This window comes from Bos grunniens, chromosome 20 (assembly GCF_055505025.1).
Source record: "Bos grunniens cultivar Pamir isolate PY7600 chromosome 20, Bosgru_T2T1.0, whole genome shotgun sequence".
Taxonomy (NCBI): Eukaryota; Metazoa; Chordata; class Mammalia; order Artiodactyla; family Bovidae; genus Bos; species Bos grunniens.
In genome coordinates this window covers 32,342,849-32,747,637 of record NC_141184.1, presented here as the reverse complement: position 1 = coordinate 32,747,637, position 404,789 = coordinate 32,342,849, and the positions used below count along the sequence as shown (strand labels likewise).

At 42.2% G+C, this 404,789-nt stretch overlaps 6 protein-coding genes, 2 long non-coding RNA genes and 1 pseudogene across 44 annotated transcripts; 4 read left to right on the top strand and 5 right to left on the bottom strand.

The window, feature by feature from the left end:
• The first annotated feature begins 16,940 nt into the window (after positions 1 to 16,940).
• AGXT2 (alanine--glyoxylate aminotransferase 2) lies at positions 16,941 to 59,886 on the top strand. Of its 3 annotated transcripts, none has more exons than XM_086361374.1 (14): positions 16,941 to 17,110; positions 25,016 to 25,104; positions 26,137 to 26,321; positions 29,564 to 29,687; positions 31,279 to 31,373; positions 34,656 to 34,749; positions 35,421 to 35,514; positions 39,748 to 39,848; positions 40,412 to 40,504; positions 43,437 to 43,569; positions 45,018 to 45,109; positions 46,889 to 47,038; positions 53,207 to 53,305; positions 59,201 to 59,886. In XM_086361374.1, exons 1-14 carry the CDS (start codon positions 17,023 to 17,025, stop codon positions 59,306 to 59,308), a joined length of 1,545 nt encoding a protein of 514 aa, XP_086217500.1. In that variant the 5' UTR covers positions 16,941 to 17,022; the 3' UTR covers positions 59,309 to 59,886. The 3 variants fall into 3 exon arrangements, with proteins under 3 accessions (XP_086217500.1, XP_086217501.1, XP_086217503.1); XM_086361375.1 differs by having other exon boundaries at positions 29,564 to 29,794; XM_086361377.1 differs by lacking the exons at positions 16,941 to 17,110; positions 25,016 to 25,104; positions 26,137 to 26,321; ... (2 more) ...; positions 34,656 to 34,749; positions 35,421 to 35,514 and adding an exon at positions 36,164 to 36,292.
• A 25,193-nt stretch (positions 59,887 to 85,079) lies between these two features.
• On the bottom strand, positions 85,080 to 112,143 carry DNAJC21 (DnaJ heat shock protein family (Hsp40) member C21). Its single transcript, XM_086361354.1, has 12 exons — positions 111,715 to 112,143; positions 104,314 to 104,407; positions 102,347 to 102,470; positions 101,912 to 102,034; positions 101,216 to 101,520; positions 100,208 to 100,359; positions 97,966 to 98,053; positions 95,263 to 95,421; positions 94,817 to 94,859; positions 88,953 to 89,125; positions 86,063 to 86,138; positions 85,080 to 85,572 (listed from the first exon to the last, which is right to left on the bottom strand). The coding sequence occupies exons 1-12, from the start codon at positions 112,064 to 112,066 to the stop codon at positions 85,405 to 85,407; spliced, it is 1,857 nt and encodes a 618-aa protein (XP_086217480.1). The 5' UTR covers positions 112,067 to 112,143; the 3' UTR covers positions 85,080 to 85,404.
• Positions 111,393 to 116,146, top strand: LOC147350214 (uncharacterized). Its single transcript, XR_015148647.1, has 3 exons — positions 111,393 to 111,652; positions 112,338 to 112,412; positions 115,939 to 116,146. It is a non-coding gene; the product is annotated as an uncharacterized LOC147350214 (long non-coding RNA).
• A 77-nt stretch (positions 116,147 to 116,223) lies between these two features.
• Positions 116,224 to 125,080, bottom strand: BRIX1 (biogenesis of ribosomes BRX1). 2 transcript variants are annotated; one of them, XM_086361364.1, is made up of 11 exons: positions 124,901 to 125,080; positions 122,788 to 123,107; positions 122,366 to 122,477; positions 120,891 to 120,934; positions 119,449 to 119,519; positions 118,683 to 118,732; positions 118,482 to 118,555; positions 118,276 to 118,326; positions 118,048 to 118,149; positions 116,928 to 117,056; positions 116,224 to 116,679 (listed from the first exon to the last, which is right to left on the bottom strand). In XM_086361364.1, exons 3-11 carry the CDS (start codon positions 122,403 to 122,405, stop codon positions 116,410 to 116,412), a joined length of 831 nt encoding a protein of 276 aa, XP_086217490.1. In that variant the 5' UTR covers positions 122,406 to 122,477; positions 122,788 to 123,107; positions 124,901 to 125,080; the 3' UTR covers positions 116,224 to 116,409. The 2 variants fall into 2 exon arrangements, with proteins under 2 accessions (XP_086217490.1, XP_086217489.1); XM_086361363.1 differs by lacking the exon at positions 122,788 to 123,107.
• Positions 125,081 to 125,111: 31 nt separating this feature from the next.
• On the top strand, positions 125,112 to 133,946 carry RAD1 (RAD1 checkpoint DNA exonuclease). Of its 9 annotated transcripts, none has more exons than XM_086361371.1 (7): positions 125,191 to 125,329; positions 125,800 to 126,027; positions 127,278 to 127,386; positions 128,486 to 128,579; positions 128,673 to 128,931; positions 131,278 to 131,376; positions 131,690 to 133,946. In XM_086361371.1, the coding sequence occupies exons 5-7, from the start codon at positions 128,693 to 128,695 to the stop codon at positions 131,865 to 131,867; spliced, it is 516 nt and encodes a 171-aa protein (XP_086217497.1). In that variant the 5' UTR covers positions 125,191 to 125,329; positions 125,800 to 126,027; positions 127,278 to 127,386; positions 128,486 to 128,579; positions 128,673 to 128,692; the 3' UTR covers positions 131,868 to 133,946. The 9 variants fall into 9 exon arrangements, with proteins under 9 accessions (XP_086217494.1, XP_086217492.1, XP_086217495.1 ...); XM_086361373.1 differs by having other exon boundaries at positions 125,218 to 125,329; positions 125,742 to 126,027; XM_086361372.1 differs by having other exon boundaries at positions 125,238 to 125,329; positions 125,737 to 126,027.
• A 3,084-nt stretch (positions 133,947 to 137,030) lies between these two features.
• On the bottom strand, positions 137,031 to 204,809 carry TTC23L (tetratricopeptide repeat domain 23 like). Of its 8 annotated transcripts, XM_086361362.1 has the most exons (13): positions 204,697 to 204,809; positions 202,533 to 202,607; positions 197,831 to 198,011; positions 194,088 to 194,211; positions 184,766 to 184,922; positions 183,288 to 183,413; positions 180,775 to 180,952; positions 178,502 to 178,610; positions 158,273 to 158,400; positions 151,027 to 151,176; positions 148,095 to 148,177; positions 139,024 to 139,130; positions 137,031 to 137,105 (listed from the first exon to the last, which is right to left on the bottom strand). In XM_086361362.1, the coding sequence occupies exons 1-12, from the start codon at positions 204,735 to 204,737 to the stop codon at positions 139,049 to 139,051; spliced, it is 1,434 nt and encodes a 477-aa protein (XP_086217488.1). In that variant the 5' UTR covers positions 204,738 to 204,809; the 3' UTR covers positions 137,031 to 137,105; positions 139,024 to 139,048. The 8 variants fall into 8 exon arrangements, with proteins under 8 accessions (XP_086217488.1, XP_086217481.1, XP_086217486.1 ...); XM_086361355.1 differs by lacking the exons at positions 137,031 to 137,105; positions 139,024 to 139,130; positions 148,095 to 148,177; positions 151,027 to 151,176; positions 204,697 to 204,809 and adding an exon at positions 204,272 to 204,442 and having other exon boundaries at positions 157,770 to 158,400; XM_086361360.1 differs by lacking the exons at positions 137,031 to 137,105; positions 139,024 to 139,130; positions 148,095 to 148,177; ... (1 more) ...; positions 158,273 to 158,400; positions 204,697 to 204,809 and adding exons at positions 167,310 to 167,914; positions 204,272 to 204,442.
• Positions 191,208 to 191,359, bottom strand: LOC147350211 (U1 spliceosomal RNA; annotated as a pseudogene).
• On the top strand, positions 204,479 to 218,604 carry LOC147350209 (uncharacterized). The gene is made up of 2 exons (XR_015148646.1): positions 204,479 to 204,949; positions 217,522 to 218,604. It is a non-coding gene; the product is annotated as an uncharacterized LOC147350209 (long non-coding RNA).
• On the bottom strand, positions 211,347 to 374,226 carry RAI14 (retinoic acid induced 14). 19 transcript variants are annotated; one of them, XM_086361335.1, is made up of 19 exons: positions 374,100 to 374,226; positions 345,759 to 345,841; positions 273,614 to 273,744; positions 247,444 to 247,532; positions 237,290 to 237,354; positions 233,444 to 233,501; positions 231,621 to 231,691; positions 229,993 to 230,099; positions 229,205 to 229,383; positions 228,911 to 228,939; positions 228,052 to 228,144; positions 227,617 to 227,703; positions 226,611 to 226,697; positions 224,025 to 224,082; positions 221,437 to 221,555; positions 219,280 to 220,815; positions 217,964 to 218,113; positions 214,022 to 214,087; positions 211,347 to 213,201 (listed from the first exon to the last, which is right to left on the bottom strand). In XM_086361335.1, the coding sequence occupies exons 2-19, from the start codon at positions 345,792 to 345,794 to the stop codon at positions 213,124 to 213,126; spliced, it is 3,039 nt and encodes a 1,012-aa protein (XP_086217461.1). In that variant the 5' UTR covers positions 345,795 to 345,841; positions 374,100 to 374,226; the 3' UTR covers positions 211,347 to 213,123. The 19 variants fall into 19 exon arrangements, with proteins under 19 accessions (XP_086217461.1, XP_086217465.1, XP_086217464.1 ...); XM_086361339.1 differs by having other exon boundaries at positions 224,025 to 224,079; XM_086361338.1 differs by lacking the exon at positions 374,100 to 374,226 and adding an exon at positions 373,794 to 373,816.
• Between the last annotated feature and the right edge of the window lie 30,563 nt (positions 374,227 to 404,789).

Below are 404,789 nucleotides of genomic sequence, written 5' to 3'. Positions count from 1 at the left end.
TATGTGTATAGAGGGAAGCAGAGATTTTTTTTAAAAGACATTGAAAGAGGCTCTGATTTTTAGGGACAAAATGCTTTTCTTATACTAGGCTGCTGATTCTGGTTTGCACTTTTGTCGTTGTTGTTGTTGTCTTCTTACGGATTATGAACCACTACTGCACAGTTGGTGTTAAAAGCCTCAAGCTCTGATTTATAAAAAGTCATATTTTTATAAATAAACACTTCAAGCTACAAAGCACATGGAAATAGGATAGCCAGTGGGTGATTTATGGAAGCTTATAACTCAAAGTGCAAAATCTTCTCTAGTCAGTTTTAGCAAATGGGTACAAGGCACCTCAGATGAGCACAAGTCAAAATCAGTCACGTCACTGACATGCAACTGACTCTCCATTCTCCTAAGTGCCTAAGGCCAATCCCAACTGGTTTGGTCCAAAGTTGGTCAATCCCTTACCATCTGTACAAGATGAAGGAGTTTGACTCTGTCCTATAGTGACCCAACTGAAAGGGGGAATCTGATGAGCAAGCAGAGGCACCTGAGCTCCAGCGTGCAGCTTAGCTGGGGAAGGTCTGTCCCCCAACTTTCTCCAGGCTGCCTGCCGCTGCCCATCACTTTCAGAAAGACGTGATCCAGCCAGGTGTAATTTTGTTATCTCTTTAGAGTAGACATGAAAGAATCAGAGTTGTACACATTTTACAAAGTGCCTTTTTTTTTTTTTTGAAGTTTTCTTTTCACAAGAAAAGTGTATTGTTTAGACGGTAAATTTTACATTTTAAGTAAATGAATGAAAAAGCCAGAAAGGGAATCATTAAATGGTCTAAGGTCCAATCAGCAACCGCTGAGTGGATTTTTATTGTTTAGTTGAATTAGCACACAGCTGATGTGAATACTGTAACTTATTTTGATAAGAAATTGACTCTGGCTAAGATTTTGGAATAAGTCTGCCACCCTGTTACTTGAGACCCTCAGTTTAAAAACACATTAATGCACTTTCAAATGGCTTTGAATTGCATGCCAGGGCCTGAAAAGGGCAACGCGTGTACCATGGAACTTGGCACACATGCAGAAAGACATAAAAGCCTCTGGATTATGGTCCGCAGGATTGCTGATGTAGATTTGTCATTGTTGAAAGCCTCTAGTGAACCAATTTCTTTTTCTGCCTTTTCAGCCCATGCATCATTAACATAGTTGCTAGGGTAGTGGGCTGAGCACTCAATTTCCGGCTGCCAGTAAACAGGCTGTGTGATCTTAGCAAGTCCTTTAAAAGCTAATCTCTGGTTCCCTCATCTGTTAAATGAGTGGCTTGGCCTAAGACGTTTCTAAGACCCCTTCCGGCTCTAACAGTCTTTGATGCGCAAGATCTGAGTAAAATCCAGGGTTTCGGTAAATGGCCCAGGGACACTGCAGGAAAACCCTGCTGATGATCCCTTAGCCTGAAGCAGTGGACACTGTGGCTGTAACAATGCTGAAGAGAAAAACAGGTCTACTCCTGCAAGTCCCATCGATTTCATTTAACATCCTTGGCTCCTCCTCTTCTTCTTAGCTGTCCACCTTGTAGGCTTTTAATGCTCTCACTTAGGGCCTCCATTTCTCCTGAGAGTTCATTATGTACAGTAGCAACCATAGGATTTGCAAGAAACTAAATTATTCATAAACTATGACTTTGGCCTGAGTCAAACAATAAATTGGCCACATAGATATCAAGGCCCAAGTTAAAGGTCACAACTTATCTTATTTACGGAGCCACAGGCTTAGAGATTCTAGCTCAACTCATCCATTCATTCATGTGTTCAAAGGCCATTAATAAATCCAAGCTACAATGAAGACTCTTGTGGAGGTCTTAAGCAGAAACTTAAAAATGCAAAATGATTGCTCAAGAGTTTTAATCTAATCAGAAATTCTATTTATAGTTATGGCCTGGATGTATTTCATGACCAGTGTACATATCATCTGCAAATCAAATAGTTCTCTCGCTAGATTTATGTATTTCAAGACGATTTTGGCTCTGAGACCTTCACATAGTTACCTATTTCCATAAAAGGAAACAGATAGAAAAATAGAGTGTGGGGGACTTTCCTGGTGGTCCAGTGGCTGGGACATCACACTTCCAATGCAGGGGGCCCAGGTTCCACCCCTGGTCACGGAACTAAGATCCCACTTGGAAATCCCGCATGGCACAGCTAAGACCTGGCACAGCCAAAGTAAATAAATAAATAAATATAAAATATTTTTTAAAAAGAAAGAAAAATAGGATGTTTCTAAATGTCTGGGCTTCTCAGGATTACACAGAATGCCGAAAGTAACCTGCTAAACTCTGATTTTTTTGGATGTAGTGACTCTGTTCAGTGTTCTGAGTTTATGGCTAAGAGATGTGCATATGCCCACGACTGTTTTGTCCACCTTGATTCCTTTGATTTACGCTCCAATTTCATGTCAGGAAGCACTGAGATATGTAAAGTGGGAAAACATACACTGTTTATGTGGTTGTGGTCAATGAAAAGAGAGACCTTTAACCATAGTCTGGTAGTTAACTTTTTACCTGCTGCTGATAAAAAGAAAAAAACAACTCTAAAAACTTTAGCTACTTAAGTAGTAATATAAAAACCAGTAGTTTCATATTATGGTCAACGCACACTTCACCTGCATACATTTCATAATCCAATCTGAGTTTTCCATGCAAATTTCACATATCCTAAGTAGGTGGGGAAATCTTGTTATACTACTTGAAATTGAAAAATTGTATGGCAAAGAGTCTCCTAAACAACAGTTTGTTTTATGAAATTCCTGATAAAATGATTTTGAAGTTTTAAAAGTAATCATTTCCCTTCTTATCCTAATGTCCTTCTTTCGAAGCTGCTTATTGCTTAGAAATGATGTCACATTTTCCACTTTGACTATTTTCAGTGGCATAGTTATGTATTTGCCAGGTGATAATCCTGACTTTAACTGTTATATGATTTTATATTATATTGCTTTATGTGGTTCAAAAACTGTATGACACATTGAGATATATAATCCTCCTATTGTGAAACTAACTGTATACTACAAAGGAAAATAATTATTTCATGAGTTAGAATCTATCCATATATATTTCGATGTGATTGTTTCTATATCTGGAAAACAAGACTGAAAAAAATATGTAATCATATCTTTCTGTTGAAACCGTGAATGTGCTAAATTTTTTTCTTAATCTTTGTCTACAAGTAGTATGAGTTGCCATTGTACAGCTGATCTGGGGTTAAGTGTTTAAAGTACAATCCAACAATTGTTTAAAAGTCAAGTCAACCCCTCGACTTTGCTTCACGTGACCTCTGATACTTCTGGGGTGTTTTTTGCATAATTAGGCTTGCTTTTCTGCTTGATCAGTCATTTCAAACAATTTTCATGTCTCATGCAGAAACCAAAGCAACCTAGAACTGGCTGTTAGGGATCTGTGTCTTCTGTAAAGCCATATTGAAGTGAAGGCTAAGGGACAGCCAAAGGTTCCATACATTCAAACCTACCACTACCTCTGCTTTTTCTCTTTTCCTAAAAAATGCCAAACAAAATTCTTCAATATTGCATAGGAAATTAGAAGTGATTGTTACAAGTTTCTGGGGTCTTATTTTGTTTTTTTACGTGAAGATACACCTCCTAAATTAATCAGTTTGTAAGTTTATGCTAGGTTTTCTCAATAACCATTTTTACATTCTATAAAAACTGGCTGATGAATAAGGGCCAGAAAGAATACATAGTAGGTCACCAGGTGAAAAACCAACAAAATTATAGATGCAGATTTTTCCCTAACCAGGAGTCACCACAACGTGGTTACCCAAAGCCATGAGGGGCATATTTCTCACAATTTGATTTCCCTAAAGCCCCCAGAAATAAATTTTTTCCTTATCTGATTTTAACCATCAAAGATATTATGGTATGGGAAAAATCAGGCATATATCAGAAATAACCTTGTTTTGATTTTAAAAATTCATTTCTACATGAACTAGTTACAATGCCTATTTTTTTAGTCTTAAAAAATTATAGAAGACTGTATTCATCTAATTTATCTTGCATCTTTAGTTCTGTAAATCTTTAGTTATTGCACATTGTGCTTTCTGTTGCCCTTGGATTTATTAATTTGTCTCCTTCCATTTTGAGAGGACGCTGTGGATAGCTAAATCCATATCAAGAGCATGGGAGATGCTGCTAACTGCTATTACCAGACTTCTTCATTTTTTACTTCACACCAAAAACAATGCTTGCCAAACAAAATCATCCCAGTATAATATTATCATTATATTTCTACTCATATTATTGAAAATTCCCAGCTCAGTGCCTGGCTCAATAAATGTTTATTCTCCTTGCCTCCCCTTCCTCTATTTATTTTTATTTGATATGTAAATGAAAAAAATAACACATGCCTGGCTGAAACAATTTTCTTGATGGATTTTTGCTGCAAAAGGATTTGTAATCCAGAAACTATTTATATAAATTAGACCAAAACAATTTTCCTCCTTTCTCTTCACCCTTCTGTATGATTGCAAAGTATAATTTCCTTCCTTCACCCCCATCCCTCACACAAGAAGCTGCTAAAAATAAAAATAAAATGAGATGGAACCAAGAACCCAGGGATAGATCAGAAAAGCTCATTTAAGTATTATAAAATAAAGGAAAAATCAAGCCATTTGAAAAATGGAATGCTTTTGAACAGTATGATTCATCCATATTACTAACAACATCTCTTCTGACCAAATTCATTGGATTAAGTGTAAAATGCTAATCTTTTAATGGATCTAGATTTAGAAATCTTTACCTACTGCTTATACTTGTGTTGCAGAATTATGGGATGGTGTGAGGTTTGCTTTACAAATTCTTCTCTGACTCCTAAATTCTCTAATGCCATGTCTTACCAGGGAATAAGAAATTTCTTACATGAATATCATCCCCTAAAACTTGGCTTCTGTCAAAGACTGACTCCCCCATACTTACACTGGTGCCATCTGCTTTTAATTATTGGACACACATTTACTTTGAAGCTGGAAAAATTGGAGTGTCAGTCACCAGACACAGCATTCATATAATAATGATGAGTTGGAGAAGTACTGTGTAGCTAATTTTCCAAAATGACATGCTTTCCTAAAAGGAAACAGAAATTATATGTTGCCACATCTTTCCAGAACCATATCTGAAACCTTAACCCCACCAAACTCTACAACTGACTAATCAACTTCTACATATTCTAAATCTCCCCTATTTTGAGGGCCTGTGAGATATAATACCTATTTAGCAGAAATCTTGATGTCTTGGGGTTAGAAGATAGGGCAGGATTATAGGAAATGGGGGCTTTCCTGGTAGCTCAGCTGGTTAAGAATCTGCCTGCAATGCAGGAGACCCCGGTTCAATTCCTGGTTCGGGAAGATCCCCTGGAGAAGGGATAGGCTACCCACTCTAGTATTCTTGGGCTTCCCCGTGACTCAGACAATAAACAATCCACCTGCAATATGGGAGACCTGGGTTCAACCCCTCGGTTGGAAAGATCCCCTGAAGGAGGGCATGGCAACCCACTCCAGTATTCTTGCCTGGAGAATCCCCATGGACAGAGTTGCTTGGCAGGCTACAGTCCCTGGGTCACAAAGGGTTGGACATGACCGAGCAACTAAGCACAGCACAGCACATAGGAAATGGGGTTATTGAAAAACCTCCAATAGGACCTTACCCGTTAGGGAAGCAGATTCTCACAGTTTTATCCTTCTGAAGAGTACAGATGAGATTAAACTCATCTTGATATTGTAAAGCATAGTCTACATTGGAGGTCTTGACACTTAAATTGGAATTCTTTTGCCCATAACCTCACCTACTCCTGCTGCCTATACAAGTGTTAAGCAATTTTGTCTTATGATCAGGTTCACACTAAAACTTATACTTACCAATGAACTTGAAACACAGGTACTTTTATGAATGTGATAAAATATTTTTTAAGTAAATCTAGAGGATGTTAGTCAAATACCACTTAGGTTGTCAGTTGGGGGAACACTGGTATAAGCTAAGGGAGCTCAGGAATTTTTATTACTGTATTTATAAATGTGTTTGAAAGAATTTGTAAATGTCACAGGTACATTTTTAAGGTGATACACATTTGCTCCATAAATTATTAAAAATTAGTGAAATGAATTTCAATGACATTTGGCAGTAGTTTTGCTTCAAGTGATCAATATTGATATTGTTACTGAACTATGTAATCTCATGATACATTTTTCAATACTTTTTCAGAGCAACTGCTTTTGCAATGGTAGCAATGCTTAATTTAAATTGAATCAATAAATTTCTTCCTAAGCCATGATTTTTGGTGGGTCTTTTACTATGTATGTGAAACATTTAATGAATAATATAAGTTTTGGAGGTTTTTTATTTGTTTCAAAAAAACTTTATCAGGACATATTTTTTAAAGAAGGAAAAATAACAGCAATCTAAGCCTCTCTGGAAATCAAAAATGCAGACACATACTGAAATATTTGGCTTAGAACACTCATCCAATGCTTTTTTTCCAGGCATGCATTCTTGAGCTCCTCTTTCAACATATTCCCTGATTTTATTTTCCTATTAATTTTAAATCAAAACTGACATCTTGCTTCCAACCCAGCTAAATTCTACATCTTCTCTTTCCACTGCCCTCAAGTTCCTGAGTCTTTAGCCATTTGCCAGACTTGAGCTTTAAAAATGCAAACATGTTTGGAAGCACTCAGAAATTCCTTGGGCCTTCTGGGAACAACCAAGACCAATGAAGATGAGGGGTTCCAAATCTAATAAACCTGCTCTCCCAAGTGAGGCTTAAGCCACAAATCTCAATGCCAATGATACACATTTTCTTTTGTTTACTTCTTTCTATCCCATGTCTTCACTTAAAACTCCAGCTGCGATTGACCCTTCCATTTATAATCTTTTGTCTTTTGCACCAAATATGCCATACACATGAAAATTATAGAGGATGATATAACAAAGATCTCCACTTACCAACACCCAAATTTCACAAATATTACCTCTTTACCAGACATTTTCTTTTTAATAAATGAAATACAATGGATGCAGAAAATGACATCCCTCAATAACCAAATTCTCTATCTTACTTCTCCAGTGGTAACCATAATCCTGCAGTTGTATATCCTTTCTGGCCATTTAAAAAATGGCTTTACTTCATACATATGTATCTATAAACAACATGTACAGTTACTCTGGTGTTTATGAATTTTACAGACATAATAACACATATCATCATGCACTTTGATTTTTTTCATTCAGCATTGGGTTATGGAGATCCAAATAGATTCAATTGATTGGTTCTTTTTTCCTACTTTTTATTTTATATTAGAGTATGGCTGATTAACAATATTATGACAGTTTCAGGCAGACAGCAAAGGGACTCAGCCATACAAAAAAATGAATGCATTCTCCCCCAAACTCCCCTCCAATTCAGGCTGCCACATAACATTAAGCAAAGTTTCCTGTGCTATACAGTAAGACCTTGTTAGTTATCCATTTTAAGTATAGCAATATGTACACGTGATCCCAAACTCCCTAATTATCCCTTCCCCTCATTCTTCCCCTCTGACAATCGTAGGTTTGTTCTCTACAAGTCTCTGTTTTGTAAGTAAGCTCATTTATATCACTTCTTTTAGATTCTCCTCTGTCCGACTTACTTCACTCAATTCTCTCTGCTGCATGCAGTTGTGTACATATGTAAAATTTATTTGTTAATCCCTGTGTTGATCAACTTTCCATTTCCACTACTATACGTGACTTGTAATGAACATTCTTACCCGTCTCATATTTTAAGTATTTTCAAGACCTTTTCCAGGATGTACATCTAGAGGTAAATTACTAGATGATAGTGTTCTTGCCTGGAGAATCCCAGGGATGGGGGAGCCTGATGGGCTGCCGTCTATGGGGTCACACAGAGTTGGACACGACTGAAGCGACTTAGCAGCAGCAGCAGCAGCATGAGACACATATCTTAATATTTTCTCAGTATCTATAAATTTCTTTCCAAAGCAGTTGTACCAATGTCTACCCCAGTCAACAGTGTAGGAGTTCCCTCCTTAATGATCACCTAGTATTTTCAGATATTTAATTTTTGACAATTTGATGATCATAAAGTAATTTGTTATTGTTGCTTTCATTTTCATTGTCCTAATGAATCCATTCCGGATCTGAATAACTCACCCCTGATTTGCTTTTATGCCATCTTTGACATCTTCTGAGTCTCTACACAAGGTTTAAATCCTACATCTGGGCATCTCTTCCAGTCCAGTGGTCTGCTTATCTATTCCTGCTCCAGTGTCCCCCTCTTATAGCCTAGTTTTAGGCAGCTTTTTTACCCAGTAAATTAATTCCTACACCTCCCTATCTTCTTCAAAATTATTCTGGCAATTCTGGGCCATTTGTTTATCATATGAATTTTAAGCCTATCAACTTTCCAAAACACTTCTGTTAGGAATTAAATTATTGTTAGTAAAATTTATGTGTTAATTCTTGGAGAAGTCACATCTTTATAATACTGCATCTTCTTAATCATGATCATGAAATATCACTTCATTTACTTTTGTATTTAATAAAGCTTTACACTATTCTTCATTAATGTCTACATGTGTTTTACTGTATTCATTCCTAGGCACCATAATACTTTTGCTGCTTTCGTAAATGGTATCTTTTTAAAAATTATCTTATTCTAAGTGTTTATTGCTTATATATAGAAACCACTGAATTTTTATACTGATCCTATATCCTGAAACCTTATAGAACTCCAATTATTCTTTCAATTTGTAGGTTTTCTTGCATTTTCCATTTTTACAATTATATCATCAGAATGTAACAACAGTGTTTTCTTCTTTCCTGACCCTTAAAAATTGTATTTCTTTTTCCTAACCTATTTCTTGGGGCTGGATTACAGTACAGAAATGAATAGAAAGAGAATAGTGGATGTTCCTTCTTGATCCTGACATTAAAGAAAGTGCTACTGAAAGTTCACCATTAAGTGCACTTCCTGCCCATTTTTGCAGATACTTTTGGCTATGTTAAGGAAACTCCTTTCTATTCCTTGTTTGCTAATAATATTTTTTTTATCTTAAATTGCTGCTGAAGGCTCTCAAATTTTTTTCTACATAAGGCTTACCTAGTGGCTCAGCTGGTAAAGAATCCTCCTGCAATGCAGGAGACCTGGGTTTGACCCCTAGGTGGGGAAGAACCCTTGGAGGAGGGAATGGCTACCCGCTCCAAGTATTCTGGCCTGGAGAATTCCATTAATTGTATAGTCCATGGGGTCGCAAAGAGTCGGACACAACTGAGCGACTTTCACTTCACTTCACTTCATTGATATAATTGTCTTTTCTCTGTTAGTTAATATGCAAATTGTTATACAGAATTTATTTAGAGAAAACATTTCAATGTTAAATTAGCCTCACATTCTTGGAATGAATTCTACTTGATCATGATGCATTTTCTGCAAACTTTGCTGCCTCAGTTTGCTAACATTTTATTTAAGAATTTTGCATTTATGAGAGTCATCTTTTGTGCTGCTTAAGATATAATTTTATGAGGTATTTAGTAAATAAGTTAAAATCTTGTAGGATTATGGAAATTCTTCTTTCTCCTTATAATTCTATCATTTTTTGCTTTATGTATTTGGAGGCCATATTACTAGGTATCAGATCAGATCAGATCAGTCGCTCAGTTGTGTCCGACTCTTTGTGACCCCATGAATCGCAGCACTCCAGGCCTCCCTGTCCATCACCAACTCCCAGAGTTCATTCAGACTCATGTCCATTGAGTCAGTGATGCCATCCAGCCATCTCATCCTCTGTCGTCCCCTTCTCCTCCTGCCCCCAATCCCTCCCAGCATCAGAGTTTTTTCCAATGAGTCAACTCTTCGCATGAGGTGGCCAAAGTACTGGAGTTTCAGCTTTAGCATCATTCCTTCCAAAGAAATCCCAGGGCTGATCTCCTTCAGAATGCACTGGTTGGATCTCCTTGCAGTCCAAGGGACTCTCAAGAGTCTTCTCCAACACCACAGTTCAAAAGCATCAATTCTTCGGCACTCAGCCTTCTTCACAGTCCAACTCTCACATCCATACATGACCACAGGAAAAACCATAGCCTTGACTAGATGAACCTTTGTTGGCAAAGGAATGTCTCTGCTTTTGAATATGCTATCTAGGTTGGTCATAACCTTCCTTCCAAGGAGTAAGCGTCTTTTAATTTCACGGCTGCAGTCACCATCTGCAGTGATTTTGGAGTCCAAAAAAATAAAGTCTGACACTGTTTCCCCGTCTAGTTCCCATGAAGTGGTGGGACCAGATGCCATGATCTTCATTTTCTGAATGTTGAGCTTTAAGCCAACTTTTTCACTCTCCACTTTCACTTTCATCAAGGGGCTTTTTAGTTCCTCTTCACTTCAAACTCCAGTACTTTGGCCACCGCATGCGAAGAATTGACTCATTGGAAAAGACTCTGATGCTGGGAGGGATTGGGGGCAGGAGGAGAAGGGGACGACAGAGGATGAGATGGCTGGATGGCATCACTGACTCAATGGACGTGAGTCTGAGTGAACTCCGGGAGTAGGTGATGGACAGGGAGGCCTGGCGTGCTGTGATTCATGGGGTCGCAAAGAGTCAGACGCAACTGAGCGACTGAACTGAGCTGAACTGAACTGATACATTCAAATATTCAGTCTTCCTAACAAATTATACCTTTCATCCTCTTAACATTCCCTCAATTAAGTGGCCTGTCAGTCATTTGACCATATGCATTGTTGAACACAATGAGCCTTGTGTGCCAAGCACGGTGCTAGGATTTAGGAAGCATTAGAAACACGCTCTCTGCCCTCCTGGGGATCATAATCTAGTGGGAAGGCTGAGGCAATATTGTGTCCCCAGGTCTTACCAGACTGACTTTAAAAAATATTAACTCTAGTAATTCCAGATGAGCCTTGTTCAAAGAGTTCATCCTAATAATTAAATTGAAGGTCTTTGCACCTTTTATCAAGAAAATCAGTGCTGCCTGAAAGTCTAAAGGTTACCATGTCTAAGCCTCATTTCCATGCAGTTCTTCTCCCCAACACACCTGCCAACTCTGCCCCTCCGTCTCAACACCTGCACACACCCTCATTCAGAGTCCATTCACTATGAATGGAATATCTGTCATTGGAGGTTTCATGTAAATTGGGTTTTTTCCAAAATTCTTCCAAAACATTTCCCTTTCCTTCAATCTGGCACTCCTAAATGAGGACAGGGAAAGGATCTCTTTGGAAAGGCTGTTATCTTACAGACCCTGCTGTTACTGGCAGAAGAATTGGGGTCAAAGAGCAAAGTTCACTCAAGATTTAACTGATAAATCATTAGTAAACCTGTGTGCAAATTAAAAAACCCTATAATTATTAACATGACAACAGAATTTCCAGGTTTCCTCATTTCTCAATTATCTTTTTCAAGAAGAAATTCCAATATTTTCCTAACTGATGAAATATATTCTGTATCTTAAAAGTAATTCACTATGTGGGAACTATAGATGGCAAGTCCCTTGACTGATGTCCTGACACTCCTATTTACCAGTCATGGGAAGTTCCTCATCTTCTCTGATCTTATATAAAATGAAGAAAATTATACCTGATCTGCTTAAAGAGAGAATGAAAAGAACCAGAGCAAATGTTTCTTAACATCCTTTATAATTCAACGATAATTTCTATATAATATTCATTTTACCTCTGAACCTAGAAGATCTTAGAGTGTTATTTCAAATGCCTTCTACATCTGAAAATGTAGTCATGTCCAACTCTTTGTGACCATAAGGACTGTAGCCCACCAGGCTCCTCTGCCCATGGGCTTCCCCAGACAAGAATACTGGAGTGGGATCGAATACCCAGGGATCCAACCCAGGTCTCTTGCTTTATAGGCAGAGTCTTTACTGTCTGAGCCACTCCCCGATCTGAAGGGAACCTAATGTTTCCTCCTCATTCTAGTTTTCAGATTCAGTGGATATCACTGTCGCTATAAAAGTCAAAAGACCCAACATTTTGGAAAACAGTTTTGTGTCATGTTAATTCAGTTAAATGACAAGTTGATGTCATCTCACTGGAGTGCATTTAAAACATATATACATTTTGACCTAGAAATTTCTCTTCAGGAATTTGTCCAAAGTTAAAAAAAAAAAACAGTTATTCTAGTGCACAAAGTTCTATGTCCTAGGATGCTGGAGAAAATACAGCTGTCCATCTATAGGGACTCACTAAGTAAAATAAATGGAGACTTCCAGCTTCTCCAACATGTAAAGGGCTTGGAAGATGTCACTCTCATTTTTACAAGAAGAAACTGAAAACCAATGGCTTTTCTTGAAGCCATCATAGAAGTGAGATTGCAGAGAGAAATGTCACTCTGGATCTAGAAATACAGGCAAGTCTTCAAAGTCACAGTCAAGACCTTCTTAATCTGGAGCCACAACTGGTAGAAATACATAACAGCAATGTTGAAAAATTGCTAGAGGCTGAGCGTGGACTAGCACGAGAATGCGAAACTCCCTGTTTGCCAGAGTTTTAGGAGGATCCTTAATTTTCTGGGCATCATCTACAGTACAGGAACACCACTAGATTTTCATGGTGAAGGTCCCTTTGGCTGGGGAAAAAGTGAAAATGTTAGTTGCTCAGTCGTATCTGACTCTTTGCAACCTCGTGTACTGTATCTCACCAGGCTCCTCTGTCCATGGGATTCTCCAGGCAGGAATACTAGAGTGGATTGCCATGACCTTCTCTAGGGGATCTTCCTGACCCAGGGATTGAACCCAGGTCCCCCACATTGCTGGCAGATTCTTTACTGTCTGAGCCACCAGGGAAGCCCTTGGCTGGGGAAGGAGAAGAGTAACCATCACAAGATATACACAGAGACCTCACCTTAACACAGATTTGTTCTCCAGGGCAGACTTTGCAGGAGCCCCGTATCAGTTGGCAAAGTGCTCCAACCACCTCTATGCTTCCTACCTCACCTAAGGGAGAAAATAAAGAACATAGTCAAAAGGAATAAGGGCTTCAAGGAAACAGACTGGGGAAACTGAAGCCAAGGAAGGGAGCAGAGGGCAGATTTTTTCTTTTTTTTTAGTTTATACTTACTGAAAATTCATAGATAAATACTTGTGATGATCACCCAGTTCAGAGACATAGGTCCACTAAAAGACAGATCCAATCATAAGATTTTAGGGCTTCAGTTTCCTAGTGGCTCACATGGTAAAGAATCTGCTTGCAATGCAGGAGACCAGGGTTTGATCCCTGGGTCGGGAAGATCCTCTGGAGAAGGGAATGGCTACCCATTCCAATATGCTTTCCTGGACAGTTCCATGGCTAGGGGAGCCTGGAGGGCTACAGCACATGGGGTGGCAAAAAGTCAGACACGACTGAGCGACAAATGTAGTAACAGTGGATTATAGCTGAAAGAGCTGCCCTGGCTCTATTTAAAGAGAAGGAAGCCCTAAAATCACAGGGGACAAAACAAGGACACTAGAGGAATTTGAATCCTCTGGCACTTACAGCTACAGAAAACAAACACATCCCAGCTCTACCAGATTAACATAAAACCTCACAGTAAAAACTTATTTGCCTCAGGTCCTGTGACCTAATACATCACATCCATCTTTCATTTAAAAGTTTCCAGGGATGCTAAAATGATAGAGGAAAAAAATAATCTGAAGAGACAAATTGAGCATCAGAATCAGACTCAACTATGATGCAAATATTGGAGTTATCAGACAATTTTAAAATAATTATGATTAATATGTTCAATGTCCTAATGAGAAAGGCAGACATTGTGTAATACCAGATGAGTAAAGGAAGCAGAGAGATAGAAACTGCAAGAAAGAATTGAAAGGAAATGCTAGAAATCAAAAATGCGTAACAATAACAACAAACAAAAATTTTAAATGTCTTTGATTGGCTCATCAGTAGACTGAACATAACTGAGGAAATGATCAGTGAATTTCCCAGATTAAAATAGAGTGGGGGAAAAAATAACAGAACCTCCAAGAACTTTGGGACAATTTCAAAAGCTGTAATATGTGTATAATTAAAACACCAGAAGAAGAGAGAACAGGGAAGAAATACTGAAGTAACAATGGCCAAGAATTTTCCAAAATTAAATTAAACATATCACAGAATACCTCGAAAGAATTAGGAATGATGACTCAGATCTTTATTTTAAACGAAAAGCTATATTGTTGACTATAAGCAGTTTATGAAAAAAAATTGTGTATACATAGGTACACACATGAGAACGAATTTCTTCTGTTTTCACAGACAGCATATATTGTATTATGGTAATCAAAATAAATGTTTTTCCTTTTAAATAATGAGGGTACAAGTGCTCACTGTGAAATTATTCCGAGTGCCATGCTCTGCTTCCCCACTCTAGGCAGCCCCAGATGGGTACCTCTCACCTTAATCATCTTTAAACTTAAAGCCCAAAAAAAATCACAGATCAAAGGAGCTTACAGTCTGCAGTGTTCACAGAAGCAAAATAGATTACAGCCCAGGGGAGTTGAGGTCACGTGCCAGACTTCAGGAACTCGGTGTTTTCTCACCTCAGTCTAACAGTGTGACAGCTTAGGCAGCCCTGGGAGAGGCTGTGTTGCAACTGGTCTCACTGACGTGGGTCAGTCCCATGGCAGTTGACAAGCCAGACTGCATAATCATCTTCTACAAGCCCCCAAAGCAGAATGGGCTGGGAGCTGGGAACCCACACAAAAGTGGGCAATTTACATTGAATTTAAAACACTTTCTGTGCTTACCTGGTACCCTCACCTCTCCTGGGCATTTGGGATAAAAAGATTGTTTCCCAGATGTTTGTGAAGGATGTGGTCAAGCCAGTTGGTCCTCTGTGAAAGGCGACTCGAGACGTCCACCCTATATGGTATTTCCCCAACCCCACCCTTCTTGAAGGAGGAGATGGAGAGGATGTGACCACTGGTTGAGCCAAGAGCTGGATCCAGGCACTCAGAGGCCCCTCACCCCCTCTTCTGTCCTTGGCATGTGCGTTCTGCCCATCATTCACACAATGGGAACTGGTCCAAGCATGCAGGCTTGAAAGAGTAACGTGTACATTACTGGACAGTGTACCTGACTGACCTCATTTAAGGCCTCTATATAAGATTTTAAGGGGCTTCCCTGGTGACTTAGTGGTAAAGAATCCACCTGTCAATGCAGGAGACACGGGTTCAATCCCTGTTCTGGGAAGATGCCACATTCACGGAGCAACTAAACCTGTGCACCATGCCTATTGAGCCTGTGCTCTAGAGCCTGGGAACCGCAACTACTGAGCTCACTCGCTACAGCTACTGAATCTGAGCACCCTAGAGCCTGTGCTCCGCAACAAGAGAAGCCACTGCAATGAGAAGCCTGTGCATAACCACTAGAGAGTAGCCCCTGCTTGCCGCAACTAGAGAAAAGTCCAGGCAGCAACAAAGACTCAGCACAGCCAAACAGAAATTAAATAAAATTATTTTAAAAAATCATTTTGAGATTCCAGTGGGTAGGGTGCAAAGATCTACACTCCAAAGACAAGCCTCATAAGTAAGTTCCCTTGCTTATTAAATCTGCCACCTACCACTGTGGAGAGACCTGCCTCTTTCTTCTGTCTCTCCTTGCCTTCCATTAACAGGAGCCACTTTCCAAACCAACACCCCCTTACCCTCCCAGCTCCAGCTGCCTTTGTCACTCTCCCCACTTAGGCACTGCCCTACTCCAGAGGCACCCACTCCAGAGCTGCTGGAAGATGTCTATTCACAGAAACCTGGATGGATTTGAAAAGCATGGCTCTGAGTGGAAAAAAAAAAAGTACACATACTTACACAAAGTAAAAATGCGTTCACCCCGAACAATACGCATTTTACAAGAATGTGTTGTTGTTTGATCACTTAGTCGTGTCCGACTCTGTGACCACATGGACTATAGCTCACCAGGCTCATCTGTCCATAGGATTCTCCAGACAAGAATTCTGGAATGGGTTGCCATTTCCTTCTCCAGGGGGTCTTCCCGACCCAGGGATCAAGCTGGGGTCTTCTACATTGCAGGTGGATTATTTACTGCTGAGTCAGTGGGAAGCCCTTTACGAGAGTACTTATCAAGAAAAAGGTATACATTAAACACACAGAATAGTTACTTATGGAGGTTAAGGGTGCAGGAGAGGCAGGAGTGACAAATGGGAATTTAAGAAATTAAAGCATAGTAAAAATAAAGCCCCCTAAATCCTCAGCTCTCAACTTCTTGCACTATTCTGATACCTAAGGCAGCAGTCCAGGGCCTTCCCTAGCTATTCGATGCCCCTCTGCTTTTCCATGGGCCACCCTCTTCCCCATTAGTGCCTCCTGTCTTCCTCAAGACCCCCAACACCAACAGCAATGTCTTTACCTGTTCACTTCATGCATATCTTCCTTCTTTCTCTTTTTCGCTGTTTCCTTTCTAAGTCACTGACCCTTGGAACTGTATCCTGGCCCTTCTCCCATACCCATCATCACCGTTCCGAGACGTTCATCCAATGAGACCTTCATGGGACACAAAACTAACAAAATAGTCCAGGAGAACCAGAGGGTAGGACGCTGTGGGGGGCGGGGGGCGGGGAGGTTCCAGACGGAGAGAACATAATGTATACCTATGCTGATTCATGTTGATGTATGGCAGAAACCAACACAATAGTGTAAAGCGATTATCCTTCAATTAAAGAAAGTCCAGAAGACTTTTGCTTTGCCTACCTGCCTTCTCTTTTCTCTCCTCCTCCCTCTCTCCTTCCCTCTCCCTCTTTCCTTTGCCCTTTCTCTCCCCTTAAGGCACTGTTGCCAACCACGGAAGCTCTGCGGCCCGCCGGAAGTGAAGGTAGTAATCCCTCCACGACTCCCCTCTGGAGCTCCTCCCCTTCCTCCCTAATCTCAAAGTCCAGCTGGTCAGTGAGCAGTTGAGTCCTTGCTCCGTGGGAAGCACAGGTTTAATTGCTCCTGCTTCTGTGGGGACTTGCTTCCTGACTGGGAGAAATGACAGGAGCCTGGGGACATTTGCTGAGATCTTTGCACCTGAAAACCTTATCTCTCTGGATCCCCAAGACGTGCTTTTCCCTTAAGGGTGAGTGGAAACCAGGGGGATGTGGGTCAGTGGAAGGGTCAGTGAGAGCGGAAGGGCTGAGTTCTGGAGCTTGTTGCCTGGAATTCTCGAATTCCAGACAGATCATCTAAGACCTGTGGGCTAGACCCCACCTTGTCAAACCCAGTGCCCCCTTTTCATGTCCAATATTTTGTAATGCATCCTTTCATCCCGAAACGAAATTCATGGGTAATAAAATCAGACTAGACACAATTTTAAACTAAAAATATTTGCAGAAACATAAAGAGGAATTGGAGAAGGAAATGGCAACCCACTCCAGTGTTCTTGCCTGGAGAATCCCAGGGACGGGGGAGCCTGGTGGGCTGCCATCTATGGGGTCGCACAGAGTCGGACACGACTGAAGCGACTTAGCAGCAGCAGCAGCAGCAAAGAGGAAATAAAAGAAAGCAATTCAAATAATGAAGTATTAACTGTAGTATACAGATGCTTGAACTACTTTAAAAGACATAAAGCATCCTCACAAATTTCTGCCACGCCCCTAAAATGTGGTACCCCCCCCAATTACTAACAAGGAAACTGAGCCTCAGAGAAGTCATTTACCCAAAGCCACCTGAGCCAGGACTAGACTGTGAACCTCTTCTTCCACACAGACCCTCCTTTTCCTCCAGCAGGAACAGACCTGGGGTGGCCAGGTCTGGTGGTAGCTTCATGTATTCCTGATTTTCACACATATCTTGTTTCACTAGGAGCCCACCACCTCCTCACTAATCTCTCTGATGAAATGTGAGCATAAGCAATCATCATCATCTCATTGATGAGACATAGCAAGACCCCATGCCCCACAGGCCCTGAACAAAGGGGACCCTTTTCCATTGCCCTTTGATGATCAATTTTATCTTCATTTTCTCCACATCTTTCCTTTTCCTCTCTCCTGCCTTCCTCTTCCATTTGCTTTCTTCCCCCTTAACAGCTGTGATTCTTTGAAACTTAATATGTATCTGGTGCTCTCATCTTCAAACAAACTTCTTAGGGAATACTATTATCCCATTTCACAGATGAGACAGAAGGATAAAGGATCATTTAAACATTTGATCAAAGGCAGCAATGTAGACATGACAACTTGAGATTCAAAGCCAGGTCTGTCTGACTCCAAAGTCAGAGTGATTCCACCAGGCCTTTTCTAAACCACTCTTCTTCCAGTCTGGTTTGGATTTCTCTTTTCCCCCAGTCATGGGTCCTTTGCCAGAACATTATTTAACTCCAACATTTTCTGTAGAAGGAGAAGGAGCTAGAATTATACCCAGAGTCTCATGCTCGGTAAAGAGGACGCTATCCTAAAAGTACCGGTTGTTGACAAGGCAAGAGAAAATACTGTCTCTGTTGGCCCTTCCCCTTTCCTACCCCAGCCCTGAGGGTTGTGGAGCTGGGCTGGGGGTGGGACCAGGTGAGGCTCGGTGCCTACAGATCTTGATCAACTCAGCAGGGACTCTTCCACCAAGGGCACTGCGGGGGAGAAGTCATCTTGCAAAAACCCACAACACATAGACATGGATGTCCTACTCTACCTGGCTTTTCAAAAACTTTGGTGCTTGACTTCCACTTTCTTACCTACTAGTCTTAAATACCTACCTGCTTGTTTGTTCATCCAAGCACACACTCATTGAACACACACTTCTTATGGACCTGCTGGGTTCTACAAATAGACATTTAGTCAATAAGTAATTGAGCACTTACCCCTGTGCTTAAACTAAGCCACAGTGAGCAAAACAAAACCTTGGCCCTTATGTGTCTCAATGGGGGAGACTGAGGATAAATAGAAAATTGCATAAATATATTTTTAAAATATCCAGTAGAGATATGGGCTATAAATTATGGTGAGGGGATAGAAAAATAAAATGAGGGGAGGGGGAGACAGGGTCCATGTTAGATAGGAAGATCACCTGGTGTAAGTATTGCCAGATATGCAAAAAAAAAAAAAAAAGTGTCACAATCCTTATGTAACACCTACACATATATTGTGTGATATATGTGTGCACGGAATATTTAGCCTTGCCTCTGTTTGACAGGCACAATCACGTTAGGCTAACTATATCCACAAAGTTACAGAAGCAATTTGTTTTTTGGATGAAAGAGTATAGAAAATATCTTCAGTTCAGTTCAGTCTCTCAGTTGTGTCCGACTCTTTGCGACCCCTGAATCGCAGCACACCAGGCCTCCCTGTCCATCACCAACTCCCGGAGTTCACTCAGACTCACGTCCATCGAGTCAGTGATGCCATCCAGCCATCTCATCCTCTGTCGTCCCCTTCTCCTCCTGCCCCCAGCATCAGGGTCTTTTCCAATGAGTCAACTCTTCACATGAGGTGGCCAAAGTACTGGAGTTTCAGCTTTAGCATCATTCCTTCCAAAGAAATCCCAGGGCTGATCTCCTTCAGAATGGACTGGTTGGATCTCCTTGCAGTCCAAGGGACTCTCAAGAGTCTTCTCCAACACCACAGTTCAAAAGCATCAATTCTTCGGCACTCAGCCTTCTTCACAGTCCAACTCTCACATCCATACATGACCACAGGAAAAACCATAGCCTTGACTAGACGGACCTTTGTTGGCAAAGTAATGTCTCTGCTTTTCAATATGCTATCTAGGTTGGTCATAACTTTCCTTCCAAGGAGTAAGTGTCTTTTAATTTCATGGCTGCAGTCACCATCTGCAGTGATTTTGGAGCCCCAAAAATAGTCTGACACTGTTTCCACTGTTTCCCCATCTATTTCCCATGAAGTGATGGGACCAGATGCCATGATCTTCGTTTTCGGAATGTTGAGCTTTAAGCCAACTTTTTCACTCTCCACTTTCACTTTCATCAAGAGGCTCTTTAGTTCCTTTTCACTTTCTGCCATCAGGATGGTGTCATCTGCATACCTGAGGTTATTGATATTTCTCCCAGCAATCTTAATTCCAGCTTGTGCTTCTTCCAGCCCAGCCTTTCTCATGATGTACTCTGCATATAAGTTAAATAAGCAGGGTGACAATATACAGCCTTGACGTACTCCTTTTCCTATTTGGAACCAGTCTGTTGTTCCATGTCCAGTTCTAACTGTTGCTTCCTTACCTGCATACAAATTTCTCAAGAGGCAGGTTAGGTGGTCTGGTATTCCCATCTCTTTCCGAACTTTCCACAGTTTATTGTGGTCCACACAGTCAAAGGCTTCTTAGCCGTGCGTTTTTTACTAATTAGCTAAATTGGAGCTCGTGGTAAAGAATTCACCTGCCAGTGCAGGAGATACAAGAGACTCAGGTTCGATCCCTGGGTCAGGAATATCCCCTGGAGGAGGAAATGGCAAGCCACTCCAACATTCTTGCCTGGAGAATCCCATGAACAGAGAAGCCTGGTGAGCTACAATCCATGGGGTCTCAAAGAGTCCAACACAACTGAGCGCACACACACACACACACACACACACACAGGATTATTGAATGTATAACATGTTCAGGCAGGTGGGTATACACTCAAACATACTGTTTTGCTACCATCTGCCTTCTGTCCCACAAGGAGGGGTGCATAGGAGAGTGAATTAATTGCACATAACACCCATTTCCAGCTGAGAAACTTCCCAAAACTCCTGCAAAGTCTTTCCTAAGAAAAACATTCAAATTAGCCTAAAAGTAGGTGTTCCACCTACACCACCAGACCATCCTTTCTGCCATCTGAGGACTGATCTAAGCCCATCAGAAGGCTAGGAGGGACTCAGACTAGGCTTGCCCCCAAAAGTGCCAAAAGGAAGGACAAGAGTCACCAGCCTCAGAATCAGGCAGAGCTCTTGCTAGTGAACAACGTCAACTGGCCCCGGTTCACTTTAAGCAAAAGAACACTTATTGGAAGGATATGGAGGGAAGGTGGGAGGTGTTTGTAAGAATCAACAGGGTGGTGAGGGGTGGCTCAAAAGTGCAAACACCTCACTTTTAATCACGTCCTCAGCTCTAAGGTGAGTGATAATATCTTCCTTTCTAAACCCATTGGCTATGCCAAGTATCAAATGAGACACCCAAAGTGACAAGTTTGTTTTGTTTTGGTTTGGTTTTGAATTTTTAATTAAATATATTTATTTCGGGTTTTGTTTTTTTAATTGGAATATATTTGCTTTACAATATCGTGTTAGTTTCTGCTGTACAGCAATGTGGATCAATGATACATGTACATATATCCCCTCTTTTTTGGATTTCTTTCCCATTTAGGTCACCACAGAGCACTGAGTAGAGTTCCCTGCGCTATACAGTAGGTTCTCATCAGTTATCTATTTTATACATGAGTGTACATATGTCAATCCCAATCTCCCAGGCCATTCCCCCCTCGACAGCTTTTTTAAAGTGACTTAATATGCTATGCAGAAATAAGGTGTCATTAGCACTTTAATAAATTTCTTTAATGTTCTACCAAGTATGAGCATTGTATATTTTCAAATGTTATAGAACCTTTTTTTTCATTTGAAAGAGTCACAAGCTCTTGATAAATTTCCACTCTGTGTTGAAAGCTGGTTATGAATATTAAAAAAGTTTTTATCATTACAAAGAGAAGTTCCCCTAGAATTTTCACCTGGAAATCCCCATGTGCACACACACAATTTCCAGGAGTCTCAGAGAATCTTTATTAACCTTCAAATCTATGGCATCCTCAAAACAGAGGTAAAAAAAAAATTATTTTGAAAAAAAACAGAGGTTATTTTGACTAGAGAATGCAGGCAATTAACCATGTATTTAGGTTTTTTCTAGTAAATAATGAAAACTGAAGCATTTTGCTTCTTTTTGTCCATTGATTATTGTATTTTCTATTTTTGTTGAGTTTGGGTTGTTTAGCGAGAGAGATTTTCAGCTGTTTTAAGATGTTATCTACATTTTTTTCTTTTTCATTAAAGTACAGATTAGTTTCATGTAGACGAATAGTGATTCAATATTTTTATAAACTATATTCTATTTAAATAATTATAAAATATCGGCTATATGCCCTGTGCTATACAATATATTCTTGTGCTTTACTTATTTTATACATAGTGAAAGTGAAGTCGCTCAGTCGTTTGCAACTCTTTGCGACCCCATGGACTGTAGCTCCTCCACTCATGGGATTTTCCAGGCAAGAGCACTGGAGTGGGTTGCCATTTCCTTCTCCAGGGGATCTTCCCAACCCAGGGATCAAAGCTGGGTCTCCTGCATTATAGGCAGACGCTTTACCATCTGAGCCACCAGGGAAGTTATACATAGTAGTTATACCTTTTAATCTCCTACCCATGTCTTGCCCCTCCCCCCATCCTTCTCACCGCTGGTAACCCCTAGTTTGTTCTCTATATCTGTGAGTTGGTGTTTCTTTTTTGTTATTAATATGGTTATTCACTTGTTTTATTTTTTGGATTCAACATATGTTATCTAGACTTATTTTACTTGTTGACATTATTTTTCCTACTTAATAACTAATCTTTCTTCCTTCCCTCTTCCTTCCTGAGAGCAGAATTTTATGAATTTCATTTTGAGCCCTCATTTCACCATCATATTCCCATGAATTTGGTGAATAAACAAATGAATGATTGAATATACCTACCTTGACCACTTAAAATTCAAGTTTTTCTTTATCAAATTTTTCCAACTCTCCTTATTGTCCTCTCCAGACCACTTTCATAATTTCCTGTAACTTTGGAGTCAAGAGACCTTTCAGTCTCCTCAGTGGGTAACTTCAGTTTTACAGATAGGAAAATGAGACTGCAGGATTGAAGAGAATTTGAATTCTTAGAAACACTCAGAATTTTTTTCCCCATCTCAGAAGAGCAACTAATGTAGAGAGAGACAATGAAAAGCTTTTCAAAAGGTGAAATTCTCAGAAAACGTAGGTTTATTTTGGGGTCATTTTTATATATGGGTAGCCAAAGCCATTTGCTTTTAAAGTAAGAGCAAATTAATGACATTCGTGACTATTTTAGAGCAGAAAAGTGAATGAACTCTTTCATGAAAGAAATAAAACATATTCAGAGTCATTACTTTCCAGCTCATTTAAAAACACAATTGTTCATTGTGTTTCTCAGGATGGTGACTCCATAGCCACACAAAACTCCAACATTACATCCATGGATTCAAACTTTCATGCTGAACAAGAGAAATCATTTGCCAAGCTCTCTCCACCTGTAAAATTATCTCTGTACTGACCTTGAACCTCAAAATTAGCAGCATCCTTTTCCAAGAGTACTTATAAAGTTTCTAGACTTCTCTTTCAGCTCCAGTGTTCTCTGATTCTATTATTCCATCCCCTGCTATATAGAGGGGTCAAAATCTGTGATGGAAGAGGAGGGTGGAGGTGGCCAGTGAATGAGCAAAACGGTACCAGGCTTGGAGTCCGAAACTCAAAGTTTTGTTCTTCTTCTGTAGCTAACTGGCTTGGTGTTCTTAAATTAATTCACCACTTTAGGGTGGCTTCTACATCTATAAAATGAGCATCTTGATCAAAAGCAAAAAAAAAAAAAAATCTAAGCTTCCTTCTAGCTCCAAATATTTAATGATTCCTCTGGCTCCAGTTTATCTTGTGTTTGTTCTGGTCTTGTGTTTTCATGGACTTTGAGTTGTGTTTTATAAGAAGGTTTTGTCTTCTAGGTCTCCTTGCATGTACATATTATTATAGTCCATGGCCTAGCACCCCTTTTTCATCCTCCCCAACAATAAATAGTCAACAGCCATTCATTCCTTGTTTATTGAGAGCCAACCCAGTACCAGAAACTGGGATTGGCACTGGGATTCAGGGACCAGGCAGCCCAAAGCTTAGAAAGCACCTCCATTAACAGAAAGGATGTACTCCAGCAACCCCCCAGCCCTGAGGGAAGTTTGAGCTGAACAGAGAATTGCAGTCCTTACAGTTCGGCAGAAGAGGGAGGAGCCTCCCAAGTTTGTGAGGAACCAAAGCGGGAGAAACCATGACTTTCCCCGGTAACTTCCGTGCCTTCCCTCAGATTCAAGAGGAACTCTTTTTTCCTCCAGAAAATTCATTATTTTTAATTTTTAATTTTATTGAAGTATAGTTGATTTACAATCTTGTGTTCATTTCTGCTATACAGCAAGTGATTCAGCTATACATACATATATATGCATTCTTTTTCATATTCTTTTTCATTATGGTTTATCACAAGATATTAAATACAGTTCCCTGTGCTATACAGGAGGACCTTGTTGTTTAAGAAAATTCATTATTGGAATTCCCTGGCTAGGCAGTGGTTAGAACTCTGCCTTTTCACTGCTAAGGGCCTGGGGTCAATTCCTGGTCAGGGAACTAAGATCCTGCAAACCTCAATGAATGGCCGAAAAAACAAAAAGTTAATTATTAAGGGACCTCAGTCCGTGGCCTGTGCAGGTGTCTGGACACTGGCCTGGTGACATAGGAGGCCAGAAAATTCCATTCTCTGATCATGCTCAGCGCCTCCACTTTGGGTTTTTGTTTTGTTTTGCTATTTATTTATTTTATTGGAATATAATTGTTTTACAATGTTGTATTAGTTTCTGCCAGACAATGAAGTAAATCAATTACATGTAGGCGTTTGTGACTGAGATGCTCCCAAGCAGGACACCCATCACCTCGCCTCTTTCCCTACCTCCAGTTACCTTCCCCCACATCTCAGACCGCCCCTCTGGCACCATAAGCACCCCAACCCCTTCACCTTTGGGGAGGCACTTCTGAGACTCGTCCTCAAATCTCCTTGCCTGGCTGCCTTGTAATAAACTCTTTCTGAGCTTTTTAAAAAAAAAAAGGTACCTCAGTTTTAAATCCAAACTAAAATTTAAATGATTTTCTCAAAACTAAGAAATAAAATTGCCCTCAGGACTTTGATTTGGGTGATGACAGGTCATTTTTACGAATAGGCCTGTGTGATGCTTAGTTAAGGACATTAACCCACTCCGCTTTCAGCCCGTGCTTTCTGGACATCTGTGACCAGGTGCGGTCTTCATACAAAGCCCAGCATGCCGCCATGTGACTTCACACCTGAAAGATACCAGGTAAGCGTCAAGGTTTTAGGAGAACTCCAGTGAGGCAGTTCTTCTCGGGAGAGCTCCTCAAGAAAGACCCACAGACCGCCCTGCCTGCCACTAAGCCATCTCAGATATCACAGCCTTCAAGTCAGTGGGAGCCTCCGAACTCTCTTACCCCACTCAGTGATATTGTATGAAGTGAGTGTGTGTGTGAGAGAGAGAGACCATACATGTATCACAGGGATACAAGTATACATGTACACACCGGAAGAAATACACAGACCACAGGTGTGATGGTGCACATTTCATTCCAGCCCATCTGTCAGTGCCTGATCTGACCTTCCTGAGTCCGCCATCAGAAAGTGTCGAGTTCTCATTTTGCAGTCACGCAATAAATATTGGACTCGTTCTCTCTCCTTTCCTCTCTTTCTCTCTCACTCTTTCTCTCTCCAACCTCCCCCACTTCATTCTACATTCCGTTCATAAGTTAGAAACTGTAGAATTGATAAAGACAGGAGGGACCCACAAAGACAAGAACAATAGGACAGAAGCTTTATAATTAAAGTCATGAACACTACAAGCACTCCATTTTTTTTAATCCTCCAAAAAAAAAAAAGAAAAAAAAGAAATTAGAGGGAAAAAACAGCTTCAGACATTTATTTCAGTCTCTTTTTTCACAGCTAAAATCAACTCAAAGCCAAGGCTTTCTATGGAGAGGTAGAAAATTCCAGCCTCCTTCTTCATGTTTTGGAGACGGTAATGGCAACCCACTCCAGTACTCTTGCCTGGAAAATCCCATGGACGGAGAAGCCTGGTAGGCTGCAGTCCATGGGGTCTTCATGTTTGATGTAGAAAAGGATCAAAGGGCCACATGAATAATTTCCTCCACTTGAGAGGAAGGCTCTGGGTGTATCTTGCAAGGAGGTCCCTGGGCAAAGAGCCACCCTGGTGAGCGAGGGCGGTGGGGAGCCCAGATGCTCCTGTGTGGACCTGCTGTTGATCTGTAAGCAATGTGGGAATAAGGAAGATGCTAAGCACTTAACTCTTGTCTACTTACAGTCCCTGGCCTACAGCCGAGTCCTGGAGATCCATAAGCAGCATCTCTCTCCTGTGCACACAGCCTATTTCCCGGAGCCCCTGTTGCTCCACCAGGGACACGTGGAGTGGCTCTTTGATCATGAGGGAAACAGATACCTGGATTTCTTTTCTGGGATTGTCACTGTCAGTGTTGGTCACTGCCACCCGTGAGTATCCTTAAAATTTCTAGATTTTTCACCCCAAGAGAATATATGGAAAACAGGCTAACGATCATATTAGTGACTCAGAACCTCCATGAAAAACTCTCTCTCTTTAGGCACATGGCAGTTTGTGGCTAACGTGCTCCTTCCTATTTTCTGGGTAACAGTGAAAACAACAACAACAAAAATCTTTGCACCATGCCTTGCCTTTTCTAAACAATTCAAGATTTTGTCATCCTCATGGTACATGTGATGGGATGTGTACCATGCGATTAGAGTATGGCTGTGTGTGTGTTTCTCCTCAGTAGTAGCTATAGCTTTTCAAAGAGAAGGTATGCTCTGAGGAAAGGGCAGTGAAAGTCAAAGTGTTAATCACTCAGTTGTGTCCGACTCTGTACAACCACATGGACTGTAGCCTGCCAGGCTTCTCTGTCCATGGAATTCTCCAGGCAAGAATACTGGAGTGGGTAGCCATTCCCTTCTCCAGGAGATCTTCTCGACCGAGGGATCAAACCTGGGTCTCCTGCATTGCAGGCAAATTCTTTACCACTGAGCCACCAGGGAAGCCCAGAGAAGGAAAGCAGAAGAGGAAAGGGCAGAGAAGAAGGGAAAGTCCAGTATTCTCAGAGTACACAGGGCAGGTGTGGGGGGGATAAGAGATAATGAGAAATGAGAAATCACTTCTAATCCAACTCTTCTTTATCAACTCTGCAATGGAGGAGGAGAGAAAGGATAAGAAGACGATGTAACTAACCAGAGCTGAAAATTTGTACCAGAAGTGAATGACTGCGTTAATTTTGAGATTTTCTGTGATTCTGATCATCAGCCCACATGCGGATACCCTGGGCAGGTCCCTCTGTGGTCCGTTTTGTTTGAGTGCAGCCATCTCATTTTAAGATCTGTTCTGGCTTGCGTTTAATAATCTGACCAATAAAACTCATAGTACATGGGGCAAAAATAAAGCACCAAGTCTTAATAAGGTATGGGCCCTTCTGTGCAAGAGAGGGTGAAAGGTCTTTTCCATGAGCACCTGTAAGGCCATGAGGAGGGAGTTATACTCCCAGGTCCAGCCCTCACCTGTTCCTGCCTCAGCTGTCTGCATCTTCAGGAGGAACTAGTCCCAAACGAAGGCTTCCCAGGTGGCGCTAGTGGTAAAGAACTCGTCTGCTAATGCAGGAGATGAAACAGACGCAGGTTCCATCCCTGGGTCAGAAAGATCCCCTGAAGTAGGAAATGACAACCCACTCAAGTATTCTTGCCTGCAGAATCCCATGGATGGAGGAGCCTGGCGGGCTATGGTCCATAGAGTCACAAAGAGTCAGACATGACTGAAGCAACACAGTACATACACACAGTCCTATACCACGTTCTGAGGAGTGTGAAGAATAAATTTCACATACAGTTTAAAACATAAGATAAACATGCATGAAAGAAGTAAAGAAAAAATGAAGTAGAGAGCATTTTTAAACAGTCACATTGAATCCTCCCAATTACATGCAACATGGTGTCTGTGAATGAACCCCTCCTACTGGCTCCCCTGACCTTGGTGCATCTCCTGGCCACCCACTGACCATTCACCTCGTCCCTCTGACCCCCTAACTCTGGGTGTTTCAGGCTCTTTCCTGAGCCCACCCCTCTTCTCTCTATACTCCCTTCTTCTCTTGTTATTTCCCCCATAGAATTGGTCTCACCCCATCTCTCCACCTCTTCTCACTTGGTTGCTACATTTCAGCAGCCTCACCCAGCTGTTCAGCCTCGGCTCCTCACCAAGCTATGATAACATGTCTAAGACACCCAACGTGGGCAGTAAGATGCCCCACGTCTCCCTCAGCCTCCAGGATACCCCCTGCCCATGATATTCCACCATTAGCTGCAAATCGACATTACAAAAACCAAATCCACTGTGCTTCCCACAAAACTGTTTCTAGTCTATTCATTTATTCAAGTAGCACATATAAGCCACCTCCTCTGGGTAAGTCCTTGCTAGGAGCTGGGTAGTTAAACAAGACTCGTTGTGCTTCTCAACCAACCCTGGGGTTTCCCCCGGTATCACAGGCAAGAATACTAAAATCATCTTGGACCCTTTTCTGCCTTTCACTCCATATAACCAACCTGATACCAAGATCTAGTTTCCCTCCACTGAAATGCCTTTCCCTACTAGCCCCTCTCAGGAAGTTCCAGTGTCCTAGTTCTGCTCTCCCATACGTGGAAGGCTACCATGCCTTCCAGGTAACTGGCCTCACCAATTCCAGTCTTCCCTCTTACCTTCTTGTGGCTCTCAGATTTATTTTGCTAAATAATGCTTTTGTCAAGTGTCTTTTCCACTTAAGAGTTTATTAATAATCCACAATTTTCTGAAGTGAGTTCTGTGGGACACTGATCACAGGAAAGTTTCATTGTTAAAGGGTTCCATTAAAAAATAAGGTTGGGAAACACTTTAAACTCCGTCTCTCCCTCCTGGGGAGACACAGGGAACATTAGCCTATTAAAGGTACTGATAAGTCCTGCAGTAAAGAATTTGATCTGGTATTCCTCAAAATTGTTTAACCACTGAACTGATTTTTTTTTTTTTTTTTGGTGTATCAATTATTGATAACAGACTTCAGCCGTTTCTCTTCTTTGGATCAAGTTCAAACACCTTGGCCTGTCTTTTCAAGGCATTCCAAGTCAGGTCTCACATATTTATATACCTTTAGTTCCTTCTTTCCCTCAACGTGAGACTTTGGATCCTTCACAGAATGTGATAGCAGAATGTTCATCAACACCGACCACTACTAAGACCCAAATCTTGGAATCTTCTTTAAAGGAAAAGTTGTTGATCTTACAAACATATGTTTGATTGAGCTATAATTCTTTAGACTAAAATGGAAAGACACCCAGGTTTACATGTAGTCTTCTCTATTTTCCAAACTCTTTAAAGCATAGTTAATAAGAAAATCTAGTTAGAAGAGATTATAACTTCAAAATTCCTTCTTCACTGGGAATTTATCTTTTAAAATCGCCAGCAATCAATCATTTAGTCTCCTGTTGAACACATCTCTTGGTCGGGAATTCATTACCTTTTGAGGCAATACGTTCCATTACCAGATACCTCTCGTGGCTAGAGAAGCTCTTTCTTGTGTTTGGATGAAATCTGCCTCTGGAAACTCTTTGATAAATACCCATAGGGTTTAATTCAATGGTCAGTGTTGTGTGGGGAGGGACATGCCCGCTGCAGTGTGGGTAACTCTGCCCTTCTCTTTATCCAGAAAAGTAAACGCAGCGGCGCAAAGGCAGCTGGGCCGCCTGTGGCATACAAGTTCTGTCTTCTTCCACCCTCTGATCCACGAATATGCAGAGAAGCTTTCAGCACTTCTTCCTGAGCCTTTGAAGGTCTGATGCTTATAACTCAAAGGGGCAGGATCTGCTGATCCCAGGGAAGCCAGACGGGGAAATGAGAATATGGGCGCAGAATCTGGTCTGTGCACTGAACATCTAAAGTGAGTGTACTAGTAGCCATGTCTGAAAGCACTCAAGGAGAAGAGAGAAGTCAATGAATTGCTGCTAAAACCAGTTGACATTCACTTCGTCAGCTCCAAGTGGCTGCCTCTCCTTGGTCATTCTCCTTACCATATCTTTGCAGACATCACTTAAGGGGTGCCCCAGCCTTCCTGACACTCTCCTCTGTGTTACTCAGGAAGTTTTCATCTTTTGGCTCCACAGTGCCTCTGCCAAGTCATTGGCATTTCTTCTTTAACAAAGAGTGAAGCCATTTTTTTTAGAAAATTAATATACCGTTAAATTCATTTGGTCTGAGATGCAGTTTGATATTTTTGCTAAATGGGATGTTTTTCTGCATCTGAAATGATTGACTTTTTAAACTGGATTGAGAAGTTAAAATGTTGGCCAAAATTTGCATTTCGGGATTCAATGAGTTAATAACTGTGTGAAACAGTACACCGTACCTAGTGTCAGCTATGATTGTTATTTTACCATATTATCTAAGTACCCTACTTCCTATACAATCTAAAAGAGATGAAGAGAAATAGCTGTAACCTAAGTTTAGGGCAGGACTCCAAACTCTTGGTTACCTCAGTCAGGAACCCCAACACTGGATCCAGCGAATTTGGATGGTGTTGAGTGCTTGTGCATGCTCAGTCGTGTCCGACTCTTTGCAACCTCGTGGACTGTAGCCCACCAGGCTCCTATGTCCAAGGGATTTTCCAGGCAAGAATATTGGAATGGGTTGCCATTTCCTACTCCAGGGGATCTTCCCGACCCAGGGATCAAACTGTGTCTCCTCCATCTCCTGCGCTGGCAGGCAGATTCTTTACCAACTGCATCACCTGAGAAGCCCCTTAGATGGTGCTACCTAGCCTTAAAGTTCATTTGATGGATCCTACTCTAAAACCTAAAATCAGGAAGGATCCAGTGCCCTTGAGTGCCCCGGAGTGCCCCCTTTCCTTCAACCAGGATGAACTGCACTTTTCATCCTGGTTTGTTGGCTCACTTTTTTTTAACATTCACAAACACTGAACAGACAGGCTGGGATATCCTCTGGGGGCCTCTGGGCCAAGCCTTCAGAGTTGAGCAGGATGATTCAGTTTCAAGAGCCAAGAGACCAACTTCTCAGATTCCCTTGACCACTAACCACTGTACATCTCAGCAAGCCTCTCCATCTTAGCACTTCGAAGAACATCAAGTAATTCTAATGGAAGCCTGGAATGTTTCACAATTTGGACAATCCCTTAGCCACTGTTGTATCTCTAATGCTCAGCAGCTGCTCAATGAAGAGCTATAGAATCAATAATTAAATGATGAAACTCCATGGGGTCGCAAAGAGTCAGACACGACTGAGTGACTGAACTGACTGGTATGAAGGGAACTCTTCTTAATAATCAGAGGCTGGGATACACTCTTTCACAATTTCAAATGAATTGAATAATATCTGTGTTTCATGACCATGTGTATTTTTTTCCTCCAGGTCGTTTTCTTGGTGAACAGTGGTTCAGAAGCCAATGACCTAGCCATGCTGATGGCCAGAGCACACTCAAACAGCACAGACATCATTTCTTTCAGGTAACCACATCTTGGAATATTCATTTTAACACTGACTCACCCCAATATTAAATGTTAATCTCTAAAATATAGCCTAGAGCAGGAGAGAGACTTTCACAGGGGTGTTTTTCTAATTTCAGGTTTTAGGGTAGGGCCCATCAGATGAATTTTATGGCTGGATAGCACCATAAAAATTGGCCTGATCCAAGTAGGGGTCCCTGACTGAGGTCACTAATAAAGAGTTTGGAAGCCTAGTTATGTCATAAATTCTCTATGAAATTAAAAAGAAGGCTACAAGACAGCTTTTTAACTTTAAAGATATGGTATAGAAACTAACACATTGTCTGGAGGAGGAAATGGCAACCCACTCCAGTATTCTTGCCTGTAGAATCCCATGGACAGAGGAGCCTGACCAGCTACAGTCCATGGGGTCACAAAGAGTCAGAGACGACTCAGTTACTAAACAACAATGACAACAACAAAGATGAAATAGACTGGTCATAAATTGATCATTATTGAATCTGAGTGATGGCTGTCTAGGGGGGAGTCATTGTAATATTCTCTCTTCTTTTGTATATTTCTAAGTTGTCCATAGTAAAGGTTTTTTTTAATAAATGCTGCGAGTATAAAAAAAAAAGAAAGAAAGAAACTAACACATTGTTAATCAACTATGTGCTGTGCGCTAAGTCACTTCTGTTGTGTCTGACTTTTTGCAATCCAATGGACTGTAGCCCACCAGGCTCCTCTGTCCATGGGATTTCCCAGCAAGAATACTGGAGTGGGCTGCCATGCCTTCCTCCGGGGGATCTTCCTGACCCAGGGATCGGACCCACGTCTCTTATGTCTCTTCCATTGGCAGGTGTGTTCTTTACTACTATCACCACCCAGTATGCTCCAAAACAAAATACAAATTTAAAAAGAATAAATTAAAAGTAAAAAGATATAATGGTATTGACTGCACCCTATGCCAGATAGTGAAAGACTGGTCTGCACCCCCAGAAGCTTTGCCATGTGACACTGAACTCACTTTTATCTCTGCTTATGATAAGAAGCCATATACTTATTTCACAGTGCCAGTTGTACCATTTTTCACTTTTTCTAAATGCAGAGTTCAGTTCAGTTCAGTTCAGTTGCTCAGTCGTGTCCGACTCTTTGCAACCCCATGGACTGCAGCATGCCAGGCTTCCCTGTCTAACACCAACTCCTAGAGCTTGCTCAAACTCATATTCATTGAGTTGGTGATGCCATCCAACCATCTCATCCTTTGTCGTCCCCTTCTCCTCCTGCCTTCAATCTTTCCCAGAATCACGGTCTTTTCCAATGAGTCAGTTCTTCTCATCAGGTGGCCAAAGTATTGGAGTTTCAGCTTCAGTATCAGTCCTTCCAATGAATATTCAGGACTGATTTCCTTTAGGATTGACTGGTTGGATCTCCTTGCAGTCCAAGGGACTCTCAAGAGTCTTCTCCAGCACCACAGTTCAAAACATCAATTCTTCGGTGCTCAGCTTTCTTTATAGTCCAACTCTCACATACATACATGACTACTGGAAAAACCATATCCCTGACTAGACGGACCTTTGTTGGCAAAGTAATATCTCGGCTTTTTAATATGCTATCTAGGTTGGTCATCGGAGAAGTCGATGGCACCCCACTCCAGTACTCTTGCCTGGAAAATCTCATGGACGGAGGAGCCCGGTAGGCTGCAGTCCATGGGGTCGCTCAGAGTCGGACAGGACTGAGCGACTTCACTTTCACTTTTCACCTTCATGCACTGGAGAAGGAAATGGCAACCCACTCCAGTATTCTTGCCTGGAGAATCCCAGGGACAGGGGAGCCTGGTGGGCTGCTGTCTATGGGGTCGCACAGTCGGACACGACTGAAGCGACTTAGCAGCAGCAGCAAGTTGGTCATAACTTTCCTTCCAAGGAGTAAGCGTCTTTTAATTTCATGGATACAGTCACCATCTGCAGTGATTTTGGAGCCCAGAAAAATAAAGTCTGACACTGTTTCCACTGTGTCCCCATCTATTTCCCATGAAGTGATGGGACCAGATGCCATGATCTTAGTTTTCTGAATGTTGAGCTTTAAGCCAACTTTTTCACTCTCCTCTTTCACTTTCATCAAGAGGCTGTTTAGTTGTTCTTCACTTTCTGCCATAAGGATGGTGTCATCTGCATATCTGAGGTTATTGATATTTCTCCCGGCAATCTTGATTCCAGTTTGTGCTTCCTCCAGCCCAGCATTTCTCATGATGTACTCTGCATAGAAGTTAAATAAGCAGGGTAACAGTATACAGCCTTGACGTACTCCTTTTCCTATTTGGAACCAGTCTGTTGTTCAATGTCCAGTTCTAACTGTTGCTTCCTGACCTGCATATAGTTTTCTCAAGAGGCAGGTCATGTGGTCTGGTTGTCCCATCTCTTTCAGAATTTTCCACAGTTTCTTGTGATCCACACAGTCAAAGCAATATTGACTTTATAGTCAATAAAGCAGAAATAGATGTTTTTCTGGAACTCTCTTGCTTTTTTGATGATCCAGCGGATATTGGCAATTTGATCTCTGGTTCCTCTGCCTCTTCTAAAATCAGCTTGAACATCTAGAATATGTATATCCAGATAAATCATGATCTATTCAGAGCAGACTTGGTACTACTAGGGTTCAATAGTAGTTTGTGTTTCCGCTTTCAGGATATATAACCATTCCTTCGAGTAGTCTCAATAGTCCCAAATCCTTTTTGAAGGGTGATTTTGATTTGGGAAGTTGTCCAAACTTATTTGAAACCAAGAGATTAGGATAATTTGTAATAAATATGACTGTTTCAGTTTCCAGAAATAAAGCCCGAGTTTCTTCTAGGCTGACTAGAATGGCTTATGAGGCACTTGAAGAAAAGTCCCCAAAAATGTTGTGACAGCCGCGTCACAGGAGCAAATACTCATCTTCTCAAAGAGATCACTTTGCAGACTCGTTGAATATATAATTTCTGGCATGATGCTAAAAGATGAGTCTCATTGCTTAGAGGAACAGAGTAGGGCAGGTCTAAGGTCAGAGCTCTCAGCCAGATGGCCTCCAAAATTCCTGTCACGATTCAAATCTGTGATGCTAGTAGAAAACATAAATAGGTGAATTCATTTGACACAGGCTTAGAAGATTTCTTTGAGATCATTGAGGTTGTAGGTCAATAGTGTTCTTTTTCATCTCCATAGCTTTCATGGATTTTCTTTTTTGTCCAACCCAGTGTTCCACAGGCCAGTGATCAAATGAAAGCACACTTAACCCAGTCCTCCCACTCTTTTCTGTCTGCAGAGGAGCCTACCATGGATGCAGTCCTTACACACTTGGCTTGACAAATGTAGGCATCTATAAGATGGACCTCCCTCATGGGATGGGCTGCCAACCAGTAAGTTCTGAGATTTTTGCCTTGTTTCTCTAAAGACTCCTAGGTGTATGGAATCATTGATCAGATTTTTCCAGTCATTAGGACTAGAAACTAATATGAAGCCTGTGATTAATCAAGGCCTCAATTTGACTTAATCAAATGAAAGACCATTTAAAGGAGACATTTGTTAGAAAGACCTTCAGAGTCTGAGTAATACTTACTATTAGAGATGCTTTACATTTTGTTTTGTTTTTAAGTAAAATTGAGTCAGTTACAAATAAATGCATTGAAATAAGTTCCCAGAGCCTTGAATGCATATAATTTCCATATACTCATCCTTGTACTCACCTTCTGTTCTCATCCACTGTACCCACATTTTCAGCATCAGAATCAGGTACCTAATTATTCTCATTCTTTCAGATGCTATTACCCACCAAACTCTTGAGCCAATTGTTTCCAGGCAGACACAGAAACCAGTTTCCTTTGTAGAGTGCCCTCATAACTGATTTCCAAGAAAAAAATTCTCTCTTCAAAGCTGAATATCAAGTTTTTGTCCTAAGTGGGAGAAGAGTAAGGAAGGAATCTTGGTATCAAGTTAAGAAGCCCTCTTGCCTTGATTGGTACCGTATGTTGCCCCAAATTGACTGTCTTGTGTTCATGTCTTGCCAAATCCCCTCTTTTGTCATTTGCAGACAATGTGCCCAGACATTTTCCATGGCCCTTGGGGAGGAAGCCACTGCCGAGATTCTCCAGTGCAAACAATTAGGAAGTGCAGCTGTGCACCAGGTCCAACTGAGCGGGGAGGGAGGCACGTGGGGGAAGGTCAGGAGGGGGAAGGAATGAGGAGAAAGGCAAATTGGAAAAAGTGGGAAGGGAAAAGTCACGGCAAATACAACTAGGAAGTCACTCCTCATTGAGCCAACACTCCTTATAGCCAATGACCACAATACCATCAGAGCATCCATCCCCTGTCAGGAAACACGTCTCAGCATCTCACCCTTATCAGACCTAAGCCAGAAACACTGTCACCCAGTGCTTCATTGGAGGCGCTCTCTCAGCTCTCCTAGCAATGGTTCTGTTCCCAATTTGATAGGAAAACAAGGTTGGGGGGATTATTCACCAGTTCCCAATGGAGGAAGCGGAAAGAACACTTCTAGAAATTTCGAAACTCCAGTCAAGAAGTTCCCCAGGGACTCAGAATACCAGCCAAAGAGAGTATTTGTCAAAACAGAAGGTGGTTCCTGAAGGCTGTTAACATGTTCTCAAAAACTGTGAAGACCTTCTCACCAGGAAAGCTGTTATTCATCAAATGTGTTGTTATTTACATTCTTTACCACTTCCTCACATGAGGGAGCGGAGGCCTGGAAGCAGCCTGAGTTCTTGATTTGTCAGCAAGCCCCACCCATGCTTGTCATCACACGGCAGGACCCTTTGGGTGACTGCCCCCAAATAGCACCCAAGGAAAGCACGAAGTTCTCCTGCCAAGAGATCTTTAATGAAACAGTGTGAGTCACCGGGCTGAGAAGAAGAAGGTGAATGGAAGCCTTAAAAATCAGCTTTGAAAGTAAGAAAATTCACAGTCACCTTAAAATTCAGATGGGATAATGGTGGAGGTGGGAGGCTGAAAGCATGAGCTTTAGAACAAGATGTTATAGTCACAGAACATAAAACCGTGAGGAAGTTTTAAACTTCACTCAAACTCTCCTTCTGGAAGATGAAGCTCCTATTTCTCATCTGTGAAATGTAGACAGGAATATCTGCCCTGGTGGCCCCGTATTCCAGGCCTTCCTGAGACCAAGGAAGAGAATTTTTAGAACTTTTTTTTAATGTGGATGTCTTTTTAAAAAATCTTTGGTCTGTACCACACATGTGGGATCTTAGTTCCCTGACCAAGGATCGAACCCACAGCCCCTGCATTGGCAGCATGGACTCTTAACCACTGGAACACCAAGAAGGTCCCCAAAAGAGAGCTTTTGTAGAGACAGGCAGACTGTAGCAATGCCAAGGGCTACTATGCCTGCACCTCACCACCATGTGGCACCAAAAACTAAAGTCAGTTGACTGAACCTCACAGATGTCCATTCAACTTCAAGCACATCAGTGCAGAGCCTTGGAGGCAGGAGACATGGTCCTTCCCTTCCCTCCTGGCTCGGTGTCCCTCTCTCTTCAATCCTCTGCCTCCTCCCTCTTTTCAGCCTTCTCCTCTGTCAGGAGGAGACAGAGGTCCTTGTATTGATAATACGAGGACCCCAGGGTCATCTCTCTAGTGGTCTCTGGAGGCTAAGTAACAGTGACAGACAGACATTTCTGCCTCTCGGAACTGTGGTCCTCGGCACATCTGAAGTCAGCTGTTCTCTTCACTCATATCTTCAAGAGGCAAGGCTAATACCCTCTCTTTATACAAGAAGTGACATCAGCCTCCTCTAGTGCTATTAGGCTTGAGAAGCGTTGGGTCTTTGCTGTAAAAAGGCATATTTATATATCTTTGTAAATACATCCCAACATATAAATTACTTGGAATAGAGAAGTTTCCAGTTCTTAGGTCCTCTTAGAGTTCACTCACTGAACACATAAAGGTACCAGGTTTGAGAGGGGGCATTTTTTTCACCTCAGCAGGATGTCACCACTCCCCTCATCGGCCTGGGCAAGAATCCAATATATGTGTGGTAGAGTTCATTTTCTCCTCCACCCCCTCCTCAGGATGTTTTCTTTCCAGCTGTTCATTCCAGTCCCTGAATGTCAGAATACCTTGGGATGAAAAGCACCTCTCAACCCACTGCCCACACAATGTTCCTAACCTCATGCTGATCACATCATTTCTCTTTCTCCTTTTGCAACACAAGCTCCCTTTTCCTTAAAAATTGTTCTTTCTTGGCTCCTCACTCTTGCTTAACTCTTTGTGTGCGTGCATGCTAAGTCACTTCAGTCATGTCCAACTCTTTTCGACCCCATGGTCTGCAGCCCACCAGGCTCCTCTGTCCATGGGATTCTCCAGGCAAGAATACTGGAGTGGGTTGCCATGCCCTCCTCCAGGGGATCTTCCTGACCCAGGAATGGGACCCACATCTCTTATGTCTCCTGCACTGGGAGGCGAGTTCTTTACTGCAAGTGCCACCTGGGAAGCCGAACTCTATCTTTCCACCAGATAAAATGAAAACACTTCCCTCTTTATGCCATTTCCTGGATAACATCCAGAAGAGCAGTCCCTCTCCACCTGCTTGATGTTGTCATGATGACACCACTACCCCAGGTCTTTGTCCAGAGGTGGCCTGACCTGGACTTACAGCAATGAGCCAATGAAGGAAAAAACCAGTGACAGCTGATGACTCACATTGCTGAACTTGTGCACAGTGGAGGAAAAATTTATAAAAGGTCTAGCACAGGTTCAAGCAAAATCTTCTTCATGGTTTGTTTTGTCCAAATTTAAGCCATTAGGGTTGATTTTGCTCCACACTTGGATTTCTCAAGTGACAAATGGTCTTGCTAAATTCCCAAATTATATCCTTTGAACATATGTATAATTCATCCTCTAAGGTCATCCTTGGTTGTTTTCTTTTCCTTTCTGAATAAAAATAGAAAATTTCAATCTCCAGGGGCACAGATTCATTTGTCTACTATATCCTGCCCATCAAACAACATAAATGATGCTAATAAGTGTACTTTCTGGTTTTGATACACCTTTCATTGATTCCCTTCTTCAAAGGGAAGAAGAGCCCTGAGCCCTCGATTCCAGTTCACCAAAGATCAGTGAACGCTGTCGAGCAAGCTTTTCCAAACATCGTATGTAGCCTAAAAGTATGTTTGGGGCCAGGTCATGTTTTTCTCACTTTTTAAGAGCTGAACTATAAACTATATTTATGCTTCACTGTTGATGGTGAAAACTGCAGGTTTCTATTCCTTATCTCTAGCTTTCAGGAGACAGGACCACATCCATGCCTCTAAGTGAGCATCGTGATGGTAGATGGTGTCTTGCCTCCCTGACGGCTTTCACCAGAGACCCCCATCACACTCATATCTCCCTCTGCCTTTCTTCTGCTATTCATGGATATGGGTTTAGATTCAGAGATTGTGTGGTGCTACCCACCAAATTACAGGTGTGGATAAAAATTCTGAAGGTTCTCATATGTGGACACACTAGTTCTGGGACATTTGCTATTCCAGAGGGGACTGCTTCCGCTCCCCTCAGACAATGGATGAAAGTTACATGACTGTAGTACTTTCCTCTTTAGAATTCTCATTGTTCTATAAACATATTTGGTGGTGGTGGTGTTCAGTCACCAAGTCGTGTCCAGCTCTTTACGACCCCATGGACTGCAGCATGCCAGACTTCCCTGTCCTTTACCATCTCCCAGAGTTCGCTCAAACTCATGTCCATCGAGTCGGTGATGCCATCCAGTCATCTCATCCTCCGTCATCCCCTTCTCCTCCTGCCTTCAATCTTTCCCAGCATCAGGGTCTTTTCCAATGAGTTGGCTATTTGCATCAGGCAGCCAAAGTATTGGAGTTAGTTAACTAATATGGTTAGTAAGTATGTTTATACTTACTTACATACTTACTAACCATAAAGACTGAGATACTTTGTAGCTTTAAAATGGTATATCAGATTAAGTGGCAATACAAGGTAAACAGTTATTTCCAAATAAATCAAATCCACATAGCAATTACATCTGAATTAAATCTATCGTGTCGATAGAATTGGCTTCCTTAGGTGAAACAGCCATCTCTCCCAGACTCAGTGACGCTCTGGGGTGTTTCTTCCCCAGATGGAAATGACTGAAGTGGCTTGTTTACACCTTTGTGGCTAGGCTAGTCTTGCTGCTCAGAACAAAGCACAAGTTGTTCTGACTGTTTCCGTTTCAGAAACCTATATCCCCATATCCTGCTTTGCTGTATCTTGAGGGACTCTAGTCAATTTACTATCCTGGTTTCTTTTTTTCTCTTGTTTTCCCCCCATTCTTCTGGATGACTTTCTCACATCGTCAAATACTGTGTTTTGTTTTGTTTGTTTGTTTATTGCAGACTGCTGTCAAGCTAAAGACCAGTATATTGAACAATTCAAAGATACTCTGAGCACTTCTGTGGCCAAATCAATTGCTGGATTTTTTGCAGAGCCAATTCAAGTAAGTGTGTTAACCTTAAACATTAACTGAACTCAGTTGTAAATTATCAATTTTAACTCATACATTCTAGTGACTTCCAAATTATTTAAGTGATCACTGTTATGTCCCTTTATGTCATTCTCCTCGTCCCCTTGAAAAAAAGAAGGCCCCTGGTTTTCAACTGACCTTTAAAAGTCCATCTGCTGTACTCCCAGACTGAACAGACAGATAGATGAAACTACTGAATTTGTAAATCTGTAAAAATAGAAAACCCCAGCAGTTTTCAGTTGCTTATTACCCACACTGTCAGGGTGAGCCATTCTGTAATCTTACTAAATCCCCTTAATCTATTTTTCTCTGCTCTCAGGAAAGACCACATTTGCAACCATTTCCCAGAAGGCATGGCATTAAGAGGAATGGCTCTTCTTTTCACCCACAGTTGAAACATTTCTAGAAACGGCTTCAAAAATTGCTAGTATCACTAATGCTAATATTGATCATGGTCTGTCTTCAGTTGTTTCTTTTTTTAATACTTTCAAGGCCCTGTGCTGTTTTCTAGATCTTCTTGGTTTGGTCTTTTGCAGGGGGTGAATGGCGTTGTTCAGTACCCGAAGGGGTTTCTAAAGGAAGCCTTCGAGCTGGTGCACGAGCGGGGAGGCGTGTGCATTGCAGATGAAGTGAGTGGCCACAGAGTAGGTGTGATGGAGCCAGGACAGGAAAAGCGCGGGGAGAAATCTCTAAACCCTGCTCTGCAGTCCAGGCAGAAAGCATCTACTTGCAGATTCCAAGATGAGGGTATAAGTTAATGAATCTTTGTCTCATTGACTGACTAGTTCGTTACTAGATTAGAACGTCAACGTCCCAAGTGAAGTCTATCAAATAAGATAACAGGCCTAGGATGTTGCCATTCTTCAACATACTTTTAAAACTCCTATTTGAATTCAGCTTAAACTTAGTTTAACCTCACAACCAAGTTTTCATCTTAACTTTTGCCAAAATAGTATTAGACAGTCCAGCAGCATTCATAAAAAAATCTGTTTGGAAATCACACTTAGAAAAAAAAAGTCCAGCCTCTAAGAAGAGGGCCATAATCACAGATATTTGGAAAGTAGTTCCAGGGACTCCCCTGGCAGTCGAGAGGTTGGGGATCCCACCTCCATTACAGGGGCGGTGGCTTTGATCCCTGGTCAAGGAACTAAGATTCCACGTGTCGTGTGATACAGCCAAAAAAAAAAAAACTGAATTGAATTGGGGGGAAAAAAGTGAACTGAAGTTCAAGATAGTTAATTTGCCTGTCAAGTTCATGCTGTTAGTAGGGTCAGAGCCAGAACTCACACCCAGACTCAAAGACCACACTAACCACTGGGCAACCCGCCTTTCAAGAATGATTGAACTGTGGTGTAGAAAGACAAAGGGTGGCAGGAAAGGTGGGAACAGAAGAAACTCCTGAGGGCAGAGCCAGTGCTGCACCCCGGGATCTCACATGCCTTCTTAATCAGCTAACCTTGGCTTTCCCTTCTATAAAATGAGGAATTTGGAATCTACAATAAGGGTTTCCCAAGGTGCTGCTAGTGGTAAAGAAGCTGCCTGCCAAAGCAGGAGACATTAAGAGATTCAGGTTCAATCCCTGGGTTGGGAAGATCCCCTGGAGGAGAGCATGGCAACCCACTCCAGTATTCTTACCTGGAGAATTCCATGGACAGAGGAACCTGGGGCCATGGGGTTGCAAAGAGTCAGACACAACTGAAGTGCCTTAGCATGGGGCCATATTGGGCCATCAGTCTTTCCTGGTCTGGCATAAGCTGGATTTAAATTTGAAATTGACTGCTTTTAGGCAAGGCATTCGCACACATAGTTCCCATTCCAATTCATAGAGGTGGACCTAGCCTGCTTCTGTCATGGCTATATGCTTCTTACCTCCTAAGACATTTGAGTTTATGAACCTTAGAATGAGTCATCTCTGTTCAACTGAAAGATTCTATGGAACTGACACCTCCTAGATGACTCACATGGTTTATGGCCCTACATAATTTCATGTATTGTCCAAGCAATCTGATTTTTTTTTTTTTACCATTTATTTATGGTACTTAGATGAAATAAAAAATGAAAATAGACAGGCAAGTTGGATGGATTTGCCATGAGCTTTCTTACATTCTCTTTTGGGCAAATTCATCAGCTTGTGTTCAGGGACTCAAAACTAGGAGACTCAGGATTCGAGCCCAGGTCTGTCTGATTCTCATACCTAAGCTCTTCTCCTGTGTTGCTCACTCTTATCTAATTGTAACCCCCAAATCCGGCTTTGCAACAGCACCTTGGAGAGAGCAGAAAATTTAAAAAAAAAAGTCTGAGAAGGACCCTTATTCTTTCAAGAGCATTTCAGAATCAGCTTCAAGTGCCTACACTTCTATCCCAGAAGAGCAGTATGTGTAGAGAGAGAGAGAGACAGTCCAAGAGACAGAACCAGAAGGGAATCAAGGACCCACCACCAAAAAAGGCTCTGGCAGAAATTTGCATGGGAATATTTGTGCGCCTTTATTTAGTTAGGCACTTCTGCCACATTTTTATTCATTCTACAAACACTTAGTGTCTACTTTTATCAGGCACTCTGCTAGATATTATGGATAAAGAGAAAAATGAGATACAGTCTCTGTTATTAGACAAGTGAGTGTGTGCATGCTAAACACTTCAGTCATGTCTGACTTTTTGCAACCCTATGGACTGCCTGCCAGGCTCCTCTGTTCATGGGATTCTCTAGGCAAGAATACTGGAGAGGGTTGCCATTTCCTTTTCCAGGGGATCTTCCCAACCCAGAGATCTAAACCGCATCTGTGTCTTCTGCATTGGCAGGCGGGTTCTTGACCACAAGCGCCACCTGGGAAACCCTATTAGACATGTACTCTGGTGATAACAGTCCAAGGTGAGAGGTTCTGATGGCAGCCTAGGTGCCTTGTAGGAAAATTTTCCTAGCCCAGATAGTGAGGAAACCATGTTTTGAAGAACAAGAGGCGTTAGCGAGAGACAGAGCAGGGAAAGGATCTTCTGGGAAAAGGAAACAGCACGAACAGAACAACTGCGGTCAGCTTAGTTCCATCCTGAGTTAACCGGCTTCACTGAGTCCTCCTCATGACTGATTCTCAGGAAGAAAAGGACACCACAGGGAAGAGGCCAATCAGCCTGTCTGGGCTGAATGGCAGACGCCCCAGCGCCAGCCTGCATGCTGTAGTTACTGCCTCATCCAGCATGGGGCAGACGCAGCCTTCCCACAGAGGGGCCTTATTCAGGATTGCTAATCACAACAAAGTTTTTCACATGCATTATTTATATAACCCTCACCACAACCCTGTGATGTATTGCTATTAAGTGTTTCCACTCAACAGAACTAACATAGGTCCAGAGGAGTTAAGAAACATGTCTAGAGTCACACAACGCTAGCAAATGGCTTTTGGTGCCTAAAAACTCAAGCATGGTGCTTTTTCCATCATAGTATAAGGATGGTGGTGATGATGATGTCAGGGAGGAGAAGATAGAAGAGAAGGAAAGAGACCAGAGAGTCAGGAAAACCAGCATTTCTCAGAAAGTTCCTGGTAATTTTGGATTTGTTTCCATCAGGTGCAGACAGGATTTGGAAGGCTGGGCTCTCACTTCTGGGGCTTCCAAACACACGATGTCCTGCCAGATATTGTTACCATGGCTAAAGGGATTGGGAATGGCTTTCCCATGGCAGCAGTCGTAACAACTCCAGGTAGGAACCACGGGCAGTTCGTGTCTGCTTCTGGGCCCCCTGCATCCCCAGTCGTAGAAAACATGTGTATTGTACCTAGTGTGGGCTGGGGACCGTCATGGAAACTACACACGCGTTTCCCAAGTAATGTTAAAGGGAAACAGTCTGTCTGCCAGACTGTGGAAAAGATGGAAGAAAACCAGCCCTTTTTGCTCTTTGCTGTAGGGAAGACCAATTCTCCCAGCCTCACATTGAGATGTAGGGTTCTACTACATTGACAAGATCTAGGCAACAAAAACAAAACCAAAACCAAAGCCAACACAAGAGATCCGTGTTAACCAACCTGAAGCCAGATAAAGTTTAAAGCTAAAGTATCCAAGGAGTCATATTCTTGAAGAACACTCCAACTTAGTCTTGCCACCCCAAAGAGCTATAGACTCAGCCTCCAGAGTGATAGTTTTCTCTGCTGATCATCAACAACTAAATACAATACAATCTCACTTAGCTAGAACAGTCTATAAAATGAACATTAGAATTAATTTTATTACCCGTTTTAGTGAAGTTTTACCGAGAATACTTTTACGAACCACTTATTATTGAAAATCTTAAGATTATTTCATTTATTTTTCCCACCAATAGCAAGCACACTTGAGAAACTCCAAAGGATAATTAAGTGCCTTGTAATATTTCAGTGCTTTTATGAAATGAGGGAAGATGGTGTTGAAGGTGAACTATAATGAACCGAATATATATTTTCACCCTCAGACCATCTGGAGATTGTTATGAAATCCTTGCTATGAGAGTTTTAAAAAATATTTCTGTCTTAGTCCCAAGAGTGGAATACAGAAAAAAGGCTAACTAATGAGGATTCATGTACATTCCCGTAAATCAAGTTTTAAAGTACTTTTCAATTCACACAACACATTGAAGATTTTATTAGTAAACTTCTCATGGAGTAAATAAGCAATTTTTCCCTATCTATTGTATTCATCAGCTTGGTCTATCATAACAAAATATTGCAGGCTGGGTGGCTTAAACAACAGACATTTATTTTCCCACCGTTCAAGAGGCTAAAGTCCAAGGTCAGGGTAAGAGTCCAGTTGAGTTCTGGTGAGATCTCTCTTGCAGATGACCCTCTGGCTGTGTCCTCATGAGTCCTTTTCTGCAGTGAGAAAGGGCTCTGGTGTCTCCTCTTCTTATGAGGGCACCAATCCTATTGGACTAGGACTCCACCCTTATGACCTTAGTTGCCTCTAGGGAGTTGCATTGGGGGTTAGGGCTTCAGCATATGAGTTGGGGATCCCTGAGGGGGGAGACACTTCCATCCATAACATCACTATCATGAATTGGAGGCCATGAAATCTATTGTAAACACCTTTCTACAACATGAAAGTAAATATAACCCAAGTGGCATGATGAGAAATTACAGATGTGTTACTCGTTATCCACCTTTTGTTCTCTCCCTCTAGATATTGCCAAGTCCTTAACCAAGCGCATGCTTCACTTCAATACCTTTGGAGGGAACCCCATGGCCTGCGCCGTTGGTTCAGCTGTGCTTGAGGTACATTCCAGCAACTATGTCAACACCACTCATTTCACCAAACAACTACTTCAAAACTACACACGTATTATCAGGACTCTACCACATGACATAATTAAAGTGGAGAGTTAATTCCTAGTCCCTGAATCTAAGTTTAGATTTCCAGGTATTATTCTGCTCCCTCTCCCTTTTTTTGAAATCTACTATCAGTGCTTCAAGTATTGGATATGAAATAACATATAATAAACCTCACACATATGAGAAACATAAGAATTCCCCTAGCTAGCTGGTAGCACTGAAATCTCTTTTGTGGTTTGATTGGTGTTTTATGGATGGTGGCATATGTTTTATGTTTTATGGTGACCAATGGCAATTTTTGATGTCAGTTGAATTTTGGTCCTGTCTTGTATATGCTTCCTTACATTTGTTGTACTGTCATAAATGAAAAGACAAAAGAGCAAATGACTTCTATGCAATTCCAACTAGGTGATTCAGCTGTGGTTCAGCACGAGCCCATTGAGTTTTGCCTGTGGTCTCATCTGTTGGAAAAGGTTTGCATAATTCTATGAATAATAGCACTTGGTGCTAGTGGTAAAGAACTCCCCTGCTAATGCAGGAGACATAAAAGATGTGGGTTCAATCCTTGGGTCAGGAAGATCCCCTGGAGGAAGCATGGCAACCCACTCCAGTACTCTTGCCTGGAAAATGCCTTGGACAGAGGAGCCTGACAAGCTGCAGTCCATAGCATCACAAAGAGTCGGACATGACTGAAGGGGCTTAGCATGCATGTATTACATGCATAATAGCGCTTTAAATAAGTGTAACATAGTTTCTGAAAGACTGCACAAGAAATTATTAACAGTGGTTGTTTGTGGGGAGGGAAACAGTGGCTGGAGAACAGGGATCAGTGAGGCTCATTCTGCTCTTTGATTCTGTACTTTGTGGTGTTTGAACAAAGCACATGTTTCACTTATTCAAAAAAAATTTTTTTTAAGTATTTTTCAATAAAAATAAGTAAAAGCTGCCCTTTCTAATTAAAAAGTATATTCAAATATGACTAAATCTCAAAAAGAGAAAGTGTGGGTAGGATGTGACATTTATTTCATTCTGTAGAAATGCCAACTAGTGTTCTAAAGAACTAGTGTTAAAAGTGCTGTGTCACCTCAAACAATTTGGCAAGTAGGATGTAGGTGAACAAGGAGGTCTTAAAAACATCAAGTTCTGCCTGCAGTCATGCAGTTACTATCGGCTGCTTATAAATATACTGTACTGCTCATATGTGGTCCAGAATTGCAGGTCTCTTACTATATAGCACAGGGAACTCTGCTCAATGTTATGTGGCAGCCTGGATGGGAGGGGAGTTTAGGGGAGAATGGATACATGTATATGTATGTCTGAGTCCCTATGCTGTTCTCCTGAAATGATTGCAACATTGTTAGTCAGCTCTAGTACAAGATAAAAAGTTTACAAAAGAAAAGAATCACAGATCTCTGCTGTGAGCAGAAGTAGGTGAAAATCCTTTTATATCTCAGGTGCCCTGACTCTGGGCCCACACAGAGTCTCTTATTTTTCCCTAAATGTTTACCCACTCCTGAAGATGAGAAAGGTATAAGGGAAGTGTTCCCTGTACCAAGCCTTTTTTTCTCCCTACAGCAGATCTTTCTATGAGACAAGGTATGGTCACATGACTTTGGGTTCCATTTGTCTGGTCAAGTTCTGTAAACAGGTCACATACATTTATTTCTCAGTCCCTTTTAAAACTGTTTAAATAGAAAGTCATTTGGGGCTTTCTCTCAACAGGTGATTAAAGAAGAAAATCTACAAGAAAATAGCCAAGAAGTTGGCACCTATATGTTGCTGAAGTTGGCTAAGCTGCGGGATGAATTTGAAATTGTAGGAGATGTCCGAGGCAAAGGTCTCATGATAGGAATAGAAATGGTGAAGGATAAGGTAGGTGGTGATCTACTGGTCTCTCTGTGGCTTCTTGGGGCAGCAAGAGTTAAGGCAGGAAGCCTCGGCTACAAGCTCATTCATTCAGAGATAGAGCCGGCAAGGACTACAAGACTCAGTGAAGCTCATTAGAAATGAGTAGAGAGAGTTGGGGCTTCCCCAGCAGCTCAGTGGTAAAGAATCCACCTGCCAATGCAGGAGACATGGGTTTGATCCCTGAGTTGGAAAGATCCCCTGGAGGAGAGCATGGCAACCCGCTCCAGTATTCTTGCTTGGAGAATCCCATGAACAGAGGATCCTGGCTGACTACAGCCTATGGGGTTGCAAAGAGTCAGACACACTGAAGCAACTGATGGTGACAGAGAGCATTAACATGGAGAGTTCTAGAGGAGTGAGGAGGAGAATGTGGAAGAGGGAGCTGATGGTATTCTTGCCAGAGTAGGCAAAGAGCATCGGCAATGACTGAATATTTTACATTGGAAATACAAAGAAGGGGAGAATTATTTGGGGAGGGACAGGCAGCCCAGAGAGCTAGTAGCAGGGAAAAGGGCCAGGAGAAGGCTGTGGTGATGGTTTGGGTGAGGATGTTAAAGATTTATAGGGTTTTGTATTTATTTGTGAATGGACTTTAATCTCTCAGGTAACCAGGTGGAATGCGACTTTCTGATGACATGCCCCACTGTGACCTCAAACTCAATATGACAACTGAATCTAGTATTTTCTCTTAAGCCAGTGATTCTTCCCAAGGTCACTGTTTCTGTTCTGTATCTCCATTCTTCTCCCAATTCCCCAGCTTCAAAACCACCAAATAATCTGTGGCTCCTTCTCTCTCCTTATTTCTAATGTGAAGTCTTATTGATTCTTTCTTCACCATGTTTTTCAAATCTTTCCCACAGTTCCTCCTGCTGCCCCTAGGGTCCATGTCAGTAGGAAATCATCCCAATCCTCCATAAAAGTGAAATCTACATCCTCAGAGGAGAGCGACAGCAGGAGAATTCTGGCACGGGAAGGAATAGTCAGATCAATGCCTTCCCCCTAATTCTTATCCATGGGAGATGTCTTGCTATCTGCTGTCACCATGCCATCCTAATTTAGAAGGTCTGATGCTCAATTCTTTCAATATTCAGCCCAGACCATGGATATAAGACTTTTCCCTTAACACCACACAGCAGAGACAGTACAAGGCTGGAATGTTTAATTAAGATTTTAAAGCTACGGGAAGACAACAGGAAGAGTACTGCAATATCGAATCAGGCCCTCTGGCTCACAAGCTGTGACATCCACATCTTCAGCTTGGGGCCCTGTCCAAAAGGCTGTTCTAAAGTTCAGATGAGTCCTCTCCCAACCCGGGAGCTCCCTCAAGGATGTCTAGGCTCCTCAAAGCCCAGAATCCCCCGAGGAAAGCCCCATGAGAGAGGAGGCACTCCTCCCTTCCCCGCTAGTCCAAACCCAATGACTGTGTGCTTCAAGACATGTGGACAGAGACACTCATCAGGTCTTGGGTTGTCCTGGTAAAACATCAGAATTCTCCCAAACGGCCACTGATACCAAACAAGCTAAGTGATGGTACATCCATCCTATGTGGCACAGAAATATGTGTGACATGGGAAGATGTGCAGACTGTATTATGGAAAAAATAAGATAGGCTATAAAATAGTATATATAGAATGAGCTCTTTTCCTCTTCTCTCTGCCCTTCAGTAGTTGTAAGCATGGGGTCTGAAGGAACTTCTCTATCGCTAATTCTATCCATTGTCCCCTCAATGACAGTACATTCAAATACTGCTCAAACTTTTCCCCAGTCATGGAATATGATACTCTCTTCTCTGTCTCTAGCTTTGAAAATCCTAGCCTTGTTCAAGATCTGACTCTTCCCCACACCTCCTCTTTAAGCTTGCCTTTGCTTCTCCTGTCTAAAGGGACTCCAGCCTTCAGAGAATCCCTCTCCTACTCCCTGTCTAAAGAGCTCCTTTGAAATGATCTTTCAAATCATGTACTTGTTGACTCGATTTTCAAGTATCAACATCTTTTTTTCCTATGTAAATTATATGCCTTTGGGGCCAGGAAATACACAGATGGTGAGCACTGTACCAGTGTTAATTGATTGATTTCAGGCCCCTGCAATACTTCAGACCACTTTCATGTAATTGAAACAGTACAGAACTTGGCTTTGATGCTGTATTGATGTATATGATGTATTGATGCTGAACAATATAACCCAGATTTAAAACTCCCATGTGCTATTGGTAAGGATGTGAACTGGATACAGCCCTTTGGACAGAAATTCATCTGTGTCTATTAAAAGATTAAATGTATACATTTTGACCTAGCTATTCCACTTATAGAGATGTGTCCTAGAGAAATATTCACAGATGTGTGTAGATATAAATAAGTGAGGATGTTTGCAATATTTTTTATAATCATAAACAAAAATAGAAAATCACATATATGTCCAAAAATAGGAGATGAAACAAATTGCTGTACCAACAAGTGACAAAATACTAGGCAGTCTTTAAAAAGACTAGGTCCATGAGGGTGGGATGATTTGAGATAATAACACTGAAACATGTATATTACCATATGTGAAACAGATCACCAGTCCAGGTTTGATGCATGAGACAGGGTGCTCAGGGCTGGTGCACTGGGATGACCCTGAGGGATGGCATGGGGAGGGAGGTGGGAGGGGTCTCAGGGTGGGGAACATGTGTACACCCATGGCTGATTCATGTCAATGTATGGCAAAAACCACTACAATATTGTAAAGCAATTTGTCTGCAATTAAAATAAATTAATTATTTTAAAAAAATAGAATAAGACTAGGTCCAGATACACTGACATGGAAAGATGTTCAGGATACATTGTAAACTGTTCAAAGCAAATGCAAAACATTATAAAGGATGAATTATTTTTAAAATGTGCATTTAAATGCATCTGTATGCATAAAAAATTTGTCTCGTTCACACCAAATTACTAACAGGCAGTGTCCCTAGGAGTAGGATTTTAGGAAGAGAAACTTCCAATTTTTACTAAATGCATGTCCATACTGCTTTAAGGAGTTTTTCCCAATAACCGTGAATACTTTTATATTGTTTAAATGAAAACCTACCCTCTCAAAACAAGTTGAAAAACAAAAACAAAATAAACAGGAAGCTACATTATACCGTCAAGAAGAGGCTAGCTACTAACATGCCTATTTGATTACGGGGCTGGTGGAACTTAGGTTCAAGCATGGAGCCGGGTCAGGCTGTCCTGTGGCTTTGCCTTATTAGATTTTTTCAACCATGCTTTTCTCTGCATATGCCTACAAGATGGTCAGTTAGTCTTGGCAGTTGAGGCTAGGGAGTGATAAAAAAGGACAGAGGAGCAGAGAGGGAGCTGGCTCAGACCAGGGTGAGACTAAATTCCCTCCCCAGGCCCCTGATGGCCACCCAGACCCCAGCAACCCAGCTGCCCCTCAGGAACCCTTCCTGACCTCTGAACTCTCATCCCCTAAACCATACTCAACTTCTTTCTAGTTTCTACAGTTTGTGCTGTTCTGTGCTTAGGTGCTCAGTCGTGTGTGACTCTTGGTGATCCCATGGACTGTAGCCCACCAGGCTCCTCTGGATTCTCTAGGCAAGAATACTGGAGTGGGTTGCCACACCCTCCTCAGGGGATCTTCCCAAGCCAGGGATTGAACCCAGGTCTCTCACATTGCAAGTGGATTCTTTACCAGCTGAGCTACCCAGGAAGCCCTTTCACCGTTTAGCCCTAAATTATATTGCCGTGTTTTAGTCTTCCCTCATGAGAGCCTCAGGGACAAGCAGGACAACATTTTGGATCAGTGAGGTGATCCTAGTCTTTTATCCCATCATGGGTCCTCTTCTTGTCTGAACATTTGAATAATATTTTCCTAGTCTTAAAGCTTCACAACAGACTGAGAATATAGACCTCTCTGGAAGGTACAGTCTGAGTCTGTGCTCAGCCACTGACACCTAACCAGGAAAGGATTCAGGGTGGATGGGGCAAGGGGATGGATACCCAAGCCTATGGGAAGGCAGATGGAAAGCGCAGAGCAGAAAAATGAAGCTGGGAGCATGGGAGGGAGCCCTCCTCCACCTCACAGGGATCGCAGAGGCTGGCCCATGAGCCAGGATCATGCCTTTGAAGCTAGAGAGCCAGACCCAGTGCTGATGCTCTCAGGGCTGTGCCACAGAAGAGAGGCCAGTGGCAGTGACAGGGCTCAGCGCTCACAACTGAGGAATCACAGCCCAGCATCTGAAGAGCATTTACAAACACAGATGCCGAAGGCCTGCTCTACAGGCTTCCCAGGTGGCTCAGTGGCAAACAATCCACCCGCCAGTGCGGGTTCAATCCCTGAGTCAGGAAGACCCCCTGGAGAAGGAAATACCAACCCACTCCAGTATTCTTGCCTGGAGAATCCCCACGGACAGAGGAGCCTGGTGGGCTAAGGAGCCTGGTGGGCTACAGTCCCTGGGGTCACAAGAGTTGGACGTGACTGAGCGACTTAGCACACAGCACATAATGTTAAGGTGGGATTGTGGTAAGGTGCTAGTGGTAAAGAACCCGCCTCCCAGTGCAGAAGACATTAAGAGGTGTAGATTTGATCCCTGGGTTGGGAAGATCCCCTGGAGAAGGGTATGGCCACCCATTCCATTATTCTTGCCTGGGAAATCTCATGGACAGGACGGCCAGGCGGGCTACTGTCCCTGGGGTGGCAAAAGAGCGGGACATGACTTAACGACTAAATAAAGCCCTACCCCAAGTAATCAATAGGCCTGACCTGAGGTCTAAATGTCTGTAGTTCAAAATGGCTTCCAGATGATGCAGATTCAGGGTCAGACTTGACTACAGAGGGAGCACTGGTATCCCCAGTCCAATGTCATCAGACGGGTGCTGGCAAGCCTGGGCCCACAAGTAGTCACCACCTTCAGATGCCATGTGACCTGAAACAACCGCTGGGTTTCCAGAGAGCTTACCTCTCCTGACCCTGGAGTAGTAAGTCTTGGGTGAAAAAGTGCAAATTCCACAAGGAGGGACGACGAGGACATAGGGCCCCACTGTAGCTGCCCTGGCTGTGCTGTGGCTCAGGGAGAGCTTGGGCTGTTTGTGCCCTTGTGCAACTTCTGAGCCATTTCCTGGACTCTGAAATGAACTTTTTACAGGGACAAAACCAAGTGAAGAGTTGAGGACAATTTCCACACAAATAAAGCAGGCTCCAAATATGGCTATTACAGAATCAACCTCCTGGGGTAACCACCTGCAGCGCCAAGATTCACTGGCGATCTGCATTCAACTTCATCTTGTCTTTGGGAATCTGGAATGAATTGGGATAAAAAAACAGATATTTTTAATAATGCCACCCCCCAAAATAAATCCTATCCAGAAATTAACAGCTTTATTCAATTACAGGGGGAGAGAGATTGAGAGGGAGGGTAGAGCATTGATTGCTTCAGTTGCTTTTATTTATTTTTTTTTAACTTTACAATATTGTATTGGCTTTGCCATATATCAACATGAATCCACCACAGGTATACACATGTTCCCCATCCTGAACTCTCTTCCCTCTCCATACCATCCCTCTGGGTCGTCCCAGTGCACCAGCCCCAAGCATCCAGTATCGTGCATCGAACCTGGACTGGCGACTCGTTTCATATATGATATTATACACGTTACAATGCCATTCTCCCAAATCATCCCACCCTCTCCCTCTCCCACAGAGTCCAAAAGACTGTTCTATACATCAGTGTCTGTTTTGCTGTCTCGTATACAGGGTTATTGTTACCATCTTTCTAAATTCCATATATATGTGTTAGTATACTGTATTGGTGTTTTTCTTTCTGGCTTACTTCACTCTGTATAATAGGCTCCAGTTTCATCCACTTCATTAGAACTGATTCAAATGTATTCTTTTTAATGGCTGAGTAATACTCCATTGTGTATATGTACCACAGCTTTCTTATCCATTCATCTGCTGATGGACATCTAGGTTGCTTCCATGTCCTGGCTATTATAAACAGTGCTGCGATGAACATTGGGGTACATGTGTCTCTTTTAATTCTGGTTTCCTCAGTGTGTATGCCCAGCAGTGGGATTTAATTTCTCTTAGAAATAATGTCTTTAATTGTTCAAACGTCGAACATAGAATATTTTTTTAATGTATTTACAGGAGAGCCGCCAGCCTCTTCCCCGTGAAGAAGTAAATCAAATCCACCACGACTGCAAATGCATGGGGCTTCTGATTGGCAGAGGCGGCCTTTTCTCTCAGGTAAGAAAAAGGCTGGTCTTTACCTATCAGCTTAGGTAGGCATCTCCTAATGTCCCTACGCTGGTCCCTTACCTTCACGCCTGTGAGAGGGGAACCCAGTTCCACTTCGTCTAGGCCTCACTGCTGGGTGGTGTGTTTAGTCACTCAGTCGAGTCTGACTCTTTGTGACCCCATGGACTGTAGACCACCAGACTCCTCTGTCCATGGAATTCTCCAGGCAAAAACTCTGGAGTGGATTGCCATGCTCTCCTCCAGGGAATCTTCCCAAGCCAGGGATTGAACCCAGGTCTCCTACATTGCAGGCAGATTCTTTACCATCTGAGCCACCAGGGAAGCCCAGCCTTTACAGCTCAGATGTTTACAAAAGAAAGGGACAGTTATACCTTTAGGCCACTAGAGGGCGCCATGCCAAATGGTTTGGTTCCCACTGTTCTTCGGGGAATGGACACAGGGGACAGTCTAAGGTGGCAGAAACGGACTGTACTGACAAACCAGAGGACTTACAGGACGGGTTATAACAGTGTCATAACGGTCATGCATAAATAGCTTGTCTCATGTATGAATTAGTTCTGACCCCTGTAAAAGCAATCCTAGCTATTTTGAACTCAGTGCTAGACTCTAACCCTGTGAATCCCAGTCTACCAAGCTTTAGTGGCCGCTGTGGCCAGGAGCAATGTCACAGTGCTGGCAGGCCCAGGTGACCCTGTGGAGGAGGCGGGGGACCACCCTGGCTGGGTCCCTGATGAAGAACTCAAAAGCAGCCACTCCCAGGGCCCTTTTCCTTCAGGCTGGGAAAGGCAGAGACCAAGCTCTCCCTGCCCCAAACTCCTGGAAAAGCCAAGCACAACCCTGCAGTCCGGACCCTGGTGTGGCCCTGCCGTGGGCAGGGGCTGCTACTGCTGTACAGTGAGCTGCCCACTCCATCTCTCACATCCCAGGACCCTCTCCAGGAATATGTTCCAGGACAGAGATTAAAGATTTAGGGTCACGCCTGTTCCTCCCCTAAGTTGTCCTTGGCCTTTGGCCTCTTTCTTTCCCATTTCAAACATGGGTCATCCTTATTTCAGCAAGCACTCTTGACCGATGCTTCTTAGAGAAAATGGAAGCTATTAGGCAAGGTCCCTGCAGACGCTTCTCTGTCAGAGCCATTTCCCACCTCTCCTAAAGGTTAGGGAGAACGAGTCATCCCTCCTGTTCAGATCTGGATCTGCCACCTGTGCTCTGGACCCTCCGCACCCCCTCCACTTAAGGAAACAGGTCTGGGTCCTCTTGTTTCTGCAGCTTTTCCTTAGCTTCCCATCAGCTTGTAAACAAAGAGACTGAAAGCTCTCCCAGCCCAAACCAAACCATAGCAAACAAAACCAGAGGAGCACTTTTGCCTGGAAATGCTGTTTTGTCTAGTCCTGGTCCTAGATATTTTTCCATATGAATCAGAGAAAATTAATGATTCAAAATCCCAAGATGGGCTACTTATGAAATAAGATAGGAAACAATTCATTGTTTACTTGCTTCGTTATTCCTTAGTTACCTGGCACACACGTAAGTGCTAAGGAGCCACTGGTAGGCTGGATACAAAAGCTACAATGATAAATAAGATTTATCCTTCCCTCCATGGAGTTGGCAGAGGAGAAAGGCATAAACAGGAAATTATAATACAATATAGGAAGCTGGCGGATAACCATAAAAAGGGATAGTATAGGAGGAAAGAGAAGGGACTCCTGGGTCAGCTTTTCTGGCTAGGCTGAGCCTTAAACAGTGATAAACTCTCAAAGCACACATAGAAACATGGCAGTGTTTGAAGAGCTACACACACAAGCACACTCACACAAACACACACATACCATGGGACTGGAGCAGGAGATGGGAGGCTGTGAGTAGTAAAGATGAGAAGTCTTACTACTTTTCAGACACTGTTCGAAAACTCTTTGCATACATTGATTCATTTAATCCTCTCAACACACCTATGAAATAAGCATTATTATCCTTATTTTACAGATGAAGAAAAGCAGGCACAGAGAGGTTAAGTAAGTTGCCCAAGTCGCACAGCTAGGAAGGTGCCCAAGTCACACAGGATCCAGACTCAGGCAGCCTGATTTCTGAATCTGTCCTCTGAGGAAGGCAAAGCTGAGGGGATGTGACTGGAGACAGGGAGTGCAGGTGGAGGCTGATGATTTTGTTTGATCTTGAACAGCAGCAGTAGCGATAGAGGAGAAACAGAGAGCAATCGGGCAGGGAAATGCACAGGGCTTGGGTATGAAGGAAGGGGAACGTCAGGGATGACTCCCTCGGGTCTAACTTGCTTTAGGGAGTGTGAGGATAAGTGCAGCTTCAGACTTGTTCCCTTTCCTTCTTAGACAAGTCTGTAGATCAGAGGAAAAAAATAAGGTGAGGATCACAATTTGGAGGTCATCAACGTAGAAGTGGGGAGTGGAGGAGATCTCCTGGGAAGGGAGTCTGGATGTGAAATGCAGAGAGGTGAGGAGAGACACATGGGTCATATCAGCATTTAAAGGGCAGGTGGAATAAGAGGTACCCAGATGGAGACAAAACACTGGCAGAGAGGGACCTCCCTGATGGGCCAGTGCTAAGACTCCTCGCTCTCAGTGCAGGGGGCCCGCGTTCGATCCTTGGTCAGGGAACTACATGCCACAACTAAGACCTGGCACAACCAAAGAAATAAATATGTAAAAAACAACAACAACAGGCAGAGCTGTGAGGAGAGTGGGAGGCCATGGAAGCAAGAGTGGAGAGGTTCGGGAAGCGGGAGGGATTGGAATGCTAAATGCGGACGAGAAGACCAGAAAGGATAAGGGCTGGGATGTGCTCATTGGATTCTGCACTCAGCAAGTGACTAGTAGCTTTAGTCAGAGTGGAGTCAGAAGGCTGGTGGGACAGAAACCAGACTGCACTGGGTTGAGATGTGAATAGAGGGAAGGCAGAGTAAAAGATAATGGCCAATAGCATCAACCAGACTTTTTATTTATTAAGTATAATAAAAGGAAGGATAATGTTTGTATGGTAGCTAGAAGGGACCAGGAAGGTCAACACATTTTTATTTGTATCCAGTACTCTTGCCTGGCCCCTTCATGGGTCACTGCCTTATCATGGCAAAGGGCTTGTGAACTCAATGCACGCCATTCAGGGCCACTCAAGACAGACAGGTCGTAGCAGAGAGTTCTGACAAAATGTGATCCACTGGAGGAGAGAATGGCAAATCACCCCAGTGTACTTGCTGTGAGGACCTTATGAACTTATATAAAAGGCCACAAAGATGTGACACCAAAAGATAAGTCCCCCAGGTCTGACGTTGTCCAATATGCTACTGGGGAAGAGCGAAGGTTCAGTGTTAAGTGAACCAAGAACTTCCAGATGTCCAAGCTGGGTTTAGAAAATGAAGAGGAACTAGAGATCAAATTGTCAACATTCACTGTATTATAGAGAAAGCAAGGGAATTTCAGAAAAATATCTATGTTTCATTGACTACGCTAAAGCCTTTGACGGTGCGGATTGTGACAAACTGTGGAAAGCTCTTAGAGGATGGGAATATGTACCCATCTCCTGTATGCGGGTCAAGAAGCAACAGTTAGAATCCTGTATGGAATGACTGCATGTTTCAAGATTGAGAAAGGAGTACAACACAGCTGTCTGCTGTCACCCTGTTTATTTCATCTATACGCTGAGTATACCATGAGAAATGCTGGGCTGGATGAGTTACAAGCTGGAAATCAGAATAGGTGGGAGAAATATCAACAACCTCAGATATGCAGACAATACCACTCTAATGTTAGAAAGCAAAGAGGAACTAAAGAACATCTTGATGAGGGTGACGGAGGAGCGTGAAAGAGCCAGCTTTAGACTAAATATTTTTTAAAAACGTAGATAGTGGCATTTGGCCTCATTACTGCATGGCAAATATAAGGGGAAAAGGTGGAAGTAGTGACACATTTCCTCTTTTTTGACTCGAAAATCACAGAGAACAGTGACTGCAGCCATGAAATCAGAAGACGATTGGTCCTTGGCAGGAAAGTGATGACAAACCCTAGTGTGTTGAGAGACATCACTCTGTCAACAAAGGTCCATATAGTCAAGGCTATGGTCTTTCCAGTGGTCACATACCGTTGTGAAAGCTGGACCATAGGCAGAATGCCAAAGAATTGATGCCTTCAAACTGTGGTGCTGGAGAAGACTCCTGAAAGTCCCTTGACAACAAAGAGATCAAACTAGTCACTCTTAAGGGAGATCAACCCTAAATATTCACTGGAAGGACTGATGCTGAAGCTGAAGCTCCAGTATTTTGGTCATCTGATTTGAACAGATGACTCATTGGAAAAATCCCTATTGTTGGGAAGGAGAAGGGCATCAGAGGATGAGATGGCTGGACGGCATCACTGATGCAATGAACATGAACTTGGGCAGACTCTGGGAGATGGTAAGGGACATGGAGGCCTGGCGAGCTACAGTCCATGGGGTTGCAAACAGTCGGACACAACTTGGCGACTGAACAACAACAACAGCTCTTACCTGGAGAATCCCATGGATAGGGGAACCTGGCAGGCTACAGTCCATAGGGTCACAAAGAGCCAGACATGACTGAAGAGACCTGGCGTGCATGCATGCATGTGTGGCTTGGATTCGATTTACAAGAGCTTTAAGTGTGCTTATTTATAGGCTGAGGGGAAGTTGAGGAGGAGGTGAAGATGCAAGTGAATGCAGAGATGTTTCCTGGAGGGGAGGTGAATGTCGTTTCGTGGGCCAAAGGCACAGGTGGAAAATTTGGAGTCGAATACTAGAGACAGCTCATTCTCTGAACCTTCAGGCAAGAATATAAGAATGCACGTGGGAGCGAGCAAATTTACAGAGCGCTCTTGCGTGACAGTCTCTGAGAAGCATGAGGCAAGAGTGTTGTGAAATAGAGTGAGGGGTGCGAGAGTTGAGCCAGGGATGACAGAGGACCTGAACGTTTAGGGCTCCAGCAGAAGCAGGACTCTGCTTTACTTGGTGTGTCTGTGCACCAGCGGCTTGAGTTTCTTTACCGCTTCTCAGCTGTCTGTTGGAGCACAGTTCTGTGCTAGCTCTGACCAGGGCTGGGACTTCACTGTGTGGGTACAGCAGCAGGAGGGCAGAAAGGGGCAGGTGAGAGAGTGGTTCATATCCCCAACCCTGTGCTCCGAGCTGGGTCGGAAGGGGAGGCGGAGATCTAGGCGGAGTGACAGATCCACAGAGCATGGAGGCATGAGGAGACTGCTGAAGTTTCCATGAGAAAGGCAGAGGCAGTGGGGATCAGAAATTGAAGAATTCCTAGTGAAGATGAGGCTTGTGGGGCTGGCCTGGGATGTGCAGGAATGCGGAGGAGGATCATAGATGAAGTTTCTGGAAGATGTGGCGATCAAGAAACTGAAAAATGGGACTTCCCTGGTGGTCCAGTGGTTAAGACTCCATGCTTCTAATGCAGGGGGCTCAGGTTCAATTCCTGGTCAAGGAACTAGATCCTACATGCTGCAACTAAGACCCAGCACAGCCAAATAAGTAAAATTAAAAAAAAAGAAATGGAGATGCTAGTTTGCTGGGTTTTACACAGGGACACAGAAGTCAACCTCAGCAGTGGCAGAATTGGAGGGTGAATAGAGGCCTAAGACCTCAGTGGAGGTGGTGCAAGGACCAGGAGGCCAGCAGATGACAAAAATGAAAAGAGGCAGAGAAGATGGTACGAGAATTGTTGAGACTAGAGGATGAATGGCCTGGATACAGCACTGGGTCAGGAGGAGACCAACCCTCGAGGGAAATTTAAGGAATGTTATGAAAGCAAGATGTTGGATTCCCAGTCTAGCGCATTTCCCTGAAATCATAGTTCATTCTGTGGTGACCCTTTCCTCTATTTTTCCTTTGTCTCCTCAGACTTTCCGCATTGCGCCCTCAATGTGCATCACTAAACCAGAAGTTGATTTTGCAGTGGAAGTGTTTCGCTCTGCCTTAATTCAACACATGGAGAGAAGAGCTAAATAAAATTTTCAAGAATAAAAACACCACAAGCCTCAAGAACTCCCCACTTATGTTCAAGAGCTAATCTGAGAAATTCCAAAACCACTGGTCTTGGTTGTATGGTTGACTGCTTACCAGCCATGTTTGTTAGCAGAGTCCCTATTATCCCCTATTACCTTGAGAAAGCCATCCTTCAGGAAAGGATCTGACTCCCTAGCTCAGAGAATAAACCCTAATTAATCTGGGTTAATTATGGTAACTTGACTCCCCTCTGTGGTGAATGTTTCTACTGATATGTGATATGATTCCTCCAGGAAAATCTTCCAGTGGAGGTGCCTTCAGGGAAATGTTTCTTCATCCTCTGCTCTTCATCTTCAGAAGAGATGTCTTCTTCTTGCACCAAAGCATCAGATGTCAGGGTAGGATGGCTCCAACCACAACAACCACTTTGCAGTCTTGACGACAAAGCTTATTTGCTGAGGTTGGAAGGTAGAGAGAAGCTGAGCTCTTAGTGATGTCAACAGGCCACTGACTTACCCTGTCCTGGAGCCACCTTACCTTCAGGCTTCTTATTTTACAAGAAAATAAATCCAATAGACTACACAAGTCTTTTTAATTTTTCTCTTATTACAATCATAAGCATCCTGAGAAATGAGGCAGAAAATACCCCATGTAGATAACTGTCCTGTCCTTTGACTCCCTTAAAATGTTTATCAGAGTCTTCTTTGTCTCCGCTGCCATCATCTTACCCTGGACTAAATTCTCATTACTCCTATTTTTTTAATACTATGTCTGAAATTATTTATAACAAGACTTGTAGCAGTCTACACATATTTTTATACTTTCTGTTTTTAATATTCATTTCCAATGTGGTTGATCACAGGATATTGAATATAGACAGTTTCCTGTGCTATACAATAGGACATTGTTGTTTATCCATTCTAAATTAATAGTTTACCCATTCTAAATATCCATTCTAAATGTAATCTAGATGTAATAGTTTACAGCTACCAACCCCCAAACTCCTAGTCCATCCCTCTCCCTCCCTGGCTCCCCTTTGGCAACCACAAGTCTCTTCTCTATATGTCTAGGAGTCTGCTTTCATTTTGTAGATTCCTATTAAAATAGCCTCCAAGAAGTTCCCAAACTTTATCATCATTAGAATGCACATTCATAGCACTTCTTTTCCATACATGTGCACCACTTGTCTTAAAATTGACTTAATAGGGCTTCCCTGGTGGCTCAGTGGTAAAGAATCCGCCTGCCAATGCTGGAGACACTGTTTGAAGATCCCACATGCTGCGGAGCAACTGAGCCCATGTGCCCCAACTATTCCTCCTGTGCTCTGGAGCCTGGGAGCCACAACTACTGAAGCCCAAGCACCCTAGAGCCTGTGCTCCATGACAAGAGCAGCCACCACAATGAGAAGCCCGCGCACTGCAGCCAGAGAGTAGCGCCTGCTTGTCGCAACTGGAGAAGAGCCTGTGCAGTGATGAAGATCCAGTACAGCCAAAAATAAATAAGTTTTGTCACTTATTTTTTATAAAAGATACTGGCCAGCTGAGACCCTCTCCTTAACACAATCAGAAGATCCATAAAACTGAATGGGAAGTCATTTTCTCAGCCTGTCATTCAGTTACTTTGAGCTGTGTCCCAGTTTGAAGCGCCGTCCCAATGGTCTACCCCTGAAGTGTTTGTTCCACCCAGACATGCTGCACCTCACTGCCAGGTTTGTCTCCCTCAGGCATTGACTTAAAAATGGGCTTCCCTTGCACAAAACTTTCCAGTGGCTCTGCACATTCCTTTAGATAAGATTAAAATCCCTGTAACAAGGAGCTCAATGCCTTCTCATAAGCCAGTACCCAAACAGAGCAAACACTTTAGAAATGCTCTGTTTGGGCACAATGGAAAGTTGATCGGATTATGGGCCAAATAACCTGAATTCTAAACTCAGTTCTCCCATGAATTGGCTATAGATGACCTTGGCAAGGACTTTTCACCTCTGTTTGACCTCCTTTTCCCAGGCATATCAGTGCTTGCCCTTCCTACTTTCTAAGTTGTCCTGGGAATCAAGTAAGCTATCAGATATATAAGTGCTTGCAAACTAATGAACCAAGCAAATAGCAATTTCCACTTCCAAGCTATATTCCCTTTCTCTCCTTCACAATAAAATCTCCTAAGAGCAGTTTTTTTGTTTTTTTGTTTTTTTTGCTCCAGTGTACTTCCTTGCCTCCTGTCATGCCTCAATAACTAGGACCTCATTCTGGCCTCTTGTTTTTGGGCAGCTGCTTTCTCTAAAGGCCACTAGTGACTTTCATATGGCCCAAATCTTATGGCCAAAATGTTTCCTTTGAATGTTCTTTCTAAACAACTGCTGCTTCTTGAGCTGATTTCCTTAGATTCTGCGTTGTGGTCCTTCTATCTCAGGTGCCACCTTCTCAGTCTCCCTGGCAACTTCTCCACTACAGGGTTCTGTCCTGGGCCATTTGTTCCTTGCTAGACTGTCTCCCTATCAGCAGCCTCATCTACTTGGGAAATTTCCCCTAACTTGACTACACTGATGACTCGCAAATATTCATCCTATAGACTCAACCTGTTTGAAAGTGAAAATGAAAGCCATGGACTGTGACCTGCCAGGTCCTCTCTCCATGGAATTCTCCATGGAAGAATACTGGAATGGGCAGCCCTTCCCTGCTCCGGAGGATCTCCCCAGCCCAGGGGTCCACCTGGTGCCTCCTGCACTGCAGGTAGATTGTTTACCAGCTGAGCCCCAATTCCAAGATTTTAGCTGTTTAGACACCTTCATTTGGATGTCACCAGGACACTTCAAATTCAACATTTCTAACACAAAACACACTCAATTTCTCTCCTACAGTGAATTTCTTCTTGATTAATGAAACTTTTGTCTCAGGTGCATCATTTAGGGCATCATTTTTATCCAAGTTATCTTTTTGCCTTTCACGCTGAGACAAGCTGTGACCTGGGGACCCTTTGCAGCAGTGCTGCAATGCTTGCACCTGGACACACCTTTCCTCGAGCAACAAAATGCAAAGAAATTATATGGGACTAAAAATAACTGCATGCTTACACAGTTGGGGCAAATTCTGGACAAAAGATAGAAAAAGACCAAAAAGCCCAACTGCCACTATTGAAGAGCCTGGAGCAAAAGCAGTCTACTGTGCATGCGCCTTGTACACAATACCACCTAATGGGTGGGCAGACCACCTAAGCCACTCCTAGACACACTACTACCCTTATCCCATATAAGGAATAATCTCACCTCAGGGAGCGAGCTAGCAAGGGTTGTTTGCTCTCTCACTCCCCTCTGCTGCAGCAGGGGCCCCATTAAAAACTTGCCTGAATTTCTTGTCTGGCCTCTGATCACTTTCTATTGATTAAGGAGGCCAAGAATCCTCCTTGGTAACAATATAATAACTCTCATAAATACTTCCTTCAATGTAAGTTTTCCGATACGGCCCATTTATACCAAAACTGTCTTAATTTGAGTCGTCATCCTCTCTCCTGAATGGTTTCAACTACCTCCTAACTGATATTCTGGACTCCTTCCCAACCTATTGTCTACATTGATTCAAAGTCAGTTAATTAAAGGACAAATATGATTGCATCTCTCATCTTATGAAGGCTTTGAGGGCTCCTATTGCCCATGGAACGAAGTCCAAATTCCAACTATTGTGGCATTCAAGAGCTTTCACAGTTTGTCCCCTAAGTTTTCAAGTTCCCTTTTTTCTTCCCACGTCATGCATATTGTTTCTTTGCATCTATAGTTCACTCTACTTGGAACATTTTTCTGGTCTTCTTTGTCAGTGAAAATTAAAAGACTGGGGAGACTGCACAAGAAAGACAGCATTTCCTTCTGTGTTCCTTCTGTGTTCAAAGCCTTCCCATTTCTGATATTTCTTTTCTTTCCAGATAAAGAAAAAGGGGAAAACATTGAAAATAATGTTTACATCAACCATTTAGAAATTTAATAAAATATGAAGAGAAAAAAAAAACACATTTAAAACAAAATACAAATTAAAAAAAATTTTTTTCATGCCTAGGCCAAGATGCCCGCCATGCAGGACACCCTGTCTTGGAAGAAGGGGCCTGAGGGATTTAACTCATAGAACGTATTCCTTGTGGCTTCCTGGACGCCACAGGATCTTGTGTACATCTAGGACTACACCTTGATAGTCTCCCACCTCTTGGAGTCCTTGCAGAGGAAAAGCAGAAATGGAATTCTGAACCATAGCCTGGTCCTACGCCTCATTTATCCAAGTGCTTTGGTCAGGATAAACGGCTCCTCTTTCTTGAAGAGCATCTGGTGATTAAGATGCGTGAGCCATCAGAGGCACCGAGCAGGAGGGGCAAGCACTGTGTCCTTAGAGCAAGTCTTCATTTCTTTCACTGGTTTATGCTCATGATGGATTCCTAGTTCTTTCCATCTGGAGCCATGGGTAGGAGTTTAGCACCATCATTTCTTGCCCTTCCATTTTCTGCTCTACCGACAGGAGGTGGGATGTAAGCCAGCTTACATAAGACAAGAAATCCACATGCTTGCCAACTCTTTTCTATTTCCTTTCTTATTGAAACTGCCTAAAGTGAAGGTAATGAATGCTCAGCTGAAGTAAACTTTTTTCCTCCACAAGGAACATATTGACAGTTAATCATGTGATGAGAATATAATATTAAAATGTTGGCAGCTGTTTAAAACCCTTGAAATGACAATCCCCTCAGGAGGGAGTAATTAAAAAAAAAAAAAACCATGAAGTTTTGATTATACCATCAATAATAATAATTTTAAAGAGATGTAAAATAACACTGATAAACTAGTAACACAGCAATAAACTATGCCCTTCTTTGTGTTTCAATGCTCCATCTTTTACATCAATGTAGTTTTAACTTTCCAGTAATTCAAAATAACCTCCTAAGGTGTCTGTAATCTCTGGGAGGATTTGATTCTTCTTCCACATTTAGATCCCACTTAAATCATCAGCATTGGCCACTTCATCACCACTTCATGCCAGAGCATCATGGTCATGTTTCGAAAGTAGGTTTGAAGTTTCCAGGCCCTGTGGCAGCACATTGCTCTGGTTACTTAAAAGCTGAAGCCACATTTCCAACTAAGGGACGAACAGTAAATGTGGCACAGCTTTGCCCATTAAAACCAGGCACAGTCATAGAACACAACACCACAAATTATCTCAGCAAAAAGAAAGGGCCACCTAAGTCACTCAGTAAGAGTGAAGACGCAGAACCAAAGGCTCAGTTATGCCCACCCCTTTGGGTTTAGTTCAGATAAAGGTAGGCCAACCTGATCTGACTGGTGACAGACGTAAGGAGTGTTGGCAGAACTGGCAACGTTGTGCTAGTAATCCAGGATGGAGAACATAGAGATGTCAAGAACGTGATTTCATCAAGAACTGGTTGGGGAGGGTCCTTGCAGACAGCAAGCAATGAAAACACAAACTTTTAATTAGACGAGACAAAATGATGTGATGGAGGGAGACTGCACAAGTTCTCCATGTGTTTTGTCTTGGGCAAATTAACCTCTCTGAGCTGAAGTTTCCTTGGGTCCAAAAAAGAAGATAGTATAATATAGGCACATGGGACCTTTGGGAGGATTTAAATAAGCAAATACACTGGCAGCTGCTCAGTGAATATTAACTCTTTCTTTAGCGTCCCTTTCCTTTTGACACAGAACTTGCTTAGTTGCACTTGGCTCTCACCATCTGAGAAAGATGTCAATGCCTGTGGAGACATCTTACCTCTTAACCAGACTCTAAACTCCTGGTGACCTTGTCTTCTCCATCCTCATATACATCAGGCCTAACGCAGTGCCCCTCACAGAAAGGCAGAAACTAACAGCTGAGAGTGCTGTGTGCATTTATCAACAGATGCTACACTTAACCAACAGCTTAAGGCAGCAATTAGCTTATCTGAAATAAACATTCAGCCATCTGATAGGGGCTTGTATGTGTTTATTCAGAAATATAAATTATATATATTGATAAATATACAATATTTAGAATGTATATATGAATAGGAACAAATAATATATAAAGAAATCTCTATTTAGAAAAAAAATATATATATATATACACACACACACACACACACACACACACACACACACTTAGATCTTGGTAATAAAGCACCAGAGGTAACTTTAGAAAGAAAAGGAAGCCTTGCTTGGATGAATTGTGAGGCTGTACTATCCACAGGCTTTCCTGGAGGCTCAGATGGTGAAGAATCTGCCTGCAGTGTTGGAGACTCATGTTTGATCCCTGGATCAGGAATATCCCCTGGAGAAGGAACTGGCTGCCCACTCCAGTATTCTTACTTGGAGAATCCCATCGACAGAGGAGCCTGGCGGGCTATAGTTCATAGGGTCACAAAGAGTCAGACATGACTGAAGTGACTGAACACAATATCTGCAGGAGGAATCTAGAGGGTTCCTGGGCATCTCATATTCATTTTCCCCAGGGATCAAATCCAGGTCTCTTGCATTGTAGACAGACAGTTTACCATCTGAGCCACCAGGGAAGTCCATTCATTTTCCAAGGGGACTGCAATTCTCTGTACTCTGCTATAGGCCCCTAGTTCACACCCCTGCCCTTCTCATTCTCAGTAAGTGATGGTCCTTTATCAGAAAAACACTGGAGTTATCCAGCAAGAATTCTGATCACATCACTCTCCTGCTTAATACCTACGGTCTAATGTCCTCCCACTAGTCTGTCTCTGGCTGGCGTCCAGGCCCGGTGGCCCTGCACCTTTCCCTGACTTCTGCATGCCTATTTTTCCCCCAAAATGCCCCCAATCCCAGGGCTGCTTCACCATGCTCTCTCTGCCCGGAGCCCTCAGGCTTTTTCACCAGCTACCTCTTCCTCAGCCTTCACAGAGCCAATCATCACATTCACAGTCAGGCTATTTTACATAAAACCTACACCTCAGCACACAGCTATTCTTCAGGATCTTAGCTTGAATTGTTCTTTCTCTTCTGAATTTTCAACTTCTACATTCTTTTTCTTCTTTCTCTCAGCCTAAAAACATACCTGTCTCTCCATTTAAAAAAAAAAAAAAGTCTTTCAAATGTAGATCTTTTTCCTGAAAAGCTGCTAAGAAAAAATCCTGAGCACTGCTATATCACTCCCTCACTGCTCCTCTCTCAGTACCCCACAAGCTGGCTTCTGAGAAACTATTCTTGCAAAAGTGACCTACAACCCCTGTGACGGTGAATTTTATGTGGCAACTTGACTGGGCCACTTGGTGCCTAGATAACTCATGAAATGTTATTTCTGGACATGTCTGTGATGGAAGAGATTGGCATTTGGATTGCTGGGTTGAGTAAAGCAGATGGCCTGCCCAAGGTGGATGGGCATCACACAATGTGTTGAAGACTTGAACAAAAAGGTGGGAAAAGATTGGATTTTCCCTCTGCCTGACCACTTGTGCTAGGCCATCCATCTCCTCTGTCCTCAGCACACCTGGTTCTCAGGCCTTCAGACCCCAGCGGAAATCTATGCCATCAGCCCCTGAGGCTCTCGGGCCTTCAAACTGTACCAGCCTGCAGACAATAGACCAGGGAACTTCCCAGTCTCCATAATCACATGAGCCAATATCTTATAATAAATCTAAATTTGGATAACATATGGATATGTAGATCTATAGCTATATCTCTTTTTAACTACATAGCTGTGTACATTATTATACACTTTATGTACACTATACACTTTATGTACACTATACACTTTATACACATATGCATATCATTATATACATAGCTATGTATGTATATGTATAAATATAACTCCTATTGATTCTGTTTCTCTGAAAAGCCCTAATATAACCTTCTAACTGCCAAATTCAGCCCTCACCTCACTTAGAATGTCTGTGGCAGCTGAGATTATTGGCATTTTCTCCTATTTTTTTAATGGCTCCATGGCCTTCCAATCTCCTATTATCTCTTTGGGCATCCCAGATGGCACTACTTGTAAAGAACTCAGATGCCAATGCACAAGATATAAGAGATGTGGGTTCGATCCCTGGGTTGGGAAGATCCCCTAGAGGAGGGCATGGCAACCCACTCGAGTATTCTTGCCTGGAGAATCCCATGGACAGGAGCCTGGCAGGCTACAGTCCATAAGATTTCGAAGAGTCAGAAATGATTGAAATGACTTGGCATGCAGGCACTCTCTCTTTAGTCCTTTTCATTCTCATGCATTTGTTTTCGTTCAGTTTGCTCTTTAACGCTGGTGTACCTGCTGGACTTTTATCTTGATCTCTTTTTTCCCCTCTCCATATACTTTATCTGTGTGATTTCATTCAATATCCATGATGGCTTTACTTTCTAGATGCTGATGATTCCCAAGCACATGTCCAGGGCAACCTCCTTCTGGCCTACAGATTCACATCGTCAGCAGCTCCTTGAACATGTTTGCTAGGTATCTATTGTGTTTTCTTCCTCCCCCTGGAGCACATATGCTCTCCTGGCCTCAGGAGATATTGATTGTGCCCACTACCTTCTTGCCATGAGAGCCTGGCACCAGTAATCACTGTCCCCTAAATCAGTCTTAACAAAACTTCTGATTCTTGCATGCCCCCTGCCATCCTTTTGTACTGCCCCACTCCCCCTAATCACAGCTTTCTTGCCTCCTCTAACTATCAGCCTATCCGTGGCTGCCATGAGTGACTGGGAGTCTCATGGCTGGCCTTTGGCACACTTAGGGCCTTTCTTGTCCTACTCATTGCTCTGCTCCCTTCCTTGTCTCATTGCCCAGCTTGAAAATGATTACCTCATCCTCACTTATGAAGAGTTAAGCAGCTGGCCTTTCTGTTATCTAACTCCTTCTCTGCTCCAGCTAAAAAGTCCCAACTTACAGGCATTGTTGATTGCCACTTGAGGCAAATTTTTTAAAAGCGAGGAGGTAGGAGGAGAGAGTGAAAATTATGCCAGAAATAAAATATTTAAAAAAAAATTTTTTTTTCTTCCTTCGATGGTACTGGGGATGGGGAACGTCAGTGTAGTGAGTGAACTCTAGCAGAGCTGTCATTAAAAACCACTCTTCTGCTGGAGCTGGTGTCTAGCTAGCTCCATTCAGCACTACTATGTAGCACCAGGACTTGGCACAGGGGCCTGACCCATGCTCTTGGTGGTCCTGTGCCAATTTCATCAACCTGGGCAGGAGGGTCCTCTTTATTCTTGGTAACATCCCTGAAGTCAACTACTAGACCCTGGGAGCCATCTCCAGTAAGCTCCCTGCTTCTTTCTTTTTAGCAACATCCTACCCTCCATCCTCTGTTTAGCAGGAGCATTGCTGACCTTCCCAGGAGCACTGCTTGCCTTCCCAGGAGCATTGCTCTCCTTTACCTGCTCACCTCTTCTCCTATGTCTTCAAGCAGAATCTTTAAACCCAGAGTCAACTCCTCCCTTACTCCTCTAGCTCTTCCAGAGAGACTGTGGGGAGAGGAGGTGGGTTTTGGTACAATAAAGCAAGATATATTATCATTCAGCCTTTTTAGTACAGCAAAGAAAGAATGGCATTGAAATACGTAAAATATCATGTATGAAATGAGATGCCAGTCCAGGTTCGATGCACGATACTGGATGCTTGGGGCTAGTGCACTGGGACGACCCAGAGGGATGGTATGGGGAGGCAGGAGGGAGGAGGGTTCAGGATGGGGAACACATGTATACCTGTGGCAGATTCATTTTGATACTTGGCAAAACTAATACAATTATGTAAAGTTTAAAAATAAAATAAAATTTAAAAAAAAAAGGAAATAGTTTAATTTCTATATTAGAGTTTTAAAGATTCTGACTTTGCCACTCTTGAAAATATCTTTCAGAAATGCATGCTATCTAGATATGCAATTTAAAAAAGAATATATTTGTAAGAAACTAAAAATAGAGCTACCATATGACACTGCAATGTCACTTCTGGGCATAAATCCAGAGAAAAACATGATACAAAAGGATACATGCACCCTAATATTCACTGAAGCACTGTTTACAGTAGCCAAGACATGGAAGCAATCTAAATGTCCATCGACAGAGGAATGGATAAAGAAGATGTGGTACATATATACAATGGAATATTACTCAGCCATTAAAAAGAATGAAATAATGCCATGTACAACATGGATGGACCTAGAGATTGTCGTGTTGAGTGAAGTAAGTCAGACAGAGAAGGAGAAATATCTTATGACATCCCTTATATGTGGAATCTAAAAAGAAATGATGTAAATGAACTTGCAAAACAGAAAGAGACTCACAGACTTAGAGAATGAACTTATGGTTCCCAGAGGGAAGGATGGAAGGAAGGGATAGTTAGGGAGTTGGGAATGGACATGTACACTGTTATATTTAAAATGAATAACCCACAAGGACCTACTCTATAGCACATATAGCTTTGCTCAATGTTATGTGGCAGCTTGGATGGCAAGCGAGTTTGGGGGAGAATGGATGCGTGTGTGTGTATGGCTGAGTCCCTTCACTGTTCACCTGAAACTATCACAGCATTGTTAATCAGCTATCCCCCAATAAAAAATAAAGTTTTAAAAAAATGAAAGGAAAAAAATTTTAAACAAATAAAAGGAATATATTTAAAAAAGAAGAACAAAGTTGGAGAATTAACATTTCCAGATTTCAAAACTTACTACAAAAGCTACGGTAATCAAAACAGAATGGTACTAGCATGAAGATGACGCAGAGACCAATAGAACAGAGAGCCAAAAGTAAGCCCTTGTATATACGATCAACTGATTTTTGACAAGGATGCCAAGACCACTCAATGAAAAGAGGATAGTCTTTTCAACAAATGGTGGGGGTTGTGGGGACTGTTATCCACAGGCAAAGGGATGAATTTGAATCCTTCCCTTGCAACACATACAAAAATTAACCAAAGATGAATTAAAGTTAATCAAACCTAAGGGATAAAACTATAAAACCCTTAGAAGAAAATATAGGTACAAATCTTCATGACATCAGATATGACAATGATTTCTTCGATAAGACAAGAAAAGAAAACTTCAAAACTTTTGTGCATCAAAGTGCACTGTCAAAACAAAAAAAAAAAGTGCGCCGTCAACAGAGTGAAAAGGCAGGCACAAAATGAGATAATATGTTTGTAAAATCTTATATCTGATGAAGGCTAAATATCCAGAATATATATTTTTTAAAAACCTACAGTTCAACAACAAAATGATTCAGCTCAAAAATGGACAAAAGACTTGAATAGACATTTCTCCAAAGATGAAATACAAATGACCGATAAGCACATGAAAAAAACGCTCAACATCATTAGCCATTATGGAAATACAAATCAAAACCACAGTAAGGTACCACTTATACCCATTAGGATGGCTATTATTTAAAAGAATAAAACAAGTGTTGGCAAGGATATGTCAAGATTGGAACTCTTGTGCATTGCCGTTGGGAATGTTTTCCATTATGGAAAACCGTATAGCAGTTCCCCAAAAAGTTAAACAGGATTACCGCATGAGTCAGCAATTCCACTTCAGGGTGTAGATCCAAAAGAATTGAAAGCAGGAATTTCTAGCATATATTTGCACAACCATGTTCATAGCAGTATAATTTACATAGCCAACAGATGGAAACAACTCAGATGTTATCACTGGATGAATGAACAACATGTGGTACAATGCAACAATATTCTGTTTTGAAAAGGGAAAAAATTCTGATACATGCTATAACATGGATGAACCTTGAAAACATTATGCTGACAAGTCAGTCACAAAATAAATACTGTACAAATATTTATATGAGGTACCTAGAGTAGGCAAAGGGCGATAACTTTGGGGGGAGACCTGACTACATTCTCTCCTGAAGTATGGCTGTGATAATACTGATAGAATTATACTTGTGGTCAATTAAATTTTAAAGAAAATAAGCCACTGGGTCTAAGAAGCTGAAGTTTCCATTTGAAAATGCTTCACAGGGTCAAAGCAGAGAGCAGCCTCCACTAGGTGTTTCTGTTCACCTCTAGCCCTCCAGTGCAGAGTGATTTCAGAGCTGGCCCCAGAAGTCCACAGTGAGTTATTCAGTTCAGTTCAGTTCAGTCGCTCAGTCATGTCAGAATCTTTTCGACCCCATGAATCGCAGCACGCCAGGCCTCCCTGTCCATCACCAACTCCCGGAGTTCACTCAAACTCAGATCCATTGAGTCGGTGCTGCCATCCAGCCATCTCATCCTCTGCATTCCCCTTCTCCTCCTGCCCCTAATCCCTCCCAGAATCAGGGTCTTTTCCAATGATTCAACTTTTCGCATGAGGTGGCCAAAATACTGGAGTTTCAGCTTTAGCATCATTCCTTCCAAAGAAATCCCAGGGCTGATCTCCTTCAGAATGGACTGGTTGGATCTTCTTGCAGTCCATAGGACTCTCAGGAATCTTCTCCAACACCACAGTTCAAAGCATCAATTCTTCAGTGCTTTCTTTATAGTCCAACTCTCACATCCATACATGACCACTGGAAAAACCATAGTCTTGACTAGACAAACCTTTGTTGGCAAAGTAATGTCTCTGCTTTTTAATATGCTGTCTAGGTTGGTCATAACTTTCCTTCCAAGGAGCAAGCGTATTTTTAATTTCATGGCTGCAATCACCATCCGCAGCCAAGTTCCATTGTTTTGCTCTTGAGGGGGCAGATAATATGTGTCAAATGGTGGAGGAGGTCAGGGGAAGAAACACTTGCTTTGACTGAGGGAAATCTTCATGGAAAAGGAATCACTTAAATAATAGTGCTTGAAAGCAATGGTAATAGGCACTCCTCCTCTGGGCCCCTGGTTTTAGAGGGGTCCCAATCTGGTTTTCCTTTGGCAAGGCCACTCTCCAGGAGTAAGGAATCCACAAGACCCCAGAATTCCAGAAGGTCCCTGGAGAAGGGGGCAACAGAAGATGAGATGGTTGGATGTCATCACTGACTCAATGGACATTAAAGTGAAAGTCGCTCTCAGTCCTGTCTGACTCTGCAACCCCATGGACTATATACAGTCCATGGAATTCTCCAGGCCAGAATACTAGAGTGAATAGCCTATCCCTTCTCCAGCGGATCTTCCCGACCCAGGAATTAAACTGGGGTCTCCTGCATTATAGGCAGATTCTTTACCAGCTGAGCTGCCAGGGAAGCTCTAATGGACATGAGTTTGAGCCAACTCGAGGAAATAGTGAAGGACAGGGAAGCCTGGCACGTTGAGTTCCATGGGGTCACAAGAATCAGACATGACTGATCAACTGAACTGCCCAAATGGCTCCAAGCTCAAATGCTGGATGTCTTCCTGGTACAGCAGACTATGTGAGCTAGATACTTGGACATGAGAGCTGGGATATCTGCAGGGATACACGTGAAGCAGGATGGAGCTGAGGGTGAAAAGAAAGTGGGGAAAGAAGTCCGAGGTCAGGTCTTTCCATGTCACCACATACTGGTAGCAAAGGCAAGGAATCTGAGAACTCAAAGTCTGAACCTGGACTTTTGGGTCCGTATAAGTCATAAGGCTTTGGCATAGTCAATAAAGCAGAAATAGATGTTTTTCTGGAACTCTCTTGCTTTTTCCATGATCCAGTGAATGTTGGCAATTTGATCTCTGGTTCCTCTGTCTTTTCTAAAACCAGCTTGAACATCTAGAAGTTCACGGTTCACATATTGCTGAAGCCTGGCTTGGAGAATTTTGAGCATTACTTTACTAGTGTGTGAGATGAGTGCAATTGTGCAGTAGTTAGAGCATTCTTTGGCATTGCCTTTCTTTGGGATTGGAATGAAAACTGACCTTTCGAGTCCTGTGGCCACTGCTGAGTTTTCCAAATTTTCTGGCATATTGAGTGCAGTACTTTCACAGCATCATCTTTCAGGATTTGAAATAGCTCAACTGGAATTCCATCACCTCCACTAGCTTTGTTCATAGTGATGCTTTCAAGGCCCACTTGACTTCATATTCCAGGATGTCTGGCTCTAGGTGAGTGATCACACCATCGTGATTATCTGGGTCGTGAAGATCTTTTTTGTACAGTTCTTCTGTGTATTCTTGCCATCTCTTCTTAATATCTTCTGCTTCTGTTAGGCCCACACCATTTCTGTCCTTTATCGAGCCCATCTTTGCATGAAATATTCCCTTGGTATCTCTGATTTTCTTGAAGAGATCTCTAGTCTTTCCCATTCTGTTGTTTTCCTCTATTTCTTTGCATTGATCACTGAGGAAGGCTTTCTTATCTCTTCCTGCTATTCTTTGGAACTCTGAATTCAGATGCTTATAACTTTCCTTTTCTCCTTTGCTTTTTGATTCTCTTCTTTTCACAGCTATTTGTAAGGCCTCCCCAGAGAGCCATTTTGCTTTTTTGCATTTCTTTTCCATGGGGATGGTCTTGATCCCTGTCTCCTGTACAACGTCACGAACCTCTGTCCATAGTTCATCAGGCACTCTATCTATCAGATCTAGGCCCTTAAATATATTTCTCACTTCCACTGTATAATCATAAGGGATTTGGTTTAGGTCATACCTGAATGGTCTAGTGATTTTCCCTACTTTCTTCAATTTAAGTTTGAATTTGGCAATAAGGAATTCATGATCTGAGCCACAGTCAGCTCCTGGTCTTGTTTTTGTTGACTGTATAGAGCTTCTCCATCTTTGGCTGCAAAGAATATAATCAATCTGATTTCGGTGTTGACCATCTGGTGATGTCCATGTGTAGAGTCTTCTCTTATGTTGTTGGAAGAGGGTGTTTGCTATGACCAGTGCATTTTCTTGGCAAAACTCTTATTAGTCTTTGCCCTGCTTCATTCCATATTCCAAGGCCAAATTTGCCTGTTACTCCAGGTGTTTCTTGACCTCCTACTTTTGCATTCCAGTCCCCTATAATGAAAAGGACATCTTTTTCGGGTGTTAGTTCTAAAAGGTCTTGTGGGTTTTCATAGAACTGTTCAACTTCAGCTTCTTCAGCGTTACTGGTTGGGGCATAGACTTGGATTACTGTGATATTGAATGGTTTGCCTTGGAAACGAACAGAGATCATTCTGTCATTTTTGAGATTGCATCCAAGTACTGCATTTAGGACTCTTTTGTTGACCATGATGGCTACTCCATTTCTTCTAAGGGATTCCTGCCTGCAGTAGTAGATATAACGGTCATCTGAGTTAAATTCACTCATTCCAGTCCATTTTAGTTCGCTGATTCCTAGAATGTCGACGTTCACTCTTGCCATCTCCTGTTTGACCACTTCCAATTTGCCTTGATTCATGGACCTGACATTCCAGGTTCCTATGCAATATTGCTCTTTACAGTATTGGACCTTGCTTCTATCACCAGTCACATCCACAACTGGGTATTGCTTTTTCCAGTGGTCATGTATGGATGTGAGAGTTGGACTGTGAAGAAAGCTGAGCGCCAAAGAATTGATGCTTTTGAACAGTAGTGTTAGAGAAGACTCTTGAGAGTCCCTTGGACTACAAGGAGATCCAACCAGTCCATTCTGAAGATCAGCCCTGGGATTTCTTTGGAGGGAATGTTACTAAAACTGAAACTCCAGTACTTTGGCCACCTCATGCGAAGAGTTGACTCATTGGTAAAGACTCTGATGCTCAGAGGGATTGGGGGCAGGAGGAGAAGGGGACGACAGAGGATGAGATGGCTGGATGGCATCACTGACTCGATGGACGTGAGTCTGGGTGAACTCCGGGGGTTGGTGATCGATAGTGAGGCCTGGAGTGCTGCAATTCATGGGGTCACAAAGAGTCAGACACAACTGAGCAACTGAACTGAACTGAAGTCATAAGGACCAAGGTAGGATGATAAAGCATATTTAACTCAATAGTTTGTTAACTTGGTATAATTCTGAAACATTTCAACATACGGTGTGTGGGTGTCCATTTGCTCTCCTCCCCCAGGTCCCAGGAACCTGAGGGGTGTGCCTGAGCTTCAAGTATGACTTGCAGGAAGGGTAGGATTAGGAAATGCAGAGAGGAGGAGAGGTTTCAGATGAGTGTGATGAGGAGAACAAACAGAGTCCTAGTTTAGCTCCCTCAGGATGTCATTTCTCCAGCTAAATATTGCTAAGTACCTTTGATTGATTTCCAATATAGTCTCGAATCACTGCTTCCAAACTTTTCAACTCTTCCGGACACTGCCAGCCTCAGTGCTCCTGCCCATGGTGCCTTCCTGTAGGGGCAGCACCCGGAACTGAGCGTGGGGTGGGCAGAGCAGACCCTCACGTTCAGGTCTCTGTCCAGCTATGAACCCATCCTAAGATCAGCAGACATTTCTCTTCACCCAGACTCCATGATGTCACTGTCCACTCAACCTCCACTTCATTTCCACATCGTATGGTTAAGTCATGTTTTCCCACTCTATTTTGTTCCAGTTATATTCTTTTTTTTTTTTTAAACTTTACATAATTGTATTAGTTTTGCTTAATACAAGTCATAGATCTCTCATTTACTGTTTATCTTTTTTTTTTCTAAAATTTATCTGTGAATCTGCCTGCAATGCAGGAGACTGCCTGCAACGTAGGAGATGTGGCTTTGATCCCTGGGTTAGGAAGATCCCTGGAGAAGGAAATAGCAACTCACTCCAGTATTCTTGCCTGGGAAATTCCATGGACAGAGGAGTCTGGTGGGCTACCTCCCACGGGGTTGCAAGAATTGGACACAACTTAGTGACTAAACCACCATCTGTAAACATTTCTCGTGGATCCTGAGTCTGTCTCCTATAAAGTAGGCGAGGGTCTGAGGAAAATATTAAGAAGCTGGTAAATTTCAAATTTCCTTGAAAAAGAAAACCAAATCGGATGCTTCTGTAATCTCAAAGCTGCATGATTTCGCTTTAGAGGGGTCATGTGGACACAGCCCGACGGAGAACGCTAGGCTTGCACAAAGCTCGTAGTTTTTATTTACAGGAAGTTTGATGGTTCAACTTCTCACCACGTGTGTATAGAGCCAGTGCGGGTCTGTCTTCTATTTGATGGAAAGCAGGGCACTCTCATTGGATGACTGTTGCATCAGCACAGCTGGGACCTGGCCCCATGGAGGGACAGTGCCTGTTGGAACTGGCCCAGCTGCACGCAGAGCCACACAGGGATTGTGGACTTAAAATATCCAATGAGAGGTTTGCTGATGCTGTGCGGCGGTTCCAGCACTATCCTGGGTGTGGTGTAGGACAGAGGAGGACGAGTCCCTCATTGTCCTCAGGAAGTTCACGGTCTACTCGAGACCTAAGACCCGCTGGCAGGACAGCTGTGCAGCAGGCTGAGTGCTTCCTGCTCCACAGGCACAGACATCTTAGTCCTTGCAATGACCCTTGAGTGAGGAGCCTATGGTCAGCAGCAGAACGTACTTCCAGTCAGCAAACGTCTACATTCTCATCCCTGAAAACTGAGTATTTCCTCACAAGGCAAAAAGGCCTTTGCAGAGTGATTAAGTTAAGGGTCTTGAGACAATTATCCTGGATGATCCGGGTGGGCCCAGTGTGGTTGTTCAGTCGCTCAGTCACGTGTGACTCTTTGCAACCCCATGGACTGCAGCACACCAGGCTCCCTTGTCCATCACCATCTCCTGGTGTTTGCTCAAACTTATGTCCATTGAGTCAGTAATGCCATCCAACCATCTTTCTCTGTTACCTCCTCCTTTGCCCCCTCTCTGTTGCCTTCAATCTTTCCCAGCATCACAGTCTTTTCTAATAAGTCAGTTCTTCGCATTAGGTGGCCAAAGTATTGGAGCTTCAGTTTCAACATCAGTCCTTCCAATGAATATTCAGGGTTGATTTCCTTTAGGATTGACTGGTTTGATCTCCTTGTAGCCCAAGGGACTCTCATGAGTCTTCTCTAATATCACAGTTTGAAAGTATCAATTCTTTGGCGCTCAGCCTTCTTTATGGTCCAACTCTCACATCCATACATGACTATTAGAAAAACCATAGCTTTGACTATATGGACCTTTGTCTCTGCTTTTTAATACACTGTCTAGGTTTGTCATAGTTTTTCTTCCAAGGAGCAAGCATTTTTTAATTTCATGGCTGCAGTCACCATCTGCAATGATTTTGGAGCCGAACAAAATAAAGTCTCTCACTGTTTCCATTGTTTACCCATCTATTTCCCATGAAATGATGGGACCAAATGCCATGATCTTAGTTTTCTGAATGTTGAGTTTTAAGCCAACTTTTTCACTCTCCTCTTTCACTTTCATCAAGAGGCTCTTTAGTTCCTCTTCACTTTCTGCCATTAGGGTGGTGTAATCTGTGTATCTGAGGTTATTGATATTTCTCCCAGCAATCTTAATTTCAGCTTGTGCTTCATCCAGCCTGGCATTTCGCACAATGTACTCTGCATATAAGTTAAATAAGGAGGGAGACATTATACAGCCTTAACATGAGCTCCCTGTTTCTTGGACTATCCAACAGAGTTCTCTGCCAGAATCTTTGTGACCCCATAGACTATAGACAACCAGGCTCCTCTGTTCATGGAATTCTCCAGACAAGAATACTGGAATGGGTTGCCATGCTGTCTCCAGGGCATCTTCCCAACCCAGGGATCGAACCTGGGTCTCATGCATTATAGGCAAACTCTTTACCCTGAGCCACAACCACTAACTTATGAAATGAGTATTATTAACCTCTCTACTTTACTTTAAAGGAAACAGGCTCAAAATTTTGGTGGGGGTATGTCCTAGTTAACAAGACTTATACATTTGGAGCCAGGGTCCAAACCTATATAAGTCTAACTTCAAGACTTACAGTCTCTCCACACTGATCTTCTGTGTAAGTGGAAGAAATACCATCTCTGCCTCTTGGTTTTGAGGAACCTCAAAAGGCTCCCTCACGTGCCTACTCCAAGGATTCCATTACCCAGGACCTGAGATGTGTAGGGTCCTTGGGCAGCAGGACTGGGAAGGCCCCAGGAAGGAGCAGCTGGGATGAGGGAGGAGAGACTGGATCCCCTTGGGCTCACCTCCAGCCATGTGAGGGCAGTGAACGCTGGAAGCCAAGGGAGGACCTGGTTTAAAGGTATCCCAAGAGGCTCAGTAGTAAAGAATCTGCCTGCCAATGCAGGACACAAGAGACATGGGTTTGATCCCTGGGTCAGGAAGATCCCCTGGAGGAGGGCATGGCAACCCACACAGTATTCTTGTCTGGAAAATTCTATGGACAGAGGAGCCTGGCGGGCTACAGCCCATGGGGTTGCACAGTCAGACATGACTGAGCATGCGTGCACCAGTCGGGGGTGTGGAAAGCACTGAGGACCTCTCTCTGCAGCCGCACAGCTTTCTCTCAGGCTGACCCAGAACACGGAACACACGTATCTCAGCTAAAGTGTGCCAGTCGATGGGCCTGCCCACTTTGGATAAGTTTTCTCCTCAGTCTCCTCGCAGTCATCTGCCATCTGCATTGGCCCTACACTTTCAAAACCTGATTCAAGCTTGGAGAGAAAATACATGCATGAAGTACTGGCTTTTTAAAAGGATGCCCAGTGGCAAGTGGTGTGGCTCACTTGCCAGAGGCCTTGTCAAACTGTGGGGCTCCCCTGAACTGCAGGCAGGGAACCCCAGCCCAGGACCCTGCTGTCCCTCAGGGAATTCCCCCACCCAGGGGCAGGCATCCTTCTATAGCATTTCTGGCAGAGAGCCCTGATGGACAGTCCCAGAAACAGGGAGCTACATCATAAGAGATGGATGCCACTATTGGATAGAACTGTTGCAAATTCTGGTGAGAAATATGCTGAGACTACTGTTACCTCCTACACAGAAGTGTGAGTTACTATTTAAATTTGAAAATAAGTACCTGAAGAAATAGATTGCAATGGAACCCCACTCCAGTACTCTTGCCTGGAAAATCCCATGGATGGAGGAGCCTGGTAGGCTGCAGTCCACGGGGTCGCTGAGAGTTGGACACGACTGAGCGACTTCACTTTCACTTTTCACTTTCATGCACTGGAAAAGGAAATGGCAACCCACTCCAGTGCTCTTGCCTGGAGAATCCCAGGGACGGGGGAGCCTGGTGGGCTGCCAGACGTCTATGGGGTCGCACAGAGTCGGACACAACTGAAGCGACTTAGCAGCAGCAGCATATACCATTTTATCTAAATGCTTGAAAATACTATCTTTTCATTTTTGAAATTGCTAGAAACTTTCTCTAAGTGACATTCAAAATATTTATACTGCAAAGGATAATCTGAACCTTTTCTATTTTCAGAAGCCATTTGTATCTGAAAGGAAGGACATCAATGATGTTGGGGCCCTGACTTATTTTAATGGCAAAGTAATTATCTGTACAAATGTACTGAGTCTTCTAATACCATTAGGATCACTGACCGACAAGACAACCTCCATTAGTGTCAAGCGACTGCATTGAAATAGCATATTTTTAGCTTTAGCCTGTACAAATTTCGTTCTATTTGAGCCAGAAAGAATTCTAATATATAAACTAGCACTTGAAAAACAAATACACCATAGGATCAATATAATTATGGATTTCTCCCCAAATTACCACTCCATTAGGTGATTTCAGAAACCAAAATGAAGTTAAATAAAGCAATAACTTATAAAGCAGCAGAGATTCCTCAAAGTAAAAGCTAATAGTTACTGAATGCCTACTATGTGCCAGGCACAGTGCTCACAGTTGTTTTCACCTTTGCAAATCTGCCAAAGGCTGATTTCACCCTATATTACAGATTGAAAAAAAAAAAAAAATGAAAGACTTGAGTTTAAACACCTTGCCCAAGATGACAGTTAGTGCTCCCACTGTAATTCGATCCCAGATCCCTCAGAGCCAAGAGCCCACATCCTCACTGCTGCTGAAGCCATGCCTCTCATACGCGGAGGGGATTGGACACACGCTGAAGATAGAATCAACTGATATATTCAATATCCTAAGAAAAACTATAATGGAAAACAATATAAAAAAGAAAAAAATACATATATAACTGAATCACTTTGCTCTACAGCAGAAATTAACACAGCTTTGTAAATCAACTGTTAGTCACTCAGAAGTGTCCGACTCTTTGCGACCCCATGGACTGTAGCCCACCATGCTCCTCTGTCCATGGGATCTCCCAGGCAAGAATCCTGGAGTGGATAGCCATTCCCTTCTCCAGGGGATCTTCCTGACCCAAGGACTGAACTATCTTCAATAAAAAAAAAAAAAAAGATCAGAACATGAATCACCTGCGGCAGGAAATGCAAAACAGAGGCTTCAGCAAAGCAGTTTATTTCTCTGGAACGCAGAGGCAAGTAGTCTGGGGGCTCACAGGGTTCTTCAGAGTGTCAAGGACGGCACTTTTCTGTGAGGACTCATGGTCCCAGATGGGAAGCTGGAAGCTCGTCATTACCCGTTCATTTAACCTGGTGGAGGAAGGAATACGGACCTCCCAAGTCTTTGAGGACATGTTCCCAAAGTTGCTCAGATCACTGGCCAGAACTTACTGACACCTGGCAGCACGAGAGGCTGGGAAGGTAACCTTTAGATCCTAGGTGGCCTGCACCCAATTAAAAATCAGAATTGTAAGAGGGAGGGAATTGAGAAAGACAAGTAACAGCCTCTGCCAGTGAGCCCATGGAATACGCCAGCAATAAAATGTAGACCTGAAATCCTTCATCTCCCCTTCCGTGCATTTTCTGTTAACAAGAAATGGACCACTAATTTGTATTTCTCTGGATATTTGAAGTATTTAATGAAAACATGGTACTAGAGTAATAAATCCTCATTGCCACTGCTCAGAATTCAATCAGTGCTAACATCTTCCTTCAGATCTTAGTAAGAAGTCTTGGCTCAGATGGGGAGCCTTTCCCTCCCTTTCCGAGGCAACTGCTTTTCTGAATGATGTGTTTTCCACTGATGGTTCTGTATTTTCTCCTTATAAATAACAATAGTACTTTAAAAAAACTACATATAAGTGGCATACATATCACCTTCTGATATCTTGTTTTCATTCAATATCTTTTTAAGGGCCAGCCACTGATGCTACATATCAAGTCCACTCATTTTAACTGTTCATTTGCCGTCTAATTATCCATTATGCAATTGATTTCTTTTCTTGTTCATGGAAATGTAGGGTCCATCTCCAAATTTTCCCAGACACAAGCAATTCAGCTGTAACCAGCCACTAAGTCTTCTTGTCCACCTGCACATGGGTTCCTTAGAGTGCTGCTTCTCAAGCTGCAAGGAGTCAACCGAGAAGTCTTGTTAACCTCAAACTCACTCAGCAGTTCTGGGGTGGGTCCTGGGTGACAGTCCCCGTGCTGTAACTCTGCAGACACTGTGAGCCTCTGAGACTACCCTGGAGTTGTCAAGTCAGGGGGTTCATCTTCCACTGTCATAGACACCATCACTTTGAAGTGACTGTTCTCATTTCTCCATTCTTGGCAACACTGGATCCTGTGAGACTTTTTTGCCTTTTGCCCATCTGAACACCTGAAACGACTAAGTCGTATTTCCCTGATTATCATTGATAATGATCCCCTTTTCACAGTTTGACTACTCAAGCTTTTTCTGGTCATATATTTTACCCATCTTTCTAATGCAGCAGTTCTAAGTGTGATCTGAGGACCTTGGGAGATCTAGGGACGCTCATAAGGTCCTTCTTCATCCAATTTCCTATCCACAGGAGGCTCAATTTTCTTCATATACTTTCACCAAAACAGAGAGCAACAGACTGACTGCAGAAGCAGAATGAGAACCCAGCTGTTTTCTATTAAGCCAAACGTTAAAGAAATCTTCAGAAATGTAAAACAAATGCCTCTCTTCTCATTAAACTTTCATTTTGAAAAAGTTGCTTTCCATAAGTGTTATTTAACATGTATTGTTTTAAATAAGTTAATACTTTCAAAATTCCTCTATTTTAATTTCTAATAGAGTAACTATCAATAGATATAATCTACCAACAAAAAACCAGTTTGAGCTTCTCAACTGTTAAAAGGGGTCTTGAACTTTCAGAACTACTTCATATTAATGCATAGCTGTTAACTGCTCACTGACTTATAGGAGGTTCTTTTGTCTTTAATGTATTTGGGATACTAATCTTTTGTCAGTTACATGTATCATAAACATTTTCTCCCAGATTGAGTGAGGCTTGTCTTTTTACTTATGGTGCTTATTGTTCTGCAGATAGGCAGAACATTTTGATGAACATTTCATTTTGATGCAATCTTACTTTCCTATAGTATTGGGCTTTTGATAAGGATACTGCTCCTATTTTGAAACAGGGAAACTCACTGGACTTTATGGAGAACCCAAGCTTTGGTATCATTGAATGGATTATGGAGAGGAAAAAAATGGGATTTCCCCAACACTCTCCTTCCAGAACCAACAGGCAATGTATCTTCCACACCTGAACTAACGTCAATCAAGATAATAGTTACCACTGGATTTAAATAAGATCAATGTAAAATATGAGCTCGGATATTTTTAAATATTCTGCTCTGCCTCAGACAAAACTGAATGTCTGTGAGTCACCAAAAATAATATTTTACCCTTGACATATGTTTCTATTTTCCTCTTCAGAAGTAGATTGGAAATTCCCTTAAAACTTAAAGCACATTTAATTCAGCACATATACTGCTATCTGCAAATATTTTAACTGGAAAAGGTTTAATTTATCCAAATTCAACAACACTGTGTGTAAAGTTTTTTCATTTAAAAAAACATTTTCACATATACTGTTGTATTTGATCTTAATAATAATCCTGTGTGATAAATGGAGACAATATTATTAAGTAACAACTGAGACATAAGCAACGTGAAGTTTAGAGAAGTTAAATAACTTAGCAGCACACACAGGATGAGATGTAAAACCTAATTTCCCAAGATTTCTTAAAAAGCATGATTTTTGACAATCAGAATAAAACTGACAAGTAACCCCAAACGATCTTCACATGTAGTAGGAATAAATTTAAATACACCTGCAAGGTTGGTTGGAGAAGGCAATGGCACCCCACTCCAGTACTCTTGCCTGGAAAATCCCATGGACGGAGGAGCCTGGTAGGCTGCAGTCCATGGGGTCATTAGGAGTTGGACACGACTGAGCGACTTCACTTTCAATTTCATGCACTGGAGAAGGAAATGGCAACCCACTTCAGTGGTCTTGCCTGGAGAATCCCAGGGATAGAGGAGCCTGGTGGGCTGCCGTCTATGGGGTCGCACAGAGTGGGACATGACTGAAGCGATTTAGCAGCAGCAGCAGCAGCAGGGTTGGTGACTGCATGGAAAGCAAAGGAGGTCTGAAGGGTATCTGCAGGACACTATCTGCCTTCCCAGATGACATCCAATTCTTTACTGACGATAAATAACCTGTGACTAATACGCCCTCCCGTTCATTAATATCCCTATTCATGATTATGACCAATTCATCTTGCTCAAATTACAGGAAGATGGTGAGTGTTCAGATGAAACTTGAGAGGAAAAGACCAAAGACAGAAAACTGGCTGGTATTTCCCCTAAAGGGACCAAGAAATGAAGGAAAACAATTAGAAAGAATTAGCAATAAGTTAGATAGAGGAGAAGGTAAAGAAAATAAACACCTATCTAAAATGAAAAAGATAAAAGAATTCAGCCAAAAATGCATATTTTTAAGTCCATCGCACAAAATGGATCCATATCATCAATATCATCCATGAACAGTTCATAAAAACTTGCCATCAGGGACCCTGTTTTAGAGTTTATGCATAACTAAAGACTGGTTCATTTGATGATTCAAGGATATATAGAGAGAATTAACCTCACTGAGATCAGCCCTGGGATTTCTTTGGAAGGAATGATGCTAAAGCTGAAACTCCAGTACTTTGGCCACCTCATGAGAAGAGCTGACTCACTGGAAAAGACTCTGATGCTGGGAGGGATTGAGGGCAAGAGGAGAAGGGGACGACAGAGGATGAGATGGCTGGATGGCATCACTGACTCGATGGACGTGAGTCTGAGTGAACTCCGGGAGTTGGTGATGGACAGGGAGGCCTGGTGTACTGCGATTCATGGGGTCGCAGAGTCGGACACGACTGAGTGACTGATCTGATCTGATCTGAACCTCACTGAACAGCAAGTATATATTTCAAAGTGAGTGAGTTCAAAACTACTTTCAAGTTCAGCTAAAAACACCGCCTATTTAATCCATCCTAAAACCTGACTCGTCACTGATCCATGTACTCGACCACACTCATAAAGATTCTCCCTATTTCTTTTGATTTAATATTCATCCTTCCTAAAGAACAGATGGCATGAATAGCAGCCCTGGAGAACAATCTTTCATTTAAAAAGTTTCTCTCCATTGAATGATGAAAAAACAAAAAACTTCTGAAAACAGTGAAAAAAAAAATCTAAGGAAGAATATTCTCTATTAAAGAGTCAGAATTCATTGTGAACCATGGGCCACCTGAATTCATCATGCTTTATACCTGCCACTGTGCACATTTATGAGGAGGAAGCACCCTATGAATTAATTTGTTTCAACTCTATGAGTCAAATCAGGGTGCAAAACCAAAAGATATATCCTATTGATAATTACTAGTAAAATCTCAAGTTAAACAGATATACCTTGAAGAAATACTATTGTTGAAAAACAACCGTATATGTTCAATTAGTTTCCATTTATCATTATCGTCCGGGGGGGAAATGCATTAATCAACAACAGGTTATTTAGCAATGGTTTTAAAATCAGAACTGGAGTCATGGTATCAGGTGGAAAAAAATCCATGACGATTTTAAAATGATCTGAGTCATCAACAGATCATGAAGCAGAACAACACAGAAGCATTGAATCATATAAAAATACTTCATGTGAAATTCACAAAATAAAGCAGAAAGGAGAATTTGTATGTGTTAAAATAATTTAATTCTCCCTGTACATTTCTGTCCACATGAGCCAACAAAAGTCAAGAAAGCATACTTTACAATATTTACCTGTTTTCGGACATTCAAGTCAATTTCAGATGGCAAAAGTAGAATTCGGTCACTAATGACATGTTTAAAAAATATATATTAAACAAAAAAAAAAGTTTTTACAGGATAAAAAATAATTTTCCACAATGCAATAAATTGCAGATCACTGAAATTTTAACTCTTTAGATGACTTCAGTTCAGTTTTTGGTTTCAAAAGCTAGAGACAACTGAAAGAAAAAAGCATTGGCAGAATTTCTATCTGTTTTTACGTTTCTCTTTCTTGTTTCGACTGTTTGTTACACTGTTCAAAGATGTTGAGGATGAAGGTGCTCTTGCATGACCAGTGGCCTTTAGATGATCAAAAAGTTTATTCCGGGATGGAAATTCACTATGGCAGGTTGTACAGCTGATAAGCACATCACTCTGAGAAGGGGGGAAAAAAAATCATAAATAAAAGCAAGTGTTATTATCTGAGAGCAATGTTTTCATGTTGAGATTAAATATCAAGCAATTGCAAAATAACAAGACAGACTCAGCAGAGGCAACTGTTCTTGGAAGCTGAGTTCCATTAAGCAATACCATCAACTCTAAGGGTCCTGAGAATTCAAGAGCACACGCCATAAGGATAAGGCCCCGGATTTCAAAGTAATGAAAACACAATAGTAACTGTTCTGGTATAATCTGATATGTTCAGTGTGCCTCTGTTTACTATAAAGAAAAAAACGTCAGTGGCACATATATTCGGAATAAATTTTCCATTCATCAAGGAAAACCGCTGATGGAGCCATCGCATGCAGCAGGTGAAGGGTTCACCAGGTACACACTTAAATCCTTAGATTAGAATCAAGAATGTAGATTACACTGTTTAAACAACAAGGTCCACTGAAAAGCTGCCAATATTCTTTGGACCTACCATTGTCTGTGGTTCAGCAGGCACTCTGACAGACTTTTTAGTATCTTTGGCTTTCTTTCCTTTGGGTTTAGAAACACTGGAAAATAAATGAAAGAATTCAGACTAATTCAATAATAACGCACCGCCCTTTCAACTGTCATCTAGAACCCAAGAAGATTCAAAAGAGTAACATGCATTTTAAAGAAAAATTCATTCATTTTAATGGCCAAGTGAATTAATTTTCACATCTCAAATGAACAACTTTAAAAAACAACTTTAGAGGTAACATTAAATACCAAATTTGATACAAAAAATAAGGAATTTACTTAAAAGTTGAAACACAAGATAAAGCAAGCCCTCTAAAATATCTTTGAACTTTTATTCAGCATACTTTTGTAAAAAAAAAAAAAAAAAGTAAGTACTTAATACTCCATTTACTGAAGCAAACCATCTTCATGGCCAACCAGCAGTGCTCACAAATAATCTATGACATTAAGAGACAACTTGTTAAACCTGATTCAGCTGATGATAAACATTTCACCAGTTCCAAAGTGAAATGAGAAAAACAGACACTGCAATGCACTTTCATATAATTAAATTTGTTACATGTAAAGCATTTTATTAAAAGATGATGTCTTTCTGTGGATGTGATGAGTTTCTCTCCCCTGTATTCTATAATCCAGAGACTGCCAGTCGGTATATTCAGTTTCCTCCTGTTCTGCTTTAACTCCAGAACATCCCTCCACTTACTCTGCTACGTGAATGTTCATTTTCCTCAGTGCTCTCATACCCCTCATTGGTGCTAGCCAAACTGAGTGCAACTGTGTTTACAGAACAGATGGGATGGCTTATAACCAATGACTTAAAATGCTGTCAAGCACTTCATAAGGATACAGTTCTTCAGTCAGAACCTAGGAGTCTGTATTAAGTTACGTGGTCTATACATTCAAAGATGCTGACAAATGGGGCTCCCCTGGTGGCTCAGTGGTAAAGAATCCACCTGCCAATGCAGGAGACATGGGTTCGATCTCTGATTCAGGAGGATTCCACATGCCACAAAGCAACTAAGCCTGTGAGCTGGAACTACTGACTGAGGCTGTGTTCCACAGCCCAGGAGCCACAATTACTGAGTCTACGTGCCGCAACTACTCAAGCACTCTGGAGTCCAGGCTCCACAGTGAGAGAAGCCGCTGCAATGCGGAGCCCGCACACCGCAAGTAGAGAGCAGCCTCCGCTCCCTGCAGCTAGAGGAAGAAGGCCGCACGGCAATGAAGATGCAGCATAGCCAAAAATAAATACAATAAAACCTTTTTTTAGATGCAGATAAGGAGTGTAACACAATCCTATGTAGTATTCAGCCAGCTTTGAGAATATCAAGAAAAAGACACAATGACATAAAAGGCAAAAGATTCAACATTTACAAAATAATTTACAAAATAACATCAGAGAGGCCACAAATATATCCAACAATATTTAGCATTTAGGCTAATTTGGGAAAATTTAGGATACTATTCCCAAAGAACTTACCATATTATGAAAGACAGCTACAACTCCGAAGTTAGTATCTAAGACTTTATTTCTAAAATGTACTTTAGAGGAGATATAATGTATTCATATGAATATACTCCAGAAAACTGCACTAATTTTGTATGGAGACAGTTAGTAGACTTATTGTGGTATCAATTTGTAATGTATATAAATGTCAAAATCACTGTTATATACCTGCAACTAAAATAATGTTGTATGTCAATGTTAATAAAACATACATAAGAAGAAAAAAAATGCACTCCAGACACACACACACACGTAGTAGGTGGCTAGTGTCTACGCACTGCCGAGAAGCAGCAGAGGGGACCTGCAGAAAAGCACTGGGCATCAGGATACTGGGCAGGGGGACGCGGGCTGGTGGGGCGTCTACCCCAGCTCCGCCACTCCTCAGCAGGGAAGAGGTCACCTGAATTCTGATTCTTTTTCTCACATCATTAAGTGAGGAAATGGAATTTTATTAGTGGTTGCCAAAGTCTGACTGTGAGCACTGAGTAACCCTTTTCCTCCCCCAGTGAAACCCACACAGAAGTCATATGGAAAATAAATAAAAATACTTCAGCTCTAGATGAAGGAGGTGCTCAGGGGCCTGGAACCCCACCTTTCGGTCCACCCCTCATGCGCCCAAGCAGCCCCCGAGGGATCTTTACAGGACAGCAGGGCACCACGGAACTAGCAGAGCTGGGTCCTCCACGTAGTCAGCCAGCCTTTCCACTTACCAGTTTTTGTTCTGGGGCAAGTCATTTACCCCAGACTCAGTTTCCTCGTGTATAAGATGGGGACACACACTAAGCATCAGAGTGGCTACAACCCCCTCTTCCAGCTTTCCACTCTCCAGTCTTCAAGGCACCCACACCACTCATCTCCTGAGTGAGACCTCTCCCTGGCCAACCCCGGAGGCGTGGGCAGCACCATGACTCCCGGGCATCCAGACAGCAAAGGCCCCAAGCTGGCACATCCACCCTGATGCCCTGTGCTGGGGCCGAACGCAGGCTGGCTGCCTGAGTGTGGAGGTTCGGGCAGTGATGCTTGGGTGAGTGGGGCATGGCCTTGTCTGTAGCCTTGTAGCCTCACCAAGGACTATTGACCCAGCACAAAATAAGGACTTCACCAGGATGAGAAAAACAGAAACTTGGTCCATGAAACCCCTTTCTGCTTTGGGCCATGCTGCTGAAACGTCTGAGCACACTGTCTAGCAATCTCCCTCCAACATCATCCTTGGTAGACATACACGTGTAAGAACAAGTCACAGATACATCCAACTCCCAGCGTCCATCATGGGAAAGGGTGTTTTACTTGATATATGAAAAGCCATCCTGACTACCAATATTAAGTAACTAGAAAACAACACATGACTCTGTCTTACCTTTTAGCCTCAGTTTTGGGGTCATCGCACAGTTCCACAGTCTCTGTGACCCCAACGTTTTCTTGGAGACTATCTTCTGATTCTTTGGCACTGTTTTGATTTAGGTTGGTATGTTCCGGGTCAATCTTTACTCCTTCTCCAATTCCATTTTCATTGAAATTATCATCATAGTTCTAGGTAAGAAAACATGTATGCCATTATAAAATAAATACTATAATACCACTAGTTTTTTATATCATGTTACCAAACAGCTATAATAAACAATGGTCATGTCCTATATACTCTAGTAGGAGGATTATCTTCAAGGTATAAAAAGGAGAGGCAGAAAAGAAGAATATGAATGTCCATTAGAGAAATATTAAATTAGGGGAAATTGGAAACAATCCAAATATGCAGTAAGTGAATGGTTGAACAAATGAAGGAAAACTATGGAGCTCTTCAAAGTCACATTTCCAAAGACACTGATTCAATTATGTGGGAAAAGAACACATTAGCAAAAACAGAAGAGAGAAAACTATATATAACCTTTGATTACAACTTAATTCAACATTAAGGAATATCCATAGGCAGAATTAGGGATGATATTGATAGTCTTCCATAATTTCCAAATGATCAGGCAATGAACAACTATTTTACAATTGGAAAAAAGAAAACTGCAACACACAGGCATTATACAAGAAAAAACACCTGACAAATGTATCTTCTGGCTTGCTTTTGCCTCGGGTAATGTTTTGCCACATTTGTTTTCTCCTTCTTCTCTCCCCTTGTTCCCTTTCTCTGCAAAATGTCCCCCCTTGATTCCCGCCCCCAGAACTATAAAAGCAAGCTGCAGGAAGATATCATGTCTGTCCTAAGAACATTCTCCTTCCTTTCCAGTTCCCTCTTCACACCCAAGAACTTAACACTGTCATTATCTGTTACACAATCCATATATGTATTGCAGTAATGTCCTTTTTTGCAGGGCTTCCCTGGTGCCTCAGTGGCAAAGAATCTGCCTGCCAACACAGGAGATGCGGGTTTGATCCCTGGGTCGGGAAGATCCCCTGAAGGAGGGCATGGCAACCCACTCCAGTATTCTTGCCTGAAGAATCCCATGGACAGAGGAGTCTGGTGGGCTACAGTCAATGGGGTCGCAGAAGAGTCAGACAAAACTTAGTGACTCAACAACAGTTACTTCCTCATAATTAAATTTAGGTTAAACATTTCTAGCAGGAATGTTACAGACATAATGCTGTGCCCTCAGTACATTTTATCAGGAAGCAAAGTGTCACTTTCCAGTGATTAAAGTCTCATCATTTGGTTAAGATGGTTATTGCTGGATTTTTCTACTATAAAGCACCTTTTTCCTTTTTTAATAAGTAATAAGCAGAGTATATCAGTATCTTCTTTCCTAATAACTATTTACCCCCAGGATCTAGCATCTATTGATGATTCTTATGTGAACCATTTATTATACTGGTGGGTCCAGAATAGTCCTGCCATTTGCATTTGTATTAATTCATATTCTTGGAGTGATGCCTTCCCATCTGCCTCCTTTCTCCAACTCTCTTCTTTAAGGCTCAATATAGACTCGTGATTTTTTTTTAAATAAAATCAATATGTAAAATCTGTCACCATTCTTTTTGACGACTCAAAATTTCTCATATTTGGCAAGCCCGTAAGCTGACTTCTGGATACTTCTGACTTATTCCCATAATTTTTGAATACTCCCTTTATTTCCAGCATCGATAATCCAGGCTCACTTTGTACTTTCTGTCTCGGCCCTAGAATCAGTCATTTTCCCAAGGACCAAATCCTGACTCCTTTTACTGGGGAAGGGGGCTTAGAAACGAAGATGTGTGTACTATACATGCTCACTGCCGCTGGGTATCACTGCTTCAGGGCCCTCAGCGTATACTGAGCATTTGTGTCTTGTTTATTTTTTTAACATCATACCTCCAATTCCAGTAGTACACTGATGTTCTTCTCTCCTTCCCTCAATCTATACCTGTATTTCCCTTCTCCTACAAGAGAATCTGTTTCCCGACAACATTAGTACATTTACTTATTTGCTTTATCGTATAATACACATAAAATAGTTTCAGAAATATCACACCAATATCACTAAAATATCTAAGTAAAGTTTAAGATTTTTTTCTTTTGCAGTTAATTTTGTCTTCAGAGTATGTCCCATGGATGGTGTTCAGAGTGCTGCATTCAAAGTTTCTTGCATTAATTCTTCCTTGTTGTCAGCAAGAGGGTTTTATTTGTTTACACTCAATTTCAATTTTCTGAGGTTTTCTTTCACAATCCTTGTTGGCTTATGCAAATTTTTTTGACAATACAGAAAACGCCCAACCTGAAGTTTCATGATTCTTAGTTTCTGCTGCTTTCTGCTCCTTTATCTACCTGTATGTGTCTCCACACTACCTTTCCCTTCAAAAAGAACTTAGAAAAAATCCAGGGAAAAGTGCTACAGAAAACTAGATCTGAACTGGGGCTTTCTCCCCGATACAATCAGAAAACATAGGTATCATCAAGGAATACATACACCTTTGGAGGAGAAAAATGGGGTGGTAAACTTAAGTATGGAGAAGGCAATGGCACCCCGCTCCGGTACTCTTGCCTGGAAAATCCCATGGACAAAGGAGCCTGGTAGGCTGCAGTCCATGGGGTCGCTAAGAGTCGGACACGACTGAGCAACTTCACTTTCACTTTTCACTTTCATGCATTGGAGAAGGCAATGGCAACCCACTCCAGTGTTCTTGCCTGGAGAATCCCAGCGACGGGGGAGCCTGCCATCTATGGCGTCGCACAGAGTCGGACACGACTGAAGCGACTTAGCAGCAGCAGCAGCAGCAACAGCAAACAAGTATCTTCCTTGGTAAGAGAATACAAATATATGTGCTTACTGCTGCACTCTTAGGACCTACTGGGTATAAATTCCTCTCTATTCTGTCTTTTCCAGTGGTTCCGGCACACAAGACAAAAAGTGTTCTAAACTAATGACTAGCAAGTCTTGGGTAGAAAATGACATGAATCATTTAATAAAAGTAACATACAATTTGCTGTGTGGTTTTATAACTGAGGCAAAAAGTTCCAAGTCACAGTTTTAATAGTGATTAATTCATGTGTCATGATAATTTCTGAAATATAAAACAGCTGTGCTGTGCTTAGTGGCTCAGTTGTGTCTGACTCTTTGCTACCCCTAATGGACTGTAGTCTGCCAGGCTCCTCTGTCCATGGGAATTCTCTAGGCAAGAATAATGGAGTGGGTTGCCATGTACTCCTCCAGGGAGGGGATCCTCCCAACCCAGGGATCAAATCCGGGTCTCCAACACTGCAGATGGATTTTTTACCGACTGAGCCACCAGGGAAGCCTAATACTGGAGTGGGTAGCGTAACCCTTCTCCAGGGGATCTTCCTGACCAAGGAATCGAACCAGGGTTTCCTGCATTGCAGGTGGATTCTTTACCAGCTGAGCTACCAGGGAAGCCCATAAAATAGCTAAAAATTATCAAACATAAACCATTTGGATAGACAAGCCAAATCTAAATTTTTATGAAAAATTATTAGTGCATACCTAAGTTTTCATAAAAACACATCCAATTTTTTAAAAAAACTACAGATAACATTTACTACTTAATATAAGCTAACATAATTAGATCACATTAAAACAGAACAGAAATCAATTTCATTCCCTGTAGAATCAACAAATATCCTTAGTAAAATGGACAAGCTCATTTTGTTTTTATAGGTTCAAAAAATCCAAAAAATTGTGTTACATATATTAACAACATGTATGTGTAACACAGTATGTTGTGTTACAACATATTTTTAGTTAATAATGATTCTTAAGATAGAAATTCAATATGAACCCCCAAGGTGAAATATTTAAATGACTTATTGACTTATTGAGTAACATTTTTTTCAAGAATCACAATCACTACAAGTTTCTAAGCAAATACTCCATTTTTAATCACTTTTAAAAAATTATAGTTAATTCCCAATGTTGTATTGGTTTCAGGTTTTCAGTAAAGTGATTCGGTTACATATATATTTTTCCAATTCTTTTCCAGTATGTGTTATTATAAGATATTGAATATAGTTTCCTGTGCTATATAATAGGTCCTTGTTATTTAACTATTTTATAAACAGTAGAGTATATATGTTACTCCCAAACAACTAATTTGCCTCCCCCTACCACTAATCCCATTGGCAAACACAAGCTGGAATCAAGATTGCCAGGAGAATTATCAATAACCTCAGATATGCAGATGACACCATCCTTATGGCAGAAAGTGAAGAGGAACTCAAAAGCCTCTTGATGAAAGTGAAAGTGGAGAGTGAAAAAGTTGGCTTAAAGCTCAACATTCAGAAAACGAAGATCATGGCATCCAGTCCCACCACTTCATGGGAAATAGATGGGCAAACAGTGGAAACCGTGTCAGACTTTATTTTTTTGGGCTCCAAAATCACTGCAGATGGTGACTGCAGCCATGAAATTAAAAGACGCTTACTCCTTGGAAGGAAAGTTATGACCAACCTAGATAGCATATTCAAAAGCAGAGACGTTACTTTGCCAACAAAGGTCTGTCTAGTCAAGGCTATGGTTTTTCCTGTGGTCATGTATGGATGTGAGAGTTGGACTGTGAAGAAGGCTGAGCGCTGAAGAATTGATGGTTTTGAAGTGTGGTGTTAGAGAAGACTCTTGAGAGTCCCTTGGACTGCAAGGAGATCCAACCAGTCCATTCTGAAGGAGATCAGCCCTGGGATTTCTTTGGAGGGAATGATGCTAAAGCTGAAACTTCAGTACTTTGGCCACCTCATGCAAAGAGTTGACTCATTGGAAAAGACTCTGATGCTGGGAGGGATTGGGGGCAGGAGGAGAAGGGGACGACAGAGGATGAGATGGCTGGATGGCATCACTGACTCGATGGACGTGAGTCTGAGTAAACTCCGGGAGTTGGTGATGGACAGGGAGGCCTGGCGTGCTGTGATTCATGGGGTCGCAAAGAGTCGGACATGACTGAGCGACTGAACTGAACTGAACTGAACTGAACTATAAGTTTGGTTTCTATGTCTATGAGTCTGTTTTTGTTTAGTTCATTTGTATAATTTTTTCGATTCCACATATAGGTGATACTTTATGATATTTATCTTTCTCTGACTTACTTCACTTAATCTCTAGGTCCATTCACATTGTTGCAAATGGCATTATTTCATTCTTTCTAAATAGCTGAATACTCCTCCATTGTGTATATGCACCACACCCTATTTATCCATTCATCTATTGAAGGACACTTGCTTCCATGTCTTGGCTACTATAAACAGTGCTTCTATAAACACTGGGGTGCATAGATCTCTTCAAATTAGAGTTTTCTCCAGATACATGCCCAGAAGTAGGAAAGCAAATTTTCCCTTTCCATAATCTCATTTACATTGTTGGCACAATAAACTTGGATATACAAATGATCAATCCTTTCATTTTAATATATTTATGAGGTGAATGGCTACCTTGATTTAAAAATCTTACCATCACGTGTGTCTAGATGTTTGTAATGTGATCCCTCAGTTAACCCGTATTATGAGAATGCCACATGCAAATTTTTTAAACACAGACAACAGTAACTAGGTGAACTGACCACACATATAAGGCCCTGCGTTGCAGGTGGATTCTCTATCAGCTGAGCTCCCAGGGAAGCCCGTATAACGGGGCAAAGCACTGAAAAACCAAAATATTTTCAGCTCCTTTTAATCTGTTTTACAATCAATATGAAATTAGGGTGTGAAAGTTCCTCTCCTTAATACAGCTTACACTGAATAAACAAGAGCACTCCAATTTACATTTGATATTGAATGTTAATAAAACTTTTTCAACATACCTGTGCTGGTTTCTGTTTCTTTTTCTTCTGTTTTCTAGAAAGCCTAAGAACAAACATAGATCAAAATGTCAAATATGTGACTAAGTAAAAAGAAAAAAATACCAAAATACTAGTGATACAAAGACTAACATATTAAAAAATGATGAGTATCAGAAAGCATTAAAAGAAAAATACCCAAATTATCATTTTAGAAAAATATAATAGTAGTTCAATTGATAGTAATTAGCATATCAGCCAGTTATAAAACTGCTATTAATAGTCATAATACAGTCTGTAAAAATTATATCTGACATCATGTCTTTATCCATTTCAATACTTGCAAGTTCTCTTAACTAGAAGAAACACAGACAGTATTAGCATAACAGAATAATTTCTCTGCAATAAAACAGCATTTAAATGCAATCTCTAAATGGGCTAAGTAGGTCTAGTGACATTTTTAGAAGTACTTTTGTTTTGGCGCATCCTCCATCTCTTCCTCTGAATTGGCATTCAGACTGTTTTCGTCAGTTTGAGGTCCTGAAAAATTTGCTTCCTCCTCCTCCAACTGTTGTTTTAACAAGGCAACCATTTCCCGATGCTTCTTTGATTTTTCATGATTCCTCATACTGAAAGGACAAGTTGAAATGAGTGACTGCAAGGAGATTAATTCACAGATGCCCAACTGTGTCGCTGGATGAATACAACCAAGCTGAAATCTACTTTTTTCCCATTAACTAATAAGCAAATCATCAGTGATACTATGAGACAGAACCCTTTGGGGATTTCTTAGGCATTTAAGTACACTGGAAGCCCATGACTGTTCTTTTTCCCTGTATTCCAGCATTCTCCCTCCCTTCCCTTTGTACTCTTATCTACATAGTTTCTTCCTATCTTTTTTTTTTTAGGTCAAATTCTCTATATTTTTCTTTTCCCATTCTAAGAATTCAAACCTTCATCACTGTTTTCTCTTAATCACTTAAGCATGGCTAAGTGGAAAATCACAAAGCAAGATTCTAACATTTAAAGGGAGCCCCCTTGGATCTCAGAAATGGTGATGTGAGGCCTTGAAGTATAAGAGTAGTTTATGTCCTTTTGCTTTTTTCAAGAAGGGTCTCTCTTCTCTCTCCCACTACCCTAAATATAAGTTCAGATGCATCTCCATCATTCTGTGTGAAACTATGTAAGCGATGTCTATCTCAGTGCTCCCACGGGCAGCTAAATAACACTTAACACAATAAAACTGACAACCCTAAAGGACTGGATCGCATCCTGTTCAGAGCTGGATTTTGTAGTGGGGATTGCCTACTTTTCATTCCCACTAAAATTCTCTTTAAGAACGAGGTTTTCAGGAGAAACTGGAACATTCTGTGCCGGAAATTAAGTGTTCAATAATATGACTCAGACACGTCAAAGGACAAGGAGTCATGTTGACGGAACTGTCACTGAACACACCTGGGAAATTCTGAGCATGAAAAGGGCAATGATGAATTTAACATACTGAAACAAACTTTCTAAATTCATTCTGACAACAGACATGCAGATCAGTGCTCTCATGTACAGCAGGTCAAACGATGACTTATGATGCAGGAGCACTGGCACCGGAAAAGCCTCATTTTGAGACAATTCTAGTGACGACAGGCACAAGCTGAAACCATCAATAGATGCCAAATCTAGGAAGAAAATTTTGATCAAGAGAAAGATTATTTGCAGGGATTTAAAGTGTCTCCCCACATATTAAACATGCTACAAGGGAAAACACTGCAAGGGAAAAAACACTAACTATACAGTGGAAAAATAAGACAACACCCTGACTGGATAATCAAAATGGTCACCAGCCATGAGGCGGGCAGCCGTCTGTGCTTCTAGACAGAAACCCTGAGAGCAACACAGGTGTGCACAGCACTCTAGCTAGGACTGAGCAACCTGAATCTAATCATGAGGAAGTGGACAAACCCCAAGTGAGAAATGCTCTGCTTAAAAAGACATTTGGAAGGTCAGTACTCTTCCAAACCATCAATGGCACAGACAAGGGAACTGGTCCAGATTAAATGAGACCAAATAAATAAATGCAATAATACGTGATCCTACACTAGATCCTATATTGAAGCTGGGAAAATGCTACAAAGGACGTTAACAAAGAAATCAGCTGACAGAAGTGAAATATGGGTAGTAAATGAAAAGTACTGCATCAGCGTTCTAAATTTCCTGAAGCTGACAGCTGTGATTATGTGAAAGAATGTCCTTATTCTTAAGGAATATATACTGAAGTATTTAGAGGTAAAGGAGCCTTACGCACATAACTTGCTCTCGGATTATTCCAGTAAAAATCTTGTCTGTGTGTGGAAAGAGAATAAGCAGATGCAAACGGGGTGAAATGTGAGCAAAAGGTGAACTGGGCACTCTATATATGCAACTTGCCAGTTTGACATTCAGTTTCCAAATAAAAATAATTTTTCAAACCTCCTTCCTTGTGGCTTTTGTTTCCTTGTTTGGTTCTAACTTGTCTGCCTCCCACCGCTCCTCTTGACACTACCGCTTTTCCCTGGCGTTACATGGTGGTACCACTTGGGACTCCCACAGCCCCATTTCCACTGTTGACCTCCACCTTCTGTAGTGCACACGTTCTGCTCCTTTTTCCCTTGCTAGTTCTCCTCTCGTCTTCTCCCACGTTTGCCCCTGTACCTCCTGCGTTAGGACAGTATCCTTTTTAATACTTCTCCCTTCATCATTGTTCCCCAATGACAAAGTCCTGCCACTTCAGCAAATACACTACAGGCAGGACAGATCTAAAGGTCTTGGGTTGGGGGCCACAGCCTGCAAGGCAGTGTAGTGTGACGGCCGGACGTGAGTGTGCACATCAGTGGAGAGAGGGGACCAGCCTCAGCTCAGCGCCCCCTTGCCTCTGTGACTCTGCCTTCTTCACCAAAATAAGCAACATTTCTTTCTAGAGACAGCATATGCGTTTAAAGAGGAACACGGCATGAACGAGAATCAGTACACCAGGCTTAACTGCTGGTGCAGATGGTTCCCTTTTCTCCACTGGGAAGATATTCCTCCAAGATGAAAGGTGAGGGAGAGCGAACAACTGCTCTGAGCATTTTCTTTAAGGACTTTCAAAGTGTTACACCTCACCTCAAAAGAAGAGGTGAGTGCAGAGATAGTAAACTTACGCCTTTTCGGTCTTGAAAGACTTATCACATGCGGGGCAGTAAAGGCCATCATAAAGTTCTGCGTCCTCGGCCTCGTCACTGTCTTTACCTATCAGAGGGAAGCCTACAGTGAGAATCCTGTTTGATTAGAACCTAAATCTAAAACACGTTAGCAAGGTACATCTCTTTGGTAAGGATCTAAAATTGCACACAAATTCGAAACTAAAATTTGTTACTTCTTCACCAAGAAAAAAACATGTTACCAGGATTTGAGTTGGCCTTTTAAAAGCAGCACTGAATTACAGGGGAAGGCGTTGAAATAAATCACTTTATCTTTCAAGTTCTTTTTATAAGTCTACTCAGAAGATGATTCAAAAAATTGTCAGAGTCCGAGATGTGTGTTAAGCTCAGAAAATCAAATGTCACTTTCATATTTCTACCACAAAGCAGTTTTTTCAACAAGTTCAGTTCAGTCACTCAGTCGTGTCTGATACAAATGTAAAAGTGAAAAAGTTATTCGCTCAGTCATGTCCTACTCTTTATGAGCCCATGGACTGTACCCACCAGGTTCCTCTGTCCATGAAATTCTCCAGGCAAGAATACTAGAGTGGGTAGCTTTTCCCTTCTCCAGGGGATCTTACTGACCCAGGGATCGAACCTGCATCTCCTGCATTGCAGGCAGATTCTTTACCATCTGAGCCACCAAGGAAGCCCATACAAATGGAAATACAGTATAGTACCTATAACTGTAATCTACTTTTAAACGCTTAAGTCAGCTTAAATAGCTCATGATATTCCTTATGAGAAAGACGGTTCATAAAACAGTATATTATATGTAAACTCCAACACTGTCTTCACAGATTTTATAAGCTTGAAGCTTTATTATAATGGAATAATTACTATCAGTACCGATGCTTTACAAAATCTAAGCTCTGCTGAAAGTCTTTGCACAATCTCACATTCTATCTTTAGAAGAAATAAACAAGTAAACTGATTGCTGTTTCAGATTTATTATGGGATCAAGATCCCAAGATACCTCTCCTATATTCTACCTTTTGTTTTTTTCATAAGTAATGGTAGTATGATTCTGAAGGACATTCTGAAATAATCAAAATACCACCAATTTTAGCATAAGATACTTTCTAATTACGTGTACGCTTTCAAATAGCTTATTCAAATAGTGAATAAAGAATACTGAATTTGAAGACATAATCTGCACCTAAGAATGTTTTCATATGTTCTCAGACACATACCAGAGCTTCTCAGAGTCCTAGTTTCTTCATCAGTAAAACAGAGATAATTACATGAGCAAAACCTACATTTAAGGGGTACCGTGGGAGGACAAAGCAAGATTGTGTGTGTGAAAGCACCTTATAGATTGTAAAGCTCCATGTAATCACGTCACCTTACATTTATATGGTGCTTTATAGCTCTCAAAGCACTTTTACACACACTACTTCTAATTTATTAAGAAAACGTTCCATTTCCTAATCATTTGGAGTAAACAAAAGTATCATTTTACCATGAGCTATTACTCAATGAAAAGCCACACTTGTAAATAAGGTAAAATTAATTAAACTATGTTTAGATCATTTAATTTTTTATCATGGAATAGCCAGAGACAGTGGGGAAAGTCAGGTATATTGATCACTATTCTCAACAATGCCCACTCCTCTCCTTTTACGGTAGTCACATGCCTGTGCTCTAATGACAGAGGCAGAGAAAAGACACATTGCAGCACAAAACAGGAGCCCCTCAACAGGTCAGAAATGAGACAATTTATATATACTGGACAGACTTCTGCACAACACCAGCTTTTCCGGAAAGACTTACTATTAAAATTTGACCTACTGCTTAATTGCCTTTTTAGAAAATAACCAGTTACACCTGATAATATGCCCACTTCTCATTATATTTATGCAGACAAGTAGTTTAAAACATGGTCAGAAAATTGTGAATGAAATTATCGCAATTATACTGTGTACTTCCATAGACTACCATCATTTGGCCATGCCAAATTGTTTTTCAATTATCTGCCATATTTAAAAACTGGGAGATGGCACATAAAAATCCAATTTCCAGCCTCATTCTTAACACAAGTATGAAGCTGGCAACCATCGGCTGGAGCCCAGGTGCTCTCTGGGTTTCCACCCTCCCCCCGTCCCTTGCTGTGTCACACCGGAACCCTGTGCAGGTGCTTGTGAGCGTGCTGAGCGCATAATAAAAACATTTCCTATAGTCTTTAACGAATGGAGGAAGTTACCATCCTGTCCATCTCTGAGCTCCTGGTCTTCCGCTTCGTCTTCACCTGATCCATCTCCAAACTGCTTTTCATACTGCGCCTCCATCTCCCTGAGCTCCTTCTCCAAGTCAGCTACCGCCATCCAGCTCTGCTCTCTGTACTGCTCTGCCAGCCTGGATACACATGGCATGGTCTCTGCATTGGTTTCATTTACTTCTGGGGCTTAAAACCCATCCTCCCCAATTGTCCATGCCTACACACTTAAAACCTGTGCTTGGCTGAAACGGGCCAAGTCACTTCAATCTGTTAGCGGTTCTGTGGTTGACTCTCATTGCTCCAGTAGATAACAGGTTTTGAAACATCTAACTCTTAGCAACTTACTAAAAGTCTTCAGGTGGTTTTAAATCCTAAGTGTCAGTGTAAGTGGCACTTTCCCAAACATGAGGTGGGTAGAACTTTCAAGAAGTGAATAGTTTTTTTAAAGAATGTTATAAAGCTCTGAACACAATGCTTTTATAGTAACTCAAAAACTTAAAATAGAAGTTTAAAGGCACTAAGTCTCTATGACAAAGTAGAATACTGCATGGGGCTTAAAAGCAGAGCCCTGGACTGACTTCAGGCTCCAATTCCCACCTCTGCAATTTATTAGCTACATGATCTTGGGCCTGTCTCATTTCGTCAAAAGAAAGAGGACAGAAACTAGAACTTATATCACAGCACTGCTGCAAGAAAAGCACTTAGGATGTGGCCTTGTACAGAAAGAGAATTCAATTAATATCAGTTATTATTAAATGTTATAAGAGCCTGTAAAGGATCTCAAGTGTAAATGGGCCTCTGAAGGAAAACACCCAACCTAAAGGAAAAACTTTCTCATAGCTGATGAAAAGACATCATCCCAGTGCCAGGACATAAAAGAAAGGCTGAAGCCAGGGTGAGGATTAAACCCCATGAAAGCGCCAGATCAGGTATCCATGACGTTTCCGGGGACCGGCACCTACGTCTAGACAGGCTCCAGCCCAGCCCACATACTTGGCCTGTTTGAGCTTCTGCTGCCGCCTCATCGCCTCAGCTTTCCTCGCCTTCTCTGCATTTTGTTCTTCCACGAGTTTTCGATGAGCCTGCACTCTTCTATCCCTTTTACGGATGAAAGCGACCAGCTGACGGACAAGCTCATTCTTCTCTTTCCTCGCTTTGTCTCGAATCTTTTTGTTTTCTTTTTCCATGGCTCGTTTCTCCCAGCGGTTTGAAGCCTGCCGTGTATCATATTCTTCTTTCCAAGCAAAGTTCTTCTGAGTGCAGAAACTCTGCCAGTAAGCGTAGAAAGGGTGGACCACCTAGTGACAAAGAAATAGGCGGAACGCTCATTTCTTATTTGGGTTTTTTTTCCAGTAAGGCAGTAAACATTGATGCTGCAAAACATCTAACCTCTTTTCTTTATATACATATATATATATATATATAAAACATTACTATTAATCAATAGAGAAGACAGTCCTTTGATGGCTTTACACAGTAACTCTTCAGAATTAATTTGATGAGGAAATTAATGGAATGGGACCATGATCAATAGGAAAAAGTAAAGAGGGGAGGGGATCAGGAAAAACAAAAGACAAGAGAGTCACAGTACAAGACGGAGAACTAAAACCTTTTTAAAAAAAATTAAGAAATGGGGAAAAGACACACTGATAAATGCTAATTACAAATGGTAGTAAGTTTTCCTTTTACCGTATCATAGTCACTCTGGGAGTCTCCAAAAGTTGGGAAATCTTCCATGTCCTCTTCTAAAGCAGATTCTAGTTCTTCCTTTGCAATCATTTCAAAAACATTACGGTACACCGTATAAAAGCCCTAAAAAACAGTAACAGAAACACAAATTCTTAACACTTTCGTAGTCTACTCATAGGATAAGATTTTTAAATGCAACATGAAAATTTTTAATTAAAAAAAATTTTAAACTGTTAAAAAAATTTACAGGCCCAAGCTCTGTCACTGCAAATACATTTAGGTTTCAACTTTACATGCTGACAGGTTAAATATGAAGGCCATGTTTCTCAGTTTTCAAATGAGTAGTCTGTCACTTTCTATTTTTGAATAATTTTAGGAATTTTGCATTCAAGAGTCTTAAGTGCTTGATAAATTATCAGTGAGTTCACTTCTTACCTTTTCATCATCACCATAACCAGAGTAGCAGGTGACAGTGAAATAGTGAAGCAAATCTAAGCTGTCATCTTGATATTCTCCATCAAGCCCACCTTTAAGCAGAGCCTCTCTATGATTATCATACCTAAGCAAAAAAAAAAATTAGCAGCAACAGTGAAGGCTGAATAAATAAGAATTCAGAAGATTCCTTACTCTGAAAGTCAAAATATAACTTCTTTACACTTTAATGTGGCCAACCCACAACCAAAACCATGAAGAAAAATAGCAACAGGTAAAGGCTTAATAGCTTCCCAGGTGGTTCAGTGGTAAAATATCTGCATGTCAATACAGGAGACACAGGTTCGATCCCTAGGCTGGGAAGATCCCCTGGAGAAGGAAATGGCAACCCACTCCAGTATTCTTGTTGGAATAATCCCACAGACAGAGGAGCCTGGTGGGCTATAATCCATGGTTCTGCAAGAATCTTTCACAGAACTGCTGATTAAAACTTCGACTGCAATTCCAAGTCCATTATAGTCATTATATGATCCTAGCCATATATGAAACTAGCCAACATGAAGAGAGGAGTTTAATAAGCCAGGGAATTTCTACTCTCCCAGAAAGGTAGCAGCACTTTCACCAGAAAGAAACCTACGTAATACAGTAGTGGACATCATCTGGTCCACAGACTAAAAACACTTTTGGGATCTGGGAATTTGCCAACATGGACGTGAATAACACTCTCCCAGTGTTTATGTAAATCATCTAAGAGCTTCACACACATAGAACTGACCCTCACTCCATAAAGTTAGTTATTATCCTTGTTTGATACAACAAGAAATTGAAGCTCAGCAATATTAAATAATGTTGTCCACAATCATAAAGCCAATAAGCAGAAGAGCTAGAATTCAAAACCATGAGTCCAGCACCAGAAGGACCACACTCCTTGCCACTGTGCCGAACTGATTTCAATTCACAGGAGAATTGACAGGTAGGAGCTTTAAACCAAAGGACAAGGGACTCCTCGGGACAGGAATATCACCTAAGATCTAGGCAAGAGCTAGAGCAAATGGAAGGCAGGAAAGAATCTCAAAGTTTCCAAAGGAAAGCAAAAGCATGTCTAAGGCCACATTTTCAAATTCCTCAGGAGGAGAAAAATTTAGTATTCTCTAGTTTTTATAGAAAAGGTAATTTAATAAGAATTTTCTTTATAGCCTTTCTCCCTTAAACTTGCACAGGTGAACTAAACACCCATCTGCTCTCTGTACCAGCAGCATCTTGCATGGTTATGTCAGAGTATAAAACCTACTGTTTCACAGCAAAAAGTTCACTGAGAATCTGGAAACCTTTAAAAGGATTTCAAAAGTAGAAATTTATGTCTAGAAATGGCATTAAGTGATCAGGTTATCATTAAAGAGTCTGTCACAGATGTAGATGCTTAACTCCTGCATATAAAGAAGTTCTTGGAAAAAATATTACAATTTTTGACAAAAACACTGTATCTGTTTTTTTATTCATTTTTTAATTGAAGGATAATTGCTTTATAGAATTTTGCTATTTTTTAAGGATAAGTCAACATTCTTCCTTTTCTGCTGCTGCTGCTGCTAAGTCGCTTCAGTCGTGTCCGACTCTGTGCGACCCCATAGACGGCAGCCCACCAGGCTCCCCCGTCCCTGGGATTCTCCAGGCAAGAATACTGACATCAGTTAATTTGTCAGACATCAAAGAGACCTTATTAAATGAGAAGGAGCTTCATAAGTATGAAAATTAAAACTATTTCTACTACTGTCAAATTTCGCCTATGAGATCAGAGTTGAAGTAATCATCTCTCAGGTTCCTTCCTACCCAAACACTGCATTTTACATAATGAATAGATGACTGGGCTTCAGAACACACCCCGAACCGTTTGATGTATTACATTTCTAAAAAGCCCTCTATTGACCATTCCTCCCAACCAGATACTCCAGGAGGGACAGCACGATACTCACCATGCTCTCTCCTGAGGGTCACTCAACACATCATATGCCGCTTGGATCAGTTTAAATTGTTCAGCTGCTTCTGCGGCATTATCCAGATTTTTATCTGTTAAAATAAAGGACAGAAATTCACTCATCAGAAAAGTAGAGGACAGACTCTAAAAAGGACTGCTTCCATCAGGAATGCCATAAATGGATGTGTACAAAACGAAGAAGAACAACTAGGAAAAAGCAGAGAAGTGGCTGACAGCTGATAATCAAGATCAGTTGTAAGTGTCAACTCGAGTAGAAATTTCATGCTTTTCTCTAAATCTCAGCATGTCACTTAGCACTCAATCTGGATATCCACAAACAGAAAACCCTAAGTAGTACACATTTTATTTTTAGAAGGAGCAAAATACATCAGATATAGAAAGACTGTTACTGTTTCGTGCTAGATTACATTTAGTGTGTCTTTACCATCATCTTTAAGGTTTTCCTTCTTATCAACATACACCAAAATAAATCTCATAAAGCTTAAAAAATTTATACTAATTACCTTTCTCTTAGTTTGCCTCTTTAACCATGGAATTCAGAAAGCATCTTTGCCTCAGGGTGGTAGCCAGATTCCAAGATGGCCCCCATGGACCCCCACCTTCCTGGCATTCACACCCTGTGTAATCCTCTCTCCCGTCAACAGGGTCGGTCTGTGTGACTGAAACCCAGGGACAGAAGTGATGACAGGACAGGACATTACTTGCAATACTGGATTATGAAAGACTGCAGTCTCCATCTTGGGTGCTTGCCCTCTTTTGGATCTCTGGGAGTGGCCAGCTGCCATAGTGTGAGGACACTCTGGTGGCCTCTGAGAAGACCATGAGGTAAAGAGTGGAGGCCTCTGGCCCACCGCCAACAGGAACTGAGGCCTGCCATTACTCTGGGGGTGAGCTTGAACATGAGTTTTCCCAGTGATGATTCAACCTTCTGAGAAACCTTGAGTCAAACCACCCAGGTACACCATTCTGATTCTGATCCCCAGAAAACGGTGTGAGTCCACATCCTGAATATATTTGCTGTTTAAGTTTTTGGTAATGTGTTACACAGCGATAATTAGCTATAGTGATTAAATATAAGCACTCAAAAAGCAAAATATCAGTATCTTGAGTCTACTATGGAGTACATCAACATTCTTTAGGCTACAACGCAACATATACTTCTTTAAAAAAAATAACAGAAATAGTCTTAAAACAAGGCTCTCAAGTGTATCTGACCTCCTCTTTTTAGATACCACCACACAGTCCCACGTCCTTCAAGCAGCCTTCTGCTCAACAACTGATACTGACAACACTTTCTCAAGCGCAGTACTTTGCCTCAGTTCTTTTTGTTTAGGTGCTTGAATACAAAAAGCTTTTAGAACCATGCTCCTTTGAAATTAACAAAAGTAAAAAACAGAAATAAAAAAACTCCATCACAGGTCTAACTCCCCTTCCTTAGAGCAGTTCATGGGTCATCTTCTAGCCTACCTCTTCTCTGGACTAATCTCCTACTTCTTATGTGCACCATAATATACTCTACTCTATGTGTGCATGCTCAGTCATTCAGCATTATCTCTGTAACATTCCTGCTAGAAATGTTTAACCTGAATTTAATCATGAGGAAGGAACTGTTGTTGTTTAGTCACTAAGTCGTGTCTGACTTTTTGCAACCCCATGGACTGTAGCCCACCAGGTTCTGCAGTCCATGGAATTTTCTAGTCAAGAACACTGGAGTGGGTTGCCATCTACTTCTCCAGGGGACCTTCCCAACCCAGGGATCAAACCTGTGTCTCTTGCACTGGCAGGCAGGCTCCCTACCACTGCACTTCCTGGGAGGCCCAGGTGCGTGTGTGTTGCTTAGCTGTGTCCTACACTTCAAATGCAGTCAAAGACAGTAATGATCAAGGAGCTACCATTAATTCCTTAACATTCGACTTTTAATCACTATAGCTAATTATATTAGTTTTTAGCAACAATATCACATTATGTCATGCTGAATTTATACCTGACAAACTTTTAAGTATTTTTCATATTAATTACTGACAAGCCAACTGTTAACTGTAATAGTTTTTTAACCTCAAATAGAGTACTCAATCCACTCTGTGGCAGATACTAAAGGTCAGCTGATCCAAAACTTCTCCCTCTTTTTTCTCTTACAGCCTTTACTGTGCAGGCTGGATGAGCTAAAAATTAAGCAAGCATTTTGGCTTATCCAGCCTCCCTTGCTGCTTAGAGAGGGTCATGTGACACAGTTCTGACCAGTGAGGTGAAAACACTATATTTTCTTTCCTTTCTCCTTGTCTTATACACGGACATGAGTGCTGGAGCTTCAGCAGCCGTCTTGAAACCATGAAGGAAAAGTCAAGAGATTCACAATGACATTACTCAGCCACTCAAACAATGCCAGCAAGCATGTACCTCCAAGCCTTCTTGTGGTGAGAAAAATAAGTTCTTAACTTACTTAAACCACTATGGCTAGGTTTTCTATTACTTCCAATGAGTACTATCAACTTTCATCTTGTTGTGGTCTTGTTGCCATCTGGTTCTAAACACAGGACACCCAGTATCCTGTTTTAATTATTTTAGATTTTTATTACTACTCTGTGACAACTACTACTAGTTGCCTACTCAATACCATTTTCCCCTTATTCCTAACAAAACTATGACGTTGATCACAGCAGTAATATACACACTTAAAAACCTTACCTCCTCAGACTTTTTTGAAGTTGGGATTATCAGGTTACCCACTTTCAGCCCATCAGATACAAACACAAATCGATCAGTAACTAAGTGAAGCTTCCCAGGAGACGCACTGTTCTTCTTAATGAAAGGGGTGGGCCTGGGTGGCACTCAACTTACGCTCTAACTCACCCTTTGCATCCTGCCCAAAGCCTGGGTATACTGCCTACTGGCAGATTATGACAACTGAGGCAGAGATTGCAGGTTCATCCCCTCTTCCAGGAACAAATGAATGCTGATTTTATGGGGGAAACTGATCCCCCAAATAAAGATGCCATTTCTAGTCTCCCTTGAAGCCTGGACTGACCATGTGACTAAGCTCTAGTCAATAAAATCTATGAAAGTGTTCTATGGCAGCTTTTTAGACTCTTCCTGGAAAGACAACCAGCACACACCCTATTCCTGCTTTATCCTTTCCTCCTCCATGCTGCCATCTGGGACCCCTTCTGCCATCTGGGATGGTGAGTGAGGCCCCATCTGACAGCTGCTGAGCAGAGTCCAAGGACCTCTCGGGAGACCTGCTGCCCTGGGGCTCACCTGCCTCTCTCTGCACCTCCAAATGAAAGCAGTGAACGTCTTAATTGCTTACACTTGACACAAAGACTCAAGTCTTATGTTCAGGATGATGGAACAGGTCTTCGATGGCGTCATCAAGCAGCCAGAATCACCAAAATGGGCCACCTCTGGATTTCTTGCTACATGCGAAAAATAAAACGACTTTTTGAACACGACTGCTGGCTTCCTATCATTTGCAGCTGAACACAATCCTGATATCCATACAAGGGTACAGTCCAGCTCATGATTTCTATGTCTTCATCAAATCATTAGTAATGATGGTCTGATAAACAAAGAAGCATAGTTCACATTAAAGCAGAATGGCAGAAAAAGCCGCCAACTAAGTCTCCTGACATGAGACAGAAAAGGTGACTGTTTAGGGGTGGGAGGTGGGTGGTCCTTCTTCACCTTTTAATCTGTACTGTACTTTGTTGTCCTTTTTCTTCCCACTCCCTTCTTGCCTCCCTCAAAGAAGTCTGGTGACAGCTAAAGCTTTTAAAACGAGAAAACCCATCAATGTACCATCTGAAAGCAAGATCTTTCGCTTTCTGAATCTCCTTTTTTAAATAACGTTTTCAATCTGTCACATGGCTTTTTATTTCACTTAAATATACCTGTGACTGGTTGACTAGGAGGTTGAACTGAGATCTAAAAGATGACTATAAAGTTAAATAGCGATCATTAAAAAATGGGAAGTCTACCTTAATTACTAATATTAGGCAAATGCCATAGGTATTTCAAATCCAGCCACAGAAGTTTAAAAGGCACTCTTATACAATTCTTTGTGTTTTTCTCTAGATAAATTCATGCCCTCCTCTACTTTCTCCCAAATGATTTTACAGTACCTTATAGAACATTTCATGGACTGCGCCTTTTAAGCCCTGCCTTAACTGAAGCCAAGCTCCCTGAGAACACACTTCCATACAGGCCTCTGGGGCTCTGATACAGAAGGTCTGGTGATGGAGCTGACCTCCTCTCCTGGTCACTAATCCTTATTCACCACTCAGTACAAATCAGCATTCTGTCCATTCAAATGGAGATTCAGACAACCTGGCTACCTCTCCTCCTTCCCCTCCTCCTCACCCTCCACTAGCCTCCCATCTACTCCCCCTGTTCACTGAGATTTTTAGCATGTGAATCATCTCTGCTCCCTGGTCCTTTCATCATCCTGGTGATGTCAGTGTCCCTGATGAGATCTGCTGCTCTCCCTACCTCCTGCCTAGCCTCTCCAACCCAGTCTTCCACCATATAGCCAAAGGAATACTTGAAAAACACAAACCTATCATTTCTCCTGTTTGCAACCCTTCAATGGCTTCTCAAAGCCCAATCTTCCTAATCCGGTTTACCACAACCTTCAAGACCCAGCCCTTGCTCACCTGGGCAGGCTCACTTCTTTCCCTTCCTAGGCTCTGCTGCACTCCCTCTTACCTCCCACCTCCTATATTCCCTGCAATCCCACTTGAGGTTTCAACCTAGATGTCGCTCGGGGATGCACATCTATCCCACCCTCACAAAAGCCCAGTCCAGATTGGTACAGGGGCTCAGAAGCACCTTGCATTTACCCTCATACTGCCCTTATCTCAGGGGATGGAAAGTGACTGTTTTCCTCCGTGTCTCTCCAAAGACAGCTGGGCCAGCAGGGCAGGGACCACTCTTGTCTTGTCCACAGTAAGCTGCTCAGGGAACGGTCATCAGATGAATTACTGAAAGACTGACTTTCACAAGGAGTGATCTTACTAGGCAGTGCTATTGACCCCACTGGAAATTATTCTCAATTCTTCAATAAAATAAATAAAGGTAATTCCTTTTTTAAACAATGAAAATGGGTGGCCTCTATATGAGACACACATTAGTCTGCCCAAATGTTAACCTTGGAAATATCTAATGCATCACCTTGCACATAGGATGAAATTAAACATTTGCTGAGTGACAGACTTAACAAATTAATGAGCAAAGTAAAGCACATCAAAATCACATGTCTTATGGGACAGTATTTATCCTATTCTTCCTTGCACTGATTTCCAACTAATCAAATCTGGTCATTTTTCCTTTGCAACTTCCCTTCAATGCAGTCCTTACCCCTCCCAATGATCCCAAGACTGGTTTGGGTCCTTAAGTGCCCACAGTTGACTCTACCTGACTTTGGTCTCTGGTCCCCCTCAACCTACTAAGCTGCCTTCATAGTACCTTTCCAGGACATCTTAATAAAACTGACCACAACTATCCATTATTGGAAAAACACATTTCACCGTTCTTTGCCATTCAAAAACTTTTACAACCTAATCTCAGATTACTACTCAAAAACATTTTAATATTGCCATAAAAATTACATGTGCATTTGGTCACAAGTATTAATTCTTTCTCACCCTTCCCCACCCAGACAGTTAACAAATTTCCAACTCCATTTCTAACAGTAATCCCTATTACTCTGAGAACATTCTTCTATACTGTTTTTGGACCTATTAATTTTGGATATAGCTCGTGACTTCCTGATGAACATTTGGCTCATTTACCTCTTCCCTTCCAGTATACATCAGATTTTTTTAGTTCCTCTGACGGTCATCATTTACAGCTTTAAGCAACAAACCCATACCTTTATTTCCTATTCCATCAACTAGAACCATTACCTTCTGATTTGGGGTTCTAAGCCCTTCCTTCAGCCCTTCTCTCAACACCTATTTTCAGACTTCCAATAAACGCTGCCTTCGGTCAAACTGTCCCTTGGACCATCTTTTGGCCACCACGGTACTCGTTCCCATACAATTAAATTTTCTTCTCCCTCTTTCCTCTAGAGCCAGCTAATGGCCAGGCTCCTCTGCCCAGGGGAAGCCTCACTGCCTTTCAGTACATGGTGAAAACTCCTTGTCTTGAATTCCTGGGGCAGTTATTGTTTCAGTAAGTGAAAGTTAAGGTGAACCTGCTCAGTCCTGTCCAACTCTTTGCGAACCCATGGACTGTAGTCTACCAGGCTTCTCCATCCATGGGATTCTCCAGGTAAGAATACTGGAGTGGGTTGCCATTTCCTTCTCCAGGAGATCTTCCCGACCCAGGGATTGAACCCGGGTCTCCCACACTGTAGGCAGATGCTTTATCGTCTGAGCCACCAGGGAAGTCATTGTTCTAGTAACACGTTCTAGTAACCGACTACCCATGTTGTAGTAACCAAGTCACTGTGCTAGTAACCCACTACCAATTATATGCGTTATACTATTTTGCTTACATTTGTATTTACCTTTCCAGTAAGGCATGTTTTTCAAACAAGGCTAAGGTCTCCGTCTCAGCATCCTAACCACTCTATAAGCATTTTTATGGACTAGTGCTAATATGAAAGCCTCTTATAAACCTCAAAAAGTTGAGATTCAAATACTGTCTTCGTTACCCAGTCGAGAAGATCAGATTACTTCACCAGTCACACAGGCCTGGACTACAACTAAACAAAACATCCGAAAGAAGCATACTTCTATAGATGTAATCACATAACTTCACCAGGGAAGGCACGCAATTTAAATTTTCTATCTGCAGAACACCCGAAGTGAAATACAGAATCACTCAACCTACCAAAAGAGAAAAAAAGCATAGCTCTTTAGAAGACATTTGACTAGCCCCTTTGTCTTAATTACACTTAAGTAGCTGGGATTTCCCGCTGAAGTTAAGGGCAGCTTTCCCGGTGAAAGCCCAGGAAAGCTGCAGGAACTCCAGCAAGGGAAAAGCCCGAGACAGGACTGGGTTAAAAGCTCGACTCCTCCCCGCTCGGGGTCATCTACGGAGGGGTGGGAGGAGCACGAGAAGTCTCTAGGATGTTATCTTTCCCCATCAAGTGTCCACGCGGGAACCCGGGGACGTCTGGGACAGAACGAGGTGCTCGGGTCTCCAGTGAAGCCTGGGGGTGGAGGGCTGCGACCGCCGATGGGCTGAAAACCCTCATCGCCAGGGCTGGGCAGGGGCCACCCGGCCGGACGCCGGCACGGTTTCCAGGGCGAGGGGAGTTACCCGGCGGACAAGCCCGGGCACAGCCGGGTCCCTGGATTACCCTGCGGAGAGCGGTGAGAAAGGTCGCGAGAGCCGCGGCTTTTGAGAGGGGCCGCGGCGGTTGCGGAGTAATTACCCGGGTGCCATTTCAGGGCCAGCTTCCGATAGGCTTTCTTGAGCTCCTCCTCGCTGGCGTCTCGCCGCACCCCCAGCGCTTCGTAGTGACACTTCATCGCCCGACAGGGCAGGGGGCTCGGGCCGGGGCCGGGGCCCGGGGCGGGGCCGGAGCCCGGACCCGGGCCGAAGTGGTGGCGACGGCCCTGGTGGTCCTCTCCTGCGGCGGGAGCCCGGCGCCCGCACCGGGCCAGCCACCGAGCGCGGCGGCAGCGACGGCGGCTCGGGGCGACGGCGGCGCGCGGGGGCGAAAGGCGGCGCTGGTTGCGGCACGCGGGAGCGCGGAGGGGGCGGCGCCGGCGGCGGCTCCGCATGGACAGGGGGAAGGCCCTGTTCCGGAACTAGCCGCGCGGGAGGGAGGCGGAGCCGCGGCGGGCGGGAGGCGGGGCCGAGGTGAGAAGGAGGTAGGGTCACAGGAGGCGGGGCCCCGGCGGGTGTCATTGTGAGGGGCACAGACGCCAGTCAGAGTGACACTTAACTTGACATCCGACCTGAGAGATGAGAAAGGAGTTTGATGGGATGAGATTCTGGAAAACATCTTGTAGTTCTGAAGATAATTTCTCAATTTGAGCCACGCTTTTACAGATGAGAAAACTCAAGCTTGAGGAACTCAAGCCTTCCCCACTTATGAATGGCAGGATTCCGTTGGATCAAAACCAGGTCTTTTAACTCTTTTCTTCGGTTACCACTTAATGAGATCTCTAATACTCCTTGTCCTAACCACTGTGCATGAGAAATAATAATAAATAAAATGACTTACACTGAAACAATTTAAGAGGGAAGCATCAACACGTTTTTATGTTTTACTACCGTGAATAAAATTACGCTGATCCACCCATCCATCACTCTTGATGGATCCATCACATCCATCACTAACTTCTTGGCCTCTAAACTTACATTTCCAAGATCGATTTAGGTTAACAATGCAGTTAGGACTCAGCACTTTCACTGCTGAGAGTCGGGTTAGATCCTTGGTCAGGGGAGCTAAGATCCCACATGAAAAGTTCAGTTCAGTTCAGTCGCTCAGTCGTGTCCGACTCTTTGCGACCCCAGGAACCGATCCATTACCAACTGCCGGAGTCTACCCAAACCCATGTCCATTGAGTCGGTGATGCCATCCAACCATCTCATCCTCCATCGTCCCCTTCTCCTCCTGCCCTCAATCTTTCCCAGCATCAGGGTCTTTTCAAATGAGTCAGCTCTTCACATCAGGTGGCCAAAGGATTGGAGTTTCAGCTTCAGCATTAGTCCTTCCAATGAACACCCAGGAGTGATCTCCTTTAGGATGGACTGTTTGGATCTCCTTGCAGTCCAAGGGACTCTCAGGAGTCTTCTCCAATACCACAATTCAAAAGCATCAATTCTTCGGTGCTCAACTTTCTTTACAGTCCACCTCTCACATCCATACATGACCACTGGAAAAACCATAGCCTTGACTAAATGGACCTTTGTTGGCAAAGTAATGTCTCTGCTTTTGAATATGCTATCTAGGTTGGTCATAACTTTCCTTCCAAGGAGTAAGCGTCTTTTAATTTCATGGCTGCAATCACCATCTGCAGTGATTTTGGAGCCCAAAAAATGAAGTCTGACACTGTTTCCCCATCTATTTCCCATGAAGTGGTGGGACTGGATACCATGATCTTCGTTTTCTGAATGTTGAGCTTTAAGCCAACTTTTTCACTCTCCTCTTTCACTTTCATTAAGAGGCTCTTTAGTTCTTCACTTTCTGCCATAAGGGTGGTGTCATCTGTATATCTGAGGTTATTGATATTTCTCCCAGCAATCTTGATTCCAGCTTGTGCTTCCTCCAGCCCAGCCTTTCTCATGATGAACTCTGCATATAAGTTAAATAGTCAGGGTAACAAAATACAGCCTTGACATATTCCTTTTCCTATTTGGAACCAGTCTGTTGTTCCATGTCCAGTTGTAACTGTTGCTTCCTGACCTGCATACAGGTTTCTCAAGAGGCAGGTCAGGTGGTCTGGCATTCCCATTTCTTTCAGAATCTTCCACAGTTAATCCTGATCCACACAAAGGCTTTGGCATAGTCAATAAAGCAGAAATAGATGTTTTTCTGGAACTCTCTTGCTTTTTTGATGATTCAGCAGACGTTGGCAATTTGATCTCTGGTTCCTCTGCCTTTTCTAAAACCAGCTTTAACATCTGAAAGTTCACGGTTCATGTACTGCTGAAGCCACAAAAAAAGAGGTGCCACAAAAAAAAAAAAAAAAAAAAATGCAGCGAAGGGATAGTATTTAACCAGCAGGAGGTTTTGGTTGATGTAACTGATACACTGTATTATGGGATGAAAGATCCCTGCAACTGTTCAAATATATTTCACTAGAACCTGGAATGTTTACCTATCAGTTGTTAAATTTATATTGTCAGCCACATACGGTTAGAAGGGTTGGCTCTGTTGCTAACAAATCTCTCTTGTACAGGATCAGGATACCCAGTCTATGAAGTTGTCCCTTTCTTCCCTAACATCCTGCCCTCTGCACAATCAAAACAAACCAACTCTTAAATCTCAAGTTTCTAGGCACAACACTGTCCAACCAACTCACTACTAAAAATTCAAACACTAGCCTCTTTTCCAAAGAAGGAAGATACTATATGGTTTTGGATTATAAATGATAATAGGGAAGATTGAGAAGTTTGAGTGCAAGGAAAAACAGGACATTTCCCTATCTGAGAATGGAATTAGGAAAGGGGAGTAAAGTGAACAAAAAAATAACTTTTTTCTTTCTCCAATTCCATCTGGTTTTGCTACTTCTCAGTCACTTGCCTCTTTTTCCTCCTGAAGGAAAGAGGATCCATTTTTGCTTTTAATACTGTATCAAAATTTAAAGACAATTACACTATATGTAAATTTCAGCCTAAAGGAAGATTTTATTAAACAGGTTGACTTCTAAATGAACATGGACTTGAGAAATTCTCATTCAAATGAGGTATCCACATCAGATCAGATCAGATCAGTCGCTCAGTCGTGTCCAACTCTGTGACCCCATGAATCGCAGCACGCCAGGCCTCCCTGTCCAACACCAACTCCTGGAGTTCACTGAGACTCACGTCCATCGAGTCAGTGATGCTACCCAGCCATCTCATCCTCTGTAGTCCCCTTCTCCTCTTGCCCCCAATCCCTCCCAGCATCAGAGTCTTTTCCAATGAGTCAGCTCTTCGCATGAGGTGGCCAAAGTACTGGAGTTTCAGCTTTGGCATCATTCCTTCAAGAAACCCCAGGGCTGATCTCCTTCAGAATGGACTGGCTGGATCTCCTTACAGTCCAAGGGACTCTCAAGAGGGTATCCACATAAATGATTATAATAACGTCTTATTTTCATCCTATATTCAATTGCTTAAATAAGGGCTTTTCCCCCCGAAGTAAACGTTCGTCGCTCAGTCATGCCCAACTCTTTGGGACCCCATGGACTGCAGCCCACCAGGCTCCTGTGTCCGCGAGATTTTCCAGGCAAGGATACTGGAGTGGGTTGCCATTTCCTTCTCCAATAAATTCATGTAACTACCACACAAATACAGTATTAGTCACAAAAGAAAAACCAATACCCAGCCAAAACAGTATTCATTTTTTTTACCTATCAAATTGACAGATTATCTCATTAGCAAGGGTACAAGGAAATGAACACTAACCTCTGGTAAGGTACAATATTTAGAGGAACAAGTTTCTAACTTTTGACCAGGGTTAACTACATATAGTGTACAAAATATGTGTAGAATGTTTGTTGCAAGCATCTGTATCAGAAAAGATAAAACTGAAATACTCAAATATCCAACAGTAAGGGACTGCTGAGGTGTTGCAGAGTAGAATACTGTGCAATTACTAATGTTGCAGATCAAGGACGGGAAAACGATTAGCAGGAAAAAAGTGACAGACCACCACACACATGGCCCTACCCTGTCTCTGGCCGCTTGCACCCAGAATCCTGTCTACTACTTATCGTTCTTCAGGGTGATAAGCCCAGTGCTCTGCTTCAAATAAAGTTCTTTCATAACAGGAAAAACTCACATGTTCTGGTGCCATAACTGTTCCGTTTTTCTTCCTTTTACTGTTAAAGTAATTTACACCCACTGCTTCTAAATTAAATTTGTAATCTACCAAACACTTTCAATACATATATCAACTTATTTGATTAGCAAAACCTAAATATTTTTCTCATATTTTTTCAAGGTAAGAAAACAAGAGAAGTTGGCTCTTCCCGTGCCTTGTGACTCAGGGACTCAAACTTCAGTAAGATGCTTCCCCTTCTAGCACTCTACCCTCACTGTGCACCATCTGAAACGATGCCCTCAAAGTGCTTAATACTGTTTTACATATGACAACAACCCAGTAAATCTGCCTGAATTTCAGCTTTAATAAACTGAAAATTTTAATCCAAGACAGTGGGCCTAAACTTTAAGTGTGCTAAATTTTTAGTAATATGTAAAGCTTTAAAAAGAAAAACAAATTAGGTGATGAGTTCTGGTGATATTTTATTTAGAAAAACATAGACCCACCTGGACCAAAGTCACAAAATCTTAAGTTTTTTCTTTTAAATGTCACACTAATTAGATGTAAGGTCATCGCAAATAACAAAAGTATTTACACATTGAACACAAAATAAATATAAAACAACTGAAGTCAAATTAGTTCTCCATTGATTCATTTTGCATTCCCACTGCTCATCTTCTGTTTCATTTTTCTTTGTCTTTTGTAAATCCTTTTCTTTCTGGCTTTCAAATCGACTTTTGGCTCTGGTTTCACCCACTGTATTTCTACCGGCTTTTCCTCAGCTGGCGTAACAAAAACATCTGCAGTGGGATCATGGGGAAGAATAGTCTTTGGTTCTTTCTTTCTCAGCTTCTGCACATCTTTCACTTGCTGTTTCTCTCTGTATTTTGCAGCTGTGATGGATCTTATGACACGCCGATGCTAGAAACAAAAAAAATATGAAAGGTGCTCTTGAATAAAAATAAACATTTTATACATGGCAAGGACATTCACTTATGATACCTATTTCCCTTCACCCTGCATCATCAAAAAAAAAAAAAAGTAATCTGTAAGACTGGATGCAGCAAAAGCCAAATTCAGTTTCACAGTTAACAGAACACTTATTTGACAGAATTACTTTGGCCCAAGAGTTTTAGGACATCAAGGACCACAGAATAGAAACAGCTTACCATGTTTGGTGACTGGTAGTGAGGATTTTCATACAAAGTTGGTCCTCCAAAACTTCCCTGGAAAATCTTTATAAGATTTAAGACAAAACGGGGTCCTATTTCTACAAGAGCAGCATCTTCTTCAATGATCTTTAATTAAAAAAAGGAAAACATTTCATTTTGATTTGAATAAAATACTTCTAAATGGTACACGGGCTATATCCTCATTACAAATGTGCCTAAAAGGACTGATACCCAATAAAGCTAAGGTGGAAGGGAAACTTGGCAAATGCCGAATCATCAATATTTTCTGAAATGTATTACTGGTTACAGGCAGTTGTCATAGGAAAATATAAAAGTCTTTTCAGTGTGTCTTTAAAATTGAGTCATTTCAATCTGGTCTGTATCTAGCTTCTCACAACACATGTCTTCTTGCAAAACTGGTCAAATAATTATTTAAAACTGCAACCATGATAACAAAATGTGAATATTCAAGCACCCTATGGGGCACTCTTTCAAAATTTAAATCAATCCTTGAGTTGTTTTTATAAATCTAATTCAAATTAGATTAAAAGGCATATAAAAGGATACACGGCAAAATTTATTTTTGAATGGCTACTGACTGTGGAATTAAGGAGCAACTTCTGAACCACAAATACTACTATTGTTGTTTAAGGCAGGCCTGCATTCAGAGGTTAAGAAGGGGCTATGTTTAACTCACATATCTTTTCTGCTTAACACAAGCAGAAAAAAGCCCAGTTTATTTCACACGCTGTCTGAAATTCTGTCTTGCTGTTTTCATCCACCACTCCTCCTGAATGAATCACTGTATGACTCATCTAATAGTTCTCATCAAATATTTTCTATGGGGGCTATGTTTTTCTAAGTCTAAAACCCCGCCCCAGCCCCAGCAGACTCTAAAACCTCTTAGGAGAGAAACTTATATTTTATTCAATGTATAATGACTTGTGAGAAAATCCATACTCAGCTGATAGCCATGAACTTAGATTATGAAATAGGGGTTATTTACTACAAGTCTGTAGGGAAAAGAAAGCTATTTAAGAGAAAAAGAGTATCATTTCCTATTCTACATCATAAACACTATATATACTAACTTATATAATTAAAAACAAAAGCTAACCTGAAAGTTCCGAAACCATATCCTATTATCCAAAATGGTGAATGTAAACACATGGTCCACAAACGGCTGGCTTTTGGGATGGTACCGTGGTGTACTGAAGATCTGGTGGCAAAAGGGACGCGTGAGTTCTGTATTCTATGACATACCATGTGTGTTTTAGATAAAGTTAAAAGGAAGACACTTATTTATAATATTTTACTAAAAACAGTTTCTAGTAAAGATATTTACCTGAATTAAGAGTTCTTTTAACAAAGCATAATGTGGTAATTCATCAAAAGCCTATAAGAATAAAGTGAACATATTATTTGACAACATTAATTTTGCTTAAAGTTGTGTTTTATTAACTAAATTGAATTATACAACTATATCCACTCAAAAAAAACAACAATGCACAGTAAGAAAATTAAACCTCATACACTGAATGAGAAACTTACAGGGTCAAAAGACAAGAGGGGCCGAGAACCTTTTAAACAGTTTCCAGTCATCTTTAGCTCAGCTAGGGTATGAACTAGAAAAATTATAACAACAAAAATAGTTATAACTTTGGCACAATTATCCCTAAAGATTATTTTCAATTATCCCAAAAGATTATTTTCAATTTTCTCACAAAAAAAATTTAAATTGAGTCAACTTACTATTTTGAACAAGGAATTTAGCAGATGGTCCATGAGGTGAATTTGAAAGCCTAAAAAATATAAAAGAAGCTTTTTCAACTAATTAGAATTTAGAATGTAGTAAAAACTTACTGCCAGCTCGATTTAAAAGATATCACAAAGACTTCCCTGGTGGTCTAGTGGTAGTCTGCACTTCCAAAGCAAGGCGGCACAGGTTTGATCCCTGGTCTGGGAACTAAGATCCCACATGCCACATGGTGCAGTCAAAAACATAAAATGCAAGTTTAAAAAAAAGAAAAGATACCATAAAGTGCTAACAATACTCACATATTCCCAAATTTAATTAATACATTCTCTTTTGATATTGATTTCTAACATAATTTCACAGTTTTAAAAGAAAAGACTCTGTATGATTTCAATACCTTTAAACCATGGAATTTTTGCATTTGTTGTACATCCCTAGATATGTTCCAGTGTCTCCTGGTTTACAGTCTCTGGGAACTTGAATAGAATTTGTATCCTGCTGTTGTGTGAAACTGGATAAATCTTAATTATATTGAATTGTTTCACAGTGCTTTTCAAGTCCACTATATTCTTCTACTTTTCCGTCTATTCATTCTATTAATTTTTGAGAGTTTGATATTGAAACTCCAACTAAAAATCATAATTAATCTACTAAAAAATAATTGCAATATATTGTGGAACTATAACTTTTATTTTCTAAGTCTTCTGTAAATGTGTTATACTTTCATAATTTAAAAAATTAAAAAAAAATACATTCTCTTACCACATATAGAGATCTTGTTTTTTCTTAGCTTCAAAATAGATACATTTATTGCAGTTTTTCATTTCACAAACCTAAATGGAGCAAAGTATAGAAAAATGAAATACATAATAAAACTAAGATCTAAAGCAATTCAAAGAATGAATATTCAGATTCCTCTAAGAATACTTCAGCAGGTTAAGAGGTTACAAAGGTCTAAATCAAAGTAGATTTATTTGCAGAAATGTTTAGATTTTCTGCATAAGGTAAACTATGCTCTGCCCACCTCTTTGACGGAAACAGCTACTCTTTTTGGTCTAGCATTTTAACTGGCCTCCCTTGGGGAACCTCTTCTTCTGACCATATTGCTGTGTACAAACTACTAAGATTAAAAACAGACAACCCCAGGAATAAAGCACATTACAACCTCACCAATTGTAGAAAAACAGTCCTTAAAGAACCAAAAACATCCTTTATAACCATTACTTTGATGTTTAACTCTTTTGCTGTTCTATTTTAAGCTCAAGAAATTTGTTTTTTCTTCCTCATCTGTACTACCATTTCTGTGATTTGGTTCTGTAAAATCACTAAGGAGTATACAAAACCTATTTCAAGTTGAAGTAAACTTCAACGTCTTAAAGATTTATAAAGTCGCAAGTGAGAAATGCACAAAAGCAATAAGGGAATGATGTCCTTTATTACTGTAGTATTTATAAATTAATATATATATACTACCTGAGGCTTAAAGAATTCATCAACCCAATGCTTTTGTTGCTTACTTTCTCGGAATAAATACAACTACATGCTAAGTTGTGAGCTTTAGTTGCTGCAATCCAAATCCTGTTTATGTCTACTATCTTCACTTGAAATTATACTACCTATAAGGGGCCTGACTCCCTCATTAGAATGTAAGTTCCATGACGACAGGGGCATTTCTTTTAACACTGTTTCTATAGAATAATCCCATGATAGAACAGGGCTTCAAAATTTTGTGCTAAATGAATAACAGAAGCCTTTCTAATAACTAAAAAGAAGTATCTAAGTATCTAATTGTTTTTTAAAACAATTCTTCTAAGTTTTAAAAAAATTTGCTTTAAAAATGGAAGTTTAGTCTTCAACACTACTTTGAAATTTTAACCTATTACTAGTTCATAATACCTTAAGAGCAAATATCATATGCACTGCTTTTAATACTAGCAAAATACTTTCCTCAATATGTTTATTGAGAGAAGACAAATTTAAGAATGACCAAGAAATAATACATACTGAAGCACTAAACTGTGTGAAATAGACAATGAGTACTATAAAAAATTTTAGAAGGTACATAATTAAAGTTTGCGTATCTTATATAAAACAACTTAAGTCACTGGATAACTGATTTATTTTTTAAATGATCAACTTCTCATGTTCTAAAATAGTTTCTAAATAGTGCTGCTAGAATATTTTACTTTATTTTCTTAAATTACCTCATTAATCACAAATAATTTATCTTTACGATCCATTTTAGTATCTGTAAAAAGAAAAAAAAACAATTAAAAAGATTTCAAAGCTACTTCAATCAAATCACTCCTACTTTCTAGAAAATTAAATATTAAGTATCTTTATAATTTTCAGTTTAAATGAGATTGATCTTCAAAATGATTAGAGCTGAAGACAAATGACCTCTTTAAAAATCTTGTTCTTTTGAAATGCAAAAATGAGTGATTGAAAATAGTCCTCAGGAATTATAAAGATCTAGGCAGTGTTTCTTTGTGTGCAGGCATACCTCAGAGATTCTGCCTGTTCAGTTCCAGATGACCGTAATAAAGAGAATATTGAAAGATAGCAAGTCACATAAATTTTTTTTCATTTCCTAGTGCTTATAAATGTCATGCTTATACTATACCGTAGTATCAGATGTACAAACACACTACGTCTAAATAAACAACCTACATGCCTTAATTTAAAAATATTTTAATGCTAAAAAATGCTAACCATCATCTGAGCCTCCAGTGAGCCACAGTAGTAACTTCAAAGATCACTGATCACAGATCACAAAATAATAATGAAAAGGTTTGAAACACTGCAAGAATTACCAAAATGTGACAGAGATACAAAGTGAGCAAATAAATGCCATTGGAAAAACGGCGCCAAGAGACTTGCTTGACACAAGGTTACCACAAGTCTGCATATGGAGAAAAAAACAAATTGCAAAAAAGTGAAGCACAATAAAATGAGCTCTACCTCATTTTATGAATCTCTTTCCAAAGCAGGAAAATTCTCACAAACCAATTTTAGGACACAGGTTTTAGAAACACTCGCTTAGGAAACAATACAAATTAAAATTCTCTTTATGTAACTACAGACCTCAGTTTCAGAAACACTGTTATTTTATTCAGAAACACTGTTATGTTATTACCAAGAATTAAAACCTAAGCACCTCCCAACCCAGGCACAAAATACAGCTGCATGAGAACACTGTCATGGTTCCAAATCCCATTACTAAATGTTTTTCATTTGCCTGTAAGACATCCCATTATAAAAGAAAAAGCTTGGCATTTAATAGACTGAGCCCCAACTTAAAGGTTCTTCAAATCATACTCCGGGTACATTAAGTTTTTAATAAGAACAGTTTTTTGTTTTGTTTTGAATGCAGAAAATAATACATAGCAGTCTTGATTAATTTAGAAGGACAAACCAGCTCATGGCCTCTGAGAACATTATAATAAAGTCATTGCTGGATTTTCAAAAAATGTTTTAGAGAAGACAATGGTTAATGCATTTTGCAGAGAATTTCTAAAAAATATTAATTGGAAAAATCTTGGCACTGAACAGATAAAACTTCTGAGAAGTCGTTGTTCTTTACCTGACATGCTGAATGAACAAGTGTGACTAGAAGTGAAAATATATAAACAGGCAAGTTTACAAATATGAAATTTTAACACATATGATATAAAAGCACCTGCTTTAGAATGAGGCATCAACATTCTCAAGTCTTGCATTAAATGTCTTGTTCTGAAATTTATTCCTCTAGAAGAAAAGATGAGAATCCGTTCCTTATTTTTCCACTTTCCCTAAAGGAAAAAAGTGTGAGAATTTTAACATTTCATGGTGAATCTATCTTGTTTGCTTAAAAATAAATGCTTCCAAGTAGCAACCCAAACAATCCTGACCTCAGCCTTTAATTCAATCTCAGTAGCATTTACTGATCCCAGCTGCTTTCCAGAAACCTCCTTGGCTTCCCTTTGTTTTTCTTCAATTTCTCCAGTTCCTCCTCCTGATTATGACAGTTCTCATAATCACTCTCACAGCTTTCACTGTCAACTAACTCTACAGAAAGATAAGGAACTCTTTCTAGCTCAAATAATCCAGTATCTGACTTACCTCAAATTCAACTTTAGGATGCCAAATCTTAAAAGCTGGTAAACTCCCTTACTATTTTTCTGATGATGTCACCATCATTTCAGTCCCCCGTGCTTTGAATCTTCCATTATCTCATATCATAAGCACCAGTAAACGCTTCTTTCTCTTTCCAACAACTCTTAGTCCTCTCTTAGTGATACTGCCTTCAAGGTTCAGATTCTTATAATCTCATAACAATTGCAGATCTTCAAATGCTAGTCCTCCCTGCCAGGAGCTCCTCCAATAGACAAGGTGGACTACCACCTGCTCGCTCCAATCACATCTTTATCTTCCAGGGTTTTCTAAACAAAGTTCAAAACGACACAGCTTTAACACTAGATTCTAAAGCACATTTATATTTCTACCTATACTTTAGCCAATTTGGCTGTTGTTTTTTTTTTTCAAGTCAGCATTTCATCCACTTTAACACCTCTGATTAGTTTTTTTCTCTCCCTCTGGACTTATATTGTTCCCTCTCATTTTTGAATACAGAAATTTTGCCCTTACCTTGGGATACAATTCAAAGGCTAAATCCTTCATGATCCCTTACCTGGTTATTCTAAAGGAATCTTTATCTCCTGCACTTACATAAAAAATTTCATATTATGACTCAGATGACAGATACTATCACATTTCTTTTTAGCTCCTAAAGGGAAGAATGAGAACACTAACATTTACAGATAATCTACAGGTCTAGTTTACTCTTCACAAAGAGTAAATTACATTTTTTTCCTTAGTTTGCAAATGAGAAGAGTTCAAAATGTCCCCGTTAATTAATATCAGGGTTAGAATTCAAGCTTATCTTTCATTCCTCAAAGCTAACTCCTTTCCCAGCGCTTGCCAAATTTACCTGTCATTCACTACGTGGTATATACAGATCTATGCTAAGCTGTCAGAGAAGGCAATGGCACCCCACTCCAGTACTCTTGCCTGGAAAATCCCCTGGACGGAGGAGCCTGGTAGGCTGCAGTCCATGGGGTCGCTAGGAGTCAGACACGACTGAGCGACTTCACTTTCACTTTCATGCACTGGAGAAGGCAATGGCAACCCACTCCAGTGTTCTTGCCTGGAGAATCCCAGGGACGGGGGAGCCTGGTGGGCTGCCGTCTATGGGGTCGCACAGAGTCGGACACGACTTAGCAGCAGCAGCAGCATGCTAAGCTGTTGTGGGGGTGGCGGGGGACGACGGAAGGAAATTACTAAATCAGACGAATTGTCTCCACAGTATTTTATCTAGCTTAAGATGAATGAAAGATTCAACAACTTGTGTTCACCTTCTTCTGGGAAAAAAAAAAAAAAAACCCCATCAACTTACATATCAGTTCTTAGTTTCCTTCTAAACTCCAATATTTTAGGAGAAAGTGGTCACGTTTTAGTTTTGCAATCCCAAAGCACGGGAAACCTAACTTCTTACAGTGCTTGGCACATTAAAACTTTGTCGAATACACCTAAAAACTCACAGTATCTACCCTAGTTTTTCGTATCCCTTCAGAGTTACAAATCAAGTCGGGGATTGAATGGGAATGAGATTTAAGAGGGAATGGATATATGTATACTTACGGCTGATTAACGTTGTTGTACATTAGAAAACTGTACAACACAACATTGTAAAGCAATTATCCTCCAATTAAAGTAAAATTTAAAAAAAAAAATCACGTCTAAAGCACAGTCCCAAAGGACAGTAGCTTTTTAAAGAACCGCATAACCAGCTTCAACATTCAGAATACGGAAATATTCTGGCTATCCCATCACTGGAAGGGATATATACTCGAGAGAGACAAACAAGTTTAAGTTAGAATTCCTTTCTCCGACAACAAAAAACGAAGGAAATGAAGACAAAACACTGTAACAGTCGCCGAAAGTCGCTTCTCTGCGAGCAGTAACAGCTTTGAAATCGGTCAAGTTGCTCAGTCAGCAGCCTGCCAAGAGTGCAGCCACGTGCACTAGGGTTAGATGTAAAGGCGGCAGCTGGTCCCGCCGAGAGCTGAGACGGAGCTCCCGTAACACCCCCAGCATCTCTGAAACCCGCAGAGCGGTAATCAGGTAGGTACCACAACGAAAGCGCGTGGAGCCGCGGCCGCAAAGCCCCCTTTACCTTGCAAACTGGGCCTGGGATACGATCTTTCTCTTCTTCTGCCGCCTCCTCTGATACGTCGTTCGCCTTAGCCGGCAGCTTGCCACCTTTCGCGTCTCTTTTCAACTTTTTCGCCTGAACCGCCAGGCCTCCACGCCGTTTCCTCTTGGTCGCTGCCATCTTGCTCCGCGCCTTCGCTCTGGGCCTTCCTTCCGGCTCTGCCGCTCGCTCCGCCTTCCCGTCTCTATGGTCCCGGCCCCCAGCTCCACAGTCCTGCAGCTCTATGGTGCCTCTTTCCCGTCTTTATGGTACGGCCCGGTCGGCTCTCTAGGCCTCTTCTATCTCTGTGGTGACGGTGGCCGAGGTGACCGGCAAATCTGAATAGAGTGGCGGGAGCCGTTCCACTTCTTCCGCAGTTTTCTAGGAGCTGCATCCGGGCGCTGCGCACAGGTAGGGTTTGGGCGCTGGGGATCCCAAGACAAGTCTGTAAGCGGGTCGTGGGCTGGTGAGTGGTGGTGGGTGGTTGTCTGGGTCTCTTGAAGGACCTTCCAAGGACTCAAGCCCGCCCCCGTAGCGCATATCCTGTTAGAAGCAAGATTGGAGGCGCGGGACACCTCTTCTCTGACTGAGGAAGCGGAGCCTCTGTTTGGCTTGGCGAAACTGACGCCGGTTGACCGTGCTAGTTGCGTATTTCTGTCCTTCTTAACTTTTCGTGTTACTGTCTCCTTACTAAAGACGACGAAACCCTAGTTTACAGGGTAATTTCCCCCAAAGTTAGAGATAGTTAAGTGGCAGAGGTGGGGTTTCAGTCCCTACTTCGGCGAGTTCAGCGTCCAGGCCTCTTCCACTCGGCTCAGCGCAGGTTGAAATCGCGGGCCTCGTCAGCCTGGACGGGGAGTTTTACTGTCGCATCTCATCAGGAGCATCCCTCGGGGCCGCATGCGCCGTGGACCATGCCCCTCCTAACCCAGCGGATCCCAGACGAGAATGATTACTGCTTAGTGGCCAGCCTTGACAACGTCAGGAACCTCTCCACTATCTTGAAGGCTATTCATTTCCGAGAACATGCCACGTGTTTCGCTACTAAAAATGGAATCAAGGTTACAGTGGAAAACGCAAAATGTGTACAAGCAAATGCTTTTATTCAGGTATGGAAGTTGGCACCTTTAATCCGGTGACATATGACATTCTTCACCCAGCTCAATGAATTCCAAGGGTCCTTACTTAAGTTGGAGCACAAAATATCATTATTTGAATTCTTTTTCTCTCCTGGTAACAAATCCTTTTCCTATCGTGTTTTACAGAAATAATGGTTAATAATGTCTAAAATATTTTAAACTATAGGTGGGCACTTTTTCTGAGTGTTTTGTATGTTTATATATTTAAATCATTTAATGCTCACAATAGTGGTTTAGATGTAGTTTCTTTAGTTCTAGGTAATATACGGTTACTATGTGCAAGGGTACTGAAGTTCCCATGACTACAGATCATCAGTACTGTTGTCTCACATAACTCTAAAACTGAAACGATATGTGTTTGAACTGTCAATTGGTGTTTGTACTAAAATGAGTGTTTTGTGTAGAAAATGACAATGTCATTATGAGTGCCAAAACTGTACTGATGGCGGCTAAACTTTGAAGTGGTCTTTGAATACTTTTAATAAATTTATTTTGATAAATTAAAAAAAGTCAACAGTCCTACAGTCCTATGAGGTGGTTCTATTATTATTCCCATTTTACATTTGTGGAAACTGAGACACTAAGTGATTTGTCAGCAGTCCTATGGCTGGCAAGTGGCTTAGGTGGGATGAGAACCCACAACATTTGTTTCTGTAGTATATGCTCTTGTGCACTACTTCCCTGTTAGTATTTTTTCCTCTTATTGGTTATAATCTGTTTGTTCTTACAAAGTAATAGTTGTATGGTTCAGATAGGATTTCACATTTAATTTAGCATGTTTTTGGAACACCTAAGGGCACAGTATGACCTCAGGTATAGAGGGATTAATCAGACATGGTTCCTGTCCTCAAAAAGAAATTGAGAGTCAGTTATTACTCATGCATTGTCTAATTTGTTTGGCTGTTTTCCACATGACCTTAGCCCAACTGATGGGCACAAAAAGAAGACAAGGGAGAGTCATGTAGGAGATAGTTTAGCTCCAAGGAGATAGATGAAGGACCTTTTCATAAAGTTTTGCATCAGACTGAAATCAGTTTCACCTTCAACTACTGAGTAGTAGTATTCTAATGGATCTCAGTTGAAAAAGTTTAAGATGTGTTGACTGATAATCAAATTATTTTCATGGGTTTAGCACAATATTGTTATTTTAAAAACATAAAGTCAGCTCTAGAATTGTATGTGTGCATTATCATTTTTTCACATTTACTTTTTTTTTATAGGCTGGAATATTTCAAGAATTTAGAGTTCAAGAAGAGTCTGTTACTTTTCGAATTAATTTAACTGTCCTTTTAGACTGTTTATCTATTTTTGGATCAAGTCCTGTGCCAGGTGAACTATTTTATTGTCATAATAACATAAAAGCATTTCTGGATGGTCAGAAAAATACAGGGAAAATTATTAGAATATAAGTAGTATAAACATTTGTTTAAAAAATTAATTGCCAATTTATTTTTCATTTGCCACAATCATATATTCTGATTTTTCATAATATTAGTAGATGCTAATGGTTCTTAATTTACATTCACCTTTTAATTTACAAAGCTTTTAGGATTTTAAATTTGAACTAATCAAAAGAATACTTTGAACATGTCTTAAATATGTTTAACATTGAGAAATATATTTTAATTGCTTCTTTTCCCTAATTTGTCAAGAATTATAGTTAGTGGCAGAGAAAAGCAGATACCAGTTGTCCTGAGTCCCAGTTCACTGTGTTTGACATTTGCTCTTTTTTCTTTAAGCCCTATTTATAAATTCAGTTTATTTTCCTAAATGCTTTTCTTTAAAATAGTCATATACTTTTAACAATAGTTAAAACTACAAGGAAACCCCAGAAGAATGATTTTTACTTCATAGGAAAGGATCAGTTATGGTCCTCTAGAAAATATGTTTTAATTGTGTACTGACAGTTCCGGAATTGTCAGGAATTGGTTAAAATTATACATTTTCTAATGCAGTGATCCCCAACTGGTTTTCCATAAAAGTACCTGCCTTCTTCCATTCCTCAGTGTGGTTCTCCACCCACTAAGAGGAGTAGAGTGTCCTGTCATAGTCCTTCTCCTCTTTAGTACTAGTTTTGCAGAGCTAAAACCCTAACCTCCATTAACCACCCTTTTTCTCCCAATTAGACCTTAAGATGTGGTGAAATATAAAGAGTATCTCCCAGTAGAAAACGTTGGAAGGGTCCTTATCACAGTGAATACATTGATGTTATAATAAGACAATATGAAAGCAATCCAGATTGAACCTTCAAGAATAGCATAATCTATCCTACAACAGTTATTATTAATACATGCAATATGGACTGTATAGATTCTCCATCCTGAAGTTGTATATTTATATATAATCACCTAGCTATCTCTAAAGTGTTTTTTTTTTCAACCTGGAAAATGATTTCAAAGAGTTACATTTTATTCCCAATTTTTTGCAGTTATTTTTGGAATTGTCTACACACAACTATCATCAGGAAAGATGTGATCCCTTCTCATAAGGATATACATACATATATGCTAGAAATGGACACGGTAAAATGTTCTTGAGTTTTAGGCATGATTTGAGGAGAAACTGAGCCCAGAGCTCTAAAGCTAAGCCCAGAGTAGTATTTGTTTCCATTGCAGGGACTTTTACTGCACTTCGGATGTGTTACCAAGGTTATGGTTACCCTCTGATGCTGTTTCTGGAAGAAGGAGGCGTGGTGACAGTGTGTAAAATCAACACTCAGGAGCCTGAGGAGACTCTGGATTTTGATTTCTGCAGCACCAATGTCATTAATAAAATTATTCTGCAGTCAGAGGGGCTCCGTGAAGCATTTTCCGAGTTGGATATGACGAGTGAGGTCCTGCAGATCACCATGTCTCCAGATAAACCTTATTTCAGGTACTTGAAAGCCCTGCAGTCCTGGTTAATGTAGTTTACTCCATCTACCTGCTTACACATTTTCTTAGAATGCAGTTTTTGTTACCCAGGTTATGAAAATTTTCAGAACTTCAGAGAGCTTCTACTCTTAGTTCATACTTTTATGTGTCAGGACACTAGAAGACCCAGGAAGACTAACTCACTATAAAGCTTCATAGGTAGTGTTGGTTTCTAGAAGAGTAGCCCCATCTCTGAGTTCATAAACTAGTGATCATTTCATTGCTGTTCTACTTACCATCATAGATCAGTTGCATTGTGAGGAAAATTGAGCTTAAACTTTTGCAAAAGGTGTTTACAGCATGTGGTATCTCTTTTTCCCAAGTTAGTACAGATGCTGGAGGGAATAGGTGTTTTCTATACATGGTTCATTCACTTAAGTATCAATCACCTATAGTGTGCATATTTACATTAAGTGCTGCTGCTGCTGCTAAGTCGTGTCAGTCGTGTCCGACTCTGTGCGACCCCATAGACGGCAGCCCACCAGGCTCCCCTGTCCCTGGGATTCTCCAGGCAAGAACATTGGAGTGGGTTGCCATTTCCTTCTCCAATGCATGAAAGTGAAAAGTGAAAGTGAAGTCGCTCAGTCGTGTCCTACTCTTAGCAACTCCATGGACTGCAGCCTACCAGGCTCCTCCGTCCATGGGATTTTCCAGGCAAGAGTACTGGAGTGGGTTGCCATTGCCTTCTCCAACATTAAGCACTACAGGAAGGAAAAGCTTAAAATCAAGATGATGAGGCTATACGTGAAACACCTTAGAGAGAACAAAATTACATGCCGTTAAGATTAGGGAACCAGCACAGGAGTACTTTGGGAGGCATGGTCAAGGTGAGATTCCTAAGAGGGCAATTTTCAGCAGGAATATAGTATCAAAAACTGTCAAGCTGCTTCTCATATTTTGACCCAACGAATGAAATGGCAAAACTCTTCAGGATTAGAATCAGAGAGAGAATTTATTTATTTCTACTCTTTTGAAATCGTTCAGAATATTAGAGTAAAGGAGTTAAATACATACGGTATGAGAGGTGTAATTATTATTTTTGTATCTCCTTTAGAAGAACTGCAGGCTTTTCTTATTGGTTAGGTAGTTAAAGAATTTGCTCAAGATTGGTTAAAATGCTAATCAAAATGGAAATGAGTGCAACCCTACTTAAGCAGTGATGTGAATTAAAGATTTCAGACACTTTAAACAGAGTATTCCAGAGGCTCCTCATCTACATGATCTCTCTCAGCATGGGTGACTAGATGGATCATGGTATTTTTCATCTCCCATACAGGAAATTATTTGGTGGTGGGGAACTGGAAGTTGAAATATTTTTTTCTGGATATGTTAAACTTGAGCCTGTGGCACTAGGGAGTAGTTGGATAGATAGGTGTAGAGTTCAGGAGATCAGTCTAGACTAAAAATATAGATTTGGGAACCATCAGCATGGCTGGGCATGAACAACATGGCTCAGAGAAAGAGGTGATGTTAGAAGAGGGAAAAGATGGATTCTGGGGAAAGCCAGCAAGCACCTAGGTCTTTATCACTGCTCATATAGCGCTCACATACAGTGCTCATATATGTTAATTCCAGGTGGCTCAGATGGTAAAGAATCTGCCTGCAATGCAGGATACCCACGTTAGATCCCTTGGTCAGGAAGGTCCCCTGGAGAAGGGCATGGCAACCCACTCCAGTATTCTTGCTGGAGAATCCCATGGACAGAGGAACTTGGTGAGCTTCAGTCCATGGAGTCACAAAGAGTCGAACAGGACTTGAGCCACTAACACTTTTCACTTTCCAAAACAAATGATCAGTAAGTTAAGTAAACATAAACATTCACAAATTGTCTGCAAACTACTGATATTCCCAAGCAAAGAAAACCATAAAACAACCTGAAAAGCGTCTGAGACACACAAAAGCCCTAATTGCTTGGTGTGGCAGTAGACATAGCTGGCAGGGCCCTGGGCTTGCCATTGACATAGATCAGGGCCCGTCACTCTGCCACTCTCCTGTTACATGGTTCTGATTTGAGGAAGAGGGAAGGACAATATCAAAGTAATATTAAGGTAATGAGATTGAGGCAGAGCCCCCTAGATTCCTTCTGTGACTGGCTTTTTTCAAAGTCATTTATTAGTTGCTAGCTCTGTACTGCAGCATCCTACAGGAATCTTTATTATGTTGTTGTTACAGCGCCGTGTCTACAGCTGTCTACATATGTGTTTCACTCACCAGAATGAGCTTCTTAAGGAAGTGTTTGCTTATTTGGATACTAATGTGGCTTATTGTTGAACCAATGAATAAATGAATTGCTCATTTTCTACTATAGGTTATCTACTTTTGGGAATGCAGGAAGCTCCCACCTTGACTATCCCAAAGATTCTGATTTGATGGAATTATTTCACTGCAGTGAGACCCAGGTCAACAGGTCAGTAGGTTGCCATTTGGTGATGAAGGTGAGGTTAAATACTATATTTCTATTAAATAAATTTTTTAAGACTTTCAATGTGTAGATAAAAGTATAGCAAAAAATAAATAGTAGGTTGCTGGGTTTACATGGGAATTTGGCATTGTGATAGTGAATTAAATTTTCAAAATGAAGAAAATATTAGCAAATTGGACAGCTCTTTGATTCTGTTCTTATATTTGCTGTTTGGTAGTTCTTGGCTAACTTCTGTCCTTTACTTGGAATTATGCTTTAAATGTGTCCAAATAACAGCTTTTTGTTTACTTTTCTGCAGATACAAGATTTCTTTACTGAAACCCTCTACAAAGGCATTAGTCCTGTCTTGTAAGGTATCTATTCGAACAGATAACCGAGGATTTCTCTCATTACAGTATATGATTAGAAATGAAGATGGACAAATATGCTTTGTGGAATATTACTGCTGTCCTGATGAAGAAGTTCCTGACTCTTAGTCTTCAGTATGGCGGTTCACGCACTGTTTATGTACACATGCATAGTAGGTCATGTTCTCATGCTGAGCGCAGTGCCCTTCATGACTTCCTGTTAAGATTTTGTAAGGGGAAGAAGCAGGGAGGAGGAGCAGCACAGTCCCTGTCCCGATAGTTGCTGTAGGTTTTGTCAGTAATGTCACGTAGTCATAGATTATCCAGTATGGACTAGTTTGTGGTTCTGTCTTTTGAACTCACGGAAATTGTTACAAGTCAAGGTGCATAAGTTTTATGTGTTATTCTACTTAAGTAGGACATTCCAAGAGTATAAAAATTTGAAGTTTGGTGAAGCCATATCAGAAATGTTCTTTTATTTATTTACTATTAGAAAAAGCAATAGCATATGGGCATCACTTCCTAGTTGGAATTCTGGAGACTCTGTCATAAAGCAGTGGTTCTCAGAGTGTCATGCCTAGACCACCTGGAAACTTGTCAGGAACTCTGAGGGTGGGGCCAGCAATCTATACTTTAAACAGCTTCCCCCCTTCACCGCCCCACCCCCCGAGATTCTGATCCTTGCTAAAGTTTGAGAACCACTGTTTTAAAGGATATTTTTTAAAAATAGCATTTTAATTGCATTGAAGTGACTGCTTTTACAGGTGATGTCTTTGCAAGTGTTCTGAAGTTTAGGTGTCATCAAACAAGTCTGAATAATTATATGATTTATTTACATTTTGAAGGCATTTATGAACATGATATAAAACAGTCTTCAGAATTACAGGTTTTCATCTTGTTCTGAAAACCAGTCATTGTAGTAAGTACTTATTAGATACCTTCTATTTGCCTATAAGAGTTCCTCAACCAGGGCTTCCCAAGTGGCTCAGTGGTAAAAGAATCCACCTGCCAATGCAGGAGACACAGGTTCCATCCCTGATCCTGGAAGATCCCACATTCTGTGGAGCAGCCATGCCCCTGTACCACAACTGCTGAGCCTGTACTCTAGAGCTTGGCAGCTGCAGCTACTGAGCTCATGTGCCCTAGAGCCCGTGTTCTGCAACTAGAGAAAAGCTTGCACTTGACAAAGACCTAGTACAACCAAAAATAATTTTTTTTTTTTTTTTTAAGTTTCTCAACCAAACCAAGGCATATCTCAGTGGGCAGGCACGTAGGCGCTGCTCCCGGGTACCTGTACGACTCATGCAATGCTGGGTATTTAGCCCAGGGTGAATGCCGGATAACTAGTTAAGTCTCCCAGGCAATCTCGGGATGCCCAGCTGGTACAAAAGTCGTTGGAGTTTTGTAAAGTTACAGTATGTGTTAAAGAAGGAAATGATTGAATCTGCCAAATGTCCAGATTTTTTTTTGTCTCAATAAGCATTAAGAACAAAACACGTCTAAAACATAATTATGAAAATACTTAATCAGTAAACATTTCAAGGACTACAATTTTCCTTTAAATTTAAAACTGGACAGTTACTTGGTTTTTTTCCATTGGCATGTCTAGTATCTAAAATAGTGCCAGGATAAGGTAAATATTCATCAGATAAAAGGACCTCCACTTTCAGATTATTAGTCACTATGAAAGTTGAACCTATGATTAAATAAGACTGACATTTTTGCACATTTAAGACTACTATTTCAGCTGAACATATCTTGAGTTACTTAGAATTCAGAAGCTAATAAATTTAATTCTTTCTCAGTCACCGTAACATCAAGATATGTTTTAATAAAGAATTTTCTAGTTATGTGTGTTCTGTTTGACTCCCTAATTTGCTAGCCTAACTTTGTTCAAGTTCCTATGAGAGACCACTGGGGGGAGCACTTACTTGTGCAACGCAGATGCTTTGGTGACTGTAAGTTGAGTTCACGTGTCACAAAAGACTAAGATTTAGCTTTACCTTTCTGAAGTTTACCTCATATTCTTTCTAATAAAATTGTAATAAATTTTAAAATTGTAATTCTAATAAAATTAACAGTAGCTATTTTTTTCTATTTTTAATTAGTTTATTCCCAACTTATGATTATGCTTCCACCTAGAACTGATGAAATGATTCAAAACATGTTAAATTTTACTGTTGTAATAAAAATAAGTCTTGTAATACATGTTTTGTTTTGTTTTTTTTTTTTTATAAGAAGCCACACAGTTGCTGTGATACTCTCAAGTCCTGCTAAGCATTAGTTACCATTGCTGAAAGGGCAGCATGTGGCAGCCCCTACAGCTTAGGGTGAGTGGGGGGGTTCAGAACTACATAGACTCCCTTTTCCCCTTTCCGTCTTCATACTGCTGGCTCTTGTCCCCACCTGAAACAAAATCTGCTGGGTTCTGAGGAATTGGGAAATAGCATTTTCTCTTTTCCCGAGTTTGTATTCGTAGCATTTTTATATGAGTGTCAGGTTGCATGCTCTTCTGCAGCAGTTAGCAGCTCTACTGTGGGTTTTCCTGCTCCAGCAGTGGACAGCTCAACCTCTAATCAGAAATGCCCCAGGCAGCTGGCATGGGTGTTCCTGGCATCCATATCTCAGTCACTTCAGAAGCCTCAATAAAAGAGTAAATGTTTGAAGTAGGTTATCTTTTCGAAATGTATAGCTCATTGACTGGATGTAACTCCTAGTTAATAGTAGTGGCTCTCATTGGTAAAACTAGAGGTATTCAGGATATGTGAACTAAATTTCAGAGTAGTTCCCCATCCCTTTACGGAAAGAATATGAGAATCTAGTGAGGCCTGTAGTCTGTACCCTTAGGACTGGTGCCTGAGGCTTGACTTACTTCCTGCCATTTGTCCAGGGATTTCTGTTGCTTGTTGCTGACTGGATCAGGACAGTCCCGTCTCGAATATTGTCAGGTTTGCCTTAAGTGGACCTTTAATGCAAAGTGATGGGTGAACTGCCAACACATGGAGGTAAGGCATCACCGAACTTCCAGAGCCAGTTGCAGAAACTGCTTGGTAATGAACATTTATTAAAATTTATATGTGGGAGAGTTTGAGCTGGGCTTGGTTTTGTTTGTTTTCCAATTCAGTTACAGGGACTGAAAGAAAGTAGCTAACCCTCATCTATCTCAGAAATTTCAGTGCCCGATAACCAAAGGAATGTCTAAGCCGTGTATGACCTTATGGACTAGGGTGGCTGGAAACCTCAGGTGTTTTGATTGGTTGTCCAGATCGCTGCTTCCCACTGAATGAGTTTAGAAAGGAGCTTAGTTCTCAACTCCAGTTTTCCAAGAGTGAAACTTTATATTAAGTTGTATTGTGCTGAACATTTCCAATGTGGTTTCTTAAAACTTGGGGATTTCAAAAAATAGTAACATTTTTAAACTTTTAGAACCAAGATAGATGGCAGCTTTCTATTTTGTCAGATAGGAGGATATTAAAACCATTTCATAAAACATTTTGAAATCAAAATCTTGGGGGACAGGTGGGAATTTTGTACTGTCAACAAAGAAAAACTGGAGATACTAAAAATAAGATGAGACAACAGGGTTACACATTTTATGCTATTGTTTTATTGATAGAGGTTTGTCAGTTTGGAAATGTTAAGACTTTGGGACCTCACAAAATAGTAAAATTTTTAAATTTTAGTGCCACCCAAAATGGAGTCCAAAATGGCCACTTCTAATACTTTGTTTTTATCACAGTCATTGTTGAAAAACTATTTTCAACTGCGTGTGTGAAAACAAGCCACTCTTCTGAGGCTGCTTTAGTCAACTCAGCATATTCTGGGCAAGAACATCAGTCCCATCTCCAAACAGGGCTAAAATCTGCAGTGAGTCACTGAGTGACTAGTTTGTAAGTACTTGCCGAGAAGGTCAGTGGAATATAGGTGCCTTCGGCCAGAGCTGTAAGCAGAAACCCTGCTCCTGGGTGCCAAGCTTAAAGCACTCTTGGAATCAGCTGAGGGACAGCGGCAGCTACTAGGAGGAAGCCTAGCAGTCTGTGGCCAGACCACTGGATAAACCAGTATATATGTCCTCCTGCCACAGCAGAACACTGCTCACTACTAATACTGTGGATACTGGCTGATTACTAGGTTTTACAGACGAAACAGAATGAAATGAGAAAATACCTTGAATGAAGAACCAAGATGTGGTTGTATAAGCACTGATGAGTGATAGAAATGTTCTTAGAAACACGTGGATCCCAAAGACACAGGTGTTTGAGCTCCACTAAATCAGCTCAGGTAACTGAGGAGCGATAACAAGGGAAAAATAAAAGCTATAGTACAAACTGAATCTGATTTCTCCTCTGTCCCTCAACACACAAAGGAATATGATTTGAGACTGCCAATTTCCTAAACACACACTGGTTCAAGGCCTTTTTTTTTTTTTTTGAAAGTCGCTCAGTCGTGTCTGACTCTGCAGCCCCATGGACTGTAGCCCGCCAGGCTCCTCTGTCCATGGAATTCTCCAGGCCACAATACTGAAGTGGGTAGCCATTCCTTCTCCAGGGGATCTTCCCAACCCAGGGATTGAACCCAGGTCCCCTGCATTGCAGGCAGATTCTTTACCGTCTGAGCCACCAAGGAAGCCCATTCAGGGCCTTAGGATTTCTATTTTAACAACCCTGGTGAGCATTCCATTCCCAAAACAAGTCTTTTTAATCCAGTCTGGTAGGGGCAGCATAGTGGGATGGAAAGAGTAGTCTCCTGTGATTCAGGTGACCATCTGCTTTATAGTCACGAGACTGACCACAAACGAATCAACCCTTCTTGTCCTGTTTTCTTCATTTACAAAAATCAAAAAGGCCTTATGGCTCTAATGTGGTATGACTTCAGTAAACCAGGTTAGGTCAGTGTTCCAGAAGGTCAAACATTTCCTCACACAAAGCAATTTTAGGGACCCTAAACAGGTTATGGCTAAAGATATTTATAAGTACTGTATTAAAATGCTCACACATAAACTACTTAGGCACTGCAGAACTTTTTTTAAAAGTCAGAATGGGAAAGAATGAAATTAGAAATGGGGAAATGGAAGGTAATGGGAGTCCCAGTGACATGAGAAACTAACTTAAAGCATGTGTCTAAAAAAGATTCCTTCCTCTCAGGTAACAGGATCCCGGTTTCTAATGGCCATACGTATTTTACCTGTAATGCCACTGTCAAGTGGACCTTTTTTTTCCCCCCAGAATCCTTGGTTCTGTTTTTGATCTGCCACTGCTGTCGGTGTTGGTAAATATATTTTGTGGTCAAGAATGCTTGTTATCAACAGGTTGGCTTTATTGTTGACTATCCTGGATAGAGGTTTTCCCTTTACTGATAACAGAAGACCTAGAGGAAAGGAGAAAACCATTTGTGCATGTTTTCTTGGCTTTTGACATCTCTCCCTCCTTCTAGCACCAACCACTGCCTTATTGAGCTAGAAGGCTGAACTCAGTCTTAGGCAACTATTTCACCAAGTGACCATCCCCCTAAAATGCTAACTCTGCTAAAGGGCCTCCAAAAGAGTCTTAGGTTTTCTCCCTAAAGAGCAGGGGACTTCCTTTGATTCAGACAGCAGGTGAGGGGTGTATCTAAGATATGTGGATTGCATTTAATCACAGCTGAAAAAAAATTATCTAATTTAGGGCCATGTATATATTGTTCATGCTTTTCAGGTGATTTCTCCTCATGAGCACAGAGATTTAGAGCCCAGAGGCACTGTAATTGTTAAAAAGAGGATCTTTCATCATCATTCCCAGCCATAAGATTTCCATATGCTGGTTTCCTGATACTGGAGAAGTTGGCCTGGAATTAGAAGTAATCTAGTCCAAGAGATTTTCTGATCCAGAAACCCGGTTTCTATTAAGTGTTCCTCAGTCACCTCCTATTTAGACCTCAAGCCTGCAACAAGTGTGGTTTTCACAGGCCCGTTTGCCTGAAAAAAATCTGTTCCACAGAAATATGAGATACAAAATTTTATGAGCAACTTGAGGCTTTTTTATATGCAAGCCCCAGTAAAGGCTTATTCATTCTACTACTGGACCATATAAAATACAGAAAGCTATCTGGCACTTTAATTTCCTGATCAGTAAACCAAGAGATAATATGATTCCAAATCTGAAAAAAAAAGTAGGCACAAATTAAGTCAGTTGCCCAGGGGTCTCATAAAATCAGGGGTGGGCAGAGACCTGAGAGGGATCTCTGCTAGGGACTGCAACTAGATACCGGCCTTGGGCCTCGCTCTCTCACCACAAGGTGGCAGGAGTCCCCTTTCCTGAAATCAGGTACTGAAACGCCTCTGGCTGATCCAGTGTATACATCATCTGTGCATTTAAGAAACTGTGTTAGACTGTCTTCTCTATGACACAACGTTTCCAGGGGTTAGCTCTACCTCACTTCTGAGCTGTTAACCGGCAAAATGTTCTCCACACCAGCCTCACAGTGGCTTTTCAGATACTAGCCCCTGTCTCATTTTCCTTCACTGGCAATGGTATGGCTAGAAGGTGATAAAGTCAAAGCCCAGGTTTCAGTAAGTACGAAAATAATTGCCATTTATTACCTAATAACCACTTTACCTACATTATCTCATTTTTGCAGCAACACTAAGAAATAGGTACTGTTCTCATCCCCATCTTATGATGAGAAAACCAGAATTAGCTAGAAAGTGGTGGTGCTGGGGTCTGAACAGTCCTGTCTCCACACCTAGAGCTCTTAACCACCATGAATCATAAAGAAAAATTAGTTCATCAAGATGTGTTGAAGTCATGTTTCTATGATCAGATAAAATAGTTCATTGGTGAGATAATCATCTTTCATAAGTAACTTATTATGCCCTAAAGTAGGGCCCAAATTTGTTACCAAACTGCCAAAGTATTCGTGTACCCTCAGTTCAAACATGTGCTATATTTACCTTTTGCTTTAAATAAAACTAGACCTAAGATACTATCTTTGTGGTTCTAAATGAGTTTTTATTTGCCAAAATTTAAATCACTGACCAGTTTACAAAGAATTCAGGTAAATATAAATACAGTGGCGTTTTAAAAATTCATTTCTTCCCAACATGCCAGTGGGGGAAGTTTAGTGTGTAACAAGTTCTGGGAAGTACTTCAGGAAATAAACCTGTGTCACTTTGTGTAATCCAATTTGGTTTCTTCCTACACACATTTCTGCCACAGAGCCTTTCTTCCTCCTCCGTCCCTTGGAATCAACATTGCTTACAATACCCTTTAGGAAATCCTGTCCCCTAGAGCAGCCATTAAGAACTTACCATTCCTTCCAAACGCTGCCCTCTGTCAGGCCGCTGTGATTTTGCATAGAGAGTGCCTTCTTCCCGGCATGTCTTCTCTTCTCCATCTGGATGAACTGTTACTCGCCCTTCAAGAAACAACTCGAATGTAACCCTCTCTATGATTCTTCTCCAGACTTCTTAGATGGTCTCTCCTTGCTGCTCTTAGTGCAGAGACTTCTCCTACAGAACCTGTATTTCACGTTGTCGTTATTTTCATGCTCGTCTCTTGCACTAGACAGTTGTCTCCTTCACAGTAATGGCCACGTTTTATTTATCTTTATTTATTTACCACCTGCAGCGCTAACTGCACCTAGGATGTAGTAGATGCTCACCAGATACATTTGTTGAAGGAATGTTGAAGATGAGGAAAAGTGAGGCTTAGAATGTTTAGGCTACTTAAAGCCACATAGCTATCTCATAGCAGAGTTGGGACTCACACACATGTCTGGACTCAAGGTACACTGCTCTTTACTCTGTGCGTAAATCGCAAATCCGTCGCAGAAGTTTAGCTCTTCCCCCACCCATGCCCCACTGCAGATGATGATAATAAATCAGGCTCCACCGGACCTAGCCTTTTGCTCTGGAACTTCAAGCATCACTCTAGGAAATCACTACCAGAGTGGGCCCAGGTGGTGAAATATACTTGCTTTCCTTGCACTATTCACACTCTGCCTCCTGTCATTCCATTTTTGTGGGCATGGCAGAGTGGCCATTGATTAAGTTCCCCTGATGCACTACCAAAGACCAGGTACCCTGAGTTGGCTCTTTGTGACTTAGCAGCCTCTGTTCCCCTCCATGGAGACCCTAGTATGGGAGCTACATGCTCCTAAGTGTTCACTGCTCTGCCTGTCCCAGTGTTGCTAGCTATTCCCAGAATCCTAATTTGGAAAGGCCACTGCCCCTGGGCACCTGGATGTTAGAGCAGATTTTGCTCCCCACCCACTCATACACCAAGGTCTGGCAGAATATTTTCTCCTTTAATTTTGTAGAGGAGGCATTAGAATATATACTAATGATAGGGAAAGAATATAAATGCAGTAGCCTGGAAACAATCTAGCTTCTGGAGCATAACTTTCATCACGAAGGTCTTGCCCAAGACTAGTCTGGCTGACAGAAAATTTACTGAGCGTATCCACTGTTCTACTTACTGCAATTTTCTCTGGAAATAAACACCCCCAAATCCTCCTTTTTTATCCTACTTTTCTTTGGCTTTCTCTCCCTAGTCCCTCAGCCCAGAAAAGGCAATTGTTGTTCACAAAGATTTTTGACCAAGAAGACAGTAGATCACTAATAGGTTAATGGGCATTGAGGTACTCTCCTCCTTTCCCCTCCTATCAAGAGAAAAGGATCCTTCTGTTGTCTTCTACAGCTTAAGAGCCATTGAAAGTTATTCAAAAGCAATTTTTCAGCATGCAGCTCTCCTAAAGATGGCTAACAAGGACAAAGTTGAAGTTAATGATCCACGCCTTCATACTTCCAGTAAGTATGGGTGACCAGCTAGAGTTGCAAAAATAGCTAATATTTATTGGGCACTTACTATATATGAGATGCTGTGCTACATTTTTTATGTGAATAATCTAATTTACTCTTTATTATCTTTCCTTATTATAGATGCTATTCTAATCCTCATTAGAGAAAACTGAGGCTTAGGATAACTTGCCTTATGGCACACAGAAAGTAGAGGAGCCTGGATTCAAACAGAGGTCTGTCTGACTCTCAAGCTCATGACCTTGCATTCGAACAATTAGAACTGTCTATAATTGGAAAAGGCCACCTGGAGAGATAATGAGTGAGTTTCTGATGTGTGTGTGTGTGTGTGTGTGTGTATTAGTTGCTCAGTTGTGTTCAACTCTTTGCGAGCCCATGAACTGTAGCCTGCCAGGCTCCTCTGTCTGTGAAATTTTCCAGGCAAGAATACTGGAGGTAGCCATTTCCTCCTCCAGGAGACCTTCCCGACACAGGGATCAAACCCCCATCTCCTGCATTGGCAGGTGGATTCCTTACCACTGAGCCACCAGCAAAGCCCTATCTAGCTAGATATATAGTTATATATATCAACCCACAGTTCCATCATAGGGTACTAGAGAGCTGATCTCCCCATATCTTTGACAGGACTGAGTTTATATGACCTGTACTTTTCACAAATATTCTTGCGTGTGTGCTCAGTTGTGTCCCACTCTTTGTGACTCCATTGACTATAGCCCACCAGGTTCCTCTGTCCATGGACTTTTCCAGGCAAGGATACTGGAGTGGGCAGCCATTCCATTCTCCAGGGGATCTTCCCAACCCAGGGATCAAATCTGTGTCTCCTGCATCCCCTGTGTTGGCAGGTGGATTCTCTATCATGGTGCCACCTGGGAAGCCCCTACCACACAATATAATAGGTGGTAAATATATTTCATTTGAATTTATAAATTCCGTATGAGATTGGAAATCCTGCTTTCTGTTTATTGGACAATTGCATCCCTCTTCTTTAAACTGCCCCTTCGTGTCTTTTGTGACATTGCCAAAGACCACACCCTTTTCTGAAACTTTCTCCTCCTGTGAGTTCCTTTCTGTTTTTTCCTGACTCTTCTAATTCTCTAAAGACTCTTTCTGAGTCTCCTTCCCAGTTCCTCCTTCTGAATGACCCCTGGATAATATAATAATTACAATAATTAACATTTCACAGAAGCTTACTATGTGCCATACAGTAAATAAAACCTGTAAAACAGACTTCTCTTATTTGCATTTCTTTAGATGAAGAAAGGGAGATGCAGGATGTCTCTAAGTGGGGAGCTCACTCTTGAGCCCTCTATATTTTGATTAAAAATTACCACATATGTTCTCTCCAAAGCAAATGTAAATATTCTCCAAAGTTCCTAAGTTTTCTTGTTTGACATACACATAATCCATGGATTTCTTATCCGTTCCTTTAACTTCTAATATATCTCGAGTTTCTGGTCCACACAGCCTATTAGACACTGTCAAGTAGATGTACTATGGGCACCTCAAACTTAACACATTCAAAATGGAAATTATCTTCTTCAGACCCCCTAAACATCCTCCAAGATAACCTTGTCCTGCCAATATGCTTTCCTTAATAGCATGGCCATTCACCAAGTTGCTCAAGCTAGAAACTTTAAAGCCACCTTTGAATGGGCCCCTGACTCCATTATACTTCACATCTGATTGGCTCAAATTCCCAAGGTCTTGCGAATTTGAGACTCCAAACTACTCTCAATCCATCTTCTCCATGTTCCTTCTACTATGGTTTTAGATAATTAAGGCTCTCAACATCTCTCCCTTGCACTGTTGCATCTGCCTCCTAACTGGTCTCCCTACTTCTGTGGTCTCCCCAGGTCCCATCCATCCTTCCCAGGGCTGACAGTTAATGTTCTAAAGCCAGTAACTGATCATGGCACATCCTGCTCAAAACTTTTTGATAGTTATCTTCTGCCTACAGAATAAATTCTAAACTCATCAGCATGGCACAGAAAACATTCCATAATCAGACCCCAATTTATCTTCCCAAACATCTCCAGCATGTTCCTATTGTTGTTCAAAGTCATGTCTGACTCTTTGCGACCTCATGGACGGCAGCATGTCAGGCTTCACTGTCCTTCACCATCTCCCAAAGCTTGCTCAAACTCACGTTCATTGAGTTGATGACGCCATCCAACCATCTCATCATCTGTCGCCCTCTTCTCCTCTTGCCTCAATCTTTCCCAGCATCAGGGTCTTTTCCAATGAGTCTTACTCATATACCTCCAACTACAACAACTCAAGGCCACTTGCTTTTCCTCAGAAATGTCAAGCCTCTCCATGGCACTATGCTGTTGGTCGTGCTACGTCAAATGCCCACTGCTGGCTTCCTACCCGTTGATATTTTACTTTTCTTTGAAGACCCAGCCCCCTACCCACAGCATACACACAGTCTCCACCTACATTTCCAGGCTCACAATTTATTACTTGTCCTCTGTTTACATTTTTCTTAAAGCTTTACTGCAGACTAACTTGTAATCTGGTCCAGTGTGTCTGTTTTCTTGGAAAAGGACTATATCTTAAAAATCTGAGTATTTTCTAGAGCCTAGAGGGAGCTTGATAAATAAATGATTAAAACTGAAGTCCACTTGTGATTTAGGTAAAAGTCAGACTAAACAATCTCAATGTTTACTTCTAAATCAGATTTTCTGCACCTTTTCTATACACTAAGATCTTACTTGAGGCCCGTGCAACTAACAAACATTTAACCTTGGAATTAACTCCTAATTCATGCAGCCAATTCTGCTTTCACTTCTTTGCAGAGGCTGCAGAAGCCAGGAATTTGGGCTCCTGGCAATGAAAGCCCAGTGAATGTTGTCACTGGGTTTCCGGAGGAGGTGGGGTAGAAAGCACAAGAACACATCGGAAAACTAGCAGAGTTCCAGGACATCTGGGGCTGATTATTCCAGCAAGATGCTCAAGCAAAGAGAACAATTCCTGGACTAGGTTTTTTTTTTTTTTTCCCCTCTTTTTTTTGACATCTGGGCTTTGGCAACAACTCCTATGGCTTTGCTCAGTGGTTCTTGAGGGATGAGATATGGACTTGTTTCAGGGAAACAAACCTTTACTGACTCGACTTCTGCTACAGCAGAGTCCTTAAGATCCTTCCCCTTCCATGTGCCTTCCTGGTATGTCTAGGTTTCATTGAATTTACAAAGAGAGGAATTAGTCTCCAAGAACCAAAAGAAGTTCATACTACCTGGGATCTGAATTGGGTTATTCCAATGCCTCTTAATTTCTCCCGCTCCTATGATTCTTTTCAAATCATGGAGGACAAGGAACACTGAGACGCGGAGGTGGAAAGCGAACTCAGGCTACTGAGGCAATGGATTCACTCCAGCTATTCTGGAGTTTCTCTTTTCAAATACAAGCTGAGTAGAACTTTTGCTTTCGGTTTTGAGGAACAAGCATTTCTTGTCTGAAACTACATGTTTTGCTCTTTTAGTTTCATTATTACCTCTAAAGTACAAAGTGTACCTAGTATGTTCAGATTCAAATTCTCAAACACAAACATATTGTAATACTGTCTAACAATTAATCACAATTACAATTTCAAATATTGTGACCCACTTCCCTAGAAGCAAAAGGCTGTATAGTACAGAATAATGCAGAGGAAAGGATGCTTGGCTAACATTTACTGAGAACATACTCTGTCAGGCACTAGCCTATGCATGTTATATACATTATTTTATTTAAAGCTCACAGTAACTCTATGTGATATACTATTATCTGCATTTTAGTGATGGAGAAAGCAAGGCTCAGAAGTTAAGTGATTTTCCCAAGGTTATGTATAGTAAGCGGCAGAGGCAGGTTAAGATGACAGGGCTGACTCTAGCAATACTCTTTACCCATCACTCTTGCATGCTAAGTCACTTCAGTCATGTCCAACTCTGCAATCCTATGGACTGTAGCCTGCCAGGCTCCTCTGTCCATGGGATTCTCCAGGCAAGAATACTGGAGTGGGTTGCCACACCCTCCTCCAGGGGATCTTCCCAACCCAGTGATAGAACCTGAGTCTCTTATGTCTCCTTCACTGGCAGGTGGGTTCTTTACTACTAGTGCCACCTGGGAAGTAATAGGTGATATCTGATCTATTATCTCCAGCACCTCAGAAAGATAATTCTTATTATAATTTTATTCTTATGCCAACATTCACTCAGTACTCAAGACCTGTCAGGCCCTGATCTAAGTGCTGTATTATATGTGATCTTATTAAGTCTCAGAAAAACCCACTTTTCAAGGAAGGCACTGCTATTTTACTGATGAATAAATAGAGGTTGAGAGAGGTTAAGTAACCTCACCCAGGTCAGAGAGCTGAGTGATGGAGCCTGATTTAAAATCCAGAGAGCCTGCCTTCAGAGAGTAGGCTACCTTCCATATGAAGGGCACATTCTGGAGTGAGAGACCTACGTTCACATCCCAGCTCTTCCTCCTCCTGGGAAATTTAACTTGAATGTGATCTGTACTCAGTTCCACCATATGTAAAATGAGACTCTGGGGACATGCCTGCTGGCCAGGTGCCCCCATATGTATTCTCAAATTCCTCAAAGTCAGAATCCCTGTTACAGAGTGAAAGGCAGTACATTTTTGAAATACAACAGATCTGGGTTCAAATCTTACCACAGTACTGGCTAGATGATTTTAAACAAGATACTCAAACTTTCTGACTACCAGTTTCACCACCTGAACATGAAAGATAAAAACACCTACCAAATAGGGTTATTTATGAGTCAGAAATAGTATATGTATTTTATAACATGAGGTGATTGGTATAAGTTCTACATTACAGTTATTATTAATGTTCTTATGGTTTCTGAACATTTGAAGAACTATTCAAAAAAGATCTTCACGACCCAGATAATCACGATGGTGTGATCACTCACCTAGAGCCAGACATCCTTGAGTGAAAAGTCAAGTGGGCCTTAGGAAGCATCACTGCGAACAAAGCTAGTGGAGGTGATGGAATTCCAGTTGAGCTATTTCAAATCCTGAAACATGATGCTGTGAAAGTGCTGCACTCAATATGCCAGAAAATTTGGAAAACTCAACAGTGGCCACAGGACTGGAAAAGGTCAGTTTTCATTCCAATCCCATAGAAAGGCAATGCCAAAGAATGCTCAAACTACTGCACAACTGCACTCATTTCACACTCTAGCAAAGTAATGCTCAAAATTCTCCAAGCGATGCTTCAACAGTATGTGAACTGAAAACTTCCAAATGTTCAAGCTGGTTTTAGGAAAGGCAGAGGAACCAGAGATCAAATTGCCAATATCCACTGGATCGTCAAAAAGCAAGAGAATTCCAGAAAAACATCTACTTCTGCTTTATTGACTATGCCAAAGCCTTTGACTGTGTGGATCACAGCAAACTGTGGAAAATTCTTAAAGAGTTTGGAGTACTTAGACCACCTGAGAAATGCCTTGAGAAATCTGTATGCAGGTCAGGAAGCAACAGTTAGAACTGGACATAGAACAACAGACTGGCTCCAAATCGGGAAAGAAGTACGTCAAGGCTGTATATTGTCACCTTGCTTATTTGACTTATATGCAGAGTACATCACGAGAAACACTGGGCTGGATGAAGCACAAGCTGGAATCAAGATTGCTGGGAGAAATATCAATAACTTCAGATATGCAGATAACACCACACTTATGGCAGAAAGTGAAGAAGAACTAAAGAGCTTCTTGATGAAAGTGAAAGAGGAGAGTGAAAAAGCTGGCTTAAAACTCAACATTCAGAAAACGAAGATCATGCCATCTGGTCCTATCACTCCATGGCAAGTAGATGGGGAAACAATGAGAGACTTTATTTTGGGGGGCTCCAAAATCACTGATGGTGACTGTATCCATGAAATTAAAAGACACTTGCTCCTTGGAAGAAAAGTTATGACCAACCTAGACAGAATATTAAAAAGCAGAGACATTACTTTGCCAACAAAGGTCCATCTAGTCAAAGCTATGGTTTTTCCAGTAGTCATGTATGGATGTGAGAGTTGGACTATAAAGAAAGCTGAGCACCAAAGAATTGATGCTTTTGAACTGTGGTGTTGAAGAAGACTCTTGAGAGTCTCTTGGACTGCAAAGAGATCCAACCAGTCCATCCTAAAGAAAATCAGTCCTGAATATTCATTGGAAAGACTGATGCTGAAACTGAAACTTCAGTACTTTGGCCATGTAATGCAAAGAACTGACTCATTTGAAAAGACCCGGATTCTGGGAAAGATTGAAGGTGGGAGAAGGGGAAGACAGAGAATGAGATGGTTGAGTGGCTTCACTGACTCAATGGACAAGAGTTTGAGTAAACTCCAGGAGCTGGTGGTGATGGACAGGGAGGCCTGGTGTGCTGCAGTCCATGGATTCACAAAGAGTCAGACATGACTGAGCAACTGAACTGAACTGAACTGAACTGATGGTTACTAAGAGGACATACTTTCACATACACCAGTGGGCAGGGGGCAGAGTTCCCCATATCCCCTCCTACCATGGGCATCTCTGAGAGAGGCTAGAGAACGTGCTGTCCTGGGTAAGAGGAAACATGAGACAGTCTTCTGCTGGGCTTCTTTTAGGTGTGATTCTGACTGAGGCAGGTGGGGACAAGATGGGCTGCATGAATTCTCTGTGCCCAGCTTGTTCCCCACCTGGCCAACCTGATGAGAAAGTACTAACTATGAATCACCTCCAATGAAAAGCAATCAGAATCCTAACTCTCACCCCATAATGGCACCCTTCTTTGTTAAAGGGCTCTAAGGGGAAAGCACATGGCCTTTAGAGTCACACTTGCTTGGATCTAAACCTCCAGGACTTACATGAATTTAAGCATGTTCCTTTACAGAATATCAGACTCCTTCTGGCAAATGAGAGCTATTGTGTAGGGTGTTTGTCAGGCTTAGGTTCTTTATGGATAGGACCTAGCTCAGTTTTAGGGATTTAACACACACTCAACAAAAGACAACAGTTCAGGATCAACATCATTCTGAAATAAACAGCAATGATATGCCAAGGATAAATAAAGGGGCAAGTCAGCACAAAACACTGTCTTTGGCTGAAATTTTAAACATTTTTTAAAATGAATCTGAAGAGGTTCTTAAATTATTACTTTTGGAGACAACTATTAATATTTCCTGCCCCTCCGTGAAACTTGCCTTATGTTTAGGGACTTAGATTTTATATATTCAGCAAGAAAAGTAAGTTTAATGTATTCACTTACTTTGTTATAAACCTAATTTGTATCTATCACTCTGTTAGCTGAGACAGTCTAGTGGGATTTGGTTATAACATTCAGCATTGAAGGAGATATAAATACTAAATATTATTTCAGCAGATCCCTATAGCTTTGGGTTCGAAAGACTACTAGAAATTGGCTAGGTACCTCCAGGTTAGAATTTGACCTCATCCAAAGTACAGGTTGGCATTTTGCCTAACAAGAATAATAGAGGTGAATCACCCCAAATAAATGAATCTGGGAGAGGCCATGCTATGCGTATATCCACACTGAAGACTTGGTTGATGATCAGGACCAGAACTCACCTCTGCATTAGGGTCAGGAGGTTTTTTGTGTCTCTGCTTTTACTGTGCTCATCTCCATATATGAGTATTTGAATCATCAGACACTGCAGGCAAGTTGAGAAACATAGTAAGTTAAAGAGAAGCAGATAGCAAGCACCTTAACTATAAATCAAACTCAGGATAGCACAAGTGGAACTGAGATGTCACAGGTTTACATTTCAAAAGGCTGAACTTCTGTTTCCTCCTGCTTCCCTACTAAGCAGGAAGGAGTCTGAACTGAAGGCTCTGACCCCTCTGAGCTTCTCCCTTCTGCTTTGCTGAAGCTTCCACTACCATCCGTGGCTATGGATAATCTAAGTAACGGGCCTGAAAACTGACAGCACACCTATCTAAAACCTAGAGTGGTCTCCACCAGAATTACAGCCGTGGTTTCTATCAGGATTTTCCAAATAGTTGTAACCAAATGGATGGATATAAACGAAATCAGTGTATGAGTCCCAAATTTGCATTGCATTCTTATGCTACATAACTTTACCCTTAAGCAGTTTTCCATTGTAAACTTAACTGCTGATCTCTCTCTCGATCCAATCAAGATGGAATTGCAGGCACCAGATTTACCCTCCCAAATGAAACAATCAAAAAAGAAAAAGTAGACAAAATATATTTGAAACGATCTTCAAGACAGTGAACATTGGGCAACAAAAGGCGGTGTTCCTGAGAGAGGGAAAACAAGTGAAGTAAACCCTACGACTTCCCCAGATTACTACTGTGAGAGCCTCTCCAAGCTTTGATGCAGGGAAGTGGAGCTCAGCAAGCGTCCTGAATTGAGGATATGGAGCTCAGACTCTCAGAAGATTCTTAGGGCAGAGTAACAGAGGAGAGACAGCTGCACAGAAAAAGAATATCTGTATCTGCCGATTATCCCCTTCAAATATAGCTGACCAGTGCAGGTACAGTGGGGCTGACTGTACTACACCATTTTATACTAGAGACTGAGCATCTGCAGACTTTGGTGTTGGCGAAGAGGGTGGGTGGGGAGTCCTAGAACCAATCCCCCACAGACACAGAGGGATAACTGTATTCAGGAGAGTACTGATTAACACAGACATGTAAAAATTGCCCAAGGCTTGAGAAAAGAATCATCTGCAGGTCCCAGAGGGAACAGGGCAGTGTTTACATACAGCCAGGTACAATGCCTGTTCCCACCAGCCAGACTGGAAAGCCACGTTGTCGTGGAGCATTGGGTGGGCTACTCAGAGGTACTGACACTTTTGTTTCAGAAATGGGGGATAAACAGCCCTTGACTAAATGAGCCCTTGTCCCATCTAACAAATCTTAAAAGCAAGATCTAAAAGGACCAAACTCTAGTGTAACAAAATTTCACAACAAAGTAATTTGACTGAATTCCAGAACAAAGTTCAAGAATACTTACAGGAACACAAAAATATCCAATACTCAGCAATGTAAAATACACAATGTCTGGCATCCAAACAAAGATTCAGGTTGAATCCCTATTCCAAATGGAGGGCAGAGCCTTCATTGCTAGGTAAGATCTAGCTGGGGCTCTCCTTTCATTGATTTTGTGTGGAATATGGTAAGCAAACCCTTACAATGTGGTCTTTTATGATTCATAAAAATTATCTTCAATGATTTCTTTAATTACTGTTTCTATTTCAAGTACTGATATTACAGTCTCTCTTCAGAAATAGATTAGAATTCTTTGGCTAAAAAGGATTAAAAATACAGATTCTGGACACCAGTCTTAGAATATCTGATTTAATAGGGTGGGACTCAGGAATCTGTTTTCTGTTTCATTTTTATTTTGTTTTACAAATTTGTTTTGTTCTGTTGCAATCCTAGATTTGGGGAATATTGCTCAACAACACTCAGCATGTTAAGATTCTCTTCAATATTTTCAATCCGGATTGAATTGTTTCAAATTTGTTTTCCTGAAATTCCTTAATTCACCCTTAAAAATTTAATTTCATCTCATCTTTTTGCCTCAAACTGTGATCCATTCATTTTAAAGTTTTCTCTTCTTACAGGTTTATGATTCCATGACAGAGCTGCCAGCCATGTGTTTATCCTTCCCTGAAGAAGTTGTTGTGACCTTATATTTTCACAGGGTTTTTGTTTTCCCTTAACCTTCAAAATGAAGCCTCCTTTCTTCTGTTACTTACTATTTTAATACGTATTTTCTGATTACATTTAGTTAACCTGAAAGGAGATAAAATGTATCCAGTCCTGACATTTGGCAATATACATGTGTGGACTGCTTTTGACTCTGCCCTGGAGAAAGGAAAGGCTACCCACTCCAGTATTCTGGCCTGGAGAATTTCATGGACTGTATACTCCATGGGGTCACGAAGAGTTGGACATGACTGAGTAACTTTCACTTTCACTTTCATGAATATTAGCTGATTTATACTAACTTTTCCTCTGACATTGAACAAAGCTGGGTTTTAAGTAGAGACATCACTACTAATGTTACTAAGTCTTAAGCTTGGTCTGTTAGTAAGCTGACTGGTTGAACAACTGTTAGTCACACCTCTTGCCACATCCTACTACTAGGGAATAAACTTCTAGGATCCTAGGAATCAGTACTTGAGTAAGGATGGCTGTACAAAGTGTTCCTTGTTCTAACACAACCTCGAGTCCTTCCTCAAGATTCTGCTGCTGACATACCAAGATTTCAGGATTAGAGTGTTACTCTTTTAAGACTCTGGTCCAGGCATGGACACAATAAAAGTTTCTATAGTCATATTCTTCCTCAGCACATCTAACAATGTGGAGAATATTCAAAAGAGAACACTTTACTTTGAAAAAGAGAGAAGGAAGGAAGGAGGGCGAGAGAAAAGGAAGCAAAGGGAAAATACACACACACACACATCCCTCCCCTCACATTGTGCTTACAGGCTTGGGAGCAAATGTAACAAAACCAGCCAGTATTTACCTTCCTTAGCAGTTGAACTGCCTTTCTGAGCTCTCCTTTGGCAAAGCAGATCTTGCCCATGTTATAAAGTGTTTCAGCCACTTTTTCACTACAGTCACCATAGCTGATGACCTGAGATCTCAATGAAGCCTTTAGCAGTCTATAAGCCTCCTAGGGGATTAAAAAAAAATACATACATTTAATTCGCCTGGCAATTCTGAAGGAGCATGCTGGTTGTATTGTTCTCTACAGGAGGCATCCTACCCCACAATGGCACAACCCACCAGGATCAGTCAGTCGGGTGTGATATGTCATCTAGGTAATGTTTCCATTACCTAGAAGAGTTGAGGTTCCAAGCTTATAATTAATTATAGTAGTTAATTCACATGGACAATGTTATTTCATCTCTATGACTACCCTACAACAGAGAAATGTTATTATACTCTTTTCTAGATGAAGGAATGGAAACTAATAAAGGCAAAGGATCTTGCTTGAGCTCACACAGCCTACAGTCAGCAGTGTCAAGATTCAAACCAGCCAGTCTGAATTCCATAGCCCTTGCTCTTTTTTTTTTTTTTTTTAATGGGGACAATTTTAAAGTCTTTATTGAATTTGTTACAATATTGTTTCTGTTTTATGTTTTGGTTTTTTGGCCACAAGGCATGTGGGATCTTTGCTCCCTGATGAGGGATCGATCTGGCACCCCCTGAAATAGAATGAGAAGTCTTAACCACTGGACCACCAGGAAGTCCCAAGCCCTTGCTCTTTTTTTTTTTTTAATGACTTTTAAAGAAAGTTTTCAAACCTTCGGAAAACCTGAAAGAATAGTAGAATAAATACACAAAATATTTTCACCCAGATTCACCAACTGGCAATTATTTTGCAACATTTGCTTTATTGCACTCTCTTTAAAAAATTATGTGTGTGTGTATATGTGTGTAATAGACATTTTATATAGTCAATACATATATAAATATACACACACATATATTTTTGTTGAAAATAAATTGTACTCAATATACTAAGATAAAATAGTGTCAACAATTCCATTTTAAAAGGAGCTTTTTCTCCTGTTCTCAAGCCTGAGATACTCTCAGCCTGGAAGATGGCAGTTCTGGCTAGTGGATCTTGTTTATTTTTTATCAGTGGCAGATTAAACTTCTATTTGAAAAAAAAAATTTATTTTTCAAGGGAACATAATTCCTAAATCTTCTGAGTTTCTGTGATGGTCCTCTAGAACAGGCTGAGGGTCTCATCTCAGGCTTGAAGGGTGGAAGAAAAAGCTCCTTTTAAAATGGAATTATCCCTGATGGTCTAGTAGCTAGGATTCCTGGTTTTCTTCCAGGCTACCCACATTCAATTCCTGGGCAGGGAACTAAGGTCTCTCTTCAGGACTGCTCACTGCTGTCTCCCTGAGATCAGTTTCTTTGGGGCCTCGGTTTCAGGTGGCAGTAGTGGTAAAGAACCCACCTGCCAATGCAGGAGAGGTAGGAGACCCTGGGTCAGGAAGATCCCCTGGAGGAAGGCATGGCAACCCACTCCAGTATTCTTGCCTGGAGAATCCCATGGACAGAGAAGCCTGGTGGGCTACAGTCCATAGGGTTGCAAAGAGTCAGACACTGAAGTCAAACTGAAGTGACTTAGCACATACGCACATCCCACGGGAAGTGTGTTATGAAATTCAGCAAAGTAATTCAAGTTATTGAGCACCTACTATGTACCAGTTACCGTTTCAGGCACTGAGGACACAGCAGTAAACAAAACAAAAACCCTTGCCCTCGTCGAGCTAATTTCCTAGTAGTAAAGGTGATCTGTCCACAGTCCTGCCTGTAGTTTAGATTCAGAGCCACCTGGCTGGCATGCAAATGCTTCTGTATCTCTCTCTAGGAGATTTGTACATGTGGTTAGAAGCAGAGAGCTGTTAGGCATTGATATTGGTGTCTTATCACAAAGTCATGATGTTCACTGTATCAGAACCTAACAAGAATAAGCTATGAGATTCTGACCAAGTGCCTTCACACCATGGAAACTAAATTAAAATATTAGATACACCTGTGGCTTTGCTAGCTCACGTTAATCTTCCAAACCAACAGAAAATCCCAAGGCCATTGTAAAAATAATAGAAAACATTGCAAATCGTCACCATGTTTTTTGCCTCTATGAGTGGCAATTAATAGAACTAAAGAAAATGTCATCATTTATAAAAATGTTCAAGTGTGAAATAAAAGAAGCTTTTTCTTCATTCCTTGAAAAAAACAAAAACAAAAAAAAACCTTTCCTATTATGTGCCTAGCACCCTATTCATAAACTGGTTGTCACATGGCCAACAAGATCATGTCAGATCTATACTGTTTCTTCACATGCTTGACAAAGAATAAAGAGTTGACTTGGTCAGATCAAAGTCATGTGGTATCTCATGACAAATAGAGGTCTTCATCGCCTTCATGCTAAACTCAGTATATTAAGTTCAGGTCCAAAGTTTTTGAGTAAGAGTTTAGACTCATCGGACTTCTAAGTAAAAAGGTCAGCGATCAAAAGCTTCTTTTGACGGCTATAACTCTTTTTTAATGTGAAAAAAAAAGTTTGGTCAATAAGGAGCTGAAGACCAGAAACTGAGAAGGAAATAATATATCAAGAGTTAAAAAAAAAAAACAAAAAAAAACACTTAGCTATATCTAAAGATGAAAGCCCATTTTGACTTAAAATATTAAATTTACAGGACTAGAGATTATATGTGTCCTGGATTTGAAGGGGCTCATATTTCAAGATACAGGAAAAATACTTAAAAAAAAAAACTAATATTGCAACATGCACCAGCCTTATTTTTTTCCTGGCTAATATTGCAAGCTGCACCAGCCCTATTTTTACTCCTGGGATTACCTGAGCCCCTCTGAGCTTCCGTTTCTGAATGTTGTTGCTCAGTCACTCTGTCATGTCTGACTGTTTGAAACCCCATGAACTGCAGCATGCCAGGCTTCCCTATCCTTCACCATCTCCTGGAGTTTGCTCAAACTCACTTCCATTAAGTCGATGATGCCATGCAACCATCTTGTCCTCTGTTATCTTCTCCGCCTACTGCCTTCAAGCTTTCCAGCATCAAGGTCTTTTCTAATGTCAGTTCTTCACATCAGGTAGCCAAAGTAAAGGAGCTTCAGCTTCAGCATCAGTCCTTTCAGTGAATATTCAGGACTGATTTCCTTTAGGACTGACTGGTTTGATCTCCTTGTAGTCCAAGGGACTCTCAAGAGTGTTCGTCAACATCACAGTTCAAAAGCATCAACTCTTCAGCACTCAGCTTTCCTTATGGTCCAACTCTCACATCCATACATGACTACTGGAAAAACCATAGCTTTGACCTGACGGACCTTTGTTGACAAAGTAATGTCTCTGCTTTTTAATAAGCTGTCTAGGTTGGTCATAGCTTTTCTTCCAAGGAGCAAGTGTCTTTTAAATTCATGGCTGCAGTCACCATCTGCAGTGATTTTGGAGCCCAAGAAAATAAATCTGTCACTGTTTCCATTGTTTGCCCATCTATTTGCCATGAAATGATGGGATGGGGTGCCATAATCTTAGTTTTGTGAATGTTGAGTTTTAAGCCAGCTTTTTCACTCTCCTTTTTCACTTTCATCAAGAGGCTCTTTAGTTCCTCTTCGCTTTCTTCCGTAAGAGTGGTGTCAACTGCATATCTGAGGTTATTGATGTTTCTCCTGGCAATCTTGATTCCAGCTTATGTTTCATCCAGCCTAGCATTTCACATGATGTACTCTGTATAGAAGTTAAATAAGAAGGGTGACAATATACAGCTTTGACGTACACCTTTCCCAATTGGGAATTAGTCTGTTGTTCCATGTCCAGTTCTAATGGCTGCTTCTTGGCTAGCATACAATTTTATCAGGAGGCAGGTAAGGTAGTCTGATATTCTCATCTCTTGAAGAATTTCTACCGTTTGTTGTGTATCAAAGGCTTTAGCGTAGTCAGTGAAGCAGAAGTAGATGTTTTTCTGGAATTCTCTTCCTTTTTCTATGATCCAACAGATGTTGGCAATTTGATCTCTGGTTCCTCTGCCTTTTCTAAATCCAGCTTGAACATCTGGAAGTTCTCAGTTCATGTAATGTTGAAGCATCGCTTTGAGAATTTTGAGCATTACTTTGTTAGAGTGTGGGCTTCCCTAGTGGCTCAGACGGTAAAGCATCTGCCTGCAAAGGGGGAGACCTGGTCAATCCCTGGGTTGGGAAGATCCCCTGGAGAAGGAAATGGCAACCCACTCCAGTACTCTTGCCTGGAGAATTCCATGGACTGAGGAGCCTGGTAAGCTACAGTCCATGGGGTCGCAAAGAGTTGGACATGACTGACTGACTTCACTTCACTTTCACTTTGTTAGCGTGTGCTGCTGCTGCTGATGCTAAGTCGCTTCAGTCGTGTCCAACCCTGTGCAACCCCATAGATGGTAGCCCACCAGGCTCCCCCATCCCTGGGATTCTCCAGGCAAGAACACTGGAGTGGGTTGCCATTGTTAGCATGTGAAATGAGTGCAATTGTGCAGTAGTTTGAACATTCTTTGGCATTGCCTTTCTTTGAGATTGGAATGAAAACTGACCTTTTCCAGTCCTGTGGCCACTGCTAAGTTTTCAAAATTTGCTGGCATATTGGGTGCCAACAGCATCATCTTTTAGGATTTCAAATAGTTCAGCTGGAATTCCATTACCTCCACTAGCTTTGTTTGTAGTGATGCTTCCTACGGCCCACTTGATTTTGCACTCCAGGAAGTCTGGCTCTAGGTGAGTGATCACACCATCATGCTTATCTGTGTCATTAAGATCTTTTTTGTATAGTTCTTCTGTGTATTCTTGCCACCTCTTCTTAATATCTTCTGCTGTGTTAGGTCCATACCATTTCTGTTCTTTATTGTGCCCATCTTTGCAACAAGGGTCCATCTAGTCAAGGCTATGGTTTTTCTTGTGGTCATGTATGGATGTGAGAGTTGGACTGTGAAGAAGGCTGAGCGCCGAAGAATTGATGCTTTTGAACTGTGGTGTTGGAGAAGACTCTTGAGAGTCCCTTGGACTGCAAGGAGATCCAACCACTCCATTCTGAAGGAGATCGGCCCTGGGATTTCTTTGGAGGGAATGATGCTGAAGCTGAAACTCCAGTACTTTGGCCACCTCATGCGAAGAGTTGACTCATTGGAAAAGACTGTGATGCTGGGAGGGATTGGGGGCAGGAGGAGAAGGGGACGACAGAGGATGAGATGGCTGGATGGCATCACTGACTCGATGGACGTGAGTCTGAGTGAACTCCGGGAGTTGGTGAGGGACAGGGAGGCCTGGCGTGCTGTGATTCATGGGGTCGCAAAGAGTCGGACACGACTGAGCGACTGATCTGATCTGATCTGATTGCATGAAATATTCCCTTGGTATCTCTAATTTTCTTGAAGAGATCTCTAGTCTTTCCCATTCTATTGTTTTCCTCTATTTCTTTGCACTGTTCACTTAGGAAGGCTTTCTTATCTCTCCTTTCTATTCTTTGGAACTCTGCATTCAGATGGGTATATCTTTCCTTTTCTCCTTTGCCTTTCACTTCTCTTCTTTTCTCAGCAAACTTTAAGGCCTCCTCAGACAGCCATTTTGCCTTTTTGCATTTCTTTTTCTTGGGGATGGTTTTGATCACCACCAAACATCTGTACAATGTTATGAACTTCCATCCATAGTTCTTCAGACACTGTGTCTATCAGATCTAATCCCCTGATCTATTTGTCACTTCCACTGTATAATCATAAGGGATTTGATTTAGGTCATACCTGAATGGCCTAGTAGTTTTCCCTAGAAGAAGTGAAAGTCACTCAGTCGTGTCTGACTCTTTGCAACCCCATGGGCTAAACAGTCCATGGAATTCTCCAGGCCATAATACTAGAGTAGGTTTCCATGCCCTTCTCCAGGGGATTTTCCCAACCCAGGGATTGAATGCAGGTCTCCAGATTGCAGGTGGATTCTTTACCAGCTAAGCCACCAGAGAAGCCCAGTGGTTTTCCATACTTTCTTCAATTTAAGTCTGAATTTTGCAATAAGGAGTCATGATCTGAGCCACAGTCAGCTCCCAGTCTTGTTTTTGCTGACTGTATAGAGCTTCTCCATCTTTGGCTGCAAAGAATATTATCAATCTGATTTTGATATTGACCATCTGGTGATGTCCATGTAGAGAGTCATCTCTTGTGTTGTTGGAAGAGGGTGTTTGCTATGACCAGTGTGTTCTCTTGGCAAAACTCTGTTAGCCTTTGCCCTGCTTTGTTTGTACTCCAAGGCCAAATTTGCCTATTACTCCAGGTGTTTCTTGACTTCCTACTTTTGCATTCTAGTCCCCTATGATGAAAAGGACATCTTTTTTTGGTGTTAGTTCTAGAAGGTCTCGTAGGTCTCCATCAGTTCAGTTCAGTCATGTCCGACTCTTTGCAACCCCACGGACCACAGCATGCCAAGCCTCCCTGTCCATCACCAACTCCCAGAGTTTACCCAGACTCATGTCTATCAAGTCGGTGATGCCATCCAACCATCTCATCCTCTGTCACTCCCTTCCCCTCCCTCCCTCAATCTTTCCCAGCATCAGGGTCTTTTCAAATGAGTCAACTCTTTGCATCAGGTGGCCAAAGTATTGGAGTTTCAGTTTCAACATCAGTCCTTCCAATGAACACTCAGGACTGATCTCCTTTAGGATGGACTGGTTGGACCTCCTTGCAGTCCAAGGGAGTCTCAAGAGTCTTTTCCAACACGACCATTCAAAAGCATCAATTCTTCGGTGCTCAGCTCAGTAGGTCTTCATATAGAACCATTCAACTTCAGCTTCTTCAGCATTAGTGGTTGGGGCATAGACTTGGATTACTGTGATATTGAATGGTTTGCCTTGGAAACAGAGATCGTTCTGTCATTTTTGAGATTGCACCCAAGTACTGCCTTTCAGACTCTTGTTGCCTATGAAGGCTACTCCATTTCTTCCAAATGGATTCTTGCCCACAGTAGTAGATATAATGGTCATCTGAATTAAATTCATCTGTTCTGGTCCATTTTAGTTCACGGAGTCCTAAAATGTCAGTGTTCACTCTTGCCATCTCCTGTTTGACCACTTCCAATTTACCTTGATTCATGGATCTAACATTCCAGGTTCCTATGCAATATTGTTCTTTACAGCATCGGACTTTCTGAATTATGAAATGAAAAAGGTTGCCTCCATCTAACAAACAATCTAGCAATTACATTTGTGAGCTGATAATATTTACCCGCTTTTCCCCATTTTGAACAAGCCATTTGCAAAATTCTTCAACAGTTGTCAGTGTTTCATAATCCTCTGGGCCTAATGTTGTTTGATATGCAGTGATGCTTTTCATAAAATACAGCCCAACAGCATCTGCATAAAAGGGAAACAATTATTTAAGGCAATATGCTAACCTTTACAAGTGTCTAATTTCAACTTTGGCTCAGTCAATTAGACAGCCCATAGCTGTCCTCTTTCCAGGACTCATAAAAGCTTCAAACAGTCTGAGATATAGTTTGATGGCATCAGATGAAGTTCTAATTTTATTTTTTGATGAAATGCATGGATTTTCTGTAGGAAAAGAAAGCTTATGTCTGAACAGTCTTATTCTAAGACCTAAAATAACCACAAATTAAACTCTCCTGTGCAATGGAAGACTATATTTTTATTTAAAGTCTTACAGAGATTGCCATTTGTTGGGGTTCCTGTTGAGAGTATGTGTGTGGAGAGAGTGAGTTTTGATTTTAAAAGAATTTTAAATTTACAGTTGTTATTGTTTAAAATTTTACTTCCAATGATGTCTTTTATTCCAAACATAATAGATATTTTTGTAATCAATCTACAAAATGCAGAGAAGCAAAAAGAAAATGAAAATTATCTCCATATACATCACTTGGGAACAGGCACTAACATTTTTTAGCCACTGTATTTAGGTATAAACTGTATAACACACATTCACCCATTGTAATTATACAGTCTGTAATAGTTACGTAACCATGATACATGATGTGATCACACAATAGGTAGTCTTTTCAAGCTGATTCTTTCATGTAGCATGCTGTTTTGAGGTTCATCCATGTTGTTGTATGAGTTAGTACTTCACTCCTTTTTCTAAATGAGTATTTTTCTATCATATGGATATATGACATTTGTTTACACATTCACAAGCTGACGAATATTTGTGTATGTGAATATAATCTACTGTATTTCCCCCCATACTTATCAGTTCCAATTCCATTCCTTTCTGTGGATGACTTACCATCTGCTGTCATTTTCTTTCAGCCTGAGGGTTTCCTTTAGTGTTTCTTTTATGACAAGGCTGCTACCAATAAATCCTGATTTTTTTACCCAGAAATGTCTTTATCTCACCTTTATTTCTGAAGGATAGTTTTGTGGGATGTACAATTCTTGGCTGAATTTTCCTGCAGTATTTCCCACTGCCTTCTAGCGTTAATTTATCTGATGAAAAATCAACCATTAATCATATTACTGTTCTCCTGTAAATAGTTGTTTTTCCATTGCTGCTTTTAAGATTTTCTTTTTGTCATTCAACAATTTGACTACATGTGCAACTGTGGTTTTATTTGTGCTTACCTTACTTGGCATTGAGACTTTCAGATCTGTGGATAACATTTTTATCAAATTTGGGAACTTCGGGGCCATGATTTCTCTAGATGATTTTCTGCCTTCTTTCTCCTCTCCTTATGGAGCTCCCACTACGTGAGTGTGTACCCCTGCTGTTGTCACACAGATATCTGATGCTGTCATTTCTCTTCAGTGTTGACTATTCTATCTTGCTATTCTTTTGATTGGATCATCTCTAGTGACCTGCTTTTGAGCTACCTCTATCTTTTCTGGGCTTCCCTGGTAGCTCAGAGGTTAAAGCGTCTGCCTGCAGTGTGGGAGACCTGGGTTCAACCCCTGGGTTGGGAAGATTCCCCTGGAGAAGGAAATGGCAACCCACTCCAGTATTCTTGCCTGGAGAATCCCATGGATGGAGGAGCCTGGCGGGCTACAGTCCATGGGGTCGCAAAGAGTAGGACACGACTGAGCGACTGAACTGAACTGAACTATCTTTTCTGCTATCTCAAAGCTGATGTTGAGACCATTAACACATTTTTTATAAGTTACTATATCTTAAAACTCCAGAATTTCCATTTTAGCTAGTTTTTTTTAAAGCAGTTTATATTTCTCTATAAAAATATAAAGATTTCATATTTACTAAATAATTTTCAAAATTATTTCTTTTAATTCTTTGAACTATTTCCTTTAATTCTTTCAACATATTTATGATAGCTGCTTTGAAGTCCTTGCTAAATCCAACATCTAGCCCACTTAAGAGTCAATTTCTATTGACTGCTCTTTTTCTGAGTCATGGGCTTCTGCCTCTCTGTATTCTTCTCTTTTTGTTGTTGTTGATAACGCTACACTTTAGACAATCATAGGAGTAATCACAGATTCTGATACATCTTTGTGGGGTTCTGTTTATTGGGTAAACTATACAACCTGTCTCCCCATCGTGTTGGGAGGCTAATGTCTTTGCTATGGTGTTATCTGTGTGTGCTTGGTTTTTATTTTTGATTAATAAACCTTTTAGAGCAGTTTTACATTCACAGAAAAATTAGGTGGAAGATAGAGATTTCCAGTATAATTTTCTCCCCAAATAAGCACTTATTATGGTTAATTTTACTGTGATATTGAATGGTTTGCCTTGGAAATGAACAGAGATCATTCTGTCGTTTTTGAGATTGCATCCAAGTACTGCATTTCGGACTCTTTTGTTAACCATGACGGCCACTCCATTTCTTCTGAGGGATTCCTGCCCACAGTAGTAGATATAATGGTTATCTGAGTTAAATTCACCCATTCCAGTCCATTTCAGTTGGCTGATTCCTAGAATGTCGACATTCACTCTTGCCATCTCTTGTTTGACCACTTCCAATTTGCCTTGATTCATGGACCTGACATTCCAGGTTCCTATGCAATATTGCTCTTTACAGCATCAGACCTTGCTTCTATCACCAGTGACATCCACAGCTGGGTATTGTTTTTGCTTTGGCTCCATCCCTTCATTCTTTCTGGAGTTATTTCTCCACTGATCTCCAGTAGCATATTGGGCACCTACTGACCTGGGGAATTTCTCTTTCAGTATCCTATCATTTTACCTTTTCATACTGTTCATGGGGTTCTCAGGCAAGAATACTGAAGTGGTTTGCCATTCCCTTCTCCAGTGGACCAATGGAATTCCAGTTGAGCTCTTCCAAACCCTGAAAGATGATCCTGTGAAAGTGCTGCACTCAATATGCCAGCAAATTTGGAAAACTCAGCAGTGGCTACAGGACTGGAAAAGGTCAGTTTTCATTCTAATCCCAAAGAAAGGCAATGTCAAAGAATGCTCAAACTACCACACAATTGCACTCATCTCACATGCTAGTAAAGTAATGCTCAAAATTCTCCAAGTCAGGCTTCAGCAATATGTGAACCGTGAACTTCCTGATGTTCAAGCTGGTTTCAGAAAAGGGAGAGGAACCAGAGATCAAATTGCCAACATCCGCTGGATCATGGAAAAAGCAAGAGAATTCCAGAAAAACATCTATTTCTGCTTTATGACTATGCCAAAGCCTTTGACTGTGTGGATCACAATAAACTGTGGAAAATTCTGAAAGAGATGGGAATACCAGACCACCTGATCTGCCTCTTGAGAAATTTGTACGCAGGTCAGGAAGCAACAGTTAGAACTGGACATGGAACAACAGACGGGTTCCAAATTGGAAAAGGAGTATGTCAAGGCTGTATATTGTCACCCTGCTTATTTAACCTATATGCAGAGTACATCATGAGAAACGCTGGACTGGAAGAAGCACAAGCTGGAATCAAGAATGCCGGGAGAAATATCAATAACCTCAGATATGCAGATGACACCATCCTTAAGGCAGAAAGTGAAGAGGAACTAAAAAGCCTCTTGATGAAGGTGAAAGTGGAGAGTGAAAAAGTTGGCTTAAAGCTCAACATTAAGAAAACGAAGATCATGGCATCTGGTCCCACCACTTCATGGGAAACAGATGGGGAAACAGTGGAAACAGTGTCAGACTTTAATTTTTGGGGCTCCAAAATCACTGCGGATGGTGACTGCAGCCATGAAATTAAAAGACGCTTACTCCTTGGAAGGAAAGTTATGACCAACCTAGACAGCATATTCAAAAGCAGAGACATTACTTTGCCAACAAAGTTCTGTCTAGTCAAGGCTATGGTTTTTCCAGTGGTCATGTATGGATGTGAGAGTTGGACTGTGAAGAAGGCTGAGCGCTGAAGAATTGATGCTTTTGAACTGTGGTGTTGGAGAAGACTCTTGAGAGTCCCTTGGACTGCAAGGAGATCCAACCAGTCCATTCTGAAGGAGATCAGCCCTGGGATTTCTTTGGAAGGAAAGATGCTAAAGCTGAAACTCCAGTACTTTGGCCACCTCATGCGAAGAGTTGACTCATTGGAAAAGACTGTGATGCTGGGAGGGATTGGGGGCAGGAGGAGAAGGGGAAGACAGAGGATGAGATGGCTGGATGGCATCACTGACTCGATGGACGTGAGTCTTAGTGAACTCCGGGAGTTGGTGAGGAACAGGGAGGCCTGGCGTGCTGCGATTCATGGGGTCGCAAAAAGTCGGACACGACTGAGCGACTGATCTGATCTGATCTGATCTGATGGTTAATTTTATGTGTCAACTTGACTGGGCTAAGGGATCCCAGATAAGCTGGTAAATAATAATTTCTGGTGTGTCTGTGAAGGTATTTCTGGAAGACACTAGCATCTAAATCAGTACAGTAAATAAAGAGCTACCCTTATTAACATGGGCTTCCCTTGTAACTCAGCTGGTAAAGTATCCACCAGCAATGCAGGAGACTCCAGTTTGACTCCTGGGTTGGGAAGATCTGCTGGAAAAGGGATAGGCTACCCACTCCAGTATTCTTGGGCTTACCTGGTGGCTCAGCTAGTAAAGAATCCACCTGCAATGAGGGAGACCTGGGTTTGATCCATCGGTTGGGAAGATCCCCTGGAGAAGGGAATGACTACCCATTTCAGTATTCTGGCCTGGAGAATTCCATCAACTATACAGTCCATGGGGTCGCAAAGTGTTGGACATGACTGAGCAACTTTCACTTTTACTTATCAACACAGACAAGAATTATCAAATCTATTGTTCAGCTTAGTTCAGACACTCAGTCGTGTTCGACTCCTTGTGACCCCATGAACCCCAGTACGCCAGGCCTCCCATTCCATCACCAACTCCCAGAGTCCACCCAAACTTATGTCCATTGTGTCGGTGATGCCATCCAACCATCTCATCCTCTGTCATCCCCTTCTCCTCCTGACCTCAATCTTTCCCAGCATCAGAGTCTTTTCAAATGAGTCAGCTCTTCACATCAGGTGGCCAAAGGATTGGAGTTTCAGCTTCAACATCAGTCCCGCCAATGAACACCCAGGACTGATCTCCTTTAGGATGGACTGGTTGGATCTTCTTGCAGTCCAAGGGACTCTCAAGAGTCTTCTCCAACACCACACTTCAAAAGCATCAATTCTTTGGCACTCAGCTTTCTTTATAGTCCAACTCTCACATCCATACATGACCACTGGAAAAACCATAGCTTTGACTAGATGGACTTTTGTTGGCAAAGTAATGTCTCTGCTTTTGAATATGCTGTCTAGGTTGGTCATAACTTTCCTTCCAAGGAGCAAGCGTCTTTTAATTTCATGGCTGCAGTCACCATCTGCAGTGATTTTGGAGCCCCCCAAAATAAAGTCAGCCACTGTTTCCCCACCTATTTGCCATGAAGTGATGGGGCCAGATGCCATGATCTTAATTTTCTGAATGTTGAGCTTTAAGCCAACTTTTTCACTCTCCTCTTTCACTTTCATCAAGAGGCTCTTTAGTTCTTCTTCACTTTCTGCCATAAGGGTGGTGTCATCTGCATATCTGAAGTTATTGATATTTCTCCCCACAATCTTGATTCCAACTTGTGCTTCCTCCAGCCCAGCGTTTCTCATGATGTACTCTGCATATAAGTTAAACTAGCAGGGTGACAGTATACAGCCTTGACGTACTCCTTTTCCTATTTGGAACCAGTCTGTTCCATGTCCAGTTCTAACCGATGCTTCTTGTCTCAGGAGGCAGGTCAGGTGGTCTGGTATTCCCATCTCTTTAAGAATTTTCCACAGTTTGCTGTGATTCACACAGTCAAAGGCTTTAGCATAGTCAATAAAGCAGAAGTAGATGTTTTTCTGAAACTCTCTTGCTTTTTTGATGATCCAGCCAGGCTTCAGCAATATGTGAATCGTGAACTTCCTGATGTTCAAGCTGGTTTCAGAAAAGGGAGAGGAACCAGAGATCAAATTGCCAACATCCATTGGATCATGGAAAAAGCAAGAGAGTTCCAGAAAAACATCTATTTCTGCTTTATTGACTATGCCAAAGCCTTTGACTGTGTGGATCACAATAAACTGTGGAAAATTCTGAAAGAGATGGGAATACCACACCACCTGACCTGCCTCTTGAGAAATCTGTATGCAGGTCGGAAGCAACAGTTAGAACTGGACGTGGAACAACAGACGGGTTGCAAATAGGAAAAGGAGTATGTCAAGGCTGTATACTGTCACCCTGCTTATTTAACCTATATGCAGAGTACATCATGAGAAATGCTGGACTGGAAGAAGCACAAGCTGGAATCAAGATTGCCGGGAGAAATATCAATAACCTCAGATATGCAGATGACACCATCCTTAAGGCAGAAATTGAAGAGGAACTAAAAAGGCTCTTGATGAAAGTGAAAGTGGAGAGTGAAAAAGTTGGCTTAAAGCTCAACATTAAGAAAACGAAGATCATGGCATCTGGTCCCACCACTTCATGGGAAACAGATGGGGAAACAGTGGAAACAGTGTCAGACTTTAATTTTGGGGCTCCAAAATCACTGCGGATGGTGACTGCAGCCATGAAATTAAAAGACGCTTACTCCTTGGAAGGAAAGTTATGACCAACCTAGACAGCATATTCAAAAGCAGAGACATTACTTTGCCAACAAAGTTCTGTCTAGTCAAGGCTATGGTTTTTCCAGTGGTCATGTATGGATGTGAGAGTTGGACTGTGAAGAAGGCTGAGCGCTGAAGAATTGATGCTTTTGAACTGTGGTGTTGGAGAAGACTCTTGAGAGTCCCTTGGACTGCAAGGAGATCCAACCAGTCCATTCTGAAGGAGATCAGCCCTGGGATTTCTTTGGAAGGAAAGATGCTAAAGCTGAAACTCCAGTACTTTGGCCACCTCATGCGAAGAGTTGACTCATTGGAAAAGACTGTGATGCTGGGAGGGATTGGGGGCAGGAGGAGAAGGGGATGACAGAGGATGAAATGGCTGGATGGCATCACTGACTCGATGGACGTGAGTCTTAGTGAACTCCGGGAGTTGGTGAGGGACAGGGAGGCCTGGCGTGCTGTGATTCATGGGGTCTCAAAGAGTCGGACAAGACTGAGTGACTGACCTGAACTGAACTGAGCAGATGTTGGCAATTTGATCTCTGGTTCCTCTGTTTTTTCTAAAACCAGCTTGATACCTCACATCCAAGGTAATAGAAACCCAAGTAAGACGGTAGGTGCTGAGAGAGGGCATCAGATGGCAGACAGACTGAAACCACAATCACAGACAACTAGCCAATCTGATCACGCGGACCACAGCCTTGTATAGCTCAGTGAAACTAAGGCATGCCATGGGGGGCCACCCAAGATGGACGGGTCACGGTGGAGAGGTCTGACAGAATGTGGTCCACTAGAGAAGGGAATGGCAAACCACTTCAGTATTCTTGCCTTGAGAACCCCATGAAGAGTATGAAAAGGCAAAAAGATAGGACATTGAGAGATGAACTCCCCAGGTCAGTAGGTGCCCAATATGCTACTGGAGATCAGTGGAGAAATAACTCCAGAAAGAATGAAGGGATGGAGCCAAAGCAAAAACAACACCAGTTGTGGATGGGACTGGTGATAGAAGCAAGGTCTGATGCTGTAAAGAGCAATATTGCATAGGAACCTGGAATGTTAGGTCCATGAATCAAGGCAAATTGGAAGTGGTCAAACAGGAGATGGCAAGAGTGAACATCGACATTCTAGGAATCAGCGAACTAAGATGGACTGGAATGGGTGAATTTAACTCAAATGACCATTATATCTACTACTGTGGGCAGGAATTCCTTAGAAGAAATGGAGAAGCCATCATAGTCAAGAAAAGAGTCTGCAATGCAGTACTTGGATGCAATCTCAAAACGGACAGAATGATCTCTGTTCATTTCCAAGGCAAACCATTCAATATCACGGTAATCAAATCTATTGAGGGTCTGAATACAATCAAAAAGAGCAAAGGGTGAGTCTCACTTTCTTTTCTTGAACTGTGAAATCCATCTACTCCAGCCCTTTGAGCCTTTCATTTCCAAGACTTACATCAGAGGTCCCCACATCCCCCAGTTCTCAGGTCTTTGTCCTCATATTGGGATTTACACCATTAGCTCCCCTGGTTGTCAGGCCTTCAAACTCAGACTAAATTATGCCATCAGCTTTCCTGGCTCTTCAGCTTATACATGGCAGATTGTGGTACTTCTCATCCTCTGTAACTACATATGAGCCAGTTTCTATAATAAAGCTCCTCTTATATACCTCTGTCTATATGTACTGCTGGTTATGCTTCTTTGGAGAACCTAACATAGATTTTGGTACCAGGAGTGGGCTCAATACCATGGACTCCACTCACCAAGGACAACTAGATCATGGCCACTGCTGAGTGCCCAGGATGCCAGGACAGAGTGATACGATGTGCGTACATGGTCAGTCATGTCTGACTCTTTGCAACGCCATGGTCTGTAGCAAGCCAGGCTCCTCTGTCCATGAAACTTTCCAGGCAAGAATACTGGAGTGGGTTGTCATTTCCTTCTCCAGGAGATCTTCTTGACCCAGGGATCAAAGCCACATCTCTGCACTGGCGGGTGGATTCTTTACTGCTGCACCACCTGGAACCAATGCTGAATGCCCCATATGGCACCATTTCCCAGGTGACCAGTCATTTACCTGGTAGCAGGCTGGTTACTTTGAACTACTCCCATCAGGGAAGGGCCAGTGTTTTGTCCTTACTGAAACAGACCCTTACTCTGGATGCAGATTTGCATTGCCTGCATTCAGTGCTTCTGCCAAAACTACCATCTGGGGACTTAGAGAATGCCTTATTCACCATCATGATATTCCACACAATATTGCTTCATATCAAGGAAATCATTTCACAGCAAAGGAATCACTTCACAGCAAAGGAAGTCCATGGCAATGGACCCAGGCTCATGGAATTCACCACTTTAGCATAGTTAGTGAAAGTCACTCAGTTGTATCTGATTCTTTGTGACCCCATGGATTATACAGCCCATGGAATTATCCAGGCCAGAATACTGGAGTGGGTAGCCATTCCCTTCTCCAGGGGATCTTCCCAATCCAGGGATCGAACCCAGGTCTCCCACATTGCTGGTGGATTCTTTACCAGCTGAGCTACAAGGGAAGCCCAAGAACACTGGAGTGGGTAGCCTATCCCTTCTCCAGCAGATCTTCCCAACCCAGGCATCTAACCAGTGTCTCTTGCATTGCAGCTGGATTCTTTACCAACTGAGCCTTCAGGGAAGCCCTTAGGATGGTTGTCCACCATCCTAAAGCAGCTAGCTTGATAAAATAGTGGGATGTCTTTTGAAGACTCTGTTACAGTGTCAGCTAGGTGGCAATACTTTGCAAGGTTGGGTCAAGCTTCTCCAGAAGGCTGTATATTCTTTGAATCAGCATCCAGTATATGGTGCTGCTTCTCCAATAGTCAGGATTCACAGATCTAGGAATCAAGGGATTGAAATGTGAGTACCATCACTCATCTTTATCCCTATGACCCACTAACAAAATTTTTGCTTCCTTTTACCATAACTGTATGTTCTGCTGGTCTAAAGGTCTTAGTTCTAGAGGGATGAATGCATTAGGAGATACAATGATTCCACTGAACTGGAAGTTGAGACCACCTCCTGGTTATTTGGGTTCCTCATGCCTTTGAATCAAAAGACAGGGAAAGGAATTATTGTGCTGACTGGGGTCATTGCTCCTGATCCCTCAGGGGAAACGAGTACTACTCCACAGTGGAGGTCAGGAGAGTCTGTCTGGAATACACCAGGTCCCTTAGGGCTTCTCTTAGTAGTACTGTGCCCTGTGATTAAGATCAATGAAAAACTACAACATCCTAATCCAGGCCAGAAGGTTTGGGCCATTTTACTAAATAAAGAATCATTACCAGCTGAGGTGCTTCTTGAAGACAAAAGGGATATAGATTGGGTAGTAGAAAAAGATAGTTATAAATACCAGCCATGACCACACAAACAGTTACAGAAATGAGGACTGTAATTGTAATGAGAATTTCCTCCTTATTTTATAAATACATCTGTGTATGTGTGTGTATACACATATTCATATTAAGCAAATGTCTTTGTTTTCTTTACTATTTTATTTTCTTATCATGTAACATAAGATGTATTAGCTTTATATCAGCCTTTAAGGATCATCAAATGTACATCATAGTTTTCAGTTATGGGATACCACAAGGCTAGTCAACATTCTGGAGGACTTCACCTCCTCTTCTGGGGAAGGGATTAGTGTCTTTTCAGTTGTAACCAGGAGAGCTGTATCATGTCAGGTAGAATGATGACCTTGTTATTGTCTTCATTTGAAGATTAAGGAGATGTGTATAGATATCAAGTTGATGAGGAGTGGATTTATGATGGTGACTTTTGTGTCAGCTTGACTGGGCTTAAGGATGCCCAAATAGCTGGCAGAAAATTATTTCTGAGTGTGTCTGTGAGGGTGTTTCCAGGAGAGATGAGCATCTGAATCAGTCGACTGAGTAAAGAAGTTCCACCCTCTCCAGGATGGGTAGACATCGCCCAGGCCTTGAGGGTCCAGATAGACCAATAACAGACACCCTCCCCACACGCCAAAAAAGGCAGCAGAAGGGTGTATTCTCTATTTTGAGCTGAGAAATCCATCTCCTGCCCTTGGACATCACATAGTTGTTTTAGATTCTCAGTCTGATAATTCCAGTGGCTCAGAGGGTAAAGAGTCTCCCTGCAGTGCGGGAGATCCAGGTTCGATCCTTTGGTCAGGAAGATCCCCTGGAGAAGGAAATGGCAACCTACTCCAGTATTGTTGCCTGGAAAATCCCATGGGCAGAGGAGCCTGGCAGTACAGCCCATGGGTTGCAAAGAGTTGGACACAACTGAGCCACTTCATTTTCCATTTCTAAGTAAGTAAGTAAGATACTGATGCTTGTTCTGTCTCTTTAAATTATGGTCTTTGACTTTTAATATGCCTTGTATTTCTTCTTGATAGTTGGGCATGATGTATTGTATAAAAGGAACTGCTCCAAAGAGGCCTTTAGTAATGTGGTAGTAAGGTGTTGGGGGAAGGGAAGCATTGTATAATCCTGTGATTTGGTGAGCCCATGCCTCTGGACTGTGAACTCTTCAAGTAAGCCTCAGTTCCCCTCTCCCTCAGATGGGACAGCATGGAAAAGGCTAAAGTTGGATATCTCCATCTTCTCAGGTTGGTTAGGCTCCAGGAAAAAAAAAAAAACAATATTTATGGTCTACTTAAAAAAAAAGTTTCTCTTGAAGGCAGGCCTTGTTAAGCAGAATGCTCTGGTATATTTTTTAAATGGCCATTTTCTCCCCCTCCCTGCTGCAAGCAAGGGGTATTTTTCTCTAATATTCACTTTGAAAACCTGATAAAGTTCCTGGAGATAAAAATATAAAGTGTGGGGGATCCCCTATGATTGAGTAACCTTGGAATTTTTAACTCTCCTAATTTTTAATTAAAAATTTTAAATTTTTGCCCACACTGAGCTCCCAGAAATTCATCAACTACAGTTCAGGTTTTCTTAACCCCAGTACTGCTTCCTGTCAAGATGGTGATCTGTTCTGGTAAACTGTGATTCTCTGTATTCACCTGTTTCTCCAGTTTCAGAGGCATCAGTTGACTTGTGACCCATGACCTTACTTCTCTGACAGATCAAAGAAGAGTTAGTGATTTTTCAGTGTGATCAGCTTCTATATTGTTAGAATGGATTGATGATTTCCAAGTTCCTACACAGTGGACCGAATACTGAAAGTCTTTGCTCAGGTTTCAATGCTTACTTTAATTTTTAGTCTGGGCTCCTGGGGGTGACCCCTGTGTCTGCCCAGCTAGTGTTGACCCACTGACTTGGGAAGAGGTTGTGCTCAAATGCCTCCAGATGCTATGTCTTTCATCCTCTGTTGAGCGATCTGTATGCAGATTGGGGAGTGCGTTCAAAAGCTCTACCACATTTCAAGTCTCCTTTGGTTGCTTTTTGCTGGACCCTCCAGTGTCCCCTGCATGTGTATGTGGTTTCCCAGATGGCCAGAGATGTTGGAAGAGCTTATTTAGCCTTTTTATGGCTCTCTCATTTCAAGGTTCTTTCAGTTAAAATTGATGACTGGCCTGCTACTGACACCAACCAGTACAGCATATTCAGGCTAACAATTACCAGGCATTCCCCAATTCATTTCCTACTACGCTGGCCACTTTTATCTGATAAATCTGTAGGCTTTTATCCCATGCTTTAAACGAGTCACTAGCCTCCTCTGCCAGCAAAGGTGCTGGTTTTCTCGGCTAGCCTCATGTTGATAAAATTGTGTTCTTCAAGGACTGAGCTGGGGCTGTGGATGGGTGGGAGCAGCCCCAGGCAAGATGCCAGAAAGACTCACTCTTTACCTAAAGCTCTAACAGATTTGAGAATGATCTGCAATTTGTTATCTGCTTATCTATTTACAGTGTCCTGAAATGGGTACTTTTTTAATCATTTTATTCAGTTTGTGTGTGTGTGTGTATGCTATGTATGTTAAGAGATTATACGAACTCTTCACAAAGCCACAGCCAGAAGTCTCTACCTCTGTTTATATTTTGATGCAGTTTTTCTTACTCTGCAGTTCATTTTTCATGTTTATATAAATATAACTATAGGGCTTACCTCCTAGCTCAGTTGGTAAATAATCTGCCTGCAATGCAGGAGACCTGGGTTCAGTTCCTGGGTCCAGAAGATCCCCTGGAGAAGGAAATGGCAACCCACTCCCGTATTCTTGCCTGGAAAATCCCATGGACAGAGGAGCCTGGCAGGCTAAAGTCCATGGGGTTGCAAAGAGTCAGACACTACTTAGCAACTAAACCATCACATTTGCTTTCTGTGTCCTAAAAGTGCAAGTTATTTTTTCCTTAATGCTTTTTAAATATTTATTTAGTTTATTTTTGACTGTACTGGGCCTTTCTTGCTGTGTGTGGGCTTTTCTCTAGTTGCAGCAAGCAGGGAATAGTCTTGAGTTGAGATGTGTGGTCTTCCCATTTCAGTGGCTTCTCTCGTTGTGGCAGAGCACATCATCTAGGTTTGCAGGCTTAGTAGTTGTGGCTCACGGACTCTGGAGCAATGGCTCAGTAGTTGTGGCTCATCGGTTTAGTTGCCTTGTGGCATGTGGGATCTTCTCAGAGCAGGGATCAAACCTGTGTTCCCTGCATTGGGAGATGGATTCTTAACCACTGGACCACTAGGGAAGCCCCTTAATGCTGCTTCCTAAAAATTAACCTTTTCTTTATTTGTAAAATCTAGCCCTTTTATTTTATTTTGGTCATACTTTGATAATTGCAAGATCTCAGTCCCCTGACCAGGGACTGATTCCAGGCCATGGCAGTGAAAACCTAGGATCCTAACCACTGGTCAACTGTAGCCCTTTTAAATACTACAAAATTCTATATAACTAACATACCAAATTTTCCTTATAATATTTCACAGTTACAAATAGTGCCAGAGTGAAATCCTTATACATGTTTCCTTTTCAATTTTATTATATATATCAAATTGGTCCCTTAATTTCAAATCAGATTGATTATATTCTTTGCAGCCCAAGATGGAGAAGCTCTATACAGTCAGCAAAAACAAGACCGGGAGCTGACTATGGCTCAGATCATGAACTCCTTATTGCCAAATTCAGACTTAAATTGAAGAAAGTAGGGAAAACCACTAGACCATTCAGGTATGACCTTAATCAAATTCCTTACAATTATATAGTAGAAGTGACAAACAGATTCAAGGGATGAGATCTGATAGACACAGTGTCTGAAGAACTACAGACGGAGGTTCATAACATTGTACAGGAAGCAGTAATCAAAACCATCGCCAAGAAAAAGAAATGCAAAAAGGAAAAACAGTTGTCTGAGGAGACCTTACAAATAGCTGTGAAAAGAAGAGAAGCTAAAGGCAAAGGAGAAAAGGAATGATATACCCATTTGAATGCAGAGTTTCAAAGAAGAGGAAGGAGAGATAAGAAAGCCTTCTTCAGTGATCAATGCTAAGAAATAGAGGGGAAAAAAAGAATGGGAAAGACTATAGATCTCTTCCAGAAAATTAAGAGATACCAAGGGAACACTTCACGCAAAGATAGGCACAATAAAGGACAGAAATGGTATGGACCTAACAGAAGCAAAAGATATTAAGAGGAGGTGGCAAGAATACACAGAAGAACTATACAAAAAAGATCTTCATGACCCAGATAATCAGGATGGTGTAATGAATCACCTAGAGCCAGACATTCTGGAATGCGAAGTCTAGTGGGCCTTAGGAAGCATTACTATGAACAAAGCTAGTGGAGGTGATAGAATATTTCAAATCCTAAAAGATGATGCTGTGAAAGTGCTGCACTCAATATGCCAACTAATTTGGAAAACTCAGCAGTGGCCACAGGACTGGAAAACATCAGTTTTCATTCCAATCCCAAAGCCAGGCAATGACAAAGAATGTTCAAACTACTGCACAATTGCACTCATCTCACACACTAGTAAAGTAACGCTCAAAGTTCTCCAAGCCAGGCTTCAACTGTACATGAACCGTGAACTTCCAAATATTCAAGCTGGATTTAGGAAAGGCAGAGGAACCAGAGATCAAATTGCCAACATCCGCTGGATCATCGAAAAAGCAAGAGAGTTCCAGAAAAATATCTACTTCTGCTTCATTGACTATGCCAAAGCCTTTGACTGTGTGGATCACAGCAAACTGTGGAAAATTCTTAAAGAGATGGGAATACCAGACCACCTGACCTGCCTCCTGAGACAAGAAGCAACAGTTAGAACTGGACATGGAACAACAGACTGGTTTCAAATAGGGAAAGGAGTACATCAAGGCTGTATATTGTTACCCTGATTATTTAACTTACCTGCAGATTACATCATGAGAAAAGCTGGACTGGATGAAGCACAAGCTGGAATCAAGATTGCTGGGAGAAATATCAACAACCTCAGATATGCAGTTGACACCACCCTTATGGAAGAAAGCGAAGAGGAACTAAAGAGCCTCTTGATGAAAGTGAAAGAGGAGAGTGAAAAATGTGGCTTAAAGCTCAACATTCAGAAAACTAAGATCATGGCATCTGGCCCCATCACTTCATGGCAAATAGGTGGGGAAATGGTGGAAACAGTGACAGACTTTATTTTGGGGGGCCCAAAATCATTGCAGATGGTGACTGTAGCCACGAAATTAAAAGACACTTTCTCCTTGGAAGAAAAGTTATGACCAACCTAGATAGCATATTAAAAAGAAGAGACATTATTTTGCCAGCAAAGGTCTGTCCAGTCAAAGATATGGTTTTTCCAGTAGTTATGTATGGATGTGAGAGTTGGACTATAAAGAAAGCTAAGTGCCAAAGAATTGATGCTTTTGAACTGTGGTATTGGAGAAGACCCTTGAGAGTCCCTTGGACTGCAAGAAGATCCAACCAGTCCATCCTAGTTAAATCAGTCCTGAGTATTCTTTGGAAGGACTGATGCTGAAGCTGAAACGCCAATACTTTGGCCACATCATGCGAAGAACTGACTCATTTGAAAAGACCCTGATGCTGGGAAAGATTGAAGGCAGAAGGAGAGGGGGATGACAGAGGATGAGATGGCTAGATGGCATCACCAACTCAATGGACATGAGTTTGAGTAAACTCTGGGAGTTTGGTGATGGACAGGGAGGCCTGGCGTGTTGCAGTCCATGGAGTAGCAAAGAGTCAGACAGGACTGAGCTACTGAACTGAATTTAATAACAATGTTTCCCTGGTGGCTCAGCAGTAAAGAATCTGCCTGCAGTGCAGGAGACACAAGAGACACAAGACGATCCCTGAGTCGGGAAGATCCCCTGGAGAAGGAAATGGCAACTCATTCCAGTATTCTTGCCTGGGAAATCACATGGACAGAGGAGCCTGGTGGGCCACAGTCCATGGGGTCACAAGAATCAGACTTGACTTAGCGACTAAACCACCAACACAATTTCATATCAATTACACTATCACTCCCACCAGCTATGACTGAGCAGACCTGTTTACCTATCTGGAAAATGACAGATAATTTTAAATTTTTGAAACTTTCACACAGTACGGTTGAAAAGTTGATTGCCTTATAGTTCAATATATATATATATAGCTCTAAGATGTATAATATCCTGCCTAACTGTCCTTCAAGGAGTTTGTAATCAAATTGCTCTCTTCAATGCTAAAAGGTTATCTTTTTAAAGATGCTGACAATTTGATAGAAGAAAATTGGTATCTTTGCTGTTTTATACTATTTATTGATTATTGTAAAGTAAATACAAATTTTAGTTCTTATATTTAGGACAGTGATTCATTTTGAGTTAATGCTTATGTACAATATGAAAGTGTTTGACGTTTTGGGGGACACTTGGATACCAATTGTTCCAATACCATCTGTTGAAGAGACTATCACTTGCACCCTGAATTACTTTTGTACCTTTGTCAAAAATTAATTGGCCATTAATTAATTAAGTCTATTTCTGGGCTTTCCTTATGTTCCAATGATTCTGATTTCTGTCTGTCCCTTTACCAATACCACTCTATTGATGGAGTAAATCTTAAAATCAAGCAGTACGATTCTAACTGTACTATTTTTAAAAATTGTTTTAGCTTCTTAGTTTCTTTGCTTTTCTATATAAATTTTGCAGTCAGCTTATCTATATTTACAAAAGTTCCTGGGAATTCCCTGGTTGCCCAGTGGTTAGAACTCAGTGCTTTCACTGCTGAGGGCCCAGGTTCAATCCCTGGTAGGGGAATTAGATCTCACAAGCTGTTGAGCCCAGCCAAAAGAAAAAAAATCCACTGGAATTTTGATTGTAATTGAGTTAAATTCATAAACTGATTTGGGAAAACTTGACAGGCTTCCCTGATAGCTCAGTTAGTAAAGAATTTGCCTGCAATGCAGGAGACCCCGGTTCAATTCCTGGTTCGGGAAGATCTGCTAGAGAAGGGATAGGCTACCCACTCCAGTGTTCTTGGGCTTCCCTTGTAGCTTAGCCGGTAAAGAATCCGCCTGCAATGAGGGAGACCTGGGTTTGATCCCTGGGTTGGGAAGATCCCCTGTAGAAGGAAAAGGCACCCACTCCAGTATTCTGGCCTGGAGAATTCCATGGACTGTATAGTCCATGGGGTTGCAAAGAGTCGGACGTGACTGAGTGACTTTCACTTTGATGTCTTTACTACTATGAGTCTTCCAATCCAAGAACACAATGTGTCTCCATTTATTTAGGTCATCTGTCTTTGATCAGGATTTTGTAGTTTGCAGCACACAGATCCTGTGTATATTTTGCTAGATTTATACCTAAGTGTTTCATTTAGGAAGTGGGGTTCTTGTAAATGATATTTTTAAAAATTTTGGTTTCCAGTTGTACACTGCTAATATAGAAATGTGTGTTGATCTTATATCCTATGACCATGCTAAGCTTAAACTCACCTGCTGGTTCTAAGAGATTTGTAAATTCCTTGGAATTGTAAATGCGTTGGTCAGTCATGCTGTCGATGAATACAGACCATTTTATTTCTTCTAAGTTGTATGTCTTTTTCTTGCCTATTACACTGGCTAACACTTCCAGTACTACGTTGAATAAGAGTAGTGAGTGAACATCTTGTCCTTGTTTGTGATCTTAGACAAAAGCATACAATCTTACCAATGAACGTGATGTTGGCTGTAGGCCTTTTGTACAGGCCTTTGATCAGACTGAGGAAGTTCCCTTTCTATCATGAAAGGACAGTGAATTTTGTCACATGCTTTTTCTGTATCAATTGATAAGATTATGTGCTTTTTGTCTTCGGATTGTTGATATGGTCAGTCAGTTCAGTTCAGTTGTGTCCTACTCTTTGCGATCCCATGGACTGCAGCACTCCAGGCTTCCCTGTCCGTCACCAACTCCCGGAGTTTGCTCAAAACTGAGTTACTGATGCCATCCAACCATCTTATCCTCTGTTGTCCCCTTCTCCTCCTGCCTTCAATCTTTCCCAGCATCAGGGTCTTTCCCAATGAATCAATTCTCCACATCAGGTGGCCAAAGTACTGGAGCTTCAGCTTCAGCGTCAGTCCTTCCAGTGAATATTCAGGACTGATTTCTTTTAGGATTTAGTTGATATGGTAGAATACATTGATTCAGGTTTGAATACTGAACCAGCCTAACATTCTCAAAGGAAAAAAACCTCACTTGGTCATTGTGTATTATTCTTTTTTCTATATTGCTATACATGTTGTTGTTGTTGTTGTTGTTTACATCTATGTGCATGAAAGGTATCAGTCTATTATTATTTTTGTTATTTTGGTTTTGTTTTTTCTTCTAATGTCTTTGTCTGATTTTGGTATCAGGGAGATGTTGGCCTCACAAAATGAGTTGGGCAGTATTCCTTCTTCCTTAACTTTCTGGAGAAGATTATATAGGATGGGTGCTATTTCTTCTTCAGATGTTAAGTAGAATTACCCAGTGAAATCATCTGCCCTTGGAGCTTTCTTTCTTAGAAAGTTAACTACAAACTCTTAAAAAAAAAAAAAAAAAACAACTAGGGCCTATCTTTGGATTATCTATTCATCTTGGTTGAGTTTTTTACTTTACTTATGGTTTTTCATGACAGGCACAAGTCTTAGATCTTTTTATAATTAAACTTAATGGTCTCTTCTTTTCAGGTGTATCTTTGCATGCTCAGAGAATTCTTCTTTTCTCCAATTTTTAATTTTAGTACATTTTATTCTAGTACTGAACTTTCTTCTGGCTAATTTATATTTTTAAGTTCTGATGTAAAAAATATTAATCCATCTGGAATTTAGAGGATGCTAGGAGTGGAAGATTTTCTTGAGTTAAAAATTAGTATGTAAGAAAAGAATAAGACAGTCTTGGAATCTCCCAACTCTATAATCATAGACTTTTTCTCATTAAAAACAAATTTTACATGTTCACAAACAGATTAAATTTCTTAATAACCATGAAGACTGTTTAAAAAAATCAAATATATACATAGAGCACAAATACTGTGAGTATACACAAGGATATTTTTAAAAGGAGAAAGATAATTAGTTAGAAAACACAGAATAAGAATCTTCAATGAACATTCAGGCTAAAGAAACCAATGTTCAAAATATCCAAATAACTTCTGAAAACTTAAAAAAAAAAGTTTATGTAATAACATAGGGAAATACAAGAATAGAAAATAATATCATCCCCCCTCATCAGACACACATACATACACACACACACACACACTTTTCCTTTCTCTCTCATATATATAACTGGCAAATAATGTTCGACAAAATGGATTATTTTTATAAGTACATAAAAGATTATTTTTAAAAAATATATTATTTTTAAAAGCACAGCATTTAAAAATATTTTAATTATATTTTTTATAAATCTCAAATTCCTCCTGATAAACCACTGAATCCATTAGTGTCCACTAATTGGATCAAGCCAGGTGAGCATGGGACTGTCCTTCCTTACCAGTTCCTCCAAGTCTCTCTCAAAGCTACCCACAATGAAAAGGACGGCAATCCCTGAGAAGGACTACTGCTGAAGGATGGGTTCATAACTCAGCTTTCCTCTAGAACCCCCAGTACCTCACTTCTGAATAGAAGTCAAGAAAATTGTAGCTGCTACAAACATTCTAAGAGTCAAGGAGGTTGAGAGTGGAGGAGGATGAGGAGAGGAGCCAATGTTTCTCTTTTATCACTGGATTTCCTAATTAACTGATAGATCTCAGGCCATGTTCATTGCATGTAGGATTCTCTACTCTTTATGCAGGTAAATTCTGGTGAGATTCTAAGGGAATAAAGGAAATAGAAATCAGATGATCTTACTGGTTTTGATGTTCCAGCTAATTTGGGGAGATATTATTGTGTCTAAATCCATGTGTAAATGACTCTACAAAATGGTATCTAGTCTTATCTTTCTATTACAGACATGAAAAGCTACTTATCATCTGTCCATATTGATAGATACACCTATTCCATTTGGCAGTGTGCATCCCTCCTATGAGAGGGAAATGGTAATATCTGCAAAATCACCTCTTATACCTACCCTTGTGTTGTACCTCTCCAGACATGGCATAAGCCTTGGCTAGTAATGCGCTCGCCTCTGCAGCTTGGGGGCTGACTTCTGTGTACAAAGAGACACAGATAGAATGGGCCTAGAATACAGAAAATCGTGAGAAGGATAAGTATCTAAATGGCAGTGTTTCACTGTGGATTTTATAGTAGCTCCCACAGAGGTGCTGGTTGATTGACAGCTGATATTTATTTAATCATGGAGTTACCTACCTGAGAGAGGAGTTTGAGTCCCAGATCTGCTACTTCCTCTCTGTGATTCTTGAGCAAGTAATTTTACCTTCATATGTAGAAAGAATGTATACTTTCCATTGATTAGGGTTTGAAAGTGAAAGTTGCTCAGCTGTATCTGACTCTTTTCAACCCCATGGACTAACAGTCCATGGAATTCTCCAGTCCAGAATACTGGAGTGGGTAGCCTTTCCCTTCTCCAGGGGATCTTCCTAAGCCAGGGATTGAACCCAGGTCTCCGGAATTGCAGGCGGATTCTTTACCAGCTGAGTCACAAGAGAAGCCCTGATTAGGGTTTGGGAAAAGTTAAATGAGATGATGCATGCAAAGCTCTGGGCACAGCACCCTTCACATGGCAGGTTCTCAAAAAATTATTACTTTTTATTATGTTTCATCACAAAAGCAAAATTATAGCTTTAGCTCAACCTCTCAAAGGTTCAGTATCAAAAAAAAAAAGGCTAGTAAAGCATGAATCCTAGAGCCCAGCTGCCTGGGTTCCCATCTTAGTTCAGCCATTTACTATAACATAAGGCAAGTCACTATAATTTCTTTGAATATAAAACAGGGGTGACAAAAATTGTATTTGTCACAAACAGTTGTAAAGATTAAATGAATATGTATATAGTGTTTAGGTATCACTAAACATTATAAGCATTAGAGAAATACAGCTTTTATTATCTGAACTAAAATGGAAGGAGTAACACTTTGGAAAAAGAAAGAAAACAGGAAGTATCCAGTTCACTACCCACCAGCAAGAAAAGAGCCACCTGTACTTCATACTTCATAGGCCAAACACCATGAGGTATTTCAAGGAGCTCCAGACAGCACTCAAGACAACACTTTAGAGCTAAGACCCATTGCAGAGTTGTTATGAGTAGGGGCTGTGGGGTCAAATCTTCTGAGTTCAAATCCTTGCTCACCCACCTCCCCCCCCCAACCTGTTAGCTATACAATTTCCAGTGAATTAGCTATAGTTCTTTGTGCTCCAGTTTCCTAATGCTTAAAATAAGATTAAAAAAATAAATAATGGTGCTTACTTCATATGCTTATTTCATGAAATAAATTAACTAATATAGCCTCATATGCACATGGCAAAAGCATTCCATACATTTGAACTATTATTTTTGTTGTGGGTGGGAAACCCTGATTATGTACTGTTTTACTCATTCTAAACTGGACTGCTGCTTTAAGGGAGTCTCAGACACACCGGCCAGGTTTTCTCCATAAGTAGTGGACTCCCTGTCTTTCGGGCAGCACTCCTAAACATCTCTCCATCGTGATGTCAATAACCTGGGCTTTCTGGATTGCAGGCAAACGCCTTTTCTTCAGCAGCAGACTGCTGTCATATGCACTGTTCGAGGGCAGTACACTTTTTTTGCAAAATAGGAAATCCAGTACTACGATCTGATCTCAGTCATGGGATATACCTGAAGCCATAGGCACGGTTCTCCGTTGAGGAGAGAAAAGGTGAATTTAACCAGCAGTTTCGAGGAAAGTTTTAAGTAGCTGATACATAAAGTGCCCTACACTATTTAAATTATGATAGACTCAACATTCCTTTGTACGTCTCGTTTCGTTTTCCCCTCAGCATCTGTCAAATTAGTCACCTCCAAGCAAAACACCATCTTGGTGGTTTAACCTTAGATTGGAAATTCAAACAGCTAGACTAGTTTACAGGACAAATTAGAGCATTACACCAAAATATTATAAAATTTCATTTTAGAAGCCCTTTGCATTTGTTAAAGACGTGAACTCAGTTGCCCCTCTGGCTTTTTCCCTCAGCTCCCTCTTCCTGGCACAGACAGAGGTGAGGGAAGCCAGGAGGGGAAATGCTGTGTTAAATCAGGTCACACAGCAGACAGGCCCGCCATAAGCCTGTGTTCCTTGTCCAGAGTTTGAGGAAGGTCTCTTGTGTGGATCTGGAGGAAAATCAATCCCATCCCGTTCTTCCCTTCTGGGAACCAGGCCTGCGGCCAAACAAAGCCTCCTGGCCTGGACTTCAGCCAACCCACCTACCTGGTGCAAGTACTGGATGGCTTGCTCATGGTTCCTCCTCAGCTGCTCGATCTGAGCAATTTCCTGGTAAAGACTGACCAGATCTGACGTACTGTCACCCTTACTGGCAATAACATTGTCAACTGCCTTTTCAAAGTATACCAGCGCAAGGTTTAACCTGCAGTTGGCCAAGGAGGCTCTGGAAGAAAAGGGACAAGGGTGGAAAGTCAGAGCGCGGTGACTTGCTCTGCAGACACAGAAGGAACTTTCTAAGAACCAAACAATTTGCCTTCACAGGCTGATCATCTGTGTGGGTGGCTCAGAGTCCAGCCTTGCCGTAAACACACTCCTATTAGCCAGTATTTTACCCACCAGATTTCACTGACTACCATTTTATCAAACCCATTAATATATCACGATAGGCTAATTTTATAAAAAAGCATATGGAAAAAATGGTGTCCGGCCGTTCATAAGATGGGATAATTTACCCCATAACAAAGACTTGTTAAAATCAAAATAAAATTTGATTACCTCTGATTCCTTCTCTTTTAGGCTAAAGCAGGGGTTTTCCTTTGTTTTGTTTGATCTAGTTTATTCTTCCTCAGTTAAAAATAAGGCAGGATAGAGAAAACAATGTAAGTATCTCCCCACCAAAAGGGGGATGATTAAATAAATCATGGCACATCACACAATAAAATACTTCAGACATGAAAAATTTTTAATGTGCTAAGTTCAAAAAACAGTTAGAAAACTGTACTTAAAATATGATCCTGATGTGTATACATGTAAAGCACTTAGAACAGTGTTGAGAAAGTAGTTATACTTTTGTAAACATTCCAACACTTAGAACAGTGTGTGTACAAAACAGGTCAACTGTGTGGAATGGATGAATGAAATATACACTCAAAGTTATTCTGAAAGAGGAACAAGGCTATCTTTCACATAAGCACAAAAATCTACGTCACTGCCCTGTGTGTCAGCAGGAGACAGTCACTGGACTCTAACTTTAGCCTGCAGACTTAAGAATTGTTTCTGATTCAACTCTGGACATTCCAACATCTCCCTGCCATTTCCCATTTGACTACTAGGTTCATACCTGTTTAGAGGAGGCAAGTATGACTCATGTATTTCATTTACTTACCATTCCATCGTCTACCCTACCATGCCAAGTGCTTACAGTTCTGGAAACAGACTGTTTTCAAGGATGTGAAGATATTTGAAAAATCTAGGGAACAGTAAACCTTTTATTATTCTTTTTCTCCTCTGATACTCTGATGGGCCCATTCTCATATCTAAATATTCTGATTCTCAGAGGATCCCTAACTGTAAAACAGCTAAGTCTCATTCTGGCTTGAACAAATTCCATGAACTTTGTTTCCATATGGAATACAACTTTCCTTAAAAATGCATGTGCTATGAATAACTCAAGGACCTCCAATATATTGTTCTCATTAAGTGTTTCTTCTTTATCATTTAAGTTGTTATATTTAATGACAAAGTGAAAGTGAAAGTTGCTCAGTCGTTTCTGACTGTTTGTGACCCCATGAACTATACAGTCCATGGAATTCTCCAGGCCAGAATACTGGAGTGAGTAGCCTTTCCCGTCTCCAGGGGATCTTCCCAACCCAGGGATTGAACCCAGGTCTCCTGCATTACAGGCAGATTCTTTACCAGCTGAGTCACAAGGGAAGCCCCAAAATACTGGAGTGGGTAGCCTATCCCTTCTCCAGGGGATCTTCCCAACCCAGGAATCGAACCAGGGTCTTCTGCATTGCAGATGGATTCTTTACCAACTGAACTATGAGGGAAGACCACTTAATGACAAAAGTAGGTGGCAATTCAGAAAAAATTAAAAAATGAAGTAATTTTAGAGTAAGTAGGAGAGGCGGCACAAGGAAGGGCTAAGAGTCTGTAAGTTCAGACCAAGTTCCAACCCAATACTTAAAGCTTATCTCCTTGGATGGTTTCTTTATCCTCAGCTCAGTCTCTTTGCCCTCTTTCTAATGAGATAAGTAATTGCACCAGCTATCTCAGGGGTGGCTATGAGGATTAAATGGGAAGGAGCACAGACAACTTAGAACATGGTGTATGCATTTGGTAAATATGAGCCTCTTTTACTATTATTTGAGTCTCTGGTTCTTTTGCTGTAAATATTTTTCTCCCCTTATATACCGAGTACAGGACAATCATGTAATTCCGGGCTTTAGTCATAAAAATGAATATCCATTGGAAGGACTGATGCTGAAGCTAAAGCTCCATTACTTTGGCTGCCTGATGTGAAGATTTGACTTCATTGGAAAAGACCCTGATGCTGGGAAAGACCGAAGGCAGGAGGAGAAGGGGGTGACAGAGGACGAGACGGTTGGATGGCATCCCCGATTTGATGGACATGAATTTGAGCAAACTCCAGGAGATAGTGAAGGACAGAGGAGCCTGGTGCTTTGCAGTCCATGGGCTGCAGAGTCGGACAAGGCTTAGTGACTGCACAAAAACAAAGTTATAAAAATCCAAGCTTCTCTAAGTCCAGATCTCACCTGCCCAAAGCGACTGTTAGATCTTTCTCTGAGACCTGTAATCCACAAGTGCCTCCCTTATAGGATTCTCTCAGCTCCTTCATGTTTCTCTCTGACTTCTGCAGGTTGAAATACGCCTCTCTGCCAGTGAAACAGTCAAGGAGAGTGCCAGGTACACAAACGCCCCCACTGACCAGGGCAGAGTTGGTAAGCAAACAAAAGGGGCCCTTGGGAAAACGTAACAGTATCTGGGAACACACACTTCCCTCTATTTTCATCTGAACGTGTTGTCGAGAAGGGAGGATTCTTCGGAAAAGGAACGGGGCCCTGGGTGTCTTGTGGTGTTGCAGGGGTCCAGGGCTAGGATGGGTGGCAAGCACTGGGAGTGAACGGAAACCGTGAATTACACGGGACTTCCTTGGAGGCATCTGCTGCGTGACAACAATTATTCATTTTTCCCAAGTTGGTTTCTGTGAATGGCAAAAGAGAGGAACCAATTTTGCTGAAAGGGACTTTCTGGGTCATTTAGAAAGTCCAAGCAGAGCAGCTTTTTGGCGAGAGGCAAACAGCAGGAAAGAAAATCCCCTTAATTCCCAATATCCTTCCATTTCCCGCATTCTCAATAGCCCTCTGGCGAATGGCATAAAAGAGGAAGGAAATGTATCAGATTTTGCAAGCTGAGTATATCAGGACCAAAAATGTAGAGGGGGGATGTGTAGAGAGGAGCTCAAAGAGGGTTTATGATTATTCACGAACATGAAAGACCCCTTAGTTTTCAAAAGCAGAGATAGTACCCACAGGCTGTCAAAATCACAAGCTTTTGGAGGAGAGGCATTTTTAACCGTTCTCCCTTGAAATATGGAAAACTATTTCTTTGGTCTATTTTGCTTGGCTTTCGGCTTCATGGGCAGTGTTCTCAACAGCATTTTAGAAAAACTAAAACCATCAAGTGTACATTAAATCAGAGGTTTTTGGCTGTGTGTTACAAGTAACCTGGGGCTTTTAAAAAATCTCAGGGAACAGATGCACCCAGGGCCTACTAAATCAAACTCTCGGGGGTGGGACCCAAATAGCAATCATTCTTAAAGCTCCCCAGGGGACGAGGATGTGTAGCCTACTCTGACAGTGCTTCAAATTACCATCCATCCTCTGTCTTCCTACATGGCCACTGCCATCATCATCCACCTCCTTACTGCTAACATTGCCTGTCTTGAGGGCTCAACGAAGCGCAAGACAGGCTCCCAAAACTTTCAGGTGCCCAGGAGGTGTGTCCCCAGGGAGAACCCTCCTGGCTCAACTCAGAGCTCATGTGAATAGACACAGGAGGAACACTTATACTTTCTAAGACGGACTTTCCTAGTGGAGGCTCATGGAGGGCTCGGACGTCAGAATAGAGCTACGAGGCCTCGGTTCCACCTCCCACCCTGTGTGAGATGACTCATCTGGCGTGGATGGACCCCGGCCCTGATCCCCAGATCCCACTGGGAAGGAAAGGATATTGGTTCTGCAGGAGGCAGACCACTCCCAGAGTGTAGTAGAGCATGACCAGAGTCTCCAGAATTTGCTTTTCCTCCTTGTCTGAGGTTGTGGTTCCCTTCCAGGTCAGCAGGACGTTCTTGGCGGACTCGGCATGTTTCTTGGCCTGAGCTGGAAGGCCTGGGGGAGTTGGAGGGTGAAGGGCAAGAAGGATAACATTAAGAAGGCACATTTCAGTCAAAGGCATTCCTGGGAGGGGCTAAGGTGGACAGTATGCTTGTCAGTATGGTCTTTAGTACTGGTTCCCCAAACTGCAGTGCATTAGAATCATCTGGAATGCTTGTAAAGAATAAGGTTCCTGGCCACCCCCTCCCTAGACCTGTTGAGTTGGGATCTCTAGAGGAAGGGGATCCAGGACTCTATATTTGAAATTACCTGCACAAGTGTTTCTTATGCAGCCATCCTGGCATTCATCAACAGACTCTATCTGGACATCACTGATGGAGTGATGGAGACAGTAAAGGAAGCTGAGGATCCCAGTCTCAATCTCTTGCTAATGCCATGTGACCTTTTCAACCCACAGAGCTTCTCCGATCCCCCACATGTGAAATGACAACAAAAATACAGCAGCTGCCCTTTTACCAACACATGGAGACAGTCCAGAAATGAACTGGGTTAATGCCACAGAATGCATGCTTTGAGCTTGCTGGAAAAGGGATTCTATAAAGACAGGGGCTTATGAATACAATTACTTCCATCTGGGGATTTTTTTTTCAGTCCAAGATGAAGTTGTTGATACTAATTGGTCACACACACACACACACACACACACACACACACAGAGGATCTAATTTCTAATACAGTGAGGCCCCTCTCTAGATAAAGAAGACAAAGGGATGCCAACGCCCCACAAGACAGAACATGCGGCATGTTTCCCCTTGTTTTCTAACTAAAGACTGGTGTTCCTGAGCCACTTATTTGAACTGGAATTAGTCCAGTTAACAGAGGGAGACTTGGGAGTGTTCAGGTTACAGAACTATTTCCTCATCTTCCACACCAGCTCATGTCCAGTGATCTCTGATGGATAAGGGGAACCCTGGAGAAAAGAGAAAGGCCAGCAGAGAACACAGAAAGCTTTTTCTCTGCCCTCCTGAGGACCACCCATGGCTGGCACAGCTCTCCTCCCTGCAGACCTGAGATCTGGGAAACATTCACCCTGCCACAGAAGGAGGCCCGCTGTGCTTTTGACTTGCCCCTCCCACCCCAGCCCCCAGTTTGCTCTCTCTCTGGCCCATAGGGGGCTTCCCTGATAGCTCAGCTGGTAAAGAATCTGCCCGCAACGCAGGAGACCCCAGTTTGATTCCTGGGTAGGGAAGATCCCCTGGAGAAGGGATATGCTATCCACTCCAGTATTCTTAGGATTCCCTGGTGACTCAGATGGTAAAGGATCCGCCTGTAATGCAGGAGACCTGAGTTCTATCCCTGGGTCGGGAAGATTCCCCTGGAGGAGGACATGGCAACGCACTCCAGTACTTGGAGAATCTTCCTTGGAGAATCTCCTTGGACAGAGGATCCTGGCAGGCTACAGTCCATGGTGTTGCAAAGAGTCAGACATGACTGAGTGACTAAGCACAGCACACAGCACTGGCCTTTGCAGCTGCTTTCACGGCACAGTGTAGTCGGTGGCATTAGAGATGATTAAAAGGACTTGCTTTTAAAGCCTAAAGCTCTCATATGTTCAAATGTGCAGGTCCTTCTTAATGAATTGTAACAATGAGAACACAGTTTCTCTGAAAGACCTACAAGTGACCCAGAAGCCAAGAAGTCTTTGTTAGAATACTCCGAAATGCCCTTTCTGTAGGTCTCAACAGAAGAGAAAAACAGACTCTGTAGCCAAAGAAAGGGCTACATCTCAAGTTACCAGATGACAGGGGTCCTCAAATTGCATGGAAAGCGCCTGTTACAGTGCAGAGTCCTGGGCCTCCAGTAGTTATGGTTCACAAGTTCTAAGGGGAGAACCAAGGGTTCAGATTTATAACAGCTATCTTAGGTGATACTGATATAGGCTGTCTGAGGACCACACTTGGAGCAACAGTGAGTTAGTAAAGTCTTTATGCAGGAAGTGGGACTCTTCTCCTGCCTAAAGAGTAGGTAGGTTCTAACTGATGGAGAAGAATGAGAAAGGGTTTCCACTAGGAGGAAACAGCCTGAGGCCATGAAGACAGAATGTGTGTGTGTGTGTGTGTGTGTGTGTGTGTGTGTGTGCGTGCGTGCACACGCGCACACATGTGCTGGAATATTAGGGAAGGCTGTGAGAAGACCAGTTTGACAAACTGCTAAGTCACTTCAGTCAAGTCCAACTCTGTGCGACCCCATAAACTGGGTTCCTTCTCCAATGCATGAAAGTGAAAGGTGTAAGTGAAGTCACTCAGTCATGTCCCATGGACTGCAGCCAACCAGGCTCCTCCATCCATGGGATTTTCCAGGCAAGAGTACTGGAGTGGGGTGTCATTGCCTTCTCTGAGTCTGACTAAAGGGAGGTTTAAATTCAAAGACAATAAAAAAAGTAAATAAATTGAAAGACAAGGAAGATATGAATCGGATGGGGAAAATGGAGTCTTAGATGCCAAGACGAGGAGGCTGGACTTGATCTGCAGGGTGACAGGGAGTCTTTACAGGTCCTGAGAAGGTAGCAGCAACAGAAAACTCTGCCAGGGAATCAGACCAAGACAACAGACTAGGAAACTGAGAGTCTTTTTATCAAATAGGTTACTTTCCATGACCAGCTGGGCCCTTGGGATTGTGTCAATAAGGAGAGCAGGAACCACATATAGATGCTTCCCTGGGTGTAGAGGAAGGAGAAAAGTGAAACTGGATGAGCCACTGAAAACCACTCCTGGATCAGCACAACACTGCTCCTGGGCTCCCAAATGAGAAACAGATCCTAAAGTCCTTCTGAGGCTTTGCAAGTCTCCCTCTCAGCCCCACACCCCAGGCCTGGGGGCCCAGCGCTACTTGTGAAATCCCCAAGAGGAACACTTCCTCTATACGCATCAGCTAGTTAATTATATAGTTTCTTGTCTCCCCCTTCATTGCATTGTGTTCCTTCTGATGAAAAAGCAGAGCTCCTGACCAGTGGGCCTTAAGTAAATGAACTAAACAGCTCATTAAACTTTAAAGTTCAGCCCTAAAGAAAAAATGACTCCTTTACCCTTCCCAGAATGCACTTTGGTCTCCAAAGTGGGATGTGTATACCTTTCTGGGTATGAAAGATGCCATTAGGGTGTGTGGGAGGGGATAAAAACTTCTCTTTTTTTTTAAAAAGTATTTGTTGTTTTCCATTTTAATGAATATTTATAATAGTACATAATATTTGATGCCATTGTACATAGTTTATAATAAATACATATTTATGGAAAGCGCACAAAACTTTTTTAGTGCTAAGGAAGCTAACTCTCAAGAGTTTAGAGACCACAGCTTCAGACAAATGTTTTCTAAAGTTTCCAAGTATGAGAAAAGTCCTTTTTTTGTTTAAAAATAAAAATCTCACTCTGGGACTTCCCTGGTGGTCTAGCAGTTAAGAATCCACCTTGCAATGCAGGGGATATAGGTTCAATCCCTAGTCAGGAAACTAAGATCACACATGCTGTGGATCAACTAAGACCACACAATGCAACTACTGGAGCCCAGCGCCATGACTAGAGAATGCTTGAACAACAGTGAAAGACCCTGCATGATGCAACAAAGATCCCATGTGCCAGGGCTAAGACACAATGCAGCCAAATAAATAAAATAAATTTTTAAACTGCCACTCTGTGATAATATTTTTATAACATTCCCTACATGAGAAAATTCAAGATGACAAAAAAATATGATGAATCAGACTCTAATGCTTTATAGTAATTACAAGAAAACTCTCTTTTGTGGAAAAATAGTGTCTGCATATATGTGTACATGTAAGATTCATTTCTTCTCTCTCCAGAGGACACTCACAGATCAGTGACCTTGTTCCCTAACTCCAAGTCCCAACTCCCCAGTTCCAACGTCTGTTCTGAGACCAAGTCAGTTTCCTTTACTTGCTTTCCCAAGCCAAGGACACCAGCCTTCTCCCTGCACCAGGAATGCAGCAACTACAGAAGTGAAAATCAGGGCAGCAGCAAGACCTGCTTCTGAAGCCTGAGACTCAGAAATCACAAGCACATACTGATAAACTGGGAAAGGGGTCTGGAGATTGTTCACCTAATGTATCAATCATTTCTTTTTAATTTAGGATAAGATTCCACCACTGATGTCTGTTACTCTGACTCAGGCCACAGACAATCTGCTCAGAGCTCTTCAGCCTTTGTCACCTTAGAACATCACCTATATTTAGGAAGTTCTCACAGTAGTGATTAAGAGAGCAGGGTCTAAGGCCAGACTTCCAAGTACAGAAGTTGGCTTAGCCACTACCTGAATGAGTTACTTAATCTACCTATACTTTAGTCTATTCATCTATAAGACAGCAATGAAAATAACTCCTAACTTGTATGGTTGTTGCAAGGATTAATTTAATTCATGAAAAAGGACCAAAACAGTGCCTGGCACACTGGTGGGAAATGAGTTTAAATAAATATTAGCCATCATTATCCTTACTACCAGGGTCCGTACCTCTTAAGCAATTTATTATACTTGTCCTTACATACTCTGGACATTCTTCATAAAGCTGCTTACAGCATCTCCATAAAAGACTGCCTTCTCAAATGCACACTCACTTCAGATAGGTACCAAGCTTCCTGAAGGTCTGACCACCTGGGTTTTTTATCATTCTTTTTTGTTCCTGTACCAGTTTTTTTTTTTGTTTGTTTGTTTGTTTTTAACCAACTAGACAGAGAAGGTAGGGTTCATGACTTATACTTCTTTTTTGGTGTTTTGCAGAACTTATAATAGAGCCCCAGACACTTGGAAAGGCCCCAGTAAGAACAGGCTAACAGATTAATTCATTGCTTCATTAAAAATAGGAAAAGCCTCAGGAAACTGAGGAAACTGTCCATATTATTATTTCCTTCTAAACACTTGGAAACAGCGGTAGCAAGGTGACTGACCACCCCGTTGTTCTCTACCTGCCCTTCTCTCATCCACGGAAGCCCTAGCCTCAGGACGGTTCTCATCAGATCAGCTGCTAACAGAGTTCCACTTCTAGTGTCCCCTTACTCTATTTCAGCAACCCACCGCCTTTTATACTCTGCTTTGCAAAGGCCTTGTGTTCTCTCGTTATTGACTCATGGACCCATCGCATCCATTGCTCTATTTTTAAAACCTTCAAACTCTCTATCTGGCTCCTTCCTCACTGCGAGAAATCTTCCCAGGTCTCCTCCTCTTACACATTTCATGTGACTTTTCTGGCTTCCCTAACTACCCTCTATTTCCCCACATCCCTTTCACTATGCAGGACGTGACATACATAGTCTAGACTGCTGGCCCCTGTGCCTTCCCCTCATTCCTGGGATCTAGCTTCTGCTCCAACCCTTGTGCAGGTTCTCGTGAGGTCCCCAAAGGCGTCCTACTGAATCTGTGGTCACAGTTTCTTGCATCCCCATCTCATGGCAGCATTAGACACCCTGGCTGCTGGCGTCTCCTCTTGGCTTCCAAGGTACTGCACTAACTTGATTCTCCTTGATAAACTTCTGACTCATTGCTCAGTCTGCCAGGGTCCCCTGTTCCCTCCCATAAATGTGTCCATTCTCCATGGGTCTGTCTTTTCACTTCTTCCTTTTCTTCTCTTTCCTCCAAGAAGTTTTATCAAGTCCTATAACTTCAACCTTGGCCTTCACGCTTAAAATTTTCCATTGCCCCTCCCTACTTCTGGTCTCTAATATTCCTCCATGGTTATGATTCCCTTCCTTTCTTCCCAAGTTCTGGTCCCAGTTTTCCAGCACCTAGTTAAAATATACTCGTGGCTTTTGCTACTGCAACTCAAAATCAGTATATCAAAAACCAGATCCACTTTCCTCTTCCACTCCACTTTCTCTCCTGATCTGCTTGTCTCTGACAGTGGCACCTTGAGAGGCCTGAAACTTCATGGTCATTTTGGGGCCTCACTTTTCCTCAACCCCAAGTCCAGTGCCATGTCCTGCCAATTCTTCCTTCACAGTCTTTTTGGAATAGGCAGTACATACCCATGGTTCAAAAGTCAAAATTTTATGTAAAGGTAAATGTTGAGAGATCTCACTTCCAATTTTATCATCTTTTACCACAAGCAACCTCTAGGTAACTTTTCTTTCTTGTGTTTCCTTCAGTGTTTCTTTATATGAATATAAGCACATATTCTCATTTCTCTCCCATCCTTCTCACGCAGAAAGAGGCAGGTTACAAACACCATCCTGCGTGGTGCATTCTCTGTCGCCCCAAGATGGATCCGGGAGATCTTTCCCTGGTTGTAGACAGAACTTCCTTGTGCGCTTTCTTTTTTTTTTTTTCCTCTAAATTTATAGATCTTCCCCCACTACCACAAATTACGCAGTCGAGTTTCCCACATTTGGGGAAATCGCAGAGGTCAGCACATCCGGAGTGCAGTGGATAAGCCTCGCCCGGGGAAAACCACCTTCGTGATCATGGTATCTCCCCTGCCAAGTAAGTATCCCTTGTGCGCTTTCTAAGGCTGCATACCCCTACTGTGCATATTATTGCTTCATGAGCACACTTGGTTTTTTTTCCAATCTTTTACTATCATAAACAGTGCTGCAAAGAATAATCTCAGCCATACTATCTCATCCAGGTTATAACTGTAGACTCAGGAAAGAGTCCCAGAAGTGGGATTTCTGGCTCAAAAGGTAAAGGTATCTGTGCATCACAGACTCTCAAATCCTTACCTTCTCACTTGTGGCCCTGTCATCAGCCTGAGTTTACACCTAGATGTAAACAGCTAGATGAGATGGCTTCCATTCCAGTTATCATTGCTAAACTGACCTTTCCACAAGCCCACTTTGATTTATTCACCACTTGCTAGAAAATCTCTACTAGTCCTCCTTGTTTATCAAAAAAGGACTAGTTCCTCAGCCTGCCCCCAGGTGCCCTTTCCAGGCTCACCTGAGCAGTCCTCAGTGTAGCTAGCCAGGCTGCTGATTGCTTTCTAAACACACATTGCATCTTCCCACCTCCAGGCCTCTTCCCAGGCTTTGTTATTCATCCGAAATGTCCACCCCTTCCTCTGCCCACCCAACCCTAGACATTTTTCAAAGGACCTTCTTGAACGGTACCTCTTCCTGAATCTATCACTTACTACCTTCAGCAAGAAATGATCTCACCCAATGACCCCAAGGTCCAACTAGTCAAAGCTATGGTTTTCTCAGTAGTCATATTCAGATGTGAGAGTTGGATCATAAAGAAGACTGAGTGCTAAAGAATTGACACTTTCAAACTATGGTGCTAAAGAAGACTCTTGAAGGTCCCTTGGACAGCAAGGAAATCAAACTGGTCAATCTTAAAGAAAATCAGTCCTGAATATTCACTGGAAGGACTGATGCTGAAGCTGAAGCTCCAATCCTTTGGCCACCTGATGTGAAAAGCTGACTCACTGGAAAAGACCCTGATGCTGGGAAAGACTGAAGGCAGGAGAAGGGGATGACAGAGGATGAGATGGTTGGATGGCATCACTGACTCAATGGACATGAGTTTGAGCAAACTCTGGAAGATAGTGAAGGACAGGGAAGCCTGGCATGCTGCAGTCCATAGGGTCAGAAAGAGTCAGACACAACTCAGCAACTGAACAACAGCAGCATCCCCAAAGCCCTGTATTTAAACCAGTCCCATAGCATCTGCCTTCTGGTGCCTTCTTATCATAGCTGTCTATGTGTAGCTCACCTTCTACACGAGGTTGTAAATTCTCTAAAGGCCAAGACTGTGCCTTCTGTACCCTATAGTTCCCAGAGTCCTCTTCACAGCATCTCCCATATACAAATGTCTCATTAAATACTGCAAGATTGTTTATTGAGAGAAATCAGTCTTCTGGCTTGAAGCCCTTTCCCCAGTACTGGAAAAGGCTCCCAGGGAAATGAGGCAGGCAGGTCTGCTGGCCATAAAACATGGACACGTGTAGCGAGGCATGAGCACACACAGATGCATATGTCCTGCCTACATGGAAGCGTGGCTCATAAATTCTATCCATTTTAAAGCAGTTGCAGAATTAATGACAACAAAACTAAGTGGAATTCAGCAAGCACTTCATCCCTCTTGAAGGTTTGTGATTTTTCAAAGCTTTTGTTATTTTATTTGAAGGACCACAGACTTTTTTAAAAGTGAAGAAATTGGGTAAAGCCTATACCTGAAATAAAAGACCCTGGGCTATTCTCAAGGAAAGGTCATGATCATAACCTAGAAAAATTCTAGGCTAGTTTTCAGAAAGTCTGGGTGCAAGGTTGAGCACTATTATATGATGTGGACACTTAACCAGGAAGTTGCTTTTCCCATCAAGAAAAAACAAACACACAAAAAGACCTTCCTTTACAGGAAAACTTTTTTCCCCTCTAACCTCTGACTCAAATGTGGTTGCCCATTCATGTGGCAGGAAGAACTGTGAGTCAGGGAAAAGAGGGCAGTGCCCCCAGCATCTTTTGTGACATGACCTGTTTACCTGTCTTGAGTCAGCTTGGAATCTAACTGGAAAAGCAAAACTCAAGGTCTACTGGGGCTGCTCATAGAAAGTGCTGACTTCAGAAGATGAAGCCTAACCTCCTTCCACAGACCCACTCAGTAATCTTTCCAAAGAAAGAGGGGCTGCGTCTGCCTTCCCTCGGTTCAGACAAACATCCCCCTCAAATGCTTCTGGTTCCTTTCTCTTGGTTTCAAGTTGCCCTCACCTCCAGTAGAATTTCAGAAACAGCTTCCTAAATTGTCTTCCTGAATCTCGGCTCTCCCAGGGCCCAAGGAGTTTACTTGTTGGTGTCAAGCCAGCTGTCAATGACTTGTTGATTGACAAATCCATGGGTCTCTCTTCAGCCTTCCCCCCATTTGACTTCTCTCTGCCATCAGAACCTGCTGAAGCCACCCTGTGCTTCTTCTGAAATGCCTTCTCCTCCCTTGGCTTCCCTGAGAAGGCCCTTCCTGATTCTTCTATTTCCTCACTGGCTCCGCTTCCTCTACCCCATTTTGTCCTTCAGCCTTCTGTCTTCTGCCTTCTTTCCTTCATTATTATCTTTATCTCTAAGACCCCCATCCTACTGCCTGCCTCAGCCATGGGCTTTCCCTTCTCTTGATGAGCTGTGCGTTGGGGAGGGGATGGATCCTCCCCTGGTCATCCCCACCCCCAGTGTGGTTGTGTGTGTGCTCAGCATGGCTCACCCACCCACACCCAACCGGGAAACAGAGTACCTCTCAGTGTCAGGTAGCCATAAGCCAGGGTGGCCAAAGCCTGTGCACATTTCCAGTGTTCTTCCCCAAAAATAATCCGAGAAAGGATGACACAGCGAATCAGCTCCTTATTTGCTTCAATGTTCTGCAGAGAGCAAGCAAGTCATCATGCTTTCTGGAAAGGAGGAAAATCTCCAGCCCGCATCTCATCACTGGAAGACAAGACTTCATCCACTGTCATCTTTTTCCCTCGTCCCCACTTCCCATCCCACAGCCAATCCAGCAAGTCCTGTTGGCTCCACCTTACTAGTAAGTCCTAAAGCTAAGCTCTTCTCTTCATTCCTGCCATGCGTACCCAGGCCAAGCCACCCTAACCTATAACCTGGGTGACCTCAGCCCCTCCTACTGCCTCCACCCCTGCCCCACCCCCCATAGTTAACTTTCTACATCACAGCCAGAGGGACTTATTTTCACCTCTCACAGTGAAAAATTTTAACAGTATGCAAAAACAGAATGGCCAATGACTCACTTAGCTGCCTCAAGTAACTATTCATGGTCAATCTTGTTTCATGTCTATGCTCCACATGTACCTACCCTCTCCCTCTATGGCTCTGAAGTAAATCCAAGATACTAAGTCATCTCATATTTCATAAGTACCTCCAAAGGATATGGACTTAGAAATACTGGGTTGGCCGGATAGTTCGTTTGGGTTTTTCTTTAACATCTCAGAGAAAACCCGAATGAACTTTTTGGGCCAAACCAACAGAACCACAAAATCAGTATTGCACCAAAATATTAACAATGATTCCTTGCTATCAAATACCTAGTCCCATAAATCTAATAATTACCTCATAGTTTGCAGTTTGATTGTTCAAACACTGAGATCTATCTCCTGAGTCTCCTTTAATCCATGGGTTCCACCTTTATTTCTAATTCTTTTCATTGAAAATTATTTATGGAAGAAACTGAGTTATTTGGCTTAGAGTGTTTCCCAAAGATGGAAATTGGATTGACTACATCCTTATGGTGTCACTCAACATGTCCTTCCATCCTCCATTCTGCCTTTATATTGGTCATTGGATTTAGAAGTTTGATTACCTTTAGCTTTTTTTTTTCTCCCCAAGCAAAACTACTTCATATGTTCTACCATCAGAAGATACCTAATCTCTGCTTGTCTCTTGCTGAGGAAGGCAAAACTACATGAATAAATCTATAAAAGATAGTAGAATGATGATATCCTAATTCTATCATTTCTTCTTCATATGTTAGCTGGAATAACTTTATAAAAATGAAATCTCCCCTAATCTATTTCTTGGTTACCCAACAGTACAGTTCACATCAGAAGGACAGGATATATACTTTAATCTTTCCCTTAATTTACCAGCTTTCCAAATAATGAGTTCATTCACTAGCACCTGCCAATTGGTGACCAAGTAACGAGGTGTTTATCATTCTTTTTCTTCTCCATCTTTTTCTCCTTTGTCTAAATTTTTATTATTATTTATGATCATAAGCATATCTGGATTTTTAAATATATCTGATGCTCCTGAATACAGTGAACTACTTTCTCGCTCAGGGCTTGTACACCTGCTGTTCCCCAGCCTGGGACACTCTCACAGATCATTACCCTCTTGTGCCATTTTCATTTTGTTCACCTCAGAGAGCCCTTCCTTGGCCACTTTAATAAAACAGCCTCTCACCCCATCACTTACTATACCCCATTACCAACTTTAATTTTTTTCTTCATGGCATCTACCTCTCTCTGATATTCCATTAACTAAAATTTTTTGTCTATGATCTGTCTCCCCAAATAGAACATAATAGAAAATACATTCCTCAAGAACAGTTTCTTCCTCAAGTTCACTACTGTATGCTCCATGCACAGAGGAGGCCGCTCATTCAGTACTTGCTGAATAAATCATCTCTCTACTGGCAAAGATAAGGATGGGGTGGGGAAAGAGTCCCTGGCCCTGCAGAACTGATGGGCAGAGCTCTCTTAAGAAATCACAGAATTACATCTTTAATACATAGATGTCAGTAACTTTACATACACAGTCACCAGGTAGCTGCACTGATTGACAAAGCCAGGCATTTATTTCCTGGTGAGATGGAAGAGCACTTTAGGAAGCCTGGAATTCTGATCCTGGTTCTGACATTTACTGACTGTGAGATCTGGGGCAAGAACACCCTGAGTCCCAGCTTCCTTTTCTACTTAGAGATCTAGACCACTCACCTCACAGGATTACTCTGGAGGAAAGTGAGTCAATATCAAAGGGATCTGAATCTGTTCTGTATTATCTGACTGTAACCCCCTTACAGAGTAACACACAGAGAAGTCTAAGGACTGCTCTCTTCTGACCCCCGTGACCCCCACGTCCTTCCTCACCTTAGGCTTCATCCCTCTCCGCTCAAACACACAGAAGCAAACAATGTGAGAGGGGCATTTCCCCTCATGCTTTAAAAACAGCCATTCGGTCAGAACATGTGATTGTTCTTCATGGGCTGACCGCACAGTAAATACTAAGTTCTATTCCGAGGAAGCATAATACCACGAAAAATGCCTAGAATGAGAGTCCAAAGCTTTGAGTCCTTTCCTGGCTCTGGACCTCATGTGTTCATCCATCCCCACACTTCCTGTCCTAGGCACAGAGACAACCAGTATGGGCTCCAGAGCTCAGCCCAGCGTTGCCTCTGCCACCGCCAATCCTCCTGTCCTTCAGGGCGGTGAGAACTGGGGTGGGCTAGGTTTAACTCCTAAATCTCAATCTCTGTCATTATCCAAAGTGGTCAAGGAGCTGTCAAGTCTTAGAAGCTCACACTTGCATTCCGAGGCAGTTGGTACTTATCTTTCTAGAACTGATCATTCTAGCCTAGGCTCATGAAATACTAATAGGTCAGGATGATGGTCCTTTCCAAGTTCCTGGGTAGTTTACACAGATAAATTTACAGATATAGCCATCCAGGGAAGTATCAACTTCTGCTGTCCTCTGAGGTGCCTCTCTCAGCCTTTCCTAAGCCATCTGCAGACTTTCACACAAGTACTTTAAGATCACTTTTTCCCTTGTCTGGGAATGACTAGGAAGTCAGTAAGCCAGCATAAGAATTCTTTGTTGATAAATAACGCTCTGGGAGCAGGCCAGTGCCTGTGTGTTAATCACGAGGGTCACTGACAGGCTGTCTCATGTTCCTGGACTTTGAACACTCCTGCTAAACACTTGCTCTGAGGTCCTAGTTCCGAAGTCCTGGCTTTGCTTTTGGAAATGGATACCTGGACTCCCTGACCTCTGCTGCTACCACCCACTTCCTGTCCTTTGGTTTACTTAGGATTCCACTGTAACCACAGGCGTCTTACCATATCCTTGCTAGGCCTGAGCCTAGACTGCGCCTGGCTACCCGTGTTCTCAGTCTCTTGCCTCACTATCCTGGACTTCCTGTTACCCAAAAGATATTATCCTGAAATCTTTCAGGAGAAATCAAAAACCATTTGTTAATTAAAAGAACCAAACAGCAACAGGAAGACCCAACATCAATTTTCAGTTTAAAGCCAGGAGCACAAATACTCCAAGGAAGTATTTAGTGACCCATGTGTGGAACTGGAAGGTGGGCCGGCTACCAGCTACGCTCCGCTCTGTTTTCTCCCACTTACAAAGAAATATTAACACCTTCCTTCACTTCATGGCCTTCAGCCTGAAGTTAAATAAGAGTTTCTCTAATCATGGACATATATATTTGAAAATGGAAAACCTTGTGAATTTTTATTTTACCTTTTTCCCCTTAATCAGCTGAGCTATTTTCTTCTGGGATTGGGCCAGTTTCTCTCTGGGATGAGACATATGGTCTATGACCTTCTCCTTGGCTTTGGTGTCTTCCTCACTCTCTTCAGATCCACTAGTGGGAGATGACTCATCTGTTCGCTGATGTTCTGGGATCTTGGATTGCTGGGACCTGTGGGTACCAGAGAGGGACATGGAGTGAGGTTTGACCTTTGCATATCTCAAACAAGGTGACACTGAAGGACAGAGCCCTCCCAACTGGGGGCTGGGGATATGATCTTTAAAACAGACCTGAAGAATAAAGCCAGGTAGCACACTCATGCCACCTGCAAAACCCAGAGTTAGAACCGCAATGTAGTGGTTCAAATGAAATAGATTTGTTGAACTACCCACTCAGCTGCAACTCTGCAGCTTACCAACCATAAGACCTTAAGTAAGTTATTAATCTGTTTCTCTGTAAAAATGAAGTCAATATGAACACTCACCTGGTGAGGTTATGGGATTAAGTGAGGTAATACTCATAAATCACTTAGCATAGTGCCTGCTATTTAGAAAGTGCTCTTTAACATTAGCTATTATTATTTTATGAGCTCCATGACTTCAGGATGTTGAATTGGAAGATCTCCAAGATTCCTAGCATTCTAAATTCTGATCCAAACCAGGGGCAAAAATGGACACAGTGAAATAAAGTAAAGGGAACTAACATTTTGAGGTTGAACTTCACATGTCCTCTTTCAAATTTCTTAAAAGCTTCAACATAAACCCTGACTAAAGAGGATGTGGTCCCACCAAGGAGAAGGGAGGGGAACGCACACTGGGTCAAGTGCAGATTCAGGAGAGAAATGACCTTTTCAATTATTAGGGGGAAAAAAAACTAAACCGAAAATGTGTTGGAAAAAGAGCTGAGTGGGTTGAAAAATCTTCTCCCTCTTCCCCAGCACCCCTACCCCACCCGCTTACACACACACACACACATATATACACATGCATACATACAATGTAAATCTCAGATTTCAGTGCTAAACATAATTATGAATGGGTAATTGATGTGATAAAGTCCAAAGAGTGAATCCTACGTTAACAAAAGAGATAACCATATCCTAACTCTACCATAAAAATCATAAAGTGATCCAGAAGAAATAGAATTCTAAGATCTTAAGAGGAACAGCAGAAATTTTAATTATAAGTAAGTTCCCCCCAAAGAATCACCTTTGTATTCATGATAGTTTTTAAAAGCTCAACAATTGCATAGTTTTCAAAATAAATTTTATCTTCCTTTTCCACTAATAAGTAATGAATGCTCGCTGTAAGAATACAAAAAGGAGAAAATTTAGAAGGAAAATAAATGTCAAATGTAACCTTTTACACCAGGTTCAAATAAATGACATGTTAATATCCATCCAGAGTTCTGTTCTACATAACCTATATTTATTTAGGCATGTGGGTAAACCATGTGGACAGGGCAGCAACATTTCTTTAGGCCCAGGCCCAGGCCCCGGCAGGACTGCGCTCAGCCCACAAACAGAAGTGTGCTTTCAGACGACGTGCAAAAACTCAATGGAAAAGGGAGAGAAGCCTGGCGGAGCCATGAAATTGGGAAATAGGACTTAAACTTGCCGATCTCTGTCTGGTGAATTCCATACTCCTCCAAGACCCAAATGGAGTGCCACCTTTGCTGGGAATATTGCACTGGAGTAGCAGTACAAACACCCTCTACAGGCTTGCGAAAGTTTCCTCCAACTTCGACTATAGTGAGAATCACACCACAGTCTCTTTCAAAATTTGTTTTGTTTCTGAGTCTTCTTTGCTTCCTAGTAAGTAAAATCACCTGGGCTGGGACTGAGTCTCATTTGTTTCTAAGAAACCCTGATATCTGCGTCACAGTAGGAAAAAATAACTGCTTGTTTAATGATGAACAAATGAATGGAAAAGGGAAGTGTAAGGTATTCAAGATGCCTGAAAAAAGACTGATGACAGAGGAAATCTGTGGCAAGAGAGCCTAACTCAAGAAACTCACAGAAAGAACACTTAGTCCTCAACAGAAGACCTTGCTTAGGCTGCATATTTCATACACCTGGAGCAGAAGTTCAACCTATTGGGGTCACCAAAAATATTATTAACTTTTGATATTAAAAACAAGCCCAAAATAAGCCCAAGCTTTAATAGCAGGGCCTCAAAGGAAGAAGAAACATTCGAGTCTTGATAAATAACTTGAGACTGCAAAGCCCTGAACTAGCTTTGAACTTGTTGCTGCGAAAGGTAAGAAAGATACCTGGAGAATACTGACCAGATATCTCAAAGGATAGTCAGAATAAAAAGATTAGGCCAGGGATTTCCCTGGTGGTCCAGTGGGTAAGGCTCTGCACTTCCAATGCAAAGGATGCAGGTTTGATTCCTGGTCCGGGAACTAAGATCCCATGTGCTGCATGACCAAAAATATTAAAAAAAAAAAAAAAAAAAAGATTAGGCCAGTTAAATGAATGATCTGCCTTGCTCGGTCTCTAACTTATTCTATATATTGCCATCATAAATGTGAATCCTTACTAGTAAAATTAGATATGAATTATCTATTTCCAAGATACTCTACTATGCACTCAACATTTTTTCTTTTTTAAAAAAATACTAATTTTATTATTTATTTGGCTACATTGGGTCTTAGTTACAGCATGCAGGTTCTTCACTGCATCATGCAGGATCTTTCGTTTTGGTTCATCAACTCCCCAGCTGTGATGAGTGGGCTCAGTTGCTCCTTGGGGCATGTGGGATCTTAGTTTCCAGACCAGGGTTTGAACCCATTTCCCCTGCACTGAAAAACAGATTCTTAACCACTGGACCACCAGAAAAATTCCTGAACTCTACATTTTTAACTTCAATTTTTATAGTTATATGATCCTTAAAATATTTTATAAGATGGTACAGAATGAATTACACTAACATGTTAACCACTAGACACACTTGGCCATTAAGCATATGAAGTGTAGCTGGCCTGAACTGAGATCTGTTGCAGTGTAAAATACACACCGAATTTCAAAGACTTAATATGGAAAAAAATTTCATTAATTATTTTATATAATATTATATATATTGATTTATAGTATTTACATTTACCTGTTTCTTTTTATTTTTAAATATGGCTACTTAAAATTTAATATTAGATTTTTGGCTAGCATTATATTTCTACTTGATAGCATTGGTATAGAGCAATGGTTCTCAACCAAGGGTGATATTGCACCCAGGGGATATTTGGCAATGTCAGGAGATAACTGCTTGTCACAACTGGGGCAGAGCTACTGACACCTCATAGGTAGAAGCCAAGGATGTAACAATGCACAGGACACCCCACAACAAATAATTATCTAATCCAAAATGTCAATAGTGTCAAGGTTGAAAAGCCCTGGTATAGAGAAGTGGTTAAAGAACAGACTCTGAAGTCAGACTGCCCAGTTTGAACAGCACCTACTAGCTATGTGGCTTTGGGCAAACTACCCAACCTTTCTTTAATTTATACTCTTCATCTAAAAAATGGGGTAATTACAATACCTCCCTCACAGAGCTGTTGGAGAAATTAACTGAGTTAATATATATAAGTACTTAGAACAGTGCCTGGCACACAGTATTTGCTCAATAAGTATTAGTTGCTATGATGTAAAATTTTTAATTTCCTTATTGTCTATTTCATGAAGGGCTTCCCTGATGGCTCAGACAGTAAAGAATCTGCCTGAAATGTGGGACACCTGGGTTCTATCCCTGAGTTGGGAAGATCCCCTAGAGAAGAGAATAGCTACTCACTCCAGAATTCTTTTCTGGAGAATCCCAGGGACAGAGAAGCCTGGTGGGCTATAATCCATGCAGTCACAAAGGGTTGGACACGACTGAGAGACTAACACTATTTCATGAAACAATTTCAATTTGCTCATTAACTTTTTAATTCTCCATGACTTTACCAATCTTGTTAAAATTATCTTTGTAAAAAAAAAAAAAGTTGAAACCTCCCTTAAATTAGGAAAAAACATTTCTTTTCCATCTTGCATAGGTTGCATGTGTGTGTGCTCCAACTAAGTCTTCTCCAACTCTTTGTGACCCCATGGACTGTAGCCTGCTAGGCTCCTCTGTCCCTGGGATAGCCCAGGCAAGAATACTGGGGTGCGTTGCCATTTCCTTCTCCAGGGTATCTTCCCAAACCAGGGATTGAACTCACGTCTCCTGCATTGGCAGGCAGGTTCTTTACCACTGAGCCATCAGGTAAGCCCTTGTATAGGTTGCATAAGTACAAATGGACATTATAGCAGAACTGTTATTAGAAAACAACACAGAATCTCAATCTTCCCTATAACATGCATGCAAAGCTTCTCACCAAGATTGGCCTTAAGTGGAGGTCCCACAGGGAACTCTGCTCAGTGTTATGTGGCAGCCTGAATGCTAGAAGAGTTGAGTTTAGGGGAGAATGGATACACGTATGTGTATGGATGAGTCCCTTCACTGTCCACCTGAAACTATCATAACATTGTTAATTAGCTATACTTCAATACAAAGTAAAAAAAAATGTAATAAAAAGTCTACTAAATTTGAACATATTTTTAAAAAATATAAAATGTAAACACTGAAAAACAAAATCTTTTCATATTTAAAAAAAAGTGAATGTCCCAGTGTTTCAGGCCAGTGGAAAGTGATGCTAAGACTCTGTGGCACTTACAGATGGAAACAGAAGTCCCAGTCGGTGTCACTGGTGACAGTTGGGATGCGGATGGGGCTGGCTCGCATCTTCTTCCTACCAAGAATCACATGGGAGGTTAGCTTTGGAAGAAGACGCTTAGAAGTCTGTTCTATTCTCCCTCTGTCGGATGCTATTAGCATTAAACTGAAACTGCCCAAATATATATAACCCATCCTAAATCCACAAATAGACTACACACACACTCATGAATGGTGGACCTGGAAAGCAGAAATTAAAGACATTTGCCAAATTAAATCCCTGAGTTAAATTTCTATTGTTTAATTTTTACTCCACATTACCTCCCAATTCTCTGACCTTTCTTACCCCTTAAGCCAACACATGGAGAAGGCAATGGCACCCCACTCCAGTACTGTTGCCCGGAAAAATCCCATGGATGGAGGAGCCTGGTAGGCTGCAGTCCATGGGGTCCCTAAGAGTCACACACGACTGAGAGACTTCACTTTCACTTTTCACTTTCATGCATTGGAGAAGGAAATGGCAACCCACTCCAGTGTTCTTTCCTGGAGAATCCCATGGATGGATAAGCCTGGTGGGCTGCCGTCTATGGGGTAGCACAGAGTCGGACAGGACTGAAGCGACTTGGCAGCAAGCCAACACATTTACATCTCCTGAATCATGGAAACTGTGATCTCCTACTCAAGTCAGATATTGTTTTTGCAGATGACAAGCTCTCATGACTAACACACTAACAGTGTGTTTATTAATTCTTCATGTCCCTAGAGATGTCTCATTAGTAGGTGATCCTAGTTAAGGAGCTAAAACACATGCATCTATTTTGATTGCTGTCATTAACTGATGGAAGAAATAGTGAAAACTGATGGCAAAAAAAGAAAAAAAATGATTTATATTATTTTCTAAATTGAACGCTTGTGGGTATCCCCGTTGCTTAAATCCAATCCAAACGGAATGCAATTATTTATTAACATTAGCACCCACCAAGTCTCTCCTAATTTCACCCTGCAGAAAGTCACTCATTCCCACCTGAGCCCTGAGTAGGTCTCTAAGTCTCCACCCAAAGACTAGAAGGGAAGATTCACTAATTTGTCTATCTAATGTCTACTTTCAAAACCGTAGCCGGTAACTTCCCTGGTGGTCCAGTGGCTAAGGCTCCGCACTGCCAATGCAGAGGGCCCAGGTTCAATCCCTAGTCAGGGAACTAGATATCGCAGGCTGCAATGAAGATCCTGAGTGCTGCAACTAAGACCAGGTGCAGCCAAACACACACACACACAAACACAAACTGTGGCCGGGGGCGAGGTTCAAGCACACATACACAAACTGTGGCCAGGGGCAGAGGTCCAAACACACATACACAAACTGTGGCCAGGGGCAGAGGTCCAAACACACACATACACACATATATAAACTGTACACACACACACACACACACACACACCCCCATATATATATACACATAAACTGTGGCCAGGGGGAGAGGTTCTGACTTCTCAATCTCCTAAATTCTGTTCCTGTGAGGTTTCCCCTGGCCCTGAACTGTAACACCAAATTCTGGCCCCTCTCTCCAGTGCAAATCGCTTTCTTCTTTTCTGCAGTTGTCTCGCCTTCGTAAACCTAAACACCACATTTCAAGCACCGTCGGAGGTTCCCCCTGGCTTCTTGTCAGCGGTGCACCGGCCGCAGAGGCCCTGGCCGGAAAAGAAGGCGAGGGCGGCCGAGAGGCAAGTGTCGCGGGGTACCTGGCGGAGGGCAGAAGGCACGGAACTAGCCTTCTTGGCACCCTCTGCTCGGCTTCCGCCGGGCGCTTCAGTGTACTGGCCTCTGCGGACCTCGTTCAAGGGGCCACAGGTTGCCTTGCGGAAGCGAGACGCTCAGCTAGCTCTGCCTTCCGCGTTTGCCGCCGGGGTTTTGGCTCCGGAGACAATGGTGTTACCATAGGAACGGAATGCTGCGGACAGCATCTAGCGTCCGCGCCTGTAGCCATGGCAACGCGGGCACTTCCGGTCCTGCGGAATTCCGGGCTGCCCCAGCTTACTACAGCTGTTGCCGCCGCCGAGGCTTTCCGGTCCTCTCAGCCGAGATGAGGGCGTCCCGAGTCTCGTCCTGACATTTCCCTCTCCTGCAGCTCTACCGCCCAGTATTGTTTTTCTCAATTTGACTTTACCTGTCGGAGGTGAAGGCCCGGAAAGAGGCGATAAATCCCATCGAAGGATGGAATGGGGCCTCGGGCTCCACGACCTTATTTAAAGCTGCGATGTACCCGGGCTATATTCGGCGACACCCTGCGCCTCCCGCGCTCCCTGCACCCCGCGGTTCCCCGGTGTTCTGTCTCTGGGGCACGGAGAGAAAAGCTTCAGAAGTATTGACGGTGCTGGCACCGTCTGTGTTGCCTCTCCTGGTAAAAATTCGCGCTACACGTGAGTAGGGGAGCGCAGTGTAGGGAGTCTGTTGCTTAAGAAATGGTCCACTAGTTTTGCTAATGATTGGCAGTTCAGAGAATATTTTCCAGGGTACAGGGCACCCTTGGCAAACACTACATAGCGCAAAGTTATACACCATGCTTTATCCTACCCACCTTCAGCGGCCTGAAAGACACACAGTGAAAACAGTCATTTAGATCTGCCAGGTGAAGGGGCAGTTGTGGTCAATACCCAAATAAATGGCACTGGCTCAAGTAGCCTTGTGTTTAAGGAGTTGTCATGAAACCCACAATAAGTTAGGGGCCTATGACAAGTCAAATTGGAACTGGTATGTCCTCTCCTTTTCAAAAACGAGCAAGCTCAGTAGAGGGAAAAGGAAAATATTTACCAAGAACTTGACAGGTGGTGTTTACATTTAGTGTTTGTTCTTTCCAGTTCCTTGGTTGAAGTTTAATTGCTGTTGCTCCAGGACTTGCTCCAGTCCTTGCTCTAGGACTGCCAAGATAGCCTTTCTGGAGATAGGTTGGAGGAGCTGTTTAAGTGAGTTTGCTTTAATATCCCATAAGTTTAAACCTGGATGACCTATTAAAGCTTAAATCTCTACCCTCAAGCTCCTGAGCCAAAATTTCAGAAAGATCCCACCTGCTTTATTCTCTGTTTCCTAAAAGAATCCTCAGCATGAAACCACGATGAGAGCACTGATCTGGGCTTTGAAATGGCAGAGTTCTGCTTCGGACTCTGTGCCCTGGGGTAGGTCATAGTCTAGGGAACTCAATTTTCTTGCCTCTACTGTGAGAGTATTTGCACCACTTGCTTTCTAAAACCCCCTTCCAGTTCCAGGATTCTGTGAGGGTAAACCAGAGATTTTTGTGATTCTATGAATAATATTTAACATGTATGAGGATAAAAAGGAAGAACTTGTTTCCTGTTCTCTGACACATCTCCCTTACCCTTGTTACAAGTTGGTCTTCGTTGAAGAGTTTTAATGTTCTGCCCTTGTTGGAAGTGCTTATGAGGTTGTTTCCAAGAGTAATAAATATAACTTCTCTTTCCTGAACACTTGCTTTGCTGGTCCTCCTGAGGGGAAGTGAGGTGCTGGAACAGCCACTGAATTCTCGTTCCTAAAGCCAACACTCTGGTGCCATCTCCATTTAATTAGTTCTAACCAGAAGCATGTTGCCCTCATCTGTAAAATTAAAAGTCAGATGAGAAGAACTTGAAAGACTCTTAGAGTTCTAAACCTCTGTGACTTTTTTTCTTTCCTTGCATTTTAACCTTGGCTACAAATGTAAGCTTAGTTATGGAGCTGCAGGAGAGGGAAATATCACCACGTCTTGGAGTCTGCAGGAATCCTTAGGATAGACTGCCAAGTGAGGGTTCTTGGCTTAGTGCAAGAGAGAATTCAAGAGCAAGCCACAGTAAAGGGAAAGCAAATTTATTTAGAGAGATACACATTCCATAGCTAGCATGCAGTCGGCTCAGTGAGAGCGACCTCAGGGCATGGGGCCATAGGGTTTTATGGTCTAAGTAATTTCATAGGGAGGAATCTTGCTATTTCAGGAAGTGTTAGTCGCTCAGTCATGCCTGACTCTTTGTGATCGCATGGACTGTAGCCCACCAGGCTCCTCAGTCCATGGGATTTCCCAGGCAAGAATACTGAAGTATGTTGCCATTCCCTTCTCCAGGGGAGAAGCTGGGTCTCCTGAATTGCAGGCAGATTCTTTACCGTCTGAGCCACCAGTGTAGGGATTTCCCAGGAACTGGGCCACTGCCCACTTTTTGGCCTTTTATGTCCCACGTCAGAACTGGCATGGCATAAGGGGAGTGATTTCTAATATTACAATGAAGGTATAATGAGCTAAAGATCAATGACCCGGCCACTGTTACAGCCCCCTTGGTTTCAGCTGGTTCCAGCTGGTCTTTATTGCACCCCAACAGCCTCACTCCATCATCTAGCATTTGTGTCCTGCCCTTTCCCTTCTGTCTCAATAGTAGGTGTGCTTCAGTTCTGTTTACTGACTCTGAATTGAAATGCTAGTCATCTGGGACAGTGCTTTTATTAATACAATCTGTTCACACAAAGTTCCTCCCTTTATCCTGATTAAGTATTACACTATTGCAGAAATCACATAGAGGAACCAACCATGTGTAGATGGTTCCTTCTACAGTTTTCCAATCACCAATCAAATGTGATTATCTCCAGATTATTCCAAACCCAGGAACTGTGAAACTTGAGGACAAGGAAATCCAAATAAAGTTTCTCACGGACTGTGTAATTTTTTAAAACACATTTTCCGGCCTCTCAAGGCAGGGTTGGATGTCTTTCTTCTGAGCGCCCTTGGTGTCCCATCTGTGGTCTCATAGTCCCACACATGAGGCTGTTCACGCTCCATTTACTTGAGAGTTTCTCCATGTATCTGTCCATCCCTTTAAGGAAAAATACCTACTGAATGCCTACCATGTGCCTGACACTGCTCTTTTTAAGCCTTAGGCAAGCAACAGCAGGCAAAGCAATGAAGATTTTGCTCTCTTGGAGCTTGTTCTATCAGGTGAAGAAAAACATAGGGCTGCTAATAAACACCGATGTCTCTGCAAGTTAGAAAAAGGCAGATGGCTTAGGGAATAGGCAGCAACTTTGTGTGAATTATGGAGAAGGAAATGGCAACCCACTCCAGTATTCTTGCCTGGAGAATCCCATGGACAGAGGAGCCTGGCTGGCTACAGTCCATGGTGTCGCAGAGTCGGACACGACTGAAGTGACTGAGCATGCATTGTGTGAATTAGGAGAAAACCTTCTTCTAGTTGGTCTCAGGCCCCTGCTAAGGGGTCCAGCTTTGGGAAAGGGATGAACCACCTTACTTGAAAGTAACAAATTATACAAAGAAAAACAAAGCCCTGCAAGGGATCTAGAAAGTGATGTGGGCAGCTGGGGAGGGCTGTGCTGGTTTATACAGGGTCGTTAAGGAGGACTTCTCTGACAAGGTGGCATTGAGGAGGCACCACAGGAAATAAAGGAACAAATCAGGCAAATGTCAAGAAGAGCATTATAGGATGTTAATAGCAAGCACAAAGGCCTGGGGACAGAGCAAATTTAATCGATTCAAGGAACAACAAGAGGTTCAACTAAGAATGAGAGAAAGAGGACACTGAGCCCATACACCCTAGGGCCCATGCTCTGCAACGAGTGAAGCCACCACAAAGAGAAGCCCCCATTTGCCAAAACTAGAGAAAGCCCGCACACAGCAACGAAGACCCAGCACAGCCAAAAATAAATACGTGAAGAAAGAGAGGGAGAGAGACAGAATGAGTCAGCCTAAGAGGAGATCATGATGCAGGGCCTTATAAGCAATTCATCCATCTAAATCTCCACCCACCCAGCCATCCAGCGAACATGGAATGTCTGCTCGGTGGCAGGTCCACCGATGTGAGGTCCTGTGAGCAGGAGCTTTAGACTCACCACTGAACCTTTAGCATCCAGCAGAGTGCCTGGCTTTTTATTCACATTCAATAACAGTAAACTGTCATCCTCAGGAGCTCCCCGTTCTTAGAGGTTCTGGCCTCTGTTATGTCTTGCTGCTATAACAAGTCATCACAAACTTAGCAGCTTAAAACGACAGGAATTTATTATCTCCTCTTTTTGGAGGTCAAAAGTCTGCAATGACCATGGCTGGGCTAGAGGATCTCAGCGAGAATTGTTTTCTTGCCTTTTCCAGCTTCTAGAACCACCCACCTTCCTTGGTTCTCGGCTCTTCTTCCATCTTGTCAGTCAGCAATATAGCATCTTTAAATCTCTGACTCCCTCCTCTGCTTTACAAGAGCCTTTTTATTACAGCAGGCTCACCCAGATAACCCAGGATAATCTCTGTATCAGGCTAATCAGGCCAGCTGATTAACAACTTTAATTCTGAGAACTTAATTTTCCTTTGCCATATAACATAACTATTTAAATTCCCAGGAATTGGGACATGAGCCTCTTTGGGAGGGTGTTATCCTGCCTATGAAGAGTGTGTTTAACCTGATGTAAATGTATAGGTTTAAAAACATCTGATGGTGACACACAGGTAACTCTTACTACCCTTCTCCTTTGTTAAATCCTACATTATTTGACCATGTCTTGCTCCTCTCTTCCCCCTCCACATTCTCCACTAACAATCTGGTATATCCAGTCACCATTCTTGAAATAGTTTCTTCCCATTTTTAGGGCTTGGCTTATAGTGAATGTGCAGAAATGACTCTTCCCTTCTACTCACCTCCATCTCCTCAAAGGAGCCTTTAAATCTACTGGAACCCACCCACATCGACTGCTCCCTCTACCAGCTCCTGTTGGCCCAATTATGGACTGTCATCAATGCGCTTTTGTCCTTTGCTTCACAAATGTGCCACACACTCCGTGAATGCTTGACAGTTCTCTGCCCTGAGAAGGTGAACAGAAACTGCTCCCGTGACTGCCTCTATTGCTTTTTTCAGCTCAGTCTCTGCCTTGCAGTCTGCCTTTTAAACCTTACATCACCCCCTTCTTGGCTGGGTGGTGTTTCAACTGCTGTCAGCACCCAGCATTCCAGTTATGCCACATGGCAAAAGGTCATGTGTCAACGTATTTTGGGAGCATTTTCCCCACACAGCGTATCATGTGTTGATCTTAAGATCAGTGAGTTGAATTATTAAAGGCTTTGGAGTCAGTCTGAAAGTTTACGGAATAAAAATAAGTTGATGGCTCTTATGTAATCCATGTGAAGAAAAAGGCCATTCTTTCTCACTGACTGTGATGATCCACAGGCTATTCTACTTTTTCCTTCTCTGCATTCCTGTATCACCTGATGGAAAGCCAGTGTGCAAACGGATAATTTGAAAATTACCCAAACGATGCTCACACATATACATACAGACATTTATTCACAGCATAGTCATCACATCAGTTTTAGGGCTGTAAAATACTGGAAGCAGACTAAATGCCCATCAATGAGGAGCTAGTTTAATAAAATACAGCACAATTATACTATGAACCATTATGCAGCAGTTAAAAAGGATGAGATTTGTGTGCTGACAAACAACAATCTTGGATATTTTAGGTGGAAAAAGTATGGTCCTGAAGAATGAATGAAGTTTCCATATTTAAAGAGGAAAGTAAAAGGGTGGCCAAAATGTTCTTTAAGATCCAATACATATAGACACAGACTGTCTTTAAGTCATTCAAGAAACCAAATAGTTGTTGCTTCTGGGGAGGTCAACTAAGGATCAGAAGGAGAGACTTACTTTCAGTTTATCTCATTTATCCTACAATTATACTGTGATATAGAATCATCGAGGGATGACCGTTTCTTTTCTTACCGTGCCGTTGGCATATGACAGTTCTTTCCATTTAAGAAGCCTGGTTTGGATTTATCTAGGTTAAGTCCTCATTTGAGTGTCCCCAAGAAATTATTTTCTGAGTTGAACGGTTGGCCTCTGTCGAGGTAAGCTCTTTTTAGGGAGCATGCACTTGATAATTTAAAATAACAATAGCCTCAGACATTATATTTTTGCATTATTTTCCTTGGTATCTTTTGTTCTTTTTCTTTTCAGAGGGAGGAGGTGAGCAAGGGTTCAGTCGAGTATTACGGTATGCCTTGGCAGCAGGAGCTGAGAGGCAGCAGAACTGTGTTGTGAGCAAAGGGAGATGGCCTTGTTACACTGTGCTATAAAGAATGTGAGCTACTTAAATAATTGCACCCATTTCATTGTCATCTGGTGTTTTAATTATGATTTCAACCTGCAAGAATTCACCCTACAGGAGTTTTTTTCAGGAATGAATTAACTTTTTAATGTGACAGGATAATGTATCCGACTTTTTAAAAATAAACCATGTGTATGTTTTCAGGCTTTCCAGGTGGTACTAGTGGTCAAGAACCCACCTGCCAATGCAGGAGATATGAGAGACACGAGTTCAATCCCTGGGTCAGGAAGATCCCCTGGAGGAGGGCGTGGCAACCCACTTCAGTATTCTTGCCTGGAGAATCCCATGGACCCAGGAGCCTGGCAGGCTACGGTCCATAGGGTCACAAAGAGTCAGATAGGGCTGAAGTGACTTAGCATACATTTTTTACTTTTTCAAAATAGAAGAGAAAAAAAAAATCTAATGGAGGCTTTTAACTAGTTAAAAAAAAAAAGACTGCAGATCAACTGAGAGGCACTTTTCAATGAAATAACTGTGATGCAAGTGTTCAAAAGCGGCTGATGATTGGGGCAGAGTTCAAGGTGGTCCCAGGAGCTAGAAGACGGGAATGGTATGACATGTTGCGTGAGAGACGGCAGACAACGGCCACCTGCTGAACACGACACAGGGTATAAAACCGTCGCTGATCTTCAGAAGCCTTACAGGGCATGCTAAGGAAGGCGCCCAAATCAACAAGGGAGATGCAAAACGAAACAAAAGTTTATTTTCCGCAATACTTTTCTGTAAATTACAAGGCAAAATGCTAAACTACAGCATGTAACTTCAGTATTTAACCAGAGTACTTGAAATAAATATCCTGAAACAAGATAAAAGGCTACACTTTGTCAGGCGTCCTACAAAATGTCTCAAGTTTTACACTCTGCAGCATTTCTGTGTGGGGGTGGGGAGGGTGGTTTTGTGTTTTCTTAAGTGCTGTGACAGAAAGTCCTTTCACATTTTTCTTTGGAGCATGTTCGAAATTGCTGAACTATAAACAACTTAAGAAAAGTAACACCAAGTTCGAAAGCCGTTTCTGCTTCGCTGTCATTGGCCCTCATTCAGCACAGGGCTGCCAAGTGGCCTCTGAGCGCAGGCAGCTCCGTCAGAGCCGGCCTACACTTAACAGTTCTATACGTTAGAGACTTCTGTCTTCAGTTTACATCCCTCAATAAGATCAAGGCCATAAAGGAAGCTGCAAGCAAGTCAGAAACATTTTTAACCTGAAAGTAAAGGGAACAGAGATGTTTTCTCCCAAGACCTCGGCTAGGCACTGGAACGTTTACCAGGATTTTTTGTTTCAAAGTTGAAAAACCCACTGGTACTCACAGTCCTTTCCGAGGTAATTTACAGGTGCTGGTAGAGTTGGGGCACTCAGAAATATTCAATGGGCTAAAGAGGATTTACTATATTTAAAGACGTGCTACAGTCCTAAGAACAAATGGCAGAAAGTCTAGGGGTGTTGGTGGCAGCTCATTTTGAGTGGAATATATAACCACCTTCTGCTATAGCTGAAAACGTGGAGGAAAAAGTTATATATATAAAGTCTTAAGCATGATTACCTAAAAAATACTTTGTTAATATAGTCTAATGTAAATTTCACTTACTTAGGGATTTAGATATGAAAACATCTTTAAGAGCCAATAAAAATATTGTACAGAAAAAAAAAACACTTTTAAAAAATTGAGGTTAAAAACTATGAGGCATTTCTTTTGGCTGTAAACACACAGTTTACTGTCCCTTGTTGAAACACAAATGTTTGGATTTCCTGAGCTTCGTGGATAACAAACAGCAGGAGCCAAGTTTGCATAGAAAATTTGCAACATGTCAGCGATGTACTTAAGAAAGAACTTTTAAGGACAATTTGCTTTCGTTTTTAAACTTCATATTTAAGTTAATAGTGCTCATCTGACTGTAAGATTGACAAGCAGGGTGGTGAGAAATATAAGGCAGATGGGGAAAAAAGATGGAATTAAAGTTTTTTAAATCCACAGGATATCACAATAAAGGATCTTAAGCACATAGTGCATAACTAGTGTCATACTAATTTGGTTAGAAATTAAGTTGTGTTTGGGGGGGGTAGGAAACCGAAGGTAAAGAAAACCCTGCTGTAGGAACAGAAGCACGGCTGCATGGGGCGTCGTGTCATGCAGCCATGGAGCCCCTTAGCTAGGCAGGTACCAGGGAAGATACTCCGCTGCCAGTGCAGGGACCAGACTCCTGAGCGTGACTGATCCCAGCTCTGGTCAGAAGTGGAGGGTGACAGCATCTTTCCCCTCTGCTGCTCTGAAGTCTCTCAGCGGTTCTAAGGAGGACAGGCTTCTCCAGGGACCTGCCTCAGAAGTCTCTGGAAAGGGAAGAAGTTCTATGATAAGGGTCACAGTGATACCACGAATGAGAACAATGGCAGTGGCTGCCGACAACTCTGGATGTAACACAAAGGTGGACAACAAGGGGCCAGTGTCCTGCCAAGGAATCCACTTTACTTCTTCTGGGACTGGTTCTTACACATGGTAAGGATCTGCTTCAGTACTTTTTGGACATCTTCATCCATCTGGCCCTAGGAAATTCCAACACAAGACACTCATTAGAATAACCTATGATATCATGCCTTGGACACAACGCACGTGGGACGTTGTGGGGGTGGTGAGGAAGGAGATGAATAAAAGGCAGAGGCTGCTGTCCCACAGGAGTGTCAAAATGCAGAAAACAATAAGGGCAGAGGGGGGCTGAATGCTTGTTAGAAAAGTGAATGTCAAAAAGGTTTAAAATAAAACAAAATGACACTCACTAGAACCTAAATCCTGGCACTGCCTCACCTAGGGAGTGAGATGACTGGCAGGCAGAAATTGGGCCCCCTCGACCTTCCCAGGAAATGTGAGCCCTACCCATTCCCACATTTCCAGGAGGAACTGAGGCAAAGCAAGGGCCCTGATCTTTTTCCTCCAGAAGAAAAGGAGGACAAGGAGGCTGGGTCTCCCAGCAGAGCCCTCAACAAAGGATTTCTAGAGCCTTAACAGCAAATGAGAGCCCAGCCAGTCTCAGAACACTGATCATCCCAGGAGTGCGACGGCACCAATGGCTCAGTGAATATGCTCAGGCCCAGAAAGTAACCCCCAGACTCCTTCTCCTGATTGGATGGGGGGTGGAGTGGGGCGTGCAATGGCCACCTCCTCATTCAGCAGTCAACAAAGGAGGCAGCTCCCCATTAACAGGGGAAGGGGCTCCCAACACAAAATGCAAAGCAAAGCAGAAGGTATTTGAAACAGCTTTCCATTGAAAATCCATCTCCTCAAATTCGCATCCGTTCTGCTAGTTTCAGGACGAGGATCTGGACAAGCCCTGCTGCGGTGTCTCTTTAGGATCCCCAGACATCATACCTGCACGGCGTACAGAAGATGCATCCTGTAAACAGATATCACTTCCTGGTGTTGTTTCTTGCATTCCTAGAAAGAGACAATTTGACACTGTTCAAGAGCTTGTTGTGTGTGAGTCACTCAGTCGTGTCTGACTCTTGAGATCCCATGGACTGGAGTCCGCCAGGCTCCTTTATCCATGGAATTCTCCAGGCAAGAATACTGGAGTAGGTTGTCATTCCCTTCACCAGGGGATCTTTCCGACCCAGGGATTGAACCCAAGTCTCCAGCATTGCAGGCACATTCTTTACCATCTGAACCACCATCAGGGGCTTAGGAGACCTTCAAAAAAATCCTAGGAGAAGACTGTGGCCAAATGCTACCCTAGTGATTCCTTCCAGCAACTAGCACAGGAAGTTTTTGAAATTGCTGTGGACTTGATGGGGTGTGTGGTTTGGAACACTTGTCAATATTCTTAGGGGAAAAAAAATCTTACATATCTTGAACTCCGGAAGAAAATTCCTGTAAAAAGTAGTTGATAATCCCATGTTTGTTTAAACAAATATATGTACACATACTTAGGCAAATGTATTCACACAAAGTAAACAACAGTGCAAGGAACTACATCAAATGCAGTTACTGTCTCTGAGTGGTTAAATTATAGACAATGTGTTTCTAGAGTAGCTTCTTCAGAGTTGTTGTTTTTAATCTTTCAACTTTTCTCAATGAGCAAATATTTATTAATTTAATTTTTAAAATGTAATCTTATAAAAAGAGTTGTTGATCACCTACTGTATGGTCAGTGGTATATAACCCCTGGGGAATTCAATGATTTAGTTGTCAGTGTACTGAGGAGGTGAACAGGGTGATGACCCCAATCTCACATGGCCCCTCAGTACAACTGTTAATGCTCTTATTTCTTCTTGCTGAGATATTATTCCAGTTCCTCTCAGTGACTATTTCAAGGATCTCACCTCGGCTCTTAACTCTTCTAAGAAGAGGCCTTTCTTCTTATTTCCTGATGGAAATCAAAACTATCACGTATGGATCACTTAAAAAATCAACTGAAGTCCATCAGTATCTATTCTTACCTCCTTCCCATCAATGTCAGATATAAGGTATCCTTCCCATTCAAGGACAACCTTGGAAACCTCGATCTTTGAAGTTCATGCCACTAGGAAGTGTACTTGGTAGCTCTCTCTGTGCTGATTCCTCCCACCTCTTGGTTCCCTCCACTCCATCATTTATAGCTTTGTCTTCTGATCACTGTCTTCCTTTCCTGTCCTGCTTCTCTGTCATCACTTGGCTGACTGCAGTATCTACGTGGATGAACCACCCACCACCCTGGCCTCTCAGTCCCTCAATCTCAGCTTCATGACCTGTCTCTCTTCCTTCCAGCCACTCACTCTTATGGTTACCTCCCTGCCTCAGTCATTATCGCCAAGATCTCAGTTGAAAGCATCCCACTCCCCCCCCACCATCTCCTGTCTTTCTAGTAAATCTGCATTAGACTTCTCCTGCCTCCCACTGTTTCTCTTCAGCTCCTGCAGATACCTAGCTCCTTAGTCACTTCTCCAGCCTCCAGCCATCCACACTCCACACCTCCACTCCATTGGAACTGTGCTTGCTACAGCCACCATGGGCCATCTAAATGCCATATCCCTGCTGCCTCCTACTCATCTAAGATTCAGTACAAGCATCACTTCCTGCAGGAAGCCTTCCAAGACTTACCCAGATTGGCTATGCACATTGCCTTTCTACACCTTTCTACACCCATGTTGAGAGATGTTGGTCATCTCTCAACGAACGCTTACCACACTGAGTACACAGTAAGCCATTATATTCCATGAAAGCAGGACTGTGTCTTATTCATTTTTATTGAATCATGGACACCTGGTACATTACTGATACATAGAAGCTCATTAAATGCACATTGGATAATTGTAAGAATGACTATATAAACCATTATTACTTTATCTATGAGTCTGTGATAACCACTTGATCAGAAAAATGACTGCAAAAGTCAAGAGCATCTTCTCCTTCCCTGACTACTACTCCACTGCTAGAGCTGGTAACATAAAAAAAGCTGGTTTTGAACTTTGTGGCCAGATGGAGTAAGGACTGTAGAAATCTGAATTCACTATTATTGATCTGTACTGAAGAAATCACAAAATCCAAGTTCATGTAAGTGGAAGCCAGCAACAGTCCAGGGTAACCTAATCTTCATGTAGAAAACATCACATACCCTTATCAACTAAAGGGTTTCCCAGATGGCTCAGTGGTAAAGAATGCGCCTGCCAATGCAGAAGATGTTGGAGACTTGGGTTCAATCCCTTGGTTGGGGAGGTGGAGGAGGAAATGGATCCCACTCCAGTATTCTTGCCTGGAAAATCCCATGGACAGAGGAGTCTGGTGGGCTACAGTCCACAGGGTCACAAAGATTCGAATACAACTGAGTGAGCACACAACAGTTAAAACTTTACATATTCTATAGCTTTGTCTTCTGATCATTGTCTTCCTTTCTGGTCCTGCTTCTGTCATCGCTTGATTGACTTCAGTATCCACGTGAAGGAACCACCCACCACCCTGGCCTCTCAGTCTCTCAACCTGAGAGGCCCTTCAAAAATGCCCATATCCTAATCCCTGGAATCTGTAAATGTTACCTATCAGTCAAAAGGGATCTTTTAGATTAAGGATCCTGAGATGGAAAGAAAGATTATACTGATTATCTGGGTGGACCTTAAATGTGATTACTAGGGTCCTATGCTGCTGCTAAGTCACTTCAGTCGTGTCCGACCCTGTGCGACCCATAGACAGCAGCCCACCAGGCTCCCCTGTCCCTGGGATTCTCCAGGCAAGAACACTGGAGTGGGTTGCCATTTCCTTCTCCAGTGCATGAAAGTGAAAAGTAAAAGTGAAGTTGCTCAGTCGTGTCCGACTCTTAGCAACCCCATGCACTGCAGCCTACCAGGCCCCTCCGTCCATGGGATTTTCCAGGCAAGAGTACTGGAGTGGGGTGCCATTGCCTTCTCCACTAGGGTCCTATGCTGCTAAGTTGCTTCAGTCGTGTCTGACTCTGTGTGACCCCATAGATGGCAGCCCACCAGGCTCCCCTGTCCCTGGGATCCTCCAGGCAAGAACACTGGAGTGGGTTGCCATTTCCCTCTCCAGTGCATAAAAGTGAAAAGTGAAAGTGAAGTCGCTCAGTCGTGTCCAACTCTTAGCGACCCCATGGACTGCGGAAAAGGTCAAAGGTGGAAGGAGGAAATGGAAGGACAGAACCAGAGGCTGGAGTGATGTGCTCTGGGGATGAGAGAGGGGCCACGAGCCAAGGAAAGTAGGCAGCCTCCAGAAGTTAGAAAAGACAACCAGATTCTCCCCTTAGAGCCTTGAGAAGGAACCAGCCTGCTGAGACCTTGACTTTACTATTGTGAAACTGATTTCTTTGAACTTCTGATCTCCAGGACTGTCAGTAATAAATCTGTGTTGTTTTAAACCAAGTTTCTGTTGCTCTGTTCCAACAGCCACCAGAAACGAGTACAGACGTGAAAGAGCTTTCCTGGGTGAAATCAGGAGAGGGGCCAAGAAGCAGCTTCAGACATGTGGATATACAACCACCAGACAACATGGCCCCCTAATAAGAAACATCTCGAGCCGCTGCCAGAGACAGTAACTACTGAAGCAGAAAAACGGAGAAAGGGGAGCAAGTAAGTGGAAGAGGGAACAAGACAAGAAGGCTCCTGCCACTATCTCGCAGACTCCTCCCTTCCCAGTGACACATGGAACCCATTCTCATTGCTGATAATGACTGGGAAACCCACCAGCTCCCTCTCTGGCCCTCACCTAAAGGTCTTTAGTTAACTGCTCACTGAAGCATGACACTCTTTAGGCTGGGCAGCTTTCTGCTCGTTCCCACCTGTCCCCCACCCCTACCCCCCAGCCAGCCATGGAAACAGGCCCACTCACCGCCAGCTGGTTCTGCAGCTGTTTGACCTGCTGCTGCAGTGCCTCCAGCTGCTGGCTCTGCCTCTTGGAGGAGCTGGCAGAGTAGGAGAGCTGTGAGAGGCTGTTCAGGGCCTCCTTCAACTTGGTGACCTCCTTGGACATCTCACTTATCTAGCGAGAAAGGAAAGCTCTTATCAGGAGAGCAGGTACCCACAGAGGCAAAACACCAGCTGTTTCTCCACTGGAACACAGCCTCGACTGGCCTCTGGGCCTGGAGCAATCCCTTTTCTTAATTTTTCAAAGAAAAGCCATACAATGAAACAAAAACAGGTAAGAATCAGGGAAACCAACAAGCCTATGCAGACAAGAGCCCAGGAATGAGACTATGCTTGGGGCCATGAAGGTAACAATAGCTGTTATGTGGATTCCCTTCATCCTTAAGATGGGGGACTGTTAAAAAAAAAAAAAAAACTGAATTTCAGGTATTCTATATTTGGAACCAGCTAGGCTTTGTTCCCTACTGCTGCCATAGGCAATCAGAAATAAGTTCTGGGAACCCTGGTATCTCTGATATCCTACCTTGTAGTGAAGACAATCCTCACCCCCACAGCTTTGGAAGCTCTTTTGGAAACATTCATTATAATAAAGGAATAAAAGATAAATAATTCTCTAGTGAATGTCATTCAGAACATCTAACCCAGGAGACTGGGCATCTGGGGATGCAGAGCAGATCCCAGCACAGAAGCATGCTTCACTTCTCCCTTTACTCTCCGCCTTCCTCCATGCTCAGCCCATCTCGAGTTGCCTGACCCCCCACATTCCTCCCTTTCTCTCCTGTTGCACACCTTTGAAAATGAGGACCAGGGAGGGCTTTTACACTGACTCCAGGGAAAGCTCATGGGGTTTAGGGAAGCAGTATCAAGTCTGGCAGTAATTGATTTTCCATATGACAGAGGAAATCTGTCTGGATTCCAACAGAGTAGAAGTTTAAGATGGACCACAAATACTTCTCAGCTGGTGGGTTCACTTCTGGCCCCCGACACTTGGCAGAGCTTCTGTAAAATAATTTTTAAGGGGAAAATATGTACCACACATTTGAAAATACTCTGGTGTGAGGGAAGTAGTAGATGAGGGCTTTCTCACTCTCTCTTTTTAAATAAATGTCCACCCTACTATTTTTAATGTGGCACTGGGGACAAATGGAGTCCTGTGTGGAGCCTTAGCGCTTTCACAATAGCTTAGTGCTAACAAATGCTAAAAATGCTAACTTCAGTAAATGAAGGTTCAAAGTGCTAGCGTTTGCTAGCTAGAAATTCAATAGCAACAGTCTCACCAACCTTCTTGTCTTTATCCTCTTCCAGTTTTGAGGAGCTCTCAGAATGTCTCTTCATTTCTGCGAGTTCTTCCTGAGCATGCTGGCATTTTTGCAGAAGTTCATTTACTTCCTGCTCTTTGGATTTCAAGAGAGTCTGAATGTTTTCCTTTTCCCTTTTCATCTGCAAGACCTCACTTCTAATCTGGGCAACCTCTGAATGGGCCTTCTCTTTCTCTTTCACGGAATCCCTTAATTTTGAGGCCAACACACTCACTTCGCTTTCCAAAGACGACTGGAGCTTCTCGTAGGCAGACCGGGGCACCATCGCGTCGGTCATGGCCGCCTTCTCCTCTAGGAGCTGTTTCTCCAGCTTTGCCACCTCCCCTTCCTTGCTCGCCAGGTGCTCTTTCAGACTGCTTATTTTTCCCTCCATCTCTTTGGCAGTGGTCCGCAGAGTGGTTATCACCTGCAAATGCTCCGTGATGGAGACAGAGTTCTCTTTCTGTGCATCTACCAACTGTTTGAGCTGGGTCAGCTCATTTAGCACTTTTGAATACTGAGACTTCATTTCGGACAGTGCCTCTTCAGCCTTGGCTCTGGATACATTGGTCACTTGCATCAGCTTCTCATGCTCCGCTTTATGGATATATTCAGCTGTGACATCTTCTAGAGACTTCCTCTTCCGGTAATCCTCCAGCTCTGCCTGGGCCTCTTTGTACAGCTGGGACAGCTCACTCACCTGCTTGTTGAGTTCATCGATCATCCTGTTCATGGCCTCTTTCATGTCCTCAGCTTCATCACCCGCCTCCTGGGTCATCTGATTTTTCAATGTATCTTTCAGTTTTGTGATTTCTTCTTGTGCCTCTTGGTATTTCTCAAACAAAAATGCTTTCTCCTTATTCATATTTTCAATCACCGTGCAATAGGAACTTTTCATTTCCTCGTACTCCTCCCTTGGTGGCTGAATAACTGCCTCTTTCTCCCTTTCTGCCAGCTTCTCTTCTAACTCTCTCACTTTCTCTTTATTTCGTTCACTTTCTTCCAGGGCGCCCTGGAGGTCCCGCTTGAGCACGTCCATTTCTTCCTCGGTGATCCTCAGCTCATGCAGGTGCGAGTAAGTGTCCACGCTTTCTGGTGAGACCAGGCCCAGCTTCATCTGCTTCTGCACACTCAGGACTTCTTTCATAGCTTCCTCGTATTTGCTCTGAGTCTCTTTAAGTTTCTGGCTGAGGTCGGAGCCGTTCTCCGAGATCTCGGCGTTGTTTAAGCACACTGATTCTGTCCTCCTGGTCTGGAGCTCGGCCTGCAGCTGTTTCCTCTCCGCTTCAGAGCTCTCCAGTCTCTTCTGCAAGTCGTGTAAAACCTCTTGGAGTTGCTGGATTCTGACATCACTGTCGAGAGTGGATTTACTTGAGGAATGTGTTATGACAGATGGAGATGGTTTGGAGTCTAGAGGAGGGTTTTCACTAGGTTTGCCCAGGGATGGGGCCAAGTCAGTTTGAGTAGAATGGTAAGAGTCAAAGCTCAGGTCTGCTTCCCCTTCCCTGGGTGTTTTGGCCTGGAAAGAAGGCAAGAATGAAATGACACCAAAGGTGTGGTTAGATGAGCAAGCAACTGCAATTGGGGAGCAAATCCAAACCTTGAGTATGGGGGAGCAGCAGTATCCTTCTGCATGCATCCTCTTGCCCCATGAAAAAATTTGGTCTGGGACACAAGAGTCAGGCTTAACAACACTAAGCTTATTCTGTGCTCTCAAAGGACAGATTATGTTTGCCACTTTAAAAACGCAAGACCTGTTTTGGCTGCAGAGCTTCTGACTCAAATTTTTCTTTGTTTCTCATATTATTGTAGTTGCCCTACTTCTTACCACATTCTTAAATCTGCGAAATGATCAACTTTACTAAATGAATGACTAGTCATATATATGGTGTGCATATAGCTATCTATTGTCATATATATCATACTAAGTATATAATTATATAATTTACCAGTTTATACAAATAATAAGTTAAGACTAAGTCTCAAGAAACAAATTTGAAGGTATAAAATGCTAAAGGGTAATTATATTTTAAAAAGAAGAAACCAATGTTGGTGTCTAAAACAAAATACCCAACTAACCCTGAGAAATCAAATAGCTTGACCCGACTGAACAGACTATGGTAGTGATCTATTTACCTACCTGTAATTTATCTTGTAATTCCTTATTGTGTAAGGTAAGAGAAGCAACTTTTGCTTGCAATAGGACAAGAAGATCTTGCTGGTCAGCTTCAGAACTCACATCCAATAAGCTATCAGCACCTTAGGAAAGAGAAAGGCAATTTAAAATAATATTTTAAAAATTTAACTGTTATGTCTCTGACCTTTAACAAACTCAGTTTCTACCCAATCCAGTTCTTCTTTCTCGTCCAGACTAGGGATGAAAGCCCCCTCCAGCTGGATAGATGAACAGAAATTCTCAAGTACTGGGGTCTCCTCACTCCCTAGCACAATACTAGATGCCTAGATACAAATAAACTCATTTGAAAACTGATGGATTGGGTCATACAGTTTCTGTTCACTTGATTAAGTGCCACACCTCGGTTGTTTTTTATTCCTCCCATGCTCTGTACATCCCACTCCATGAATCCTTTTAGAAAGATCTCTGGAATCTGGTTCACTTCTTATCCCCATGCCCTGTACCCTAGTTCAAACTTCATCACCATACCTGGTAACTGTACAAATGGCTTCCTAACAAATCTTTCTCTCTCTCCTCTAGTGAAAATGTAGCCTGTACCAACAACACTGTCAGACTAATCTTCCTAAAACATACTTTGATGGGGTCATGCCTTTGGTTCAAGTGCTTTAATTGCTCTCCCTCCAAAAATAATCTCCAACTTCCTTTATCTGGATTAAGGCCTCTCGGATCTGGCTCCAGTCTACTGTTTTTCAGGTTTATGACTCATCATGTCTTTCCCCAGTATCCCATTTTCATCAGATTCACACCCTCTCTATTCTCAACACAAGACTGCTTCTTTAATTCTTCATCCATACGATTGCCCTTGTAGCATCTCTTTGGCTGTATAACTCTTAGGCATCCTTCAAGACCCACATCAGGCCCTGCCTCTTCCTTAAGGCATTTGCTGACCACCCCTGCATGAAACAGGAGTCTCCGAATCCCACAATAAACACTGCTGGTAAACCACAACTGTTTGACATTCTCCTGATTATCATGCTGAAATAACATGTAAAGCTATGCTACTCAAAGTTCTCACTGAGACAAGACAAGAAATGTGCTGCAGAATGTCATTCAATGTACTGCTTCATACACCCAGAAAGTCTTCCTATGGAGAGAAAAACCAAAAACAAAAACTGTCAGGTGGATAAAACAGTGTGCTTGGCTGGATGACTTTCTGGAGTAATCCCCTTTTTTAATTTTAGACTGGCAACAGTTTAGAGACCACACTTTGAACAGTGTGATGTGAACAGCACTGATCCAAATTTCACCACTATTTAAAAAATTTCTCAAAACCTAATGCAAGGATGAAAACTTGAGTCTTAATTTGGAAGGATGCAAAATGACATCTCTTCACAGGAATGCTTACTAATGATATCTGGGGCCTAAACCACAGCTTTATGAGTGTTCTTGACATACAAGTCTGGTCAGCTTGGAATGAATCAGGGGATTTGGGAGCAGGAGGGTAATTCTAAGCATCAAAAATTACTTCTAAGATAGGCTGGATGGCTTTTAAAATATCCGATGTAACAGCTGTGCAGTTATATTAACATTGTTCTCTACCAGGAATATTTCTTAATACATTATTAACTGGAGCTGTATTAACGTCTCAAGCATTAATTTCTGCAAAAGTTCCCCAGTCAACAATGTGTTTATATGTCTAAATTCTTTAAGTTAAGTGCTCCAAACACATATGATATGCGTAACAGATTGAGAAACTGAATGCTGGAGCAAAAAAGGGGCCTTTGAAATAATCTACTCCACATTTCAGATTAATTCTGAAGGTACTGTACTACATTCTTAAAGGGTAAAGCAACAGGATGAACTCAATACAATGAATCAAACCTCCTTGAAGACAATATGATCATATATGACTTCATTGACACTCTTTTCACGTCTGTTTAAAATCCAAAGTAGAAAAGTTCAACTATGGCAGCCATGGAAGTGCTCAGTTGGCTCTCTCTTCAAGAAATAACCTGCTGCTCAGTTGCAATGAGGGCCACTAGCTGACAGCTCACAGCCCATGGACCTCATCTCAAAACAGTGTCTTAAAATGCATAAAATAGAATGTACAAGCTATAGCAATCAGCAGGCTTCTTTTGTAACCCACCAAATAACAAGATCTAGAAGCAGGTCTCATAACTGGCATAATTTCTAGTAGAGATACTATAAATGATCTTTCAAGATATCTGTAATAACAGTAAGGGGATATGATACCATCTGTGGGTTCTCTTGGTGTCAAAATCACTGATCTGCTAACACTACGGGAGCTTACTGTCTACAGTCATCATTGAAAGAAGTGCCAATGCTAAATTAGGACCAGATGAAAACAGAGATTTCTTTGTTCATACCCAAGCTCAGGGACTCCTTAAAATCCAGGTGAAAGCCCGCTGAAGTAGACAGCATCAGACAGTGACATACTGGCAGTGTTTGGGTGGTACCCAAGGTTCTCTGACCGCCCCAGACAGGGCACCTCTCCTTGGCCTTTGCTCTCTTAGAGGGACATGAAATAGAGACCAGTCATGGGAACAAAAACACACTCCCCTTCATCTTACCTGTAGTGCTGTCACTTAGTCTGTCTCTGTTCTCTCGTATGGAACTAATCTCAGCCTGCTGGAACACAAAAATGACTTAAAATATATTCCTGAATGTAACACTCTACAAAAGAGTCCAGCAAAGTTTCCTCCTTGAGTTTACACAGGTTGGTGTGATCCTACTACGAAAACAGACTATCTCCAGGAAAGAAGATATTTTAAAATATAAGTACATAAAAGTAACAATTAACCCCTGAGGTAAAATTTTGATCTAGAGGTTCCTAAGGATATATTCTCAAAATATTACAAAATGAAGCTTCTCACGAATATTATAAAAGTCTTTGAAGATTATAATAAAATTACATAATAGCTAATTAATGTGCTTTGTGCTCAAACTTGAGATTGTGAATACTACTTTCATAATAGAGACAAATAGAAGTTTTACTTATCTGGCTAATATACTAAAATACATTAGAAGTGTTTTTAGCTTTATCACTTTATGGATAAACTGTTAATATATGAATTGCTTTTAAGAGAAATGGTAATCAATGAGACCTGTCAGGGAAAATGCAGGTAATTTTATAAGGGAATAAGAATTCTTATGGCTGTGGACTGACAATCCCCTAAAGATTTCCTCTAAACCTGTATCCCCGAATATCTGCCTTTTAATAAACTGGAAAAATTCTTGTAACTTCAAAGCCAAACTCTCATTCCAAAACAAAATACAGTTACTTGCCAGAAATTACTAAGTTTTATCTAGATAAGCCACAGATCATGATAAGAGAGATAATTTTTCAGCAAAAGAACTTTTGTAAAGGCTCAAATGCTAGAAATAGAGTGGCTCATTTTTGGCAAGTGCTTATCATAACAAAAGCTTTATTTTCACTTAAAAAATAAGTGCTTATTTTTATTTTTCAACTCTATTACAGTACAATAAAGTATATACATTGAAAGCTTTTAATTTAAGGAGTTTTAACAGATATACACCCAAGATACCACTATAATCATGATTCAGAATATTCCCATTACCTCTTAAGTTTCCTCATGCCTCATTAGCCAATCCCTGCCATTCCCAGGCAATCACACTACTCTCCTGTTTTCATTTTCTAGAGTTGCTATAAATGGAGTGTTACAAGGGATGAACTTCTTTGAGCCTAGCTTCTTTCATTCAGCATGATGGTTTCCAGATTCATCTATGATGCTGCTTGGCCAGCACTTCATTCTCTTTTTATGGCTGAGTAATACTCTTATATATGGATATATCTCATTATCTTTATCCATTCACTTGTTGTAAGACATGTGGACTGTTTCTAGTTTGGGGATATTTGAAAAAAGATGCTATAAACATTTGTGTACTTTTTGAGACATATTTTAATTTCTCTTGGGTAAACATCTATGAGTGAATGGCTAGATGATATATTAGGTATATATTAAACTTTTACAGAAACTGTCAAATGGTTTTCCAAAGTAGCTGTGAGCTTTCCTGGTGGTTCAGATGGTAAAGAATCGCCTGCAATGTGGGAGACCTGGGTTCAATCTGTGGGTTGGGAAGATCCCCTGGTGGAGGACATGGCAATCCACTCCAGTATTCTTGCCTGGAGAATCCTTATGGACAGAGGAGCCTGGCGGGCTGCAGTAGCTGCACCATTTCACATCCAACAAACAGAGTATGAGAGTTCTAGTTCTTCCACATCATCACCACCCACTGGCACTTTTTTAACCTTTTTAAATTTTAGCTATTACAAATGGTGTCCTTTTTATCTTTCTGTGATTTTTTTTAAAGAAATAAGTCTTTTTACACTCTATTTCTGAAAAACATAATTTGTCATATTGTTCTTTGTAATGCATTTACCCCGTTTGAGCCATAATCATATTAGAAGATATTAGGATGGTAATTATAAAGGTATAACTTCCTTTCCTTGCCTTATATTTTAATAAAATCTAGTTAACATAAGGTAGATGATAGGTTGATAGAATCTTTTTCAGATCAATGTGCATCTAAGTTAAACACAAATTTATTTTTAGTAATTCTTAGATGGGGGAAGTAAATATGCAATTATGCCATTGAAATTACACTTTAACAATTATAAATTTTACTTTTTTTCCAAGTATAATTTCCTAGTGATACTTAGGTAAACAAATATTAAATTGAAATATCCTCTCATTCCTTAAAATACGTTCCAACCACAAATCTACAGAATCAGGTTGAATGGATTTACTAACATTTCTAAAATACATATTACTTTTATAATTATATAAAAATATATAATTACTTCTTAGTAAGACATCAGAGACTATCCATTTCTTTCTTTTTGATCAATATTATGTCAACTCAATTTGGAAAGATGACTGGTTATCAGGTAAGTTCTTATCTTTGTCCTTTTTTTAAATGAAGAAAATTAAATATTAGTTAATAAATATATTCAGTCTACTCTTTTTTTATGGAGTACTCACCAGAAAAAATAATCAGAGGATGCTTTCTGATGAAAAGGCTATAAACCAAATGACTGAGAAGTATATTCTGTTTTACTCAGTGCCATATAACTTAAGTCAAATCTATTGTATATCTTAAAATTAAGTAATAAGTTGGACACAGAAAAGAAATACCTTGAAGGGTGGTTCAGCAAAAAATACTGATTCCTTTCCTGAAAGTGGTGTTGAAGTTATTGATCTTGGGGAAGACACATCACTCAACTAAAAAACCAAAATGAAAACCATCAATAAGGAATCCTTCTTCAAAAGTTTTTCTTTCTCCAGTGCCAAAGAATTAGCCTATTTAACCAATGCAAATAAATCTAACAGTAATTATGCCTAGTTTCAATTAATTCAAGGGTAATATATTTTCAATACAATTCACCTATCTCAAATACTTTCTGAAAGTTTACAGAGTAGAATTAACTAAGGAACTTTGCTCCTATATTCACTAGAATTAACTTTTCAAATTTATAAAACTTCTATTGCATATTGAGAATATTATTAATGAATATGCTAACATATTTAATATTGCCTATTGAAGGAAATATTCCTCTCAAATACTTGATAAGGATTATTCATTTTATGGCCTATGCTTCTTTTAATAACAAACCCTGGCTTGTTTTTGTTTACCATTTCATAGTTATTCAAGCTTCCTCTTCTACTCAGTAATCACTATAAGCTCAAAAATGAAAGCTGCTTTAATGTTAGTCAACCTTAAATGTAATATGAAAGGCAAATATATTTCAATAATGTTTGATAAACCAACTAAATTCATTTTCAATTAATGTTTCACCAGTCACACATTCTCCCTACTTTACTCGAGCTGTTAATGTGAGCTCTGACTGAGCTTATTATCTTAAGGAAAAAGGTCCTGTCATACATTTTGAGAATTTTGAAACTTCTAAAAATGATACAGTCTAATTCTTCAGCTTTGAAATAAGTAAGAATCAACATTATTTCCCTACTATAATCAAAATTCTTCATATCACCGTTTGTAGTTTAAAACTGCTAAAGAAAAATTTTAATGTGCATTTAATGGTCAATTTTAAAACAGTTCTTTTTGACCTAAACACAAAATGACAAAACTATGGCTTTGTTGTTCTATGTTTTTTCATTGTTGGTTTTCTTTCATTTTTACCTGGGTAGGACTGATAGGAGGTGGTGGAGCTTTGCGTTTTTTTGGAGTTCCACTTCTCTCTGAGCTTATTTTAGAGACTTGATCATGCTGAAAGTTATCACAGTCCAAAGAATGGAGGTGGGTTAGTTAGGTTAGTAAAGTCTGAGTAAATAGCTTCATCAAACAAATGAGAAAAACCTCAACAGTTCATGCACTTCTTACTTTATCAAGTTCTGAAACCTGCTACCAACATAAAGTAATATGCATGCTCCAAGTGTTCTTCTAGCAGCCCATGCTTTAAAGTAAGAAAATAAAAAACACAAGACAAAACCAGATTAAGTTGGTGTGCAGAACTTGGAAAGGAGAGGATAAGGAATTGTTTACCACAATTTAGAACCCAGAGTATGTTCATAATCGAGCTCCCATTTTAATGCAAAAAAGTGGTATTTCCCCAACCTTTTCATTACTTCCATTTCTTTTCTTAAAAATGTACAGTTGACCCTCCATATCCACAAGTTCCACACCCAGAGATTCAACCATCTGCATATCCTAGAATTACAGATACAGACAGCCAACTGTACCACACTATTTTATATAAGAGACTTGAGTGTCTGCAGATTTTGCTATTCCCTGCAGATACCAAGGAATGACTATGAATATGGGGAAAAGGGAGAACTTCATCTCTGATGGTTATGGATAAATAACACAACTGGTACAAAATAAATTATCAAGTATTTGCTCAGTATGATAATTTTTCCAAGAACCTTGACTTATAAATAAAATAGTCAAATATATAGCTCATTAATAAACAATAGTGACTATGTTTTTAAGAAAAACTCCAAAGTAACAGGGTAAACTTCTCAATTTCTGTTTGTGTAAAATGAATGACATTTTAGAAAAGATCTAATTAAAATGAAAGTGGCAAATCTCATATTTTCACCAAATATCTAACACAGATATGGATAGAGTTCTGTAATTCATGTGATATTACAAGTAGTTAAAATACTGTTGTTCTCAGAGTTAAAAATCACATCAAACCTTTTCACACCAGTAGGAAATATTAGTACATTTCAGAAAAAAGATGAATATATGAGTAGCAAGTTTAAAGTTACATGCTTTGGGAACAGGTTAAATCATTAAGAAAATATTTACCACCTTACAATGAATCATTTATTCCAAAGATATTTTACTTCTTAAGTAGTTTCAGCCTAGTCTTAATCACTTTCCTAATGGCCCACAGAGTAGTTTAATCAGAACATGCTCAAATTCCCACAAGCAATGATAAAAAAGAATCTCCTCGTCCAAAGATAAATACCTGCTTTGGTTTTGTTGGTGTCTTTAAATCTATAGAAGAAAAATGAGAGAGAGAGAGAAAAAAAAAACCATAAGAACCATAATGACTCATATCCACTTTGGGTGGGTGGGGGGGTATATAAACACACACTCGCACACAAACACACCCATATACACAACATATACAATATTCAACACTTCATTTTTCCCCAGGAATATATTTAAAAGAATAATATATTATACAAATTCCTTTATTCTTTGGGGAAAATGGAGTGGGATAAATTTGAAACAACATTGGCTATTTTCTTTCACATACCAGCATCCTGAGAGATTTTTGATAATAGAAGGCTTTGAATTCCTGCGTTTTCCGAGAGTTTGGAATAATGTAAGGCATTGTGTCCAAGAGAATCTACAAGGTTTAAGTCTGCACCCTTTTTAATTAAGGCTTCTACGATGTTTGAGCTGCCAATCTCACAAGCCAGCATGAGAGCAGTTCTAAAGAGTGAGGAGACAAAAAATCAGTACTAACAAAATCTGGAAACTTTTGCTAGGAAATCATTTCATTTGTCTTAAAAACAGAGAAAAGGAGATTAAGTGCAATTAAACCTGTACTACTTTTAATGCTCCAGGAAATTCAAAGTGGAATGCTACCAAAATCAGGTAGCTATTTTATAAAACCTCAGATTAAATCATAAAAAATATTAGGTCAAATAACAGACATAATCTTCTAACTATGATGCAATTTAAATATGATTGGCACAAATCTTGTCTTTTTCTCAAATCAAGTTTTATAAAGAACCTATAACATTATTAAGACTTTTTTTTTAAACAATATGTTTACTTTTATTTTGCCTGAAAAGTCAAAGGAAATGGCCTATCCATTTTAACATTTAATAATGTCATCATAGACACAGTCAGCTATGATGCTCCCAGAAGTCTGGAGAAAATATTTTTTTAAGTCAAAACAGATTCTTAATTATCCAAAAAGGCAGAAAACAGTAAAGAAGTTAAAACTGCTTTAAAACAAATGATCCAAAGTACAGCTGTGAAAACTTCTCAGAATGTGGATATCAGGGAAATCACATGCTTTCTAATTTGTGGTACCTTCCATTTTTGTCTCTGGAATTTACATCTGCTCCATGATCCAGAAGAAAGCGACAGACCTCACTGTGGCCATTTTGTACTGCAAGAAGCAGTGGTATATTCCCATCCTAGGAGACAAATTCAGATTAAGATTTTAATTTAGAAGTCAAATACCAGAATTGCAAAGGTCCCGATTCCTTCTGTACTTATTCCTGACTAGTCCTGCTGGCCTTATATTTGACCCACCAATATAGTCTGCCCCCTGAGAAGGCCAAAATCACACACTAACACAATTCTTCTTATGGAATTTCACTGACTTTGGGGTTTTCCTAAGGAGCCAGGCTGTTGGGCTCCTTGATCCCTTGATTGTCAGTCTGGTGATGATGAGAGAGAGAGTGGAACATGAAGTATGTCCAGGTTTGAGGCAAGTATACCATTTTTATCGAGAAACAGCTCTCCATGTTCTAGAGAAATGAAGGGTTGTCTCCTCATGGCATTACCGGGCCCCATGCTCTCTAAGCACTTTCTTCTAAGTATCCTAGCATCCTGCCATGCCATCAACTGTCTTCTCGGAAAGCATATGCTTTCATAATTTTACTAGGTATCAAAACATAAGAGTTTATTTGTCCATTACTGACACATGACAAGATAAAGAGATTGATGGAAAGAAAGGTTTACTATAACAATTGACAATTCCTTTAGGAAAAAATTAGATTACCAGCTCATACAAACTGCAAAATGAATTAAGAATCTCAACATCACAGTATAAAACAAATGAAAAAAATACCAGAATTTATAGGTGACAATTTCCACAATCTTAGGGTGAAGAAGGGACCTGACTCAAATTATGCAAGCCATAAAGAGAAACTCTTATTTGGTTCTTGCATTGAGCATACCCCACCTATGGGGTTGACAACAATTTTAAGGCAGAATGTATTCAAATAGGCAAAGGAAAAAATAGTTACAGTATATCCAACTATTTTAATGTGGGGATATTTAAAAATACAACTGATACTTAAAGATTAAGTATTTACTCAGAGCAGAACTTCAGAATTCCTAGAAAATTATCTCTGTGAAGTTATAATACTTTCTGGTTATAAACTATTGAGATTCAGCAAGTGTGAATTTATTTACAGATTCTAAGTGCTCACTTCACAATATCCCCATCAGGTGTAACTTATACATGCCAAGTCCCATGTTAGAGCAGGAAATTCAGTGCTGTAAACAGGAGCAAGAGGCATGTCAATTTATTCTTCAAATAGTCCAGCAAGGTTAAAATAGGCTATAAGTGGTTTTTACAGTTGGAAAACACTATCCGGGAGCACCAAAGGTGATATATGGGTGCCGAAAGAAAATAATAGAACTGTTTAGACTTTTTTTTATTTATTGTAAGTCAAGAAAATAAGTCTTATTAATATCTAGGTTGATAGTAAGGCATGTGTCCATCCTTTGAAATAAATACTGAACGTGCATGCTGCAAAACGTTTTATTAACAGTTTAAGGACCAATGGGGCTAATACTGAAATCTGTTTTGCACAAGAGAATCTAGGTCAGAAAGCAGCAGACTTTTGCCAAATGCTCCAGAAGGAGCCCGTGGTACTCTAGAGACCAGGGTCCATCTCCACTTCTAATGGTCATCTGGTACTTACCAAATCCTTGAGGTTTATGGGGCTTTTGTGCTCGCAAAGGACTTGCACAGCTTGAAGGCAGCCCTGTGCGGCTAAGGGAAGGAAGACACAGAAACCACAGCAAATCACAAAGCTAGACTCACAACCAAGGGCATCAAACACTTCTGGGAAAGAAAAGTTCACGTCTACCCGGTATGCAGATGATACTTAGCTGCACTGAAGAGAAACGGTGTCAGGATGGATAAATAAGTGGTGTTTTAAAATACTGTTTAATTTCAGCGTCGTCCAGACCTACAGGCAGCGCTTACCAGCTCTTGGCTGCCTTTAGGGAAACATTTGGCTTAGCTCTTCATGTATGCTAAGTCACTTCAGTCATCTCTGACTCCTTGTGACCCCATGGACGGTAGCCCACCAGACTCTTCTGTCCATGGGATTCTCCAGGCAAGAATACTTGAGTGGGTTGCCGTGCCCTCCTCCAGGGGATCTTCCCGACCCAGGGATTGAACCCACGTCCCTTGTCTCCATTGGCAGGCAGGTTTCTTACCACTAGCACCACCTGGGAAGCCCCAAGGTTTTCTACAACTGAAACTGAAACTGAAGTCGCTCAGTTGTGTCCGACTCTGCGATACCATGGACTGTAGCCTACCAGGCTCCTCAATCCATGGAATTTTCCAGGCAAGAGTACTGGAGTGGGTTGCCATTTCCTTCTCCAGGGGATCTTCCCAAACCAAGGTTTTCTACAACTAGCACTAAAAGAAATTTGTAAATCTAATCATCCCAGAGCTCTGTATCAACATTTTGTCCCTTGAAACTGTGTGACCAATAGTAAAACCAAACCTTGATATATAAAATTCATTGAAGTTCCTTTTGATCCCCAAGCAAAGAAAAAATAATCTGTACCACACAGTACCTGATATCTACAAATGCTCATAAATCTCTTAAACAAGATCAGATCAGATCAGTCGCTCAGTCGTGTCCGACTCTTTGCGACCCCATGAATCGCAGCACACCAGGCCTCCCTGTCCATCACCAATTCCCGGAGTTCACTCAGACTCACGTCCATCAAGTCAGTGATGCCATCCAGCCATCTCATCCTCTGTCGTCCCCTTCTCCTCCTGTCCCCAGTCCCTCCCAGCATCAGAGTCTTTTCCAATGAGTCAACTCTTTGCATGAGATGGCCAAAGTACTGGAGTTTTAGCTTTAGCATCATTCCTTCCAAAGAAATCCCAGGGCTGATCTCCTTCAGAATGGACTGGTTGCATCTCCTTGCAGTCCAAGGGACTCTCAAGAGTCTTCTCCAACACCACACTTCAAAAGCATCAATTCTTCGGTGCTCAGCCTTCTTCACAGTCCAACTCTCACATCCATACATGACCACAGGAAAAACCATAGCCTTGACTAGACGAACCTTTGTTGGCAAAGTAATGTCTCTGCTTTTGAATATGCTATCTACGTTGGTCATAACTTTCCTTCCAAGGAGTAAGTGTCTTCTAATTTCATGGTTGCAGTCACCATCTGTAGTGATTTTGGAGCCCAGAAAAATAAAGTCTGACACTGTTTCTACTGTTTCCCCATCTATTTCCCATGAAGTGGTGGGAAAATTAAAGTATAACAATCATGACAGTGTTTACTAGTTGTTTGGCAGGCAATTGACAAATTCTAGCTGTATTCCTCAGTAAAACCCTACACAATCTGCAAACTGAGGAAAAGGGGAATATTGTCTAGGAGTGATGACAGAAAATGGCACCAGGAATAACAATGGTAAGGTTAATAGCTTAAATAAGGAAAATGAAAATGTACTGTTTCTCATGGTAGAAGACAGCAAATAAGAGAAGGAAAATTACCTGCATAATGTAAAGCTGTTTTCCCAGAGCTGTCAATACTTTCAGCTGGGCATTTAGACTATAAGACAAAAATCAACAAATACGTATAGTAAATTTCAGTTCTATTCAGTTCATCCTCTTTCTGCAAGGTAAGATGCAACTTACTAAGCAAAGTATAAACCTGAATAAGCCCCAGCTGCTGTGCTCCAGGAGCTTACGGTCTCATGGGGAGAGAGACTCACCTCGAAGCAGTCAAGACACAAGTGAACTGTCACCTCTCCCTTCTATCAGCTCTGTCACCAACAGGTCATCCCCACCAGCAAAACAACATGCTCTAGGATTTCTCATCATGATCCCACCTGTCCCCCCATTTCCTGCCCTAATTCTCTATCCCCCTTCACAAAACCAACCTGCTGTTAAGAACTGCCTGCACACACACCATCTCCCTGCCTCTTGTTCATTCCTGGCCCCACTGCGGTTGGGCGTCTGTCCTCAATATTCCTTGGATCAGGGAATCCAAGTCACCAACCACCTTCATGTTTCTAATGACAACAAACATTTCTGTCCTCCTCTCATCAACCTCTTACCTGCAATCCACTCCCTCTTCTCCAAACACTCTCCCCTCAGCTCCTGGAGTCCTGCCTGGCCCATCCAATTGTGGTCTTCCTCCCACTGCTCTGGCCACCCTCCCCCAGAGGGGAACACAGGGCTCTCCGGTGTGTCTTCTTCTCTACGCCATCACCCTGGGTCATCTTATCCACACCCACAGCTTGAAACCCCATCTAGAAGCTAATGCCTCCCAAATGTATATCTTAACAATGACAACAAAACTACTTCACAAGTATTGGCTATTATGTGCCAGGAACTGTTCAAAGAATAGTTTTATGGCTGCTAACAACCCTGATTAAATACCATTAAACCCATTTACAGATGAGAAAACTGAGGTACAAAGAAATCAGTAACTTGCTCGGGTCACAGTGTGGCAGAGCTAGAACTCAGACCCAGACAGGCTGCATGGAGCCTGTGTTCATGTCAGTACACAGCAGATGGCATCTCTGAGCCCTGGGTTTCATAAACCACTGCCCATTTCTCATAGGCACCTCGAACGCAACACAACCAAAACTTCTGGGTTCCTCCTGGCGCAGCTCGATCCTCCCGACCCACCCTGCCACTGTCAACAGCACATTCATCTCTCTGGTCCCTGAGCAACCACCGAGTCATCCTTGATTTCTGCTTCCTCCTCCTCCCCCACAGCTAGTCTACCACCATGCCTGTCAGTTCTGTACCCCAAACACACCCTAATCAACTCTCCTCTTTTCCCCCATCATCACCACCTGGTCTGAGCCAATACCTGCTCACCTTGACAGCCCTGACGGCCACCCGGCTGTCTTCATGGTTTGCTTTTTCCTTCCTTAGTCAATTCTCTATACAAATAGAGAGACCTAAACTGTCAATGTAGCTCTTTACTTACAAGTCCTCCTCGGTTCCAAGGAGGCTGCACAAGGCTGCATCCTGGGCCCTTCTTTTTTTGTGGCCTTACTGTGTAGCATGAGGGATCCTTCATCAGGGATCAAACCCACTACAGTGGACGCCCAGAGTCTTAACCACAGACTGTCAGGAAAGTCCCGTGGGCCCTTTTTCTTTCTCCCTCACTTCCCCCCAGGTCCCCTCACTGGCTTTCTTTCCTCCCTGACTACTTAGTGCCCTTCTGACCTTTTGTACTTGTCAAAGGTCTTTTGCAAAAGGTCTGACCTTAGGTCTTTTGCACTTGCTCTTCTGTCAGCTTGGAATACTCTCTCCCATGGCTCTCTGCACCGCTTAATTTTCAGCTTGAATCTCAGCTCCTCTACAGGGGCCTCCTGAACACCTCTCACAATACTCTTGTCAGTTTGCTTCTTAGTGATGTGCAATTTGTCGTGGGCATTTGTGTCTTTGCTCACTAAGTGGCAAGCTCCAGCAGGATGTGGGCTGCTCTGTTCATGAGTAAATACTCACCATTTGACACAGTGCCCAGGGCCCAGGGACCACTTGCTAGAAGACAGAGCAAGGGGATGGGGGGCGGGGGGTAGGAGGAGAGGTCATCTGAATTTGAAGACTCTCACAATGCTCTCTGTGCTCATTGCCTTGAGGAGGGAGAACTCTGAAATGGTAGCCCCTGGAGAAGGGAAGTCTCTCCAGTAGACAGACAGAAAGAGCAAAAGGCCAGAGAGAAAGGAGTAGCTGCAGAAGGTGCAGGGTGAGGGGCTGGCAGGAGACAGCAGTGGTCCCATTGCAGAGGGTGTGGTCTGCCCAGACAAGAAGTGAAGCAGAGATCAGAGGGGTGCAGGACTTAAGGTAAACAACTCAGTAGGAGGCCATCAAAGCCTCTGGTTTTCACAACTATCCAGAAAGAAGAACACCATTCAGATGATCTGCGGAGAGCAGGCAATGTTGGAAATGTCTGTCTGCCCTTCAGTGGTAATAAGAATAGAGATCATGTTACGACTTACCATGCTTTGGCCTAATTTTAGAACAGCACAAGGAACTGTTTAAAGGCTTCAAAGATTCCAGAGAAAAACCAATCCATTTGCATAACCAGATATAAAATTACATTAGAGGCTAGAATATCTGGTCCTTGCCCATGAGGATTTCTAGCTTGTCAAGTTCATTCTTCCCTCAAATCAGAGCCAGATGCAAAGTCTGGATAGCCAAGCCAGGATGGGAACAGAGACGTGGAATACAAATAAGATTTTTTTTTAAAAATTGAAGGTAAGACCATGGGTGTGGAGGCAGGGCACTTGGGCAAGTCAATGATTTTCACTCATCCACTGTATCCAGCCCCAGAGCAGGCAGAGAAGAAAAGTTCTATTGCAACTTTCTTTAGAGAGAAGCCACATAATAAAAACCATCTTCATCATCACAGATGTTGATCTATCTTTCTTGAATTTCACTTCAAAGACCTGTTAAGGTTAAGCATTCCTGGCACTGGAGGTAGCTTGCATCATGTAACGCAAGACAAGAAGCTGTGTGATCAACAGAGCAGACAACTTGAAGAATGTGCCCACATTTCTGCATCAGAATCGCGAAGCCAAATTAAAGCAAGATGCTGGGTCCCAAACAGCGCTCAGGAAGGCCGAGACGACAGCTCAACAGAACAGACAGTACTCCAAACACGCAGTTTATTGCTCTGTGCTGTTCCTGAAAACAGCCAAGACTGCATTTTGACTGGCAACAGCTGGAAGTTACTGTATGAACTATCGGGATTTCATTAAATATTCATCTTTAAAGATAGACAGAAGCTGTCGCCCTAAGTGATCGTTATAAAAACTTCCTGGCAAGGAAGTTTCCAACCAGGGAGTTGACCTAAAATTATAAAGAAGAATAAAACCAAGAATTTGAACAAAAACTAAGAACTAAAAGCTCATCAAGTTACATACAAGGAAACAGTGGCGGAAGTTTTGCTTCTCAGGAAAAGCTGCATTCTACTAATGATTGAGGGAGAATAAATACTAGGGTATTAGAGATCCTGTATTGTAGGGATCTCCAACAGCACAGGTATTTTTTTTTTAAGGTGACTGTTTAAAGGGAACATGTCCTTCCAAAAAGGCAAAAAAAAAAAAAAAAAAAAAGAGCTGAATAAAGGGGACAAAAGAGCTGGATCCCAGGAAGGCACCTCAAATTTATTAGGATCCTCTTCTCCACCAGTGGGACTGCTATGGAAATCTTCTTAGCTATCTGAAATTTTAATAATGAAGCTTCTTAGGGAACCCAGGTTCTGGGATAATATTTAAAGGAGTATGCGTGTATTTATTTGCTCTTTCACACACACAAGGTTGCTTTCAATTTTTTAAAACGACACATTTATAATTTTAAGTTGTTCCACTTTACCTGAAGGAGCTTCTTGACGCATTCATGGTGGCTGTTCTTGGCTGCGAGGTGCAAAGCACTGTGTCCTAAATGGATTTAAAAAAAAATTGGAAGGAAAAGACCACATTTTAAATCTCTTGTCTCTGTAATGAAGACAACTATGAGGAAATGAACTGTTCTCCAACAAAGACAGAATTGTTATTCTTGAGAGTAACGCCTCCACTTCTTATCTGCAAAGTTCATTGTGACAAAAGTGGGGAGAACACAGCATCCTGACCCCTGGATAACATGCAGGGTCCACGCCAGCTGCCGTTCTCCTGGGGTACAATTAAGCTGTGGGCTAGAAGCCTGCGGTAGACTCTAGGTATGCAGCTTGGAAATTCCGCTTTCAGCTGTCAGCATGGGTGCCAGATGCCCTGCGTCCACAGCAGTGACAGCAGACCACGGCGGCCATGGGCCCCGGAACCCAGCCCAGGCAGCGGCAGAGAACACACCCAGCACCCACATGAAACCCCACTTCCACCTGTCCTTTCGCTTTCCTCCAAATGCACTCCAGCTCTGCAGGGGAATTACCTGTAGTTCAGATGTTCAAACTTGGAATGGGTGGAAGAAGGAAAAGAGTTATAAAAACAACACTATCAAAGGAGCATCTCTTCACGTTCCCTTCAAAAAATGTGAGGCCAACGTGAGACTCTCTGACGTTTCTGTGGTCAGATAACTTTAGGAAATTCTACCCCACGGTCAGAGGAGGCTGGCAGGCTACATTCCACGAGGTTGCAAGAGAGCTGGACACGACTTAGCGACTGAACAACATTACATCCAGTGCCCTCCCCTGTACTACCTAGCGGGCCTACAGAACATCTGTGGGTGAGGGGCTTAGGGACAGCCTTAGTGGGGCTGCCAGGCTGGCAGGCTTCCACTCTCGGGCCCTAGAGAGTTGCTCTTTGCTTAGCCTGGATCCTCTTCTTCTAGGATAACCATGCAGCTTGCCCACTAACCTGCCTGATGCCACTGAAACCAGCTTCTTGATGAGATCTTTCCTGATCTCACCACTTAAAATTCCTCTCCCACTCCTTTCATCCCTTTGCTTCATTTCTTTGTCCTTCATAGCACTCAGCACCTTCAACCTTCCCTTCTCACTTGACTCCCATCTCCTCCTACACACACACACACATTTATGTCAACCATTCTTCCTTTCCCTCTATAATATAAAGTTTGTATCCCTATAAAGTTTGAAGTCACTACTTCAGTCGTGTCTGGCTTTTTGCAATGCTATGGACTGTAGCCTGACAGGCTCCTCTGTCCATGGGATTCTCCAGGCAAGAATATGGGGTGGGTTGCCAGTTCCTTCTCCAGGGGATTTTCCAAACCTGGTGATTGAAGCAGCATCTCTTACATCTCCTGCATTGGCAGATGGGTTCTTTACCACTAGCACTCCCTGGGAAGCCTAAACAAAGACCAAAGAAACAGCATGTGTGTGCTAACACAGACCAGGCTCTCCATACACACTTGTTAATTTCAATTAGAGAGTCTGTCCATTATGAGTGTCTGGGGAGGGGGACTTGGGGGCAGGGAACCAAACTCCTAAATCCTGCATTTGTAAACTGATCAAGATACCTCCAATGTAATGCCTGTAAGCAACCCACACTTAAAGCTTGTTTCTCAGCCTCAGCGTCAGTGAAATTCGAAGCTATGAAAGGTGGCCCTATGTACCATAAGATAATGAGTAGCATCTCTGACCACTATCAACTGAATGTCCAGATGGGACAAGCAGAAATGTCCCCAGACATTGCCAAACATCCCTTGGATAGGAATCACATAACCCAGTTGAGAACCCCTGGCTTAGAGGAACAACTTCTTTTATATGGTGATCTGGTCTCCAAATACCATTTCTCTGTTCTGAATTAGTCTTGACCAGAAATCCACTAATTATTAAAGAATCATATAGCTAGGAAATATCGTATTTAAAATTAGAAGGTTTTAGGACCACAGTGAGCTGCCCAAAAGCATGTATAAGGTTAAAAGATCAGATACCTTCTTTGCTGAGAAGCTGCACAGAGATTTTAAGGGTATGCATAGAGGGAGCTGGTTGGGGGAGGTAGAACACTCCATTTGACCTCCGCCCAAATGGATGAGGATGAAGAAGATCAGGAAATAAGGCAATGGGATCTTTGGAAGTAGGAAGACAAGTAGCTTCTTTTCCCCTTCCTCCTTTTACAACAGGAGACCTCTTTTCAGGAAGTATAACACACAATAATGAGTTTGCTTAAACTACAAATTGAGTTTTGGTGGGTTAGCCGGGCCCTCGACCATCATTTGTATCAGTGTTTCTAAGGAGGAGCACATTCTGTGTTTTAAACAAATGCCTTACAGATGAACTTTTGGAACCCATCCTGATTATAAGTAGAAGACTGTTTATGTCGTGTATGCAATGCATTAACTTTTGTCTATCCTGTAGACAAAAGCTCTTCTAATACATAAATAGCATCCACTGGAAAAAGGCACAGTTCTCCAAAGACAAGAGGGTAGGGAGATTTAAACAACCATCATAAAATAAATAACAGGCCTTCATTTTCAGTGCAAGTGTTCCAGTCATACCTGAAAATAAGCACTGTGTTTCTACAGAAACAACACTCTCTTATTCCTTGGCCCTGTGATGGGTTTCCCTAACCAGGAGCACAAAAGCATTTTTCACTTAAAAGAGTCTCTAAATTCAAACGATGCATCAGTCCCTGGACAACATTACCCTGGAGTGAGATGTCTCTCACAGATACCATTAAAACAAAATTCTCTTTCCAACTGCAAAATTTTCTGGAGAGAATATATTAGTGACAGAACTTCACTGTAACCAGCCCCCACATAAGACTGGCCCCCATTTGGCTGTGGATCTGTCTGGAATATCAGAAAGCAATTTCCCTATAGGAAAATAACAAGGCAACCCTAATTCAAGTGCATTTCAGCAGAATTCTGCCTGGGAGTGAAGACACCAGTGCTACTCGTAAGTCAAGTGTCAGAGGCTATTCCAGGTGGTTTAAGAATCCTGCTATGCAAAGAGTCTAAGAAGGATGGCCCAGCCACGGAACACCTTCCCCCAAGCTAACTTGGACATTAACCACTTATTCAATGATTTCAGACTGCTGCAGAAACAGAGCAGAGCTCACTCATATAGTGGAGGAATTACTGATGGGACTAGGATCACAGTCTTCGAGTGCAGGTGACAAAATTTTAAACTGATGAAGTCTTAGGAGACAAAGACAAGGCAAACAAACCCCAAAAGGCTGAAGTTTGAGAAATCATAGTTTCAGATCGTAATATGGGAACGTTTAGAAAAATAAAGAGAACTAAAAGATACATATGGTTTGCAATATCTACTTAAGAACCAGAGTTTCAAAATGCTGAATATAAACAAGGAAAGAAAGTGTTAGTCGCTCAGTCATGTCTGACCCTGTGGACTGTAGCCCGCCAGGGTCCTCTCCCCATGGGATTTTCCAGGCAAGCTACTGGAGTGGGTTGCTATTTCCTCCTCCAGGGGATCTTCCCGACTCAGGGATCGAACCTGGGTCTCCCGCATTGCAGGCAGATTCTTTACTGTCTGAGCAGCCAGGGAAGCCCAATATAAACAATATAACAATAAAAGTAGTATTAACGATAAAATATAAACAATAAAAGTAGTAATTAATTTGATTTTTATTTACACCTTTAAATATATTTAAACGTTGTTCTTAGAAATGCTTATCTTTACATCAAGTTTTCAATCACTGAAGCATAAATCTATTCACCTAGTTATAGTTCCAGGCGAGAGATCAGAGTATGAAAGATGTATTTTTTTAAACAAAATTTTATTAAAAAGAATAGGTACATGTATAACTAAATCACTTTGCTGTACACCTGAAACTAACGTATGTTAATTAACTATGCTCCAATATAAATATTTTTTTTAAAAAGAAAAAAATCCACAATGTTGTAAATAAACTATACGCCAATAAAGAAAAATAAAATTTTGTGACTTTTTTATTGAAGTATATATAATGATTTATAATATTGTATTAGTTTCCAGTGTAAAGTGATTCAGTTGTGTGTGTATATATGTGTATATATAGACACATACAAATACCACACACACACAAAGAGAAATTTCTAATAACCATTCTTACTATTAGAGTTTTGAAATTATCCCTTAATCTCTACAAAGTAGATCTGCATGGTGATTTATACTGAATCAAAAGTTGGGTTTTTTTGCACCTGCATGTATACATCATTTGAAATCTTTTCATGGCCAGATTGTGTTGATCACTGTATATAGTTGGCCCTTCAGACATGCATACATGTGCACAACCGGCAAGTAAAGACCTATAATCATGCAGTCAGTTTTGGGCTTGCCTTTATTCCAAATTAAATATGAAATACTTAATGGACTACAGTCTGCCATTACATTTTAAATGATCCATTCTCTCAAGTACTTGAGTTTTAAGACATAACTGTTCTTGGCTAGAATATGTGAGCTAGATTGGTATTATATGTGAGCTAGATTAAGGGCATAATAGAATGGAGGGCCACCCAGAAACCCAAACAAAAGCTAAGCCAATACCAGAAACCCCAGAAAAGAAGAAGGGTTCTCCAGTGTCTCCCTCCTCAAGCCTCTGTGCATTATGGTATCTCCATATTCCATAGCTCAGTTCTCTCTCTCCTAAGAATCTCTTCTTCTATGAGAAAAGAAGTTTTGTGTGCAAAGGGATCAAGGAAAATTTAAGATATGGGAGTGTGACAAATCACACATCATTCTCCAATTTCTATTTACACTTCCTTCTACAGCAAAACATTCTATACTTTTTTTTTTAACATTTATTTATTTATCTGGTTGCGCCATGTCTTAGTTGTGGCACGTGGGAATTTTGCAGTTGCGGCATTTGAACTCTTACTTGTGGCATGTGATAAGATCTAGCTCCCTGATCTTATGAAACCCAGGCCCCCTGCACTGGGAGCACGGAGTCTTGGCCACTGGACCACAAAGTAAGTCCCCCTCCTATATTATTAAACTGGACAATTTGCTGCTCTGCCCAGAATTCCCAGCTTCCTTTGAAGGCAGGAGTGGCCACAGATCACTCTGTGTCCAGTGAGATCTGAGTGTACGCCACTTCATGAGCTGGGCTTTCCTTTCTGCCAGCTGGGACTGGGATGTGGATGCAGCGGGGGAGCCCCCCTGGGCTGTTAGGACCAAGGCAATACCCTGGATGGTGGAGTAACAAGTCTGGGTAAGAGTTCTCAGTGTGGAGCTGAGTGGCCATAGCAACTTGGGACTTTTAATTGAAAGAGAGAAAAGTCTATCTTGTTTAAGCCACCGGGTCACATTGTGTCAAATGCATACATTTGCTAAAAAACAAAGTCTGAAAGTTAATGCTTCAGACAAGCACTTGATAATAGAAGATTCTTTGGTCTTCTTCAATCTTCTGTTAATGCTCTGTTTAATCCTATCTTATCTTCCCAGGTGCTAATTACAGGCATCCAAAAAAAAAAAAAAAAGCCTAGAAGTCTTGGAGAAATTATTCATTTCTAAAGAAACAGAATGCCACTTCCTAAATCAGTGAGGAACAGAAGCAAACACAAAGGTCCTCTTTAGAGTCAGCACTGTGAGCTTAGGTGCAGACTTTCCCAGCTGACTGCTATCGCTATGTCTATGGTGTTGTTTGGCAAATAGGTGATAAGGGATGGGGTGTGTGCGTTTAGTTGCTAAGATGTGTCTGACTGTTTTGTGACCCCATGAACGGTAGCCCACCAGGCTCCTCTGTCCATGTGATTTTCCAGGCAAGAATAACTGGAGTGGGCTGCCATTTCCTACTCCAGGGGATGTTCCTAACTCAGGGATTGAACCTGTGTCTCCTGCATTGCATGTAGATTCTTTACTGCTGAGCCACCAGGGAAGCCAAGGAATGGGGGGAATCCCACAAACCAAAAACATGAGTCATGAGCTTCTTCCAGTTTGGGGATTTCTTTTTCTGATTTGTACTATGAGAGTGTTTGGCTTGGTGATAATCACAGCTTTTTTATTTTTTTTTAAAATGTGAAACATTTTAAAAACCTGATGTGCAAGAGAGACTGGGCGCTAGGATGTTCACATGTATCCTCTCACCCAAGCCTCCAAAGCCATCTAAAATGATAATAATTGAGATGTACTGGGCTTTCCTGATGGCTCAGACGGTAAAGAAACTGTCTGCAATACAGGAGACTCAAGTGCAATCCCTAGCTCAGGAAGATCCCCTGGAGAAGCAAATGGCAACTCACTCCAGTATTCTTGCCTGGAGAATCCCATGAACAGTGGAGCCTGGCAGGTTACAGTCCATGGGGTTGCAAAGAGTTGGACATGACTGAGTGACTAACACTTTCACACTACCGGTACTACACACAAGGCTTTATCTACTGACAGTATTCTGCTCCTGAGATTGTTTGTAAAGCACTTATGAAAAGTCTGTGGTCAGACTTCCAAACATTTGATGTGGAAGGATAGTTGATAAAGAAAGATACTAAAATCCCTTTGCTTCTGAACTTAAATCCAGTCACCAGTTTAAGAAGTAGGTAAACTGTACCAAGTTAACCATCCTGTACACTTTGTGGATATAAAGAATTAAAAGGGTCAGTGTAATGATATATTTTGAAAGCAGGATTTTTTCTGAAACTCTGCAGGGCAGTTGGATTTATGGTAACAGATTTTCATACGAGTTCTCACTGGGTATTAGAATTGAAGATAACTGGATCTTAGCAATAATATAGCAACACTTCAGGGAGGTTGACTGAAAAGACAGCATCTATGAGCTGATTCTTGAGAGTCCCTTGGACAGCAAGGAGATCAAACCAGTCAATCCTAAAGGAAATCAACCCTGAATATTCAGTGGAAGGACTGATGCTGAAGCTAAAGCTCCACTACTTTGGAGCTTTATGGTGAGAAGATGAGATAAGAAGACTCATTGGAAAAGACCCTGATGATTGAAGATAGAAGGCAGGAGAAGGGGATGACAGAGGATGAGATGGTTGGATGGAATCACCGACTTGATGGACATGAGTTTGAGCAAACTCTAGGAGATAGTGAAGGACAGGGAAGCCTGGTGTGCTGCAGGCCATGGGGTCGCAAAAAGCTGGACACAACTTAGTGACTGAGCCATTTAATTCATCCTTTCATCAAATGTTTTGGGCTAATGACAACCATTAAGCACAGTGACTAATGTCCTTGCCATTCGCTTGGATTCTGACTCGCATTCTTGAGAAGGAGAGAAAGGAGTGGGTGTTACAGCCAACAGGAAGGGCATGAGCAGTAAAAGCCATCACATTTATCTTGTTCACTGTAACAGGAAAAACTCCGAGAAGTGTTGTTCTAGATAACGCAACAGATTTTCCGTACTTTTATCCATGCCGCTTTTCCTTCTTTTGTTCCTGGGTTCTGTTTGCATGCTTTCAAGAAATCACGAGAAGTCAGTACCTCACTCAGACTAAAGCAAAACAATAAGCCCAAGGACCAGAGTGTTGACCTCATTGTTAGAAATGAGAGAAAAGTGACAGGCAGCTCGAGACATTTCCAACTCACAGGATGTATGGAAGCTCTTCTGGGGCTGCCAAGTGCTATGGATTCTACCAGTTTCAATCAGAGTTGAAAGAAATGGGCTGTGACGGTTTCCACTAACCAGCCCAGAGAAGAGTCCAGGACGGGAGGATGGGTCTGCAGTTTCCCCTCCAGCTTGTTTTTAGTTCGTGTTTTTTTTTTTTGGGCCATGCCTTGTGGCATGTGGGATGTTAGTTCCCTGACCAGGGATTGAACCTGTGCCCCCCTGTAGTGGAAGCATGGAGTCTTAACTACTGGACTGCCAGGGGAAGTCCTCCCCTCCAGCTTCTTGGATAGCACTGTCATCTCCACTGGCAAGGAAGAGGGAACTGTGCTGGGGTGTCCAGGTCTCACTGCATGACTCCCCAGGCTTTCAGGAAATAAGTGAGGGCTCTGGTAGTAAATACAAACTCTATTCACATGGTATTAGACAGCCACAAAAAACTATGCTTAAGAGTTTTTAGTACAGGAAATGATCATGGTTATCTTTTTTTTTTTTTTTAATGGCAGGATTTAGAGTTTATTATATACTGTGATCTCAGCTATGTAAAACTGCACCAGGAAAATCTGGTAGGAAATACTGCAAAACAGTAAAAAAATTTTTTTCTTGGAGTAGAACCACTGGTTATCTTCTTGGTAGTTTTCTGTATTTCCCAAATTTTCTAGAATGAACATGTATTAAACATTTTTTTCCCTTTAATAAAAACACGGGGGAGCGATACTCAGTTACAATGGAAATAATGAGACTCCTATCTAATCTATTTTTTAACATCAAATGCAGTTAAACAAAATTATATTACAGCTCAAATTTATTCACACTAAACAAACTTTTTTAGATTATGATTTTCTTAAAGAAATCCCATCTATAAGAGGACACACCTCATCAAGGGGATGGTAGCTACTCTTACTGCTCGATGTGTCTGTGGTACAACTTTAAAAGTAGTAACAATAAACTTTAAAAACAAAATAACTGGATCTTGGCATTAGAGATGATTTTTAATTAGCAACATAAATTAGTGTTCCCTTCAAGGGAGTCACTTAGGAAAGCATTCTTTCTTCTGCTGGTATTATAATAATTTGTGTTCAGTCGTGTCTGACTCTTTGAGACCCCGTAGACTGTAGCCTGCCAGGCTCCTTTGTCCATGGAATTTTCCAGGCAAGCATATTGGAGTGGGTTGTCATTTCCTTCTCCAGGGGATCTTCCTGGCCCGTGGATCAAACCTGTGTTTCGTATGTCTCCTACATTGGCAGGCAAGTTCTTTACCATGAGTGTCACCTCAAGTATTGCCATTTCTCAAAATATTTATTTTGGAGCTTTCTGTGGCACTGCTCTGGAAAATCATTTTGTTACTTCAATCACTCCCTATTTTTAACCAAAAATGGTTTTACCAGATTGACACCTCCTTTACCTGACTTGACTTTAACTGGCTCTTCATCTGTCATAAAAAAACAAGTCTATTCTCAAAGAATAAATACTCCCAGACCCTGATATTATTTTTCAAGTGCCACAGACTTTATGAAAACAAGTCTGAAACATGAGTTTTCCGGCCATATTTTGAGTAATAATTGTATTTTCATAACACTTGACCAATCTGGCCCCAAGATGACTACTCTGAGGTGTGTTTTCAGGTGGGAAGCAAAAGGGATCCATCACAGATTAATGAAAAGCCTCAATTAAAGACTACAGAACAGACTAAGCTTATATTCTAGTAAAAACCAACAAAAGCCTATTAGAAGACAAAGATTTTCAAGTACAATAGAGAAATGAAAAGCCACCAGTACTTGCTTCCACCTTTTGGACAACAAGGGGCAGAAACTCAGGCTGGCAACCCAGGGACTCCTTCCTATAATACAACGTTCATAAAAGACAGGACTACACTTCCTTTTCTATCTGACTCGATCATCACTTATCAACACTGGCTTCACGTTAGAATCAGCTGCGAGCTTTACAAAAGTACCAACTGGCTGGAAATGTTCAGAAATTCTGAATCTCTGAAGACAGAGCTGGGATATATATGCATGGTGTTGTCTGTAGGTGTGTGTGTGTGTGTGTGTGTATGTGTGTGCTGTTTATTCTTTCCCTTCTTCTTCTTCCCCCTTTTAAGCTCTTTCGCCCTTCCTCCCCTCCAGTTCCTAGGTGATTCAGATGCACTAAAACACAGTAAGGGGTGCAGACCATGGGCAGCTGATCTACATGAAGATCCTGCCTTCTGTCCACAGAACCCACTTCAGCTAGTTGATGAAATGAGCACCTAAACAATTCCCTCCATTCATCACTTTGTAGAATGATTCATAAGAACAAAAATTGGGGGAGAGTACTTGGTCCATATATATCATCTTAGAAAATAAAAATTTTAAACGAGGGATAAGAAGCATAGTCTGTAGTTGATTAACCACATATAAGATGAAAACACTTGTAAAGGCTCAAATAATGAAACCACGTCAGAGCCTAGTCATTGGAGGAGATTCTATGTTTTTCTTTTGGTTGATCTGTATAGACTGTAAATCTTCCACAAGGAATACATATCATTTCTGTGATACCTACTTTCCTGCTGGCCTGTTGACTTAAGAGAAGAAGATTACATACCGGCAGTATCTTGGGCTGTCACATCCACGCCGTGTGTAACCATGACCCTGAGGCATTCCACATGTCCTTTTGTAGCAGCAAGATGAAAACTGGAAAAGAGGTAACACAATCTCCTTAAGATTGCCACTCTTTACAGACTTACCCCGACCATGTTTTTGCCTTTTGTGTATACTATCTCTCACTTAAGCTCCAAACCACCTCGAGAGTAGGTCTTACTTTTTTCTCATTTTAAAAAGGAGAAAACAGAGGCTCGAAGTGGTCTGATAATTTGCTCATTGATACTTTTTATTAAGTAATGGATAAGGAGCTAGATCTTAGGTCTTCCCATGTAAAGACAGGCTTGAAAAAAGTAAAATTCAATGACATTTCTTACCCCTTTAGGAAAAAATAACCAGAGTCCCAACTTGATTCAATTCCTAAATATATAAGTAATTTATCAACTTTTTTCTGTTTTCCAGTGTTTTTTTAACAAAGCCATTATTTTTAAGCAATGCACTCTCTGAAGGCAAATTTGTCCAAGTCAAACAATGATCAGGGTTCTTGGACAGCATCAGTATCAAATCCACTGTTGTGTTTTAGCAGATAGCAATAGTTATCTGTAGTTGTACACAACTACACAACTTTTTTTTACATGCCTAATGTGTGCCAAGCATCTTATTACCCACTTTAGTACATTAGTTCTTTTCATCCTCATAAAAGCCTTTAAAAAAAATTTTTTTTAAATTTTTTGGCCAAGTCAAGCAGCATGTTAGAGATCTTAGTTCCCTGACCAGAGACCAAACTCGTGCCCTGTGCATGGGAAGCAGGGAGTTTTAACCACTGGACCACCAGAGAATTCACCATAAAAGCCTTTTGACATGAGTCCTAACACCATCTCCATTAGATGGCAGGCGTCTACACTCAGGTACAAACAGCATTAAAGGAAGCCCACAATCAGGCACTGGAACTCAGTGACACGTGAGGGCACAAACCTCGCTCAGCACGTTTAGACTTATCATTAGAAAGAGATAATATCCTTATAACACAGGAAGCTCAGCTCAGTTCTTGGTGATGAACTAGATGGGTGGGATGGAAGTGAGGGTCAAGAGGGAGGAGATATATGTACACATATAGGTGACTCACTTTGTTTACAGCAGAACTAACACAACATTGTAATGCAATTATACTCTAATGAAAATAAATAAATATTTAAAAAAAGAGACAACATCCAATGCCACACCCATCCTCCCCGCAGATCCCAGGGGTGAAGGGCACTTCCACGGGCAGAAGAAAAGCAGAATTCCACTGAGCAGCCATGCCTTGAGAAGGAGGTTAATGCACGTATGAGCTCTCCAACTGCCTCAGACCTGTCTTAGGGAGTTACCTTCTCAGGACACTTGGTGTCTGTAACTCTGAATTAATGCCCAGGTAATATTCTTCCATAGCACAGGATCTGTCACTGGGGTCCATAGTCACACCCAAGTAGCAAATCCAAGAGCTAAACTGATTTAAACTCGGGTGAGCTTGACCCCACACCTCTGCTCTGGAGAAATGGGCTGACTGAGGGTTGGCAGGTCAGCAAATAGGGTTATATCAGTTCTGGTTGCAGATCAGCCGTATGTCAGCTATGTATCTTTGGGAAGTCAGTTTAAGCTCTCAGAGCCTAAATTTCCTTCATTGTAAAGTGTGTGGATAGACTCAGATGCTTTCTAATGTTCCCTCCAGCTCTTACATTCTATCATTTTAGCTTCCCTGGCTCTGATCACATCGACCATTTCTTCATTTGTGCAGCAACTTATGTGTAATGTTTCTTTAAAGTCAAAATCTACTTTATAGTAGATTTACACATTTTGTGTAATGTTTACACATTACAGTGAAGCTTTGATCATATGGAATGACTTGGGAACATGCGACTTGTTTAAATGAAATTTCTAATTAAATACTGCTTAACCAAAAGGCAGGACAATAAATAATAACAGCCGTTTTCAGCATTGTTGGGGTAACTTAATTTTATAATTAGTAAACTTCATCTTTAAACAGTGAATCATTTAATCACAGTGAAAGGTTTCTAAAATTTCCCCACCCTTAGTAACAGTGTTGGTGCTAGTGGTAAAGAACCTGTCTGCCAATGCAGCAGACGTAAGAAACTCGGGTTTGATCTCTAGGTCGGGAGAATCCCCTGGAGGAGGGCATGGCAACCCACTCCAGTATTCTTGACTGGAGAATCCCATGGACAGAGAGGAGCCTGGCGGGCTACAGTCCATAGGATCACAGAGTCTGGACACAACTGAAGTGACTTAGCATTCATGCATGTGCAGTAATAGTGTACATTACATAATTTAATTGCTCTTGAGGACATGAAACCACTAAGAGACTCAATTATTGAAGTCTGCTTTCAAGGCAATGGATCTAAATACCCCAGATTATTAAGCCCTAACATTTATTAATATTTATCTTCTTTTCTTAATGTCTATGTGCTTGCTTCTAAGCTGTTCACTCTGCTATATCCTATGACCAGGGGAGAACTCAATCAAAATGATCTGGACCAGGCAGCCAAATCTTTTGCTAAAGATGAAAATACCAGGAATAGAAATTAGCACACTCACATGCACACACACACACATGCAAACATGTAAAGATACAAAACTTTGGACTGAAGTTTAACATATGGACTTCCCCTGTGGCTAAGCTGGTAAAGAACCTGCCTGCAATGCGGAAGACCTGGGTTCAATCCCTGGGTTGGAAAGATCCCCTGGAGAAGGGAAAGTTTACCCACTCCAGTATTCTGGCCTGGAGAATTCCATGGGCTCTATAGTCTATGGGGTCACAAAGAGTTGGTCGTGACTGAGCGACTTTCACTTTCACTTTAACATATTTACGCTACACATGTCATAATTGTGTAGTTTGCTAAAACTTCTCAAGTGGAACATGTCCCTTCTGCTTTCATACTGAAGAAACACAATGTGGCCAGAGACCCAAAATCCCTCCTTGTATCTCCTCTTAGCACCCCAGAAGATCTCCATGTGCCCCTTCTAGTTGCTAACTCCTTTCTCCCTGTGATAACTATTTTCCTACTCTAAGACTTCCTGGATTTCCTCAGCACGCATGCTCAGTTGCTCAGGCACGCCCAACTCTTTTGTGACCCCATGGACCGTAGCCCACCAGGCTCCTCTGTCCATGGAATCTTACAGGCAAGAATATTGGAGTGGATTGGGTAGCTAGTTCCTCCTCCAGGGGATCTTCCTGACCTAGGAATCAAACTCACATCCTCCGCACTATGGGAAGATTCTTTACCGCCGAGTCATAGGGGAAGCTCTGTATTTTCTCTGGATTGCACACTATATTTACAGGGCATTGAACCTGCAGACACATGTGACAATGAACCATTTCTGTAAGGCCAATCCTGCATGCTGATAAATGTGCTCTGATGAATGTGACACGATATTCTATGGATGGCTTGGCAGTTGTGTAATTTTCAGCGTCATATTTGAAAGGTCAGTGGTCATTATAAGTCAAAAGAAGTGAGGTGTTAGGAAGTTAGGCTCATTATCCAATCCAATTTTCTTAGACATTGCTTTTTAAAATGAAATTATTATAGCAATCCATCTTTGATGGCTATAACACATTGTATTGAGGGATCCAGTTAATCAAGGTTTCACTGCATATGTTTTAATAAACTGTGTGCATGTGATTTTATTCTGCTGTCTCTCTTTAGAGTTTAAATCATGAAGAGACTTTTTCCTTTATTTTGGGAAATCTCCAATTATTCTTCTGCAGAACACTGTGTTCTGATGAAAAAATAAAACGAGTCTTTTCCCAATTCATAATTTTATCCTCATACATTTCACCTGAAACTTCAGCACTCGTTGTTCTTACAGAGAAAATGAACTAGTATAAAGATAAATAATAATAAACAGCCAATTATCCATATATAATGATAGATATTCATGCTGGTATTTTTATACTGCAGAATCTCATATTTTTAGCTAATCAAATCATTCTTAGTTGATGTAATTCAACTAGCTAAACCAATATTTCAAGGTGTTTCTGAAAGGAGACTCATTTCCAGGTGTTTATTGTGGATGTCACATAAAAATTGTTCTTAAGGATCTCATTTATCGTATCTTTTCATCTCTGAATTTTTCTACACATATACTTAAAAGATAAGCACTTTGCAAAGTAGAAATAATAATGCGATGAAATCTTTTGTATCCAACAACCTTGTTTCATGTATACCCATACCAACCATTATTATTTTTTGAAGCAAATTTCATGTCATATCATTTCATTCTTAAATATTTCAATGTATTTCTAAAATAAAATGGCTCTTAATGAAAATGTAGTAATATCATCACAACTTAAAATTTTGTAATTTTTCAATAATGCCAAATATTCAGGCATTGAATATTTCCAATTGTTTCATAAATATTATCATTTTTGAATAGTTTATGGGAATCAAAAAAGGTCAACATATTGAGATCCGGTTGATGTCTAATAAAGTTCCCTTTTTCTTTTTTGGTTCTTGCAATTTGTTTTATGAAAAAGCCATACATTTGGGCCTGTAGAATTTTCAGTATCTGGATTTTTCTGCATCTCCCTCCCCACAGTATTTTTTTAACATGTTTCTCTTGCCTCTACCTGTTCTGTAAACTTGTAGCTAGGTTTAGAGGCTTGGTTTGATACAGGCTCAGTTTTTGGCAAAGCAACTTTATGAGTGGTATCATGTACTTTCACTGAAGACACGTAATGTCTAGCTGGCTCCGTTTCAGTGATGTTAGCAACCACTGATAATCACTACTTGGAGTCATCCTTTGATTTGTGGTTTGCCAAGTGGTGACATTTTAATCCATGATTTTTTTCTTATTCATTAGCTGGAATTCTTCTAGAGAAAAAATTCCCTTGATGACAATTTAGTTTTCCAGAAATATAGTTCATACAGGAAAAAGAAACATCTGATCTTTTACTTTAAATGAAAGCCTTCTTAAGAACAAGTTGGTTGCCTGGTGTCTTCTAAAGGAGACCAGTGTGGTATGAGAAGATTAATGTAAGTAAGTTAAATAGACATGTGTATGATAGCCAATCAGTTCTCCAGATTTTTTGACAAACAAATTTAAGCATTTTCACCACTGTACATCCCCATATTTAATACTACAATAAATGCATGTCAAACCCACTGCCAAAAATATTTCAACTCTGCATGTAATTGAGTTGACTGTTTTAAGATATTTGGGCATAGTGACTAAAATGCTTTGATGGGAGAATGTGTCAAATTACCTTAATTGCACAGAATATGATAAGTGACTTCAAAAGGATTTTTGGATATAGTGTTAAGGCCAAAGTACGAGCCAGTTTAAAAGGTTTAAGAGACCCCACTCCAAGGATAAGAAAAACAGTTGACAAATAAGAGCCAGTGCTCAGTCTAGAACATGATGCAAAAAAGAAATGCTATAATTCAGATTTTAAATTGTAGATTTTCTTGATAAAATAACCAACACCCCATCTACAACACATATGGGCACACACAGGGCTGTACATACTACAGCCATGTTCTAAAACTGGGAAGGTTTTTAAAAGTTCTACGAGCATATCCTGTGAAATAACAAGGCCTCTTCATCTTCAACACCATATACTACATTTTACACTCTATATAAATACGGTACACCATTCTTTGTAATACATACTACATATGCTATTTTATACTATGATCTATCATTTAAAAATATGTGGGCTAGATTTAGAAAGAGAAAATATAAAATAAGAATAACCACCAAGACATATAGTTATTTGGTATTTATTGATCACTGTGATAAAATACTCTAATACTTATAGAGTATCCCTTTATTTAATAATACATCCAAAAATCATTTTACTACCTAATTTGGGATAAAATGTCTATAACCTGAGTTTGCCAAATCAATCATCACATCAAAGAACAACCCAAATGATCAGTGTACTGATTTAGCTTTGCCCTGTTCTTAAGGAAGCTGTACAAATGCACAAGAAATAAGGTACAAAGTAGACAATGAGATGACTGTCAGCAAGTCCCTCACACCAACACCACTTACACATTCAGTGCAGTTACCTCACACCCGAAGAGCAACAAATGACCAACAAATGCAGCTGTGTCATTTGGTCAATTCTCCTCCAGCTGCTGGAAGAGAAAGCCCTATCTTCCCTCTTTCATTCCCCCAGCCCTGTGCCTAGAAGCAGCTCTTCTTTTTTTTTTTTTTTTTTAGAAGCAGCTCTTCTCAAGCTCTTAAGCCATTAGACAGAAGGACAAGGTGGGAAAACTACCTTGCTATTCTGTGTGTACTCAATTTGGATACCCAGTCATTATAAGGTTTTAACTTCAGAACATCTGGTCCTTATTCCAAACACCCAAGATTTTGAAAAATCAGACAAAACTTCCAAACTTTAGAGCTTTATTAAAGCTTAGAGGAAGGACAAATGTGCAGCCAGATGAGGAAGTATAACAAGAAGCAGGATACTGGGAAGGCAATACACATAATCTTCAAGGGCTCAGGCTAACTGGGTTTGAATCTGCACTCCGCCGCTTATTAACATTGAGTGGTCTTGGGCAAGTGGTCTCTGTATCCCAGTTTTCACATGTGTAAAATGGGCTGTGAGGAATGAAATGCGGTATATGCAAAAAGCGCTTAGCAAAATGTGAAGCATGGATACATATCCAAAGAAATGCCACCAATTATCAGAGCCTCATCAACACAAGGCAAGGAACAGGGACGGAGGCATTCTGCTTAATAAAAGGATTTGTCTCAATGTTCAGAAAAGACAGACTAACAGAAATTAGGTCAGAACCATCACTGCTTAAGAAATGAAGAAAGAAATACGGTTTTCTCTGGGTATATGCTACTCAGCGCTCTGTTGTGATTTAAATGGAAAGGAGATCCAAAAAAGAAGGGATATGTGCATACACATTACTTATTCCCTTTGCTGTACAGTATAAACTGACACAGCAATGTAAAAGAAGTATACTCCAATAAAAAAAATAAAAATGAAAAAAAAAAGAAAAGAAGAGAGGAGGAGGAGGAGAAAAGCAAGAAGAAGAGCAAGGAGGCCCGGGAGGGAGGTTCCAGAGGGAGGGGATCTATGTATACTTAGGGCTGATTCTCTTGCTGAATGGCAGAAACCAACACAATGTCATAAAGCAATTATCTTCCAATTTTTAAAAAATGTGAGAAAAAAAGAAAGAAAAGCAAGAAAGACAGAGTTACAGACACTCATTGATGACCAAAACAAAACAAAACACCACCAAAAACAAAAACCATCTGAGATCAGCCTTGTCTAATGCTTACGCTTGAGCCGCTAAGTAAGATTCAGGCACCTTCGAGAAGTGACAATCCCCAAAGCAGGGTGTGGCAGCAACAAGTCATTAGCATTTAGCCTCCACTTGAGTAACTTTTTATAAGATACTTAAGTGGAGAGCTGGGTTTGGCTGGGTGGGAAAGCATGGCTAGTCATTCACAGAACCCAGATCTGTAAATGACAGTGAGTAGGTTTCCTTTCTTATGCAGTGCCGGATACACGCAGGCATCCTCAGGGCAGCAGTCCCGGCGACTGGTGGGTGCTGGTCAGGGCTGCAGGTGGCATCTGTGGTGTTACCTCAGGCTTGAGGAGCAGATGGCACCCCGAGTCCGCACACAACTACGGAAGCTCCTGGTTGGTGGCCTCTAACAGCCTGTACCCTGGATAGCTGATAGAAGAACACACCTCTAGGTAAAGGCAGTTTGCAGACTTGGGGGAGGTGGGTAGGAAAAGTACTAGGCTGAAGAACAGCCCCCCTCACCCCAAAACAGAGGCTGTTCTTGACAAAGTTAATCCCAGGGCATTGGAACTAATTTGAGCATGGAATCATTTCTATAGTTGTCTATTTTTATAAACTGCTATAGCTAAATATATTAATTAATTTACATATTTACCATAGTAAGGTATTTATTTATGTGCCGACACTGTTCTAAGCACTGAGAAACACGTGGTGAATAAAGAAGCCCTCATGGATCTCAGCTTTTCACAGGAAGACTAAAGATAAACCAGTGATTCTCCACCGGGGGGCGATTCTGCCCCACCCAGGGGACATTTGGCAACACCTGGACACAGCTGTGATTATTATTCACAGGGTGGGGGGTGGTTTCTAATGTATAATGACCAGGAAGGAAAGGGAAGAGACTAGTCACTCAGTCATGTACGACTCTTTGTGACCCCGAGGACTAGAGCCTGCTAGCCTCCTCTGTCCATGCGATTCTCCAGGCAAGAATACTGGAGTGGGTTGCCATTCCCTTCTCTAAGGGATCTCCCCGACCCAGGGATTGAATCCATGTCTCCTGCTTGGCAGGCAGATTCTTTACCACTGAGCCACCGAGGAAAGAACAGAGACGCTGTTATAACATCCTACAGTGCACAGGACAGCTCCCCAAAACAAACAATTCTCGGACTAAAATGTGAATCGTATCAACATGTCAAAATGTCAGTAGTGCCCAGGTTGAGAAACTGTGACAAACTGTTTAAAACAAATGCATGATGCTGAAAGATAAGCCTATTAAAACAAATTAAATAAAGACTTAAGAAACAGCATGGGCAGATCCCCAAATTTTTATTTTACGGTATGTGAATTTGGCATTTTAAAATGCACAATTCGGTTGTTTTCAGTATATTCATGAAGTTGTGCAACCAACGTCACTATCTAATTCCAGAATATTTTCATCAACTTAAAAAAGAAAATTCATATGCACTAATATTCGCTTCCCATCCTATGCCTGCCCTTGGCCATCACTAATCTACTTTATCTATGGATTTGCTTATTCTGGACATTTCATCAAGATGGAGTCATACAGTAGGATATTTTTTTGTGTTTGTCTTCTCACGTTTGGCCTCTTTTCAAGGCTCACCCATGTGTAGCACATACCAGTATGATATTCCTTCCACTGAGCGGATATATCACATTGTGTTTATTCATTCATTGGTTATGGACATTTGCATTGTTTCTACTTTTGGGTTATTTTGAATAAGGCTGCTAAAACATTTGTGTACAAGTGTTTGTGTAGACGCCTGTTTTCAGTTCTAGTGGGTACAGGCCTAGGAGTGGAATTGCTGAACCATAGAAGGAAATGGCAACCCACTCCAGTGTTCTGGCCTGGAGAATCCCAGGGACGGGGGAGCCTGATGGGCTGCCGTCTATGGGGTCGCACAGAGTTGGACACAACTGAAGGGACTTAAGCAGCAGCAGCAGCAATGGTAACTATGTTAAAGTCTTTAATGAAATGCGAGACTACTTTCTAAAGCACCATTTTACATCCCCAGCAACATGAGGGCTCTAATTTGTCCACATCCTAGCCAAGGCTTGTCTGGCAAATTTTAATTTGAGAGATGAGAATTTTAATTACACCTAAATTTCCCACAGAAGAAACACTTAAGTCTTTCTTAATGAACCCTTTGAGGTAGTTATTGTAACTAATTATCAGCTGAAATTTCTCCTTAGAGGAATAGAGAAGTGAAGGCAAAATGAAATCAGAATATCCTTGGGCTTTGTCTCTGTAGGCTTTTACACCTAATTAAAAAGTGGGGCCTTTCCTTTTTTTTTTTTCCTGTAAATCAACTATACTTCAATTTTTTTTAAATTTTATTTTATTTTTAAACTTTACATAATTGTATTAGTTTTGCCAAATATCAAAATGAATCCGCCACAGGTATACACGTGTTCCCCATCCTGAACCCTCCTCCCTCCTCCCTCCCCATACCATCCCTCTGGGTCGTCCCAGCGCACTAGCCCCAAGCATCCAGTATCGTGCATCGAACCTGGACTGGCATCTCGTTTCATACATGATATTTTACATGTTTCAATGCCATTCTCCCAAATCTTCCCACCCTCTCCCTCTCCCAGAGTCCATAAGACTGTTCTATACATCAGTGTCTCTTTTGCTGTCTCGTACACAGGGTTATTGTTACCATCTTTCTAAATTCCATATATATGCGTTAGTATACTGTATTGGTGTTTTTCCTTCTGGCTTACTTCACTCTGTATAATAGGCTCCAGTTTCCTTTTAAAGACAAGAAATGTCACTCAAGTGTCGATAGGAATATATTTTATGAGACAGTCTATTGGCTTATCCCTTCATTTAGAGAGGTCAAGAACTCCGTGGAGGAGGGAAGGGTATAAAAACCTTTATCCATCTGCCCAACCCCAGGCCCAGTGACAGGAACACTCGTCACTGCCCAGGGATACAGCAGGGTGGCCATCCAGACTCCAGTACAGCTGAAGTGACAGCACTTCAGTAGCCTGAATCTTGGATGTTCGCGGGGTGATCCATGGACCAGGAGCTGTTGGACATGCAGGCTCTCAGGCGCCACCCAGCATCACTGATCCAAAAGCTGTGTTTACAAGTTTCCCAGTTGATCCCCATGTACGTGACTGCTTTCAAAGTAGTCTGCTGCAGTAGTCTGCTGCTCTAAACAGAGGGCGAGTTCAGAACCTCTCACCATCCCTTTCACCAAGGCACCCATTGTTTAAAACTTCTTTTGAAAACATAATCCCTTAGCCTTGAAAGCAATCTTGTGGATTTGCCCCACAAAAAAGGAATCGATGCTGTTTTAAGTTTCATTATAATAGGCCATGTTTAGCTTTCTTGTAAAAAAAACTCAGCTGGGCCCTTCAACAGAGGGGTAACTAAAAGGCACAAACAGAGTGGCCTGCAGATTTACTTCATGCTCCTTTGATCCCTTTGCTGCTTACTGATATTTGGAATTTCTCTGTTTTTGTCACTTGGAAAGTTCCCAATGTTTCTGTGCTTAAGAGTTTTATGATTCCCCATCCCGCCCAGAACCCACCAACCATCCTTTCCTCTTCCTCCTCCCTCCCTCCCACTCCCATAAAAAGACCAAGAAGACCTGGAGAGCCCAGAACAACAGCTGTGTGGCAGCCCAAAGGTGCAGAAGGAGAACAGCAGGAAAAAAACGAGTAGCCCAGGAGGCTGAAACACCACGCTGGGCCTGCTGCCTTGTCATCATGCTTGAGGTACTAACTTCACTTCTCTTGCCTCTAAACCATATTTGAGCAACTAAAAAAAAAACAGTGGCATCAACAATAATAGCAGGATTTCTCTGGCGTTACAGTGGATACGAATCCGCCTGCCAGTGCAAGGGACATGGGCTCTATCCCTGGTCCAGGAAGATTCCACCCGCCCTGGAGCAACTAAGTCTGCACTCTGCAAATACCAAGCCCTTGTGCCTAGAACCCGTGCTTCACACCAAAAGAAGCCCATGCACTGCAATAAAGAGTAGCCAAAGCCCGCACACAGCAACAAAGACCCAGAGCAGCGAAAAATAAAAATAAACAAAAATTTAAAAAAATATTTTTAAAAGCTGCTTATCTATTGAAATACCATGCCCCATAACTCATTACATCCCCCAACAAGGCTCTGGAAGGAATAACTATCATCATCCCATCTTACAGAGGAGGAAGCTGAGGCACAGAGAAGTCCAGTGAACTTGCACAAAGTCCCAGAACCAGTAAGTAGGGGAGCCTGAATTCTGACCTTGGTGTTCTGCCTGCAGAGTAGGCCCTTCATCACCATGCACTGAGAAACCACAGTACTTGTTAGATCTGCCTGCAAGCTATGAAACACCACATAATACAACTTACTGGCTATGCCGCTCTTAAAGAAACAAAGTTTAAATTAAAATAACTAGAAATATTTGGCCAAAAGGCAAATACAGGCTTCTTACTGGGGCAGATGAGGGTTGCCCTTGGTCTCAAATGAAAAGGAATGTATCCAATTGCCACAGCACACAGAGCCCAAAACAGAGGCTTCATATCCTTCAAAATCACTCAGCAAGTTGTGCAAACTTTCTCGAATTCAAAACCTTGGGACAAGGCCACGATATTCTTCAAGGTCCTTAACCTGAAGGGGATCTGAAACTGCTGCTATTCAAAAGCCTGTGAGTGATGGCCATGAAGGTTCCTTTTATCTTGCAGAGCTATTACCAGCACAATTCTTTTGGTTCCTGTTTGCCAGCTGAACCATATATTTGGAGGAAACACAAACTTGCAGGGCTACTTTCAGAAGACTTGGATTGTTAATGCATGTTCATTCATAGCTTTCACTTGAACTCTTTCTTGAGTGAAGGATTTCACTCCAACTCTTTCTTTCTTCACAAGCAACCCAACTCCCGATCCCAAAAGAGCTGGCCAGCCGAGTGAGGTCAGGAATGCAACAGGCTGGCCACCACCAGCAACTCTCTAGTCCTGTCCACTGCTTCTGCAACCAATTTTTTACTCCCCAAGTCAAGCTATAGAAAATAACCATACACCAAACCCTACTAGCACCATCAGACACACCCAGAATTCCAGCAAGTTAGAAGACTGAGAAGAATAAACTGGTCTAACATTTCACTTCATAGATGAAGTCGGTGAGGCTCAGGTTGAAAGTAGTGAAAGTGTCAGTCGCTCAGTCGTTCCTGTCTGACTCTTTGTGACCCTGTGGACTGTAGCCCTCCAGGCCCCTCTGTCCATGGAAGTCATATTCCTCTGCCCATGGAACTCTCCAGGCAAGAATACTGAAGTGGGTTATCTTTCCCTTCTCCAGGGATCTTCCTGACCCAGGGATTATACCCAGGTCTCCTGCACTGCAGGTGAATTCTCTACCATTCTCTGAGCCACCAGAAAAGAGAGGTTAGGGAAATGTGGAAAAGATCAGGACTTGAGTTCACTGCCCTGACCCTATTAGCAGTTCCTCCCTGCTAAGCCCACATCTCCCTTCTTTCTTTTTAAAGCTCTTTATTTCCAAGAGAGGAGTAACAATGGTCAGTGAGACTCAGAAATACTTCACAATAATAACCAACTTTTCCTTTTATTATTTATATTATTATTTCACAATAATAACTAGATTTTCAGAGTTGGACTATAAGGAAAGCTAAGCACCAAAGAATTAATGCTTTTGAACTATGGTGTTGGAGAAGACTCTTCAGAGTCCCTTGGACTGCAAGGAGATCCAATCAGTCCATCCTAAAGGAAATCAGTCCTGAATTATTCATTGGAGGGACTGATGCTGATCCTTTGGCCACCTGATGTGAAGAACTGACTCCTTGGAAAAGACCCTGATGCTGGGAAAGATTGAAGGTGAGAGATGGGGACAACAGAGGATGAGATGGTTGGATGGTATCACCGACTCAATGGACATGAGCTTGAGTAAGCTCCGGGAGCTAGTAATGGACAGGGAAGCCTGATGTGCTGCGGTCCATGGGGTCGCAAAGAGTCAGACACGACTGAGCGACTGAACTGAACTAAGAACATCAGCATTTCCCCCAAATTGTCTATACTTTAACTGCATTCCTTTTGTAAGGCATCTTTCTGGAAGGGGAAAAAAATATTAGATCATATGAATAAGGGAAATTAAGTATTTGGAATTAGGATTTAATCCAAAATCTTCCCGTGGCCCACCAGGTTCTATATGAGGGGCTACTGGCTCCCACTGTGATCTCATCTTCTAGTTGATTCTCTGTTCGCTGGGCACATCAAACACCCTCCTACCTCAGAGCATCTGCCCAGCTGTTCCCTCCACCAGGACAGTTCTAGAAAAGTGCATGGCTTGTACCTCATTCCAATTCAGGAATCTGCTCAAATGAAGGCATCTGCTCAGAGAGGCCTTTCTTAACCAGGTTTATTCATAGTGGCCCCTAGCTGCTGTTTTTTTTTTTTTTTCAGTGCACCTGACATTATGTTAAAGAGGCATGTGATTATTGTCTGACTGCCCTGTTAGAATATACCTTCCTTGATGGCAGAGATTTTGTCTAGCCTATTGCAATTTTCCTAGCAGAGAAGTGATCTGGGGTGAGGCATGGGGGTAATGCAGGTTTCAGTTTTGAATTTGTCTTTTCTATCTGAAGTTTCTATTTTGTGTTTCACTAAACCAAGGCACAGGCTTCCCTGGTGGCTCAGTGGTAAAGAATCTGCCTGCCAATGCAGGGGACTCAAATTCAATCCCTGGGTTGGGAAGATGCCCCGGAGAAGGGAATGGCAACCCATTCCATTACTCTTGCCTGGGAAATCCCATGGATTGAGCAGCCTGGGAGGTCACAGCCCATGGGGTCACAAAGAGGACTTAGTGACTAAAAAACAACAAACCAAGGTACACCTATAAACTGGCATGACCATGTTTTTTTCAGGTGGTAAGTTCTTAAGAGAGAAGCTGTGTTATGTGTTATGTTATTAACTTTGCTCCCCAACATCATATCATATAGTGTGTCCCTTGGACCAGCTAAGACTTTAGCATCACAGGGGGGCTTGTCAGAAATACAGATTCTAAGGATCTTGCTCAGACTCAGGGAAGAAGCCTAGCAATCTGTGTTTCAACAAGCCCCCTAGGTGATTCTGAAACATGTCCAATTTTTAGGACCACTAGAATTGTAGGCAGAAGCAGGAACTAAAAGTCAGCACTCTTTGGTTTTGGTCTCAATTTAGCAATCTCCAAGGATGAGACAATAAAGTCACCCACAGTCGTCAGCTTCAGTTCACTCACCTGGTCCATATGATCATGGAAGCCTTCTACAGCTCTAAAGTCTGTGATTTCAACCCAGCCTACCAAGTGTTTCATGGGACTTACTTGCTGCAACACCTAAATTTTAATGAGGTCACTGAGATCAAATGAGGCTTAGCATACATCAAATATTTCAGTGGGACAATCCTTAATCCTTAGACCAGGATTTCCGTTTCAGATTATAATCTGAGGGAAAGGACGGCATCCCTGTCTAATAGCTTCTAGTCAAAAAGCCTTGAAAAACTATTCTCCTCTGAAACTATTCTCCTCTTGTAGCAGGGATCAACTCCAGAGACCAAGAGAAATCGCCTCCAGCAGAGAAGTAGTAAGCCTGCCTATGTTTCAGCTATTTCAAAGGCAGGTGCAACAGTGACTCTGATCACTGCTATTATCAGTAACTGAGGCGGCAGAAAGTTTGAAAAATGGAAACATTGGTTGCCTTCTCCTGGTAAACATTTCAGGTAGATATAATAAAAGGTGACTGGCATAAAATAAATAAAGACAGTAAAAACAGGATTATTGTTATTAAGTGCCCATAATGTGCTAACAGAGTCAGCCATGCTTCTTCTCAGGGCAGAGGTCTCCTAGTGACAGGAGGAGGAGACGCTTAGATGAAATATCACATACCCAGAGCTAAGAAACCCCGAGACACTTAAGCTGAACATTAGCTCTTTTTCCTCACGACTGTTTGGTTTCACGAATGCAGTCTGAAAGTAGCACTTAGGAAATATGAAATCTTTAGGGCAAATGATCTGTCTCTTGTATGTATTCATGATCAGTGCAAACAAATAGAGGAAAACAATAGAATGGGAAAGACCAGAGATCTCTTCAAGAAAAATTAGAGATACCAAGGGAACATTTCACGCAAAGATGGGCTCAATAAAGGACAGAAATTGTAGGGACCTAACAGAAGCAGACAATATTAAGAATATCATCTGTGTATTAATTCTGTGTATTAAGAATACACAGAAGAACTATATAAAAAGATCTTCATGACCCAGATAATCACGATGGTGTGATCACTCACCTAGAGACAGACATCCTAGAATGTGAAGTCAAATGGGCCTTAGAAAGCATCACTGTGAACAAATCTAGTGGAGATGATGGAATTCCAGTTGAGCTCTTTCAAATCCTAAAAGATGATGCTGTGAAAGTGTTGCACTCAACACGCCAGCAAATTTGGAAAACTCAGCAGTGGCCACAGGACTGGACAAGGTCAGTTTTCATTCCAATCCCAAAGAAAGGCAATGCCAAAGAATGTTCAAACTACCACACAATTGCACTCATCTCACATGCTAGCATGGAGAAGGCAATGGCACCCCACTCCAGTACTCTTGCCTGGAAATTCCCAAGGATGGAGGAGCCTGGTAGGCTGCAGTCCATGGGGTCGCTGAGGATTGGACACGACTGAGTGACTTCACTTTCACTTTTCACTTTCATGCATTGGAGAAGGAAATGGCAATCCACTCCAGTGTTCTTGCCTGGAGAATCCCAGGGACGGGGGAGCCTGGTGGGCTGCCGTCTATGGGGTCGCACAGAGTCGGACACGACTGAAGTGACTCAGCAGCAGCAGCACATGCTAGCAGAGTAATGCTCAAAATTCTCCAAGCCATGCTTCAATAATACGTGAACCGTGAACTTCCAGATGTTCATGCTGGATTTAGAAAAGGCAGAGAAACCAGAGATCGAATTGCCAACATCTGCTGGATCATCAAAAAAGCAAGAGAATACCAGAAAAAAATCTACTTACGCTTTATTGATTACGCCAAAGCCTTTGACTGTGCAGATCATAACAAACTGTGGAAAATTCTTCAGGAGATGGGAATACCAGACCACCTGACCTGCCTCCTAAGAAATCTGTATGCAGGTCAAGAAGCAACAGTTAGAACCAGACATGGAACAACAGACTGGTTCCAAATCAGGAAAGGAGTATGTCAAGGCTGTATATTGTCACCTTGCTTGTTTAACTTATATGCAGAGTACATCATGTGAAGTGCCCGGCTGGATGAAGCACAAACTGGAATCAGATTGCTGGGAGAAATATCAATAACCTCAGATATGCAAATGATACCACCCTTAAGGCAGAAAGTGAAGAAAAACTAAAGAGCCTCTTGATGAAAGTGAAAGAGGAGAGTGAAGAAGTTGGCTTAAAGCTCAACATTCAGAAAACTAAGATCATGGCATCCGGTCCCATCACTTCATGGCAAATAGATGGGGAAACAATGGAAACAGTGACAGACTTTATTTTCTTGGGCTCCAAAATCACTGCAGATGGTGACTGCAGCCATGAAATTAAAAGATGCTTGCTCCTTTGGAAGAAAAGCTATGACCAACCTAGACAGCGTATTAAAAAGTAGAGACATTACTTTGCCAACAAATGTCCATCTAGTCAAAGCTATGGTTTTTCCAGTAGTCATGTATGGATGTGAGAGTTGGACTATAAAGAAAGCTGAGCACCAAAGAATTGATGCTTTTGAACTGTGATGTTGGAGAAGACTCTTGAGAGTCCCTTGGACTGCAAGGAGATGCAACTAGTCAATACTAAATATTCATTGGAAGGACTGATGCTGAAGTTGAAACTCCAAGCCTTTGGCCACCTGATGTGAAGAACTGACTCATTTGAAAAGATCCTGAATGCTGGGAAAGACTGAAGGCAGGAGGAGAAGGGGACGACACAAGATGAGATGGTTGGATGGCATCACTGACTCGATGAGTTTGAGCAAGCTCCAGGAGTTGGTGATGGACAGGGAAGTCTGGTGTGCTGCAGTCCATGGGGTCACAAAGAGTCAGACACAACTGAGTAACTGAACTGAACTGATTCATGACTCCCAGACTCTGTTACCCAGAATGGGTGATTTGTACCAATTTCCAAACCTTTCTGACCCATACTTTTCTCTTCACAAATTACTCCAGGGTGATTGAGAGCATCAGATGAGAAATACTGGGAGAAACTGACATGATCTTTCTAATGGGTGACAGATCAACTATCTGTTGACTGAAGAACACATATGAAAGCCCCCAGCCCAGTGTTGGGTACTCAATATTAACATGACAAATAACAACTGTTAATTGTGTAAGATAGGTACATAAGTAAACAAGACCCATCAAGTTTAAGAGAGGTAGTGGTTGAGGTCAAGCTCAGCCCTGTTGGAAATTAGAAAAGACTTTATGAAAGAGAGGGCAAACTGGACCTTGAATGAGTCTGCAGCCTATATGGTGGTGGTGGTGGTGGTGGTGGTGGTGGCGGCCTTTTGTAAAGTGTCACTTTCAGGGATGCAGGCAAGGAAGCAGGAGCATTTCTAAAGGACAGGCATGTGTTGAGTGATGTCATGTGCCTCAACCCTTGAACTGTCTGGTGGCTGCCAGCGTGAGAACCTCCTGCCCCAGGTGCCCCCTCCTCCCGCGAGGTTAGTCTGGATGGAGGTCAACGCCTGCGTGTGCTGCCGGCCACGCCCACTCGCCCCGGCTCCGCCCTCTATCACAACTCCCTTTCCCAGGCTCTCCTGACCTCTGCATGTGGCGGCAGGCCTCGCCCCTGAGGCAAAGCCAGATTGCTGCAACCCTGGGCAACAATAAGACATCTGAGTGTCTAAAATCCTTCCTTTTCAATATACTTAATCCGACTTTGCAAAGTTTCAAAATGAAAAAGTCCTGTGACCCCACCAATATTTTAATCACTGTAGTTCTTAATCCCTGTATCTATTCTCATCAATTTGCACCACTTCCTGGTTACAAGTCTTCCTTCCAAAGCACAGTTTTGCAACCTGATCTGTTCAGCTTTAACCCATGACACTATTTCCCTATAAACACCTTGTGAATTATATAACTTTAACGTAATTTATGACAAAATTTATCTTTCATTTTAATTTTACTCTGTGCACAAGCATGATATATACATGTATGTGTGGATGGGCTTCCCTGGTAGTTCAGACAGTAAAGAATCTGCCCGCAATGTGGGAGACTGGGTTCAATCCCCGGGTTGGGAGGATCCCCTAGGGGAGGGCATGGCAACCCACTCCAGTACTCTTGCCTGGAGAATCCCCATGGACAGAGGAGCCTGGCAGGCTACCACCCATGGGGTCACAAACAGTTGGACACGATTGAGCAACTAAGCGCGTGCGCGCACACGCGCACACGCACACACACACACACACACGTGCATGTATGCTAGAAAACATTTCACCTGGGCTCCTTGGGCCTTCCTCAGTCCCCCTGGAACCTGTCATGAGGGAAAACCCATAGGAAGCTTTGGGCTATAAAGCCTGGGGTCTCACTGCAAAGTGACCAGCACCATGGTCCTCAGCTTGGGCTGACCAGTCAAGCCACCTATGTGCTGAAACAACCCCATGCCCAGACTGCACCCCATAGGAATTACACAGGTAGCTCTGAGGGTGATGCCCAGCACTTCTCAAAGCTGTCCAGGAAGCTTCTAATGGGAATTAGGTTGAGAACCACGGATCTAGTTGCCAAGTGGGTCCCTGACCTTGAAGTGCTATGATAAGCTCTGGAGGAAGGGAAGGAAATAATGACCATGGTATTGTTTTTCTTTTCCATTTGGGATGTTACCACTTCCTCTGTCCCCACCACATCCTCCCAACCCATTCTCTCGGGGCCACCTTGCATCACAGGAAGCATTCCTTCACTACTCCAGTGCATCACCACCTCTTCCCATCTTGAACCCCTTACAGTTAGTATGTTATGATTTAGCACTTAATTATTCTCCAGTACTTCCGTTGGTCTTATCTTCTCAGCCAGATGCTGTGCATCTTGTAGGCAAGGACCATATTTTCTCCCTTTTTTTGTTATGTGCTTATGAATGATTTTGGAGCACTTTAATACCTCCCAACTAGAAGCAAACATTTGGGTACATGTGCAAGACAGGAACAGACATTATGTCACTTTCAAAAATGCACTTGACCAGAAGCAGAGTAGATATGCTATAAAGAAATTATAGCTTTCAGTTCATCCCTCTGCCAGATATTAACAGGATATAGACAAAACACAGGGTGGTTTTGCCTGGAAGGCGATTTTGCTGAGGAGGAGGCTGCAATTACACATAAAGTATACTGCAGTTTTAGGTAAATGAATTTGAGAGCTGTGAGAGAAGGCAACCAGGTGGTATGACTTGATTTCCAAGACTGATTTCCAAGGGTTTTCAGTTTTGGAAATCTCTTGTTTTCTCTTCCAGAAAACAGGAAGAGTCAGAAGTACAACAAACCACCGGCCAGAGAAGCCCCTTTTCATATTGATCTGCAGAATTCGAGGACTACCTCCTCTATTTTACATGTAAGTGCCACCAAGTCAAGTTCTTGTTTTCAAAGCCAAAAAGATCAGGTCTTTGAAAGGTGGGCTAAACATGGATGCAGACAACATACATATATATATATGTGTGTGTATATATATATATATATTTGTCTCTATTCACACACGGCTGGGTGGTATTTCTTCAAATACCACAGTCCCAGCAGTGATTTTATTTAGTCTGGTTGTTCCTAAAACAAACACACATAACTTTAATTAAACGCACATCCAAATGTAGGGGAAACAATCTTGAAACAATTAGCTTGTTCTATGGTGAGAGGTTTTAGGGCAATGGCATCTCCCCCTTCCTCACCTCCACCATGGAAAGAGAACAGATGGGCTGAGGGAGGCCAAGCTTGACGCCATAAACACAGCCCGCAGCTGAAGCTCTCTGCCCGGCTCTATTTTGTTCTCTTCTGACCCAAGACATCACCCTTCTTTTACTCTTTGTGAAATGAATTTCAGTTATTTGATTGCTTCCACCCCCTTTTTAACCCCTCTTAGATCAGTTTTAGAGGGAAAAAAAAAAATTCAGACAAGGTTTCTTATCTCTCCCTAAAGGAAATATTCCAGGAAGAACTGAAAAGTTTGAAGAATTACTAAACCACCCATCTGGTTATTGACCTTGGATTATGGAAGCTTCTGGAGAATGTCAACCGAGATGGCTGCCTCATTCTTGGGACTTTCTGGGTTGTCTGATTCTCTAGGTAGTGAGGGCTGAGTTTGTCTCTACTGAAATTGCACTGGAAGCTGGGAGAGACATGTGTCGGGTTGTGATGTTCACCAGGACAGCTATTTTCCTCTTGAGCCCCATGATAGTTCAACCCTAACAACTTTACCTATGAGATAGTACCAGCAAAAAAGAGTGTTTTCTCCATTAGAACCATGCTGAAAAGTTCACTTACACAAATAGCAGCCAGGTGCCTCTTATATGCCTGGAACAGTGGGAGAAACCAACACCATCACTGAAATCATAGGATCCCTGTCCTCACAGAGCTTCCATGTTGTAAGGGATTTGAGTCATTCAGAAAACACAGATCTTGGGGGCTTCCCTAGCAATCCAGTGGTTAGGACCCTGCACTTCCAATGCAGGAGGCACAGGTTCAATCCCTGGTCAGGCAAGTAATATCCTGCATCCACATGGCATGGCCCCCCAAAAAATATAGATCATATTTAAGCTGTAGAGGCTTTTCTACATCAAGTTTTTCAATCAAGATTCTAGTATTTCCAAGAGAAGACAAAAATTTTTTTAAAGGACTGAGAATATCAGGGAGGAAGGCATTCTGGACTAGAGAACCTGGGGCAAACACCTAAATGGTCTCACAGGAGAGGAAGGCAGGGAGCAGACAGTGCCACCTCCAGCAGAAGAAACGAGTAAGAAAACAGCAAAACAAGGGCAGGGCCACCAGGAGGCCCTTGAAAGTCAAAGTCAGGACTCCAGGCTGTTAGGCAATAGGAAAACCCTGTGCATCACTGAGCAAGATGACAAAATGGGTTATCACAAAAGCTCACTAGAAGACAGGCCTCCAAATTCATTTTGATACAGAGGTATGCATAAATCAAAGGGTAAACCCTAATGAGTGGGCAGAGAACGAGGCCAAGTCCTGTCAAGGACCTAACTTCCAGGTATGTGATCTAGTCTTACCCTTTGGAGACAAATGCAAAACATTCTATACACATCCTCAAACAAATGCAGGCCCTGCAAGCTCCAGGGGGCTGATGGAGCAAGCGTTCTTGAGGGAGGAACACTCTGCATTGGTCCGCCCTGAATTCAGAACTGCTCCTAGGGAGTTCCCCACTCCCCTGACACCAAACCAGATGCACGTGGAAAGAACAGGAACAAGAACAGCAAAGTCTCTATAGGTTGAGGGACATGCACATACACGCAGGTAGGAATGCACAGATTAGACTAACCCAAAGCCAGAAGTGTAGACTTGCAAGGTAAGAATGCTGAAACCAAGGGAACAATGCTACCTGGAGCTCACTGTTACAGCAGACACTTGGCCTTGCAGAATTACGTGGTACCAAAGGGACAGGCTTTCCTGGTGGCTCAGACAGTAAAGAATCTGTCTGCAATTCAAGAGACCTGGGTTTCATCTCTGGGTCAGGAAGATCCCCTGGAGAAATGAACAGCTACTCACTTCAGTATCCTTGCCTGAAGAATACCATGGACAGAGGAGCCTGGAGGGCTACCGTTCACGGGGTCGCAAAGAGTCAGTCACAACTGAACGACTAACACACACAGAAACAAAGGGACAAGAGAGATGATTTCTAACCCCACAGCACCCCCTCTTCCTTCTCAACACTAAGACCATTAGATTTGAAAGAAAATATGAAGTCAGGTAGATTTAATTCTATGGTGGCTTTGAAAACTAAATTCTTACCATTATCAGTTAATAACTTTAAAAATCAAAAAGGAACAGTCCAACCAGAAAAGTTTAATGTTAGCAGATGATGTCTTATGAAAAATCTTGCACGGAAAAATTAAGTACCTCCTCTCTTCCTTTTGCATAGAGTCTCTCTGGTTTTCTACCTAGGTGTCACTGAAGAGAAAAATGCTGGCTTATAAGTGCAAAGGCAGAGATGTTAGAAATGGCTCAGGGTTAATTCAGGGAGCGATGCATCACATGGACCTTAGTTTTATCATCTTTTAAATGGAGGTGGTGATTTTTTTTTTTATAACTTCTGTGTGCATTTCTAGTTGAAAAGAACAGAATGAACTACTGATTCATGCTACAATAAGGATGAACCTTGAAAACATTAAGCTGAAAGAAGCCAGAGACCAAGGGCCTCATATAGTATGATTCGGTTTATATGAAATATCCAGAACAGGCTGATTCATAAAGACAGAAAGCAGATTAGTGGTCACCAGGAAGAGTGGGAGGGGAGGTTAAGGAGTGTCACTGTTTAATGGGTGTGGGTTTCCTTTCGGGGTGATGAAACATTTCTGGAACTAGTGATGATGATGGTTGTACTGTGAACGTACTTAATGCCACGAAAATGGATACTTTAAAATGGCTAACCTGGTAAGTTTTATGATGTGTATATTTTACAATTAAAAAAGAGAGATAAGAGAAAATAAATTTGACCATCTGTTCTATACATAAGGAATATCTTATTAACAAAAGGCACAGATTGATCAAGGTGATCATAATTATGGCAAAGCTGCTAATCTAAGTTTTCTTTTTTTTAGTGAGTATTGTCTTGGACAAAACTCTCATGAACAGTTCCCTTCCCTTTCTCTGGGATGGCTATAAAGCTTGTCTTGTGCAGACATCTGCAGAGCCAGACTGGGAGGAGGAGGAGCCTAGAAAGCTGTATGGTGGTACATAGAGTAATACAAAGGCACCGGGCCTACTGCTAAAAATCTCAGCACAGGCTTAAGAGGGTGGCCTCTGCCACTGTAGCTCAGAGAGCATGAACTCCAAATGTAGCATCACAAGAAAAGGTTAATTAACTCATCCAACAAATATTTATTGGCTATCTACTATAGGACTTCCCTGGTGGTCCAGTGGTTAAGAATTCGCCAATGCAGGGGACACGGGTTCGAACCCTGGTCCGGGAAGACCCCACATGCCAGAGGAACTAAGCCCCTGCACCACAGCTATTGAGCCTGTGCTCTAGAGACTGTGAGCTGCAACTTCTGAGCCCATGTGCCACAACTACTGAGCCCAGGCATCTAGAGCCTGTACTCCACGAGAGAAACCACCACAATGAAAAGCATATGTACCACAACAGAAAGTAGTCTCTGCTCACCACAACTAGAGAAAGCCCGTGCGGCAATGAAGATCCTGTGCAGCCAAAAATAAATAAAATTATTTTAAAAAGAATACTATAAACCAAGCCACTGGCTAGATAATTCCAGCTGGGAACTGTAAGGTCACAGTCCCTTCTAGCAAGGAAATTATAGTCTAGAGTGCAAGAGACCTAAGAACTAACAGTTACATAAGGTTGAATAGGCAACTGATGCAACCCCCAAAGCCAGCCTACTACCCTGACTGGCGAGTCAGGGCTCCCAGGGATATGGCCTTGTGCCCACACCTGAGACAGGCCTCTGCCAAGAAGAAGTCAAGCTGAGGCTGGGGGCGTGGGGTTCAACTTAGGGTGACTGGCTGAAAGGACAAGCGCATCTCCTACAGAACCAGACCCTGACCTGTGTGAGAACGTGTACCCTCTCCCCTTTATGTGCTGGCTAGCCTGGTTCCTACAGAAAGCTTAGCCCTTTGAGCTTCCTGTGGCTCCTCTATGGGATCACCCTTTTCTGTGGGTGCTGGGAAGACGGGTTAATCTCGGGCTTCCCAGGTGGCGCTAGTGGTAAAGAACATGCCTGCAAATGTAAGAGACATAAGAGATGTGGGTTTGATCCCTGGGTCAGGAAGATCTCCTGGAGGAGGGCATGGCAACCCCCTCCCACATTCTGCCTGGAGACTCCCACGGACAGAGGAGCCTGGCGGGCTACAGTCTGCGGGGTCGCAAAGAGTCAGACACAAGTGAAGCAACTTAGCACGCAGCATAGCACTTTCAGTGGGACAATTTTCCCTGACAATTTGCCATTTATTCTTGATACCTATGTTTCAATCTACACTCAATCTAATTTCCAGAGAATGGTTCTCTCTGGTTGAATCTACATGGGATACTTTTAAAAATATGAATTCCTGGTCCTCTGCCTAGACCAAATGATTCAGAACATCAGGATGGGCATAGCATCCATATTTTAAAAAGCACCCCAGGGTGGGCTTCCCTGGCAGTCTTGTGGCTAAGAATCTACCTTCCAATGCAAGGGACATGAGTTTAACCCCTGGTCGGGGAACTAAGATCCCACAAGAGGTGCAGCAGAATCAAAAACAAAGTTGACAAAAAATAAAAATAAAAGCATCCCAAGAGAGTCTAATGCCAGAGCTGCCAGAATTGAGCAACAGCAATCTAGGACAAGAAAGGAAGGGAGCTGGCTTTATCAAGTGCTTACTGTGGGCTGGGCACTGTGCAGCTTTTTACACCTGGCATCTATGGCTGTAGGTGCCCCTCCTTCATTCTTTTAGAGGTGTTCTGGCCATAAGCGTTATCGCCCCTAGCAAAGGCACTCAACCTTGCAGGGTTAGGAGATCAGAGATATCCCAGTTTCTTTACCCCTTGGGTGGGACAACTCTGTGTGAGTGAGTGAGTGAAGTCGCTCAGTCGTGTCCGACTCTTTGCGACCCCATGGACTTGTAGCCCACCAGGCTCCTCCATCCATGGAATTTTCTAGGCAAGGATACTGGGACAACTCTGAAGCATACTTTAAACCTGGGGTAAGCAAACTAGTTAAATTGTTAGGCTTTGTGGGCCACACAGTCCTTGTCTTAAGACTCAAATCTGCCTTTGCAGTGCAGAAAACAGCCACAAACAATGCTGAATGAATAGGTGTGGCTGCATTCCAACAAAACCCGATTTACAAAGGCAGACAGTTGGGCCATAGTTGGCCAACACCTACTCTAAGTCTAGACAGATTCCCAGAGGTCCTTAGCAGGAATGAGTCTCAGTTGCTCATAGCAGTAACCTATCAATAACATGCTATAGAGGCTTCATTCCCTTACTGTCCACTTGCTGAGATCACGGGCTATAAAAACTTCTTCCACTCAAATCCATACCTCACAGCCTGCTTCTGGGGTCACCCAACCAATGTCAGTATCTTGTTTTATTCTCATAACTACCCTAGAGGTTGAATACTGTCATCTCCACTGCATAGTGAAGAAATTGAGGTGTGAGGACTACACAATCCTAGCTGATAAAAGTCCAGATTAGAAATCTAAAGTCAATAACCTCTCTGTAAAATGACCAGAGTAAGGAAAGACAGAGGATGAGATGGTTGGATGGCATCACTGACTCAATGGACATGAGTTTGAGCAAGCTCCAGGAGATGGTGAAGGACAGGGAAGCCTGGTGTGCTGCAGTCCATGGGGTCGCAAAGAGTCGGACACGACTGAGCGACTGAACAACAAATACTATAAATAATAAGGTTATGAGAAGAAAAAAAAAAACTTTCTCTTTTATGCTGTTTCTAATCTGGGATCAGATTCATTTCCCACCTATCAGTTAGTTGGTTACAAGGCTGGTGCTATTTGTTCTCTGGCAAAATCTTTGGTTACACCAGGAACAAATGTAACCATTCAAGGCAAAACTGAAATGTGTTACTTGGAACTTGGAGAGGAACTAGACTAAAATATCCTCTTACATATTTTAACAAGGGGTGGGCGGTGGGGGCAGTACTAGCTGCACTTGCAAAGTTTCCCTAGGGATCCTGAGAACGTCAGAGAACAAGCTGAGAACCCCGAAGCAGCTGTCAGAAGCCGATCTCTTTAACTTACGCGGTCTTGCCCTCGCTGTCATGCTTGGTGGCACTGGCCCCCTTCTTGCCCAGCAGCGAGGCCACCTTCTCGGCATCTCCATTCTCCACGGCCTGCAGCAGTCGGTCATCATTCTTGTTCCACTCGTTGGTCTGTGGAGCAAAGAGGACACGTAGAGCCAGTAAGTGACAGCAGCCACAGCTATCCTGCCTTCAGGATCCAGAACGTCCCCGCTCTCCACCCTCCCCGTCACTCAAATGAGAACCTGCCCCGCAATGGGCAACTTTAAAAATACCTTTCCCTTCACCATGGAGACACCTAAAAAGGCTGGTTTCCCAAAAGAAAACATCCACAGTTCAATGAAATAGTGGCCGGTCACCAAACTCTGAAACAAAGCAACTTTTTTCAACTGAAATGGGGAAGATGAAGCAACTTTCAAAGACCAAGAGGCCAGTTTACACATTAGCTTATTTGCGGCTAAACTTGACAGCTGGCACCGCAGAACACTGACCTTTGACCTGGTCCACAGCTCACTGGGCCCATAAAGGGACAGGACCAACCGGCCACCAGCCCAAGGCAGCCTGAGGATTTACACATGCGACGCCCCCATCTACTTTTGCTGTCACTTCTCCCGGCCCGTTTACTGCAGTTTTGAGTTGTATGCTGGTTTTAAGTAGTTGTCTAGGCTTCCAACTCAACAGAATATTACCAGAAACAAAACTTCCTGAACAAGCTATTACACATCAAATGGCCCCGAGCAAAGTGTCCACCTCCACGGACCCTCAGCCCCGAGAGAATAATTCTGCAAATGGCAGTAACAGGAAAGCTTTCGGCAGCACAAAAACTAATTTCTAATCTTATTAAGGGATACAGAAGACCTTGATATCAGAGCAAAAAGAGCCTTGAGTACTAAGAAGTGTCCAATGTGGAAAGGCAGCAATGAGCCACTGAAGATTTTAGAGTGGAGAACAAACTCGTGATGGAAGAAGAGTCAACAGGAGGCGTGTGAGGCACGTGGGATTCACAGAGGAGGAAAAGACCCTGGATCACCTCAAAGCCCCTGGGAAACTGCAAGCCCAGCCTGCCTTCCAGACATACCCCCACCGCACCCTTGCTAAGCGTACTTTCTGGCGCTTCCAGGGATGGACACCTCTGCCCCGAAAGGGAATCTTCCTTTCTCCCCAGCACTTTCTACAGACAGGTCTCTAGGGCTGGCTGCTTTCCTGTGACCCTGAAAATAAGAATCACCAGGCAATTCATAGTAAAGACTCTGCCATGGACCACTTCCAGGAAAATGTAGAGGAGACACTGGAGATTTAAAAGTAACAAGAGGGAATCTTTTAAAGGACTGCAGTCTTCCATGGGCTCAGGACACTTTGCATCTCTCTGCACTCATGGAACCAGAAAATCCAGTAAGACTGTGCCTCTCAGAGCAAGGGTGGGGCCAGTAGATGGCCCTAGCATCCCTTCCAACCCTAGCCTAGAGGCAGGGCTTTCAAGAAAGCCACAGGCCACAGAAGAGGTAACCCAGGGCTCGAGTCAGAAGTTTCCTTCTCTGAGAGTCTCAGGGCTGGACATCTTCCATTTCTCAGGACTCTGTCCTTTCCTCATGAAGGGGAAGTCCTCCTTCTCCTTGCCATCACTGAGTGCAAGAACACAGAGAAAGTGCATCCGTCCTCTAGGCTGCATGAAGTCCAGAACACCACATGGGTACTTACATGCTTCAGATATTAAGTCATCCGAAAAAAAAAAAAAAACCTGTGTGTCTCAGTTTCCCAAGGCTTTGAACTGAATGATCACTGTCCTTGCTCTAAAGCTTAAAAGGTTTAATCTAGAAAATGTCCAAAGCCAAACTCTGCTAGGAATTATTCTAGAATTGCACAGTCTGTGATGATGGAAATGTTCTATATCTGCAACTGTCCCAAAACTGTAGCCACTGGGCCAGTGATTCTCAACCAGGGGTGACTGCCCCTCAAGGGACATTTGGCAATCCTGACATGCAGTTTTGATTGTCATGACTAGGGAGTCCTACCAGCATCTGGTAGGTAGAGGCTGGGGTGATGCTAAACACCTTACAATGCTCAGGATACCCCTCTCCCCGCAACAAGCAACTATCTGGCCTCAACCACCAACCTCACATTAGCCACGTGTGGCTATTGAGCACTGGAAATGTGGCCAGTGAGACTGAGGAAATGAATTTCAAAATTTAATTTTAGATATCAAGTGCCAGTAGCTAGTGGATATCACATAGAACAGTGCAGCTCAAAACTGTTTAGCAAAGAAAGAACATGTCTAAGCCAAATTATCCACCAGTCTCCTACAATTTACTCACTGAGAAGACACTGGTTTTATCTTTTATTACAGATCAAGTTTCCTGAGACTTCCCTGGTGGTCTAGCGGTTAAGACTCCACACTGTCAAGACGGGGGCGTGGGTTTGATCCCCGGTCAGAGAACTAGGATCCCACACGCCATATGGCCTGGCCAAAAAAATAACAATAATAAAATAAATTCACGTCTTAAAAAATTACTTATAAAAAACAAATCAGGCTTCTTATTGAAGGGGAACAGAACAAATACATTGCCCAAGGCACAAGTGTGTGTCAGTAGAATCGCAGGCTTTACTTAATGACGAAATGTAGCAAACACTAAGAGAAAGGATTGCAGCTTACTTCCCTCCAGACTGCACTTTACAAGCCACAACAAAACAAAAAACGTTTACTGAAGCACATTTCCAACCAATTATTCCTATCTACATCATCCCAACTGCTCCATTATTAGTGTTGTCTTTTAAAATCCTTCCCTAACTTAAACTGACCCAATTAAAACTGGATTGGGAAGATCAAAAGGATATTAAATCTCAGAGGACATGATTGAAAGTACTTAGGCAAAGAAAGGCCACATGAAAGGATTTTCCTTCTCAGTGCAACTAAGGCACTCAACTCTTGGTTGAGAAAAATCTGATTGCAGGGGCTCCCTAAAATTAGTTACATGTGCATCTGTTACCGGACACACATTCCTGTGCCCAACACACAGCGAGGCCCAAGAAACTGAAATGTTGGAATCTGGCGCAGAGAATGGTTCATTGCAGGGAGATACAAGGAAAACTCTGAACTCCCTAAAGGCTTCAGCAAAGCATTTCTAAAGGTCAGGTGAGGGAGGGGGTGTTCGAGGGTATGTGATCGGCTCCTGCACAATTCTCTGATTGGCTGATGGGTGGTTAACAGCATCTGTTCTTAGGGCCCAGAAGGTCTGGGGGCTCCGTGCTCCTGATCACCAAGTAGTTCTTCCATTTAGTGGTGGTTTTCTAGCATCTGAAAAACTCAGGAAATGTGTATGAGACACTATTATTTGGGTACTTCAGAGAGGACCCACAGCAGAGGATACAGGGGAGGGGTCTGTCTTGCGGGGTCCCATGGCTTCCTGCTTAGTTACAAAAAAAAAAAAAAAAAACATGCTGAGAGCGTGGTTTTGCTGCTGAAGCCATGGAAGAGTTGGGCGCCCACACACATGTGCACACACACTCTGGCTATTTCTGAATTGTATCATGTACAATAAACTGACACTAGAAATTGAAGTGCCTTCCTGGGTTCTGTTTGGTATTTCTAGTGAATTGTCAAACCTGGACAAGGGGCTGTGGGAACCCTTGGACTTTACAGCTGGTCAGCGAGACATATGGTTGGCCGAGGACTTGAATCTGGCATCTGAAGTGGGGGCAATCTTGTGGGATTGAGCCCTTTTACCTGTGGAATCAGATGTTAACTCCAGGGCATTAGTGTCAAAACTGAACTGAATTATTGGACACCCCATTTTTTTCAGGAAAGTTGAAAAACTTTCTTCATATGAAGGACGCCCCACTCTCATATCTGGTATTGTAAGCAGATAGGTTAGGGGATCCCTAGAGAAAGAAATCCAGGAATGGCTTTCTTGACAAAAGAGAAGCCACTCTGTCCTAAGCCATTTTGTGATGAGTCGGCCACAGTGCTTGCCCTTGAACAAGTCTCAGTAATCAGGGAAAACAAGGAATGCAGAAACAGAAAAAGGCAAACAATATGCAGTGACAAAGCAGAGTCCTAGTTCCTCCTCAAGAGATAGACATAATAACAATACATCTTTGAGAAGGGCTTCCCTGGTGGCAGACAGTAAAGAATCTGCCTGCAATGCAGGAGACCTAGGTTCGATCCCTGGCTTGAAAAGGGAATGGCTACCCACTCCAATAGTCTTGCCTGGAGAAGTCCATGGACAGAGGAGCCTGGCAGGCTATATAGTTCATGGGTGGCAAAGAGTCAGACACGACTGAGCCACTAACCGACCCACATACCGGCAGGAACTAAGGCCCCCACCCAGGTGGAGGATGAGATGATAATGTTGACCCTCCTGTCTTCAATTAACTAAAGCTCGGATTGTGTCGATCTTTACACTCCAATTCTATGCTGAGTTCTCCTCTGCTCAAGCCCCTGCAGGAATATGAATGTTGTTGTTCAGTCATTAGGTCATGTCCAATTCTTTGTGACTCCATGGACTGCATCATGCCAGGCTCCTCTGTCCTCCACTATCTCCTGAAGTCTGCTCAAATTCACGAGTTAGTGATGCCATCCAACCATCTGGTCCTCTGCTGTCCCTTTCTCCTCCTGCTCTTAGTCTTTCCCCGCATCAGGGTCTTTTCTAGTGGAATATGGATGTACCCTTAGCTTATAATTTCCTCCATTTTGCTGTTGGGGAGGCACTGGTTTGGGTGAGATTCCCAGTGTCCCCCTTACTTGCTTCAATAATTAATCCTTCCTTCTCCAGATCTCTGGCTTGGTTGTGTCTATTGGCTCAACACCCACGATAGGTAAAGTGGGAACTTTTGTCATAACATTCCAAAGTAATTCACTCACATTCTGGAATCGAGGAAGACTTCAGGAGCCCACCTTCACATCAGCAAGTCCTCTCTCACCACTTCTCAAGGAACCCCTCTCCCTTATTGGCAATCCCAATAAGGCAGGCTCAGGGCAGACTCAGCTCTGCCTCACACTGGGCTCCTGGCCCCCTAAGAACAGTGTTTTCAACCTCGTACTGGGTTAATCCAACATTAAAAAAAATAATAACAAAATATAAAAAGAAATTTTAAGCATCACATGCATAATATGTAATAAGGCTAAACATTCCATGAAACTTTTAAGTATGTAGTGGGTAGTGATATAAAATATATTTCCTACTGGGGTATCACAATAAAAAATAAATGGACATCACTGCTTCAGAGTGCAGTCATCCCATCCCTCCGCCCAGAGAGGGGCAGCCTTCTAAAGCCCAGCGCACACCCTGCAGGCGCTTCCGGCCTTTGCTGGTGACCTCTCTCTCGGCTTCTCCTCCCAAGGGCCTGCCCACTCACCTCCACTGAAGCCTACAGTCTAGACTGGATGAAATATCACGTCCTGGCTTTTGTGCGCCAGCTCAGCATGTACTCATTTTGTCTCCAGCTCCCTCAAGGCACTGACAACAGCCTTTATTTCTTACCCCCGAGGTGCCGAGTAAATGCTCAGTATCTGCTGACTTTAGTAGGAGTTTCTTCCACAATCTCTAACTTGGGAAATGTTTTTTTCATTTCTAAAACTCTTTCATCCTTTTGCAAAAAAAAAACCTATTTAATCATGTTTCAGATTTTTTTTACACAAGGTAAACAAATCCAGCTCCCTCAACTTTTCTTTCTAAGGCCAATTTTCCAAGATTTTAATCATAGATACACTTCCTCCAAACCTCTTCCCAACCAAGGATCCACACCTCATCAATTCATCAGGGTAAACCCAGTGTCTCCCAGTCACGGGAATGGTCTGGGAACTGGTTAAATACACAGACTCCCCCCAGGCCCCATCCTGGAGGTTCCGGTCTCAGTGAGCTGGTGGGTAGGGCTGGGGAGAGAGCCCTGGACCGATCCAGGTTCAACGACTGCTCTGATTGCAAGTTTGGGGACAATCAGAACCCATGCTAAGCCTAAGCAGAGAATTTACTTGAAAGAATTTTCTTCCTCCACAAAGTGTTATTAAGGACAAGGATGGGAGAAGAGAAGAATTCTTCACTTTTGCCTCATGGAAGTAAGTATTTCACTTCCTACAAAAGCTTAATAAATATACTAGGCTTTCCCTAGGAGTTGCATGTGGAACCCATGTATAAGACATGTATAAAATGTTAATGAAAGCATTGCTCATAATAGGCAAAATTTACAAATAATCAAATATCCAATAACAGAAGATAAATAAATTACAATACAACCAAGCAATGGAATACAACACGGCAATGAAAGTGAACGAACTACAACCGCACGCAACAGCAGGGACAGACAGTTAAAACGATACTGGTGAAAGTAGCTGCCCTCGGGGCTCAGCTGGTAAAATTCTGCCTGCAGTGCGGGAGACCTGGGTTAGAACCCTGGGTTGGGAAGATCTCCTGGAAAAGGGAAAGGCTACCCACTCTAGTATTCTGGCCTGGAGAATTCCATGGGCTGTATAGTCCATGGGGTCGCAAAGAGTCAGACACAACTTTCACTAATTAACTAAGCAAAACACCAAAGAACATGATAGTATGACTGTGTGTGTATAAAGATAAAAATAGGAAAAATGGATCCATATTGTTTAATGGTACATATATATAAAGATGGTAAAACCATAAAGAAAAGCACAAGGTTATCATAGAGCTCAAGATAGTAGTTTGGGTAGAGGCATGGCATCTGAAAAAAGGGACATCTTCTAGAGTCTGGCTCAATTTCCTGACCTGGTTATAGTGCCTCTTGCAGATGTTCACTGGGCTTCCCAGATGATAGTGGTAAAAAACCTGTCTGTCAATGCAGGAGATGTAAGAGACCCGAGACATACAGGTTTGATCCCTGCGTCAGAAAGATTCCCTGGAGGAGGGCATGGTAACTCACTCCAGTATTTTTGTCTGGAGAATCCCATGAACAGAGGAGACTGGTGGGCAACAGTCCATGGGATCACAGTCAGACACAACTGAAGCGACACAGCATGCAGCATGCACAGATGTTCACTAAAGGCTACATTCTCGTTTATTGCACTTTTCTCTATATGTGATTTATTTCCCACACACACACACAGAGTTTAGAAAGAAGACTTGTGGTTCATTTTCTGGTCAAACCAACACCAGATCAAATGCCTTTGGAAGGTTTGCATTCTTAACTTGCTGTCTTCTTGTCTCTACACTGAACAGAGCCTGCTGTCAAAATACAGTTGTTAGGAGGCCACACAAACCTCCAGGAGAATCTGATAAACATATGGACTTTACTCAGGATAATGCACAAATACACAAATGTTTGCATTCAAAAGAGGGTTCTCCAGCTAAAATCCCTACCCCCAGCCCATCCATAAGCCCAAATTAAGAATTCCTGGCATAGAGAAAGATACGCTTCAGATTTTTAGTGCTTCTGAGTTGAAATTCCAGCACCAAAACCTCCCATTTAGGTGGTATGGAGCAGGTCATTCACATCTGAGTCTCTCTATTCCTATGAGTAAACTGGAAGGAGTTCTACCTGGTTATACAATGTAGTTGTTTAGTCGCTAAACAACTTATGACCAGGTGGACTATAGTCTGCCAGGCTCCTCTGTCCATGGGATTTCTCCAGAAGAGAATACTGGAGTGGGTAGCCATTCCTTTCTCCAGGGGATCTTCCCAACCCAGGTGTTAAACCCATGTCTCCTGCACTGGCAGGAGGATTCCTTACCGCTCAGCCTAATATAAAGGGCCTGGCACGTATAAGACACCAAAAAAAAAAAAAAAAAAGGTGATTATGATTAGGCTTGAATTAGATGATCTGCACTGTTCCATTTTTGGTTTATGCTCTGAGTCTTTCAAAATGTACAAATTAGTAAGGATGGTTCACAACCCCTTCAAAGGCAGTCAAAGCCTTAAATTTGCAAATTTTTTACTATGCTCCTTAAACACACACACACACACATTTTAAAGGGCTCTAGAGAAGACATTCGCAGACATGAAATTAACTATTTTAGTGACTGTGGCTCACTTCTCCAGGAGACTGTTTAAACAGACACTATTTCAACAGAGCACGCTGGGCCCCATTTGCAAGTTCAGGAAGCCATATGTTACGCTCCGGAGACATGTGTAATGTGTCAGCTATGAAGGGCAGCATGTGGGAAAGGCAGACCTTACCTTCCATGTGGGCTCCAAACATTCCTGCTAATATATCACATAGGGGATTTTCAATGGCTGGCCTGTAACTGTCCTATTCATCAAATCATTTTCAAATGACACTCACTTACTTAAGAGCTTTTCCTTCAAGCTTGGCCTTTTGAAAGTCTAACGTGCCTCCTGCCAGGATAGCAGAGACCCTGTCAACCGTATGATGAACACTGGGCTTTGGCAACTGGCAGCGTCTGCCCCTGGCCAGACATGGCATCACCTTCTTTTATTTTGGTTTAATCACTGGGAACTGAAAAACCAGTGGAAACTGAGTGGTCACAGGCATCAGGCTAGTGGGCAGGTTCAAGTTTTGTAATATACCAGCCCAAACCAAAATAATCCAGTGGCACAGTGATCCAGGAAGAGAAAGTTTCTTTGACTTCCTTTAGGAAAAATGCTGAAAACCCTAAGGATCAAACACTTGCATAGCTCCCGTTGGATGGAGCTTGAGCAGCCATCTGGAGAAGTCTATTTAAGAGATTATCTTTGGAAAGACAGCATTTCTCTCTCTAGTTTATGGAAAGGAGACTGTTTTGCCAAAACAATCAGTTAGGCTAAAATGAACAGTAGACAAAGGAGACACCGTTTTCACCACTGGGTAGGCCTCAGATTCATACCATCCGAGAAGAAAAAAAGAACATAGTTCTTATTTTAAGAAAGAGGACAAGGAGCTGACATACTTTAAGCCAGATGATATTTTTCCCTATTGACTGTACCAGTCAGTAATTATTAGATATCTACCAGCTAGGTGTGCTAAGGTGCTTAGTCGCTCAGTCGTGTCCGACTCTTTGTGACCCTATGGACTGCAGCCTGCCAAGCTTCTCTATCCGTGGAATTCTCTAGACAAGAATACTGGAGTTGAGTAGCCATTTCCTTCTCCAGGGGATCTTCTCCACTCTACAGATCTTACATTCATGTATTTGTTCTTTCAATCATTCATACTCTTTTACATGATTGGTATAGTCTTTACTGAACTTTCTATATATTGAGACAAAATATAGAAATATGAGAAATATGTCAACAATATGAAACAAGACATTAGAGTGAAAAAGGGAGTAAAATTGGAAATCAGTCCAATAAAAGAGAGGGACAACTTTCAGCTGGGGCGGGAAGGCTTTTTGACTGGATGATAAACTAGACTCTGTGATGAGCAATATTTACATTAATGGAGAGAAGACACAACAATTGAAAAATGCAAGATGTATTTAGAAGAGAGTGTAAATAGTGAGCTGATCCAAGTGAGGCCTTACAAGACTGTCCTTTTTAGCGTGCATGGAAAACCCAGGAAATTACTAATACACCAGGACTTTAAAATCTCACCATCCTCCTGTCTAACAAACCCAGCAGTGTCATAAAGAGCCTTCTATATAATGTTAGTTACTTTGGACCAAAACATAAGTTAATCTAAAATGAGTTTCCCTCTCCCCACATTTTTATGTCAGATTATTCACACATGCAGGTTATGGTGTGTCTGCAAATCACTCTGAAATCTGTCAGCTTCCCTTTAGCAGACTGTGTTATGTGATTCCACATAAACGATGAATGCTATGACATGGACATAACACATTACCATAAACACCTCCATCCAGAAACAGGCTGGTCCCTCCACCTGATCCACTTCACAGATCCCCCTGTTCATTTCTGCCCGCCCCTCACTCACTGCTCATCATTGGACCAGGTCACTTTCCCTTGCTGGGCTCTCCTGTGCTTCTCTTCCATAGCATTTGACACAACTGTAATTAAACAGTATTCCTAAAATATCTTTAAAGGTCTGTCAACTCTCACTGGACTATGAGTTCAATCCAGTCCAATGGCCAATGGCCGGCCAATGACCAGGATCTGTCTTGTCTGTCATAAAGCCTTGGCCCCTGGCCCACTGTTGCCAGATGGTAGGGGCTCAATTCAGAGCTGATCCTTCACCAGCTTTGTTTTTCTCCCTTTTACTTTGGGAGTCACTACTGATTAACCCCTCCTCCTTTGATGCCTTTGTCTTAGTCCCAAAGGTACATAAAGGCTCCATGCTCCTATCAAATGCGTTCCTTTGACTATGCTGCTGCTGCTGCTAAGTCACTTCAGTCGTGTCCAACTCTGTGCGACCCCATAGACGGCAGCCCACCAGGCTCCTCCGTCCCTGGGATTCTCCAGGCAAGAACACTGGAGTGGGTTGCCATTTCCATCTCCAATGCATGAAAGTTGAAGAGTGAAAGTGAAGTTGCTCAGTCGTGTCCGACTCTTAGTGACCCCATGGACTGCAGCCCACCAGGCTCCTCGATCCATGGGATTTTCCAGCCAAGAGTACTAGAGTGGGTCGCCATTGCCTTCTCCATTGACTATGCTAGCTAGTGTTAAAAACATTATTCTAGACTTCAAAATCATGTCACATGAGGTAAAAACAGTCTCATGGGAACAGACAAAAGCCTGGAAATAGGTCAAACCAATTTTACCCTTCAGGGAGAAAAATGGTTCCATCCAATTCAACTGGTCTCAAGCACTCATTTATTTTATTTACATACATCAACCCAGTGTGTGTGTGTGTGTGTGTGTGTATGCATGTGTGCACGCTACTATGCAAAGCCCTAGGGATGAAAAGATGGATATGAAGTAATATTGACCCTGAAGATGGTTCCATCCAATTCATTTGGGCTCTGGCACTCATTTATTTACATACATCAACCCAGTGTGTGTGTCTGTGTGTGTTACTACACAAAGCCCTAGGGATAAAAAAATGGACATGAGTAATGTTGACCCTGAAGAAACTGACATACTTCTGAGGACAGAAACACACACAATAACTTCATCATCTGTCAGTGCTCGGCCAGTGATGTGAATTGAATCCTATCAAAGCCCACAGGGAATACTATTACTACCCAAACAGCTAAAACCATATAGCTCTAAGAACTGTACTATAGTTCCTGCTTAATATTACATAATTGCAATTACATACAGTGTTACATAATATTACATAAATGCTTCCCTGGTGACTCAGGTGGTAAAGAATTTGCCTGCAATGGGAGAGATGTGGGTTCAATCCCTGGATCAGGAAGATCCCCTAGAGAAGAGAATGGCTACCCACTCCAGTATTCTTACCTGGAGAATCCCATAGACAGGAACCTGATGGGTTACAGTCCATGGGATCACAGAGTTGGACACGACTGAGCAACTAACACTTTCACTTTTCAACAACATGACCTAAGGATATAAATACAATTTAATATTAACAATAACCCTATGAGGCAAGTACCATCCTGAGTTCACTTCAGATGAGGAAACGGGCACAGAGAAGCTAAGAAACATGTAAAGTTATTATTGGTTCTCTCAAGAGAAGAAAGCTAAAAGCAGTTCAATTTAAAGAAAATGGATGCACTTTTCAGGATGAGCAAGATTTAAGTGTGTTTACAGACTGAGGCAAGCACAGAGGTCCATGGAGAAAGGAGGAATGAAAAATATAAGGACGGAGTGGGCAGAAGAGAGGATTCAACTCAGGCACAAAGCTGATCTGTGAATTAGAGTCGTGTTAAGACAGAAGTGTGGAAGAGGAAGGTGGTCAGAGTCACGGTAGTAGAGAAGACGTCAATTCATGTTTTACAGCTTCTGTTTGCTCGGGGAGGCAGGCGGTAAAGGAGGCTGAGTCAGTGGGGGGCTAAGGAGCTTGAAAAATGTTCCCAGTAGCAAATGTTCCCAATAGCTCCTGGGGGAATGAGAAAGGAAACCCAGCTGAAATGAGTAAAGGGGTTTTCAAGCAGCCCTGAAGGTCCAGCTGAGAGTAAGAATTATAACTCCATAAAGAAACCATTTAGTGGAGTCGTATGATTTTTCACCAGAAGCATTAGGTAGGATGGGAGCAGAGGGTGGGTAGCTTGATCCATGCCCGGAGACTGGGAAGACAGAGAAAGCAGAGATTCCAGGGTCAAGAGGACGGGAGGTGTCAGTGAACAGGTATTTGAAATGACCGTGGGATCAGGGCAGATAAGGGTAAGGTCCAGGGCACAGTGCTACAGACCAGAGGCAGGTTATTGGGTGGGTCATTTAGATGAATGTCAGAGTTTCCACCATGATGGCAGAAAGGAAAAACAGAAGCTGGTAGCCAGATTCCTGGAGAAACAGCCCCCAAAAGATGTTAAGAAAGTGAGATGAGGGTGGCCCAGCATAACCAAGAAGAGAAGGGGGTGATGGGGGTGTTGGGCAAAGGGATCAAGTCTATATTTTAAAGAAATGGCTTCCTGGGACTTATGAGTTTCTACTACATACTAGTCCTCCCTGGATGCTCTAAAGAATTGCTTTCATTTCAGTCTAAGCACCTGTACTGGCTTGAATCGTGTCCCTACAAAATCCATGTCCCTCTGCCCAACCCTAGAGTGTGACAATTATTTAAGCTTCAGTTTTTAACTTTTCTTTGGTTGCACTGGGTCTTTGCTGCTGTGTGCAGGCTTTCGCTAGTTGCGGCGAGCAGGGGATACTCTTCATTGTGATGCATGGGCTTCCATTGCCGTGGCTCCTCTTCTTGCGGAGCACAGGCTCTAGGTGTGTGGGCTTCAGGAGTTGTGGTCCGGGTTCTGTAATTGTGGCATACACACTTAGCTGCCCTTGGCATACGGAATCTTCCCAGACTAGGGATTGAACTCCTGTGCCTGGCATTGGCAGGCAATGGATTCCTATCCACTGGACCACCAGGGAAGTCCTGACCTTCTTTTGAAAGAGAGCTTTTGCAGGCTCCAAGCTCCTGACTGATGTCCCTACAAGGAGAGAGAGATGAAGACATGGAGGAAACAGGAAGAAGGCCATGTGATAACAGAGACAGAGACTGGAGTGATGCCATTAAACAAAGAATGCTGGCAACCATCAGAATCTAGAAGAGGTAAGAATTCTCCCCTAGAATCTTTGGAGGGAGTATAGGCCTGTCGACACCTTAATTACAGATCTTACTTACAGATCTACCAGATCTGTAGTAGAAGCCCACAGATCTGGGCTTCTAGCCTCCGATCTGTGAGGGGAACACATTTGTTGTTTTAAGCTGCTTGGTTTATGGCAGTTCATGGCAGTTCTAGGAAATTAACACACCATCCAATCAGGTTCCTATTATTATCCTCATTTTACTGATGAGAAAACGGATAATCAGCAAACATACATATGTTGGCAAAGCTCACAAGGCCAGAAAAAGTGGAGAATCAGGATTCAAACCCCAGACCTCTGGGTCTTTTCCACTGTACAGTCCTGTTCTTCTCATATGCTCACTGCACTGGAGAAAACCAGGAAGAACAAAGAGGGTGGCAAGGTGGGCCACATGCAGCAGAGGGACAGACCTCAGTCTGGAGGCACTGAGACTGGAAACTCTGAGCTTTAAGTCTCTTTAGAAGCAGGAACTCCCCAAAAGCAAACTTGTTATGATACATGAACTTTACAGACAAAAGCATTTAAAGTATGGTTTTATTCATAAGCATGTTCAAAGTAAGGCCTCTTTGAACAGTAAGCTCATATCGGTTCAGTTCAGTCACTCAGTAGTGTCTGACTATCTGTGACCCCATGGACCACAGCACGCCAGGCTTCCTTGTCCATCACCAACTCCCGGAGCTTGCTCAAACTCATGTCCATCGATTTGGTGATGCCATCCAACCATCTCATCCTGTCATCCCCTTCTCCTCCTGCCTTCAGTCTTTCCCAGCATCAGGGTCTTTTCCAATGAGTTAGTTCTTCCCATCAGGTGGCTAAAGTATTAAAACTTCAGCTTTGGCATCAGTCCTTCCAATGAATATTCAGGACTGATTTCCTTTAGGATGGACTCGTTGGATCTCCTTGCAGTCCAAGGGACTCTCAGGAGTTTTCTTCAACACCACAGTTCAAAAGAATCAATTCTTCAGCACTCAGCTTTCTTTATGGTCCAATTCTCACATCCATACGTGACCACTAGAAAAACCATAGCTTTGACTAGACAGACCTTTGTCAGCAAGGTAACATCTCTGCTTTTTAATATGTTGTCTAGGTTTGTCATGGGAGAAAGCAACGGCACCCCACTCCAGTACTATTGCCCGGAAAATCCCATGGATGGAGGAGCCTGGTAGGCTGCAGTCCATGGGGTCGCTAAAAGTCAGACACGACTGAGCAATTTCACTTTCACTTTCCACTTTCATGCATTGGAGAAGGAAATGGCAATCCACTCCAGTGTTCTTGCCTGGAGAATCCCAGGGACGGGGGAGCCTGGTGGGCTGCCGTCTATGGGGTCGCACAGAGTCAGACACGACTGAAGTGACGCAGCAGCAGCAGCGGGTTTGTCATGGCTTTTCTTCTAAGGAGCAAGCGTCTTTTCATTTCATGGCTGCAGTCACCATCTGCAATGATTTTGGAACCCCCCAAAAATAAAGTCTGCCACTGTTTCCATTGTTTCCCTATCTACTTGCCATGAAGTAATGGGATCGGATGCCATGACCTTAGTTTTTTGATGAGTTTTGAGCCAGCTTTTTCACTCTCCTCTTTCACTTTCATCAAGAGGCTCTTTAGTTCCTCTTCACGTTCTGCCATAAGGGTGGTGTCATCTGCATATCTGAGGTTATTGATATTTCTCCTGGAAACCTCGATTCCAGCTTGTGCTTCATTCAGTTCAGCATTTCACATGATGTACTCTGCATATAAATTAAGCAAGGTGACAATATACAGCCTTGATATATTCCTTTCTCAGTTTAGAACCAGCCAGTTGTTCCATGTCCGGTTCTACCTGTTGCTTCTTGACCTGCATACAGATTTCTCAGGACGCAGGTAAGGTGGTCTGGTATTCCCAATTCTTGAAGAATTTTCCATAGTTTCTTGTGATCCACACAGTCAAAGGCTTTAGTGTAGTCAATGAAGCTGAAGTAGATGTTTTTTCCTGGAATTTTATTGCTTTTTCTATGATCCAACGGATGTTGGTAATTTGATCTCTGGTTCCTCTCCTTTTCTAAATCCAGCTTGAACATCTGGAAGTTCTCGATTCATGTACTGTTGAAGCCTTGCTTGGAGAATTTTGAGTATTGCTTTGCTAGCGTGTGAGATGAGTGCAATTGTGCAGTAGTTTGAACATTCTTTGGCACTGTATACATATTTATGATTCATATACAAATAAGATTTGATTTAATCAAATAATATTAATTGCCTAAAGGGTGATATATGCGTAACAGCGAACATCTTAAGGCCTGAGCAAGACTTTATTTCCACACAGACAGGACACTTGGGGACATGTCTGGCTATAATCCAAGCACAAACCACAGGTATTTTTGGCCTCAACTTGAGCATGACAGACAGACACAACTCCTGAGATTTGCTCTTTACCCAAGGGACACAATATAGATTTCACATGAAGTATCCAGATGAAATGACTTCATCCACACATTGTTAAGCCAAATGCCTGAATGCACGGTCAGTGTCTAAGGGGTCAAAGAAAAGGACCAGGGTGGTCCCTTGCCCTCATCAAGCCCAGGCATCATACCCTTTATAGATGTTAAATGAAGACCAAGGGACAAAATAAGAGCTAAAGAAATCTATGAGCAAAGGAAACAGTCCCTGGAGTTACAAATTCTACCAGATCTGACTTCTCTGTATCTTCTGCTGTCCCTTCTCCACCCCTGCACTTGTCCTCCCCTCTCTCAACTCTCCCTTCTAGAACCAGCCAGTTCAACCAGTGAAAGCTGGACTCCTCAATGGGGCAGGTGTCCACCTAGGACTACAGTTATCTCCATTGCCAATGGTTCATTTTCTTGTTCTGAGACTCAGAGAATATTTGAGGATCCCAAGTTCAGGGTGGGAGGCCAAGGCAACTCCCCCTACTTACTGTCCCCTAACCCTAGCCATGTGCAAGTCACAGGTGACTACCATGCATCAAATAATGTCCCCTGTTCATATCCATCTAGAATCTCAGAGTGTGACCTTAATTGAAATAGGATTTTGAGATATCCCAAATCCAATGACTGGTATCCTTATAAGATGTGAAGGTATAGACACGGGCAAGAAGGCCAGGTGAAGGCAGTGAGTGGGAGGCAGAGGTTAAAGTGCTGTGTCCACAAGCCAAGGGACACCAGCAGTCAGCCGAAGTGAGGAGAGAGGCATGGGATATTTTCTCCATCAGCACTCCCCAGAAGGAACCAGCCCTGCCTGGGCCTCGACTTTGGACTTCTGGCTTCCTGAACTGTAAGAGAACACATTTCTGTTGTTTTAAGCCATCGAGTTTGTGGTAGGAATCTAAGACAATGACACATGGAAAGAGGGTTGCTTACCCAGCACAAAAGAGCCTGCAAGGACTCCACCCCCACTGACTGTAGGTCAACAGAAACCTTCTGGGGGACCCACAGATGACACTGATTCGGTTCCTGTTCATTCACAGTCACCAGGGTACAGACACACAGATACAGTGAGCCTGCGTCAAGGTGGCTGTGCCTAGTGTCTATCTCAAGGCTGGTGGGACTGCCAAATTTTTAAAAATCCACTCCTCTAAGTTTTTCAAAATTTTTAGAGGAAAAAACTTATGATTAAAATAAACAGCATAACTCTTTATACCCAATGCTTTTCAAAGAGCAGGGCTAGGTGGCTCTAGGTGGTTACATAATAGAATCACCTATTTCTCTGGAAAAAAACACGAGGGTTAGCTTTTAAAATTTCTCTATGTGATTCTATGATCAGCCAGAATTATTCTTCCCTGGGCAACAATGAAGATGACAAATTAGCCTGATATTAACTGCATTTGACTGGACAAGAGGGTGAATCTCAAAATTTCCTACCTTTCTGCACTAAAGATGGAACAAGTCCCAGTAGGAAATCAAGATGCCTCACAATGAGAAAAGAGCCTGAACCACGCTCACTGCACCCTCCTCTCGATGGTTCCCTCGTCTTGATGCCCATGCCCTGGTTAGAGGAATGTTCACCTGTGACATTGTGATCTATAATAAGAAAGGTATACCTGATCTCCGTTCCCATCTCCGGCACAGAGCTCCTAAAACCCGTGGAATTTTCTAAGTGGTGAGAGCAAAAGGGAAAAAAAAGGGGGGGTCTTTTGTTATATGAATGAGGTGACTCTTGGACCACATCTAAGGATGGGGGCTGACTGCCAGAAGAAATCACCATGTGATTAGAGGGTTGGAATTTTTGGTCCCTTCCCCCAACCTCAGGGGAGGGGAGGGGGCTGGAAGTTTAATCCACTGCCAACGGCAAATGATTTTCATCAGCCATGCCTGTGTAAAGAAGCCTTCGTAAAAACCCAAAAGGACAGGGTTTGGAGAGCTTCCAGGTTAGTGAATACCTGTAGATGTAGAGAGGGCATGGGAGCTCCATGCCTGTTCCCCATACCTCGCCCTAGGTATCTCTTCCATCTGGCTGATCCTGGGTTGCATCCTTTTATAATAAACCAGAGTTCTAGTAAGTAAAAGGGCTTCCCAGGTGGCTTAGAGGTAAAGAATCCACCTACAATGCAGGTGATTCAGGAGACATAGGTTCAATCTTTGGGTTGGGAAGATCCCCTGGAGGAAGGCATGACAACCCACTCAAGTATTGTTGCCTGGGAAATCCCAAGGACAGAGGAGCCTGGTGGGCTACAGTCCATGGGGTCACAAAGAGTGGGACACGACTGAAGCAACTGAGCACGCACACAGGCACTGAGTTCTATGAACTGTTCTAGTAAATTCATCAAACCCAAGGTGGGAAGGGTTATGAGACCCTCTGATTTTTAGCTAGACAGTCAAAAGTACAGGTGATGACCTGGACTTGAGGTTGGGGGTAGTCTTGTGGCACTGAGCCCTTAAGCTATGGAATCTGGTGTCACTTCCAGGTAGACAGTGACAGAATTGGGTTGACTAGTAGGATACCCGGCTTGTGTCAGTGAATTGCCTGAAGGTGTGTGGAAAACCCCACCGACTGTAATTGTTACTAAAATCATATTACCAATCAAGCCAGAGACCCTGGCTTACCTCTCCCTCTCTCTCCCCAGTTGATTACTCACCAACCACTGTTGACAACTGCTTCTACGGTTTCCCTTGCATTGATTTGTTTCCACCTTATAGCCACTGCCTTTAATTAATCCAGTTCAGTTCCACAAACAGCTGCTACTGCCAGGCATCGTGTTAGACACTTTGGATGGGCCTCTCCTCTTTGCCAAGTCCTGGGCACGCTGACAGGTACAGATACTTAAAGAACCAGGGAAGAGGCTCTGACACTGCTCACTGTTTATCTAGAACATTTCAACAGCCTCTTAACTGGCCTTTCTACCTCCAGTTCCTCACCACCCCCAGCCCTCCCTTCTCCCAAGCCCACTATCCTGGAGATTAAATGCTCTTGCTTCTTGCTCTGGCTCACAAAAGCATCCATGGCTATCTATGGCCAACAGGGGATCCCATATTCTTTAGCAGCTCTCCACACACACATACAAAGGAGGACGTCCCTTAATTCAGTTTCAAACCTTCAATTCCACTCTGCCCAGCTCGCCCTCTGGCCCCTGCCACCCCCACACACAAACGTTCTCAAGCCAATCTGTTGGGCTCCAGAATCCAAGTCATTCTTTCCCCTTCTACATGAAACTACTCAATTTTTCCTCGCTCTTGTTTTCATCTTGCCGTCTCTCTCTGCTAAGGAGGCATAAAGTTGCTCCCTGCCTTCCGTTTTAACAAAGTTTTACACTAGCATTTGAAATATGTGGTTTTCCCATTTCAAGTCTCACAAGTGGCCATGGAGTACAGGGCTAAGAGCCTGGAGTCTGGGTTCCTGGAGTCAAACCCTGCTCTGTGCACCCTGGAGAAGTCATTTAACTCCCTATATCTCAGTTTCCTCATTTGTAAAATAGAAGATAACAGCACATTTAAAAATATTTGACTCCCCAAACAGACTGTACTTGGTGACAGAAAATTTCATATTCATCCACAATGCCCCCTGCCTCCGGAGTAATCTGGATATTTTTTAAATGAATCAATACATTAAAATAAACCCTTTCTACTTTGGAGGAAACTGGGTTCCCAGTTTCCCAGGGCTCCCACTCATCACCACCACTCCAAATTTCTAGCTGTGCTGTCACTGGGTTTAGAAGCCTCAAGGATCAGAAAGTGACTTAAATAATCAAAACATTACACACACATAAGCACACTGTCTAATGTTATCAGAGGTTAATTTTAAACAGTCTGGCTATTTTAATGTATTTGAGGCAAGAGATACCATTGATTTATTTACACCCAAATTCTTGTAGTTCTCAAGAAAGGGCATGTCTGTTGTAGTCTTTCTTCACTCCAATAATAGCCAACCCAAAATAAACTTCAATATCCACCCACAGGAGAAAAAATCTGGTTCTACAAATTATTTCAGCCTGAAGTCTGAAGGCAGAGGGCAGCAGTTTTGCACACAAGACGAAGGGCTGTGACGTTTACCAACAGTATGATCTTTCTGAGACTTCCCTTGAGCTCGTGTATAGACGGCCCTCCTGTATCACTGTCTCCCCGATGCCCCCAGACAAAGGGCTCCCAAGCAGAGCCCAAGAAGGCTGAAGCATGTAACTGCACATTTCCTAAAAAGCACAACAGACAAGTCAAAACCAAGGGAGAGAACTTTGGAAAACTCATCAAGGTTCCCGTATGTAAAGCCTCATTCATTATCCTTTTAGGGTCTACAAGGGATTCCCAGAAAAGTGTCTTGCTTGGAATTGTATGATTCAACCAGGCACTGAGTGCCAAGAAAACTCAGACAAGAGTCGCCTAAAGAGGGAAAATTCTAGTCAAGCAATATTGGAAGGCTAATGTGTGGCCTCGGGCTATGGTTTTAACCTTTATCTAATATAGAAGTCGGGAATCTGCAGTTTGGATATACATACTGGAAATGAAGGAGTCTTTTGATAAAACAATTAAGTAAAAATAAACAACATGAATGCTTTTGAAATTCTGAAACTCCATTTTCCAGGGCATGTTACACACAGCTTATTATCACTCATGGTCCATTTCTACTGAAAGTCGCTTGGTGTGTCTCTAGTGGTATCTCAGACTGTCAAGTTCAAGGGTAGGGGCTCTGGCTTTTACATCTGTATCCCAGGCACCTTGCACTCGGGCTGACACATGGCCGTGATGAACGCACATTCATCGAATGACTGAATGTCTCCCCAAGTGAAAGACTCTAGTAAAGCATTAGGGTTTTTTAAAGATAGCAGGAGAAGGCAATGGCACCCCACTCCAGTGCTCTTGCCTGGAGAATCCCAGGGGCGGGGGAGCCTGGTGGGCTGCCATCTGTGGGGCTGCACAGAGTTGGACACGACTGAAGCGACTTCGCAGCAGCAGTGCTACTATGAAACCACTGAGAAAGTAGCCATATCTAACCATTCTCCCAAGACAGTCTTTCCTCTTGGGAGCTAATTAAATGTTATTATCTTGACACTGTCATCTTGACACCCCTCTTGCACTACTGGCCATCAACGGACCTTCTCCTCTTTATTCTAACAAATCCAACTCTTTTCACTATCAGATCCCCAACTTCATGCCTGCTTACTGAAATGCAGTATAAGGTAGTACTTTAAAGCAGGTACCCTGAAGCCAGACTTCCTAGGATCACAGCCTGGTTCCAGCCCCATGACCTGGCACAAGTCTCTTAACTCCTGTGTTCCTTGGCTATAAAAATAAAAGATAATAAGAGTCACTTCTACCATAGAGTGATTGTGAGAATTAAATAAGTCAAATTTTGCAAGACATTTAGAACATGGTCTGGCACATAGTAAGCATTCAGTATGTGTTTGCTAATATGTTTATTATTCACACTCGTAAGGGCAGGCCCTTTGCCTAGAGGAAGAAAACAATGGTTTTCTTCCTCTAGGAAGACTGGCTGAGGTTCACGTTCATCAAACACTCCCATCAATCCCAGATTGATGGCAACAGCACAGATGAGACTGTCTGCAAGTCCCAAGGCTCCAGCTACAACTCTCAGCTAAGCTACTAAAGTGGTTGAGATCTCAGGAAAATTCATCCATGTCTTAAATATCTTGACCGATTTATCAATGTCCTGTTAAAATGAACTGCAGAATATAAAATGAAGAGAAAACTTGCATCTGCTCAGGAAACTACAGACGGATGATAGCCACAAGCCAGAAACTCCAGGGAAGCTCTTGTATCTAGTTTTAGGTCAGACAGGACAAGCTGGACGAAAAGCCAATGGACTAATGACGACGACAAGCTTGCCTGCCAGGAACAGACTCCAGCGAACTCCATTCATGATGCCTAATCAAAGGGATAAAGGAAGATGGTGAAGGTGACCACTCAGTGTCACTATGGAGTGCACCCGATACCAACAGGACACTGAAAAACACGAGAGGCACCAGGGGCAGCCCAGAAAGGGGCACTGTGCCCGCGAACCGCAGGCTGCCCCTGACACTGAGCTCCAGCGTAGATGAGAGCTTCTTGTTACAGTCACCTCAGATTCACCCGTTCCTCAGGTTCCTGGCCTTCTGAAATGGGTTTGTGGATTGAAATATTCAAATAGGAATGTTACTGTATCTGATTGAACCCACCTCTCCCCTCCATTTCGGATGAGCACAACCATCTTTCTGTAAGTATTAGCTGCCAGAGACAGCACAGGTCCTAAAAACAGCTTCAACAAGTCCAAAAGAGGCAAATTTCTTCGAGGAATCAGAGCACATTTGTTCCCATGAAACAGAATTATGCTTTAAGAAACTAGAGCAGTTTTCAAATGTGTGCTTGTGACCAGATTCGGGAGGAAAAAAACTGAAACTATTCCACAGAACAATCTGAAATCAAAGATGACTACAAGAAGATGCCAAATTTAAAATGTGTGGGGAATGGTGAGGAGTAGACTGAGGAATCTTGGAAATCTGGAGCTAAAGTATAAGAAAAGTTTAACTCAAAGGAAAAGTGGAGAGATATAATACAAAGAAGACGAAAAAAAGATATGAAGAAAGGAATCCTGGCAAAATATGATGCAGAAATCTAAGCAAAATAAAGAAATAAAAGAATTAATAGAAGAAAACTACCATGAGCTAAAGAAAAGTGTGTCTCCAAGTGTGGCTAGAATTAGGGAATGGAGGGCAGGGGAAAAGAGACCAGCATCTTGAGACACATTTTGTTGAAATTTTTTTAAATTTGAAAACAGATCATTTTCAAAGGCTCCCCAAATTAGGTTGGCTCAGATTTCCCTACAACACTGAACACCAAGATGCAGTGGCCCAACACCAACAGAGTTTTGTTTTTTAACTATTATTTTTATATTTTTAATTAAAATAAATACAAACCAACAGAGTTTTGAGAGGCACTGAGCATCATGTGGCAATTCTACCTGAGTAGAAATCATGAGTATGCCCTCACCTAAATGCTCACTAAGTTTTCAAAACCATGGTCCCCTTAATCAAGGAATGAATCAAAATAAGAACCCCCAAATATAGAAAATTTGGTTGACATAAATGGTGTGTAGCATAAGGAGTAAAACAGTTAATACACAAAACAACGAAGATGTAGACCACCTTGGAACTTGAAAACAAGAATGCAGTGTTGACTGCCACCACTCTAAACATTTAGACTTGATATTTCAAAGCGTAAGACAGCACATTTTGCTCCAATACACTCTTCTTTATGTAAAGAGCATCCTGCTGGAGATGGTGGTCTTCGAATGAACGATGTATTCATTCAGATAACTGCATGATTCCTCAGAGTGGTTTTTTTTTCCTTTTTAAAATAATTCTATTTATTTATTTATTGCTGTGCTGGTCTTCACTGCTGTGTGGGCTTTTCGCCAGTCCAGTGAGCAGGGGGATTACGCTCTAGTTGTGGTGCAAAGGCTTCTCATTGCGCTGGCTTCCCTTGTGGAGCACAGGCTTGATGGCATCTGGGCTCAGTAGTTGCTGTGCCCGGGCTCTAGCGCACAGGCTCAATAGTTGTGGTGCGGGGGCTTAGCTGTTTCATGGCAACGTGGGATCTTCCCAGCAAAGAGATCAAACCCTTATCTACTGCACTGGCAGGAGGATTTCTTTACCACTGAGTTGCCAGGGAAGCCCTCCCAGAGTGTTTTTAACAAAACCAAACCCATTCTCAAGATCGGCCTCCAAAATTTTATGCTGATAGTACTACTTTCCTTACGTTGTCAAAAACCCTTCAAGCACAGCTTAAATGCCACCACCTTTACCCCCAGCACATCCTGCACCATAATAGAATTATTTGCATGCTCATCCTAGCTCTGAACTGCTCTATTTAGTATCCTAACTATTCCGATGACAGTATTCAGAACAGAGAGAGGATTTGACAGGTTTTAAATAAAGTAAATGTGGCAACCATTGAAAAGATCCTTCTTATGAAGTTTTCTCATAACACTATAGAATTTTTGTGCCTTCTGTTTATCTCAATTTATACCAACCTATGCTGTACACGGACTTTCATGAAAACGGTTTAATTTAACCCGAATTTTAACTTAATCAAAAGCTTTTCCAAGGTATGTCTGTAACTGTGGACTTTGAGGCCAGCTTGGCATCCCAACCACTGACATTTTTCTCATGTATCACTCAACATATACTATAGCTCTGCACACTCCCCCCCTTCAGAGAACATTAAAAATCACCTACTCCTGAGTTGTTTTAAGGGCTAGACAGGATAATGCATGAAAACCACATAGTAGGCACTTTGCACATATCAAGAACTGAGTAAATGTTTGCTTTTATCACAACCATCAGTGTATCATATACCACGCACCATGCTAGGCCTGGGGAAAGTGTGAAAGTGTTAGCTGCTCAGTTGTGTCCAACTCTTGTGACCCCATGGATTGTAGACTCGGGCGGGGGTTGGGGGGTGGCCCACAGAAAACCAGATCCATAGCCAGGTTCCTAACCCACAGATTTTATAGGTTGATACTCGACTCACACAGACGAAGAGATGCAGACCTATGACGTAACATTTCTCTGCGTGCTTAAAACTCCATTCTAATTTATTAAGCCCTAGGCACTTAAATAAACCCTGTGGAATTTATTTCCCTGAAACACTTCAGTGATTCCAATAAATTACAGAACAGTCAAGATATAAGATAAATAGCATTTGGAGGCTCTTTCCGCAAGTTAAGAGTGTTCACATTTTCTGGTCTTCAAAATGGAGACCACAACATAATTTTTAAAGTTACTTGGAAGATTTATACTGTAATAAAGGCATTTTTCCAAATTACCATATGCCTTTATAAGTGCCAAATAATATTTAGGACATTCAGTTGTTGAAATATAAGCAAGAATGTGGAATGAAGTAATAGTTATTAGGCCAAGTAGGAGAAAAACTGACTGAAGAGTCTTGAAGTTTAGAAATTATAAAAAATGTATAAATTCTCAGTAATTAAGGATATAAGACATGTAAAAGACAAAAGAGCTTATACAAATACATATTCTGGCTTTTCATTAAGTTAATAGTATAATTTCTTATTAAAATGTTTCATACATGTAAATAAGACTCTCTGCAGAAAAGTTCAAAAACCACAGAGAATTAAAAAGAAAAAAATTTATAGAATCACTTTCAATCCTATCATTCAAGATTAATAAACCTGTATATTTTTGTGCTGTGCTGAAGTGCTCAGTCACTCATTCTCTGACGCTTTACAACCCCATGAACCCTCCAGGCTCCTTTGTCCAAGCAATTTTCCAGGCAAGAATACTGGAGTGGGTTTGCCATTTCCTACTCCAGAGGATCTTCCTCACCCAGAGACTGAACCCGCATCTCTTGAGTCTCCTGCATTGGCAGGCAGTTTCCTTACCATTACACCACCTGCTGCTGCTGCTGCTGCTGCTAAGTCGCTTCAGTCGTGTCTGACTCTGTGCGACACCACAGACAGCAGCCCACTAGGCTCCTCTGTCCCTGGGATTCTCCAGGCAAGAATACTGGAATGGGTTGTCATTTCCTTTTCCAATGCCCTGGGAAGCCCTAAATTTCTGTACCCGTCATATTTTTTCTATGCATAAAGCAAATATTTTCTTCTATAACCCTATGACCTACTTTTCTCAACAGGTAATATAAGCTGAATATTTTCCCATATCACTAATGAGCTACAGCAAAAGTTTCTCACACCATCTAGGTTGTTACCAGGTCCTCATGATTATGCACAGCTCTGTCTTCAACTGAACATTTATGTCTGCACAGCCTAGTGCGACTTGAAGAATGCATGAGGTGGGGCACAAATACTACTGGAATCTATCCAGCCTGCCAGTTAACATCCCGGGTCGTAAATTTACAATTATTTTTAACCCTTCAGACCATTAATGGTGTCACTCAATATAACTGCTTTATCTTCTACCAAAATGTCTTTGACACCTAAGTGTCTGATAAAATCTTGATATCATTTTCCTTACTGCCTGAGCATGAGAGACAAAGCCTTCTGCTTTGGATAAAAAAAACCAGTAAGTGACCCAACTTCTAAACAACTGAGGTTGTATATTTCCTCCAGAAGTTACTAAAAAGTAACTAAAGTTACTAATACCAGCTTCCCAGTCTCTAGTAGAACTAGGGCAGGGGGGAGAACAAGAGACCCTTGAGGGGACGGCAGGGTTCTCACTTCCAAGCACCCCAGCCACCCAGCTCACTCCCCACCCCCAACAACATGAGATGGGGGGACGCCTTCAAGAAGGAAAAACCAAAATCTCTTTCACTGGTTGTCAGTCTATTTAGGCAGTGGACTGACTGATTTCCCTGAATGAAATGAAATGACCTGAGTGACAGAAGAGAGAAGAGAAAGGGGAGGGAGCAGAAGAGGAGGGAGGCAGGCCCAGGAAAGCAGCACCCACAGTTTGGAGAGACAAGGACCACTGGACTTCCTGGGACTCAAATGGATTCCACGTTATGAAGCCTTACTTGAGTCATCTTGCTGACACCCTGACCAATACGGCTGTCTGAGGGCAAGAGGGTAGGGAGAGGGGCTAGAAAGGGGCCAGCTGGAGACAGAGCCCTGAGTCAGGTTACTGAGACCTGCGACACATTCCGAGCGAGCCGCTGATGAGAAACAGCCTGGATCAGAGAGAAGAGGAGGGCAGCAGCTGCAACTAGCTAAGTCTAGAGTTGTTCAGCTTCCCTGCCACCTCCACGCTTCTTCCCTGTCCTTGCTCCAGGTGGGGAGGTGGGGTGGTTCAGGAGGGGCTCCATCCCCAAAGAGCAAGGGGCCAGAGTGAAAGGGCAGGATACCCCATGTCTCTCTCACGTCCAGTGCTGCCTGGGGCAAGCTGCACTGGAGGAAAGAGAGGAGAAAATCTAAATCATGTTGCAGGTTAATTTCCCAAACTGGATTCATTTCTAGAAATTTGTGGAGGTTGCAGCTGTGAAGGGACAGGAAAGGGAGATTCAGTAGGCATGGTTGAAAGCAAGGACTGAGGAGAAATAAAGACCCTCTTAATGTTATACCTCACAGACCTGAGACAGTTCATCAGATCAATTACGGCTCCAATAGGGTAAAGTGCACATATTCAATAAAGGGAGCCACAGTACTGGCCCAGGCTGGCTTGGCCCATTCATTCATTCAGCAGATAACTTATTGAGCACCTCCAGTGCACTGGACAGAGCAGGGAACAAGACCCATGATAAAGCCCTGTGCTATGGGAAGTTATTAATAACTTCCAGGTAAAATGTACAACTCCAGACAACTCTCTGAAACTTCTTGGGCCTTAGACTCCTCAGAGAATCTTGTTCTCCTATTTTACCTTAATAAATTTCTAAGGATCCTGGAAATTAAGTATAATAAAACTTTTTTTTTTTTTTTTTTTTTACAATTTATCACAAGATGAACAGCTTGTGTTTCAGAAACCCTGGCACAAGTCACTTGGAGGCTTCTAAGCACAACGAAATTCCTCCAGGCTCCCAGAGTAGAGGTGGGCAAGAGGCTGTGGGAGGATACCAGTAATAGCTTGTCTGCTGCTGCTGCTGCTGCTACTACTGCTAAGTCGATTCAGTCGTGTCTGACTCTGTGCGACCCCATAGACGGCAGCCCACTAGGCTCCTCTGTCCCTGGGATTCTCCAGGCAAGAACACTGGAGTGGGTTGCCATTTCCTTCCCCAATGCATGAAAGTGAAAAGTCAAAGTGAAGTCCCTCAGTCCTGCCCGACTCTTAGCGACCCCATGGACTGCAGCCAACCAGGCTCCTCCGTCCATGGGATTTTCTAGGCAAGAGTACTGGAGTGGGGTGCCATTGCCTTCTCCGAATAGCTTGTCTCCTGGGTGTTAATTCTTGCCTCATGATCACAGTTTCTGGATATGAGGGAGGGAAAAAACCCTGTAAGTACCAAATCATCTATACAAATGATTTTAAACTACCCAGAGCGAGTAAATATTTTGCAAAATTAATGGTAAGTACTAGTACTTTTATAAGGTAGGAGAAACTCAGAACTGTCTTGGTAAAATTAGCGCTGGTGACTCAATACATCCAGTACAAGGGCTCTGTCTAATAAATACCATCAAATCCAAGAGCCAGGGACTTCCCTGAGGGTCCAGTGGTGAAGACTGCACTTCCCACTGCAGGAGGCATGGGCTTGATCCCTAGTCAGGGAACTAAGATCCCACATGCTGCATGCCATGGCCCCCAAAAATAAAGTTAACCCATGAGCCAGATTTTCCTGGGTACCTGAAGAGAATCAGGCCCCTCCTGGGCACTGGTCCATGGGTGGGAGCTCAGCACCACTGCTGAGCAGAAAAGAACCCACCACGTGGCCAGATGGCACCTTCCCACAGCAGGGTAGCCCCATTGAGCTGAGCCTTCAGGCCCTAGGCTCCTGAGCAATCCCTGGGTGGGCTGGTGGTTCTTGAGTACACCTGGTTGGGCCCAGGTCTCTGTTGGGCCCAGATCTGTCTCATCTCCAGGGACCACTTCCACTCGGGGCCTGTGATTCACACCCTGCTGCAGCTTTAAAGCTGAAGACAGGCCGAGGAAGGGTGAGGCAGCGTTTCACCACGGCTCTAACTTTAGCACTTCAGCACAACACGCACCCTGGCCAGACTTCTTCGGGAAGGTCAGGCCATCCGTCACTGGTTAATCCTCAACTTTCCTGTTTTGAATCTGTGCAAACTTCACCCAGTTGGTGCAACCCCAGTGCTTTCAACTGTCCTCTATCAAAACAGGAGCTGAGATGACAACATTTACCAAGAAAGGTAACCAGATTGTCAGTGACTTGACTAGTCATTTCCTCAAATTATTTTTCCCCAAACTATTTACAAGATGCCACTTACTCTTTCTTTTTTCCTTTTAGGTCCTACAAAAGGGAAGCACTTAGGTAGCTGAGTGCCAAGAAACTAGAAAATGGAAAAGCAATGTGTAAGTCAACTTTGCCAGCAGCCTCCCCACACTGGGTAATAAAAAGGAAAAATGCAAAAATCTCCCACAGGTCAAAAGTATCAAGGCTACTTACTCTTGCTTATTTCAAAATAAGTAAATGTAAAAAGATGCAAATAAATAAACATCCTGTAGAAGAGTTTTCTAGGGCATAAAATTGCCAAAAAATTTACCACTCACTTAAAATATAAGCCTCCAGGATATTACTTTCTTAAATACAGTATCTTTATTTTAGGTGAAGATAAATACTATAGTTTAAATGTAGGTATGGGAGTATATTTTCTCAATTCACAAGATTATACATTTTAATCTGTGTACCTTAAGATCTTAAAAACAAAATATAATCACATAAGAGCAAATTAGAAAGAGATACACAAGAGAAACATCCCCATCCATAATTTGATATTCTGCTAAAAAAAAAAGTCAAAATTTAGCTTTCTTTTTAGTCAATTTTCCTAAGCATATCTTTTCTAGCATAATTTTTGCCCTGCTTTCTTTTATGCTAATACTATCCTAAAAGCAACTTTACAGGGCAATTCATTGTTATTTTACATTAATAGAATATAGAAAATTCCATAAGTTACTTTGAAAAAATTAACATTCCTTTGTTGTTTAATGTTTAGGCTATTTTTAGGGAAGTGACACAAAGAACACAGCCAGAAACATATCTGTGCATATAGTTTTCAAAAATATCTCAGATAAAATTGCTTTCTGTAAAGGATACCAGCAAAGAATGAAGGCATTGGGTATCATCACTGTGGAAAAATGTTTTCGATTATACCACAATGAGCAGAAACTGGTATTTTTTTATGGAAATATTTTAAAGTATCCAAGAGTAGAGGAAATAATTCATACTCCTCTTCCAAGACTATCAACCGGTGCCGGTGTCCTTTCATTTATCCTCCCATTTTAAATACTTCCCGCCCCAGATCATCTGAAGTAAATCCCAAATCACATAGCATAGCTTAAGTAAATATTTCTAAACGATAAGAACCTTTTTTTTAGAACATAAGTACAATACCACATCATATCTTTAAGAAAAAAAATTACACTAATGCCTTAATACATCAAACATTTAGGCAAATCCAAATTTTGCCGATTGTCTCATAAATTTTTCTTGGTCTGTTGAGATCAGGATACAAATAAGGTCCTTACATTGTAAATGGTGGCTCCATTCTTCAATCTCTTCATCTGTAGGTTTTCCTCCTTCCCCACCCCTCTTTTTCTTTAATTTACTTGTTGAAGAAAATGAAAAGTGAAAGTGTTAGTTTAGTTGCTCAGTCCTGTCTCTTTTCATTTTTTTTTTTTTTTGAAAGATGTTAACATTATTTATTAAAGGGCTTTATCACAAACTCAGTTCAATAAAGGCAATGTTCTGAGAGATGATTCACGGTGGATGAGAATTCCCAACTTAAAGTTCACTACAAGAATTCTTAAAACTGCAACTACTATTCTAAGATCTCTCCCACTTTCTTTTTTTTTTTTTTTTTAATTTTATTTTTTAAAAAAAAATCACATGCTCCCCATCCTGAACCCTCCTCCCTCCCAACCTCCCCATACCATCCCCCTGGGCCTTCCCAGCACACCAGCCCCAAGCATCCAGCATCGTGCACTGAACCTGGACTGGCATCTCGTTTCATACATGACATTTCACATGTTTCAATGACATTCTCCCAAATCTTCCCACCCTCTCCCACAGAGTCCATAAGACTGTTCTATACATCAGTGTCTCTTTTGCTGTCTCGTACACAGGGTTATCGTTACCATCTTTCTAAATTCCATATACATGCGTTAGTATACTGTATTTATGTTTTTCCTTCTGGCTTACTTCACTCTGTATAATAGTCTCCAGTTTCATCCACCTCATTAGAACTGATTCAAATGTATTCTTTTTAATGGCTGAGTAATACTCCATTGTGTATATGTACCACAGCTTTCTTATCCATTCATCTGCTGATGGACATCTAGGTTGCTTCCATGTCCTGGCTATTATAAACAGTGCTGCGATGAACATTGGGGTACACGTGTCTCTTTCCCTTCTGGCTTCCTCGTCTCTTTTCAAACCCATGGACCATAGCCTGCCAGACTCCCCTCTCCATGGAATTCTCCAGGCAAAAATATTGGAGTGGGTAGCCACTCCCTTCTCCAGGGATTGAACCTGGGTCTCCCAAATTGCAGACGGATTCTTTACTATCTGAGCCACCAGGGAAGTGAGATCAACCGTCCTACAGAGTTTGTACTAACTGCATCTCATAATGACATTTATAACATGTTTCTCTATCTCCCTATTCCCTGTAAATCAGGAGGAGGATCTCAATACTTGATTAAATTCAAGTTCAATGTTTTGGCAACGACAAATATTTCATAGAAGGTGTTGTGGACTTCCATTGGAAGGTACAACATGTCTGGTTTCCTCTTTCTTTGAAGTTAGTGTGGAGTCTGTTTTTCTTTTTTTTTTTTTTTAACTTTTTATTAGAAAGCATTTAAAATATTTTATTGAAAAAAAAATTCAAACAAAGGGAGAGAAAAGAATATAAAGAATCCCCAGTGGAGACTTCCCTGGCTGTCCAGTTGTTAAGACTTTGTCTTCCAATGCAAGGGGTGTGGGTTTGATCCCTGCTTGGGGCGTTAAGATCTCACATGCCTTGTGGCCAAAATGCTAAGACATAAAACTGAAGCAATTCTGTAACAAATTCAGTAAAGACTTTAAAAATGGCCCACATCAAAGCAAATCTGAAAAAAAAAGAATCCACATCTACCCATCACCCAGCTTTAAACTCACTGGCTTCCCTCTCCCTTATTCTATTTTATCCACACCCTTACTCACTTCTCTCTCTTCCAAATCTAGAATATCTTGAAGTAAATCCCAGACATCATATAATTTTATCTCTCAACATTTCAGTGTTTATCTCTAAAAGACAGTGATTAAAAAAAAAAAATACTATTATAAAGCTTAAGACCTTTAATAATAATTCCTTAATATCAAATATCTGCTCAGAATTCACATTCCCTCCATTGTATTGGGCTTCCCTCTAGCAATGTGGGAGACTGGGGTTCAATCCCTGGGTTGGGAAGATCCCCTGGAGAAGGGAAAGGCTACCCACTCCAGTATTCTGGCCTGGAGAATCCCCATGGACAAAGGAGCCTGGTGGGTACTGTCCATGCAATCACAAAGAGTCAGACACGACTGAGTGACTAAGCACAGCACATTCACATTCCCTCCCCTGTATTATGAGATACTTTTGCATTTGACTTTAATGTGTAGCATTTGATTATTGGTGAGTGAGAACACTTCTGCTGTGTTTATTTACTGGCTATGTCCTCTGCTTGTTTTGAATTGAGTTGATGGGTTGAAAATAATAAAGACTGATGACCATTTTTTTGCTACAAATATTTTCTCAGTCTTCTGTCCCTCTACTAATAGGAAGTGGACTGAGTCAGTCTGCCCTTATGTCCATATGTCCTTATGTCCAGTGAACTTAAGCTTTCTAATTTAAGTGCACTTTCTGAGTCCTTCTATTGCTGTTTAGCTCAGAATGCCTCCCTTCCTTCAAAGATATAATGACTATTCAATTCTATTTTCTTCTAGTTTCTCTAAGTAATCTGCATTGTTAAGTACATTCAGGTCATATACTCAGAAAGCTATTTAGGTTGTGTGAATCCCAGAATTCATCTCCATAATCCCTAAGCTACAGATAGAGAATAGAGTTTAATAATAGAAGCATATTTCTAAATTATTTGAATCCCTTAGTAAACTACCCATAGATTTCCACTGCTCCCAAAGAAAAATTCTAACCCCTTCCAGAGAAAGGGGAGACCAGTCACCTGCTTTTAAAGCACTCTATCTCATTAGGGTGTTAATTAGTTCCTTGCAAGAATGAAAAGCAGGGATTAATTTAAATCACAGTGCAGTTGGTTGGGGTGGGGGGAGAGAGTTGGTTAATGGCTTCCTTTTTAACAGTTACCAACACATCTTAAATAGACCCAGATTTTTTTCAAAGGAGGGCAATTATGAGGTACAAATTTGGTTACCTAGGAGATCCCACCTCTCCATTCTAACAGAGACTGTCCCCTCAGAAAAGCAGCTTGAATTACTAGATGGCTACTTTTCTAAGCCTCAATCGAATGGCCTAACAGAAGAAAAGTAAAACTCAAATATTACCTCAATTAGAGCTTAGATTTTTTTTTTTTTTTAAGCAGGAATTCCCACGGTAGCAAAGTAGGATTATGATACAAAGTCCCAAGGAAAATTAAGTACGAGTCTCACCAGTTTTCTATACCCTGCTTAAGACACAAAGGCAGGGGAAAAACAAAAACAAAAACAAAACCAAAACCAAAAAAACCTGTAGACCAAGTGATTTATAAAATGAGTGTAGCAAGAGTGTTGAAATGCAGAAGCATTGTGTAAATACCAGCACAGTTGACATCACACTTAATGACTGTATCATGAACAGAAGTTTAGGGGTAATGAGTACATTATGACTGAATGTGTGGTTAACTCACACATTCATGTATCAAACCAAGAGGTTGGATGACAGATGTTCACTAAACTTATCGTGGTAATCATTTCATGATATATGTAAATCAAATCATTATGTTGTACACCTTAAATTTACACACTGTCAATTATATCTCAATAAAACTGGAAGAGAAAAAAAACATTTGGTTGACAGGATCAAATGAGGTTATACATGCAAAAGCACATCATTATTAATACCATTTGAAAGTTAGCTTTTCTTAAGTCAGCTTCTGAAATCCCACTTTTCTTATACTGTGAGTTCAGGATACCACTTTGGCATCACTGTCACGAGATAGGTAACCTCAAGTGTCAAATTGCTTGCCAGGCTCTGATGCCCAGTTGTTGGTCAAGCCTAGATGTTACTGTGAAGGTACTTTGTAGATACGATTAACATTTAAATCAGTAAACTTTGAGGATAGTAGATTATCCTCCATAACATAAGACAGCCTCATTCAAACACCTGAAGACCATAAAAAAAATTAAAAAAAAAAACCTGAGATCCCCCCGAAGAGGAATTCTGACTGCCAGCTAGCTTCAGACTTGGGACTGCAGTATCAGCTCTGCACTGGGTCCTCAGCCGAACCGGAAGACTTAAGACTTGTCAGCCCCATGGCTGTGTGAGCCCATTCCCTAGAATTTCTATACAGAGACACAGACAGACATAGACACACACACACACACCCATTCTGGTTCACCATCATTCTATAGCTGTTCCCAAAAAGTGAAACAAGTTTATATTTACCTGATTGTCCCCACATTATACAAGCCTGACTTTATAAATTTTCCCTAAAACTGGAGGCATGTTAGTTTGCTGGGGCTGCTGTAACAAAACGCTATAGGCTGGGAGTCTTAAAAACAACAGAAATGTGTTTGCTCCCAATTCTGGCAGCTGGGAAGCCAGAGGTCGATGTGCCAGCAGGTTTGGTTCCTTCTGAAGCCCCTCTCGTTGGCTGGCAGGCGGCTACCTTCATGCAGTGTCCTCAACACAGTCTTTCCTCTGGGTTCGAATACCCCTGGTGTCTCCCCGTGGGTTCAAATTTTTGACAAAAGTCAGACTGGGTTAGGCCCCATTCTAAAGGCCTCATTTTAACTTAGTCACCTCTTTCAAGGCCTGATCTCCAAACACTGTCACATTCTGAAGTTCTGGTGGCTAGGGCTTCAACATATGAATGGGGTGGGAGGCACAATCCAGTCCAAAATGGAGGGGCTCTCTGAAAAAAATATGATTTACTTACTATTAGGCTACATGGATAAATAAAGCTCACTTTTGGGGGAAAGCAATTTGGATGCAAAGAGCACCGACTCATCAGAAAAGACCCTGAAGCTGGAAAAGATTGAAGGGAGGAGGAGAAGGGGAAAACAGAAGATGAGATGGTTGGATGGCATCACCGACTCAATGGCCATGAGTTTGAGCAAGCTCTTGGAGATGGTGAAGGACAGGGAAGCCTGGTGTGCTGCAGTCCATGGGGTTGCAGAGAGTCAGACATGACTGAGTGACTGAACAACAATTTAGAGATAATCTTCCTCTAGATTCCCAGTTGGCGCTAGTGATAAAGAACCTGCCAGCCAATGCAGGAGATGTAAGAGATAGGGATTCGACCCCTGGGTGGGGAAGATCCCCTGGAGAAGGGCATGGCAACCCACTTCGGTATTCTTGCTGGAGAATCCCACAGACAGAGGAGCCTGGCAAGCCATGGGGTCACAAACAGTCAGACACAACTGAGTGACTTTTATTTTCAGGCAGAAATGTCCAATTAAGAAAAATATGCAAATCCATTACAACACTGTCTGGCAGAAAAAATAAAGAGATGATTTTAAACAAGAGCCCAAGTCCAAGGCATCGAAGCAGACACTCTGAATTTCAGGCACTAATCTGTCACTTGGGCAATATTTTACATCTTGCTCGGGTGTAGAAAGCAGCAAGGACTTAGTTTATCTGACCCTGACAAGTGAGTCTCCCCACAGGCTAGACAGTAATCATAAAATCAGTTACCAAACCTTCTTAAGCATGGGGCCAGGCAGGATGTGAAATCTTTGTAAATATATATTAAAGACATAGTTAGGTGTTTCATCTAACAGGCACTATCGCCAGGCATCAGTAGAGATCCAAGGCCTTAGACAGAAGGGGAAAGAATGACATAGGAAGATGGCAGAACAGAGGTAAGAAAGGGGATGGAAAGAAGAGGGAAAGACAAGAAATGGGAAAGGAACAGCATGGGGAGGCTGGACTTTGTCCCTCCTCTTAGTAGCACTGCACTATGCCAGGGTCCTACCTTGACTGAAAAAAAAAAGCCAGAACTTCACATGTAAATAGCATTGTACATTTCCAAAGACTTCACCTCTGTTACCCCTGGTGACGATGAGATGATTAGATGGCATCACTGACTCAACAGACATGAATCTGAGCCAACTGCGGGAGATAATGGAGGACAGGGAAGCCTGATGTGCTGCAGTCCACAGGGCCTCAAAGAGTCAGACACGACTTAGTGATTGAACAACAATTCCTGGTGTATCCCAAACAGCCCTGTGAGATCTCATTGAACTGTGAATGAAGAATGGTGCCTGTCACATCAGTAAACAAAGGATGTCACAGCCACTACAGCTGCTCCCTACCATGAGCCCTGAGGGGACTTAGGACAGAAAAGAACAGGATCCTTGCCCAAGATAGCTGGGGTGCACATCAAAGGCATAATTTCTTGAGCCCAAACTCTTGCATCTTCCCACACATAGAAGAGCACTAAATTCCTTAACTTGAGATATCTGGTTTTCTTGAATCTGTTGATGTTCTGACTACCTTGCTTTTTATTGCAAAAATTCCTATATATACCCTTACCTCTTTGGAGCAGTCCCTCAGCGCTCTCTGAGAGTCCTTTCTCTTGGGCTTGAAGTCCTTAGCTGTCCGCCAAATTAAACACAATTCTCAACGTTTACGCTGTGCAATTTTTTTCAGTCGATAGAACTGTTATTTTTACTTGACAGTTTTTCACAAATTCGAGACAGAGTCATTGAAGTGACTTGCAAAATCTCAAGTAACTGAATATTTCACAGACTAATTCTAGTCCATAGAAATGATCGACAACTACAGTCCTTTTTCACCCCACCATTCCTCCCTTAGGCTTTCTGGTTCATAATCAAACTATGTGATCTATATGTAATTTTTTTTTAAGTTCTGTGTTCACTCTTTCTCCGCAAAATTTCTTTTTGGCTTTATACTCCTGAGGGTTTGGTTTGTTTAGCTTTAAAGATAGCTCTTAGACAAACAAGCTGAGAGAAAAGTGATTGATACATGTTTATCTACTGGGAAAAATAAGAGTGATCACATCTGAAGAGGTCAACTCCTCTCCTCCAGAGCTGCTGTTCCAAACACTACAACTTTCCTAGAACAATCTAAATGACTTTAAAATAAATCTCAGGAAAAGAGCTCATGAACTGTTATCAGTGGGGTCAAGGTAGGGTATACAGGTAACTTGGCTCTTGTCAGGAAATAAAATAACCTTATGGCACTAGGTTTTCCAAGTGTGTCTTACACCTTTGAGTTCTGTTTGTGGTTGACAACCAAACATTTCTGTGGCTTTTACATGAAAACTCAGGCTCAAGTTCAAAGCTGGAAGGTAATATGTATCCTGGGACAGACTTCAAAACCCCGTATTCCAGGCCCTTCCTTATGTTCAGTTCTCAGCTTCTGGTAAGTGCACCTGCCGGCAGGTAATGCAGTAACCAAAGGAACACCAGTGCTAGAACCTTCTGGAAGCACCTCTGCCTATAAGCTTATAAACTGTTTATATACTGCGGCAAATTGTATTTTCCAAAAGCGGCACTACAAGATTTCTGGTCCCATACGGCTATTCCAAAACCTTGCCACCTGCATCAAGAGTCAAGAGTCTATTTTTCCTCCCCTTGAATCTGGAGAAGACTTCGTGACTGTTTCAAGTGATGGAAAGCAGCAGAGGCAACACCAGGGTGATGTGGCTTCTGTCTGGCTCTCTCTCAGAACCCAGCTACTATGCTGTGAAGAAGCCCAGGCTACATGGAGGGGACAAAAATGCTTTGAAAAGACTCAATGAAAGCCTAAGGTATGAGCCTCCAGGTGATTCCCACACCCAGGCTTCGAGTCTCCCCAGCTAAGTCGCACCTCATGGATCAGAGAGACAAGCTGCCCCAGTGTACCCCATCCAGAAGAGTGTGAGTGTAGTAAATGTTTCATGCCACTAAATTTGGCAGTTAAACAGTCCTAGTAGCTGGAATGCACATTAATACTCACAAGCAAAAAGAATTCACTGATTAATTTGATTTTATACATAACTGGCTTTGGGTCTGTCTTACAGGTAGGAAAGCATAGGCAGGAAGCAGAAACACAAATATTTAAATGCCAACTCCCCTGAGCCAGGCACCATGTCACATATGAGAAAACTTCAAAACTTCAACTCCCCCAAAATCCCTGTGAGGTTTAAGCGCAATCTCCATTTAAAGACGAGGAAGCTGAGGCACAGAAAGGCTTATTCCCTCTTCCAGGTTCACACAGGCAGTGGGAGAGCTGAAGTTTGTTCCCATATCTGTGCATGTACGCTGTTACTCAGTTGTGTCCAACTCTGGGACCCCACACACTGTCGCCCACCAGGCTCCTCTCATCCATAAGATTTCCCAGGCAAGAATACTGGAGAGGGTTGCCATCTTCTTCTCCAGGGGATCTTCCCAACCCAGGAATCGAACTCGCACATCTCCTGTGTCTCCTGCATTGGCAAGTATAATCTTTACTGAGCCACCCGGGAATTCTCTGATACCATACCTGCCTGACTCTAAAATTCATAATCTTTTTGCTCTCCCAGTGGAGCCCAACCATGGGGGCCTTGGCGCTGGACTGGGACAGGGATGGGGCTAAGGGGAAGGAGCCTCAATTTGGTGGCAATCAGAAAGCTTCATTAATCCATGAGCATCAGTCCCTCTGTGTCATTTGCCCTCTCACCCCCTGCCACACACACACTTTTTGAATACAGTAAATTTCATAATAATTGCAATTCAAATTCCTTTTGTACATTATTGATCTCAGTTTTGATTATGATTTTGGTCCTAATTATGTATCTTCTCAACTAAGAGATGATAACAGAAGAGATACTAGAAGTTAAAGGTCTGTAAACTTCCTATACGTATAGTAGAACAGGGTTTTCATACTTAAAAAACATTGAGAATTCTGAAACTGGTTCTCCTATAAAAGTGATACATGGGCATTATAAAACAATCCATATAGTAGAGAAGGATATAAAGCCAAAAGTAAAACTCCTCTTGCTATCTCCAGCCTTAAACTTACTCCCCACTGTAGTAACTACTGTTAAAATTTCCTATGAATTTTTCTAGATATCTTTTAACACATACGAATATATTTGTTTTCTTTCTTTATACGTGTGAGCTTGTACCACATACAATGTTCTCCAATGTGCCTTTCCGTTTATCACTGTTCCTTGGACATTTTTCCATGTTAGTACTAATAAATCTACCATGTTCTTTTAAAACAAACAAACCAACAACAACAAAAAAGTTGGGAACCATGAACTATACACCTCCATGCGTAGAATTCACATTCGTGCCTGGTAAGTTGGGCTATGTTACCACAGAAAAACGCAAGAGTTGCAAATGAACAACATTCCATCTGTGCTGATTTAATAAAGGTGGTTACCCAGGGCACTGAGAAGGTTCCCCCAGCCACAATTCATTGATTTGCTAATTGTTCTTCCCATTGACCACTGGCCAGCATTTTTTCTTGAGCTAATGATGATGTATGTGTCTTTCCACTTCCGTATACAGGCAAGCGACAGGGATGGTGGGCAGAGAAGAATGGACCTTTCTCCGTCCTCAGCTTGCCTCTGTCCTTCAGGAAATCCTACTAAGCAGGCATTCTGCTTCCCTTGGGGTAGGAAGGGGAAGGCTGTTATAGATAGACAACTTTATTATTCATCAGGGATGTACAGCAAGTTCACTACCTCCCTGAGAAATGGGAGCCCGCTCCATTCAGATCTGTGCTAAAGAGGCGAGAATGCTGGTACTTCATGTGCCTTAGAAAGGCTTCTTTCAGAAAAGAAAGGCAGTTTCACCAGAGTCCTTTGCCATTACATTCACATGGGATGCTGAGCAAGAAGCAACCTCCAGCCTGAGACAAATGGGCATGTCTGGGGTGGGTGGGAGGTACTCCCTCTTCCCAGGGCTCTTTTCTTTAGCTGCAGTAATCAGCATTCATTCCCTTAAGAAGGCCTTGCTTTGGGAGGCAAGTCCTACCGTGTGACAGCCCCCAGGCTACTCTCCCCAGCCCTAAGCTCTTAAATCACTGCATTCCACAAGGATTTCTTTCTTCTCAAAAAGGGGGACATAAAGGAGGGGAATTACAATATCTAATGAAGGTGGTCGGTGCCAAAACAACTAAAATTCCAATTCATAAAATCATGTTTTATTTTTTTTTTAAATCAAAGTGCGGTTTTAACAACTGTGTCTATACACCAAACCCCATGATTTCTGCTTGTGAGCTGTTCAGCTCTGATTAAATGGCAAAAGAAGAAAATGAGACTCAAGATTTTTGAAAACACATTTCCTATTACCATTAACTTTAGGTATGTGAAAAATTTAAGGATTATTGGTGGTGGTAACTCTTCAAAATAAACAGTCTTAAAATGAGCTACCAATTAATCAGTTTAATTCATAAATTAAAAAATTCATCTCAAGTGCACAACTAGAATCCATTACATACACACACATGCACAAATACACACTTTTAAGATTCACATATTGGCCACCAACAGTCAGAGAACCTATCTCCCAAATGCACAGCAGAGGCTTTAGCCCAAAAGGTCCTCCATTCTCTCCTAGATCAACTCAGCGAAGGCAGGAGGGGGAAGACAGTTTCATGGACAGTTATCTGGTCTACCCATGCTCTCCCCCTTACCTTTTAAAGAAAAAGAACCTAGAAACCAAGAGAATAAGTGGAACAGTAGGAGAAGATATTTTAAGAGATTAACCCTAAATTCATAATTCGCTAGCCACATAACAAAAGCAGTTGACCTATCTCTGTCTTTTACCACTTCATTTTCTAAATCGAGGCAGGATTGCTGACCAAGGAGGTACATGGCCCCCAGCGGAACTGGTCACAACCAGGAGCTTCTGCCTCACCTGGATTACATGTGTGCATGCTAAGTCACTCAGACATGTCCATCTCTTTGCGACTCCATGGACTGTAGCCTGCCAGGCTCCTCTGTCCATGGGATTCTCCAGGCAAGGATACTGGAGTGGATTGCTATGCCCTACTCCAAGGGATCTTCCTGACCCAGGGATCGAAGCCATGTCTTTTATGTCTTCTGCATTGGCAGGTGGGTTCTTTACCACCAGTGCCACCAAATTCCCATTATCTCAAAAGATGTGGGCCCCATGAATCCATCCATGCTTATCCTTTAAAACTTATACCTTTCCTATAATATAGAATATTTGTCTGTTTGCCTCATCTGTTGCCACAAACAACTCCAGATGTATACTATCAGGCATTTCCAAGGTCAGAGCTCCTTACAGATCACAAATTCCTAGAGGACAGGAAATACAGTTGTTTTTCTTGTACCAAACTGTAACTACCCAAATATTGCACACAAAGACATAAATTTCAGCCAGGAAATCCTTTTTGTTGTTGTTGTTAAAGCCTCATTTCCTTCAAAGTATCCAGCCTTATAAAACTTCTGGGAAGATGGATGATAACATTCTTCATTTATAACTGAGGTAACCATGATTCATTCATCCACTTACTCATTCATTCAACAGAGATCCCTTGAGCACCTCTTATGTGCCAGGGGATCCAGCAGTGAACTAGCCAAAGCCTAGGTCCTCACAGGGCTGCTGCTCTCAGGGGAGAAACAAGTCTATAGACGGGTCAGACACTAAGAAGTCAGTCGAAGATAAGCAGATAACATGCCGAGGGTGACAAAGGTTTACCAATTGGAAGTAAGGATAGCAAGCTAGAGGAATGTGTGATTGGGGTCCGGGGCAGTGTCAGGGATTCAGTGGACATGAACTTGGACAAACTCCAGGAGATGGTGAAGGGACAGGGGAACTTGGCATGCTGCAGTCCTTGGGGTCGCAAGGACATGAAGAGTTGGACATGACTTGGCGACTGAATTAACAATCACAACGAGGGTGAGGGAAGAGCTCTCCAGGTGCCATTTGAGCAGAGAGACCTGGAGGAAGGCAGCCCTGTGGGTGCCTTGGGGAGGAGCCTTCTAGAGTGGGAATAGTACATGGAAGGCTGGGTGGGCTCAGGAACTTATAAGCAAGCCTGGAGCAGAATAAACAAGAGGGTGGCTTCCAGACCTGGAAGGACTTTGCGTGACTGAGTGAGATACCATGCACGCCAAGTCACTTCAGTCATGTCCAACTCTGTGCAACCCTATGGACAGCAATCTGCCAGGCTCCTCTGTCCATGGGATTCTCCAGGCAAGAATACTGGAGTGGGTAGCCATTTCCTCCTCCAGATCTTCCCAAATGATGGATTGAACCCATAGTCTTTTGTGCCTCCTGCATCAGCAGGCAAGTTCTTCTCCACTGTGCCACCCGGGAAGCCCATAAAAACTTAAGTGTTAGTCACTCAGCCATGTCCGACTCTTTGTGACCCCATGGACTGTAGCCCATCAGGCTCCTCTGTCCATAGAATTCTCCAGGCCAGAATACTGGAGTGGGTAGCCATTTCCTTCTCCAAGACCCAAGAACTGAACCTGGGTCTTCTGCATTGCAGGCAAGACTCTTTACCATCTACATCACTGGAGCTTCCCATACTTAAGCAATTACAAAGTTAGAGTCAAAAATCTAAAGTTTTCAATATACACTAATTTATTAGTTAGAGAACGGGTTTCTAACACCTGAGAATTTGTTATATTAAAAGACTTTTTATTAAAAATTAAAAAAAAAATAGTTTTGCTGATGTGACACAGAGTTGCGGGCATTTGCATCAGACAGGCCTGAGTTGAATTCCAGCTCTGCTACCTCCTAGCTCTGTGACATTGGAGAAAACTTTCCATTTTTGAGTCTCAGCTCCTTCTATAAAATGAGGAAATACTGCCTTTACTGCAAAAGTAGAAATACTATATACAAGCATCTATTAAAATACTGGGGTGCTTTTTGAAAAACAATCTTTTCTTTGTGTAACCCAAATATCTCTGACCCCCAATACAACAACATTCCTGTAGGGAGATGTCAGGAGAATGTTCATGGCCTTAAACTCCCCTTCTCTGGCTCCACCTTTTCTTCAATGGCCGGAATTGACTTTCATTACATATATGTTGTTGTCAAGGCTGGTTTACTGCTGTTGTTTTCAAGGCTGGTTTCAAGTTCTAATCTTAATAGAATCAGCAAACACCATCCATGCCCCTTATCCAAGAGGTGGACAGAATAGTAAATGAAAAACAGAATCCTTAAGGCCAAGAATTTCTGAGAATGTCAGGAAGGTATTTGAACATAGTATTGCTAATTGCATATTAAACACTCCTGGCTCTTTACTCAACAGAAGAGGCTTAATTATTATTACATGCTGTTCGATTTTTAAAACTGGGAGTTCTTGCTTCCTTTCCTGTCCAATAATTAGTTAGGCCAATATTTCTTACTTATGGCAACATATGATCACAATCATATGACCTTGAGTCCAGAAAGGAGTGAAACCACTCAGCCCTGAAAATCAAACAGAAGATCATGCTTCTGGTTTATTGGCTGGAATGTCCACTAGGAAGTATATACACTTAATTTTGGCTCCCTTCACTTTCCTATCCCAATTAACCCAATGCTACCTTCACATGGCTGCCTAAAAATGTAAAATAATTTTGCAAATCTCAGTTGGGTTTATGTGTGTGTGTGCTCAGGCTTGTCCAATGCTTTGCAATTCCATGGACTGCAGCCCGCCAGGCTCCTCTGTCCATGGGCTTAACCAGGCAAAAATTCTGGAGTGGGTGGCCATTTCCTCCTCCAAGGGATCTTCTTGACCCAGGGATGTTTAATGTAACTTTAAAAGCTATTCTAAACAACACTGGTTGAGCAACAGAAGCCAGCAAGTAGAGGATTAAAATGACTTATTAATGGATGCTTGAAAGTGATAGAGAAATCTAGTAATGGAGTCTTTATGGTTGAAATTTAGAACTCTATCTTGAAACATGTATAATTTCATATATGAAATGAGTCACCAGTCCAGGTTCGATGCATGATACTGGATGCTTGCTTGGGGCTGATGCACTGGGACGACCCAGAGGGATGGTACGGGGAGGGAGGAGGGAGGAGGGTTCAGGATGGAGAACATGTGTATACCTTTGGCGGATTCATATTGATATATGGCAAAACCAATACAATATTGTAAAGTTAAAAAATAAAAAAAATAATAATAAAAAAAAATAGAACTCTATCTGAAGAATTTTAAACAGTTTTAATAGAACTAAAATTCATTACTCAAAAAGAAAATAAAATTCAAATAGACAACCTCAGCATCTTTTGGAGCACTCATGGAAGGTGCTTTGAAATGTTCACTCAATTCATGTTGATAGTCACCTCACAAAGACTGTACCTTCAGTTCAGTTCAGTTGCTCAGTCATGTCTGACTCTTTGTGACCCCATGAACTGCAGCATGCTAGGCCTCCCTTTCCATCACCAACTCCCAGAGTCTACCCAAACCCATGTCCATTGAGTCGGTGATGCCATCCAACCATCTTATCCTCTGTCATCCCCTTCTCATCCTGCCCTCAGTCTTTCCCAGCATCAGGGTCTTTTCCAGTGAGTCAGCTCTTCACATCAGGTGGCCAAAGTATTGGAGTTTCAGCTTCAACATCAGTCCTTCCAATGAATACCCAGGACTGATCTCCTTTAGGATGGACTGGTTGGATCTCCTTGGAGTCCAAGGGACTCTCAAGAGTCTTCTCCAACACCACAGTTCAAAAGCATCAATTCTTCTGCGTTCAGCTTTCTTTATAGTCCAACTCTCACATCCATACATGACCACTGGAAAAACCATAGCCTTGACTAGATGGACCCTTGTTGACAAAGTAATGTCTCTGCTTTTTAATATGCTGTCTAGGTTGGTTATAACTTTCCTTCCAAGAAGTGTCTTTTAATTTCATGGCTGCAATCACCATATGCAGTGATTTTGGAGCCCAGAAAAATAAAGTCAGCCACTGTTTCCACTGTTTCCCCACCTATTTGCCATGAAGTGATGGGACCAGATGCCATGATCTTAGTTTTTTGAATGTTGGGCTTTAAGCCAACTTCTTCACTCTTTCCCTTTCATCAAGAGGCTCTTTAGTTCTTCTTCACTTTCTGCCATAAGGGTGGTGTCATCTGCATATCTGAGGTTATTGATATTTCTTCCAGCAATCTTCATTCCAGCTTGTGCTTCCTCCAGCCCAGCATTTCTCATGATGTACTCTGTATATATGTAAAATAAGCAGAGTGACAATATACAGCCTTGACGTACTCCTTTTCCTATTTAGAACCAGTCTGTTGTTCCATGTCCAGTTCTAACTGTTGCTTCCTGAGCTGCATACATGTTTCTCAAGAGGCACGTCAGGTGGTCTGGTATTTCCATCTCTTTCAGAATTTTCCACAGTTTATTGTGATCCACACAGTCAAAGGCTTTGGCATTGACTGTACCGTCATCTGAACTTAAAAAGCCTGTGTTTTTTTTTTTCTTTTTAATCACTCATGCAGCACTTAAGATTCTATTCTGAATATTATTCTTCTTCATGTAAATGTCTTATCCTCTCAGAGAAAAGTGCAGCTCCCCAACACCAAGAACCACGTCTCCAATTTTCTGTGGGGATCCAGGGCCTTGCGTCCGGCCGGCACTAAATCTGTGTTCTTACATATTCTATGATTTCCCCTACAAAGCTGCATTTCTCCAAGGTGGTCCTGTCCAAGAGGCACAACCCATGGTTGTGAAGTAAAAAGATTACCTATCACATGGCATTCTCTACCCCACCCAACCCCACACATACAACCCTCCCCTTTCTTAGACATTTACAATGTACATTAACAGCTTAAAGGTATAGGCAGTCCTGTAATAAACAAACTTACTTATTTTGCTGAAAGGGACATGCTCCAAACTTCCCTGACACAGGAAACTTTTCTTCCTTATAATACTTGTTAAAAATTCAGCAGAGCCACTTGAGGAAATTGGCCTAAAGTATCTGCTGCTGCTAAGTCACTTCAGTCGTGCCCAACTCTGTGCGACCCCATAGACGGCAGCCCACCAGGCTCTCCCGCTGGGATTCTCCAGGCAAGAACACTGGAGTGGCTTGCCATTTCCTTCTCCAATGCAGGAAAGTGAAAAGTCAAAGTGAAGTCGCTCAGTCGTGTCCGACTCTTAGCAACCCCATGGACTGCAGCCTACCAGGCTCCTCCGTCTATGGGATTTTCCAGGCAAGAGTACTGGAGTGGGGTGCCATTGCCTTCTCCTAAAGTATCTGAAACATCATCATATATACAATGAAGTGCTCAGTAAATAACATACATGAGACATGGTATAGTTCACAAGGTGCTTTCAATACATGATGATGACTGAACTCCCTCAACAGACAAAGTAAGAAATTTTTAAAGTAATAAATTTTTAAAAGTAAGGAAACTATCTTCCTTTCCTCCAACACTCTTGACTTCTCACTCACATCCCTTTATTTATGTATCTATCGACTGAAAACTTCTATTTCCGACTCTGAGTCAGTACGGATATGTGACAACTTATTTTTTCCACAAAGGGACTTGTTCCCACATCTTGGAACTGAGAGAGTCCTTAGATATAAATTACAAATTGTTCCCTTTACCCTTGTGGGGAGAAAGAGCAGGTTTTAATTTTAGAAAATCTACCTTAGAGACACAAAGAAATTGGGTGACTTGGTCAGTAATGTGATTTTAGCTTAGAGGAAAATCAAAGTTCCACATTTAGAGATACATCATTAAGGATTAGGTTCAACCATATATGAAAGGAAAGTCAACAAAATGGTGGCTTAAACAAGATAGAAGTCTTGACACATAAACAGAGTCTGAGAAGAGTCAGTCCAGAGCTGACAAGGCAGTTGAGACTGGGACTCTATCTGTTTTACCACCTTAATACAAGGCTTCCATCTTTAATGTCACCATAGGGCCCAAAATGGCAGCTGGAATGCTAGCCATCAAGTCCTGATCCCAGGCAGAAAAATAGAGGATGATGGCGGAATAGGTGAAAAACAAGTAGCTTTCAGGAAAGTTGTAAGATCCCTATGGAGACTTACCCCAGTCCCCATGTCAGCTTCTCATTGGTCACATGTGATCTTTGAGCTGAGTACATTGAATCCCAAATTTTAAAAATGAAGTCCTATTACTAAGAAAGAACAGGAAAATGATTGTTGGGTAGTCGACTAGCAATCTCTGCCAGGAAGATGGAATAAGATATTAGAACCTTACTGTCTTAGGTTGCTGGTCAGAAATCATTTAGTCCAGTGTTTCTCAAGTTTATTGGTAAGAGTCATGTGGGGTGGGGTGGGTGGTAGAGGGGTAGGAGGGAATATCCTCTTTGAAATATAAATTCCCATGCTCCACCCAGACCTATGGAACCAGAATCTCCAGGGAGACGACCTAGAGATTTTAACAAGCACTCTAGGTGATTTTTATCATCAAGCAAGTTTGGGAACCATTGAAATCTACTCTTTCCCCTTGGTTGGCAGTTTCAGCAAATTCCTGGGCCTCGGTGCCCCAAAGGCAGTCAGTCCATCCTTGAGCAACACGAGACATGGACATACTCCCTCATACTGACACAACTTCTATCATCAGAGTGCCAACCCCACAGGAAGAACCCAAGGTGCCCTCACCAGTAAGGAATCATACCAAAGTAATTATGAATCCAGCAGCCAAGTGCTTAACCCACCAACCCCATCACATGAACAAACATGATTGCTAAAGAGAAAAACCACAAGCCCCAAACGGTGTCACATGTGCTAAAGCCCATGGTACCAAACCTAGATTTAATACCCCACACCTAACAGCAGTTTTGACTTTCACTAGAAGTGTAATCTTAATCAACCAGTCTGGAATTCTTTTCTTTAACTTTTGGCTATGCTGGGTCGTCACTGCTTTGTACAGGCTTTTGTCTAGTTGTGGTGAGCCGGGGCTACTCTTCGTTGGGCTTCTCCTTGCAATGGCTTCTCTTGTCGCGGAGCACAGACTTCAGGTGCAGGCTTCACTAGCTGCGGCACACAAGCTCAGTAGCTGCAGATCACCGACCTGAGACCTCCCAGGCTTCAGTAGTTGTGGCTCTGAAGCTCTACAGCGCACACTCAGTATTTGTGGAGCACGGGCTCAGCTGCTCTGCGACATATGGAGTCTTCCCAGACCAGGGATCGAACCTGTGTCCCCTGCATTGGCAGGTGGATTCTTATCCACTGGGCCACTAGGGAAATCTAGTCTGGAATTTTTTGATCAGCACCAGTGAGGTCTCCTGGGCCCTTTCTCACCCTCCAGAGGAAGGGGCAGCAGTCTGCATAATGGCCCCTGCCCTGTCGGCTTCCCTCCCTCAGAAGGATAATGTCCTGCCTAAAAAAAAAAAATTATCCTTTCTTTCCTTGACTAATAGCCCAAAGCCCCTTCTTTCTGATTACATCTTCCATGTTGTACAATCCCTTGAAGCACCCTTCTGGTTGCTGGATGCAGTGCTGCCCTATTCGTGAATCACCTGAAAAAATTAGTTAAACCTTCAAATGGACGTGGTTGAATTTTGTCTCTTAACATGATCATACAAAACCAGTCCATTTCCTTAAAGAAAGCTTGAGGATGACTGTTCTCTAATTTTTTTGAGCATATTGTTCTGCCAACTGGGACATATGTTTGACGAGCATCAGAATCTCCCAGGCTCCAGGTGCCCTGCAGCATGTCAGGACTCTCCAGCAGATTGTCTGAAAGCCTTTAGCCTGTAGCTGGATGGGTTTTTCTTTGAAGATTTTTTTTTTTTTTTTTTTTGGCCATGCACAGTTTAGTTCCTGGATCAGGGATTGAACCTAGGCTCCAGCAGTGAAAGGGCTGAGTCCTAACCACCGGACTGCCAGGGAATTCCATCTTTTTGAAGTAAAACTATAGATCCCAGGTGGCTCAGTAGTAAAGAATCTGCTTGCCAAGGCAGGAGATGTGGGTTCAATCCCCTGGAGGAGGAAATGGCAACCCACTCAAGTATTCTTGCCTGGGAAATCCCATGGACAGAGGAGCCTGGCGGGGTCACAGAGAGTCGGGCACAACTGAGTGACTGAGCACATATGCATGCACACACAGATCAAACGTGCAGTGCATGCTGTAACACGTAGAAGTCACTCGTTCCTGACTTGGAGTCTAGTTTTCCTGTCCATCGCAACATTTCCTCCAAACAAATGTACTAAGGATCATGCGTTCTACCATTCTAGCAGTTCAGCTTCTATCTGCCATAATCTTTCTACTGAGGAAAATGAGTCCAACCTACATTTAGTCTGATGCTTCTTTATGAGCAAAGAATTACACCTTTAGAATGAATAAAAGAATGAAGTAAACACGTTAAAGGAAGATTCTTTTTCATGTGTCGGTATTACAGTCTGAATTTTGTCCTCCAAAAAACAGATGTATTGACGTCCTCACCTCTGGTACATCAGAAGGTGACCACATTTGGAAATAGGGTCTTTCTAGAGGTAATTAATTTAAACCGAGGTTAACAGAGTGTGCCCTAATCCAATGGACTGCTGTCCTTATAAAAAGGGGAAATTTGGACAGATAGACACCTGGAGGGAAGGCAGAGGATTGGAATGATGAATCTCTAAGCCAAAGTAGTCAAAAGATGGCTTGCACACTACCAGAAACCAGGAAGAAACATGGACGACAAGTTTCAAAGGGACCATAATCTTGCAAACCTTGATTTCAGACTTCTAGCCTTCAGAGCCCAAAGACAATATACTTTTGTTGTTCTAAGCCACTTCGATTATGGAGCTTTGTTTCAGCAGCTCTAGCAAACAAACACAATTGGTTAGTGAGAATGTATTTCTTCACCAAGGTCAAATTCAAACTCCCTGATCTAAGACTGAAGCTATCTGCCTGCACAACTCAGTCTGAAAGCCAAACTGCAAACGTCCACTTGAAAACAATTCAAATTGCTCTAAATGCAGCTTTCCATTGCATTTGATTTCTCCAGGATGCTTTGAAAACCAGATTTTTCTACTTCTTATCACTGGGGGATCGGTAGTAGGTGAAGATGGAGGTAATTCATGGAAATGCTTCTCAGATCAGAAGTATCTACAATACTTACTTCCTTGCGACATGATCACTTGCTATCCTGGATCAGTGGTTCTAAAATCTTTCAGCTCAGGACATTCACCCAGCCCAGGCTCCTCTCCAGAAGCTTTGATTCAGTTGGTTTGGGGAGGCGGGGGGTGGCGCGCCAAGGGGCAAGAAGCAGAAATAGTTTAGGATTTAGTTTTTTTTGAAGCTCTCCAGGCAATCTTAATGTACAGTGGGAGTTAAAACAACTGCCCAAGATTATAGGGGTTATGGTTTTTTTTTTTTCAATCAACGGCTTGTGTTTGGGTTCGGTGTGTGTGTGTGTGTTGGAGGGGGGTGTCCAAAATTCAGAAATAATAGGAAAACCCATTCTGTGTGAAACTGACATTAAGTAGCTACAGACTTTGAAAGCTGACTTCAGAAATCAATTTCCGTATGAATAACTGTTCCATCATGGTTTGATTAGCAACGTTTTCACTAAATGGCTCCAGGCAGGCTCTTATGCATTTAATTTTATCTGTGGCAAAATAGTCTTTTATATTCAATCTCACCCTCCATAGTTTTAACAGAAAGCAACAATTTTAGTCATTTTTTTAAAGCTACTGATACTTTCACTATTGCAAGTTGGCAAAATATCCAAATTCAGAGCTACCCACCACTTAGGAAATATGTTCTGAATAAACTGAAGCCAAGTTTTTCCTGTTTTGTTTTGGTGAAAGGGGCAAGGAAATTACTTGACAACTATTTAACAACTGGCATGTTTATTCAACTGATCAGAACTCTAAAGACTTCTTAAAAATTCTAAATTTCTTACTGCTTAGCTGCTTTGTTATTTTCAATACAGTTCTAAAGAGTATATTACACTATATCTTCAATTATAGGTAGGTAAACTTAGGAGTTGAGCTTTTATACTACCTAATTTCTGGACAAGTTAACCTTTCCTTAAAAAAAAAAAAAATTAACCCTTCTTTACTCTACTTCAGAAACAAAACAAATTCATAAATACAGTAGACATCTATGACATAAGAGCCTTTTCCTTCCTCTATTCCTATCTCAATCTCTTTCTTCTTTGGCCATTTTACAAAGCTTTGATTTTCCCCTTGGAGAGGTCAGAGACAGATTTCCTGTCTAGGCCTCTGCCTTTGTGCTTAAGGAAACGTGAAGAAAAAAAAAAAAGACCCTCATGTTTCAAAAAAAAAAAAAGTCATTATAATCACGCAATACAATAGGATCACATTCTTCCTGAGTGTTCTTAGTTAGTAGAAATTATAAGAAATGCCAAGGACAAGAGGAAGAAGAAGGTACATTCTGACCAGGCACTGGGGAGACTTGAACATGCTTCAATTAAGATGTGTATTCTTTTTTTTCCACATGCCCATGGGACTTCACACAACTCCAGGAAAAATAAATGTACTGCTTTCTGACTCTCTTACAGAAGCAATTACCAGTGGATGCAGAGATGAATGGGAGCGCAGGGGGGGTTGGAAAGTGACTTTACCAGGAAATACAGGACTTTAAAGCTTAATGAGACTTTTGAGAGCATCTTATTTTACCCATGCGGAAAGCTAGGGAGGTGAACTGACTTGCAGGAGTCTCAGGCATGTAATTGGCAGAGCTAAGATTCGTAAATGTAGCCCGCAGCCCTGTCCACAAAATCGGCTGCCAAGCCTTGACGCCATTCGGAAGAAACAGTAAAACGCTGAGCCAACAACCTCTTTGCCTCTGTGGGCCTCATGTTTTGCATATTTATCATCTCTTAATATGCTATAATTGATGTGGGGAGCAGTGAGAGCTGGAGGTCTTGATTGAGTTACTGCCTCTTGGTAAGATGATAAAAAGCTTTTCTGGAGTGGAAAGATGATTTCTCCCCACACACGCAATTCTCCGTACAAAAGTTCAAGGTCAAAGAACCACGTGTGGCATATCCAGAGGGGGCACAGGCATAACTTTGGGGCCCCAATGGTGGCACAGATAACCTAGGATTCCAAGCTGAGAAAAAACACTCCTGTTCTAACAGGAGCTACCAACAAATAGTATACTACACAGATCAAGACGAAAAAGCTTGCAGTAGCTTGTGCATGGTGATACAGTAGGCAAAACACCCGTGCAGTGACGTTCTGAAATAAAAAATTTCTTCCACAAGTTCAGAACTTCATGGCTCAAGTGTCACCTTTAAGATGTCAACATAAGTGTCTAAGCAGCCTCAAATCCATTACTCAGCTAGAGATATTCTGACTAAGGGCCCCCCAAATGGGACAAAAGCCATATAATGGCAGAAAATAATCCTTAAGTGGCATTATATTGATGTTTACCTTACAAGAAATCTTCACTGTGCTCAGTTTAATGAGTACCATTCAATCCGGGAAGATACATTCCATGGGTCACCTAAAGCCAAGGCAGCTTAAGTGGGTGGTTTAACATTTCAAGGAAAAATATGAATTATATGAAGGTCAAGTCCCCTTTTAAAAGTAGATTAGGAGGCAGTACCAAAATAAGGAAGTGGTTATAAATCTGAATTCTAAGAATGGTAACTCCCTTGTATGGACAGAGCAAAACTCCAGGGCAGAACAATTACATTCCTATGCTAAAAGAGCACTTCACAGAAAAAAACACACAAAGGCCAAAATCACATATTTTAAAAAACAAATTTCATTGAGATACTCCATATTGAAATTTGTGTGGCTAAACCAGCAGCTACAGCTCAAACTCCTCTCAGGTTTGGACAGCAAATGGTAGGCTGTGACTTTTTCCAACACAGAGGCTGTTGGCAAACATCACGAGAAAAAGGAGAAGGGCTCTAAATTGCTCCCACAAAAGCAAATTTAAGGGAGTGCAGTGCTCCCAAGTGTGAAGACAGCTGACTGGGTTAAGGTAAAGAAATGACTTAGGAGACCAGTTTTATCATTTTACTTTGTCTTAACAGTTCTGTGGCTTGCTTTTTCAATTCTGTTGTTTCTAATTAGTGTCTATCAGTGCTGTCCAAGAGAAGTAATGTAAGCTGTATTTTATATTTTCTGAGAGCTGCATTTAAAAATATAAAAAGAAATAGATAAAATTAATGTTTCATATAACCCAATATAACCAAAATATTATCACTTCAGCATGAAATCAACATGAAAACTATTAACAGGAATTTTACATCCTTTTTTTTCATACTAAGTCTTCAACATCCTGTATATTTATGTTATTGTTGTTCAGTAGCTCAGTCATGTCCAACTCTTTGTGACCCCATGGACTGCAGCACGCCAGGCTTCCTTGTCCTTCACCATCCCCCGGAGTTTGCTCAAACTCATGTCCATTGAGTCGGTGATGCCATCCAACCATCTCATCTTCTGATGCACCGTTCTCCTCCTGCCCTCAATCTTTCCCAGCATTAGGGTCTTTTCCAGTGAGTCAGCTCTTCCCATCAGGTGGCCAAAGTACTGGAGCTTCAGCATCAGTCCTTCCAGTGAATATTCAGGACTGATTTCCTTTAGGATTGGCTGGTTTGATCTCCTTGCTGTCTAAGGGACTGTCGACAGTCTTCTATCTCAATTGTAATGCTACATTTTTATCAGAAATACCTGATGTGTATTTAGATTTCACATAATTTATGCTTGAACAGGTAAATTCACAAACTTAAGTTGTTCCAAGGTAAAAAGTTTCCAACATCTGAACTGAGTAACCCATTTCTAAATTGCAATTGAAAATAAAATTTCAATTCCATTCCTTTGCCACCCTAGCCACGTTTCAAGGGGCTACAGGAGGGGACAACATAGGACTCAGACAACCATCCCTGTCCCACCATCACAGGAATCACTGCTCCCTCCAACTGCCCACGGAATAGAAAAACTGGGCAATAACAGTTAGTCATAAGGAGAAAAAAAATAATTCCTTCACTATCCAAAACTGTCCTGAAATTCAGCTTATTGAATATAGAAATGGAAGAAACTTTTTAAAAATAGATTTGACCGATGAGTTTATTACTTGGGACAAATTAGAAAGTATTTGCAAAAGGGATCTGAATAACTTCAACACTTTTATCTTATTTAATATTCACACTATCCTGGGGGGGGGCAGTGTGTGTACTTCTCTCATATTACTATTTTATTGAATAGCAATCAGAGGTTCAGAGAGGTTAGAGCTATTTAGTGAAGTGTAGAGAAACTGGGCTTTCTTTTTTTCCTGTAATTTTTACTTTTTGGCCGTGTCATTTGGCATGTGGGATCTTAGTTCCCTGACCAGAGACTGAACCCACACCCCTTGCACTGGAAGTGCGGCATCTTTACCATTGGACTCACAGGGAGGTCCGAGAAACTGGGCTTAACTAATGAATGAAATTAACTCTCAGGAGATAACTCTGGATTCTGTGCAAAAACACCGTTCAGTCAGTCAAGTAATTACAGATCTTGATTCCCTTGTAGAGTTCAGGAAAGACAACGCATGCTAACAAAGTGTTCATCTACACAGCTCTCCATCTGTGTTGTAAGCGCCATAAGCGATAAATCCTTCACTTTCAGTGGTGAAGGATTTCTTTTCCCTCTCATAGCACAAAGAATCTCTGGGGGTGAGTCCCAGTAATCAGCAGTTACAAAAGCTTTCTGGGTGGTTGTCATGTAAAATGAGGGTTGACAGCTATAGCACTAGACCTCAAATCTGAGTTGGCACCAGAATAGCCTGGGGTTGGGGGCTTGGCTGGGCTCCACTCCCAGAGTTTCTAGTCAGGTAGCCCCAGATTTGCAGCTCTAATAAGTTCCCCAGGAATGCTAAGTGGCTGATCCAGACAATGCACTTGGAGAACGAACAAACTAAAAGAAAGATAAATGTACTTAAGTGAGATGAAGAAAAGAACCACCACAAAGTCTTTTACGAATCCTGTTGTGTAGGGCAATTTACTAGGCCTGCGATGGTATCAGCAGAGGGCCCCTAGGAGATAACTGCTGCAATCTGAGATGGATTGAATGCCACAGGCTTGGCCTTCTTCTACTTTAAGGTCAGAAGATGCAAAAAGGCAGACCAAAACACCCAGAAGCTACTGAAGCTTAAACCTAAGGGACCCCTTCCCTGTATGAGTCCCTTTCAAGGCCTAGCAATATGTTCCCAGTGTATGTACGTATATTTTTGTTTGTTTTGGTCTTTGTAAAATTTGTAAAGTAAAAAAAAAAATTTTTTTTAAAGGAGGGTTCCCATATACTTCTGTATAACCCTCAGTTTCCACAAAACTTGGATCTGTCCTTAGAAGTCTCTTACCTTGTTCGTACCTTCCATCACAAGTATGTTTAAGAACTTCCTGTTATCTCTCAGTAATATACAAAATAGCTTTCACTAACAGATTTCTACAACATGTTTAACGGCTTTGTAATATGTACTCAAAAATGTACTCAGCCAATTTTTTTTTTACTATAATGCTAAAGTGGTTTCTAGTTTTCATATATTTAAGAGTATCACCAGGGTGAATATCCTTAAGGCTAAATATTTTCACCCATCCTTATTTCCTAAGTATTCCTCTAAGTGTTGATATGTACCATATATATTTGCTTTTTGTAAGTATAATGTCATATAATTTTGTAATTTGAATCTCTCTCCACTTAATTTATTAAATGCACTTTCCCAGTTGCTGCATAATTTTTTAAGCTTAGTATTTGTAAGAACTCTAGAACATTCCTCTCTGTGGATGGAATAATTTATTTGCATACTCCTCCAAAATATGGGTTTCTCTCCATTTTTTATTAATGTAAATAATATGACAAAAAAATTCTATGTTTTAGATTCTTTCCTTCACATAACTTCCCTTAAGTGGATCAAAAATCATAACCGTGGCTAACCCAATAGTATTATTTATTAAACAGGTTTATAGTAGAGAAATGAATGTGTGAACAGGGCTCACAATGGGCTTAAAAGTTATCAAAACCTCAAAGATAAGTAACATTCACCACATTATACCTGGAGCCATGAAATGAGACCTCTGTCTGATTGAGGACTTGGTTGACTATTTGAGAGAATTCTTCTGCAGCGAGGAACAAGCTGTACAGACTCTTTTTGACCAACTTTGGCGAAATGACTTAGAAATACATTTTTAAAAATGAATAATGATGATATTATGGCTTCCTTTAAATGAGGTTGGCATAGCCGCTCCATCTTAACCACGACCTAAGCACTGTTTTGTTTCTGGTATCGAGTGGCCATATTCCTAATCAAACACTCCAACTCTCTCATGACCAAGGAGACGCAGATGCTAGTCAGTAAACTGGGTCTCAATTTAGATAATTTTTGCCTATAGGACACAAGCTAGTTATTTAGCCTACATCAGATCCAAGTTCATGACTGGTCTTGGCGTGGTTCTCCAACCACTTCAGCTAATGAACTACAGACACCAAATAACTTCACAGCATGGATACAAAACCCAGTTGGGTTGTACATAACAAGCCAGGCCCTCTGATGATGCTTGTTAATGTCATATAACACAATCAGAAGTGGCCAAGAGGACATTCAGACCACTCTGAAGGAAACCCACCCAGAAAATCCCTCTGCCCGTCTATTTCTGTCCACATGGGGAGAGTAGTAAATATTGAGCAAACAGGAGCCAGAGGAATGAGGGGGCTGGGGGTGGGGCTGTTGACAATGAGCAGTGTTTCCATGCTGCATTCATTCATTCATTCATTCATTCATCACACTCTCTGGAGAAGGGAGCTGGGCTTGATGCTGCAGACAGAGCAGGCACAATGATCTCATCCTGCCTACCATGGTTCTCTGTGTGGGAAGGGCAGAAGTGGCTTTCCAAATGCACTCCAAAACGCAGGAATCTATAGTACCAGGGTCCCACGACTATGGGACTTACTTGAACACTCAGCAGAACTTACCAAACTACCCATCTTCCAGCTCTTCATGGGGCACAGCTGATGCCCTGAGACCCGTCCCAGGGCCAGATCCACCACTCAGGGATAGCTGTGCCCCTAACAGTCTAAGGCATAGCCAGGCTGGCCTAAGTCCAGCCCTTTGTAATTTTCAACACAAAAAACTGTACACACATTCCTTAAGTCACAGGTCCCAATGTATCTGCAGGTCCGGATCTTCCAGGAACAGGTCTAACTGCTTTGCTTTGCTTTGCTTTCCATGTTCTCTGCCCCAGTTAATCTCTGACACCGAAGGATTTCAGACCAATCAGTGGGAATCTAGCTACTGGGCTTTACCAGAACATGTTTTGGTTACAGTTTATCCATAATTATCACTGGTTAGTTGCCATGGTACTATGGAAAGAGGAATTTGAAATCCAATCTCAGGACTTTACTTGGCTGGCTGGAATATCTTGCAGCTCCGCCAGCCAACACCTGTGCACAGCAGACACTACAGACACTGTGGGGAAGCCATGGCTTGGGGAGGCGTGGCTTTGGGGAGGGCGTGACTTGTGGAAAGGCGTGGTTTGTGGAGAGGGCGTGGCTTTTGAGGGCATGGCTTGTGGAGAAGGCATGGCTTGAGTGGGAAGGCATGGCTTGTGGGGCCAGAGTCCCCAGGCACCAATCCTGGTTCCTGCTTCACCTTTCTGATTTGGACAGATGTTATGTTGATCCTATAATTCACATGTTCACGTCCTCACCCCCTTATTGCCTTATTTAGAAATAGGGTGCTGACAGGTGTGATTAGCTAAGATGAAGTCATTCTGAAGAAAGGTGGGCCCCTAATCCAATAATAGTGGTGTCCTCATGAAAAGGGGAAATTTGGACAGAGACCCACACACAGAGAATGTGTGTGAAGATGAAGGCAGATCTGGGAGATGCACGCATAAGCCAAGGAAACGCCAAAGATTGCCAGCAAACCAGCAGAAGCAAGGAGAGGTGTGGGGAACACATTCTTCCTCATGGCCCCCATTCTGCTGACACCTTGATCTCAGACTCCCGTTGTCCAAGAGTATGAAACAATACATCCCTGTTATTTAAGCCACTCCATTTATACTACTTGTTACAACCATGCTAGCAATCTAACACAGCAAGTTACTGTGTCACAGCTTTCTCATCTGTAAAATGGGTATAAGAAAGGTACTCCTCTAACAGAGACAAGAAGCAGATTACAATTTGTTGTTTAGAACAATGCCTGGCAGAGCAGTGCATTTGAATGTTAATGTTCTCCAAACAGTCTTTTTTAATCAAGGAGATTCTCACTCTTTTTTTTTTGTCTTAAACCTCTTGAAGTTTCCTACAAAGCTGCTTAGTGAAAGGCGAGTGTGATAACAGCCCACGCCAGATTTCTCAGGAGATGGGGACTACCCTCCCTTGACTGGCGTGCCGAGGCAGGGTGTGGTGCAACAGGAATCATCTTCTCTGCTCTTGGTCTCACACCCACTCAAAGCACCATATCCCTTCCCTCCCCACAGCAGCCACCACCGGAGCCTCGGCCCTAGAGTCCTGGCCCTTTCCTCCCATTAGTCTCTCAAAAACCTAAACCGTCCTACCACCCCAAATGCAATCATCTTCAACCCTCATTCTGCAACTTTATCAACATCACCCGCCCTTAGTTTCCAATGCTGTGCAGAAGTCCATCCCTCCCACCTAAACTCAGTTATTCGGTTCATCTCCCTCTTGTCGATCTCTCCTCTGGACAGCCCCCCACCAATATTGACTTCCTCTCTTAATCCTAACCTACCAGTCAAGAAGGCCCAGCCCCAAACTCACCCTTTCCAATGAAGCCCTCCCTTAACCCTTATAGTATTTATCACTGGGGCTCCTGGTTTTGTTTTGAGTGACACAAGCCTTCTGTTGCTGTATCTGTTTCATGCATGTCAATCACAGTATCTCAACTAGACAGTAAACTTAGAGACCATCCATGCATCACACACTACTGAAGACCTACTAATGCCAGGCACCAGGCAAGGCAGCAGGGTTAACAGGTATCATTGGGTAGTACTTATTGAAAACTTACTATGTGCCAGACTTTATCCTAATCCTCACAATGATGCTGGAAGGTGCTGGCATCACCCTGGTTTACAGATGAGAAAATCAAAGATGAGAGATTATGTAACCTGTACAATATTGTATAGATAGTAAAGGATAAAACTGGGACAAGATAAACAGGGTTGAGAAATAGTATAATGGGTCAGCTGTAACCAGACCCCAAAGAATGTGAATTAAGGCACTGCCCATTTGGAAGGATGCTAATAATTATATACAGGCGTACATCAGAGATATTATGGGTTCAGTTTCAGACCACTGTAATAAAGCAAATATTGCAATAAGGAAGTCAGGAACTTTTTGGTTTCCCAGTACATATAAAAGTCATGTTTACACTATAGTCTATTAAATATGTGATAGAATTATGTCTAAAGAAACAATGTGCATAACAGTAAAAAATTATAAAACAAAAAAACAACAGCATTATAAAAGATGACAGATCATGACAACAAATATAACAATAATGAAAAGGTTTGAAATATTGTAAGAATTACCTAAGTATGACACAGAGAAATGAAGTGAGCAAATGATGTTGGAAAAATGGTGCCAAAAGACTTGCTCGATGCAGCGTTGCCATAAACCTTCAATTTTCTTAGAAAAAATAAGCAATATCTGAAAAGCACAATAACATGAGGTATGCTTGTATATGAGATATATATATATTATATCTCATATATGACAAGGTGATACATATTAACCACTGGCATCCTTCCAAATGGGCATTGCCCTTATTCTTTGGAGTCTGGTTATATATCCATATCTGAAGACAGAGCTAGCTATACCATACATTAATGACTTAGATTAAATAGGCATGCCTACTAAGTTTTGGGGATTCCCAGGTGGCTCAGTGGTAAAGAATCTACCTGCAATGCAGGAGACACAGGAGATGCAGGTTCGATCCTGGGGTCGGGAAGATCCCCTAGAGGAGGGCATGGCAACACACTCCAGTATTCTTGCCAGGAAAATTCCATAGGCAGAGGAGCCAGGCCAGCTGCAATCCATGGGGTTGCAAAGAGTCAGACATGACTGAGTGGCTGAGCAGGATAAGATGGATGACAATGTGATTATGGTAAGAGTTAGAATTTAAAAAAAAAAAAAAAAAGAGTTAGAATTTAGTGCAAAAACCAGCGCAACAGAATTACTGAACAAACTTAACTAAGAAAATAAAATTTAACTGGGATAAATATAGTGTCTTGCATTTGGATTCAAATATTCAACAGCCCAAGCCCACAAAGAGAATGACAAGGCTTTGCAAGCAACAGAGGTAGAAAAGAATAGTAAACTATGAATGCAAAGGGGAATGCGGGTAAAAAAAAAAAAAAATTATGTCAGGTTATAGTAATAAAGCTACATGACTTAGAAGTGGAAAATGCCACTATTTTAAGTTCTTTTGCAACAAATCTAATGTTTTTCTCAGAATTCTAAGCCTCAGCTTGAAAGTATGTCAAACGGGCATATATGTTCAAATGAAACTGATATAATTAAGAATCCTCATGTTTCACAATTTCATCGACTGCACAGACCAAATGAATGTATGCACTTTAGTGTAACCTACAACTAAGTTTAAAATGTATAATTGTAGGCTGACATCACTCCCAAACTTCCCTGTGAAGGTATAGGATCAGGTCACGACAGTTCCCATCACCACAAACAATCTCAGAATGATGACTGTATGGTATACTTAACACAGGTCCTTTTAATCCCACTTCTTATCAAACCCAACCTACTACTGGACTAAAAGGAAAAACCTAATTGACAACCTAATGTCACCCGTTGGTAACACTTAGGAGCAGTTTCCATTTCAAACATGGAAAAAGCACTTCACGTCACATGAACAGCATGTCCACCAACAGAACAATGGAGAATTGGACAAATGGCAACCGATGTTCACTACCGGGGTAAAAGCAATCAAAACGAAGGACATACGACACACCTTTACCACCTAACCCTTCAGATGAAACTCCTTGTGGAAACTGCCTGTGGCCAAGTGTAATGGTTTTCCAGGGCTGCCACCAGAAAATACCACTAACTGGGTGGCTTAAAACAACAAAAATGTACCGTCTCCCAGTTCTGGAGGCTAGAAGCCCAAGATCAAGGTGTCGGCAGGGCTGTTTCCTCCTGAGGGTGAATCTGCTCCACACCTCTCTCCTCACTTCTAGGGGTCTGAAGACAATCTTCGGTCTTACAGGTGCATCACAGAGTTCCCCACCTTCATCTCCACGTGGTGTTCTTCCTGTCTCTACACATAGTCTTCCCTCTGCCCAGGTCTGTGCCCAAGTGTCCCCTTTTCATAAGGACATCAGTCATATTGGATTAGCATTCATCTTAATAACTTCATTCTAACTTAATTACCTCTATTAAGATCCAATTTCCAAATAAGGTCACATACTGAGGACCTCAGTATGTGACTTCAATATATCTTTTGGGGGATGGGTAGCAATTCAACCCAGATCACTGAGTTGATCTACTCCAGGACCCATTCCTCCTATCCCTTGAGGTGTCGCTGGTTTCATGGCTGCCATCCGGAGAGAGTGTTTTCCTCTCAGAATTCCTTCACTTTTCACTTTCCTGCATTGGAGAAGGAAATGGCAACCCACTCCAGTGTTCTTGCCTGGAGAATCCCAGGGACGGGGGAGCCTGGTGGGCTGCCGTCTCTGGGGTCGCACAGAGTCGGACACGACTGAAGAGACTTAGCAGCAGCAGCAGCAGCAGCTAGGTAGGGGCATGTGATTAAAGCTCCAGTAAGTTCCATGTGAGGGGAGAATGATTTGTGTGACTTTGGGGTCACATCCTTTAAAAAAAGAAGATGCTACTAGATTTCCGTGATGGTTCAGTGGCTCAGACTCCACGCTCCCAATGCAGGGGACCTGGATTCCACTCCTGGTCAGGAAACTAAGATCCCACATGCTACAACTAAGACCTGGCACAGCCAAATAAATAAATAATTTTTTTTTTTAAAGGAGATGCTTGGGGTTCATTCTCCCTCTTTCTGGTTCTCATATACAGAATATGCACCATGAACAGCCTAGACCAGCACTGTCCAAAGGAATTAGTAAGATATAAGGCATTTTAAAGTTTCTAGGAGCCATATTAAAGAAGAAGGAACAAGGGGAGTGAATTTTAAATTTACTTAATTCATCGTCTGGAATATTAGCATTTCAATGTGTAATTATAAATATTATTATTAAGGTATTTGGTACTAAATCTTTGAAATCTGGTGGGTATCTCACATTTATGGAATACCTCCATTTGGACTAGCCACATTTCAAGTGCTCAAGAGCCACAGGCAGCAACCGCCTATTACAAAATACAGTGCAGCTCAGGAGGGCAGCAGAAGGACATTATAGAGGAGCCTGGGTCCCTGGACGAGTCCACGAAGCAGACCTGTCCTGCTGGCTCTGGAGTGTTGGAAATGTTTACTTAAGGAAACAGTTCTATCTATTCAATTTCACGTATCTTGTTATCACAGCCTACCCCATATCATAATAAATATGTCCTCTGGGGTCTCCCAGAAGGACCCTGCAGCTTCTCAGTTATGAAACAACCCTTTAAAGCATGGACACTGACTCTCATGGAAAAATAAAGAAACCTCCAAAATCACAGCCCCAGTTTGAAAAATTACCATAGAAACATTCTCAGCATTGAAAAATACATTTCAAAATAAACCCATCCCAGGAGAACATGTGGTTCCTCAGACTTTTTTTGTTCTTTTCCCACATTATAAATCTCTGCACCTCCCGGTCAGTCAGCCCACTGGACAGCCCAAGAGGAAGGAGGAAGGGAGATACCATGTCCTTCAACCTACTGAGAAGATAGAAAATGAAATCCTTTCAGGCAGTGCTTCTTAAAAAGTGAAACTAATTTCACATGGTAACAACTAATAATTGGAAAACGAAGTCAATCAGAACATACTGACTTTCCTTGTTTAAAGGGAGATGGGGACTCAAAAGGAAAGTCAATGCTTGTCACTAATGTCATCTTAATAGACACTGTGCCTTCAACTCATGCTGATACCTGCTGCCATAGAAATGCAAAGAACCACCTCCTATGGCAAAGATCTGTGGAAAGAAACTCAACTGAAAAATCTCCACGGAATGAATTCAGAAGCAACTCCTATTTCACTTCAAAAGAAAAGTTACATACAAGAATTTGTCAAGCAAAAAACACTGATGCCAGCCATAGTTCAAGATGATTAGGTAATTAATTTCAGAATAAAGAGATAAGAGGTAATAACCTAGATGATTCTCTGCTTGTGGAGACGATCAGATTTCCCCAAGTTTAGGGGCCAGCTTCTGAGTTCCATATTGGTTTCCAGCTACAGCTGGAATGATATCAGGTTTAACCAAGAATTCCTGCAATTATGGTCTGGGGTAACTAGAGTGATAACCACTTTGCCTTCTTGCTTTTCTTTTTCTTTGGAATGTTTTTGTTTGCTGCCTCCTGTACAATATTACAGAACTCCATCCACAGTTTTTCAGGTACACTGTTTACAAGTTCTAATACTTTGACAAACCAAGACTGTGTCGAAAAGCAGAGACATTACTCTGCCGACAAAGATCTGTATCAGTTAAGTTCAGTTGCTCAGTCGTGTCCGACTCTGTGCGACCCCATGAACTGCAGCATGCCAGGCCTCCCTGTCCATCACCAACTCCCAGAGTTTACTAAAACTCATGTCCATTGAGTAGGTGATGCCATCCAACCATCTCATCCTCTGTCGGTCGTCCCCTTTTCCTCCCACCTTCAACCTTTCTCAGCATCAGGGTCTTTTCCAATGAGTCAGTTCTTTGCATCAGGTGGCCAAAGTATTGCAATTTCAGCTTCAGCATCAGTCCTTCCAATGAATATTCAGGACTGATTTCCTTTCGGATGGACTGGTTGGATCTCCATACAGTCCAAGGGACTTCAAGAGTCTTCTCCAACACCACACTTCAAAAGTATCAATTCTTTGGTGCTCAACCTTCTTTGTAGTCCAACTCTCACATCCATACATGACTACTGGAAAAACCATAGCGCCAACTAGACAGACCTTTGTTGGCAAAGTTATATCTCTGCTTTTTAATATGCTGTCTAGTGTGGTCATAACTTTCCTTCCAAGGAATAAGCATCTTTTAATTTCATAGCTGCAATCACCATCTGCAGTGATTTTGGAACCCCCAAAATGAAGTCTGTCACTGTTTCCACTGCTTCCCCATCTATTTGCCATGAAGTGACGGGATTGGATGCCATGATCTTCGTTTTCTGAATGTTGAGCTTTAAGCCAACTTTTTCACTCTCCTCTTTCACTTTCATCAAGAGGCTCTTTAGTTCTTGGCTTTCTGCCATAAGGATAGTGTCATCTGCATATCTGAGGTTAATGATATCTCTCCTGGCAATCTTGATTCCAGCTTGTGCTTCCTCCAGCCCAGTGTTTCTCATGATATACTCTGCATATAAGTTAAATAAGCAGGGTGACAATATACAGCCTTGACATACTCCTTTCCCTATTTAGAACCAGTCTGTTGTTCCATGTCCAGTTCTAACTGTTGCTTCTTGACTTGCATAGAGATTTCTCAAGAGGCAGGTCAGGTGGTCTGGTATTCCCATCTCTTTAAGAATTTTCCACTGTTTGTGGTGATCCACAAGGTCAAAGGCTTTGGCATAGTCAATAAAGCAGAAATAGATGTTTTTCTGGATCTGTATAGCCTTGACTATACAGTCAAGGCTATAGTATAGTATAGTCAAGGCTATAGTCTTCACAGTGATCATGTACAGTTGTGAGAACTGGACTGTAAAGAAGGCTGAGCACTGAAGAATTGATGCCTTCAAACAATGGTGCTGAAGAAGACTCCTGAGAGTCTCTTGGACAGCAAGGAGATCAAACCAGTCGATCTTAAGGGAAATCAACCCTGAATACTCATTGGAAGGACTGATGCTGAAGCTGGAGCTCCAGTATTTTGGTCATCTGATGTGAACAGCTGACTCACTGGAAAAAGCCCTGTTGCTGGGAAAGATTGAGGGCAGAAAGAGAAGAGGGCATCAGAGGATGAGATGGCCAGATGGCATCACCAATGCAATGGACATGAACTTGGGCAAACTTCAGGAGATGGTGAAGGACAGGGAGGCCTGGCATGCTGCCTCCATGGGGAGGGTCCATGGGGTCTCAAAGAGTCGGACACAACTGGCTGACTGAACAACTAGAATGAGGTTGTGGTCTAGTTAGCCAGTAATGGGGCTTCCATTTAGAATTAGAATTAGTTTTCTGAACTACAGAGGAAGAGCAGAAAGCAGCAGCATCTGTCCTCTCTTGCTTCGCAAGTTCAGTTTCAAGTGCTTTGCCTCCCTCAAAGCAACCCAGAGCCTCCTCTGCCCACGGAATGACACTATTAGTGAGCTTTGCCGCCACCAGTGGCAAGCGCTGATAATGACAAAATCAATCCATGGGTCTTTATCTATTTATTAAATAAAGCATTTAATGCTCTAAAGCATTAGAGCATTGAAGCAAAATTTACTTTCTGCAGTCTGCAGCTTTGAAACTTAAGAAAGGGAATGCCCTATGTCAACAACTATTGCTCTGGCATTAAGAGAAACTGGGATTCAGATCTCTCTGCCATTTATCAAACGTGCAACTTTACCCAAGTTACTTAACTTCTCTCAACCTTAACTTCTCTTTGTAAATTGCTATTACAGGAATAGTCTTTATTGGATACAATTTTGTAAGCATTACATGTGAAGGATTTTGGTACAGTGCCTGACACATGGCAAGAATTAAATCAATGGGAACTCTTCTCCTAATTTCTCTTGTAGTAGGTCAGTGGTCAATACATGTTTACTTGTGTGATTGTATTTATTCTTGTGATTAACATTATGTTTAGGCACTGCCCCTTCACGGATCACAGCCTTGTCACAGCGAAGGGGCTTGTGCAACTCAGTAAAGCTATAAGCAATGCTGTGCAGGGCCATTCAAGACAGACAGGTCATAGTGATGAGTTCTGACAAAACGTGGTCCACTGGAGGAGGGAATGGCAAACCACTCCAGTATTCTTGCCTAGAGAACTCCATGGACGGTAGGGAAGGCAAAGAGATATGACCATTCAGAAGATACGGCCACCTGATCCAAAGAGTCAACTCATTGGAAAAGATCCTAATGCTGGGAAAGGTTGAAGGCAAAAGAAGGGGGCGGCAGAGAATGAAATGGTTAGATAGCATCACTGACTCAATAAATATGAATTTGAGCAAACTCCGGGAGACAGTGGAGGACAGAGGAGCCTGGCGTGATGCAGTCCACGAAATCGCCAAGAGTCAGAAATGACTTAGCAACTGAACAACAAAATTAGGCACCAACACCCATTAAAAAATTGTGATACTCTGGCCTCACTTTATTAGACACTGAAAATGTACAGTCCAAAAGATGAAGAAACTGTGAAGCTAAAGTTTATGAGCACACGAGCTCAGTTGGAGGTGCCGGGGCTTTGGGGAATCTGTTCTAGGACAGAAAAGGATGGAGGCATGTTTGGGGCTGAACTGTGAGCCCCACGCCTGACACACACCTTGTGAAATTATCAGTTGAAGTCTTAAGTACTCAGAATATGACCTCATCTGGAGATAGGGTCTTTACAAAGGTCATCAAGTTAAAATGAGGTCCTTAGGGTGGGCCCTAATCCAATAAGGCTGGTTTTCTCATGAAAAGGAGAATTCGAAGAGGAACAGAGACAAGTAGAGTGATCGCCATGTGAAGACGAAGGTAGAGACCAAGGTGATGCATCTCAATGACTGTCAGCAAACCACCAAACAAAGCTGAGAGAGACACGGATCAGATTCACCTTCACAGCCCTCAGGGGGCAGGAAGCAACCCCACCAACACCTTGATCTCAAACTTCCGGTCACCAGAACTGTGAGATAATACACCACTGTTGTATAAGCCACTCAAGGCATGTTCACAGCAAGTCTAGGTAACTAATGGGTTTCCCTCATGGCTCAGTGGTAAAGAATCCACCTGCCAATGCTGGAGACAGGGGTTTGATCCCATGGTCTGGAAGATCCCCTGGAGTAGGGAATGGCAACCCATTTCAGTATTCTTGTCTGCAAAATCCCATGGACAGAGGAGCCTGGCGGGCTGCAGTCCATGGGGTTGCAAAAGATTCAGAGGACTGAGGGATAGACTTTCACTCCCCCCACCCCCACCCCAGGAAATTAATACAAGGTAAAATCAGGCAGCAGCAGATTCCTCACTAAGATGGGCTGACAGGACCTGGAAACTATGTAGCATGACACATTCTCTGCTCAAGTTTACAAGAGACTCAGGCCTCTTCCCCAGAAGGTCACCTCTGATGTATTTTTAAATCTATGGGGGAAAAAAAGAGGCTAAGCTTTACAATAGATTTAGCTAAGGTTCCTCTGTCAAAAGAGGCTCGGATTTTAAAAACTTTTTTTTTTTTTTTGCATGTGAGGTGGGGGAGGGAGGCTTGGGCATCTGTAAAAACTTATTATAAACAACTAAAAACTTGAAAAAATACCTTGGCAGAGATGCTGATTATTGACCTTCACAAGAGCCACTCTCTCAACAGGCAACAAATTCAGACTCCTGTCTAAGCAGGATGTGTCTGGTTCCTCAAGATTCATGGGGTGTGTGCATTCTTTGGCTGAAAGCTGCCATCATTAGTAGCTGCTCCATAAAGAAATACCATTAATTTAATCTCTCATGGATACAGCCATTTCAAACTGGATGCCTCTTTTTTCCCCCCTAAATGGCATGTCCACTGCTTCCCTGTTACAGTGGAAAACATAATTGGGAACAAATCTTTCATAAAATTAAGCACACACCCACAAAGTAAACTCTGAAGGCCTCGAACATGTTGGAGAGGCAGTTCTCAAGATTTGTTACAAAGAGCTTTCAACCCTTTTTTCCGCATCCTTCAACCTCCACCCCTTTCACTCAAGGCACTAAAAATTGGCATTTACAAAGAAATTCCAGAAGCCTGAGCATTTTATTAGCAAAGGGAAATCCCAACCTTCTTGGCTTCATTTCTCATGATGACAGCTCATTTTTCCAAGTGGAACCACGTACTGGTTGCTGCAAATATTTAAAGAGGTAAAGAAGCTACTTTCAAACTAGTCATAAAAGAAAGAAATAATGATGATTTAGAACCCTGTACTTACTTTACAAGCATAAAAACTCAAGTTCATCCATTTTTTAGACTAGAATGAAAAATTTACGCAAAGACTCAGAGCCATGCCATGGGCATTCTCTTGGGCTCCTTAAGCGTCACTGGTGTGCAGGACAAGGGCTGGTTTTGGAAAGCGAGTCCACCCACTGTGCCTCACGACGTGCTCGCCAGCATGACCCTCTCCTCCTCTCCTAACCACCCTTCCAATCCTATGCCTCCCTGAGGCCTAGAAGAAGCTTCAGCTCCATAAACCTCCTACCAATTTCCCCATTTCCAGTGATTCACTCCTCTTTGAAAATCTGTAGCATTTATCATTCAGGTCTCCTAATTTAACAACTGGTTATATCATCCTGGATATCCTATTAATATCTACATTCTATAGGATTTGTATTTTGCCTTAGTTATTGCCTGTGTGTAGTTTTTCTCCTCCCACATGGGTTTTTGAGTTTCTTCAAGACAACCAGCATCCTGCATATTTCTCCAGTATCCCTTCCAGTACCTAACCCAGTTCAAAGATGACCAAATCAAGTTAGAAACAGGAATTGGAAAATGTCACCTATATTAGGGGAACATTTGTTAAGCTCCATGACTTTCTTTGGCCTCTGTGGGTTACCTGCAGGCTCCCTATTAAGTTTAGGGATGGAAGCCACTAGACAAGGATGGTATCTAACCACAGCCCAAAGACACAGGCTAGGTCCTTCCCCTAGGTCATGCACAGAAACTCAGCCGCCTGAGTCAAGCATTCTGGAAAGGATGCTCGGAAGAAATCTCTGCCTGCCTGATGGTCCTAGTGCAGCACAATGACCTTAAAGGCGTCCACGGGGGCTCCTCTGGGCCACGCTTGTCCTTTCTCACTCCTGGGTTTTATGCTCAATGGTCACAAACTCATTTGGCTGCAAGACCTCCCAGACACAGGCTGGCTGAAATGTGATCATGCCCGCGGGTCACCTGCCTTCTCTTTACGAGAGCCCGAACATGATCTGCTGCCCCTCTTCCTCCTACCCCCCAGAAACACAAAGGGCCTTTTCTTTCTCCTCCTTTCAGCCTCCCACAAAGACTAGCGGGCAAATTTGATGGGTGGGTTTAGGGTTATTCTCTAAGAGACACCACTCACTACGGGTAAAGAAAATTACAGTTTGGCTCATTGCACTGAATGTAAACAGTTTAGAACTTGTTTTTCTTGTAACAAGTGACACATGGGGATGCATACACATACACCAAAAAATGAAAGCCTAAAGCACCCAGTGAAAAGCAAAATCCCCCCAACCCCTCACCCCGCCCCCAACCCACTCCCAGTTCTGTGTCCCTCCCGAGAGATAGCAAATTAGTTACCAGGTTATTTTGCTCTCCAGACCACATAGGCTTTTCTGCCTACTTCTCATTGTGTTTGCTTTTTTTATAAACCATAATTATACTATCGACTCACTCTTTACTTTCAATCAGCAATTTCTACATAATAATTTTCTTTTTTTTACTTTTCTGATAGCTCAGTTGGTAAAGGATCCGCCTGCAATACAGGAGACCCGAGTTCGATTCCTAGGTCGAGAAGATCCACTGGAGAAGGGATAGGCTACCCTCTCCAGTATTCTTGGGCTTCCCTGGTGGCTCAGCTGGTAAAGAATCCACCTGCAATGTGGGAGACCTGGGTTAGATCCCTGAGTTGGGAAGATCCTCTGGAGAAGGGCGACCCACTCCAGTATTCTGGCCTGGAGAATTCCATGGTCTGCATAGTCCATGGGGTCACAAAGAGTTGGACACAAATGAGCGACTTTCACTTTTATTTTGCCTTTTAAAACGCTTTTACATGACAATTTACATTTCATCTCCAATTACTTTTCAAAGGAAGGTCATCAGTAGTGAATTTCCCTCTTTATTTTTTCAATAATAATTTTCAATTTTAAAAATATTCAGAGTCAGTAAAAGATTTCACACATGAAATTAAGTTTGCACCAGCAAAAATATCATTTTGCAGTCTGTCCTATTTGACTGTTTTAAATTTTAGACACAAGTAAAAATTCCCAGTGGTCACACAGAGAATAAGAGAGAACAAGCTGCTTCTTTCGTGTTACAATCACACTGATATAATTTTCATCTAAAATCTACTGCTTAAAGTACATGTTGTAAGAGAGAAAAGGCCCTCACTGCCAAGGTTTGTGCTCTGAAGACCACTTACAATGCCCGAGCAAGAGGTAGTAACCTTCCCAAGTAAAGCTTGTGGTGAGTCTGAACCTGTCTGCCAACCATACAGCCGAAGTCCTCTCAACTCCAGCATGGGTGTCTGCGAGTAAGAAAGAGGTAGAAAGATGTACCAAGCACCTCAAGGATGCCAGGCCTAAAACGTGTGCCTTACAGGCATTAGAACACTTAACCTTCACAACTTCACGAGGTAATACTATCTTCAGTTTTCAGGTGAGGAGCCTGGGGGTTCAGGAAGGGGAACAGACTTGCCCAAGGCCACAGACCTAGGTCTGAAGTGGCTTTCCCAAGCTACTGCCTGGATTGCTGTTTCATAAAATCAGACCTGCATCCACATTTTCTCTTTTGCAAAACCTGGGGGCTGGAATCAGGCTACTTGGGCACAAACACTGACAACTTTTAGCTAGAAGAACACAGGCCCAGGCAAGGGACTGGAGCTCCTTGGGTCTCAGTTTCTTCATCTGGAAAATGAGCCTGCCAATAATACTTAGCACATAAGGGTTGCAGCAAGATTAAACAAAGTTCACATAATGAGCTTGGCACAGCACCTGACATAAAGCAAATATTTTATAATGGTTAGCTCTTGCTATCCTACGGCTGATTAACAAGCTGGGCTTTGAAACGATTTTCTTTTCTGCTTTTATTCCCTCCATCTTGCAGTGGAGGGATTACGCTTTGGGAAGAAATTTGGGGTGAAACTGGGGAACCATCTGATACCATCTGACCCCATAATACCAATTTCTTTTGCTCTCCTCTCCCAAGCTTGCTCTTCTAACATTTCTTCCCTTTGTGCTAAGTGCCAAAATCTAAGCCTTTCAACTGCCAAATTCCAGAAGATTTTAATAGTGTTATTACTGTGACTTTTTTTTCCCCTAAACCATGGAAATATTTCAGTTTTTATTTAAAAAACTAGATTCCAGCAATACCCTCCCTACAGCCACCAGTTTATAAACCTAAAGTGTATGCTCCTATTATTTCCCCCCTGCCCCTGTTCATATATCATGGAAGTCTAGACTGATTAAATTTTGCTAAAACAATTTCAGTTTGTACAAACGGAAGCTGCCCAATGGAATGGAAGAGGCATTTGTGAACCTAGTCACACAAGTTATAAACCCGAATCGGCCCGGCTGGGCAACATTTTCCATTTAACTGCCTTTTCCTTATTAACTGAAAGTCCAATGAGATCTAGAGGCTGTAGCATCACTTGGCCAACAAATGAGAAGACTGAAGGGAGTTTTCTCATGGGAGTGGCAGGGCAAGAGGTCAAGGAAGTCAGATGACCAACGCTGTCACTCCAGCCAAAGGTTACCTGGACAACTTCGGCCAAGTCACATTCTCTGAGTCTTAGATAACTTACCTGAAGAATGAGGAAGTCAAGTCCGCTTTTCCCCAAAAACCCTTTCTCCTTAGAGCTCAAACTTCCTTTCGGCATAACAAGATTCTGCAATCATTCCACAAGCACCTCCTCCAGTCTGGGGCTTATCAGGGCAGTAAGTTACATGTCATGATGTAGCCTCAGGAGATAAGCTTCAGCCAAGAGGAGGTATGTGTGTTCGCGTGTGTATGTGCGTGTGTGACGTGTTAGCCGTAAGACACGGTCTCCACTCATTGTAAAAATGTGGTTGTGCCAAGCTGTCATATAATTCACAGCAAAGCAATAAAATCCAGGTTTACTTTTAATTACCCAATGTTAAATGACAGCCAAGCAAGCCCATTAGGAGGGTGACATTGCTGAGCTTCCATCAAACATCCTTCCATGTATTTCTCCCCTTCAACAACTCTGCTCAAAGTATCTGCAGCAGCTAGCACAAGACTGGAGCCTCGGCAGGGTTTATGAGCTGACCTTCTGTTATAATAGCATCACATATAATCCTACTGCTATGTTCCTTTTCTCCATTTTCTCCTCTGGGAGACTTTGTCTCATAATTCAGGCATCATCACTGGTTCAGTTCAGTTCAGTCGCTCAGTCATGTCCGACTCTTTGCGACCCCATGAATCTCAGCACACCACGTCTCCCTGTCCATCACCAACTCCTGGAGTTCACTCAAACTCACGTCCATCAAGTTGGTGATGCCATCCAGCCATCTCATCCTCTGTTGTCCCCTTCTCCTCCTGCCCCCAATCCCTCCCAGCATCAGAATCTTTTCCAATGAGTCAACTCTTCGCATGAGATGGCCAAAGTACTGGAGTTTCAGCTTTAGCATCACTGGTTACTCCAATTCAAAGGCTTGAATGATGAATAACAAATGAGGAAGAACCCCAGGAATTAAGGGGGAATAAAGGTGCAGGCGGCAATAGATATTGCTGTTTTACCACAAAAGCCTTAACAGAATTTAAGTTTTCTAAACGCCCGGCATGAACCGCGTTAACACATAATTCCTTAACCGCTCTCTAAAAATGACATTCTGTGTCAGATTTGGGGGGATTTAGAAATGCTGAGGTATTTTACTCTTTTTTTTGAGATGTTAATTTGACTGTTTCTTTCTCTACAAGGCACTGACATCAGAAGTAAAAAAAAAAAAAAAAGTCCTTTTTAGAAGGTATATACACAAACAGCAAGAACACATCATTCACAAAAGCCACGCTGAGCTGGGACCCAGAGCACTTCTGACTTACGTAGTTGATTAACCCAGCATCTTATCAAGGTCCAAGGGAGGGTGTTTCTGCAGCCAGACGTGAGTCACAAGTACTTACATCACTCTTCCTGAACTTGGCTTTCAAGCTCTTCATGTTTAGTCCATTCAGCCTTCCACAGCTCTAGAGGAGACCTTCAGCATCTAGCCAGAAGGAGAAAAAAAGAAACTAAGTATCAAGGTTTCCTGGCGCAGATGGTAACGAATCCGCCTATAATATAGGGGACCCAGGTTTGATCCTTTGGGTTGGGAAGATCCCATGGAGAAGGGAATGGCAACCCACTCCAGTATTCTTGCCTGGAGAATCCCATGGACAGAGGAGCCTGGTGGACTATAATCCATGGGGTCACAAAGAATCAGACATGACTGAGCAACTCACACACACACATGCACACACTTCAAGGTTTCCAAACAAACACTACAGTGACTCCTTCCCAAGTGGACTGGGACTTTGGGCCATGGGTAAGCGTCTGGGTTTGAGTTAGGAAGGTGGTCAGGGTTAAGGGCTGGGAAGTGGTGCAGAATGTTATGTTCTTCCCATTTGTGATACTCCTTTGAAGCATCCAACATTTTCAAGTTAACTGAAACTTTTCATTTTCTTCCAACTCCTCATTCAAAGTAGCACAAGCTTAAGTAAAGGCTGGCCTGTCACTGCACAAAACTCAGTGCCTAACTCCCTCCTCTCCATCCCCTTCACGGTACAGTTACAGCCTCCACCTCCTCTGAAAGGGCCACAGGAGTGAGGCATACTGAAGCGCAGCTCATATTCCAGATGCCATTCATTCCCTATTTATTTTTCTCAGTGTGTTTTTTTCCCCCCTCATAGATGCACAGGGCAATGAGGGAAAAATGTGAGAAAAAAACAAAACCTCCCTCATCAAATACCTCATTCCTCAGGAAGCCACTCAAAACAGTGAAAGACTCTCCCCAGGTCCTCATGGGACCCAGTGATTCCAATCCGGAGCTTGAAAAGTCTTATGAAACCACCTCATTCAGGAGGGATCTGTGGTGCCTTTAGAAAATGAAGGTAAATTTTTGGAATGACAGTATATCTGTACTTTTTTTTTTTTTTTTTAGTTTATTTGGCTGTGGCAGGTCTTATGTGCATCCCTGCAGGATCTAGTTTCCTGACTAGGGGATCGAACCCAGGCCCCCTGCATTGGGATTGCGGAGTCTTCATCGACTGGACCACCAGCGAAGTCCCTGTACTTTTTTCTGGGAAGTTCCTATTTTCATTAGATTCTGCAAAGGCATTGTCACCCTTCAAAAGGTAAGATCCCACTATGGATCCCACTATGGATCCAGTGAGAGCCCCTCATTTTCCAGAGGGAGAGATGGAACCTCAAAGTGAAGACACCTGTCTGCATTCCCCACACCTCTGCATGATATAATTCAGAACCAAAGTCGGACTGATGGGTGAATGCCTTTTCCACTGCCCTACAGCTTTAAAACTAAAACCTGAAAGTAAACTCCTGGGCTAAAACATGGCATGAACTTGACCTCTTCCATCCTGAAACCTGGAAAGTGTATGTTCAGGTCAAAAATGACAGAAAAATCTACGTGCAAGTTCTCATCACCTGGAAAGCACTCAAGAAATGTAACGTCAAGCCTCAGCTGACAAAGTGAGAACAGGGGAACATTAACAGGTCAGTCTATTTGAGGACTAAGGAACGATGGTCAGATGTTGACTAGGTTGATCATTACCTTTCAAAAGCCTTTCAAGGTCATCATGTTCATCCACCATCTTTATTCTGGACTAAACTGATCTGAGGAAACAGATGGCACGGTGGGGGCGGGTAGGAAATGCAGGCAACTGAACGGCTGGACCCATTCCTCTTGAGGTCTTTGCTGTCACCTCCAGAAGTGGTCCAGTGGCTCCCTGGGTTCGAATTTGTTAATTTCTGACTTTCATTATTGCTGCTACCCTTAAGCAGGGCCCTTTGGACCGGTCACAAAGCACCTCAATGACATTAATCTGGAGGCCACACCATTCCTGTGGCCTCCCTGTGGTCCCTTTCAATCTTCCCAGCCTCAGCAGGAGTGACAGAATGTCCGTTGCCTTGGAAACCGCACACACTGTAATTACACCTTGTTAATTGCCATGTACTTAACCACAGAGAAGGCTGGGCTGGTACCTGAATGGCAAAGTGCAAACTCTGAGGACAGTGCTTCTGGAAGGTGGCCCCCCAACTTAATCTGAATCAGAAGAATCTGGGGACACTTTGCTGAATGTAAAATTCCCTGGAAATTGAATCTCAAGGGCGGGGCCTAGGCATCTGCTTGGTTGACTCTGGCATACAAGTTTGAGAAGTTAGAAATGAGGTATGTGGAACTGGAAATATCCTTATCAAAGCTGTGCTGGTTTATGAACCAGCCCTTCATCATGTCAGAACAACCATCTTTTGATGAATCCAAGTAGAAACCATGATAAGCAGATGTTCCCAACCTGACAGTGCCTCATGGTTCTCCACCAAATGCAGCTAGAAGATGGAAATTGCCCTTGAAGTTCAATTCCTTCCACCCTCCGGGTGAAGTGCTACCAACCAAGAAAACAGGACAAATCCATGCACCAGGAAAAGAAGCAAAGAGAAATCCAGCCTTGGATAACCCACAAACTGTGTAACCCACCAAGGTGGAACCACCCAAAGCATCCTTTCAGGCAAGAACACAATGTCTCAGGCAAAGTTGGGTCAGATTTTTGTTTGACGTCATGGGGCACGTAGGGCCGGAGGTGGGGGGGCATGTTTCACGGGTGTGGGCACTAGTAGCTTGGTGTATTTGTCTTCGTCTCCCCCTCACCCCTCAGTATGGCAGTGAGAAGTATGCAAAGGCTCATTTAAAGAGGATTAAGTAAATAAAGCAAGTAATTCCAAAAACTCCCAGGGGGAGGTATTAGCTGTGAATGTTTTCCTGGAAGCTTTGGGTGTTTGAGAGCTGGGTGGTCCAAGGGTATAACTCTGGGATGACAGAGATGGGGGTCAAGGGTAAAAAGGTTTGGAAACCCACAAAATAGTAACTAGAAACAAGAACTGTAGCTGGGGATAATTAAAGTTAGTAACAAATCACTGCTTTCCCAGAATTGGTAAAAGGACCTAACTCCAGGACCTAATCCTGGAAGTCAGGACTTGTGGGAAGTCACCTGGGCTCCCTTTGCCTCAGTAGCCCCCTCTTCCCCAAGAGGATCCAAGAGTCAATCATGACTTGCCTTCCTTGGGTCAGCTGGAATCTTTCGGCTCCAACTCGCAGATTCAAATTTTCAAAACCCAGACTGGATAAAGTGACATCTATCAACTTAGTTAAACCAAACTAAGAGCAGTCCTTGGAAAAGTAACTAGGTGCTTAGGTCAAAAGAGCTGTGATTAAGCTGAATTAGCTGCATGGGAGTCTAATTTGGATGGTTCAAAAAGAGAAGGGCATGTTTCACATATACAGGAAAAGGTATTTGAATTAAATCTTCTCATTTCAAGCAGATGAAAAAGCCTGTCTATCCACTGAGCAGAAATGTTGGTCAGTTTACTCCATGCTCAACCCAAAATAAGTCACCAAGCATTGCTTCATTGCCAGTTACCAAGCGATGTCACTCCATCAGTGAGGATGGAATAGGGCAGGGAGGCACAGACTGTTCCCCTTTCATCTGAAAGACTAGAGCCAACAAGCAGGGTTTGTTAATCCATTTTCCCTTTAAAAATAATGTAACTCTCAACCAAAGCTTAACATGAACTACCCTTATCGAATAGAATTTCTAGCCTGAATCAAAAAGCCTTGATGTTAGCCTATAGAGCTATACTGTGAACTAATAAGTTAGACTTCTATGAGTATTAAAAATGACATAACCAATATAGAATTTTCCTTTTGGGGTGATGGAAATGTTCTACATTTATTGCTATGGTGGCTGTACAACCTGTGAACACACCAAAAACCGATCGACTGTACCATTCAAATGGATAAATTGAATAGCATGTGACTTATCTCAACAAAGATGTTAATTCTTTAACTCTTATTTTTTTTTTAATAGTTTAATAACCTTCATTCTTCTCCAATCTGTAGAGCTAGGAAAATTTCAGGTTGAGAACCTCTTTGATTAAAAATGAATTTTGAAGGAACAAAGGTTAATAAGCAATGCCCGTAGCGCTAAAAGGCTCCTTGCTCCTAAATTCTCTTTAGCTATTTCTCTACCACAAGCCATCTCCAACCGAAATGTAATCATGAGGAAAAGAGAGGCAAAAAGTTCCTTTCTTCTATCACCAAACTACTCCTTCTCTCACTCACCCCCTCCTCCATCCCTGCATGTGACCCAAAGGTTATTTCATAAGACAATGCTGACAACTATGTCAGCACGTAAGGGCCCCCTTGGAGCCCCAGCCAGGTGTTTGGATTCTGTAAACAGAAGTGAGGCTCAGAATTGGGTTTTTTTTCTTTGTTTTTTGGTCATGGTCCACAGCATGTGGGATCTTAGTTCCCTAACCAGGGATTGAACTCACACTTCCTGCACTGGAAGTGCAGAGTCTTAACCATTGGACTTCAAAGGAAGTCTCTTGTAATTTTTTTTTTTTTTAACATACAAGGTGACTTGGATGCTCAATGAGATTGGGAACCACTGTTCTATACCTATCATACCACCTAATCATACCTATAATTGACAATTTCGTTAAAAATAATTTAGAGACACTGCATAAGTAGATATTATAGATCATTATTTCTGAACATTGACAGAATCTTTCAAAATATTGTGGGTGGATGAGAGGGGAGCATTCTACATTAAAAGCAAAAGAGAAACTAGCTGGTTACCATGGCCACTAAGAAACAATAACTCACAGAGGCAAATGGCAGCTATACACACACGTGCCTTTTCCTGAATCACAGGGATGTATTAGCATCCAAGATGCCATACCCCAGGATTCAAGGGCAATGGTTTAAAATAGTTCCCTCTGAGTCACTGGAGGACCTGAATGAATAACAATGTTCTTGCTCTAACTAATCCCTCCATCATGGAATGTGAGATGCTTCCTCAGAATCTTCAGCAACACCAGAAATACTAAATGTGCACCCCCGGACAGACTTCAAGAATTTTTCTTCCAAGTGAAAAGTACATGAGACTTAAAATCCAAAGCACTGGAGATGACACTGAACAAATGCAAGACACTGAAATTACAACACTTCTCTCTTGCTCAGCATCCACCCCTTCTCCCTTGAGTACCTGCTTCTACAATCATCCCTCTCCAGCAAATGGAATTTTAACCCAAAGCTGTATACACACTCAAGGTGGCAAAACAAATACATGCTGTAAAAGGTCTCCCTGGATAAAGAAGTCCCTGATGAGAGAGCCTGTCCTGCCATCTAAACTGCCCCTGGGGGCAGAAGCTGCTTTAAGACTCTGCCTCCTGGATGGAAATCCCTGAGGGCTAGGAAAAATCAGAGAAGTCTTCACCACAAAGGTAGGGGTCCGAGTGTCTCTAAAAGGAAACTCAGGATCTGGGCAAGCTGACGAGAAGAGGGCTCCTCGTCGGGCCTTTCTGACAAGACGGGGCACAGCAGTCCCAGGGGAAGGTCAAACACCCGTCCAAACTCTGCCAGCAGTCCTTTAAGCTTCTCTTGGGAGGCTGAGCGGGCATGGTGGGAACTGATGCAAACTTCTCTCTGAAGAAAGTCTCCATTCCCTGACCCTTTTAGACCCTGGATGTAAGCAAGAGGGGTTCAAGAGTCCCAATTACCAGTTTTTCTGGCAAATCTGAAAATGTACACCTCAGGCTATTTACATTGGAATGGAGGACTTTCAGGGTAGAGTTTTCATTTTGCTTATTACTTGGGTGCTAGCCAATGGCATAAAAATCAATAAATGTTTCCCGAAGGAATGAGTAGGACAGAGATACAGGTTAGGTGCCTGGGTAGACTGTAGACTTCATCTTTGACCTCAGCAAGGCTTTTTATGGTCCTAAATGGACTGGGTTAGCTGCAATGGGATTAAGTAAATGCCGTGATCAGTTTTCACATGTACATATAAAAGCACTACGTTTTTAAAAACCCCAAACTACCATCTCATTTGGCCTATGAATCTTATCAAGTTGCTCCTCTTTGCTCCCTCTGCTTCCCTCTCTCTAAGCTGTGCACCTCCTGCAGCATCTCCCTAATCTTTACATGCTGAGTTTAGCCAAGGGAGCTGACCATTTGAATAATGGAATGTAAGAGTCAACAGAGAGCAAGAACCAGCTGCTAAAACCCCAGGGGGCAAGTGCTTAGGACAGAGATTTTATCAGCCTCATGCAAAGCAGGCCAAGGGCTCCACCAGATCTGCATGCCTGATCTATTATTTTTGCTTGAGATTCTACCACTTCCAGGTAGGGAACCTCTCAACAAGGAAAAAGTACATCCTAGCTGCTGCTGCTAAGTCGCTTCAGTCGTGTCTGACTCTGTGCGACCCCATAGACAGCAGCCCACCAGGCTCTCCCATCCCTGGGATTCTCCAGGCAAGAACACTGGAATGGGCTGCCATTTCCTTCTCCAATGCAGGAAAGTGAAAAGTGAAAGTGAAGTCACTCGGTCGTGTCCGACTCTTAGCGACCCCATGGACTGCAGCCTACTAGGCTCCTCCGCCCATGGGATTTTCCAGGCAAGAGTACTGGAGTGGAGGGCCATCGCCTTCTCCAACACCCTAGCTGCACCTGATGCTAAAGCTGAGGCTTTAGCATCTGCCCACCTGATGCGAAGAACTGACTCATTGGAAAAGACCCTGATGCTGGAAAGATTGACAGCAGGAGGAGAAGGGGACAACAGAGGATGAGATGGTTGGATGGTATCACCGACTCTGTGGACATCAGTTTGAGCAAGCTCCAGGAGACGGTGAAGGACAGGGAAGCCTGGCAAGCTGCAGTCCCTGGGGTCACAAAGAGTCGGACATGACTGAGTGACTGAAGTGAGCAACACCCAAGCGTTCACCTCTGACCTCAGCAGGACTTTCTCCATGGTCCACACTCAGAGGAAGTTCACTGAGGCTGAGAGAAAGGATGGGTGAACAAGCGTTCATGCTAAGTCGCTTCAGTCCTGTCCGAGTCTGTGTGACCCTATGGACTGTAGCCTGCCAGGCTCCTCTGTCCATGGGATTTCCCAGGCAAGAATACTGGAGTGGGTTGCCATGCCCTCCTCCAGGGGATTTTCCTGACCCAGGGATCGAACCCGTCTCTTAGGTCCCCTGCATTGGCAGGCAGGTTCTTTACCACTCAGTGCCACCCGAACAAGCACTGGGTGTCAAATTGGAAGCACAAAGATCCAACAGACATTTCATTGCGGCCGGTCCAAGATGCCCAATTTCAAAGGATTTAGCTAAAAACTGGTAACAGGACTCTTGAACCCTCACTCACATCCAGGGTTTAAACGGGTCAGAGCACGTGGAGACTGGGGGAGTTTCTTTCTCCACTCCAACGTTCTTGCCTGGAGAACCCCAGGGACAGAGGAGCCTGTGGGCTGCCGTCTATGGGGTCGCACAGAGTTGGACACGACTGAAGAGACTTAGCAGCAGCAGCAGCAGCTTTCTTGGGAAGGAATGATGCAATGATTCCCACCAGGCCTACTCAACCTAATGAGAAAGGCCCACAGGACTACTTAGAGAGACTGGACAGGGGTCTGATCCTCGCCTGGAAAATCTACAAGTTTGGAGAGAAATTGGCCTAAGTTCTAAGGGTGGGAATGAAGGCATGGTAGCTGCTGGGCTGTGATCAGCCTGATGCTGAAGTTTATCTGTGCACAGATGTCTGTCTCCTGTAAACCAGACATAGGCAATGCATGGAAGGGTAGTAAGCTGTCTTGGATTCTGCCTAACAGAGTGGATTACAGGGTGAAGAGGGCAGAGAGAGTCCAAGTCCCAGACAGAAAAGCAACAAAGCAGAACCTGCAACACAGGAATCAGAGGCGTCCCTAGTGACGGTCCAGGAGTGGAACCGGGAGAGAGAGGGATCTTCCAAGGCCTCCTCTGCTGGTTTGCTAGGACTGTGTAACAAAGTGTCACATCTGGTGGCTTATGCAACAGAAATCTGTATCCTCACCATTCTGGGCGCTAGAAGTCCAAGACAGTGGTAACAGCAAAGCCAATTCTGATTTATTCTGAGGCCTCTTGGACTGCAAGGAGATCAAACCAGTCCATCTTGAAGGAAATCAATCCTGAATATTCACTGGATGGACTGATGCTGAAGCTGAAACTCCAATACTTTGTCCACCTGATGCGAAGTGCCAACTCATTGGAAAAGACCCTGATGCTGGAAAGATTGAAGGCAGGAGGAGAAGGGGACGACAGAGGATGAGATGGTTGGATGGCATCACCAACTGAATGGACATGAGTTTGAGTAAGTTCCGGGAGTTGGTGATAGACAGGGAAGTCTGGCATGCTGCAGTTCATGGGGTTGCAAAGAATCAGACATGACTGAGTGACTGAACTGAACTAAGGCCTCTCTCCCTGGTTGTAGATGGCTTCCTTCTCCCTTTGTGTTCAAGAGCCCTTCCTCTTTGCATGCCTTTGTCCTAATGTCTTTTTAAAAGGACACCAGTCACACCCATATAGTCTCATTTATTTTAATCATATCTTTAAAGGTCCTACCTCCACAAACAGTCCCGTCCAAAGTACCAGGGGTCAGGACTTTAACACATGAATTTTAGGAGCACATGGTCCAGCCGAAAATACCTCCTCAAAGAGCAAGAATCAGCTCAAAATATCTGTCAGGATTAGAGAGCAGAGCACTGTCTTCCTGCATACCATCAAGTAAGAACTTTCTCATTCTTCTTACCTCTCATCTCCCCCCTCCTGTCTCCAGTTTGCATTGTAACCCTGGAGGGGACCCAAACCATGACAGTCAGATAAAGCGAGGAGAGTAACAGGAGAAAATGGAGAAAGAAAAAGATATTTTCTTTTAAGTCGAATTTGAAATTTTTATTTTAAATCAGGCATTCCGAGTTCTAAATTGAGAGTATTTAGCAACTGAAATTGACTGTAGAATTTTTTAAAAATCTAATCAGAAAAGTTATATATTTCACCCAGAGGCATGAGATGGACTAACCTCTCTGAATAAATTTTAAAGAGTCAGTGGGACACAAAACAAAGCTGCTTTGTGATCACAATTTAGGTGTCTTATTTATTCCGCAGACCAGATACATATAAATAAATGAATGAATGACTCAACAAACATGCAAACTTTACTAAGCATTAATTATGGGCTGAGTGCTCTCATATATTAACTAAGGTGCAGGTGAGATAAAAGATTGCCCAGACGATAAAGAAGAGGGAAAGGTAAGAGGGAGAGAAAAAGACATAGGCAGTGGTTTCATTCTGGCGATGAATCCTTCCTAAAATACTGTAGTACCTCACTCCCTCCCCCCAAAAATGACCACACTCTTTTAAAACCATAAATGCCATCCAGATAATGTACCATAATGATCATGAAGTGAAACTCTTAAGAGCATTAATCTTCCTCCCTATATTCACAACTTGCCTTTATCAGGGGATGACATTTCTTTTGAGAAACAAATACATCATTCTTCTTTAAAAATAAAACCTGCCATCAATGAGGACTGATCTTGGTCCATGAATCAGTCAGAGCCACCAGCACTGATGTAAATCTGGTCAGGGCTCTGGCAACATCACTATCTGGACTGTCAAATCTGCTGCTCACATGCTCCGATAAACCTACCGAAGAAAAGCCCCAAGGTTACCTCATGCCCTAAATCCATCCAATTTAAAAAGCATGGGTTTAAACAAAACAAGCTACCTCCGGAATACAAAAACCACTCCAGGACTAAGAAACACCATGTGATTATCCCTCCTTTTGAGGTTATTTTTAAGCTGATCTCTAAAATGCCCCGTTTCCAGGGTGTATTTCCAAATCTTTGATGTTGGCGTCAACAGCTCTATCAAGACATAACACTGTGTTCACCTCTCAAGCAAAAAAGCTGCCCTGCACACATCTAGTAATCAAACCCAAACAGCAAGGGGTATGTGCTAAGTGCCTTACCATCTGCACCTCAAGTCCATTTCTTGGCTTTCCCCACCTTAAAATCCATAAGAATCATTCAAGTTTGAAAAGACAGGGCCACTCCTCAAATGTTACTGGTGAATATATAAAACGTGGAAAGCACAAAGTCACTGTGGCAAGTAGTTTGGCAGCTTAAGTTAAATACGCATTTACCATTCAACCTGGCAATTATATGATGTGTCTTGCCAAAAGAAAACACGTGTCCACAGAGATGTGCACATGAATGTTTATAGCAGCAGTACTCATAATCGTGAAAAAGTGGAAACTAAAACATCCACCAAGTAGGTAAACAAAACGTGGCATTTCCATACAGGGGAAGGCGGACTCTCCAGGACCAAAAAGGAACTAAGGGTTGATACATGCAGCGCGAAACCATTGCACCAAGTGAAGGTCAGACACAGAGACCACACAGTGTAAGATTCCATCTGTACGACATGTCTGGAACCGGCAAATTTATAGACAGGAAGTAGATTAGCAGTCGCCTAGGGCTGGGGATGATAAGGAGGAATTGCAAATGAGCATGAGGGCTCTTTGGGGACGGTGAGAGAGATGTTTTAAAACTCAATTGTGATGATTCCACAGCTCTGTAAATTTATTAAACATTGAGCAGTGCTGTATACTAAAAATGGTAAATTTTGTGGAATATAAATCATATCTCGATGAAGCTGTTTTTAACAAGATGAAATACAAAAAGTGAAATGCTGAGTTGTTAGGTAGTGAGAAAGAGCTTTAGAGTGCGAGAGGGTAGCTCCCTGGATGGTTATACCAGATTCCCTTGGTTTTACTCTAGAAAGATTTAATGGTCAAATGTTGGCTTACTGTGACATCATCGGTTCTTTGACTTGGCTTTAAAATGGGGTAACTCAGACTCTCCACATTCTTGTATGCATTAGTGTCATTTACGATGGTCACAATGTTTCTGATGAATCAGTCATCCAGTGCCTCAAATACTTTTTGAGGGTAAGGGATAAATAAGTTAACAACATGGATACTGTGAATTCTGATGCCCTAGAAGCAGGAGTGGAACAGCAGATGGAGAGCACAAAAATCATTTCTGCTGCCCCAGCTACCATGTTGGGACGTCATTCGAACACCACGTACTCAAATTGTTTATTCTCATCTCCAGCCTTGCTCACTCGAAGGCAAGTCTCTGCATTTTCTCTAACACATTACCATGCGGCACACGGTCTGCCCCATGACTCTCAGTGCCCAGCCTTCTTCTGATAACTGCATTTCTTTCTAGAAAGCTGTCCTCCTATTCCCTGCCCCTGCCCCCGACCCCACTCCAACCAGGTTATAGCCTGACCATAGCTGTTCCCAAGAGATGGAAAGGTGTCCTTAGGAAGGCTATCAGAAACCCTCCCTGGGATTTTGGGTGGTGGGAGAGGAAAGGGACAGGGAAGGGGTGACTACAAGAAGAAGGAAGAGAAGGGAGTAGAATGGGGAAGAAAAGGAAGATTAAAGCCTTCCTCTCTGGTGGAGAAACTAGGAAAATGTGAGCCTGGCAGCTGTCCAAGACACTCCTAAGCCAGCACAGAGAGCTGGTTTGAGGGAGGGAACCAGAGAGGCCCCGACACCATTTTAGCACAGAATTTGGCATCCCATGAGCCAAGCTGCACCCCCACTCCTCACCCCAACCTACGTGAGTGCAAAGTCACTTCAGTCGTGTCTGACTCTTTGCAACTCCATGGACTGTAGCCTGCCAAGCTCCTCTGTCCATAGGATTCTCTAGGCAAGAATACTGGAGTGGGTTGCCATGCCCTCCTCCAGGGGATCTTCCTGACCCAGGGATCAAATCCATGTCTCTTGCATCTCCTGCACTGGCAGGTGGGTTCTTTACCACCAGTGCCACCAGGAAAGCCCTCCCTCCTATCCTAAGCTAGTTCAAGTTGAGTTTCTGTGACTTGCAATCAACGAATATTGACAAATCCTCTGGTGCCTTCTCACCTAGTCAATCTCGCTCAGGCTGTCACCTTAGATGCCACAGTAAAAGAGGAGCCCAGAACCTCGGCAGCACTGCTGGAGTTTGTATGTCTGTCTGTTCAGCTCATTTGGAAGCCTGTAGCTAAATTCACTTTAAGAACCTACAGAACTGAAATACACACTCCAGAGTCTAAGTGGTTGAATACAGTGGGGTGACCTATAAGGTCCCCTCTGAACCCATAGGTTAGGGAGGGCCTATTTATCATCCATTTGTTTGGTTATTAGCTGCTCCCTGATCTGCCAGCATACCCTCACCCATCCCCACCTCCAGCATTCCATTCTTTCTTCACCACAGAAGACCTGGCCAGCAAGCCCCACCTTCTGGGTTATTTCCACTCTGAAAATATGACCAGCTCTTTTGCTCTCCTACAGGAACCTGCCAACAAGGAAAACAATCACGAGTAACTGGAAATGAATAGGATTAGACTGTTAAAAACCCTCACGAAATGAAAAACCATCGTAACAGCTGGGTCCTGAAGGACCCTGTGATGTGGCTCAGGAGGAAGATAGAGACTTCTGGGTGGGTGGGGCAAGGAGATGGGGGCAGACAGTGGGGAAGCTGCCTGGAGGAGGGGGTGGAACAGTGGGGTTCAGTTGGATCAGGAGACCTGAAGCACCAAGGATAATTCTCAGAGCAGTTAATCCTTGAATATCGCTGAAGATATGATAAGGACGCATGCTTTCACTCAGCCTAATTGATTCTAAACAAGACACCTGGAAGAGAAGCCCGACACAGTAGCTCAGCCACCAAGCATCACCCCCTAGGGGTTAGGCTGGCCTGGATTTGCCACACTACTGTCCTGGCAGCACAAATGGAAAAGCCTTCCAGATCCTCTCCACTAGAAGTCCCAGGCCACTCCACGCCCGTGCTCTGTCGGGGGCCCTAGAACCACCTGCATAGTGAACACAGACTCTGTTGACTGAGTTTGAGACCCTGGACCTTCTTTCCATTTTCAACCATTGTCTGTATTGAGGGATAGAATGAAACAGCCTTAACATAAAGGATGGGGAGTGCTTCTGTCACCTGCAACAGAAATTTAAAACGCACTCCCCTCCACCCTGGGCCCCACACACAAACTCACATACCTGGCATCTGATCCCATCAGGCTTTAGAGAGCAAAAACATCGCGGCTATTCAAGAACTCGCAATTTAAGAGGAAAACTAAGAAATCTATACTGTCTTGTTTACCCAGAGGCACTGCCTACCAACTCTGGGCCAAGTACATAGGGGGATGTAGAAAACTGGCCCATACATAATCCCTGCCTACAACAGAGAAAAAAAAAGTCCATGCTGATTAACGCACATGCAAGAAAGCAGAGACACACAGATTTGTAAACCAAGAACACAAATGTCCACTATTTCATGTGTAATCAGATTATGATGAAGCTAGTGAGCTATCATACTTCTCTAAGGAAACACTGAAAATGAAGGGCAAAATCCCAGATAACTAGGTAAAGACACAGGGAAGCTTAATCAAACCTGCATCTACTGAGGCCATTCTAAGTGTCAGGTCGGACTGGGGTTACAGGACCTACAAAACGACATACTACTTCGACCAGTGCTGTCCCATACTGCAGTCATTAGCCACACGTGGCCACTAAGCATTTGAAACATGGCTAACACAAACTGACATGCACTGTAAGTGGAAAATACACAATGGATTTCAAAGATTTACTATTAAAAAAATGTCAACTATATCATTAATAGCTTGACTGAATACATGTTGACAGATTTTTGGATATACTAGATAAAAATAAAAGATGATTACAATCTCAGTTGCTTCATTTTCCTTCTTGTGTCTACTAGAAACTTTGAAGTGACTTGTGATGACATGTATTTATGGCTTGCTTATATTCTATTAGACAGTAATGATTCACATTTTCCCCTCAAAGATTGGCACAACTGGCAATTACAACATCTTATTATTATTATAAGGCAGGCACAAAATTAAGGGAAAAAAGTATAGGTTATCATGTTTAACATTCACTTACTATCAAATCATAAAGCTCAGATCTAGTAAATCCTGCAAGTTGATAATGGATGAAAGTTTAAAAGATTCACTCTGCCACATGCAGAAGGGATGATTAATCAACAATTTCATTTCAAAGCTCAGCTCAGAGCTCTGTGATGTCATAGAGGGATGGGATGAAGGGGGTGGGAGGGAAGCTCAAGAGGGAGGGGATATATGTATACTTATGTTGCTATATAACAGAAACTAACACAACACTGTAAAGCAATTATCCTCCACTGTAAAAAATTGTTTTAAATTTCATTTCAAGACTGACGGACTTCTATGCAAACTATTACTCTGTTATATATGGTTCAGAAAACATTTCTGTTTTTCTCTATCAACAGGTGGACAATTTTCCAAAGGATTCAAAAGGGAATTTAACTTCCCCATCACTTCATTCTAGACACTACTATCTTCATTTTAACCACAAGATTACTCCTCTGTGCCTAGATGGTGACTGAAACAAAAGTTGTCTGGTGAGACACAACGGAATTTGTTAATACAACTGGGAATAGGATTGATCACAACTATAGTAAATATGCCTTTATTCGGTCCACATTACCTAAGGATATAAAGAAGGACTAAATGGAGGAATGATAACACAGGAAAACATAGTCCCAAACTACACAGAAGATACCTGGCAAATGTGTGTCAATGACATATGAGGGCAACCCCTTTTTAGTGCTATAGCTTATAACGGCAGGTACAATCATACTGGCCAATCTACCAACAGTTCTTCAAAGGTAGGATACAGAACATGATAACCTTAGTAATATTAACAATAGCATAACATAATCATAGCACAATAGCACAACAAAAATCATAATAACAATATGATTTACATGATTACTTTGCAAAAAATTTTTTTTTACTGATTTAAATTAGTATTATCTCATTTAATGTTCACACCACTTCAAAATTAGATCCTATTGCTTTTGTTCTCAGTTTCAAGATTAGGAAATTGCCACCCAGAAAGTTTATTTGGCCAAAGTGGCACAATTTACAAATAGAGAAGGCTGGGTTGACACTCAAGTTCAGTTTCTGGGCTGCATATTAAACAGCACTAGTAATTTAAAAAAAGTCTGACCAACAGACCAACCTTTTTACAACTTAAAATTTTGTTGCCTTTAAAGATGGAACAGTCCTCAGATCAGCCACTGGCATATACAGAGCTCCCCCTAGGAAGTCTGAACAAACCAATATGAAAAAAGGCATTCCCTTCTGGCTGTGCGCCCTCACAACATTCCAGGGGAAGGTGGCATTTTATTTATTTGTCCTTTTAACATGTGAAGCATATACATAGTGAATAAATGTAATGAGCTCACCAGTCCAGGAAAATAAAAATCCTTTTCCATACAGCTTGGCTAAAGATACCCAGTCAATAACATAAAATGTAAAGATAATTACAGACAAGTGAAGTGGCTATTTTTATACTCAGCTGAGCTGGCAAACTACAGACTGGAATGGAGGTTTCCATGCTTTGGCAACCATATGAAAAAGCAGAACGGCTAGATATTTAAATCCTTCCCTATCACTAGGACATTTGTGTTCCTTAGGAAATTATTCTGATGTCCTGTATACTGTATACCTGTGTCCTGTATACCTCTTTCCAAGCTATTAAAAAAAAAAAAATGAAATACTACAATATTTTACAACCATTATATTTACAACCATAATAAAAGTGTGTCCTAAAACAATCACCAGTGAGACAGTAATGGGGCAGGGGGTGAAGGCAGTGTTTGTTCTGGAAGCCACACACAGAAGCACCCGCAGCCAGCAGGCTGCCACCTCAGATATCACCAGGATAGGGTGAGCTACTCTTTGTTTCTTTTGCCACCGCGGACAAAAACACCCATCTGCAATGTAATGAAAATCAAATGCGCTTTGTTCCAAGGGGTTTGCACTTAAAATAATCAGGGGTTGTTTTAAAGCAGAAGAAGAAAGCAAGCTTGTTGCCAGACAAGTCACAAGTGGTAACACAGCCGTCCACAGATCGGCTGGGAGACAGGCTGGGACAGGGGTCATCTCTTTCTAGCTGTTAAAGACTCTAGAGGAAAAGCAATAGAAAAAGTCACCAAACAGCACACCGAACACGGCCTAAAGTTGTATAGCACAGAAAGAATCTAAGTATCAAGGTGTTGCTGACTGGATGTATACACAAGGTTAGTGGAAGAAAGGAGTTTTTCCTTTAAAAAAAAACTCTTAGGAAATCCTGGTTGGTATACAGATACTGGTTAGTGTCTATGCCTATATTTTCCAGTTTCTTCCGATTTCAAAAAAAAGCTCAAAGAGACTTCCCTAGTGGTCCAGAGGCCTCCCTGGTGGCTGAGATCATAAAGAAGCGGCCTGCAACACAGGAGACCCGGGTTAGATCCCTGGGTAGCGAAGATCCCCTGGAGAAGGAAATGGCAACCCACACCAGTATTCTTGCCTGGAGAATCCCATGAACAGAGGAGCCTGGTGGGCTATAATCCATGGGATTGCAAAGAATCAGACACGACTTAGTGACTAATATACACTGCTGAGTCCAGTGGTCAGACTCCACACTCCCAATGCAGGGGCCCAGGTTCAATCCCTGGTCGGGGAACTAGATCCACATGCCGCAACTAAAGATTCTGCATGCTGAAAGACCCAGCATAGCCAAACAGAGATTTTTTTAAGTAAATGATAAAGCTCAAAGGAAAGAAATGTGAAACTTTTTTCTCAAAAGAGAAAAATGATATAGCCCCAAAGAAAATTAAGGATTTTTTAAAATGAAGATTCAAGAAGGGCCTGAGCATATTCGTCGAAGTAACTTGCATCCATGATGAATGTGGATTGAGCCCAAAATAAGATGCACTTGGAGACAGAATGGTAGGCTTCTCCCCACCTGGCTGTGGGTGAGGCCTTCCTGACATGGTTCAACGTGGGACCTCAGGGCCCCACATATGTTTACGGCCCTTGTACAACACAGGTTTGAACTATGCAAGTCCACTTACATGCAATTTTTTTTTCAATAAATAGACTGGAAAGCTTTTTGGAGATTTGGGACAATTTGAAAAACCTCACGGATGAACCATGTAGCCTAGAAACAGAAAAAAAAAATTTTAAGGTATATCATGAATGCATAAAATGTGCAGATCCCAGTCTATCCTTAAACAGGCATAAGGTGAGTGATATTTAATATAAAACTAGTAATGCATTAGATTTCTTACTGTTTTCTAACTTTGCTTTAAAAACATTACAGTATGCCTCTCTCTCATAATAGGAGAAACTGCCTATCAGCCTATCAACATGCTAAGCAGCTTCGTTTAAAAATGTAACAGTTTTCAACACTGTATTATGAATATAACTGTAATGCTGCTGCTGCTGCTAAGTCGCTTCAGTTGTGTCCGACTCTGTGCGACCCCAGAGACGGCAGCCCACCAGGCTCCCCTGTCCCTGGGATTCTCTAGGCAAGAACACTGGAGTGGGTTGCCATTGCCTTCTCCAATGCATGAAAGTGAAAAGTGAAAGTGAAGTCGCTCAGTCGTGTTTGACTCTTCGCGACCCCATGGACTGCAGCCCACCAGGCTCCTCTGTCCATGGAATTTTCCAGGCAAGAGTACTGGAGTGGGGTGCCATTTAATACTGTATACCATAAAATTTTATAAAGATTCATTCATTAGTGCCTAGGCTACACTACCATGAAGCAATTGTATCAATTATACTAAGCCACCTTAAAGCAATCACACCACTGTTTCTTCCTATAAATATGAATTTTTTCACAACTTTTCATTTTTGATGTCCAATGTTAATAATACATACAACATCGACAGTGTTTTGTATCATAAGACTACACTGATGTGGATACTGGCAATTAATCACATAAACAGACGTGAACTTAGGGTATCAATACATTGTATTGTATTGTAGGGTATCAATATATATACAGTACTGGAAGTGTATTTTCTCTTCCTTACACTATTTCCTTAACATTTCTTTTCTCTAGCTTACTTTATTGTAAGGCTACAATATACAACTGCACTGATTTCACATGCTAGCAAAGTAATGCACAAAATTCTCCAAGCTAGGCTTCAACAGTACGTGAACTGAGAACTAACAGATGTTCAAGTTGGATTTAGAAAAGGCAGAGGAACCAGAGATCTAATTGCCAACATCCACTGAATCATAGAAAAAGCAAGAGAATTCCAGAAAAACATCTACTTTTGCTTCATTGACCATGCTATAGTCTTTGACTACCTTTGTTGTAGATCACAACAAACTGTGGAAAATTCTTAGAGATGGGAATACCAGGCTATCTTACTGCCTCCTGAGAAATCTGTATGCAGGTCAAGAAGCAACAGTTAGAACCAGACAAGGAATAATGGATGGTTCAAAATTTGGAAAAGCGTACGTCAAAGCTGTATACTGTCACCCTGCTTATTTAACTTATAGGCAGAATACATCATGCAAAATTTCCAGCTGGATGAAGCACAACCTAGAATTAAGATGGCCAGGAGAAATATCAATAACCTCAGATATGCAGATGACACCGCCCTTATGGCAGAAAGTGAAGAGGAACTGAAGAGCCTCTTGATGAAAGTGAAAGAGGAGAGTGAAAAAGTTGGCTTAAAACTCAACATTCAAAAAACTAAGATCATGGCATCCGGTCCCATCACTTCACAGCAAATAGATGGGGAAACAATGGAAACAGGGACAGACTTTATATTTTCTTGGGCTCCAAAATCACTGCAGATAGTGACTGCAGCCATGAAATTAAATGACGCTTGCTCCTTGGAAGAAAAGCTATAACAAACCTAGACAGCATATTAAAAAGCAGAGACATTACTTTGCCAACAAAGGTCCGTTTAGTCAAGGCTATGGTTTTTCTAGTAGTCATGTATGGACATGAGAGTTGGACCATAAAGAAAGCTGAGTGCTGAAGAATTAATGCTTTTGAACTGTGGTGTTGGAAAAGACTCTTGAGAATCCCTTGAACTGCAAGGAGATCCAACCAGTCAATCCTAAAGGAAATCAATCCTGAATATTCATTGAAAGGACTGATGCTGAAGCTCCGATACTCCAGCAAAGAGCCCATTCATTGGAAAAGACCCTGATGTTGGGAAAGATTGAAGGCGGGAGGAAAAGGGGCTGACAGAGATGAGATAGTGGATGGCATCATTGACTCAATGGATATGAATCTGAGCAAGCTCTGGGAGATGATGAAGGATAGGGAAGCCTGGCGTGCTACAGTCCATGGGGTCGCAAAGTTAGATACGACTGAGAGACTGAACAACAACAATAAATAATATCTATAACATACAAAATATGTGCTAATCAACAATTTGTATTACCAGTAAGGCTTCTCGTCAACAGTAGGCTATTAGAAGTTAAGTTCTAGGGGAGTCAAAGTGATACACAGATTTTTCAATTTGGTGGTAGTGGGGTGGGAGGTATCCCCCTAAACCCCTACACAGTTCAAGGGTCAACTGTGTTTTGCTTCTGGCTGCCTTTGGTAAGGAAGAAAGAAAAAGCAACTCACAAGTCCATTAGCCTTCCAGCTCAGAGGTTCCCACGTCCTCTGGGGCAGCTGGGAGGAGCCACTGTGTACAGGCTGCTTCTCCCACCAGTGAAATGTCTACGGGTCAAAACCATCCACCCAAAGTCAGCACTCCCTTCCATTTTTGAAAAGCCATCAATCACAAACAGGTCAGCTCTCGTAGGAGGAGATGGTCAAGTTATGTGAGCCTTCTCATCAAACTAAGAGGCTCAGCACAGATCTTGTTAACTCACTGACAAAGCTTGACAAATGGGTTTGTTTATGTAGTTCTTGCCTAGCAGGATCCCAAGGGCCTGGGTTCCAGTTCCTTTTCCAACCTTCCTGTTGCTGCTCAAAGCCATCTGCCTCACCTCGGACTCCCCACCAGACTCCACTGCAGCAAGTCAGAGTTTATACCAGTCCTCTTCATTCATAACACTTGTCCTTAGCTACCTGTGGGACTCCCAAGGTCACTGTCTATATCAGAGAGAAAAAGAAAAGGACAACATCTAGAAGCCCTGTGCCAAGAGTAGCCAGAACTTAGGCTCACCTCTAGCTTCGCCCCTTATTGACTGTGCCATGTTCAGAGGGCTCATTTCCCTTTCCTAGACCTCAACACCTGCTGTCGATTGAGTTCCCCCCACGACCCCATTCCAACGACTAGAGCCCTGTACTCCAGTGGGATGAAAATGTGTTAACCTCATTAAAACTCAAAGCTCCATACTGTTCATCCCCAGATCTTCTATCTACCACTCAATGATTCCACCAACATGTACTGCTCACAAGGGATTTGATGCTGAGTAAGACGGCCCAGACCTCCAGAATCTGCCAGTCTAGAAGCAAAGTGACTGGTGCAGACAGAGAAGGCGCTCAAGTCAATTCAAAGAACTTGTCGAAAACAGCTTACATTATTCACCTTCTGTTAAAGCCAGCTCAAATATTCACTAAAGAGATAGAGGATGTCACCTAAAGTGGACAGTGACAGAACAAGCTCCTGAGCATGGCTAATGGCCCTGGGATGACTCTCTCCCAGCATCTGCTACTTCCCAGAGATGGGCTAGTTCCTCTGAAAAAGCCAGCTTCTGAGGACCAGCTCCCCAGCTAGGAAATGTGACCCTATCTTCCTCGGGTCCCTTTTGGAGGCAGCCCCATAGGCTAGGAGACTGAGAGGAGAAGGACACAGAGAATTGGAGATACTCCCCCCCACCTGGTTGAGCAGTCAGAGATTGACCCTGTGAGCTAGAAGTGTCGTGTGCTGGACCCAGGGACATCATTCCCTCCTTCAACAGGAAAGGGAGGAAACTGCTGTCCCCTGGAAAGCAGAAAACGGTATGTACCAGCACTAGACCAAGAAATATCCCTGGGGTGAGGAACTCAAGACCCAGCCTTAGAATCCAGCACATCTCTGTGAAATAGTCATACGACAGGTTTACTACTTATTACTCCTAAATAGCGTTTTACTGCTTCCAATAGAAATAGCTCCTAAAAATTTTCGATGGTACATAGACTGGTTTTCCTACTGAGGGTAAAAGACCCACAGTTATTACTTTGCACTCTTGTAGGATAAGGCTCTCCAGGTGGCGCTAGTGGTAAAGAATCTGCCTGCAATACAAGAGACACAAGAGATACAGGTTCGATCCCTGGGTCAGGAAGATCCCCTAGAGAATGAAATGGCAACCCACTCCAGTATTTCTTGCCTGAAAAATCCCATGGACAGAGGAGCCTGGTGGGCTACAGTCCATGAGGTGGCAAAGGGTCACACATGACTGAGCAACAGCACACATACACGTATGATATTGTCAGGTCTGAGGAATAGTGGCACTTGTTAGAAAACAGACCCCTTGTCATTGTACTCCCGACCTTATAAGGTGGCTGTTAAAAGTAAATAGGACAAATGCAACAAGATCTTCTAGGTACATTCAACAGATCTTGGGTTAACCTGGGGATTCCAAAGATGTTCACAACTAGCTGAGCCCAGGGACTGCCACGAACCTTTTGAAACCAACAAAGATTACAAGTGGATAGCATCATTGCATGTAAGTGAATTTCCCTCTAGGAAAAGATGTCCAACACCTGCATCCAATTTGCAAAAATGTCCATCTTTGACTCAAAAATATTTAAGAATTCCTGCTAGATGGCCTGCCTCGGTCTGCAAAATGAACTTCTCTTGGAGGAAAACACTTGACTCTGTGCTGCCCTAGAGCAAAGGAAGCTGCGCAGCCTTTTATTCCCCACCAGTGAGCTCTGCCAAAGCTTTCTTTCCTGGCTGGGTTTCTGTCATTTCAGCCAGCAAAAGGAACTGGACAGACGTAGTGAAAGTGAAGAGAGAGATGCTGCTGGGGTTGTTAATTCTAGACTCATTTAGCTCTTTAAAAAGAAAATATTCTGGATTAAGCAAACTGAGTTCATCTAGAAGGAAAGAAAAAAAAAACTGTAGATTGATATCACTGTTGCTGCTACTGCTAACTCACTTTATATATCACTGTTACCAATTGCAATACTTAACAGGGACAAGAAGAGTTAAGGTTTGAAAGTAATTATTGACAGCGAGGAAAATTGATACAGTAGAGGACAAAATGCTTATGCTTGATTACTTGATGATAAATTTGCTGTTTGCTGCTGCTGCTGCTGCTAAGTTGCTTCAGTCGTGTCCGACTCTGTGCGACCCCATAGAAGGCAGCCAACTAGGCTCCTCTGTCCCTGGGATTCTCCAGGCAAGAATACTGGAGTGGGTTGCAATTTCCTTCTCCAATGCATGAAAGTAAAAAGTGAAAGTGAAGTCGCTTAGTCGTGCCTGACTCTTAGCAACCTCATGGACTGCAGCCTACCAGGCTCCTCTGTCCATGGGATTTTCCAGGCAAGAGTACTGGAGTGGGTTGCCATTGCCTTCTCCGAATTTGCTGTTTACTAAATGCCAATTTTAGGAAAAAATTATGTATTTTCTTGCACTGTACAATAAACTCCTTGGCCTACAACCAATTTTTCTCACAACTGGATTTTGTTCATTTAGAAGCAGGGAGGAACGAGTGATGAACTCCCAAAGATTGCCCCTTACCCAGAGGTGACCGATGGCTGTGGAATTTATAAGGCAAGACACTGTTTCCAGTGAAGGCCAGTTACTACAGGAAGAACTGGACTAGGTCCCAGGTTCAGGTTAGATGAGGTGAGACCTATCGCACAAAACCAGCTGGTGAAGCAGGCAAGACACAGTAACTGTTCCAAAGGCGGGAAGCAGGTTTTTAAACTATAGGTAAGGCTCAGACAGTAAAGAGTCTGGCTGCAGTGAGGGAGACCCAGGTTCGATCCCTGGGTCAGGAAGATCCTCTGGAGAAGGAAACTGCAACCCACTCCAGTATTCTTGCCTGGAAAATCCCATGGGCAGAGGAGCCCGGTGGGCTACAGTCCACGGGGTCGCAGAGTCGGACATGACTGAAATGACTTAGTACGCACATACCTATTTAAAGACCCAACCTCCAAATGCAGTCACATTCTGAGGCACTGGGAATGAGGATTCAATATTTTGTGTGGGGGGGAGGGGCGGTGGGGAAGGCATACAGAATCCAGTCCATAACAGTTGGCTAAACTTCACTCTTTGCAACTGAGCAGTTTCAAAGAAAAAGAAAAAGAAAACCAAGGCTCAGAGAGGTGATCTGACTTCCCTGAAAAGGAATACATCTTCTGAACTTCAGCCTGCATTTGGCTAACTACCTCCACTCCTCAGCCTTTAGATTTCTGTTTCACTTCTCCTCCAGGCTCCCGAAAGTTCAATATCTGATGAACACCCTGAAGGGCTTTATGGCAACACGAAAGGATGGGTGGATGTGTATAGTTCAATGTTAACCACCTACTATGTGGCAGACACTCTACTATACACAGATTATAAAACTGAAGAATGAGGCATACTTCAATGAGAAGAGGTTTTGTTTTAAAACACATGTTAAGTCCGTAAAATTACTTGCTAAAATTACTAATACCCATCGGTGAGCCTGATGTCAAAGGCTGGAGCAGTCTGTTCATTGCAGATGGCTGGAGATGGGAAACTGAGTTTGATTAACAATCTTTCATTAAACTACTACCACCTGTACTTTTCAGCTCATGGGTAGCAATAAAACAAGAAATAATCTCTAAATCACGCAGCATCTTCATGATTTTCTTAAAAGGATACCATCAGTATCATACACCTATGTAAATAATTAATGGGGGGGGGATCTAGAATCCTTTTCACTATCACCCATTTAAAATACACCCGAGGCTTTTGATATATTTAGCTTAGTCTTGTCAACTCCTATATTCATCATTTCTCCTACACAGAGGATATTCAGTTGGCTTCTAGCAAAATAATGCACAGCACTAACAGTGAATGCTTTCAGTACCATGAGTTAAGGACTGTCTGATATGACAGTTTTTCTTTTACGTATTTCTGGGTATACTATTTTATATGTTGATTGCTCCTGGATCTTCATATTAAGGTCACCATTCCCCCCAACCAGAGAAAAAAGAAAACATGACCTCAGGATGAATGCACAAAAATCAAAGCAATGATGAATAAACCCTCTGCAACAATTCAGAGAGATACACTTTCTATTCTTGGAAATTCAATGTGGTGGGTGTTACTCGAGATCATTTCTAGTCTGTTTGGATCCTGTATGGAATGGAGAATGAGTATCACTTGGTCATGCTCATCCATAGCTGAACTGCTGGAAGGCTAAGGTACTAAGAAAAGGAAAGATGGGCATGCTTCTGAGCATCGTATTACTTATATTTTCCTCTGAATTGAGGTTAAGGCAAATGTTGAAGAAAAATTTGAAGACACAAGTGCTTTGTGGGATAGATCACATGGATTTAATAGAGTGCTCTGTTTATAAGAACCTATATTTTTATCCTGATAGAACCTGTAAATAAGACATCTGGGGCACTCAGTTGCAGCCGGGGTAACAGCCAGCACCACTGAGGATATTCAATATGTGCTAAGAAAAATTTTAAGTAGAAAATCACAACAAAAGGCATGAAATTCAAATATTTGAGTACTTACTGTGTGCAACACTGTTCTTGACACTACCAATTCACTAGTAAACAAAAGAGACAAAACCCTGTCTTCATGGAGTACAGATTCTAGTGCAGACACTCTACTAACGTGAACTAAACTAATATTAATTCCTGGCAAATTAGAAGGCAATTATGTGCTAGGAAGAAAATAAAGGAGAAAAGCGAATTCGCTGGTGGTCCAGTGGTTAGGACCCAGAGTTTTCACTGCCAAGGGCCCAGGTTCGATCCCTGGTCCAAAAGAAAAACAAGAGAGAGACAGAGAAGAACACCAGGCTATGCCATAAAGGGGTGGCCAGAGAAGGTGATTTTTCTGAGTGAAGAGCTGAGGGGTTGAGTGGCATAAGCCTGCAGACAGCTGGCAGAAGAGTGATCCAAACAATGGGGAAGAGTAAATGCAGTGGCTCTGAGGCAGAAGTGTGCCTGGCAACTTGAAGTAACAATGAGGAAACCAAAGGGTTTTAATGCCTTAAACTGCTTCCAGATTAACAGAGTTACAATCAGATGGGAAATGTCATGAACACAGCCATATTTTCATACACGCATAGAGCAGGTACATGCCTCTGTAAATGGGTGGTGGCTCAGACGGTAAAGAATCTGCCTGCAATGCCAAGGACCTGGGTTTGATCCCTGGGTTGGAAAGATCCCCTGGAGAAGGCAACAGCTATCCACTCCAGTATTCTTGCCTGGAGAATTCCATGGACGGAGGAGCCTGGCAGGCTGTAGCCCATGGGGTCGCAAAGAGTCAGACATGACTGACTTTCACTTCACTTAAGCCCCTAATCTTTCCAAGCTTGAAGAAATGAGGAAGAGAAGGTTGAGCAAGTAATCCAGGGTTACACCTGAGTGACTGGCCAAGAAAAGGCTTTAGTATAAATATCCCAAAATCGCATCACACTTTTGTCTCAAGCTTCGATCCCTGGATTGGGAAGATCCCTTGGAGAAGGGAAAGGCTACCCACTCCAGTATTCTGGCCTAGATAATTCCATGGACTGTATAGTCCACAGGGTTGCAAAGAGTCGGACACAAATGAGCGACTTTCACTTTCACACTTTAAGAGGCACTCGTTTTTCTAAAAAAAAAAAAAAACTGAAAAAACTGAAGAACTCAGCCAACTAACATAACCTTAAAAGCTAAAACTGATTAATTTCACTTTTCATTCAGCAAGTAACTGAGAGACCCTACATATACCCTATATACGTGCTGAAGAAGAAATAATAAATGCATCATTACCTAGATCCCACTACTCAGCAATCAACTGTATAGGTGTGTTTCACAGAGAAATTGCTCAAGCAGAACACATTTCAGATGTTGACTGTAGCATTGTTAAGTTAAAAAAAAAAAAGTAGAAAAAGATCAACTGTCCTATGCAGAAAAAGTGTAACAGTGAAAAACTGGAAACTCTCAAATTTTCTCTTGGCAAGGGAAAGAGCATGCTATAATTTATTCATACACTAGAATTCTCTGCAGCAGCTAAAGTAAATAAGATCTACAGACATCTCAAACACATAGACAAATTTAAAAATGCAAGCTGTACGTATATAGAATTATGCTACTTAAATAAAATGTTAAGCTTGGGGATATGGTTTGTAGATATGTAACACAGAAGTACAAACACGTTTGGACACTTTGTATACTGACTTCACAGTAGTGGTTATCTGAGAATGGATGCAGAAGAGGAGGGATGGATAAAATATTTCAGTTGCAGTTTATTTTTGACGAGAGGGGGATATGAAGCAAATATGGAAAGATTAGGAACTCAAACATAAGTAGTGGAAAATGGAAGCCTTACTATGTTCTCTTTTTGTATGTTTGAAATTTTTCATACTTTTACTTTATAAAAAAAAAAAACAGGAAGGATAGAAGGAAGGGATAGACAAAGCTCCTCCATCACATTCCAGTAACTCCAAGGCCAAGTTTCCCTAACTTTCAAAGCTCGGGTTCTTCACCCTTAAGAGGTGAGTGATGCTAGATGTGCCTGTCTCAAAGACGCCACAGAAGTGGCAGTCTGGAGACAGAACTTCATTGTCAGATACAATACTGGCAGACAAGGGCACTACATCGTGTCCCCACTGAATCTCCAGGGCCCAGCAGCCATTACTTTATTTCAATTTCACAGATAATAGTAATAAGATTTTTCAAGAGGGTTATAACCCCTCCCCAAGGAGTGTAAATGACACAATAAATGCTTTACTGAAGCATCTCGATGAATGCAGACAGCCCAGAATGGGACCACCTCTCCCACTCCAAGTCATGCAAGGACTAGTTAAAAATTATAAGAACAGGATACAATTCCTCACATAAAATCAACTATTTTACAAGCAAAATAGAAAAAAATATGACACTGGTTAAGCATCACTAAGAAAGGATAATCAGATTACATCCATCAGTAATAAAATTCCCAGCCACACCTGTAAACAGGACTCCGCAGGCTGGAGACCAAGCAATCAAAATCCAGCCTCCCTGTGATGCGCTGTCTCCTTTTAAAGTTTGTCCAAATCTCAAGAAGGTGAGAGTCTCCTCGCTAAGATGAGCTTCTGCTAAGTCTTACTGACCGACAAAACCAACTCCTCCCTCTGCCAGGCTCTGAGGAGCTTGAGATCACATTCTCCAGGGAACTGGCAACGTTTCCCCATCCCAGGGCGCTCGGGAGTCTCCTCTCCCGGAAAGAAAACAGAGCCCATCTAAATCACCTGTGAGCCTGCGGCCAAGCGAAGCCGCAGGTCCAGGTGAGTGACCTCGAGTTCGCACATTTCCCCAATCGTCGGAGACGAAGTTGCGCTGAACTGGGCTCTTCGGAGAAGCGCCAGCCTAGGCACAGAACTCAGGCGCTGGGAGATCACTTGCAACCTCTCCACTTTAAAAGCCCCGGGCTCCATCTGCCGCGTCTGCGGTCTCTCCCGGCTCTCAGCCCCACCCCCCTCCACAAAAGCGGGGTACGAGGTCCACAGCAAAGGAGAGTGCGAGCCTAGGGTTAGCAAACGGACTCCGCAAACTGCAGAAACTAAACCGCGGGCACACAACCTGCCCGAGCCAGCAGCGAAGGGAGGAGGGTGGGTTAGGGAGGGCACCCACCCTTCTGGGCAGAAGATGGGGTAGATGGCGGGCGGGCGCCCCTCTTGAGGCTCCAAGAACTCCCTCCTTCCGAAGTCTGCCCGAACTCCAGCATCCCTCCTCCCGGCCCTCCTCGGAGCTACGGTGGGGAAAAGGACTCGAAAGATGGGGGAGCTGAGGGGTGGTGGTGGGGGCAGTTGCAGGCCTGGAGTGGTCCCGCCTGCACCCTGAGGGTTCCCGGAGTCAGGAAGAGAACAATAGCGGACCCTCAGTCGCCCGAGCCCTCCGAGTCTCCCGCTCGCGCCTTCCTCCCCAGCTCCTCCAAGTTCAGCGCGGAGGCGGGTCGAGTCCAGAATCGGGGACCTGGGGGAGCCAGACGCCGGGCGGACCGGGCAGGTGGGACTGGAAGCAGGCTCGGGGTACCCAGAACGCCCCGCCGGGAGTGGAGGGGGCTAGTCATTCATTCCCACCCGCGGTCCCTCCGCACCTACCCCTACCCCAGCCGGCCTGCGAGTGGCGGGGAATCAGCAGGAGAAAGCCCCTCTCCTGACTTGGCGCGCCCTTCCTCTCTACTCGGACCCCCACCATTCCCCTCTTCCTCTGTTTCTCCGCCTGTCCTCTGCAGACACTTGGCGGCAGGCGGGGAAAAGGGACTGGTGGCGGGACCCTCGCAGCCACTCCGCCCTGCGCGTCCTCCGCGCCTCCTACCCTCATCGGAGCCCCAGACACAAAGGCGGGGACCCGAGCTGAGGACCCCGCGCCGGGAAGCCTCCCAACTCCCGGCGCCGCGCACTCACCCCATCTAGGCGGCGGCAGCGGCTCCCCGGGTCGGCCCCGCTGGCTGCGCAACCCCGCCCGCCGCTTCCCCAGGAAAACGCGGCCGCCGGGCTCGCTTCCTGCTCGGCTTCCTGCGCCTCGGTCCCTCCTCCTCCTCCTCCCCCCGCTGCGGGGGTCCGTGGGCGCCGCGGCTCCCGGGCTGGGCCGGCGGGGCGGGGGTGGCGGCAGCACCACCACGTGGCCGCCCGGCGCCGGCCCCCGCCGACCCGGATCCCGCGGGAGCCGGGAGGGAGGTGCTAACCATTCCCCTCCTCTTCCACCGCGCGCGGCCCCAAATTCCGCGAGTCAGGTGATCCGGCCCCGCGCTCCGGCCGCAACCTGCGGGAGGTGCTCCCGGCCCGCGCGCCCCAAGCGTCCGCAGCCTGCTTGTAGTTTTCCGCGGATCGTGGGATTCTGCCCGGTGAATCTGTTTGCATCATCGTCACCTGAAGCTAATGGAAACCACCGGTGTTCCGACCCCCGGGATTTTAGAACGGATGAGATACTGAATAGTATTCATTTCTGGTTAACGTCCAAAGTCGTTTGTGGTCGTGTTGGTGTTTGCAAGTCACTAATCCAAGCGCCTTCTACCCAGAATCAAATCGGTCATAGTTTCCAAAATTATTGAACAGAAAGGAAACTAAAACCTGCTCAGAGTCTCTGGATTGAACCAGTTGGTCGGAGCGACTGTTTCCTAACGTTCATCAGGTGGCAAGAGAAAACTACCAGCGTTCAGCGCTGCTCGCGAGTTAGGAAGGAGACGCCTACTGTCTGAACTGAGAGGCACCGTGCGGAACGCCCTCCCTGTGGGGTCTGGAATGCCGAGGGGCCCGGCCTCAGAGCCCCGGAGCTCCTCTCCCTTCCCCACGCCCCTGAGCCCCCTGCGTTTGAATCGTAATGGACTCTTGCTTCAGCTCCCAAGGATTTCAAAGCTCTCCTCCTCTCCATTAATTTGGGACGCCTTTGCGATTCATTCTGGTCATGCCAACCAGCTATGACTTTAAAAGTCTTTTCACCAAAGCCCCTGTGTTCTGTTAACTCCAAGTCCTTTGCAGGAAGCTTTCTGGAAATAAATATGTGGTATGAGTCCCTTTTTGGTGAGATCAAATCTAAAGCAATTGAATTTTTTAAAAAATCCAATACAAATGAAATTCATCTAAGTTCAGTTTATAATGTCTTAAACAGATCCCCACGACTACCAGTCGGACTTTATCTGTACCCCTAGCCCCCCACTACCACCACCAGCAGCAAGCCAAAGGAACAGCCTGTCTTAGCTTTGACAGGTGACATCAGAGACAACTAGCTGCGTGGTCTTCCCTTCCTAAATCATAGGTCAGCAATTCCTTAGAGAAGTGATGAATAGCTGGTTTAAAGCAAGATGTACACTCCTCTTCCTGTCTTTTATCCCTCTCAAATAAAATCACCATCTAAAAGACACCTGAACTGATAAACTTCTTTTTGGTTTAATGCTGGCGATTTCCACAGTACAGTTATTCATTGCAGTTCACATGAATGGTGTAATGTAGGGTATTTATTGGGAACAATACTGCCACGTGTTGGTTTTCTGTTCCCCTTTCAGCAGGTCAGTCTCGCTGAACAGTGGCAGCTAGGAAGATGTGCACTGGAGCTCACTGTCCTGTGCTGCCTTGAAAAGTTGTGTGCTGTGCGTAGTCGCTCAGTGGTGTCCAACTCTTTGTGATCCCCATGGACTGCAGCTCTCCAGGCTCCTCTGTCCATGGGGATTCTCCAGCCAAGAATACTGAAGTGAGTTGCCCTGCCTTCCTCCACGGGATCTCCCTGCCCCAGGGATGGAACCCACCTCTTCTGCACTGCAGGCGGATTCTTTACCACTAGCGCCACCTGGGAAGCCCCAGCTACAGAATACGTACCACCTTCCACCAACCCAGGGATTGAACCCTGATCTCCCGCACTGCAGGGGGCGGGGTGGGGGTGGAGGGAGTGGGGGCTCTGGGGGGTTCTTTACCGTCTGACCACCAGGGAAGCCCGCCTTGGAAAGTTGACATGTGTGTACTCTGTAGCTGGGGCTTCCCAGGTGGTGGTAGTGGTAAAGAACCTTGCCTGGAGAATCCCACGGACAGAGAAGCCTGGTGAGATACAGTCCCTAGGGTTGCAAAGAGTCCGACTGAAGCGAATTCACACACACACACACACACGTTCTGTAGCTGAAGGAGTTAAAATAGCAAACAATAATTGTGTAAGGCTTCCCTGATGGCTCAGATGGTAAAGAATCTCCCTGCAATGCCAGAGATCCAGGTTCGATCCCTGGGTTAGGAAGATCTCCTGGAGAAGGGAATGGCAACCCACTCCAGTATTCATACCTGGAGATTTCCGTGGACAGAGGAGCCTGGCAGGCTACAGTCTATGGTGCCGCAAAGAGTTGGATACAACTGAGTGTTTAACACACACAGGGTCATCAGCCTTTTATTCATAAAATAAGAACATTATTCATAGAATAAATTATTTTTCTCTTTTACATGACCAGACCCTGTCCCAGCCACTTGCCTGGGAGCCCACCCGCCTTTGTCAGCTCTGAATGGTTCCCACAGGTGGCTCGTGTGCTTATTCTCCTTAATTTATAATCCCACCTTCTCCATCACCAAGTCCAGCTCTGAGTGAGAGATTGTTGTGGAGGAAAGGACTCTTATAGTTAATCCACTGTGCTAAGACCCTTTTCCAGATCTCTGCCTCTGCTGAAACGCAGACCACCAGCTTCAGACCACAACAGAAGTTCTGCCACCTGTAGGGAGATTGGTGGTCAAGTGTATGTCTGAGCAGGGTTTTCTCATTGGTTGTTTTCACCCAGACCTTTTAGAAAATGCTAGTTGGGATTGGGATACATTGATGAGAGCCTCTGAAGGAGACCTGACCCAGGTGAAAGTGTTTGAGACATGGAAGCATCTCAACTGTATAAAACTTTTTGGGGCTGTAAATAGCATGTTGAACTTCAATAGGAGAATAACCCACAAATCAAAGTAACTATGGTGTGATATATAGTATTAAGAGTAAGAAGAGCCAGGGGACCAGATTTCCCAACCCTTCTGTTTGACTCACTTTTCATTTGAACTTCACCACATGTTTGGATCTCTCCTGGGCCACTTTCCCATTCAGTTAAACAGAACACTGAATTACATGGCCTCTAGCATCCTAAGACCATTTCTTTAGTTTGAACAGCTTTCACCGGCTATGTCGCTCTCACATGTGTTTGGCAAAGTATCTGATCTAGCAGGTCAGTCTTGCCATACCAACAAGATTGTAAATCCTAAGAGTCTTGCCATCCAGGACTTAGCAGCATCCATACATGAAATCCATTGGTTGGTAGGGCTCAGTTTTCATTTTTGAAATTAAATAATGTCACATCCCTTCTTTCTTGCTCCATCTCTTACCAATATCAGTTCTTCCCAAATTAAGGACTTTTTAAGTTTGAGGAACCAAAGGTAAGACTTGTTGGGATTAAAAAAAACTGTCTCTGAAGGAGAAAATAGAGATTGGCCAAAAAGTGCCAGAGCCAAAGTTACCCCTCCACTTTCTCTGGTGTTTGGTCAGGCTCTGACCGCACCTCTGGGTCTAGTTAGAGGCAGCATAATTGAAAGGAATGTGGTGTTACTGGGCCCCGTCCAGAGAATGGAACAAAAACACAATCAGAAGGCTGGAGAGAGATGATCTGTGGGGAGAAGCCGAAATATGTGTGCGTGCTTAGTCACTCAGTCATGTCTGATTCTTTGCAACCCCATAGACTGTAGCCCGCCAGGCTTCTCTGTCCATGGGATTCTCCAGGCAAGAAAACTGGAATGGGTTACCATTTTCTTCTCCAGGGGATCTGCTCGACCCTGGGATCACACTCATCTCCTGTGTCTTCTGCATTGGCAGGCAGGTTCTTTACCACTGAGCCACTTGAGAAGTCCCAAAAGCCCAAATATTCACAACAAAACCACCTTCTGTGTTTTCTTGGTGATGTTTCCAAATAGGAGGAAACTGTGACATGGGAGAAAATAAAATAACTCTGACATTTCTTCTCATCATGTAACAAGACCTTAATAATAAAGAAACCCGCAAATGCTGATTGGTCCATGGTTTTTCCACTTGCCAGGAAGCCAGCAGAAATTTCTCCAACAGTAGATTACTACCCTCCCCTTCTCAGTGACCTTGGTCACCTGATGGGGAGGTGAAGTTAAGATGCTTGGTAAAAATACATCCCACAGCCCTGCATCAAAGCCCTGCTCATAGGAATGTGGCAGAGAAGATAAGCATCTGAGCCTTGACACTACAAACCTGAGAAGGTCTTAAGACCCATCACTGTCCACGAGGAACGGAAAGTGTGCAGAACGTTCTATCTGGTATTGTAACCTCTACCCACACGTGGACACCTGAGACATCATTAGTGAACTAGGCTCCTGAGCACTCAAAACATCATTAGATGTGCCATAAATGCAGAACACACACCAAAATTCAAAGGCTAAAAAAGAAAATCATCTCACAAAAAATTTTTATGTTGATTACATATTGAAATGCTAATATTTTGGATATATTAGTTAAATATATAACTGACACTAATATCAGTTACTCCTTGGAAGGAAAGTTACGACCAACCTAGATAGCATATTCAAAAGCAGAGACATTACTTTGCCAACAAAGGTCCGTCTCGTCAAAGCTATGATTTTTCCTGTGGTCATGTATGGGTGTGAGAGTTGGACTGTGAAGAAGACTGAGTGCTGAAGAACTGATGCTTTTGAACTGTGGTGTTGGAGAAGACTCTTGAGAGTCCCTTGGACTGCTTGGAGATCCAACCAGTCCATTCTGAAGGAGATCAGCCCTGGGATTTCTTTGGAGGGAATGATGCTAAAGCTGAAACTCTAGTACTTTGGCCACCTCATGTGAAGAGTTGACTCATTGGAAAAGACTCTGATGCTGGGAGGGATTGGGGGCAGGAAGAGAAGGGGACAACAGAGGATGAGATGGCTGGATGGCATCACTGACTCGATGGAGGTGAGTCTGAGTGAACTCTGGGAGTTGGTGATGGACAGGGAGGCCTGGCGTGCTGCGATTCATGGGGCCGCAAAGAGTCGACTGAGACTGGGACACGACTGAGAGACTGAACTGAACTGAACTGAATATCAGTTATGTCTTTTTACTTTATTAAATGTGGCTAACTAGAGGACTTCCCTGGTGGTCCAGTGGTTAAGACTCTGTGCTTTCAGTGCAGGGAACATGGGTTCAATCCTTGGTCAGGGAACTAAGATCCCATATGCCATGCAACACAGCCAAAAGATAAAAGTAAATAAAATAACAATAAAATGTGGCTAACTAGAAAATTAAAAATTACTATCTGGCTTACATTGTATTCCTATTGGATAGCACTGCTATGGGGGCTAATATTAGCAGCTAGTACACATTTAGCACCTTCTATACACCAGGCACTCTTCTAAGTGATATATGCATTAACTACCATGGCCAGGTACTTAATTATCCAATCTGGGACATTTTCTGAGAGTGAAGTAGGGCAAGCAGATGCTAAACCAGCCACAACATCAGGACAAGAGGCATAAACTGAAACTGTCCTGAGAAAACTGAGATGTCAAGTCCCCTTAATGTTAGGTCAAAGTAATCCTTACATCAAACCTATGCTGTTTAGTCACTCGGCCGTGTCCAACTCTTTTGTGATCCCACAGACTGTAGTCCGCCACGCTCTTCTGTCCATGGGATTTCCCACGCAAGAATACGGGAGTGAATTACCATTTCTTTCTCCAACATCAAACATATAAGTACTGTTATTATCCCTTTGGGGCACACGAGGGAACTGGGGCACAGAGAGATTAAGTAACTTGCCCAAGGGCACACAGCTGGAAAGTGGCAGTGTTGTGATTCAAACTAGGGCAGTCTGGCTCTCAACCCTTCCCTCAACTGCCGTGCAACACTGTCTGCTCAAGAGTTAATATGGACGGAGGTTCTAGTAGATGCCATTTATCTTAATTCTCACAGCAACTTGGACAGAGCATTGTTCTGTTTTTACAGTGCAGAAACTGAGTTTTAAATAGTTCCAGCAACTTGTCCAAATCCTAGAGCCGGAAAGAATGGAGCCAAGAATCAAGGTTTGGGATGACCAACTCCAGAAAGGTCCTCTTAACTACCACTTTGTTTTGCTTTCAGGCCACCTATGTTTATAAACGACTCTTGAATTGACTCTCATCCTTCTCTCCGTTCTGGCAGAGGACTGGATGAGAGAAGATGAGAATGCAGGTGTCATCCCCTTGGGACAGGCAACTAATACCAAAAGCTCCATCTTTATGGCCTCTCCTTTCTCGGAAGGAGCATTGTAAGATAATCCAAAGAGCCATCCATGTGCCAAGTTGGTTGTTCTGCTGTGCATGTCAGGAATTCCAGAAAATATTTGCCATTGAGGCTGTGGAGGTAGTATTGTGAGGAGCTCACAAACATCAAGAAGACAGCTGATTATCTAAAGGCTAAGAGCAGGGGCTTTTACAAAGCTCCACAGTCAGAAGTAATAACAGGGTACATCATTCCATGAATGTGGCAGGGGCAGCTTTACTGGCTTCCTCTGCAGTGGATCACAATCTTAGCTGCTCCTTAGAATCACTTGCCTTTAAAAATCCCCATTACCTTGGCCCCACACCCTGGAAGACTGTTTTAAATGGTCTGGTGTGGGACCCGGGCATTGGTATTTTATATTTTCCCCCTAGATTGTCATAAAGGGGTACCATGGCAGTATTGGCTGTCCTGACTGTCCCAGCCATGCCTGGAGCATCTAGTTCTTGATTTAGCATTGTAAGCAAAGTGAGTTTAAGTGAAGAGGGTGGGTGAGTTATTAACGGGCCTTACAAAAGCTGATGCTTCAGAATGATCTCTTCATAGAGTGATTCTAAAACAAAGCCACTATTTTTGTTGGCCTGGTCCATTTGTTTTGTGTTATGGCACTAAAACTGAGCTCCAGATTTTTGTCTTCTTCAGTAAGATCAACTTCTGCTTATAAGGTATTTTAATTTGTGTTTCTTCCTTAACTAAACAGTGCACACATAATACATCTGTGTCCTACTTTGGCTGATGAGTTATTTTGCATCTGTTATGGCTTCTTGTTTATGTTTTTCTAAGGTTTGGTAGCCATTTGGCTTCTGTTATTCATTTTCACATTCCCAGTTTTGTGGCTTTCTTTAACATCCTTAGAAGACATGAAGTAGTTTGCTTCTTGTTCTCAAAATTGCTCTTTCGACTTTGTGAGAGAACACATTTTTAAGAGACATTCTATGGCAGACAGTTCATACTTAAGACATACGACTACACTACTATGAAGATATTTAACAAAATTCCACACACCCTTTGTTTGCTTTGCCCTTAATACAAATTCCTCAATGATCCAAACATGCATTGTAAGCAGGTTTCTCTCATTGGAGGTGGGGTTCTTCTAAGGTCGAGTTATCACTCCTCCTTTGCTTTCTTTGAGAAGAGTCCTGTGATTTCTTGTTCTAGACTTCCTGTTTGAGTTTCAGAACAGAATTAAGGCTGTGAAGATGTTTCTGACTGTCGCATGACATGCCAGAAGGCAGAGGCACCACCGCCAGAAAGATCGCTGTGGACCGGATTCCTTCCCCAGAGCCTAGGTGGGACGGGGAAAGTGCACAGAAACCAGCCGAAGCCAGCAAAGAGGCCATGGTGACCGCCTGCCATGCATTCCTAGAACCCTCGGGACACAAACGCCAAGATGACAAATTGGCTTTACAATAATAGAGCAGTTAAGAGGCAGGAGGGCAGGGTTCTGGTGGTGAGGATATGGAGGTCACCGTTGACCAGGTAGAGGAGTTTGTCCTTTTGAATATGTAACAGGGAAGGGAGTTTTGGAGGCCATTTGGGAGAATCAGAAGATAGGTTGGCACTGAGTTAGTTTGGGAAATTTGCCACTGAAAAACCCAGGTCTTTGGGGCAAAGAGAAGGTGGAGGTCTGAGTGGGTTTCACATTTGCTTTGTGGACTTCTGCAGGATATTTTAAAAGATTGTATTTAAACTGTGTGCCTTAAGAGAACTCTTCATTCACATCCAGCATAACATGCTCATATGAAGAAACATAGATGATGAGAACATTCTGTGTGTGCCCTCTCATCCCAGTTCACCTCCCTGATCACACTGCCTTCTGCTTCAAGTCTCCAAGTTCTTACTTGCATGTTCAGTTCAGAGGGACAGAAAACAATTCAAGGTCAGAGAGGCACTTGCAAAAATTTTAGAGTATCAAGTGTGAGGCCAGATCTGCAGAAGACTGGTGAGAACAGAGAAGCTGAATCCCAGCAGGAGCCCTCACAGTATGGCCCAGAGAGGGGACTTCTCAGCCCAAAGCTGCTTGTCAGCTTCTAGGCAGTAATCATGATTGACTGCTTCTTTTTCCTTTTTCATACATGGAGTAAAGATGAGAAATGAGAGAGTTTTTAAAAGGAAGAAATACTGTTAGGTTGTAGGCTGAGCCCTAGCTTCTCCAGTTACTAGTGCAGTGAGCAGAGGGAGTTTGGATTCAGTAACGAACCCACCTACAGTATCAGTTCTGTGTTCCAGGCAGGCAGAAGGGGATGAGCGAATAGCCAGTGTAGTCTGCCCCTCTCAGGAAGATTTTCTGAAAGCCCCATCCAACTTAATTTTATTGATCAAAATTGTATCACATGGCTGCCTTCCTCTGAAAGGGAAGGGAACACAGATATATATTTTTTAAACTGGGTACACTGTACACCAAATAAAATTGGGATTCTGCTAATATGGAAATGGGAAGAATGTTTATTGGGTTTATTGTTGCTGTAAAACAAACAGCTTCAAAACTTAGTGACTTCAAGCAACAACAGTAGAGTCTGTTATTCCTCATGATTCTGTAGGTTGACTAGGTGATTCTGGAATGGCCAGACCTGAAATGTCTCCCTCTGAGAGCTGTGGTTAGTGTTGTTCCCTGGTTGGAGGTCAGCTGGGGATTGTTGGCTGAGATCTTGGTTCTCCTTCTTGTGGTTTCTTGGGCTTCCTCAAGGACTGGTGGCTGGGTTCCAGGAAGGAATGTTCCAAGGGGATGTACCTCAGTCTACAAGTGCTCATCAAGCTTCTACTCACACCATGCTTGCCACAGTCCCATTGGCCAAAGCTAAAGGTGTTGATCTCGGGTGGCCTCAGTCTACAATGGCTTGCAGTGGAGCTTCGGTTTCCAGCCAGAAACGGGCTGGGTAGCAGTGGTGAAAGCTCCAGATCCTAGCCACTAAACAAGTAGTCAGTGACAAGGGCCCTGGCCCTTCGGCTTTGCAGAAAAGAATGTCCACAAAGATGGAAAGTAGTCATACAAGTATTTATTAAGAGGAAAAAGTACAGTATGTGTGTATCTATACATGGGCAGACTCAGAGGGAGAGTCCCTGAGTTGCGCCCTCAAGGCAGTTTGAATTACTTTTATGGGATATTTCTTCTGGATTTCCTTTGGCCAATCATTATGAATTGTCTGGTTCACAGTCATACTGGCTATATCTTAGGATCCTTCTGTGTGTGTGCACGCATCTCAGCCAAGGTGGATCCTACCAAAAATGCATCTTAGCAGCCTAGCATTAGTTAGCATCACTCCCCTTTGACCTCCAAAAAGCTTCTCTGTGCATGTATGGTTGGGGAGGTCTCCTGATTTCAGGAAGGAAAAATGTGTATAGTCTGAGCAGCCTCCTCCCATAATTGTCATGCTATTCTTATCTTGGAGTTTTGGTCAGTAGAGAATGAATCTCCAATTACTTTACCCCATGGGGAGCCCATCTGCCTTCTGCCTCAGTATTGCCAATGAATTTGAGGTTCTTGCTTCATCGTGAAAGATTTCACAGACAAAGTGATAGGTAAGAACTGGATTTACTTAGAAAGAAACACACTTTACAGAGTGTGGACCATCTCAGAAGGCAAGAGGCCTTGGGAGAAACACATTCCATGGAGGGTGGGCCATCTCAGACTATAAGAGAGAGAGAACCCTGAAATAAGGCATAGTTAGTTTTTGTGGGCTGGATAATTTCATCGGCTAATGAGTGGAAAGGTTATTCCAATTATTTTGGGGACGGGGCAGGGATTTCCAGGAATTGGGCCACCACACACTTTTTGGCCTTTTATGGTTGGCCTCAGAACTGTCACGGTGCTAGTGGGGGTGCCATTGAGCATGCTAGTGTATCACAATGAGCCTATAGTGAGTCTCAAGGTCCACTGGAAGTTGAATCCTCTGCCATCTTGGACCTCATTGCTTCCAACTGGTCTTTATCATGTCCTATGGCTACATCATTCTTTTAAAAGTTGTGCCCTGCCCCACTTCCATCCATAATTCAATGGCACAGCCAAGTCCAAAGTCAAAGCAGAAAGCAATTACAGAAAGTCATAAGAGCCAGGAATCATGGCTCATCAGGGATCAACAAAGTACCTGTCCACCACTGGTAGGTATTTAGCTACCAAGTGATTTTTTTTTGATCACATGTTTAAATTCATCAATGATTACTTTGCAGCAAATGTAGAGCAATACTTGGCAAGCATTAACTCTGAAAATCCTCCCAACAAACTCTGGGCTATATGCTCTTACTATTTCCATTTAGAGATGAGGAAATAGATCAGGGAAGCTTATGAAAGTTGTTCAAGGTCACATAGTAAGAAATCACCAGGGCTAGAACTTGAGCCCAACCTGAATATTCATCTTGGACAGGGGTTTGTGAGTACCTTCTGGTTGCAGGAAGGTGGGAGGAAATCAAATGACAGGGATCTAACAAAGTGGCCATTTAAAAGAGATCCATGTTTTTAATACCATTCTCTTTTGTTCCCTCCTGTATATAGATTTAAGGGCCTAGATCTGATAGTGCCTGATGAACTATGGAATGAGGTTCATGACACTGTACAGGAGACAGGGATCAAGACCATCCCGCTGGAAAAGAAATGTAAAAAAAAAGCAAAATGGCTGTCTGGGGAGGCCTTACAAATAGCTGTGAAAAGAAGAGAAGCAAAAGGCAAAGGAGAAAAGGAAAGATATAAACATCTGAATGCAGAGTTCCAAAGAATAGCAAGAAGAGATAAGAAAGCCTTCTTCAGCAATCAATGCAAAGAAATAGAGGAAAACAACAGAATGGGAAAGACTAGAGATCTCTTCAAGAAAATCAGAGATACCAAAGGAACATTTCATGCAAAGATGGGCTCGATAAAGGACAGAAATGATATGGACTTAACAGAAGCAGAAGATATTAAGAAGAGATGGCGAGAATACACAGAAGAACTGTACAAAAAAGATCTTCACGTCCCAGATAATCATGATGGTGTGATCACTGACCTAGAGTCAGACATCCTGGAATGTGAAGTCAAGTGGGTCTTAGAAAGCATCACTACGAACAAAGCTAGTGGAGGTGATAGAATTCCAGTTGAGCTATTCCAAATCCTGAAAGATGATGCTGTGAAAGTGCTGCACCCAATATGCCAGCAAATTTGGAAAACTCAGCAGTGGCCACAGGACTGGAAAAGGTCAGTTCTCATTCCAATCCCAAAGAAAGGCAATGCCAAAGAATGCTCAAACTACTGCACAATTGCACTCATCTCACATGCTAGTAAAGTAATGCTCAAAATTCTCCAAGCCAGGCTTCAGCAGTACATGAACCGTGAACTTCCTGATGTTCAAGCTGGTTTTAGAAAAGGCAGAGGAACCAGAGATCAAATTGCCAACATCCGCTGGATCATGGAAAAAGCAAGAGAGTTCCAGAAAAACATCTATTTCTGCTCTATTGACTATGCCAAAGCCTTTGACTGTGTGGATCACAATAAACTGTGGAAAATTCTGCAAGAGATGGGAATAGCAGACCACCTGATCTGCCTCTTGAGAAATCTGTATGCAGGTCAGGAAGCAACAGTTAGAACTGGACATGGAACAACAGACTGGTTCCAAATAGGAAAAGGAGTCCGTCAAGGCTGTATATTGTCACCCTGTTTATTTAACTTATATGCAGAGTACATCATGAGAAACGCTGGACTGGAAGAAACACAAGCTGGAATCAAGATTGCTGGGAGAAATATCAATAACCTCAGATATGCAGATGACACCACCCTTATGGCAGAAAGTGAAGAGGAACTAAAAAGCCTCTTGATGAAAGTGAAAGAGGAGAGTGGAAAAGTTGGCTTAAAGCTCAACATTTAGAAAATGAAGATCATGGCATCCAGTCCCATCACTTCATGGGAAATAGATGGGGAAACAGTGGAAACAGTGTCAGACTTTATTTTTCTGGGCTCCAAAATCACTGCAGATAGTGACTGCAGCCATGAAATTAAAAGACGCTTACTCATTGGAAGGAAAGTTATGACCTTCCATATAAGGAAGCATATTCAAAAGCAGAGACATTCCTTTGCCAACAAAGGTTCATCTAGTCAAGGCTATGGTTTTTCCTGTGGTCATGTATGGATGTGAGAGTTGGACTGTGAAGAAGGCTGAGTGCTGAAGAATTGATGCTTTTGAACTGTGGTGTTGGAGAAGACTCTTGAGAGTCCCTTGGACTGCAAGGAGATCCAACCAGTCCATTCTGAAGGAGATCAGCCCTGGGATTTCTTTGGAAGGAATGATGCTGAAGCTGAAACTCCAGTACTTTGGCCACCTCATGCGAAGAGTTGACTCATTGGAAAAGACTCTGATGCTGGGAGGGATTGGGGGCAAAAGGAGAAGGGGACGACAGAGGATGAGATGGTTGGATGGCATCACTGACTCGATGGATATGAGTCTCAGTGAACTCCGGGAGTTGGTGGTGGACAGGGAGGCCTGGCGTGCTACGATTCATGGGGTTGCAAAGAGTTGGACACAACTGAGCAACTGATCTGATCTGGTAGCAGGTACAGAGAGAAAAGTAAGCTGTCCCTGCCCATCAGAGTCAAGGTTGAAGGACTGTATTGAGAAGATGCTCACTGGCTTCCTGGCGGGTGATCTAGTGCACGTTGGACCCCTCTTCCCAGAGTGTACACAGCAGAAGGCAGCGGTGAAAGCACATATGAACCGGTTAAAGCTGGGATGGCTATAGTTACCCTGGGAAATTTGAGGAAAAAATAAAAGTGGGGGAAAAAAGAAATTTGCTGAACTTATACCTGTACAAGTGTGCCAGAAGTGAATCACCCTAACATGCTGGAAACACCATCTATGAATGAAAAGCATAGTGAAGATGCAATGCTTTTTCTATTTAAAAGTCATCTTCTCCAGTGTGGTCTCCACACTAGCCTGTCCACAGAAGTACTGACTCAGGCTCTTCACTGGGCGAATCAGAAAATCTGCATGTTTAAGGAGCATTCCATGGGACTCATAAATAATACGTTTGCAAATGATTGGTTTATTTTATTTATGATTGACTGATTTTAAAATGTTCTTTCAGTATGATGGTTTTAAAACAGGGCTTCTCAAACGTGCATCTGAGTTGCCTGAGATCTCTTTAAAAAGCAGGTTCTGATTCAGTAGGTCTTGAAGAAAGGCTTGAGAGTCCGCATTTTTAACAAAGTCCCACCCCTCATGCTGGTCTGAAGAATCACGCCCCATACCTTGTAGCCAAGTTTTAAAACCTTGGAGGGAAAAACAAACAAAAAACCCTTCGAAAGTGAAAGTGTTAGTCCATCAGTCATGCCCAACTCTTTGCCACCCCATGGACTGTAGCTCGCCAGGCTCCTCTGTCCATGGAATTCTCCAGGCGAGAATACTGAAGTGGGTTTCCATTTCTAAAAATAGGGAGGCAGACAAACACAAGGGGAGTCAAGGTGTGGGTGCCCACTAAACATCTGTGGGAAAGACAGATGTCACTGCCCTTTCCAAAGGGACAGGTCACTGATAAAAGACACAGACCTGGTAGCAAAAGAGGGAGTTTATATACACCCGAAACTAATACAACACAGAAAATCAGCCATACTCCAATATAAAGTAAAATTTTTAAAACAAGATTTAAAAAAAGAAGGAGCTTAGAGATATCCAGAACAGACTCCCTTGGTCAAGGTGAGACAGATGGGCAGTTGCAACAAGGAACAGCGATGAAGGTGTTTTTATAGTGAATCTGGACTGAGGAGCTGACACGATCTTTAAAGAACTTGAAGAAACTCAGAAAAAGTCAGATAGTGGGATTTCCCTGGTGACTGGTCCACTGGTTAAGACTCCCTGCTGCCAATGCAGGGGGCACAGTTTTAGCAAACTAAAATCTCACATGCTGTATGGCATGGCCAAAAGATTTTTTTAAAAACTCAGTGCAAAGTCAATAGAACGAAATGAACACAAATGTTTAGATAGGCTGAACTTCTAAGGTGCAAAAATACACAATTTGTATTTAAGAGTTTGTTTTCTTCCCAATCCTTGCTTTTTGTGTGGTTTTGTGCTGTTTATAAGCAGAAGGAACATACTGGTAGAATACACTCTGTGCTAAGTGTTACCAAGTCCAAGCTCACTCTGCCTGCTTCATGAGAGGCCAATAAATCCAAGGGACAAGGAGTTGAGACAAGGAATATGATTTTATTTGGAAAACAAACTGACCAAGAAGATGGCAGACTAATGTCTCAAAGCAATCATTTTTGGGGGTTCTGGATACCAGGTTCTTTTACAGAGTCAGAGAGAGAAACAATGAGGATCTAAAGTCAAAAGGCAGCATGGAGAGGGAGAGGCAGTGAGGAAGTAAAGTAAAAAGGGTCTTCAGTTTAGTTCAGTTCAGTTGCTCAGTCGTGTTCAACTCTTTGCAACCCCATGGACTGCAGCACGCCAGGCTTCCCTGTCCATCACCAACTCCCAAAGCTTGCTCAAGCTCATGTCCATTAAGTCAATGATGCCATCCAACCATCTCATCCTCTGTCATCTACTTCTCCTCCGGCTTTCAATCTTTCCCATCATTCAGGGTCTCTTCCAGTGAGTCAGTTCTTTGCATTAGGTGGCCAAAGTGTTGGAGTTTCAACTTCAGGATCTGTCCTTCCAATGAATATTCAGGACTGATTTCCTTTAGGACTGACTGGTTTGATCTCCTTGCAGTCCAGGGGACTCAAGTCTTGCAAAATATCTATGGGACATGTCAGCCTTTGGAAGGGATGTGTTAATCTCCTCTATTCACAGGTGGGCAGGGTCAGATTATCTCTATGAGCTGAACAAAGGCACTTTACCATCAGGCGGAGGAACAGGGTCTTTTGAGACATGCCATTGTGTATGATTGTAATAACAAAAGCAATAAAAAGCAAGTCAAAGAAACAGTTCCAACATGGAGTCAGGATTTCTTCTCTGCAACATAAGTCCCTTCAAAAGTAGATTTTTAATCCTTGCAAATGAATCTGGATACCTTACTTAAGCAGATTTCCCTACCCCCACCTCCCCCGCCCACCACTCAGCCAGAGGAGGTATATCAGAGCCGTCTCTTTCCAAAGGAGAGCCTGATACCATAACTCCAGCCAGAGGAGGTATATCAGAGCATTCTCTTTCCAAAGGAGAGCCTGATACCATACCTTAGTTACAGAGTGGCTAGAACCACTCCTTAGAATTAACAAAGTGTTTTTACACCCACTTGTCACATTTTTACCCCTCCTCCCATTATAAAAAATAAGATATGTCCATGGATTATTGGAATTTCATAGATGTACAAAGGAAAGGAGGCACTCTGTCCCACTAGACTGAAGCAAGAACAAGTTACTTCAGGCATAACTGAAGGTGACTGTGCTTCAGAGCCGGGGAGTGGACTTTGGTCTCCAACAGTATGGCTGCCTGGAAATTCTGAAAAAAATTTCCCCACAAGCACATAGAAACACTGAGTAATACACACCACACATCTGGTCAAAAGCAAAGGTAAATTTGTAAGACAGTAAATTCACAGGCTGTAAGAAAAAAAGTTGAAACCAGAGTGGTCAGCAAACCCTGAAGCATGGAGCTACTTGGGGGTTATCTGCCAATCCAGGGAGCTTGATTCTCCATGGGGAGACCAAAGGCCTGTTAAGATGGAAATTGAGATCTTAGAAAAAGTTAGGGGTCTCAAACATCTACATTCTCAAGTAAAAAGTTGGATTAGGAAAAAAAAATTCATCCTCTAGCAAAAGGAAGCCAATAAGGAAATATCTCTATTTCAGCTTTGGTCAAAGGCGTTGAAAATGAAAACAAAATAGCTCTTTACTGTGAATTTATAATCCCAAGCCTGACATTATAGTGATTTAGTATTTACTCTATTTGCACGGCCCAGGAAACTCCAGGGAGCAAAATTATTTTAAAAGTGCATCTAGTTCATAACACTCCAAGGCACCTGGTATCAGATGGGATGCAACCTCAACCTAGAGTCTTCAGGATTATTACCTTTAAGAGTAGCCTTATTTGTACTTAGTGTAAAAATGAGAAGCACATGAGAAGATAAGCCACCATAAACTGGGCTCAGCAGGCACAATGGACAATAGAATTAGACAATAAGAATTTCGGGCATGAAAGTGAAAGTGAAAGTCGCTCAGTTGTGTCTGACTCTTTGCAACCCCATGGACTATACAGAACATGGAATTCTCCAGGCCAGAATACTGGCATGGGTAGTCTTTCCCTTCTTCAGGGGATCTTCCCAACCCAGGGATCGAACCCAGGTCTCTGAAGCAACAGAAGGAATTGTAACCATAAGAAATGAACAAAAGACCATCAAGAATAAATGTTCTTTTAAAAAGAGCCAAATAGAATATTTAGAAATGTAAAATGTAATACTTAAAATTTCAAATATAATGGGTAGATTAAATGGCAGATATATCATAACTAATGCGAGAATTATTAACCTAGAAGAGAGGGGTGAAGACATGGAAACTATGTAATTGAGGCTGAGACATGGAGGAGAAAAGTAGACCTTCAAAATGTATCTAATTGGAGTTCCAAAAGGGGAGAATGGACAGAAGAAAGAATGGCAGTATTCAAAGCGATAATGAAAAAACATGAACTGATGAGAGATCTGAATTCTAAGTTTGAAGAAATACATCAAATCTGAAGCAAAATAAATAAAAATGAAATTCATTGCTACAAACATCAAAATGAAGCTTTAGAAAACTAAAAACAAAACAAAAAGAAAAAAAATCATAAAAAGAACCAGAAAGAAAGAAGAAATTATTATTAAAAAAAAAACAACAATTATATAATAGTCTTAACAACAACGAGAGGATTCAGAATCCAGAGGAACAATTCAAAGTGCTGAGAGAAAATAAGTGCCCCTGAAATTGTGTACCCTACATCATCTAGGACAAGGAGCAAATAAGACATTTTCAGAAGAATGTGAGAAGACAGCCTTATACTCTGGGAACGCCTAAATTTCTTCAGAAGAGTCTCCATGCCTGTCTCTATGTCATTCAAATTTCCATGGTCATAAAAAGTATGGATGGTGCTGTACCTATATTTTACCACATTGGAAATATTTTTAAGGGTATTCAGGCTAATAGTTTCCTTATGTTAGATGACACTGTGCTTATCTCGAGATTCTAGTCATTCATTTTGTACACCCCGCTTTTTAGTTTTATGTTTGAGAATACATCTGAGTTGCACACAGACACACATATACACACAGTGTTGGGAAGGTTCTGTCAGATGAGATTTTGTGAGGACAGGAAGGTCAGGGCAGTCATACTCAATATCCATTATCGATTTGAACAAGTTGAGGAGTTTGGGATATTTTTATATCCCTGCGAAGAGTCCACGTTATGGGCTGAACTGTATCCCGTCTAAATTCCTATGTTGCAGCCCTAACCTCCCAGTACCTCAAAATGTGACTGTTTTTGGAGGGAGAGACTTTAAAGGGGTAATTAAGTTGAAGTGAGGCCATTAGGCTGGGCTCTAATTCAGGTTGACTGGTGTCCCTGTAAGAAGAGACGGTAAGGACACAGAGAAACACCAGGGGTGTGTATGCGCTTGGGACAACCTTGTGAAGAGGCAGGAGGGTGGTGACTATCTGAATGCTAGGGAGAGAGGACTCAGATGACAACAATCCTGCCAACATCTTAAATTTGGACTTCTGTCCTACAGGACTACAAGAAAATTAATTTCTGTTGTTTAAGTCACCCAACCCATGGTACTTTGTTATGACAACCCTAGCAAACTAAAACAACCCCCTTTTTTCTTTTCAGTGCATGCTTTCCCTCCATGGGTAACGCTCATCAACAGGCTCTGCTTTTTGTTATTGGACATGAGGCTTTCCGTTTTCTGGGTCAAGATTCCTCTTCTGGGTAAGTGAGATAAAGCATACTCCCTTCTGACTCCTCTTGGGCACTCATGCGCGCTGCTCTGCACCAACAGCTAGTTCAGTCCTGGGTCCGAGTGAGATCATTAAAGATCTTCCTTCTTTCTTTCCATAGAATTCCTCCTTGTGCTCTTTTTCTCACCCAAGACTCTCGAAAAGCAAAAGATCAATCTTCCCCAACTGTACCATGACCTCTGTTCCCTGCACCAACCATACCCCAGATGCTCAGTTTGTTGGCTCTTGGGCTTGCACTGATTTCTAGAAGTGAGATGAAAAAGACTTTGAAAGCCCAGGCCAGACAGTTCCCCACCCCAGATATGGAGACTTTGGAAGACAAACATTTCTTGTGCTCTTCACCAGAGGCCTGCTGCTGTCTGTGAAGGAATGCAGAGCACTCTCACTGCAGCTGGACCTGGGGAGAGCTTTTCTTTAGCCTTGAGAGTTATAGACCTATGTAAAGAAACTCAAAAAGTTCTAAATTCCTGAGTATTGTTTTGATATTATTTGCTAGATTATTTTGGTCTCAGTGGAGTTTTAAATGTTAAAGTTAGTAACGCATCTGATAGTATGTTGCAGCCTATCTCAAATTCCATTGTTTTTTTTTTTTTTAAAACACAATGGAACTTGGAGCTTGTGGTTTCTCAGGGGTACCTTAGGGGGTGGAACTCAGGAAAAGGGGCCCCTCCTTCTGGCTGTCATCCCTGTGGATTCAATTCTACTTGGGATGAGCACCCATGGCCCTGACCCTAACCCACTACATTTCCTTTTAACTCAGTACTTAGAGAATAATTATAGATCATTATAAGTTCCCACAAATATAAGTGCCCACTCTTGTGGGAGGATTCCACATCCTCACCCTGATGAATTAAGATGTGACCATGAGTCTTCCTCTGGGTAATCCAGTGTGAGAGGAAGTATACGTGTCACTTCCAGGTAGAAGCGTCCACATCTAGTGCCTGATTCAGTGCTGTCTTCTTTCCCACTCTGGGGAGCTGTAGCAGTAGAGTGGAGACAGGTGTCCATCAGCCTGAGGTTCCTGAGTGACAGCATTGTGAAGTGGGAGTGGGTTGCCAGTTCCTTCTCCAAACATTGTGAAGAGCCTCCGCCAACCAACATGGGAAATACCATGTGAGCAAGAGATGCACTGGGCTATTTTAAGCTGCTGAGATTTTGGGGTTGTTTGTTACTGCAACAAAACCTAGCCCATCTATTTATCATACTACATTATCTTTAGATTATTCAACTTTTAAAAAATTTAAGTAAAAAAGGCTTTTGATTTAAAATTGTATTCAAGAAGATAGTGTGTATTAATGAAAGGAGACGAACATTTAAATGAGGAAGAGGCACTAACTCCTTTGTAACCCACAGCTCATAAACTGGGTGCCTAATGGTTTCAGTTCTACTTCCCAGGGGTGAGTCTAGGTGAAACATTCAGCAAATGTTTTCTTAAAGGACCAACTGTGAGTATTTTCAGACTGCAGATCATATGGTCTCCATTACAGCTACTCAACTCTGCCATTGGAGCTCAAAAATGTCCATAGGTAATGAGTAAGCTAATGGGTGTGGCTGTGTACCAATGAAACTTTACTTATAGGAACAGGAGGCTGACTCATCATTTGCTTACTCTGGTCTAGAGCCTAGAGACCAACATGGGAGCCCTTGATTCTCCAAACCCCTGCCAACCACTCTTATTTTTTTCCTTTCTGCTTTGAGTTTTGATTGACATACATTGTGTAGCTTAAAGTGAGGGAGTGATGTGTTGAGCTAATATGCTTGTATATTACAAAATGACTATCGTCATAGCGTTATCTCATTCCTCCATCACAGCACATAATTACCATTTCTTTACTGTGGTGAGAACACTTAAGATCTACTCTCTTAGCAAATTTCAAGTGTATAATACACTGTCATTAACTATAATCACTATATGTGTGTGTGTGTGTGTACATACACATATATATGTATTATATATATAAATTTGTTAAGATAGTAGATCTTATATATATATATATATAGAACGCTGTAAATATATAGAATATATATAGTGCCATAAATTAGATGCCTGGAACTTATTAATCTTATAACTTGTACCCTTTACCAACATCTCCCATTTCCCCACCCCCAACCCCTGTTAACATCTACTCTACTCTCTGTTTAGATGAGTTTGGCTTTTTTAGATTCTACATATAAGTGATATTATACTATACTTGTCTTTTTCTTTCCGGCTTATCCCACTTAACATAATGCCCTTAAGTTTCATCCATATTGTAGCAAATGTCAGGGTTTCCTTCTTCCTTATGGCTAAATAATATTTCATTGTATATGTGTGTATATATGTATATAAACATATCTTCTTTACCCATTCATCTGTTGAGAAACACTTAGGTAGTTTGTACATCTTGGCTATTTTATGAATAATGCTGCGGTGAACATAGGTTGCAGATATCTATTCCAGATGCTGTTTTCATTTCCTTTGGATATATACCCAGAAGTGGGATTGCTGGATCATAGCGCTTAAAATGATAAGATCTATTCTTTTTCCTGTCATGAGAAATCTTAGGATTTACTCTGCCAACCACACTTGAGGAACTAAGTCAGGTGGTCAGCTATATTCATTTACTCCTTCACCCACTCAGTCACTCATTCATCCACTGAGCTCGATACTGTGATAATCTTCTGTGTTTTAGCCACTGTGTTAGGCCCTGGGGACAGAGTAGAAAACAAAACTGACAAGATCTCTGCTCTCACAATGCTTAGGAAAAAGTGCAGGAAAACATATAGCAAAGAAATAGGAGATGAAAGTGAAAGTGGAGAGTGAAAAAGTTGGCTTAAAGCTCAACATTCAGAAAACAAAGATCATGGCATCCGGTTCCATCAATTCATGGGAACTAGATGGGGAAACAGTGGAAACAGTGTCAGACTTTATTTTTCTGGGCTCCAAAATCACTACAGATGGTGACTGCAGCCATAAAATTAAAAGACGCTTACTCTTTGGAAGGAAAATTATGACCAACCTAGACAGCATATTCAAAAGCAGAGACATTACTTTGCCAACAAAGGTTCATCTAGTCAAGGCTATGGTTTTTCCAGTAGTCATGTATGGATATGAGAGTTGGACTGTGAAGAAGGCTGAACACTGAAGAACTGATGCTTTTGAACTGTGGTGTTGGAGAAGACTCTTGAGAGTCCCTTGGACTGCAAGGAGATCCAACCAGTGCATTCTGAAGGAGATCAGCCCTGGGATTTCTTTGGAAGGAATGATGCTAAAGCTGAAACTCCAGTACTTTGGCCACCTCATGCGAAGAGTTGACTCATTGGAAAAGACTCTGATGCTGGGAGGGGCTGGGGGCAGGAGGAGAAGGGGACGACAGAGGATGAGATGGCTGGATGGCATCACTGACTCGATGGACGTGAGTCTGGGTGAACTCCAGGAGTTGGTGATGGACAGGGAGGCCTGGCGTGCTGCAATTCATGGGGTTGCAAAGAGTCAGACACGACTGAGCTACTGATCTGATCTGATCTGATGGATAAAATAGAAATTTAAAGTAGTAGAGTACCAATGGTTGATCCAGTGTCATACAATGACTCTCTGAAGAGGTGACATTTGAGCTGAGACCTTCAGTGCCAGCTAGATGAGCAGGACTGAGGTGACTCTAGTTTGCCTTCTTCCTCTTTTTTTTTCCTTATTGACTAATTTATATATGTGTGTGTCTATGTTATGCGTGTGTCCTAATTTACCCCTCCTGCCACTTTTCCCCTTGGTAATCATGTTTGTTTTCAAAATCTGTGAGTCTGTTTCTGTTTTATAAGTAAATTCATTTGTGTTAGTTTTTAAGATTCCACATATAAGTGATTATGATATTTGTCTTTCTCTGTCTGACTTAACTTCACTTAGTATGATAACCTCTAGACTCATGTTGCAAACAACATAACTTCATTCTTTTTTATGGCTGAGTAATATTCCATTGTATAAATGTATTATTTCTCCTTTATCCATTCCTCTGTTGATGAACATTTAAATTGTTTCCCTTTATTCTGCTTAAAACCCGTATAGTGGTATCTGAAACTTTTTATCCACAATCAGAAGAGACAGATTTAAAATGCAAAAGCATGATGGAGGTCACATTTTAGTGTGCATGAGCTTTGTGTGAAAAAGCATCGGCCAATCTATGCATCAGTGGGAATGATGATCATACCCTGTTTTGATTGGAGAGGTGGGCAGAGGAGGAAAGTGAGAGGCTTTGTGTAAATCCTGGCTAGAATCATAGCTTCTTAGCAGGATCTAGTTCCTCTTTGCGTTCCCAGTTTCTATGAACCCACCAATCTATTGAGTGGAAGAGAATGTGAAGAGATTTGAGAGAGGATATTTCTCCCCTGAAGGGGAAAGGACTCCCAAAGACTTGGCAAGAAAAGATCGGCTTCATAATTCCTCATCCATCTAATGTTTTTTCCTTCCCTTAGGCAACTTTGCTTGCACAGTTTATATAGAAATTCTGTGTGCTTTTTGTTTTTACAATGTTTAGTTCTCAGGGATCTTTTAATTAAGATCTTACTGCTCTTATTTTCTATCCCACGCAGCGAGGCACTTAGTAAATGCTCAATAAATGCCTGCCCCTTGATCACTCCTCTTGGTAATTATGTTCTAGAAATAGAAGCCTATTACTCAGCTGGATTATTTTCCTCTCCACTATGGGCTTTTGTGCCTCACAGACATTTATGGTTAACCTAAAAAGGGAGAATTGAATGTGATTTTTTTAGTTGTCTGTAAGTGGGTTTTTAAAGTCTGAATGCATGTACAAAGAAATATTTGATTAAAACATTTTGCCTGGAAAATGGGGAGAGAATCTTTTCCACAGGGTCTCGTTCACTTTCCACAAGGTTTACCAATTCTGAACTATAGGCGGAAAGAGCTGCAATTGATGCTTCAGTCAACAGCAAAGAAGAAGCCAAGTTTTGGATGGAGAATTCCTGCTTTCTCTCCAAATCCCTGCTAGTTAAGGAAGCTTCCCGTTTATTTATGGAACAAAAGGCATTTTGAAAGTCCAAGCCTTTCTTGAGACACGATGCTTCTAATGTTTGAGGCTGGCCATTCTGGAAAACATGGTCTGTTTGTATGTGCTGAGAACACTGAACATACTATTCATTCTTAGAAAAAAAAATTTTATAAATTTTTACACAGTTTTTTTTTTTTTTTTTTGGCCCTGTGGCATGTGGAATCTTAGTTCTCTGACCAGGGATCAAACCCATGCCCCTTGCGTTGGAAGCGCAAAGTCTTAACCACTGGACCAACAGGAAAGTCTCTTTATACAATTATTAAAGGTTACTTTCCATTTACAGTCGTTACAAAATATTAGCCATACACCCCCATGTTGTATAATACGTCTTTGAGCCTACCTTCACCCAATAGTTTAAACTCCTCATTCCCCCACAATGGTGCTCTCCACTCCCCCCAGCTGGTACCCATCAGTTTGTTGTCTGTCTCTGTAAGTCTGCTTCTTTTCTGTTATATTCACTAGTTTGCTGTGTGTTTTAGATTCCACATATAAGTGGCATCATGCAGTGTTATCTTTCTCTGATGTCTTTCGTTTAGCATAATGTCCTCTAAGTTCATCCATGTTGCTGCACATGGCAAAACTTTGTTCTTTTTTTTATGGCCTCATACTACTCACTCTTAGCTCTTAATAACTAAAGTATCACAGAGCCTCTATTTTCAATCAGATCGTTTTCTAACCACCCCGCAACATAGGACATGAGGTCTCTCTTTCCCTTTGGGAAAGCTATTTTTTGAAAAATCATGTTAAGTTTTCAGAAGCAAGCTAGCACAGGATAGCAAGGATGAGGGCTGGAGCAAGGGAGCTTTGAATCCCAGTGCCACCGATTGCTGGCTGAGCAAGTCAACTATTCTCCTGAGGCCTTGATTTCTCATCTATATAATGAGACTAATAAGACTGCCTGCCTCACTTGAGATTTTGCAAGGATTAAATAAGAAGATGCAAGTAAAGCACTCAGCCCAGGGCCTGACACACGGGAAGCCCTCTGTGAGTGTCGGCAGTGGTTCCGAACTATTACTGGTCATTAACTGCACCACTTTTGGTGATATATTTCTAGAAAGAAGATGATGTTTCCTCTTTCCTTTCTAAAATACAAGAGACTTACTAAACACCATGGCTGAAGGGCAATTTAGGAATGAAAAAAATCTCTAGACCTCATCATTTTAAACCTCTAAATTTTAGCCACAGTTTTCTAAAACCACTTTTAAATCTTTTGGCATTTCAGTTGTAGCATAATATGTAATATTTTTTAAAGCAGATATCTAAAAAGCAGTATTTTTTAAATGAGGGATCAGGTTACATACTTACATGTAAGGTACAGAAAGAAACTATTCTTTTTTAGGGGTTTGGTTCTATTCCTGGTTTATAAATCAATTTCCTCTTCCTATTTAAACCCAAACAGTTCACATTCCTGCATAAGTTTATGGTTATTGGTGTTTCTGTGGAAACAACCACCTAGGAAGTGGTATTTCTCAGCCTAAGAGCTTTGCCTTAAGTCTTCTTGGCAAGATGAGAGAAGGGTGTTTCATGTCCATAAAACCCATAATTTTAGCATAATCATCAGATAATAAGGATAATAATAGAGTTGTAGAACTTTAAGACTAGAACATTAAATCCCATCTAGGCCAACCCCCTTATTTTACAGATGAGTAAATACCATATGCTTGAATCTTGTTTTACAGTCCTCAAAGGGTTTTCATACGGTAGATCATTTGCCTCCCCAACAACCCTTTGAGGTAGTCAGAAGGTAGCTTTATTTATCTCCACTTTGTGGATAAAGAAATGGAGGCACTGGGAGGATGAATGACTCGCCCAGCTATGGAAGGGGTCAGTCAATGGACACATCTACTGCTCAAGCTTTCCACTGCCTTGTTGGTGGCCTTCTCACCGAAGAGCAGGATGCCATAGGACTTTGCATGCCTATGGGACTGTCTAGACTCCAGTTCCCTTAGGCTGGATACTTTTGGACTTGAAAACCCTGCCACGTGTGGAACTAACATCCCCTCTTATGCCTCATCTTTGTGCAACTCTTTAACCTCATCTTCTACCATGCCCAGGTTCCACTTTTTGTTCTAGCAGCTCTGAAAACTGTTACTTCTGCTCATATCCTTCCACCTGAGTACATTACCCAAACCAACTTCCTTTAAGAATGAGGCCTGAGATGCTCACCACTTTTGTCCAGCTCCTACATTCCCTTCCTGAGAACCCACCTTAGCCATAATTCTTAAAAAGGCAGGTCTGCACACTACCTGACTTTAACTGAACCTGATCATACCAGAGGTGGCCATGAAATGTGGAGAGAGAGAAGAAAGTGATGTGTGGACCTAAGATAAGAGGCCATGTGGTTCTGAAAAGACTGATGGAAACATATAAAGAAGTTATCTCTGTTCTTGGTAAATTTGCTGTTTAGTCACTAAGTCATGTCTGACTCTTTTGTGACACCATGAACTATAGCCTGACAGGCTCCTCTGTCCGTGGGATTCTCCAGGCAAGAACACTGGAGTGGGTTGCCATTTCCTTCTCCAGGGGATCGTCCCAACCTAAGGATCAAACCCAGGTCTCCTGCACTGGCAGGCAGATTCTTTACCCCTGAGACACCAGGGAAGCCCCAATACCTGGTTTCCAAATCCTACAAGACTTGCAAGAGATACTTCTGTATAATCCACAAATTCCCACTTTGGCAATGAGATACTGGTTAGCCAGTTCTTATAAACAAACAACAAACCCCTAATTTATAGCAACTGCCAACTTCCAAGGTGTAAATACTCCCATTCTGGACTATTTCAAGCTATCATGACTTCACTGATATCACTGCGGGAGATGTGTACTTGCTTTTTGCCTTCTGTGAGCTTGTCTGTGCTTTCTCTAGCTCACTATTGATTTGGGCTTAAGCTAAACATTATTGATTGGCTAAATTGTAGATAATCAATAAGGAAAAAACACTCTACTTTTAAAATTATGCCATAATGCTTTAAGGGCTGTTTTGTGCCATATATGAATCAGGACCACCAGCCTTTGTTTCTTTGACAATTTCTTATTTCTCCAGTTTTACCAATTTATCCTGCCTTTAGCTGTATTGCTTAGTGTGTGATAGGTGATTCTTTTTTGGTATCTTAGTAACAAAATGTAACAGAGCTTCATTTACTTCTACCTTCTTTTCTTGATTCTTGTAAAATACTTGTTATTTTGGGAGAAAATATAGAACTGTGGTCAATCTTCCAATGACATGTCTCTGCTTTCTTAATGATGAATGTATCATAAATGGTCTTTTACTCTGTTCCCATACTTTTCTATGTAGACAATAGCTTTTTACAGTAATGGCAAATCATGTGTAATCTCTAGAGAACATTTTAAATGGCAGTTCAACTCCACATTAAATGTTGCAAGTAAATGAACTGATGACAAAGTGACCAAGTTTGTTTCTATGCAGTAATGACAATTACGTCATGACAGTTTGCCTGGCCTAGAGCTTCTACGTCTCCATCAATTATAAGACAGAGCTCAGAGATGTTACAATGTGGAAAACAGCACATCTTAGAATCAGTGAAATATGGTTGGTCATCTCTACCACAGAAAGCAACTTGACTCAGCTATCACTTCCTCCACGAAGCCTTTCCAACCATCTTCTTTCTCTCCCTTGCAGCTGGGCTAAGCACCCTTCCTTGTGTCCCTACAGGACCCTGTGCACATCTCTGCTTTCACACTGACCTGCCTATCTGATGCTGCTGAATGCAGAGCTGGGCAGCCGTGTGGTCCCCTAACCATTTGCTAACCTGAGGAGATCTGCAATATCTAGTAGAGTGTCTGACACATAACAGACCCTCAGGAAGTGCTTCATGACTGATTTGTGAATCCTAGGAGACAGGGTTCATCTTTCAGACCAGCCGCTTGCAAAGTTCTGGATAGGACAGCCCCTGTCTGTCCCAGGTCCTCTCTGGCAGCGAGCCACCCCTGACCTTCCCTACTGGTCATTGTAAAAATGCCAGAGTGCACTGTCCTCCACTCTCCCACATGGCCTTATGTGGGAGCCAAGTCACACTAAAATTCTGATGGGCAGTAATGGCATCGTTTTTACCCCTCTCAGAGAGCTCATGACCTTTTGCCAGGAAGTTAGAAGGAGCCAACACACAGAAGAGAATCTTGATAAACATTTTGGGCTTATGTGAGGACAGGCTGCTTTTCTGAATCCCTAAAATCATACCACTTAAATGGCTGCCTGAGTTCACCTTATGGCCTAATTTGGGGCCATACTACAGTCATGATCCACTCAGGAAAGCCTGTTTTCATCTTTGCATTGCAGTCTCCCGCTCTGGGATACTCTCTTTCACTTTTTATGGAAATGGATTGGGCAAGAGAGCCAACACTCCTGAGGACAGAGGTGGCCCACCTCCACCTGTAAGGGAGGCACCAGAGGAGACCAAGTTTCCTCTTCTCCGCAGCATGACCCATTTGCTCTGACTAACTCAACCATGTTCCATCATCCTCAACCAAGAGTCACAATACCCAACTCAAGTCACAATACTCTATTCTCCCTAAGTGAGGAAAAGACTGAATCGCTTCCAGATCTTACTTCTTGACCTGCATCCTAGGTGTATCTCATTCTCCTTTATTTTCAAAGTTTCCAAAAATAAAAGTTACTTCCAACATTTGATCTTCTTACAACCCTCTTCCACATTGCTTGAACTGCCAACTGTATGTGTTAGTCACTTGGTCACTCAGTCGTGTCCGACTCTTTGTGACCCCATGGACTGTAGCCCGCCAGGCTCCTCTGTCCATGGAATTCTCCAGGCAAGAACACTGGAGTGGGTTGCCATTTCCTTCTCCAGGGGATCTTTTCAATCCAGGGATCCAAGCTGGGTCTCCTGCATTGCAGGCAGATTGTTTTACCATCTGAGCCATCAAAAGTCTAACCTAAATGAGGAAAAGTTGAAGAAGGAAACACTAGTTACAGGTATCAATTAAATAAGCAAGAATGGTTTTAAAAATTACATACAGTTTTCTTGGGTTTGTCCTGCTTGCTGGGATATTGGAAGGAATATCAAAGGATTAGAAAATGGGGCCCCATCCAACTTCCAGCGCCTGTTGATTTAATGTTCAGACAGAGGTGGGTGGGGGACCTCCCCCCTGCTTCTCAGAGGCAGAAATAAGCCTCTGATAACTTTTCTTCTACAGGGAGGCTCGGTGGATATAGGACTTCAAGAATGAAACGCTTAATTATAACCAAACACGGAGTGAACAAAGGAATGAGGGCCAAGTTGGGCTGTTTCATGTGAATCCTGCCTATAAAAGAAGTAGCTTCTTCCAAATTTCGTAAGAGATCAGTGACAAGCTGGAATTTTTCATTTCTGGGCGCAGTGAGAAGTTACATTTAAAGAACCATCCTCATTTATGTTTCAAAAGGAAATAGGTTCCGGCTTGCCACCCTGGGGTGCTTTGAGGCTGCTGAATGTTCTTGGAACTTTCATATTGACAATAATTTCATGACTGAGGAAAGGTATTTTGGTCGTTTCCATAACTTTAATAGTTTCCAGCCATAACCTCAAAAAGGAAGGTAAAAAATAACAATTGGGTGTGGTGGGGATGTCGCTCCTGAGTCTTTGTTACTGTTGAGGGATGTAGGAGGGGGTCTGTAACCAGTTGTCCTCTCAACCCAGAGTCTCTTTGTGTAACTGCTTGTATATGTCAGGGCTTGATACAATCTGCAGAGGCAGAAAGAGGTTTCTTTTCTTTCTTTCTCTCTCTCTTTTTTAAAATAAGATATCCAGGGACCTCCCTAGTGGTCCAGTGGTTAAGAATCTACCTTGAAATGCAGAGGACGAGGCTTTGATGCCCTGTCAGGGAACTAAGGTCCTAAACTCTGTCTGGCCAAAATATTTAAAAAATAAATAAAATAAGATATCAACTTCCTGTGAGAAAGGAATCTGTATCCTTGGCTCTGTATTTATAATACTGGCATTTATTAAGTGTCTAGCAGCAACCAGAAAATTACACTATTCATAATCCTTATAACTCCCATTAGACAGATCTGCAAACTGAGACCAGGGGGTTCAAATAACTTAACCAAGACAATAGAACAAGACTATGAATGAGCCAGGCTTTGAACTCATTCTTCTCTGACTCCAAAACTTACATTCTTTCCACTCTACTTGCAGCCAAGTGAACTCGCCAGCCTATGTTGGAATAAGTCCTTAGAAAACTATCTTGAAAATAGAGAAAGGAATGAGATTTTTATCATCTTATCAGTTTAGAACATGCTATATATAGTATCTATGGGGAGCTTACAAAACATTAAAAATAAATTTGAGTTAATTTGAAAGAGAACCGAAGGTACTATGAGGATACAGTCACTTCCAAATGGATGATAATCACCCCTCTCTGTAGATACTGCCATGGCCCCACCCCACCAACTCCCCACCTTAGGGTGCTATGCAGAGGCCCTCCTATTGACTCTAATCTACATTTTGACCTCATACTGTGAATCTCCAGTCTGGGGAGCCTGCCATGTTCCACTTCCTGACCCACTGGACTTCTAGAATTTCCAGCATGAGGAGGTGTTCACACTGTAATCGCAACGTGTCCCTTATTCCCGTTATGGCCTCTCTTAGCAGTCAGCCATCTCTTCAGATGCACGTGGCCAACGTGGCCCAGTTTTGGGGAAATTGCACAGGAAGAGGTTGGGTATTCTTGCAGGGGAGTCTTTGGTTCACAGCAGATTCAAACAGGTTAACAGCTTCAGGGCAGAGTGGATTTCAATGCCTGTGGTTGGCTTCTAAGGAATCTTACCTTCTGTTTCCACTCTCACTTGGGTGATGGTAGAACCTCCCACCAGTGTCTCTGCTTCCCCTCTTCCCTGTGTTCACCTCTCCTGCCCAATTGCCAAAGCCAAGTTTATCTTCAAACATGGTAAACCAATTTCCTGCTTCAAACGTGTCGATGGGCTCTCATTCTGCCTCCCATCCTCACCCAGCCTGCAGGACCCTGTAAGATCTGGCCACCCTCCCCTTCTGCCTCACCCGACACCAGTCTCTTCTTGTTCACCAGGCACCCACAGAAGTACCTTCTCTCTGTTCCCCCAACAAACCAAGGGCCCTTCCCTCCTCAGGGCCTTGGCACTTGGCTGGTCTCTGCCTGGAGTAGCATTCTCTACCTCTTCACGCTTTTCATCCTTCAGGTCTCTGCTCTCCTCAGATAGCCCCTCTCTGGCAGAGACCCCTCCACACCCCAAGTCTGCCATTGGATGTGGCAGACCCCCCACCCCAATCACTCACTACCATCGTTCTTGGTTATTTCCCTGTAGCACTTAACTGCTAATTGCAATCCTCTCCTTTTTCAATTTATTTTTTCTGGCTTCGTGTTCTCTCTCTCTGAATAGAAAGTAAAGTTATGAGGATGGGGACTTTATTTTGATCAGCC

Excerpts from the sequence above, each read along its gene's own strand:
- BRIX1 (XM_086361363.1), bottom strand. The coding sequence starts at position 125,059 with ATGGCAGCGACCAAGAGGAAACGGCGTGGAGGCCTGGCGGTTCAGGCG. Across the intron at positions 122,478-124,900 it reads TCCCAGGCCCAGTTTGCAAG|GGAAAGTGGAAAAATAAGGA; the intron begins GTAAAGGGGGCT and ends TTTTTCCTTTAG. Across the intron at positions 117,057-118,047 it reads TATGGTTTCGGAACTTTCAG|ATCATTGAAGAAGATGCTGC; the intron begins GTTAGCTTTTGT and ends TTTTAATTAAAG.
- DNAJC21 (XM_086361354.1), bottom strand. The coding sequence starts at position 112,066 with ATGCGGAGCCGCCGCCGGCGCCGCCCCCTCCGCGCTCCCGCGTGCCGC. Across the intron at positions 102,035-102,346 it reads GTTATGGTGATGATGAAAAG|GGCTTTTATACGGTGTACCG; the intron begins GTAAGAAGTGAA and ends ACTGTTTTTTAG. Across the intron at positions 86,139-88,952 it reads CCCAAAACTGAGGCTAAAAG|TGTTTCTAAACCCAAAGGAA; the intron begins GTAAGACAGAGT and ends TTTATTTTCCAG.
- RAI14 (XM_086361335.1), bottom strand. The coding sequence starts at position 345,794 with ATGAAGAGCTTGAAAGCCAAGTTCAGGAAGAGTGAT. Across the intron at positions 229,384-229,992 it reads TCCAGAGACAAAAATGGAAG|AACTGCTCTCATGCTGGCTT; the intron begins GTACCACAAATT and ends CTCACTCTTTAG. Across the intron at positions 228,940-229,204 it reads AAAAATCTCTCAGGATGCTG|ATTTAAAGACACCAACAAAA; the intron begins GTATGTGAAAGA and ends TTTCTTCTATAG.
- AGXT2 (XM_086361374.1), top strand. The coding sequence starts at position 17,023 with ATGACAGGAGCCTGGGGACATTTGCTGAGATCTTTGCACCTGAAAACC. Across the intron at positions 29,688-31,278 it reads TTCTTCCTGAGCCTTTGAAG|GTCGTTTTCTTGGTGAACAG; the intron begins GTCTGATGCTTA and ends TTTTTCCTCCAG. Across the intron at positions 43,570-45,017 it reads AGCAGTCGTAACAACTCCAG|ATATTGCCAAGTCCTTAACC; the intron begins GTAGGAACCACG and ends CTCTCCCTCTAG.
- RAD1 (XM_086361366.1), top strand. The coding sequence starts at position 125,833 with ATGCCCCTCCTAACCCAGCGGATCCCAGACGAGAATGATTACTGCTTA. Across the intron at positions 127,387-128,672 it reads TGGATCAAGTCCTGTGCCAG|GGACTTTTACTGCACTTCGG; the intron begins GTGAACTATTTT and ends TTTCCATTGCAG. Across the intron at positions 131,377-131,689 it reads AGTGAGACCCAGGTCAACAG|ATACAAGATTTCTTTACTGA; the intron begins GTCAGTAGGTTG and ends ACTTTTCTGCAG.
- TTC23L (XM_086361362.1), bottom strand. The coding sequence starts at position 204,737 with ATGGGATTTATCGCCTCTTTCCGGGCCTTCACCTCCGACAG. Across the intron at positions 198,012-202,532 it reads TGGGACTTCTGTTTCCATCT|GTCCCAGCAATCCAAGATCC; the intron begins GTAAGTGCCACA and ends TGGTACCCACAG. Across the intron at positions 178,611-180,774 it reads CCATCCAGTACTTGCACCAG|GCCCATTCTATCTGTGTCTC; the intron begins GTAGGTGGGTTG and ends TCTGTATTCTAG.